Genomic DNA, 576716 nt, shown 5'->3' with positions numbered 1-576716 from the left:
ACTAGGCACGCCGACCATGTAGCTGGGCCACTCTGTGGCTCCCAAACTATTCTACCAAATAAAAGTTTTCACAACCGCCATCATCGCCCGTTCGGCTCTACGCCTAGCTTGTCGGTAAATTGGTTCTTGAGGAAAGGAAATGCATCTGTTTCGCATATCTGGGTGGACAACTGAACCTCGCATTAACAGGTTGGGAGGAAGATGGAAGTGAACGAAGGCACCGTATTCACTAGACTCGCCTTTGTTCATTCCAAACCATCGAGCTGCCTACCCCTTCTAGAGAGGCATGGGAGACTGCCCTCCTCAACTGCTCCTCGCTTGAGTCCCAAAGGGCTCTGGTGAAACGGGCTAGAGACGGGGCATTGTCATGCGGTGTCCCGGACTAGGGACGCCGACCATGTAGCGGGGCCACTCTGAGGCTCCCAAACTCTATTTCAGCAATTAAATGTTTTCACCACCACCACCACCATGGCGGAGTAGTTAGCGTGCTCGAAAGGCACTCCGGAGACTCTGGTTCATTTCCCCAACTCGACCAATTTCCTTCTCGGTTTTATTCCTTTACGTGGACTGACTGGAGAGGTTAATTAGGCTTATTGGTTAACTAGGCAATTAACTAAACTCAGTCCAACTTACTCGGAGCACCGCTTGGCTCAGTGGCTATGGTGCTCGGCTGCTGACCCAAAAGACGCGGGTTCGATCCCGGCCGCAGCGCCTAGAATTTCTTTGGAGGACAAATTCTAGAGGCCCGTGTACTGTGCGATGTCAGTGCACGTTAAAGAACCCCAGGTGGTCGAAATTTCCGGAGCCCTTCACTACGGCGTCTCTCATAGCCTTAGGCGCTTTGGGACGTTAAACCCCACAAAACCACAAAACCATTAATTCGTTGCATGGTTACTAGCCGAAGTACAATTGGTCCCGTTTGAAAATGGCGCACTATGACGTCACGACCATTTAGGCCAATTGAAACAAGGTCTGCGTAGCTACGGTAGCCACCTGAGGTCTCGCTTTGGCTGTCGGATTTTTGCTTTCGCAGCAAAATTCAGGGGCACTTTGACAGTATAGAGTGTGTAGAGGCGAGTGTTTTCCGCACCAATTTTAAGGCGAAAGCATTTGATAGCTCACACTGTCGTGACCAAGACGTGTTAGCAAATTTGTCCGCGTTTCAGATTGGTCGAAATGGTCGTGATGTCACTGCGCGCGAATTTTGACGTATGTCCACCGAAATATGTGAGACATTTACTGCGCAATTTCCTTCCCTCAAGTACAATTTTCATTTTCTTCATTACGGCCCCTCTTTCTCTTTCTTCTTTCACTCCCCTTCGTCCCTTCCTGTAGAGTGCCACGGCCGCTTGATGCAAAGCGCAATGCGAGGTTTGCGCTTTGTATCTAGCGATCGTGACAGTGCGTTCAGGTGTCCACCGAGATGACAGAGAAATACAGCGCCATTTCCTTTCCTCAAAAACCGTTGCGTTCAAAGGGCAGCGCATCGCACTGAACGAGTGGTGGCGTTCCATGGACTCCCTGCCAACGCTACAACACGCTGTCTCGTTCCACTCCTAAAGGCACACGCCGAAGATGGCTGCCCAAAAAGTACAACGCGGCTACGACCCGGACGCCATGGCCTGCTCCGAGGTTTCTTCAACTCCAACGCCTGAGAGCCCCGATTCTGCGCCCATCCAGAACCCGAGCCTCTTCAAAATAGTGAACGCGCACCCGCTGTCATTAACTCGACCCCATCATCCACAGACACTTCGAGCACCCCTCCCGCAAAGAAAGAACGCACCACAGACTCCACACCCCCTCCCGTGCCCTTAGAAATAGACGCTAAATTAGCCGCACTCGAAGCCAAATTTGACCACAAACTAAAAGAGCTAGACGCACGCCTTGAGGCCAGATTCAATCACCTTGCCGCCACCCTCACCGAAAAATTTGAGCAGCGCATGGACGCTATGCTTACCAAGATGATGGAGCTCTTGGAACATAATCTTAACCATCGCTTCACCCAACTTCAAACCCCCTCCACTCCCCCCATCCTTCCTCCGCAAGCACAAACCACCTATCCTGAGCCACACATACCAATTGACACCCGTCTTACTTCCATCCTCAATCCCCCCACCATCCAATATGGCGGGGGGGAACACTAATAATCTACCCATTTTAACTTGGAACTGCCGCGGCTTCCGGGCAAAGCGCGCGCCTCTGGAACTACTCCTTCCCACCTTCACACCCACGCCCAACATACTACTTCTACAGGAGACTGCACACCGGGCAACCCTCCCGTGCTACACATCTACACACTCGGATACCACTAACACACCCAGGGCGTCCATACTCATCCACCGCAGCCTCACCTACGAAACTCATCACATCACGCCTGAGACGCCCTGCGTGATCACAGAACTTATACATCACACACATTCACTTCCTTCTATATTTATAGCAAACATATATCACCCCCCGTCCCTGCCGATGGCCCCGCTAGCAGCAATTCTGCGAAAGCTACACCATCTAGCAGGGAAACATCCCCTACTCATCGGTGGGGACTTCAACAGTCAGCATACTGACTGGGGATACACAACCACGACACATCGAGGTCGCAGGCTCTGGCTGCTCTTGCAGAACCTCCAACTCACTGTGCACAACACGTTTCAGACGCCTACGCGGATCGGCAACAGTGTCAGCATGGACACCAGTCCTGACCTGACACTGAGCCGCTGTATCCGCGGCGTTACCTGGAGCAGAACACAACATACACTGGGCAGTGATCATTACATTATACAAATCACTGTTCCGTACAAACCACCCCGTCACGCAAATACAATACACAAACTCATTAACTGGAATGCATTTCGCGCTGCACGCACCGCCCTCCCAGACGCTCCCATCGCAGACATCGACGAATGGGTGCAGTCAGTGAAGCATGACGTTCACCACAACACGCGAGACATTGAAACTACAACCGAAACACCTACCCTTGACACACGCCTAGCCCACCTCTGGGAGGCCTATCACAGCATCCTAGAACGCTGGAAAGGCAACAAACACAACCGAACGCTTAAGAAGCGGCTGGCCGCGCTGCAGACACAAATCCAACAGCACTCTGAGGAGCTCTGCCGATCCAACTGGGGATAGATATGTGACGGATGGATGGATGGAAAACTTTATTAAGCAAGTGAGTTTGGACCGTACAAGGTCTCAGGGCCACCGCACAGCCCTCACATTACGCGCATGTGTCCAGGCCACGTAGGGCCATGGCACGGAATCGCCGGAAACCTGTCCAGCAAACGCGCATGGCAACTCCTCCGACATCTCATTGACCCCACGCGCACCAAATCAGCAACACAGCACCACGTGACACGCCTCACACATGAACACATTGACGATCCCGACACCCTTTTAGACACACTTCAAACCATGTACACATCTCCAGGCGGCCCCACACCTCTACCGCACTACACAGGACAAGCAAATCCAACACTCGACACCGACATCACGGAGACGGAAGTCAGAGCGGCCCTCCTGACTCTCCGCGCCAACTCCGCACCTGGTGCAGACCAAATCACAAACTCCATGCTCCGTAATCTGGATGACCAATCGATCACCCACATTACGAAATACTCCAACCAGTGCTGGAGGGAGGGTAACCTCCCGCAGTCCTGGCGCCACACGAAGGTAATATTCATACCTAAACCCAAAATACCACTTACACTTCAAAACCTTCGCCCGATTTCGCTAACCTCATGCCTCGGGAAGCTCCTAGAGCATGTTGTGTTAGCTAGACTCACAAGTCACATGGCGGACAACAATCTTTACCCGCATAGCATGGTAGGATTTCGCCCCCATCTATCCGCACAGGACGCCATGCTGCAACTCTCACACGACTTTTTCGACCCGCTTCTTCCGGGTCACACCAAGGCAGTCTTAGCTTTGGATCTCCAAAGCTTTTGATCGCATTGAACATCAGGCGATCATGACTGCTCTATCCCCCTTGAATGTGGGTGCGCGCACGTATGCCTACATTCAAGCATTCCTCACTGACCGCACAGCTGAGATACACTTCGGCCCTCTGTCTTCCCCCTCCTACACTCTTCAGAGTATCGGCACCCCTCAAGGGTCCGTCCTTTCCCCCTTTCTCTTTAACATTACCCTCATCCCGCTCGCCCGAAAATTGGCCACTATTCCCCACCTGAAGCACACTCTTTATACCGACGATATCACCCTGTGGACCACTCACGGCAGTGACGGAGACATAGAGAACACCTTACAGGAAGCAGCCACCCTCACCCAAAATTACGCACGGACCATCGGACTGTCTTGCTCCCCAGAGAAGTCCGAACTCTTCCTCATCCGGCCTAAGAACCACCGCGGCCCCCGATCCCCCATTGCCATTGAACTGAATGGTGACCCGGTACCTGAGGTTGGAACCCTCCATGTATTGGGCCTGCACATCCAGAACGATGGCAAAAGCACCATAACCCTCAAGAATCTCAAGCAGGTTGTAGGCGCGATATCGCACCTCATCCGCAGGGTTTCGGGACGTCATAGAGGCATGAAGGAGCGCGACCTATGTCGCCTTATTCATGGCTTTGTCCTTAGCCGTGTGCTGTACACTACCCCAGACTTACAACTATCCAAACATGATATAAACGCTTTGGATGCTTTGATTCGCAAGGCATTCAAGGTAGCACTTCACCTTCCCCTCAACACACCCACAGACAGATTACTAGGCCTGGGCCTCCACAATACGATCGGGGAACTGGTGGAGGCCCACCGACAGGCCCAATACATCAGGCTCACACAAACCTCCACAGGTCGGTATATCCTGGACACACACGGAATCAAAATACCGGCCAACGACCCAACCCTCCTCGCCATCCCACGATCCCTTCACCGAGAGCACCTCATCAGGCCGCTCCCCAGGTATATGCACCCGTCCCACCATGAGCAGCGCCGCAGAGCCCGTGCGAAGGCAGCGTACGGCCCCCAGCCGGACGCCGTATGGGTGGACGCTGCCTGTACGGGTGATGAAGCGACAGCAGCTGTGGTCGACTCCTCTTTTTCCGCCCTCCTCACACTATCTCTCCCTCCAGACACCTCCCCAGAAGCTGCAGAGGAAGCCGCCATTGCACTTGCTATCACCCGCACGGAAGCCCGGTACATTTTAAGCGATTCTAAAACTGCGATTCTAAATTTTGCTCGAGGCCGAGTCCATGTCCCTGCTTTTGGCATACTGGACTCGCCCGATGAACCCCCGCCCCGCCAAGTGGAGCTGATATGGGTGCCCGCGCACTCCGGGAATCCCGGAAACGAGGCCGCCAACCTTTTAGCCCGAGGTTCTTTAAACCGGGCTCAGGTGGCCTCTGATCGGGGATTCACGAAGGAGCGCATGCACTCATTCAGTGAGCTGACCCAGGCGCACAGAGCCTTACGCCAGCTCTACCCCCCGCCCCACCCCTCCCTAGATAACAAACACGCAACACTCTGGCGCAGACTACAGACACACACTCCCTTCACCCCTTAATCTAGCCCATTATTATCCCCTTCTTCCTCACTCCGGCATGCACTCTATGCCCAGAACCAGTCGCCTCTTCCCTCCACATCATTTCCCTCTGCCCGGCGGACCCTCCCCCGCGGTACCTAGAGAACCTCAAGACCTGGGAGGACTGGGAGACCCTGCTGCGCTCGGAGGACCCGGCCGTGCAGACCATCGCCACCGGCCGTGCTGCCAGTGTTATGGACCTTCGGAACATAAACACTTGAATGCAGTGGGGTCGTACGGGGACCCTGGGGCGTGCCCCGAATTCCTGTGTAAATAAAGTTTTCTCTCTCTCTCTCAAACTAGTGAAACGCTGCTCCCGCAAGCGGAACGCCGCCTCCAAGAAAGCGGGCGCCACGTCAGCAGGCCGCTGAACACGGCACAACGCTGCTGCGCGCGCTGCGGCGCTTCACGGAGGGGCCCGGTCTAAGACCGGACCCTCTAAGACCGGACCGGACCCAAAGCCACTTCCGCGTCTTCATCCAGAAGACATCGTCATCATCCTGAAGCCCCGGGTAACCGTCGGTCTCAGGGATGTATACCAACATGGCGAGCTGGGAGCAGCGTTCGCGGCCTACCTGACCGCCAAGGCCGCAGCATCCCTTAGCATGCTCCCCACATAGGAGCAAAACCTGATCGTCGCAGGCACCAGAGACCCGCACGCCGTGGACAAGCTTCTGCGGGATTTTCAACTATCATCACCGAAGGGCCAGCTCTCCATTTACGGCCAGTTGAAACTCACTGGAGACGTGTGCCGCGGCGTCATCACTGTGGCGAAGCACGAGACCAGTGAGTCCCTCCAAAACAAGGTCCAGTGGCGTGCTGGAGAGCTTGCCGATATCCGCAAGCTTGGCAAATCAGACGTCGCGGTGCTCACCTTCGTGGGCAAAGTGGTGCCGCGATACGTTCATTATAACTGCAAGGTGACCCTTGTGCGTGCGTACAAGAAAACCATTCCGGCCTGCCTGCAGTGCGGCACTGTGGGCCACCGAGCAGACACCTGCCCCTGCCCGGATGAAAAGTGTGGCCTGTGTGGCCAAACGGCGCCGACCGTCGACGGAGTCAAGGCGCCGCATGAATGTACTCTGTCCAGTGCAGTTTGTAGGCAAGCCCACGCTACCTACTCCCGCGACTGCACGGTAAAATTCCGGCAGCTCAAGGTGAATCACCCCAAGGCTAAACGGCCAGGGCTTCCAAAAAACCAGCGACCTGGCAAGCATCCAAGTCATTCCAAATCAGGTGCAGGTGGCGGATTGCCGCGTGGTGCTCACGGCACCGACCAAAAGACATTGCCACCTTCTTCACCGTCGGTGAAGCCAGCGCCCGGGAAGAAGACGGCGCCTCCACCGCCCAGCGGCGGAGACACTGGCCACTTCGCGGCCCTCAGGACAATTGGCACTGCCGACGCCCGGGCATCAGCACCTCAACACGAGAAACAGGTGAGAAGCTGGGCTGAGATCGCCTCCTCTTCCTCCCATCCCTCACCCTCCCTCGTAACCGTCTCCGCACTCGACGCGGAATACAAAAAAACAGATAAACGTGCTCCGGGCACAGAATGAGCTTTTGCTCAACAAAATTAAAAATTTAGAGTCAAAATTGGCGTCCGCCGCACCGAGCCCGCAGAACTCGGACGCAATGGAGAGCGACGCGGAGATCTCATCTGCCCTCGTGACAGCCATCTCTGCGATGGAGGAGCGCTTAACCTCTAAATTGCGATATATGATCGAGACCGCCATGGACCAGATCTTGACAACGGTCAAATCTCCCGTCCCCGCGCTGGTCTCAAAACACATCTCGGACAACCCCCGCCTCCTCCGTCGGACGGGACCCATTAGGGACGTATCCCGCCCTGCAAAATTCAACCGTCTGATTATTGATTCGAACAATGAGGACAGCTGCCCCGCTCCTTCCGTCATCACCAGCTTGATGGCGCAAGTAACTGGCCCTGGGGCAGCGAATCCCTCCTCCTCCCCGCCCCCCAAGAATTTTAAATCATGGCGAGACACCTTAATCAAAGGAGTTCCGCCATCTCCAATTCGGTCATGTCAACTTCAATAACAGAGTGGAACTGTAGAGGCTTTAAGGACCGCACTAAGCGGACCAATTTCCGCCTCTACCTTGAAACTTTCGAGTCCTTACCAGCCGTGGTTGTCCTCCAAGAGCCAGGCCTGGGCGCCACAATTTCAAATTACACACGTTCCAACAGGATCCCGCGTTCTCTCTTCTCGTTCACGTAGGCTACACAGCCAACTTTGTGGATCTCGACCTCCAACTAGAGTATTCTTATGTAATTGTGACCCTCCTACCGGTCCGCCGCAGGGACCCACCGTTGCATATACTCAACGTGTACTGCTCTCCCAAGCTTAAGCGAGTGACTTTTGCGGACCTCTTTAGCCGCGCGCTAAGAGTATCGGGCCGCGATACCCTGCTGATTGTGCTGTAGAGGTATCGCAAGGAGGAGTCGCGCGGGCGTAAGCTGGCGGAACTTGCGTCCACTTTGGGCCTCACCCTCCACACGGACCCTGTCCACCCAACCCGGCTAGGAAATTCCGTGACGCGGGATACGTGTCCGGACTTAACCTTCACTCGCAACATACGACACGCAGACTGGCTCAACACAGAGGAGACCCTCGATAGCGACCAGTGCATCCTTAACACTACACTAAGCACACGCCCCCTCAAGCGTCCCAGAACACAAGCCCGTATCCCAGATTGGACGAAATTCATGCAAATTTTTCACGCACTTGATAACACACCCATTTCCGAGAACCACCTTCTACACCTCTGGGAAGCCCGTCGTAGCCACGTCCGCCGTTGGCGACATCAGAAACATAACAGAAAGCTTAAAGCTCGAATTGCCGAGCTTACCCAGAAAGCGGCAGAGTACGCGGGCCAACTCGCTGACTCCAACTGGGTGGATAGATGTAACACGGCCGCGCGAAAAATGTCCAGCCGCAACACGTGGCGTCTCTTTCGAGGCCTACACGACCCAACCAGAAGCATGAACCGAAACACAAAAACATTTGCAGCGAGCCGTGCACGCTTTCCCTGGCAACACAACTCAACTGGCACAGAAACTTCGGGACCAGTATCTGTGTACACCCCAAGACTCCCGTGGATATGCGTACTCTTATCCAGGCAAGGACAACACGGAGCTGGACCAACCTTTCCAGCTCCATGATCTGCGGGCGGCTCTTGCCAAAATGAAACGGGGCACTGCGCCAGGAAGGGATAAGGTCACCGTCAAGTATTTGACGAACCGGCCCGACTTGGCATACCAGTCCCTCCTCGACTACATCAATAAAATTTGGCGCGGGGACACCCGCCTGCCAATTAACTGGAAAACGGCTCTGGTCACATTTATTCCTAAAGCAGGCAAACCAATTGACGCAGATAACCTTCGCCCCATCTCTCTCACCTCTTGTGTGGGCAAACTAATGGAGACGATGGTGCGGGATAGGTTATCTGCATATCTTGAACACAAACATGTTTTTGCGAGCACCATGTTCGGATTCCGCCCACACAGATCCGCACAGGATGTCCTCCTGCAACTTAATCGGGAAATCCTTGACGCCCTCGAATGTCCCCATAATTACCGGGTAGTACTCGCCTTGGATCTTAAAGGGGCATTTGACAATGTAACACACGAGATTATACTCACTAACCTAAGCCAGACCGACTGTGGCCTCAACACATTCCGATACATACGCCAATTTTTAATGGATCGTCAATCCTACATCCGAATACAAGATACAGAGCATGGTCCCTACCTACTCGGCACGCGGGGAAACCCCCAAGGGGCGGTACTTTCCTCGCTGCTCTTCAATCTGGATATGATGCACCTGCCGGCACAGCTGGAGGGTGTTGCCGGCGTGCAGCACGCCCTGTACGCCGATGACATCACCCTGTGGGCCACGCAGGGTAGCACAAGGGACATTGAAACCAGCCTGCAAACAGCGGTGACGATAGTAGTCCGTTACGCCCGTCGCTGCGGTCTTCAATGTTCCCCTCAAAAATCGGAATTTTTGCACCTCCGCCGCTCACAGAAGTGCACAACTAAAATCTCTCTTTCTCTTGAGAACGGTCCCATACGCGAAAGTGCCGAGATACGGGTACTAGGACTCTACATCCACAAACACAGACGGCCAGACACTTCATTGGCCAAACTCCGTAAGGTGGGGGACCAGGTGGGCCGCATGATCCGCCGGGTTGCCAACAATCGCGGGGGGGGTTACGCAGTAAGGATGCCTTGCGGCTGGCAAACGCCTTTGAAACCAGTCGAATTTTCTATTCGACTCCTTATCTCCACCTACGAAAACAAGAGGAGGATGCGCTTGAGGTCATACTTCGCAAAATTATTAAGCGTGCCCTTCACCTCCCCATCACTACTTCAAACAGCCGGCCTATGGCTCTAGGGGTGGTGAATACTTTCCGGGAGCTCCGGGAGGCGCACGTTACAAACCAGTACACGCGCTTGTCGCTAACGGAGTCGGGTCGCCGCCTTCTTGCTCGACTCCATATCCAACACACACCTCCAATGGAAGACAGGTTTCGCATCCCAGAACTGTGGAGACGTGCCCTCCATATGCGGCGTCTTCCAGCAAACATGTCACTCGAAGACCATAATGGTCGGCGCCTGGCACGAGCAGAAGCGCTAGCCCGACATTATGGCAACAAATGAGGTGTATAGTATACTACGTGGGCGCCTCCGGTCCTCACCACGGGGGATGGTACACGGCGGTGGTAGTTCACAACAGCAACACAGTTAACGGCCTTACCTTCCGAGCCAGCAGTGCAACACAAGCAGAAGAGGTCGCGATTGCTCTCGCGGCCTCACATTCCGATTCAAAATACATAATCACCGACTCGCGAGGGGCCTGTCGGAACGTCGAACAAGGCTGTACTCCCTTCCTGGCCTATCGAATCTACCAAAATTGCATACGGGATACGGACCCCGCACACCGTTACCTTATATGGGCCCCTGCTCATCAGGGGTTGGCAGGAAACGAGGCAGCAGTCGCAGCCGCCCGCGTGCTCTCTCACCGCGCTGTTTTCTCCTCCCCATCCGATCAGGAACCCGATTTTAATCCGGTCTATACATTCAAAGATATTACAACATATCAAAATTGTCATCGCCTTCACCCTAGCCCATGTAAAGGCCTGAAGAAAGCGGATGAGCGGCTCCTTCTCCGCCTTCTCAGCAATACATTGCTGTGCCCGGCAGCGCTCAAACATTTTGACCCCTCCTTTAGCGGCATCTGCCCACACTGTAGTGCATTGTCTGCTTACACCTATCATATGGTGTGGGCCTGCCCCTCCAACCCTGCTATTCCCCCCATCCCCAACCGAACCCGAGATGACTGGGAGGCGACCCTGCTCAGCTGCCACGACCTACAGGCCCAACAAGCCTTAGTCGGGCGCGCCCGGGCGGCAGCCACCGCCACTGGGTTCCCATACTAGGAACCTCCACCTAGTGTTTGTAAGGATCGGTCCCATACGGGCTGATGCAAACATACCTCCTATTCATTCTTAATAAATGTTTTCACCACCACCACCACAGCAGCTTGGCATACACGGGCGAAGCGAATCCCGCTCTGGACGAACCCCTTACCATACAAGTCAGACACGCTGTGATGTCCGCCACAAGGAACACAACACCGGGGAAGGATGGCATCACCAATGCCATGATAAGGAATCTGGATGACAATTCAATCAAAAGATTCACGGAATTCGTCAATAAACACTGGGAACAGGGGACCCTTCCGGACGACTGGCGACATGCGGAAATAGTAATGATTCCGAAGTCCGGAAAGACTCCAAACCTGGAAAATCTTAGACCCATTTTCTTAACATCATGCTTGGGAAAAGTGCACGAGAGAGTTGTGCATCAGAGGTTGCAGGCCCACCTTGAGGACTACGAACTCGTGCCGCACACTGTTTGGATTTCGAAAATACCTATCAACACAAGACGTTCTCCTGCAGATCAAGGAGGAGGTGCTTACTACCGTCCCAAAATATGGAGACAACATCTTGCTCGCTCTCGATCTTAAAGCGGCCTTCGACAACGTCAGTCACAGGGCTGTGCTGGAGGGGCTCAGCAAACTGGGTTGCGGGCAGAGAATATTCAACTATGTGGAAGCCTTTCTGAGTAACCGAACCGCTACCATTGGAATAGGAGGCATCAGGCCTGACACCTTCAACACAGGAGCACAGACCTTTGGGCTAGTTGGTTCATAGCAGACACGTACAAGTGCTAAAAAACACGGAAAGAGAAGAGACTTGGACAACACGAGCGCTTACTTTCAACTGAAGGTTTATTGATACACAAGCACAATTTTATACACCTTACTGCATGACGTCAAACTGATAGCCGTGCTGACATCAGGTGGCTGCTCCCAAAAGCATTATTTCCTTTTTAGTCAGTGTGACAGATGGTGCGCTGACGCAGGATGGACCGGCTTTTCTAATCAAATCTGCCTCTATTATCTCTCTCACATCCTGACAAAAGAATAAGAAACCATGTAAACCTGTCTTCAGCGCATGCAAGATTGTGGCCAAACATAGTTGTCAGGATGTGAGAGAGATAATAGAGGCAGATTTGATTAGAAAAGCCGGTCCATCCTGCGTCAGCGCACCATCTGTCACACTGACTAAAAAGGAAATAATGTTTTTGGGAGCAGCCACGTGATGTCGGCAGGGCTATCAGTTTGACGTCATGCAGTAAGGTGTATAAAATTGTGCTTGTGTATCAATAAACCTTCAGTTGAAAGTAAGCGCTCGTGTTGTCCGAGTCTCTTCTCTGTCCGTGTTTTTTAGCGCTTGTACGTGTCTACCTTCAACACCCCCAAAAAAGCAACACCGCAAGGCTCTGTGCTATCACCTATGCTTTTTTAATATTGCAATGATTGGTTTAGAAAGGGCGCTCGAAGAAATTGAAGGAATCAGGCACGCCATCTACGCAGATGATATCACAATCTGGGTGACAAGGCGATCTTTAGGAGAAAAACAAGAGCTTCTTCAGCGAGCAGCAGACGCGGTCAACGCATACGCCCGACATTGTGGACTTGCATGCTCTCCTGAAAAATCCGAGGTGCTCAGAGTCTACAGACAAGGGTATGATCTGCAAAACACCATAGATATCCACATAGGGTAAACGAAGGTTCCGGAAGTATCGAAAGTTAGGATCCTCGGCATGTGGATCCAAAGGAACCGTCGTATTGATCACACGATCAGACAGCTAGCATATATTACAGCACAGATCACCAGGATGATTGCAAGAATTTCCAACAGAAGAAGAGGTATGAAGGAGGAAGACACATGTAGGCTAGTACAGGCCCTCGTGGTCAGCAGGATCTTATACGGCGTCCCCTACCAAACACCGCTCGAGCAAGAAAAGCAGCAGTTAGAGGCAATTCTTAGAAAAGTATACAAATGCGTTCTCGGACTGCCGGTCAACACTTCGACGGAGAAATTCCTAAAACTGGGCATAAACAACATATTACAAGAACATATCGAGGCCCACCTTCTCGCGCAGAAAACAAGACTGATGCTCTCCGAAACAGGCAGAAACACGCTGCGGTTGCTGAGCATGAGGGACGCTTTGAAAGAAATCAATAGCACAGCGAGCGTTCCAAATTAATTCAGCAGGATCATTGAGATTGAGTCCGATTCCAAAAAACATGCATCCAGATATACATAAGGCAAGAAGAAAGGCAAGATCTGAATTCCACGAAAGAAGCTTCGCCGGGGCAAAAGACGTATTATACGTTGACGCAACCACATACAGACACCGATACGGCTCTGTAGCCAGCGTGGTGGATCACCAGCTCAGGGAAATAAACTGCGCTTCGATAAAAACCAACCCAATCAGCACAGGTAATCGGCCCAATATTGCAAATGGATGGTTTCACTGTGGTCCTTTGTAGGGCCGGAATTTGCTAATATGTTTCCAATACTGGGCCGACTACTTGTGCTGCTTGGGAACAACATCCTCGAGGCTGAGAAAGCCGCAATTGCACTCGCCATCACCCAGAAGAGTGACGAGCGCCATGCTCACATCATTACAGACTCGCAAGAGGCATGCAAAAGATACAACAGTGGACGCATATCCACTGCAGCCATTCACATAAGGCGAGGACAATCACCTTTACGAGATGCGTCATCACGTGGACACCAGGCCATGAGGTTGTCAAAGGGAGCCAATGTGCGGACGCCAAGGCCCGAGAATACGCCAACCGGGAGGCGCGCACCGAAGGGGAACTGGACGCAGTCACTAGACGGTATGGAGCCATCTTAGAACACCAACGAGCCCTCCGGAGGACCTACCCTCCTCCCCACAAAGACCTTAGTAGAGAGCAGTCGGTTGCCTGGAGACAACTGCAGACTAATACATGCCCCAATCTGAGTTTACTCAGCAAAATCTATCCTTCCACATATGCCAACAAATGCCCGCTATGCGGTGAACACCCAACGCTTTACCACGTTACATGGGCCTGTCAGAAAATGCAGGCAGCGCCGATAAACACACCAACACCGGAGCAGTGGGAGGCTGCGCTGTCCAGCTCGAAGCCTGAAGAGCAGCTCAAGCTGATCGACAGGGCTCGCAAGACTGCAAAGGCCGCTGGGGTCCTGGACTGAGGGCTCCACCTACGTTGCGAGAAAGAACCCTTACAACCTTCTACAATAAATTTTTCATTCATTCCTAAAGGCAAAGATTAAGCGTCATTATTGGCAGTTAATGCACCAACAGAATGTAAAGTGAACAGTCGCGTAGCAGAATGCAGCACTCAGGCTTTCGCCTCTCACCACTATAGCCGCTGAAGTTCCTCGTAATTTTATTACTGCCTCTGTGGCACTGGTGACGTCACCACTGGATGACGTTACACATAATTATTGACTAATTAATTACTTATTGAAAAATTACTGATTAGTGACTAACTAGTACTTAACTGATACTTAATGGCGCTTAAGCTTCGCATTTAGGAGTGGGACGGAGACAGCGTGTTGTAGCGCTGCTTGGTGGTGGTGGTGAAAACTTTATATGAAACTGGGGAGTTTGGGACAGGTAGGTCCTTGGGCCCCCGCACGGCCCCACTGCACTCAAACGTTCATGTCCCGGAGGCTCATGACGCTGGCAGCCCGGCATACGGCGATGGCTTGCTTAGCCGGGTCCTCGAAGCACAGTAGGGTTAGTAGGGTCTCCCAAGCCTCCCAAGTGGTAAGGTGCTCCAGACCCCGCGGGGGAGGGTCCGCCGGGAAGAGGAAAAGGATATGGTTGAGAGTGGCATTGGGGTAGTGGCAGAGGGTACAGGAGGGGTTTTTGTGGACTTGGGGATGGCGCGAGCGTATATAAGGGGAGGGTAAAGTGCGTGTTTGGAGTCGCCTCCAAAGTGTCTGATGGTAAAAGTCGAGGCAGGGATGGGGTGGGGGGTAGAATCGACGCTCGGCTTTGCAGGCCAGCGTCATTTCACTGAATGAGTGCATGCACTCCCGCGAAAACCCCAGATCGGAGGCCGCCGGTGCCCGGTTGAGAGAATTTCGGGCTAAAGCGCTGGCGGCCACGTTCCCGGAATTCCCTGAGTGGGCAGGCACCCATATCAGCTCCACGTGGCGTGGCGGGTGTGCGGCGAGGGAGTTGAGTATGCGAAATGCAGGGACGTGAACTCTCCCGCGAGCGAGTCCAAGGAACGCCAACACCTGTTCGGCGCGATGCCTTGCCCATTGAATGCAACGGTTTTTTAGGAAAGAAAATGGCACAGTAATTCTATGTCATCTCGGTGGACACCTGAACCGCACCGCACAGGAAGGAAGGAAGTGGGAGCGAAAGAAGAGAGAAAGAGGGGCTGTAATGAAGAAAATGAAAATTGTAAGGGAGGAAAGGAAATTGCGCAGTAACTGTCTCACATATCTCGGTGGACACCCGTCATGCATTTGATGACGTCACATTTTGGCAGCTGCGCTCGTTGCTGAGTCACCCCAGGCGCTGGGTGTAACGCCGAGCGGACGGGAGAATGAGCCATTAAAGGATTTCGCCTTAAAAATCGACGGGCAGGCGCCAAGTGCCGCCGATACTTAGCGAAGCAGGTCGACGCGAATCAACAGCGCCCACAGCAGGTTCATAGAGTTGCCAGCACTGATGCGCAGCGAAGGCTGAGTAAGTAGGGCGCTTAGAGCAGATACGGGAACATCCTCGATAATCGCGCGCCCGCGAAACCAGCGATGAACACAGGGAAGGGCTCGAAAAGAGGCGTGAGGTTAGGCGCCGGCGTGTGCCAGAACAATCACTACTGCGTGTTAGATGCCTGCTTTGTGCGGAACTTTATGCAAATCGAGTCCGGAGTTTAATGCAGCGGGTGCGAAATACTGTCGTTTATGTCGGCCCTCACGTGCGATCAAGAACGGCGGCAAGATAAACACTAAATATATCGTGTTCACCATAAGCGTTTACCTACCATAAGTCAAGGACAGTTTCGAGCTTCCCTAGCGAAATAAAAGAGAACACAGGCTTGTGTGAAACTCGGCCCTGAAGGTGACCTTGGCCAAACCTACCATAACAACAGCCCATGCAGAAATAAAAAAAAATGGCGCGACAAAGTTTCGAACCAACGGAGGCGCGAACTGAACAGCTACGCCAGCACCTGCACGAGAGCACTATGCTATAATTGCGGCAGATCGCGTTTCGTGTTAAACTGCAACACACACTCGCGCTGTGCATTGCACATCGTCTTCTTGGTCAACTTCCATCTGAGGTGCGAGCAGATCAGATCAGCTTATCCCCAATCAGAGCTTAACCTGAATCTAATATCGTCGTCAGACTTGCCGACTACCCTGCAAAGCAAAACCATGAGCCAAGCAGGCTAAACACAAACTTTCGCACTTCTACTCTACAACTCTACTACTGCTACTCTGCTACTCTGCTACTCTACTACTCTACTACTCTACTACTCTACTACTCTACTACTCTACTACTCTACTACTCTACTACTCTACTACTCTACTACTCTACTACCCTACTACCCTACTACCACCAGCCATATTGGCAAGTAAACTGCGGTTTGTCCACAAACGTCTTATGGTTGTGGATACAACTTGGCTAAGCTACACCGTGGTTCACTTATTCACTTCAAAATGACCTCAAAACGGTGGTCATTGAGTTCATTTGCTGCACAGACGTCATAGACGGGAAATTTTTTAAGGAATTTTCGTAGCAATATAAAATCGCTTTTCGCAACCAGACAAATCAAAGTGGCAGAATAGAGGCATTAGAAGCCAATTTTAGTAAACATAAATCTGGATAAGGGTACTAAATTTATTTTAGTGCCCTTTTAAAGCTTCTAATGAGAGTCTTAAATTTTTGCTGTGATGTCGCTGGCTTCAACTAAACATCTCCAGACGAGAACCCCTGGTATAGGCACAAAATTAATAGCGCAAGTCGATTCCAGGGTTCTTTAAGTAAGCGGTCATATTTTTTTTATTTTTTGTTCGAGTTAGTTACACACTAGAGGTGCAATATATCAATCTCGTCTCCCGTGGAGACTTTTGTTTTACACCTTCGTTTCGCGAATCACCATACTACTTGCTCATTCTCAACACGACGTGAACTTCTGCTGTTTCGGCCAAGAGTCCGTGTATGTCTACCCTCAATTCTTTCTCTTCCGAATTACCATGAAGGACAGAGAGAGTGCTTTAGGAATAACCGTACTTTACCTACAAGGTTTTTAGGATGCTTTGTCTCTCTGCCAGTTGTTTCTTTCTGCACACCGCAGCATGTGCGTATTTCGAAACCGAAACTACTCAGTGCCGCAGACAAAAAATACTCCAGTCATTGCGTCGAAGACAGAAACTGAAGAACCTTCTTGGATAATAAAACTAATAACCGGCAACGTCAACTCACTCGGTCGCTAAGGAAGGCATGCGGTAGTATAGTGGAAGATTTAATGTGGATACTTGTTTTTTTTGTCCTTTACATGATGTTATGACTTAAGCATAACTGATTTTTTAACATAATTGAAACGTAGTTGAATTTTTTGTAGCTCTGCAACATGTGTTTCATTAAGTTTTCATACATGGATTAGTTTGCTTGTTGTTAAAAACTTTTAACCCAACAAACAATATATTCGTGCTGAATAAGTTCTCCTTTTTTATGGGACTAAGAGTACTCAAAGGAAACGATGCATGATCATTAATACCGAGGTTTCTACAAATGTCACAACGTTTGTATATTTTGAAAGTAGCCTGGTCAGCTTCTGGAATACCTGTATAAAAGTGAAAGAGGCTTGCGTAGACACGCCATAGCTTTTTCAGAATCACTGAGGCAATCTTGGAAGCAGTTGTGAATATTATTACTGGTATTCCTGTGGTTAACTACTGCTACAAGCCCCAGTGAATGGCAGCGTCTAGAACCCCCCCCCCCCCCCCCCCCACTCACTTCTTGAAGTCCTCGTGTTTGCTGATGACATCCCAAGTGGACCGTTGATTGCAGAGGTAGTTCTGCTTGTTCGGGGCGAACGGGAAGTGGGGTCGGGGCCCGTCCATGCTTTCACAGAACTGGGTGACCTGTAACGGGGGAGAGTGGGTCGATGCACGGAAGCGTGTGGGGAGATATTTCAAAGAAGAAGCGGTAAAAACTTTATGAACGCGAGGCCTCAGGCAGCGGAAGCGAAGCTTATATATCTCAGCGGGAAGCGATAATCACTGAGCGAGTGAAAGAGGAACAGGAGAGTAGGCAAGTTAACAAGAAAGGTGCTCTCGTTGGCTAACCTTGATTGAGGAAGAGAGAGAACGGCATGTAAAAGCGCAAGAAGAAAAAGGAAGTTGGGGTGAGCCACAATTTTTGAGGCTTGTTTGAATCCTTCAAAAATAGAAACAGTCCTTTCTATCACTGGTACGCAATGCATACAAAAATTAACAGGGACACCCAATCCATTATGCGTTGGCAATCAGATAGCATTAGCAGCTCTTAGTTAATTTACCGAAAGTTGCGTGATTTTCGTTCTCCTGACGTCACTTCGCGTCTGGTAACATCGATATGGTGACATCTCTTCATTGCAGCCAGTGGGAATGCTCCAGTGTGGTGAAGCCTCTTCAGTCCAGACAATAGGCGAATTTTATGACTGATGATGGGTTTTGACTCCGTGGGCTTAATCAATAATATATGAATTCGGTCGACATTTCTGCCAACAATCTTAAATGTAGCTTCTCTGGCACAACCTGCAATTCAATCACGATAAGATGCAAGGAAGAGGGCAGACCTATCGCCTAGTACTATGCTTATCTGATGTCATCATGATCACCTGGTAGGCCGCTTAGCCGCCGCCCCCTTGCTTGCTCTGCTTCAGACGCTAACCAGCTTTAGTAAACTCTAGACCCCTTCAAACAGAGCGGGTGATGCCGCACTCGCCACCACAGTAAGCGACCACTTCTTACATTGGCAACGTAGGGCATGAACATGATGGACGACTCCACGGGGTCACGTTTCGGCTGGCGGATGGTCAGCACGCAGTCGTCGAGAAAGCGGCACTTTTCGTCGATCGGGCACCTTTCTCCGTCTGCCGTTGTCGGGATGAAGACGATTCTGTCCGAGCAGGCATTCAGCCGTGACTGACGAAACAATTCGCACGCACATTTACGAAGTGGTGAGCGGATCTGATAGGTGAACAATGCAATGCAAATGAAAAGATTGTTCTGCATTTTTTTCTCTTCTCCTTTTCAGCCATCGCTAAATAATGAAGAGCTCAGCAGTTACTTATATGGCTAAAAGGAGTTCCTGCGCAAAGAAAGAGCAAAGCTGATTTGACTGTTTGACGTGTTTATCTGTCTTAAATCCTAATCAACCGAAAGAGCTGATATGTTTAGTTTGCTAATTAAGCCATATAGCTTTTACTGGGTTGACTGACTTCCAGAAACGACTGATCTCTTTCGTGACGCGACAAAACATTCATGAACTGTATTCTGGTCGTTCTAAGGACCAAAATCGGTCGTTCTCATGGACCGAACAGATTGTATACGCCAAGTGCTGCTGCTGGTGATAAAGCTAGGAGGGATTAAAAATGATATTTTTTATATCTAAATAATATAGTTGTAGTCCAGAGGAAATGTTTGAACGCCCTTTTTCAAGGCAATATGCGCTGCTTCATTTAACAAGGATTTTCCCGAGAGCCCGCCTCTTCATAAAAAGTAGCAGGAAACTGGCCACATGCACTTTTCGTGTACCGTGGTTGCGAAAAGATACTAGAAGTATTTAAACTAAGTCATTCATTGGCGCTATAGACGCACAAATACTCGCTCCTTGCGTGGCAGCCTCGAGCGATGACGTGCCGGAGCTCTTGGATGTCCTGCTGGGCTCTTCGTCCGCTTATAAAGGACTGGTGTTTTTGTATATGTTATAAAAACACTACCCAGCTCTATTGTCCTTGTTACAGAGCACGTCTGTGTCCATATTTGCGCTTTATTTATGCCGTTTAATTTTGTCTCTGCCTCGCGATCTAGAACATAGAACGACGGTTATGATTGCCGAGGAGATTGGCACGGCTACATCAAATATCGCATAAAGCGTGCAACGTAGAGTCGCATTACGACCGGTTACATGCAGCTGATGATATCAAGGTTTAGACCTTCGCTAGAAAAAGTTCAGCTTGAGTCTCAAGTTCACTATAGTTGTTTTACGCACGAACATTTTTAATGAAAGTATGTCTCGTTGGTTTTGTATTATTCAAGGTGTCTCTGGCGCCAATCAAGCACCGAAAACAAGATCCAACCTTTGGGCATTTGCTCGGTCCCTCACAAAATAGAGCATTACTGGGCACGGCGGACCACAAGGAAAACTGGCTCTAAGCATGCCTCCCCTTCTGCTTATCCAGGTTCTGCTGCTGGGCTTCGCCGATGAAAACGACACATGCTACAACCACACCCGCTTGCCAGTATCAACTGATACAACTTTCACCGATCCCCCTGTCCATGACACAGCAAGACTCATCCGCCCCCTGCCGGCCACTTCGGTTGGGGAGTGACGTCATCCTCAATAACCGGTATAGAAGCAGATCCCCAGCGCTTCGACTTCACTGGGCACGCGGCGTTTGATGTGCATTGCATATGAATGCTTAATTGTGTGCAAACTGATTTTATGCGGTGATGTAGAATGCAACCCTGGCCCCCCTGTTCAGGAAATGTTCGATAAAATCATGAAATCCCAAACCATCATACAGCAGGAAATTTCGGAACTGAAAACTTTCCAAAGTAAGCTAGATATATCTCTCAGCTCCTTAGCAACTAGACTAGATCGCATAGAACATCTGTTTGACGACTTCAAGGCCGGTATCGAACCACTTGCTCCACTCGAACAGCATATGAATTCGATAGAGCAGTCATTTTCCAAGCAACATCAAAAGCTCACTGACCTGGAGGATCGCAGTCGTCGCTCGAATTTGATTATACATGGCGTAATGGAAGATACCTCTGAAACTGAAGAGGAACTCAAAAATTAGGTGATTTCTGACGTCTTTGAAAAACACCTTGGTGTCTCAACGCCTTCCATTGCCCGTATACATAGAATAGGAAAAGCAAACAACTCAAACCGTCCTGTAATCGCATTCATTCAAGATTTTAATGAAAAAAAGGCCCTGTATGCAAATGTTAGTAAACTTAAAGGTTCGGCTTTTTCCATACAAAATGATTATTCTAAGGAGACACTAAGAAAACGAAAATTGCTCTGGGAATCTTGCAAAGCCGAAAGGAAGGATGGAAAGAAGGCTTATCTCGTTCATGACAAGCTCAAAATTGGCAACAACACGTACGCTTGGAACGATTCAACTGAACAACGGATTAGCCTTTCTCCTCTCCCTTCTAGTAAGTCTGACAGACCACCTTAGATAACCCAGCTCTTAGTGACTTTGTTATGTTAAACATAAATGCCCAAAGCATAGTGAACAAGGCAACTTCCCTTGAGACCGCTCTGTTTACTCATAGCCCTGATATAGTTGTTATTACCGAGACTTGGCTTCAATGTGATATCACTAATGATTGCATCTTTCCTCCACCATACACTGTATTTAGGCGTGATAGGGCGTCACGAGGAGGTGGCGTAGCCATTTTACTAAAACCGAATGTTTCCGCTATAGTTCTAAATTCACCAGAAAACCATGAAAGCCTTGCTCTGAAAATCACGTATCATGGCTACACTTTCATCTTATGTGCACTGTATAGGCCCCCTAATTCAGACCTGGACTGTATGCATAAGCTGAAGGATTTTTTGTTCAACTACAGGAATAAAAATTTCATTCTTGCAGGGGATTTCAATCTGGCATTCATAAACTGGTCTAACGAAAACCTTGGGTGCTCTGAAAATGCTGACGCTATCTATGATATAATGTTGTCCCACGACCTTCAGCAAATAGTCACCGAACCAACTAGAATACATGGTTCTACTGAGTCAATCTTAGATTTAGTATTCATAAACCGCTCTTTTTGTGATTACACAGTATCTGTTCATGACGGGATATCTGATCACAAGTTAGTAGTCGCATCTTTACCTGTAGTCCATGGACGTATAGAAAAAGTAAAGCATAAGAACGTAAAAGATTATTCAAAAGCACTAGATGAATCCACCCTTGATTACTTAGAATTGGCTTATGAAAGCTTTGAGGGAACCAGTGTCACACAGTTATGGAACACGTTCAAGGAACACTGTAAATATTGTATCAATAACTTCACTTAAAGAAAGCAAATCCCTGGATAAATCGGCACATCATTCACCTAAAACGAAGGCTTAAACGGCTGAAAAAAGCTAAGAACGCCAGTTCTAGTCAGTTAGCTATTTTAGCAGAAGAGCTTTCTTCTAGCATTAAATGAGCAAAAAAAACATTATTTTACAGAAAGTCTTCCACAATTTATACGAAATGATCCCCATAAATTTCGGGATCACCTACGAACTTCCCACAAGCAAATAAACCAAATCACTGTGCATAACAACGTGATTACGTGTCCTCAATCGATTGCGACGCATTTCAATGCCTACTTTCATTCTTTGGTTTCTAAAGAAAGTGCCAATGAACATGTATTTGACCTTCCGCCTGAAGAATCAATCACTGTATCCTACGAAGGCGTTGTTGAATCCCTACTCCGGTTAGATACTAAAAGTTCACATGGTCCGGACGACATACCAAACGCCTTCTTACGCCGTTATGCTGAATCATTAGCTCATTTCTTAACAAAAATTTTCTGTTTATCCTTATCGTCTTTTTCATTGCCCCCCGACTGGCTAACAGCCAGAGTTATGCCTGTGCATAAAAAGGGGGACCGCGCGTGTTTAGGCAATTACCGTCCGATTTCTTTGACGAGTACCTGTTGCAAACTAATCGAACACATTATCGCTAACCACATACTTGAAATATTAAACTCTAAAGGATGCTTGTCTCCATTTCAACACGGCTTCAGGAAAGGTTTTTCAACTGTCACGGAGTTGGTTACTGCTATCCTTAACTTTAGTTCCGTATTAGATAAATCTGGACAACTGGACATAATTTTTTTAGACTTCAGCAAAGCGTTTGATAAAGTTCCCCATAATAAACTTCTTGAAAAACTGAAATTAATAGGCGTGCTCTTGACCTTATTAAACTGGATTGCTTCCTACCTACAAAAATCGAACACAGTTTGTGGATATTGGTGGCACCTCTTCCACGTTACTTCCAGTGACATCTGGCGTGCCCCAAGGAAGTGTACTAGGTCCACTGTTATTTTTAGTCTATGTAAACGACATTGTGTGTTCCGTTGATAGAAATGTTAAAATTAGTTTATTTGCCGATGACTGCATGCTGTACACCCCAATAAGTTCTGCGGCTGACCAGATATTATTGACTGATGCTTTCCGCGAAATTGTGGCCTGGTGGGACAGATCAGGAATGGTCTTCAATTCTGATAAGACTGTGGTTTTGCGCATGACAAGAAAGAAACGACCTATCCACTTTAGTTACTCTGCTTGCGGCACTACTATCTCGGAAGTAGAAAAATACAAATATTTAGGCGTTTTAATAAATTCACAGCTTAACTGGAGCGACCATATTGATTACATCTGTTCATGTGCGTTAAAAAAACTTGGATTTTTGAAACACAAGCTCAAAGGAGCACCCAGTCACGTTAAGCTATTAGCATATAATTCTCTTATTCGGCCCAAACTTGAGTATGCGGCTATAGTGTGGGATCCGTACACCAAAAAAGATATAGCAAAAATAGAAAAGTACAAAGGCGGGCTGTGCGCTTCATTTACAATAAATTCAAGAGAACTGATTCCCCATCTGCTTTAATGGCCTCCAACAAAATTAAACCTCTTCATATCAGACGGAAAATTGCTCGATTAATGTTTCTTCACTCACTCATCCAGGGAAAGTTTGGAATTTATTCTTCACCTTATGTTACACCTTCGACTACACGAAAAACCCGTCACCAACATTCCCATGCCCTAACACCATATTTTGCATAAACAAACTCGTTTAAATACTCTTACTTTCCGCGCACAATAAACGATTGGAATGCACTGCCCGAACAGATTGCATCAAGTGATAATTTTCAAAATAATCTTAGAAATGAATTCTTGTGTGCAGATTGATGTGTAATGTATTTCCTTTGAATTGTGTATTTCCTCATTTGTGTCATGTGTAAACCTTTTGACTATGTAATAACTTATGGCGTTTGTAATTATGCCTTATCTGCCCTTCCTGCTTGGACCTCATGAGGTCTGCAGTATTATGTAAATAAAATAAAATAAAAATTAACATATGCCCGGGATCTCTGCCCTCTTTAAACATCCTACGTGACGCCACGGAGAAAATTCGAGATATCCTGATACCCGCTAGGTGCCGTGAAATTTAGCTCCAGATCAAGAATGAACTGACCGATTTGATCATGGAACATTCGTAATTCAATTTCAAACCTTAGTTGACGACAGAGCCTCCTTCTATGTATAGTTGTCTTTCTACCTACGCTCAATATCTATTTGTAATCAGCTTTTTTTTTTAAACTATCTGCCTGAAACCGCAAACCCCTCCCATCGTTGTTTACCCCATGCAATATTCCTCGTGTGGCTCACCGTTCCCTTGTGGCAGTAAGTGAGGGGGTGCCTGCTGTCGTTGCGGCCGCCGTACTCGTCGAACACGCCGTACCTGAAGTGGGCCCACTCGTGCACGAACACGTACGCTGCGAATGTGTTAGCGTCTTTCTTAATCATACATTTAAGCATAAAATGCTGCTTGGAACTTGGCACCAGAACGGAGGAGAAAATAGAGCTGAACCTAAGCTAACACTGGAGAAACTACGTGTTCACCCTCTCTGCCTGGTGCCTACCTGCTGCTCTGCCACAGGAGCTGCTCACGTGTCAACGTAGCTTCGTCGTGTTCTCGTGGTGGTAAAAGCCAGCGGCGGCGCGAAAGAAGTACTGCCGTGCAGCCCGAGAGGCGCACGCGCCTTCCTGATTGCACTTGATGAACGATGCAAGCGCCGTGAGCGAGCCGAGATCACTGCGCATGCCCGCGAGAGTTGAATTATTACGTAATGGGCGCGCTGCCTACTAGGCATCCGGGGCGCCCTCCATTACCACGACCAGCAATCATCTCTGGTTACGCAGGTCACCATATAAACAATAATTTTTAGCTAATTTTCACTCCACCGCTAATTTTCGCTGCATGAAAAAAATTCTCGCTTCTTTGCCGGATTCTGCGACGGAGCAGCGAAGACATCTGAATGGCTGAAAGTCTGTGATGCACAGACTGAGAGCACACATGGTCTAGCATTATTGCAAAATATTTTTCCTTGGGTTACTGCGCGCACTGGGGGACCCGTGTGCTCTGCAGCTACTTTTCGATGTGCCTCAGTTTGAGTGACGCGTCGCAATCTCATCCTCTCGGCCGTGTTACGACCCATCTTGAGACCCGCGATGAAAACGGTGGTGGATTCAACAGCGGAAATTTCGAGAGGTCGTTGACCTCAAGATGACCCCACCAAAAAGAACGACCAGCTGTGAAATGGTCGATGGAAGCTCTTCCCACGCTCGGCTCGGTGCCAACGACCTTCTAGAAGGACCGACGACAGGGGAAGAAAGGATGCTCCTCGTCTGAGAAGACCCGGAACGAATCAGAGGAAGCCAGCGCAGCTGCGGCTGCGACGTCATCATGCCACACCTGTGTTCGATGGACGCGAGCTGCCAACAGTATGGTTGCCTCGCAGTGCGACAGAGATGCGGACTTACGTTTCCTCCTCGCCAGTTCCCACGGGTGGGCTCTACAACAGGTGTCTTCGTTGGCTGTGTTGTGTAGTGCCGATCTTTTGTGTCACGATGAATTGCCGCCTGGTGAAAGGGCGGAGCCTTGGGCTATTTAACCTGCGCCCAAAGTGAGCACGAAGGCTCTGAACCTTGGGTAATAGGTTCTTCCAGTGGCTCTGAGCCTTGGGTAATAGGCTCATCCACACGCTCGACGCTATGAACCCTTAACTTTTGATTCCTTGCTCTTCTTTTGTAAATTATGTAAATAAGTGTCTTAGTTTCTTGCCATTAAACCTGCTTGTTTTCGTATTTCCAACCTTCGAAGCTTCAGAACGTTCCTCATCCCGGACGAGCCCCCTTGGTGATGCAACAACTGGCCACGCTACCTCGAGCCATAACATCCGCTTCAACCTTCCTTTCGCCTCTTTAAAGGGAAACTGCATAGGTTTTAGAAATCAACGAGCTTAAGAGGGTCGAATGTGTGAAACCTGCAGGTAAAGCATGCGAAGTCTTTTTGGGCTAGCACTTGAAATAGTGAAGTAATCGCCGATTAAAATCCGGACGCCATTCCAGCTTCTCCGCAGCGCACAACGCCAAGTGGGGGGCGCATGATGACGTCATCGAAGGTATGGGGACATTTCCAACGCACAAACGCGTGCTTTGAAGGAAAAAAACCAACGCCACCGAAGGCGAACCCTGCCGAGAGTTGTTTGGCAGCGTCTAACGCGTCAGGGCAGGGTGTGGCTGACGACAGTTGTAATTTGAAATCATACCTTCCATGACGTCACGCTGAGTTTCCCTGCACTTCTCCGGTGCATTGAGGAGAAGCGCAAAATTCAATCGTCGATTACGTCACTATTTTAAATGCTAGTGAAAAAACACTTGGCATGCTTTACCTACAGCATATAAAGATCTGTATCCTTGAATGTCGCGAAATTCTCAAAAAAGTGCTGCAGTTGCCCTTTAAGCCGCCGTGGTGGCTCACTGGTTATGGCGCTAGGCGGCTGACCCGAAGGAGGACAGGTCGATCCCGGCCGCGGTGGTCGAATTTCGATGGAAGAGAAGTTCTAGAGGCCCATGAAGTCTGCGATGTGAGCGCAGGATAAAAAACTCCTGCTGGTCCAAAATTGCCGAGCCTTTCACTACGGCGTACCTTACAGCCGGAGTCGCTTTATTAGGTTAAACCCCCGTAAACCATGCACCATAACCCTTTCGTCACTTTGCTGCGCGCATCGATTGTCTGGTTTCTGCTACACTGTATGTTCAGCAGAGCACAGACGGATAATTTCGTCGCGTTTTCGAGCGAATTCCTCGTAACAGTGTAATACTCATTTCGGCGGCATGACGGCTGCATCCCGACTGTGGCTTCCTACCCTGTCCTGACTGCACACATACACGAGCGTGGTACGAGGAACGCACCGGCGACCCGCCACCCGTCAGCAGAGGGAATAGAAGGACTCCGGGTTAGTTATGGCTTTGGGGGATAGTGTTCGGCGCGCGCAAACTGGCACTCCGCTTTCTCTATCCCCTTTACAGAGAGGTTCCCCTATTCTTAAGCGCCCTGGTGCAACCATCCTGCCCATCTATCCTAAATGCCTCCTCAACACATCCGCAGCAGCTTAATGTGCTCTCAGTGTTTCTTTTTGCTCTTCTGACTCTGCCCCCCTCCTCTCTACCACCCTGGCAGCATCGTTTTCACCGTCCCTTCTTCACTCCTCTCCCCTTCACAAGACTGGGATGTTGCTACGCGAACACACGCGCCTCTGCTCGTCTTCCTAGGCGACAACAGCCATCGTCGTAAAAGAACTAAAAGTGCAAATATTGTGTCGAAAACTACTTCAAATACCTGGGTTAAGCCATCTCTTGGCCGTAGAGTTGTTGATTGTGGCCAGGAATCCGGGGGTGAGCTGGATAAAGTCTCCCGGGCGGCCACACGGCTTCACCTGGTGTGTGAATGGCTTGTCGTTCTGCCCCGTGGGCATGTCGACGCGCACGTCGCTCCTGTAGAAGGCACTCGACGAAAGTGGCCGGGTGCCATTTCTCTTCTGCCATGTCTTCGGAACCTCGATGGTGACGTGTTTGAAGTACACACGCCCACTGGTGGCCTTGTGCAGGAACTCGGTTGAAGAGCGGAACAGCCCCTGCGTATTGTCATCATGCTCACGGCATGTACTCATCCCAACGCAATATATTAAATCTCAAAACTGTCCGTGGTTGCTAATCAGTCACGCCCCTATACTCCGTTTCATACATAGCAGTCAACGCAGCGAAGGCTGCGGCGCCTGTTCGCGCTCCTCGTCCGCATCGTAATGTATTGCGTCGAAAGTGAAAATGGTAATAAACTTAGAATTAAAGTAAATGTTGGTCGATATTGTAGTATAATAATAAAAGTGTTTTATTTTGCAAAAATATTGCTTTTTCTTTCATGTCCTTCAAAACAGAGTGCCTTAGTTTCCTGGGTTTTTTCCGACTCCTCTTGTATCAGGTTTTCGCAGCTAGGCCGACCGGTGATGTCGTCTGCTTTCGTCTTTCGGCTTCTGAGTCTGCGAAAATGGTATCGCCATCTCCTACTCGCTTGTAACCTTCGCCCACTGCGGCTTCAAAAACATCTCCTGCTCGCCTATTCTCCCAGCTGAAGTTTCCAAAAATCTCGAAAGACTCCAAGCAGGTGATTGTCAACGTTTACTCTAGCGTAAGGAAGCGCTTCCCGGAGAAGGTTATGCCTGAAGTTCTCAAAACTGTGGGCGAGATGATCGGGGTGAGCCCTTGGACAGTTGCGGGAATAAGATCACCGCAGAAACGATCTAGCAAGGTGACAATATCTAGCTCTCGCAGTGTTAAATATGAAAGCTTTGCACTCAACGCCATCCGACTCAAGTTACATCGTATGTATGCCGTACACTACACTGCCTTTTCCCTTCGAAACAAGTAAACAGCGCTGTGTTCAAAGTAGGTATTAGAGTATTAGAGTTTGACAGTTTAGAGTTTTTACCTAACGAAGCTTTTAATAAAAAAAATCTCTGCCTCTCCCGTAACCGAGAGTAGAGTAAGCATGAAATGTTTACGGGCCTAATGTCATCTCGGTGGACACCCGAACCGCACCGTACAGGAAGGGAGGAACGCCACCACCCGTTCAGCGCGATGCCTTGCCATTTGGTTTTTTGAGGAAAGGAAATGGCGCAGTAATTCTCTGCCATCTCGGTGGACACCCGAACCGCACCGTAAAGCAAGGGAGGAACGCCACCACCCGTTCGGCGCGATGCCTTGCCCTTTGAACGCAGCGCTTCTCCCCCGGGCCCCTGTGCACCTGCGCAGCTTTGCTGCGATGCGCGAAGCCCCTAAGAGATCACGTACGACAACGAAGTGTACGTGGCATTTATGTGCTTTTTGCAGGCGTTATTAGAAATCGGAAATTATAATTCCGTGCATTATCAAACGCACAGCGCGACTGATAACTTGATAAACATTGAGAAGGCACTGGCAGCAGTTATTTTTTGTGACTCGTTTGGAGACCAACCGTTGCTTGCATGCCGGTCGCGTAGGAGGGCTTAGAGAGTCTCGTTAAATCTCGTTAAGTCTCGTACGGTGCCCGGATGTTCTCGTTTCAGAGCCCGGATGACTGGAATTCAGTGCCCGGATGACTCGATTTCAGTGCCCGGATGACTCGATTTCAGTGCCCGGATGACTCCATTTCAGTGCCCGGATGACTCGATTTCAGTGCCCGGATGACTCCATTTCAGTGCCCGGATGACTCCATTTCAGTGCCCGGATGACTCCATTTCAGTGCCCGGATGACTCGATTTCAGTGCCCGGATGACTCCATTTCAGTGCCCGGATGACTCGATTTCAGTGCCCGGATGACTCCATTTCAGTGCCCGGATGACTCCATTTCAGTGCCCGGATGACTCGATTTCAGTGCCCGGATGACTCGATTTCAGTGCCCGGATGACTCCATTTCAGTGCCCGGATGACTCCATTTCAGTGCCCGGATGACTCGATTTCAGTGCCCGGATGACTCGATTTCAGTGCCCGGATGACTCCATTTCAGTGCCCGGATGACTCGATTTCAGTGCCCGGATGACTCCATTTCAGTGCCCGGATGACTCCATTTCAGTGCCCGGATGACTCGATTTCAGTGCCCGGATGACTCCATTTCAGTGCCCGGATGACTCCATTTCAGTGCCCGGATGACTCGATTTCAGTGCCCGGATGACTCCATTTCAGTGCCCGGATGACTCCATTTCAGTGCCCGGATGACTCGATTTCAGTGCCCGGATGACTCCATTTCAGTGCCCGGATGACGATTTCAGTGCCCGGATGACTCCATTTCAGTGCCCGGATGACTCCATTTCAGTGCCCGGATGACTCCATTTCAGTGCCCGGATGACTCGATTTCAGTGCCCGGATGACTCCATTTCAGTGCCCGGATGACTCGATTTCAGTGCCCGGATGACTCCATTTCAGTGCCCGGATGACTCCATTTCAGTGCCCGGATGACTCCATTTCAGTGCCCGGATGACTCCATTTCAGTGCCCGGATGACTCCATTTCAGTGCCCGGATGACTCGATTTCAGTGCCCGGATGACTCCATTTCAGTGCCCGGATGACTCCATTTCAGTGCCCGGATGACTCCATTTCAGTGCCCGGATGACTCGATTTCAGTGCCCGGATGACTCGATTTCAGTGCCCGGATGACTCCATTTCAGTGCCCGGATGACTCCATTTCAGTGCCCGGATGACTCCATTTCAGTGCCCGGATGACTCCATTTCAGTGCCCGGATGACTCCATTTCAGTGCCCGGATGACTCGATTTCAGTGCCCGGATGACTCCATTTCAGTGCCCGGATGACTCCATTTCAGTGCCCGGATGACTCGATTTCAGTGCCCGGATGACTCCATTTCAGTGCCCGGATGACTCCATTTCAGTGCCCGGATGACTCCATTTCAGTGCCCGGATGACTCGATTTCAGTGCCCGGATGACTCCATTTCAGTGCCCGGATGACTCGATTTCAGTGCCCGGATGACTCCATTTCAGTGCCCGGATGACTCAATTTCAGTGCCCGGATGACTCGATTTCAGTGCCCGGATGACTCGATTTCAGTGCCCGGATGACTCCATTTCAGTGCCCGGATGACTCCATTTCAGTGCCCGGATGACTCCATTTCAGTGCCCGGATGACTCGATTTCAGTGCCCGGATGACTCATTTCAGTGCCCGGATGACTCCATTTCAGTGCCCGGATGACTCGATTCAGTGCCCGGATGACTCGATTTCAGTGCCCGGATGACTCCATTTCAGTGCCCGGATGACTCATTTCAAGTGCCCGGATGACTCGATTTCAGTGCCCGGATGACTCCATTTCAGTGCCCGGATGACTCGATTTCAGTGCCCGATGACTCATTTCAGGCCCGATGACCCATTTCAGTGCCCAGATGACTCCATTTCAGTGCCCGGATGACTCGATTTCTGTGCCCGGATGACTCCATTTCAGTGCCCGGATGACTCGATTTCAGTGCCCGATGACTCCATTCAGTGCCCGGATGACTCCATTTCAGTTGCCGGATGACTCGATTTCAGTGCCGGATGACTCCATTTCAGTGCCCGGATGACTCGATTTCAGTGCCCGGATGACTCGATTTCAGTGCCCGGATGACTCGATTTCAGTGCCGGATGACTCCATTTCAGTGCCCGGATGACTCGATTTCAGTGCCCGGATGACTCGATTTCAGTGCCCGGATGACTCCATTTCAGTGCCCGGATGACTCCATTTCAGTGCCCGGATGACTCCGATTTCAGTGCCCGGATGACTCCATTTCAGTGCCCGGATGACTCCATTTCAGTGCCGGATGACTCATTTCAGTGCCCGGATGACTCATTTCAGTGCCCGGATGACTCCATTTCAGTGCCCGGATGACTCCATTTCAGTGCCCGGATGACTCCATTTCAGTGCCCGGATGACTCCATTTCAGTGCCCGGATGACTCCATTTCAGTGCCCGGATGACTCCATTTCAGTGCCCGGATGACTCCATTTCAGTGCCCGGATGACTCCGATTTCAGTGCCCGGATGACGTCGGATTTCAGTGCCCGGATGAGTCGATTTCAGTGCCCGGATGATGGCTCTCGGTCTCGGCGTGACGTCACCACACTGCCGACAACGGGGGCTAAAAGCATTTCATGCTTAATAAAAATAAATAAATAAAAACAGCCAAGCCGGGAGTCGAACCTTGGCCCCTTATTAAATGGACAGGCGCGCGCTTGGTACACTCAGCCACGTCGCGAGCCGACGGATACATTTCGCTTGTTTTGGCCGCGAACTACTTGCGTACCTTTGGCAGCGTTGACTCCTATGTGTGAAACGGAGTATAGAGTCTTTCCCTTTATTGTGGCGTGGCATGCACCTTACCTCTACATTTTTCTTATCCTTATTTTGCTCCTTTTTTATCTATCTCTCGCTTTTGTTGCTCTTAAGTTGCCTGGCTTGGCATGCACATTACTTCGAACAATATTCTTGAGTGGCGCGACAACATGCTCGGCAGATTGACTTCGGGAGGATTAAAACAGGTGGACTGAGCACAAGTTGACATGGTCGCCCATCTGCTATCGTGATATAGATGGACGGACGCATGCTGTTCTCGTGAACAGGACACCTAATTCTATCGGACTGTTATTATTTTTCAAAAAAGAAAAGAAACTCATCGCAGCAGGCTACAAAAATTGGCTGTGTGCTTATCTAAGGTTAATCCTGGATATCTCGAAGCGAAAAGTTGCGGTGATCCTTATCATTTAGCTTATGGTTATTCTTTATGATAACTTCTGTATCGGTAGTATCACGCTCTTCTCTTTCCATGTTGAATGCGCACGCCTATTCTCTGGCAAGCGGTTGTATAGCCGGCCTCCGCGATAAACACGCGCTTGCGGGCGAACGTCAAACGATGACGCATGGCGCGGCAGCGTGCGCCTGTTCTATGGGCAAGCGCGCCTCCTTTCAAGTGCGCACGGCTGCGGCGAGAGGTCAAACGGTGGCGAGGAGGAGAAGCGGCGGCGCACATGCGCAGTAGCCTGCGCCCTGCGTGACGTCACTCGTGCTCCGGCATACGCCAGCTCACGCGAACCGCGGTGTTCACTAGCGTAGTGAAGCTTTTCGCTTAAAAACAGCATACCAAATGACTGAAACGTGCCCAAAAAAATCATTTGAATAATGAAGCGCTTAGTGTATCAAAAAGCGCGCTTGAAATTCTACACGGGATTCGCCATAGAACGCATCTCTAAGACAGAGAGAGATAGAGAAAGTGGTAGAGGAAGGGCAGGGATATTAACCAGAATGGTGTTACGGTTGGCTACCCTGCACAGAAGGAAAGGATGAAGGCGGCGTGAAACGACAACAGGAAGTAGAGAAAAGAGTCCGTAGCAAGCACATGAAGCAGTGATAAGCGCGTTTAAAATCAGAAGCCTCCACAGCTGTAGCCTGCGCACCGACCATGACGGCTGGCGAGCGCTGTGACCTGAGCAGGGTACATCTACCGTCCTTCTTCGCTTAAGACGCAGCGCAGATTGTTCCTCCGTGCAGGAAGGCTGCTTGCCGTTGCGGTTGATAATGTAGATGACAGAGAGATGTATCCGCACTCCTCGGAACGATGAGGCTGGAGGTGCAATGGACTGGACTAACATATCAAACATTTCAAGGCATTTTGTGCAGCTGGTGTGCCAAAGCTGGAAATCAGCACACGATGGCATTCACGAGAGTCGTCAGCTTTGCAATTACTTGCACGAGTACAACTTGCACGGGTACCTCGGCTAGTGTCCGACAATAGGAGGCTTAGCACACTGGGTGAGCTGTGACTGGGCCTCTTCGGTTATCCTCCTCTGGCTGCCCGCGGCTGCCCGCGGGCTGCCAGCGGCAGCCAGACTCGCCAGGACGATTTTGTGCTGGCAGCGCTCGGTCAACTACCAGACGACGGAGAAGTGGTATGGTAGCGGAAGCTCATGCCGCCATTTTTATATGGACTAGAAGGACCGCGGTTCTTCATGCGAAGTTTGCGGGATGCAGATTCTCTCTAGTTTCGACTAGGGTATGGTGCATATCGTCTGTGTCGCCTGCAATGGCACCTTTTGCGGTAGTTATCGCTGTTTATTGATGTGTTTTGCATGCGGATGCGCGATCGTACATCGATCGACCACCTCGCAAGCACAAATGCTCGCTTCACATTACGAACCGCATACTCTTGATTCACATAATAATTCGCCTTTTAATTTCGTGCGCCCGGCTGATATTGCGATGGTGTTTGAGGCCTTCACGAGAGGAGCCGCAGATTCCAGGACCGAGTACGCGCTCAGAGGCGCGCATACAGGTTTTGCGAGGTGTTACATTGAGCCCGGTATGGTCTTCACTGTGTTCGGCGCAGTGCAGAGGGGGATATGCTTTGAGAAACGCTGGACTGAAACTAGTCTTTCACTAAAAGCACTCACGAGCATATTGCTCGGGGCATCTCTGCGGGCATATATGTGTCCACACGGTTACTTACGGCAGCCGATCGAGGCGAGCGCCGATCCTGTCGTCGCAACTGTTGTACAGCTTGATCTTCGCTTCATCTACATATGCTTCAAATATCTGAGAGGTACTTTAGGCATGCATCTCCTCGCGTTTGGCTCATTAAATAGATAAAAAGAATCTGGCAGCGCTGATTATGCAAGCACACGCCATACGTTAGGCGCCGACACGCAGGGATTGATTGTGGCGCCTTTCATTCCAGTGCCAGTTCTCTGTGGTAAGCTGTGGCATTACCGATACTATACGCAGCCAGATTTTTACAGTACACCTACTTGACCTAGATTAAGTTCAGCAAGCTGATATGCACTTTTGTCGAGATTATGCGCGCATTCCTTGCCCGCAGCAAAAGCCGGCGACCGACAGACTGCAGTTGAACGGAACGCATCCCAATTCTTTTCTGATTACAGCTTACAGGAAACAGTTTTCGAGCTTAGAAATCGCAGCGACACATAAGAATCATGCAGGGTCGATCGTCCTGCGGTCATACCAGTCATACATACTGCGTAGTAAACAAACGCGCGATAATCCGAGAGTACGGCGGGTCGTTTGATCAGCAACGCCCGAGCAATTTTCTCTCCGATGAGGTGTCGAGTGAAACATGTTTGATTGCTGTTGCTCATCGCATGCTTTGAGAATTGCTCGAAGCTTACACACCACACACTGCACCGAAGGCCACGCTCGCATTGTCGTCGCCGATGTATACTGGTGCAAGCACGATCAGCTGTTTGTTCTGAAGTCTGCGGCGGCCCTCAATAACTTCAGTTCGTTGTTTTTGATCCCAAGCAGCCTATTTCTGCCGTGCGCAGCAGTGAGAGACAGCCGAACGCAAAGCTACGGGCTACGAAGAGCAACTGCCCTCCGTGATCCGCGCCTTGCTTGGCGCCCGTGATTGCCGGCTGGCTCGTTCCAGTGGCCGCCAGCCCATGTGACCATGATGCGTTTTCCTGTCAGAGGTCAGCTTTCTGGCAGCCAGCGGGCTACCGGAGCGGGGTAAATCAAAGAGGCCAACTGTTCCATTACAGAGGGTGGGCACCACTACGGGAGCGATAGCCAAGTGACTTCCGGTTCGCCCTTGGGTAGGAGTTGGGCTTTGTGCTTCATAGCGATTGGCCTCCGGATTTTTGGGGGCGCAATACATGCTTGGTCACTGCGGGTCTGTGGAGCTTGAGCAGAGATGGCCAAGGCCCGTCTACGACCACCGTCCTTCCATTGCCAGTCATATGGGTCCCGTTCTTTATAGTGGCATGCTGATTGCAAGGACAAGTTGCAGAAATCATGGACCATCCTTCCGAACAGCCCACAGCACTCCTAGAAGACCTCTCACGAGGGTGACAACGTCGTCGCACCTTAGCAGCGGCACCTTTTCGTGCGGAATAGTCTCGTCTGATTCGTTCTATCTCCCCGTTAATTTTTCAAGCAAGGACAATCTTTTGAGGCACTTTCATGAGCACCGTGGCAATTGGCAAACTTTAGTACTCTTTCTGGCAAGCATCACCGCTGTGTGGATGAGAACAGCATGGGCACATGATGGAGAAATTTCACAGTACTACTCTCGTGTCCAATTTTCATGCATTTCCGGCACTCGACATCCTTCGGAACGAAAGGCTTAAACACGTGCGGGAAGTGACTTGATTATCATGGTATTTATTCGAATCGGTTTTTAAACCCATGCCAAAAAACAATGCGCCGTGAAAAAAAATGCTCCGACGGGACACGGGGGGAAAGGGGGAGGAAAAGCTCCTTACCTTGATGTTGTCAATGACGGACTCATCCGGTGGAACATTGTCGCTTATGGATACCCACAGTTCCTTGTAGCCCCCATCTGCCTTGTCGATGTCGACTGACACCGCCGTGGTTAACAAAAGCAGCAGAACGTGCGTAAAACCGAACATCTCGCCCACTTTCACGTCGCCCTCAGTGCACCTGGGAAGTATTAAAAAGAAATATTTAAAGGCATAACAACCAAAGCTGTCCTGTTGCAACTGTGTAGCAATGATTTTAGATTGGAGAGAGCCAGAGAGTGCCATTTTCTCCTCCTGTTTTTTAATCCTGTCTCCTGTTAGGTTGGATAAAACTGACTGGAGGCCGAAATTTATCCCCATAGACAGGATGAGCAAAGATGTGCTTTAATTAGGTGTTTGCCCATATTTCCTGGTTTTTATTATAGACAGGTGTGAAAATGACGTTTTTTTTGGCCCTCAGTATCAGCGCTGGTGCTCTCTAGGGAAAAATCGAAGGTGTCTTCATTCTCGTGGTGCTCATCGTTTCCCAGAGAGCACTTGCAACAAAGCTAGGCATGAGACCCTTCAGTCACGAAAATGTATAGGCCCCTAGCGGTGCGTATTCTTTCCACTCTCATAATTCACGCATTTATCGATAACTGACGATTACCTTCGTAGAATTGCTCTTCTGTACGAACTAAGCGCCACTGAATGGGCCGCAAAATTTTCTTACCGGTGCCTTACTTTGCAGAGCAGTATTAAGGCAAGTCCCCTTTCGCAGGAGAAGCCGTCCGCATGAACAGATTTTAAATTACCGGCTCCCGCAGTCTTCATTAAAGGCTGCCTAATAGTATAATGTGTTTTAGCAAATTTTGGGAGAGTTCAGAAAAACGTTTCTCGTTAAATTTCAGCCACGAGGCTCTTCGGAGGCAAATATAAAGGGTTTCAGTAGACAACGCAAACTTTCTTTAATGATCCACCGGTGGACACTGTTTTCGATGCCTTGGTGATTGCTGAGGGCTCAGCATCCAAAAGGTGCGAGTTAGGATAGTTTACTGCAGGATTCCATGATCATTGACTTCCAAGACTGATTGGCGTTGTTAATGTACACTGTACTAAAAATTGGCAGAGGCTTAGCGTGGTTAAGCCCGGAAGGTTACAAGCAACTTTAGCGAATAAAGTAGTGAAAGGCGAAAGCCTGAGTGCTGCACGAAACGCCGGAATTAGCTTGAAGTGCTATTGAGGTGTCCACTAAACCAACAGAGTTTGTAGGGCGCATTTCCTTTCCTCCAAATCAACGCAGTCCACAACGCTATGTCAGAGCGCATCAATAAACGCCGGAATTGGCTTAAATTGCTATTGAGGTGTCCGCTAAACCACAGAGTTGGTAGGGCGCCTTTCCTTTCCTCCAAGTCAACGCAGTCCACAACGCTATGTCAGAGCGCATCAATGAACGCCGGAATTGGCTTAAATTGCTATGAGGTGTCCGCTAACCACAGAGTTGGTAGGGCGCCTTTCCTTTCCTCCAAGTCAACGCCGTCCACAACGCTATGTCAGAGCGCATCAATGAACGCCGGAATTGGCTTAAATTGCTATTGAGGTGTCCGCTAAACCACAGAGTTGGTAGGGCGCCTTTCCTTTCCTCCAAATCAACGCAGTCCACAACGCTATGTCAGAGCGCATCAATAAACGCCGGATTTGGCTTAAATTGCTATTGAGGTGTCCGCTAAACCACAGAGTTGGTAGGGCGCCTTTCCTTTCCTCCAAGTCAACGCAGTCCACAACGCTATGTCAGAGCGCATCAATGAACGCCGGAATTGGCTTAAATTGCTATTGAGGTGTCCGCTAAACCACAGAGTTGGTAGGGCGCCTTTCCTTTCCTCCAAGTCAACGCAGTCCACAACGCTATGTCAGAGCGCATCAATGAACGCCGGAATTGGCTTAAATTGCTATTGAGGTGTCCGCTAAACCACAGAGTTGGTAGGGCGCCTTTCCTTTCCTCCAAATCAACGCAGTCCACAACGCTATGTCAGAGCGCATCAATAAACGCCGGGAATTAGCTTAAATTGCTATTGAGGTGTCCACTAAACCACAGAGTTTGTAGGGCGCATTTCCTTTCCTCCAAATCAACGCAGTCCACAACGCTATGTCAGAGCGCATCAATAAACGCCGGAATTAGCTTAAATTGCTATTGAGGTGTCCACTAAACCACAGAGTTTGTAAGGCGCCTTTCCTTTCCTTTCCTCGAAATCAGCGTAGTCTACAACGCTTTCTATGTCAGAGGGCATCAATGAACGCCGGAATTAGCTTAAAGTGTTACTGAGGTGTCCACTAAACCACTGAGTTTGCTAAGACGCCTTTCCTTTCCTCGAAATGAACGCAGTCCCCTGTCTGACTGCCTAGGATCTGCGGCGCTCCGTGGCTAACGCTGGGACTGCGCCGCTGAACCGACTTGGTAACTCAGATTTCACCTCGGTATTACGTCCCAGACGCGTGACTACCGCCGAGACCACCGCCGAGACCACCGCCGGGACCGCCGCCGGGACCGCGCTGAAGACTCAGAACCCTAGCGTTAGTATTGCTTTCGCAATAAAATCAAACAAGACCGTTAATCAAACAAGACCGTTAACGTTACAATCCTGAAGTGTTCTGACGTGATAGTGCCTGTAAGCACATTGGTTGCGAAAATACAATACACGACATGATAAAAAAGGAGGAAAGATCCTACAATTCCCGTTGCCTTCTTTAGAACTTGTTATTCGTACTGTGAACGTAAAGTTCAAACTTGCTCTGAAAACACCAAATGAGTGGCATCAACAAAGATTATTGGTCATTTCAGTTGTGAAACCTTCGTATGGGGGGGGGGGGGGAGGTGAAATACTTAATTTTAGGGAGGGTGATTTTTTGGACCGATCCTCGTGTGAGGGGTCTTCAGTCACAATGAGGCCGTGTATTTAAATCTGGCGGTTGACTGTCCCAATATTTGTAAGTCGCGTTTTGAAACCAATGCGCACCTTTACAAAGTGGCGGCACCTGAAAACACATGAACATGGTGGCACCTGAAACCAATATCAGCAAAACTGGTACAGGTACAAAAATGCATAAATATATTAATGGGCACTTAAATTAAAACCTGAACGAAGCTATTCGTGTCAGCGGATTTAGAGCATTGACGACGAAGTACAGCAGTTTCCATTTATATTTCCTATAGCTGGCTCATCAGCCTGTTAAATTCTATTAAAATTGCTGAACTTCCCTCTCACGATCGATATCAATTCACTAATTGACACACGATTTATATAATTAAATAAAGATGTCTTAAGAAAGTAATTTAAGATATAATTTTCTGTAAAATTTAGGCTCAATGGTCGTTGAGCATAAGCATCCAAATTTAATCTATGACGACTAAATTGTATTAATAGCTTAAAGCAAATTGGGTTAACAGATTCTTGTTAATATTTTCGGGCATGAAAGAGAGTTTGTAGCCTTTACTTTAAGCGCAGATAAGTTAAGCTTGGTGAGTTTCAAACACGGCACTAATTGCCAGATAGGGTGTTTAAGCACTCGTACAGAAAGATTGTTGACTGAGTTTGGTGGGAGACGATTAGAAAACTACTACGTAAATATGTAAAAACCGTAACAGGGTGTAAACAGGACTTTAAACGCCGATTCGAAGAGGTAGAGGATGAGGACTAGAATAATTGAAAAAAATATGCGGACTCTCGGCCTCCATAAAAAAATCGATAAATTCAAGTCAAGAAGGAATTGTGCAATCATAATTCGAGAGAACGCGTTCAGTTGTTTGAAGAGAGCTTAGTTTGATAACATAGCCACACGGCCGCTTCGAAGGCCTATTTAGTTGCGAGTCTTCAAAATCAATCGCTGCCGAACTCAAAGGAGCTGAACAAATGCTACACGGCAAACTCGATTGCCGTCAAAACTTTGATCTTCTCACTACCAAGGTTTTATGGCGCAACCGTCAACGCCAATAATTTTGCACGCTTCTAAGCAAGCAGCTTGCAGGCATGCAAGAAAGTCCATTGCAAAGGTCAAAAACCAAAAGGTTGTTTGTTACAGTACAATTATTCACTCTTGAAATTGATATTGTTTTTCCTGACAACCTGTCGATTAGCATTGATCCGCTGTTGAGGAAGCTGGTGTGGTTTAAATTTTTCTCGTTGGTAGCAACTGCATTATGCTTGTCCAAGTGTTTTTTATATCTCCCTGTCTTATGTTTTACAATAAAAGGAGTATATTTTGATGTTTCAAAATTTTCAAAGATGATACTGCAGTGATTTCATTTCTCAGTGCCTTGCTGCAAAGAGCAATACGCAGCTTTCAGGGCAACACAACTCAGTTGGCGCACAAGCTCCGAGATCAGTACTTGTGCACCACCGAGGACCCGCGGGCCGGCGTACTATTAGGCAGGCTTTGAGAACGTTGAGCTGGATCAACCGTTCCAGCTCCATGACCTCAGGGCGGCCCCGGCAAAATTGAAATGTGACACCACTCCGCCTCTGTGACAATACACTCCGCCTCCGGAGTGGTGTCACATGAAACAGATTGTTAGCCAACCTCCCTGACCCGGCTTACCCGTCTTTATTGAATTACATTAACCCAATCTGGATTGGGCAAGTGCCACTCCCCATCGAGTGGAAGACAGCCCTGGTCACTTTCATCCCTAAAGCTGGCAAGGCCATCAACACGGACGACCTCCGCCCAATCTCTCTGGCTTCCTGTGTGGGCAAACTCATGGAGACGAAGGTACGCGACAGGTTTTCAGAGTTAATGGAATCCAAACACCTTTTTGCCGACACTATGTTCAGCTTTCGCCCACACAGATCTGCACAGGATGTCCTGCTACAACTCAGTCGGGCTGTCCTCGACCCCGTCGAATGTCCTAACAATGACAAGGTCGTACTCGCCTTGGATTTGAAAGGAGCATCCGAGAACGTTACCCACGATATCATTCTCAACCACCTATCTCGAACTAACTGCAGCATAAACGCCTTTCAATACATTCGGCAATCTTTGACCGGCAGACAATCTCACATTCGAATCCAGGATAAGGAACATGGCCCTTTTCATTTAGGAACCGAGGGTACACCACAGGGCGTGGTGCTCTCTCCCCTGTTATTCAATCTGGCTATGGTGCACTTACATGCCCAGCTGGGCGCTGTCGCCGGTGTGCTGCATGCGCTGTATGCCGATGACATCACCCAGCGAACCACGCAGGGTTCGCTCGGAGACACTGAGGCCAACCTGTAGGAGGCGGCGACCATAGTGTACCGTTATGCTCGCCGCTGCGGCCGCCAGTGCTCGACCCAACAGTCTGAACGTGTTCACATACGCCTCTGTCCAAAGTGCACAGCCACAATCTCATTGTCTCTTCAGACAGGTCCAGTCCCTGAAAATACCGATCTCCGGGTGCTGGAGCTCTTTGTACATCAAGAAGGCGGTCCGAAACAAGATTGGCCAAACTCCGTCAGCTGGAGGACCAGGTGGGCCGCTTGATGCGCCGGGTTTCTAACAAGCACGGGGAGTTACGATGTAAGGACACCTTGCGGCTGGCACATATATACGCAACCAGACGAATTCTATATTCGACTCCATACCTTCACCTGCGGAAGCAAGACAAGGATTCACACGAAGTCATCCTTCGCAAAATTATCAAGCGGGCTCTGGAACTCCCCGCGAACACCTCCAACAAGCGCCTCCTGGGGCTGGGCATGGGTTGGGCATTTCGGGAGCTCCGAGCAGCCCACTTGACCAACCATTACACACATCTCACGAAGACATCGTCGGGTCGCCGCCTCTTTGCCCGACTACACATCAAACAGACCACCTTCATGGAAAAGCGCGGACGTATTCCTTCCCAGTGTAGGTGCGCCCTACACACAGTCATGGGCAGTATCGAAGATACATGTATCTTCGATACTATCTTTCGATACATTTTGTGTATTGGTATTAGGTATCGCCTGCTGAAAACTAGAGTATCGGAGTATCGGTATCGAAAATACATTTTTAGTGTATCGTGTATTTTACGATACTCGATACAAAAAAAAAACCGTAAAAGCGCTCGCTCAGGCGTTAGTACAAGACGGGCGACAGCACCTTCGCTGCTTTTTAGCTAACTCCCAAGCTACCACTTCTGGATCAGCGTTTCTCGGAGTTAGGAATGGATTCACGCGCAGATTTGACCATCTTTTGAAGATGAAACCGAGTGCAGAAGAGGCAACAGTTGCTGCTGTTCTACACCCCTATTTCAAGTTGCGGTGGTTGCCAGCAGAAATGGAAGACTTCCGCCGTCATGCTCAGAAACTTACAGAAGAAGCTGTTGTCGACTATGTCAGCACAACACAAGCCGCGCATTCTTCCGCACGCGAGGCAGTGGGATCATCGGCGCCAGCAGCATCAAACGCGTCAGCTGACGCATTCTTTTCATTTGAAGAGACAAGCGGTATAACCAGCCGTAGCTCTCAAAAGGCGTTAGTGAAGCTTCAGTTTCTCAATTATTTACAAGATCCTCGAGTTGATGTGGCCATGCTTCATTCTTATCCACTGATAAGAGGCGCCTTCGTCAAGTATAATACTGCGACGTGCTCGTCTACTCTTGTAGAGGGGCTTTTTTCATTTGCCTGCCTTATAGCGCGCCCACATCGCGGGGCTCTTTCGGACCGGCGGTTCGAGCAAATGTTGTTACTTAAGATCTTCAAGTAAACGTAACGAATACCTTTAGCCTAATAAAAACGTTCAGCCATTTTACTTGTTTTTGTTTTAATTCCAGCTTTTCAAGAATAGTTTCAGCTTTAGAAGTTTGTTATCGCAGTACTGGCAAACTAACTGTTCAGTTCCCAAGTGCACGGAGCTTGCATCATTTAGTTTGATCAAAGGCACAGGCCATCGGGTAAGTATTCTATAGTATCGAACCGAAAACAGAAAACGTTTCAGGTTTATTCACATAGCCAAGTGTTCACAGATTGGTTCGTATGAGGAACTTTGGGTTAAATGATTTTTCGCTAGGCTGCTTACGGAAGCGATCACTTCAACATATACCGGGTGTCCCAGCTAAATGTAACCAAACTTTTAAAGAAGGCGAAGTGTCATAGTCATGCAGTGAAGCCAAGTCAGGGTTGTTCATAGTCTCGTGGCCTAGTCTTGAGTATTTTTTCGCGCTTAAAAGTTAATTAATTAGTTCAGTTTAATTAGCTACCTTTTTAATTATTAACTTCAGGAAGAAAGTGTCAATGTAAAATTTTAGATCACCTCGAAAAACCGCTAGTAGTGCTGTTTGCGTCAAGTTACGATTCACGTAGCTTCATTTGTTGGCCTTAAAAAAAAGTCAGGTGACCAGCTGCTCACTCGCATCTCTGCCCCAATGTGCCCCTAAAGTCTCATCGAGGAGAGTACTTCAGAAAAAATGGATTTTATTCTTTAAGACGCGTCGTGGGACGTTGAAGTGGCATAGTTGTCATGTGGAAGCTTTTTCTTATTGTGCGGGTTATGGTTAAAGGGCGGTAAAAAAAGTACCTTACGTAAATATTACTTTGCTACAAATGTCTCAGTAAGCTGTTTCTCGAAGCGATCTACAATTTTTCCATTGACACTTTGTTCCTACAACTTTTCCATTGACACTTTGTTCCTGAATATATTAATAAATAAAAAGTTAGTTAATTAAGCTTAACTAATTAGTCAACCTTGAAGAATGAAAAAAATACTGCGGACTAGGTCACGTGACTCTGAACAACCCTCATTTGGTTTCAGACGGCTAGAGCATCCCGTGTTTTTCAAAAGCTTGGTTACATTTAGCTGGGACACCTGGTATATGGTTTTAGTCCAAATTAAAGTTCTAACAAGGCCAACTGCGCAGACAGCGGAGATTCAACAGATCCATGCGGTCGGATTCATTTATAAGTCCTTTCAGGAAAAGTGCTCCATAGAAATACACTAAATGTTACAGAAACCACGCGTACATTTCCTAAGTTCTCCAATTATATTACCGGAATTATTAGACAGTGATTTCAGTTATGTAAACTTTGTTAGTCGCAATATAACCTGTATTATATTTGATATTTTAGTCATGTATCGAAGTATCGAAGATATAGTATCGAGTATCTGTATCGAAAATTGATTTCGGTACTGTATCTTGTATCTGTATCGGAGATACAATTTTCAAAGGTATCGAGTATCGTATCGAAGATACTATTTTGAAGTATCTTGCCCAGCCCTGCCTACACATGCGCCCTCTTCCCGCGAACATTAACCGTGAGGACCATAATGGCCGACAGAAGCCCTGGCCCGCCACTATGGATCGAAGCCCGGCGTATTGTGCGTGGATGCCTCCGGCCCCCACCATGGGGGATGGTACACGGCCGCAGTCGTCCACCAATCCAAAACAATGAACAGCCTTACTTGCCAAGCCCATGACATAACACACGCGGAGGAGGTCGCCATTGCGTTGGCTGCATCTGATCCCACTTCGCAAACAATTGTTTCCGAATCGCTAGGGGCCTGCAGAACGTCGAGCGGGGCTGGGTACCGTACCTAGCATGCCGAATTCTCCAAAACAGTGTCTACACCGGGGACCCAGCTCACCGATGTCTCGTTTGGGCTCCTGCTCGCATGGGCCTTGAGGGAAATGCAGCTGACGTCGCCGTCCACGCGCTCTCTCACCGGGCATTCCCCTCCGGCCACGACGCTCAGGAACTTGAATTCACTGCAGCTTACTCCTTCTAAGACATTGTTTTACTTTATCAATCTGGCTATGGTCTTTATCCTCGCCCGTGTAAAGGACTCTCAAAGGCGGAGGAGCGGGTTCTGCTTCGCCTGTGTACTAATACTTTGCTGTGCCCGGTAGCTCTCAAAAACTTCGACCCTTCTTTCTCGGGCAGCTTTCCCCACTGTGCGGAGAAGTCTTCGGACATCTACCACATGTTGTGGGCCTGCCCCTCCAACCCTGCTACTCTCCCTCACCCGAAGCCGACCCGGGAGGCAATCCTGCCCGACTCCTCTGACCTGCAGGCCCAAGGGGGCCTTGGCCGCACGAGCCAGGGCTGCCGCCGACGCTACTGCGGTCCCGAACTAGGGACGTCCACCTATACTTGTAAGGGCTGGCCCCCCCTGGGTCAGCTCATGCATAACCTCTTCAAGTGTATCCATATATAAATGTATTCCACCACCACCAGAGAGCAGCACGGGCTCATTATAGGGCATCCATTACTGCTCATTCCCCCACCCCCTCCCAGCCCCCGTGTTTGCAGAGAAAATTTCCCTGGGTTACTAAGATAAGGCTGGTATTGAAAATAATTAGTGCATCATATTTTGGCTCCAGGGTTCTATGGGGTCATTTGGGGCGGGTCTTCCACTAAATAATCTACATTGGACCCTACGAGGACCATGTGGGCTAGGCCCTTTAGAAGCCACATCGGTCCCATAGCAGTTTCGGAGCGGCTAAATCAGAAGAAAACCTAATGTTCGACCTCAGGAGCTGGCAACATCTCAGAAAAATAGGACCTATGAGGGTGCTCCACGGGCCAATGACATCAATAAATGCAGGCCGAATGTGGGCAACCCAACAAGGGCCACCTGCATCGGCCCGAAGGGAGAAGTATTGGGGCTAATCAGGGCTGCCCACTAGAAGCCAGATTCGGCCTGTGTTGCAAACCCCTCATTGATCCCAACGGGGATCACATGGGCTTACTACATTGGACCTACAGGGCACTTTGCTTCATTGCCCAGTTTGTGATACATGGGAATATAGATGTGTTGAGGCGGAAAGACTTGAAACGCAGTTCCACTGTAACACTGTCAGCAAACCTATCTTACCGACAGTGCCGCCGCGGACACGGCCCCTTAAGAAATACTGTCTTTAGGTATAGAGTTAGGGTGATTCCATTTGACTGCATCAAAAGAGACCACCAACACCTAATCGGAACCCACTGCGTTTTCAAGTTCGTACCTCCGCCTCCAAGTCAGCGCACTCAACAGCTACTTCTGCCTCACTGCGATTTTGACTTCTTGTCAGAGGAGCGGACAGTGGCTCTGAGTGCGTTTGATATAATGGATTGGTGGCCGCGTGCACAGAGGATTGGGGAAATGCGGCCAAAGCAAATGTAAGTGCGGCACAAATAGGATCAGTTGAGGCTGGACACCAATTGGACGTCTGAGATGCCACCCACACGAGATGAACGCGGACAGATTCTGTGCTATACGAGTCATGGGATTCGCCATTTTTTTCCACTGCCGCAACTATCGCTTGTGGAAAGGCGGAATCAAAAACAGTTGCATGCCGCGCTGCCAAACTTGCGCAGCCAGACGATCTATTCTTTACAGCTCCAAATGCATCTCGTCTATAGCTCCCGCGCTTGCTAATTAACTACAGCACTTGAACATCTTCAGCCCGCACTGATTACTCAGAGTGGCTCGCTGAGTGATCGCCAGCATGGAAACTGCACTTCTATATTGAATAACAACCAACAGGTTTGTGGCTCTCTGCGCACGTACAGCAACGAGGTCTCGATTTATAAGTCTTGGCACTATGGCTACAGGTCCAGCTGATCAGCGAGAAGATCAATGGACACAGTTTGCGTTCAACTGGGAAAGTCGGCCCCGCCAACGTAGCTATATCTAATGCTCGGTGGGTATCTTCGTCCAGTCGGCTTAGCTACTAGATGGGTGAATGGCGTTTCAAAGTAAGTTTCTCTAGCGCCTCAGATGCGCTCAGATGTGGGTGTACAGCGCGGTCTCGCCGTTTTGAACGTGCCAGACAAGGAGGCATAAACGCGCTCACCGGTTGATTGGCGAAGGAGGTGCGCATGAGTAAGCCTGCCACAGATGCCTGGTCTGGTGCTCTGCAAACAATGCCGCCATTGCCGAACTGCCGGCCGTCAGTGGTCCTCATGTACTGCGGGGTGGTTCATTTGAGAGCAGCCTTACCGCGTCATGGTAATATGGTCTGATAAAGCACCCATCTTCGGGGACAAAAACAACCGGGATGCTGCCTTACTCCACCGTGGAAGAAGCAGTCAAGTAGCAAGTGGTCAAGGGAGACAGGCCGACCAGGGGGGAGCTCCCCTGGCCAGCAGAACTTGCGGATATCAGCCCACATTCACGCTTTCAGCCACCCTGGAAAGCAAGAACGCAGGAAACGAAGCAGAAAATCAAGAGATGGCGCAGAATAACCTGGTACTTAGCCGCAACACATGGGGCGCCGAGATCGCAGAGCAGGTCGAGTCGCCACGCGCTGGAATCCCCGCGATACGTGCAACGGTTGAGCTCACTTCTTCTTCAGCTTCTCTCCACCTGGCGGCCACGGCAGACTGCAGTCCGCTCTATTTCGTATTTGAGCTTCGTAAAAGACGACGATGAGGGGGCAGTCCCGTTCACCTACCTTTATAGATCTGGTCTAGCGGTCTCCCCATTGTGCCCGTTCTTGCGGAGAACCCGAAACGATAGATCATTTCTTGTTGACCTGCCGCCGTTTCTCCTCTTTACGGAGCCGCCTGCTGGAGCTTCCGTTACGACAGCTTGGTCTAAGTCTGTCTGCCGGGGTTGGTCTGTCTCTTGGGGCTTCCTCCCTTGGGCACAGCAACTGGAATGTGCTCTCCGCATGCAAAACTTCCTTACAGACACTAAACTGCTGCCGTCTTAAGCTCTGCTCTTTCTCATGATCAATATTCCTCTGGAACGAAAGCTTTCTGAAACGTGGAATATTTAGCCCCGTTCTCTATTTCAGTCACCGATCTCACAGCTTTTGTTTAGCCTATTTCAATTACACATCTGAGATCCTTTCATTTATTTCCTAATTGCTATTATTATCAGAATTATTTTATTTTTTCCAACCATAATTTTCTTGTTTAACATTTTGTGCACCTATCAGTTCCCGCCTGTGTCTTGGCCAATCCCCCGCAGTGGGTACGCGCCATTATCTAGAGGGCAACAACAACAACACCTGCACCGGCTGGACTTGCTAAGTCTTTATAACAGATAGGTAGCGGCGTTGGGAGTCGGTTTACGGCTGCTGTTCCTACTCCTCCGAGGTTTCTTACCCCTTTAAACGATTTCGAGGCGGTAACCCTCACTGAGCTCTCCAACAATGTCTCGCCTTCCACCCACGGCCTCTGGCCCTGATGTTTTCACTTCTATGATTGAAATTTTGTTCCAGGAATCTCCCGCCTTCTTACTGGTGCTTATATATTTTTTTGCTCTGTTAAAGGGTCATAGATTCCAAATGAGTGGCGTCTAACAATTGTTATCTCTTTGCATCAAGTACACGGAGACAGTTATGTGTTAGATATACGTAACCCAATTTCTTTAACTTTGAATCTCGTAAAGTTATTTGAATTTCGTTGCACGCTCGATTACGGTCCGTAATTTCACAGAATGGGTTGGTGAACCCTTGCCACGTAGGTTTTACGCCACGATGCTCTGTATGGTGTGCCCATAGCGATATAAAGAGCCGCATGCAATTAGCTCGTCGCCGAAACGAATACGCAGCGCTTGTGACTCTAGATGTGCCTAACGCTTAGAATAGCGTTGAGCTTATGATAGCGCTCTTTCCCTTCTTCTCCTTCTTCTTCCCGTGTTGTGTTCGCGCTGATGATACAATTGGATCGCAACCAACTAGCCCGACAGATGGTGTTGTTCATGCAAAATTAATGCCTTTTCATTTGCTGAGCGGTTTATTACTAGATTACTTGCTGCGCTTTAAATCTCATGTGCTCATAGCTACAGACGCCTCACAGTGTGAAGAAAAGGCCGGTGTTGGCTTTTTTTCCATCTCCCTTGACTGGTAATTCTCACTCCGCCTTCCCGATTACACCCCTATTTATTTGGCCGAATTTCTAACAGTAGTCTTGGCGTTGCGCAAATGAAAAAGCTCTTTGTCTTCTGTCATAATTATGACGGATTCATTACCGTTGTGTTCATCTCTCACCACGCCTTCAACATCTCAGGCACTCCGCTTACTCCAGTGCTTGATTCCACCCACGTGTGTTCGTTACGGTTGGTCTGGGTGCCTCGGCACAGAGTAATCCATTTGTATGAGGTTGCGGATACCCTGGCGACGGCATCAGCTCTGACCTCGTCTCCCGAATTCCGGCATCTCCTTTACCCGTGATGCAGTAAAGGATGGCGATCTCGCAAGCTTGACTTTCCTCCACGCGTCTACGTTGTCGCGTGCTTCACTTAAACTCCTACCTTCATAGATCTGGTCTGGCGGTCTCCCCATTGTGCCCGTTCTGCGGAGAACCCGAAACGATAGATCATTTGTTGTTGACCTGCCGCCGTTTCTCCTCTTTACGGACCCGCCTGCTACAGCATCCGTTACGACAGCTAGGTCTAAGTCTGTCAGGTGAGGTTGTTCTGTCTCTTGGGGCTTCCTCCCTTGGGCACAGTAACTGGAATGTGCTCTCCGCCATGGAAAACTTCCCTACAGACACCAAACGGCTGCAGTCTTAAGTTCTGCTCTTAAGATCTCATGATCAATATTTCTCGGCAACGAAAGCTTTCCGACACATGGAGTATTTAGCCCCGTTCTCTACTTCAGTCACCGATCTCACAGTATTTCTTTAGCTTATTTCAATTACACATCTGAATTTCTTTCATTTATTTCCTAATTACTAATATTATCATTACTATTTTTTTCTCTCCATCATTATTTTCTTGTTTAACATTCTGAGTACCTATCAGTTGCCGCCTGTGTCTTGGCCAATCCCCCGCAGTGGGTACGCGCCATTATTTAGAGGACAACAACAACCGCGCGAGAGTGTGGTACAGTTTAACACAAGGCGTGTCCGGCTGTGGCGATAGCCTAGCGGTCTGGCGCAGCTGCCTTTGAAGCTGATCTGTTCGCCCTCTCTATAACACCCTCTCTATAACATGCGGAGTGCCCCAAGGCAGGATACTTGGGCCATCATTGTTTTTAATTTACATAAATGATATTTTCCACAGCACAAGTAGCGCTCATATAGTATCATATGCTGATGACACATCTTTTTTTATCACAGGTACTTCCGAAACAGACATTGAAAAACAAACAAACAGTGCACTTACTCAACTCGGCTTATGGGCAGAAGCAAATTATCTGCGAATAAATCCGATAAAGACAAAAATTATGTTATTCCGTCCTAAGGGAAAGAAAATATCACATCCTATTAAAGCCGCATTCGATAATCAGCCTATTGAACTCGTTGAGTCTGTAAAAACACTGGGAGTAACCTTTTCAAGCAATTTATCTTGGAATGCACACATAGAATACATTCGTTCTAAAGTTGTTTCAGCCCTGGGTATACTTGCGCGTTCTAGACACATCTTTCCAACAAAGGTAAAAATCATGCTTACAATGCGTTAGCACTTTCTCATTTTCAATATTGTAACATAGTTTGGGGCACAACAGGCATAACTAATCTGCTTCAGAAAAAAGCAGTGCGATGTATTGCCAATGTACCATTATTTTCTTCTACCACTAGTCTTTTTGCAAAGTATGAAATTCTTCCCATATTCGCATTTTATACTTACAGACTACTATTAAATTATAAATCTCAATTAAAACACCCCAATAATCTCATCATTTTGCTTGCACAACTCAGAGAAAACACCAGCTGCCGTGACACGAGACATAGAGAAACCTGGTTTGCCCCAACACCAAGAGCCCACTATGTGAATGAATCCTTATGTTATAACCTTCCAACTCTACTGAACAAATTAATCCAAAAAAATTTTGATATAACCAACAAATCAAAACTTGAAATTCTGGAATATTGCCGGACAAACTGTTTTCCTTGAATTTCAGGTGCCGTTTATATATTTATTTAATTTTATTTGCGGTGTTCTTTTGTGATGGTTTATGACATTATCATTTTTTGTGTGTTCGTTAATGCATGATGTGCATAAGTGGTCTGTAAAATGCTGATTTATTTATTTTTTCAGCAGTGAGTGATGTATTCATCTTTCTGATATATTTTTTTATGTATGTATGTACGTATGTATGAGTATAGCCATCGTCTTCCTCCTGTACTGTCGGGAATGTAAAGGAGCCGGGACCCTTTGTCAAGCTGTCACCACAGCTTTTAGTCCCGGCTCCTCCTTCGTAACAAAGGAAATAAACTTCAACTTCAACTTCAAGCTGATCTCTTCGCGCCACTTTGGGTTCGACTACCAGTCCGGGATATGGATGTCGTTTCTTTTCAGGGGCGCGCCGGGGTAGAGGCACATACACGCACAATACACACTAGAGACGATCTTGCTGCGCTGTAAACGTCCTGATTAGCACTTTCGGACTAATACGGAAGAGGAAGGTGTAAACGCTCGCGTCACTGTTGTTTTTTGTTACGACGTGCACTGCCAACAAGCGTAGGTTAGATTTGGCCCCTACGCTCGACCTGGAGACAATGGTGATTTCCGCAATCCCGCTGCCTGTTGCGACCTATATTTGTATCACTTACAGAAGAATTCTACCTAGCTAACATTTCGTACGTGTCCTAACAATTAGTCGATAATACGATGTTGACAAGTACACAGGAGTGAACCGCACCTTGGGGCACTCCTCTCGCCTGTCAAAATATGTTTAAGCAAACGCCGTTCGGGAAGCAGTAAAACTCTCTGTTATCCAGAAATTCAGAAATTCATGCCGCGAGGTATCTCGAAAGTCCTCCAATCTTTGTAAAAGCGCCCAGTGCTCAACGCTATCATAAGCCTTAGGCACATCTAGAGTCACAAGCGCTGCGTATTCGTTTCGGGGACGAGCTAATTGTATGCGGCTCTCCATGCCGTTAGGGGCACACCATATAGAGCATCCTGGCCTAAAACCTACTTGGCAAGGGTTCAACAACCCATTCTGTGAAATTAGGGACAGTATTCGACCGTGCAACAAAATTACAAATAACATTACGAGATTCGAAGTTAAAGAAAATGGTTTATGTGAGTAACACATGTCTCAAGTACTTGATGCAAAGAGATAACCTTTGCTAGACGCCACTCATTTGGAATCTATGACTCTTTAACAGAGCAAAACAATATATAAGCACCAGTAAGAAGGCGGGAGATTCCTGGAACAAAATTTCAATCATAGAAGTGACACCACCAGGTCCAGGGGCCGCGGATGGAAGGCGAGACAGCGTTGGAGAGCTCAGTGAGGATTACCGCCTCGAAATCGTCCAAACGGTAAAAAATCTCGGAGGAGAAGGAACAGCAGCCGTAAACTCCTACGCCGCTACCTATCTCTTATAAAGACTTAGGAAGTTCAGCCGGTTATTGTTGTTGTTGTTGTCCTCTAAATAATGGCACGTACCCACGGTGGGGGACTGGCCAAGACACAGGTGGCGACTGATAGGTGCTCAGAATGTTAAACAAGAAAATAATGATGGATTAAAAACAACAATTATAATGATAATCATTGAATTGATTGCAGGTGAACGGCACTGCCCGCTGATCGTCGTCTTCTACGAAGCTCAAGTCCGAAAAAGAGCGGACTCCTGCCAGTCTGCCGTGGCCGCCAGGTGGAGGGAAAACGCAGAAGAAGTGAGCTCAACCGTTGCCCGTCTCGCGGTTGATCCAGCGCGTGGCGACTCGATCTGTTCTGCGATCTCGGCGCCCCGTGTGTTGCGGCTAAGTGCCAGGTGATTCTGCACTAGCTCTTGATCTTCTGCTTTGTTTCCTCGTTCTTGCCTTCCAGGGTGGCTGAAAGTGTGAATTTGGGCTGATATCCGGAAGTTCTGCTAGCCAGGAGAGCTCCCCCTGGTCGGCCTGTCTCTCCTCTGACCACTTGCTACTCGACTGCTTCTTCCATGGTGGAGTAAGCAGCATCCCGGTTGTTTTTGTCCCTGAAGATGGGAGCTTTATCACACTATATTACCATGACGTGGTTCAGGCTGCTCTCAAATGAACCACCCCGCAGCACATGAGGACCACTGACGGCCGGCAGTTCGGCCAGAGTCCCTCAATACTTTACTGGTCATGAAACTCCCACGAAAGTTTGATACAGGGACAAGAGTGGCCGCTAGGGGCACCCTCGCCATTCGGGGAGCATCGGCGTGAATCCGGCGCTGGCGCTATGCGGCCTACGACAGAACTGAAAAATGTTAATAAATACATCTCCGGAGTGACACTACTGTGAGAAGGATGTGTTTCCGAGCAGGTGAAGGCGCAGACAAAAATAAAACTGTTTATCAGCACACTGGCAGCCGGCGAACCCGGTAACACTCGGCAAATTCTCACTCAACCGATTGCGCAGGAAGCCAGCGGGCCTCGCTCGCGAAATACTAGTCCCTATTTAAAAAACAAATAAGACAGGCGCTAGCATGGTATATGCTAGCTAGTATTTCAGATACAGAGATGATCACCTGCCGGTCAGATGGAGCGGGGCTGGCGCGTCCGTTCGCCGTTCAAGGTACGAGGCGCAGCGCGCATACACGCGCCGGCAATGGGCACAAGCGCCCCTGGCTTTGCCTGCTCGCGTGGAGAAAGGCGTATGTCTGGTGGCAGTGCTCGCACTACTTGAAGGAAATTTGGGTAAACGATCGTATATATATATATATATATATATATATATATATATATATATATATATATATATATATATATATATATATATATATATGTATATATATATATATATATATACCGTATTTACTCGCATAATGCTCGCACTCGCATAATGGTCGCACCCCCCACATTGCCTATCGAAAATTGGAATTTTTTTTCCTCGCATAATCATCGCATCCCGAACATCACTCGACAGAGCTAAGGAAAAGTGCATGCACTATCAAAATATGCATTACCAAACTAATGATAAAAGGACTAACAGATACAAAGGAGCGGATGACCCAGCTACAGCCTAAGACAACTACAGCTCAGATAGGAAAGAAAATGATTACTTCAAAGCAAAGCGGAATCTTTGGGCTACATAAAAACAATCAAGAGAGCGAGAAGGCGAGAAGGTGTTTCGTCAGTTTTGTTCCGCTGGTACCGCCGCACGTTCTCCCGAGTTCCGCGCATAGTTCTGCCATTTTGCGAATACTTTCTTAGGCCTCGCTCAGTGCGTGCTACTTTTGTCACCGTGCTCTCGGTGCCGCTTCGCCATGGGGCGATACGCAAGCTACACCGCTGCCTTTAAGCTAAAAGCTGTCGAGTACGCTTTGGAGCACGGCAACCGCGCTGCCAGCAGACACTTCGGAGTCAACGAGTTTTGTGTCCGCTACTGGAGACGGCAGCACGACAAGCTCAAGGCAACCAGCAAGACTCGGCGTGCCTTCCGTGGTCCGAAGACGGGAAAGTTTCCTGGGGTTGAAACTGCACTCCTGGACTACATTAAGGCTCTACGGGCGGATGGTTGCGCCGTGTCAATAGAGCTGATGCGGAACCAGGCGCGCGTAATTGCAAGGAAAGAAGGCATCTCGGCCCAAGATTTCCGGGCAAGTAACGGGTGGGCCACGCGGTTTATGCGGCGCAATGGACTTTCGCTCAGGAGGTGGACGACGCTTTGCCAGCGGCTACCTGCAGCCTATGAAGACAAGATTGTGGACTTCCATCGCTTCGTGATACGAATTCGGCAGGAAAAAAACTTCTTGCTCTCCCATATCGGAAACGCGGACCAAACGCCCCTCAATTTTGATATGCCGAGCAGCACTACAGTGGAGCAGACAGGTGCCCGGTCTGTGCACATAAGGACGACTGGTGCCGAAAAACAACGATGCACGGTCATGCTAGGCGTGACTGCGGACGGGCGGAAGCTGCCACCATATGTGATTTTTAAGCGGAAAACCCTGCCAAAAGGAAAGCTGCCCTCCGGAATACACGTGCGGGTGCAAGAGAAAGGTTGGATGACGGCAGAATTGATGATCGACTGGTTGAAGACGGTGTGGGCACGGCGACCGGGAGCACTTCTTTGTCCGTCGCTTCTCGTTCTTGATAGCTTCCGCGGTCACCTCATGGACTCTGTTCGCGAGAAGTTGACGGAATTGCGTACGGACATCGCAGTAATACCAGGTGGCCTCACATCGATGCTGCAGCCTCTGGACGTGTCTTTGAACAAGCCGTTCAAAGATAACGTTCGGAGGCTGTGTGCAGAATGGATGGCCGAAGGCCAACACGCTCTTACGCCGGGTGGCAAGATAAAGAGGCCATCTGTGGAGCTGCTGTGCAGCTGGGTAGCAGATGCATGGAGCATGATTGGCGCTGACGTGGTCGTGAAGAGTTTCAAGAAAACTGGCATTTCCAACGCCCTGAACGCGACAGAAGACCACTTGGTGTGGGACGAAGATGAAGAGGGTGAAGCTGAGGAAGCCGACGAAGCAGCGACCAGCGATAGCGATGGCAAGGTCGACGTGGACTCCGCGGACTCTGAGTGATGGTGATGTTGCGGGCGGCCAGCCTTCGCAAATAAAGTGTTTCTGCAGCTAGTGTTTGTCGTCTCTGTGGTTTTATTACAAACGTAAGTCCTGCTTGCAATTGAAGTTTTGGTTAAATTTACAATAGCTGGCTTGAGAACCCCGGTTCACAGCCTATTTACATTTGCTTTCAGCACTCCAAAGCATTGTTCAAAAATTTTCCCCGCGTAATTATCGCACCCCCTAACTTCGCACCGATTTTCTGCGAAAAAAAGTGCGAGGATTATGCCAGTAAATACGGTATATATATATATATATATATATATATATATATATATATATATATATATATATATGTGAAAGAAGCCAACAGCCACAGAAACCAAGGGGCACAGGGGATATTTAATTAGTTTATTTATTTTGTGGTGTTGATCAATTTTAGAATATTACTGAACATGTTATCGCTTAAAGCTAATTGATTAGAAGCCGCTTATGAACGTGGGTGGCGCTGATGAACACTCTCAAGGTTAGGTTACTTGTAAACATAAATACCCCCGAAAGCAGAAGATTTGACAGCCGTCGCCGTAGCTCAGAGGTAGAGCACCGGACGCGCAATTCGGAGGTCGTGGGTTCGGATCCCACCGGCGGCAGTGGTTGTTTTTTCTTCTGCTTTTCTAATCAATTAGCTTTAAGCGATAACATGTTCAGTAATATTCTAAAATTGATCAACACCACAAAATAAATAAACTAATTAAATATCCCCTGTGCCCCTTGGTTTCTGTGGCTGTTGGCTTCTTTCATATTTATAACGAGCCCCTCATCCCCTTCCCTTGTTTGCTTAATTGCTTAGCGAGGGCCTCGGTTCTGGCAGCCTTGATTCCATAGGAAGCATAAGAGGGTTCTCACGCAGCTTCCAACCCCTCCGTTCGATGACGTTCCACGTCACTACCTGCGGTAACTCAGGACGTTCTACGTCCGCCGCTTATGAACGTGGGTGGCGCTGATGAACACTCTCAAGGTTAGGTTACTTATAAACATAAATACCCCCGAAAGAAGAAGATTTGACAGCCGTCGCCGTAGCTCAGAGGTAGAGCACCGGACGCGCAATTCGGAGGTCGTGGGTTCGGATCCCACCGGCGGCAGTGGTTGTTTTTTCTTCTGCTTTTCTAATCAATTAGCTTTAAGCGATAACATGTTCAGTAATATTCTAAAATTGATCAACACCACAAAATAAATAAACTAATTAAATATCCCCTGTGCCCCTTGGTTTCTGTGGCTGTTAGCTTCTTTCATATTTATAACGAGCCCCTCATCCCCTTCCCATATATATATATATATATATATATATATATATATATATATATATATATATATATATATATATATAATAAGTTGGGGAAGTCACATTGAAAAACTTAACAGATTTATTCAACGTTTCGACCAGGGACTGGTCTTTTTCAAGAATGATCATACAGTGCATGGAAGGGTCTTCTTATAGCAGTGAACATGGCACACACAGGGCTTCAAGCCCTGTGTGTGCCATGTTCACTGCTATAAGAAGACCCTTCCATGCACTGTATGATCATTCTTGAAAAAGACCAGTCCCTGGTCGAAACGTTGAATAAATCTGTTAAGTTTTTCAATGTGACTTCCCCAACTTATTATATTTTTAATCAGTTGCCTTGAAGATTTTGTTATCCCTTATATATATATATATATATATATATATATATATATATATATATACGATGATTAAGGGGACTTAGTATGACATCTAGCTTTAGAACGAGAATTTCGATGGCAATTATAGCATGTTATTTATGCTATGCAACACACAATGTTGATAAAACATGTTTTTTTTTTCCTAACGCATTTAGTGCAAATTTCAGCAGCCGATCCAGGGCACTTTAAAGACTCGGACCAGCCTTAATTCCTCCCACAAAGTGCAATGGTTGTAATTCGCGACCACGCCTCACTATTTCCTATATAGACGCTTTATTTATTTATTTTCCCTTTTATTCAATTTATTCTTTTCATAACTACAATCAGTATGAATGAAGCACTGATGCGAATTCCGGAATAAGCAATGAAGACCGAGTGCTGTTTCATATGAATTTCTTACTTTTTTTTTACTGCCACTGCCTTCGTGCCACATCTGACTTTAAGGTTGCTCATACAGTATATTGTAGTTTTCATTCAGCTTTTATTCGTTTTTACTGCAACTGTTATTGATAATTTATCAATACAATCAAGTAATTTTTCTTCATGGCCGAGACCATCATTAATACAGTAAACTAAGTCAAAACCGTTTCCAACGTCAAAGATGAAGAAAGTGGGGACAATAGTTTTATTTGAGAACAGGACAACAACTTTTAAAGCGAAAAATCACACAAATCTTTTCATTTTGCAGAGGCATGACAGAGCTACATAACTCGGAACCGTTTAACAACGTTTAACTGAACTCCTTCCCTTCACTTGCCAGACAAGACCGACGCGATGATTCCCTGGACTTCGTTTTTTTCTCTGGTGAAGAAATGCAGCCGGCATCTCAGAAAAAAATGAATAACTTCTGGAGTGGTTGCCACGAAATGTGATGGACAGCCCACACTAGCAGAGGGAATTCTACTGTCATGCAATATGCTTTCAATAATATTCATGTAGAGATTAGGGCATGCAATTTTCTCTACTGTCTACTCCTCCACATAGCCTTCTACTATTTTTAAAAGGCCAAGAAAGCGGTCTCAAGGCACCTGCAGATAGCCTTTTGATCTTGTTGCTGTCAAATCATTTGGCTTCCGAGTTGAATTTTTTAAGGGTTGGACACAGCACGAGCAAGCCATCGTTGCAAACTTCTAGACCACGTAGCCAGCAAGATGATCTAGAATGCAAAGAAAGAGGGGAAAATATCACTCATAGATCTCCCGTGCGCCGTACATGCAATCAGCACGCAAGTAACAAGGCACACGCATGCCTACTTTCATTACCTGCGCCAGTCTCCGTTGCATCTGCGCCCGTCGACCTCGAGCACATCGTCGCTGCAGGGCCAGAGCTCTCCAGATTAGCTGACGGCTCCCGGCTACGCTTGGTAACCTTGAGCTGCCGAGGCGAGTGAGTTGTGCGCTTTTTCGGCTTTGACAAATACGCAGGGAGGCCTTCGAAAATCCTCGGCACGGCATCCGGCGAAAGTTTTGGCACATCGCGCTGCGACGTCACCACCACGCCATCAACTACCCATTGATCTGCACGCACAATGTCACTCGCATCGAAGTGCTTTTCACAGACACGCACATGCGGGGAGTCAAAACTGAACCCAGAAGTTTCTTGGCGTGGTATGGCGCGCTTCCATTTTAGCCGCCGGTCACTGTCACTGGGCAGGCAGAACATCGAGACTTTTTCTTCATTTCCCCTGTACCCAGAGCGGCATCCAGATATGCAACAAGTACGCGGCATCCTGACCTGACTTTCAGGCACACGCAGGGCACATTCTCATGAGACACAGCACAGGGAGAAGCCGAAAACTGCGAGCACACATGACACGCTATTCCGCACTGACAGCAGCTGCCGCCTTCGGTCGCCGCCGCGATGCCCCTCGGCTGCGCGCAGCGCCGCACTGCGGCCGCCGCTGGCAGCGCACAAAGCTCTCCCATAGCGTGACGGCGAAGTTTCATGACCAGTAAAAGTATTGAGGGACTCTGGTTCGCCAATGGCGGCATGGTTTGCAGAGCACCAGACCAGGCATGTGTGGTAGGCTTACTCATGTGCACCTCCTTCGCCAATCACCCGGTGAGCGCATTTATGCCTCCTCCTCTGGCGCGCTCAAAACAGCGAGACCGCGCTGTACACCCACATCTGAGCGCATCTGAGGCGCTAAAGAAACTTACTTTGAATCGCCATTCACCCATCTAGTAGCTAAGCCGACAGGACGAAGATACCCACCGAGAATTAGTTATAGCTACGTTGGCGGGGCCGACTTTCCCAGTTAAAGGCAAACTGTGTCCATTGATCTTCTCGCTGATCAGCTGGAGCTGTAGCCATACTGCCAATACTTATAAACCGAGACCTCGTTGCTGTACGTGCGGAGAGAGCCACAAACCTGCTGGTTGTTCTTCAGGGTAGGATAAGTGCAGTTTCCATGCTGGCGATCACTCAGCCAGCCACTCTGAATAATCAGCGCGGGCTGAAGTTGTTCAAGAGCTATAGTTAATTAGCAAGCGCGGGAGCTAAAGACGAGAGGCATTTGCAGCTGTAAAGAATAGATCGTCTGGCTACGCAAGTTTGGCAGCGCGGCATGCAACTGTTTTTTATTGCACCTTTCCGCAAACGATAGTTGTGGCAGTGGAAAACAATGGCGAGTCCCATGAATCGCATAGCACAGAATCTGTCCGCGTTCATATCGTGTGGGTGGCATCTCAGACGTCCAATTAGTGTCCAGCCTCAACTGATCCTTTTTGTGCCGCACTTACATTAGCTTTGGCTGCATCTCCCCAATCCTTTGCGCACACGGCTGCCAGTCCATTTTATCAAGCGCACTCAGAGCCACTGTCGACTCCTCCAACAAGAAGTCAAAATCACAGTGAGGCAGAAGTAGCTGTTGAGTGCGCTGACTTGGAGGCTGAGGTGCGGACTTGAAAACGCAGTGGGTACCGATTAGGTGTTGGTGGTCTCTTTTGATGCAGTCAAATAGAATCACCCTAACTCTATACCTAAAGACAGTATTTCTTCAGGGGCCGTGTCCGCGGCGGCACTGTCGGTAAGATATGGTTGCTGACAGTGTTACAGTGGAACTGCGTTTCAAGTCATTCCGCCTCAACACGTTTAGATTACCATCTATCACAAACTGGGCAATGAAGCAAAGTGCCCTGTAGGTCCAATGTAGTAGGCCCATGTGATCCCCGTTGGGAACAATGAGGGGTTTGCAACACAGGCCGAATCCGGCTTCCAGTGGGCAGCCCTGATAAGCCCCAATACGTCTCCCTTCGGGCCGATGCAGGTGGCCCTTATTGGGTTGCAACATTCGGCCTGCATTTCTTGATGTCAGTGGCCCACGGAACATCCTCATCGGTCCTATTTTTCTGAGATGTTGACAGCTCCTGAGGTCGAACACTAGCTTTTCTTCTCACTTAGCCGCTACAAAATTGCAATGGGACGTATGTGGTTTCTAAAGCGGCTAGCCCACATGGTCGCCGAAGGGTCCAATGTAGATTCCTTAGTAGAAGACCCGCCCCAAATCACCTCATAGTACCCTGAAGCCAAAATATGATGCACTAATTCTTTCCAACACCAGCCTTACCTAAGTAACCCACGGAAATTTTCTCTGCAAACACGAGGGGTGGGAGGGGAGGGGGGTGGGGATGAGCTCTGATGGCCGCCCTATAATGAGCCCGTGCTGCTCTCTGGTGGTGGTGGAAAACATTTATATATGGATATACTTGAAGAGGTTGTGCATGAGCTGAACCAGAGGAGGCCAGCCCTTACAAGTATAGGTGGACGTCGCTAGTTCGTGACCGCAGTGGCGTCGGCCGCAGCCCTGGCTCGTGCGGCCAAGTCCCCTTGGGCCTGCAGGTCAGAGGAGTCGGGCAGGATTGCCTCCCGGGTCGGGTTCGGGTGAGGGGGAATAGCAAGGTTGGAGGGGCAGGCCCACAACATGTGGTAGATGTCCGAAGACTTCTCCGCACAGCGCGGACAGCTGCCCGAGAAAGAAGGGTCGAAGTGTTTGAGAGCTACCGGGCACAGCTAAGTATTAGTACACAGGCGAAGCAGAACCCGCTCCTCCGCCTTTGAGAGACCTTTACACGGGCGGAGTTAAAGACCATAGCCAGATTGATAAAGTAAAACAATGTCTTTGAAGGAGAAAGCTGGAGTGAATTCGAGTTCCTGATCGTTGCGGCCGGAGAGGAATGCCCGGTGAGAGAGCGGGTGGACGGCGACGTCAGCTGCATTTCCCTCAAGGCCCATGCGAGCAGGAGCCCAAACGAGACATCGCTGAGGTGGGTTCCCGGTGTAGACGCTGTTTTGGAGAATTAGGTAAGCTTTGTACGGTACCCAGCCCTGCTCGTCGTTCTGACAGGCCCCTAGCGATTCGGAAGTAATTTTTTCCAAGTTAGATCAGATGCAGCCAACGCAATGGCGACCTCCTCCGCGTGTGTTATGTCATGGGCTTGGCAAGTAAGGCAGTTCATTGTTTTGGATTGGTGGACGACTGCGCCTGTGTACCATCCCCCATGGTGGGGGCCGGAGGCATCGACGTACAATACGCCGAGCTTCGATCCATAGTGGCGGGCCAAGGCTTCTGTCGGCCATTATGGTCCTCACGGTTGATGTTCGCGGGAAGAGGGCGCACGTGTAGGGCGCACCTACACTGGGAAGGAATACGTCCGCGCTTTTCCATGAAGGTGGTCTGTTGGATGTGTAGTCGGGCAAAGAGACGGCGACCCGACGATGTCTCCGTGAGATGTGTGTAATGGTTGGTCAAGTGGGCTGCCCGGAGCTTCCAAAATGCCCAGCCCATGCCCAGCCCCAGCAGGCGCTTGTTGGAGGTGTTCGCGGGGAGTTCCTGAGCCCGCTTATTAATTTTGAGCAGGATGACTTCGTGTGAATCCTTGTCTTGCTTCCGCAGGTGGAGGTATGGAGTCGAATATAGAATTCGTCTGGTTGCGTATATATGTGCCAGCCGCAAGGCGTCCTTACATCGTAACTCCCCGTGCTTGTTAGAAACCCGGCACACCAAGCTGCCCACCTGGTCCCCCACCTGACGGAGTATGACCAATGTTGTTTCGGACCGCCTTCTTGATGTACAAAGAGCCCCAGTACCCGGAGATCGGTATTTTCAGGGACTGGACCTGTCTCAAGAGACAATGAGATTTTGGCTGTGCACTTTGGTGAGGGGCGTATGTGAACAAACTCAGAGTGTTGGGTCGAGCACTGACGGCCGCAGCGGCGGGCATAACGGTTCACTATGGTCGCCGCCTCCCACAGGTTGGCCTCAGTATATCCGAGCGAACCCTGCGTGGTTCGCTGGGTGATGTCATCGGCATACAGCGCATACTGCACACCGGCGACAGCGCCCACCTGGGCCTGTAAGTGCATCATAGCCAGATTGAATAACAGGGTAGAGAGCACCGCGCCCTGTGGTGTACCCTCGGTTCCTAAATGAAAAGGGCAATGTTCCTTATCCTGGATTCGAATGTGAGATTGTCTGCCGGTCAAAGATTGCCGAATGTATTGAAAGGCGTTTATGCCGCAGTTAGTTCGATAGAGGTGGATGAGAATGATCTCGTGGGTAACGTTGTCGGATGCTCCCTTCAAATCCAAGACGAGTACGAACTTTTCTTTGTAAGGGCATTCGACGGGGTCGAGGACAGCCCGACTGAGTTGTAGCAGGACATCCTGTGCAGATCTGTGTGGGCGAGAGCTGAACATAGTGTCGGCAAAAGGTCTTTGGATTCCATTAACTCTGGAAACCTGTCGCGTACCTTCGTCTCCAAGAGTTTGCCCACACAGGAAGCCAGAGAGATTGGGCGGAGGTCGTCCGTGTTGATTGCCTTGCCAACTTTAGGGATGAAAGTGACCAGGGCAGTCTTCCAGTCGATGGGGAGTGGCACTTGCCCAAGCCAGATTGGGTTAATGTAATTCAATAGAGAGGGGTAAGCTGGGTCAAGGAGGTTGGCTAACAATTTGATTAATTTTTTCCCAAGGCGGAGCGGTGTCACATTTCAATTTTGCTAGGGCCACCCTGAGGTCATGGAGCTGGAACGGTTGATCCACCTCAACGTTCTCAAAGCCTGCCTAATTGTACGCCGGCCCGCGGGGGTCCTCGGTGGTGCACAAGTACTGGTCTCGGACCTTGTGCACCAAATGAGTTGTGTTGCCCTGAAAGCTGCGTATTGCTCTTCGGAGCAAGGCACTGAGAAATAAAATCACTGCAGTATCATCTCTGAAAATTTTGAAACATCAAAATATACTCCTTTTTTTGGTAAAACATAAGACAGGGAGGTATAAAAAACACTTGGACAAGCATAATGCGATTGCTACCAACGAGACAAATTTAAACCACACCAGCTTCCTCAACAGCGCATCAATGCTGATCGACGGCTTGCCAGGAAAAGCAATATCAATTTCAAGAGTGAATAATTCTACTGTAACAAATAACCTTTTGGTTTTTAACCTTTGCAATGGACTTTCTTGCATGCCTGCAACCTGCTTGCTTAGAAGAGTGCAAAATTATTGGCGTTGACGGTCGCGCCATAAAACCTTGGTTGTGAGAAGATGAAAGCTTTGACTGCAATCAAGTTTGCCGTGCAGCAGTTGTTCAGCTTCTTTGAGTTCGGCAGCGATTGATTTCCAGTACTCGCAACTCAATAGGCCTTCAAAGCGGCCGTGTGGCTATGGTATAAGACAAACTATCTCTCTTCAAACAACTGAACGCTTTCTCTCGAATTATCATTGCAGAATTCTTTCTTGACTTGCATTTATCGAGTAATACTCGATGTGGGGCTAGTTGGTGCATGGCCCGTCTAGCTTTAGTGTGTTGTCTGTTTAGGCGCTACAACCATTTTCTGGAAACTTCCATTTAGCGATTTTTTTATGGAGGCCGAGAGTCCGCATATTTTTTTCAATTATTCTAGTACTCATCCTCTACCTCTTCGAACCGGCGTTTATAATCCTGTTTACACCCTGTTACGGTTTCTTACATATTTACGTAGTAGTTTTCTAATCCTCTGCCACCAAACTCAGTCAACAATCTTTCTGTACAAGTGCTTAAACACCCTATATGGCAATTAGTGCCGTCTTTGAAACTCACCAAGCTTAACTTATCTGCTCTTGAAGTAGAGCCTACAGAGTCTCTTTCATGCCCGAAAATATTAACAAGAATCTGTTAACCCAATTTGCTATCAGCTATTGGTTGGTTGGTTGTTTTATGGGGTTTAACGTCCAAATGATACTAAGGCTATTACTTGACTCATGCATTGCTTCCTAGACAGGTTTTTGACTCATGGCAAATTCAGAAGACTCGGAGGAATGCTAACGGCTCTCAGGGAACCCTTCCCTCTTCTTGCACCCACGATTTCCGCTCATTGACTTGGCTGTCAGCAATATGTGGGCTTAAAAAGCCACGTCGAATCTCGCCCGCGGTCACACTTTGGGAAGGAGCCCAAATTTTGCGCTGCAAAAAATCGTTTACCTTAGTTCCGGCTATGCGCAGAATCCTTGCTCGCTTCACGCGACGTGGAATTCCCACTCGCAGTAATACAGGGCGTACTATCCGCTGGTATGGATGAGGGCGGCGCTGGTGAACACTCTCAAGGTTGCGCTACACGCAAACATAAAAAGCCCCCCCCCCCCCCCCCTCCTCTCTTAAAGAAGAAGATTAGACAGCCGTTGCCGGAGCTGTGTGAACGGACTAGAGGAGCGGACACATAATAAGGAGGTCGTGGGTTCGGATCCCGCCGGAGGCGCAGTTATTTTTCCTCTGCTTTAGAACTAATTGTCTTTAAAAGAGATTAACCACAGTGTTCATTTCCCCATTGATCAACACCCCAGCTTTAAAAACAAATGGAAACGTTCCTCTATGCACCTTGCTTTCGGTGGTTGTTCGTTTCCTTCATGTGTGTATCGAACGAGCTCATTTCCCTTCCCTAGTCTGCTAAACGTTTACCAGTAAAAAATCCAAGTGTTTAAGTAAACCGATTAGATATATCATACGTAGGATATTTTCCACAGTCATAATACTGTATAAGAAAACAAGCATTTAAGGATGTATGTACAACGAAAGCAGTGTTCACGTTTTGGACCACTGGGAAGCAAAAGGTAATAACTGCCGCCTGCTATTCCTACAACCTATGTCACTCTGAACGCATAATTATTGTTGGCGATTTCAACATAGATACAAGTACTGAATGCCACAAAGACTACGTGAACCTGTTAACGTCGTACAATTTCCGAAACATTATTAATACACCCACGCGTGTAACTACCTCCTCTTCATCTATTATTGATCACGCATTAACAAATATACCGACTGGGATACGCGCTGGGGTTTACAGCGAACCCATTTCCGATCACCTTCCACTTTTTGTTACTGTCGACACTGATATAAAACCAGAGCGTGAGAGCAAGAAGCATGTATCTAAAATAGATTATGCACTACTGCATGAAAATCTATTGGCCGTCAACACTAGTCTAATATACCATGATGATGTTGATACAGAATTTAGTAACCTAATAGACATGCTTTCTCAAATGGTTACTAAGTGCAGCAGAAATATTAGTGTTCGCTCTTACGAAGTGCCACTATGCCCTTGGATGACTGAGCCAATCCTGGCCGTTCTAAAAGAAAAGGATACGTGGTACCGCAAGTGGAGGCAACACAAAGATAATGTTTACTATCTAAATCAATTTAAGAGCCTGCGCAATAGATCCGTGTCGATGATGAGGGCACGTAAAAAAGCATACTACACGCGTCTCGTTGAACAGGCTTCCGGCAATACACATAAGGTCTGGAAAATAATAAATGAAGTCGCTGGCAAACCCAGTTTGCGCCGGGTTCTTCCGGAGAGAATAGATCGCAATACTACAGAAATATTCAATTCCTTTTTCACCAATATCGGCCCGTCATTAGCTGCTCAACTTCCTGAATCGCAACAACAATATATTGCATCCAGTCCAGTTCTCAATACTTTTGGAATGTTTGAGATCGAACCCGATGAAATTACATCCATTATTCTCAGCTTACCAGGTAATAAATCTGCCGGACTGGATGGAATTTACCCACGCTTGCTTAAGGACAACACTGATATCTTGGTACCCATATTATGCAAACTTTTTAATCATTCATTAAAATGTGCAAAATACCCCTCCGTACTAAAGATTGCCAAAGTTGTCCCGGTATACAAGGATGGAGACCGATCCAACCCGTCAAGCTACAGACCCATTTCTGTCCTAAGTGTTATTAATAATATTTACGAAAAGATTCTATCTAACAATATTTGCAAATTTTTAGAAAAGTATAACTTACTCTGTCAACAGCAACATGGATTTCGAAAACACTATTCAACGGCATCTGCAGTCCTAAGTTTGACTCAGTTAATTTATTACCTTCGCGAGGTAAAACGCACGTCAGGATATTTTTTACCGCTGCAGCGCAGTTCATTTATTGATGCCAGCCAATGTACAGTGCCATCAGAAGTGAATGGAAGGCAATATCAACGAAAAAATTAATCAATGCCCCCCAAATCATGCATCGTTGAATACATATGAGCAGCCAAATTGTGATCGTGCGATTTGCAGTGTGCACCTACAAACATGGACCATTATGGTTTATATTTAAAGAAATTAATTTTTTTTTTACAAAGTCGCCTTTCATTTACTTTTGACGGCTAGTGTACATGCTTGCTTCGTTTAAAACTGGGCGGTGGGTGCAAAAGTACGGCAGCCAATGAGCTCTGCAACTTAGTTATTTTTTACATTTCTGGCCCTAGATTTAAACGCTGGAAGAAAAACGAAGGTAAGTAGCTACGACCGCATCGGCTGTTTCTTCGGCCCGCAATAACTGAACAAAGCACGATTACCTTCATAATGATAATTACAAATTTTTATATATTTTAGTGCGTAACTAATACGGGCTGTAAAACAAATTCAGGAAACTGTGGCCCACTACGCCAAACAGAACGGCAATCTTTGCCAGCGGAAGCAGCGCCGCACTATTTAATAAGCCAATCGACTCTAGTTACAATGCACAAGCTACGTAACGAAAGTTTTTTTTATTTAAGAACGCCGTTTCCCTACCCACTAAGCATAGGCCACTTTTTTATTTTAAAGTACCGCCTACAATTAAAACATTAGTATAGGTTTCTGATTGACTAATAATGGCAAAAAAAATCTTACAGGCAGAGAAATGCGATTGTGAACAAGGACGAAAAACTGTACGTAAAGTGGAGGATTTTGAACCAGTCGGTTTTCGGGAAAAGAGCCAAATTCGTACAGGTATAAGTTGTCAGCATCGGCCGCCAATGCATGTAAGGAAAGAAATTCACTGAAGAAATACGCTACTAAGTAATACGAATTTTGGGTGCAGCTGCTGAGGTATTTTCATTTTGCTACAAGTTGAGGCGCCGCCGCGGTGGCTCAGTGGCTATGGTGCTCGGCTGCTGGCCAAAAGACGCGGGTTCGATCCCGGCCGCGGCGGCTAGAATTTCTTTGGAGGAGAAATTCTAGAGGCCCGTGTACTGTGCGATGTCAGTGCACGTTAAAGAACCCCAGGTGGTCGAAATTTCCGGAGCCCTCCACTACGGCGTCTGTCATAGCCTTAGTCGCTTTGGGACGTTAAACCCCATAAACCAACCAAAAGTTGAGGCGAAAAATTTCAGAGACGGGCGCATGCGAGCACCTATACGCAAGTCGTTTTCCGCGCTTATTCGATCATCTTCTCTCACTCCTGCCCACTCCGCTGTCGAAGCTGGCGTCGCTGCCACAACCGAGAGTTTCCTCGGGCATCGCGTTTAGGAGTAGCCGCCGCAGCCGTAGTGTGCCGGATTCCTCCGCTCTCGACATGCACTCGCCTCTTAGCGTTAGCCCCACGTCCCTTCATAGCAGCCGCCTTTTGGAGGATCCGAGCGGTAACCCCCCGAAGGGTGCTAACACACTGTACTTCCACCGACGGCCGACGAAAACGTCAACGATCAACTCCAGCAACAAGCCCACAGGTGCGCAGAATATCGCATGAGCTGGGAAATGGCACGTCCTCGAGACGCATCTGCAATACCACCACCAGCGCAGTTGTGGAGCTTGAGAACAAGTGGTGCACGGAATATTTATTTCTCGATGCGTTGGTTGAGTGCTAATAAAATATTGTCTCGCAAGCAAAGCATACAGTACACACCGTAAACAAGATAATCAATGGTATCATAAAATCAAATGCACTTGGTAGCATTAGGAGTGGCCTGAAATCATGAGGTAAGTAATAAGTATTAAAAAAAATCTTACATATTACGTGACCAATTCCTGCAGTCGTAAGGGTAAATGGTCGAAGAAAAGAAAGCAGCCAAGGAATAAAACCTTAATCACCGGAAACTAAATGTCAACGGTTAAAGCCGTAAACCAAGTGACAACGTCGAAGCGGTTATGATTGATCTGTGTTTTGCACCTATAAGATGCTCCGCATTGTGCACTGCGAGCAGCAGAGTGACTGGCTTGGAACCGAGGGTCTCGACTTGGTATCCATGTGCGGTCGCTGCAGTGTTCGAACAGTTGTGCTAACGAGTTCTGCCCGCGAGGTACCGAGCAACCACAGGCTGTCGCAGCATGCGCCACGCTCAAAGAGCAATGCTCTGTGCATCGGGAGATGATGTCGTGAAGGTGCGCGACTGCTTTTTGAGGAACTACGATACTTTACTTGTCTTCCTGAAAACAGCCCTGTGCAAGTTGACCAGAAAAAAAGGAGATGACCAGAAAATATCCGCGCAAAGAAACACCCGCTGCTACGCTGTTTCAGTACCGTGCTTATCCTTGTTATTAAACGCAACGCAAGATAATGGCAGAAAAAACGTGCGCAGAACACGAGAACCTGAATTAAGTGTCAAAGCAAGCCAATATGGTTATACGACACTGTCCAAAAAAAGGGTCGGTGACACTGCCGCCTGTTCATTAAAAACTGTCTACCAGCTAGTAGGGTTGCGTTCTGTTTATATGCGGAAAATAATCTGCGTTACTTCAGGAGACGCCGCCGTTTGTCCCAGCTGATAGCAGCGCTGAAAAAATAGCGATGTGTTTCATAAAATGTGTCCCTCAGAGGCCGGATTAAGGGTTGACTGAAATATTCTTGATACTCTAACAACGGCTGCCCGTTTTGTATTGCACCAGGCATTGTGGTGCTTAGCTGGACTGTTTTGTTTCCCTTTCACAGAATGCGCTTGCTGTAATTGTCAATGGTACAACCTCAAACGGGTACTGCTGCAGTAAAAGTCACCTTCCCATTTCCGCCACCTTGCACATTCTCAAATCGAGTTGCCCCCGCCGGGAGCATCGTTTAAAGCAGATGTTTGTGTGTACTGTGCGACGCAACAGACCCCGACTACCCGCGCTTAGCCGTCCGTGGCAGCGCCGTATCCGGAGGAAGGGGCAATCTCGGGGTTGAGCCAATGTCCAGTGTTTGGACCTTTAAGGCCTTTCGACGAAGGCAACACACCACTTCGGTCCCCGCTTCCTGCATGTGGCACCTTCGGACTGCCCCGCTCGGGGGAAGCCAGCAGTCGCCTTTTCCTGTCCTACCCTCCATTGTTTACCACCCTATCTCCTTTCTCACAACTGTCTTACCTCCTACTCTCTTTATGGTTTTTCCTTTTTTCCTACGGTTAACTTTGTATGGCTAACTACCATGCGTTACGAACTTACGGCTAATAGGGTTATAGTTAGGATGTACAGCGTGCGTGGGCAGGGCTTGTTTACGTGTTCCGGTCCCGTCCCCTCGTTGGGCTCCTTCCTGGGGGGCTGGCATAATGTCCAAGCAGCACATACATTTTAAGCCTGCTTTTTTATTTGTTGCCGCTGATAGCCCTCTCAAAAGATGGCGCACAGAGATCGTAGCAAAATTTATCGCCAAGAATGCCAACAACTTTCCACGATTCCACGTGCTTGACTACGATCATGCAGAAATCATGCAGAATAGATCGACTTATTTCACCGTTCGTTGTCACAAGGCCTCTTACAAATATATCTAGAAGAGTGCGGTGAGGGGCTAGTTGGTACGACATCATGAAGACAAATAATAACTGCGCAAAACTGACGGGACAAGAGAAAGAGAACCACACGGGACAAACGCAGACTAACAACTGATTTATTCCACCAACTCCACTTTCCTTCAACAGCAAAGCGCATGCGCACCAACCACAAAAACAAAAGCCACAATTATCTCGTGAAATAAAGGAACTCCAACTCCTCGCGGTACAGGTGTACTGAAGCATCGCTAACACATCTGTCAGGCCCTAATCTCGCGATTTCTAAGGCTTCGATAATTTCCCGTTCTTTCTTATCCCTCGAGCGTCCGATAACCTTAGTCCTGTCTCAAAGCGGATTACAATCTTTGTCAGCATGCTTGCAGTGTTACAGTGCTTAGGCAGATGCTGCCCCCTTGAATCATCTAATGAATTGCCATGCTCTAATAATCTAATCTTGACGCAGCGGCCAGTTTGCCCGATGTACACCGTACCACAACTCAGAAGAATCTGATAAATTACGTTGCATATACACTGAACAAACTTATTCCAGTGGTTAATGCCACACACAACCTTCTTTTGCTTATCTTTTCTCGCCAGATTGCATAAACGCGACAACTTGCAAGGTGCAGAAAAAGTGACCTCAACGCCGAATTTTCCGGCGACCCTCTTCAGGCCGTGCGAGACCCTGTGAACATAGGGCATAACTTCATACTTCCGCCTCTCCTGTGACTCCGCCCACCGAGGATTTGAGTTTGCGAGGCTCTTCCAGGGGGGTACGAGAGAGGCAGTCGAGTTGTGTCATGCCATGGGCCTCCACAAGTTCTGAAAGAGTAATGTGAACGCCCATCGACAGCAGCCGAGAAGTTGGGGTGGAGGTAGAGAGTGCGAGAGCCGACTCGTAGGATTGGCGGATGAGGCAGTTCACCTTGTCAACCTCGGCACGAGAGAGAAAGAGATTGTGGAGGGAGTGAACAGGGCGGCTCGCGCATGCCGTGGGGCCGGTTAGCGACACGGCGGATAAGTCGGACGGTCTGGTGGACGGCGTTATAAGGCGGGAAATGAGGGTAGTGTGTTTGCCGTTTATTTGGACAAAGAGACAGAGAATACGGAGGCAGGGGAGAGAAGGGACGGGATGTTCGTCAATAGTGACGCTAAGGGTTGGGGACGAGGTAGGACAGGCGCGATAACTAGTTAGATCGCGGTTTGATGGCCACAAAGTGGTGCAAGTGCACCTTAAGGCAACGCCCTCTTCTCGCGGGCCCCAATAACAGAGTGCAAGAAATCTGTGTCCGTAAAGGTTTCACTCTTAGATTGATTATTGCTGTCGTCTGCAGTGTTGAGACCACCGCATGAACATCTAAAATTGTGAATTCAATGGCAAATATCACATTTTAATAAGCCATATTGAGACAAAGATGTTTCTTTAAGATGTTCGATGTGGTCAGAAACATGTGCTCAGAAACGTACTCTGTACTTGTGGTTGTGCGTGCAAAAAAAGGCTTAGGGGTATTTATATCTACTGCAGTGAAAATGAAGTACTGTAGCTGCTACAACTTTTCCTACGCTATCGGACTGCTTTCATGCACGCACAAGAAAAATTATAGTTTAGTGCCATAGGGTGCTAGTTGATCTGTCTAGTTCACAGCGTTATATTTGCTCCCTTTACTTGCTCACTAGCAGCACAAGAAAAAAGGGACAGGCGACAAAATACTGCAAGTACGCCAAGGGTAATGCAAGCTGTGTTAAGGGTAATGGTTTGCGGCAAAGATATACCGCGGAGCAAAAAAATTAATGCAAAAAATCTAGACTGCAGATTAGAAACTCGTTTTGTAAGAGCTGCTTGACACGTCCTTAACATCAGCATAAAACGCTTGCTGTCTGATTGCATGATGGCGACTTCTACATGTGCCCTTCGCATAGCCTTTAGAACAGAAATGTCTTCTTCGGAAAGCTGATTTAAGCCGCATTTGCATGCTCGAAAATATCAGCTACGGACTCTACTAGGCACTCTCCGGCACTTCAGACTGGCGACCTTTCTTCTGACAAAACGTTGTTTCGTATTTCTATTTTCTTTTTCAGTGACCCAAAGGGAGTCGAAATTCAAAGTGATCAATCAACTACTAATGTTACCTTGAAATAAATATTATAAATAGTCCCAATAGATTACGTTCCATGACACCTGATTTTATACTTTGCGGTGAACTTTTTACTTTTTGTACAGTATTTGGGAGCGATCATAGTACTGTTTTCAAATCACTCCTCACCACTGAAATAGCCACGCCGCCAGCAGTATATATAAGTTAAAATTCATTATTCAGTACGCCTTATAGCGATTAGCCAATGCTTTTAGTGCGGCATAGAACGCTTAAGTGTCCGCTAATTCTTAACTCGAGTAACGTTGCTTCATATCTCTTTTCAAGCTTCTTATCTCATTTCAAGTCTTGCCTTCACGATGTACTCGACCGCATATTTCCAGACACCGATGCGAGAAAGAGCACATCTGTATGAGGAGCTCCCCTCCCAGAGCCGCACACGATAGGGCGCAGCCCACGAGGTATATGGCGTAGTACAACTGAAATTGCTCGCTTCCCTCGTTGTAGGCCACGCTGAAATGGCCACTTGCTATTCGCTGACGGTAGTGCGCAGTAAGGCCATGCTCCGCGATGGTCAGCAGAAGTCGCCGGTGTTGGTACCTGCATCAAAAATGACGTATTCAAGAAAACTTTGCGCATAATGACACAATGACGTGAGTGAAGACAGCGCGAAAGAAGCCCGAAGGCGAAACGAAGAAGGGACAGGAAAGAGGGCTGACCGACAACTGAATTTATTGAGCAAAACTCGCGCAATATATAGGAAGGCAGTGGCAAAGATTGTCAGATGCAGTCAACGTCACATGGTGCAAAGAGTCATAAAAGCGATAAAAACAAAACAGTGTGATAAAGCTAACAGTGAACTGAATCTCAAAAGTGATGGTAACAAAATGAAAAGTACACTCGATGACTATAAACAGTTAATGTCACATGGTGTAAAGAGCCATAAAAGCGTTAAAAACATAACAGGGTGAAAATACTAAAAATCAGCAGAATCTCAAAAAGGATAGTAAAAAAAAATACACATGATGACAAACAGTTAATGTCACAAGGTGTAAAGAGCCATTACAACCGATAAAACATTCATAGCAGGTAACAAGGGTAAAACCGATAAAAACCGACGAAATGGAATTGTGGAAAGAATAAAACCTGGCTGAATGTGACAACGTATGGCTGAAAACAAATATTCAGATACCTTAACAAAAAATCGAAGAAACAGTGACACTCAAAGAGTGAAACACGCATAGTCATCAATAAAAATTTAGCAGTGTTGTTCCAAAAAGGCAAGTTCACTCCCGTACAATGATTTCGACGCGTCACTGACACATTCCAAGCCCTTTCTTTTGATAAAAAGGCTTCCTTCAAATCCCGGGCTACGCTGTCTCTACTCTTATCAAGAACGGCAGTTTCGCGTAAACGAGGGATGCATTTACACTCTTTGCAATGAAGCCCTAATTAGAACCAGTGCCATTTTCAAGTGAGCGCTCGTGTTCCCTTAAACGTTCTTCAACCACCTTCCCGCTTGTCCAATATAAACTTTGTCGCATGTAAGCGGAATCTGGTAAATCACCCCTTCCCTACACCTGACGAACATGTTGGAATGCTTTACGCCGCAGGTTTGCTGTCTTGACTTTTCGTTATTTATCCTGTAAAACAACGTAGCTAGCTTGCAAGGGGCAGAAAAGACTACGGGAATCTCATATTTATTTGCAACCTTTTTCAAATTATGTGCTACCCGGTGGGGATGCGGGATAACGGCTGGTCTCACCCTCCTATTTCTTTCTTGGGTAGCGTTCCTCTTCTAGCCTTTAATTTTGTGAAGCAGAGCCTCAGGCACTGCCGAAATCACAGTCTGCGGAAAACCTGCCTGTTGTAACCGTGCGGTCTGCAGTTGGAAGCTCTCTTGCATGCAATTCTCGCATGATTTCATTAGTGCAGATCCTAATCCTGATGTGGCTATGGCTCGTTACGAGCTGACTCGTAGGACAACAGCTCTTTTTGACTTCGAGGCTTGTACATCCAACAGGATCTATCTCGTTCCAAGGAGAGTTCCAAGTCCAAAAACTGTAATTTGTTGTTTTGTGGAAATTCACAAGTGTATTCCAAACCATGGCTCAGTTCTTTAAACGCATCTAGAATTTCATTTACAGTGGCTCTGTAAGCTGGTGCGTCTTGCTAGGTTAACACAACTAAAAAATCGTCGACATACCTGTTGTTGGAATTCTACCTTAGTGCTGTGGTCGAGTTTCACAATCGGGTGTACATACAGAAGAAAGGAATTTGCATAGGGTCCTGTGTAGCGCCAGTGTTAAGTAATATTTTTCTCGCAGCAGTTGACAAAAATCTGGACGATAGGTTCGACAAGAGCAATGTCTTAAAGGTTTTCAGGTATGTCGACGATTTTTTAGTTGTGTTAACCAAGCAAGATGCGCCAGCTTACAGAGCCCCTGTAATTGAAATTCTAAATGCGTTTAAAGAACTGAGCCTGGTTTGGAATACACTTGTGAATTTCCACAAAACAAAAAGTTACAGTTTTTGGACTTGGAACTCTCCTTGGAACGAGATAGATTCTGTTAGATGTACAAGCCTCGAAGTCAAAAAGACCTGTTGTCCTACGTGTCAGCTCACTCAAAAACAGTTAAACGCACCATAGCCACAGCAGGATTAGGATCTGCACTAACGAAATCATGCGAGCATTGCTTGCAAGAGAGCTTCCAGCTGCAGACCGCACGGTTACTACAGGCAGGTTTTCCGCAGACGGTGATTTCGGCAGTGACTGAGGCTCTGCTTCAGAAAGTTAAAGGCAAGAAGAGGAACGTTACTCAGGAAAGAAATAGGAGGGTGAGACCAGCCGTTATCCCGTATTCCCACCGGGTAGCACATAATTTGAAAAAGGTTGCAAATTAATATGAGATTCCCTTAGTCTTTTCTGTCCCTTGCAAGCTAGCTACGTTGTTTCACAGGATAAATAACGAAAAGTCAAGACAGCAAACCTGTGGCGTAAAGCATGCCAACATGTTCGTCAGGTGTAGGGAAGGGGTGGTTTACCAGATTCCGCTTACATGCGACAAAGTTTATATTGGACAAACGGGAAGGTGCTTGAACGAACGTTTAAGGGAATACGAGCGCTCACTTGAAAATGGCACTGGCTCTAATCTAGCGCTTCATTGCAAAGATTGTAAACGCATCCCTCGTTTACGCGAAACTGTCGTTCTTGATAGGAGTAGAGACAGCGTAGCCCGGGATTTGAAGGAAGCCTTTTTATCAAAAGAAAGGGCTTGGAATGTGTCAGTGACGCGTCGAAATCATTGTACTTGAGTGAACTTGCCTTTTTGGAACAACATTGCTAAATTTTTATTGATGACTATGCGTGTTTCAGTCTTTGAGTGTCACTGTTTCTTCGATTTTTGGTTAAGGTATCTGCATATTTGTTTTCAGCTATACGTTGTCACATTTAGCCAGGTTTTATTCTTTCCACAATTCCATTTCGCCGGTTTTTATCGGTTTTACCCTTGTTACCTGCTATGGATGTTTTATCGGTTGTAATGGCTCTTTACACCTTGTGATATTAACTGTTTATGTCATCGTGTGTATTTTTTTGTTACCATCCTTTTTGAGATTCTGTTGACTTTTAGTATTTTCACCCTGTTATGTTTTTATCGCTTTTATGGCTCTTTACACCATGTGACATTAACTGTTTACAGTCATCGAGTGTACTTTTCATTTTGTTACCATCATTTTTGAGATTCTGTTAGCTTTATCACCCTGTTTTGTTTTATCGCTTTTATGGCTCTTTGCACCGTGTGACGTTGACTGCATCTGACTATCTTTGCCACTGCCTTCCTACATATTGCGCGAGTTTCGCTCAATAAATTCAGTTGTCAGTCAGCGCTCTTTCCTGTCCCTTCTTCGTTTCGCCTTCGGGCTTCTTCTTTCGCGCTGTTTTCACTCATGTCAGAATGGACCAACTAGCGCAGCAAAAAGTTCTGCTAGAATGACATAAGACGGAGGGAGAAACACCTACATACACACGATCACTAACTTGCAACCGTATTTTCGGAAACGATACATCGCCTTAAAAGCAGAAAGGGCGCAAGCGTACGATAGCCAGTGCAACACGTGTTTGAGCCCATTGGTACAGCAAATATAGCATCAGTGATAGGCACATGACAATTCAAACTCAGCGGAAATGCCCAGAAAGCAGGAACACGAAAGCGGGTCATCGGTCGCGAAGAAAATTAAGTTCTTTTTTGAGAAGGGCTACCGATGCCTTACTCACGCAGCCTGCCGTACTAGATATCACGAGGACCTCCTCAATTTCCCGGGCCACCCTACCGGAAGCTCTGCCGATAACCACCGTAGAACGGAGGAGAGGGCGGCACTGCTGTTTTTCCTTCTTATTCCTGTCTATGTAGTGTTTGCATTTAAGGCAATGCAATGACAGGTTCGAGCCTGCATTTGAGCCCAAGGAATTGGCATGCTCTCTGAGCCTGTCTTTGAGACAGCGCCCTGTCTGGCCTATGCGCACAAACCCACAGCTGAGTGAAACCTTATACACCACTCAAACAGTACAGGGCACAAACTGTGTTTGGTGTTTCGTGACACATTTGTTCTTCAATGTTCTCTTACCCTGGCACCTGCTGGTCATGGCGCACAGGCGGGACAATTTCAAAGGAGCTGTAAAAACAACATCAACGATAGCTTGGGCACATATGGGAAGACTTGAAAAGGCCTTCTTTTTCTTGGCAGCGTGAGGTGAGAAACATCGACGGCCCTCTCAAGCCTTCTAAATTGTCCAAGCAATGACTCGGTTACAGAAACTAATACTAAACTCGGGAATCCAGCTCGCTCCAAAAGTTCAACCTGGTGGTTAAAACTGGATTTGACCCTGTGCGTGCATGACTTCGAAAGGGCTGGTCTTAGACAAGAACATGCAATGCCACGTTTTACGAGCTTAGAATGAGATGAGTCAAATGGTAACAAAGCTTTTTTCGAACGCGGCATGTAAGCCCAACAAAGGTGTTTGTCATTAGTAAAAAACAATTTTAGGTCTAAAAATTGTAAACAGTTGTCCTGCGGTAGTTCAAGGGTAGTAAAAATGACGCTCTGGCTAGTCTGTAATTAAACAGGCAACTGATTCCATCATCCTTACGCTAATGAAAGGTGACCACTTTATTTTTCAGAGGGAAGATTTAAAAGATCCAAAAACAGGGAGGAATAAAGGACTACTGCATGTTGCTCAGTAAAATAATGAAATAGCGCACAGTGCACGTATGCATGACGCTCCCTCTCCAATTACCTCAATATATCGGCGAATGAAAGAGCTTCAACAGCTGTCGCTAACTTTCGCGTTGCGCCCTGGTCACCGCCCTTAGTTTTTACAATTTGTGGTGTTGATGAATTAAAAGTCAGTAGCGGAAAGATTTTATATCTAAAAGATATGTTACGGTGTTGAGTGTTAATGTTTTGTTGGGTTTTATGGCACATAGGCAACTAAGTAAATCATGCACCAACTCAAGGTTTAAGAAAAGTTTCCTGCAGAGTTCTTTAGAAATGTGATTAATCATTGGTGGCGCAGCACCTAAAATGTTAGTACTACCTAGCGATGACAAACAAAAGATATTTAAGAAATGCCTGCTAAGAAGAGCTTTCAAGAGGGTCGGGAAACCTCAGCAGCGATCCTTGGCTGGGCAAATATCTCGAGGCTCCCAACCGAAAGAAAAAACCTCAACCTTCTTCCGAAGGAGTAACAAATTGGCTGAGGTGTATCCAGGAATGGAGCGAAGCTGTTGGTAGATATTTAGAGTTTTGCAGAGAAAACCTGCTTCTCTTAAAAAGGTTAGAACAAAACACGTGTCAACAATTGTACCTTCCCCCATGAGCAACATTGGTTTTAAAGGGATGTGTTCATCATAAAACTGAGTAAAATATTTTTTCCTAAATTTTTCATGTTTAGGGCCTGAGTATAAAATGTGATTAACTGTTAGTTCATACCCACATTATTCACAAACAGGTTTGTCTTCTCTTGTCAATAGAAAGTTGTGTGTAAGGTGTGCGTGGCCTACATGGAGACGACATAAAATAACTTCAATGAAACGCTCCTGGTGCAAACATGACTTCCACTCACCTAGAACTGGCTCTACCAAGTGTAGTTTGTTGCTTACTTCTTTTTTCAAAGCCAACTGCCATTTTTTTCCTAATTCCCGTTGTACTAATTTCATGGAGTTCTTAGAGGGTAGATTTTCGTTTTTTATCTGCTGACACCACCTTGAGCAGCACACAAGTCTGCTCTCACGTTCCCTTTAATTCCAACATGACTTGGTGCCAGCAGAGCGTTAAGACTTCTCCTTGAGTTACGGCTGTTGTTGTGTTGTTTATGATGTCACCAAGCAGCGGGGTGATTGCATTTCTGGAAAGAAGAGATGTAAGTACGCTTAGCGAATCTGCGTAAATAATGTTGTTTGTGAGGTTATCATTTAAGAATTTTTCTGCGGCCTCGGAGATTGCGTAACATTCCGTAGTGGAGATGGATACATACTGCGGAAGTCGTGCTATTTCCTCCCAATTTCTTGTCGTCACTGCGCTTCCGACGTAAACATTTCTTTTCGAACCATCTGTATAAAAATACGTGAAGCCCTGGTACTTCTCCTCGAGTGCAAGGAATTCCTGTAGGATACGTTTTTGTGGAGTTGTTTTTGTGGGACTGTTTAAGAGTGACATCACATATTGCAGGAAAATGGTACCATGGAGGTGGTGGATCTTGTTTTTGTGCAACACCAGGTAATGCGTCGAGTACGTCGAGATCCTGGCACATATCTTCAAAACGCAGCAGTAGTGGACATTTCGTTACAACTGCATAGTAGATCTTATCTGACCTAATTAGAGGGACCTCATTTAAAAGTTATATGCATAGGTCAGAGCCTTTCTAACTTCAAGTGCAGGTTCATTTGCTTCTGCATAGAGGCTGACTATGGGAGATATTCTGTATACGACGCACGAGAGGCGGAGGCCTAAGTTATGCACTGAATCTACTTTTTTATGACGGTATTGCTGAACCGTACCCAATACATCCATAATCTAAGGATGACCGTAACAAAGAACGATAACTGTGCGGGAGGCATGCTCTATCACTCCCCCAATGCTTCCTTGAGAGCACTGTCAGTACGTTCAATATGAGACTGCGAGGCTTTCTTTTTTAGAGTGTTTATATGCGGTAGGAATGTGAGTTTTCTGTCGAATGTTATGCCTAAACTGGAAGTATATTTACTGGAATACTCGAGATATACTGGAAGTATATTTTCATTTGGGTGGAGGGCGGGATCAATCTGCAAACTTCTTTTGAGAGAGAACAGAACTACAGCTGCTTTTTGCGGAGAGAACTTGAACCCAATTCTCTCTGCCCGAACCGCAAGTCTGCATAAATTCAATTATATCTCTTTTCAGCAGGTTGACAGGCTGGAGGATGTGGATGCTATTTGGAGGTTATCAACATATGCACGGAATACACGATGGACTTTGGAATTAATTTTGCTATGGAATTGATTTTTACTAAAAAGAGCGTGGTACTTACAATACACCCCTGCACTACCCCATTTTCCAGAATGAATTTCGTCGAGCCGTACTTGAAATGAACGGTCCGAAGGAGAGTCTTCTAAACAGTTAAGCATCCTGCCTCGGATACCTATGTCCGCTAGGCCCCGAAGAATCCCAAGCCTCCAGGTTGTAACATATGCCTTTTCCAAGTCGAAAAATTCTGCCGGACTGTCGTTTTTGTATGACTGCTTCTCGCACTGTGTTTTAGTTGCTGAGTATGCTTTCCTGAATCCACATTAGTGGATGTCCGAAAGTGCACGGGAATCGAGGACAAACATTGACCGAGTATTCACGACACTATCAAAAGATTTTTCCAGACAGCTCGTGTGCGCTATCCTTCTATAACTACCAGGAGAGGTTGACGGCTTTCCAGGTTTCAGGAGTGGCACGAAAAGAGCTTTACTCCATGCTTGCGGTAATTTTCCTGATTTTGATACTTTTTCAAAAAATTCAAGAGGGCCTCTACGGCAGCTTCGGAGAGGTGGGCCAGCGTTTCGTAGTGTATCTTATCGGGGCGAGGTGCTGTATGTGTATTGCTTAAAGTGTAATTAAGTTGTTGTAAGGCTAATTTGAAGTGTCACTTGAGAGGAGGATTTGTTTTTTACCAGTGTTTTTGGACTTTAGATATCAATGTGTACAGTGTGAGGAACTGGAGACTGCCGAAAATGCTCTGCTAGTATGTCTGCCTGCTCATCACTACCTGTTTGTGTACCTGTAGCCGTGAGAAAAAGGGCGTGAAGGGGAGTACCTGCCACTCAGTTTACGCACCGGCTTCCACATTTTCTTCCCTGTGATTGAACTTTTTCTAGGAGATATATAGTTTTGCCATGCTTTTTTCTTAGCGCACCTACAGATATGCCTAGCTGTGGCTCTCAACTTTTTTGAAATTTATAAGGTTTTCATGTCTTCAGTATCTACAGAAATTTCCCCAGGCTTTGTTTTGTTTCTTTTTCCGCTTCTCGGCATTAGTGTGCATACGGCCGCCGCGGAAGATCAGTGGTTATGGTGCTCGGCTGCTCACCCGAAAGACGCGGGTTCGATTCCGGCCGCGGCGGTGGAATTTCGCTGGAGGCGAAATTCTACAGGTCCGTGTACTATGCGATGTCTGTGCAAGTTAAAGAATCCCAGATGGTCGAAATTTCTGGAGCCCTTCACTAATGGCGTCCCTCATAGCCTGAATCGGTTTAAGAAGTTAAACCCCATAAACCGAATCATTACTGTGTATAGCAAACTTTTATGATTCTGTCGCAGCACTCCTGAGGAATGAAGAATATACATCTGTGCGACAGTGATTACAAAAGTTGCGAACATTTCATTCAGTTCGTCTGTACCATGATCATCTCAGAAAATTTCCCGCAGACTCGCTGTATCTCTGAAAAGTGCGCAATCGGCTAAATAGAACTTCGAACGGTGAGGTTTGGTCGCGATAACTGATGGTGAGGATGATGGGCTGATACTAGCAGGCAGGTGATCACTTCCGAACGGGTTACCTAAAACATCCCACTCCAAATATGAAAAAAGAGATGGCGAACTAATAGTAGTAGTAGTAAAAGACTTTTAATCAACCATAATTTACAGGCCGAGCATTTCGACCGCCTGGGCGACCAGAAGCCGCTGTTCTTCTTCCCCTTCAGCGCCAAGCCAGTCGAGCCAGGTGGTGATGGATAGAGAGGGTGGGGGGAAGGAACCCGACTGCTGAGCAGCCGGGCAATAGAATAGGCAATGGGCCAGGTCCGCATAGATACAGGGGCAGTTGGGACAGGAAGGGTCCGATCGATAGCGATAGAGGAAGAGGCGGGACGGGGTGATAACTGCATTCATCTGAATGTGCCGAAGAAGGCGAGACTCCGGCACCGTGAGTGATGGATGAGGGGGAGGGTGAAGGCGTTTGTCGAGGCGGAGCTCAAGGTAGACCTCTTTTATGGTGCGGCGAAGGGTGAGTCTCCCACCGTCCTCCGAGGGCTTGGGCCAGGGGATCAACGGTGCCCGGAAAAGTGTGTCGCGGGCGAGCTGATGGGCCAGCTCATTGCCGTCAATCCCTGAATGCCCAGGGACCCAGCGGAGGAAAACGATGGAAGGCTGCAGTGCGGAGACCGCTCGTTCGACCTCCTGTTGGAGAGAAGGGGTCAGGGTGCGTTTCTGTATGTTGTGTATAGCGGCTTGTGAGTCCGAATAGACTGTGTACTCTTGGAGAGAGGGAAGGAGGGAAAATGACTGGAGGGCATGCGCAATGGCGAGGACCTCGAGGGACAATGCGTCTGGAGGGTGTAGATACGGCCCGCTGGTGTGGGTTTCAGGAGCAGGGAGGTGTGGATGGTACAGGGCGTAGCCGCAGGAACCTCGAGGAGCCACGAAGGAGGCATCCGTGTAAGCTACACCCTGGGTATCAAAGAGAGGGGAATGGTGCTGTGCGGCCGCATGACGACGTCCGGCGTGCAGGACGGGGGACATGTTGGTCGGGAGGGGAAGGATACGAAGATTGGGGGCGGGGGTGGGAATAGGAGAGGTAAACGGGGAGATTGGAATGGGCGAGATACCCGCTTGAGTCAATAACCACTGACCCTGACGGGTAAGGGAAAGCCGGGCAAGGCAATGAAAGACTTCCAGAGAATGTTTGCCAGACCCATAACCTGAAATGCTCGAGCAGGGGCAGCCTCGTTGATACTTTTTTTTTAATATCGCTGTTTCACCCACGACGTGCCTACAGGCGTTGAGAGCGCGTATATCCTGCGAACGCAAATCTGGTCACGTAAGTTGCACAAAGCTGAATTGTTACCTTCCTTTTACAAGAACAGTAGCATGCCTCTCCTCTGCTTTCTAAGCCATAGTGTTACTACGTGGGCAGCCCATAATTTAAGCAATTTTAGTCCTGTTCAATATATTTAGAGCTATCCATGTACATCTGAGCGCTGGGTGTCTCCGAATGGACAAGAAAGGGCGCGCGTCTTGTCGCCGTGACATGTGTTGTTTGACACCGTGACCCCAAAATCTCAACATCGATCGCGAGAGATTCTTCCTCCTGAAGTGTTTCTGAAGTTCTGTGCACGCTCAGTGCAAAGGTGCGCGTATGATGATTCATCCCTTTTTAGATGAAGTGCTAAGTTTGATAATGATTGTTGTTCTCATGGAAACACAGAGCAACACACATTTTGGAGACTGCCCGGGATGCCCCCAACTGTTGTATTTGTTTTTTGTTTCTGTGCGTACAAGATTCAGAAAAGTATTGTTTTCCTACGGAAAGAAATTTGAATATGCTCCAGAGCGGCTCAAGTCGATAGACATTTGCCATGTATAAACAGGTGCCCGCAAGAATTGGATGCCTACACAAATTGGTGGCAGTGCACTACGGTGCAACTGGTATTTCGGAAGCTACGTCCTCACGTGCAGTAGAAAAGTAACAAATATTTCGTTTTTATAGGGTTAGTTTTTTTTTGCATCAGGGAGCTGTCTCGGCTCTTTCATTTAAATACAAAGAAAATGACGCCTCTTCAATAAAAGCGACGTCACCCGTGGCAGTTTCTTCTATGGTGTTCCATGGAACGCGAGGTCTCCTGCATGCCTTCAATTCGTGACCCATAATACGAAGACCACCCACAGCTGAACTGTTTGTAACACTCAGACTAAGTAGCCCCGAGTATCGTGCGAACAGGAGCGGGGACAGCGAGCAACCCTACTTCACAGTGGAATGAATTCAGACCGGTTGTCAGAGACAGACATTAACAATCAAGCTCGCGGAATCAAATTTTTTAACAAAGGAGTATCACAGTAGAAGGAATCGAAGCAAGATTAACTTCATATAAAACTCAAAGAAGGAATGAATGGGACGCCCAATAAAACGCCTTTGGCAGTTAAATTTGTTTGTTTGGTTGGTTGGTTTATGGGGTTTAACGTCCCAAAGCGACTCAGGCTATGAGAGACGCCGTAGTGAAGGGCTCCGGAAAGTTCGACCACCTGGGGTTCTTTAACGTGCACTGACATCGCACATTACACGAGCGTCTAGAATTTCTCCTCCAAACAAATTCAACCGCCGCGGCCGCGATCAAACCCGTGTCTTTCGGGTCAGCAGCCGAGCACCACAACCACTGAGCCACCGAGGTGACAGCTTGTGCAGAGTTACTATAGGCGGTGTTATAAACGTGTTCGGTTTAAAGTCACTAGAAAATTTTCCAGCGACTCTAGTTGGGTTTGGGTTTATGGAGTTCTGCGTTCCAAAGCGACTCAGGCTATGTGGGACGCCGTAGTGGAGGACTGGTAACTTCGGCGACTTCGGGTTCCTTAACGGCACTGACCTCGCACAGGGGTAGTGGATTTGAATTTGGAGGACCGGCAGACGCAACCTTTGATGACGTCAACTGGTGCGAACGCGGAGCCCGGTTGTTTCGCCCCCGCGGGCGGCAGCGGTGCCCGGACCTGTGTGCGTAATGTTGAGTACGGGTCTCGTTCATAGCGAAGTCTTGGAACCCGTACCGCCCGAGCGCCTGTGACATACGCGTCTGTGTGCTCTTGCGGTCAAGGAGTGCGAAGCCAGCAGAGACCCAAACCTCCATTATCGCCTCTCTTCTTGCATTCTCTTCCACTACAAAACTTCGCCCCTTCCCTCTTAGCGCGGTGGAGGAATCCATCGATATGCGAGACGGTTACTGCGTCTTTCCTTTGCTCGAAACACACATTTACAACGAAGACGCAGGAGCAGCTTCACTGCAGCCCGTCGTGATCTCTTCGGGAGACGGATGGGGCATTTTGAGAGGCCTCCTAGGTGGAATCAGTGGCGGTCCCAGCAATTGGTTCTAGGGGGGGCGGACTGACTTTTGCATACAAAAAAAAAGAAAAAGTAGAAAAAACTATTTTTATTTGCACACTATTTGTAGAACAATTTATGTGCACTTTGTTGTTAAAAAATTAATGGCGAACAAAAAGACTTTATACCATAACTCATGCTTTGAATGCTAACAGTTACGTGAACAATATTCGTATGTAATTCATATCTATTTATGTTATATGTATGAATATTGCTGACGTAACCATTAACTTATATAATTCATATATATTTACGCGGCGGTCGAATTTCGATTTAGGAAAAATTCTAGCGGCCCGCGTACCGTGCGATGTCAGTGCACGTTAACGAACTACAGCTGATCGAAATTGCCGTAGCCCTTCGTTACGGCGTCCCTCATAGCTTGAGTCGCTTTGGGACGTTAAACCCCTATAAAGCACACAAACAAACAGATATCTTTACTTCAAAATATTTTAAATTGAATGATAGTGCCAGTCATGAAGCGCAAATGCAACTGTGAGGTCACGGCAGGACCACGATACCTCGACAGTCACGTACGAATTCAACTCGTGTAACTACCAACCTGTTATATAACTAATAATGTTGTAAGAGAGTATTAGCTTGCATGACTTACTACAGCAGTAGGAAACTGATGTGAAAAATGGCAAATGCCTTTAAAAATTGTTAAGTGTAAGGTGATGCGTTTCCATAGACGCTCCAACTTAATACCACATAGCTACTTTATCTGGGGTTGTCGTTTACATGCTACTAAAGCATACATTGGATTGCACCTGTATGACGACGCACATCAACCACATCGTTGCAGCATCCAGCCGATCCCTTGGCTATCTTCAACGCTCAATGAAGTTTGCCCCAGCACATGTAAAATTACTAGCCTACACCCCATTAATGCGCCCAAAATTAGATTGTGCAGCCATAATTTGGAACCTACATGAGGAATTCCTTTATGGGAGCATAGAAGCTATCAAAATCTCGCCATTAGATTTGTTCATGCCGATTATTCATCCTAGACAAGTGTAACCGATCTTAAGGACCAATTCAGCTCGCCATTATTAAAGCACCGTCGAAAACTAGCCAGTTCAGCCCTTTTTCATTGTTTCTAGTATTCATTTTTATTAAACTCCCTTTTAAGCTTCCCTGTTTTCAGCTCATCACAGAAACAGTCAACAGGTGTCATACCCTTGCCCAAAAAGCGAAACATAGGCGCCGTCTTTCTTCATCCGAACAGTAAAAGATTGCAACGGCCTTCCCAATGCCGCCGTAATAATAGAAGAAACGTTTGAATACAAAGATAAGCTTAAATAATTAGACACATTTTAGGTTTTCGTGTACCTTTCCCCTCTAACGCTGACCTACTGCACTTTGTTTGACTATGCGGTGTTTACTGTTTTGTAATCTGTTATTGAATTCTTACCCACCGTTCAGCGCTTCTTCCTGTTTTTTATTCTTGTCTTGTTTTTTTCTTTTGTATTCTAAAGCATTTGAGCGTTGTGCATTTCCATTTACTGAGCTGTTTGCCTGTTTCATTTGTATTTTCAACCTTGATGTTGGCATTGTTCAGAATATGTTCGTTATTTTGTTAATATTTCTGTAAAACCGACCTCTCTTGTAATGCCCCTTGTCTGCGGTCATTGAGGTACTAAAATAAATAAATCAATAAATCTGTGGAACGTAGAATTGAGTGAAATAAGGCAGCGAACACGGTGAATGTACAAAGTAGGGGACTATTTGAAGCATCACAGATGAAAAAGCTTTCCATTTCTACGTCAAAAGTCACTTTTCGCCCAATGAGAGCCCGGAAAAGAACGTTCGGGAAAATGTGCAAAGGCTTTCGGGGGGGGGGGGGGGGCGACCCCCCCTCCGCTTACCCCCCCCGCCGCCCCTTAGGACCGTCACTGGGTAGGATACGATAGGAAAAGACTCAGAGCGATTTGTCCAAGAGGCAAGTCATCGCGCTGTGCGGGCGAAGGCGTTCCCTGGACTCCCTGGCAGCGCTGCAACATGCTGTCGCGTTCCACTCTTGAAAGATGAAGTTTAAGAGTCCTTCAAAACTTTCGTGAAAGTTAATGGTGCAATAATTTGCTACATATCTCGGTGGACACCGGAACCGCGGCGTATGGGAACGGAGAAAGGTGGGAGTGAAAGAAGAGAGAAAGAGGCACTAGCGTTTCGATGGAGTGGAAGTGTAAAAAAAAATTGTCAGTGGTTTAGCTCAGCTATTCCAGGATATACGGAGCGAGAGGTGCTATATATCCCTGGTTGCGATTTGTTGTTTTGCTTATCGTCATGGCTCCCTGTTCGACATTAAACACGAGACATCACGTGGTCAGTCACGCGCCGTCCCTTCACGGCCTCTACGCCTTCGGTTGTATCCATCTCGCCTCGGTCCTGCAATAGGGCCAGGGCACGCCGCTGATTCCGCTCCACGTCCTGGAGTCTGCGCTTGGCGTGTGCGCTCTTCTTTCTGCTCCGGTGTCTCCGCATCTCTCTTCGCCCGGATCCTGTTGGGTTCGGCTCTGGTGCGACATTCCGTTCCCGTTCGAGCCGGTCCAGATTAAGAAAAGCAAATATTATAATAAAGTTGATTAAAAACCATCCTCGTTAAGAATTTTCATGGTCTGAACCCGTTTTTACCTATTCAAATTGAATCGCACCGGTTCAAACGGGTTCAGACCATGCAAATACTTAACGTAGGTGGTTTTTAATCAACCTATTATGTTGTTTACTTTTCTTTATGACGTCATCATATAAAATAAAGACTGCAAAATTTGCCGAATGCGAAATATTTTGACTTTTTTAGTGTTCTCGCAGTTCTCGCACAGCTTCTGACCACAGCGTGCGAACACTTCCTGTGTATTGCACTAAGGTATTTGTTTTGGCCTGTCGGTACATTGTTAAAACTGAAGGCACAGCGCACGAAGGACAGGACTGTCCTATGCCTTCAGTTTTAACTTCCTACGTGATCACACGGTGAGGGTGGAAGGGCGGGCGGTGATGCAGGACGTGCTACGTCCTCCGCTTAGGACGAGGGTGGGGCCGGCGAACACTCTCAAGGTTCGGCTACAGTTCACACCTACATACCGCCGAAAGGAGAATATTCGATAGCTGTCACCGTAGCTCAGTTGGTGGAGCAACGGATGCAGAATTCGGAGGTTGTGGGTTTGGATCCCACTGGTGTCATGTGTTCGCTTTTTCTTCACTCTAATTAATTATCTTTGAAAATAATTACCCTATTAAGGTCGCATTGATGAATACAAGAAATATTTAAAAAATACACTTCCCATGTACCTTGGTTTGAATGAATGTTGGCTTCCTTCAAGTTTTCTTCGAGAGGCAGACACAAGCAGCCCGTCAGAGAATTCAAGATCCAGCAGTCGGAAAACATCGTGACAGAGCTGCCCGCTAGCGATTGGAATTCTTTTTTTTTTTACAGCAGAAAAGTTTCAGTGCCTCGGCATAACGCACAATAATTTCATTGTAGTTCGATTTCATTGGGGTAGCATCTTTCTGGACGTAATCAATATCGCATGCCAGCTGTTGCCCCTTTGTGTAACCGCTGTTCATTAATTTTTTTCTCAGTATCTCAACCACTGATATAAGGTTTTCCTCTCATGCTTCCGTCGCATTCAACAAAGAATGTCCCGATTCGGTAAAAAAAAAACACCAACCATTACTTCCTTTATTTTGTGGTATTAGTATTAATATATATGGATTAACGTGTGAAACCGACGAGGAGTCTGTCAGGAAGGCTATATTGGAGGACTACACGTTAACGTAGACCAGCTGCCGTTCCTCAAAGTACGCTCACATCGCACAGCACACGCGCTTTTTTTGCATTCCGCCGTAATCGAAATGCGGCTTGGCCACGGGTATCGAACCCGCGGCCTTCGCATCAGCAGTCGAGTGCCACAGCCACTGAGCCATCGTGAGGTGCCTGATTCAATATCTGCTGCCTGTGGCGAGGAATGCTTCTCGAAAGTAAACATTGCAAGAGCTTGGTTGGGTCGTTGCGCCTATATTTCGTACATTTATTGTACACGACAGGAAGAAAGGGCAGCCATTCTCACTAATGCTTTATAAATTGGAGTAGTGCCAGCATATCCATTAAAACTGTATCTAAGCATGTCAAAGTGGGATACTATAAACCCAATATTTCGCATCAATCTGGCGTACAATGCTTTAGAATTACCGAAAGCACATTGCAGAACCGCCAATTAGTTTTCGTCCTAGACACCAGACTTCCTTCAGTTTTGATGTCGCATAGAATGGATGCCATTTTCGCACTGCCTGGCGCAGGCAGCTTTCGGTAGGTAAACCTACGCCCTGGCAGATGTCGCTTGGTGTAAAAAAAAAAGTATCCCGTCTAGGAAAAAAAATATCCGGCTAAACAGAGTCATGAACCGGTTCGGAACGGTTCCTTTGAATCGTTCCGGTTCGCGCTCTGTGCCAAGATGGCGAAAGATATTTTGGTTCGGTTCTATTTAGGCTCGGTTCGATTTCGGTTCCAGGCAAAAATACCGTTTCGGTTCTGGTTCGACCCCCTGCTGCCACCCGTGATATGCTTGCCTTGACTTGGACTCCACTCCGCTACCCTTAATGACAATTATTATCTTCCTTCGCTTTACATAACCTGCCCAAGCCAATTTCTTCTTGGTTTTGACTAGGATGTCATAAATCCGCGCTTGCTCCCTCACCCACTCTGCCTTCGTCCTGTCCCTTGGCACTACACAAATCATTTTCCTTTGCATAGCTCGCTGCGTTGTCCTTAACTCAAGCTGAACCCTTTTCGTTAGCCTCCACGTATCTGCCGGTACCGATAGGATACAGCTGTTGTACACTTTTCTCTTGAGGGATATCGGTAAACTTTGATTCATTATGTGAGAGTTTGTACCAGATGCGCTGCACCCCGTTCTCATTTTTCTAGTTATTTCGCTGTCTTGATCCGGATCTGTGGTCACTACGTGCTGTAAGTAGTCGTATTCACTCGCCGCTCTCAGCGCCTCGCTACCAATCGTAAACCGCTGTTCCCCTCCTGGACTATTTATTTATTTATTTATTTATTTATTTATTTATTTATTTATTTATTTATTTATTTATTTTTTATTTATTTATTTATTTATTTACTTACAATACTGCCAGTCGCAGTAAGAGACCGTAGCAGGTGGGCAATCAGTACAATATAGAGTTCAGTACAATACAGATAAATTACAAGCAGAACAAAAATGAGAATTCTTGCATAACTGTTACATAACTACTAGTAGGCAGTTAAGCAAACAAGGGAAGGGGAATGAGGGGCTCGTTATAAATATGAAAGAAGCCAACAGCCACAGAAACCAAGGGGCATAGGGGATTTTTTTTAAAATTAATTTATTTATTTTGTGGTGTTCATCAATTTAGAATATTACTGAACATGTCATCGCTTAAAGCTAATTGATTAGAAAAGCAGAAGAAAAAACAACCACTGCCGCCGGTGGGATCCGAACCCACGATCATAGTAGGCAGGTTAGCAAAGAATACCTTGAAGATTCAGAAGTGAAACAAAAATTACGAGGAACTTTAGCGGCTAAAGTGATGAAAGGCGAAAGCCTGAGTGCTGCATTCTGCGACGCGATTGTTCACTTCACATTCTGTTGGTGCATTAATTAACTGCCAATTACTGACTCTTAATATTTGCCTTGAGGAGTGGAACGCGACAGAGTGTTGTAGCGCTGCCGGGGAGTGCATGGAACGCCACCACCCGTTCGGTGCGATGCCTTGCCCTTTGAACGGAACGCTTTTTGAGGAAAGGAAATGGAGCTGTAATTTTCTGTCATCTCGGTGGACACCTGAACCACACCGCACAGGAAGGGAAGAAGTGGAGTGAAAGAAGAAAGTGGGACCGCAATGAAGAAAATGAAAATTGTATTGTAAGCGCCTTCAGGAACCGCTTCAGGCTCATGCACAGAGCATCATCCACGGCAACCAAATTGGCAGATAAACGAGAGGCCATTCGCTACATTGATCAACAGACCGCAAACAACCACACTATATTTTGCGACTCAAGACCCACATTGCAGATCATCATCATCATCATCATCATCATCACTTATTTACCCTTAAGGGCCCTTGGCTTAGGGCATTACATAAGGCGGGGGGAAAGGTCGTTTCATAATCAGTGGTCAGTAAAATCAACAAGAAATACAAAGTACCGGATACATGGTCAACATTAACATTATCAAAATATTAACATGAGAAAGACACAGCAGCTCAAGAACAACTTGAGATAACAAAAAAACAAAAAAACACATGCACACACTCAAAAACACGGCAAAATAACTCAGCCCTTGAAATGTGATGATAATAACTGCCTGAATTTAATGGGTTCTGTTTCATTAACTATGAAATCGGGTAAGTCATTCCACAGTGTAATGGAGCTAGGTAAAAAAGATTTATTGAATGAGTTTGTGGAGCCGTGTATGCGCTGTAGACTTAAAGAGTTAAAAAGTCGTCGTGAGGTGCGAAGCGGCGGGTGCAATACAGAGTTTCTTAGCTGTGGGAAGGTGTAGTACAATTTGTGAAACAAATCACAATAACATCCATGTAACCAGAGACTGCGAGCAGCTATTAGGACACATTGTACTTATACTTGTTGAGGCATTCCAGCGCGGCATTCATCAGGCTTCAGTGGATAGCCAGCCATTGCGATAGAGAGGGATATGAGAGCACTGCTGCGGAAGCTAAGCTGGCTCATACTGTTCGGACTTCCAGCCAAGTCTAATTCTCAAGAAGTGACGCAGCAGCCTTATTGGCTCATTCCATGCAGGCGGCCATGCAACTGGATTGGAACGACGTAAACCACAAGCAGGACCACCTCTCTCGGCTTGACTAATGTTCGTGACTTCACCTACGATGCACTGTTATACGACATCAAGGAACTCTACTCCATCGATTGTGGTTCGCTTTCGCGTGTACTACAAGCTACCTACACAAGACTGGAGTTGAACCTAGCCCGAATTGCTTGAACTGCAGCCATCCAGAGACAATCCCTCACATTATTTGCGACTGCCCTCACTACACTGATGCGAGGAGGGCTTTGGAAGATGCTTTCAGAAGTTGCACGGATGCCCAATCTCTGACCGAACCTCACTGCCGGCTGGTGCGCCGGGAAGGCTGTGTCCAGGTTTTTTTGTGTGAAATAGGCTTACATGCCCGTTTGTGAAACTTGCATGTACTGGGCAATGTATGCGTGTATATACACGGTATGCAGTGCGGAGCACAATGTGCATAGGCGTTTGTGCCGGGACGTTTGTCTGCGTACTTTCAGCAGTGTGTGTGTGCGTGCGTGCGTGCGCGCGTGTGTGTGTGTGTGTGTGTGTGTGTGTGTGTGTGTGTGTGTGTGTGTGTGTGTGTGTGTGTGTGTGTGTGTGTGTGTGTGTGTGTGTGTGTGTGTGTGTGAGAGAGAGAGCAAGGCATATGCTGCATGTCGTCTCGTGAGATGAGTGCAGTCCAGTGTGTGCTTAGTCTCTTGTAACCCAGACCAGTCTCCAAGCAATTCATTGTATTATGACATCAGCACCCTCCAGTCGCACCCTCACTCTCCTTTTACTTACCCTTTCTCCTTCCCCAGTGTGGAGTGGCAGGCCCAGGGTCACTTTACCGCCGGCCGACCTGTCCACCTTTCCTTTCATTAAATTAATTTTCACTCTCTCTTTCTGTCACTGTTGTGTCAGTATTCGCGGCTACATTCGTACGAAAAATTGAGCAACCATTCGTCGATCATGCCGGGTAGGTAGTGTCTAAGTATTTCTCTTTGCATACAGCTTACGTGTTCTAATCAAGCTGGAGGCTAGTTTGTGAAAGAGAATCGAATCGAGAACATAAGCACCTTGAATTGTATCCCTTCCCAGGCCTTACCTCTGCTTTTAAGGCGCGGTGTAGGTGTCCACAAAGATGTAAACAGTTTCTGCGCCGTTTCGATTCATCAAAATCAATTTTCGTATTAAAATTGGGACGCAACAGTTTCTCGTACACCATTGCGGGTGCTGCCATACGATTTCTGGTTCCATATAGCATACGCTTCTCAGTCAGGTGGTAGTAGTACTGGAGGAAACTTTACCGAAGGCCAAAAAGTCAACAGAATTATGATGTCGCTGCTGTGGCCTTCCGGATGCTGGTCGTGGCCTCCATGCAATGCCTGGCGGCAACTTCCGCTGACCAAGTCGTAAGCCACAGTTGAGCATAGGGCTCCCGGCTGGCCAAAGCAGCCTCCCACGGCTGCGGACTGTTTAGGTGCAATGAGGCGGGGCGAAAAAGCGGCGGACATGAATAAAGAATGTGAGCATAGTCGACTCGGGGATGGCTGCAGAGCATGCAATCGAGTGCGAAGGCACCGGGGTGAGTTAGGGCAAAGCGGGCTGGAGAGAGGAAAGTGTGGCCCTGTAAATGGCGCCACGTGCTTTGCTGGATCTTAGACTTGACTTGGACCTGTGAGGGGGAGGGATAGGCGGGCGTTGCGGTAATGAATGGTGATGTAATGGAAGGTTAGAAGGGAGTCACGGATGTCCATTCGTGAGTGGAGGGTGCCAGCTTGGTACGTAATCACGCGAGCGATGAAACTTGCCGCCTCATTTCCACGGTTTCCCGCGTGAGCCGGAACCCAGAGGAGTGGGACAGTACAGGAAAGGGGGAGGAGTGCTCAAGGGTGCTGAGCGCTCAGGAAGAGATTCGAGCCTTTGCAAAGTTGCTCACTACGGTCTTCGAATCGCTTATTATGAAACGGGCTCGGGCTGGCAGCAATGGCGAGGGCAATGGCTGCTTCCTCTGCGACAGTGGAGCTGAGAGCAGGGAAAGTGGCGATGGATAGGGGGAAATTGTATGGAGACGGTAACCAGGGCACAAGCAGGGCGTGAAAAATATGGTGCCGCATCAACATACACAGCATCGGACTGTGTGCTGCACTAGTACCAGAGGGTGGAGGCGCGAGCAGATCGCGGGCGCCGTGATTCTCAGAGTGCGAGTTCTTCGGAAAGGATTGAGAGTAAGCATGCAGAAGATAGAGGAGAGTAAAGGGTGGATGACAGAGGCAGTGGACGTAGGGGTACGAGAGAGGCGGTCGAGTTGTGTCATGCCATGGGCCTGCACAACTTCTGAAAGAGTATTGTGCACGCCCATCGACAGCAGACGAGAAGTGGGGGTGGAGATGAGGAGTGCGAGAGCCGGCTTGTAGGCTTGGCGGATGAAGCTGTTCACCTTGTCTTCCTCGGCACGAGAGAGAAATATATAGGGAACGGAGTAGACAAGGCGGCTCCTGCATGCCGTGGTGCCGGTTAGTGAAACGGCGGATAAGTCGGACTGTCTGGTGGACGGCGGTATAAGGCGGGAACTGAGGGTAGTGTGTTTGCTGCTGATTTGGAGAAGGAGACAGAGAATACGAAGGCAGGAGACCGAAGGGACGGATGCACGTCGATATTGACGCTAACGGTGAGGGACGAGGTAGGACAGGCGCGCTAACTAGTTCGATAGCGGTCGGGATGGCTACAAAGGGAAGCAAGTGCAGCTTAAGGCTACCCCCTCTTTTCGCTTGCCCCTATAACAGAATGCACGAAATCTGTGTACGTGAAGGTTTCACTCTTAGAGTGCTACTTGCTGTCTTCTGTAATGTTAAGACCACCGCACAAACATCAAGTAGTATGAATTAAACGGCAAAGATCACATTTTCATATGCCATATTGAGACAATGATGTTTCTTTAACATGTGCTATGTGCTCAAAAACATGTGCTCAAAACGGACTGTGCAGTCGTGGTTGTGCGCGCTCAAAAAGGCTTAGGGGTATTTATATGTACTGCAGTGAAAACGAAATACTGTAGCTGCTATCACTTTTCCTAGGCTATCAGACTGCTTTCTAGTACGCACAACAAAATGGTAGTTTAGTGCCATAGCGCGCCCGTTGATCTGTCTCGTTCGCGGCATTACATATGCTCCATTTACTTGCTAACTAGCGGCACAAGAAAAGAGGGACAGGCGACAAAATACTGCAAGTCCGCCAAGGTTAACACAATATGTGTTAGGGGCAATCCTTTTAGGCAAATATATGTCGCCGAGCAAAAGTAATGCAAGAAACCTAGACTGCAAAATTAGAAACTCATTTTGTAAAAGCTGCTTGACTCGTCCTTAATATTTTTAAAACGCTTGCTGTGTAATTGCATCATGGCGACTTCTACATGTGCTCTTCGCGTAGTCTTGAAAACAGAAATGTCTTCTTCGGAAAGCTGACTCAAGCCGCATTTACATCCTCGAAAATATCAGCTACGGACTCTACCAGGCACCCTGCTGCACTTCAGGCTGCCGACAATTCTCACAGGAAAACGTTCTTTGGTATTTCTATTTCTTTTTCAGTGACCCAAAGGGAGTCGAATTTAAATTGATCAATTGATTAGTAATTTTACCTTCAAATAAATATTATAAAGAGTCCCCAATGGATTACGTTGAATAACATCTGAATTTATAGTTTGCGGTGAACTTTGCACCTTTGTGCCGTATTTGGAAGCAATCATATTACTGCTTTCAAATCACACCCCACCACTACAACAGCCGCGCTGCCAAGAGTATTTGTAAGTGAAAATAAAATATTCAGTACGCCTTTCAGTGGTTAGCCAATGCTTTTAGTGCTGCGTAGTATGCTTATGTGCCCGCTAATTCTCAGCTAGAGTAACGCTGCTTCATATCTCTTTTCAAGCTTGATATCTCATTTCAAGTCTCGCCTTCACAATGTGCTCGACCGCATATCTCCAGACGCCGCTGCGAGAAAGAGAACATCTTCATGAGGAGGTCCCCTCCCAGAGCCGCACACGATATGGCGCAGCCCACGAGTTATATGGCGTAGTACAACTGAAATTGCTTGCTTCCCTCGTTGTGGGCCACGCTGAAGTGGCCACTCCCCATTCGCTGACGGTAGCGGGCAGTAAGGCCATGCTCCGCGATGGTCAGCAGAAGTCTCCGGTGTTGGTACCTGCACCAGAAATGACGCTCTGGACAGTCTGTAATTCGACAGGCAAGCGATTCCACCATCCTTATGGTAATAAACGGTGACCACTTTATTTTTCAGAGGAAAGACTTAAAAGACCTCATGAAAGGGAGGAATAAAGGACTATTGCATGTTGCTCAGTAAAATAATGAAAGAGCGCAGTGTACAAGTATGCATGGCGCTCCCTATTTGATTACCTCAATATATCGGCGAATGAAAGTGCTTCAGCAGCCGTCGCTTAATCTCGCTTTGCACCCTGGTGACCGTCCTTACTTTTTACAGTTTGTGGCGTTGATGAATTAAGAGTCAGTAGCACAAAAATTTTGTACCTAAAAGATATGTTGATTAGATGTGTTTATGTTTTGTTGGTTTTTATGGCACATAGGCAACTAAGTCCATCATGCACCAACCTCAGGGTTTAAGAAAAGTGTCCTGCAGAGTTCTTTAGAGATGTCATTATTTATCGGTGGCGCAGCGCTTAAAATTTTAGTACTACCGAGTGATGACAAACGAAAGATATTTAAGAAATGCCTGCTAAGAAGAGCTTTCAAGAGGGTCGGGAAACCACAGCAGCGATGCATGGCTGGGCAAGGATCTCGAGGCTCAAAACCGAAATGAACAACTTCAGCCTTCTTCGCAATGAGTGAGAAAATTGCTGAGGGTATGAAAGAATGGAGCGAAGCTGTTGGTAGAAATTTAGAGTTTGCACAGAAAACATGCTGGTCTTAAAAAGGTTAAAACACAAGACGTGTCAACAACTGTACCTTTCCCCAAGAGCAGGATTGGGTTTAAAAGGATGTGTTCGTTATAAAACTGATTAAACTATTTTTTCCTAAGTTTTTCAAGATTAGTGCATGGTAGTCTCAACCAGGTTCTGGTAGTCCTTGAATGTGCTCAGGCCGGCACAGCCCGTCCCCTTCCAAGTGAAGCACACTAGCCGCAGCCAGTCCCGTAGTTGTCGAACGTGTGTCCAACATTCGCTCCTTAAAATCTTAGCCATTCTTTTCCAGTGACCATCGGAGCAGCCCAGAGCAATCGTAAAGGAGAGAAGAACCTGGCTGGCAGTTGTTAGCCGATACCTTCAAAGACACCTGAAGAGTCTGTCGCCTGAAGACCCCTACAAGATCACCAGCTCAGACGGAATGGTGAAAATTTTCAAAGAGAGCATGCCAGGTGTTAATTACGGCTTCTTGGCTGATATTGAGGAGCTGTTTTACTCGGTTCCTCACAACGAGCTGCTCATGGCGGTCAGCAACTGTACAGAGAGTTTGGGGGTGGTGGGGTTCCAAAATGCCTGCGGCATTTCGATAGAAGGTTTCTTGGAACTGTTGAATATGTTGTAGCTCTCCTCAACGCTAGTGAGTTTTCAGGATAGATTCTGTGTGCACCAGTTCTCAATGAATATATTTAGCGAAAGTTGACTGTTCACTCTCGCGGCCCCTATTTGACGACCGCATCGCGCGAGTTTTCAGATACGCAGATGACTTTTTAATACCCTTAAACATTAATCCCAATGACAACCCAGAAGAGGTCACTAATGAAGTTTTAACGTCTTTTAAATCCAAGGCTACCAGTGTGAATTTTACCGTAGAATTGCCTGAGAACTCTTGCTTACAGTTGTTGGATTTGAGATTGTTTTTCAGTGAACCGGACCACTTGTGTTGGATGTACAGTCAGGCCGGAATGAAACGCGAACACGCATATGTCATACATTTCAGCTTTGCAGCGAGATATTCCTTTCCAACCTATTTTCGATTATGCATTTCAGTAGGCCCTTTACCCAGACACATGAATCAGGCTAGTTGTAGACTTCAGCTGAAAGTAGGCAGGCAAAATATTTTGTTTTCTTGACATGCTCTGTTCGCGTTTAATTCCGGCCTGACTGTACATGCCTAGAACAAAAAAGGCCCTTTTACCCTTTGACTCCTGTCACTCTAAGCTTATTAAAGGGAAGCTGAAGAGATTTTGGAATTCATTAATATGCTCACGTATGGATGTGGGAACCTTAAAAATCATGCGGGTGAAATTTTTTTGCAGATTAATAACTTAGGAGCGACGTAATCGCCGTTTAAAATTGCGCGGTAGCTCCGCCCCCCGCTGTCCGCCGAGCGCTGCTGATGACACTGACGATGCGAGCCGAAACCGGAAACCGTGGGGTGGTGACGTAAACGTTGGTGTTCCGTCGCCTCGCAGCCTCCGCGACCGCACTTGTTTCTGCGTGCGTGCCATCGTAAGTTGCTTCGAGCTGCCGTGTGTTCCTGTATTTGTGCGTTTTTATGTTTGTGGTGACGTACAGAAACGTGTGCAGCATCGAGTGAAGCGGTGGACCATCATGCCGGCGTTCTGCGCAGCCTTCGGCTGCACTAACACCAGCGGCCGCGACGATGTGGTCTTTCATTATTTCCCGCAAAATAAGAAGCATTCAGCGAGGTGGGTCGCTGCTGTGAAGCGAAGGGATTTAAAGCCCTCAAAGGCTACAGTGCTATGCTCTGACCACTTTTGTGATGAAGACTCTAACCAGAGCCTGTCGATAATGCGTTCATTGGGTCTGTCAACAAAGTCAGCTCGACTGAAACCCGGCGCAATACAGTCTGTCGTCGCGCACAGGAGCTCGTCACCGCCACCGAGGCCAGCTTTCGCGAAAAGGCGGAAGCTCGAGGTTAGAATTTGTGTATTAACTCTATGAGAATTTGACTGCGCGAACCGGTGTTCTGTGTAGTGTATGACGCGTAATTTCGTGGATGCAAGACTTTCGGAAGTTGCGAGATGAACGGCGCTGGAATGAGAACGTCAGGACGGCAGCGAACTGCAGCTTACAAAATAAGTGCTTAGCTTTTATGCTTGCAGGATTGCATCATGCATCTCGTACAGGATTACTCATATCAGAGCTCGGCCTTAAATTTTTTGGCTGAATAAAAATCGTTAAAATGCTACTAATACTGCAAGAGCTGGAGCGACGCGAAGTGCGCCTCACAACCGGAGAGTGCGCACCGCGCGTGAGCAGAGAACTTCGTTCGGTAAGCGAGCACGTGAAAAGACGTTATATGCAGACTCTTTACTGAATTATGTAGGAGCTCAGATATTCTAGGATTCATGCGTAGCCCTCAGTGGCGAGAACATAGGGAGTAGTACGCGGCACATTTTTCTTAGTGCTCGGAGCGCCGAGAAAACTCTTTGCAGATATGTTTTTGGTATACGGGCGCGCGGCGTTTCGTTTTCAATTTGGATTCGCCTGGGCTGATAGCCGCCTCGTCAGTGCCCTATGTGCGCAGTCCGGCCCCAAAGCGTACACTTTTTTTTTTTTTGAGCGATCTACGTCGGACGCGCCCGCTGGGGCTGTGTTAGCGCGTGAAGTTGCCTGTCAGGGCGTAAGTTTTTAAAGAGATCTTTTTGCTTGGCTATAATATTTGCAGGAGGTGCTCCAAATCTGCAAATATAACATAATATGAAAATAAAAATTTAATTACTATATGCAGTTTAGTGAGCTAATGTAAGCCTTCTGCCTATTACTGGTGTCTGCCATATCCCCCAGTATAGCCCCGGGGATAAAATTAATTCTATGTTAGGTACCCATTTTTTAAAATAAATTTTGGACCTTGTAAAGAAACACCCGGTATATAATAAATGATCTCACTTTGCACGGAGCTCGCCAATCAACAAACTGGTTTATGAAATAAACCAGAAGATTTTACTCATACTGAAGCACACTTTTGTTCTGTTTGCAACAATAACATCATATGGCTTATGCCTTTCAGGTTATTGCCAAACTGCTGCAAGATCAAGACTGCACACCAGACGATAGTGCAAATCAAGAGTGCATGGAAAATGACATCACACCTGGAGGCTGCACACCAGACAGTCAAGAATGCACACCAAACAGCAATACAAATCAGGACTGTGAAACAAGTCGAATGCCACTGGCAGATGCTGCTGAGGACCCTGCATCGAACTTTTCTAAAAGTGATGACAGGGCTGACAAGTCTGTTCAAGTTGTAATGCAGCCAATACCAGTAAAGTGTTCTGCCAGGAATACATTTATAATAACACATGGAGTCGTAAAAAATTGCCGAGTGCAGCATGGCTTCATACATTAATAATAATATTGCCACGTTTCCACAAGCAGCCACTAGGCGGCTGCTCTTCGCAAGTCGCGTGCACCGCCGAGCGAAAAGAAGAAGAAGATCGGTTCCGGCCTCCTCTGGGTGCTCTTGGCTTGTTCTCCGGTGCCGTCCACGTCAACCATTAAAGCCTTTCGGTTACGAGCCCCAACGGCTACGTAACAATATTATATAATTGTGCGCCACGTGTGCTACAGCCAGCCTTGCGATTCGGCCTGCTCGGTTGCAGCACGAGGCCATCGAGTTAGTGAAAAAATATCACTTGTCGCTTGATCTGAGAACAGCACGATAAAGGCGGCCGCAAACGGATGGAGATATTCCTACAAGGGCTTGCAGTACGAAGCAACTCGCCTAAACAAGGATTTCAATTTACTGCCAGATTCCATCTTGGCACGCAGAACGGAAGGCGCACGTTTGTCGTTCTGCCGCAAAGCGCCGCGAACTTTTGTTTTACGCGTGTGTTATGAACCGAGCCGGCACGCAGCGACCATGAAGCGATGCCAGCATCAAATTTGCGTGCAAAAAGAGCCTGATAACTTCTTGCGCATGTCAGTGGTCTGTGTGCATTACAAGCAGATTTGCGGCAGCACCGACAAGCGGCAAGACAACAATGCCGACGATCGCATCCCGCATACATTGCATTAGGAAAATTTCATGGAGCAGTGCTATACTACATTTGCTCGTTTCAAAATTAATTTATTGTATCTCTGAATGAAGTTTGGCTAGAAAAGTATGCTTACCAAAGTACATCTCCAACACGTGGAGATTCTGACACTTCGCTTTCGTTCAAGCCAAAAGCACCGCTTGCTCCAGCATCGTTGCTTCCTTGGAGCGGTTTGCTTTTTGCGATTGGTTCGTACATGTAGGGGATGACGCCAAGATCCTCCTGGTAATCTTCGATGTGTTCCATCGTGATATAAGCATCAAACCAAGAGCCCGAACCACCGCGCGCCGCGCTTCATGTACTACATCGGCGGCGACCGAGCCGGACTCACCGAGCCAACGCCAGTGTTCACGTCACGAGGCGCCCAACCAATCACAGGCGGCAACGAGGCACGCAAGATGGCCCGAGGCTGCTGCTGCACTTTTCGCCAAAATAAAATAGGTTTCCGCTTTCCTTTGCCTAATTTCGATGAGAAATTCGAATTCCGAGGGTGGAAAACTGTAAAGTGCACCTCTTCACTCAATTTTTTGGGGAATCCTTTCAGCATCCCTTTAAGAGAGGAACTGCTTCATCCTGCTTGAGGTCATCATTATTTAAGTCCTGTTTTCACAACGTTTCACTCAGCTTTTCCGCTCAAGTCGCACGCCTAAGTTCTGCTGGGTTTCCCTCGTCGATTCTGCAGGCCGCTGCCGGGTCTCTGTTGAAGACCCTCCACCCAACTTCTAGTGCTCGAGAATCTGGCATTCGTGAGAGGCGGAAGTTTGAAGTACTGCCCTATGTACATAAGACTTCACATGGCCTGAAGAGGGTGGCAAGAAAATTCGGTGTGGAAATCTTCTTTTCGGCGCCTTGTAAGCTGTTCCGTTTATGCGCGCTAACAATGAATCAAGAGCAAAAGCAGGCTGTGGTGCAAACTGCAAAATCAAATTTGTGTCCTGTAGAATGGGAGTAATCTATGAAATCCCGCTTAGTTGCGGCTCAGTTTGCGTGGGACAAACGGGACGCTGCATTAATAAGCGCCTCCAAGAACATAAAAATTCGTTGGCCTCTCACAGCGGCATGCATTTGCCGAAACACTGCCTTTCGTGTGACAAAAAAAGCACGCCACTCTTTGAGCGTACAAAGATAATCGGAAGGGCCAAAGACCAGAAAACACGTGAGGTCATCGAAGCCTGGCAGATTGATAGATGTGGGCCCGAAAAGTGTGTAGGCGAGGCTTCGGTCCATCTGTACGAGAAGAAACTGAAGTTCCTGAACTCGATCAGATAGAGATTGCTTTTAGCGCATGCGTACGGTTGTTGATGGAAGGAAGATGTGTTTCAATAAACAGTTGCAAGTCCGCGCTCGTCCTGTCTACTTCTTCCCTGTGTATCGTCCTTTGCGTGGTTTTCGTTCTAAGTTCATGCAGTACCAACTAGCCCCCCATTGTACACTCCTGGAATACTTTACGATGAAAGCTGAATATGATGATTAGCTTGCGAGCGAAAAAATTCAAGAGGCACTTTGACCGCCTAAAGTGCGTAGGGGCGAAAGCGTTTTCCGCACCACTTTGACTGCCTCTGTGCCACTGGTGACGTCACCACTGGATGACGTCACACATAAGTACTGACTAGTTACTAAGTAATCAAAAATTATTAAATAATGGTTGATGCTGATTACTGACTAAGTAGTAATTAACTGCTAATTAATAACGCTTAAGCTTCGCCTTTGGGGATGGAACGCGACAGCATGTTCGAAACACAGCACATTTTCGCGGACACTATGTTCGGTTTTCGTCCTCACAAGTCAGCACAGGATATACTTCTGCAGCTCCACCACGACATTTTAGATCCTGTAGAATGTCCCCACAACGACAAGGTGGTCCTGGCCTTGGATCCTAAAGGCGCATTCGACAACGTCAAACATGAAGTAATCCTGAACCACCTCAGTAACACCAACTGTGGCCACAAACCATTCAACTACATAAAATAATTTCTTACAGACCGTCAAGCCTATATACGCATACAAGATGCGGAACACGGGCCATACACCATCGCCTCGAGGGGAACACCTCAAGGCGCGGCCCTGTCTCCCCTGCTCTTCAATTTGGCAATGCTTCGTCTTCCCTCCAAATTGTCTTCTCTGCCCGGGATACATCACGCACTTTATGCGGATGACATTACAATCTGGGCCACGCAAGGTAACCTGGGCCACATGGAGTCCTGCCTGCAAGCAGCGGCGACCCTAGTCGACGACTACGCGGCCTACTGCGGACTCCAGTGCGCCCCAGCTAAATCAGAATTTGTGCACTTACGTCCCTCCCCTCGGGACACAACACCGCTTCGCATCAGTCTCCCCTCGGGACCGATCCGGGACGCCAAAGAGATCCGCGTCCTTGGCCTCTTCATACACCACCAACGCAGAGTCGACACCACCCTAGCGAAACTTCGCACGGTGGGAGACCAGGTGGACCGCATGGTCCGCCGGGTCTCCAACAAGCGGGGCGGATTACGAAGCAAGGGTGCACTGCGGCTTGCCCATGCTTTCGTAACGAGTAGAATCCTCTAATCAACTCCGTACTTTCACCTGCGCAAACACGATGATGAGCAACTGGAGGTCATTCTGCGGAAAGTCATCAAGCGGGCTCTCGATCTCCCGGTCACCACGTCAACCAGAGGCTTCTGGCCTTGGGCGTGGTGAACACATTTCGGGAGCTTCGAGAAGCCCACTTAGTCAACCAATACACGCGTCTTGCACAGACCCCGTCCGGTCGCCGACTCTTGGACCGGCTACACATCAAACATGACTACCACATTCAGGAAAGGGAGAGAGTGCCAGAACCCTGGAGACGCGCCCTCCGGGTCCGACCCCTTCCCCGCAACATGTCCAGAGAAGACCATAGCGGTCGTCGCCAGGCGCACGCGGAAGCGTTCGCGCGATACTATGGTAACCAAGAACACGTGTATTACGTGGACGTTGCCGGCCCACACCACGGGGGGTGGTACACGGCCGCAGTCGTACACAACACAAACACAGTTAACGGGCTCACTTTCAAAGCCTAAAACGCAACACACGCGGAGGAGATTGCCATTGCTCTGGCTCTCACGAATCCAAGTCAAAACACATCATCACCAACTCGCGAGGGGCCTGTCGGAACTACGAGTTGGGCTGGGCTCCCCCGCTTGCCTGGCGCATACTGGAATATAGCTGTCGATGCGAAGATCCAACTCCACGCAACCTGATTTGGGCCCCCGGTCACCGGGGACTCCAGGGAAACGATCAGGCCGCCCGCGCACTCTCTCCCCGGGCTATCTCCCTGTCCTGGGAAGAGTACTCCCAATCAGACAATCTGGCCCTTACATTCAAACAAATCACCGATTACTACAAGGAGGAGCACCGGCGCTACCCGGCCCCTTGTAAGGGTCTGGATCGCGCTGACGAGCGCCTCCTCATCAAAATTCTTACTAACACTGTACTGTGCCCGGCGGTGCTTAAACATTTCAATACATCCTTTGATGGCGCGTGCCAGTTCTGTGGGGAGGTGGCTGACACCTTCCACATGGTTTGTGCGTGTCTATCAAACCCATCTATCCCCCCCAAACCCCAACCCCACCAGAGAGGACTGGGAGGCGGCCCTGCTCGGCTGTCAAGACCTAAAGAGCCAAAAGGCTTTGGTTCAACGGACGCGGGCGGCGTTGCTTGCCAATGGGGGACCGGAATAGGGGCTCCACCCAGTATTGTAAGGGGAAATGGCCAATAGGGTTCTACCCCAACCACCTTTCTGTAAAAAACTGAATTTCCTATAAATGTTTTCACCGCCACCGAAAGCATGTTGTTGCGTTTCCAGGGAGACCACAGAACGCCACCACCCGTTCGGCGCGTTGCTTTGCCCTTTGAACGCAACGGTTGTTGAGGAAAGGAAATGGCGCAGTAATTCTCTTTCATCTCGGTGGACACCTGAATCGCACCGTAAAGGAATGAAGGAAGTGGGAGTGAAAGAAGAAAGAGAAAGAAGAATGAAAAATGAAGAAAAGGAAACTTGTATTTGAGCAATGGAAATTACGAAGTAACTGTCTCACGTATTCTGGTGCATGGAAACAACTTTATTAAACACACAGAAAAAACAAAAATCTTCCATGGTGGTCCCCTATTCGTCCAGGAGTCCACGGGCTTGTGCTTCACGTGAAGCCAGATCCACCAGCCATTTCTGGCCGGAGGGCTGAGCGGTCCGTAAAGCAGCCTCCCAGGAAGAATGAGTGGGATTCGAGATGGGGGGTACTGCCTTTGGGGAAGGACATTCCCAAAGGTAGTGGAAAAGTGTGGATCTGGGCTCGCCACAGGTGGTACATTCATGAGGAAAGGTGGGGTGAAAGCATGAGAGACGGTGGGCGGAAATAAAACAGCCGTTCTGTAATTGTCGCCATGTAGCGCTGAATGAGGGCGACAAGGTACTGTGGGGTGGTGGCAGTGTCATGCGGCTGAGTTTGTAAAATGTGGTGATTTGGTGATATGTAGAGAGGACCGATGGGGATTCTTGCGCAGGTTTGGGTGCCTGATCATCTGGGGTCCGGGTGGAGAGTTCTCTGGCCAGCGCATGAACGCGCTCATTACCGGGGATCGAGACATGCCCAGGGACCCACGACAGAGTAACCGTTCGGTCCAGAGAGGTGACTGTGGCAAGAATACGTTGTGTTGCCGGCGTCGCCACGCCCTTTAGGTAGTGGTGGTACGCGGCCTGGGAGTCTGTGCAAATTTCGTTTTTTTCGGTGAACACCAGTCAAAAGCATGACACCTGTGCTGACAATTGATTGATTGTTAAAAACATCTTTATTTGTTCAATATTCTAAGAACATGTAGGTGGGCCGCCTAGTCCGGTAGTCCACTGGTTATTGCTGCTGTGCTGGCCCTCCCCACTAGCCAGCACTGACGGTCAGGATCATCGCTGAGCAGAATAGCCTCCCAATGCTCCTCCGAGGGGTTTGGAATGGGGTCAACTAAGCGATTAAATTGGCATGCCCCCACCATTAGGTGAGGTTAGCTACCTCTCCACAGTGTGGGCACTGCGGAGAGTATAGTGTAGGGTACCACTGGTGTAATTCATCTGATGTTGTGTATGTTGGTGTCCGTTAACTGTGTTTGTGTTGAGTGGTTTGTAGTCTCCTGAGGGTGTTCTCTTCTAACTTACTGATGGATTTGTGTTGTGTTGGGTACTCCTTTCTGGCTGTTCTGTATGGCGCGAGATCGTCACATACACTGCTAAATCTATCAGGTCGCGACACCCTTCATGGTCATCAGGGGAAGATGCCCGGTATAGAAGAGCTCGGGCATGCCTGTGAGCGACTTCGTTTCCTCCTGGTAGTTCCAGATGACCGGGAAACCAGATGACTGAGGCTTGTTTGGGTGGATGCTTAGTCAGCAATGCCAACCCTGACCTGTGAATTAATCCGTAATTGAAGTTGTGACAGGCGTTCTGGGAATCAGTAAGCATAACGGCGTTGGGGTTAGATGCTACAGCTAATGCAATAGCTGCCTCCTCTGCGTGAGTGGGGTTAGATGTTTTCACCGAGGGGCAGTTCACCATCGACCCTGAAGGCGTTGAGACTACAATAGTCATGACTCCATTCTTTGGTCCTGCTGCGTCCACGTAAAGGGTGTTTGCTTGTCCCATTTCTTCTGCAGAGCTTCCCTTCTTGCTTTCGTCTTCTCGATGATATATGAGGGATGCATATTCCGCGGTATGGGGTGCACGTTGATGCGTCTTCTCACAGCTGCCCCGATCTCACTTTACTCGCAACATCCCAGGCGCACGCTGGGAAAACCTCGGCATGAACATAGGTAGCGACCACTATGTTCTCAGTACAACCTTCACGGCTACACACAGCAAAGCCCCCAACCGAACATTCAGGCACACTAACTGGGACGCCTTCCGATACGTGCGCGCCAAACGCACTTCGCCCCCATAGACGACCTGGACACATGGACAAACTCGCTGCTCGAAGACGCCGCCAATGCCACCTCCACGACTACCCAGGACGAGGATGGCCCCTCTCCCGACGCCAAACTCATACACATGTGGGAGGCCCAGCGCAGTCTTAGCGCTCGCTGGCTGCGTCAAAAACACAATCGATCCCTCAAGCTCCGTCTCGTTCGCCTCGAGCTTGAGGTCGAAGCTTACTCCATCAAACTGAGTCAGGAGCAATGGCATCAAACCTGCGACCGTCTTAACGGCCAGTTAGGATGCAAAAACTCGTGGTTCTTGCTCAGACATCTACTGGACCCAACTCACACCAAATCCACATCTCACAAGAACCTCACCCTTGTCATACAAGCTTTTCAGGGCACAAATGAGGAACTCGTCGCTACCCTGAAAGACAAATACATCAATACTTCCACTGAAATTCCCATCCCTTCAGGGTACACGGGTGCTCGGAACACCAACATGGACGCCGACATCACGGCAGGAGAAGTCCGCGCCGCCCTCAACCAGATTAAAACCACCGCAGGCGCTGGCGACGACCACATAACCAACAAGATGCTTCGTAACCTCGAAGATCAGTCCGTCGAGGCACTCACGGACCTCTTCAACCAACACTGGCATGAGGGTCGCCTTCCAGACACTTGGAAGCATGCCAAAGTGATTTTCATACCTAAGCCAGGCAAACGACTCGAGCTGGTCAACCTTAGGCCCATCTCGCTCACGTCCTGCCTGGGAAAGGTCATGGAACACGTCATACTCAATAGACTCCACACTCACGTAGACCAAGAGGACCTTTTTCCCCCACTATGATTGGCTTCAGGACCGGCCTCTCCACTCAAGACATTATGTGGCAAATCCAACACGACATCCTCGATCCGAGACCCATCCGAGCCACACGAACCATCCTAAGCCTAGATGTCAGCAAGGCTTTCGACAACGTGTCACATGCTTCCATCCTGGCAAACCTCTCACAAACGAATGCAGGCACTCGCACTTACAACTACATTGCCGACTTTCTTCTTAACCGTACAGCAGAAATTCACATTGCAGATCTCCACAGCGAGAAGATCACACAAGGCACTCGAGGAACACCACAAGGAGCAGTCCTATCTCCGTTCCTTTTCAACACTACAATGAGAGGCCTCCCTCCGCTCCTGGAAGAGATACCTCACATTAAACACTCAATATATGCCGACGACATTACCCTGTGGACCAACACTGGCTCTGATGGGGAAATCCAAAACTCCCTCCAAACAGCAATCGATAATGTACACTCCTTTGTACAGGCGAACGGGCTCACATGCTCCTCTACGAAGTCCGAATTACTAGTCATCACGGACAGACGAGTTCGCTTGCCAGTCCCCGAACCGCAAGAACCTATTGTGCTTGAAGTCGACACACATCCCATACATCCGGTCCGCACCATCCGCGTTCTGGGTATGGTAATACAGAACAACACGCAAAACTCGGAGGCCATTCAGCGCCTCCGCACCACAGCCAAGCAGATCAACGGCCTTATCCGCCGCATCAGCACCCGCCGCAGAGGTATGAAGGAGGACGACCTCTGTCGGCTCACGCAAGCTTTCCTCATTAGCAGGATAGTCTACTTCTACCCCTACTATCACCTACGCCGGAAGGACGAGGAAGCTGTGAACAGCATTATACGTTCAGCGTACAAAGCGGCACTGGGGCTACCTCAGTACGCCAGCACACAGCACCTCCTCCAACTCGGCATCTACAACACGCTCACAGAACTCATAGAGGCACACAAGACCGCCCAAATCCACCGCCTCTCCCACATTAAACACGGGCGGCTCATACATGACCGTCTCAACATCAACCCCATAGGCGACGTCCACCCCACAACGCCCATTCCGATAGGGGTCTATAGCCGCCTAGTTATAAAACCAATCCCCAAAAACATGCTACCTGGCCGCCATGATACGCGCCGTCAGCTGAAAGCCCAATCACTAGATGCCACATACCTTGCCGACGAACACGCAATATACGTAGATGCTGCACGGCAAAGTGCAAACACGTACGTGGCTTGTGCAACCACGCCAAAATCTACTCTCGTCACCGCCGCCACTGTAGTAGCTCACTCTCCGACAGCGGCAGAAGAAACCGCCATCGCGGTGGCCATCGCTGACCCACGTACTCGCACAGTCCTAAGCGACTCCAAAAGAGCGATACAAAAATACTCGGCAGGTTTTATCTGCCACCCCGCTGCACGCATCCTTCGCGGCTGCACTCTCGACCATAAGATCAACCTGGTCTGGGTACCCGCCCACGCGGGAAACTCTGGAAACGAAGGGGTCGACCGACTAGCGCGAGGACTAACCAACCGGGCGGCCGGCCCCACGGACCCAGACGCTCGTGCCGAGGCTCCCCAGACCTTTGCCGAAATTACCAACCTCTACAGAGCGATGAGACGCCAGTTCCCGCCTCCACACCCCGACTTGAATCGAGCGCAAGCCAGCTTGCTCCGCAGGTTGCAGACGCACTCCATCCTTAGCCATTCTAGACTTTCACTTATCACAGACGGGGAATACGACCCCGTCTGCCAAAATTGTTACCAGGGAGAAATCGCCACCCAGGCACACATCCTCTGGAGTTGCGCGGGAAATCCGCCCCCTCGAGCCTTACTGCCAGCTCCCTCCGAAGAAGGATGGAACCAACTCCTCAAAAGGCCAGACAAGAGCATCCAACTGGCACTCATTTCGTGGGCCCAGGAAGTCGCCCCCGCCTGGGGGCCACACCAAGCCCACCTGCCCTAAATCCCACCAATCTATGGCAATAAAGTTGTTTCTCTCTCTCTCTGGTCCTTTTCGCTGGAATATTCGGGCCCGGAAATACTCAAGGCGCCTTTGCCGTTATCATGCGATCACAATCTCCGCACGTAGTGCAAATAAGTGGTGATTACCTTCCTGCAAGAAGTTACAATGAATGAAAGGACTTCAGAGCAGAAAAGGCTTGGGCAGGTTGGTAATTCATTGCAACACAGTAATCATAGCGCGGGAACAACGCAGGCGTCTTTGTCCTGCGTTGTACCCGCGCTATGATTACTGTGTTGCAACGACAGGACGACAGGAAAGGGAGCGTTTTCACTGCTCCCTGAAACGTCATTTAGAGCCCTAGATCACGGCCGCTCAATGTAGGCGCACTTCCATTGAGCGGCCATGTCTAGATTGTTCCACGGTAGCTTGAAGTGTAATGCAAATATGTTTACGCGGACTGCCCGTTTGTTCGAATCGAACAATGGGCAGATTAATTGGTCGCATTAATTGCGTATTTACGAAAGTACACTTTAAAAACACTGCCAACACCAAAATGCGATTTCCCGAAACGCGATTTCGAGCACTGGACTGTTGAACGGCAGCTCGAAGTGTGCTGCAAATACGTTTAAAAGGACTGCTCCTTTTTACATTTGAAGTATACTTCGCATGAATTAATTTCATATTTACGAAAGTACTTTTTGAATGCATTGACAAGATGCTAAAACTGCATACATATACGTTTACAAGGACTGCCCGTTTTTTAGAATTGAAGTACACTTTGGATGAATTAATTTCATATTTCCCAAAATACACTTTTAATACATTGACAAGATGCTAAAACTGCATACATATACGTTTGCAAGGACTGCCCGTTTTTTAGAATTGAAGTATACTTTGGGTGAATTAATTTCATATTTCCGAAAATACACTTTTAATACACTGACAAGATGCTAAAACTGCATACATGTTTTTTAACGTATTTGAAAAGTGTTCGAAGTACGATTTAAGTGAGGTGTTTTTGACATATTTTAGGAACATATTTCGAATACCAAGCATGAAATTTTAGGAACGTATCTCCTACATATTTTTTGTGCATTCATGAATACAAAATATGTTTAAAATACAATTTAAATAGCCCACCGTATATTCCAAACGTATTAGTTTTTGCTAAGGGAAGTGATCAGGGGAGAGACAGACCGACCAGGAGGAGCTCCCCTGGCTAAGCAGAACTTGCGGATATCAGCCCAAATTCACGCTTTCAGCCACCCTGGAAAGCAAGAACGCAGGAAACGAAGCAGAAAATCAAGAGATAGCGCAGAATAACCTGGTACTTAGCCGCAACACACGGGCCGCCGAGATCGCAGAGCAAATCGAGTCGCCGCGCTCTCGAGCCACCAGGGGACAGACTTCTTCTGCATCTTCCCTGCACCTGGCGGCCACGGGAGACTGGCAGGAGTGCGCTCTGTTTTTGATATGATCTGCGTAGAAGACGACGATGAGCGGGCAGTGTCGTTCACCGGCACAGCTACTCATTTCGGGCCCCTGACTATACCCCTATTGTTGTAGCTGAGTTTCTGGCCATCGAGTTGGCTTTAATAAGTATCCCTGCAGTATCACTCAGGTTATTATACTCTTAGACAACATTTATGTTTTGACAGCGCTCGAAACCTCGAGGGATACTCCTATGAGCCGTTCCCATCAATTTTTTATTCCCCCACATGTTACAGAAGTACGGTTGCACTGGGTCCTTGGGCACTGTGGCATTGTTTCTAATGAGAGGGCTGATTTTTTAGCAAAGTCTGCCCTTAATGGACCTATTGCCCCTTTCGCCCAAAATACTGTATACTTGACTCTAGCATGCTTTCAGCGATTCCAGGGTCTCCACGCCTTAAGCCATGAGCCTCTCTTTGCTGCAGCGGATTTTCAACACCTGGCATTTCCTTGGAGTGTGCGGATGTGCAATTCGAGGCAATGTGAGGTGTCCATGACCCTTTTGCACTGCTGGATACCGTGGCTAAATCTTTATTGATGCCGATCGAGGTTTTTGATATCTAACCTTTGTGAGTCTTGTGGTGAAATTGAGTTATAGAACATTTTTTCCTCTCCTGCCGGCGGCTCGCTGCTATCCGTAGAATTTACTTGGAGAACCCCCTCGCTCGGCTCGGGCTTCCTCTGTCTATTTCGATTCTCCTATCCTTCGGGGCAAGCGCCAAGGAATATGCCCTGAAACCAGTGTGCGATTATATTCACGATTATATAATTTCATCTCGTAGATTCCTCTGCTAAAATGTGAATTCACAACTTTTCCTTCTCCCTATTTTTTTTTTGTACAAATTCTAGCTCTGCGTCCCAAAATTACCAAAATCCTCCATTCCCTGTAGATGAGTGCGTTTGCACCCTCTATGCACCTTGGCCAATCCCCTGCTGTGGGTATGTGCCATTAAGCCTGAGGACATCATCATCACCATCATCACAGGCTTCACTTGCCAAGTCTTTAGAAGAGATAGGCAGAGGCCTTGAGCGTCTGTTTACGGCTCTTCTTCCTTCTCCTTCGAGATTTCTTGCCACATTGAACGAATTTGAGGAGGTCACTATCACTGAGCTCTAGAACCCTGTCGCGCTATTCTCCCACGGCCCCTGGCCCTGATGGTGTCACTTCTTCTATGACTAAAATATTGCTCGAGGAATCTCCCGCTGACTTTCTCGCGCTTACGAAGTACTGTTTTAAAGGGCCATGGATTTCAAATGAGTGGTGTCTGCGAAGGTTACCCCTTTCCTTAAAAAGTAGGGAGACGATAATATGTTAGACAACATAAGGCCAATTTCCTTCACTTCGAATCACGCAAAGTTATTCGAAATGGTGTTGTATGGTTGAATAATGTCCGCAATTTCTAAGAAGGATGGATGGATAGAAAAAACTTTATTGTTAATAAATTTCAAGTGTTCTTGACCCTTACGGATCACTGGGCGCCGGGGTCGATCCTTGGTCCAGGATGCCGCACTTGACTTCTGCCATCGTGGCTCGGCGCACAAGAAATCGTTGCGCTTCCTCGTCTTCGCTGGCCAGCAAGTGCTCCCACTACATCACACACGGGTTGTTTATTATTGGCTCTAAGTCTGCCTTAAGGCAGGTCCATGTGACATGCTCTAGTGTAGGTTTAACCTGACACCACGGACATTCGTCTGCATATTGCGTAGAGAAAATCTTGTGTAGTTTGTGCAGGTGTGGGTAAGTACCTGTTTGTAGTCTGCGCCAGTCTACCGCCTCCTCTTTGGTGAGCCTTTTCTGTGGGGCTGGGTAGCGTTTCCGCTGACCCCTGTAATTATCGAGTATATCTGAGTACGTGGGAGTAACTGGGTCAAAGGTGCATGTGGTGCAAAGTGTTGAGTCTACTCGGTATGGGCTGTTCAACCCTTGCCAGATAGATTTTAGGCCGGGATGCTCTATATGGTGTGCCCATAACTACATGAAAAGCAGCATACTGTTAGCTCGTGGATGAAACCAATACGCAGCGCTTGTTACTCTAGATGTGTCTAAAGCTTGTGATAGCGTGGAGCCTTGGTTGCTCTTGCACAGATTATAGGTATATAGCACTTATGAGATACTTTGCGCATGAGTTTTTGAATTTCTGGATAACAAAGAATTTTACTGCTTCCAGAACGATGTTTCCTCAAGCAGATTTCGACATGCGAGAGGAGTGCCCCAAGGTGAGGACCTCTCCCCTGTACTTTTCATCATCTTACTGAGCAGTATTCTCTGCATTCACAAGTTTACCTCCTATGTGTACGCTGATGGCCCGCTCTTTTTTCCTTCTGAAAATATTTACTTTGTACCAGTGCTTACAGCCTTACCTCAATGTCCTGGACCTAGGGTTAGGGGGCAGGAATCTGTCTCTTAAGGTAAAAAAAATGTGCTTTATTGGTTTTTAAGGTGGAAGCCTTTAATGCCTCATCGCTGTAAGCAGGAGCTGTCGACAGAAATGTCACGCTTTTCAATTGGTCGAAACGGTCGTGACGTCAGAGTGCGCGAATTTCAAACGGGGCCAATTGTACTTTGCCTACTAACCATGCAACCAATTAAAGGGATCGTATAGTGACGCTCCTAGTAAGTTTGACTGAGTTTAGTTAATTGCTTACTTCACCAATTAGCCTAATTAACCTTTCTAGTCAGACCAGATAAATAAATAAACCCGAGTAGAAAATTGGCCGAGCTTGGGAATCGAACCCCGGTCTCCGGAGTGCGAGTTGAGCACACAACCACTCCGCCATGCCAGCCCGGTGGTTTGGAATGAACAAAGGTGCGTCTAGTGAATACGGTGTCTTCGTTCACTCCCATCTTCCTCCCTTCCCGTTACGGTGAGGTTTGGGTGTCCACCGAGATATGAGAGAGACAGATGCACTTTCTTTCCTCAAGAACCAATTTACCGACGAGCAAGGCGTATTTGTCCGCGTTCCAGATTGGTACAAATTGTCGTGACGTCACCGCGCGCAAATTTTGACGGGTGTCCACCGAAATATGTGAGGCAGTTACTGCGCAACTTCCTTTCCTCAAATACAATCTTAGACTAGTGTGTACTGAGATATGCGAGACAGTTACTGCGTAATTTCCTTTCCTCAAATACAATTTTCATTTTCTTCGTTACGGCCCCTCTTTCTTCGTTAACTCACACTTCCTCCCTTCCTGTACAGGTGCGGCTCAGGTGTCCACCGAGATGACAGAGAATTACAGCCCTATTTCCTTTCCTCAAAAAGCCTTGCGTTCAAAGAGCAACGCATCGCACCGAACGGGTGGTGGCGTTCCGTGGACTCCCTGGCAGCGCTACAACACGCTTTCGCGTTCCACTCCTAAAGGCAAAGATTAAGCGTCATTAACTGACAGTTAATTAATGCACCAACAGAATGTGAAGTGAACAATCGGGTAGGAGAGTGCAGAACTCAGGCTTTCGCCTTTCACCATTTTAGCCACTAAAGTTCCTCGTAATTTTCTGCTCTCTTACCCAGTCAATATCTCTATTTTTTTTTATCGGCACCATGTAATGGCTCAAGAGGAGACCATCACAATCCTCGGAGCAACTTACGATCTTTCACTTTCCTGGCAGGCCCATGTAGAGCAAGTCACTGCTTAAGATCTGAGCGGTCAGCATGCTACGCATGCTGAGCAACGTCGGTTCCGACATGAGAAGCCAATCGCTTGTGATGACATATACAATGTGTGTCTGTCCAGTGTTGGAGTTTGTCTGCATCTTATTCTTTGGTGCGCCTGCGCATACGTTTTGCCCCTTCGCTTGGAGCGGGAGGCGTTGCGCCTGTCTGCGCCTTCCGAAATATGTCGCCAATTCCGCTTTGTACCTGGAAGTGCACCTTCCATCACTGATTTCAGTATTTTGGCTCATAACAGTCCAACCTTTTGTAAAACTGTGCGATTTGTAACTTCATGTCTCATTTTTGATCTTCTTTTGTGAGCCTAGGCCATTTTTCAACGGACCCTTTTCTCGTTTCCATAGTCCACAGATTTATTTTATGCCATCCCTTTTTGACCCCTTAAACGTCCGAATTTCGGACATCCTTCTGAAGTCCCTTATGAAAATGGTCTATAGACTGTCTATAGACTTTTTATAGACTCCATAGCCATCCTATAGACTTTTATTTTTGTCTATAGACAGTCTATAGAAAATCTATAGACTAAAGTCTATAGCTGCCTCAATTTCCTTTCGTCTATAGACTATCTATAGACTCTCTATAGACTAAAGTCTATAACTGTCTCGGTTTCCTGTAGTCTATAGACGGTCTATAGACACTCTATAGACTAATGACTATAGCTGCCTCAATTTCCTTTCTTCTATAGACTGTCTATAGATTCTCTATAGACTAAAGTCTATAGCTGCCTCAATTTCCTTTCGTCTATAGAGTGTCTATAGACTCTCTATAGAATAAAGTCTATAGCTGTCTCGATTTCCTGTAGTCTATAGACGGTCTATAGACACTCTATAGACTAAGGTCTATAGCTGCCTCAATTTACTTTCGTCTATAGACTGTCTATAGACCCTCTATAGACTAAAGTCTATAGCTGCCTCAATTTCCTTTCGTCTATAGAGTGTCTATAGACTCTCTATAGAATAAAGTCTATAGCTGTCTCGATTTCCTGTAGTCTATAGACGGTCTATAGACACTCTATAGACTAAGGTCTATAGCTGCCTCAATTTACTTTCGTCTGTAGACTGTCTATAGACCCTCTATAGACTAAAGTCTATAGCTGCCTCAATTTCCTTTAGTCTATAGACGGTCTATAGACTCTCTATAGACTGATGTCTATAGCTACCTCAATTTCCTTTCGTCTATAGACGGTCTATAGACTAAAGTCTATAACTGCTTCAATGTCCTTTTGTCTATAGACGGTCTATAGATTCTCTATAGACTAAAGTTTATAGCTGCCTCAATTTCCTTTCGTCTATAGAGTGTCTATAGGCTCTCTATAGAATAAAGTCTATAGCTGCCACAAATTCCTTTTGTCTATAGAAGGTCTATAGACTCTCTATAGACCAAGGTCTATAGCTGCCTCAATTCCTCTTCGTCTATAGACGTTCTATAGACTAAAGTCTATACCTGACTCAATTTTCTTTCGTCTATAGATGGTCTATAGACTGTCTGTTGACTAAGGTCTATAGCTGCCTCAATTTGCTTTCGTCTATAGACGGTCTATAGACTCTCTATAGACTACGGTCTGTAGCTGCTTCAATTTCCTTTCGTCTATAGACTACAGTCTACAACTACCTCAATTTCCTTTCGTCTATAGACTGTAAACTATAGATAGTCTACTGTCTATAGACCAGTCTATAACATTCCTAATTTTATCTAACAATGCTCGATACGCCGACTTTCGACTAAGTCCAGTACAATGTCAATTTCTTTTTGCACTGCATGCTGAGGGTACCTGCATCTGGTGACCGCAACTATGTCGGGAGTCCTCCACCTCCTTCGCTGTTACAGAAATTAAAAAACTATTGCGTGAGGACATTACAACACCCTCCTGTATATTGTTTTCAGCAGCCTTGACAAGCTCCTTTTCGTTATACCGTGACGTATATTGTCAATACAATTGAATATTTAATGCTAACAAGTAAGCCGAGGAAAGGCAGCCGTTCTTGAAGTAAGGGTGCCCGCAAACTATATACTACATCGAACGAATACGCTGTCCCTTAAAGGAATCGCTCGACACAATTCCATTCCATCTTTCGATCGTTCCTGTCCAACGCGCTGAAATCAGAAACATTTCATCAACTGTTCTACATTTCTCTTTAAAACGTCCTGCAAATAAAGGGAGAAAGACGGGCGTGAGAACTCAAGGAAGCGCCCATCCCTTAGAAACACCTTAGAATAGTCTCAAAGAGCCTGGTCCTCTGTGCGATTAAGATCTCCCATTTATACCTTTGCAGTTTGTATTCACGTGAGTAAGTGCTGCGACGAATCACAAAGCCAGTATTTTTTCGTTCCTACCCTTGCACCTGTTGCTTCGGAGCCGATGACACGCTGATGTCGCGCATATCAGTTTTCTAAACACGAACACACGCAAAAAAGACGTTATGCTATGCAACATTATAATTATTATTTGAGGATTTTACCACATACTATTCGGTGGGAGATGCGGGGCGTATACGGACAAGCAGTTAGATTTGTCTTCTGTTTTCACGAAAACAATAAGATTTTTAGAGGGTAAGCGAATAATTTATGCTTATAAACCAATTGCCTTCTGTGGTCTTGGATATCAGATCAAGCTGCACACGGCAAGAGTTCGAGCGATAAAGATACGACCGTGAAGTGGGTTTCTGTTTCACGTTTTACCCGTTTTACCGCGAGACGGCAGAAAATCATTTGGGCTGCATACAACCCTCTGCATGGCTGCATCGGTGGTGTTGGCGTGTTTTTTCGCGGATTACGTTTTCTTCAAAATCCAGCTTCATCGTCCGCTTACGGTAAGTCTACACGTTTATATTTTATTCATTTGGTCTCATAAACCACTCTAAGCAGAGCTGTGTGTGCAGAACAGATTATGTGCGCAGTGACAAACGTCCCATCTTCGTTTCTAAGGCGGAAGCCATCGGGTTCTCGACTAATGCCGCTTATCTCTGTGCCGCTGTCTTTACTAACGCGCGGAAAGACAGTTTGTGCGATGCCCTTGATGATAAGCCGCTCCTCGCGAGCTGTCTACCAGATTTTTGTGTTTTAAGGTATATTTGCAGCCAGAAATGTTGTTTAGCCTGTGAATGACGGCGGAAATGGAACTGTGCGTTAGTTAGCGCCGTGTGAGCTTAATTTACTTTGCACCTCCGAAAACGTACTTACATACATTCTCGTTCTGTGCTGGATTACATTTATTTTCTAATCTTTGTGTTATCGCCTGTCTGGACCATGAGTGTTGTTCTTTTTGAGGTGTGCATTGATTGCGTATGGACGCTCGCTCGATGCGCGTCGTGTACGCCGAAGTTTCAGCAAAGGTGTCTGGTAAGGCTACTGACTGGAGCACGAGACGTTTGTCGAAGTTGTAGTAGAGCGGCGCTGGAGGAATTCTTATAGTGTGATGGGTAAATAAAATTCGCTGCCGGAGCGAATGGCCGGCGTGCTCAAACACCGCGAAGAACTCACGAGCTGCATCCCGTTACCCCTTCGTTGCACACGTACAGATTCGTCCATGTCTGTCATCAGAGCCGTTGGCCGCCGCCGCTGGCCTGCAGGCACTTCATTTTGAAAGCTGGGTAAAGGTCGGCTCGATAAGAGGTGGCTTACATTTCGTTCCGAGTGGTTCGTTCATGAATCCCGCTCTCGCGTGCACAGATTTCTCGAATACCATTTGCGCGAGAGGCAAAGTATGTGTTTCTGATTTCAGACTGCTACGTTACGAAAGCGCCAATGTAACTCGCCGCTTATTTGCGCCTAAAATTAAATTAAGCTCTCGTGTGATTATAGCTGCGCCTGATGAAGGCGTTAATTGTTTCATTGAAATACTTTCTACTTTGAGCGCGTTCAATGCTTTCGCTGATTTTTCTAGCAGCGTTGGGTTAGACTACCTTCATGCATGAAACACATCTCTTTACTGCGCTGTTAAGGCTGGACTTGAAGGAAAAACTAAGTGAATTTCAGACGGTATTTTGTCGTGACAGTAATATGTTGTCTCAACCTCTCGACTGCTTTTGAAACGGCGCAGCTGCAGCCTCTGTGTGCTGTAGAAGTTTTCTAAATAATGAGCGCGGCACGGAAGCGTTGCAACCCGCTTGTTTCTAAGAGCGCGCGCAGATGTATGAGTATGCTGTTCCGTCTTTGCGCTTCAAGTTATAGGCGCAAATCTTTGGTGAACTAGTTGCTTCTGCCTGCTGGGTTTGTATAGCTTGTGCCCGTTTGAGTATCTGCTTACGTAGACCCGGCCAAATCTTTAACTGGCTCTGGTGTTGCATCGCTAAATGCACCTTGTAAAAAGGTGCCTTCTGGCTAGACTGCTGGCATATTCATGTTGTAATTTGGCGCGTGAGATGACATTTCATAGTTTATTTTCGTTAATATAGTGTTTGAGTGGAGTACATGCGTGTTTAGATTGAAGTTATCATAAATATTCGTCTGCCACTACGAAGAGCCGAAACAACCGGAATACGCAGCAGTTCTGGTGGCGCATTTGCACTTACTCTGGGTAAACGACTTGTCCGCCATGAAAGGAGTGGTAGTTTACCCAGAGGATGAGGCCATATGGACCAGATCCATTGCTGCGTATGCCGCTTGTTTCAGCTGTTCGTAGTGGCAGACGAATATTTCTGATAACGTTGATCTAAACACGCAATTACTGCACTTAAACATTATATGAACAACAAGGAACCACGAAATGACATCTCACTCATCAAATTACAGCATGAATATGCCAGCAGTGTAGCCTAAAGGAACCTTTTTTACAAGGCGCATTTAGCGATGCAACACCCGAGTCAGTTAAAAATTTAGCCGCGTGTACCATTTTTCACGCAGGGTATTTTGAAGCGCGCGCTTCTTCTATAGCGGCTATAAGAATAAATGCTGCAATATTCTCCTTTTTGGATCCCTGTGTAAGGCGCACTGAATCTGTATTATATGGAGATGACATTCTTAACAGCTCCTTGTGAGTGAATGCAGATATGTGGCACAATTGTTCGAAGTCTTCTGTTAAAAAATAATGTAAAAGGATTGCCATACAGAGATCAGTATTGGCTGTAACAGTATTGCAATACGGAAATCAGTATCAGTACTGGATTCAGAGTAGAGTGCTCCAGGGATTATGGGTCTTTGTTACAATATTTTATGAAGGCACTTATCTGTCGTGTATTTACTGAAATGATTAAGCCGGCGCGATAGCTTAGTGGCTATCATGTTCGTCTGGCGACCTGAAAAATGCAGGTTCGATTCCGGCCTAGGCGGTCGCATTTTAATAGAGGCAAAATGCTAAATGCCTGTGTACTCTGCACAGGTGGCCGAAATTATTCCGCAGCCTTTCACTTCAGCGTCTCGTAGCCTGTGTCGCCTTGGGTCTTTGAACCCCATAAAACCAAACCAAAAGATCAAGATTGCCTTCCTAGAATGGCATAGCCAGGATATGACTTGCATCGTAAAGCACATGCTTAGAGATGGAATGGGAACTTTTTTTCAGTTCCTCTTATAATATATTTTTTTCCTTTGTGCTGTACAGGTGAACATGCCCGGATGATTGACTGCAGACAACAGGCCGCAAGAATGCTTCTGAGGAAACTAGCCGGACTGTTACTTTCAACATTTATGTTACTGTGGTGCATTCTTATGGTGCATGTATTGTATATTCCCAGCCTGGATAGCTTGGAAATAAACTAAATTTGTGAGTATATTGATTGTGTCATTTGTGAACTCTGTCTGGTGACCTTTTTCAACGGTTGTAGACTGTCTGTTTATAGGCAGTCTATAGATAATGGTCTACTAATAGTTTAGTAGACAGGTCTATAGACTCTCTATAGACAAAGGTCTGTAGCACTGCCAGGCCACACACCTATGGAATGTCTATAGACAGTCTATAGACATATGTCTACTGGACCAGTAGGCTTTTGTCTGTAGACTGTCTATAGACAGTAATCTACAGGAAGTCTATGGCCATAAGTCTATAGGTCGTCTATAGTCCGTCTATAGACGGTCTATAGACAACTCCATAGGAAATGTATGACCATAAGTCTATAGATCGTCCATAGACTGTCTATAGACCTGTGTCTATAGACTTCCTACAGACCTATAGACTTTCAGTAGACATGTGTCTATAGACTGTCTATAGACAAAAGTCTAATAAAAGTGTATGGCCATAAATCTATAGACTGTCTATAGACCAGTCTAAAGGATTTGTCTATAGACAGTCTATAGACTTCATAGACTAAAGTCTATAGACAGTCTATGGACTGTCTATAGAAATTTTTATAAGGGGTGCGCCAATTCTTCATCTATTCAGATTGCCTGTGATGACATCTTTCCAAGACATGCCAAATTAATTCCTTTCCATTTGCTCAGCGGTTTGTGCGAGGATTTCTGTATGCGCTTTAACTCTCATTGGCGCATTGCGACAGACACCTTACACTTTGAAGAAAAGGACGGTGTTAGTATTTTCCAGCGTTGTCCTGTGTTCTTCTCCTGGTGTCTCGTTATTTCGCTGGTGAAGTTATCTCTGATGTACACCAACTAGCCCACATGGGTACCTTTTTATAGTATTTTCTCCCTCTCCACTGACTGGTCATTCCCACTGCGCCTTCCCGATTACACCCTCATTTATTTGGCCGAATTTCTAGCACTTGTCCTGGCCTTGCGAAAGTTAACAGCTCTTTGGCTTCTGTCATAACTATGACGGGTTCATTATCCCTGTGCTCATCTCTCACCGCGTCTTCAGGGTCTCAGACACTCCACTTCCTCAAATGTTTGATTCCACCCCACGAGTGTTCAGCACGGTTGGTCTGGGTGCCTGGGCACAGAGGAATCTATTTGACTGAGGTTGCTTATACCATGGCGAAGGCATATTTTCAAAAAACAGTAGTATCTCTCCTTCCACCCAGCGCATATATTACTGCGGCGAGGTTTCGCAGGTATCTGCTCTTGAAACAATTTGCAGCCTCAGCTCCGACCTCCTCTCCCGACTTCCAGCATCTCCTCTACCCGTGGTGCAGCAAAGGAGGGCGACCGCGCAAGCTTGAGGTTTCTTTCACGCGTCTTCCTTGTCGCGTGCCTCATGTAAACGTTTGCTTCCATAGATCTGGTCTGGTGGTCTGAACACTGTGCCTGCTCTGCGCTGGGCCCGAAACGACTAATCGCTTCTTGTTGATCTGCCACCGCTTCTCCTCTTTACGGAGGCGGCTGCTAGAGCACCCATTACGACAGCTCGGTGTTAGTCTGTCAGCTGAGGTTGTTCTGTCTTCTGGCGCTTCTTCTCTTGGGCAAAGAAACTGCAATGTGCTTTCCCCCATTTAAACTTTCCTTTCCGACACGAAACGGCTGCCATTCTAAGCTCTTTCTGATGTCCAAAATTTATTAATATTTCAGATGTTTAAACCTTCCTAAACATGGCGTGCTTAGCCCTGTTCCCTCTTCGTCAATCTCATTCATCAATCAACAAATCTGAGTTCGTTTTATTTACTTATTATTATTATTATTATTATTATTATTAGTGTTTTTAAATTTATTAACTTTATAATTTTTTCTTTGATTTTGTTTCATTATTTAACGTTCTGAGCACGTGTCAGCTGCCTCCTTTCTCTTGGCCAATCCCACTCGTGCCTCACTTAAGCTTCTACCTTTATAGGTCTGGTCTGGCGGTCTCCCCATTGTGCCCGTTCTGCGGAGAACCCGAAACGATAGATCATTTCTTGTTGACCTGCCGCCGTTTCTCCTCTTTACGGAGCCGCCTGCTGGAGCATCCGTTACTACAGCTAGGTCTAAGTCTGTCAGCTGGGGTTGCTCTGTCTCTTGGGGCTTCCTCCCTTGGGCACAGTAACTGGAATGTGCTCTCCGCCATGCAAAACGTCCTTACAGACACTACACGGCTGCCGTCTTAAGTTCTGCTCTTAAGATCTCATGATCAGTATTTCTCTGCAACGAATGCTTTCCGAAACATGGAATATTTAGCCCCGTTCTCTACTTCAGTCACCGATGTCACAGTATTTCTTTAGCTTATTTCAATTACACATCTGAATTTCTTTCATTTATTTCCTAATTACTATTATTATCATTACTATTTTTTTCTCTCCATAATTATTTTCTTGTTTAACATTTGAGTACCTATCTGTTGCAGCCTTTGTGTTGGCCAATCCCCCGAAGTGAGTACGCGCCATTATTTAGAGGACAACAACAACAACAACAGCGCGAGAGTGTGGTGCAGTTTAACACAAGGCGTGTCCGGTTGTGGCGATAGCCTAGCGGTCTGGCGCAGCTGCCTTTGAAGCTGATCTGTTTGCGCCACTTCGGGTTCGACTACCAGTCCGGGATATTGTATCGTTTCTTTTCAGGGGTGCGCCGCGGTAGAGGCACATACACGCACAATATACACTAGAGACGATCTTGCTATGCTGGAAACGTCCTGATTAGCACTTTCGGACTAATACGAAAGAGGAAGGTATAAACTCTTGCGTCACTGTTGTTTCTTGTTACGACGTGCACTGCCAACAAGCGTAGGTTAGATTTGGCCCCTACACTCGACCTGGAGACAATGGCAATTTCCGCAATCCCGCTGCTTGTTGCGGCCTATATTTGTGTCACTTACTGAAAAATTCTACCTAGCTCACATTTCGTACGTGTCCTAACAATTAGTCGTTAATACGATGTTGACAAGTACAGGGGAGAGGGCCGCACCTTGGGACACTCCTCAAGCCTGTCAAAATATGTTTGAGGAAACACAGCTCGGGAAGCAGTAAAATTCTTTGTTATCCAGAAGTTCAGAACTCCATGCCGCAAAGTATCTCCGAAGTCCTGCATGCCTCCAATCTTTGTAAAAGCGCCCAGTGCTCACCGCTATCATAAGCGTTAGGCACATCTAGAGTCACAAGCGATGCGTATTAGTTTCGGCGACGAGCTAATTGCATGCGGCTCTCCATGTCGTTATGGGCACATCGTGGCCTAAAACCTACGTGGAAAGGGTTCAACAACCCATTCTGTGAAATTACGGACATTAATCGAGCGTGCAACAAAATTCAAATAACTTTTCGAGATTCAAAGTTAAAGAAATTGGGTTACGTGAATCTAACACATAACTGTCCACGCGTACTTGATGCAAAGAGATAACATTTGCTAGACGCCACTGATTTGGAATCTATGACCCTTTAACAGAGCAAAAATATATATAAGCACCAGTAAGAAGGCGGGAGATTCCTGGAACAAAATTTCAATCATAGAAGTGACAACATCAGGGCCAGAGGCCGTGGGTGGAAGGCGAGACATTGTTGGAGAGCTCAGTGAGGGTAACCGCCTCGAAATCGTCTAAAGGGGTAAGAAACCTTGGAGGAGAAGGAACAGCAGCCGTAAACCGACTCCCAACGCCGCTACCTATCTGTTATAAAGACTTAGCAAGTTCAGCCGGTGCAGGTGAACGGGACAGCCCGCTCATCGTTGTCTTCTATGAAGCTCAAATCCGAAATAGAGCGGACTCCTGCCAGTCTGCCGTTGCCGCCAGGTGGAAGGAAGCTGAAGAAGAAGTGAGCTCAACCGTTGCACGTCTCGCGGTGGTTCGAGCGCGCGGCGACTCGACCTGCTCTGCGATCTCGGCGCCCCGTGTGTTCCGGCTAAGTACCAGGTGGTTCTGCGCTATCTCTTGATTTTCTGCTTTGTTTCCTGCGTTCTTGCTTTCCAGGGTGGCTACGAGCGTGAATGTGGGCTGATATCCGTAAGTTCTGCTGGCCAGGGGAGCTCCCCCTGGTCGGTCTGTCTCTCCCCTGATCACTTGCTACTTGACTGCTTCTTCCGTAGGGGAGTAAGCAGTATCCCGGATGTTTTCGTCCCCGAGGATGGGAGCTTTAACACACTAGATTTCCATGACGCGGTACAGGCTGCTCTGAGATTCACCACCCCGCAGTAGATGAGGATGACTGACGGCTGGCATATCGGAAGTGGCGGGATTGTTTGCAGACCACCAGACCAAGCATATGTGGCAGGTTGGCAGGTTTACTCACGTGCACCTCCTTCGCCAATCACTCGGTGAGCGCGCTTCTGCCTCCTCGTCTGGCGCGGTCCAAAGGTCTATTCCGCGGTATATACCAACTTCTGAGCGCGTCTCAGACGCCAGAGAAATTTACTGTGGATCTGCATTCACCAATGTAGTCGCTAAGCCGACAGGACGACGACACCCGTCTAGAATTAGATATAGCTACGTTGGCGGGGCCCACTTTCCCAGTTGAAGGCAAGGGGTGGGCCAATTTTCCAGTTGAAGGCAAGGTGTGGGGCATTGATCTTTCGCATTGATCAGTTCACATTTCGGCCCCTACAGTGCGGTAATTGCTGGGTATTTAGCCATAGTGCCAATCAATACCTGTAAATCAAGACCTCGTTGTTCTGCATGGGGAGAAATCCGCAAACCCGCAGGTTGTTCTTCTAAGAGAAGTGCTGTTTCCGTACTCGTGACCGCTCAGCAAGCGAGTTACTATTCAGCGCGGGCTGATCAAGTACAAGTGGTGCAGTTAACAAGCATTTAAGGCAGACTATTTAAGACTATGTCCTCTCAAGTTAACAAGCGCAGTTGTTCAAGACGATGCATTTGCGGCTGTAAAGAATAGGGCGTCTGGCTATTAGGTTTAGTGGCGTTGCATACAACTGTTGTGGATTCCACCTTTTCGCAAGCGATAGGTGCGTTGGTGGAAATCAGTGGCGTATCCCATCAATTGCATTTTAGAGAATCTATCTGCGTTGAGCTCGCAGAGGATGGCATCTCAGATGTCCGATTTGTTGCCAGCCTCTACTGCTGTTCTTTGTGGCGCAAGGACATCAGATTTGGATGCCCTTCCCAATCCTCTGTGCCAACGGCTACCATACCATTATGTCAAACGCGATCTGAACCTCTGTTTACTCCTCCTAGAAGATGTCAAAATCACAGTGTGGCGGAAGTATCATCCGCAGAGTGCGTTGACATGGAGGCCGCGATGCAAACTCGAACCACCAGTGGCTACCGATTAGGTGTTGCTGGTCTTTTTCTGGTGAAAATAAAAAAGAATCACCCTATCTTTATATCCAAAGGCAGTGTTTTGGAAGAGGCGGTTGCAGCTACGGCACTGTCGGCAAAATAGGGTCGCTGAGAGTGTTATAGTGGAACTTCCTGTCGTGATTTTCCGCGTCAACAGATTTATTTTCCCATGGAGCACACACTGGGCTATAAAGTGAGCTGCCCTGTTGGCACAATGTAATAATCCCCTACGAGCCCCGGTGGGACCAATGTGAGCTTTGCATCTCCGGGCCGAGTCGGCTTCCAGTCGGTTGCCCGCAAAGGCCGCACTATGTCCCACTTGGGATCAATGTAGGTAGACCTTTTGCGGTACCCACATTCGGCCTGCATTTCTTGATATCAGTGGCCCACCGAGCTGGCGCATCGTACATATTTTGGTGAGAAGTGGGCAGCTCCCGAGGGCGAACGTTACATTTTCTTCACACTTAGCCGCTCCGAGATTGCTATGGTACCTAAGTGGTTTCTAAAGAGGGCACGCCACATGGTCCCCGCATGGTCCGATGTAGATTCTTTCATGGAAGACCACCCAAAACGACCCCATTGTACCTTCAAGGCAAAATATAATGCGCTTATTTTTTTCAATGCAAGCCTGACCTAAGCAACCAACCAAAATTTTTTCTCTAAACACGAGGCGAAAATGGGGTGTGTGAGGTGCCGATAAGGAGCCAGTGTTGCAGTGTGTGCAGGCAGCGCACCTTAGCGCTGGGCATTACGCGAATAACCCTTGTTTGTGTTCCGACCTATAATGACGCTTCGAGATTGTCAGGTAGTGCTTTGCATCCTGGTAAGTGGGCACAGTCATTCCTGTCCACGGTCTGATTATTCTGCACTGTTTAGTTGAGGGCGAGTGCCCAAAGCATGTAATTTGAAGCAATCGAGTAATGACACTGAGAAAAATGCTACAAATTATATAGATATATATCAGATTGCTTAATACAAATTTGTGAACTGAAAAAATTGATGCATAACACAATAGAGCCACGTACCTGGGTTTAGAGTCGCTATATCCGATGCAGGACTGCCTGCGGCAATAAATCAGCTGCACAATTTGGGCTTGCGGCTAAACGAGGCTTTTCTCGCACAGAGCCTACAATTATGTAACTCGTGCCCTAAGTACCCTTTAAAGGACCAATGTGGGGAGCCTGTGAGCGCACCCTTTTTCGTGCCCCGCGACGGGCGATATGGTACCTACACCGGTTTCGCGTTGGCAGCGCCATTTGGGATGCAACAGGTTTTCTTTTCTGCTTAGAGCATACATTTATGTTTCCTCTTCCCTCAAGTACTCTACACGGGACTGATGTGGGCATCATTTGGGCGCGCCTGTTTTCCAGCCCCGCTACCGGCGATGTGAGAGCTGCATCGGGTTCACGTGTGCTGCCCCATTTTGGGCTAGCAGAGGCCTCAATATAGTGGGCATATCGGTGTCGCATAGGGGCCGATGTGGGCAGCAGTTGGGGAGGACCATTTCTCAGCCCCGTCACGACTAATGTGGAACCTACAGGGGCTTGGTGTGGGGAGCCCCACTTGGGCTGGTGCAGGTTTTTCGATCATAGAACTCACTTTGGTGTTTTACCTGCCCTTAGTACCAGATAAGGGACCGATCTGGGCTAGATGTAAGAATGCGGCATGAAGTAGCCCTATCAAGAGCGATATGGCGCCGAGGGAGAATCAACAGGATAGAGGCCAATTTGCGCTTGGCCACTGATTGCCCACATGGGACTAAAAGAGGTGATTTAGTGGTTTCGCTAGCGGCACTTGCAGACGTAGGACCCACTAATGGCCCCATTGTGGGCTGCATGGGCTTTATAACCAATAATCCAACTCCACATGCGATAGCACTCACTAAAGACTCAAGGTACAATCTAAGAAATTATCGCTCTTTGAAGCTGAATCGCCCGTTAAGAGGTGGCGGTCTGCTATTATTCGTGTTCTCAAAATATTGCCCAGTGCAAATGTATTGTTTTAATATATAGACAGTCAGTGAGAAATCAAGGCTGTGGACCTGAATATTTCTAGATACCCGCCACTCACTTTCTCTAATTTTGCAGCTTCCAACAGGTGTGCGTGACATTCGGCCCCTATAGTCTGCTTGTTTCCAGCTTGTCCCAGGGCTGAAGTATTAATTGTTAGACATTTCAATTTCCATTATGTTTCGTAGGTGTTTAAAGCGGATTGCAGCGGCGCACTATTGCGGGACTGGGCTTGTCACAATAATCTCACCTGCCTAAATTCAGTTCTCCCCAAATTTGTTGGAGGCCAGTCTCACGCTGAATTACGCCTAACGTCTTCCTCTCTTGGCGCCTAGTGTACTGTGTTTCCGACAGTGATCACCTAACGGCCAGTTTCTTGGTTGCGTGTCTCTTGATCACTCAGAAAAGCCACCGGAGCACCTTCATAAACTACAAAAGCTCTAAAAAAGCTCCCTCAAATCTGGTCTTTAAATATTGTCTAGTTTAGACAGTGGGTAGAAAGCCACCCGCATTTGTTCAATTTCGGACGCAACACAAAAGGAATCTGTCCTTAGTTCAGGAAAACAAAGGCACCTCCCCTTGGCTTTGGTGGAATACGGAGTGCACTTGAGAGTACAGGCGGTGGAAGATGCTTCGGAAGAAACTTATACCCAATCAGTGCCCCAAAACTGCATCGAGTACGAATTTATTGTGGCTACGCACTGTATCTCGTGCAAACGAGGTATATGGTATTCAAAACTACTAATTCTTTTTGTAGATAAGTTATTCGGTAAGCTTTATTTATTTGCCTATTAGAAAATGAAGCTGACCAGGACGGCAGTGAGCACAGTCTCCCTGGTTGAGACACCGGCCGGAATCGCTTAGTCTTTAGAAGAAATAGGCAGTGGCTTCGAACTCGCCTTGCGGCTCTTCTTCCTTCTGCTCCGAGATTTCTTGCCACATTGGACGATTTCGAGGAGGTCACCCCCACTGAGCTCTCGCAAACTGTGTACCGCCTTCCTGCTGCGGCCCACGGGAGTAAAGCTCCACTCCTTATTTGATTGAAGCTTTGTTGAAAGAGTTTTCTGATGACTTGCTGGTGCCTATGAATTACTTTGTTAAAGGGCAATGAACATCCAATGAGTGGCCTCTAACGAAGCTTGTCGCCCTGCTTTAACGCAAAGAAAAGGTTATTTGTTGGACAGTATAATGATAGTTTTCTTAAATTTAGAATCATGTAAAATTACTTGAACGGGTGTTGCATGCCCGAATACTGTCAATCATTTAGGACAATGCATTGCTGAATCTTTGCCAAATAGGTTACAGGACAGGATGCCATATATGGTTTGCGTACACCGACTTCGTGAGCCACATACAGTTTGCTTTTCGCCGAAAGCAATAGGCTGCCTTTGTTGCTCTAGGTGTGTCTAAGGCTTATAACAGCGTTGAGCACTAGAAGGAAGGTGCAAAGGTTGCAGGCAGCAGGACATCTAAGCTCTCTGTGGCATAAAGTTTTAGGTTTCTGGCTGACAAAAATGTATTGCTTCTTGAACAGTGTTCCTTCTAGGAGAATTCTACAGACGAAAAGAGTGCGTTAAGTTGTGGTCCTCTCCCCTGTTCTTGTCGACATCTTACTTAGCTGCAGTCGGTGCAGTCGTAAGGTGACATCCTATGAGTGGCCAATGATAAATACTCGCTCTGCCAGTCCTTACAGTCTTACCTACATGTCCTGGACCAGTGTTTAGGTGACATTAAACTCTCCATTAATGCGAATAAATGTGTTTTATTGGCTTCCGCGTATGTTATTCATTTATTATCTCTGTTGTCTGTTGATAGCATATAATTCCTCAAGTGCAGACAATAAAATACCTCGGAGCAACTTGTGATGCTTCACTTTCCTGGCAGGCTCATTTAGAGCAAGTCACTGCTTAAAGAGGCCGAGCGGTCGGCATGCTGCGCAGGCTTAGCAACATTCGTTCCGGAAGGAGAAGGAACACACTTTCAATGATTTATATGATGTATTTCCTTTAGTACTTAAAATCGGCTGCGCCTTTTCTCTGGAGCTCCTGCATATAACATTCGCCTCTGCTTTTTATGGAGCGGGAGGTGTTTCGCCTCTTTATGCCCCTTCACGAATTTGTGGCCAATTGCGTTATGTACCTAGAACCACGGATTTTATCATTGCGCTCAAGATTTCGGCACTTAATTGTTCAAAAGATCGTGAAAATGAGTGTCCTGTCGCCTCCTGCCAAATTTTTTTTTCTTTTTTTTTTGTCAGCCTAAGACATTTTTCAAAGAAAGCTGGAAGTGCTTCCATACTCGGCATATTTGTTTTACTGCAATCACTCCTTGAATTTTTAAACGTCCGCATTTCGGACCTGCTTGAGGCGTGCCCACACTCTGCATCTATTCACATTGTCTTTTATGATATCTTTCCAAACAATGCAAACTTTTCGCCTTTCCGTTTGCTCAACAGTTTATTCCAAGATTACCTGATGTCCTTTCCCTCTCATGTTCTCATTGAGATAGACGTTTCACGGCCTGTATACTAACACTTTGCTGTGCCCGGCAGCTCTCAAACACTTCGACTCTTTTTTCTAGGCTAGCGGTTTCCACTGTGCGTAGAATTCTTCGGACATCTACAACATGGTGTGGCCCTGCCCTTCCAACCCTGCTAGCCCCCCTCACCCCAACTGCACCCGGGAGGACTGGGAGGCGACCCTACTCGGTTGCTGTGGCCTACAGGCCCAAAAGGCCCTGGTTGAGCGCACGGGTCCCGTACTAGGGATTACACCTAGTGCTTGCGAGGGCCGTCCAACCATACGTCCCTGCACCAATAGAAGTATTTCATCATCATCATCGCCACCTTCACGCTGCGAAAAAAGACCGGTGTCGGTATTTCTTATCTTTTTCGACTGGCTATTCACTCTCCACCATTCCGACTTCACCCCGAGTTATTTGGCCCAATTTTTAGAAGTAGTCCTAAATTTGCGTAAGTTAAACAGCCCTTTTTCTTCCGCCATACTTCTGAGGGATTCATCATCCCTGTGTTCCTCTTTAACTACGTCTACGTAGTAGCAGGCAGACCACTTACTAAATTTTTGGTGCTACCCCAGGAGCATTCGTTAGTGCTGGTTCGAGTGCCTGAGCACAGAGGAATTCATTTTAATGAGGTTGCTGATACCTTGGCAAATGCACCTCTTTATGGCCTAGTCACGACTTTCCTACCACGTTGCGCACATCTTACAGCTGCAAGGTTCTTCAGGTATCTGTTATTCAAGGAATTTGCAGCCTCAGCACTTACCTCCTGCCCCTACTTCCAGTATCTTGGAAGTCGGCACAATTGTCGCGCAAGCTAGAGGTTTCTTTTACACATGTGCGTTGTCGCGTTCCTGAGTTAAGCTTGTACCTCCTTAGGTCTGGTCTGGTGGTCTCCCCATTGTGCCAGGTGTGCGCTGAACCATAAACGATAGATCATTTCTTGTTGACCTGCCGCTGCTTCTCTTCTTCGCGGAGGCACCTGCTAGACGACCCGTAACGACAGCTCTGTGTATGTTTGCCCTCTGGGGTTCTCTCTTTTCCATCTTTGGGACCAGCAACAGGAATGTGCTTCCGCCATTAAAAGTTTCTTTTGAGGCAACAAATGGCTCCCATGCTGAAATCCTTCTGAGTTCCATCTTCTGGCAACTCTTATTCGCATTTCATCTTCTAAATTTTCTAGATGTTACAAGTGTGGCCATATTCCCAATTCAGTCAGCAGTCGCACAGTTTTCGATCTGTTCTCAATTTAATTTGCCAGACCTGCATCCTTTCTTTCTTAAGTTTCTGAGCCCCTTTCAGCCGCCCTTTGTGGCTTAAGAGAACTTCTTGCTGGGCTAGTTGGTAATTAATTGTAAAAGTAAACGCGCCAAAAAACCACACACACACACACACACAAGACAAGAGAACGGGAGAGAGCGCCACTCACAACTAGTTTATTTTTCACACCACAGATACATATATACACAACGCCAGCGCCTGCGCAAAGAACAAAATTACGCATCAATGCGATAACGACTGCTCAAAAACTTTCTTTCCGCCTGATAGAGAGATATGGAAGTTTCGCTCACACACGCACTGCCTTTTTTTACAGATATAAAACGCTTCAATCAGTTCTCGGGCTTTAATGTTGCTGCTTCTGGCAAGAATCCGCACGGATGAAAAGCATGGCTCACAAGAGCATGAAGGGCAAGATCTTATATGCTTCGGCAAATTTGGGCCCTCTTTATTTTGTTCAACGTTTCGTTCTTGTTCCCTGATTAGCTCATTCACGCAGCGCCCTGTCTGTCCTATATAGGAACGACCGCACGAGAGGGGCATGTCGTAAACTACCCCTTCCGAACATTTCATGAAAGGTCGCCCATGCTTAATACCACAGCCTGAAGCCCCCCTGAAGCTCGGAAGTATTTGTCCTCGAATCGACAGAAGAAAAGAAGAAGAACAAGAAAGAGGCTGTGGTATTAAGCATGGGCGACCTTTCATGAAATGTTCCGAAGGGGTAGTTTACGACATTCCCCTCTCGTGCGGTCGTTCCTATATAGGACAGACAGGGCGCTGCGTGAATGAGCGAATCAGGGAACATGAACGAAACGTTGAACAAAATAAAGAGGGCCTAAATTTGCCGAAGCATATAAGATCTTCCCCTTCACGCTCTTGTGAGCCATGCTTTTCATCCGTGCGGATTCTTGCCAGAAGCAGCAACATTAAAGCCCGAGAACTGATTGAAGCGTTTTATATCTGTAAAAAAGGCAGTGCGTGTGTGAGCGAAACTTCCATATCTCTCTATCAGGCGGAAAGAATGTTTTTTGAGCAGTCGTTATCGCATTGATGCGTAATTTTGTTCTTTGCGCAGGCGCTGGCGTTGTGCATATATGTATCTGTGGTGTGAAAAATAAACTAGTTGTGAGTGGCGCTCTCTCCCGGTCTCTTGTCTTGTGTGTGTGTGTGGTTTTTTGGCGCCTTTACTTTTACTTTGTGGCTTCTTGGCCAACCGCCTGCACTCGGTACGCTCCATTATCCTCATGAGTCAGCAACAACAGAATCCGTCCTTTGGCACTAAATCCAATCTATTAAATATTAGCTGTAGTTTTAAAAAGTTTATCACTATAAACATGGCATAATCTGTGTGCACATCTTAAAATTGGAATCTGCAGCTTAGGTTCCAGACATGTCTTTTGGGACACCTTTACTTGGTCGTCAGCAGGAATAAATGATAAGCATTGGACTTGCACGTGTGTCTGGTGTTATCTGAAGTTCAAGCAGTTCTTTCAAACAGTTCAAACAAAAGCAGTTCAAACAAAAAATACCCTGTGTCGGGATTTCAATTGCAGTTCAGGTGGAAATAATGATTTCAGCGTTGTTTCTTACACGGATTGTACGGTGCACATCACCCGCGAAACCCTAGCGCCCATACAGTACATGAGAAAGAGCTCTTTTATTATGGTAGTTAAGAACCTCCTCTTGAAAAATCCTACCTATTCCTAGTGACCACATCGCGCGGCATGGGGTACGATAGAAGTAACGATTGTCGTCTATAAATGAGGGCAGTGGCAGGTAATAGTGCGCATGTTATTGTTTCATATATTTGCATTCTTACAGCCTGGGTATCTTATGTCACGAGATTATACACTGGATTACTTCAGCCTCGTTTCTTCACTTGCATATCGTGTGTCATTTAGCGGACTGAGATCGAGCTTGAGATTTAATTTTGACAGATTTAGCAGAAGTTAGGAGAGTGATGAGCTAGCTATAGAAGTGGCACACACAAACTATTGCACTTCGTCGTCAGTACGCCCAAACTGCGCATATGTATTTCTTCCTTAAGCTTTAGTTTACTTGTCGAACTATCATAGTTATGAATATTTGCGCCCGCATCTGTTTTACTGATCTTGATTGCAGGTGCCACCACAGTTATCAGCCATCTCGGTTCGGAGCGGTACGAAATTTATTTCACTCTCCACGGGAGCCGCAAGATCCAACTTCCAAATTTTGGGAGAACCAGACCCCGAGGTATAAATTTATGGGCTCTTGGTCCGCCCACGAGGGCCGCTATCACACTCAACCTACCGAACATTAAAAGTTTTTCACAACCGCCCTTCTACCTAGGGGGAAATTTCACAACTGGAGGGAGAAAAAATTATTGTTGATGACCTTCATTTCAGTGCTTTCCGAAAGACATTGAAGTTTAAGTTTCCGCTACGATAAACAAGTTATGAAGAAGGGAAATTGAATTTTAGATTTTTTCGTACTGGTTAGTCATTATTTCGTTTATTCTGCTTCTCATCTACTGCACTTACAAGCAAAAGCACATTTAATTCTATGATTTACGGTTCTAACAAAAAGTAGCCCATTAAAGATCCTGTATGATTTTTTAGAGGAGTACACATTGATTTACAGCGCCACTCACCGTTGGAAATCAATGGCCAAGGAATGATGTAATGCAAATACTGGATCCACCTTTTGGATACTGAGGCGACAGCAATCACCAGCCATCGATAACAGTGTCCACAGGCGTTTAATACACAAAATTCGCATTGTCTCCTGAAACCTGTCTATTTGCCTGCGAAATGTCTAGCGGCTGAAATTAAGGAAAAAACATTTCCATAGCTATCCGAAAATTGATAAAACGCAGGGTAGCATGCGGCAGCCTTTAATAAAGATGGCGGCAGCCCGTATTTTAAAGTGCGACTATCTGACGGCTTCTATTGAAAAAGTACATGCCTGTAATCTAATCTGAAAGGAACGTAAATCGCCGGTAAACAAAATTGCAACAGAATCACACGCTTATTTCATAGAGAGAAAAAGCAACGATAAATGAATAACGATCGATAAGTGCATGAATTTCGTGAGTGGCAAGAGCTCGGGCCTTCACACTTACGTCAGCAAAGTGTGTGATGCTCAGCTTTGTTGCAAGTGCTGCCTAGGAAGCGATGAGTGCAAATTGATGAAAATAAACTTCGATTCTCATGCAAGGGGAATACATTGAGGCGAAAGCTTATTCACAGTTTTTTCAGCATTGTGTTTCTTTAATCATGCTTGAAGAACGGAGCACAAGTAAACGCCATTTTGCCCACCTGTCTAAAACAAAACCAGAATTCAGGACTCCTTTTCTCTGTCCTAAAGGACAGCTTTGGCTATTACATCTTTATTAATTTCTTTTCACTGCCTCCCAGGCCTACAGCGACTTCAGAATGGGTGGGATGATCTGTCTTACGGCCTACCTGCTGCTTTTGGTAACGACTGCGGAATCAGTCCACATCGACAGAAAGGATGGAGGCTATAAGGAACTGCTGGTATCCATCAGCGAAAGAGTTAGTCCCGACGAGACTATCATTGACAACATTAAGGTAAGCAGCGTTTCCTTACTCTCCCTCCGTCCCCTGTCACTTTGGAGCGTTTGTCCACAGCGCATTGTTTTTGGCATACAGCTAAAGAGCGATAAGAATAAGTGCCAAGGGCCGCTGAAAGGCAGAACAAAAGGCAGAATGAACTGTCGGAGCGGCGTCGTGTGAAGGCGATGAAGTGGTTCTATAGAAGAACAATGTCCCTTCGCCTCTTCATTTTCTTTTCCTAGTTTACAATTTTTTCGTGGAGACACTGTTTCTTTTTTGGTAACAGCGGTGGAAGTGAACGATGTCGGACTTCCTGTGCAACACCATGAGTAAGCTGCTGCCACCCACAAAAAAGTTCTTGGTCTCCCGTGAGACGCAAGCACCCAGGCCCCCGTGCTGTATTGGGCTGCTAGTGATTCCTTCAGCTGATGACGGCTTCATCAGAGTCCGCAGAAAGAAGGCTAAACGAAGCCTGCGCATAGGAGAGGACTTCTCGTCGTCGAGTTCGTCCCCGACCACCACACAGCGAGGATCGTCGGCACCTACTGTCCTCTTTGTGCCAGAGAACCCCACTGACAATCTCAACGACATCAACAGGCAAGCCACGTCAACGTCAATGTTCCTAGAAACTCGATTCCCGGCAGCAGAACAGACGTAAGGATCAATCGTTATAGTAACACCGTCTCCACTTATGTCACAGAGCGGAACGCGCAAAATTGTTTGAGCATCTTCAAAACTTTTGGCGGCAACAGTGTTCGTTCCCATGTCTTTCGGGGCACCGGAATAAAGGCAGGCGTCATTTACGACGGCGATATGGCCATACGTGCCTCCGACCTGCCCATTGTGATCCGACCAGTGACCGACGGCGTACCAATAATGCAAGCTCAGCGCCATGGTAGGACAAAGTGCTTAAGTTTGACTCCAAGGGGACTGCATTCAAACTGACGTGAAGGCTGGGCATTTCCGGAACGTGGTCAGGATAGCCCCGCCGTGGTGGCTCAGTGGTTACGGCGCTCGACTGCTGACCCGAAAGACGGGGGTTCGATCCCGGCCGCGGCGGCTGAATTTCGATGAAGGCGAAATTCTAGGGGCCCGTGTACTGTGCGATGTCAGTGCACGTTAAAGAACCCCAGGTGGTCGAACTTTCCGGAGCCCTCCACTACGGCCTCCCTCATAGCCTTAGTCGTTTTGGGACGTTAAACCCCAATAAACGAAACCAAACCAGCCACTCCAATGCTTGAAATGCACCATCCCCGCATACGTGAGTAGTGTGCGCAAATCCTCCATCTGGCGCCCAAGGTCACACATCTGCGATGCTTGCCTGCCAACAGTGCAAAAGGGTGGCAAATGCCGCGGCGCTCATTCCCTGCCTCAAAGGATTGTCCTTGCCTGAAAAGGGAACGGGCAATACTTACTCAAATTACAAGTGAGAATTCCACGCCCACAGAGGCCGTCGTTAAGATCTGACGGCGTCGTTACGCTTGTCAAAGATCTTTTAGGAGTTTGTGATCGTTGGGAAGGCTGGTCCAGGATTTTCTTCAACTGAACCTCACCTCCGCATGCGACTCTAAACAACGAGAGTCATGTGAGTGGTGATGTAGGGACACTGGTTGCAGACGGGGCTGGGACATTCCTGCGGAGCTACACACGGCTGCAGATACCATGCAAGTATTATGCCCCCAAAAGACTCGAGCCTATCGCTATGAAGCACAAGGACGATCTCCGGTCCAAAGGCGGGGGCAGCATGTTACTTGGCCATCCGTCCCGAAGCACTGCACCCGCTCAAGTGATGGAACAGTCACAGCTCGCCCAGTGTGCTGAGGCTCCTGTTCGTCGGGCCCTAGCCCAGGCATCGGTGCAAGTCGACCCGGCGGGCCGGTGCCACTCCAAACATTGCAGGACTGGGAGACCTGACTACGCTCTGTGGACCCGGCAAGACAAAAGATGGTCGCCAGCCGCGCGGCTAGCATCATAGCGTCATAGACCTTTAGGCATGAACGTTTTAGTGTGGTGGGGTCGTGCGTCGACCCAGGGGCCTGGGAGGCCCGAATTACTCTGCACAAAAAAGTTTCTCTCTCTCTCGAACACGAGCACGTGAGTGCAATTCTGAAGACTTTCGTCAACACCATGCGTGTGCTGCTTTTCAGCGTTCACACCACAGCTGCACAAAATCACTGCAGGAGCGTTATATTGCCGCGAATCTTTGTAGTGTTTGATCATTCTTCAAATCTTCCGACACGCCGCTCTATCGCTTTAAGACTGAACTCCATGTACGCGAAAAAGTAAGCGACGCGACGAGGCGGCGCTGCGACGACAGCTGGCTGTCGCTCCGTTGCCCACCGGCCAAGCTCCATGCGTTCGGACAACGCGAGCGCGAAATGGAGACGACGGTCAGTGTTACTGGCATAATACACCGCAAAGCTGTTAGCGCCTATAACAAGACCGACATTATTTGCAAGGATTGAAATTTTGGACAAAAAATTCCAAATAAAATGTGTTTACAGCTTTGTCATTGCATGCCATTGTCACGGGCGCCGCCATGGTGCCTGAACGTGGGACGCACGCCTGTTTGAACCTCGCGCGCTTTCTGACGTCAAACGACGAACACACCTAAGTCTAGCGGCGCTGCAAACACATAAGCAATCTGGAAATGTGTGGTGTTTTATCGCTAAAATTTTGTGGTTGAGGCAAGTTCAGACAAAGCAAAAGCTTCGTGCGCATTTATTTTGCCATGAACGTGGGGCACAGCGTAGCGACAACGACGAATCGGTGGTGAAGCAAGAGGCCCGGCCAGACCCGGCAAGAGTCCCGGTAGTGACCTACGCTGCCGGATTAGCAGCTATTAGCTAATCGCGTTAGCGACTTCCGGGAGACGAGCGAAATTTTCTGTGAGTGCAGATCCGAGCGACACGACAAGCAAGACGACAAGCATTTCGCTTCGCGCGACGGCGTCGCTCGTCGCTTCCCGCTTTCGCGTTCGCGTTAGTTTTCGCGTAAGTACATGGAGTTGGGATGCAAGGCGCGCCTATATTTATCTCGATTGATCTCATCCAGGCAAAGCCGAGTCTACTTTGTTCCAGAATGGTGTAGTAGCTTTCCATGCTTTATCTCGCAAGTTCGCTATAAGCTTTAAGGCCGAACTCCATGTACGCGAAAACTCACGAGAACGCGGCAGCGGCAAGCGACGAGCGACGCCGTCGCGCGAAGCGAAATGCCCGTGTCTCTTGTCGTGTCGCTGGAATCTGCACTCATAGAAAATTTCGCTCGTCGCCCGGAGGTTGCTAACGCGATTAGCCAATAGCAGCTAATCGGGCAGAGTACTTCACTACCGGGCCTCTTGCCGGCTCTGGCTCTGGCCTCTTGCCGGCTCACGGCAAACTAAATGCGCACGAAGCTTTCGCTTTGTCTGAACTTGCCTCAACCACAAAATTTTAGCGATAAAACACCCCAGATTTTCAGATTGCTTCTGTGTTTACAGTTCTGCTAGGCTTAGCGAGTATGCGTCGTTTGAGGTCAGAAAGCGCACGAGTTTCAATCAGTTGTGCGCCCCACGTTCAGGCAATGACATGCAATGATAAAGCTGTAAACACATTTTATTTGGAATTTTTTTGCCTAGAAATTCAATCCTTGCAAATAATGTGATTCTTGTTATAGGCGCAAACAGCTTTGCGGTGTATTATGCCGGAAACACTGATCGCCGTCTCCATTTCGCGTTCGCGTTGTCGCAGCGCATGGAGCTTGGCCGGTGGGCGACGGAGCGACAGCCAGCCGTCGTCGCCGCGCCGCCTCGTCGCGTCGCTTACTTTGTCGCGTACATGGAGCTCATTCTTTAAAAAGATCACCGCCGAGAGCATTCTGTTCGACGTCCGCCGAGCTCGCCTGTTGCTACGCCGCCGCCTAGTCATTCACTTCTTTGCGGGCGCAAGTCAGCCCAAGTAAGAGTTCAATTTAGAACCCATTCTCGCTGTTTTCCTGCTTGCCGGGCTGCAGTCATCACTACGTGACATCTGGTGGAGGCGCTAACGGATGTTCTTGTATCCCTCACCCCGTGGGAGCCGTCAAAGCAGCCCGGGCCGTCTGGAAGATCTCGACAATGCCGCAGCAGCCGTCCAAACGGAAGACGTAGTGCGAAGCAGCCGGCTGTGTCTGGAGGCGATCGCCTGAATACGGGCTACTACCAGACCAGATGCGAGTAAAGGACTCTTCAACGGCGACGTAAGCCATGGCTATGACACCAGCCCCCATTATTTTGCACCAGCCCCGACTACTGCCCACGTTCAACTCTTCACCGGGCGCGGATCGTGAGAAATGGCTGGAACAGTTTGAGCATGTTGCCGTGTCAACAGTTCGGACGACCTTACTAAAGTGACTAAAGTAAGCCATGTTTCCTTCGCCTTTGAAGGACCAGCGAGAATTTGGTTCGAAAACCTCGAAAATTCTCTAGTGACGTGGCAATCATTCAAGCGGGAGTTCCTGAAGGCATTCACAAGCTTCATCAGAAAAGAAAGATCTCAGCTGATTCTACAGTCACGCATCCAGTACCCGAACGAGGCACTGACCGCATACGTAGAAGAAATGAAGCGCTTTTTTCGACGAGTCGATCCTGACATGACAGAAGATAAGAAGATGGAGCTTCTGATGTGTGGTGGTAAAGAGGCACTTTTCGTTAGTTTGACCCGCAATCCACCCAAGACCGTTGCTGACTTCACCAGCGAAGCAGCCACCATTGAGAAAACATTGAAAACACGAGCCCGCCATTTCCGTCGACAGTTCTACGTGACCTCACCAACTTTCTCGGATGGCGCAGCATTCGCAGGCAACCTGCTGGATGTCCTCCGCGAAATTGTACGGGAAGAGTTGCGTCGCCTATTACCACGTTCAAACCAGGCTCAGGTTGCGGCCCTTGAAGAAATCGCACGCGAAGAAGTGCAACATGCGCTTGGCACCCCGCCATCTTCACCTCCAGCTCAAGCTCCAGCCTTAACCTACGCCGCTGCAGTACGCAGACCTCAGCCCTAACAAGAGAGCCGAAGTCCGCCTCTTCAACGTGAACCAGCTGTTCCCGAACGCCGCCCCCCTGCCCTCGCCCGCCCAGCTTACGAACGACGCCCAAGCCCCAGGAAGTGCGGCGCCTGAGAACTTCCGCCAACCTCCCGCTGTGCTTGCATTGCGGTAAAGCCGGTCATATTTTTCGTTACTGCTCGTGCCGCCGTATCGGTCTTCGGGGCATTGCCTTTGACGCGCCACGTCCAAGCTTAGGCCAAAGTCCGCAAGAAATCGACGAGCACCACGTCGAGAGGAGTATGCGCCGAACCGCCTTTCGCGCTCACCATCGCCGTCAGTCTCGCATTTCGCGCTTTCACGCCGCAGCTACGCAGCCGCGGTACGAGGAAGGTCTCCCAGCCCTCCTAGGGGAAACTAAACACAGCAACCTCTGGAGGTAGGTTGTTCACGAGCGAAACGCTGAAGATCCTCCAACGACCATATGGCATGAAGAGGCTGGCGCCGACACGCCGACTCCGCATGCAACGGCAACCACGACAACGCGAACCGTCATCAAAACTACGCCGCCAACCAGAAAATCTTCGACGACACGCCCTACTCACGATTCACATACAAGATGAAGCTGTTACTCGAGGCCGAGGACCCCGTGCAACGCAAGTGCCAGGACATCCGATTTAGAACTGGGTATCGATGGCCGGAAAGTTACCGCTCTAATCGACACAGGAGCCGATTACTCGGAGATGAGCGGCACATTCGCTGCGCATCTGAGGAACGTCACGACTGCTTGGGACGGCCCACAAGTTCGCACCGTAGGGGGCCACCTCATTACGCCATCCGGACGATGCACAGCGCGAGTGACTCTCAAGGTACATACCTATCCCGCGGCATTAGTAGTGCGGCGGCAATGTTCCCGCTAAGTGATCATAGGCATCGATTTTCTCAATGAGCATCAGGCGATCATCGACCTGAGATCCAAGCTCATCACGCTTCCCACGTACGAGGCCATCCCTTCTATGATAACTGAGGAACATCACGTTGCCTTGAGTGTACTGGAGGAACAAGTGAGTGTCCCACCCTGCTCAAGCGTCATCCTCACCGTAGGTGCCACGGAAGTCGATAACACTGAAACCATCATCGAGGGGACATGCAGTTCTTAATAGGCCGATGAATCGGCATCGCAAAAGGAATTGCACATTTCCGCAATAGCCAGCTGAGGTACTTCTGACTAACTTCAACGAAGAATACTGGCACGTTAACAGGAGCACGACGATTGCTTTCTTCGACGTAATGTGCCCCTTACGAGACTTCTGTGCCATCTTCTACCCATCAGTAGAAGATTCACCTGACCAAGAGAACTCGCCCCCTTTCGACATCAGCCCAGCCTTGCCCCGGAATATGCAAGACCAGACCAGGAATCTGCTTCGAAGCTACTGCGAGTGCTTTTCGTCATCGACGAAGGTCCTACAAACGCCAATTGCCAAGCATCGCATTATAAATGACCAGCACTCGCGTCCTCTTCGCCAAAACCCATACCGAGTGTCGCCGCGAGAACAAGCCATCCGGGACCAAGTTGAAGAAATGCTTCGCGACGACGTCATCCATGCTTCAAAGCGCCCCTGGGCGACACCGGTTGTTCTAGGGACAAAGAAAGACGGCGCACGTCGATTCTGCGCTGATTACCGCCGCTTGAACACGACAAAGAAAGACGTCCATCCCCTCCCCTACATCGACGACACATTGGACCGGCTCTGCAGCGTAAGTATTTCTCATCGATGGCCTTCAAGAGCGGCTACTGGCAAATTGAGGTCTATGAAAGAGATCGCGAGAAGACGGCATTCATCACACCAGATGGCCTCCTTAAGTTCGAGGGGATGCCGTTTGGTGTCTGGTCCGCAACAGCGACATTTCAGCTAGTAATGGTTACAGTGCTTGCTTGGCCGGGTCCTGAGAACGCAGTAGGACCTCCCAAGCCTCCCAAGTGGTAAGGTGCTCCAGGTCCCGTGGGGGAGGATCCGCCGGGCAGAGGAAAAAGATATGGTCGAGAGTGGCTTTGGGGTGGAGGCGGAAGGTGCAGGAGGGGTTTTTGTGGACTTGGTGATAGCGCGAGCGTATATAAGCGGAGGGTAAAGTGCGTGCTTGGAGCCGCCTCCAAGGTGTCTGATGATAATTGTCGAGGAATGGATGGGGTGGAGGGTAGACCCGACGCTCGGCTTTGCAGGCCTGCGTCATTTCACTGAATGAGTGCATGCGCTCCCACGAGAACTCCACATCAGTGGCCGCCGGTGCCTGGTTGAGAGAACCTCGGGCTAAAGCGTTGGCGGCCTCGTTCCCGGGATTCCCGGAGTGGGCAGGCACCCATATCAGCTCCATGGCGTGGAGCGGAATGCAGGGACATGAACTCTCCCGCGACTAAAATTTAGTATGGCAGGTTTAGAGTCGGATAGGTTTGGTTTGGTTTATGGGGTTTAACGTCCCAAAGCGACTAAGGCTATGAGAGACGCCGTAGTGGAGGGCTCCAGAAATTTCGACCGCCTGGGGTTCTTTAACGTGCACTGACATCGCACAGTACACGGGCCTCTAGAATTTCTCCTCCAAAGAAATTCAACCGCCGCGGCCGGGATCGAACCCGCCGCGGCGGTTGAATTTCTTTGGAGGAGGAATTCTAGAGGCCATCGTATATCGGTCCTCTGTGCGTGTGATGGCTAGGGCAATGGCGGCCTCTTCGGCCTCCTCCGAAAGGGCGGTGGGGAATATGTGAAGGGTGGCAATCGAAGGGAGGGAGGGGTTTGTGATGGCTACAACCGCATCCTCACCCGTGCATGCGGCGTCCACCCAAACGACATATGGCTTCGAACAGTACTAGGCGCAGTAAAATCATCCAGCCTAACCTTAGGAGCAGAGAAGTGCCACTTTGCTTATGAAAAGCTGCTTTTTCTAGGCCACATCGTCAGCAGGGAGGGAGTACGTCCAGACCCGCAGAAAACAGCTCTTATCGCAATGTTTCCACCGTCGGCGTTAAGAAAGCTGTGCTGCAGATTCCTCGGTCTGTGCGCTTATTACCGATGATTTGTCAAGAACGTTTCGCGCATCGCTGAGCCACTGACCCACCTGACGAAGGCAGACGTGCCATTTGAATGGGAAGCGCCGCAAGTAGTAGCCTTCAAGAAACTTCAGCGTCGTTTAGAGTCCCCACCGATCCTCGCGCACTTTGATGAAAACGCCGATGTTGCAATTCATACCGACGAAAATAGCGTGGGCCTAGGCGCTGTCCTCGTTCAGAAAACTGACGGACTGGAGGAGGTAATCGCATACGCTAGCCGTGCGCTGTACAAGTCCCACGCTAATTATTCGGGAACTGAGGAGTACCTTGACATCATCTGGCCGACATCGAAATTGCGCCCCTACCTGTACGGACAATCGTTTCAGGTGGTCAGCGATCACCACGCACTGTGCTGGCTTGCCAGTTTGAAGAACTCATCCGACTGCCTCCATCGATGGAGCCTGTGCCTCCAGGAGTTTTACGTCACCATCATCTACAAGTCCGGGCGCAAGCACTCTGACGCCGACTGCCTGTCACGAGCCCCTGTAGATGCACAGCCGCCGGACGACGATGAGGACGCCTTCCTGGGACCCATCAGCTCCAGCTCTTCTTGCACAGCAGCAACGCTCGGACTCTGACCTAAAACACCTCATCGATTACTTGAAAGACAAGGTTTCTTCAACCTCTCCCCCCTACCCCCCTCGTTCAGGCGACGATTGTTTTCGTTCTGTGTACGGAATGATGTCCTTGTGAAGAAGAACTTGAGATAACAAAGCAGTCTACCTCCTTGTTGTACCTGCGAGTCTGCGTGAAGAAATCCTTCAGGGTTCACACGATGAGCCAACAGCTGGACATTTAGGGTTTTCTAGCACCCTCCGCCGCATTCAAGACAAGTATTACTGGCCCCGACTGCCTGCCGATGCCGCACATTATGTGAAAACCTGCCGAGAATTTCAGCGACGAAAGACCCTTCCAATCCGACCAGCAGGATTTCTGAAACCCATTGAAACCCCCTCAAGCCCCTTTCAGCAGATCGGTGTGGACTTGCTTGGCCCTTTCCCGATGTCAGCGTCTGGAAATAAGTGGATCATTATAGCGACCGACCAGGTGGCGCGCCACGCCGAGGAAAAGCACTACTGAACAGGAAAGCAGCATAAAGTCGCCAAGTTTTTCGTGAACTGCATTCTTCTGCGACACGGCATCCCCGATGTGCTCATCACGGACAGAGGAACAGCATTCATGGCGGAACTGACCGAAGCCATCCTGCGTTACAGCCAAACCAGACATCGGATGACAACTAAATGTCATCCGCAGACCAATGGACTGACCGAGCGCCTGAACAAAACCATCGCCGATATGCTCGTCATGTATGTCGATGCCGAACACAAGATCTGGGACGTCATCTTGCTTTATATCGTATTCGCATACAACACCGCAGTGCAGGAGACCACCCAGATGGTGCCTTTTATGCCCGTTAATGGCAGGGAGGCCAAGGCCACGCTAGACGCCATGCTGCCCAACGTTACCGAAGAAGATAACGTCGACGTCGCCGCCTACCTTCAACACGCAGAATAAGCCCGAAGACTTGCCCGATTAAGGATCAAAAACCAGCAGAGGACCGACGCCAGACGCTACAACCGACGAAGACCGAACGCGGAATAAAAGCCGGGAGACCGAGTCAGGGTTTGGAAGCCCATTCGCCGCCGTGGATTGAGTGAAAAGATTTTGCGTCGCTATTTCGGCCATACAAGGTTCTTCGTAGGCTAGGTGAACTGGGCTATGAAGTCGCCCCTGACCAAATGACTCTATCCCATCGATGGCGCGTACGGCCAGAAGTTGTCCATGTCGTCCGTCTAAAGCCATATTATGCGCGCGAATGGACGCTGTGCTTCCACAGTCAAGGTATCTTGTCTCCGAAATCCGTTTTAATCGTTAGTAGTCGCCATATGTTCTTATGTTCCTAAGTCGCCTTATTTTATTCGCGCACGTGTTTTCAAGTGTGTTTGTCTTGAGCCTGTAGACATCTTCGCATTTGGTGGATGCAATAATCGAGTGTTGCTAAGATGGTTAAGCTACTGAAGGTTAGTTGTACGGAGTGTGAGGCGTCGGTGAATTTAAAAGAAACGCGGTTCGATTCGGTGGAGGAGGCCGAAGGCGCAGATTTTATGTGCAAATTCTGCGTAGTAGGTGCACGCCTGGACAGGGCTGAACAGGCGAACGGCGAACTAGTGCTAAGGATGGATGCTCTAGAAACAGAGTTACAGATAGAGAGGTAAGAGAAGCGCAAGCTTCAAGAACAGCTTTGTCAGTTGGAGTCAAAAACGGCTGACACCGCCATTGGAAGCCACAATGGCGGGCATTCCAGCGCCAGCCACGTGGATGGGGCTTGCAGCGGCATGGACAGCGAGAAGCCAGTAGGTCAGACATGTTCAGGCAGGAACAGCTACGCACAGGTGGCAGCTGGGAAGTCGAGAGGCGATACTGAGAAGGGGAACGGGCTAATTCCAGGAAATGAGGTCACAGTCGCTGATCAGAGGCAGCAAGATCCGGAAGTTAGGAGGGAGGGGCAGCATAGGCTAGTGCTTATCGCTGGTGACTCAAACATGAGGCGCTGCAAAAGAGCTATTCTGGACCGGGTGAAGGTTGATAGGCGGGTAGCAGTCGGGGTGTTTCCAGGAAGGACAATGGACGATGTTCTGAGAGCGACTAAAAGTGAACTTTCCGAGAAGGCTACAAGGCGTAACATGGTAGTGGTAGCGGCGGGGCTAAATGATGTCCTGAATGGTAACGCCGCACAAGTAGGGAAAAGATTAGCTGAGGGAGTTGACGGTATAAGGGCGATAGCACAGCAAGCGCAGATCGTGGTGTGTACAGTGCCGGAGGTACAAGGAAGGAATGTAGAGGTTGCTAACGACGTTGTGAATCTTAATGGAGAGATAAGGCAGTTAAGCCTCGAGAAACGCTTTGAGGTTGTAGACATAAACAAGGAAGTGCACAGAGCAGGTTTGGGCAGACTTTGGACGAGATGGCATCCATTTCAGTGGAAGGGTAGCAGACAAGATAGGCTGGCGCCTGGGAGGCCGAGCGGTAGCTTTTTTACGGGGTCCACGGTGGCTCAGGGCGTAGGGGTAGGTAAAAGCGATGTAGTGAATGTAACAATGGCGGTGAGCCCAACAAAATGGCCACTAGGAGGCCCAGAAAGGAAACTACGAAAAAGAAATTTAATGCCAGGATCAGTTACATAAACATGCAAGGGGGCAGAAAGAGAGCGAAATGGCTAGAAATAGAACAGGAGTTAAAAGACGAAGTAGTAGGTGTGTACGCTCTATGCGAGACACATCTGAGGGATCTAGAAGATCCACTATTCATCAATGGCTATGTCTGGGAAGGGTGCAACAGAACAACAACGGAGAAGAAGGGAGGAAGAGTAGGTATGCTGATTCATCAAGGAACAAATTGGCAAAGAATAAAACCAACTTGCAAGGAACATGTCTGGGTACCAGGTACAATTTGCTCGCAAAAGGACATGACTAGGGGTAGTTTATTTAGGGACCGGGGACAAATGGAGCCAAACAACAAGGATCTAGTTTAGTGTCTCAATGACGATATAAAGCAGATTGGAGACCGTGTCGATATTGTTTTGCTTGGAGACATGTACGGCCACATCGAGGATCTGGATGGATACACAGATTGTAACGGGAAGTTAATAGACTTGTGTGAGCGGCACAACCTAGTTATTGTCAACAGAGAAACTAAATGTGAGGGACAAATCACGTGGGAATCCCGTAACAGGCAAACAACCATTGACTACTGTCGCATGTCGCAGGGCATCTATAGCAAGCTCGCAATAATGGAAATAGACGAAGATGGGAAGTACAGCCTAGGAAGTGATCATAAACGTATTAGTCTACAGTTGGGAGCCCAAGTCAAAAGAGAAATGCAGCGAAGTCAAAAAGACAACGCAAAATTAAACGATGAAGAAATAGCCCTAATATCAGCCGAAATAGAAGAAGTAATCGAGAAACGCCCCATGGAAAAGTGGGATTATAATAAGTTAGAAGGGCTCATCGCTACAAAAATGAAACAAGTGAAAGGAGTAAACCGCTGGAGAGGAAAGAGGAAGCCACGAAGCTGGTGGAACATGGAAATTAAGGAGGTCATCGAACAACGACGGGTGGCTTCAAGGGAACACAGAGAAGCAAAGAAGGCGCAGTTATGTGAAGAGGAAATAGGCGAAAAATGGGAATCTTATCGACGAAAGAAAAAGCAAGTTCAGGTCCTAGTCCAGGCTAAAATGAAGCAGTCCTCTGATAAATGGCTGGTTGAAGTTCGCGAGGCAAATAAAGGGGGGCCAGAAAATTCGGGAACCATATAAGCTGGTTGGGAAAAACAAATCAAAGAACGCAGGAACAGATTATAGATGCTGAGGGAAAATGTTTAGAGGGAGACGATGCTGTGAACTACATTACGTCATTTATAGCTGCCTCTTTTAGCAACGACAATGGGGTAATCTCCCCAAGTGAGGCCGCAACACAGAACAGCACAATAGAGAACAGCTTAGAACTGGCTAGTCTTAACTGGGAAAAGGCGGAAGCGAATATTCCTAAAACCACATCCGCAGGGATAGACAAAATTGCAATTAAGCTGATTAATGAACTTGGCCCAAGAAGCAAGGAAGCGCTGATAAAAGCATTGGAGACAGTCATAAAAAATCAGCAAATTCCGCAAAGCTGGAGACAGACTAAAATGAATTTGATTCATAAAGCGAAAGGAGATAAGATGAACATCAAATCCTTCCGTCCGATTACCATAACGTCTGTTATGTACAGGCTGGCAATGCAGGCGATGAAATTAAAAATGCAGTCATGGGTAGAAGGTAATCGGATACTCGGAGAACTTCAGAATGGGTTCAGAATGGGTAGGCGTTTAGATGATAGCCTGTTCGTGCTTACCCAATGCATGGAAATAGCTAAGGCGGAAAACAGACCTTTGTTAGCCTTTCTGGACATAAGCGGTGCGTTCGATAACGTGAATAGGGAACTCCTGTGGAGAATGTTGAAAAATTTAGGTATCGGTCATGAGGTACTTGATTTTCTACAGGAAATGTACCGAGATAATGAAGTTCAAATTACATGGGAAAGGAAAAAAGTACCACAACTGTGGGGGAGCAGAAAGAATTAAGGCAAGGTTGTCCTCTATCACCGCTGCTGTTCATGCTTTACGTGATAAATATGGAAAGAAGGCTAGAAGAAAGTAATCTAGGTTATAATCTGTCGTACAGATTAGGCGGAAATGTAGTTGAGCAGCGACTCCCGGGTCTAATGTATGCGAACGATATTGTACTGTTAGCAGATAGCCAGGAAGATTTACAAACTTTGGTTAATTGAAGTGGAGACGAAGGAGATGCTCTAGGATTCAGTTTTAGCGCAAGTAAACCAGATGTGATGATTTTTAACGATACAACTGACCAGGTACTTACAATACAAGGCCACGAAATACCAAAAGTGGCCGAATACAAATACCTCGGGATATGGCTAAACGAAAGGCAGATATACACGGAAAAGCACGAACAGGCTCTTAGGGCAAAAGGACGATGAGACGCCTGGATAATGAAACATAGGGCATTATGGGTGTACAACAAATATGAAGTACTAAGAGGTATTTGGAAAGGAATAATGGTGCCAAGACTTACTTTCGGCAATGCGGTTCTGTGCTTAAGGGCAGAAGTTCAGTCGAGATTAGACGTAAATCAGAGAGCTGTTGGAAGATTAGCACTAGGTGCCCAAAGCAAAACTACAAACGAGGCAGTACAAGGGGATATGGGCTGGGCATCGTTCGAAGCACGGGAAGCTAAGAGTAAAGTACTATATGAAGAACGCCTGAGGAAATTGGACGATAACAGGTGGGCAGCAAAAGTATTTAAATATTTATACAGAAAGAGCGTTGACTCACAGTGGCGGAAGAGAACTGGAAAACTAACCAGTAAGTATGCCGCTCATGAGGACGGAGAAAGAGCATTAAACGACAGGTTAAAAACGCGGAAGTTAAACATTGGATGAATTCAATGGAAAAGAAACATAGTGTAGAACTGTGTCGATACTAGAAAAGGGAGATCAGGAAAGAATTTTTCTATGATAACTCAAGAGGCAGTGCCCTACTTTTTGCAGCTAGGTCAGGGTGTCTTAGAACACGCAGCTACAAAAAGAAATTTAACGAAAAAGATGACACATGTGCAGTGTATGGTAGATCTGTGGAAACAGTTGAACACCTCATAATCAATTGTGATGATATCCATCCGGATGTCGATGCAGGCGCAGTCACTCTTCTTGAGGCCCTAGGGTTTAAAGATAACAATGGTCATGTAAATAAATCTGCAGTGGAAGTTAGCAAAAAGCGATTGGAGGATTGGTGGCTGAAAAGCAGAGAAGTGGCGTAATGTTGGAATTCTAGGAAACCGTAGGTAAAGAAGATGGCGATTCTTAATGAGAATTGCCAACACAGTAAACAAAAAAATAATGAAAGGCTGAGCATGGTGGAAATTGCCACTACCATGTTTCAAAGGAGGCGCTCCTATCCGTCCGTCCGTCCGTCAGTCTGTCCGTCCGTCCGTCCGTCAGTCCGTCCGTCCGTCCGTCCGTCCGTCCATCAGTCCGTCCGTCCGTCCGTCCGTCAGTCCGTCAGTCCATCCGTCCGTCCGTCCGTCAGTCCGTCAGTCCGTCCGCTAGTCCGTCCGTCCGTCCGTCCGTCACTCCGTCCGTCCGTCACTCCGTCAGTCCGTCAGTCCGTCAGTCCGTCCGTCCGTCCGTCAGTCAGTCCGTCAGTCAGTCAGTCCGTCAGTCCGTCAGTCCATCAGTCCATCAGTCAGGCAGTCAGGCAGTCCGTCAGTCAGTCCGTCAGTCAGTCCGTCAGTCCGTCAGTCAGTCAGTCAGTCAGTCAGTCAGTCAGTCAGTCAGTCAGTCAGTCCGTCCGTCAGTCAGTCCGTCCGTCCCTCCGTCCGTCAGTCCGTCCGTCAGTCCGTCCGTCCGCCAGTCCGTCCGTCCGTCCGTCAGTCCGTCCGTCAGTCCGTCTGTCCGATGCTTCTTTGAGATGGGAGTAATGCCGCGAATCTTTGTAGTGTTCGTTCATTCTTCAAAGCTGCCAACACGCCGCTTTATCGCTTTGTTTATGCTGCAATACGCCCCTTGATTTATCTCCATTGATCGCATCAAGGCGCAGCCCATTCTATGTTGTTCGAGAATGTTCTAGTAACTTTCCAATCTTTATCTCGAAATTTCGCTATAGGCTTTAAAAAGAGCACGGCCGAGAGCGGCGGGCATTCTGTTGGACGACCGCCGATCTTGCCTGTTGCTACGCCGCCACCGAATCATTCAGTTCTTTGCTGGCGCAAGCCAGCCCAAATAACGTTTCGTTTAGAAGCCATTCTCACTGTTTTCCTGTTCGCCGGAGTGTAGTCACCACTAGATGACAATATGTCCAATTCAGTCCTAGCAGCTCTCCACCAGCACCCGCAATGGCTCCTCCATCCTCATCGCTCCGAGAAGTCGGGATATATCTCACTTGCTCATCCACATTATCATCCGCAGAGGCAAGCAGCCTTACTTCAGGATGGAACGCCAACGCTGCGTGAGTGCCCTGTGTTTAGCGATGAAATACTTGTGTTCTACTGAGTTCATAGCGCGCGACAGCCCTCATGGTGTGCAGGGTCTAGCTGTGGAGGTGTGCGAAATCCAGAACGTGTGTCATTGTTTGTTGTGCTTGCTACAGTCCGCCTTTCTCTGCTTGCTCTTCTCCGTTTTCTCCATCATCCGGAACATCCTTGTGGTGAACCTCCCTGGTATTCCTCTCCCATTTCTATCTGCCGCCGCGGTGGCTCAGTGGTTATGGTGCTCGGCTGCTGACCCGAAAGACGCGGGTTCGATCCCGGCCGCGGCGGTTGAATTTCTTAGGAGGAGAAATTCTATAGGCCCGTGTACTGTGCGATGTCAGTGCGCGTTAAAGAACCCCAGGTGGTCAAAATTTCCGGCGCCCTCCACTACGGCGTCTCTCATAGATTTAGTCGCTTTGGGACGTTAAACCCCATAAACCCTAAACCATTTCTCTCTCTCTCTCTCAGCGAGCCGTCCCGCGGCGATTACACTGTAAAAGCACTAGCGCGCTTTTTCTTAGTCCATACAGGCTCCATTATTCAAGCAATTTCGTTGTGTGTCTGCCAGTAGATTTTGACAAACTGGTTTTCCTTCAATATGCGCCCATTTTCTGCCTTTTTTTGCATTGTTAATATTATAGCGATGGCATTGGAGGTCGCGTTCACGAAAAAAGTTGGCGTCCGTCCAACCAAGTCACGAGGGCAGGCGAGCCACACTGTCAATTTCTGCTCAGCCCATCTGTACTGAGCCTTCTGAAGGTATCCGCCCAGCTGGTTGTGGGTAACGTGCTCACCATGACAGGTGGCAATGAAATTAATTTAACAGCCGTGGGCCCCCCTGTCACTGCACATCAGCTCATTGGTCGAAAGATAGCCTCGAGAAGAATTATCTGTGCAAAAATTAGCCTCACGTGAGCTCCGAAAGACCAGCCTTACTTCCGCAAGTCCGACCAGTAGCTGTGTTTTTAACAGCCACCTGCCGGGGCAGTGGCGCTTTGCTCAAACCGCTGCACTATGCACTGCGCCAGTAGTGGTACGAGGACTCCCCGCGTTCTATGAAATTAAGAAAAAGGAAAAATGCTTACACGGGAGGGATCTCTAATGCCATCGCATTGTAATCTTATGGGTAGGCTAAGCGTTGCCCAAGTTTTAACGCATTAGCGTTAAAGGCCCCGTTTCCAAGAAAATCCGGCGTCGGCGTTGTAGATGTTGTGAGCGAAAAATCCCGAGCCTAACTCTGCTGGGTGGTGCCCAGAGAAGGCAGGAGGGCCACATAGGTAAGGTTGCCTTGCGGCGTCATCACAACTTGCCCACCGGATGTTAAGAAACTGCCGACAGTGGCAGTTAAATTACTGATTAGTCGCTTGGGAAAAGGAACCTGTGTCGCACAATTAAGGCCCACCACCTGGAGAACCTGCCATCACAGGGTAGTGGCACATCTCTTAATCGCTGTACCAGTGCGCCGGGAGGGGTATGAGCACTCCCAGGGACCTATGAAGTTGAGAATGGCCTTGTGAATATATGGCAATTTACCCATTACGCTTTTGCGTCGCACCCTCAAGTAGGGGCTCAAGTCTGTCCTCCATTTTTTATTGCCGATACTATCGTGCTATGTTATTTACTGATTTACTTTCAGATTCTGGGTATAGTTATGCGTTTGTTTCCCTGAGTTGGTGCGCCGCTTTTCTCTGCTTCGCCAAACCCTGTTGCCCTGACGTGAAAAAGTTATGAAGTTAGAAGCGGCTTTCTACTCGATATACGACTGCGAAAGGCGAGCAAGAACAGCGTAACAGTTAGTTGCTTAGCAGAGTGAAAACCTCTCGGGAAAGTTATTAATGTTTTTGTTTTGCAATACCACTGTGAAATGATACGTTGGTGTTGCAGTTATCTTTTATGCAGCCTTTCATTTCATTTCATTTACTGTACATACCCTCAAGGCCCGAGGACATTGAAGAGGGGTGTGGCAGTATACAGTGGTTGAGTACAGGGTCTTTCAGTTCAAATTATTCAGTGTTAGCTGAGGCGGAACAAAGACGCTGATGATCGATGATGGAGGCTGTACTTCCGGGAAGGTGGTTCCAGTGCTTTGCTGTTCGTGGAAGGAAAGGCTCTGATGCCCATTTTGTTTTAAAGAAAAGAATGCCGATTTTATGCGCACGATCAACTCGTGATGAAACATATGACGGAGGAATTATAAGATCGCTGCGCGGTCTGGGGTATATACATTATTTTATGAATTAAACAAAGGCGACCGTGTTTTCGACGGCTAGCAAGAGATGTTAACTGCAATGTATTCTTCGTAGAGGTTGCGCTAGTGGTGCGGTTATATTTCCGAAGGATGAAACGTGCCAAGTTATGCTGAATTAGTTCGAGGGAACTGATTAGGTTTTCCTTGAAGGGATCCCAAATGGACGCAGCATATTCCAGCTAACTGCGAACTAGAGCTTTATGTAGGAGAAGTTTCACTGAGGTCGGGGCAGAGAAGTGACAGCGAAGGTAGCCGATGGCCCGGTTGGCGTTGTTAATTATTGAATTGATGTGAAAAGACGAAGTGAGATTTCTTGTTATGTGAACACATAAATAGCGGTATGAAGACACTTGTTCTAGTTGTTATGAAGATGATAAGAATTCGCGTGGGTAGAACGGGTGGGTCGCGTGGGTGACACACACAGTGCTTTACATTTGTTGTTGTTTAGTTCCGTGGACCACGTGGCACACCACTCTCAAATTCCATCAATGTCTTTTTGCAAAAGAAGAGTGTCGTTAGAGTGGTTAATTTCACGAGTCATTACGCAGTCATCTGCAAATAAATAAATGTTAGAGGTAACGGAAATAGGGAGGTCATTCGCCCTAGGACGGACCCCTCTGGAACCAAAGAATGCACAACAGTCGATGAAGAACAAATGTTATTAGCTATTACAAACTGTGTTCGATTACGAAATATATATTCTAATCTTCCCGAAAGCCTTGGAGAAGTCTAGAAATATACAACCCGCGCATGAACGACGATCCAGAATAGCGTGAAGGTTGTGCGCGCAGGTAATTGCGTCTCGCACGAGAATGATTTGGGAAAGCCGTGTTGAGAGTCATAGAGGAGGAGTTAGATTCAAGAAATTTGACTATGTTAGTGTATAGAATGTTTAAAAAAATTTTGCATGGAATGCTGGTTGGCGATATTGGGCGGTAATTAAGAGGGGAATTCGCACTACCTGACTTGTGCAACGGAACCACCTTCCCGATCGTCCAGTCCGCTGGAAGCACTGACGTCTCGAGTGACTGCTGAAATATTTTGGAGAGGATGATTGAGGACTAAAGTTTTGTAGTCTTCAGTAACTTAGCTTTATTTAAATCTGTACCAGGGCTTGTACAAGTTTTAAGATCTTCTATTAATTTTTATATTTCTTGGGGCTCGACGGATATTGTGTCCATCATTGAAACTTGGCAGTCCTCCACTGTAGGATACGTCATGTTAGAAGAAAGAACAAAATTGCGACAAAATGTTTTATTTAGAATTCTAAGGTATTCAGTATCAGCGATAGCTGAACCATTTCCATCTAACAGTTTAATTGAATGTTTGTATTGGGATTAATGGCACGCCATTTTTTGGGAGGATCATTTGTGAGCATGTTCGGCACAGTGAGCTGTAGGAAGTGAGCCTTTGCGTTTTTAATTGCCGATACATACGCGTTATTTGCCGCATGATAAGCTTCTTATTTACAAACGGAGTTCTATATTTTTTTTCGCATTTCGGTAAGGGTTTTTTTTTTCTTTTGGAAAGACTTCTTAGTGAGCCTTGTACCACAATGCATTTTGACGAGTTGTAATGGTGCGTAGGGGGATATATTAAGGCGGAAGCCTTTAATGCCTCATCGTTGTAAGCAGGGGTTGTCAACAGAAATGTCACGCTTTTCAATTGGTCGAAACGGTCGTGACGTCACAGTGTGCGAATTTCAAACGGGGCCAATTGTACTTTGGCTAGTAACCATTCAACGAATTAAAGGGATCGTATAGTGATGCTCCAAGTAAGCGTGAGTGACTTTAGTTAATTGCTCACTTAAACAATTAGCCTAATTAACCTTTCTAGTCAGACCAGATAAATGAATAAAACCGAGTGGGAAATTGGCCGAGCTCGGGAATCGAACATCGGTCTCCGGAGTGCGAGACGAGCACGCTACCACTCTGCCATGCCAGCTCAATGGTTTGGAATGAACAAAGGCGCGCCTAGATGATGAAAACGTTTATTAAAGCCACAATCCCTTAGTTGAAGGGAAGGCTGATCGGGTCCCTAGTCCGGGACGCCGTTGGTGGAAGCCGCTGCCCGTGCTCTGGCGACGAGGGCTCGTTGTTCCTCGAGGTCCAAGCTGGACAGGGCCGCCTCCCAGCCCTCCCGCGTTGGCTGATTTATGATGTCAATGCTGTCATTTTTCTGACAAGCCCATACAATGCGGTACAAGTTTGCCTTCTGGCCACAAAATTTGCACTCTGCCGAAAAGGACTCGGGCTCAATGGCGTGAAGCGTAGCTGGGTTATTGAAAGACATAGTTTGTAGCCTGCGAAGGTGACATTCCTCTGATTTACTGAGACCCTTAACGGGCATCGGGAGTGTCTGCCTTTCAAGGAGCCAATGTTGCAATATTTCTGAATATGTCGTTAGCGGAGAAGGGGAGCCAGAATCAGGAAGGGAGGACGTAGAAGGATGCCGGGGAAGAAAAGCTCGGGCCGAACCGTGTGCGCACTCGTTTCCTTCAACTCCCTGGTGACCTGGTACCCATATTAATTCCTTCCGTTCAGCTGAAGTCCTACATTGACTAAGAATTTTGCAGGCTAGCGGCGTGATTCTGCCACGCATATAGTTTCTATAAGCCGCCTGGGAATCTGTAACTATGTATTTAGATGCGGAGTGCGTTGCGGCTAGGGCTATCGCTACTTCCTCCATAGCCTGTGTATCCCCGTTACGAACTGAAAGCCCGTCCACGACTTGCATTTGGTGCACCACTGAGATTGTTGATATTCCTTGTAGAGGACCCGCAGCGTCCACGAAGGCGGCTCCTTCTTTTGTTGAATAGCACTCGTTTATCTTCTTGCTCCTCGTCCCTCGTCTAGCATGATGATGCTCCGGGTGCATGTTTTTGGGAAGCGGAAGCGTAAGGAATTTGCTCTTCCACTCTTTAGGTATATCTTGTCTCCCAGCCACTTGCTGCGGAAAGCTAATGTTTAAATCTTCTAAGACCCTGCGGCCGGTCGTAGTTGTGGCCAGTCGCACTACCTGGCTTGTAAGATGGCCGCTAATCAATTCATCTGCCGTGTTGTGTACCCCTAGTTTTAGTAGGCGCTCCGTAGATGCTTTCATGGGTAGGCCGAATGCCTTCTTATAAACCGTTCGAATGATAACGTCCAGGTGGTTCAAACGAAGGTACGGGGCCACGTACACTATCCTGCAGATGACAAAGGCCTGTATTAGTCTAAGGGTATCCTGTTCTTGCATGCCGTTTTTCTTGCTTGTGATCCGAGATATCATACGGATGACTTGTTCGCACACCGTTCGGAGCTTGGTGATCGCTGCTGCGTTCACACCCTTATTGTTAATGAGTAGCCCCAAAATCCGTATTGTTTCCACCTCGGGAATAGGTGTATCATGGACCGAGATTTCCAGCGATGCAGTATCCCCCTTCCCTCGCAGCACGAGGAGCTCCGACTTGTCCGGGGAACAGCGCAGTCCGCATTCTTCTGCATACTTTTGAACCGTACTGGCAGCCTCTTGGAGGGCCTCCTCCATCTGTCCCATGTTTCCCTCCGTTGTCTATATGCTTATGTCATCAGCGTATAGTGCGTGGCGGATTCCCCTTATGGCATTAAGTTGTTCCGGCAGGTGCATGAGGGCAACGTTGAAGAGCAGTGGAGAAAGGTCTGCTCCCTGAGGCGTTCCCCTGGTGCCCATGGGTATCGCCTCGGACCTCGTGTCGCCAATCCTGATGTGCGCTTGCCTATCTTGCAAGAAAGCCTTGATGTAATTAAAGGTACGCTTTCCGGAGTGAGTACCCTGTAGATTGTCCAGAATCTTGAAATGCTTCACGTTGTCGAAAGCCCCCTTCAGATCTAATGCCAGTATGGCCCTACTGTTTCGTTTGCGCGGGGGATCGATAGCTTCCAACTTCAGCTGCAGTAACACGTCCTGGGTTGACAAGTGGGCCCTAAACCCAAACATTGTGTGAAGTATAATATTGTGGCCTTCTATACACGTCGAAAGTGGCATGTGTACCGCCTTCTCCATCAGTTTCCCGGCGCACGACGTAAGCGAGATGGGCCTGAGGTTATTGATGTTCACCTCCTTTCCAGGCTTGGGAACAAAGCTGACATCAGCCGTCTTCCATGTCCTGGGTAACTGTCCACTTTTCCAGCATTCGTTGATGTACTGCGTGAGATGTTCAAGCGCTTGCTGATTGAGATTGACAAGCAATCCCACCGTCACCCTGTCGTTCCCTGTCGCCGTGCCCCGCCTCATGGTCATAAGCGCCGCCTGTATTTCCTCGACTTTGAACTCTCTGTCCAGGTCCGGATTGTCCATGCCCTCATAACCCCGTACTGGCTCGTTGTCTTTCACTGTACAGAGGTACTTGCTCACGAGGGCTGCAACTAGCTGCTGGTCCGTGCCCGCGAAGCCGTGTAGGGCTCTCTTGAGATTACGTTGCTGATCCCCGCGAGACTTGGAGGGCTCTATCAAACATCTCAGAAGACTCCACGCCGCCTTGGTGCTAAGGTTGCCTTTCATGGAGTCGCATTTGGCCAACCAGTTGTTTTTGGCCAGGGATCGTGCATACTCTTCTGCTTGCAAGCTTAATTTCGCGATCTTGATCTTGAGCTTGCGGTTATGTTTTTGCCTTTTCCACCGCCGTGTGAGACTTCTTCTGGCCTCCCATAGATGTAGAAGGTGGTTGTCAATAGCCGGGACTTCTTCTGATGTCTGAAGCGCACGTGTGAAGCGGTCCCTGACTCTCAGCAGCGACTCAGCCCACTCCTCGTACTTCTCAATGGGCGCATTGAGCGTAGTTTTCCGCCTGTCGGAACAACGACCAGTCCGTGAGCCGTGCATTCCCTCTCGGTCGGCGATGCTTATTGTAGTCGAGGCAGATCTTGAGAATGCAGTGGTCACTCCCTAAGGTCTCCTGCGTGTTGTGCCAATCATATTTTCTCGCTCCTTTAACCAAAGAGAGATCTGGACATGTATCTCTCGAGACACTGTTGCCAATCCTCGTGGGATGCTGCGGGTCAGTAAGAATCGTCAGTGCTAGGTCGGATATGGCCGCAGCGAGTCTCCTGCCCTTAATATCCTCCTTACTATATCCCCACAAGAAGCTATACGCGTTAAAATCCCCTCAATGATGAGAGGTGCACTTTTTGCTAATTCCGCGGCCTTTTGGAAAATCTCATCGAAAGACGCAACCCTGTTCTTCGGTCAACTATATATGTTGAAAACCTACGCACTTCTGCTAGTGCGTACGTTTGGTAAAAGCTCAATTGTCACAGCCATGCAATCCTTATGCACCAGAATGCAAGTGGATGAGCTGTTTTGATGGGTGCTGTATGGTCGGAGTTTGCCTTCCGTATTCACGTCCTGCGGTGCAATAATATCTGGTAATTTATCCAAAGAATCTACGTATTTCTGTAGCGAATTCCTCTTCTTTCTAAACCCCCGGCAGTTTCACTGCGAAATCTGCAATTTAGGAGGGCGAGCCATGTTGAACACTAAAGGAAATCGCGCTTGGTGCTTCCGCCCCGGTGTTGGGCGAATCATCAGCTGCAAGCTGCCTATTAGTCACGTGGCCAGTTAATTTTGGAACCTTCGTCCGCGTACACTCCGCAAGCTCCTGAAGTTTCCGATCGATTCTGATTCCAAAGGCTTGCAGCTTAATCAGACGGGGCTCTAAGATGCCCTGTAAGACCCGCTCTACGGCTCCCTGAATTCCCCTCTCAATAGCTGCCTGAACGTTTTTTTCAATAATAATTTGTAGAGTTCCTTCGAGGCTCGCCTGTATATTTTGCGTTATGCGAGCTTCCACACGCGGAAGGTCGTTCAGCAAACATCGCTCCACAATAGCCTCAATCCTGGCTTCTTTCTCTCTGACACCGGCCCCCTTATCGGTCTCCGTTGCCACTACGTTACTGTTTCTCTCCCCCTCCTCCTTTTTCTCACCCTGGGGGACAGAAGTTAGTGCCTGCTGAGTAGGAGGGAGGGAAGCATTCACCTTCATTGCAGATACCCCAGGCGTTTCTGGCATATTTTCTCCCCCTGCCGATGTTCCCAGTTCCTGAGTTTTATACTTTAGTTCCTCTTTCAATCTGCTATTTTCCTCCTTAAGTTTCTCAACAGCCAACGTGGGAGGCGGGAAAGAGGCAACTTGTGCCCAGCTCACCTTGCTGCCCGTGGTCTCCTCCGATCCGGCTTTTCCCGTTTTCTTGTCACCTGGACGACCGCTTCCTTCAGGCCCCTGCCGAGACGCCCCCGTTGCGGTCCTCGCTGAGGGACCCGGCGACGGAGCCCCCATCCGCTTCTTCTGTGATTGCGGCCCAGGCCCTGAATTCTTCCGGTCCTCTCTGGATTTACGCTGGTTGCTGGATTTTCTTCGGCCAGGTTTCCGCCCGGCTCCGGCACCATTTCTGTATTTCCAGGTGCAGTCCGCGGAGTTCGTGAGGTGTCCGCCTCCACAGACTAGGCATCGGGGCTGGCACTCGTGCCCCTCTTCTTGGATGATAGTCCCTCAGGCCCGGCAGAGCTTATCTCGTAGATTAGGGCAAACGTCCGCTCTATGTGCCACTGTTCCGCAGCGGGTGCAAGCTGGTGTGGTCATCCGGTAGAGACGGACGGGCACAGCCTCTCCCCAGTAAAACACGTTGAACGGCACTTTACGGCCCTCGAATGTAATCACCGCCGCGTTCGACTCTCCTATTTCCTCACACCCACCACGGGAGTGCCTGGCGAGTAAATAGCTTGAGCAATATCTGCTGCGGACACTTTGCAAGCCACTTGTATTACTCCACGGCACGTATTTTCGGGCATCTTGAGGTAAACCTGCACCGTTTGTAATTGGCCGCCAATCCGTAGACTCTCCACCGCGAGGACTTGCCGAATAAGCGCTGCGTCTCGGATTCCAATCGTGACTATGTTCCGATCCCACACTGGCCAAATTGCAAGCGCTTGTGATTTGCGTTCCATGCCGGCCGCAGCATATATAGCTTCTCCTATCTGATGGGTACCCTTGTAATTTGACAAGTTCAGCGTTCCCTTGGGTTTCACGACGACAACAGAGTCCTCAGTGCCGAATTTGGGCACCACCTCTGGTCTCCAACACCTCGGTTGAAGCGGTTTGCTTGGCGCCGAAGTGGGGTCGAGGCCGTCAGCAGCGTCTCCACCGCGCAAGCGTTCCTGGCGTTCCGAGCTCACGCGCCTCGCGGACGCTCGCTCTTGCTCTTCTAATTTCTTCCGAATAGCATATTCGGTGGCTTCATCGAAGACTGGTTTCTTCGCAGCCTGTAGCTTCACTACTTGCATGCTTTCCGGGTCGTAGCCCCGTGCAAGACTCATGGTGGCTGCGCCCAGTGCCGCGTCAGCGGCCCGGCGTCGTCGCCAAGCCTTAGGCTTAGCAGCGGCGCCAATGTGATAGACACAACCCCGTAAAATCGCCAAAGACAGGCCCACCTGGATGAAAATGGTGTCTACGGGTGCCTGGTAACCTGCTGGACACTCCTCAACTAGTGTTGAGCGATGCAGATCGATGGTTTGGCAGTAGGACATCCGTTTCGCGGAGCCGACGTGAACAGCGTCCACTCTCCTTGACGGCTCGCAGCGCCCTCCCAGACGCGCCTAGAGAATGCGGTGTCTTCGTTCACTCTCATCTTCCTCCCTTCCCGTTACGACGAGGTTTAGGTGTCCACCGAGATATGAGAGACACACATTTACTTTCATCAAAAACCAATTGACCGACGAGCAAGGCATAGAGCCGAACGGGCGATGGCGTTCAATATACTCTCTGGCAGCGTTGCAAGACGCCGTCGCTTTCCGCTCTTAAGGCAAGCAGGAGTTGTAGACAGAAATGTCACGCTTTTTAATTGGTCTAAACGGTCGTGACGCCACAGTGCGCGAATTGCAAACGGGGCCAATTGTAGTTTGGCTAGTAACCATGCAACCAATTAAAGTGATCGTATAGTGATGCTCAAAGTAAGTGGGAATGAGTTTAGTTCATTGTTTAATTACCCAATTAGCCTAATTAACGTTTCTAGTCAGGCCAGATAAATAAATAAAACCGAGTAGGAAATTGGTCCAGTTCGGAAATCGAACCTCGGTCTTCGGTGTGCGAGTCGAGCATGCTAACCACTCTGCCATGCCTGCTCGATGGTTTGGAATGAACAAAGGCGCGTTTATAGTGAATACGGTGTCTTCGTTCATTCCCATCTTCCTCCCTTTCCGTTACGGCGAGGTTCAGGTGTCCACCGAGATATGCGAGACAGATACATTTCCTTTCCTCAAAAATCAATTTGCCGACGAACAAGGCATAGAACCGAACGGGCGATGGCGTTCTATGAACTCCCTGGCAGCGTTGCAAGACGCTGTCGCGTTTCAGTCTTAGAGGCGAAGCTTAATATTTAACAGCACATCAGTGACACAAGCATCCACACTGCGCTTAAGGCTTTCGCCTCACCGCACTTTAGGTCAACAAAGTGCCCCCTGAATTTTCTTTCCATAGTTCATTAACGTTAGCAACGAAAATATTCCATTTCATTTCCGGCTCGCGGCTATCGAAATCTGTCAAAATAAAACATCCTTCTCCTGCGCCTTGAAGAGCGCTGTGCCGGCTCCGATTTTCAGATAAAAAGTTCTTACAAAATAACCTCTCATTGAGGCTGCCACATGACCAGCCAGTAAGATGTACATTTTACACAGAAAAAAGATGAATTCCGCTCCTATTGTGCAATCAAAATGGCACTCTGCTGTGCCGATTTCTAGAAACGAGTGGGTGGAACGAGATAATACTTCCAATGCGCGAATACTGCGTGATGTTATCAACAAAAAAGAATTCCACGCAGTGATTCTAAATCTTAGTATTTGAAGTTCGACTTCGTCCAGACCACGAACTTCACGCCTTCGTACCTCGAAGCAAGTGGTCTGTCACCTGAAGTTACTGAGGATGCTGGCAGATATAGGGGCATGGTGGAATCGAGGCATAGACTTGCTTCCAGGTATCGAGTTGTGGACGCTAACCTATTGTATCTGAGGGATTCGGCCAAGTTGATGCAGCATTCAAAAGAGATGTTTAATTGCAGATACCTCAGCCCTGAGAACTTCTTAACAGATTCAGGGAAAGAGAGTGACCGCTTCTAGTAACGCACAGGGCCATCGTTTTTGCAAAATCATTTCTGCATTGCGGGGGGGGGGGGGGGGGTCGACTAATACGCATATCAAGCGAGAGCAATGATAAAACCGGGCTGCAGATGGAGAACAGCGAACGGAAAAATCACGGCAAAAACGTGATTTTTGCATCACGTTCAGATCACTGGGGCATCCCGCATTGGGAGGGAGAATGCGGATGCATTGACGCCTCCACGGCACTCGTTGCTTATCTTTGCCTGTATTTGCCCCTCTTTGCTCTTAATTAGCATCGAATTGACCTTCATTCGCACAAAAATTTGTTAATTATTTGTCATTATTTACTATCAAGAAATCATCTTCATTGATATCGTTATTGATTTAAAAAATTTACCGACGATTACGTTAGTTCCTAATGCGAAATTTGAGCGCAGCAAATAAGCTGTTTCACCTTTTCGATAGATTGAGGCAAAGAAATCGAGCAACACATGTATGCGCTATCACAGAATTTTTTTTTTATTTTTCACACGTATTCCTTTAACAAAGACTCCACTAACAGTTCTTGACAGTCATGAAGGAAGCTTTGTGGTCGGAGAAATAGACTGATATATGTTCGACTTGGTACACCAATGCTTGATTCTCAAAGACGAGATCTATACAAGTGCCTCGCGAGGTTGTCACAGCCGTGGGACGCGTTACGAGCGAGAGGAACGGGATGTTCTCCCGCATAAGTGTTAGGAAATTGCTGTTTGTCTTTATGTCAACATTAAAGTCCCCCACTACTAACATCGGTGTGGATCGATGGACGGTTAATGCGAGTTGCAGGAAGTGCACGACGTCTTTCGTGAGTGCGGTAGGGGCGAAGTAGGCAGCTACTACCAGCAAGCCGTTGGGCAACTTTGCGGCGCACAGTTCGCCAACTTCATGTGACGTGCCAAACATTTCGACTGGTATTGCAGAGAGACCTGTGCGCAAGTAGATAGCGACTCCCGCCGCTCTGTTGTGGTCTCTGCGAGCACCACAGCAGTATAGGAAATCTATGATTTCGAGAGCCTCTTCGGGATCCATCCAGGTTTCAGCAAAGCAAAGTACAGAGGAATGGCGCAGAATGTGATCGTGGTGTACGTCCTTGGCATGTGCGGCAAGGGAGCGTACGTTAAGAATGTGGTTGTGAATGATGAATCAAGTGCTGCCAGCGAATGACGCGTCCATTGGCTGTCTGCGTGTGTTACTGATGTGTGGTTAACATGTTAAGCTTCGCCTGTAAGAGTGGAACGCGACAGCGTCTTGCAACGCTGCCAGGGAGTCCACAGAACGCCATCGCCAATTCGGCTGTACGCCTTGCTGGACGGTAAATTTATTTTTTGAGGAAAGGAAATGTATCTCTCTCTCGCATATCTGGGTGGACACCTGCACCTCGCCGTAAGAGAAAGGGGGAAGATGGGAGTGAACGAAGACGCCGTATTAGCTAGACGCGCCTTTGTTCATTCCAAACCATTCAGCTGGCATTACGTAGTGGCTAGCGTGCTCGTATCGCACTCCGGAGACCCTGGTTCGATTCCCCAACTCGACCAATTTTGTTCTCGGTTTTATTGATTTATGCGGTCTAACTAGAAAGGTTAATTAGGCTATTTCATATTTATATTATTGCATTTCTATCCATCGTGTTCTGTCATTAACCTGTCAATTGTTGGTACTGTCTAGGATGTTCGACACAACGTATATGCAACGAGCAACGTCTTACTGAGTGGGGAAGTGCGTGGTGGTGGAGGGAACGCGGCTTCGTACTTATCTGTTTTTTTCAGCAGCGTCTCCTTCCGCGGACGCTGTTGTCGCTGCGGCGCGCGTCTTTCTTTTCTTTTCTTCTGACCTCTTCATTCTCCTCTATATTAATTAGGCTAGTTGGTTAATTAAGCAATTAACTAAACTCAGTCCAACTTAGTTGCAGCATCACTATACGATCCCTTTGATTGCTTGCATGGTTACTAGCCAAAGTACAATTGGCCCCATTTGAAATTCGCGCACTGTGACGTCACGAGCATTTCGACCAATTGAAAAGCGTGACATTGGGGGCGGAGCTGGTTACGAGGCCGACGCCGACGCCGACGCCGACGCGAAACCCAGAAACGGACGCCAAAGAGCTGCGCTCTAAAAACTTCGTGCTACATTTTATTCGTAATTAATCACCTTAAACAATCACATTCACTCTGATTACACCCATTTTCACCTCAACAACGCATTTTGGTTTTTGAAATTTGGCGCCATTGCTGCTTTCTTGTCCACCTACTATACCCCGCGTAGCCGATTCGACCGTCCAACGACTTTTGCTAGTAATTCACTATTCTATGTCAAACGTTTTTGTTCGATGAACTATCACTCACCAAACACATTTCAGTCCATTTCAAACTTTATTTTTATTCCTTTGCCTATTTTTCCACTATATTGCTATCCACGGCTATTCTCCCGTCCTCTCACTGTACCGACGTCCGTGCTATTTCGATGGTTTTTCGACATTTTTGTTAAAATTAATTACTAATCATCTCATCGATATATACATTTTTTGCGCACAATCTTCACATCATCCTCTATCGATTACAACCATTCGTTTGATCCTACCTTTTCTGAGAACGCCACAGCTGCTGGCGACACGTTTTGATAACACAAAATCGTCGACACAGCCAAGAAGGCCTTTCGCCTTAATAAGATCACTGGAGAAAACCTTGCCTTCCTGCCTCATTCGCAAAGTACTTGCGCTGCTACTGCCACACCGGCGCGCAGTTATCACGCTTCCACTGTTTTTCCAGGAAGCTGCCGAAACGAATTTCAGATAACGCCGATACGGGTATAAGGACGGAGCAACGGCGCGCCGTCGATGCGTCGTGCGTTGACCGTGGCGTGGACCCTGGCGTGGACGTAAAGACGAAACTTCTCTAGGCCGCTGAGCCGCGTAGGGAATTAAGCCGCCCGACACTCGGCGGCCGTTCTCGACCGCCTTTGAGCGAGGGATCGTCTTGAGGCTGTTTCACATGGTGCGACGCGCACGAAAAACTACGCCCCAGTCACGTTGTCGTTGCGAAGCCAATCGCAGCCGTTATTTCACATAATAACGATGTCTGCCGGTGCGGCTTTTCAGAGCCAAGGAAGGCTTTGGCAAATATAAATGTTGAACACCATATTATGCGTTCATTTTATAATCGTGACTAATTCTGTTCAGCTGTCACACATCTTTATGTTCGATAAAACATTTTAGTGTTCTTGGCGCTCAAGAGATATGCAACTCCGAGCAGCCTGACTCCCTAGAAATCCTATTGGTTGGAAGTCTGCCACAAAGGGTTTGCGACGACACCGAACCACCGTTGGGTCGTAAAACGACGGAAATCGCGCACAGCTGCGGCTACAGCCGCATCATGTGAGACAGCCTTTACGCGCGGAAGCGTCGAACTATTGCCTGGCAGCACGTGCGTTTGCAGTCGCGTAAAATTAAGCAACGTACTTGAGAAGGCGCCGAAATCAATAACGACCAAATAATTACACGTGCCTCTGAATGACAACAGCTGTTTAAGAAGCACCGACGACAAATTCAAATAGGCCTTTGCAGACAGGCAGCAGCGTTCGAATTGCAAAAACACTCTCTGGAAAACTGCGCTTTCAAAAGCAACAAAAGAAATCAAATGTAGGTGTTGCCACCACCTGCGGATTTCACAAGTAAAATTCATGCATCGACAGCGAACTTTTGTGCGCTGATCCGGCAGGCTAGGATACTATCGCGCTCACTTCGAAACGTAGGAAACCAGCGCTTCTCGGTGTGCACGTTACGAGTTTGGATATAATTTTCTCCAATATGAACGAACCTTTTGGGTGGTTGGTTTATTGGTTTAACGTCCCAAAGCGACTCAGGCTCTGAGAGACGCCGTAGTGAAGGGCTCCGGAAATTTCGACCACCTGGGGTTCTTTCACGTGCACTGATATCGCGCAGTACACGGGACCTCTAGAATTTCGCCTTCATTGAAATTCGGCCACCGCGGCCGGGATCGAACCCGCGTTCTGGTCAGCAGCCGAGCGCCGTAACCACTGAGCCACCGCGGCTGCTAAACGAGCCTTTTGAAGCCGGACGAATGCGAACGTAGCCGGGATAATTTCTTCCCGAGACCAATACATGGATGGAGCTGCTTTGATTGTCCCTCTAAACGTGCGACATCGCACAAGTTGAATATTTGTGCCTATCTTTACGCCTCGCGTGTTCTGACACACGTTCGAAAGACGATGGGTTGAATTCGGATTCGGTGTTTAAGTACGCCATCTCAGGTGAAGGGTTTCTCACGGCTCCCGTCGCAGTTTAAATCTGTGACTCGCTCTGTCGGTCAAATGAATTTTGTGGGCTCGGAGGTTTCCTAGGTCGACCTTTGCGACATTCTAACTTTTTTTTTGTTTAATCCGTAAGCATTATTATGTGGATCCATTAGCGAAAAAAGTGCTCGGCGTTGACAGCGTGTGCTGCCTGTTGAGAGAAGGCAAGATGGAGAGAGGGAAGAAAGGAGTTAACAGGCTAAGTGGAGAGAAGGCGAGTCAATGGGAGCCGACAAGGAAGCCACGGCCGTCAGAGCCGAAAGGATGTGGCTGGCTAAGGCGTGTTCCAATGTGGTTAGTAGGTTGTATCATGCTATCGGGCACCGTCCGAGGGGAACCCTAATGCTAACGCCCACTCTGTGGCGTGAATCGCAATGCTTGTCTGTAACATTTTTTTCTTATTTGCCAAGTTTGGAAGCGAGCCCATGTTGTCTATGAAGCAGCTTGCAAGTGAATACAGCGCCAGTGTACGCATGGTTATACAGAAGGAGCTATTTTCCTAGTGTAAAGGGAAAAAAATGACGCGTTCAGGGAAGAAATGGCCCAGCGTGTTTGGTCAATGCTAATTCTCTCGTAAATGAAAATCAGCATGCCTTTCACCAGAGTGCTTCTTGCGGTACTTAGAAGACCGAATTTTTTAAAGAGGTACGGTCTTGCACAGAAGAATATAGGCCACGCTGTGGAGGTCAAAGTCTTCTTAAGCGTTGCATACCGAAACTTAATGGCTGTTGCCTCATATTCAAATGACATTTGCTTTCGGTCTTGCATATGAAAGCAACAAATACTTCTGTTTCTGTTATGGAATCCTACAAAGGAGTTTGAGTGCCGAGGCTTGGTCCATTTGAATCTGCTCGCGGCTATACGTGAATCCATAGATCCAGCACCATAATTTCCGCGTACTTACGCTTTCAGTGTGGCGAACCATATCTCATTCTTTACACCGTAGCCTTGGATAAATGGTATTAAGAACATGGATTGTTTAGTCAAATGTTTAGGGGAATCCCCCAAGGTGGTGTAAATTTGTAATAAGGGAGGAATTACTCATTGGCATCCACCCAAGCGCAGTCGTACGGCTACAAAGGAAAGCTATACAGCTTTCTCAGAAACTTCGTAGTTAAAGAAAAATTCGTCCTGGTCCGGGGTTCGAACCTGGGACCACCGCTTCACCGGAGTAGTCGCTCTACCAAATGAGCTAACCGGGACGGCAAGCTTATGGTAGGGCGAGAGCGAATTGATCAATAACTCGAAGTGGAAACAGTGTTGGTCAAATGTTTAGGGGAATCCCTCAAGGTAGAGTAAATTTGTAATAAGGGAGTAATTACTCATTGGCATCCACCAAAGCGCAGCCATTTACTCCACTTTGGAGGATTCCCCTAAACATTTGACCAACACTGTTTCCACTTCGAGTTATTGATCAATTCGCTCTCGCAGTATACCATAAGCTTGCCGTCCGGGTTAGCTCAATTGGTAGAGCGACTGCTCCAGTGAAGCGGTGGTCCCGGGTTCGAACCCCGACCAGGACGAATTTTTCTTTAACTACGAAGTTTCTGAGAAAGCTGTATAGCTTTCCTTTGTAGCCGTATGGCGGCGCTTGGGTGGACGCCAATGAGTAATTACTTCCTTATTACAAATTTACTCCACCTTGGGGGATTCCCCTAAACATTTGACCAACACTGTTTCCACTTCGAGTTATTGATCAATTCGCTCTCGCCCTACCATAAGCTTGCCGTCCCGGTTAGCTCAGTTGGTAGAGCGACTGCTGCGGTGAAGCGGTGGTCCCGGGTTCGAACCCCGGACCAGGACGAATTTTTCTTTAACTACGAAGTTTCTGAGAAAGCTGTAGAGCTTTCCTTTGTAACCGTATGGCTGCGCTTGGGTGGATGCCAATGAGTAATTACTCCCTTATTATGGATGGTTTGCTTTGGAACAATTATTTTAAGATATCAATTCTCATTTATAAATGTAGCTAATTCTGCCTTTTTCTGGTGTATATAATGATATATAAGAAAACATTACTTCTAACATGGGATTATTCACCCATGATTCTGTGGTACCCTGAGAGTTAAAAAATACCTAAGTTTATGATTTTTTTTTACATCACGATCTAGATACAGTGCACTAAGGCGTGAACAGTGATACTGAAACCGAACCTGCAGAAAACATAGCGCAGGTTTTATTGTGAACAAAAAACGTGCCTGAGTGTGCCTGCAATATAAACTGGCGCTTATTGCAAACTCCTGCTGAATATAATCATTTAGGCGTGCCTCTTCAAAACTGTATTGGCATCGGGGTGTTGATAATGTTTCTGGTAAGACTTGGAAAATGTTTCATTTTCTGCGTCGTAATGCTAGGATTTTTCAGCAGGTTTCCAGGTACTTACTACAGATAAATTAGATCCCAACTGGGAATTTGCTTGTACTGCGTGAGACGCTCCAACAAGTGTTGAAAAACTATAATCAATCCCCCCTCCCCCTATATTCTAAAGGCTCGTATAGCGTTGCGGGAAAATGAACATTTTTATGACTATACTAGAGTAATCAGACTAATCATGGCAATCATACTAAGGCTGCTTATCAGTGGTTAATAATATTTATTACAGTCTTGTTCGACAGCTGTATTATCTCGGGCATGTCACTCAATAATACTGGTCTAAGTAATAGGCGTTACTTATGCCAGGCAACTGAGGAACGAATGCGAGAGATGGATAAAGCTGAAGCCGGAGATAAGGAACAGGTAGAGGCTCGGTACATGCCCCGCCCCTAAAAAGCGAAAGACACTAGGGGCGTATCTGCTTAGCAACAACAGACAATATAAGTTAAAATTTCTTTCGAGGCGATGAGTGCAGATTGTGAAAATGATGATGAAAATGCACAGGAACTGCTCAAAGCATCCTCCAAGTTCCTCCACAACGCAACCAGGGGACGTGTGTACATAAAACACGCCACCATCGAGGTTCCCAGAACGTGGCCGACGAGAAAGAGCGCCCGGGTACTTTCGTCGAGCAAGTTCTACAGGAGCGACGTGCGTGTCGACCTACCCGCGAAGCAGAACAGAGACGAGCCGTTCACAGAGCAGACGAAGCAGTGCGGCCAGCCGGGAGAATTCATCCAGCTCAGTCCCGGATTCCTGGCCGCAGTTAAAAAATCCGCGGCTAAGGGGTTGGCCGTCCCAGGTATATCAAGTGTTTTCCTGCACACTACTTTCGCTTTTAGTTCCTTTGCGGCGCAGCCATTACCTTCGAGGAAGCCCAGCGGAAGCCTGTAAAGGCGTACATAGAGTTGGCCCTCGAATAGGGTGTGATTAATGTTTTCAATAGTGTGATTGCAGACACCTGAGAGGTGTGAAGAAGCAACGTTGAAAACCGTGCTGCTACTGTGGTAGGGAGATGAGGGAGAGAGTGTGAAGTAAGAGGGAACGTAAGCCCACAACAAGCCGCTATGAAGGTGGCGAGGATGCATTTAGAACCGGTAGGTAGTGTGGCTACATCGGGGCGTTTCAGAATAGGGGATCACTATCAATTAACGGGATAGAGAAAGGGGAGCGCCATTGCGCGTGTGCAGAACAATAACCCCCAGGCCACTGCCCCGGAGTCCGCCTATTCCCTAGGCTAAGTGTTCTTCATGCGCGTGCGTATTGGCGTCCCGCGTATTGGCTTCCCGTCGTCTTCTTTCCTCTTGTCCCTGTTCCTGCGCTGTTTTCCTCAATATGTACCAACTCGCTGAACTCGCCGTTTTACTGAAGTGCCGCTATTTCTCTTATCCTCTTATTCTTGGATGTATTCTAACGCTCTCTACAAACCTGAGACTGATAATTTAGGCAGATGAGGCGTCCAGATTAAAAGAAAGCAAATGTTACCACAGCGAAAGCGATGAGGAGTGGAGAAGGGTGCTCGCAGTGTGCTTTATCTGCCTTTATGGCGCTGCCTCGGGCAGCGTCCACATCTGCTGATATGAGGGGAGTCGTCGGTGCGCTTCTCGTAGCACACGCACGTGTCTATGCTGTCAGGACAGTCTAGGAAGCCAAAGTCGGGATACAGCCGTCATGCCGCCGAAGTGAATGTTAACGGCAATGAATAATTCGCTCGGAAGAGGGCTGTCCTTGTATGGTGGACCGAGCAAAGAGAGCATCAGAAAGCGGTGAACTGACACGAGCAGAGAAATGACGATAGAAAGGGCGCAGCGAAGACGACGATAAGAGAAGTAGTCTAAAGTTTGACGAAAGCTCATCTGGTGAGGAAATAACACCATTTTAAAACCACACTCGCCAAATGGAAATAATCCTGTACGCTGATGACACGAATCTATTCTTTTCGGGAACTGAACTACACCATCTTCAGCATCGCGTGAAAGAATGGTTAGGTAATTTATCTCACTGGCTGACAGCAAACAAATTTGAATTAAATACAAATAAAACAAAGTACATAATATTCAGGCCTCGCAACAAGCTAATTATAGGTGAAGCACCTATTCACTTCGACGGACAAGTCATTGGTCGAGTTCTGTCGCATAAATTTCTTGGAGTTTATTTCCATAAAAATTTTGATTCGTCTGTTCATACAAACCATGTGCGGACTAAAATATCGCGTTCTATTGGCTTACTTTAGAAGTTAAGGCTACTAATTCCAATCTGGCTTTTAAACCAACTTTACTACTCATTATTTCAATCACACATTCATTACTGCCTGCTTGTATGGGGAACTACAACGAAACCCAACTTGGACAGCATCCGTGTGCTACAGAAAAGGGCTTTAAGGTTCATAGAGCGAACATCCGGGCTCTGTCATTCAGCACCGCTATTCAGGAAACATAAGCTCCTAACCATTCGAAATATACAGTATCAAAAACTAGCCCTCACAATCTATAGTCAAATGAACACCAACTCTGCCGCCTTCTCAAAGCAATACCTGGAGAAAAATCACTCTCACAACTTACGAAATAATACATGCCGAAAAGCAAAGCTGTGAAGAAATTACGGTACCCAAATACTATCCTATCGTAAACAAGAGTTCTTAAACAAACATCTTTTTATCAGACAAATGCTAGAAGAGAATACTGCAACCATTGCTTTTAAGAACACTCTCCTTGATTATTTACTGCCATTGCAAACTTAGACTGATAGCGTTTTTTGAAGGATTTAAATTCTGTTGTGCATATTTGCTTGTCTTTTAAGTTCTTAGACTTGTGCTTTATGCCGTTTTAAGAAACATGTTAAAGAAGTTTTCCTTTTTTTTAGAATGCCTTTTCACTTGTATAATGTGCTCTTTAAATAAGATGTTAAAGTTGTCTCTGAAGCTTTCTCTGTGTGCTGTGCCGGTGCTCGTACTGCATTGTCTGAACAAGTGTCAACTTCTGGGAGTTCAGGGGATGGGGGTGATGGCGCTTTGTCAGGCATCTCACTGCCTTTTCGTCATTCTCCCAGACACTTGTACCTGTCTAAATAAATTTCTTATCTTCTTCTTTAAAAAGGAGTAAAACTAATGACGTTTCGCGACCGGGACGGTTCCCTTGTTGCCTAGAGTTCTTTCTAGTTTTATTCTTTTTTATCTCCTTTTTTTAGCCTTTTCTAATGTATGACCGTCGGACACTTGTATCCCCCCCCCCCCCGCCTTATGTAATGTCCCCAAGGGACCCTTAAGGGTTAATACATGTTGATGACGATGATATGAAACGAACAGCGGAACGGCTGTGTTCATACGCGTGAAGGTCGTAGCAATGAGCATGCGTATGCTACAGGCATCGGCCTACGTGTCCGATTAACTGCGTGTGGAATTGACAATGTAAAATGACTCTAGGCGTAAACGGCAACATAGTGATTTCTCGGTGGCAATGATGTTGGCTGAGTCTCAGGCGATAGTGTGTTTGTGCGTTTTTGGTGATCTGCCAAGGCATTTGATTCGGAGCGGCCCTTGGCAACATCGTTTTTATGGTCCGTTAGCCGCCTCCTGTAGTCACCGGATTTGCCCTGTATGCTGTGACGCATTCCCGAAAAGGGATTTTATAATTGACACTGGGGTACATAATGCGTTTAAGCTTGTCTTTTACCTGCACAAGTTCCTGTCTGAACTTGCTCGGACAGCAACTTGTGTGGGTAAAAGACAAGCTAGAAAGACACCCCGGTTAGCTGCTGTCTGCTGTACCGACAAGTTGCTGTCCGAGCTTGCGGAGACAACAGCTTGTGCGGGTAAAGGCAAGCTGAAACGCACTAGATACACCGGCAATCTCCGACACCAATCTGTGCGCGTAAGAAACAAGCTTGAACACATTAAATAACCCGGGGGTCACCAGAGAATTCCTTGTCGGGACTGCGCCGCAGCATACATGGGCGAATCCGGGGACTACAGGAGGCTGCGAAGGGACCGTAAAAACGACGTTGACAAGGGACGTGCCAAATCAAACGCCTTCGCAGATCACCAAAAACACCAATTACACGATCGCCTGGGATTCAGCCGGTTTCATTGCCACCGAAAAACCATTACCTTGCTGTAAGTCCACACTTCATTATGGCCTCATTAGTTCATTTTAATTACAGTAGCACGAGGTCACTGGGCACCTTTGATCAACGCCGAATTCTGAGTGAAGCTCCGAGCTCCCCACCCACGCGTCCTCCGCGCGTCTGCCCGCTTAGCAGCGTTGCTGTGACGGCCGGCTCCTAGCATTATTGACCGCACGCGTCCTCGCGGCACCAACAAAGCTTGCCAGTGGATCCGCGTACCACTTTCGCGGAAACATGGGAGAGTACCGCGAAGGGCTCTTTTGTTTGCTGGCATTCCTGCGAGCACCGAAGCATCGTGGGGATCGTTTCCGCCACTTTCCTGTCCTTCCGGAATAGGAGTTGGAGTACGGGTCCATCTGGGGCGTCCAGTGCAGTAGGCCCCCCTACGGTGTGTCGGTGGTAGAAATTCCGGGCGTAGCGTCCTGGGTTTCCATGTCGGCAAGTTCGTGGACTCCCTCCGCTGCCGTGGAAAGCGAGCACGAGCCGCTGTGGCTAAATAGGAAGGCAGCGGCGTCGGCCATATGGTACGTTGACGTGGAACGCCGCTCCGCCGTGCGACGCCTTGGCGGCGTTGATGTGGAACGCAGCTCCGCCATGCGCCGCCGAGGGGAGTTAGGCTTACTGCGGCGACTCCGCCTCGGAGATCTTCGTAAGGTGCTTGTGCAAAACACAGCGTACTCACGGACAAAGGAGTACTCGTAAAGGTCCCTTGGGTGATCACGAAAGCCTGAGATGGAAATTAGGGCGCTATAAAGGGTAATTGGGAAAAAAATTCAAGGGGGCACTTTGTTGACCTAAAGTGCGGTGAGGCGAAGGCATTAAGCGCGGTGTTGCTGTTTGTGTCAGTGATGTGTGATTAAGATATTAAGGCGGAAGCCTTTCATGCCTCATCGTTGTAAGCAGGAGTTGTCGACAGAAATGTCACGCTTTTCAATTGGTCGAAATAGTCGTGACCTCACAGTGCGCCTACTTGAAACGGGGCCGATTTTACTTTGGCTAGTAACCATGCAACCAATTAAAGGGATGGCATAGTGATGCTCCAAGTAAGTGGGACTAAGTTTAGTTCAATAGTTAATTAACCAATTAGCCTAATTAGCCTTTCAAGTCAGGCCAGATAAATAAATAGAGTTGGAAATCCGTCGAGTTCAGCAATCGAACCAGGGTCTCCGGAGTGCGAGACGAGCGTGCTAACCACTCCACCATGCCAGCTCGGAGTGCGAGACGAGCGTGCTAACCACTCCACCATGCCAGCTCGATGGTTTGGAATGAACAAAGGCGCGTCTAGTGAATACGGTGTTTTCGTTCACTCCCATCTTCCTCCCTTCACTTACGGTGAGGTTCAGGTGTCCACCAAGATATGCGAGACAGGTACATGTCCTTTCCTCTAAAACCAATTTACCGACGAGCAAGGCGTAGAGCCCAACGGGCAATGGCGTTCTGTGGACACCCTGGCCGCGTTGCAAGACGCTGTCGCGTTCCGCTTTTAGAGGCGAAGCTTAAGTTAAAAAATTCAGGGAGCACTTTGGCTATCTAAAGTGCTGCAAGGCGAAAGCTTTTCCTGGCGCACTGTTTCTTTTTATTTACTTTTTTATTTTTCGTATTTTTGCTCTTGTTATTTTTGTTTTTATCTTTATTTTCATAGCAGATTTTTATTTTTTATTTTTGTTTATTTTCTTATTTTTCTTTTTAAATTTACTTTTTCTTCACTTTATTCCTTTCATTTTATTTATGAAACCCACGCATTCACTAGATGCGCATTTATTCATGCTCGAAACCTGAGCCTCCGTGGCGGAGTGGTAGCGTCCCCGCTTCAAGTGCCAAAGGCCTTGGTTCGATTCGCGCCCTCGGCGCAGTTTGTTTTTAAGCAGTGACGCCGAAAGGCGGACAAATCTGCCGACACGGCGGCCGACGCGTCTGCTGACGACAGTATGAGGCATTAAAGACTTTTGCCTTAAAACCACACAACAGTGACAAAGCAGCAACACCGCGCTTAGAGCTTTCGCCTCACCACACTTTAGATCAACAAAGTGCCCCCCTGAATTTTAGAGCGCAGCTCTTTGGCGTCCGTTCCTGGGTTTCGCGTCGTCGTCGGCGTTGTCGTCGGCGTCCGCCTCGTAACCAGCTCCGCCCCCCTTTCATCCGCTGCTGGGGTTGACTCACTATCGGCGTCAGCGGCATCAGTCAGTCGCTGCCACACCGTGGTCGCTGCTATCTCTTCCCTCCTCCCTTTATCGTGTTGCCCGCTTGCTGCGCGCGCTTCTGCTCTCATCGTTTGCCGCTGGGTGTACACGCCGCCCCCCTCTTCCTGCGAGTCTCCGGTTGTCAAAGCGCCGGCTCGAACTTAATTCCTTTCTTCGCTCCTCCTCTAATGCAACCCCTGTGCGGTGGCAATCAGAGAGCCAGATCGGTGGCGGCGGATCTGTATATGTGCACCGCCCGAGCCGAAATTGCCGCTGCCGTTCGCCACTGCGAAATTATCTGCCAGTTCTTTCTGAGCCATGAGCGAGACGACCGATGGAAGTCCTCCGTCTGCTAAAAAAAAAAAATCTGTGATAGCGCATACATGTGTTGCTCTATTTCTTTGCCTCAATCTATCGAAAAGGTGAAACAGCTTATTTGCTGCGCTCAAATTTCGCATTAGGAAGTAACGTAATCGTCGGTAATTTTTTTAAGCTTCGCCGCTAAGAGTGGATCGCGACAGCGTCTTGCAACGCTGCCAGGGAGTCCACATAACGCCATCGCCCGTTAGGCTCTATACGCCTTGCTCGTCAGCAAATTGGTTTTTGAGGAAAGGAAATGTGTCTCGCAGATCTCGGTGGACACCTGAACCTGGCTGTAACGGGAAGGGAAGAAGATGGGAGGGATCGAAGACGCCGTATTCACAAGAGAGAGAGAGAAACTTTATTCGAAGAGGAATTCGGGGCATGCCCCAGGGTCCTCGCACGACCCCACGGCGCTCAAGTGTTTATGTTCCTAAGGTGCATAATACTGGCAGCCCGGCCGGTGGCCATGGTCTGCACGACCGGGCCCTCCGAGCGCAGCAGGATCTCCCAGTCCTCCCAGGTCTTGAGGTTCTCTAGGTCCCGCGGGGGAGGGTCCGCCGGGCAGAGGGAAAGGATTTGGAGGGAAGGCGCGAAGGGTTCTGGGCATAGGGCGCATGCCGGAGTGGGGAAGGAGGGATGATAGTGGGCTAGGGTAAGGGGGGAGAGTGTGTCTGTAGTCTGCGCCAGAGTGTTGCTTGTTTGTTATCTAGGGATGAGTGGGGCGGGGGGTAGAGCTGGTGTGAGGCTCTAGGACTGCGCCAGCTCGCTGAATGAGTGCATGCGCTCCTTCGTGAATCCTGGATCCGAGGCCAGGTGAGCCCGGTTTAAAGAACCTCGGGCTAGACGCGCCTTTATTCATTCCAAACCATCGAGCTGGCATGGTGTAGTGGTTAGCGTGCTCGCCTGTCAGTCAAGGGACCCTGGTTCGATTCACCAACTCGACCAATTTTCTCCTCGGTTTATTTATTTATCTGGTCTGACTATAAAGGTCAATACTGATTAATTAACTAAACTCAGTCCCACATATTTGGCGCATCCCTATACCATCCCTTTAATTGGTTGCATGCATGGTTACTTGCCATAGTACAATTGGCCCCGTTTGAAATTTGCGCACTGTGACGTCACGGCCATTTCGACCAATTGAAAAGCGTGACATTTCTGCTGATAACTCCTGCTTACAACGATGAGGCATTAAGGGCTTCCGCCTTAATAAAGCAGCAAGTTCACAGCGCCCATGTGAAGCGCGTCTGCTCCGCTCGGCTCCCTCAGCGTTTCCAGAGTGAGACGCATGGCTCAGAAGCGGCCCAGTGATTCCGCGCCAAGCTGTTCTGGGAAGAGGCAGTGGGTTGACCACAATGCTTTCGCCAAGCACACTTAAGAATTTCCAAAGTGTCTTCGGTATTTATTTGAGGAAAGGAAATTCGCAGTATCTGTCTACCACACCTGCCAAACCAAAAAAGCGGGGGTTTGGGAAGCAGAGGGCAAAATTTGTATATTGGTTTTAGAGCGCAGGTCTTAGGCACCCGTCTCTGCTTTTCGCGGCGTCGCCGTTGTCCGTTGTAACCAGCAGTGTACACTTTTTAAGCTGCAAAAGCAGTTCAGCGGGAGCTTGGAAAGGTGAAACAGCGCAACCTCCTCCCCTGTTTAGCAACCAGCGCGCCGGTAGCGGGCGCAGCCGTGCATAGCAGTCGCGACATCACACAGTAGCGGTAGAACGAGCGCGCGCGCGTCGGCGGTGGCAGCTGCACCACCGCTCCTTCGCCAGACGTCTCGCAGCAGTCGAGTCAGTGAGACGCATGGCTCCGAAGCGGCCCAGTGATTCCGCGCCAAGCGGTTCGGAGAAGGGGCAGTGGGTTGAACACAAGGCTTTCGCTTTAGAATTTCCAAAGCGTCTTCGGTATTTTTTTTTTTGAGAAATGGAATTGCGCAGTATCTGTCTCCCACAACTGTGAAACCAATACAGGGGGTGGGGGGGGGGGGCTTGGAAAGCAGAGGGTAAAATTCGTGAATTGGTTTTTGAGGAAACGAAATGCGCAGTATCTGTGTCACACGTCCCATAGACACCTGAACCAGAGAAAAGGCGCATAACTGATCTCTTGGAACAGTAGACACCTCTATCATGCTTTAAGCTAGTGGAAGTAGGGACAGATGTGCGCTGCATGCTTTGGCATTGACAACGTTGTTCCAGAAATGCTGCCACCTGCCAGGGTGGCAGGTTGGTGGGGACTTTAATATAAAGACAAACGGGAATTTCTTACCACTTGTGCGATCCCGTTCTCTCACTCATCACGGCTCCCACAGCTGTGAGAACCTCGCGAAAAAATTCAGGGGTAGTGGGGGGAGGCGCTTTGTTTACCTAAAGCGCGGTGAGGAGAAAGCCTTAAGCGCGATGTTGCTGCATGTGTCACTGATGTGTCGTTAAGATAATATTAGGCTTCGCCTCTGAAAGTGGAAGGCGACAGCGTCTTGCAACGCTGCCAGGGAGTCCAAAGAACGCCATCGCCCGTTCGGCTCTATGCCTTGCTCGTGTTTAAATTGGTTTTTGAGGAAGAGAAATGTATGTCTCGCATATCTCGATGGACACCTGAACTTCGCCGTAAGGGAAGGGGGAAGATGGGAGTGAACGATGACACCGTAAACACTAGACGTGCATTTATTCATTCCAAACTATCGAGCTGGCATGGCGGAGTGGTTAGCCTGCTTGTCTCGCACTCAGGAGACCATGGTTTGATTCCCCAACTCGACCAATTTCCTACTCGATTTTAAGGCGAAAGCCTTTAATGCTTCATACTAGAGCACTGCACGGGCCACAATCTGAGGCCCAAGCCCGGCCCGGGCCCGAGACCTGAAGCCCGAGCCCGGCCCAGGCCCGCGGCTTCAAGCCCGGGCCCGGCCCAGGCCCGCTAAATTATCGCTGTAGCGAGCCCGGCCCGGCCCGTGAATCCCGGAGTGAGGCCCAGCCCGGGCCCGGCCCGGCCCGTATCACAGTAACGCTTGAGGTGTATACTGCTCACTTTGGGCAAGCAGACTGCGACTAGATCGACAAGGAACTCGCCCACAAAGGTTCTGAAAGCACAGTTTGGGTTGAAGAAAGTTGGTTCTTTTTAACCCAGAAGGAAGTGATTAACAGTAGCGCTCGCCAGCCCTGTATTTTGGACAGTGATCTCTTGTACGTGCGCAAAGCTAAACTCGGAAGTTCCGAGAGCCAAATAAAAAGGGCTGCATACGAGCGTAATAGACTACTTTTCATTCCGTTATGATTTTAATCAGTTATATTTTGCCGCCAGCTAAGTATAAACATTAAAGCTGGCTAGCAAGCAGTGGGATGACATTTTTTTTAGTGAACGCGATCTCTCAGGTTGAACTCATAGCCGAACTGGTCACCTTTCAGCAGAAACGAAAAGCTAAAAGGCTTGAGTATTTCGCGGTGTGTCTTTGAAGACTATAAGCATCCTAAACTTATATGTTCTTCGCGAATGCATTTCTAATAGTTTATAGGTATGTTTTGGGATGACGAACGATCAATGGCCAATTAAGGCAGGTTGAATTTTACTTTTGCTGGTGGACCAAAAGATAACGCGCGAACCACGTGATAACTTATAGGGCAGAACACTTGTAATGACAACAAGGCTCTTGAAGAAGCGAGGAGGGATAGATTTGGTTATGAGATGAGATCTACAAACTCTCGCAAGCTCTTGTGGCTATCTAATTTACGAGATCTTCCGGCCAGCTGATGAAAAAGAAAACCAAACGCGCTTTAGTTTGTGAATTTTCTCTCATGAGAAAGATATAGCTAAAAATAAAAGCTATGTTTTGGGGGCTGTGAGAGACACCGAATCAAAGGACTCCGGATCATTTCGACCACCTGAGTGTCTTCAACGAGCAATGATACTACAAAGTGCACGGCTGTCATGCTTGCCACCGAAATAAAAATGCGGCCCCCGAGGCTAGGAACAAACCCTGGTTCACCGGCTCAGTAGTCAAGAAACTTGACTGCTAAGCCACCGCGGCGCGGAAATAGGGAAATAAATAAGTCAATGAATAAAGCTTAGTTTTTTCTCAGCGCGTACTATAACCCACAGCTCATCCGTGTCGCTGCTCCAATGCCGCAGTTGTGTACTTCACTCTGAAATAGTGAATGAATAGTCAGACATCAGCCGTTTCTGTACAGACCGAAGGCCGGCTCGGGTCCGCAGTTTTAAGCCCGAGCCCGGCCCGGGCCCGCAACTTCAGGCCCGGGCCCGGCCCAGGCCCGGCAAAACAAATCATGTCCTGGCCCGACCCGGCCCGCGGGGCGGGCCGGGCCCGGGCTCTCGGGCCGGCCCGAGCCCGTGCAGTGCACTACTTCATACTGTCGTTCGCAGACGCGTCGGCAGATTTGTCCGCCTTTCGGCGTCGCTGCTTAGAAAGAAACTGCGCCGAGGATGGGAACCGAACCAGGGCCTTTGGCATTTGAAGCGGAGACGCTACCACTCCGCCACGAAGGCTCGGGGTTTGAGCATGAATAAAGGCTCACGTTGTGAAGGCATGGGTGTCATAAATAAAATAAAGGAATAAAGTCAAGAAAATGAAAAATAAAAATAAAAAGGAAATAAACAAAAATAAAAATAAGATACGAAAATAAAAATAAAAGAATACAAATATAACAAAAGGAGCAAAAAATAAAAAGGAACAAAATATGAAAAATAAAAAGTAAATAAAAACAAACAGTGTGCCAGGATACGCTTTCGCCTTGCAGCACTTTAGAGAGCCAAAGTGCCCCTGATATTTTTTATTTTTTTATGTATTTATTGATTTCACTTGGAGCATCACTATGCCATCCCTTTAATTGGTTGCGTGGTTACTAGCTAAAGAACAACTGGCCCCGTTTGAGATTCGCGCACTGTGACGTCACGAACATTTCGACCAATTGAAAAGCGTGACATTTCTGTCAACTCCTGCTTACAATGATGAGGTATTGAAAGCTTCCCCCTTAATACTTGCCCAGACCTCGTCTTTGAGAACCGGGCATTGGTGCAGCAAGTCCAGCATTTATCCATCTATTTCTCCGTCTACAAAGCTGCCTTCATGGCAATCAAGAACTGTTAGTGGAGTGTTTCTTGAAGAAGGAATTTGTGTGAAAAATAAGTTGTGTACTTGTACATGTCTTGCTCGACTTCTTTGCCTCAGTCTATTGAAAAGCTGAAACTGATGATGAGCTGCGTTCAAATTTCGCGTTAGGAAGTAACGTAATCGTCGACAATTTTTTTAAAGACTTTTTGAATCTCTTTAACGGTGATTCGTTCGTTGAAACAGAATTCCTCCTCAGTTCGTCCGTCCTCAGCTCCGTCCGTCTCGCCTCATCTCTGTCCGCGTGTCTCCTGCGCTGCCTTGTTAGAGGTAATACGTCTGCGTGGAGGGGTAACGCTGCATAACAACTCCAGTAGGTCACTTCTTGCTGCTTTGCAATTCAAGCTCAGCCGCCAATTGACCCACGAGGCCAGAGTCAGGATCAAGCCAGAGCAAAACATCGCTATCTGAACGCCCCAGATCCGGACCTCACTGAACTGATATGCAACAACCAAGCAATCATTCTAGGAGGAAAGGAATATTCAATGAGCGCTTATGCAGCCTCACCAGATAACTCTTGTAAAGGCATCATTACCGGAGCCTTACCGATACCTTCAGAAGAGGAATTACTAAACTGCACGGAAACATATCCCCAACAAATCAACATCATCCCCAACAATCAAATCAGCCTTTCGGCACCAAGGGGGCATGTCTATATACCTTTGAAGGCAAAGCAGTGCCACGGTTTGTCTACCTCAGCGGCATAGAATACAGGTGCAAAGCATTCCGACCAGTGATGTAGGTTTGCGGATGCTGCCTGAAAATAGGGCACCGTGCTGACATTTGTCCCACTCCACAGGAGAAAAGATGCTACAATTGCGGAGTACACAATCCTCCACCAGGACATGTCTGCAAAAAGTACTGCATCGTCTGCGACATATCGGACCACTGCACCATTGACACAAACTGCCCGGCAAGACAGAAGAACTACACCACAAGAGGGAAAAAGACAAGCAAAGCTGATGAAGCCGTAATCCGACGTCATCATTATAAAGACATGGCTGCACAGAGCCAAATGCAGAAGAACCAAAAGCCTGAGCAGTAGCGAACGAATGCGCAGAAGAACAAGACTGAGCAGGAGCACAAGACTGAGGATCGACCCAGGAATGAGCATCGGCCCAAATTGAACCAAACCCAAGCCGACCGGCCGGGAGAACTTCAAGGATATAGCAACAGCACAACACTTCCCACAAAAGGGAATCAGAAAAACGGTCCAAGCAAGGCACTCGCCATCCATCCAAAGAAAGCTTGGAACCAAAGGACATAACAATGGCCACCCCTCCCACCACTGAGGAAGGAAAACCCAGTGGCCACCACGGCTGCCCAGACACCTTTGGAGCAGGCCATGGAGACCGAGACCTCAGAACCGTCGTACAACCATGATAACAAAGACCACACGGAAAAGCGCAGTGTGGACACCGTGAACGCCGGGTATAAAACTTTACAACGCGATTTCGCACAACTTCAACCCCTTCGGGTGCCCAGTGGTACCGAGACAGACGACACCGAGCCACGGGCCTGTACCTCGAAAGCCAGTGATTGCGCATCCCACATCCAGGAGACCCAGGAGACGCAATCACTCCGGCACGCTACACCTGAGAAAGAAGCCGGCTCTGCTAAACACCACCGCCTATAACGTACGTTTTTTGGAACCCTGGAATGTCACCAAATGCCGGACTAACTACGGGAAACAAATGTTGAAATACTCATTGCCGACGGTTTTAAATTATCTTTTTACTGAAACAAATAATGACATTTCCGGGATTTCCTCACAGAAATAGCGTACCTTGTTTGTATAACCTGTTTATTCTTTTTTTTTCTTTCCTCGCTTTGATGTTGACGTGTACGCCTTCGCCGCACGCTGCTGCGCTACTGTGTATGCTGGGAGGTCAGAACTCCTCAAGCTGTTTTTTCAGCTTTTTACCTGCCCTCCTCGCAACATTCCATTTCTGTTGCGGAATAAATTTCAATTTCGATTTCAATTTCAAAAGCGGTGAGTTGTCCGTCCAAGCAGCATCCACTCCAACCTCATTTCGAAACCCTGACTCCCCTATTACACCTCAAGTGGCGGTTAAACAGTACATACGTTCCGCTGAATTTCGCTCAGAAATCACTACCATAATAAATACTATAGTTTCTGAACAACTCGGAGCGATGCAGCAACAGCTCATGCTAGCCCAGGCACAGTTGATACAGTCCATGGCTGACAGGATAGAAGCTACGATTAACACACGCTTGGAAAAACATGAAGGCGGCATCAACAAGCTTTTCGAACTTGTACCGCATCAGGAATTGCCTCGCAAGCAGCGCGCAGTTGAACCCGCTGCCTGTCCTCATCCACTCTCTCCAGACCAGCAACATGGCGCAGAACAATAACACGCGAAATGATCGACGGCGACACCAGTCCAATACACCAGCAGAAACAATTATATGCCAATGGAACTGTCGCAGCATACGCCGAAAACAAGCACAACTAGCGGCATATATAACAAACTCCCCTAATCCCCCCCCCCCCCCCCCCCATGTCATCGCTCTGCAAGAGACGGAAACAAAACGCATTCATATCCGCGGTTATCACACGGCAGCCCTTACACCACGTACGGCAATCCTGACACTCGCATCCACGCCGGTACTAGACCGCACACCGACAAACACGCCCGACAGCAAGGGCACTCAATATACCGCGATAGAGCTCAGCTCACCAGGACACACATATGGCCTCACTATTATTAACATATACAGCAATCCTAAAGGTAAAGGCAGAGTTATTCCGGGTACCCTGGGCTCCTTCCGTTCCTCAAACCTTCTTGTGGTGGGTGATTTTAATGCACGTCACACGCACTGGGTATACAACTCGGATACCCCGAAAGGTAACCTGATTTCTACCGCAATGGCTGATTACAACCTTAGCCTGATCACAAACCCCACCTTACCCACTCGCATTGGCACAAGCGTCACCCGCGACACCACACCCGATCTCACATGGGCCACACCGAACATAATCGTTAAATCTCACACGGTGCTCCAGGATAGCCTTGGAAGTGACCACTTTCCAGTCTCCACTATTTTATGTTATGATTCCAAGATTTTCAACCCTCGTTCGCAGCTTCTCACTGACTGGGATAAATTGCGCTCTTATTTGGCAACTGATTCTACTGAACCCCGTACTGTCACTGACTGGACAGACCGTCTGGTGAAGGCCATCCAGGCGAACAGCAAAAGCATTAAAAATACCCCTAAGGCACCGCAGGTTGATCCGCATCTGGCTCATCTATGGGAGGCCCGACAGGGACTTCTCAAGTGCTGGCGTCACCAGCGACACAGTCGTAAATTGAGGCTCCGCATAGCCGCTCTCACTCGCGAGGCAGAAGAATACACGAACACGCTAGCCGTCGTAAACTGGGCAACCTTTTGTAACGACCTCAAAGGTACATTAAGCACTAAACGCACGTGGTCCCTCCTACGCGCTCTCTTGGATCCAACAACCACTAAATCTCAGACACAAGTAAACACACAACGTCTAATCCAACTAGAGCTCCAAAAGGGCACCGACGTAATTGGCCAACTACGGAACACTTATATACCCGCATCTCTTCAGTCGGCAGATCCACCCAGTCTACCTCCACCTAACCCAGAACTTGATGCCGACATCACCTTAAACGAAGTCCGCCGAGCACTCTTTAGTTATCGCCGCTCTACGGCGCCGGGGCCGGATGGCATAACGTACAAGGCACTACTCATTCTGGACGAAGTCTCCCTCCAGGAACTCACGGAGCTCTTTAATAACCACTGGCAAGCTGGGACGCTCCCATCAGCCTGGACCCATGCCAGCATGCGATTTATACCCAAACCGGGCAAAGCCCTCACTCTTCAAAATTTGCGCCCCATCTCCTGAACGAGCTGTGTCGGCAAGCTCTTCGAGCATGTCATTCTTAATCGCCTGCAACCGTTCCTAGAAACAACAGGCTTTCTCTCAAACGTTCAATTCGGCTTCCGCCCAAACATCTCGGCGCAAGACGTACTTCTCGCACTTAAAGAGTCCCTCTTTTGCACTAAGCTTCGTACAGCCTCTACGCGCGCCATACTGGCCTTGGATAAGGCTTTCGACACAATAAGCCATGACCATATCCTCAAGACATTAACCACCACGGGGTGTGGCACCCGCATATGGCAATATATTCGGGCCTTCCTTCAGCGGCGCACGGCAGACCTCCACCTTGGGGATATTGCCTCCCAGCCTTTCCCCTGCCTAACCGGGGAACCCCACAAGGGGCGGTTCTATCACCTTTACTCTTTAGCATTGCCCTAGCGCCACTGGCAAAGCCCCCTTGCTGCTGTCCCAGGGCTCCACACAGCCATATACGCAGATGATATAACCCTCTGGACAACGGGAGGATCCCTTGGAACAGCCCAGGATATCCTGCAATCTGCCATAGACATCACCACCACTCAATTAGCAAACACAGGCCTCCGTTGCTCTCCAAATAAATCGGAACTCCTGCAGCTGAAACCCCTCCCCAGTGACCGCCCGATTGAACTGCACATGTACGGGAATCCAGTGCCCATTGTGCCTCAGGTGAAGATTCTCGGCCTTCTCATTAACAACACACTCGATGCAACCGCCACCCTTCAGCTCTTGCAGAGACAGACCAAACAGGTCGCTGCACTTATCAGGCGGGTGGCAGCACGCAATCATGGGCTGTCTGAACGCGAGATCCTCAATATGACAAATGCACTAATCATTAGCCGCATTACATACCACCTTCCATACCACATACTCACTCAGCGGCAAAGACAACAGGCAGACATCCTAATACGCACGGCTGTCAGCTCTGCCTTACGTCTTCCACGGACGGTTAGCACGAAACGTCTCCTGGCCACTGGTACCCACAATACAGTGACCGAATTAATAGAGGCTCAACGCACCAACCAATTAGTCTGCCTGAGTCGCACGGAAACAGGACAATACTTACTGCGACAGCTACGTCTCAATCCACCAATTCCCACTACAACAAGTCCTACACCATACATGATTTCTCTGCGCACGCAGGATCACATAAATCAGAAGCCGCTACCGGGCAATATGAGTGCTAGTCTCCATCACGGTAGGCGGCAGGCACGAGCGAGCTATTACATCGAACCATACAGCAACCGCTCCGATACCCTTTATGTCGACGCGGCACAAAATTCTAAACCAGGATATTTCATGGCAGTCGCAGCCTATGAAGACGTCACAGTGGGGGCCGCCGCCTCTATCCGAACTAATTAGCCTGCAGAGGCGGAAGGAGCCACCATCGCACTTGCTCTGGCCCACTCCATCATTGACAAAAACATAACCGAAATTTGCACAGATTCACAGGCCGCCTACCGCCACTACCTAAAGGGCGTGGCGACTCCGGCACCACACCGTATTCTTACCACAGCCACCTCTCTCGACCGAACGGTTACTCTGTCGTGGGTCCCTGGGCATGCCTCGATCCCTGGTAATGAGCGCGTTCATGCGCTTGCCCGAGAACTCTCCTCCCGGACCCCGGAGGATCAGGCACCCAACCCTGCACAAGAAGCCCCATCGGTCCTGTCTACATATCACCAAATCACCACATTTTACAAATTCAGCCGCATGACACTGCCACCACCCCACAGTACCTTGTCGCCCTTATCCAGCGCCACATGGCGGCAATTACAGAGAGGCTGCTTTGTTTCACCCCACCGTCTCTCATGCTTTCACCCCCCCCCCCCTTTCCTGCTGATTGTAACACCCGTGGCGTGCCCAAATCCACACTTTTCCACTACCTTTGGGAATGCCCTTCCCCAAAGGCAGTACCCCCCATCCCCAATCCCACTCATTCTTCCTGGGAGGCTGCTTTACGGACCGCTCAGCCCGCCGGCCAGAAATGGCTAGTGGATCGGGCTTTAAGTGAAGCACAAGCCCGTGGCCTCCTGGACCAGTAGGGGACCACCCTGGAAGATTTTGTGTGTGTGTGTGTGTGTGTAATAAAGTCGTTTCCATGCCGCCGCGGTGGCTCAGCGGTTATGGTGCTCGGCTGCTGACCCGAAAGACGCGGGTTCGATCCCGGCCGCGGCGGCTAGAATTTCTTTTGAGGAGAAATTCTAGAGGCCCGTGTATTGTGCGATGTCAGTGCACGTTAAAGAACCCCAGGTGGTCGAAATTTCCGGAGCCCTCCACTACGGCGTCTCTCATAGCCTTAGTCGCTTTGGGACGTTAAACCCCATCAACCAACCAACCAATTCTTCACTGCCGGCACCATAGCCGCGCTTCACGTGACCCGTCGCAGCCAAGATTTGCCACAGCTGCTCATGCGCGAAACCAAGTGATGTGACATGCGGCGCCAATAAAAAAAAAATAAAAGGCCAGGGAACACACATATCTCGGTGGACATCCGAACCGCGCCGTAAGGGAAGGAAAATGAAAAGAAAACTGGTTTTAAGGAAAGGAAGCAACACCTGTATGTATCTCTCATGTCTCGGTGGATACCCGAACAGCGCCGTAAGGGCCTTAGGAAAATGAAATGAAATGAAAATTGGTTTTAAGGAAACGAAATACCTATCTCTCATATCTTGGCGTACACCCGAAAGGAATGGACACCACAGTACATGTCTCTAAAGCAACCTTCTAAGACAGCACCTTATTCACTAAACTCGCGTCTCCTCCTCTGCCTCCGTACAGGCAGTGTGTGGACGGCAGAACGCCTCGACCGTTATCGTGGTGCTCCTAGTGCATTGTGCGCGATGTTGCTGTTGTCGTTGAAAACTTTTATTGTCCACCAGATAAGGACCACACCGCCTGGGCCGCTCTGTCTCACCCCCCTTTAGGGGGAGGGGACTTAGGACCGGCCCAGCCGCATGGGATGGTCGCAGTCGATGCTGGCCGAGTTGGTTTCGCAGGCGGCCTCTTCTGCCAGTTGGACGGCGGTGATTTGGAGCTCAGGGTCCGAGCTCCGCAACAAGGTTTGGCAGGCTTCCCTACTGCTAATGTTTTGCGCCCTGCCTGGGGAGTAAGGGCACTCCCAAATTATATGTTCGAGGGTTCCTCTCGCCCCACACTTTTTACATTTATCGTCGTCGCAGTCCGATCGGATATATTTATTTAGTACTGGGTTTGGGTATACTCCAGTCTGCAGGCGTCTCCACGCCGTCGCCTGACTTCTATTTAACGCGAACTGCGGCAGCCGTGACATCAAACCAAGCAGAACTGCAGCTTTTCGCTTGTATATCCAGGCTTAACCAGGGTTAAACCACTGCCAAATTTTTAGTGAGCGTAGTGTGGGCGTAGTGAGCGTTTAGTGAGCGTACTATTCCTTTCGCAATAAAAACAAACGCCTTTGCGTAACGAGGTTTCTGATCGCCAGGCAACCGAGCAGTGCAGCTGTTCCTATCGACGCGCGTCACAACAGAGTGTGTACGATCGCAAACCCGTAACAACAGAGAGCCGAAACATAAAAATAAACGAAACTGGTGAGAGAGATTTTGAGAAAGGGCTCTCGAATGCTTACACAGGGAAGCGGCATACGGCCCTGTTTTGCCAGTGCACAGACAGGTCGATGTGCGCGTTCGTACATGCACCGCAGTTTGCAGCAGCTGACGCCGGCCGCCAACTCCATATCGAACACACCCCTCCAATGGAAGACAGGTTTCACATCCCACAACTGTGGAGACGTGCCTCCACGTGCGGCCTCTTCAAGCCATGTCACACGAAGACCGTAATGGTCGGCGCCTGGCCCGAGCGGAAGCGCTAGCCCGATACTATGGCAACAAAACAGGTGTATACTACGTGGACGCCTCCGGCCCTCACCACGGGGAGGTGCACAAATTCCGATTTTTGAGGGGAACATTGAAGACCGCAGCGGCGGGCGTAGCGGTCTACTATCCTCGCCGCTGTTTGCAGGCTGGTTTCAATGTCCCCTGTGCTACCCTGCGTGGCCCACAGAGTGATGTCATCGGCGTACAGGGCGTGCTGCACGCCGGCAACACCATCCAGCTCTGCCGACAGTTGCATTGCAGCCAGATTGAAGAGCAGCGGGGAAAGTACTGCCCCTTGGGGGGTTCCCCACGTGCCGAGTAGGTAAGGGCCATGCTCTCTATCTTGTAATGGGATGTAGGATTGACGATCCATTAAAAATTGGCTTATGTATCGCAATATGTTGAGGCCACAGTCGGTCTGGCTTAGGTTAGTGAGTATGATCTCGTGTGTTACATTGTCAAATGCCCCTTTAAGATCCAAGGCGAGTACTACGCGGTCATTATGGGGGCATTCGAGGGGGTCAAGGATTTCCACAAACACAGACGGCCAGACACTACATTGGCCAAACTCCGTAAGGTTGGGGACCAGGTGGGCCGCATGATCCGCCGGATTTCCAACAAACGCGAGGGGTTACGAAGTAAGGATGCCTTGCGGCTTGCAAACGCCTTTGTAACCAGTCGAATTCTCTATTCGACTCCTTATCTCCACCAACGGAAACAAGAGGATGCGCTTGAGGTCATCCTTCGCAAAATTATTAAGCGTGCCCTTGACCTCCCCACCACTACTTCAAACAGCCGGCTTATGGCTCTTGGGGTGGTGAATACTTTCCGAGAGCTCCGGGAGGCGCACCTTACAAACCAGTACACGCGCTTGTCGCTAACGGAGTCGGGTCGCCGCCTTCTTGCTCGACTCCATATCCAATACACCCCTCCAATGGAAGACAGGTTTCGCATCCCAGAACTGTGGAGACATGCTCTCCACGTGCGGCCTCTTCCAGCAAACATGTCACACGAAGACCATAATGGTCGCCGCCTGGCACGAGCGGAAGCGCTAGCCCGACATTATGGCAACAAAACAGGTGTATACTACGTGGACGCATCCGGTCCTCACCACGGGGGATGGTACACGGTCGCGGTAGTTCACAACAGCAACACAGTTAACGGCCTCACCTTCAGAGCCCGCAGTGCAACGCAAGTAGAAGAGGTCGCGATTGCTCTCGCGGCCTCACATTCCGATTCAAAATACATAATCACCGACTCGCGAGGGGCCTGTCGGAACGTCGAACAAGGCTGCACTCCCTTCCTAGCCTATCGAATATACGAAAATTGCATACGGGATACGGACCCCGCACACCGTTACCTTATATGAGCCCCTGCTCATCAGGGGTTGGCAGTGAACGAGGCAGCAGACGCAGCCGCCCGCGCGCTCTCTCACCGGGCTGTTTTCTCCTCCCCACCTGATTAGGAACCCGATTTTAATCCGGTCTACACGTTCAAAGATATCGCAACCTACACTATCAAGATAGCCATTGTCTTTACCCTAGCCCATGTAAAGGCCTCAAGAACGCGGATGAGCGGCTCCTTCTCCGAACCTAACAAGCCATGGCCGGTAGATTTCCTTCTGGATGCAAGGTAACCTCGAGCATGGCTATGAAGACTTTTAGCATAGCGCTTCCGTATACCACCAGCGGTGCATGCGCAGACGGGCAAAATCACGTTCTTATTCTTGGTCATCCCTTCGTGTAATCATTATGCTACCACCCCACGAACACCGTTCTAGAGCGTTTCAGTATAGCGCCGCTGTCGATTGAGCCAATGCTAACCAACAGTGGCGCATGCGCAGACAGGCCAGATGACGTCAGTACTCTGTGGTCATCCCTTGTTCAGGCATCGTCCTACTGTCGTGTGAACAGAAATTTTTAGGGTAGCGTTACCCCTATGTACTGCTAGCGCCAACCGTCAGCAGGGCATGCGCAGATGACGGTAACGATATGCGCGGTTCGTCTGGTTCGTCCATGAGGAGCAGCCGGACGACTTCACGTAGGAGAGCACTGGCCCCCGCCATTTCCCTCTCCCTGACTTCTTTCAATACATTTTTTTCCCTACATAAACGGCGTCATCACAAAAAAAAAGATAAGACTTATAATAAAAATATATATCTCTGCACTACGCACTAGTTCATTGCCATGGGCGTCTAACCGACACCAGGACTACTTCGCTTTGTTGGCCTCGCTCACAGCTGCAATTTTCAGTGTATACCATCCGCAGTCTAAAAATTGTGTTTCAGCTTCGACATTATTTTAGTTTATAATTTATTACATTATTAGATCATTCTTGCGGATTTTATCAGGCTTTATTATTTTCGTTTGGAAATCTCGGAGTTGTATCCTCAATTTTTGAAATGTATTTCTCTGCTTGCTCAAGAGCACTTCTGTTCGTGCGCTGGTCTTCGCGTCTAGTGTGGGTGGTACAATGTATAATCTAATGATTGGGAGGTGGTGGAGCGAGCGCGGCTTTGGCCGCTTATCCGTTTTTTCAGCAGCGTCCACTTCAGCGAACGCGGTTGTTGCTGCGACGCGCGTCTTTTCTTTTTCTCTTTTGCTCTCATCTTTTACCTCTCCTCTATCTGCGCGTGGCAGCGGTGGTGGCTCGGCAAGAGCCAGTAGGCAGGCCCGGGCAATTTCCTTTTCTTTCTTCTCTCAGTCAAAACAACAAGAACAATGTAATGATTCTTTTAAAGCGCAGCTCTTAGGCGCCCGTTTCTGCGCTTCCCGGCGTCACCGTTGTCCGCCGTAAATAGCAGCGCACACCTTTTAAACTGAGCAAGCAATGGCACGGGAGCTTGGAAAAGAAAAGTAAAAGCGTTACGTCCTCCCTTTTTTAGCAACCGGCGCGCCAGTAGGGGGCGCAGGTGTGCATATCAACCGTCACGTCACACAGTAGCGGTAGAACGAGCGCGCGCGCGTCGGTGGTGGCATCTGCACCACCGCTCATTCGCCAGATATCTCGTTGCAGTAGAATGAGTGAGACGCATGGCTCCGAAGCGTCCAGTGATTCCGCGCGAAGCGGTTACGGGGAAGCGGCCGCGGGTTGACCACGAGGCTTTTGCTAAGCACACTTTAGAGTTTCCAGACTCATCGCAATTTTCTGAGGAAAGGAATTGCGCAGTATTTGTCTCCCACAGCTGCGAAACCAAAAAATTGGCAATGGCTTAGCTGCGGTTAAGCCTGCATATACAAGCGAAAAGGTTTAGTTACGCTTGCTTTGACGTCATGGCTGTCGTAGTTCACGCACAATGCACTGGGAACGCCGCGATAACGGTGGAGACGTTCGGCCGTCTACACACTGCCTGTACAGAGGCGGAGGAGGAGACGCGCGTGTAGTGAATACGGTGCTGTCTGAGGTAAATTGCTAATGTAATGTGGAAACTCGCACAGTTAGTGTGGACGGCCACAGTCCTTGTCCCAGCAGTGCTGCTCAGCAGGCCGGCGTGATCTTGGCTCCTGGCCACCAGGGTCTACGAGGCAATGAGGCCGCTGATGCGGCCGCCCGAGCGCTCACACACCGGGCTCCTCATCCTAGCTCTCCTGGTTCAGAAGCTCATAAACCGTTTCTGCAGTTCCGCGAAATCCTAATTCATTATTGCGACAGCCACCGTCTCTACCCAGTACCTGCCAAGGGGCTGAGTAAGGCGGAGGAGCGAACTCTGCGGCGCCTGTAGACAGGAACTCTTCTCTGTCCTGCCATGGCAAAACACTTCGATCCGAACACAGATGGGCGCTGCCCGCACTGTGGAGAGATCTGCGATATCTTTCACATGGTGTGGGCATGTACTCAGCATCCTCACCTTCCCCCTTCCCCCACCCCCACCCGAGAGGCATGGGAGACTGCCCTCCTCAACTGCTCCACACTGGAGTCTCAAAGGGCTCCAGTAAAGCGGGCGCGAGACGGGGCCTCGTCGTGCGGTGTCCCGGACTAAGGATGCCGACCATATAGCAGGGTTTTTTGACCCTCAAACTCTCTGCATATTAAAGTTTTTCACCACCACCACCACCGTTCGCAGCGCGCACCTGAACTTCGTCAGCTTCGTCTTCTGTCTTCTTCCTCTCCTTCGGCAGCGCTAGCCGCTGAGGCAGCAAACCCCAACTCTCTTTCTTACACTAAATTAGTTTTTGAGGAAAGAAAATGGAGCAGTATCTGTCTCACATACCACGACGGACACCTTAACCGCGCCGTAAGGGAAGGAATAAAGGAGGGAGTGAAAGAAGGAAGAAAGGTGCCGTAGTGGAGGTCTCCGGAATAATTTCTACCACCTGGGGATCTTTAACGTGCGCACACGGGCGCCTCTTGCGCTTTACCGCCATCAAAACGCGGCCGCCGCGGTCGGGGTCGAACCCTGGTAGAGAGAGAGAGAAACGAGAGAAACAACTTTATTGCCATAGATTGGTGGGATTTAGGGCAGGTGGGCTTGGTGTGGCCCCCAGGTGGGGGCGACTTCCTGGGCCAACGAAATGAGCGCCAGTTGGATGCTCTTGTCTGGCCTTTTGAGGAGTTGGTTCCATCCTTCTTCGGAGGGAGCTGGCAGTAAGGTTCGAGGGGGTGGATTTCCCGCGCAACCTCAGAGGATGTGAGCCTGGGTGGCGATTTCTCCCTGGTAACAATTTTGGCAGACGGGGTCGTATTCCCCGTCCGTGATGAGTGAAAGTCTAGAATAGCTAAGGATGGAGTGTCTGCAACCTGCGGAGCAAGGTGGCTTGCGCTCGATTCAAGTCGGGGTGTGGAGGCGGGAACTGGCGTCTCATCTCTCTGTAGAGGTTTTTAATTTCGGCAAAGGTGTGGGGAGCCTCGGCAAGAGCGTCTGGGTCCGTGGGGCCAGCCGCGCGGTTGGTTGGTCCTCGGGCTAATCGGTCGACCCCTTCGTTCCCAGAGTTTCCCGCGTGGGCGGGTACCCAGACCAGGTTGATCTTATGGTCGGGAGTGCAGCCGCGAAGGATGCGTGCAGCGGGGTGGCAGATAAAACCTGCTGAGTAATTTTGTATCGCTCTTTTGGAGTCGCTGAGGACTGTGCGCGTACGTGGCTCAGCAATGGCCAGCGCGATGGCGGTTTCTTCTGCCGCTGTCGGAGAGTGAGCTACTACTGTGGCGGCGGTGACGAGAGTAGATTGTGGCGTGGTTGCACAAGCCACGTATGTGTTTGCACTTTGCCGTGCAGCATCTACGTATATTGCGTGTTCGTCGGCAGGGTATGTGGCATCTAGTGCTTGGGCTTTCAGCTGACGGCGCGTATCATGGCGGCCAGGTAGAATGTTTTTGTGGATTGGTTTTATTACTAGGCGGCTATAAACCCCTATCAGAATGGGCGTCGTGGAGTGGACGTCGCCTATGGGGTTGACGTTGAGACGGTCAAGTATGAGCCGCCCGTGTTTAGTGCGGGAGAGGCGGTGAATTTGGGCGGTCTTGTGTGCCTCTGAGTTCTGTGAGCGTGTTGTAGATGCCGAGTTGGAGGAGGTGCTGTGTGCTGGCGTACTGAAGTAGCCCCAGTGCCGCTTTGTACGCTGAACGTATAATGCTGTTCACAGCTTCTTCGTCCTTCCGGCGGAGGTGATAGCAGGGGTAGGAGTAGACTATCCTGCTAATGAGGAAAGCTTGCGTGAGCCGACAGAGGTCATCCTCCTTCATACCTCTCCGGCGGGTGCTGATGCGGCGGATAAGGCCGTTGATCTGATTGGCTGTGGTGCGGAGGCGCTGAATGGCCCCCGAGTTTTGCGTGTTGTTCTGTATTAACATACCCAGAACGATGATGGTGCGGACCGGAGGTATAGGATGTGTGTCGACTTGAAGCACAATAGATTCTTGCGGGTCGGGTATGGGCAGGTGAGCTCGTCTGTGCCTGATGACTAGTAATTCGGACTTCGTGGAGGAGCATGTGAGCCCGTTCGCCTGTACAAAGGAGTGTACTTTATCGATTGCTGTTTGGAGGGAGTTTTGGATTTCCCCGTCAGAGCCAGAGTTGATCCACAGGGTAATGTCATCGGCATATATTGACTGTTTAATGTGAGGTATCTCTTCCAGGAGCGGAGGGAGGCCTCTCATTGTAGTGTTGAAAAGGAACGGAGATAGGACTGCTCCTTGTGGTGTTCCTCGGGTGCCTAGTGTGATCTTCTCGCTGTGGAGGTCTGCAATGTGAAGTTCTGCTGTACGGTTATGAAGAAAGTCGGCGATGTAGTTGTAAGTGCGAGTGCCTACATGCATTTGTGAGAGGTTTGCCAGGATGGAAGCATGTGACATGTTGTCGAAAGCCTTGCTGACATCTAGGCTTAGGATGGTTCGTGTAGCTCGGATGGGTCTCGGATCGAGGATGTCGTTTTGGATTTGCCACATAATGTCTTGAGTGGAGAGGCCGGTCCTGAAGCCGATCATAGTGGGAGGGAAAGGTCCTCTTGGTCTACTTGAGTGCGGAGTCTATTGAGTATGACGTGTTCCATGACCTTTCCCAGGCAGGACGTGAGCGAGATGGGCCGAACGTTGCCCAGCTCAAGTCGTTTGCCTGGCTTAGGTATGAAAATCACTTTGGCATGCTTCCAAGTGTCTGGAAGGCGACCCTCATGCCAGTGTTGGTTGAAGAGGTCCGTGAGTGCTTCGACGGACTGATCTTCGAGGTTACGAAGCATCTTGTTGTTTATGTGGTCGTCGCCAGCGGCCGCGGTGGTTTTAATCTGGTTGAGGGCGGCGCGGACTTCTCCTGCCGTGATGTCGGCGTCCATGTTGGTACTCCGGCTCGCTAGACGAGTGCCTTACCACATCGCCACCGTCTTAGAAGGTTGCTTTAGAGATATGTACTCGGGTGTCTATTCCTTCTGGGTGTACACCAAGATATCGGAGACAGGCATTTCCTTCTCTTAAAACCAATTTTCATTTCATTTAATTTTCCTTAAGACCCTTGCGGCGCGGTTCGGGTATCCACCAAGTTATGAGAAGATAGGCGGCGTTTCCTTTCCTTAAAACCAATTTTCTTTTCACTTTCCTTCCCTTACGGCGGTGGTGGTGGTGAAAAACATTTATCGTGTATTAAATTTTTACAGAGAGGTAATTGGGGTAGGCCCTATTGGCCCTATCCCCTAACAGTACTAGGTGGAGCCCCTAATCCGGGCCCCATTGGCAAGCAACGCCACCCGCGTCCGGTGAACCAAGGCCTTTTGGGTCTTTAGGTCCTGACAGCCGAGCAGGGCCGCCTCCCAGTCCTCTCTGATGGGGTTAGGGTTGGGGGGGGGGATAGATGGGTTTGACTGACACGCCCAATCCATGTGGAAGGTGTCACCCACCTCCCCACAGAACTGGCATGTGCCATCAAAGGATGTGTTGAAATGTTTAAGTACCGCCGGGCACAGTACAGTGCTAGTGAGAATTTTGATGAGGAGGCGCTCGTCAGCGCGATTCAGTCCCTTACAAGGGGCCAGGTAGCGCCGGTGCTCCTCCTTGTAGTAATCGGTGATGTGTTTGAAAGTAAGGGCCAGATTGTCTGATTGGAAGTAGGCTTCCAAGGACAAGGAGATAGCCCGGGGAGAGAGTGCGCGGGCTGCCTGATCGGCCTGATCGTGTCCTTGGAGTCCCTGGTGACCGGGGGCTCAAATCAGGTTACATGGAGTTGGATCTTACGGTTCGGGTGTCTGCCGAGATTTGTTTTTCCTGGCGCACTGTTTGTCGTCTAATTATTTGTTATTTCTGATATTTCATTTATTTCATTCCTTTTTTATTCTCGTTTCCGTGCTTATTTTTATTCTTTTTATTACGGAGTCTGCGGCCACCTGCGCTGCGCGTGACGTCGCTCAGTTTTGCGCATACGCAGAAGTTGTAAATCTGGCCTTCAGCTCACGCGAAGCGCGGTGTTGACTAGCCCAGTGAAGCTTTTCGCTTGAGTAAAGCGAGGGCTTGTAAAGCAGAGGGTAAAATTTGTAAATTGGGTTTTGAGAAAACGAAATGCGCAGTATCTGTTTCACACATGTCGGTAGACACCTCAACCAGAGGCAAGGCGCATAACTACCCTAGCTATTGGAACAATGGACGCCTCAATCGTGCTTTAAGCTATGTGGCGGTAGCGACAGAGAGAGATAGAGAGAAACAACTTTATTGCCATAGATTTGCGGCATTTAGGGCAGGTCGGCTTGGTGTGGGCCCCAGGTGGGGGCGACTTCCTGGGACCACGAAATGAGTGCCAGTTGGATGCTCTTGTAGCGAGAAATGGGCACTGCATGCTCTGGCATTGACAACGTTGTTCCAGAAACGTTGCCACTTGCCAGAGTGCCAGGGTTATTGGGGTGTTTAATGTAGATATAAAGACAAGCGGGAATTTCTTACCACTTATGCGGGAGAACATCCTGTTCCTCTCGCTCGTTACGGCTCCCCCAGCTGTGACAACTTTGTGAAATACTTGCGCAGCCCTCGTCTTTGAGAACAAGCCATTGATTGGTGCAGCAAGTCGAGCATACATCCGTCTATATCCATTCCGCCATTTTCCTCTTTCGCCCCATGTGCCGACAGCCACCGCAGCGAGCAGTCCGGCGTTATCTCCCGCAATGAGCGCGACCAGGTCTAGAGACGAGGGGTTTCCGGTGTTACACTCCTGCGTGCCTGCCCCACGAGTCGGGTGTTATTAAGCACAGGCTTCGGCAACACGTGTCTACCATCAGCTGGCCACGGGGCAACCCGTGCTGACCTTCCACAGCCTACGCGACCTGGCCGGTATTCTCCTCACTAAAGCTCTAACATGTGACAGAGGCGTGGCCACAAGTGGAAGAAAGTTTGAGATTGTGCGCCAAAGTGAACGTTCAGGCCACTCCCTCTTGGGAGACGCCGTCCTCTGCCTAGGGACTCTAGGGAATGAGAGCCCTCTAACTCGGCTGTGAGTGTGGCCGAGAGACTCTCCCGTTGACTCTCCCGTTCGCTCTTACGCTTGTAAAAATGAAAATAAACCCACTCGTAATCTTCCTCCCATCACCCAACTCATTCACTCGACGGCACTCCGGTCCTGGTAGTGGGAACGGGTGTCGATTTGAACGCGGTTCAGTCAAGCAGCAGCGTCAAGCGAGCAGCAGCTAGTAGCGACCTCAGAACCCCCGTCTCCAACTGGTTGGCAGCAGTGTGATGAATAGGGCCCGGAAATTTAGGCATTTGCCTAAACATGCCTATAAATGCCTAAACGGGGGATTTTTGCACTTGCCTGCCTTTTTGTCATTTTTTAGAAAAATCTACCTATTTAACCACTTTTTGCCTATAAATGCCTAAATCCGGCACTTCGGTCCTCGGTCTGTCTATGTATGGTGAAAAGCACGCGCCGATGCACGCGCAAAAGGCCGAATGTTTTTCTAGAATAGTAACTTGAACGTAGTGTAACGAAGTCTTTATCTCGAAGTGTAGCAAGAGGCGAGTTTGGAAAGAGACCTGACATATTGCAATCTTCTCAACATTGACGGAAAGAATGATAAAGTTGGAAAAGGCTGGACTCTCAATAGATGAATCGTCGAATTTAGTGGCAGAAGTACCGCAGCGCTTCGGGGACTGGAAGGAAAGGGCGCTTCTGCTTCTACGAAGATGCAACAATTGGTAGAAAAAAATAGATGCCTAGAAACAATTATCCGAATCAGAGACTTTCAACGCGGAGACGATATGGCCAGATCACCTGAAGGCCTAAGTCTTTATCAACTTTCATGTTTTAGGTTCGCGCCACTAACTTCATGTGACGTCAAAAGAAGCCTTTTAAAGTACAAAGCTATGGTTAGCGAAAACCAAAGGAGCTTCAAGTTCGAAAACCTGAGAATGCGCTTTATTGCTTCAGTTGAGGACTGCTTACGCTCCGTGCTTGACTTACAAATCTTGTACTTATGAATAAAGAGTATCATTCAAAGCGCCTATTTTTGCTTTATAGCGCCTATTTCAATATTTTTTTAGAGCCTAGATGCCTGCCTATTTCTGGGTTCTTTAGTGCCTAAATTTCCATGCCCTAGTGATGAACCAGGTGGCATGGAGCTGCATCTGCGTGTGAGTGTTTGGTTTTGCTTTGGATCCTCCAGGCTTCAAATTCTGGGTTAAAAGTTGGAACTGCTGGGTGATCTAGTGTCTGTAGCACAGGGGTAGTTGCTAAGAATCGCCATGAGCGAGCAATGCCAATATTTTAAAGCAGCGACCGTGGACCAGACGAGGCTGTCGAGGACAGAACTGTTGTTCTTTTGCGACGAGTTAGGAGTGGATGTGGAGGAAAAGGCGAAAGATTCGGATATTTTAAACGCAGAAAGAGGATGACTTTGAAATTGCGTGGGATAATACGCACAGGCGGGTAAACGAAGAGGAGCGTAAAAGAGCTGAGGAAACTGAAATACGGGAACTAGAAGCACAGCTACAGGAGCGTAAAATAGCTCGGGAAGAGGCTATGGAGAAACTAGCTGCGTAGTTAAGAGCTTAAACTTGAGGTTGAGAAAAGGCGGCTCGAAAAGCTCAACGGGCTTAATGGGAAGGAAATAGCAATGAGCGGCGCTACCTCCATCGAGACAGAGTCCTGAACGTTCCAGTCCATCGCCGAGTTGGACAGACGTGACGCCATAAGACCGGATTGCGAAATGGCACACAACCGGTATGGGTGGTACACGACAAAGCGCGGCCCAAATGGAGTGTCTACATAGACCGTCTCCGAGTTAGCTAAGTGTAACTCCGCGAGAGCTCATTCAGAAAACGTGTGGAAAGGGCATGGATGGCGTCCGACAAAGCTGAGCCAGGAGAGTCCCCTAAGTAGCTAAACAGACCGCCGCCCCGTTCGATTGTCGCAAACCTGCGATGAAGGGCCGAGAAACGGCGTCTCCAGCACGGACAGTTTAGAAAAAAAAGAGCTCCGAAGAGAGGCTGTACAGTGACAGTAGGAAACGTCGTCGACGTTGGTTAAGCGCGAGAACCCTAAAAAGGGGCCTGTGCAGGCGACTAACCGGCACGGGTGTGAAGGGGATAATTTTCCCAAAGGCAGAGGTTTCGAAAGGAAAACAAAGGGAAGCACTTTTGGGATTGTGAATCGTGCCAACTGCGAGTTGAGGCATCACTGCACTTTTAGTGAACAAGCCAGTGTTGTGGCTACCTCGGTGAAGCTGGCGTATGAAGAGTGTGAAGCGGCTGTTGGGTTAAAACACAGTATTGAAAGCCATGCTGAGACAGAGGACGAGAGTATGATTCTAGATGAGCAGTGCGTTTCAGGGGAAAGAACTAAGGCCCATAAGCAAGTGGCGGAGGGCTGTCTTCAGGAGAGCGAACTACACAACTAGGGGCAGCTGAAGGTCCGTCTGTCAGCTGTCTAGACAGGACCTTCTGTTGCGAAGGCAAAGAGGTTAACTTGTCGCCTAGGGAAGAATGAGACACGTCATGTCAAGGACTAGAAAAGACAATTGGGTTCAGGCGATGCACGCGGAAAGGTCTAAGTGAAAATGCGAAAGGGCTAGGACAACAAGGAAGCAGATGGAATGCCAGGCCCTAAGTTCACGTTCGCGGGCAGGTGCTTATGTTAGCACAGATGGAAATGCGGCAGAAAGTAAAGAAAAACCTTCCCGCATTGGTCTTCATAATTTTGGGGCTAAAATTACTGGGCAGGCGACACGCGTGGATTGTTCTAAACTCGACCACGGTAACAAAGAAAAGACCGCATCTTCCAATCAGACAGGAGCGAGATTTTTCAAAGGTGATCGGCCAGCGGAAAAACCCAGACCACCCCTACCTGACAAGAAGGCGGTAAGGAAAAAGGCAAAGTGGCCAGAGAGATCCGAAGGCTATGGGATGCGCGGCCCTCACCGCTTGTGAGCACAGGGATTGAGCAACAAAGACCACGCATGCACGCATGTTCAGCGCGTGCCATTCACAAGAAGGATGCGCTCTTCACTTTTGGCACTGTATTGCAGGAAGCGTGCAGGGCGAAAGGGTAGCCGTGCTTCGTGCTGGGGGCTCGAAAAAAGTCACTTCTCGCGCTGGTCGCTGTTTGTCGACAAGAGCCGGTTCTCGACTTTGCATGCGCTACCAAGGCTTTCTGAGCGCGTCGAAGGTGCGCGGCGGTGGTGGTGAAAAACATTTATCGTCTATTAAATTTTTGTAGAGATGATTGGGGTAGGACCCTATTGGCCCTTTCCCCTCACAAAACTAGGTGGAGCCCCTATTCCGGCTCCCCATTGGCAAGCAACGCCGCCTGCATCCGTTAAAGCCAGGCTTTTTGGGTCTTTAGGTCTGAACAGCCGAGCAGGGCCGCCTCCCTGTCTTCTTTAGTGGGGTTGGGGTTAGGGGGGATAGATGGGTTGGACTGACACGCCCAAACCATGTGGAAGGTTTCAGCCACCGCCCCATAGATGTGGCATGCGCCATCAATTGTGTTGAAGCGTTTAAGCACGACCAGTGTTAGTGAGAATTTTGATGAGGAAGCGCTCGTCAGCGCGATCCAGTCCATTACAAGGGGCCGGGTAGCGCCGGTGCTCCTCCATGCAGTAATCGGTGATGTGTTTGAATGTAAGAGCCAGACTGTCTGATTGGAGTAGGCTTCCAAAGACAGGGAGATAGCCCGGGGAGAGAGTGCGCGGGCGGCCTGATCAGCCTGTTCGTTTCCCTAGTCCCTGGTGACCGGGGGCCCAGATCAGGTTACCTGGAGTTGGATCTTCGCATCGGAAGCTATATTGCAGTATGCACCAGGCAAGCGGGGGAGCCCAGCCCAGCCCATAATTCCGACAAGCCCCTCACGAGTCGGTGATGATGTGTTTAGACTTTGGATTAGTAAGAGCCAGAGCAATGGCAATCTCCTCTTCGTATGTTGCGCTGTAGGCTTTGAAAGTGAGGCCGTTAACTGTTTTTGTTGTCTACGACTGCGGCCGTCTACCACCCTCCGTGGTGTGGCCGGCAACGTCCACGTAATACACGTGTTATTGGTTACCATAGTATCGCGCCAACGCTCCCGCGCTCGCCTGGCGACGACCACTATGGTCTTCGCTGGACATGCGGCTGGAAAGGAGCCCGAACCGGACGGTGCCTTTCTAGGACTCTGGCACTACCTTTCCTCAATGTGGTTGTCGAATTTGATGTGTAGCCGGTCCAAGAGGGAGCGACCGGACGTGGTCTGTGCAAGACGCGTGTATTGGTTGACTACGTGGGCTTCTCGAAGCTCCCGGAATGTGTTCACCACGGCTAAGGCCAGAAGTCTCGGGTTGGACTTGGTGACAGCGAGGTCGAGAGCCCGCTTGATGACTTTACGTGGATGACCACAGTTGGTCATCATCGTCTTTGCGCAGGTTCAACTAGGGTGTTGAGTACAGGATTCTACTCGTTATGAAAGCATGGGCAAGCCGCATTGCATCCTTCCTTCGTAATCCGTCCCGCTTGTTGGAGATCCGGCCGACCATGCGGCCCAACTGGTTTCCCACCGTGCGAAGTTTGGCTAGGGTGGTGTCGACCCTGCGTTGGAGGTGTATGAAGAGGCCAGGGACGGGGATCTCCTTGGCGTCCCGGATATGTCCCGAGGGGAGACTGATGTGAAGGGGAGTTGCTTCCCGAGGATACGGACGTACGTGAACAAATTCTGATTTAGCTTTGGCGCACTGGAGTCCGCAGTAGGCCGCGTAGTCGTCGACAAGCATCGCCGCTCCTTGCAGGCAGGATTGCATGTGGCCCAGGTTAAATTGCGTGGCCCAGATTGTTATCTCATCCGCATAAAGAACGTGATGTTTCCCGGGCAAAGAAGACAATTTGGACGGAAGTTGAAGCATTGCCAAATTGAAGAGCAGGGGAGACAGGACCGCGTCTTGAGGTGTTCCCCTCGAGCCGATGGTGTATGTCCCGTGTTACCCATCTTTTATGCGTATATAGGCTTGACGGTCTATAAGAATTTGTTTTATGTAATGGAACGTTTTGTGGCCACAGCTGGTGTTATTGAGGGGGGCCAGGATTACTTCGTGTTCGACGTTGTCGAACGCGCCTTTAAGATCCAAGGCCAGGACCGCGTTGTTGTTGAGGGGCTATTCGACAGGATTTAAGATGTCCCGGTAGAGCTGGAGAAGTGTATCCTGTGCTGACTTGTGAGGGCAAAAGCCGAATATGGTGTCCGCGAAATGTGCTGTGTTTCGAGAAAATCGGAGAGTCTGTCGTGCACCATCGACTCCATCAGCTTGCCGACACAAGACGTGAGGGAGAAGGGGTGAAGGTTCTCCGCATCAATCGGTTGGCCGGTCTTCGGGATGAAGGTCACGAGAGCCGACTTCCAGTAGAGAGGGAGAGGAGTCTTTCCGTCCCAAATGCAATTTATGTATTTGAGGAGCGTGGCGTATTCTGCGTCGGGAAGGTTGGCCAAGAGCTTGACCATAACCTTGTCGCGCCCAAGTGCAGTGCTCCGCTTCATCTTGCTTAAGTCCACCCGGGGGTCGTGGAGCTGGAACGGGGGGTCCAGCTCCGTGTTCTCTGCGCCTACTTACGCGTACGCCGCCGGCCGGGGGTCCTTAGGGGTGCACAGATATCGATTCCTGAGTGTGTGCGCTAGCTGTGTTGTCGTTACTGTAAAGTTGTGCATGGCCTTATGTTAGTGGCGTTGGGTTTCCGTCGAGACGACAGAAGGGTTAGCAAATTGTTTTTTTCAGTGGCGTTTTGTCACGACTTGACAGCAGTACCATCAGTGAGAGCGCGACCCCAGCGGGCGCGTCTGAAGGGCTAATGCGTTCTACGCGGTGGAGGGTGGCCAGCTTTCACCCCCGCGTAACGATTCGAAGTAGCTTTTTTATGCCTCTTTTTGTGCGTGTGTGTGTGAAATGGTGGAGGAAAGGGCTACTTTGTTTTGCGCTAAAGGTTTGTACTCTATCGAATATGGTTTTGCTTTCTCATTACTTCGACATATATTATAGCATCAGTGACGTAGAAATGAGTGTCAATTTGCCGTGCAACCAAGAAATGGCACTCACAGGAGTGCAGCTAAGACTCCTGAGTAGACGATGCGCTGCTTGTTGAGGTGGAACCGTTCCGAGCAAACATATTCTTTGTGTTGGAATTTACCACGCGTTTCCTTTTGTATCTTTAGTAGATTAATACGTGTCATATTTTGTTGAGATACTACGGGCTCGTTGCTGCACTAGCAGCAGCGTAGCTAATGCGTTGCTAAGGCAAAGGAAGTACATGTATTTGTGCTCATTAGTGTACTCGTGTTTACTGGCACATGGTTGGTTAACCGATTGTTTTACTCGGAGACAAACCGAATGAAGTGAGGCTGCAGAACTTTGTGGAGAACAGCTGTAGCAGCTTTGTGTATAGAGGATGCTGACAGGTGCAGAACTGACACAGTGAGTTTAAGAGCAGTCTTTCGCCAGTATTGGAATGAGTACCTATTCCGATGCTCGGTCGCATCTTTGTGAGTTTGACTGGAACAGCTGATTCTCAGGTTCCAGCGAACAATGCTTCTTCGAGAAGAGCCAGTGTATTAAAATTAGCGTGGGCCACATTTTAAGCAAACTTTGGGTATTCGGGTGGTGTAGCGAAATCTGAGTTTGATTGATACGGCTATGGAGTTTCTATTCAAAATTTGTACCCTTGACACACCACCGCTTGTCGTACAACGTGGCAGTCTGTCTTTGACAACTTCAGATGTGACGCGGACGCTGGCTTTGACCGTGAATTCGGGTAAAATTGAGTGGTCAGTATTCTGGAGAAGGATGTTGTTTGGAACTAGAAGGAAGCCTGGTGGGTCTTGAGTGAATTCCAAGCACTTGCGCGTGGAGCGGTGCTTTGTTGTTTGGAACATCCCATCTACGCTTTCCTTTGTTGGTGCTTTGGGTTTGCCTCAGGAGTTGATGCTGCAAGCCAGTATATCAACGTGGACGCAAGCCGATCTCTTCCTGCCCAGTGGTCGGGACCCCTGGCCATTAGAGATTTTCCGGGTCGCGGATGAGTTGTTGAGATCGGCGTCAGCGGGTCTCGCTTGGAAGCAGCCAGCACACATGTTTCTCATGTTTGGCTCCGAGTACGTGCAGTCTACTCGGCGACAGTTGCTTCAAGACCTGCCCTAATGGACCACGAGGAGATGGTCTGGTCCTCATGTGGCTTCAATCAACGGGCTCTGCTGCGTCGGAGTGCGGCCGTCTTCCACTGAAAGGAACGTCGGGCCTAAGTTTGGGCTCAAAAGCGCCAATTTTCCTGTGTCGCCCCAGGTGTCGACAGCCATCGCAGCGAGCAGTCGGGCGTTATCTCCCTGTGACGAGGTGAAGACTGCAGGTCAAATTTACGCATTAACATTCATGAGTTATAGGAAAGAAATAAACGAGGCGGCATTTGCAGGAAAGGAAAATCTAATTGAAGTATTGAAATGAAACGGGGGAAAAAACAGACAAGAGAGAGAACAAAGAGGAAAAAGGAAAGGAAAAGAAACACTCGCGAGAAGACAGTCAAAAAGGAAAGTCACACTTAAGTTTCTTTGTGTCCCGGTGATGAGCCTGGTGCGTCGATCGAGGAGGCGTGGCTGGGCGTCGGGGCAGACTTTAGGCACGTGTGTCGGGTTCCCTTCGTTGACACCCGGTTGGCAGCGTTCCACACGGCGGCCTCAACGCTGCCGAAGAAAATAGCGTCTGTGTGCTCCGGGCACGGCCCCCAGGTCAGGTAGCCCGGGTGCGCCACGGAGATGTTAGAGGCGGCCCGTGTCGAGAAGCTGTCGGCTGGGCGGGAAGAGAGGCGCCTGGATGTGACGGCCGAGGCTCCCGACGACGGCTGTCCGGGTCTGGTCACCCGGACGTCTGCAGCTGAGGCCCAAGCCTGGTAACTCGGGGCGCCAGCAGAACAGGTCCACCTCCGTCGCTGACTGCCGTCTTCCTCTTCTGCTCCCGCACGTTCTCTCTGCCACGTATTCCTTTCCTTTTCTTCTTCGTCCGCCTCCCGTGCGTCTTCTGTAACCGCAGTGTGGCGCTGGCTCCTTACACTCCCCTAATGAGCGCGACCAGATCTGGAGATGAGGGGTTTCCGGTGTTGCTGTCCTGTGTGCCTGCACCACGAGTCGAGTGCTATTAAGCACAGGTTTCGGCAACACGTGCCTATTATCAGGTGGCCATGGAGCAACCAGTGCTGACCTACCACAGCCTACGCGACCTCGCCGGCATTCTCCTCACTCAAGCTCGAACATGTGCCAGAGGCGTGGCCACAAGTGGGACAAAGTGGGAGATTGCGCGCGAAGGTGAATCTTCAGTCCACTCCCTCCTGGGTGAAGCCGTCCTCTGCCTAGGGACTCTAGGGAATGAGAGCCCTCTTTAACTCGACTGTGAGTGTGGCCGAAAGACTCTCCCGTTTGCTCTTACGCTTGTAAAAATGTAACTAAATCGACTCGTAATTTTCCTCCCATCACCCAAATATTTCACTCAACGACACTCCTGTCCTGGTTGTGGGAACCGGTGTCGACTTAGCCGCGGTACCGTCAAGCAGCAGCAGCTAGTAGCGATTCCGAACCCCCATCCTGAAGAAGCCTTAGGAGCGCGACGCTGGCGCAATTCTTAACGCCCAGTACGTACGGTAGGTACCCAGAGGACGAAGTAAATTTGCTCATAGGTTCGAATGCGGCAAAGGAAGCTCACAAGTTCGAATGCGGCTAGGTTCGAAGCTTATTGGGGTTTACGTCCCAAAGCGACTCAGGCTATGAGGGTCGCCGTAGTGAAGGGCTCCGGAAATTTCGACCACCTGGGGTTCTTTAACGCGCACTGACATCGCACAGCACACGGGCGTCTAGAATTTTGCCTCCACCGAAATTCAGCTGCCGCGGCTGGGATCGAACCCGCGTTTTTCGGGCCAGCAGCCGAGCGCCATAACCACTGAGCCACCGCGGCGTAACCTAGCATGTTACGTTATTTCCAACATAACAAGAACTTCATTGCGATGACTGGAGTGCTTCTCTAACTTCTAATGATAATTCAGCTGATGAACTACTTATCGCACCACGTGTTAATCACGAGCCATTCTGCACGGTTGGTTGAAGTCACTAAAGCAGCAGGAAACTTTTTCCATGAAAACAGTGAGGCACTGCTATCAAACTGAGTCAGCCTATCCGAAGCTGAGCTATAAGGAGTATTTAAGCGATATTTGTACACAGATAATCAAATAGTTCTCGTGAGAATCTTGTTTACTTGATTGGCTTTGCATGAGTGTTACCACATGGGCTTTTGCTGTACCACCTGCTGTAAACTTTCTGAGCCTATAATTGAGCCGTTTCATTTCCTTCAGTAATGTTGTCATGTAAAATGTTGATGTTGCATTAATGTGGTGCAGTACAGTGAATAATATATTAGTTCCCTTTTCATGCTTTTCGCCTGGAGGCTAACACCATGCAATGTTTCGTGTTACTGGGTTCGAGCTTACGTTACTTCTAATCGGCGGTTTACGCAAAATTTTCATTTTCCGAAGTCAGTGCAATCCTGGATCTTTTCTTTGTGTTTCGCTTCTAATGTTTCAGGAGTCACCTGGATTAAAAATTTCATATGGACAGTTGTGTGTAGCTGTGTATTTTGTGCTCCCGACCTGTACTCTAGATCTGAAATTCGGTTTGGGTGTGGGACGATGTTTTCAGCAAGTTGAAAAAACTGGCAAAACCGTGCCGCTCTCTCTGGTCTATGGTTATGGCTGGGGTATTCAGCTTTTCTAGCTCTTAAGAAATAATAATGCAAAAGTTTAAGAATAATGTGCAACGGAGGACAAAAACTTCGCGAAAACAAGTTTTAAGCACCTTCTTACCTTTTCAAGTTAATCTTTAGAGCGATGAAGTCCTTCGTTCAACCGCCGCGACTGCGAAAATTTTACCACGATTCCAAAGTCTAAAGACACATGAGGAGCGAGTCAGCAAAGACGCCTCTTAGGGCGGGATTTGATTCACCCGGAATATTTACGGAATACTTGCAATTATGCTTTCAAAATAACGTCAGATTCTTTAAGATGCTTTCTAAAATAGTACGAATTCTTTCTTGAAGCTCACTTAGACAAAGATTGAATAAATCTGCGTCATCGTGCTTTAGAGTACTGAATATTGATTCACCACGGGCATGGTGAAGCACTAGCTGAATGTATTCCATGGACTACCCGAAATAAGTCATAGAGAGACCATCATCTCCATCGCTTAATGTAATCATTCGTTGGCATGATCACTGATCCATAAATTTCAAGCTAAACCCTTGGCTATGCTCACTTCCACAGTAGTTAATAAAAATATATATTCCTTGAGACCACGAAAAACCAATAAAAAAGTGTCTCTCTCAAGCAGCAATGAAATTTGAATTAGCCAGGCAATAAAGGCGCTGCGTATGCATCACTCCGAAGCGCCAAGCTTTTCCCAGTCTAAAACATGCGAAAAAAAATGCACAATGCGCATTAAAGCAAATCTCCCAGCATTTTCGCGGCCACTGTCGTGTTGCGGAAACTTCACGCGTTGAGATGACATCGTTAACTAAAAACCCCAATCTTTACCAGGCTCGATTGTAAAAGAATAGCACCATAAAAAGTACGTCCGTGAAAATGCAACCCTAGTTAAAATTGCTTTTAACGGAGCGTTACTCTGCCGAAAAATATTGAAGATTGTACATATGTAAAGTAACTATTATGCTAATAAAATCTCTGCCCTGTTTAGGAGGATGGTATTAAAATATCAAGGCCAATGTGGGCTATATACAGCAGCTGTGATTGTTCATATCTCAAGCGCTTACGTTTAGCGTTTTCGCTGTTCAAACTAGAAGGTGATAAATGTGGTTTTTGGTATAGTCGACACTATAGAATCTCATTCTAGTGGTTCTGTTCAATATTAGACCGGGAAAAAAAGCGCCAACTTAGGTGTGCTAACGGCTGCTTGCGAACACAACGGTCCGCTGAGCGCACGTTCGCCTTCAAAGCGTGCCGTGCGCAGCGCGCACAGCCGGCGGCCCAGTACAATCGAGGAGGAATGAGCGGGAATAGAGGAGATTGTCGCTGCTTTCAATATCAAGGGGCATTATCGCAGACGGGGAAGTAGCGTCACCCGTCACATGACCTCTGCACGATGGCAGCCTTCGCCTGGCTGCGCTTAAGAACGCGTGTCCACATGATGCTGCAGCCTACAGGTTGTTAAAAAAATGAATCATACACTCTGCTCGCCAAGAGTAGATGGGAAATTCGTAAATTAAAAATTCTCAGGATGATTACGGTACTTGCTGACGCGAAATTTGAGAGCAGCTCTGTCTGCTTCTACGGCGCGAACGGCATGGTCCTCCCGTAGGCGCCGTCTAGCTTCTACTTCACCACCGCGAGCTCTTTGATCCTCTCGGAGGGAGAGGGTTTATACTAAGAATACTAGGAAGCTGTGAGCGGAGTGGCTGAAGCGGACAGCCTATCGCATGCACCACATTTCACAGCACCGCCCGCCACCAGAGCGGAGCGTGGCGCGGCTGCGATGTACTGCGATGAGGCCGCCCGTGGGCGCGTTCTGCCAGTGACAGACAACCCCGCCCTAGCCACCGTACCTGCTATCAGGCTGGGTGATGAACGACGGCGAGCACGGCGCGCTGCGGAGAGAGCGGCGGTACTTTCGTTCGCTCGGCACGGCCGGTTTCGAGGCGAGAGCACTCTGGTGGGATCCCGCTCTCCCATCCCTTTCCTGCGGCCTCGGTTACATCTTCGACGGCGACGTTGCTCAACCCACGTATGATTAATTGCAGCGCTCGAACAGAAAACGAGGGCTCATAGGTGCTGATACCTGCACTTTAGTAATCGGGAGCATCCCACATCAGCCGCTTTTCTTTCTTAATCTTTCCTTCCCGAGCGAAAATGCGTTACGCATTAGATCTTTTTGCGCCTCTTTATGTTTGGCGACCCGCGTAACCAGAGCTGATTACTAGCCGTGCTGATGGATGGCGCCACGGGTAGTAGTGTCACCGGCTCGCTCATTACGTAATGACGGAGACTAGTGCTTCTCTCACGTCCGCTTGCCTCGCTCATCAAGTGCCTCCAGGACTGCGCGAGCGCTCCTCTCTGGCTGCAGGACAGAACTTCCTTCGCGTCGCGTGCTTGCTTTAATCACCAAGGGACAATTACCACGCTGTTGTTGACACATGCGCTCCTCCTGTGGCAGCGCAGCGCGTAGGCGCCCGGGGGGGGGGGGGGGGGGGGGTGAATTGAAAGTTTCACCAGTTTTCCTTTGGGTTGGGCTCTGTTTTCACCTCCATTCTGGCGCCAAGGTCAGACACGGCGCCGACAATGGGAGCTAACAGCATTTCGCGCTTAAAAGTGCGGTTAAGAAAGACGCTCACACATTCGCAGCGTACGTCTTCGTGCACGAGTGGGCCCACTTCCGGTACGGCGTCTTTGACGAGTACGGCAGGCGAAACGACAGCAGGTACCCCATCACCTTCTGCCACAAGGGAACGGTGAGCCACACCGGAAATATTGTGCATGGGGCAAACAGAGATGGGAGGGGTTCACGGTTACCGGCACAGAGTGAAAAAAAAATTGATTATAAGCAGATATTCAGCTAGAAAAAGAACTATACATATAGGAGGAGGTTGTGTCGTCAACCAAGGGTGAAGTTTAAATCCCAGAGTTCTGTGACCAGCTCGGTCATTTAATTCTTGAAAGTGAGCTAATAATGTGAGCACGTAGCGGGCAGCGGATCTCCATTTTTTTTTCTAGCAGAAGGCAGAGATCCTGAGCATATTTCATGTTCTCTTTTGTGGAGGACCGAGCAAATCCCTAAAGGTTGTATCTTGTTTTCGGTGCTTGATTAGCGCAAGAGACTCCTTCAGTGTTACAAATTCAGTTAGAAATAAATGCTTTAAAGATGTTCGCGCTCAAAAGAAATGTAGAGAAATCGAGATTTTAGAACCTAAATTTTTGTGGGAAATTCTTAGACCTTGCTAACAGCAGCTGCATGTAACAGGTCATAATTTGGGTTGAGGTTGCTCACTTTAAGCGGTAGTTGATGTAAGCATATCGCTCTCTTAGGCAGTCACAACCGTCGCTACATGTTTTGGACCGCGAACCTTCGAGGGATAAATTTAAACGCCCTCAATAAAACCCAAAGACTGCAAACGTACCTTATAAAAACGGCTTGAGAGCTCCGTGGTGTGTTCAAAGCATATGCAGGAACACTAGACCTCCGCTTGAAGCACCGCAATCTGTATTAGCGGATGAAGAGAAATGACGAGAGCTCCAAGAGCTTCGGTCCGTCAACGCTCAAGGCCGCCACCTCAGTAGCGAGAATTTGCGCGTCGGTAGTTTCCCAGAATGACTCAGTTTGAATGCTTCTTGTACCTTTTAGCAGCAACGGTGAAAAAATGGTGGAATTAGCTAGTTTCCTGCTACTTTTGAAGATATGGGCCCTGGAAAAAAACAAAAAACCTTACGACTTGAAGCAGAGCATAGTCCCCTATGAAAGGGTGTTCGAATCTACTCTCTGGAACACAGCTACAGTTTCTCTCTGTCTGTAAACGCATTCATTTCTAATCCCACCTAGCTTTAACACCAGTACTAGCAGTGGGCGTATTCTGGTTGCTGCTGCTGATAATGATGACGGTAGTGCAGCTGGAAACAGCACAGTGTTGTTGTTGAGAAGCGTCAGAAAAAGAGTTCACGGATGTTTTGTTTCTGGAAGTTAGCCCCAGTAAAAGTCACATAGCTTAGCCAGTAAACACAACATACCGGATATAATGTTTGAATAGAAGCGAAATAAAGGCATCCAACAATGAAATTAGTTTAGTTACTTCTTTAGCCAGGGTTCCCTTCGAGCAAAGTCACTAACCGCTTAGTTTACATTACTAAGACGGCTAACAAGGACAGAAAAAAAGCCTGTTACCATTTTATTTTTCGCATTGCATTGCTGGCGTATCAGATGATCTCATCACTTAGTAACTGTGCTTGCGAATTCTTTTCTCAGTTACGGCCGAATGCGTGCTCGGATAGAATCCAGTTCACCATGACAAATGCCGAAGGACACCAGTGCTCGAGGGATATTAACTGCCGCGTTGAGGGCTACTGCGTCTTCAGCTTCGAGCAGCCCAAGCATCCCATCGTCCGGTCTTCCATCATGTTCATGCCCCCCGTCACCAATGTAAGAAGTTTTCAGTTACTCCGGTGGTGAGGTGCGGCTTCACCCGCTCTGTCTGAAGGGGCTTAGATTATACAAAAGCTCGTTTAGTGTCATAAGCAGGGCAACGAATGGGCGCCGATTAAGGGTGATCATGATGGCAACATATACGAATAGTACCAGGCAATAGGTCTGCCCTCTTTCTTGCATTTTGTTTCAATGCAACAGCCCTTTGGATAGTGTATTTTGGATAATCCACAGAAATCTCGCCTGAATTCTTGTACTAGCGACAAAGCCATGAGACAAAATGCGTCATGGGTCATAAAAATTGCCTATTGCCTGGAGGGAGGTAACGTCAGCGGACGGAAGAATTGCTTTTGGCTGCAAGTAAGGGCACTCATCATAAACGAAAAGTGCTACAGATATGACAACTAACAAAAGAATGTCACCAGACGGGAATTCAGGTGACCAGAACGAAAATTACGGCAGTTCAGCGAAATGCACTAACAATTGTTAATGGTACCGGATTTCCCACAATGTAAGGGGATTAGGTGTCCCTATGAATTATTGTATTCTCGCTCTTCCTCATCGCGAAATAGCCAACCGCGGAGATAGTTATGCTTCGCTACCGCTGCCCGAGACCACGGGATCATAAAGTTTTTACTTCCTCCTCTTCATGTTTGAAACATCGCAACACAAGCTGCCATGCATCAACGCACTCTCTCCCGTTGCAGATTGACCAGTTCTGCAACACCACGGCTGGACCTCGCCCCCACAACCCGTACGCCCCGAACCAGCAGAACTACCTCTGCCGTCGACGGTCCACATGGGAGGTAATCATCGAACACGAGGACTTCAAGAAGTGAGTGGGGTAGCCCTAGAATCTGTCGGTCAGAAGAAGTATCACTGGAGCTTGTCGAAGTGGTTAACTGTCAGAATTGTAAAAATAACTCTCACACGTTGGAAGCGGCTTCGCTCTGTTCCAACGAGGCGACTGCGTGGCGCGTGTCAATTTCTTCGGTGGCAGACGTAGCTCGCCCTCATGCCAGTCAGGATGTCCGATGAAGACAGCGCTTCAGACGAGCAACATAGGCTACTCGGGTCTTGCCGTAGCGGCGATCGTTTCCGGTAATTTTGGCAGCTGCGTAGTTTACATCGCTCAAGCTACTGACAATGACGACAGGGCCAGAGTACCTAAACAAAAACTTATGGCACAGTCCAAGCTTTCACTATGGCGTTCAAAGCCAAACTAAATACCCTGGGGCTATGTTGCCGCAAGGTGACACCCGTCGTATCGGTCTTTCGCTCTCAGGGCAGAAGAACACATGTGCAAGCGGGCTATTCGCCGACCTTCTTTGGCGCGACATTATAGCTGGTAGATTGAAATCTCCGCGTGAAATGAGAATATAAACATGTTGTCCGTAAGAGCGCGCGGCATCTTGACGTGGAGCAGGTAGACAGGAGAATATGCGGTGACCTCATGCTTCGCGTTGTTGGATGCATAGGTCACGAAAGTTAGCACTGCGTCCCAGTTTCTCTGCCGCCTTTCTTTAATAGACGAGGAATCCAAGAACGAGATTTTGCCGCTCTCCGAACTAGCTATTCGTGGAATTAAGGATGAGTGTATATATATATATATATGTGTATATATATATATATATATATATATGCGATGTCAGTGCACGTTACAGAACCCCAGGTGGTCGAAATTTCCGGAGCCCTCCACTACGGCGTCTCTCATAACCTTAGTCGCTTTGGGACGTTAAACCCCATAAACCAAACCAAAGCAAACCATATATATATATATATATATATATATATATATATATATATATATATGTGTGTGTGTGTGTGGGGGGGGGTACAGTATTACGACAAACACGACTGTTCTTTTAACGTTTATTTTGCCAACAGTTTCAGGAACGGTATTCCCTTCGTCAGGGCAGGCTTACAATGAATCCGTTTCGTCAATATAAGGACACAGAACAAGCGAGGAGGTATAATCTCCGCCCTCCAAACAAACTTGAGAATGAGGGCAGGGGACCCTATAATAGACAGCACGACAAGCCTCACACGGGCCGCGACTGAACAACAACAAACAGAAAAACAAACGGGGAGGTGGAAATTATAAAGTAGTTGCAAAGAACGAGTTTGAACAGCACAGCGATAGAAGGGGCAAAAGAGCGTTAAACCCAGCTCTCGGCGCACACTAAGGCCGCTACCCCCCCCCCCCCCCCCCCCCCCTCAACACGCGCACCCACACAAGACGCCGCCGGGTCCGAGCGTGCGGCCCGTATCAGGTATCCTGAGACGCTTGCAGGGGAGGCGTTCGAGAGACGGCCAACACTCACTTGTTAACCGCTGCAACGGCAACCTGAAACTGTGCCCTCTGCGTATTTTTCCTTCATTTCGTCGCTTTGCTCTCCTGTTGGGCTTTTCTACCAGACAATCTGGCGCCCTTTTTCCCATAAATATACTAGGCTGTCCCAGCCCGCCGTGTACCGCAGTGCGCTTCCCGTGAAAAAGCAGCGTCCGTCGGGTAAAATACTGAGCTAGCCCGAGCGCGTAAAGGGAAGGCAAAGATGAATTTGGGGGAACAAAACAAAGCGGGGGAAGAGCAGAAAAAAAATTAACTCTAAAAATGTTTAAAGAAAATGTAACACAAAAAATGTTAACACACCCACAGAAATAGAAAAGAAAAAAAAACTGTTGATGAAATGTGGCGCCAAACAAATATAACATGGTGAGAGTACTCTGATAAAGTTTGGCGCAGAGCATATGGTTTTGAGACTTGCATGCACCCACAGGTTAAATCATTCTGAGATTATCGAGTTCAGTTTATGTTGGTGTAAGTAAATAACAAATGACAAGGAATATGTAGAAAAATAAAATGATAATGGCATGGAAAAAATAAAATGGAGCGCAAGAAATTATACAAAAGTTAACAAATTAACAATAATAATAATACATGTGTGCGGAAAACGCGAGAGGTCTGCGGCCCGCAGAGCTGCCGCGTGTCCCAATGGTATAGGTGATAGATCAAAGGTGCCTATTTGGGATGGAACCTGGATGCTGGCAGGAGGTTCGACAAAAAAGTACTCAGGAAAGAAACTGCCAGATTCCCTGCCATTTCAGAGTGTGTCTGCAGTTGTCAAGAACAAGTTCTGTCGTAGTCCGATAACAAGGCTGTCCAAGGCCTATGACCGGCGAAATTTCCTACGTTGGCTCCTTTAAGCAGGAAAGTCTCCCGGGAGTAGCGTTAATGTCATGGGAGAACTTGCCGAATTTATGAAGGAAGCATGATTCCCTTTGTTCCCTGTAATAGGTGTTAGGAAACTCGGACTGGAGCAGGATTACACGGATATTTTCAAAACTGTGGAGTGGCAGACGCAGGTGCCTGGAAAGGGACAAGTTGGGTAAAGATGACACATGCGCTTTGTGGTTGTTAAAGCGGAAACGACATGTTGTCTTGGTCTGACCAATGTACTCCTCCCCACACACCTCGCATTGAAGTTTGTAAATAGCATTGCTCGAATCGCAGTCGAGGTCTTCATTTAGGTGAAACTTAAAGCCATCGGACTTGTATTTTGCCAGTTTGGTGTCGGAAACGTGTGCACATACTTTGCAACGGGGTTTTCCGCATGGGTGGCGTCCACCTCTGGTAGCGTTCTTTGTTTTCGCATTGGCAAGCAAGCCTCTCAAGTTCTTGTCCCGGCGGTACACCACTCAGGGTGGTTCCTTGAATATTAGTGACAACCTATTGCTCTGTCTGATTATATTAAAATGGCGGCTTAGTATGTTGTTTACCCTGGGAACCGTTGCGGAGTAAGTAAGGATTACGTTTGTTTTGCTCTCTTTTTTCACCTTGTTCTCGGCCAAGATGGAAGAACGGTCTAGGCTGCGAGCGCGTTGAATCGCTTTTTCCACTATTTCCCCCGGGTGTTTTTGTCGTGACAAAGCGTCCTTGAGAGTCTCCGTATGCTGGTAAAATTTCTCTATTGTCGAACATATTCTTCGGTATCTGTGCGCCTGAGAATATGGAATACTTGTTTTGCAGTGCTTCGGGTGGCTACTGTGAAAATAGAGATACTGGTGTCTATCCATGGCTTTTCTGTTATGGGGGTTATTCTTGTAGTAATGCTCAAAGCGCTAGAAGCAGTTGTCGCTCTCTAGCACCAGCGTGCCAGCCCTAGCAGTCAGAGCTGTGACCCCCAACCCGCGGTGCGGTGAGTCGCAACCACGGCGGGTTCGGGCCAGAGGGGACAAACACGAGTATGCTACTCGGATGAGCGTTTATTGCTCCCGAGCAATACAATGCAGCAGCAACAATACAACCGCCGTAACGAGGGCGAGTGTTCCGCTCGCGTACGGGGGTGAAAAAGACATAGGAAAGAACGCACGCAAAAATGTGGGGGAAGAAGGTTCCGCTCACCTCGCGAGGTTCCTCGCTCACGGCCCGCGGCGGTCAAGTCACACACGGTGGCCGGGCGATAAGGGCAGCGGTCTCCGTGGCAGATCTCTGATCCGTGCGTGTGCACGGCTCCCGCCAGAAGACGAGCGAGCCTCGGGAGAAACGCGCCTTCTTCCCGGGCTGTGGAGAGGAGGTCTCTCCGTTGTAAGAGAGGAAAGAGGGAAAGTCGCCGCCGCGGCGTCGCGGCGGGGAGCGAAAGGAAGCGGAGGTGGCGAGAGTGCCCTCCCTCGCAAAACCTTCCGAACGGCGCGCGCATAGCATCGCGTGATAATTACGCGCGGCCGTTACAATGGGGCAGGGGATTTATGTGTATCCCCACATCCCCCCCTCCTTAAAACTGCCCTACGGCCGAGAAGTGACCGCGTTCACACAAAAGGGGTATACCGAGTGGGGCCGGCGAAACGCCGTTTAACTTTAACAAAAAACCAATTAACAAAAGTCGGCTTACAGCCACTGGCGCCGTCGTCGAAGGCCATGGTCACTGACGCCGAGAGGGGCTCCCTAGTCCGCCATCAAATCTCCGAAATCCATTAAAGGGTCCGCCGACGACGCCGTCGATGCCGAAGAAGGTGTCCAGGCCGGCGCAGTCGGGGACAGCTGGGACGGGCTTGGCCCCAAAGACGAGGGCTGAATGGGAACGCCGCAGCCGGTAGCCTCCTCCGTAACCCCGCCGCCGTCCAAATTAACGAGCAGCGACGCCGACGGCTCCGGACCGGCGCGCGCCACGGTCAGCAGCCACTGTGCATAGGCCGGGTCCTGGCCGACTCGCCGGATTACTTCCTTCACGGCCGCAGTCAATTGCGGTGCCGGTGCTGTTACCTGGTGCCGGTCGATCCGACCTCTGTGCAGCTTGGACTTGGAATGGGAGTCTGCCAGCAGCAGACCACCGCATACGCAAAACACGGAGCCGGGCGCCGGAGGCAGTGAGGCACCGTTGGCGCGAAGGTCCTCGTCATCCACGGTCCGTCCCTGAAAACGGGCCAGCAGACGATCAGTTTTCTTTCTCCTGTGGGTCCGCTCCTGCCGCTTCCATGGTGCCGCAGAAAAGTATGAAACCGGCGCCTCAGTGCCGCTGTGGTACGTCCAGGTCGCCACCGAACGCCTCTCCGGAGACTTCACCACCTCCGCCGTACCCGGTTGTGCGGTAAGCCCCGAACCCGTAGATGTAGTGGCCCCAGGGCGTGCGGGTTGGTGCTTGAAATAATTGCCGTGCTGCTTCTTGCCTGCTGGTCCACAGGTATTAGGGCTCGGATGCTCTGGGTGCGGCCGCCTCTTCTGGCCGCCGGAAAAGGTTCTCTGAGTCTCCATGACCGTTTTCCTTTCGACGATGCGGAACCACGGAAATTGACAGCGAATAGTTCGGTGTTCCGATGACGAGTGCAGATCCCCCAGGCTTGCAGGCCGCGCCCTTTCCCCTTGTCGGACCCGTACTCTCTTTCTTCTGACACTTGATTTACTAGGGCAGTCCGCCGCGATGGCCCACTAGACCCTCTCACTTGGTCGAACCGCTTGCGGTAAGCTCACCTCCTTTCCATCCCTGCGACCTTCGGCCCAGAACTCCGGCGCAACAGAGGCCATGTTCCGCTGCCGCCTCCTCCTGTCTCCAGGACCCGCGATGGCCCGCGCAGCGGGGTGTCGGAGCGCTCTTGCGGGTGAAGCCGTAGCCGGGGAGTCCGGGGCTCTCAGGCGGCCTCTCCGCCGCCGTTTTCGCTGTGTTAGACAAAGGCGCCGGTTTCCCCGAATTCCCGCTCGCTCGTCCCGCGGCCGACCGGAAGCTGTTCTTCTTCTGCGCAACTTGGTGGCGACAGCGGGCTCTTAACTCCGGAATGCGGCCGCCTTCCAAACGGCCTGGCTCTCGGTGTTCGAAGCAGCAACGGTCGTTGCGGCGTCCGCTGGCTCTCCTCCGGGCACGCTGTGAAGGCTGGCCTGCGGCTGCAAAGCTGTCTTTTCTTTTTAGTTACTTTTAACGATCTACACACATTTTTGTTTTCTTTCAGTTAGTCTAACCCCGCTCGGTCTTTTCCGAAGAGAAAGCGTGTGCTTGCTCCGGAAGCCGTGGTGCGAAATATGGAAGGGGTGTTCCGTCCATATTAAGCAGGAGAAATTACTCCCTGCGCGTTGGTCAGAGTTGTTTCTGCCGTGGGCGCAAGTTGTAACGAGGCGCTGGGCTCTGTTGTCGAGCCTTGCGTCTCGGTGCGGCTGCCTGCTGGCGGGGGAGGGTGTTCTCCACAGGCCACTCGTTCCCTCTGTCAAAGTAGGGTTTGAGATCACAGACATGCACTGGCCCGCCGGTCGGTCTTAGCGTCAAGTCCGCCAGCCTGTAGACGAGAGAGGAAAGTTTCTCCCGAACTACAGATGGTCCCGTCCATTTCGGCGCCAGAGAAGCAGAAAACCGCTTACTGGCATCGCTCAGAACGTGACTGCGCCTCAACACCAGGTCACCCGGTTTGTAGTGAACTTCCCGGTGAGAGCGGTCATACTGCGCTTTCTGCTGGGCCCGAGCAGTGCTCAGATTCCGGCGTGCTTTGTCCAAAGCCTCCGTCATCCTCGCGCGCAGCCCGGTCGCATAGTCAGCGCGTGCCGACCAAGCAATCGGGGTGTTGCTGCGAACCTGTAGAGTAAGTTCTAACGGGTTCGGCAGCTCCCTGCCAAGGTTGAGAGCGGCAGGTGTGTACCCAGTCGAGCGGTTCACGGTCGACCTGAGAGCAAACCCAATCTCGGGGAGACAGGTGTCCCAGTCGATGTGCGTCTCCGCAAATGCAACGAGCATGTGCTTGATGTTGCGGTTCACGCGTTCCGTGGGATTCGCCTGGGCGTGGTACGTGGTTGTTCTCCTGTGCTTAATGCCAAGGGCCGCACAGGAGTCCACGAAAAGTTTGGCAGTGAAGTACGATGCATTGTCAGTTATCAACTGCCCACCCGGGGTAGCCGAATCGCGTGAACACCTCGATCAGCTTCCCCATGATTACGCGTGCCGTCAGCTTTCGAAGTGGGAAAAGTTCCACCCATTTGCTGAAATGGTCTGTGACAACGAGCAGATATTGGTTTCCACTCGGAGTCCTGGGGTAAGGTCCCATGACGTCACAAGCCGCAATTTGCCAAGGACCCTGGCTATTGATCGGCTGCATGAGCCCAGGTGGGCGTCCACCACGTGGCTTGACCCTTTGGCACACGTCGCACGAGCGGGCGTAGCGTATCGCATCCCGCTTCATGCCAGGCCAGATAGCGAGGCGGCACAACTTGAGGTAAGTCTTAGGGCCACTCGCATGCCCAGCGATGCACGTGTCATGAAAGTAGCGTAAAAGTGCTCCTCTCAGCGTGCGTGGAATCACCACCTTGAAGGACTCGTGTGTATCCTTCTCGGAGGGGATATATCTCAGCAGGATGCCATCGGAGTCGAGCAGATAGGAATCCATCGCGCTCACAGCATTACCAGCTGTGTTCTAGCGCCCCGCACGGACAACAATACCAGTTGCCTCCATGTGCGCCGCGGCCGCGCCGCCCGGCTCCCTGAGCCCGTCGAACACTTTTCGACAAAATGGATCCTCCCGCTGTGCCTCCAATAGCTCCCTTCTGCTGAAAACGCTCACCACTGAACTGATGCCTTCAAAGTCGTTTACGCTTTCGCCCTGGGAAGGCGGGGTCCCTTCCCTCGGGGCGTTGTGTGAGCTGCGCGGCAGTCGCGCTGCTCTGGCTGTCGGGCGCGGCGGAGTGGGCAGTGTTGTTACTTCCCAAGCCGTCAACGGGCGCGCGCGAAAGAGCGTCCGCCACCACGTTGTTCTTGCCCCTCCTGTAGCGCACGGTAAAGTCGTAACGCTGGAGGAGTAGCGCCCATCGCGCTAGGCGTCCGGACGGCTCGCCTAGGCGTCTCAGCCAAGTGAGTGCCATGTGATCAGTCTCAATCACGAAAGCGACTCCATCGACATAGTAGTCGAACTTCCGCAGAGCGAAGATAATCGCGAGACATTCTTTTTCTGTCACGGAATAGTTTCTCTCTGCGGGAGTTAATGAGCGGCTGGCGAACGCCACCGGTCTCAGGCTACCTCCGTGCTCTTGAAGCAGGACTGCTCCTAAGCCCAGGTCACAAGCGTCCGTGTGGATCACAAATTCCCTGTTCAGGTCAGGCAGCCTTAGCTTTGTGGTTTCCGCGAGCGCGCAGGTGAGATGGCGTAGTGCCGCCTCTTGCTCGGGTCCCCAATGCCACTTCACACCTTTCCTTAACAGCGCTGTTAAGGAGGCTTGCAGAGCTGCGCAATCTGGGATAAACTGTTGATAAAAGTTCGCCAGCCCCAGAAAGCGTCTCAGTCCGCCTATATCTGCCGGCGACGGGAACTGCAAAATAGCCCGCAGCTTGTCTTCGCACGGCAGAAGGCGTCCTTTGTCTAGCGTAAACCCCAACAGTGTTATTCGGGTCGCCGCTATCTGGGTCTTGTTCGGGTTCAGAGTGATTCCCGCAGACCTCAGCCTTTCCAGTACATCCCTGAGATGGCGTAAGTGCTCATCAAAGGTTTCCGAATACACGACAATGTCATCCAGGTAAGCAAGAGCGTGGTGCCACCTTGCATCGCCTAGGACACGGTCCATCAGACGCTGGTACGTCGCGGGCGCGCCGACCAGGCCGAACGGCATTCGGGTAAACTGGAAAAGTCCCCTGTGACAAGTGAAGGCAGTTTTCTCTCGGTCACTGGGGGTCATCTCCACCTGAAAGTATCCTCTGCTAGCATCGAGCGTAGTGAAGTACTTCGCTCCACCAACATTGGACACTATCGAGGGAATGCTCGGAAGTGGGTATGCGTCCTTCCGTGTCACCTCGTTCAGGCGTCGATAGTCCACACAAAGGCGGGTTGTTCCATCCTTTTTGGGCACCAGCACCACTGGAAACCCCCAGGGGCTGTTTGATCGTTCCACAACGCCTGTATCGAGAAGCTCGTCCAGTGCGTTATCGAGCGCTTTCCTCTTAACCAAGCTGACTGGCCGAGGATTGCACTTCCATGGAACAGCGTCGCCTGTCTCAATTTTGTGCCTAACCAGCGTAGTGCAGCCAGGCCGCTCCGTGAATACGGCGTCGTACTCGTTTAGGAGCAGAGACAAACGCGCTTTTTCCTCCCCCGACAAGCTGTCTGAGTTGTCCAGCAGCGGGTGGGGAGGCCTGCATGCCGCCGCGGCACAGAGTGCAACCGCAGGGGGGACAGGGGGTCGCGCTGGAGGGGAGAGGTTCCCTTCCGCGCTTTTCCTCTCGACGCGGTCGACAGGCTGGTTGTTCAGCCGGGCCGAAGGCGTTTCGAGGCTTTTTTTCGGGCGATCGTTGCGTACGTCTGCGCGCGAAGCATCGGAAAGCGAATGTGCTTTCGACGCTTTTTGGGGTTGAACGAAAGGTTTCAGGGTGCCACATGCTCGCTCCCTATATCCTCCGTTGCAGACGTCAATAACAATGCCCGTCTTGGCGAGGAAGTCTCTACCAAGAATAATTGGAACCGACTGGCCGGGGAGGTGAGCGAAGCGTTGGCGCCTCTCTCTCCCACCGCACCACCAGCCGCGCGGCACCGCTCGCGTGCGCAGTGCCGCTGGCTAATCGGAACGTGAGGTTGCTCGCTCGCAGTCGGAGTCCGTTCCGACGGAGATGCTCACATACCTCGTCGCCAAACAGGGATGCGCTCGCTCCTGTGTCTAGCAATGCCATGAACTTACGTTGTGCCACTGTAAGCTCAATAAGCGGTACTGGCGTGTCGCTGGGTGGTTCCAAACGACAAGCCAGCGGGGCTAGGAGTTCGTGTGACTCACTGAGCACCGCTGTTGACGCCGCCGGCTGCGAAGGGTTGCTCACCGGCGGCTGCGTTCGTTTCCCGAAAGCGCGTGCTCTCGGTTCACGGAGCGTCTGCACTCCCGGGCGTAGTGCCCTCGTTGGTTGCACCGGTAGCAGAGGGTATTCGGCCATTGCCGGGCGGGGCAGTTGTCGCCTCCCGCCGGCTGACCGTTCCTCCCTGCCGGGCCTACCGTCGCAGTTGCCCTTTGGTCTAGCGTCCTCGGGTCGGTATGCCGGTCCCGATTCTGCATACCTTGGCCACGCGCAGCGTGTGCTGACCGCATAGCATACGTGTACGGGTCGAGAGCTCGGTCTGACAGTTCCCAACCGTTTCTCAGTTGCCCGTCACTGAATGCAACCATTTCGGCTCCCCGGGAACGGTTTCGAAAAGTGTCTCCGTTCCAGGCGCATCGCGGCTCAAGTGCCTGCGACGCTGGCGGGGGTGGCCGATACGCGCGGGAGGCGAGTATGTCCGCCTGTATGCGCTTGGCTGCCGAGGCGAGTTCGTCCAAGTCCCTGAACGGTACGCCTCGTAGGTAGGCTGCGAAGGTAGGGTGCGCTTGTCGCGTAACACGCTCTACCTTCTCGCCGTTCGAAGCTGAGGGGTCTGCAAAACGATAGAGTTCGTCCATCGCCCTCACGTACTCAAGCAACGATTCGTCCGGATGCTGAGTACGCAGCTCCAACTCGCGCCGCAGACGACGCTCGTAATCTGCGGGCAAGAACTCCTCGCGAAACCTCGCTCTGAACTCCTCCATCGTGCGAGACCGATGGCCAGTAAGGCGGAACCAGCGGGCAGCCTGATCAGTCAGTGAGATTGGCACGACACGCGCCAGAATCTCGCCATCGGAAAGCCCTGTCGCCTGCTGGTAGGTCAGCATGCGCTCAAGGTACTCGTTGGCACTGACAAAATCATGGTAGCCACCGTAGCTGGGAAGGTCCACCCTTAGCCTCGGACTCGCCGCTGGAGCGGGTGTTTGCAGGTTGTTCTGCACGATACCCGTGAGGCTCTCTATGAGGCGCAAGGCGTTGCGCAACACAGCCTCTTGGGCCTGGCCAGGTAGTTCTGGCTGAGGGCCCAGGTGGGATGAGCAAGATTGCACGTGTCGCGCCATGCTCTCCCTACCTGGCGGCATAGCGCTTGGCGAGAAGTGCCTAGCGTCGCCGCTCGTCTGAGCCAGTGTGTCGTGTGAAGCACCGCTCGGCTCAAACGATATAAGATCACAGGGGCTAGCGTCAGCCTCTGGGAACACACCTGCAGTAGTTGTTACTGCCATGCCAGGATGTTGCTGCTGAGAAACCGTATTGGACAACCACAGCAGGGACTGGATGTCAATCCCGCTCGCCGCCATGGCTAGTCTGTGTGTCGGCAGTCGCTCACACAGACACTCGGTTTGTCACACCTCTGGCCCCACGTTGGGCGCCAAGAATATGGGGGTTATTCTTGTAGTAACGCTCAAAGGGCTAGAAGCAGTTGTCGCTCTCTAGCACCAGCGTGCCAGCCCTAGCAGTCAGAGCTGTGACCCCCAACCCGCGGTGCGGTGAGTCGCAACCACGGCGGGTTCGGGCCAGAGGGGACAAACACGAGTATGCTACTCGGATGAGCGTTTATTGCTCCCGAGCAATACAATGCAGCAGCAACAATACAACCGCCGTAACGAGGGCGAGTGTTCCGCTCGCGTACGGGGGTGAAAAAGACAGAGGAAAGAACGCACGCAAAAATGTGGGGGAAGAAGGTTCCGCTCACCTCGCGAGGTTCCTCGCTCACGGCCCGCGGCGGTCAAGTCACACATGGGTGCCCGGGCGATAAGGGCAGCGGTCTCCGTGGCAGATCTCTGATCCGTGCGTGTGCACGGCTCCCGCCAGAAGACGAGCGAGCCTCGGGAGAAACGCGCCTTCTTCCCGGGCTGTGGAGAGGAGGTCTCTCCGTTGTAAGAGAGGAAAGAGGGAAAGTCGCCGCCGCGGCGTCGCGGCGGGGAGCGAAAGGAAGCGGAGGTGGCGAGAGTGCCCTCCCTCGCAAAACCTTCCGAACGGCGCGCGCATAGCATCGCGTGATAATTACGCGCGGCCGTTACAATGGGGCAGGGGATTCATGTGTATCCCCGCACTGTATAGGGTAGTCGAAAGGCAGTTACCATCTACCGATATTTCTACGTCGAGAAAATTAATCTTTGTGTTGGAGATACATTGGGTATACCTAATGGAGGGATGCAGGGTATTACAGTGCGCATTGAAGTCCAGCAGGCTCACTTCATCATGTTCCCATACAAGAAAGATGTCTTACAGGAAACGGTTGTAGAAAAGTGTTTTTTTCTTTTGGCTGTTCCTCAAGGAAGGGAATTTCTAGTGGCGCCATAAAGATGCTGGCATAGCTAGGTGCCATTTTGTGCCCATCGCAGTACCGCTTATTTGGAGGTAGTGCTCGCCATCAAATTCGAAATTGTTGGAATTTAGGACCAGTTCAAGAAGGACGGAAAGGGTTCCACCATCCTAATTAACCTAAGAGTTTGAGCTTTCGAATGCTGCCAGCGTTGCTGCTATGCCTTCTGCGTGCGGAATATTTGTATACAGGCAGCAAACATCCATGGTCGCTAGAAGGCCTCCTGTGGGGATGGTCAAGTTTGAAATCTCCCGAAGGAAATGGCTTGTGTCTTTGATGTACGAAGGAAAACGAGGAGGGATGTCCTTGATGAGAAAATTAATAAAATTAGACATGTTCTCCGTCACTGCCCCGTTCCTGGACACAATTGAATGACCAGGATGTTTAACTATGTATTTTAGGGGGGGGGGGGATATTAATCTAGCCTTCAGCTGGATTGCTTGACGACATTGATTTTAACATTACCTCAGTTATTCTACCGTCCTTAGCGAGTCCAGCAAGAGTCCCCTCTTTCTGTCACTAGTTGACGTGTGGGTCTTTCGGAAGCTTTCTCTAAAACTGAGGATCATTGAGCTGGCAGTGGCCTTGTTTTAAATATTCTGATTTGGCCAGGATTACTATAGCTCCATCCTTGTCAGCCGTATTTATTACGATGTTTTTCGTCTTTACGCAACGTTTCCAAAGCCTGTCGTTGTTCGTTCAAGAGATTGTTGTGAACAGGACGTTGTTTTCCATACGCCCTTATTATGTCCTTCTGCACCGCAGATATATACACATCAAGGTGCCTATCACATTGTTCGCTCGGTGTCCACAACTTCTCTGACACGGTGGGTATCGCTTTTTGTCTGTCGCGGGTGTTTTCGTAGAAATACTCCCTAAGGCGGGGGTGTCGCGCGAAATATTCCAGATGCTGAAAGAGTTGAAACTCACTCAACCTACCAGATGCTGGACAAAAAGTTAAACCTTTGGAGAGGAGGCTGAGCTCGGCAGGTGTGAGAATCTTTTGTGAAAAATTAACCACAATTGTGTTTCCACCAGCGGTTTCATAGTTCTCAGCTGCGGACCTCATATCGACAACAGCCCGAGAAAAAATTCAGGGGGCACTTTGGCTTTCTGAAGTGCTGCAAGGCGAAAGGGTTTACTGGCCATTGTTTGTTTTTATTTACTTTATTTATTTTTAATATTTCATTTTTTTATTTTTTGCACCTTTTATTAATTTTGTATTTTGTATTTTTATTATCACATCTTATTTTTCTTTCATTTTTATTTTTGTTTGCTTTCTTATTTTTATTTTTGATTTTCCTTTTCTTGATTTTACTCCTTTTATTATATTTATGAAGCCCATGCATTCACTAGATGCGCTTTTATTCATGCTGGAACCTTGAGCCTTTTAAGCAGTGACGCCGAAAGGCGGACGAATCTGCCGACGCGTCTGTCGACACGGCGGCCGACGCGTCTGTGGACACTCCTGCCGATGCGTCTGTCGACACGGCTGCCGACGCGTCTGTCGACACTTCTGCCGACGCGGCTGTCGACACTCCTGCCGACGCGTCTGTCGACATTCCTGCCGACGCGTCTGCTAACGACAGTATGAGGCATTAAAGGATTTCGCCTTAATATGAGCAGTTGTGTCATTCCATGGACCTCGGACAGCGGTCTCACGGCCGACAGTTTCCAACCTACCATTAGCGCTTAGCTCGGACGGTTTGGTTTCCGTATATCTGTTTAATGCCAGCAGAACTCCGTCACGTTCTAGCTTTTTGGCCTCATCCCTGGTTACTTGCTCTCTTCTTTTTGCCCCGTAGTTTTTTAGTTCGCTCAGTTCGGCAGTAGAGAGAGCACGCTGGCGTCTCTGCTCTTCCTCGACATCTCTAAGTTCGGCAACTTTCCGTTTGATATGATTGATGACCATTTCTATGAGCTTTAGCGATACTTCTAAAAGTATATTATCCCATTCCTCTATTTCTCTTTCACTGAATGTGGACATGGAAAGTGTACAGCCCAGACGAAGACCTTTTGGAACAGTACCCTGCGACAGGTAGGACGTTAGGTGAGACGCATGAGCTCAAATCTCACACGCTTATCAATAATCTTCCTCACTGAGAGGAACGCCTGGGAACACGTCTGCTATCCGCGGGCCCTACCTTTTGCAACAGGCAGTCACTTGCTCTGTCCAGAAGCCGCCTACTGGGCAGCCATGGCGTACGTCAGGCGGGTGTTGTAGCGTCGCTCCGGCACTGGGGGTGACGGTGGGGGGATACTGGGGGGTGGTGTTGACGGGGCCGCGTCTCCCAAGCGGCGCCCAGGGATTCTGCTGCGTGGCACGAACGGCGTCGGCTGGCAATGGGGAAGCGGGTAGTTGAGCTCCGCTTTGAAGTGTTGGCTTCGAACAGATATACGCTGGCTTCAAACAGATATACAGAAACCAAACCGTCCGATCTAAGCGCTAATGGTGGGTTGGAAACTGTCGGCCGTGAGACCGCTGTCCCAGCTCCAGGGAATGACACAACTGTTCATTCTTCTCGGGGTGTCGTCGATATGAGGTCCGCAGCTGAGAACTATGAAACAGCTGGTGGAAACACAAACGCCGTTAATTTTTCACAAAAGATTCTCACACCTGCCGAGCTCAGCCTCCTTTCCAAAGGTTTAACTTTTTGTCCAGCATCTGGTAGGTTCTTCAACTCTTTTGAGGATCTGGACAGTTTCGTGCGAAACCTCCGCCTTAGAGAGTATTTCCACGAAAACACCAGCAACAGACAACAAACGATACCCACCGTGTCATAGAAGTTGTGGACACCGAGCGGACTGTTGCGAAACGGAAACCGAAAGAAGACCGCCCCAAGTCGGAAGGTAAGACAAGCCATGCAAGCTGGGAAAGGGAAACAAAGGAGCGCCCCTTGGGGCGGCAGTCGTGTCATGTAACCTGGAATAAACGGATGTCGTTTGTACTCGCTAAACGAAGTTGTCTATTTTTAACGAACGCGACATAATATAAACTGGTGCCGAAACCCGGGACATACCCCGAGACCTAACGAAGACGACTACCTGGATCCGACGGCAACGAATAACGAAGAAAGAGCCCATTTCTACTCCAAAGCCGCCGCCCAGTGCTACCGAGTGCAGCGACATGGACAGACACAAAGCGAAGAGATCAGCTGTCCAATCACAGGTGACTCGACTCATTGCTGAAGTTGACTCCTGCATGAAAAGCCGCACGGGCAACGAAAATGAACTCAGTGTCTTTTTGGCAAGATTTAGCTCTCTGCAGACCCGTCTAAACGAAGCTAACGCCGCTGTCGAGACGCTATTGCCAGCGAAAGAAGCGGAGCAGGACTATATCGAAACCATCGAGTATGACGACAAGATCGTTACATACATTCCCAAGCTCCAAGCGGAGATTCAAGAAATTCAAGTAAATAGGTAGCCGAAAGAAGAGCCATCACCAAGCAACGACGTAGGCGCGGCAACCACGACCTGCCAGGTGAAGCTTCCAAAATTAGAGCTGGTAAAATTTGACGGCAAAGATGTGTCCTGGCAAGAGTTTTGGGAACAGTACGAGCAAATTATTCACAAGAACGATCGGCTGACGACCTTGGACAAGTTCGGGTACCTAAAATCGGTTGAGACTGGCGAAGCAGCAAGAACGATCAAGGGCCTTCCCCCCACATCGCAGTGCTATGACGACGCCATCTTGCTGCTGAAAAGACGCTTCGGCGGTGAGGACGTCATCGTGCAAGCGCACATGCGAAAGCTCTTGGACCTTGAGCCTGTGCGAAACGCCGAAGACATACGGTACCTCCGGCGGTTGTACGATGCCCTCGTCTCTCACCTCCGCGGGCTGGAGGCGCTCGGCCAGAAACAGGAGACCTACGGCACGCTCCTCTACCCCGTGGTACAGCGCGCTCTGCCGAAAGAAATATTGCTCGAGTTTCACCGAGCCGTGGCGAGGGAGGAACCCTCCGAAACGTCAACACAGAACACGGAACGAACTGGATCTGCGCTGCGGAGCGACGACGCACCGGGGCAGCCAACAGAAACAGCTACAAAAGGTACTCCGTCTTTATTCTCGAAGTTACTTGACTTTATGAGGATTGAAGTGCAAAGCCGCGAGAATCTGGTTGCTCAGCAAGATACTGGCAAGAAGCACCAGGTGTCAATGCTGAAGACGTCAAACTTAACTGGGAGTTACGAGAAGGCATCGGAACGAAATTTAAATCATCAGCTGCTGTACTGCAGCAGTCAGCAAGAGCAGATCATTGTTTCCTTTGCAAGGAGAATAACCACGAAACCGCTGCCTGCCATGCTGGCATTTCACTAGAAGAAAAGAAGAAAATCCTACGTTTGGGAAGACGCTGCTTCCGCTGCATGAAACCAAATCACCGTTCTATCGAGTGCAGAAGCAGCATTAAATGCGGTAACTGTGCAGGGCGGTATGCGACAAAAATGTGCGACCCAGAATTCACTCATCCCAAAGTCAAAGCAAATGCTACCGATGTGACAACAGTCCCAGTGAATTTGCAATCTACAGTGAAAGAAACTCGCAAACGAGAAGTACTGCTACAAACCGCAACGGCGTTGTGTGCCGATGAAACGAAAGCGGTATACTTACGTGCTCTCTTTGACGGCGGAAGCCAACGTTCATTCATTACGAAGCGAGCCTCAGAAAAACTCGGGTGTCGAGTTCTCGGAACAGAAACGTTGAAAGTTGACCTGTTCTGTGGACACCAGTCGGAACGAGACTTTAACAGAGTGCTGGTGTCTCTGCCCGCACAGAACAGGAAAATTCAACACATCGAAGTTCTTGAGACGGACATCATATGCGAACAAAGAATCCCGGTTCCTGAACACAAGATCAAGAAACTACGTGGACCTTTGGCTGTGGCCGACAGGACCTGCGATAACGAAAGAGGTGACATCGACCTCCTCATCGGACCAGAGCATTACTGGGAATTTGTAACTGGAAGAAGCAAGCTGCTAGACGGAAAACTCCGAGCAGTCGAGACTGCCTTTGGGTGGTGCATTCAAGGACCTGTGGGAATAAACATAGTTGACTCACAGCAAATGCAAACCATCGCCCTTCGCATATTATTGGCCGAGAGTGAGCCCATGAACTGCTTGGAACGTTTCTGGACCCTGGAATCTACCGGAGTCGTGGAGAACGACGACTGTGTTGGGCAACAGCTACTCGATTCTTTCGAAGACAATAATATCAGGCGTAGTGGATCTCGAAACGAGGTAGCCCTTCCCTGGAAGCAAAGCATAGATCTAAGTGACAACAGGGGGACTGCGTAAAAACGCCTGTCCCAACTGACAAACCGCCTTCGAAGAAATCCTGAATTCCTGGAAGCCTACGACGCAGTCATCACACAGTATTGCATGGAAGACATAGCTGAGCCAGTAGCAGAAAAAGAACAGGGAAAACTGATCTACTACATGCCTCATCAGCCGGTGTTCCGAGAAACGAGCAATACAACAAGACTGCGAGTGGTTTTCGATGCTTCTTCGCATGGACAGAAGTTAGTCATTGAATCAAAACCTAGAGAGTGGTCCGAATTTGACAGCCGACCTTGTCGCACTGCTACTGAATTTCAGGAGCAACAGAATAGCCTTGGTGGCAGATATTGAAAAGGCATTCTTACAAATAGAGATAAGAGAGAACGACAGAGATGCATTGCGCTTTTTGTGGTACCATACGAAGCCAGGTGCGAGTGGACCAACGGGCGAGGTGCGAATTTGCGAATGAAGTGAGTTCCTTTCGGAACCACAGCGAGTCTTTTCTTCTTGACAGCAACTCTTAAGCATCAATTGAAGAATATGGAAGAAGAGTATCCGGACACAGCATCACTGCTGGCGCATTCCTTATATGTGGATGACCTCTTAACGGGAGCAGAAAACGAAGAGGGAGCCCTGAAGATCTATGAAGAAGCTAGAACCATCTTCAGTGCGGCCTCTATGACACTCCACAAGTGGGCGTCCAACACCCAGGCATTCAACGACCGGTTTGCGACGGATGATTGTCAAGCAAGACACTTGGGATACCTCCCAGGGGTACTTAAGGTGTTAGGACTGACGTGGAATCCCAGCACAGATAATCTCACCTTCGCCCCACAGTCTATCGAGCTGCCTGAGCCAGGGACAAGTACTAAAAGGTCTGTTCTGAAGACTACAGCAAGACTGTATTACGCACTTGGATGCCTAGCTCCATTCACAGTCCGGGCAAAGGCTTTATTCCAAGAGCTGTGGCAAATAAGCGTGGAATGGGATGACATCCTACCAGAGGATCTGGACGCAAAATGGATGCGGTGGTGCGAGGAACTAACCGAACTGAAAAGAGTTCAAGTACAGCGCTGCTACAAAGCAGGCACAGTCGAACCTGCCATCAAAACAGTCCTGCACATATTTGCTGACGCCAGCCCAGTGGCATATGGGGCAGTGGCCTACATCTGCGTAACAGATGCGGATGGCATCGCAACTACGAGCATCCTCATTAGCAAGTCGAGGGTCGCCCCGATCAAGCAACTGACTCTTCCGTGACTCGAATTGATGGCGTGTCTCTTAGCGGCCAGGCTGAGTCGATACATCCAGAAAAGCCTGAAGGAACCACCACAAGTGACACATTTCTGGACCGACTCGGCAATCGCATTGTATTGGATCACGGGAGAGCCCTCGCAATGGAAAAAGTTCGTGAGGAATCGCGTAACTGAAATTCAGCGTCTTACCGACACCTCAGCATGGAGACATTGGCCCGGTTCCGAGAATCCGGCCGATCTCATGACCAGGGGACTTACAGCAGATCAGCTTGTTGAGAGTTCCACCTGGTGGGAAGGAACACCCTGGATGAAGGCGACTGAAAACAATTGGCCACACATCTCTCTACAAAGGAACATTCCGACAGTAGACGAAGAAAAGCGAATTGTGGAAGTCCTTCATATAACAAGCTCCACTGAAGTTCCGAAGCTGTTAGACCCAGATCGATGCAGCAATGCAACAAAACTCTTCCGAGTGACAGCTTGGATATTAAGATATGTCAAGAAGCTGCAACATCTGAGCACTAACAAAGGAACAAAGGAAGTTGAACTGAATGATGCGGAGAAATACTGGATACGAGAAGCTCAGCGAGAAGACCTGAAGAGGGAAATTGAGTGCGCGAAAAAAGGAGATCGCTTTCCAGCAGACTCGCCCTTGAGGGACGATCCAGTGTTTGTTGACAACGACGCTATTCTCCGTATAAGCGGCAGACTTCAACAGAGTGGCAAGCCGTACAACGAACGCCATCCAATTGTACTGTTGAGGCGACATCACCTAGCCGAATTGCTTGTGCGTCAAGCTCATCACCAAGTACTTCACGGAGGAGCACGGCATACTTTGGTACAGTTGAGAGAGAGGTGCCATGTTGTACGAGCCCGCCACGCTGGTAAAAAGAATCATAAAAGGATGCATAACCTGTAAACGCTATAATGCACGTCCAGCGTCTGAAGTGACTGCAGCGCTTCCACGTGATCGAGTGACCCAGGCTCAACCCTTTGATGTCACAGGGGTGGACTATGCAGGGCCACTTCTGGTGAAAGGAGAAAACTCGCTGTACAAGTCCTATATCACGCTGTTCACCTGTGCCGTGACACGGGCAGTTCACTTAGAGCTTGCGAGGGACATGACAGCCGAGTCGTTCTTGATGACCTTCAGACGTTTCATCTCAAGAAGAGGTCTACCCAGAGTCATCTACAGTGACAACGCGCTTTCCTTCAAGAAAGCCAACCGAGATATTTTATACCTCTGGAACTCTATCCGGAAGCCGGAGGTTCTTGACTACTTTGCAAAGACACGAATCGAATGGAAGTTCATAGTAGAGCGCGCCCCATGGTGGGGTGGCTTTTATGAGCGACTCGTCGGATCAACCAAACTTGCGCTCAAGAAAGTTATCGCTGCCAAGTTTCTGTCCTTCGACGAGCTAGAAACGACCTTGGCCGAAATTCAAGCAGTCTTGAACTCAAAACCACTACCTCATGTATACGACGGACGGGAAGAACCGGAACCTCTTTGCCCTTCCTTCTTCTTGACAGGAAGACGCCTCACGTCGCTGCCTAGCGTGGGAAAAAACGAAGATGACCAAATCAACATATCCCTTCAGAGACTGTGGACCCGACGCCAGCAGACCACAGCTTTCTGGCGTAGGTGGACCCGAGAGTATCTTGAGGAACTGCGAAATGTGCAGAGTCAGAACGAACGTCAAGGAAAAGCGATCAAGGAAGGCGACTTGATTCTTCTTCGTGACAGTCTTCAACCACGGCAGCAGTGGAAGATCGCAAGGATTGATGAACTGTTTCCTGGAAGTGACCGGAAGGTGCGATCGTGCCTTCTGAGACTACCTGGAGGATCAACCCTCAAGAGACCAATCCAACTCGTGTATCCTCTTGAAATAAAATAAAAGGAAAAAATGACTGAAGTCATTTTCGGGGGGGGGGGGGGGATGTGTTGCGAAACCGAAACCGAAACAAGACCGTCCCAAATCGGAAGGCAAGACAAGCCAAGCAATCTGCGAAAGAGAAACAAAGGAGCGCCCCTTGGGGCGGCAGTCGTGTCATGTAACCTGGAATAAACGGATGTCGTTTGTACTCGCTAAACGAAGTTGTCTATTTTTAACGAACGCGACACGGACAACGTGATAGGCACCTTGATATGTATATTTTTTCGGTGTACAAGGACATAATAAGGGCGTGTGGAAAGCAACGTCCGGTTCGCAACAATCTCTCGAACGAAGAACGACAGGCTTTGGAAACGTTGTGTAAAGACGAAAACATCGCAATAAAACCGGCAGACAAGGTTGGAGGTATAGTAATCCTGGGCAAATCAGAATATTTAAAAGAAGGCCATCGCCAGCTCAATGATCCTCAGTTTTACAGAAACCTTCCGAACGACCCCACACGTCATCTAGTGACAGAAATAGAGGACTCTCTTGCTGGACTCGCTAAGGACGGTAGAATAACTGAGGCAATGTTAAAATCAATGTCGTCAAGCAATCGATCTCCAGGGCGCTTTTATCTCCCTAAAATACATAAAGTTAACCATCCTGGCCGTCCAACTGTGTCGAGCAACGGGGCAGTGACGGAGAACATATCTAATTTTATCAATTTTCTCATCAAGGTCATCCATCCCTGTTTTCCTTCGTACATCAAAGACACAACTTATTTTCTTCGGGAAATTTCAAACTTGACCATCCCCACAGGAGACCCTCTGGCGACCATGGATGTTTCTTGCCTGTATACAAATATTCCGCACGCAGACGGCATATAGCAGCAACGCTGGCAGCATTCGAAAGCTCAAATTCTTTGGTTTATTTCGACGGTGGAACCCTTTCCGTCCTTCTTGAACTGGCCCTAATTTCCAACAATTTTGAATTTTATGGCGAGTACTACCTCCAAATAAGCGGTACTGCGATGGGCACAAAAATTGCACCTAGCTATGCCGGCATCTTAATGGCGTCACTAGAAATTCTCTTCCTTGAGGAACAGCCCAATACACCACTTTTCCACAAGCGTTTCCTAGACGACATCTTTCTTGTATGGGAACATGATGAAGCGAGCCTGCTGGACTTCATTGCGCACTTTAATACCCTGCATCCGTCCATTAGGTTCACCCAATGGATCTCCAACTCAAACATTAATTTTCTCGACGTGGAAATATCGGTTGATGATAACTGCTTTTCGCCTAGCCTATACAGAAAACCCACGGATAGACACCAGTATCTCTATTTTCACAGTAGCCACCTGAAGCACTGCAAAACAAGTATTCGATATTCTCAGGCGCACAGATACCGAAGAATATGATCTACAACAGAGGAATTTGACCAGCATACGGGCCCAGTACTCTCAAGGACGCTTTGTCACGACAAAAACACCCGGGGGAAATAGTCGAAGACTCGGTTCAACGCGCTCGCAGCCTAGACCGTTCTTCCATCTTGGCCGAGAACAAGGTGATGAGAGACAGCAAAACAAACGTAATCCTTAATTACTTCTCAAAGGCTCCCCGGGTAAACAACAAACTAAGCCGTCATTTTTATATAATCAGACAGAGTAATAGGTTGTCGCTAATATTGAAGGAACTACCCCGACTGGTGTACCGTAGGGACAAGAACTTGAGAGACTTGTTTGTCAATGCGAAACCAAAGAAGACCGCTACCATAGGTGGACGCCACCCATGCGGAAAACCCCGTTGCAAAGTATGTCCGCACATTTGCGACACCAAACTGGGAAAATCCAAGTCCGACGGCTTTATGTTTCACATAAATGAAGACCTCGACTGCGATTCGAGCAATGTTATTTGCAAACTTCAATGCGAGGTGTGTGGGAGGAGTACATTGGTCAGACCAAGACAACATTTCGTTTCAAATTCAGATTCAAATTCACTTTACTTCTGGTAGAAAGCAAGTATACATCATGAGCAAGAGAGTTTAAAAGAGGATGATTCTACCAAGGAAGACGAGGCAAAAGGCGTTTCATCTACGCCTGACAAGGCCTCGCCTCCTGGCGAGATACATTGCACTCTCTATGCTACAAAAGCCGTTGAAAAAAAGTATGTTACACCATTCATTACGTGCAGAAAACAGAAACATTGTGAACAAGCATTATATGAAATTAGAACCGTAAGTACTACAGAAAACAAGAAAATTTTTTTTCAAAAAAAAGCTTACATCACAACCTGTTAGTTATTATTGTGTCAAAAGGTAAGAACCACAGTTGCATAAATATTTATCTCAACAAAAGATTAGCTCCTAACCAGAAAAATTATTACAGTGTCAAAAGCATGAATAAGCAACATTTGTATCGACATATTTCAATAATCTAACAATGAACACAGCAATACAAACGAAACACAAACCTAAATGAGATAACAAGGAGACAGATCATTTTTTTTCTACCAGGAGTACTTTTCTTATCCGTGCTTTATAAGTATACGGTGACTGTACATTCACTGCGATGTCAATAAGCTCTGGAAACAAATTTAGAAGGACAGGAATTTGGTAGTCTAACGATTGTGTACCATAGGAAGTTCTGACTTTTTTCTTAGCAAATGAATTTGCCCTAAAGTTATAGCCGCATTCTTGACGTCGGTACTTCCCAAGAAATTAATTTAGGTTACTTTTTATTTGAGTGAATATGTTGAGTGCCAAGCGCTGTCGAAATATACTTGTAATTGCAAGTATTTCATTTTTTACGAACAGTGGAGCTGTGTGTTCTCGCAACGCTGCATTTTCTATGAAACGGATGCATTTCTTTTGAAGAACATGAAGACGTTCCAAATTACCAGTGGTAGTGGTGCCCCAAACTAGTACGCAGTATTGCAATCTTGAATTAATCATGGTGTAATAAAGCTGGCGTTTGAACCACGCTGGGAGCATAAACTTAAATCTATTTAGCATTCCAATAGTTTTCGCGAGGTCCATAGTGAAATAGTTTATGTGGTGTGTCCAGTTCAAGTTTTCATGGAAATGTACACCCAGAAATTTCTGAGCGCTAACACGGTTTAATGTTTGCCCCTCGAAGACTAGTTTAAGTTTAGTGTCAATCGCCTTATTTTTAGCCCGAAAGATAATGTAGTTCGTTTTGTCTGTATTGAGTCTTAACTGGCTATGCTGCAACCACGTCGATAATTCTTCGAGCCATGTATTGGCATTCTTCATTAGGGTGATTAGACAATTGCCATGGAAAAACACATTAGTATCATCAGCATACAACACTATTTCGGGGGTTTGGGGTATTGATACAATGTCATTAATATATAAGAGAAATAGGAGAGGACCTAAGATGGAGCCTTGGGGTACGCCATATTGAATTACCTGTGCTGTTGATCTGCTGTTATGAATACTGACGAACTGGAGGCGGTTGTATAAATAACTTTTTATCAAATCAAGAGCTTTGCCGCGGATTCCATAGTCGTAAAGTTTACTAAACAATATATCGTATTCAATGGAGTCAAATGCCTTCCTGAAATCTAGGAATATACCAAGAGTATATAGCTGTCTCTCCATGTTTGTTATTATTTTTTCCTTAATATTCAGTAGTGCTGATTCAACGGATTTCCCTTTTTGGAAACCATACTGTTGTTTTGAAATTATACCCTTAGAGGACAAAAAAGTGCCGATTCTAGTGTTGATTATTTTTTCCGCCACCTTCGCGAAAACTGGAAGCACGGATATCGGGCGATAGTTACCAAGATTGTTCTTTGCCCCGCTCTTATGTATTGCGCACACTCGGGCAATCTTCATTTCATCAGGGAATGACGCATGACGCATTATGCAGTTGCAGATATGACAAAGTGGTACGCTCAAAATGTCGCATGATCGTTTCACCGGACGGACTGCAATATCGTCATGACCACATGCGCAAGTATCTTTGAGGCTTTTGATGACTTTCGATTTCACTTGGCGTGGTTGGAGACAAGAATATGGAACTAGTTTCTATCTTAGTTATGTAACTCCTAGATGAACAGCTCTGCGTGCTCTGTGACCCACCAGATGCTAGAAAATGATCATTAAATTTATCTGCCAGTGAAGGACCTGAACAGGTTTTGCCATCAATGACTATTTGCTGGGGAAAAAAACTTGATTTTTACAGACAAGAGAGCGCATAAGTGCCCATGTTTCTTTCGGAGAGGCATAAGCTGCTGTAAACTTGTTCATGTAGTACGATGTACGGGCTTTCTTTAAGCCAGCGTTTAACTTAATCCTAACCTTTTTGAATTCTAGGAATTTAGAGCTATCTTTAGTCGCAATAAATGAGTGGAACAGGTTATTTCTATAGTTCAGTCTATTGATGTATTCATCTGTAATCCATGGTTTTCTCCCTTTCTTATTTCTTTTTATTTGCTTGAGAGGGAAAGCAATATTATATAATTCTTTTACTGTACGAATGAATGAGTTATACGCATCGTTCGGGTCGTCGGTGCTCAAGACGTCATACCATGTTGTTTCTGATAGAAGGTTACGGAATTGCGCAATGCCATTATCGCTGATAAATCTGCGCGATGTTTCAGTTTGGGGTCCGCTATGTCTTTGGATGATAGGTAAAAAACAAAAAATGGCATGTGGTCACTAATGTTCACTGAAAACACCCCACAGCACAATTTGTCCTCTAAACAGTTTGTAGGGCATAGATCAATTAACGTCTCGCTGTCTTGTGTTACGCATGTTGGGATACCAATCACATTAACAAGTCCTATCGAATGCATCGTCGCGAGGAAAGCATTGCAAGAATTGTCGAAAGAAAGCATGTTTATGTTGAAATCGCCTGGCATGACGAATGGAATATGTAATGAGAGCAGGTATTCGCCGAGTTCTTCAAAGAAGCTTAAGAATGCGGAAGCAGACCCTGAAGGTGGACGGTAAATAACAGCTACTGCAAAAGCGTGACTTACAACTGTTAGACATCCGTAGTCTTCTGTGATAAGTGTATATTCTGGAATAACAGTGTACATAATATCTCTGCTGATATAAAGTGCCACGCCGTCACCCCTTTGCCGCTGACGACACAGTGTTTCGCAGTTATAGTTGTCGAAGTGCACAGCATCTTGTGCGTTTTCGAACCAAGTTTCCGTGAACGCTAGTATGGAAAAATTGTGATTCAGTGCGTCCAAATATGTACCAACATCGATATGCTTATTTTGCAAACTTCGGGTGTTAAGATGGAATAGAGATATAGATTTCCTCCGTGGTTGCTCTTTTATAAATTTGTCGAGTTTGTGCCATGATAACAGCAGTTACAAAACTGTTCAGCCATGATGCTAGGCGCTCCTCTAGACACGTGACTTATTCAAGCGATCAAGCGATTTGCGTGATGTCATCGTCTGACTTTATGTGCATGGCCGCTTCACCTTGCTTTTTCCTGACAAGGATCCTGCCGTTTTTTTGCCAAGCAAACTGGTACGAACGTTCTTTTGCCCTCATCTTAGCCAGCCACAGCAGTTTCCGGTTTTGTGAAGTCATGTTGTCAAAAAAACTGAGGTCGGGAAGTTTCGTTCGGAGAAGTGCTCTTCGTTCAGACCATTGTTCTTTTACGGCGCGTGAAGCAAACCGCACAAGGACAATGGGTGTCTTCGGGGGTTTGGACGGCAGCCTTTGTACGGCTTCTATGTCCCTGGGTGTGACTTCTTCAATGTTCAACTCTCGTGCAATGTCGTTCAACTTGCTCAACAAATTCTCATCATCAGTCTGCTTGAGGCCGTGAATTTCAAGGTTCTGTCGGCGGTTATATTGGTCCAGGTCGTTTAGTTGCAGTTTAAGTTCTTTGATTTCTTTAGTCGTTGGTTGTGTTTCGATTTTTTCCACCCTCTCTTTGAGGTTGTCAATGTCCTTTTTTTGTGAGTCAACCATTTCGATAACCTTATCGTACTTATCAGACAAAAAGCTGATGCTTGCCTCAATGCCTTCGACAGTTTCTTTGACTGACATGAGATCATCAATTTTCTCAAGAAGTGGGAGTAGGGCGGTGATGTTCCGATTCATCACGATTAGTCTAGCCGCAATATCAGCATCTTGTTCAGGTTTACCCTTTGCAGAGCTAGGGCCCCCCCCTTAGTTTAGAAGCTTTACATGTCGGGCAGAGCCACGACTTTCCTATATCCGGCTTGGATTTCACTGCTGCTTCCCCCACTCCTGAGCAGTTGCCAGCATGATAAGAGAATGAACACTCAGAACATTTTATAGCCGTAGATTCCTTCGAAATAGTCTGCTGGCAAGCCAGGCATACGTCACAAGGCATAGCGTCTAGGAAAACACCGCAACACAGCAAACAGAAAACACAGCAGCAGCAGCGGCAGCAGAAAAAATTTCGCAACTACTTAGTCGTTTAGAGCTTATTTCTATCTAAGCAAAAAAAGAAAAATAGCACCAACCTGTAAAACACGGTTTGAAAGGATTATGTACAGTCGGTCACAGGCCGTTGCTGCCGCTGCCACTACGTGCAATGATACGAAGCTCGGTGCGTCAACCGCTTCTTATAGTTGTCCATGTGCTGTCACTGATGACGTTGCTCCGGACGGGCCAATCGGGATACAGGCAAAGATGCAGGTCATGCAGTGTTGTCGGGCCACACCGCCAAGCAGCTGTAAAACACGGTTTGAAAGGATTATGTACAGTCGGTCACAGGCCGTTGCTGCCGCTGCCACTACGTGTAATGATGCGAAGCTCAGTGCGTCAAGCGCTTCTTATAGTTGTCCATGTGCTGTCACTGATGACGTTGCTCCGGACGGGCCAATCGGGATACAGACAAAGATGCAGGTCATGCAGTGTTGTCGGGCCACACCGCCAAGCAGCTGTAAAACACGGTTTGAAAGGATTATGTACAGTCGGTCACAGGCCTTTGCTGCCACTGCCACTACGTGCAATGATCAACAACCACAAACAACCACAAAGCGTATGTGTCATCTTTACCCAACTTGCCCCTTTCCAGGCACCTACGTCTGCCACTCCACAGTTTTCAAAACATCCGTTTAATCCTCCTTCAGTCCGGGTTCCCTCACACCTACTACAGGGAACAAAGGGAATCATACTTCATTCATAAATTCGGCGCGTTCCCCCATGGTATGAACGCTACTCCCGGGAGACTTTCCTGCTGAAAGGAGCCAACGTTGGAAATTCCGCCGGTCATAGGCCTTGGACAGCGTTATTATCGGAATACGCCGGAACTTGTTCTTGACAACTGCAGACACACTTTGAAATGGCAGGGAATCTGGCAGTTTATTTCCTGAGGACTTTTTTGCCCAACCTCCTGCCAGCATCCACGTTCCATCCCAAATAAACACCTTTGATCTATCACCGACCACGCGGCAGCTCCGCGGGCCGCAGACCTTTCGCGTTTTCCGCACACATATATTATTATTATTTTTAATTTGTTAACTTTTGTATAATTTCTTGTGCTCCATTTTATTTTTTCCATGCATTTTCATTTTAGTTTTTCTACATATTCCATGTCATTTGCTATTTACTTACACCAACATCGAATCAACTCGATAATCTCACAATCATTTACCTGCGCGTGCATGCGTTTCGAAACCGCACGCACTGCGCCAAACTTTATCAAAGTACTCTCACCATGTCACTTTTGTTCGGCACCACATTTCATCAATACTTTTACTTTTCTATTTTTGTGTGGGTTAACATTTTTGGTGTTACATTTTCTTTAAACATTTTTAGAGTTATTTTTTTCTGCTCTTCCCTCCTTTTGTTTTGTTCTCCCAAATTCATCTTTGCCTTCCCATTACGCGCTCAGGCTAGCTGGGTATTTTACCCGACGGACGCTGCCTTTTTATGGGAAGCGCACTGCAGTACACGGGTTGGGACAACCTAATATATTCATGGGAAAAAGGGCGCGGATTGTCTGGTAGAAAAGCCCAACAGGAGAGCAAAGCGACGAAATGAAGGAAAAATACGCAGAGGGCACAGTTTCAGGTTGCCGTTGCAGCGGATAACAAGTGAGTGTTGGCCGTTTCCCGAGCGCGTCCCCTGCAAGCGTCTCAGGATACCTGATACGGGCCGCACGCTCGGACCTGCGGCGTCTTGCGGGGGTGCGCGTGTTGAGGGAGAGGAAGGGGGTGGGGGGGGGGGGGGGGGGGGGTAGCGGCCTCAGTGTGCGCCGAGAGCCGGGTTTAACGCTCTTTTTCCCCTTCTATCGCTGTGCTGTTCAAACTCGATCTTTGCTACTGCTTTACCATTTCCACCTCCCGTTTGTTTTTCTGGTTGTTGTTGTTCAGCTGCGGCCCGTGTGAGACTTGTTGTGCTGTCTATTATAGGGTCCCCTGCCCTCATTCTCAAGTTCGCTTCGAGGGCGGAGATTATACCTCCTCGCTTGTTCTGTGTCCTTATATTGACGAAACGGATGCATTGTAAGCCTGCTCAGACGAAGGGAATACCGTTCCCGAAACTTTTGTGAAAATAAACGTTAAAAGAACAGTCGCGTTTGTCGTAATACTGTGCCGAAACTAGTACATTGGGCCATGTATATATATATATATATATATATATATATATATATATATATATATATATATATATATATATATATATATATATATATATATATATATATATATATATATATATATGAAAGAAGCCAACAGCCACAGAAACCAAGGGGCACAGGGGATTTTTAATTTATTTATTTATTTTGTGGTGTTGATCAATTTAGAATATTACTGAACATGTTATCGCTTAAAGGTAATTGATTAGAAAAGCAGAAGAAAAAACAACCACTGCCGCCGGTGGGATCCGAACCCACGACCTCCGAATTACGCGTCCGGTGCTCTACCTCTGAGCTACGGCGACGGCTGTCAAATCTTCTGCTTTCAGGGGTATTTATGTTTTACAAGTAACCTAACTTTGAGAGTGTTCATCAGCGCTACCCACGTTCATAAGCGGCGGACGTAGAACGTCCTTAGTTACCGCAGGTGTGACGTAGAACGTCATCGAACGGAGAGGGTGGAAGCTGCGTGAGAACCCTCTTATGCTTCCTATGGCGTCAAGGCTGCCAGAACCGAGGCCCTCGCTAAGCAATTAAGCAAACAAGCGAAGGGGAATGAGGGGCTCGTTATAAATATGAAAGAAGCCAACAGCCACAGAAACCAAGGGGCACAGGGTATTTTTAATTTATTTATTTATTTTGTGGTGTTGATCAATTTAGAATATTACTGAACATGTTATCGCTTAAAGGTAATTGATTAGAAAAGCAGAAGAAAAAACAACCACTGCCGCCGGTGGGATCCGAACCCACGACCTCCGAATTACGCGTCCGGTGCTCTACCTCTGAGCTACGGCGACGGCTGTCAAATCTTCTGCTTTCGGGGGTATTTATGTTTTACAAGTAACCTAACTTTGAGAGTGTTCATCAGCGCCACCCACGTTCATAAGCGGCGGACGTAGAACGTCCTGAGTTACCGCAGGTGTGACGTAGAACGTCATCGAACGGAGAGGGTGGCAGCGTGAGAACCCTCTTATGCTTCCTATGGCGTCAAGGCTGCCAGAACCGAGGCCCTCGCTAAGCAATTAAGCAAACAAGCGAAGGGGAATGAGGGGCTCGTTATAAATATGGAAGAAGCCAACAGCCACAGAAACCAAGGGGCACAGGGGATTTTTAATTTATTTATTTATTTTGTGGTGTTGATCAGTTTAGAATATTACTGAATATGTTATCGCTTAAAGGTAATTGATTAGAAAAGCAGAAGAAAAAACAACCACTGCCGCCGGTGGGATCCGAACCCACGATTCCGAATTACGCGTCCGGTGCTCTACCTCTGAGCTACGGCGACGGCTGTCAAATCTTCTGCTTTCGGGGGTATTTATGTTTTACAAGTAACCTAACTTTGAGAGTGTTCATCAGCGATACCCACGTTCATAAGCGGCGGACGTAGAACGTCCTGAGTTACCGCAGGTGTGACGTAGAACGTCATCGAACGGAGAGGGTGGAAGCTGCGTGAGAACCCTCTTATGCTTCCTATGGCGTCATGGCTGCCAGAACCGAGGCCCTCGCTAAGCAATTAAGCAAACAAGCGAAGGGGAATGAGGGGCTCGTTATAAATATGAAAGAAGCCAAAAGCCACAGAAACCAAGGGGCACAGGGTATTTTTAATTTATTTATTTATTTTGCGGTGTTGATCAATTTAGAATATTACTGAACATGTTATCGCTTAAAGGTAATTGATTAGAAAAGCAGAAGAAAAAACAACCACTGCCGCCGGTGGGATCCGAACCCACGACCTCCGAATTACGCGTCCGGTGCTCTACCTCTGAGCTACGGCGACGGCTGTCAAATCTTCTGCTTTCGGGGGTATTGATGTTTTACAAGTAACCTACCTTTGAGAGTGTTCATCAGCGCCACCCACGTTCATAAGCGGCGAACGTAGAACGTCCTGAGTTACCGCAGGTGTGACGTAGAACGTCATCGAACGGAGAGGGTGGAAGCTGCGTGAGAACCCTCTTATGCTTCCTATGGCGTCAAAGCTGCCAGAACCGAGGCCCTCGCTAAGCAATTAAACAAGCGAAGGGGAATGAGGGGCTCGTTATAAATATGAAAGAAGCCAACAGCCACAGAAACCAAGGGGCACAGGGGATTTTTAATTTATTTATTTATATTGTGGTGTTGATCAGTTTAGAATATTACTGAACATGTTATCGCTTAAAGGTAATTGATTAGAAAAGCAGAAGAAAAAACAACCACTGCCGCCGGTGGGATCCGAACCCACGACCTCCGAATTACGCGTCCGGTGCTCTACCTCTGAGCTACGGCGACGGCTGTCAAATCTTCTGCTTTCGGGGGTATTTATGTTTTACAAGTAACCTAACTTTGAGAGTGTTCATCAGCGCCACCCACGTTCATAAGCGGCCGACGTAGAACGTCCTGAGTTACCGCAGGTGTGACGTAGAACGTCATCGAACGGAGAGGGTGGAAGCTGCGTGAGAACCCTCTTATGCTTCCTATGGCGTCAAGGGTGCCAGAACCGAGGCCCTCGCTAAGCAATTAAGCAAACAAGCGAAGGGGAATGAGGGGCTTGTTATAAATATGAAAGAAGCCAACAGCCACAGAAACCAAGGGGCACAGGGGATTTTTCATTTATTTATTTATTTTGTGGTGTTGATCAATTTAGAATATTACTGAACATGTTATCGCTTAAAGGTAATTGATTAGAAAAGCAGAACAAAAAACAACCACTGCCGCCGGTGGGATCCAGCAAAAAAAATCTCGGCACGGTATGTAGTAGTTAGAACGTGGACCAACGTTTGAAACGCTTGAAAGAATTTATTGACGTTTAGACCGTCGAACGGCCTTCGTCAGAATGTTTGAACCGAAAGGGAGGACATAATATATGTAGGTGAGGACAACGCACAGGATAATAGACCCACATAATTCGGTCAAGAAAGCAGCAGACACATGGCTATAAAAAGATAAATGAATCACAGTGTGAATCGCAAGACGATAAATTAATCACAATACACAACACCTACTTTGCGAAATTTAGTCTATCTTCTGTGTTAGCTATATATAGTGAACATGATTATGTGTTTTGCTTATAATCAGTCCTAAGATGACAAGTCACCATCTTGAACCACTAGAATGAAGAAGCAAGAAGTTGCACGCGATCAGCGAAACACATGGAGGCGATGAACAGCATAATCAGTACTAAGAATAACTATTACTAAATCCAGAAAAGAAACTGATGGCGAGCCAGAGTACACTGACTTAAAAGCGAAATATTTGGGCATTAAGACGGTGTGGAACTCAATTTTCCTGTGCTTTCATTTAAACCGGAAGCCACTGTATTGAACTTATAGATAAGGTAAGACTCCTTAATTTCTCGGTCATGATTAGTTCTAAAGCCTGATTCTAGAATGGTGGCAGAAATCTGATCGAATGAGTGGCTAGTGAGTTGGATATGCCTTGATAGCGGTAAGTTCGGTTGGGCCTGAACGTGGGATCTGTGGTTGTTGAAGCGTAATCTAAAGGGGGTTTCACTCTGACCTATAGATTCCAAATACGTACGGTACACTGCAGCACTTAGATGACATTTGCAGTATCGCAGTTGAAATCACCGCGAGTGCTTAAAAAATAGAGTGAACCGGTGCTATTGACGCTATGAGATGCGGTCATGTGCAGACATACTTGACAGCTACTCTTGTTACATGGATGGCAGCCTACGGGTTCGGGGGAATTCGTCTTTGATGATGTCAGTATATCGCGGAGGTTTTCTGACCTTCGGTAAACTACGTTGGGTGGCTCTAAAGATACGTTCCTCAGGCGATCACTTTGCATAAGAATGGTATAGTGCTTATTTAGGATTGTCGAGATTCTTGGAGCAGATGCAGAATGGGTCAAGACAAGGTTGGTAGAAAGTGCTGTACTGTTGGTTTGTCTTTGGCAAGTAGACTCATTCGGAGTAGTGCATCTGCACGCTTAATGACGTCATCTATCAGCTGTGGTGGGTAATTCTGCTTAGTCAGCGAGTTGGGAAGTGTAGTGCAGTTGCGTTCAAAATCGGATTGTTCCGAGCAGATGCGTTTGAAGCGTACGACTTGACTGTAGGGGATACTGGTTTTAACATGCTTGACATGGCTACTGTCAAAGTGCAGATACTGTTGCCAGTCAGTAGGTTTACGGTACACTGTTGTAGTTAAGCAGTCTTATTTATTTATGGTCGCCACCTCGGATGGTCGCCACCATCCGAGGTGGCGACCATCATCAATCCAGTCCTTTTCAAATCCGCCATCGAAGATCATCTGTGTCCAAAAAAATAGAATTTTGTCAGCCCACCCCTCATGTAATGTCCTTCTGGACCTTTGAGGAATAATAAATAAATAAATAAATTTATTTATTTATTTATTTATTTATTTATTTATTTATTTATTTATTTATACACAGTACCTACAGCGCCCTCACTGGGGCATTATTGTAGGGGGGAAACATCATAAATAAGAACAAACATCTAGTACACAATAAATTAGGCAAATGATGCGGTCTACAGAGGAAATACAGAAAACCATTGTAGAAAGGCAAACATACCCTAAACACACACACACACACACACACACACACACACACACACACACACACACACACACACACACACACAAAAAGATACATTTTAAAATACAGCACTGCTTAAGAATAAAGCTTTAGGAATAATCAACTTTGTAAAAATTTCAAAAAAAGCAACATGATACACTCGGACAAAAATTATTGCACTTATATTGACAGGTGGCTTTGCAAATGGGCCAGAAACGATGTAGGAGGAGCGGTAGCGACCCGAGAAGGGAGACAGTTCCAGTCATGCACTGTTCGTGGGAAAAAACTATATTTGAATACGTTTATACGGCTATTGTACTCGCGCACCTTAAGTGGGTGGTCAGTGCGGGCGGAAATGTAGCTGGGTTCATTAATGTATTTCTCTTTTGGAATTCCAGTTTTATTATTAAGCACATTATAAAAGAAAGTGAGACTGTGACGTCAGGAAAATGTAATGTATATCTAGAATACGTATGGGAAAATGATATCGAAGGGTGCATGCTGTTGAAATCGGCAATAAATGATAGGAGGTCGGCTTAGCCATGCGGCCAAATGAAAAAAAGTGTCATCGATGTTACACCTATAGCAAAATGGTACTAAGGACCAGCTTTCCAAAAATTTGTTTCCAAGTATCCCCATAAAAATGTTTGCATAGTTTGGGCCTATACGTGTACCCATTGAAGTACCACTCGTCTGGACATAATGTTTGCTTTCAAATTCAAAATTGTTTAGCTGCAATATAAGTTTCAGTAAGGTGGCCAAAGTACAACTGTCTACTGTCTTTTCTTTGCAAGATTCATCATAGGCAGCCACTAGGGCCCGAATACCATCTTCATGCGGAATGTTCGTGTAGAGCGATGCGACGTCGAGCGTGACAAGCAATGATAACGGAGGAAAAGCAAGATTGATGACGTCAAAAAGGAGGTGCGCTGTGTCTTTTGTGTAAGACGGAAATGTGTGCGGAATATTAGTAATAAGCGTGTCGACGTAGCAAGACCGATTTGCCGTAACACAGCCGAAACCGCAAACAATGGGCCTACCTGGAATGTTTTCTTTATGAATTTTAGGTAAGAAGTAGAATCTACAAAGTACCGGGCTGAGGGGGAGAATTGAGCGAAGCGCGGTTGCTTTAATTTGATTATCCTTATAAAGGTCTAGCAAAGTGTCCATAAGAATATCATTGAACTGATCTGTGGGGTTACACTCCACAGGCCGATAGAGATATTCGTCTCTTAGCTGCCTGTGTGCCTCTGCAACATAATCGCTTTTGTTCATTATTACCATAGCACCACACTTGTCAACCGCCTTAATGATGATGTTGCTTCGAGACGCTAACTCCTCCATCGCTTTTGTCTCGCGAACTGAACGGTTCCGATGAAAAGGGATTTGTTTCTTATACAGTTGTAGGTCATCTTTTCGTACAGCACTAATGTACAACCCAAGACACTTGCCACACTGCGTTGGAGGAACCTAGTGTTTGTAAGTTGGTTTGCTTTGTTGGGTTTAACGTCCCAAAGCGACTGACGCTATGAGAGACGCCGTAGTGAAGGGCTCCGGAAATTTCGACCACCTGGGGTTCTTTAACGTGCACTGACATAGCACAGCACACGGGCCTCTAGAATTTCGCCTTCAAGAAATTGAGCCGCCGCGGCTGGGATCGAACCCGCGTCTTTCGGGTCAGCAGCCGAGCACCATAACCACTGAGCTACCGCGGCGGGGCTCCCAGTGTTTGTAAGATGGCAGCGTATTGCACGATGCGTTTGAATTGGGCTTATCATGAAAAAATTCTCGAAGCCGAAGGTTTCGGGCAAAACTATCTAAGCCTTTCATGAACTGAAAGTCGCCATAACCACCTGTGGCAGGGCAAAAGCTGAGGCCCCGGGAGAGCACTTTACTCTCTTCGAAGCTTAATTCATGATCTGAGACATTAACTATATTCGAAAAATCGGGAGCACTAGCTGCGTTCTTTTTTAACCGCTAGTGCCGCCGGGAAAGAAGATGGGCATATGTATATATATATATATATATATATATATATATATATATATATATATATATATATATATATATATATATATATATATATATATATATATATATATATATATATAAAGCAAGCAAGGGAAGGGGAATTAGGGGCTCGTTATAAATATGAGAGAATCCAAGCGCCACAGAACCCAAGGGACACAGAGTATATTTAATTAATTTATTTATTTTGTACTGTTGTTCAATTTAGAATATTACTGAATATGTTATCGCTTAAAGCTAACTGATTAGAAAAGCAGGAGAAAAAACAACCACACGCTGCCGGTGGGATCCGAACCCAAGACCTCCGAATTACGCGTCCGGTGCTCTACCTCTGAGCTACGGCGACGGCTGTCAAATCTTCTGCTTTCGGGGGTATTTATGTTTTACAAGTAACCTAACTTTGAGAGTGTTCATCAGCGCCACCCACGTTCATAAGCGGCCGACGTAGAACGTCCTGAGTTACCGCTGATGTAACGTAGAACGTCATCGAACGGCCAGGGTCGAAGCTGTGTGAGAACCCTCTTAAGCTTCCTATGGCGTCAAGGCTGCCAGAACCGAGGCCCTCGCTAAGCAATTAAGCAAACAAGGGAAGCGGAATGAAGGGCTCGCTATAAATATGAGAGAAGCCAACAGCCACAGAACTCAAGGGATACAGGGTATGTTTGATTTATTTATTTATTTTGTACTCTTGTTCGATTTAGAATATTACTGAATATGTTATCGGTTAAAGCTGACTAGAAAAGCAGAAGAAGAAATGGCCTGGCTTAGCTTATGGTTAAGCCTAGGATGCGAAGCATACCGCGCGCGCACGAGTTGAGTCCCAGCTTTCACAGCTGTTGTGACGTCATATCACGTGGTGCGCCGATGTAGGTCAAGTGGTAACTACGCGGCCGCGCGCGGCGTAGCAAGGAAGAGCTCGGTTGTGCGGCTAGTATGCTTCGCGTAAAAACAACCACACGCCAACGGTGGGATCCGAACCCACGACCTCCGAATTACGCGTCCGGTGCTCTACCGCTGAGCTATGGCGACGGCTGTCAAATCTGCTTTCGGGGGCATTTATGCTTAGAAATAACCTAACCTTGAGAGTAAGCAAACAAGGGAAGGGGCATAAGGGGCTCGTTATATATATGACAGAAGCCGACAGCCACAGAAACCAAGGAGCACGGGGATTTCTTTTTTAATTTTTTTATTTATTTTGTGGTGTTGACCGATTTAGAATATTACTGAATGTGTTATCGCTTAAAGCTAATGGATTAGAAAAGCAGAAGAAAAACAACCACATGCCGCCGGTGGGATCCGAACCCACGACCTCCGAATTACGCGTCCGGTGCTCTACCTCTGAGCTACGGCGACGGCTGTCAAATCTTCTCGTTTCGGGGTATTTATGTTTGCAAGTAACCTAACCTTGATAGTGTTCATCAGCGCCACCCACGTTCATAAGCGGCGGACGTAGAACGTCCTGAGTTACCGCAGTTGTGACGTAGAACGTCATCGAACGGAGAGGGTGGAAGCTCCGTGAGAACCCTCTTATGCTTCCTACGGCGTCAAGGCTGCCAGAACCGAGGCCCTCGCTAAGCAATTAAGCAAACAAGGGAAGGGGAATGAGGGGCTCGTTATAAATATGACAGAAGCCAACAGCCACAGAAACCAAGGAGCACAGGGATTTGTTTTTTAATTTTTTTATTTATTTTGTGGTGTTGACCAATTTAGAATATTACTGAATGTCTTATCGCTTAAAGCTAATTGATTATAAAAGCCGAAGAAAAAACAACCCCATGCCGCCGGTGGGATCCGAACCCACGACCTCCGATACGGATCCCACCGGCGGCATGTGGTTGTTTTTTCTTCTGCTTTTCGAATCAATTAGCTTTAAGCGATAACACATTCAGTAATATTCTAAATTGGTCAACACCACAAAATAAATAAAAAAACTAAAAAACCCTGTGCTCCTTGGCTTCTGTCGCTGTTGGCTTCTAACCTTGAGAGTGTTCATCAAGAGGGTTCTCACACAGCTTCCACCCTCGCCGTTCGATGACGTTCTACGTCACATCAGCGGTAACTCAGGACATGCTACGTCCGCCGCTTAAGACCATGGGTGGCGCTGATGAACACTCTCAAGGTTAGGTTATTTTTAAACATAAATACCCCTGAAAGCAGAAAATTTGACAGCCATCGCCGTAGCTCAGCGGTAGAGCACCGGACGCGTAATTCGTACGTCGTGGGTTCGGATCACACCGGCGTGTGGTTTTTCTTCTGCTTTTCTAATCAATTACCTTTAAGCGATAACATATTCAGTAATATTCTAAATTGAACAGTACAAAATAAATAAATAAATTAAAAATACCCTGTGTCCCTTGGGTTTTGTGGCTTCTCTCATGTGTGTGTGTATATATATATATATATATATATATATATATATATATATATATATATATATATATACATGTGTGTGTGTGTATATATATATATATATAGTGCGAAGAAAAACTTTCTCGAAGAGGCTGTAGGGTGTCGCGGAGCGGGTTTTCTCTCTGTCTGATGGATGTACTGGTAATTGCCAGTATCAAGATCGGAGACCAAAGGAGGATACGTATGATGCCGAGTGAAGACTCCACAGCGTCATCAATGCGCGGTAATGGGTGCATGGCCTTCTATGTGACCGCTGTCAAGCGACTATAATCGATGCAAAATCGGCACAAATTGCCATTCCTCCTCATTTGTATTACGGACCCGGGCCATGCACTGGAACGTTCCTGAATGACTCTATATTGATATCTCTTCGACCTGATCGTGAATGATTTTGCGATCGGCCGTTGAGACTTGGTACGGTGTCTGATGAATGCGAATTTTATTCCCCGTGTTAATTTTATGGGGCAATCGAGAGGCGGGCAAAAAACTTCCGACAACTACGTTACTTCTGAATGCGAAATTTGAGCGCAGGTCATCTGTTTCAGCTTTTCGATAGATTGAGGCAAATAATACGAGCAAGACATGCATGTACAATTACAGACAACTTATTTTTCACACATAATCCTTCCTCAAGAAACACTCCACTAACAGTTCTTGAATGTCATGAAGGAAGTTTTGTGGTCGGAAAAATAGATGGATATGTGCTCGACTTGCCGCACCAATGCCTGGTTCTCAAAGAGGAGGTCTGCGCAAGTACTTCGCGAGGTTGTCACAGCTGTGGGAGCTGTTACGAGCGAGAGTAACGGGATGTTCTCCAGCATAAATTGTATGAAATTCCTGTTTTTCTTTTATATCTACATTAAATTCCCAACCCACCCTGGCAGGTGGCAGTTAATGGTTGATAGCGAGAGTTCGCTCACCGTTGTCAGCGCTAACGTACTCAGCCCACATCTCTGTCTCATCACCCAACGTGATAATCGTGATTGAGGCGTTCGCTGACCCAGGGAGCCAGTTATGCGCACTTTCTTTCCTTGAAATGATCGAAGTGTAAAAACGTCCACGCTAACGCCAATGAACACAATAAACGCCGACGGCCTATGGCTTCAGCGCCGCGTTTCTGGCACAACGTTGTGAATGCCAAACCAGGCAGCGCACATCTGTCGCTACCGCCACGTAGCTGAACGCACGATTGAGGTTTCGATTGTTCTAAGAGTGCTGTTAGGCGCCTTTCGTTTGCTTTCCAAGCTCCCGCTCCATTAGTTTCACAGCTTAAAGAGCGACTAAGGTTTGTTTTATTAGGGTTTGACGTCCCGAAGCCACTCAGGCTATGACGGACGCCGTAGTGAAGGGCTCCGAAAATTTCGACCACCTGGGGCTCTTTAACGTGCACTGACATCGCACAGAACACGGACCTCTAGAATTTCGCCTTCATCAAAATTCGGTCGCCCCGACCGGGATCGAACCCGCGTCTTTCGGGTCAGCGGCTGAGCGTAACCACTGAGCCACCGCAGCGCGGTGCGACTAAGGTGTGTACTGGTAGTTACAATGGACAACAGCGACGGCGACGGGGACGGCGCGAAACACAGAAACGCTCTAAAATGACAAGAGATCCGGTCTGGGTAAAGGCGCATAACTGCCCTCTTGGAGCAGTGGACACCTCAATCGGGCTTTAAGGTACGTGGCGGTAGTGACAGATGTGCGCTGCATGCGTTGGCAGTGACAACGTTTTACTCACCGATCATTTCTAGGGAAACGAAGAGCACATAACTGGCTCTCTGGGTCAGTAGAAGCCTGAATGGGGTGATGAAACAGATGTGGGATGTATGCGTTAGCGCTAACAATGGTGAACTACCCAAGCCGGCTGCCACCAGCCAGGGTGGCAGGGTGGCGGGGGGGAGTTTAATGTAGATATAAAGGCAAGCAAACAGGAATTCCTTACCACTAATGGAGGAGCACTTCCCGTTCCTCTCGCTCGTACGAGCGAGAGGAACGGGAAGTTCGCCCGCGTTACGTAATGCCTCCTATGGCTGTGAAAACCTCGCGAAATACTCGCGCAGGCCTCGTCGTTCAGAACCAGACATATATGCAGCAAGTCGAGCTTATATCTATTTTTCCGTCCGCAAAGCTACCATCATGGCAATCAAGAACTGTTAGTGGAGTGTTTCTTGAAGGAGGAACATGTGTGAAAAACAAGTTGTCTGTATTTGGACATACATGTCTTGCTCGATTTCTTTCCCTCAATCTATCGGAAAGCTGCAACAGCGTCACCATCATTTATACACCGCGACCCTCTTCCTCTTCTTGGCGTGCATGCGCAGTACAGCATGGCACACCAGCAGCGTGTCGCGCATGTGCAGTCTATCTCTCGGTCGGAGGGGAGCGGCGTCGGCGCGCGGCGCCGGCAGCTGTGACTTCACTCGGCTCCTCACGCACGCGTACAAGTGGCGCCGAATGTCCACAGTTAAACGCCGAGACTGGGGGTAATTCTCGCTACAAAAATGCACTGCACAAGTACAGCGAACTGGGCTTCTTGCTGAAAGTTCATACTGAAAACAGCGCGAAAGACGGGTCAAAAAAAGCAGACAGCGCAAGCGCTGGCTTAAGAATTAAACAGCCCAAGTGTGGCGCAATGGGCTTGGTGGTAACTGTTCACACTTCTCCATCAAGCCCAGTTCGCGACACTTATGCACTTTATTTCTTCAACCTGCGCGCGTGTTCTCTCCTTGTCAACGGATCTCCCGAGAACACGCTGGTCGAAAGAATAGACTAGGCGAGGGGTGCACCTACACAGGCACACATTTAATACACCCTACGCGAAACAACCACTAGCCCACAAAACTAACAAAACTAACACAAAACACAAACACTACGAATACACACGACCCGGAAACAGCCAGTGTACTAGCCTTCGGCGTTCTTGCTCACGGTTCGGTGCTGAGGAAGCGTTATGGGTCCAGTCAATGGCATCTTAATTGGCAGCCGGCGTCGAGGTGGCGTTCGAAGTGCTCAGGCTGGCATCGCTGGCGGCGTTGTTGGCGGCGTCGTACAAGCTCCGGGTGCAAGTGCCCGTGAAAGCGATGCTGGTGATGTTGGCGTGGAGGGCACCACCCGGATGGTTGGCTACATGGCTGTAGGCACGCCTGGCCGTAGCAGGTGGTTGCGTCAGCCGTTGACTCCCCGGAACGGGCTCAAGAATGGCAGGAAATCTAAGTGCGACGCTGCAGAACTCCAAATCAACGGAGCAGTAGCCGGGGTCGTTGCTCTCTTCCGGCCGAGGTGGTCCTGATCCGCCGGAACCTTCGCTTTTCTGTTCTTCGCCCCCCTCCCGTACCACGATATCCCTTGCGCTTTTATAGCCTTGGTGTTGGTACACGTCATCCTTGTCTTCGTCGTCATCGGCTTTTATTCTCTACCAATCAACTCTTCCCATCTCACCGAATACTTCTCCATCGTCTTTAATCATGAATTATTACACGTCATGCTTATCGTCATGCTCGTCCTTTCCAAACTATTCTTTAAAATTCTTTAATTCATACTTCTATTTCCAATTTCTTATTGTATGTGATAAGGGCTCCCTCTTTCAATACCTTTTTCCATAAAAAACTGCTCACCTCGTCACCATTTTGAAACCTTCCAGCCAACCGACTATCTTCTGTGGCGATTCTGGACCCAGCACGCAACACACCACAGATGTCAAGTACACACCAAATGCACACCACTGACAGAGCACACCAAATTGCATTTACGGAGCGTTAACATACCATTCGCGTTGTCTGTACGGTGTCCATGATAAACATGTCAATGTCCACAACACACTCCCTGTATCAGCACACAGCAACAACGACAACAAAAGCATTCATCCCAGAGATAGCTAAAGCTGTTTAGTTGGAACTCTTTCTTCATATTTTTTCAACATATTTACATGGAAAACCTTCTTGGTATTATTTATCAATAATTCATAATCCACGTCATTTTCTTCTGCGTCACAAGGTGAGCGCCCTTCCATTGCTTAAGTAATTTATTATGATCCGTGGGTGAGAAGGATGAGAGCCCTGTAGCCCGGATTCAGATTTCTGTTAGTGGCTTTCTTGTAATACTAGCCCTTATAGCGCTTGCCCGCCCTTTCCAGGCCTTGATGTGCAAGCCTGCATGTTTCCTCCAACTTTTCCCGCAACTCAAGAACGTATGTGTTTGTTGTCTTCAGATCTGACGCAATCTCTTTATTAGTCCGCAGCTCCTTGTGGACCTCAAACGGTTCTTCCATACAACATCTCGAAGCGCAAGAAACCAAGACTCATTTGCGGTGTTTCGCGGTAAGCGAAAAAAAGAGCTGGGAGGTATCTATCCCAATCAGTAGGTCTCTCCTGGCGGGTACCGCTGAACCACTCTACAAACCCATTACACATGGGATGGTATGGCGTTGTTAGTAACTTCCTCACTGACCAAAGGCGGTTAACTTCCTTAATTAGTTCCGACGTGATGTTCAAGCCCCGGTCAGTCAAAATTTCTCTCGGGAACCCATAACGCGAGGACATCTCCACAAGACCCTCCGCCCCTTGGACACTGTCAATAGTTTTCAATGGAATAGCCCCACAATGGAATGACCCCACAATGTCAGTTTATTTATTTATTGAAAGTACCAACAGCGCCCATGAGGCATTATTGAATGGGGGATATTAGTATATATAATAACACATGCAAAGAAGATATTGGGAAACATGTCAGCAAGGATAACACAACATATTAAAAGAAGACTAAATGAGTTTACAAATAGTATGAGTGTTGGCACAGCGCTGGTAAGCGCACGAAACCTGGAACAAATACATCAGATTATCGCTTCAACAGCACTTTCGAAATCAGGTGCACAAATCACATCATTCGGTACCTTACTCCAGTCCAGGATTGTGTTAGGGAAAAACGAATACTTAAATACATTGCCACTCTTTGAAACGGTAGGTCGATGGCTGGCATCTTGCACATAGGTACGGGACTAGTTCTTCCCCTTAGAACTGTGCGCTGGCACACGCCACACGAGCGATCAAAACATTCAACGTCACTCTAGACACCTGGCCGGAACTCGGTGATTCTAGACACCGTTTTGTGAACACCCCCGGCCATAATAGCGTCATCTAAGTGTAAGACTGTCCCTCGCATATCTTTCGGAAACACCAGGTGTTGGACCCGCCTTCCCGAGCTAAATATGCATTCCCTATGCAGAAGACCGTTTACCAATTGATATTCGAATGACGTGCGACTACTGTTTCTTTTCACCTTTTTCATACCTCTTTCGAAACGGACTTTCATGCCCGGGTCTTCTCTTTGCCTAATTGCAATTTCGCTCGGTGTTACGCCCAGGCACATCGTAAGGAGAGTAGAGAGCAGACGCTGCGTTGCTCGGGCTTTCACTTGATCTGTTGTCTCCACTCCCAACGAGAAGCTGACTGCCGCATGTCCCGCCTGAGTTGTCGTGGCCCTTTCCTCCTTTGGGCGTTCCTAAACGTCGAGCATCCTCCACTCGGGATCGGGGTCCTCGACACTTACATTACGATCCTAACACGCATGGGCGATGCCCGCACTGTGGGAAGAGCTGTCATATCTTCCACATAGTGTAGGCATGTGCTCAAAACCTCCATCTCCCCCTTCCCCTACCCCTTCTCGAGTGGCATGGGAGACTGCCCTCCTCAAATGCTCCTCGCTTGAGTCCCAAAGGGCTGTGGTGAAACGGGCGCGAGACGGAGCCTCATCATGCGGAGCCCCGGACTAGGGGCGCCGACCATGTATGTAGCGGGACCACTCTGTGGCTTCCAAACTCTATTCTACCAAATAAAAGTTTTCACCATCACCATCGCCCGTTCGGCTCTACGCCTTTCTCGTCGGTAAATTGGTTTTTGAGGAAAAGAAATGAATCTATCTCGCATATCTCGGTGGACAACTGAGTAGTAGTAGTAGTAAAAACATTTATTGTTGCAAAAGGAAGAGTTAGGAAGTAGGGGGTTGGGGATAGATAGATGTGGAGCTTCAGTGGTCGGTCTTCCCTATTCCACGATCCCGTTGGCCTCCGCCGCTGCTTTGGCCCTCGTCACCAGCATAAGCTGTGTGCTCGGGTCGGAGTTAGTGAGGAGGGCCTGCCACTGCTCTATACTAGGGCTATTTATCTTTGGTAATAAAGGGCTTTTTCACAGCCCCACGTGGCGTGGTACGCTGTGGCGTAGCCCCCATCCCACACGCACTCTTTCGTGTATCTGTTCGGCCACATTTTATGATACATGGTTCTGCTTGGGTAGGTGTCTGTTTGTAGTCGTCTGAGCGTGGTGGCCTGCTCTCTATTGAGGATTTCGCCGGAGCCGAGTACTTCTTGCGCGCTCCCAACAACGCCTTCATTGCCTCCCCGTAAGATTCTGGCGGGCTGAAGGGTTCGACCGGCAAACCCGCCCTCCGGTTCGTGAACGCCCGGACAACGGTGTCTACCATGAGATTTCCCTCAACCCCAGTGTCAGGGACCCAAATGATGGTGTGTTGAATGTTTGCGTTGTTTGATCCATGTCTGTGTTGTTTTTGTTCGAAGATGATCCTTGCGGCTTTTCAGCCGATCCTTCCATCTCTGTATGCCCTCGCTGCAGCCTGAGAATCCGTCGCTATCCAGTAACTCAGTCCCTGCCGACTGGCTTCAGTTAGGGGTAGAGCTATGGTGATCTCTTCCGCTGCTTGTGTTGTCCTTCTGCGCACTGATGCGCCAGTAATTATCTTCCCTTTGGCGTTCACTACTGCTACCACCCTAGCAATTTCCTCCGTTCTGTACTTGGACGCGTCAACATCCAAAACCATCTGTTTCTTCTTTAGGAACCTGTCCAACTCCGATGATCTCGCCGCCCGTCTTCCTTCGTGGTTCTTCGGGTCCATGTTTCTGGGCACTGGTTTAATCAAGAAAGGGCTCCTAATTTGGCTTTCAATGTCTGTCTTGCCTTCGTCCTCGTCTTCTGCCAGGTATCCTAGCTTTACCAGTAGTGCGCGGCCAGCGGCTGTTCTTTTAAGCCTTTCCAGTTGAAATCTGAGCATGATTTCACTCTGCTGCTCATAGGTGCCGTGCACCCCCATGTTCATCAGCTTCTCTGTCGAGGCGCAGGTCATGACGCCTAAGGCATGCTTATGCGCCCTTCTGATGCATGTTTCCATTTCGTTGTTTTCCCCTTTGTTAGGTTGTAGGTACGGAAGCGCGTACGTAACCTTCGGTATGATGAGCGCAGAAGTGATCCGTAACGCATCTCGCTCCTTCACCCCTTTACTTTTGTTCGTAATCCGGTTTAGAATCCTGCATATCTTTTTCGTTGAGGGTTCCAAGAGGTGGATGGTATGGTCCCGTTTGCCTTTCTCCTGCAGCCACATTCCCGAGATGCGAAGCTTATTTGTCGTTCTTACCGGTTGTCCATCTGTCTCTAGTTCCATCATTCCCCTGTCCTCTTTGTTTTTGTGAAGTCTAATAAATTCTGATTTTTCTGGGGAACACTGCATCCCGCTAAATAAAGCAAATTGACCGATCTCATCCGCCCCTCTTTGCAGTACTTCTTCCTTCTTTCCTGTCGATCCTTTTGTCGTCCACACTGTTATGTCGTCCGCATAAATTGAATGTTCTACATCTTTCATGTTTTTCAGTCTCCTAGTTAATCCAATCATTGCTATGTTAAAGAGCAAAGGTGAGATGATGAATCCTAGTGGTGTCCCTCTGTTTGGCGTCGTCTTCTTTTCTGACCTAATGTTGTTGATGCCGATCGTTGCTGTTCTGTTAGACAGGAAGGCCTTTACGTATGCGAAAATCCTCTCCCCACAGTTTGTTGCTGAGAGTTCTGTGAGAATGGCGTTGTGGCCGATGTTGTCGAAGGCCCCCTTGAGGTCTACAGCCGAGATTACGCGTTCTCGAGTTCCGGATGTTTGTTTCAGTACCCTGTCTCTTAACTGGGGCATCACGTCTTGCTTCGAGAGCCCCGTTCTTAACCCGAACATGGTATCCAGAAACAGACTGTTGTTCTCCATGTAGTTGCTCAGTCGAGTCTTGACCACTTTCTCGTATAGTTTACCAAGGCATGACGTTAGTGATATGGGCCTAAGGTTATCTAAACTGGGTGTTTTCCCTGGTTTAGGTATCACGATAATCTCAGCGTCTCTTCACTCCGCCGGGACCGTGCCCCTTTACCAGTGCTCGTTGATTAGTCTAGCTGTCAGGCTTTCGATGTGGTCATCACTGAGGTTTCTGAACATTGCATTTCTTACTTGATCTTTTCCCGGTGTTGTGTTCCTCGTGAATGACCTGGCAGCCGCGCATACCTCGTACGCTTTCATCGCTTCATCCAGCTTCGAGTTCCTTGTCCCTGAATATACCATGGTGCAGGGTGGCACCTGCTGCCTCCGACGTACCTGGTTCAAAGAAAATCTGTAATCTGGGCGTCCGTTCCCTCAAAGTTGTGCATGATTCGTTCTATCGTTTTGCTGTTTTCTCTATTCGATTTTGTCGGGTCTAAGAGGTACCTGAGCAGCGCTCATGATTTAGCGCTACCCAAGTTACCGTTTAGTTTAATGCAAAGTTGGTGCCAATTATCTCTAAGTAAATTTGCGGTGTGGTCTTCTATCTCCTTATTGATTCGAGCTATTCTGAGTCTCAATTGCTTGCTATGTTTTTGTTTTTCCATGTTTTCGTCAGCCCCCTACGAGCCTCCCAAAGATGTAGCAATCGTTTATCCGCACGTGGGAAGTCATCGTTAACCTCTAGCTCCGTAGTATTGTTTCTGTGGACCTCCCGTAGTCGTTTGGTCCATGTTTGGTCGGTTATTGCAGTTCCTGCGGCTTCATTCTCCAACTGTTGTCGTAATTTTTTACAATCTGATTTTTGTCTTTCTCTGGATTGTGCTGAACCTTGTAAGTTTAATTTACATTTGAATTACGTAGTGGTCACTTCCGAACTGCTCCCGGTTTTAGACCATTCGTTGTCTAGGATATTTGCTATGATGGTCAAATCAGGGCTAGTGTCTCTTGAAACGCTGTTACCGACCCTAGTAGCGCAGACGGCACAGAACAAGAAGGGGGCACAACAGCACTGAGCGCTCTTGTGTTCCCTTCTTGTTCTGCGCCGTCTTCGCGTTGTAATAATGATATCCGCTGTCGGTAACGATTTCCAGCCCGTGCGTGTCCACTCGATCTAAGATGGTTTTTCCTTTCTTTGAATTCATCTTGTAGCCCCACTCTTTGTGCGGAGCATTGAAATCTCCTACAATCACAAGGTGGTTTTGTTTTACCAGGCTGATCACCGCTCTAATGATTTCTTTGAAGTCATATCTCTTCTTGCGCGGTGGTGAATATATGTTAAGTATGAATAGACTCTTCTCCCCGCGCTTCTTAGGTATGACCTCTATTAAAAAGTGTTCTCTATCTTCTTCCGGTGTCATGTGCGTGTGCGTAGTGACCCCCTTCTGACATAAAATGGCCACTTTTTTAAATCTTTCATCTGCTATGGTGTCGTAGCCGACTATCTTCGGCGAAGTGTTTGTTTCTTGCAGCGCTATTCCAGTGGGTGGGTGTTTATGCTGCATTACATGTATGTTGAAATCGTTTTTTTTTCTAAATCCTCTACAATTCTATTGCCATATTCTAAATTTTACTTCTGTGTTAGCCATGATGCGACACCACTGCTGTGCCGCGAAGATCTTCGCGCTGTCGTTTAGGTCGACCTGCTCCGGTGCTCTCTTGTTTTGTCTCCTGAACAGTTCTGCCAATCTCTGATCTGTCGCGTTCAGTCTGGTCATGATTTCCAGCGTCGTCAAGACTGTTTTCTGTTGCTCCTGTATTTGGTGCAGTGGTATAGTGGTATCTATTGTTTCCGTTACTTGCGGCTCTACAGCTGCTTGGCCCTGCGTGCTTGTTGTCGTCTTGGGCGATTGTACTCCGTGTACTTTTCCTTGGTTTGTGTCATTTTTTTCTCTTTGTTGTCGCTGTTCTATACGCAAAAGCCTCATTTTTAGTCTTTCATTTTCTCTCAAAGTTCCCTATACCACGGCCTTCTGGCTCCCCACGCCGGAGCAGCCGAGCAGGGCTGCCTCCCAGTCCTCCCGGTTGGGGTTGGGTTTTGGGGCGAGCTTCGGGGTTGACTGACATGCAGATGTCCGAAGACTTCTCCGCACAGTACGGACATTTTCCTGTACATGCAGGATCAAAGTGCTTTAAAATTGCCGGGCACAGCAGTGTTCTCGCGTAAAGACGGAGGAACGCAGACACCTCCGTCTTTGTAAGGCCCTTAAAGGACTTAGGATAAATTGCGTCGCCGGATTGGTAGAATTCAGTAATTTTTCAAAAAGTGAGGGCCGGAGTTGGTTCAGGATCCGTTTTGCAAGGGTCTGAAGGCGTTGCCCGGAGGGTGAGCGCGCGAGCGGCAGCATCTGCCGTTTCATTGCTTTTGAGGCCCACGTGAGCAGGAGCTCATACGATCGTTCGAGACGCGGGGGCCCCGAGGTAGTCGCTATTTTGAAGGATGCGATACGCAAAGAAAGGAATGTATCCCTGCTGAATATTTCTGCAGGCCCCTCTCGAGTCGGTAATGATGACTCGCGAGTCCTGGTCTGCGGCGGCTAGCGCAATGGCGACCTCATCCGCATGTGTTATGTCTTGCGCTCGGAACGTTAGGCCATTCGCCACGATGTTTTGGTGTACGACTGCGGCCGTGTATCACCCCCCATGGTGAGGGCCAGAGGCGTCCAACTAGAAGATTTTGCGTTTGTTTCCATAGTGGCGGGTCAGCGCCTCCGTCCGCGCAAGGCGCCTGCCACTGTGGTCGTCACGTGTCATGTTGGGCGGAAGAGGACGCACGTGCAGGGCATATCTACAGACTTCGGGGATGCGTACGCGCTCTTCCGTCAGTGTTGGGTGGTGGATGTGTAGTCGGGCTAATAGGCGGCGTCCCGACGGCGTCTTTGAAAGTGTTGTGTATTGATTAGTCAAGTGTGCCTCCCGTAGCTCCGCGAAAGTGTTTACCATCCCCAGTCCCATGAGGCGCTGGTTGGACGTGTTCACCGGGAGATCGAGGGCACGCTTGTACATCTTTCTAAGAATCACCTCGAGGGCGTTCTCGTCAACCTTGCGCAGGTGAAGGTAAGGAGTCGAGTAGAGTACTCGACTGGTCACAAAAGCATGCGCCAGCCGCAAGAAGTCTCTGCACTGTAACCCCCCGCGTTTGTTGAAAACCCGCTGGACTATCCGGCCAAACTGGTCCCCCTTCTTGCGCAGTTTGGCTAGTGTTGTATCAACCAGTCGATGTTTGTGGATAAAAAGACCAAGTATTCTAATCTCATCGTGTTCGGGGATCAGGTCACTGGCCAGAGATAGTTCAATTTTGTTGGTGCACTCAGGCGACGGGCGAATGTGCACAAATTCGGATTTGGACGGGGAGCATTCAAGCCCACAGCGCCGGGCGTAGTCGTCCACGATGTCCGCCGCTTTGTGCAAGTTGGCTTCAATGTGCTGTTTTCTTAGGTTTCACCAAAGCATTCGACACAATTAACCACACTATACTGTACACTAAATTAGAATCTCTAGGCATCTGTGGGCCTGCTTTAGCTCTTTTACGCAGTTATCTTACTAACCGCATACAAGTTGTCCAGCTACAAGAAACACTTTCTTCCCCTTTAACTATTAATTTAGGAGTGCCACAAGGTTCCATTTTAGGTCCACTTCTTTTTCTCATTTTCATCAATGATTTACCTTTGTCCTTAAATAACACAAGATGTATACTTTACGCGGATGATACGACATTATTCACTCAGGACAGCAATTTCACAAGCCTAATAAACAAATTAAACATAGACTTACAGAATATTGTTTCATGGTGTGAAAATAACTTGCTACAACTTAATCCTACAAAAACCACTTTCATGATATTCCGCTCTCATCAAAAGCATGTCATCCTGAGCCTACCCATTTATCTAGGACATCATATTATCCCTGCCTCCGAATCCGTTACATTTCTCGGCATCACTCTTGACTGTCATCTAAAATTTCATCTACACACCAAATCTATCAGTAAAAAAATTTTGTTTGGAATAAGTTTAGTTTAGTTTATGGGGTTTAACGTCCCAAAGCGGCTGAGGCTATGAGAGACGCCGTAGTGAAGGGCTCCGGAAATTTCGACCACCTGGGGTTCTTTAACGTGCACTGACATCGCACACTACACGGGCCTCTAGAATTTCTCCTCCAAAGAAATTCCAGCCGCCGCGGCCGGGATCGAACCCGCGTCTTTCGGGTCAGCAGCCGAGCACCATAGCCACTGAGCCACAGCGGCGGCTGTTTGGAATAAGGGGGTTAATAAAAACTAGACATTTCTTTCAACGTCATGTTGTGTTATACCTGTACTATGCTTTCATTAACAGTCACCTTAAGTTTTGCCTATCATCATGGGGTAATAGTTATTCATGCCATATGTCATGTATTTCTCATCTTCAAAATCAAGTGCTTCGAATTTTATCTTTCAGCCCATACACAGCCTCTGCTTCATCTCTTTACTCTGACCTAAACATTCTGCCGTTGAAATGCCTCCTTAATCTTATGTTAGGTCTTCTAATCTACCGCGCACGCAATGATAACAATCAACTTCTCTGTTTTTCCGCATCTTTCCTTGCTAACAGCAATAACACTAGATTCTCTGAACAAAACAATATGCTTCTACCAAAAGTGAACACAAATTATGGAAAACAAACTGCTGTTTTCTCCGCCATGAAAACTTGGAATTCATTATCACTAGCAATCAAATCCGCACGTTCCCAGCCCGCTTTCTACACTTTACTAAAAAAACATCTCTTATCAGCCCATTCAGCTTGATGCCATGCTTAAGGTTGCCTTAATCTTATTTTCTGTTCCCCACTCTGACCACAAACGGTCATATTGTTACTCATCTGGAACCTTTATTTTTTTTCTCCGCCTCTGTTTTATATCTGCATTTATTCAATGCCCATTCTTATCTGATGTCTTTTTGTGTTCTTTCTCTTACTCTTATGATTTGCTGTTTTATGCCTTTTTTGGTAAATTATGCCCGCTAACTGTTGTATAACTTATTAATTGCCGTAAATTACACTAATAGGTTTGAACTTCATTGTATACCTATGTTCCAGCTCCCCTGCCAAACTTGTACACTTTTCCTATGAATTCCTGATGGGAGGTCCATCACAGTTTTCACTTTGGGACCTCCTACTGTACTAATTTTTTTTATGAAACAACTCATTTGTATTTCGTTTTAATAAACCTTCAAACATTCAAACCTTCAAAAAAAATGTCTCCAAGCGATCCATGTTTGGCCCAGATGGTTATGCCGTCAGCATACAGCGCATGCTGGACGCTTTCGACCAGCGCCAGCTGAGCTGCGAGTTTCATCGTGGCCAGATTGAAAAGTAACAGCGAGAGCACCGCGCCGTGTGGTGTTCCTTTCGTTCCCAGTTGATAGGGGCCGTACTCTTCGTCTTCAATTTGGATGAAATATTGTCGATCCGAGAGAAATTGCTTGATATACTGAAAGGTGTTATGTCCACAGTTGGTCTGGGAGAGATGTTTCAGGATAATTTCGTGGTGACGTTGTCGAAAGCACCCTTCCAGTCTAGGGCGAGTACTGCCTTGTCATTGAAGGGGTATTCGACATGGCTGAATATTTCTCGGTCGAGTTCAAGCAGAACATCCTACGCAGACCGGTGCGGGCGGAAACCGAACATGGTGTCTGCGAATGCATTTTGGTTTTCCAGAAACCCGGACAGCCTGTCCCGCACCATTGTCTCCATCAGCTTTCCCGCACAAGACATGAGGAAGATGGGGCGGAGGTTGTCGGCGTTTATGGCTTTGCCAGCTTTCGGAATGAAAGTTACCAGGGCGGTCTTCCATTCTATTGGGAGGTGTGCCTCACGAAGCCAGACTGAGTGTATGAAAGCGAGGAGGGTTTCATAGGCAGGGTCGGGAAGACTGGCAAGCAGTTTCACAGTTATTTAGTCCCGGCCCGGTGCCGTTCCTCGTTTCTTTTAGCCAGGGCCGCCTTCAGGTCGTACAGCTGAAACAGCTGATTCTGCTCCGCGTTCTCTGAACCTGCATACGAGTATGTGGGCCCTCGGGGGTCCTGTTGAGTGCAAAGATACTGGTCGCGAAGTTTGCACGCTAATTTTGAGGTATTTCCATCGAAGCTATGTATAGCTCATTGGAGATGTTTTTGTGTCTCGGCGCGAGTTTGAGTCGGGTCAATTAGGGCGCGGAAGAGACGCCACATGCCCCGCTAGGCATTTGTCTGGCCGCCGTGTTACAGCGGTTCACCCAGTTCGAGTCGACGAGTTGGGCCGCGTACTCTGCCGCTGGCAGATATGTGTCCGCGTTTCGGTTACGTGCCTTATATGCGCATATGCCAATCATTATTTAATCGATACTTAATCGATGGCATTAGAAAGGTATCGGAACGCAATTTAAGGCATTCTGTCATAATTGCATGATAATTAATGGCTAATTGAGTAATACTAGTTACGCGATTAGCATAATTAACCTTCGTAGACCAGATAAATAAATACAACCGAGTAGAAAATTCGTCGAGTTGGGAAATCGAACCAGGGCCTCCTGAGGTGGTGGTGGTGGTGAAAAACATATACAGATACACTTAAAGAGGTTATGTACGAGCTGGCCCAGAGGGGGCCATCTCTTGCAAGTACTAGGTAGAGGTCCCTAGTTCGGGACCCCAGTGGCGTTTGCCGCCGCCCGGGCTCGTGCCACCAAGGCCCGTTGGGCCTGCAGGTTAGAGCAGCCGAGCAGGGTCGCCTCCCAGTCCTCCCGGGTTGGGTTGGGGTGAGGGACCGCTCCGGGTCGGGACAAAATTAGTCAAATTGTTAGCCAACCTCCCTGACCCGGCTTACCTCTCTTTATTAAATTACATTAACTCAAATTGTCCTGGGGAAGTGCCACTCCCCATGGACTGGAAGACCGCCCTGGTCACCTTCATACCTAAAACTGGCAAGGCCATCAACACGGAGAACATCCTTCCCATCTCTCTAACTTCCAGTGTGGGCAAACTCATGGAGACGATGGTACGCGACAGGTTGTCCGAGTTCATGGAATCCAAACACCTTTTCGCAGACACCATGTTCGGCTTTCGCCGACACAGATCTGCACAGGATGTCCTGCTACAACTCAATCGGGCTGTTCTCGACCCCGTCGAATGCCCTCACAATGAGAAGGTCGTACTCGCCTTGGACTTGAAGGGAGCATTCGGCAACGTTACCCACGAGATCATTCTCCCCATCTCTCTCAAACTAACTGCGGCAGAAACGCCTTTCAATACATTCGGCAATTTTAACCGACAGACAACCTTACATTCGAATCCAGGATCGCCCTTTTCATCTAGGAACAAGGGGTACACCACAGGGCGCGCTGCTCCCTCCCCTGTTATTCAGTCTGGCTATGATGCACCTACCGGCCCAGCTGGGCGCTGTCGCCGGTGTGCAGCATGCGCTGTACGCCGATAACATCACCGAGTGGGCCACACAGGGTTCCCTCGGGGACATTGAGGCCAACCTGTAGGAGGCGGTGACCATAGTGGACCGTTATACTCGCCGCTGCGGTCTCCAATGCTCCACCCAAAAGTCTGAATTTGTGCACATACGCCCCTCACCAAAGTGCACAGCCAAAATTTCCTAGTCTCTTGAGACAGGTCCAATCCCTGGAAAAGCTGAAGTCCGGGTACTGGGGCTCTTTATACATACAGACAGACAGTGAGAAACAACATTGGCCAAACTCCGTCAGGTGGGGGACCACGTGGGCCGCTTGGTCCGCCGGGTTTCTAACAAGCACGGGGGGTTACGATGTAAGGACGCCTTGCGGCTGGCGCTTGCATTTGTAACCAGTCGAATTCTATATTCGACTCCATACCTCCACCTGCGGAAACAAGACGAGGATTCACTCGAAGTCATCCTCCGCAAAATTATTAAGAGCGCTCTGGACCTTCCCGTGAACACCTCCAACAAGCGCCTCCAGGGGCTGGGCATGGTGAACACGTTTCGGGAGCTCCGGGAAGCCCACTTGACCAACCAATACACACGTCTCTCGAAGACATCGTCGGGTCGCCGCCTCCTTGCCCGACTACACATCCAGCACACCACTCTCATGGAAGAGCGCGTACGTATTCCATCCCAGTGGAGATGCGCCCTCCACGTGCGCCCTCTTCCCACGAACATGAACCGCGAGGACCACAAAGGCCGGCGCCTGGCGCGGCCGGAAGCCCTCGCCCGCCACTATGGATCGAAACCCGGAGTATTCTACGTGGATGCCTCCGGCCCCCACCATGGGGGATGGTACACGGCCGCAGTCTCCACCAATCCAGAACAGTGAACGGCCTTACTTTCCGAGCCCGTGACATTACACACGTGGAGGAGGTCGCCATTGCGTTGGCTGCATCTGATCCGACTTCAAAAATAATTATTTCCGACTCGCGAGGGGCCTGTTGGAACGTTGAGCAGGGCTGGGTACCGTACCTAGCCTACCGCATTCTCCAAAACAGCGTCTACACCGGGGACCCCGCTCACCGGCGTATCGTTTGGGCTCCTGCTCATATGGGCCTTGAGGGAAATGAGGCAGCTGACGCCGCCGCCCGCGCGCTCTCTCACCGGACATACCCCTCCGACTCCGACGATCAGGAACTCGAATTTATTCCAGCTTACACCTTCGAAGATATTGTTATACTCTAACAGTTTGGCCATGGTCTTTATCCCCGCCCGTGTAAAGGACTCTCAAAGGCAGAGGAGCGGCTTCTGCTCCGCCTGTATACTAATACTTTGCTGTGCCCGGCAGCTCTGAAACACTTCGACGCTTCTTTCTCGGGCAGCTGTCCGCACTGTGCGGAGAAGTCTTCGGACATCTACCACATGGTGTGGGCCTGCCCCTCCAACCCTGCTATCCCGAGTGCGAGACGAGCAGGCTACTACTCCGCCATGCCAGCTCGATAGTTTGGAATGAACAAAGGTGCGTCTAGTAAATGCGGTGTCTTCGTTCACTCCCATCTTCCTGATGGCCGTTACGGCGAGGTTCAGGTGTCCACCGAGATATGCGAGACAGATACATTTCCTTTCCTCAAAAACCAAATAACCGACGAGCAAGGCGTACAGCCGAACGGGTGATGGTGTTCTGTGGACTCCCTGACAGCGTTTCAAGACGCTGTCGCGTTCCATTCTTACAGGCGAAGCGGAACATCTTAACCACACATCAGTGACACAAGCAGCAACACCGAGCTTAAAGTTTTCGCCTCACCGCACTTTAGGTCAGCAAAGTGCTCTCTGAATTTTTTGAAGCAAGAAGCTTGACTAGGCTAGTCAACACCGGTGGTTATGCTCTGTGATCAGAATTAGCCACAGCTGTGCATGCTTAGAACCGAGTGACGTCGCAGAAGAGGCGCAGGTTGTCGGAGTGGCCGCCGCCGCAACCGCCGCCTGACCTTTCGGTGCAGCCTCGCGCTACTGCGCATGCGCGCCGTCTCCTCACCGCCGCTACTACTGCGCGCTTGCCACCGTTTGACCTTTCGTTGCATCCGCATGTTTATCACAGTTACTACGCATGCGGCAGGAGGGCTATATAACGCGCTTGCCTACACCGTTATCGTGGTGCTCCCAGTGCATTGTGCGCGGACTGCGACAGTCATGACGTCAAACAAATCATAACTGCAGCTTTTCACCTGTGCATCCAGGCTTAACCAGAGCTAAGCCACTGCCATTTTCTTTTGTCTTCGGCGACTGCGGTCGCTTTTTTGGTTGTAGTGTTTTAGAAGGGAGCTCTTTGGCGCCCGTTTCGCGGCGTCGCCGTCGCCATTGCCTGTTTGGCGTTCATTGTGTTCATTGGCGGTGGCGTTGACGTTTTACACTCATTTAAGGAAAGAAAGTGCGCAAACTGGTTCCGTGGGTTAGAGGAGGACTGAATCGCGCTGTTGTGTTGTTGATGCGGCCGTATGAGCCTTTGCCTACCAACCGTCGCGGTGGACACCCGAACCGCAGCGTACAGGAAGGAAGGAAGCGGCCGTGAAAGAAGAAAGAAAAGAGGGGCCGTAGTGAAGAAAATGAAAATTCTATTTGAGGAAAGGAAATTACGCAGTAACTGTCTCGCATATCTAGGCGGACACCCGTCATCCATTTGTAGTGGAAGGGAAGAAGTGGGAGTGAAAGAAGAAAGAGAAAGAGGGGCCGTAATGAAGGAAATGAATTTGAGGAAAGAAAATTACGTAGGAGGTGGCGCCGCTGCGCGGAGGGGCCACGGTTGGCGCGATTCCAGCGCGCGGATGGACACCACGTGCACGGACGGACACCGCAAGCATGGACGGACACCGCGAGCATGAGCCATTAGAGGCTTTCGCCTTAATATGGCGTGGACACTAGAACCCTAGCTTCAGGAAGGTACCTGACTGTGCTATCTACAAGAGTGACGGCCGACGCTTCCCCTGTGACATCCTTGTTCTTCACCAGGCGTCTCGGAATGAAAACTGTGTTCGCTCCACTGTCTCTAAGCACCACTATAGGACGGTACCCTATTTGCCCAACCACCACCGGCATTGCAGCTTTCGACTTTGGTGTTTCACTCATCGCCTCATTTTCCAGCGGTGATTTCTCGCCTTTTAAGGCGAAAGCCTTTAATAGCTCATGCTCGCGGTGTTCGTCCATGCTCGCGGTGTCCGCCCATGCTCGCGGCGTCCCTCCGTTCGCTGGAATGAAGCCTACTGTGGCCGCTCCGCGCACCGGCGCAAGCTCCTCCGTAATTTTCTTTCCTCAAATCCATTTTAAGGCGAACTCCTTTAATGGCATGCTCCCGGTGTCCATCCGTGCAGTGGAATCGTGAAAACTGTGGCCTCTCCTCCGCGGAGCGGCGCAACTTCCTCATAATTTCCTTTCCTCAATTTCATTTCCTTCATTACGGCCCCTCTTTCTGTTTCTTCTTTCACTCCCACTTCCTGCCTACCTCTACAAATGGATGACGGGTGTCCACCGAGATGTGCAAGATAGTTACTGCGTAATTTCCTTTCCCCAAACGCAATTTTCCTTTTCTTCCCCAAAGACGCGGGTTCGATCCCGGCCGCGGCGGTTGAATTTCGATGAAGGTGAAATTCTATGGGCCCGTGTGCTGTGCGATGTCAGTGCACGTTACACAACCCCAGGTGGTCGAAATTTCAGGAGTCCTTCACTGCGGCGTCCCTCACAGCCTGAGTTGCTTTGGGACGTTAAACCCCAATAAATCAATAAACCAAACTACGGCCCCTCTTTGTCTTTCTTCAACGGCAACAGCGACGGAAACCCCACGAAACGGGCGCCAAAGAGCTGCGCTCTAATACACTACAATAAAGAAAGCGACCGCTGTCGCCAAACACAATAAAAACCGCACATGCGGGAAGCTGGCCACGCGCCGAGCAGTTCGGGGAAGTGGCTGTGGATGGGCCACAAGGCTTTCGCCAAGCACACTTTAGAACTCCCAAAGTGTCCTCGCTAATTTTTTATTCGCTATGGATCCTCAGGTGGTGTGCCAATTTCTAACTGAAAGTAGACAACGCATGCCGCTCGATCCTGCGTACTTTATCAGAATTTATCCAAACTATGTCCTCTCTTCTAAAAACTTTGACACACAGCCTCTTTTTTGGGCAACGCTACTGACCGACAGTCAACTGCACGGTTAACTACCCTCCCAATGCGGAAGAAACATCTTACCGCGGTTTAGATGTACCTCCATAGGCTCTTGGTTTTGTCGCATTTGTCTCTACGACCTTTTTTAGTTTCATCCTTTGCCTTACTCACATTTCTCAGCCCCTGAGCCTCGACAAATTGGTCTGCATTGTCGGAAAACTCTTCCGATGAACCCAACTTTCTTTCAGGAATAGCGCTAGATTTGGATTGCAACATGCTAAAAAAATTGGCAGTGGCTTAGATCTCCTATGTATGCCAGGATATACGTAGCGTCAGATATTGGTATATCTTGCCTAAGCTTGTTGTTATTGGGTTTGTTTACCCCCTGTTAAACCTTGAAAATTCGGTACGTGTAATTATGACCAAACTAAAGCCGAGACAATGTGCAGTATCAATTGTCATTGGCAGTGATATTGGCAGGTTCGTATAATTTTTCATACGCTCAACGGCTAACTGCCCCGGGACAACCTCGGGGTCCAATGAATTTTTACGTCGTTACGCGCTCCTTATACTCTAAGCGAGCGACACAATTAAAAACCAGGAAGAACAAAACGACAAGATCCCACACAAAATTATTTGGGTACCGGGGCACACGGGGGTAGAAGGGAACCAAAAGGCCGACAGGGTAGCTTGAGGATACATTACTTTCCGAGCATCCGACGAGATGCGGAACTCGCGCCAACACCCAGGAAATACTCGGCCATACTACAAAACTATATAGGCAGTAGAATGCGACATCACCCGCCGCAAAAATCTCTCAGCAGAGAGGAACCTGTCACTAGGAGACACAACAGGCTCTTTCCCAAACCTACATATACTAAACAACATGCAACCTAGGGTATACGCGGACAAATGTCCCTGGTGCGACGAAAAACCAACTCTGTATCGCATCACATGGGCCTGCCAAAACATAGACGTGGTCCCCAAAACACAAAATTCGAGTGCAGAGCAATGGGAGACGCTGCTGTCCAGCGACCGCTGTGAAGAGCAACAAGGTCTGGTACAGCGAGCTCAACGGGCGGCAGTGGCCAGTGGAGCCCTGGACTGAGGGCAACCGACCATTGATTAGAGGAAGACGACTTCGACACAGAAGGCTCCTGGGGATAGAACCAAGACGTCTATGCAGACGCCCCCAAACCGCAGGAAAAAGCATTAGTGGAAGTTTTCCTTCCTTTCTTCAAATCTGCTGCGCCGCTCAGCAGCCCTTCTCTCTTTCCGCCATGTAACACGGCGCAGTAGCTGCTGCTGCTTCTGCGACTGAGAGAAGGATGAAAATGAAAGTGCACAGGCCTGGGGTGGTGGTGAAAACATTTATTAAGAAAGGACACGAGGTATCCTTGGATCAGCTCGTAAGGGACCGATCCTTACAAACACTAGGTGGAGGTTCCTAGTATGGGACCCCAGTGGCGGTGGCCGCCGCCCGGGCGCGCCCGACTAAGGCTTGTTGGGCCTGTAAGTCGTGGCATCCGAGCAGGGTCGCCTCCCAGTCCTCCCGGGTTGGGTTGGGGATGGGGGGAATAACCGGGTTGGAGGGGCAGGCCCACAACATGTCATAGGTGTCAGAAGACAACGCACTACAGTGCGGGCAGCTGCCGTTACAGGAGGGGTCAAAATACTTTAGTGCTGCCGGGCACAGTAATGTATTGGTGAGAAGGCGAAGGAGCCGCTCATCCGCCTTCTTGAGGCCTTTACATGGGCTTGAGTAAAGGCGATGACTGTTTTGATAGTAGGTTGTAATTTCTTTGAATGTATACGCCGGATTAAAATCGGGTTCCTGATCGGGTGGGGAGGAGAAAACAGCCCGGTGAGAGATCGCGCGGGCGGCTGCGTCTGCTGCCTCGTTTCCTGCCAACCCCTGATGAGCAGGGGCCAATATAAGGTAACGGTTTGCGGGGTCCGTATCCCGTATGCAATTTTGGTATATTCGATAGGCTAGGAAGGGAGTGCAGCCTTGTTCGACGTTCCGACAGGCCCCTCGCGAGTCGGTGACTATGTATATTGAATCGGCATGTGAAGCCGCGAGACCAATCGCGACCTCTTCTGCTTGTGTTGCACTTCTGGCTCTGAAGGTGAGGCCGTTAACTGTGTTGCTGTTGTGAACTACTGCGACCGTGTACCATCCCCGTGGTGAGGACCGGAGGCGTCCACGTAGCATACACCTGATTTGTTGCCATAATGTCGGGCTAGCGGTTCCGCTCGTGTCAGGCGCCGACCATTATGGTCTTCGTGTGACATGTTTGTTGGGAGAGGCAGCACGTGGAGGGCACGTCTCCACAGTTCTGGGATGCGAAACCTGTCTTCCATTGGAGGGGCGTGTTTGATATGGAGTCGAGCAAGAAGGCGGCGACCAGACTCCGTTAGCGACAAGCGCGTGTACTGGTTTGTAAGGTGCGCCTCCCGGAGCTCCCGGAAAGTATTCACCACCCCCAGAGCCATAAGCCGGCTGTTTGAAGTAGTGACGGGGAGGTCAAGGGCGCGCTTAATAATTTTGCGAAGGATGACCTCAAGCTCATCCCCCTCTTGTTTCGGTAGGTGGAGATAAGGAGTCGAATAGAGAATTCGACTGGTTACAAAGGCGTTTGCCAGCCGCAAGGCATCCTTACTTCGTAACCCGCCGCGTTTGTTGGAAACCCGGCGGACCATACGGCCCACCTGGTCCCCCACCTTTCGGAGTTTGGCCAATATAGTGTCTGGCCGTCTGTGTTTGTGGATGTAGAGTCTTAGTACCCGTATCTCGTCACTTTCGGGTATGGGACCATTGTCAAGAGAAAGAGATTTTAGTTGCGCACATCTGTGAGGGGCGGATGTGCACAAATTCCGATTTTTGAGGGGAACATTGAAGAACGCAGCAGCGGGCGTAGCGGTCTACTATCGTCGCCGCTGTTTGCAGGCTGGTTTAAATGTCTCCTGTGCTACTCTGCGTGGCCCATATGGTTATGTCATCGGCGTACAGGGCGTGCTGCACGCCGGCGACACCATCCAGCTGTACCGGCAGGTGCATCATAGCCAGATTGAAGAGCAGCGGGTAAAGTACCGCCCCTTAGGGGGTTCCCCGCGTGCCCAGTAGGTAAGGACCATGCCATATGCTCTGGGTCTCCCCGCTCCCCCGTAACATGGACACCGACATGCACGAGAACAGGCGACAAGTTCGGCCTCGGGCTCTTGAGAGACAACACGGCTCCCGACCCGGTGTATATTAAGTAGACGTAGCAGGGCCATCGAACACGGGATTTTACACGGCCGCTGTCGTTCACGAGGAAATTCACGTTGATGGACTTCACGTTGATGGACTCTCTTTTCGAGCCCCGAATTCAATGCGAGCCGAGGAAGAAGCGATAGCGCTTGCTGCCGCCCACGCCAATTCGAGAATCATCATTACGGACTCCCGAAAAGCATGTGATCGTTACTTGACAGGGGAGATCTCCCCCTTAGCTGCTTGTATTCTAAGACGGACTGCCACTGATCCAACACCCAAAATAATCATTTGGGCTCCTGACCACCAGGGCTTACGAGGTAATGAGGCCGCTGACGCGGCTGCCCCAGCGCTTAGTCACCGGGCTCCTCATCCCAGCTCTTCTGGCTCGGAGACTTAGCAGCCGCTGCTGCGATTCAGGGAAATTATAACGCATTATAGCGACATCCACCGTCTTTTCCCGGCCCCTGCAAAGGGGCTGAGTAAGACGGAGGAGCGAACTTTAAGGCGCCTGCAGACAGGTACTCTACTCTGTCCTGCAATCTTAAAGCATTACGATACAAACACGGATGGGCGATGCCCGCACTGTGGGGAGACCTGTGATATCTTCCACATGGTGTGGGCATGTAGTCAAAATCCCCACCTCCCGCCTTCCCCTACCCCTTCCAGAGAGGCATGGGAGACTGCCCTCCTCAGCTGCTCCTCGCTTGAGTCCCAAAGGGCTCTGGTGAAACGGGCGAGAGACGGGGCATTGTCATGCGGTGTCCCGGACTAGGGACGCCAACCATGTAGCGGGGCCACTCTGTGGCTCCCAAACTCTATTTCAACAATTAAAAGTTTTCACCACCACCACCCCGGAAAGTATTCACCACACCAAGAGCCATAAGCCGGCTGTTTGAAGTAGTGACGGGGAGGTCTAGGGCGCGCTTAATAATTTTGCGAAGGATGACCTCAAGCGCATCCTCCTCTTGTTTCCGTAGGTGGAGATAAGGAGTCGAATAGAGAATTCGACTGGTTACAAAGGCGTTTGCCAGCCGCAAGGCATCCTTACTTCGTAACCCCCCGCGATTGTTGGCAACCCGGCGGATCATGCGGCCCACCTGGTCCCTCACCTTACGGAGTTTGGCCAATGAAGTGTCTGGCCGTCTGTGTTTGTGGATGTAGAGTCCTAGTACCCGTATCTTGTCACTTTCGCGTATGGGACCACTCTCAATAGAAAGAGAGATTTTAGTTGCGCAGTTCTGTGAGGGGTGGAGGTGCACAAATCCCGATTTTTGAGGGGAACATTGAAGACCGCAGCGGCGGGCGTAGCGGTCTACTATCGTCGCCGCTGTTTCCAGGCTGGTTTCAATGTATCCTGTGCTGCCCTGCGTGGCCCATATGGTTATGTCATCGGCGTACAGGGCGCGCTGCACGCCGGCGACACCATCCAGTAGTGCCGGCAGGTGCATCATAGCCAGATTGAAGAGCAGCGGGGAAAGTACCGCCCCTTGGGGGTTTCCCAGCGTGCCGAGTAGGTAAGGACCATGCTCTGTCTCTTGTACTCGGATGTAGGATTGACGATCTATTAAAAATTGTCTTATGTATCGGAATGTGTTGAGGCCACAGTCGGTCTGGCTTAGGTTAGTGAGTATGATCTCGTGTGTTACATTGTCAAATGCCCCTTTGAGATCCAAGGCGAGTACTACCCGGTCATTATGGGGGCATTCGAGGGGGTCAAGGACTTCTCGATTAAGTGCAGGAGGACATCTTGTGCGGATCTGTGCGGGCGGAATCCCAACATGGTGCTCGCAAAGACATGTTTGTGTTCAAGATATGCAGATAACCGATCCCGCACCATCGTCTCCATGCGTTTTCCCACACAAGAGGTGAGAGAGATGGGGCGGAAGTTATCTGTGTCAACTGGTTTGCCTGTTTTATGGATGAAAGTGACCAGAGCTGTTTTCCAGTCAATTGGCAGGGGGTGTCCCCGCGCCAAATTGCATTGATGTAGGCGAGGAGGGACTGGTATGCCAAGTCGGGCAGGTTCGTCAAAAGCATGACGGTGACCTTATCCCTTCCTGGCGCAGTGCCCCGTTTCATTTTGGCGAGGGCCGCCCGCAGATCATGGAGCTGGAAAGGTTGATCCAGCTCCGTGTTCTCCTTGCCTGCATAAGAGTACGCAGATCCACAGGGGTCTTGGGCTGTACACAGATACTGGTCCCGAAGTTTCTGTGCCAGTTGAGTTGTGTTGCCAGGGAAAGTATGCATGGCTCGCTGAAAATGTTTTTGTGTTTCTGTTCGTGTTTGGGTTGGGTCGATTAGGGCTCGAAAGAGACGCCACGTGTAGCGGCTGGACATTTGTCGCGCTGCCATGTTACGTCTATCCACCCACTTGGAGTCGGCGAGTTGGGCCGCGTACTCTGCCGCTTTCTTGGTAAGCTCGGCAATTCGAGCTTTAAGCTTTCTGTTATGTTTCTGGCGCCGCCAACGGCGGACGAGGCTGCGACGGGCTTCCCAGAGGTGTAGAAGGTGGTTATCCACGTCCGTGACCGCCTCGGAGAGCTGGATCTGAGTTTCATGCGAGCAAAGGTGTGTCAGCAGCTGTTGGGACCATGCCGGGTATCCTTGCTCCGAAATGGGTGTATTATCAAGTGAGTTAAAATTTTGCCTGAATTTCGTCCAATCTGGGATACGGGCTTGTGTTCTGGGACGCTTGAGGGGTCGTGTGCGTAGTGTAGTGTTAAGGATGCAGTGGTCGCTACCGAGGGTCTCCTCGGTGTTGAGCCAGTCTGCGTGCCATATGTTGCGAGTGAAGGTTAAGTCCGGACACGTATCCCGTGTCACAGAATTCCCTAGCCGTGTTGGGTGGATGGGGTCCGTGTGGAGGGTGAGGCCCAACGTGGACGCAAGTTCCGCCAGCTTACGCCCGCGCGACTCCTCCTTGCGATACCCCCACAGCTGACTGGGAGCGTTAAAGTCGCCCACAATTAAGCAGGGGATCGTGACCCGCAACTCTTAGCGCGCGGCTAAAAAGGTCCGAAAAAGTCACTCGCTTAATTTTGGGAGAGCAGTACACGTTGAGTATATGCAACGGCGGGTCCTTGCGGCGGAGTGGTAGGATAGCCACCATTACATAAGAATACTCGAGCTGGAGATCGAGATTTACTAAGTTGGCTCTGTAGGCTTTGTGAACGAGAAGACAAGACGCGGGATTCTGTTGGAACGTCGTGTAATCTAAAAGTGTGGCGCCCAGGCCTGGCTCCTGGAGGGCAACCGCGGCTGGTAGGGACTCGAAGGTTTCAAGGTAGAGACGGAAATTGGCCCGCTTAGTGAGGTCTTTAAAGCCTCTACAGTTCCATTGTGTTATTGCAGTGGACACTGCCGAATTGGAGATGGCGGAACTCCTTTGATTAAGGTGTCTCGCCATGATTTAAAATTCTTACGGGGGAGGAGGGGGTATTGGCTGCCCCAGAGCCAGCCACTTGTGCCATCAAGGGAGTGATGACGGAAGGAGCGGGGCAAGTGTCCTCATATTCCGAATCAATAATGAGACGGTTGAATTTTGAAGGACGGGATACGTCCCGACGGATGAAGCGGGGATTGTCCAAGAAGTGCTTTGAGACCACTGCGGGGATGGCCGATTTGACCTTGGTGAAGATCTGGTCCATGGCGGTCTCGATCATAGATCGTAATTTAGAGGTTAAGCGTTCTTCCATCGCGGAGATGGCTGTCACGAGGACAGGCGAGATCTCCGCGTCGCTCTCCATTGCGTCCGAGTTCGGTGGGCTCGGAACGGCGGACGCCAATTTTGATTCTAAATTTTGAATTTTGGTGAGCAAAAGCTCATTCTGTGCCGGAGCACGTCTATCTGTTTTTTAAGGCGAAAGCCTTTAATGCCTCATACTGTCGTTAGCAGACGCGTCGGCAGGAGTGTCGACAGACGCTTCGGCAGCCGTGTCGACAGACGCGTCGGCAGGAGTGTCGGTAGACGCGTCGGCAGCCGTGTCGACAGGCGCGTCGGCAGATTCGTCCGCCTTTCGGCGTCACTGCTTAAAAGGCTCAAGGTTCCAGCACGAACAAAGGCGCATCTAGTGAATGCACGGGCTTCATAAATAAATTAGAGTGTGAAGTCAAGAAAAGGAACATAAAAATAAAATTAAGGAAATAAACAAAAATAAAAACAAAATAAAAATAAGATGTGAAAATAAAAATAAAAACAATAAAGTTAACAAAAGGAGCAAAAAAAAATAACTAAAAACAAAACATGAATAATAAAAAATTAAATAAAAACAAACTGTGGTCAGCAAACGCTTTCGCCTTGCAGCACTTTAGAGAGCCAAAGTGCCCCCAGATTTTTGTATTCCGCATCTAGTGCGGAGGCGGTAACTGGTGGGGAGGGATGATGGGAGGAGGAGGAGGCGATGTCAGCCTAGCTGCTCACCTGTTGTTTGCCGTGTTGAGGCGCTGATGCCCGGGCGCCGGTAGTGCCATTTGTCTTGAGAGCCGGGAGGTGGCCAGTGTCCCTGGCGCTGGGCGTTGGAGGCGGCGTCTTCTTCCCGGGCGCTGACTTAACCGACGATTGCAAAGCCGACGACACTTTGTGGTCGGTGCCGAGAGCACCACGCGGCGTTCCAGCGCTGGCACCTGAATTTCGATGACTTGGCGGCTTGCCAGGTCGCTGGTTTCCTCGGAGCTCTGTGCGTTTGGCCTTGGGGCCGGGCATCTTGGGCTGCCGGAATTTTCCCGTGCAGTCTCGGGAGTTGGTAGCGTGAGCTTGCCCACAGAGTGCACAGGATGGAGTGCATTGATGAGGTGCCCCGTCGACGGTTTTCACCATTTGGCCACAGAGGCCGCACTTTGCGTCCGGGCAGGGGCATGTGTCCGCACGGTGGCCCAAGTGCCGCACAGCACCCAGGCTGGGATGGTTTTTTTGTATGGCCGCACAAGGGTCACCTCTGAAGTATAGTGAACATATCACGGCACCACTTTGCCCACAAAGGTGAGCGCCGCGACGTCTGATTTTCCAAGCTTGCGGATATCGGCAAGCTCTCCAGCACGCCACTGGATCTTGTTTTGGAGCGACTCACTGGTCTCGTGCTTGGCCACGGTATTGACGCCGAGGCACACGTCGCCAGTGAGTTTCAGCTGCCCGTACATGGAGAGCGAGCCCTTCGATGTTGTCAGTTCGAATTCCCGCAGAAACTTGTCCGCGACGTGCGGCTCTCGGGTGCCTACGACGATCAGATTTTGCTCCCATGTGGGAAGCAGGCTGAGGGATGCTGCGGCCTTGGCGCCCAGGCTGGCCGCGAACGCTGCCCCCAGCTCGCCATATTGATACACATCCCTGAGGCCGACGGCCACCCGGGGCTTCAGGATGATGGCTATGTCTTCGGGATGAAACTGTGAGCAGTATTGCTTTCGCAATAAACAGGTAAGCTGCCTTAGCCGCGCTCGCTCTGGTTGCGGTTGGTTGCAACAGAGAGAAGGATGAAAAGGAATTTGCGTGGGCCTGCCAACTGGCTCAAGCCGATCCACCACCGCTGCCACTTGCAGATAGAGGAGAGTTGAAAGATAAGAGGACAGAGTAAAAGAGAGAGCAAAGAGGCGCGTCGCAACAACCGCGTCCGCCGGAACGGACGCTGGCTGAAAGAACAGATACACGGCCGCAGCCCGAGCGCTGCAAACCGAATGCCTCCCCTCCTCCCTCGCTCTGTTGTGCTTGTTGTGACTGAGAGAAGGATGAAAAGGAAAGTGCACGGGCCTGCCTACTGGCTCGAGCCGAGCCACCACCGCTGCCACGTGCAGATAGAGGAGAGTTAAAAGATCAGAGGAAAGTGACAAAGGAAAGAAAACTTGGAGGCTTATCAAGATTAAGCCCCAGTGGATGCGAAGCAGCCTGCGTTTTGCATTCTTATTATTAACGTCCTTAGCGTTTGGAGGCATCTTGACCGCATACAAGCCCGACGCAAAGACGCTGGCATGGTTGCGGGCACAGAGACTTACGCGATGGCGGGCGCGCGCCGCTTCATCCCTGGCGTGACGTCACATATCACGTGATGCAGCGATGGTGGCGCCGCCGCCGCGTTGCGCGCGACGGCGCGAACCGAAGCGTGGAGGCCTCCGCCGGGCGAGTGAGTGAGTGAAAACTTTATTGTATCTTTCAAGGGATTCGCGGTTGTGAAGTCTCCGTCGTCTTCCCTGGCGCTGGCGACTTGAGGCTTCTCGTCAGCAAGGGTGGGCCCCTATTCCAAGGCTCCACTGAGTCGTGCTGCATCCGGTCGACGTCCGACGGCGCGATATGAGGCCCCATCTGCAGCCGGTGTGACGTCAACACGTGACGTCACATCATGTGATCTCACTTCAAGGTCAATGGTGGCCACTGCCGGGCGTCGCGCGAAGGCCCGAAACCTACGTTAATATGCTTCGCATAAAAGACGCGCGTCGCACCAACAACTGCGTCCGCCGGAGCGGACGCTGCTCAAAAAATGGCTGAGGCTTAACTTGGTTAAGCCTTGAGAATGCGAAGCATCATCGTGTCGCGTAATTTGGAGGCGCACAACCACAGCGACGGCGCGAGGTGGGCCCGTTTCTCCACTGCCGTACCCAACACGGCTAGGAAACTCCGTGACACGGGATACGTGCCCGGACTTAACCTTCACTCGCAACATACAACACGCAGACTGGCTCAACACCGAGGAGACCCTCGGTAGCGACCACTGCATCATTAACACTACACTACGCACACGCCCTCTCAAGCGTCCTAGAACACAAGCCCGTATCCCAGATTGGACGAAATTCAGGCAAAATTTTAACTCACTTGATAATACACCCATTTCCGCGCAAGGCTACACAGCATGGTCCCAACAGCTGCTGGCACACCTTTCCTCGCACGAAACACACATCCAGCTCTCAGAGGCGGTCACGGACGTGGATAACCACCTTCTACACCTCTGGGAAGCCCGTCGCAGCCTCGTCCGCCGTTGGCGACGCCAGAAACACAACAGAAAGCTTAAAGCTCGAATTGCCGAGCTTACCCAGAAAGCGGCAGAATACGCGGCCCAACTCGCCGACTCCAACTGGGTAGATAGATGCAACACGGCCGCGCGACAAATGTCCAGCCGAAACACGTGGCGTCTCTTTCGAGCCCTAATCGACCCAACCCAAACACGAACCGAAACACAAAAACATTTGCAGCGAGCCATGCACGCTTTTCCTGGCAACACGACTCAACTGGCACAGAAACTTCGGGACCAGTATCTGTGTACAGCCCAAGACCCCCGTGGATCTGCGTACTCTTATGCAGGCAGAGAGAACACGGAGCTGGATCAACCTTTCCAGCTCCATGATCTGCGGGCGGCTCTCGCCAAAATGAAACGGGGCACTGCGCCAGGACGGGATAAGGTCACCGTCAAGCTTTTGACGAACCTGCCCGACTTGGCATACCAGTCCCTCCTGGAATACGTCAATGCGATTTGGCGCGGGGACACCCCCCTGCCAATCGAATGGAAAACGGCTTTGGTCACTTTTATTCCTAAAGCTGGCAAACCAATTGACACAGATAACCTCCGCCCCATCTCTCTCACCTCATGTGTGGGCAAACTAATGGAGACGATGGTGCGGGATCGGTTATCTACATATCTTGAATACAAACATGTCTTTGCGAGCACCATGTTCGGATTCCGCCCACACAGATCCGCACAGGATGTCCTCCTGCAACTCAATCGGGAAGTCCTCGACCCCCTCGAATGCCCCCATAATGACCGGGTCGTACTCGCCTTGGATCTTAAAGGGGCATTTGACAATGTAACAATGAGATCATACTCACTAACCTAAGTCACACCGACTGTGGCCTCAACACATTCAGATACATAAGCCAATTTTTAATGGATCGTCAATCCTACATTCGAATTCAAGATAGAGACCATGGTCCTTACCTACTCGGCACGCGGGGAACCCCTCAAGGCGCGGTACTTTCCCCGCTGCTCTTCAATCTGGCCATGATGCACCTGCCGGCCCAGCTGAGTGGTGTCGCCGGCGTGCAGCACGCCCTGTACGCCGATGACATCACTCTGTGGGCCACGCAGGGCAGCACAGGGGATATTGAAACCAGCCTGCAAACAGCGGCGACGATAGTAGACCGCTACGCCCGCCGCTGCGGTCTTCAATGTTCCCCTCAAAAATCGGAATTTGTGCACCTCCGCCCCTCACAGAAGTGCACAACTAAAATATCTCTTTCTCTCGAGAGTGGTCCCATACGCGAAAGTGATGAGATACGGGTACTCGGACTCTACATCCACAAACACAGGCGGCCAGACACTACATTGGCCAAACTCCGTAAGGTGGGGGACCAGGTGGGCCGCATGGTCCGCCGGGTTTCCAACAAACGCGGAGGGTTACGAAGTAAGGATGCCTTGCGGCTGGCAAACGCCTTCGTAACTAGTCGAATTCTCTATTCGACTCCTTATCTCCACCTACGGAAACAAGAGGAGGATGCCCTTGAGGTCATCCTTCGCAAAATTGTTAAACGTGCCCTTGACCTCCCCATCACTACTTCGAACAGCCGGCTTATGGCCCTTGGGGTGGTGAATACTTTCCGGGAGCTCCGGGAGGCGCACCTTACAAACCAGTACACGCGTTTGTCGCTAACGGAGTCGGGTCGCCGCCTTCTTGCTCGACTCCATATACAACACACCCCTCCAATGGAAGACAGGTTTCGCATCCCGGAACTGTGGAGACGTGCCCTCCACGTGCGGCCTCTTCCAGCAAACATGTCACATGAAGACCATAATGGTCGGCGCCTGGCACGAGCGGAAGCGCTAGCCCGATATTATGGCAACAAAACAGGTGTATACTACGTGGACGCCTCCGGCCCTCACCACGGGGGATGGTACACGGCCGCGGTAGTTCACAACAGCAACACAGTTAACGGCCTCACTTTCAGAGCCCGCAGTGCAACACAAGCAGAAGAGGTTGCGATTGCTCTCGCGGCCTCACATTCCAATTCAAAATACATAATTACCGACTCGCGAGGGGCCTGTCGGAACGTCGAACAAGGCAGCACTCCCTTCCTAGCCTATCGAATATACCAAAATTGCATACGGGATACGGACCCCGCACACCGTCACCTCATATGGGCCCCTGCTCATCAGGGGTTGGCAGGAAACGAGGCAGCAGACGCAGCCGCCCGCGCGCTCTCTCACCGGGCTGTTTTCTCCTCCCCACCTGATCAGGAACCCGATTTTAATCCGGTTTATACGTTCAAAAATATCGCAACCTACTTTCAAGATAGCCATCGCCTTTACCCTAGCCCATGTAAAGGCCTCAAGAAGGCGGATGAGCGGCTTCTTCTCCGCCTCTTCACCAATACATTGCTGTGCCCGGCAGCACTAAAACATTTTGACCCCTCCTTTAGCGGCAGCTGCCCGCACTGTGGTGCGGTGTCTTCGGACACCTATCACATGGTGTGGGCCTGCCCCTCCAACCCGGCCATTCCCCCTATCCCCAACCCAACCCGGGAGGACTGGGAGGCGACCCTGCTCGGCTGCCACGACTTACAGGCCCAACAAGCCTTGGTCGGGCGCGCCCGGGCGGCGGCTACCGCCACTGGGGTCCCAAACTAGGGACCTCCACCTAGTGTTTGTGAGGATCGGTCCCTTACGGGCCGATCCAAACACCTCCTGTTCTGAATAAATGTTTTCACCACCACCACCTCCACTGCCGTGACCTCATCGTGTCACGTGGTGTGGCATCATCGTGTCGCGTGATTTGGAGGCGCACAACCACAGCGACGGCGCTAGGTGGGCCCCCTTTTCTCCACTGTCGTGACGTCATCGTGTCACGTGGTGTGACGTCATGTATCACGTGATTTGGAGGCGCACAACCACAGCGACGGCGCGAGGTGGGCCCCCGTTTCTCCACTGCCGTGACGTCATCGTGTCACGTGGTGTGACGTCATGTATCACGTGATTTGGAGGCGCACCACCACAGCGACGGCGCGAGGTGGGCCCCCGTTTCTCTACTGCCGTGACGTCATCGTGTCACGTGGTGTGGCGTCATGTATCACGTGATTTGGAGGCGCATAACCACGGTGAAGGGCTGAAGTGGTAGCTAAAGTAGTATGATTCGCATAAAAACATAAGCGGCCGAAGCCGCTCTCGCCGAAGCGAGGAAAGATACACCTGAGGACAGATACTGTGTATCCCTCCGCATTTATACACGCGGCGCCATCTCCTCACTCATGCGCAGTAGCCCGCTGCGGCGAGCGGCGAGGTGTCCACATCTCGGTGGACACCTGAACCAGACGAAAGGTGCATAACTGCCTTCTTGGAACAGCGGACACTTCAATCGTGCTGAGTGCCCGTAGTGACAGGTATGCGCTGCATGCGTTGGCATTAACAACGTTGTGCCAGAAACGCGGCGCTGAAGCCATAGGCAGTCGGCCTTCATTGACAAGTTTTACACTCGGATCATTTTAAGGAAAGGAAGTGGGCATAATGGCTCCCTGGGTCAGTGGACGCCGAGCGCGCGCGACGTGCCACGCCAGCTGTCCGTAGTGACGTCACTTGCTCCTCGCGCATGCTCAGTATGGTAGAAAAAGACAGCACGCGAAATGGCGAGACTCTGGCCAATGTAGCTACAAAACTACTCTGTCACCAGCCTGTCACGCACCCCTAAAAACTCTTTTCTGTGTTTGACATAATAAGCCACCTTTTACTCAGCCTACAGGAAAACTGCTTAGCGGTTTCGGAATCCTCAGGTTTCGCGGTGCGAAATTTCTCGCGAAAACCCTCTGCCGTAAGCCTTAATGTTTGCAGGAGTGCCTTCCTGACTTTCTCCTGGTCCACGGAATCAGCAGCAGGCATCTTTCCAAACATATTCAGCGCCTCCCCGACTGAACATATGCTCAATGCCGTGGTCCATTCATTGCGCTCCCAGCCTTGCCCCAAAGCTATCCACTCGAACCGTTGCAGATATGCGTCGAAATCATCTCTTTTGTCATCAAAAGGAGCGATCAGCTTTCTTATGCTGAATTCCAATGGCAGATCGAGACCGCTCCGTCGGATCGCGTACGGAGCGCGTCGGAGCGCGTAGATTTGCCACCTCCCAGTTTGCGATTGGAATGCCAGTGATCCCTCGGGAGCGCGACGCCAGCGCCGCAGCGGCGACCGCGGAAACTAGGCGCGCCGCCGGAGCGGACGCCCTGCTAGCTTCGTGTTCGAGTGCGATAGGAGTTGCGCGAGGCGCGATCTCCGCGTTGACAGACGCCGTCTCGGCGAAACAAAAAGGAGGTAGTACGAAGGCCGTAATGTAAAACCAAAACCAAAGCGTATGTACAGGATGGTCCACTCTCCGTGAACACGCGAGTATGCGGCCGCGGTCTTCGGAGAGCCGGTGAGCCTGTCCCTACCGTTCACGAAAGAAGTGGCGGACGACGCGCAGGCAATTTGCTCGCTGCTCGATTTTCCAGCCTTGCGACTGCGAGACGCAAGCCGCTGAACCAATCAGCGAGACAGTCGAGCTTTCGGCAACGACGCCGCCCGCGGACACGCCGAGCGACTAACTGCGCTGCCCCCCGGCCAACGTTTCTCCCTGGCTGCCGTAGTCGTCGCTAAGCCTAACTGTTTTTCATCGATGCCGCAGCTGAGGGCGCTTCGGAATTGGCCAGCGCTGTAGTAAAGGTGCTACTCGCGTCACCGTTTTACTGTGCTCCTCGTCTCATAATAAAATAAAGACATGATCGATTTCTGCGACGCCTCCAACAGCGGAGCTAGCAGACAGCAGGCCAGCCGCACTGGGCATCAGGAAGAAATTTGCTTGTATCGCAGTTATCACTTCTACCAGCAACTCGGTATTGGCCAACGATCCTCAAAAATGATTCATTTGTTACATTCCTCTACTCCAGGGCTTGTTATGAACGCGAACAAAGAATATTAGCGCATTTTTCTGACGCCGGCGGCAGGCATATACAGGCCGGCAGCTTCACACTCGCTGTCCGTTTCAGACGAATCTTCACTGCTGGACTCTGAGCTTTCAGTGCCCGAGTCGGAACTGTCACTTCCATGAAGCAAAATTAGTGCCGCACGGCTCGAAGCAAGATCATTGCCGTCCACTGTTGACTGGAAAGTGCCCGTCTGTTCCGGCTCGCCCGGCTCACCACGTAGCGACGACAGGAACGAAGCGGCTGCTGCCGGTCGCGACCGGAAGCAGACGCGGCGGAAAAGAAAACGTCACGCGAGGTTCCGGTCAAATCCGCCGATTTCGGCAGATCAAGAATCGCTGCTCCACGGAGCGATCCGGGATTTACGCCTGATCCCGATCTGCCATTGGAACATACAACTCGCGCTCCCATTTTACCATTGGAATACGACTGATCCAAATCGAGCAGAAAAACTTGATCCCGATCTGCCATTGGAATTCACCATTAGACAAACTCTGGCCGGTCTAGAAGATTCTCTGTACCCGCTAAGAAACGCTCATCATCGTCGGTGATTTCATATCCCGCGACATAAGCCTGTTTCCACAAAAGAAACTCCTTCTCCCACTCAATCCTTTTCAATGTCAGTGCACGTTAAAGAACCCCAGGTGGTCGAAATTTCCGGAGCCCTCCACTACGGCGTCTCTCATAGCCTTAGTCGCTTTGGGACGTTAAACCTCATAAACCAAACCAAACCTTCTTCCTCCTCTCCAGCACGTGCTATTCGTCTTTCCTCCTTCTCTTTGGAACGCGCTGCTTGTCTTTCCTCCTCCTCTTTGGCAGGCGCTGCGCAGCGTATCTCACGTTCCTCGGTCGCTTTGGCATCTTCACACGCCTGCCATAAAGAACGCCTGCGCCCTTTCCTCTCTCTGCCTCTTTGCCCCCTCGCCATAGAGACGCATCGCCACTTCCTTGCCTAAAACCTAGCTTGAGAGCCAGTTCTAACGCTATTGCCAAATCCATACTTTCTGCCGTCGAGAAGTCGAAAAGATCCGAGACAAAACAAAAACAAGGTAATGAATGCTGGCATTTTGGTAAACATTTATTAAAACAGTCAAGGGGCCGAAGGCCCAGATCTAGGGGTCGGCCAAGACTCCTTGGAATCTGGCAGCCTCTAGAGCGAGACCGATGAGCGTTCGTTGGTCGTCTAGGGTAGAGCTGCGTAGACGAGCCTCCCAGGTATGTTGTGTGGGTGTTGGCATGTGTTGTCGTGGGCAAGTCCAGACCATATGAAGGAGGTCTGCTGGGATATTGCAGTGTTTACACATCGGCACATGCCGTTCAGGAAATATATTATGGAATCTTTTGGGATTGGGGAAAGTGTCCGTCTGGAGTTGGCGCCATGTGACGGCCTCTGTCTTTGTAAGTTCTTGGTGCGGACCTGGATAGAGTTGGCGAGAAAGACGATAGTGCTGGAGCAGATCGCGTGAAGTGATTATGGTGTCCTTCCTGACCAAGGCGGGCATGTTGGGGGCGGGGTGATAAGCTGCTCGGAAAGTGAGCCCTCGAGCTAGCTCATGTGCTCCCTCATTACCCTTCAGACCTATGTGGGCTGGCGCCCATATCAGTAGGGTCAGGTGTTTAGGAGGATTTGATACGATTACGCGAAACGCTTCGACTGAAATACGGCCATGAATAAAATTAAGAATGGCGCGCTGTGAGTCACTTATGACTACTCTAGCTTTAGAAGTGGACAGCGCGAGAGCAATAGCTACTTCCTCCGCTGTAGTGATATGCGAAGTGCGTACGGAGCAGGAGGCATAAAGAGTCATGTTCTCATCTGTGGCAACCGCTATTGCAGCAGTCCGAGTAGGATGGTCTGCCGCGTCTGTGTAAAGCACGTCAAGTCGGCCAGAATATCGCTGCTGGAGTGACGCGGCCCGAGCTTCTCTGCGATCTTGATGATGAGTTGGATGCATGTTGCGGGGGAGAGGGAAAGTCTTGATGTTGGCCCTGATGGCTGGTGGGAGATTGACCACCGAGGATGGTGGACGGAAGGGAGCGATGCGAAGTCGTTCGAGGATAGAGCGGCCTGCGGAAGTTAGGGAGAGGCGTTGGCGCTGGGCCAGGAGGGCCGCCTCAATGAGCTCGTCAACCGTGTTGGAGACACCAAGGGCGAGGAGCTTGTCGTTGGGAGTAGAGAGAGGAAGACCAAGGGCTGTTTTGACGCCGCTGCAGATAAGGCAATCCAGGCGGTGCTTCTCCGTGAGCGTAAGACGTAAATATGGAGCAGTGTAAGCAATACGACTTACTACAAATGCTTGAAAGAGACGAAGGAGATTCGCCTCCTTCATGCCTGCCCGCTTGTTGGAAACGCGCCGTATGAGACGGGCTGTCTGCTGTGTGCATCGATGCAAGCGTTGTATTGTGTTGGTGTTGGCTCCGTTGGCTTGGAGGTGGAGGCCAAGAATTCGGATGGTGTCGACCGTAGGCACGGGAAGGTTGTTAACAGTGAGGCAGATATCTGGAGATGTGGGGGGTTTCCGGGTGCCGGGATAACGCACAAAGAAGAGCTCAGATTTTGCTGCTGAGCACTTAAGTCCTTTGTATGAATGCTGGCAGGTGCTCACCACTTCGTCACGGATCCTCGGAGAACGCTCAGGCCGAAAAAATGGACTAAGCAACAGGTTTACCCACACAGACACTCATTTAATACAAACACTAGAACAGAAAGCTCACTAACAAAACACAAAACTTAGACTACCAATACACACGACCCGGGAAACACCCAGTTTACTTTGTCACGGATCCCCGAGATTTGGTTTGGTTTGGTTTATTGGGGTTTAACGTCCCAAAGCAACTCAGGCTGCGAGGGACGCCGTAGTGAAGGGCCCCGGAAATTTCGACCACCTGGGGTTCTTTAACGTGCACTGACATCGCACAGTACACGGGCCTCTCGAACACTTGGGCCGAAAGAATGGACGAGGCGAAAGGTGTACCCACACAGACACACATTTAATACACCCTACGCGATGCAAACACTAGCCCACAAAACTAACAATACTAGCACAACCCACAAATACTACCAATACGCACGATCTGGGAACACCCAGTCTACTGGCGTTCGTCCATCGTGCTCACGGTTCGGTGGTGAGGAAGCGTTATGGGTCCAGTCAGCGGCATCTAGGTAGCCGGCGTCGAGGTGGCGTTCAAAGTGTTCAGGCTGGCGTCGCTGGCGCGTCGTTGGCGGCGGCGTACAAGCTCCCGGTCCAAGAGCCCGTTGAAGCAATGCTGGTGATGTTGGCGTGCTGTTTCTCTATGGGCACCACCCTAATGGGTAGCCACAGCGCTGGAGGTACCACCTTTGGCCGTAGCAGGTTGTTGCGTCTGGCGTTGACTCCCCGGAACGGGCTCAGGAACGGCAGGAAGTCTACGGTGCGAGGCCGTAGAACTCGAGATCACCGGAGCAGTAGCCGGGGTCGTTGCTCTCTTCCAGCCGAGGTATTCCTAACCCGCGGGAACCTCCGCTTCTCTGAAAGGATGAAAGGCAATTGCACGGGCTCGCCTACTGTCTCAGCCGAGCCACCGCCGCTGCCGCGTGCAGATGAGGAAGGTTAAAAAATCAGAGGAAAGAGAAGAGAAAAGACGCGCGTCGCAGCAACAACCGCGTCCGCTGAAGCGGACGCTGGCTGAAAAAAACATAAGCGGCCGAAGCCGCGCTCGCTTCACCTCCTCCTCCCCCGTGCCGGGTATCCCTTATAGCCTTGACGTTGGTACACGCCATCCTTGTCTTCGTCGTCATCGGCTTCTCTTCACCAAGCAACTCTTCCCACGTCATCAAATACTCCTTCATCTTCTTTATTCTTGTATTAATACACGTCATGCTTATCGTCATCCTCGTCTTCTCCAAATTTCTTTAGTTAAAACTTGTATTTCCAATTTCCTATTATATGATATTCCTTCTTTTGCCCCGTATTTGGCAATGTTCTAAGTATGAACCTTCACGCTGGAAGTGCGCCGCGAAGTGTTTGAGAAGGCATTTTCTCGGGTAGGTGACCTGGTAAGCGCTGGCCAGGTTGATGCCGTGGTTCGGAAAAGACAGCCTTATCTCCTGAACTGTAACTTGCGCGGCTCCTCATAGGCGCGTCGATTGCAGGGAGAGGGCTGGTCTATATCTGTCCCAAGCAAGGAGTACGGGTGGCACACGTGACCGTGTGGGACACCTTGTAGCTGACAGGTTAACTCCTCACGCTCAATCTGCTGAATCACTGTGGCTTTTCTGTAGATCCATGAACAGGGGGGGTAAAGCGCGGCGAGGAGGTTGTCATACACTCGAGCAGCGCGATCTTGTTACTCCCATAGTTGCCTGTACTTATTTGTGGTTCGTGGTATTGAAAATTAAGCGATCATTTTCAATATAGCGACACAGAACACATTAAAAATAAACCTCTAGAACTGTAAACCTAGAAGAAGATGCTTAAGCATTATACTTAATTCTTTTATTGTTCTAAACATTGAAATATGCAGACGTGTGCCAGAGAACTTAGGAAAATTTCGTTTTCGTTTCGTGTGCTGTAGCAGCTGTAGGTTACCGAGGGATGCTAGTTCATTGCTACTTATAGCGTAGACTGCAGGACAGAATTAAGATACGGCGGTTTAATACGCCCAATACGCACTGCATAACACACCTCTCCGCGCCATGTCTACTTCGGAATCACTCACTCCCGTCGCTCGGTCCGCGGTCTTTCGCACAAACGTTGGCTTCTGTGCTGGTTTTGTTTTTCGATGTCTGATTCGGTGCCGGGAAAGCACTGCAGACGCCAGTCGTCTCCGGTGCGCACATTGGTCGAACGTATTTCTCATGCGCACGTCGGTCGATCGCGTTCAAGAAACTGGACGCTAGACCCGTCGGCAGCGTTCGCGGCGAATTGCCGGCGCTTGCTGGCGAATTGCCGTAGGCACGCACTACGCTGCGACTCCGCGCTACGCGATCTACAGCTTTGCCTCGCTCTGGCACAGAGTTTCAGAAGAATGCCGCCATCGTGCATCATATGCAAAACAAGGTGTCAAAAGCGTTCGGGCATTTCGCTTCATGTGGGAGCAATGTTCTTCTCTGGAAAGTTCATAGCGGCACTGTCGCCCGTTTTTTTCGTTAAGATTTTTTTGTACGCATGCAGCACGCATGACAAGCATTAATTCGTGGAGCCTTAGGTTGGTTGGTTTGGTTTATGGGGTTTAACGTCCCAAAGCGACTAAGGCTATGAGAGACGCCGTAGTGGAGGGCTCCGGAAATTTAGAACACCTGGGGTTCTTTTACGTGCACTGACATCGCACAGTACACGGGCCTCTAGAACTTCTCCTCCAAAGAAATTCTAGCCGCCGTGGTCGGGATCTAACCCGCGTCTTTTGGGTCAGCAGCCGAGCACCATAACCACTGAGCCACCGCGGCGGCGTTACGTTTAGTGGTATATATTACAGTTCTGGCAGTGAAACAGTATATGAATTCCTCAGAACAATAAAATCTTTCTGCAAAAGTGGGTAAGCACTATTACGACACCACTGCCTAGTTACATATAGGGCAGAGGGTCTGATCAAGACATTTTAAGCAGTCATGCTTTTACAGCAGCCACATCAGGCACTTTTTGAGACCAGATGCAGTGCCAACGATATTCCAAAGGGTACATAGTGAGCAGGTAGGTGCAAACTGTGGCTGCTCTCTGTTTATGTCTAGTAGAAGCTGCATTCAATGTGAAATTTTTGATGCTTGTTACGAGTGAGTTTTGAAAATTATGCTGAGCCTATGTACAGCCTTTACAGCCAAATCGTAAGTAAAAAGAGGTACACTGAACTTTTCAACACAACACTGAATATTTAAGTTACAATTAAAAATTTATCAACTGGTATGTCAGTACGAAAGTAAAGGCAAAATGCAGCATAAAAGAATAAGGTTCATTCTAAATAAAATCCATCATGTATCAACAGTTCAGAGGGGTGCATTAGATGGGAGGGTATATGCAGGAGAGACTGTGTTAGGCATGTCTACATTATTACACAGAATTCTGACAGAGGTCGTGGTGTCTCACCAAGTCTGTCTGCGTAGGGTGATAAGTTATAATACAGTGAGTGCCTCAGTTCGTGCAATATTTCACTTCAGGTTGCAAGCACACCTCACAGTGCTATTTAAGGATTGCAGTGTTCGCCACTTATGTCACCGCAAAAACGCAAGCAGGTAAGGTAAGGTGAGCAGAAAGGCCAATGCTTGAGGCAACAAAATTTTTATCTCAGGGTATATCTATGTAGGAGCACGCAAGCTCAGAAGCAGACAGTTCACAGACAATGTCCTCACCCCCCTCACGAGCTCAGTCACCCTTGAGGAAGTTCCCACGCTTGCAGGTAAAACACAATGAATCCGAATGCTGGTGTCTCCGGTAATGTAAATGTTCTTTCTTACTTCAGGCCATTAGTGTGACAAAGTATCTCAGCCAACCGGTCACCTTACCTATATGCAAATCCCCCTGCAAGCACTAGCACACTCCCACAACAAAGTCCCCACGCAAGCGAAAGTAGGCGAGATGCTTCAGATAAATAGCTAGAACCTCAGATCAAAACTGATCTTGCTTCAGGACAAGTCTAACACACAAACCCCAGCTCAGTAGCAGCATCATCAGGGAAATCTCCACGCAAGTGCTTGCAGGTAACATGCAAAAGGTAGAAGATGCACTGTCTGCTCTGACAAGCCAAAGTTGCACTTGGGTTATTAAGCACGCTGCAGAAGAGTATTCTTGATTAATTTCAATCCCTGGGGCTTTTTGTACATGCCACAAATTTATTACAAAATACAGAGTACCAGCTGTTCTAGCTAGCCGTACTGTATATTATCTGAAATGCTCCTCCATTACAAAATCAAAACTTGGCATTCAATAACTGTTGATACAGTATCAGTAGTGGGGTAGCTTCACCAGTGGATTGAAGGAATGAACCCGGCCAATGTGCTTGTTTATGAAGTAGAATCACAGTGTGAAACTCAGGCCTGCATTTCTTTAGATTGCAAATATCTCGTGTTGTGTCTTATGTCAGATAAATGGCAATGATACGACAAACGTAAGGTAAATGTGTCTCTTGACTGTAGTAGAGGAAATAAGATTCTTTGCTGCAGTTCCTAAAACATACCATTCAGAGCACAGGTCTTGGCACTGTTTCTATTTTTTTAAGACGGAAGCCTTTAATGCCTCATCGTTATAATGTAGAGGCTACAAGTCACGCTTTTCAATTGGTCGAAACGATCGTGACGTCACAGTGCGTGAATTTGAAACGGGGTCAATTGTACTCTGGCTAGTATCCATGCAAACAATTAAAGGGATCGTATAGTGATGCTCCAAGTGAGAATGAGTTTAGTTCATCCCTTAATTACCCAATTAGCCTAATTAACCCTTCTAGTGAGGCCAGATAAATAAATAAAACCGAGTAGAAAATTGGTCGAGTTCGGGAATCGAACCCCGGTCTCCGGAGTGCGAGACGAGCATGCTGACTCCGCCATGCCAGCTCGATGGTTTTGGAATGAGCAAAGGCGCATCTAGTCAATACGGTGTCTTCGTTCACTCCCATCTTCCTCCCTTCCCGTTACGGCGAGGTTTAGGTGCCTACCCAGATACTCGAGAAAAATTTCCTTTCCTCAAAAACCAATTTACCGACGAGCAAGGCGTAGAACCGAACGGGCGGTGGCGTTCTGTGGACTACTTAGCAGCGTTGCAAGACGCTGTCGTGTTTCACTCTTAGAGGCAAAGCCTAACATCGTAACAACGCATCAGTGACACAAGCAGAAACACCGCGCTTAAGGCTTTCGCCTCACCGCACTTTAGGTCAACAAAGCGCCCCCCTGAATTTTTCATGTGCATTCTTCGCGCCTGTGAACAAATGTGCAAGGTATTAAATGCTACATTGTGCATGACTGAGGCGTTATTTTCTTGCTATATTTATTTGTCTCATTTGTACAACAGTAATATCAGTGAATTTATAGGAAAAATAAAAAACGCATTCACAAACTTAACTGCTCCAGTTAAATAACTGTCAACTATGAAGCCAGCTGTAACCTCGCAGTGCAAGTTGTATAGCAAGTAATCTCACATGCTTGTGATTGTAAAGATACACTGGCTGTCAATTTTTTATAGAGAACATGGCATGAATTTTTGATATTTCGAAAGGTGTACGCGAGAAAGCTGCATTCCAACATTTCTATTTACCGTGCACAATGCTCTGCTGGTGCTCTTTGAACGTGACTTATCCCACACGTCTCTTGCATAAAGTTCTTTCATATATGTACGCTTCGTTGGTGCTTCGGTGCCCACAGATTAAACCATTCAGAGTGGAGTCCATTACAGATTTCGCGTTGCATTCAAACAGAATTCGCATCTTGACAGGCAGTGGTAGTCTCCCTTCTGCCTCGCATCCATTATGGAACACCAACGAAGTCTGACCGCGGGAGAAGACAGGAGGTGACGATGGTTCACACTTTACTAAAGGGACTCCAGGTAACGCCAAAATGCATGGGGCATGCATGTTTTATAACGCCCCGTACATCAAAACAAACCTTGCTGAACCTCACCCCCAATCCTTGCTGGTCTCGGCTCACACAAACACAAATCACACATAATGAGCGGCACAGGATTCACCACCACTTGCTGTCGTTGTACGCTCACAGTCGCGAACAGTTCGCACGGGAACTAAAAAGAAATCAACACAGTATGTAAGCAAGCCGCAGCACCGTTCCTCGTACAGTTTTTTAGCGCGCACTACAAAGCGCGCGGCCATGCTGAGCGAAGTTGCCAGGCTAATACGCTGTAAATGACGTTAAACCGTCAAACTTGGTCTAGGTCGTCTGTATCATGCAGGGAACCATGAGCGAAGTAACAAGATGGCTGCCATCCACGGTTATAAAAAAAGTGGAGAGGTTGTACATGGGAGTGCTGCCGCCGCTTTCTCTCTAGAGTTGGTATATTAGCTCTATGTCCACGAAGGTCGACGCTGGCGACACTTGTGACATTCTATAGCCGACCAAATTATTTGGAAATCCGCCGGGACTGTAGTACCTCAAATGCAAAGCAATGTTTCATTATGTTCGCAGCAGAGCCAAAGTTATCTTTGCTTGGTCAAACATAATTTCGTTTTTGAAAAGACGGGACAAAACAGGGACGACACAAACTCTCGTGCGCAAACTGTCAACTGAAGTTTTATTGCGATGAACACACATATATAAGCTTCACGTCTTAACATAAATCACCAAAAAAAAAACGGAGTTAAGTAGCAGTTTTTCAATCACGTCAACAAGGATAAAAAAAGAGAGATTTTGTCCCAGCTGATTTGATTACAATCGTTCACACTGATCCAAGAGTTGCCTTTCCTGTTTGGAAAGCAAAACCGAGGGGTCACTTACAAAGGTCCCTTTTCCCGATTCCATGCAGTGAACCAAGAAGCCCTTCCTAGAGAAGAGCAATCTTGTGGCGTCAGGCACACAAACAGGTTCGTCGAGTGCTGTGAAGGGGTGGTCTACAAGATACCGCTATCTTGCGGCCGAGCATATGTGGGCGAGACGGGCAGATGCCTAAATGAAAGACTAAGGGAGCACAACCGCAACTGTCGCCATATTAACTCACCTGGAAATCTCGCGGCGCACTGCGCCAGGTGCGATAGCTGCAAACCTCACTTCCAACAGACAACAGTTCTGCTGAAATCCAGAGATAAGACAATCAGGGAGCTGTGGGAAGCCTACTGCATGGAATCGGCAAAAGGGACCTTTGTAAGTGACCCCTCGGTTTTGCTTTCCAAACAGGAAAAGCAACTCTTGGATCAGTGTGAACGATTGTAATCAAATCAGCTGGTACAAAATCTCTTTTTTTATGCTAGTTGACGTGATTGAAAAACTGCTACTTAACTCCGTTTTTTTGGTGATTTATGTTAAGACGTGAAGCTTATATATGTGTGTTCATCGCAATAAAACTTCAGTTGACAGTTTGCGCACGAGAGTTTGTGTCGTCCCTGTTTTGTCCCGTCCTTTCAAAAGCGCAATTATGTTTGACCATGTTAACTACCAACAAGCCCAATTTGAAACCCTCTTAATTATCTTTGCTGATGACAAACCTATAGACGTCTTCGGCAACCCCTTTTAAAAAGTCGCCCGCCTCGTCCTCATGTAAATTGGTGATCGCGGTGATGTGCATTGCACAGCGCAAGGGTGTGTTGCAGTTTAACACGAGGCGTGATCGCCTGCGGCGATAGCATAGTGCTCTCGTGTAGTGGCCGGTGAAGTTGATCTGTTCGCCCCGCTGCTCATAAGAAATACGGTCACAGCATTACTCATTGTTATCTCCGCATGGGCTGCTGCTATGGTAGGTTTGGCCAGGTCACCTTCAGGGTCAAGCTTCACACAAACTGGGTGAGCCGGTTAGCCCTCGTGAAGCAGTGCTTTCGCATAAAATGTGCTGTTTAGGGATGTGTTCTTCTTACCACTTAAAAGCTGGAAAAGGTCTTTGACTCTTCGGCAGACATGCTCGTTGAATGCACATGCCGAAGCAATATAAAAAGATTGCAGAAACCACTATGCTGGTTGTTTATGAAGCGTGAGAGCCTTCGTATTGACCTTATGACGCCGCTCACTTTGAACATGGAATAATTAGAGTACCGGTTAGCGCAGTGCGTGGACACACGTGAGGCCCCACGTAAACGAAAGTCTTTCGCACACGCTGTAATAAACTCTGAACTTGTTCTGCATGAAGTGCTGTGCATAGAAGGCGTCGACCCCGCAGTAATGATAGTCCTAACCAAAGCTAACATAACCTCACACCTCTTTTCGAGCCTTTCCTCTTGTTCATGGGTGGTTTCGAAGGCGCGGCAATGTCGAACGGCTTCCGGCAACCGTTCTACGCGCCCCTCTCACTCAGCCTTCGCTGCACATTGGTGCCGGCGATTCTGTCTGTCTGCTGTGGGCGCTGTTGCTTCCCATTGTCCCGCTTCGCTGCATTCCACGACACTTGGCGGCTGCGCGTCGACGGTTTTTGTAAAGGAGCTCCTCTTTTTTAGTAATCGTAGCCTGTGCTCTCGCATGACTGCTGACTCGGCGCTTTATTTAACTTCCGTATTGCGGCGCTTCCCGGAATGGGCTCTCGCTCGGCGAGCAAGCGCTTGAAAGCCGATGGTGCGACCGTCCACATGCGAGTACGTGCGGCACGCTCGGCTTTCCGATTGGTCCAGCTGCAGCGGCGCCGCGCGCTCGGCGAGAGTGCCCCATTAAGAGGCCGGACACAACGCGTAATCCGAGTGAGGTAGCTGAGTAGTTGTCTTTTTTTAAAAAGAGTGCAGATCAAGCAGTAAACTATTTTTCTCTAACTACGCAATCCAGCGCCGTACGCGAAAGTGGTGGTGGTGGTAGTGGTTTATTGTTGCCGGCCGCGGCAGTTGCTATCTAATATCTTAAGCACCCGAGCTGCAGCCGGCGGAAACGAAAGGGAAAGGAAGAGGATAGTGAGGAGAAGTATAGAGGGGAGCGACAGCGAGAAAGGACAGGGTAGAGCTTTGTACACTATTTACAAAATACAAAAGTAATCAAGTTCGCGCCGCTCGCGCGCTAATGTCCAAGCATTGTCCGAAAATAAGTGCGCGCGAGCGGCCACTGCGCACAATCACTTACACAAGAAGTAAACTGTATGTGCATAGCCGCGCGCACGTAGCGTCCTGTCTCGGATTAATCGCGCGCGCGGCACAGCGAAAGTTCTGTCAAATAATATTTTTTTTGGTAATGTATGATCGTTTAAATATTTTGGAAACTCGCCGTAGATATTGAAACTATTTTTTTTTTATTTAGCGCCAACTGTTTCTATCCAGTTGCGTGTACCTGCCGATTTGTCATTGATATTGGCAGAAATTTAAAAAAAGGGAGCAGTGCGAAAGAAAGTACGAATCCTGATGCGAGTTCAATGGCTATGACAACCTGTTTCATAAACGTGCCTGCCGGACTTTTGCGGCTCTTATTATTGTTTGTAGGTTAGTGAATACCCAAACCTCAAAAATATTTGAAAGAACTATAAAGCAAGCTAAAGAAGGAAAGAACGAATGCAAATTATTTTCTCTTATTTCAGGATCCCAAACCCGAACATGACAAAGCGAATCGAGGTTACCTTCGATGAAGCCCAGCAGGGGAAAGACTTCGCTCAGCGCGTGGTGTTGGTGCTGGACGCTTCAGAAAGCATGAGAGTGAGCCCAATCTATTGGCGGTCATTTACGTTGGTTTGAAGAGATGCACGGCGCACTTAACGATGATAGTGCGCCCACAGAGCCCCCTATAAGCATACAGCGCTTTACACAGATTTCTCTTCACAGAACCTTTACACAGATCTCTAGCATTCTCTTATGCAACTCGCTTATTGTCTTTTGAATGTGTATAGGCGGCAAACTTTTCGCGTAAGGCTCTTTGTTTTGGTATGGTGTGTAAAGCAGGAGACATACACTGAAATGTGAAATTAGGCTGCCCTTGACATGCGCTTTACGATTAAATTTAATTTTATTGCGGCTTACATTTCGCCAGCCAGACGCGGTTACGTCGTTACAAGAGGTTTTCACGCAAGACCATCAAGAATTACAGTATAATACTGCTTTAGGAAACGTTCGTAGAGACTTCACGTACCCAAACGCGACAACTGTACGGGTGCTAAGCGCACGTCCTGTGAATTGCTTTTATTTGCACGTACATGACACACACAAAACGTCGCCACGTGGACGTATTGCACCGAATCGGCACTGTTCGCGTATGCTTCTCCGTGCCATCTCTCGCCAAGTGTGGTCAGTGCAGTAGCCAATACCATCCAAGGCAAGTATTTAAGCCAAGCCAGTCGAGCTGCGTGAGCTCCCGAAACAACGCAGCTTTTACTAGTGCCGATCTAAGGTCCGCGATGCCTCGAGGTGCCTCGTGTAATGCTTATTTTGTGTCATTCTGCGCCTAATTCGGCAGTGCAGCCGAAGCTCTCTACCGCGTACGCCGTCGTGCAGCGTGTCTTGCAAGTTCCTCAACTTACAACGGGTGCGCTTCTGTCAGCAGAGCAGCAGTTCCGTGCGCCCTCTCACAGTGCGGGCGCTGAACTCTCTCTCTCTCTTAAAAGCGCACTGCAATTTCCGCTCAGCCCCCTGCATCTCGCATGCCTGCCTCGAAGGGGTTCCATTCCTTCCAAGTCGACAGGCTTAGAATATCAAGGCATGGCGCTGCCGAACGCCCCCCTTCAGCGCTTTTTAGCTGCCGTCTCTCATTTGACGCTGCCTACTTTTTAGAGATCTTGCAAGATCATATCGCAGAGCTATCTACTCGCGCACATCACAAACGCCCATGCTTCGGAATCTCATCTACGTCTGTTAGACACACACAGGCCTGTTGCGTTCTTGATGCGCATTTATCACCTGTAAGAACTCCTAGCGCGCAAAGCCTTTTCGTACGTGTGATTAAAACTGTCTACTAGCTGTCCGTTCACTCCTTTTCATTCCAGCTGCTGGGACAGGCGAGCGATTACATAGAAGGACCGATTGTATTCGAGCTCTTACAAGTCTCACATAATATCAGCTATACTTGTGACGTCATAGCCACCGTTCGGCTGCTTACGCCAGCAGCCGAATTCTACATGCTGGCCGACGTTTCCTGATGTTTTGAGGGCATTCCGGAAACATAACACACAATAAATATTTGATGTCTCTCATATGGCTACCGCCATAGTTCCCGTACCATGCAAATGCAGTATGACTAAAACGAGAAATTTCGAACTAATGACGTCTAAGTTGGTGCTTAGTGGAAAAAATGTTCTGTTCTGTTGCACTAACAGAAAATAAAATTAACAGAATCTCCAATGGTAACCTGTTAAGGTCTTTTACGCACACAGAAAGGACACTAACTGTTTCGAAACATTGCCGTGAGCTACTCGTTGTCATGTGATGAGGGCTGGTTTCTCCACAGATTTCAGCAAAAGTTTTCACGCATTGCAGGGACGCCGCATCGACTTTTTGAAAAAAGCGGCACAGCGGTACATAGAAGACATCGAGGATGGCTCCCGAAGACTGGCCATCGTTAAATTCAGCACCTATGCCACGCTAGTCCACACGCTGATGACAGTGAACAGGACCACCAAGCCGCGGTTGTTGGCTGCTGTCAGGTCGATTGTGGTCAATTACTCCACCTGCATCGGATGTGGTCTCAGATTGGCTCGCAGGGCAGGTGCATCTATTTATTTTGCGTGTGCAGGCCTTTTTTTTTGTTTTCTCTGCGCCTGCAACGCCTTTGAGATTCGCAACACAGCATGACCTGCGGGATTACATGCCATGACATGGTATTCGCCTTGAAAGTACAACGACGGAGGTTGCTGCATCGGATGCGGCCTGGAGACTGCACTGCACAAAGGCACATCTTTCCCATTTCTTTTTCAATTAATCAATTTTTTTTATTTTCCTCAAAAGCATGGTTTTGGATTTTTCCTTACTATCTGTCTATAATGCGATTAAGATCCTGCGTAACATCACGTGCATGACTTCGTCACTGAGAAAGGATATCACTTTCTTTGCATACAGTACGTGAATCCAGTGTGCTAAACAAGGCGGAAGAGCGGTTTGTTCACATGAGAGCGCCCATTTTCCTTACATCAATTCTGCTTATGCGGTCTCTGTCTTTCTGCTTCGTCTCCTTCAGCGGCAGCCCTTGTTTCGGCACAGGGGATGAGGAGTGATGTGGTGACAGCAGGGCTCATGGAATGACCGCACTGATCCCTCCTCGGCCACGACGCAGCTATGCACCGAGCTATGATCACATCTCGTACACAGATGATAAGACGTAACAAATCACAGAGCACTGATCACTCGACGAAGCCATGAGGAGAGACTGAGTGATTAGTTCTATCTAGCTCACTATATTACTAACCGAATGATGACGCCTCGCGTCACGCTACGACGATTGCATTTATTATGGGAGGGTTGAAATGAGTGCCAGTGAACTCAAACATATAAAAACGAATAGTCATAGTGCCCACGGATGAGCGGGTATATAAGCGGTTCAGGGGAAGTATACTTTCCATGGCGATTGAGTTTATGGCCTTCGGACTGCATCGCGTTAACCAAGGTTGCGTTGCCGGTGGAAGGAGAACAAGGTAGACTCGCCATGTGTTCGAGCCGCCAAATTTATGTGTAAGTGCATTGATATGGTTGTCTATCTCTCAGCGTGCCAGAATCGGGCATGCGGATTGTGCGACGACGACGCGAAACAGCAGGAACATAGGCATGATACAACTAACGGTCTGAAATATATAGGAGATGGATGCAAAAGGTAACAAGGGCTTCCACTCACACCAAGGGAGCAGTGTTGTATGGAAAAAGCGAACGGCCCCCATTTTTGTGGCGGCTTAAATTGAACAAATCCTGTACGCCCTCAAGCGGTTGAGAAAATCGCCTGGAGCATAGAGCGCAATGCTGCAGCAGACCAACTGATCGGGGGTAGACGAAACCTATCCTGCCGCAGTTGCGTAAAATATTTCTTTGAAGTAGGAATATAGGACCATTAAATTGTCTACCTTAGTAAAATTAGCACCGCATTGGTAAAGTTCGTGTGGAAAGGTATTGCATATTATTGAGAAAAAAACAGAAATTTTCAGGCCATTGTTCCAGACCACCGCCATGCTATTGTGCTCTAGACACATTGGTTTCAGAACTGGTGCACCTCCGACAGTTTTGTTCTATAACTGTTCCGATTCTTGGCGACCACGTAGTAAGATAGTGAGTCGCCGGACCGAGAGCGTTTCAGCAGCGACGCATGCGTATATTGGTCAGGCCTTGCATTGAGGTCATATGAGCTCCACATGTGCAAGAACACTACACATGAAAACGAGTTCCAAAAAGAAATTCTCGATAGTTGCATGCGTTAGCAGAGCATCTATTAAAAGCATGGCTCCAGAACACTGTCTTTCACCATAGCGACAACTGGTGGCATGAGTCAAAGCAGGTTTTGGGAAGTTATCCACGACTGTTATTTATTTTCAGCTCCTAGACTGGAAAAATGAAACGCCGGAAGGCGCATACATCGTACTATTGACTGACGGGGAAGAGAATGAAACCCCATTCATCAGAGACGTGCTGCATGAGATTGTCTCGTCGAAGGCGGTCGTCAGCACCCTGGCGCTGGGAGCCACAGCCGACGCCAAGCTCGAGACTATCGCCACAAAGACGGGCGGAAAGGCGTTCGGCTTCAGCGACGTCCGGGGAAACATGGCACGCGAGCTCAGGAGTGCGTTCGTTTCTTCAACGACGACTGAAGCCGGAAACGATGTGCGAATCCACACGGTACGCTCAATCAGGTGGCCCGTACAGTTTGATCGTGGTCTGAGTAGTCGGGGACTTGTTTAGCTGCGAGCAATGCAAACAGGAACATTTAGCTCAAGCACGCAAAAACATTAGTTTTTCTGCCTAGTCTTGAAACCAGGGTGTCGAACCGGAACCGAATCTGATCCCGAAACCGGAACCAAACTCGAATTTCGCTCGGAACTGGAACCGAACCGAACCCAAATTTTTTTTCGCCATCTTGGAACTGAACCCGAACCGGAAGGATTCAAAGGAACCGTTACGAACCGGTTCGGGACTCGGTTCAGCCGCACATTTTTTTCAACACGGCAAACTTTTTTTCCAGACAAAATGACATGTGCTAGCGCGTAAATTTGCCCACCGAAAGCTGTCTTCGCTATGGAGTGCAAAAATGGCACCCGGTCGAAATTGCATCCTGTTCGGCAACAAATCTGGAATAAGTCTCGTGTCTAAGGAAGAAAGGGAATTGGCGCTTTCGCAATGTGCTTTTGGTAATTCTAACGTATTTTACGCCAGATTGATGTGAAATGTTGGATTTTATAGTATCCACCTTTCACATGATTGCGTACAGCTTCAATCAAATTGTTAGCACTTCTTTAACTTGTAAAGCACTGAGTGAGAATGGTTTCCTTTTCTTTGTGTCGTGTACCATAAATATGTGAAGCATAGGCGCAATGACCCAATCGCGTTGTGCAACATTTACTTTCGGTGGCACTCCTATTCTCAAACCACAGATAATGAATAAGACTTCTCACGATGGCTCAGTAGCTGTGGTGCTCGGCTGCTGATGCCAAGGCCGGGGGTTCGATACCGGTGGTGAGGCCGCATTTTAATGGCGGCAAAATGCAAAAATGCGCGTGTGCTGTGCGATTTGAGTGTATTCCGAGGAACCCCAGTTGGTCTACGTTAATCTCCAGTCCTCCATTGCAGCCTTTCTGATAGACTAAGCGTAGCTTTGAAGCGTTAAAACAGTCATATTAATACTATTATTACAAAACAAAGAAACATAAATATGTTTTCCTTTTTAAAGCGTCCCTACATTCTTTGTTGCACGCGACGGAAATAAGCAAGGAAAGGCAGGCATGTAGCAGCGGTACGATACTTCCAAAAAGAAAATAGTGATGACAGAAAGACGCAAAGCGGAAATGCATGCGCTCGCTGGGATGCGATAAACGCCTAGAAATGTACTACTGAAATGAAATGCAACTGCGATGAAGTGATTTTATGTTTTGCCGATGCATTGAAATTGTTCGGCTTATAAAAAAAAATAAATGCCAATCGCCAGTGGGCAGCTTCGTCACTCTGTTCTCGGACTGCTGTATCTCGAATTCTCTGACGGGCGGCTTGTATCAACCTCTCGCTGCCGCAAATAAGCGAAGCCAATATCAAGGAAACCAAGGAGCATAGAGGACGAACTTTTTAAAACTTAATTTATTGTGTTCATGAATAGGAGCTTAAGGTAATTATTTTAACGCAATTGATTGAAGATAAAAAAAAACACTTTTCACTGGCAGGATACGAACCTTTTACCTCCTAATGTTGCGTCCGGTGCTGTACCAAGTGATCTACGGCCACGATTTTTTTCTTTATGGTATGGAAATAGTGCCGGAAAGGAAAATTTGAGTATGCCCATAGCACAAAACACCAGGCTGTGTAGTACGAGCCCACCATACCCCTCGACGTCCCCAGCTCCCTAAACATCAAAAGTCTGGGAGGCACACACATGCATCTAGATAGGAGAGCCAGCTAGGCGACTCTTGCAGGGCAGCATATACTCCCCGCACCAAAGCGTACTGCTCGCGGAACAAAGATCTCGATGACCTTGGTAGTTCGGTGTGGCGGTCCATCATACGGCTCTTCCAGAGACTAAGTAGTCAGAACAACATTAATATATCACGCGGCACAACGCCGTTTTTCTCGGTAGGCAAAAAATGGGTACTAATGGGTGCGATTTCAATGTCCTTCTTAGGCATTCGCTGTAGATATGTCCCAGAAGAACGTAGCATCATTGCGCAGAATAAAAAATTGGTCAAAGGCCTTCGGCGCATTGCACAGGCGGCAATGCATCATCCATGGCACAAACATCTCCTTAGCATGAAATCATGCCTTGTCATGCAGCGTCGATGTGTGAAGTTTAGAGAGGAAAGTTTTTCCAGCAGAGGAAATAAATGCACATTCTCCTAACACATGTTAAAGCACTGGTGTCAAGGAACCCGAGAGAAGGTTGCCGATACAACGGTACAGGAAACAAATGCTCTGTAATTGCCTGAGTCGTCTGCCTTCTGGAGAGGCTATGCAGGTAGTCTGTAGAAAAGCGCACACTGATGAAATTTAAGGAGTCCGCTCTTTTCGCCCAGCTGCGATGACTGTCTAATCTTTTCGCTTTCACGAGCATTTGTGTAGTGCAACCGAACCATAAGAGTGTTTACTAGCGCCACCCTCGTCAATAGCAGCGAACGTAATGCATATTCTTTTACCGAGAGTGCCACACAGGAACGTGGTCGAACGGTGAGGGCGGAAGCTGTGCGAGAACCCTTACTTCGGGTTGTTTGTGTCTGCGGCGAGAGGCTTAAAGTTGGTTCATTGAGCGTCTCGTCCCAGCGATAATTTCTAGTTGGAACCTCGCTGCCCACCAACGCGACGACTCAAAAACAAGTTCTTGAGCTGCGGCGGCAGGATTCGCTAGCGTTTTCGCTTGCATGCGCAACAGGCTTTATGCCTGCAGGCGTTCTTTCGTAGAACGCTTTGACGACGGCATGCTTGCAGCATTCACAGCATTCCACCTCACGTAGATCGGCTGCAGGTAGATGGGGCATTTTAGAGCGCAGCTCATGCTCCCGCTCCTGCGTTCCGCGACGTAACCGGTTGTCCAAGCAGCAGAGTAAATTAAGAGCCACCTGAAACGTGGCTGCCACGGGAACATTCCCGGAGAGCGGCTAGCAGTGTAATACTCACATGGCAGGTGGCGTGTGATGAGTTGCACGCAAACTTCGCATTACCGGCAATTGCAACCGTCTGTCGATTTTGTACCAGTGAGTGCCTGGATGTGCGCCCACGGAATTGTGCACGCGTGTGCATACACATACTCAGGCGCGCGCGTGCGCGCACACACACACACACACACACACACACACACACACACACACGCACGCACGCACGCACGCACGCACGCACACACAAACACACACACACACACGCGCGCACACACAAACACACACACACGCACGCGTACGACCACACCACGGCGGACATTTTTGAATTTTTGAGAAGGGAGGCTACACTGCTAACGCAGTAAAGAAAGCAACTACAATACTCTAACCCTGAGTGGGAATCGAGCCACTGGCCGCGGGTGCAACAAAGAAGCTTCGTTTACTGATGCCTTACGCTACTCGGCCATCTTCGAAGGTTCTTTTGATTGTTTGTCGCATGGAACAGCAGAAACCTCCCTGACCACGTCCTGCCTTACTTGACTGAGTCAAATTTTGCGCCTGGGCATACGGCGTCATGCCACTAATACTCTCCCACGCATAAAAATTCCTGAAGCCCCACATATGCGCACATGAGGAGAGGGCGACCAGTAAGGAGGTTGAACTTTCGCAGCACATACGTTCTGAGCTAAAATGAACTGTCCTCTGAACAGTGACCTCGCTGAAAGCGATGATTGTGCGTGTTTATCAAGCGTACGGCTTTCCCACACTCTAAGCACTCTTATTAGCAGAAAAAATTCACACGTAATCCCGGTGTCCTTCATTACAGGCACAAATATTATAGCGTAAGGCGTGACCTCAATGTCCTTTTTAAAAGACTGCTGAAGTGGGCTATGTCCTAAACGAACATAGCATCACAAATAATTTCATTGTTCAATAGTTTCTCGTTGCTTGTTGATGTAGCAATTCACTGATCAGGGCACAAATGTCCCCTTCGCTCGATGGCACGTCCTAACACGTAAGATCCACGTTTGATGCCTAAGAAATGTTTTTGGGGCCTATTGAATGTACTGTAGATACGCTGAACTCGCCTTAGTACACTGGCATCAACAAAAGGCTAGGTGAGGTTGCACGTAGAGGAAGTAATGACCGATCAGAACCTTAGTTTCTGATTGGTGATGTTTCTGATATTGTACTAGCAAGAAGCCACGATTAGCTGTTGTTTTGAAGGAACTAAGGTCTAGGTAGTCCAAATATATAACAGAAGTTAAAAAGGCGATGTGGAGCAGGTGATGCAAATGAAATATTTTTGGTAAACTCTCTAGATGCATGCTGCAGCAGAGCCCCGGGGGGGGGGGGGGGAAGGAAGCCCTTTTTGGGATGAAAACATGCCTTGGCTGTATATACCTGCCGATGCAGTCCAGCTTCCGCTCATTGTGGGCGCATGCAGCGGTTTCGGCGGCGCCCCCGTAAGCACTTAGCGGCGGAGAAATTCCCGATTGACACGAGCTTCAAGAGAGGCCTATTACTATCCTGACGGGGTCTCCGAAACTGCTGAAGCTGAAAAGTTTTTGTAGATGAAAATTCCGTCAGCTTTCCTTCTTATGTACCTCATCAGATAGTCTAGTATACATAGCCGATGTGCACAAATTTTGAGTTCATTTGATTTCGCGGTTCTTCAGTAAATTTAAATCTTTTTGCCGCGGACAGTAATTTAAAGTGGGTGATGTCAAAATATCTCGCATGGAGCAAATTTTGCAGTTCTGTTTTATATGCTGACATCTGAAAGAAAAATAAACAGCAAAACAAGATTCAATAAAAACAACGTACGTTCAGTATTTTTTATAGACTGAACCCGTTTGAACCCGTTTGAGTCGGTTCGACGCGATCCGAACTGGTTCGAACCGGAACGGAATGTCGTTTCGGAGCTGAACCCGGAACTGAACCCGAAAGATGTGAACCCGAACCTGAAGCGAACCCGAAAAAATTCCGGTTCGACACCCTGCTTGAAACACCTTAAGGGATACACGCACCTGTAAATATACAAGTGCAAATGTTGTCGGCGGCAGTCCTCGCTGTCCATGCAGTAGAGGAACCCTTTAAGACATAGGGGCTTGTGTTGCCACCAATAAATGGCCACCAGTTGCCACCAATAAATGGCTGGTGCAGTGTTGCCCATAACGGCTTAGACAGTTATTCTCCAGGCGAGCTCTTACGGAAGTCAATGTATTAAAGCCAAATGGGGGCAGGGAACGTTGGCCCTTTTTTCGGCGTTTGTAATCGTAATATACGCGGATTATTTGACTAAAAAGATCGGACACGGATACGTCGAAGCGATACCTTGTCAAGGCTTTCATGCTTTAAAAAAAAATAAGGACCTAACTCGTAATTGCAGAGCAATTGTGCCGAAAAAATATTCCACGGAGTGATAATACGCGCTTCTGTGCGCAACGAAGCCCAGAGTGCGCCACTGCTACAGCTTCGTCGACTCTGGACACCAAGTGCCGAAACCTGGCGCCATCGATGCGCGTGCACTGGCAAGGAAGTCGTGCGGTAGAAATGGCAGTGCTCTCTGTACTATAATTATTGTCTTCTTGAGCTTTAGCCAAGGAGCTGTATGTCTCGAAATGCCATAGAGCTGTTGTCAGAACTGTTGAAGACTGATGCGATGAAGTTCCTTAGTACTGGGGGCGCTTCTTGCGGAGAGCAATCATTTTTGTTTCCTAAAGCTTAGGAACTTGACGAGGGGTGTATGACGCACTTGGAATGGTTGCTCTGCTTAGCTTTGGAGTTCAAAAAAGCACTGTAGGTAGCTGACGGTACTTTATCGCCACAATTTGCTCCCTCTTATTCACCTTTGTTATTTTGTTTCATGTTAATGAACCGTCAAATAATGCAAACTACTTGCTCGTACGAGCAAAGATTTCTTGGTTTTTTTGGAATCATGCATCAAAGTTAGCTTTCACAACAATTCTTGATTTGCAAGCGTACGCGAAATTAAGAATTTCTTGGCAGAGGCCTATACAGCCTATACAGCCTTTCGGTGCTCCATTGTACCATGTTCCTTAACATACATTATGTCTTCTGCAGCTGTACGCTGCGACGCCCATTAATAAATAGGCTGACCCAGGCGCAAAAAGATCCAGGCTCGTAATAAAGACAAAGCCAATCATTTGAAAGTTGTTTGTTCTGTCGGCAGGTGGCAAGGTACAAATTAAACCTCGTCTTCTAACAGACGGTTTTCTCGTGTCCACCTGGACAGAGTACTGCCAAACCTTCGTTGCGTCTTCGTTTTCTTCTTTATGTTTTTCTTCATTTATGCGCGAGCTCTACTTCCACTTCCGAGACGTTACTGCATTCAGTTAATTCTTTGCGACGTTCACTTCCCGCAACAGCTGGTGAATTCCAACGAAAACATCAAGAGATCTCTTAAGGTGGAGTTCAAAGTGGACGCCGCCGTCGGTAACTCGACGGTGGTGTACGTGATGCAAAACACCCTCAAGAAAATCCGAATCAACGCAAGTCTCATCGACCCCAGCAGGAAGCGGTGCCAGGGTTGCAAGGAAAGGCGTAGCGGGGACGAATTAGCCATCGACATACCGAGTCCAGCAATGGTAAGTGGACGGTTAATTCACAATATAGGCTCCTGACATTTAGTGGAAGGCGCCCATAATACGACCAAGCTGCCCATCAGTGCTGTGTATATGTGCCAACGTATGGACGGATGCTATGAGCATTTCTTTTTAAGATGTGGTTCTGTGGAGCTTTATATATCTTTACTCTATAATGTTCTCAGCACTCTACTTTATTCAATCGCTCTGCTTACGCTTAATATCTGGAAGAAGCGAACAGTCTTTCAGGCCGCGGAAGCTGGGGAATATAACTTATTTTTTGTTGTTACGTGTTTAATTGATCCGAGTAAAATAATTCTCGAAAATTTTTTTAGACACCAGATAAATTAGAAGAACGTAAAAGAAAGCACAGCCACATGTGTCCGGTTGGTTTCGTTTCACATTACCTCCGCATGTCGCGTTCGGCGCTCCACAAACTGAGCGAAATCGCCGTTTGTCACGCCGTCCACTTTCGGAGGTACTTCTTTAAGAATAAGATAACTTTGAGAGTGCTCACCAGCGCCACCAGCGCCGCACTCAGCCATATCGGCGGACGTGGGGCGTACTCTTGTACCTACCGCAAGTTCGTCGCGGAACTTTCGGCCCCAAACACAGAGGAAGGATAAAATTTAGGAAGCGTTGTCACATTTTCTGAAGACGGACGTGAGGGCTCCTTCTTGCTAGTTGGCCACCGCTTTAGAGCGCTTGCGCATGCGCAGTAGACAATTACGCAGACGACGCCGCTGTTATGAACGTTACTAATGGTAGTGCCTTTGACCAAGGACTCCCAGCAGTCTCTGAGAAAAAGCGTGATATATGGGACGCTTTTTCGCGTGCAGCATGGATAGCTAGCGCCGCTGTTTTCGCCGTTCTCATCGCTTCCATGATAGTGCCTACCTGTTGCGCCCTCAACTGCATTAGGAGACCAGTAAAGTCTTCGGGAAAGACATTTCATAAATAACGGTCCATCGCATTAGAGTACGTCGCTACACACAGCACGGGCGGAAATGCTACGGAGCGTAGTCTTCTCAACTCTGTGTCGTCCCGTTGCTCTGCGGTCGCTAGCTCTGCTCTATACTGTGATACCCGTCCTTGCATTCTAAGCCCATGATATGCCATTATCGGGGGATAAACATAGTAAGAAATACATGGAAACCTTCACCAGGCAGTTCACGCGGCGATGACCTTTTTACCCAATCATATTTCAACCGCACCAGAGTGAAGGCGTGGCTACAACGTGGTGGGGTGCCGACGGTGTTCTGCTTCACATCGGCGGCTCCAAAAAGTATGGTAATGTTATTCCAGCGGAGTTCTGCCTACCAGGTATTTTTGTACTGTACCAAGTTATACCTGAACAGTAATTTATTCGTGATGCTTGCCGCAGCTGAATTCTAAAAGTGCTTCTCGTAGGTTCCTCTTTCTCGTGCACAATTTCTCTCGCACTCTAGGTATCGAAAAATGCACGCGCCGCAGCATTCGTCTCTCTCGACAGTTGTTTCTATTTGCTACTCCAAAACGGACTGTAAAACGCGGCTGTGATGTGGATTTAGATTAAAAGCACCCCTGGAAGGTAAACACGTCTTGAAGCGATAAACAAGACACGCCACTGATTTATTTATTTATTTATTTATTTATTTATTTATTTATTTATTTATTTATTTATTTATTTATTTATTTATTTATTTATTTATTTATTTATTTATTTATTTATTTATTTATTTATTTATTCAGGTACCTACAGCGCCTGTTTAGGGCATTTTTGTAGGGGGGATACAATTACAAAGCATACATTGTCATTCAGATGACACTGCGTACAAAACAAACAAACAAACAATAAAAATACAACGCATTCCAACACTGAGTAAACTTATAGCAAAAGAACCATGAAAGCAAGAAACCCGCAAGAAAAGTTAATTCAACAAAAGTCGCGACAGAGCATTTTCAAAAGAAGATTGCGGGTCTAAGACAACATCTTCCGGCAATTTATTCCAGTCATGCACTGTTCTAGGAAAAAATGAGTTTTTAAAGACATTTATAGGGCACTGGTATTCTTGAACCTTTAAAGAATGATCTAAACGGGAGGATATGTAGCTAGGAGCTCTCATGTATGAATCTTTAGACAAACCTGTTGAGCCTATAAAAATATTGTGAAATAGCTTAAGTCTAAGGTATTTGCGTCTGTCTTGCAGTAAAGGCCAGCCCAAATTTTTGCAAATCTTAGAGGAGCTTTTGGTGAAATCATAGTTTGCTCCTCTAAGATTTGCAAAAATTTGGGCTGGCCTTTACTGCAAGACAGACGCAAATACCTCAGACTTAAGCTCACATAGTTTGCCACGTTAAAGAACCCCAGGTGGTCGAAATTTCTGGAGCCCTCCACTACGGCGTCTCTCATAGCCTTAGTCGCTTTGGGACGTTAAACCCCATAAACCAACCAACCATCATAGTTTGCGGACACAAACCTTGCTGCTCGTTTTTGAATTCGTTCGAGTTCGCTGATAAGTGTTTTTGTTGGAGGATCCCAAGTCGCACAACCATATTCTAAGATGGGACGCACGTTTGTCAAGTAGAGTGTCTCCTTCAAATCAGCAGGTGCCTGCTTGAAATTGCGCTTTAAAAAGTTTCACACGACTAGCCTTGGCAGCAATATGGTTTACATGATCGTTCCAAGAAAGGTTGTTCGCGAAGATAACACCTAAGTATTGTAATTCTTAACAAATGATAAGTTTCTGTCGCCTAAAGAGTACTGGGTAGGTAATGGTTGCTTTTATTTATAAATTGCAGAACTTGACATTTTGAAAAATTAATCTCATGTTCCATGTTTTGCACCATGCTAGGACCGAGTCGAGGTCACTTTGCAATTCATAGGAGTCGCTTAGACAAGTGACGTCACGGTAGATGCAACAATCATCAGCATACAATATGACCCGACAGGAAACCCGGTCAACTATATCATTGAAAAATATTAAAAAAAGAAGAGGGCCCAAAACCGATCCCTGGGGAACACCTGATAAAACAGCAATATCTGATGAACATACGCCTTCAAGAATAACGCGTTGCTTTCTACCGACGAGATACTCTTCGAGCCATTTCAGCAGGGTGGGTGGAACTTTGAGGGTAGACAGTTTCAGTAATAATAAATTATGTGCGACAGAATCAAAAGCTTTTCGAAAATCCAAAAATATGCAGTCGACCTGGTTACCATTGTTAATTGAGAAAGCGACATCATTAGCAAACTCTATCAGTGAGACGAGACGTCGGCCGCGTGCAAATCGAAACTAAAACTGCAGCAGCTGTATTACGAGTGACTCTTCGAAAGGCGAGTGTCAGAATTTCCGCCATCGTTCGTCTTTTTCTTGCTACGCGAAAGCTTGTTTATGGGTTATGGGGGTTTAACGTCCGAAAGCGAATCCGGCTAAAGCTATGGGTTTAAGATGACTTTAGGGTCGTCGTCATTCCCCTTGTGCTCCTTTACGCTCCTTTACGAAGAACCAGATAAGAGTCTAGAATATTATGTATGGTCATGGACCAAGTTTTTCGGGATGCGGTATCGCCGAGGAACATTTATTTCTGCAGGATCAAGCACTGCACCGCGATGAAATTCCCAGAAACATAGAGACGCGCGCTCAATATGCGATAACAAATACGAGAAGAGTAGCTAGCGAGATAATGCTGAAAAAATCAATTTTTTTTCTGTCAATTCGCATCTCGTAAACATGTGTCCGTGACTGTGCCAGAGTCCCGCAATGCTCAAAAGTAATAATAGACACTGACTTTACGTCAACCTTTGCCTCGGCAGGGTGCAACCTGCCTGTATATTTTCGTCTTTCTCCGAAATTGTGGGGCTCTGCATACCATACTCACAGTTCTCACATTCAGCTTACTTATTACTTTAACTTAACAGCAGATATTACAGGAGACCAACATAAAAATTGCTGAGGGTTTAGCTTGGTTAAACCTAGGGTGTGCGCGAAAACTTCGAACACGCCACACTAGCTGCCGAACGAGCTGTCCGTGAATTTCTGGTGAAACTGCTTTGTTGCAGTTCCAAATACACGGAGATGAAAAACGTGGTTAGTCCGTCTCTCTGAGTCTGTTTCCATCGGCTGTTATTGAGCAGAAGTCGAGGCAGCGTTTTCATTCGCGGCTCTTTGTCGCTTATTCGTTTCTTGTCGTCGTCATTAGCGAGCCGTTCTTCTCGTTCTTCAGGCGTCTCAGGCGACCGCTTGGCCTTCCTTGCTTCCTTCGCGCGTTGTCGGCCGGCCATGTACCATGCTACGACCTCGGGATCCATCGGCGTAGCTTCTTGTAGCCTTTGCTGATGCCGTACTGAGTAGTACGCTTGCAGTCCGCCTCTTCATCCATTGCGCACCTGAAAAGTGAGCGCACGCTCACAATCACGCTTGCAAGAGAGCGCAGCAGCGCGCCCCGCCGAGGAAAGAGCACGGCGCATAAGTAGTGAGGCGCATAGCTGAGTGATGACGTCGCTCGTGGCGACCCAGTGAAGACCGGCACGACCCTACAGGAGGAAGACGCACCGACAACCGCCGACAGCAAACTCTTGCACATGTGGGAAGCTAAACGAGGCATGGAAAAGCGTCTCCGCACACAGAGATGGAACAGAAATTTGAGGCGAAGAATAGCCAGGCATAATAAGGAAATTGAGGAATACGCAATTAAACTTTCTGAGCAAAACTGGTGTAGTAGATGTGATGAAATGGAAGGCAATATGAGCCTTTCGAAGACGTGGGGCCTGCTGCGACATCTCCTGGACCCTGATAGCTCAAAAACACAATCGGGCACTAGATTGGCGAAGGCCAGGCACGCGTTCGAGGGGACGGACGCGGAGCTCGTGGCAAAATTAGTAAACACCTACATCGGCGACACAGAATCCCTCCCCCTCCCGCAGTACAAGGGCCCTCCTAACGAGACTCTCGATGCGCCCATAGCAGAGGCGGAGGTTAGGGCCGAAATTTTGACTTTAAAGACGCGATCGGCCCCCGGCCCAGACGGGGTTACGAACAAATTATTAAGGAATCTGGACGACATGTCCGTAACGGCGCTCACGAAATACATGCAGGAGGTATGGAGTAGCGGCCGTCTCCCTCAGCAATGGAAAACAGCAAACGTGGTGCTAATCCCTAAGCCGGGTAAACCGCCTGGATTAGAAAATCTCAGACCAATTTCCCTAACCTCATGCGTAGGAAAGCTTATGGAACGCGTCATCCAGGCTAGACTGACACGCTTCATGGAGCAGAACGACCTGTGGCCGCACGAGATGGTCGGGTTCCGGCCGGGCTTGTGTACGCAGGACGTGATGCTTCGCTTGGAACATGACATTATAAATTCGAGATCCAAAGACGCGAAGGTGATTTTAGGTTTAGATCTAACCAAAGCCTTCGACAATGTTAAGCATGCGGCCGTCCTTGCGGGGCTTCAGGACGTAGGTGTCGGCGAAAGGACGTATAATTACATCAAGGATTTCCTGTCGCACTGGACGGTAAAACTAAAATTTCAGGACTTAGAATTCCCCAAGGTTTACCTCGGAAGTAAGGTAACGCCACAGGGATCGGTGCTCTCCCCCTTCCTTTTTAACGTGGCAATGAGGGGCCTTCCCGCCGCACTCAGGAATATAGACGGCATAAAATTTAGCTTGTACGCAGATGACATCAACATATGGTTGAACAGTGGTAGTGACGGTAGCATAGAAGAGCGGCTGCAGGCAGCGGCAGACACTGTAGTGTCCTACGCGGCCGAAAGGGGCCTTGTGTGTTCGCCGCAGAAATCGGAACTCTTTGTTTACAATCCGAAAGCGCTCCGGTGCAAGCGCGACTGGAATTTTGAAATTAAGGTAGAGGGCAAAGCTGTACCGAAAGTTAATCACATCAGGATCCTCGGACTTTTTATCCAAGAGGACGGTTACAATGAAGCAACGATCAAGAAGCTCAGCAACTACGCTGCGCAAGTAACAGGGATCTTCAGGAGGGTCGCGCTGAAGGGCAGGGGCCTCAAAGAAAGTAGCCTCTTGAAACTGACGCAGGCGTATATTATTAGCCGAATATGCTATGCCACGCCATTCCTCGATATTAGGGTAAACGAGAGAGAGAAGATCGACGCAATTATTCGGCGTTGCGTCAAGAGGGCGCTGGGCGTACCTATCTCCACCTCTACAGACCGCCTGTTGGAAATGGGGGTGCATAACACTTGGATTGAACTAGCCGAGGCGGTGCGAATCGCCCAGCTCGAAAGACTGAGTACAACGAATACGGGCCGGACCATCTTAGAGTGGGTCGGCCGAAAAGTAGATAGGGGCATATGCGACAAGGTCGCCCTACCGCCACAATGTCGCGAGAATATCATCGTTCCCCCCCTCCCCCGCAACATGCACCCAGAACATCACAGGGAAAGACGGGAAAAGAGGGCGGAGGCGCTGGTTAAAAGGGCCGGGAACTTCAGGGCAAATGAGGTTGCCTACGTGGACGCAGCGAGTGGCAGGTCGGGGGCGGCGGTCGCCTCAGTAGTCGACGGCCGAGGTGCACCAGTCGCCGCCGCCTCTATTAGGAGTAGAAACATAGATACGGCCGAGGAGGTCGCAATAGCGCTTGCTTGAGCCGGAACCAAGGCTAGTTTGATTCTTAGTGACAGCAAAACAGCAATCTGCAACATCGGAAAGGGCAGGGTCTCGCCAGAAACGGCTCGAATTCTGTCCGCAGCCAAAATTGATCGCAAGATCACCTTAATTTGGGTCCCATCACACACATCCGTCCCCGGTAACGAGGCGGCCCACATGTTAGCCTGAGATCTCTACTTCCGGGTAACTGTAGAGCCACCCGACCCCCAGGGGATGGACGAACGTTTGCAAACATACGCGGAAATCGCCGTGCACTACAGGTTAGGCAGGCGTCTAATGCCACCACCAGATCCAAACTTAACCAATACAGAGGCCATCGCCTGGCGACGATTACAGGCCGGAAATTTCGTTAACCCTGTCTGGTTATTTCAAACCACGTTAGACGATAAAAAAGATGACAAATGTAAGACCTGTGGAGCGAGGGGGACCCTCGATCATATAATTTGGCAATGCCCTGGATCCCCGGGTGCTGAGGACAATATTAAGAGTAGAGAAGCCTGGGAGGCCCTTCTGCGAAGCGAGGTCCCCGCCGACCAGAAACGAGCTGTCCGCCTGGCGGCTGAAGCCGCGAAGAGACAATGTATCTTCGCCAGTCTTTAGTCGCGGAGGTCCCGTCCCCCGTCCCCTAGGCCTGCGTGCCAGGGAAGGGGAGTAGGGGGCCTCCTATATCGGTGGAAATAAAAGTTGTTATCATCATCATCCAGAGAAGACCGGCGCAACGGCGGCGACGCGCGCGGCGAACGCCTCAGGCTCGGCGGAACCGGCTACCATATGAACGGCGCATGCGCAGATGCGGCTGCGCCCGATACGCCGAAATGCTGCGCAGCGAGCGTAACGAAGCTTCGCTTCGAAAGCTGCGAGCGAAAGGGCGAACAAATTTGAGTGGGCACTTTATCTCCGCCTTCAGGGCATGAAGTGATAGCTGAATGGGATTATGCCCATGTATACTGCATTGGTCCTTGTGGTCGAAATTTCCGGAGCCCTTCACTACGGCGTCTCTCATAGGCTCAGTCGCTTTGGGACGTTAAACCCCAATAAACCAAACCAACCAACCTTCTCTACCTTACATTCATAGATCCCTGATGGGTTCATACCAGTCCTGGCGCAGGTATGTAGCGGTTAAACGATGCGGCACTGCACTCCAGTGGCAGCTGCTGCCACCTTGTGCAACTGAGGTTGCTGTTACCGAGCAGCCATTCATTAATTTCTCTGCCACGTGCCTGCCACGCTGGGCAGTTTCCTCAAAGTAAGGTGGGTAGCTCGTGATGAAGTTGCAATGTCGTGTCACCTACGTGACCCATCTGCTTCCTAGGTTGCTCTTCTGTGGATTTTGCATAACTTTTCGCCGACGGTGAACGACGCCGACTTCCGAGACAGGCCGTCAAACTTCAGTGGCTTCACTCGCACTCGTCTAAGAAAGCGGGAATGTGGGATCCAGTCTCCTAATTGAGATGGATGGTACGCAATGTACGGTATTTTGTTTCTTTATATTTTTCTACCTAATCTCTGAAAAGTAATGATACCATCTGTAAATTTTGAATTTTTCCTGAAATATAAAGTACTTAATTTTACGTTCTACTCGGGTTCCTACCCCCACCTTCTTTATCCACCACCACCTGGCTCGACTGGCTGGCTTGGCGCTGAAGGGGAGGAAGAGCACTGACTTCTGGTCGCCCAGGCGGTCGACATGCTCGGCCTGTAAATTATGGCCGAATAAAGGTCTTGTACTACTACTACTAAAGTCGTGCGCTGGCTGTTTGAAGAATGAACGGGGAAACGAGTACAGAGATTCACGGCCCCTTACAAAAAGCATCAACCCTATGCTTTAAAAGCAATAAAATGACTAGAAACAAATAAAACGGACTGTGCGCAGTAAACACCGAGCGAGTAAACACAGTGTCCATAACGCGCATAATAAGGCTTTAGACGGATGACGTGGACAACATTGGCTGTGCGCGGCTCGCTGGCATGCAGTCATTTCCTCAGGGACGACTTCATAGTCCAATTCACCTAGCCGAGAAGAACCTTGTGGTGGCCGAAATATCGGCGCAGAAGTTTTTCACTCAATCGGGGGTGGTGAATGGTCGTCCACACCCAGACATGATCACCTGGATTTTATTCCGCGTGCGTCTTCGTAGGTAGTAGCGTCTGGCTTCGGTCGGCTGCTGGTCTTTGATCAGTAACCGGGCAAAGCTTCGGGCTTCTGTGTTTTGAAGGTAAACGGAGACGTCGGCGTTATCTTCTTCTGCAACGTTGGGTAGCATGGCGTCTACCATGGTCGCAGCCTCCCTGCCATGGACGAGGCTAAAAGGCGTGTTCTGGGTGGTCTCCTGCACTGCGGTGTTGTAGACGAAGATGATGCCAACCAGGATGACGTCCCCGGTATTGTGCTTGCCATCGACATACATGGGGAGCATTTCAGCGATAGTTTTGTTCGAGCGACCCGTCAGTCCGTTGGTCTGCGGATGGTATGCAGTTGTCCTCTGGTGGCTTGTTTGATTGTAGCGCAGGATGGCTTGGGTCGCGGGTACCGACGTGGACGCTTTTTCTCTGTCCGTAATGACCACATGGGGGTCGTGGTGTCGCAGAAGAATGCACTGCGCGCAAAAATTTGGCGACTCTGTTGCTGTTTCGTTTGGTGGGGTTTTGCCCTATGTCGGTCTCTATGATTCACTTATTCCTAGAAGTTTAGTTCTGAAAAGAGCCAAGCAGGCCCACGCTGATCTACTTTACGGGCATTAAGGGTTGCTCAACAGGGTTCAGAAATCCTGCTGGTTGGGTGGGAGGGGTCTTTTGTCGCGGTCAATATCTGCAGGTTTTCACATAAGGTGCGACATCGGCAGACACTCAGGGACAGTAATACTTGTCTATAATGCGGCGGGGGCTTCGAGAAAACACGAGATGTCCTGCTATCGGCCCGTCGTGTGAAGCCTGCAGAACTTATTCGCAAAGACTTGCAGGTACAACAAGGAGGTAGGCTGTTCTGCTTGCTGAGCAGCTTTTCGCGTGGACATCATTCTTTACTCAGAAGAAAGACAACCCTCGCGTTTGAACGAGGCGGACGCTGAGGAAATCTTGCCTTCCAAAGAGTCGATGAGGCGTTTTAAGTCGGGGTCCGAGCGTTGCTGCTGTGAAAAGGAGCTAGAGCTGATGAGGCCCATGAAGGTGTCCTCATCATCGTCCTGTAGTGGCCATGCATATACAGTGGCTTGTAACAGGCAGTCGGCGTCTCAGCGCTTGAGTCCGGACTTGTAAACGACGGTAACGTCAAAGTCCTGGAGGAGCGAGATACATCGGACGAAGCGGACGATGGGGTCCTTCAAACGGGAAAGTCAGAACAGTGCGTGGTATCTGTCCACCTTCAACGCTCATCCGCACAGGTAGGGGAGGAACTTCGACGTTGCCCACTTGGTGGCAAGACACTTCTCAGCTGGTTGTCGAATACTAAGCCCCTGCCTTGGTTAGGGACCGCTTACCGTATGCGATTGCTTTCTCGAGTCCGTCAGTTTTCTGAACGAGGACGCTATGAATGCGTCGCTATGAACTTCATTCTCGGCGTTTTCATCAAAATGAGCGAGGATCGGTGGGGACTGTAAACGACACTGATGTTCCTTGAAAGGTTCCGCTTTCGGCGCTTTCCATTTAAATCGCACGTCTGCCATTGTGAGTTGGTTCAGAGCCCCGGCGGTGCACGAAACGTTCTTCACAAATAGTCGGTAATACGCGCGCAGTCCGGGGGACCTGCGCCCAGCTTTCTTATTAGTCGGCAGTGGAAGTTCTGTGGGTCTGGGTGTGCTCTCTCCTTGCTAATAATGTGGCCTAGAACAGGAGCTCTTCATAGGCAAAGTGGGACTTCACTGCTTTCAGGGTTAGGCCGGGTGACTTGGCTGCCTCTAGTCCTGTTCGAAGCCTTGTTACGTGCTGTTCGAAGTTTTAGGCGTAGAAAATGGTCATCTAAATACACTAGACAAATATGCCACTTCAGGCCTGACAGCATCGCATGCTGCCAGCGTCATGAGCCTCCGGGACCTGAACGTTTGAGTGCAGTGGGGCCGTGCGGGGCCCTAGGACCTACTTGTCCCAAACTCCCCAGTTTCAAATAAAGTTTTCGCCACCACCACCATCCATTACTCAGTGGACTGTAGAGTAACAGTGACCAAACGGCCTCACCTTGAGCTCGAAGAGGTCATCCGAAGTGATGAATATGGTCTTCTCGAGATCGCTTTCATCGACCTCACAGTGCGGCTCCAGTGTGTCGTCTCATGCGCGGGAAGGGGTAGACGTCTTTCTTGGTTATGTCGTTCAAGCAACGGGAATCGACGCAGAATGGAAATGCTCAGTCTTTCATGCTCTCTAAAACAACCGGTGCCGCCGAAGGGTTTTTTGATAGCTGCATGACGTTGTCGCGATACATTTGTTCCAATCAGTCCTGTATGGCTTGTCGTTCTCGCTGTGGCACAAGCGGAGGCTTTGACAGAGTAGTCAGGCGTGCTGATCACTTATAATGCGATGCTTGCAATCGGCGCTTGTCGGACCTTCGGCAATGACAGGAAGAACTCGCCGTAGCTTCTAAGCAGATTGCGGATCTGGTCTCGTTTGTTGCGGGCCAGGGCTGGGTTCATGTAGAAGACGTGGTTGTGATCATGCTTAGGAAAATCTTCCGGAGCTCCATCGGAGGGGGCGAAGGCGTTGCGAACATCGAGTAATTCCTCGAAGAAAGCAATCGCTCTTTTGTTAACGTGCCAGGTAATCTTCGCTGAAGTTCATCAGCAGCACTTCAGCTTGTCCATTGCGGAAATGTGCAGTGCCTCTCGCGACGGCTATTCCTCTCGCTAGAACCAACTCCGTGTTTTCTTGATGACAGCTTGCCTGTTCTTGGCATCCGTGGAATCTTCGGTGGCCATCAGAATCGGAACGTTTACTTACGCAGAAAATATTACAAAAAGGTTGGAGGGCGCTAAAAAGGAGTGGAGCGCGACAGCGTGTAGCAGCGCTGCCAGGGAGCCCAAGGAATCCCATCGCCCGTTCAGAGCGACGCCTTGCCCGTTGGAACTAGCTTTGAACGCAACGCATTTTTGAGGAGAGGAAATAATGCTCAGTAGTGGTGGTGAAAACATTTTTATGAAATTGTTTAGGAGGTTGTAGCGGCGGGGTGAGCTCTCAGTCCGGAACCCCATATGCGTAGGCTGCTCTTTCGATGAGTTTTTTTACTCGTTTCGTCCGAGCTGGTCAGAGCTGCCTCCCAACCCTCCTGCGTTGGCTGGTTATTGATAGTGACCGCCTGATTTCGTTGGCAGGCCCATACCATATGGTAGAGGTCCGCCTTCTCCCCGCAGGATTTGCAGTGTGAGTCAAATGACTACGGGGCTATTGCGTGTAGTCTTCGTCGGCTGTTGTGAGTGTTAGCCTGCAGCTTTCGGAGGTGTAGTTCCTCCCCTTTGTCCAGTGTCTTAGCCGGCGGAGGGTAGACCCGACGGGATACTCTGAAGTGCTGAAGTATGTCGTTGTAATTTAGTAGTGGGGTAGGAGGTTCCACGGTATCCGCAATGGGTGCCCGAGGGAGAAATGCTCGGCCTGAGGCATGTGCGCTCTCTTCCCAGGGATGCCCTGGTGACCTGGTACCCATATTAAGTGTCTGTGTGTGGGTTGGTAGCCACAGGTGTAGATATTGTGGGGATACACATGAATCCCCTGCCCCATTGTAACGGCCGCGCATAATTATCACGCGATGCTATGCGCGCGCCGTTCGGGAGGTTTTGCGAGGGAGGGCACTCACGCCACCCCCGCTTCCTTTCACTCCCCGCCGCGATGCCGCCGCGGAGACTTTCCCTCTTTCCCCTTTCACAACGGAGAGACCTCCTCTCCACAGCCCGGGAGAAGCCGCGTTGCTTCCGAGGCTCGCTTGTCTTCTGGCGGGAGCCGTGCACACGCACGGATCAGAGATCTGCCACGGAGACCGCTGCCCTTATCGCCCGGCCACCGTGTGTGACTTGACCGCCGCGGGCCGTGAGCGAGGAACCACGCAAGGTGAGCGGAACCTTCTTCCCCCACATTTTTGCGTGCGTTCTGCCCTTTGTGTTTTTCACCCCCGTACGCGAGCGGAACCCTCTCCCTCGTTACGGCGGTTGTATTGTTGCTGCTGCATTGTATTGCTCTGGAGCAATAAACGCTCCTCCGAGTAGCATACTCGTGTTTGTCCCCTCTGGCCCGAACCCGCCGTGGTTGCGACCTACCGCACCGCGGGTTGGGGGTCACAGCTCTGACTGCTAGGGCTGGCACGCTGGTGCTAGAGAGCGACAACTGCTTCTAGCCCTTTGAGCGTTACTACAAGAATAACCCCCATAATATCGTGCAGGATTTTAGGTGCTAGTGGTGCGATCCTGCCACTGAGGTAATTGCGATACGCTGTCTGTGAATCTGTAAGAATGTATTCCGAGCTAGTGTGTGTTGCAACTAAACCAATCGCCACTTCTTCCGCAGCCAGTACGTCCTGGCTAGCCAGTACTAGTCCGTCCATTGTTCTATTTTGGTGCACTACCGCGACGGCCGTCATTCCCTGCTCGGGACCCGCAGTATCCACATAGAACACGCCCTCGCGCCCGCCGTAATGCCTTTTCATAGTTTCGGCTCGTGCTTGTCGTCTTGACTGGCGAAAATTGGGGTGCATATTCCTGGGTAGCGGAGCTGCCTTAAATTGTCCTCTCCATGAGGCTGGAATGTCGTTTTTAGCGTCTAGCTGTCGGGGGCAATTGATGTTTAAATCAGTGAGGACTTGTCGGCCAGTCCGATTAGTTGGAGAGCCGTACTACCTGCGCCGTGAGGTTTGGCTCTATTAGCTCTTCTATCGTGTTGTGCAGTCGCAGTCGTAAGAGCCGGTCCGTCGATGTCGCAAGAGGGAGGCCCAGTGCCTTCTTGTAGGCTGTTCTGATTATGACGTCTAGACTCCTGATGTGACGCTTCTTGAGGCGGAGGTAAGGTGCTGCGTAAACGACGCGCCTTACGACGAAAGCCTGCACCAGTCGCAGAGTATCTTCTTCTCGCATCCCTGATTTCCGCGTTGATATCCTGGAAATCATTGTGGCGACTTGCTCGCTCACGAGCCGTAGTTTCTGGAGGGTGAGGAGTTTGTTGCCGTTGTTATTTATGTACAGACCTAGTATCTTCAGCGTCTGAACTTCCTTGATGGGCGAGTTGTCAACGCGGATGTTGATGGTGTCCTGGTTATTGCGTTGACGGAAGACTATGAGTTCAAATTTTTCGGGAGAGCAGGTTAGTCCACACGCCCGTGCATAATTTTGAACTGTTGTTGCCGCTGTTTCTAGTTGTTCTTTAATCATTCCCATGCTTCCCGTGGTTGTACAGATGGTTATATCAGCGTACAGGGCGTGGCGTATGCCCTGTACCTGATTGAGAAGGGGTGGGAGATTTAGGAGTGCAATTTTGAAGAGAAGTGGAGATAGTACCGCCCCTTGTGGAGTGCCTCTCGTGCCCATCTTCACTTGCGTTGTTTCTTTTGTGCCGGTGCTGATGCTGACGGTTCTGTCCGTAAGGTAGTCGCAGGTGTATGAGTAAACTCGCTGGCCACAGTTCGTGCTGTGGAGGTTGTGTAGCATTGTGGAGTGCTTGACGTTGTGAAACGCTCCTTTGAGGTCGAGGGTTAGAAGCGCTTGGTCACTGTTTCTTCGTGCGGGATCAAAGATTTCTCGTTTGTGTTGCAGAAGCACATCATGGGTAGACACGTGTGCCCTGAATCCAGACACCGTGTGTGGCAGTAGCTCACTGTCCTCAAGATAATTGGTGAGACGCGCATGGACTGCCTTTTTCCATGAATTTGCCTCCGCACGACGTGAGGGATATGGGGCGCAGGTTTTCGATGCTGATTTTCTTGCCGGGTTTGGGGATAAAGTGTATATTGGCTGTTTTCCATGCTTGTGGAATGGCGCCGGTACGCCAACATTCGTTTATGTAATCCGTGAGTTGCTGCAGAGCCTCCGTGCCGAGGTTGGCCAGAAGCCCGACAGTAATTTTGTCTTGTCCCGGGGCTGTGCCTTGGCGCATATCTGCTAGTCCTGTAATGATTTCCTCTAAAGTGAAGTCTCTATCTAGGGCTTTGTTCGGTTCTTCACGGTACTCCTTATTGTAGAGTTGTGGGTCTCTCGCGGTGCAGATATAGCGACGCGTGAGTTCATCCACGAGTTCGTGATCCGTGCCTTGAAAGCTGTGTAGGGCTCGACGCAAATTTCTGTGTTGTTCGCTCTTTGCTTTCGGAGGGTCAATTCGGCATCGCAGAAGGTTCCATGCAGCCTTAGTGTCTAGGCGGCCTTTGAGGGATTCGCACTTAGTTAGCCAATTGGTGCAAGAGAGATCCCATGCGTATTGGTCTGCTTGAATAGTATGCTTGGCTATTCGAAGTCTTAGCTTCCGATTGTGTCTGTTTTTTCCAACGTTGTATAAGACTACGTCTTGCTCCCCAAAGGTGTAGGAGGTGGTTGTCAACAGCTGGGTGTTCCTCAGTGGTGGCGAGGGACTTTCTGAGCTTTTCTTTAAGGCCGAGTATGGAAGCCACCCGTTCTTCGCAGCTGGTTATTTCTTCCGATGTAGCTAGTTTGGTGTCCTTCGTGAATGTCTCCCAGTCTGTAATTCTGGCTTGCCCTTGTGGTTTGCTGTGCTTGTTGCTTTCGAAGATGGTCTGCAGCACTGCCTAGGGTCTTTCCTGTATTGAGCCACTCATAGTTGCGGTCATTGCGGACGACCGTGAGGTCGGGGGAAGTATCCCGCTTTATGCTGGTGCCGACTCGCGTTGGGGGCTGCGGGTCCTAGAGTAGGGTCAGGGCCATGTCAGCGATGACGGATGCTAGTTTTCTGCCTTTCGCGTCTTCCCTGGGGTATCCCCATAGGGGGCTAGAAACATTAGTCACCAAATGCAGCTAGGGAAGCTTTTTGGGCTTCTCTTAGGGCTTTAAGAAAGATCACGTCGAAGGCTACGCGGTGCTGTTTGGGGCGACTATAAATATTGAGTATATAGGTGCCCTTGCTGTTCCTGGGCTGTGGCAGTATGTTTATCAAGGCATATTCAATGTCGCTGTTTAGGTCTACAGTGGTTGCCGTGGACGATTTATGGACCAAGATGCATTTCAAGAGATTTGTTTGATGTGTTGAGTATTCTCTGATCTTAGCCTCTATATTCACTTCTTGCAGGGGTATTATTTGCGGCGGGGGATGAGAGTCTATGTATTGCTGTAATGTTTCTCTCTTCTGTTTTAGTCCCCTGCAGTTCCACTGAAGGATTGTAAGTAATGAAAGCATAAAGCGGGATACTTCCCCCGACCTCATGGTCGTCCGCAATGACCGCAACTATGAGTGGCTCAATACAGAAGAGACCCTAGGAAGTGCTGCAGGCCATCTCCAAAAAGCAATACGCACAGCAAACCACAAGGGCAAATGCAGCTAGGCAAGCTTTTTGGGCATCTCTTAGGGCTTTAAGAAAGATCACGTCGAAGGCGACGTGGTGCTGTTTGGGGCGACTATATATATTGAGTATTGTAGTGCCGGAGCCCACATTTCACTGACTGGCTTCTCTGTAAGCCAGCGCTGCGCGCCCGCCGTCGCTCAAAGCAGGCCCAGACTTTCTCGGATAAGTCGCGGCATGCAGCGTGACTCATCCCGCCGCGCGGCGCTGACACGGACCCTTCCTCCTCTCCGTCGGTGCGAATTCCTCCGACGCTCGCCGGCTCTCGACCATTGGTCTAATTTGAACGGTGGCCAGTGATTGGAGGATTTGAACGGCTGGCTGCCGTAACCGTTACCAGCGGCTATAAAAACGGAGCCGCGCTGAACCCGAGCAGCAGACGGGCAGCAGAAGAGCCATCACGCCGGAGCTACGCTCGCCGCCGGGGCCGCCCTTCTTCTGTGTGCCTGCCCGTGGTGCTCTTGACCCTTGTATCATGTAAAAGCCCTTGTACATACTGTACATAAACGTCCTATTACTCACCGTCGCCTCGATCGTTTCCTGGCTCGGATGCCCCAGTCCCAACAGTGGTGGCAGCTGCGGGATCGACCGGCGTCAGCTACCTCGGCGCGGTGAGTGCCTGATGTTTTCCCCTCAATTCGCCAGACTGCTCTAGCACACGTGATTGTAGTCTAGAGTAGGGCTGTGTGTGTAGCACTGTAGGAGAGCTTTGCTGTTTCGAGCCAAGTCGGAGCGCTTTGAAACGAAAGCTGGTGCAGAGGGAGTAAACGGGGCGTTTTGGAAAGAATTACTTGCGCGTGTCATACTAGTAGCGCTATAGTAGTGAACGGCAAGGGAATTCTAAGAAAAGGGCAAACTACAAGAGGCTATTGTGAGCGATGGAGAACTTCAAAGTGAAGGAACTCATCGAAATTTGTGAAGAGTTGGGCATTGATTTGGGCTCCGCAAAACGAAAGCATGCGATTCTTGAGATCATGCGAAAGGAGAATGTAACGGCTGAGGAAGCCAATGAGGCCTGGGAAGAGATCACAGAACGCCGTGAGCGCGAGGAGGCAGAAAAACAGAAGCAGCTTCAGAATAAACGACGTGCTCGCGCTAAGAAACTGATGGACCTGGAGTTTAAAGCACACGAGATCTTTTATGAGAGAGATAGAACATTGTTCGCTCTGCGTGAGACCAACGGTCATCAGCTGAGAGACAGGCCGCAGCCCTTCGTGATCGCCGAAGATATGGCGAAATATCTTGCGGAGTTGGAGCGCGTCTGCGAGAGAAAGCGCGTTGAGCGGAATGGTTGGGCACAGAAGTTGGTAGCGCTGCTTTCCAGCGAAGCGCATGACGTTGTCAAGCGCCTGTTGGACGACGGCTTGGCGGACTACGATGAGCTGAAAGGCTTCTTACTGGCGAGATATAACGTGTCACCGCTGGACCTTCGCCAAAGGTACCTGCGAGAGAATAGCACCCCATCCTTTAACGATTTTCCGTACCAGTTTAAAGCCGACATTTTAGAGTGGCTCGAAAATGCTGAAGGGTGGGAAGATCATGACACAGAGGTAGAGTGCGTCGCTGTAGAGCAGCCCTGCCAGTGCGGCACAGAGGAAGGTAGTCCGTACGTGGCAGATGTAACTGCTGCTGTAACAGTGGGAATTGCCCCGCATTCGCCAACTGAGAAAACCTCTACATCATCGGATAAGGTAGTCACAGCATCGGACGATGCACTAACAGAGGTCTCGCCCATTGAGATTGTGGCGGAGTTACCGGAAAGCGAATCTCCTAGCGTGTCGAAAGCAGGAGAAGTTGCCGAACAGGGCAGAGAGGACGTCCGTCTGAACATTAGTGAAAACGCTTGCGCCGACGCAAGCGAAGTAGATGAGGACGGAACATCGTGTTGTGCATCGCATTCAACAGAAATGCAGAAACCTGAGACTTCCGATCAACGGATGCGGACGCATATAGAGTTTGCGGACGCGGAGTTGTGCGCTAGTGTTTGCAGCGAGCGATGCGAAACGAGTCCCGTGCTTTCGCACTGCTCTGAGCTTTGCGATATTCCAGAAAGCAGCTGCAGTAGCGGGAACACCGCGACTGAGTGCAGAGCCAACCCTCATCCGAAATTGGCTGAAACGCATCAGCAGCATGACGAGAGCTGTATAGCAGCACTCATGTCAGTTGAAAACACTGGTTCGTCTGCGCCTGAAGAAACTAAGGTGCTGGACGACAGTGGAGAACAGAACCTTCCAGACGACATGGGGGCTGTAGACGTCATTCCTTCCGAGAAAGATGAGGACGAATGCGCACTCAGAGACGCTGAGCAGGAAGAGCGCAGCTTTGAGGAACTTAGTGAAGGCGCCAAAGACAGGTCTGATCTAGGTAGCGCACGTGAATCGGCTGAGAATCATAGTGACATTGTCAGAGAACAGGAACCTAGGCGACGGAAGCAGCATGTGCTTTCTCAGGAGAAAATGATAGGAGAGCACAAGAAAGAAAGCTGCAACCGGAAGGAAAGTAACAGCCAGTTTCGAAAAGTGAGCTATGACCACAAGGTGATAGACAAGCAGTGCTGCCGCCGAAAGGACAGTAAAGGCAAGCTCAAGAGAGAGAGCTGTCACCGAAAGAAGGTGAAAGGCAGGCAAAAGAAAGAGTGGTGCCGCCGAGAGATGGAAGGCAGGCATAAGAAAGACGGGCGCTGCCGAAAAAAGAGAAAGGGCAAACGCGCGAAAACGGGTTGCCACCATCGGAAGCGCCAACGTCGCCGGCAAAATGACTCTAGTAAAATCAGTCACGTTGTTAACCCTGAAACTAGAGTTGCAATCAGAGCTAAAGAAATGTGCGAAGCATCACTATCGCGCAAAGCGAGGTGCATAAGTGTGCCGAGGCAGATGGATCTGGGCAGTAGAATAAACTGCAAAAATAAATCGTATAAGCATTCGAGCGGGAAAGAGTATCAAGGCAGGAAACCGAGATACAAGAGAGCGCTGCTCAAGAAGCTCAAAATGAAGGAGCGAGGCAGGGGTGAATCTTGCCGCGAGCACAGAGAGAGCAAGACGCGCATAGGCGCGTGTTCTCAGGACGGCTCTCTCCGCTGCAGTCACGGGAGCAACCGCGCTCCCACAGAAACCGGCACGCGCGCGCAAGGAAAACGCGTGTACGGCTCAAAGAGCGAAAGGTTGTACGAGGCCGCAGTGACAGGGGCAAGAAAATTGCCAAGAAGAAACCGTCCAAGCGCTCGGCCAAGCACAGTTATCGCGATAGAAAGCCGCGATTCGAAATGACGCCACTTAGTAGGCGTAAAATCAAAAGGCCGTGTAGAGGCGAACTACACACCGAGCGGAAAGGCAAACGGGTGCGCGAGAAAGTCAAGACTCGTGCAAGGTCTGACTTGCCCCCACGAACAGAGAGAAAGAAAGAACGGTCCCATCGGAAGCGTTGCGCACTCGCTATGGGACGTCGCGATTGGCGCGCGAAGCGCAAAGAAAGGGACAAGTTGCCAGTCTATGAAAGCGAATCGCTCTCGTACTGTAGCTCCCGTAGAAACTGGAAAGACAAGTACGGAGAGAAAGAAAAGCGCGTATACCGCGAAAGAGGCAGAGACATTAGCTACCGCGGTAGTAGAGAGAGAAAGAAAAGCGCGTCTACCGCGAAAGAGGCAGAGACGTTAGCTACCACGGTAGTAGAGAGAGAGAGAGAAAAGCGCAGCACAGCGAAAGAGGTAGAGTCACTAGTTTCCGCTGTAGCGGGTGTCGTTTACCGTCCGTTAGAAGCGAGGAAAACGCGAACGTAGACGCACTAAGCCGTGTGTTCTAAGCAAGGCTGCTTCGCCTCCTCGTGACCTACATTCTGTCTCTTCGCGAACAGCTGTTAAGCTCGCTCGTAGATCGGGGAAAAATTTATGTCCTCATTTGTGGCCTCAGCTGAGTGTTTTCCTGGCCGAGTGATCTCAAGAGAGCGAATTTATTTTGCATTCATTTCATTCCGAGTGTTTCATGTGTTTGACACTTTGTCTGAGCTAATTACTTTGGAGTTCTTGTATCCCTCATGTGTCTCTTGTAGAAGAGGGAACAAAAAGGGGACAGAAATATAGCCAGCAGAGTTTTGTGACCTTTAAGTCTGGTGTTTTGACGGGTGACGGAGGGCACTTGCTCGTGTTGGGTGTTGCCTGTTGTCGGTCGGTTCTTGGCAACATGCAGAACGATCAACGACCGATGCCGAGAAGCAAGCTCTTCCGAAGTACCGAGCGAAGCTGATCCAGTCACCTGGGCGACAAGGCTGCGGAGCAGTGATCCTGTCCTGACGAGCGGGACCCGTTCTCGGAAAGGGGCCTGGAGCTACCTGCGGCTGAACACCGGACGAGAACTTGGAGGAGTCTGGCGTACGAGCGCGCCCCGCATCCGAGCCACGCGGAAGTAGCTCGTCTTCGTGGCGCATTGTCTGGCGGCGGTGGTGCTGTAGTGCCGGAGCCCACATTTCACTGACTGGCTTCTCTGTAAGCCAGCGCTGCGCGCCCGCCGTCGCTCAAAGCAGGCCCAGACTTTCTCGGACAAGTCACGACATGCAGCGTGACTCATCCCGTCGCCGCGGCGCCGACACGGACCCTTCCTCCTCTCCGTCGGTGCGAATTCCTCCGACGCTCGCCGGCTCTCGACCATTGGTCTAATTTGAACGGTGGCCAGTGATTGGAGGATTTGAACGGCTGGCTGCCGTAACCGTTACCAGCGGCTATAAAAACGGAGCCGCGCTGAACCCGAGCAGCAGACGGGCAGCAGAAGAGCCATCACGCCGGAGCTACGCTCGCCGCCGGGGCCGCCCTTCTTCTGTGTGCCTGCCCGTGGTGCTCTTGACCCTTGTATCATGTAAAAGCCCTTGTACATACTGTACATAAGTCATTTGACTCACCGTCGCCTCGACCGTTTCCTGGCTCGGACTCCCAGTCCCAACAGTATATAGGTGCCCTTGCTGTTTCTGGGCTGTGGCAGTAGGTTTATGAAGGTATATTCAATGTCGCTGTTTAGGTCTACAGTGGTTGCCGTGCACGATTTATGGACCAAGATGCATGTCAAGAGATTTGTTTGATGTGTTGAGTATTTTAGGGGGACGAGAGTCTATGGCGTATGGGGATGAGAGTCTATGTATTGTTGTAATGTTTCTCTCTTCCGTTTTAGTCCCCTTCAGTTCCACTGAAGGATGGTAAGTTTATGTCTGGGTTGTGGAGCCATGCTGAACACTGGAAACTGGGCCACATCATGGTGTGCGCCCACAGTTTTTAGGTCTAGCTGAATGCTTAATTGGCGACGAGTTCCCATTTTACCCTGTAGCTTTGTGCCCTTGTTGTGAGAAACATCTGATAATTCCTAAAGTTTGCGGTCAATTCTAATGCATCCTTATTAGAACTGGTTCGAGGTTTTCCTTCATGGGTATAATAACTCATTCGAATATGCTTTTGATTGTCATTTCGATCATAATTTGTAATTTTTTTTTCAATGAGGTCTTGAATTGTTTTTTTCCAAGCGAGTGGTGCGTTCCTGCGTTTGTGGGTGCTCTGTATATTGCGTCTTTAGTGCCTGTGGAGTTGGTGCCTGGTGTGGTGCGTCTGGTGTAGTTGCTTGCCTCTCAGGGGTGCTAGTATCTAACTTTTGTGGACACGGAAGGGGTAGCTCTGCCTTTTCTTCTTCCATCGGACATGCCTGTTGCGTAGATGGAGGTAATGTGTTGTTTGGATTGACTGCGATGCCTAACTGCTGTTTCAATGTGCTATTTTCTGATTTTAGTTGTTCAATCTCTGCTTTAAGTCGTTTGTAAGCCAACGCTTCGGGGGAGGAGGCAGCTACATCTGCCCAGCTCACCTTGCTGCCGTTGTGCTGCTCCTTGTTATGGCGTCCTGTTGTCTTCTCGGCTGGACGGCTGCCGTTGTTGTGCGACACCTTATCGGTAGTGGTGGTGGTGGTGGTGGTGGTGAAACACTTTAATAATCAAACAGAGCTTGAGGGTTAAAAAACCCTGCTGCATGGTCGGTATCCTTAGTCTGGGACACCGCACGACGAGGCCCCGTCTCGCGCCTGCTTGACCAGAGCCCTTTGGGACTCCAGCGTGGAGCAGTTGAGGAGGGCAGTCTCCCATGCCTCTCGGGTGGAGATAGGGGAAGGGGGAATGTGAGGATTCTGAGTACATGCCCACACCATGTGAAAGATATCGCAGATCTCTCCACAGTGCGGGCAGCGCCCATGTGTGTTCGGATCGAAATGTTTTGCTATGGCAAGACAGAGAAGGGTTCCTGTCTGCAGGCACCGCAGAGTTCGCTCCTCCGCCTTACTCAGCCCCTTGGCAGGTGCCGAGTAGAGACGGTGGCTGTCGCAATAATGAGTTAGGATTTCGCGGAACCGCAGAAGCGATTTATGAGCTTCTGAGCCAGGAGAGCTAGGATGAGGAGCCCGGTGTGTGAGCGCTCGGGCGGCCGCATCAGCGGCCTCATTGCCTTGTAGACCCTGGTGGCCAGGAGCCCAGATCACTTTTGTGCGAGTTGGATCGGCGAGAGCGCGTCTTAGAATTTGCGAGGCAAGAGGTGATATTTCGCCTGCAAAATGATGTTCACAGGCCCGGCGAGAGTCTGTGATAACCGTTTTCGATTTTGGATCGGCGGCAGCGAGAGCTATTGCGACTTCCTCCGCTCGTGTTGAATTTGGGGCCCGAAAAGATAGCCCATCGACATTCATTCCCCGGTGGACTACAGCAGCCGTGAAGAATCCCGCGGGCGACGGTCCTGTGATGTCCACGTAGTAGACGCCCTCTTTATATCCATATTGCCTCTCAAGCGTGCGAACCCGCGCTTGTCGTCTGCCTTCGTGTGAAGCCATGTCCATGTTACGCGGGAGCGGAGCGACCCAGAGCATGTGGCGCCACAGCACCGGGATGTTCTCCGTCCGCTCTGGTATGCATGTGTGTTGGATGTGTAAGCGGTTTAGCAGGCGGCGCCCAGGAATCGTCTACGATTGGTTCACGAGGTGGGCCTCCCGCAACTCCTGATAAGAGTTTACCACTCCCAACGCCTTCAGTTTGGCGTTGGAGGTAGCCACCGGGAGGTCCAGGGCTCGCTTTGTTGCCTTCCTGATGATGGCGTCAATGCGCTCGTCTTGTTGTTTGGTGGTGCGTAGGTACGGCACGGCGAAGAGGATCCGGCTGGTCACGAAGACATAGGCGAGCCGTAGCGCGTCCCTGCCCCGCAGACCACCCCGCTTCACCAGGGTGGAAATTTGGGCAAGTCGGTATTGATCCATAACATACGAGTAGCGCAAAACCAGGACGACGGACAAAAGGGGAGAGAACACACACCAACAACACAGGCGCTAACTTCCGACTGACGAAGAAAACCAAACCCAACCAAGTGAACGGAACCTGAGCAAAAGTAGCGCATGCGCTGACCTAAGATAAAAAATCGAAAAAAAGGTGCGAAAAATGCGATAAAATATGTGAGATCACGGATGTTTTGAACCCAAGAAGGCCAGCTCTCGTTTAGACAAGGAAATGGACGGAGCACTAACGCAGTTATCTTGTAAGGCAGCAATCTGTGCAGCTTCCACAATTTCGCGAGTTAGCTTATCTGTACTCTTAGCAACGACTGAGCATTTGTCCAAAAAAGGCACGCACTTGAAATCTTTGCAGTGCAAAGCTAGATTGCTGCCGGTATAAGTCTTCATGTTATTATTGTGCTCTCGAAGCCTATCGTTCAGGCACCTACCGGATTGCCCAATATACTGTTTGCCACAGGAGAGCGGAATGTTGTACACAATGCCCTCAGTACATTTAACAAATCTTTTCCTGTGGCGGATGGTACACTGCTGCTTTTGGGAGCTATGTGCGGAGGGCACGGACCTTTTGCATAACACACTGAGCTTTTGTGGAGCTGAAAATACCACGCGAACGTTTGCCTTTTTCCCTATTTCTTGAGATTGTGCGCGAGACAATGGACGTAAGGAATGACAGGCACCTTGCCTCTCGTTTCTTCTGTAGTGTTAGGTTCTTTCTGGAGCTTCTTTTTCAGGAGGTTCTCGGAGACTGAACCCACGAAATCTTTAGGGTACCCTGCTTCGAGGAACCTCGCGAGTTGTTCATGTCCGTCGTCCTGGTTTTGCGCTACTCGTATGTTATGGACCACCCCGCTTGTTGGAAACACGGTGGATCATGCGCCCTACCTGTTCACCTATGCTCTTGAGTTTCGCTATAGTAGAGCCCGGCCTAAGTTTGTTATTGGTAAACAGACCCAGGATCCGGAGCTCTGCCACTTCTCTGATGGGACCGCCCGACAGAGGTATGTGTAGAGACGTGTTGTCCTTGTGGTTTGTCCTGACGTCTAGAAGCTCTGATTTGGCGGGAGCACATTGGAGACCACAGTCGGCAGCATATGCTTCGACTATGGAGGCGGCCTGCTGAAGGCGGTCCTCCATCTCCCCAAGGCTCCCCTCGGTGGTCCAGATTGTAATGTCGTCTGCGTAGAGTGCGTGTTTTATGTCCTCCACCTTATCCAGTCGGCCGGGCAGGTGCATCATGGCGATGTTGAAAAGGAGTGGTGATAACACCGACCCCTGTGGTGTACCTCGTGTACCCATAGAGTACGGGCCGTATTACTCGTCCTCGATCCCGAGGAGTGCCTGACGCGCAGAGAGGAAGTCTCTGACATAGGCGAAGACCTTCGCCCCGCAGTTAGTGGTGTTCAAGTTAGAGAGTATGGTGCCATGTTTAACATTGTCAAACGCCCCCTTAAGATCGAGGGCGATAATGGCCTTGTCGTTTTGTTGCATGGTTGTGAGTTATATTATGTCCCTGTGTAGTTGGAGTAGGACATCCTGTGCAGACATGTGCGGGCGGAACCCGAACATAGTGTCTGCAAAGAGGCCCTTACCCTCCATGTATGGAGAAAGGCGATCCCGAACCATCGTCTCCATGAGCTTTCCCACACACGAGGTCAATGAGATGGGTCTCAAGTTGTCCGTAGTCACGGCTTTACCTGCTTTGGGGATGAACGTTACAAGCGATGTTTTCCATTTGACTGGGAGTGCACACCCATCCCAGATCTGATTTATGTATTGTAGCAAATGGAGGTATGCAGAGTCGGAGAGGTTAGTCAACAGTTTCACTGTTATGCGATCCCGACCCGGTGCCCCACCTCGGCGGAATTTAGGCAGGGCCGCCTTAAGGTCATGCAACTCAAAAGGGGCGTCTAAATCCTGATTTGGCTTGCCGGAGTACGTGTACTCGGGCCCAACCGGGTCATTTGTGCGGTAGAGATACCTGTCGCACAAAGTGTCCGCAAGTTGCGCCGTCGTACCTTGGTACCCGTGCAGAGCCCGCCGGAGCTGTTTTTGCGTCTCCCCTTTCGTTTGAGAAGGGTCGATGAGGCTGCGTAAGAGACGCAAAGTCCCCAGGTCCATTGCTCGAAGAGCGAGAGCCAGGTGGTGCTGAGTTGTTGCTGGAAGAATGGGCCTGGTGGGTCAGTCGGTCCCCGCTGCTCAATGGGCCTCTGCTGCCGGACCGGTTGCGAAGCCGAGAACTTGACCGGTGGTTGACTTTTCCTGTCTTGGGCTTGGTTGTTTGTGATTGATCGGTACTTGTACTTGCATTGATTCGACCCCATGGGATGTGGACCTTCGCAGACCGTGCACCTGGGTTGGCAGTCGTGGGATTCTGGAACATCTTGCTGACCGCACTGCGGACATCTGGACTTCAAAGGGCAAGGGCAAACATCCGTCCGGTGTCCAAGTTTCCTGCATAGTGCGCTGGCTGGCGTTGTTTTCTTGCACAGGCGTACAGAAACCGCTACACCGTAGTAGAAGACGTGAACCGGGACCTTTCTTCCTTCAAAAGTGATGGCCGCCACGTTGGAGGAACCTAATTTCCTCGCGCTCACCACTGGTGCGTCCGGGGAGCTAAGCGCTTTCGTGATGTCTTCGTCGGAAAACCCTCGGTTCTACTTGTATTACTCCTCTGCAAGTGTCGTCGGAGGGGCGGAGGTAGGAGTACACTGCGTGTGCCTTGTCACCAAGCTGAATTTCTTGAATTGCCAGGATCTTTCTGATTATTTGGGCGTCTCGCACCCCGGCGACGATGATGTTCTGTTTCCATATGGGCCAAACGCTGAGCTCGGCTGAGCCCTTGTCCACGGCAGCTGCCATGTGCAAGGCGTTTCCGAGCGCTTTGCTTCCCTGAATTTGCCGAGATCCAGCGTTCCTTTAGACTTGATTATAATGACTGCATCTTGCTTGTCCAGACACGGCTGCGGAGGAGGCTTCCAACGCTTGACTTGCGTGCGGGGCGTCTGCTGCAGCGGCGTATCCGCTGCCGCGGTAACGCGGCTCTCTGGCGTTCGACATTTCTGCTGTGCCGAGTGGTTGTCACGGGCTGATGCGCGTTCCCGCTCTTCTGTCTAGCGTTGGATAATCGCCTCCGTAACCTTGTCCAAAACAGGGGTTTTCACCTGTGGAATGGTGACAATCTGCAGCCCCTCCAGGCCGTATCCTATCAGGGTCGTCATGGTTTGCGGCAGAGTTTGCCCGCGGAGCCGCGGCGGGCAGCTGAGTCGTAGCCTAACTGTTAGGCTTAGCAACTCGCGCGATCCGCTTAGTCTCAAAATTCTCGTAGGATTTGGGAAAATGGTCCCACCTGAACAATGGTGGGTGGCCTACTCGTTGTTCTGGAAATGTAGACAGATGATGTTGTAGCGCTTCGGCAAGTGCTTCGGGATAGGATCATAAATTCGGCGGAGCCGACGTGAGACACGTCCGCCCTTCCTGACTGCTGAGGCATGTCTCGAAATGCTCAGTAATTATCTCACATCTCGGTGAACACTCGAACCCCACCATGAGGAAAGGGAGGTAGGTGGGAGTGAAAGAGGAGACAGAAAAAGTAAGAGGTGGCGTAATGAAGGAAACGAAAATTATATTTGAGGAAAGGAAGTTGCAGTAAATATCTCATAGATCTCGGTGGACACCCGCAGCCCCAATTTAAGGTCGCCGGTTCGAATTCCTGCCGAAAGCTCTCTAACTTAACTAGTACATTTGTGCTGCTCGAAACGCTGAATGGTAATACACCATCTGGAACATTGTGCGGCAAACTGTTGACATGATGAAATTTTTTTCGACGCGTGGTGCCGACAACTAACTACGACACCGACGGCTTTTCGACCGAACGAGCTGTATATGCTGTTGTTGTTGTTGCGGCTGAGAGAAGGATGAAAAGGAAAATGCACGGGCCTGCCAGGTGGCTGTGGCAGTGGGAAACATTTATTTACACATACACTACTGGAGATTATGTACGAGCTGACCCTGAGGGGGCCAGCCCCTACAAGTATTAGGTGGGGGTCCCTTGTTCGGGAGCGCAGTGGCGTCGGCCGCCGCCCGGGCTCGCGCGACCAGGGCCCGTTGGGCCTGCAGGTCAGAGCAGCCGAGCAGGGTCGCCTCCCAGTTCTCCCGGGTTGGGTTGGGGTGAGGGGGATAGCAGGGTTGGAGGGGCAGGCCCACACCATGTGGTAGATGTCCGAAGACTTCTCCGCACAGTGCGGACAGCTGCCAGAGAAATAAGGGTCGAAGTGCTTGAGAGCTGCCTGGCGCAGCAAAGTATTTGTATACAGGCGAAGCAGAAGCCGCTTCTCCGCCTTTGAGAGACCTTTACACGGGCGGGGATAAAGACCATGGCCAGATTGATAAAGTAAAACAATGTCTTTGAAGGAGTAAGCGGGAGTGAATTCAAGTTCCTGATCGTCGGGGTCGGAGGGGAATGTCCTGTGAGAGAGCGCGCGGGCGGCGGCATCAGCTGCCTCCCTCAAAGCCCATGTGAGCAGGAGCCCAAACAATACGCCGGTGCGCGGGGTCCCCGGTGTAGACGCTGTTTCGGAGAATGCGGTAGGCTAGATACGCTACCCAGCCCTGCTCGACGTTCCCACATGGCCCTCGCGAGTCGGAAATAATTGTTTTTGAATTGGAATCAGATGCAGACAACGCAATGACCTCCTCCGCGTGTGTTACGTCACGGGCTCGGAAAGTAAGGCCGTTCACTGTTTTGCATTGGTGGACGACTGCGGCCGTGTACCATCCTCCATGGTGGGGGCCGGAGGCATCCACGTAGAATACGCCGGGTTTCGATCCATAGTGGCGGGCCAGGGCTTCCGCCCGCGAAAGGCGCCGGCCATTATGGTCTCCACGGTTCATGTTCGCAGGTGTACAGCATGCGCTGTACGCCAATGACATCACTCTGTGGGCCACACAGAATTTCCTTGGAGACATTGAGGCCAACCTGCAGGAGGCGGCGACCATAGGGGACTGTTATGCTCGCCGCTGCGGCCTCCAATACTCCACCCAAAAGTCTCAATTTGTGCACATACGCCCCTCACCAAAGTGCACAGCCAAAATTTCATTGTCGGTCTCATTCCTGAAAATATCGAAGTCCGGGTAGTGGGGCTCTTCATACGTCGAAACAGACGGTCAGAAACAACATTGGCCAAATTCCGTCAGGTGGGGGACCAGGTGGGCCGCTTGGTCCCCCGGGTTTCTAACAAGCGTGGGGGGTTACGATGTAAGGAGGCCTTGCGGCTGGCGCATGCATTTGTAACCAGTCGAATTCTATATTCGACTCCATACCTCCACCTGCGGACGCAAGACGAGGATTCACTCGAAGTCATCCTCCGCAAAATTATTAAGCGGGCCCTGGGCCTCCCTGTGAACACCTCCAACAAGCGCCTCCTGGGGCTGGGCATGGTGAACACATTTCGGGAGCTCCGGGAAGCCCACTTGACCAACCAATACACACGTCTCTCGAAGACATCGTCGGGTCGCCGCCTCCTTGCCCGACTACACATCCAACACACCACTCTCATGGAAGAGCGCGTACGTATTCCATCCCAGTGGAGATGCGCCCTCCACGTGCGCCCTCTTCCCGTGAACTGGCTCTAGCCGAGCCACCGCCGCTGACACGTGCAGATAGAAGAAACTTCAAAGAAAGAGTGAAAAAAAAGACGCGCGTCGCAACAACCGCGTCGGCCGTAGCGAAGACGCTGGCTGAAACAACCGACACCCTACGCTGGTGCGCAATCGGCTGTGTGTGTGATAGTGAAAAGAACGCCATAAAACACAAATAAGAGGTCGCGCTCATATTTTCTACCACAACATATCGCATTAAGAGCTGTCGCTGAAAATCGCGTTGACACGCGGTGGCACAGTGGTAAGGCGCTCGTCTACCGAGCCGGAGTACCCGGGTGGTGGTGGTGGTAGAAACAGTTTGTTGCCAATGATGTAAATCGCGGGGGCGAAGCCCCCTGCATGGCCCTTGGATGCCTCCCCAATGTGAGGAGGAGGCACCCTTACAACGCGAAGGATAGCCTTTGGGGGCGCAATTCTTCGGTGAGCGCTGGAGATGATCCGGCGCTTGTCTTGAGCGGACGAGCTGGTCAGAAGAAACTCCAAGTAAGACTCCGCCGCGGTTGGTGATGGGGGATGAGGGCAGGTGGGGCATGTGGGGAGGGTGAGTAAGAAGTCTCCTGGTTAGCCGCAAAGTTTTCACGATGACGGGAATTTATTTATTTATTTATTTATTTCTGTTACTTTCCAGGCCCGAAGGCATTACAGAAAGGAGTGGTAAGGTACATAAAATGAATACATATTATATAATATTATTTACGAAATGGCAGAAAATACTGTTGTCTTGAAATTGCAGATGTCAGAAATGACAGCGATGGAGGGAGGAAGGTCGTTCCAGTCTGCGCTCGTTTTGGGAATAAATGAATTATGACACATTTTTGTTCTGGAAAATGGAACAGCAACTTTAAACATGTGGTCAGAACGGGACGATATGTATGATGGGCGAGCAAAAAGATGATCCTTTAATACTGGGTTGTGATGATACATCCTATGGAAAAGACAGTCGAAAACATTTACGGCGTGAAGAAAGGTCTGGCAGGGTAAGGGTGTTATTCATTGAAGTAATGCTGACGTGACGGGAATAGTTAGATAAGATGAAATGTGCTGCGCGATTTTGAATGGATTCAAGTGTGTTGATTAATGTGATTTGACTGGGATCCCATACTGCGCAAGCATATTCTAGCTTCTGCCGCACTAATGTTTTGTAAAGTGTTAATTTTATTGGCAGAGGCGCAGCAGAGAAATTTCGACGTAAGTATCCAAGAACCCGGTTAGCGTTATTAGTGACATGCTCGATGTGCATATGCCATGATAGGTTACGTGAAATATGAACGCCTAGGTATCTCTACGACTTGAGGGATTCAAGGGAAATGCCGCGAAGAAAGTAAGTGCGCGTGTTGTCAGTGATGTTAGTGCGACGCGATACATGCATTGTTTTACATTTGCCAGCATTTAGTATCATGAACCATTTATCGCACCAGTTAGATATACTTGTAAGGTCTTTTTGAAGCTTAATAAGGTCAGTGTGGTCAATTACTCTGTCATCTGCAAAAAGCCTGATATATTCAATTCAATTCAGTTTATTTCTTTCCATGGAAAGAGGGAAATGCATTTACGAAGGTCGTTAATGTAGATAAGGAAGAGAAGAGGTCCCAGTACCGATCCCTGGGGTACGCCCGATGTTACAGAAATATGAGAAGATGAACAGTCGTTAGCGGAAACGTACTGAGTTCAATTGGACAGAAAGCTTTTAATCCAGTTTAGTGCATTTGGATCAATGTTAAGCATGCTAAGTTTAAAAATTAGGAGATCGTGTGAAACAGTATCGAAATTTTTCGCAAAGTTCAAAAACACGCAGTCTACATCGAAGCTCATGTCAGCATGGGTAAATAGGTCATTAGTAAGTTGTGTTTCGCATGAGAACGTCTTTCTAAAACCATGTTGTTCTGCCGCAAAGAAGGAATGAGACTCAAGGAAAGTGATGAGATGCGAATATATAACGTGCTCCAAAAGTTTACATGGAATACTTGTGAGTGATACAGGACGGTAGTTATTGGGAGAATGGGTGTTACCTGATTTAGGGACCGGAACAACTTTGCCAAGCCTCCAATTACTTGGGAGTACTGAGGAACCTTGAGAGTGTGAAAAAAGCATCGAAAGCGTAATAGACGAATACGGTAATAATTTTGAGCATTTTACAATTGATCGAATTTTTACCCGATGAAGAAGATATTTTCATGTTATCAATCAACTTTGCTATGCCGGCCCAGTCTATAATAATAGAATTGATTGGCAAGTAAGAGCAATTAGGTAGAGAGGGAACAGCACTAGGAGCACTTCTGAGGAAAATGGAACAAAATACATCATTTAAAACGGAACAGCACTGGTTCGAAGGGATCGGGACATTGTCAGAACTGGCTAGTTGGATCCCTTTGCTTTCTTTGCCTCCAATAATATTCCAGAATTTGCGTGGATTAGATTGTAGAAGTGAAGGGAGGGTGTTGCCAAAAAAATTCTTTTTTGTAATTTTGATTGCGATAGCGTATTCTGCGTAAATGTGATGATATGCAGACCAGCGTTCAGGAAGGTTAGTTGCTTTGGCGCGACGAAAAATACGCTTCTTTTTGTTACGCAGGCGGCGTAGGGTTCCAGTAAACCACGGTGAAGCAGAATGCGAAGCAACCTTTCTTTTAGGCACATGGCGATCTATCAGTGTATGCAGTTCGTGTTTGTACAATAACCAGTTCTCTTCAATGGTACGTTTCGAAAAGTTTAATGTGTGCTCAGTAATGAATTACTCTAGTTCAGCTGTGATGGATGTGGTATCGGCGGCATTCTAATCACATATAGTTTTAACGGCTTTCGTAGAACGAACTTTTTTCTTAATTGCGAAGTGGAGAAGCGAGTGATCACTGACTCCTTTAATATAAGATGGATTAGAGACCAAATCAGGAGCTGTGGTAAAAAAGAGGTCTAAAGTGTTAGAGGAACTGCTGGTAGTGCGTGTGGGTTCATGAATCATCTGTCTTAGATTGAAAATCAGCGCAGATGTCTAAAAAAATGGATGAATTCGGAAGATGGCTGCTTAAGAGAGGGAACACCAGTTTTCCACAATATATTTGGGAAATTGAAATCACCTAATAAGAACAAATGCGATTTTGGGTATCGGACAATTAATTTCTTGAGGACATCATGAAGATCAGTGCAGAAAGTAGCTGGTGAGGATGGGGATCTATAACATGCACAAAAAATAAGGTCGGGTGTTGGAAACGCTACATCAGTGTAAACCATTTCTAACAGTGAATCAATGGGGATAGCGAAGGAGTTGATAACAGAGTTCACGGCAATGATTACGCCTCCACCTGCACGGAAATCGCGATCGAATCTGTAAAAGTTATGTTTTTTCGCAGTCTAATATTTCGCTACTTTTTATTTTTGCTCAGAGCCACGTTTCAGTAAGAACAACTATATCAGCTGAGCATGCGTCGATATGAGATGACAGTGATGTGCGTTTGTTGGCTATACTTCGAACATTCGTGAAAATAAGCGATATGCAGTTTTTTTCCCTTTGGACAAGATATAGTTATGCTGAATCTGAGTTTAATGAGGATGAAACCGCTGGTGTGTTGTCTGTTTAAGGTTGAGTCGCGCTCCTTGCTGGTCCGATCTCGCATACTTCGTTTGTGGTTGCGCTATACACGTAGCAGTTATTACCTATGGTTAGTTTATTATGTCGCAAAGAACATGACTGACCGCTAGCCTTTCCAAAGTCATAGCCTTTCCATTGGTCTGGGCATCGGGCATGCAGCAATATTGGGTATGGAGCAGTCCAGGATTTTAGTTGTCGCCAATGTGCAGCCTGCGCTATGACGAGGGACGCAGCTGGGGGTGCGTATTCCCTTCGTTTGTCTCGGTAATACGAGAGAATGTCACGGAAGGAGAACAGGCGCTCCGAGGCCTGTAGAGGGGGCTCGACTCCTGCCCGGAATGTGAGACCTTGGGCTAGGGAATGAGCCTCCTCGTTGCCAGGGAGGCCAGCATGTGCTGGAGTTCCCGGGTTCGAACCCGACCGCGGCGGCCGCGTTTCGATGGAGGCGAAACGCAAGAGGCGCCCGTGTGCTGTGCGATGTCAGTGCACGTTAAAGATACCCAGGTTGTCGAAACTATTCCGGAGACCTCCACTACGGCACCCCTTTCTCTCTTTCTTATTTCACTCCCACCTTCCTCCCTTCCCTTACGGCGCGGTTCAGGTGTCCGCCAAGATATGTGAGACAGATACTGCCCCATTTCCTTTCCTCAAAAACCAGTTTACCAATTTACGTGGTGACCGTCATGTTATTTCTTGCATTTTTTTCAACCTTAAAGGGCCCCTGACCACCCTCTGGTCGAAAACACTCTCTACCTCCCTTGGAGCGAGCCTCCTCTCCTTCCGCTCCCTCCTCGAGATTATCTCCCGCGCCTCGTCGTGTAGGCTCCGCAAGGCAAAATCACCCTTCCTCCTCCGATGTTAGCCGGAGGCGTGGTGTCTCGTGGAGTGCGTCACAAGTCTACGTCATGGCCCGACCTTGAATAGAATTCTTTTCTTGGTTTTTGCTTGCTACCCGGTCAGCTAACATTGTGCACCACACCCATTCAAGCAACAGCAGCTCGTACTACCTCGAAAACTACTTACCCAGACTTCAGAAACGCTGATGATTCAAGCATACTTAATTACCTAATTTCGGAGTAGGAATTGTTTGAAGAACTCGCTAATTATCGAAGTACAAATATAGATACGCTGTCGGAAAGCTTCAAGGTCATTGTATCACACTGCATCAAAAACTTTGTACCATTGAAGACCGAACGAACAAATACACGTAATCCCTGGATAACACGCGATATCATTCATGGGAAACGCAAAGTAAAACGACTAAAGAAATCACTAAAATCAAAAAATGACTATCAGGTAAAACATAACCTCACGAACGCCATCCGTGAAATGGAAGCAAAAATTAAGGCAGCGAAAACAAACTACTTCTCAGTTACGCTTCCTAATTGCTTAAAACACTCCCCTGGAAAATTTTGGAAATACCTCAGCCCCAAAACACAAAAAGACACCTTCAATTGGCAAGGACAAAATCAAAACTTTGCAAATTCCTTGAATACATACTTCCAATCTGTGTTCACAGATGACGATGGCCGCACACCGGAGAGTATTCACCGCAATCAAACACCGCTAGACATGCCAACAATAACTGAGACAGGCGTGCCCAACCTACTATTATCAATAGATACAAAAAAGCAAATGGTCCTGATAATGTTCTAAACTCTTTTTTGCAAAGATATGCCGAAGTCTTAATGTTCAATAAATTTTTATCAACCTGTACTCTAGCTAATGAATGGAAAATAGCGAAAGTTATTCCAGTACACAAAACAGGACGCAAAGATGACGTTTCAAATTACAGACCAATATCACTAACGTGCACGGTAGGAAAATTATTGGAAGACATTACCGTATTTACTCGCATAATGCTCGCACTCGCATAATGCTCGCACCCCCCACATTGCCTATCGAAAATTGGAATTTTTTTTCTCGCATAATCATCGCATCCCCAACATCACTCGACAGAACTAAGGAAAAGTGCATGCACTATCAAAATATAGCATTACCAAACTAATGATAAAAGGACTAACAGATACAAAGGAGCGGATGACCCAGCTACAGCCTAAGACAACTACAGCTCAGATAGGAAAGAAAATGATTACTTCAAAGCAAAGCGGAATCTTTGGGCTACATAAAAACATTCAAGAGAGCGAGAAGGCGAGAAGGTGTTTCGTCAGTTTTGTTCCGCTGGCATAGCGATGGCAATGTCGACGTGGACTCCGCGGACTCTGAGTGATGGTGATGTTGCGGGCGGCCAGCCTTCGCAAATAAAGTGTTTCTGCAGCTAGTGTTTGTCGTCTCTGTGGTTTTATTACAAACGTAAGTCCTGCTTGCAATTGAAGTTTTGGTTAAATTTACAATAGCTGGCTTGAGAACCCCGGTTCACAGCCTACTTACATTTGCTTTCAGCGCTCCAAAGCATTGTTCAAAAATTTTCCCCGCGTAATTATCGCACCCCCTAACTTCGCACCGGTTTTCTGCGAAAAAAAGTGCGAGGATTATGCGAGTAAATACGGTATACTAAAGCATATCACCAGTTATGTTGAGCAAGAGAACATATTAACGCCTGTTCAACATGGATTTCAAAGGGGCCTTTCAACTATCACCCATTTACTCGAACTAACACATGATTTATTCCAGAACATTAACAACCAAAAGCAAGTTGACTTGATTGCACTTGATTTCTCTAAGGCGTTTGACAGAGTAAGCCATAGAAAACTAATTAGCAAACTTAGATCAACTTTAGGTAACGGCCCTATTATCAACTGGATCGAGGACTACTTAACTAACCGATCTCAGTATGTTGTATTTAACAATGAAATTTCTGCTACTGCGCTCGTTACGTCGGGATTACCCCAAGGGTGCGTCCTTGCTACACTTTTATTTCTTATCTTCATTAATGATCTGCCCTCTAACATACAAGTTAAAATTAAAATTTGAACATTGAAAAAACAGCCTTCTTATCTGTAACCCGTAAAAAACAAAGGTCCGAATATGTGTACAGCATCAATAACATCCCGCTCACCCGAGTTCACGAACACAAATACCTTGGATTAATCATTTCACATGATCTAAGAAGGGAATCACATATTAACAGTATAGTATCATCTGCTTTAAAACGATTGTTTTTAAGACGGCTTCGAGAAGCGCCCCCGGAGACCAAACTGTTAGCATATAACACATTTATACGATTAGTTCTCGAATATGGAAACACGATTTGGTTTCCCTACACACAGCAGCTCATTAGCAAACTAGAAGGATTGCAGAGAAAGGCAATTAGATTTATCTTTAACGAATACAGGAGCAGTGATTCACCATCCAAACTACTAAATCAAGCATGTATTCTTACTTTACAGAAACGCGCCAGACTAGCACGACTAAAATTATTGTTCGAATTAGTTCATAAGGCGTTAAACATAGATACTTCGTTATATATATCTGTAAATGAATCCAGACCATCCCGGCATAAGCACCCATTAACCCTTAGAGAGTAAGCATTCCGAACCGACTGTTTCAGATATTCATTTTTCCCGCTTGCCATAAAAGAATGGAATAGTTTGAACCCCTCTGTCAAACTACTAATACATCTTTGCAGAAACTTGTAACTCTGGTAGAAGAACAGTTGCGGGATAATTAAATAGATAATTAAATCATAATTAGACAAGTACAACAGACCACTCGTATCCCTGTATATAACAGCATCTGTATGAACATATTACTTACAATGTATAAAATTGCAGCCTTTTGTGTGAAAAATGCTCTTTCGTTATGTTTTATTTTCTGTTATCTGTGTTTTTTTCCCGTACTCATGTAATTACTTGCAAATGTATACCGTTCAATTTGTATTGGATTTGTACCTTACTATGTGCCCATCCTGCAAAAATCCCAATGGGATTGACAGCATCTGAAATAAATAAGTAAATAAATAAATAAATAAATAAATTTCCGGGGTGGCGTGTGGGAAGGGGGCGGGGGGGGGGGTGGAGCGCCGGATCTCCCAAAGCTCTATTTTTCTCTTTGGGTCTCCTCGCGGTGTTTCGTCGCGTTATTTTTTTCTCTGTCCTTCCTCTACCCAGCTGCTTGGGTCGTGGGCGTAGTCGTACGGAGCGAAGTGTCTTCCGGAAACCACCACATTCTTTACTGTTGTGTTAGAAAAGACGATGCGTTTGAGCCAGACACGACTCAACTCATAATCTCCTGGAAATCTGTGCCGGATCGTGGTTCGACTCCAGTCGCTGCGTGCGCATCCAACGACGAAACAGCGTCGTTGCATTTTCTCCGCACACTAAACGATCGAGAGGCGCGATCGGCTCGGCCACCTAAACTTGTTAGCGAGCGCATCCTTTGATACATCTGTTTGTCATCCCCAGTTAGCGCGCCACCTTTTTATTTTTTTAGGCCTCGCCATCCTTTCACGACCGGAGGGGCGGAAGTCGGTTTTGTTCGAAACACACGGCGAAGCGCGGACCCGGCAACCGCCCGTTTGCTTTTCTCCATGTGTATTTGTGTTCTGTGTGTTTGTGTCTTTTCTCCGCTCCTAAGCTCATGTCGTTCATTGGAGTCAAGGCGTAGGCAAGATGCACGTAGGATAAGCAGTGTGTGTGCGGAGCGGTCAAGTGGGCGAGCGAGGGAAAGGCTCTACTGCACAAGTAATTCATACCTTGTTTTGGGGGGCTTGCATGGAAGAAAAAAAACTGAGAAGGGAGCGCGCACGCCGAGCGTCTCGTGACGTGATCACGGGGGAGGGGGGGGTAGAACTGACTCACTCAGTTTTACTATTTTTTACTTTTTATGGCTAGGTTTCAAGGCTGTCGCCGTACGCTCCCTCCGCAGTTTTTTGTTGTTGTTGTTCCTTCATGCGGGTTTGTAGGCATGTGCCAAAACAGAAGGCGCTGCGGAAAGCTTTGTGCAGACTACGCGACGCCAAGGCTACGCCCAGCCTTCTCCTGTCAGTCAGAACGATGCACCAATGGAATGGCTTTAGCGAAAGTAACTCCCATGACGTCAAATGGGTTCAGAGTAGTGGGGCGCGGACATTTTTGTTTAAAGGACCCTTGAACACCCTCTGGTCGAAAACACTCTCTACCTCTCTTGGAGCGAGCCTCCTCTCCTTCCGTTCCCTCCTCGAGATTTTTCTCTCCCGCTCCTCGTCGAGTAGGCTCGCCAAGGCAAAACCACCCCTTTCTCCTCCGATATTAGCCGGAGGCGTGGTGTCTGTGGAGTGCGTCACATGTCTACGTCATGGCCACGCCTTCAATAAAATTCTTTTCTTGGTTTTTGCTACTGGGTCTATTCGAGGGGAGGGGGGGGCGCGCGGCGGGTTTCCTAACACCCTCTCTGTTTTGCTCTTTGGGTCTCCTCGCGGTGTTTCGCCGCTAGACTTGCTAGCGAGCGCATCCTTTCATACATCTGTTTGTCATCCCAAGTTAGCACGCAACCTTTTTATTTTTTTAGGCCTCGCCATCCTTTCACGACCGGAGGGGCGGAAGTCGGTTTTGTTCGAAACACACGACGAAGCGCGGACCCGGCAACCGCCCGTTTGCTTTTCGCCATGTGTGTTTGTGTTCTGTATGTTTCGCCGCTCCAAAGCCCATGTCATTCCTTGGAGTCAAGGCATACGCAACATGCACGAAGGATAAGCGGTTTGTGTGCGAAGCAGTCAAGTTGGCGAGCGAGGGAAAGGCTCTGCTGCACTAGTAATTAAAACCTTGTTTTGGGGGCCTTTCATAGAAGAAAAAAAACTGAGAAGGGAGCGCGCACGCAGAGCGTCTCGTGAAGTGATCACGGCGGGGAGGGGGGCGAACCAACTCACTCAGTTTTACTATTTTTTACTTTTTATGGATAGGGTTCAAGGCTGTCGCCGTACGCTCCCTCCGCAGTTTCTTTTTTGTTACTTCATGCGGGTTTGTAGGCATGTGCCGAAACAGAAGGCGCTGCCGAAAGCGTTGTGCAGACGACGCGACGCCGAGGCTACGCCCAACCTTCTCCCGGGAGTCAGAACGATGCACCAATGGAGTGCCTTTAGCGAAAGTAACACCCATGACGTCAAGGGGGTTCAGAGTAGTGGGGCGGGGACGTTTTTGTTGAAGGAAAGAACGAGCGGGCTTTGATTTGAATTTTCGCAGCTTTTCGGGGCGCGCATGGCTCTAGTATTTTGCAGAGGTTATCGTCGATGCCTCATTTATGCAGTGGGCTTGTTTTTCAAAAATGTCCGGACCCTGGTCAGTGGCCCTTTAACCGCAACGTAAGAGATATGCGGGATATGCCTTCGGTTGCAAGGATGCAGGTGCGAAGTGGAAGTAGAAATTAAAACATGCCCGGGCATTCACGCGCGCTTTACATCATGGCGCAGGGGCGCAAGTATGTGAAAGGAGGTGGTTGAAGCAGCGGTGCGTCAAGTTTGTACGGCTGTGTGCTTACAACCCCCTCCCCCCCCCCCCCCCCCAATTATGCGTGAAAACTTGCAAAGGCACCCGGCGAACGCGGTAGCCGCATTTCCGTACCGAAACAAGCTTGCATGACAAGTTTTGTATACGACAGGACGTCCTGGTAGTCAATACACCAGATCAGCTAAAAGCTTGTAGGCTAATCCAAGCTACGACCCGAAAGATTTTGGTTTATTAGTGCTTCTGGGATTTTTCGCTCACGCCCAGCGCCGCCGACGGCGACGCCGGCTTTTCTGCGACACGGGGCCCTTTTAACGCTGTCGCGTTAAAAGTGCTGCGTAGTCACTTGAATGTTTTTTTCTGCTTTGGCAAGTCATGGACCGATTACATATATTACCAAACATAAAACAATCCCCCTATGACGCAGTACTACAAAGAAAACATATATTTAGTTTGGTGCATTGAATATCTTGCTCAGATAGTACTGTTTTAGTGAGGACACAAAGTTGGGCGTTATTTGCAGATAACACGAAACGTTATTCACAAAAATATCGAGCGTCGCCCGTTTATATTGTGGGCTACGGGCACGTTAAAATTATTACGTTGTGCCTGTCAAGTGTCAAGTTTGGTAGAGATGAATATGATAGTGGGATGCGGAGTGTTTGTGTTAATTATTCGATATACTAAAATGACCGTTTTGTAATAGCGGACAATGTTGAAGGTATAATTCGTTAAACAGAGGTTTGGACGGTTTTGCTCTCGATGCAGACGGTAATATTGTGATGGCCCTTTTATGGAGCATGCTAACTTTTCTTCGGTACGATGCGAGAGTGAAACCCTAGGATTCAGTAGACTATGTTAAATGACTCGAGAAACGCTGAAACATATCATTCGCATTGTGCGCTTGTCGAAATGCTCTTTTCTTTACTTACTGCATTACAGCAAAAGGCTAACTTTTTGCGTAAGTCGTTTATGTGCGCCGGCCGGTGCATATTTTCGTCGAGAGTTGTTCCTAAATATTTATGGCTTTGAACCCTTCCAGTTGGTATTCGATCGAAATGCATGTTGCGTGTTACGGGGGTTAATTTGCATCGGGAGGCGAAAACAAAGAATTTCGCCGAAGTCTGTCCGATGCCCATTTCTCTCCCTCCGTGAACTTGAAGCGCGGAAGAGATGGTGGCGACGCACAGTGGCGCGTATCGTAGTTGCGGCCGTCGCGGACGTCAGCGGGCAGTGTTGTGCGAGCCCTCAACTTCGGCCTCTCTCCCCTCCAGGGTTGCCAGATTGGGCTATTAATGGCCAAATTGGGCTACTTTTTGCCCGAGTTGGCGTCAGAAATTTCGTTTTGGCTATGTGGCTACTTTTGGGCTATATCTTTTTCATGCGTGAAAAAAAAAAGTTAAAGTAGTTATAATGTGCTCTGTTACAATTATACACTGACAGAAATAAAAGGCACGATGGAATCAAAATGCAGGCTACAGCAGGTTAAAGAAATTGAGCGCGTCTGCAACAAAATGACAATTTGTAAACGCTGTGTTCGAGAAAACTTTTGTGTTTCAGACGGTCAAGGATCATGGCCTTTCGATTTCTTTTATAAAAAGTGGCCACTACGTAAAAGTTGCCCCCGGAAACACTTCACGGCCTATAGATTCCACTTAATGCGCGAACTAACGTCACCCGCGCGCGCGCGCCACCGAACATAGACTGTTGCCATCTGCAGATGCGAGCGTTCTCCCATTGACGGTGCACTACGTGTGACCTTGGCGCCAGAATAGAAAGAAAACTCTAAGAGAACTTAAGTCTCCCTGCGTGGTGCGAATGCGTAAGCATTAAATGCTACTGTTTCGGTTCTCTTGCCTGGTTTCGTGATCCTCACATGTTAACCGTTAACCGTAGACGTGGCCTAGTGGTTTGTGCGTCCGCTTCGGCTGCGGTAGGTGGCAGGTTGGATACCCACCGCCAGGCATGTTGTTTTCTTGTAATGCTTATTCTGGTTCTGCGGACACATTCTGCTCAAGATACGCATGAGGCAAGTAATGCTTACGAATTAATAAGGTCTTCTTCTGTTTCTTCTTATTCTCGTGGTGGACACATTAAGCGCGCCACTCGTAAGAGCCTGCGCTTTTTCTGCAGCCTCAAGCGGCACACGTGCAGCCCTCGAGATTCATTGCGAGCGACGCGAGAGCGCCGTGTCCGTTACGTAATCTGCATGCACTCATGCGGAGCCATATAGCCATCCTTCGGCGCGGCGCGGAACCCACGAAGGCGGCGGAAGTTAGTGGCATGACTTGGCATTAGATCCGTCGCTACGAGAACTTTCATAATGGGCAAGTGGGCGATGTACATCCAGAGCTACAGAAAGAAATGCAAAAAGGAGCCGGAATTCAAGGGTAATATGATTTTATCATTATTGGGAACGTGCTGTTAGACTGAAGATAAAATCGACATGGAATATCATCTAATGGCCTATATCCTTGATTTATTCTGAGCTCATGCATATCGTAGAAGCTAGCTTCAAGAAGGCGCATGCTAGATGCTTTGAGGTGACGCTCTCAGTGAGAACCTTTCTCTTAAAGCATAAAATTGAAATGTGAGGCTGGATAAGTATGCAGTAAAGTACTTTCACTGTCGATGTGTCTAATCTGCGCGCGAACATTTAAAAGGTGAAATATTTTTAAACTAGAGCTGCGATTGCGTTATATAGCGCCGCCGTTCTTTTCCGCGTGCAGACTGGCTGTCGTCACCCGCCTCAGGTGATATGGCCTACTGCCGCGCCTACAAAGTGGAACTGCGGCCTCATCTTTAGGACCTGATTAGCGCACCTGGTTAGCCGCACTGGTTAGCGCGCATGACGAGGCGAAACGTAACAACGGAAAGAACACGCCGTGCGCACCCCCTCAGACATTATGTGCGGGAAAGAAATCTAATGTGTAAATATTATTGCCGAAAATTAATTCAATATGCTTAAGAAATGTCGTCAAACATTTACAAGACATGCAAACATTTACAAAGGGACACTACGGTTAAAAGTACGGCAAGCGATTTCAGTTTCGATATAAAGACCAGTTTTGACTGCACATCGTCCAATATTATCTACATGCTCCAGTGCTCCTTCTGCCAGAAACAATAGATCGGAGAAACCGGGCAAACAATGAGTGCCAGATTAAACGGGCACCGGGCTGACACAACACGGAATGAACAGAAGGCAGTGTCGACCCGTTTTAATCAACGCCATCACAAATTTGACGAACTCAAATGGTTCATAATTCAGTCAGGCTTCAAATCGACTAGGGACAGAAAATACAGAGAAGCATTCCTAATCCACAAATTTAAAACACTGCAACCAACAGGGATTAACTTGTCCAGAGGAAACCTGGAATCTCTCAGGTACATTCCAGGGTTAGCATAATTTTAAATTAACTAATCTCTTGCACGTGGTCACACCATTTCCTAGAACCTCGCGTAAGTATATTATCGCTCTTTGCACCCTTCCCACGTCATATCTTCCACCACATTTCCGGCCTTCACACCCTCTCCCTTTGTTCACCTTTTTTTTTCTCCTAATCCCCTACTATTAGTTCTCGGAAACCATGACATTCCTGTTACCCCCTCCGTCCCCACCTTTTGGTTTTCTCTGAACTCAAGCCATTCCCCTCCCCCCCCCCCCCCTGCCTTGTCCTTCCTTGGAAATGCCCCCCCCCCTTTTCTTTTTCCTTCCAGTGCCAGCCTATTTTGTTTGCCTTGTTCTCATTTCCCTGTACCACGCTGACTAATCCTCTTATCTGAGTTTTACAGGTTCACCCAGCGCCTCCGCCCCCATCGCAGCCCCTTCAAAGCCTTTGTTCATTACACACCCCCCGGATATAAGTTTTTCCACTATTGCAGCTTAACGAATCAAGATTAATCCCTCCCCTTCCTGCCACGCATCCCCTGTCACACCTCTTTCCTTCCCCACCCCAGGGGCCTTCCTCCTTGGAGCAAAGGCCCTATTTAATCCCTGCCAATGATGAACGCTTTGCCCAGACGAAGACAAGTCCCATTGTCGAAACGTTGGCTCAAGCAACCTGCGGTTTTCCCCTCCCTTGTTCATTTTGTGATCGCCAAGGACCATCTACCACACCCTCTCTCTACCATGGTCCCCAAAACAAGTATTTTTGGCTACTTTTGGGCTACGCAAAAATCTCGCTTTTGGCTACGTTTGGGCTACTACGGAGGCCAATTTAGCTACGTGAGGTCGGAACCATCTGGCAACCCTGCGAGTCCCCTCGCTTCAGTGACTCCTCAGTCTGCACGGACAGCAGGCGTGCCCGAGCGGTGCTCCCTAGACCTCGGCTGTTGTGCGTGATAGCCTTCATTACCAAAGCATAAGAAGATGTAAAAATGCATTGAAAAGTACCATAGGTGTAAGCCGTGCTAGCGCGGCCCTTTCGCGTTGCAGTTAAGCATTCAGGTAATAACCAGTAATGTAACGTCCATGCTAGCGCAAATGCCGATCCCCAGAAAGCACAAATACCAAGCGAATGTGATCCTGTTGGCCAGAAAACAGCCGCCGCGAACAGGGCTCGCTCAACCAATCGTTCCCCCTCTTCGACAGCTGCACCACTAGCGGCGCGCGCGGTCCGTATATGAAACTTTACCCGGATTTTCGAGACCAGAGAGAGCATTGCAGAACTACGGCAGACGTCAATGGTCGTCTGCATGTTCCGGTATTCGTGCGTGATTTCCCCCGCGTATTTAGCTTCTTCATTTACAATAGCTAGTTTGCGTTCCTCACAAAGTTCTAGCATTAACTTAATGATACAATCTGTGTATCCATGCAGTTCATCGATGTGAACATTTTTCTGCCCAGTAAAATTATATCGTAACCGCCTGCAAACTGTTTTATACTGTTGCGGGAAATAATATGTTTCAAAGTTTCAAAGTTTATTTCCCATCTAACATTACAGATGAAGGAATCGTAGAAAAAAGCTGCCCTTGGCCAGCTTGACGAGTCTACAATCCTAATTATTGACAGGGAGGCAACACAAGAGTTTATACAATTTAAAAAAACAAGCAAATCAAGGAAGCACCAGAGAATACACGAAACAGCAATATGTATACATAATGAAACTTAAACCCTGTTATTCAAAAACAAATTATGTATTTCACGACGTGAAAAAGAAACCAAATCGAGGTTAATGTAGATATACCTATTTAGAAGAGATGGAAGAGTGTACTGAAGGTATTCCCTACCAAGATTTAGTCGAGGTGTTGGCACTTTCCATTGTTCGCCACGTCTTGTTGGATAGACTGATTCTTTTCTCCTTAGTTCTGCTAAATTTTTAAGATTTGTTACATTTTCCTGATTTTTGTTTTAAAAGTAACACTGAGGCGATATTCATTAAGATTATGTGCTTTAATAACTCTGGAATGACAAAAGAAGGCTGCACTTGGATGTCGGAACGGTAAATTACATGTATTTCGGAGATATCTTTTTTTGCATTAAATGAATACTTTCAAGGTTAGTGAATGTTTTAGTGCCCCACACTAACTGGAAATAGTTTAAATGCGAGCTAAATATTGAATTTTATACCAGCATCTTAGTTTTTGTGGGAAGTTGTATCTTAGAAGGCCTATAACAACAGTGATTTGAGCTATTTTTTTTTTTCAAGATATAATTGGCATGATATTCCCATGTCATACTGGCAGAAAATATAACCCCGAGGCATTTAAACTGCTCAGCAATGTCTACAGCCCGCGAGTTTAATATAATATTATCGTGCGGTGCGATAACTTTATTTTTCGGCCTAAATATGACAGGTTTGGTCTTACTCTCGTTTATTTGCATCAGGTTAACTGCAGACCAGACCTCAAGAGCTTTCATTGTGGCATTACATTGTTTGATAAGTTCATGAACATTATCACCTGAAAAAAATACGCTCGTATCATCGGCATAGATGAAAAACTTTGTATTATCGCTAATGTTGACAATATGGTTTAGGTAAATATTGAAGAGTAGAGGCCCTAGCGTACTCCTTCGGGGGACACCGCAGAAGAGCGGCTTCGGTTCAGACCGTATACCATTTATGAACACCACTTCCCGTCTAAACGACAAATAAGAACTTAACAGCGAGAGCACTTTTCCTCGCATGCTATAGTAGTGTAATTTATTTAGTAAGATTTTATGATTTACCAGGTCAAAAGCCTTTGAAAAGTCCACAAATACAGCAATGGCAATAGCTTTGTTTTCGGGTTGCTTTATTATATATTATTTTTGTTGGAGTAATGCAAGTTCAGTTGATTTGCTTTTGCAGAAGCCAAACTGAAATGGTGTTAGCAAGTTAAATTTATGGATGAAATTTGACATTCTTAGATGGAGCATTTTCTCAAATGCTTTCCAAAACACTGGCAAAACAGAGATTTGTCTGTAGTTGGCGAGGGCGTTGTGATCTAATTTTTTGTAAAGAACAACAACTTTTGCTAATTGCATTTTTTTCCGGAAAAATTGCAGTTTCTAAACAGATGTTAAAGATGTGAGCAAGTATGGGAGCAATTATATAAACTGCATGCTTGACTGGCCGTATTTGGATACCATCAATGTCAAAGCTACTGTCATTGTTAAGATTTGTTATCACCGACACTACTTCGTCTACCGTTACTGGGTGCAGAAAAATTGTTTCATCATTCTGAATTCGAACATATTTGCAAGCGTCAGATCCGGCACCACGTGTTACAGCACGGGTAGCCAAGCTCGTTAAAAGAGCATTGAATACATTAGCAAGTGCAACGCCTGAAACTTTCTTTCCATCAATATTTAATTTTCTTAATGCAGTGCGTGAAATACAGATGTTTACAGATATTTGCAGATAGAAAAAAACAGCTGCCAGCGGCACCGAGAAACACAGACAGAACTTCGTTGTCGTCTTCGTCTCCTCCCACTCGTTCCATCGCTCACTGTCGTCGCCGTCGACCCGCTTCAGGATCCCCGCCTGCTGAAACGCCGTCTCGGCGTTTTGTGGCGACGTACGAGAGTCGTGATAAGGCTGAAGGCGGCAGACGTGGACTATGTCGGTGGTGGCACAAGGGTACGATGGCGAGGTCGCAAGGAGACCAATTTCATAGTTCACGTCGGTGACACGGCGCACAACACTGTAAGGGTCACGCTAGTGAGAAAGAAGCTTCTCGGAGAGACCGACGCTGCGAGAGGGCGTCCAGAGAAGGACGAGTGATCCTGGGGTATATTCGACTACCTGGTGACGGCGGTCGTAGGCGGACTACTGGGAAACTTGAGAGGCATGAAGCCGACTACGAGCTATTTGGCGCGCCTGCGTGGCCTGGGCGATGGCGTCCTGAGTGTAAGCAGTGGTGGGTACTCAAAAAGGCGGCATGAGTGTGTCCAAAGGCAAAGTGGGATGCCTACCAAATAAAGGGGCAGGGCCGAGGAGCAGGGCCCCAGATAAAGGGGGTGTCGTTCTTAAGAAGGTTGGTGAGGGGACGAGCGATCCCGGCGAAATCTTTGATAAAACGGCGAAATTACGAGCAAAAGCCGACAAATCTGCGCACATCTTTCGACGATCTTGGAAGAGGAAAGTACTTCACGGCTTTAATTTGGCGGGATCTGGGCGTACACCAGAAGCGTCAACAAGGTGTCCGCGAATAGTGAGTTGGCGGCGACCGAACTTGCATTTCGATGAGTTCAGCTGAAGTCCGGCGTTACGGAACAGTGTCAGAATATTGGAGAGGCGCTCGAGTTGCGTGGCAAAAGTAGGCGAGAAAACCGCACCGTCGTCTAGGTAACAAAGGCACGTAGACCACTTAAAGCCGCGAAGAGGGAGTCCCTCATTCGTTCAAAGGTAGCCGGGGCGGTACAGAGTCCGAACGGCTTGACTTTAAACTAGTATAAGCCATTAGGCATCACGAAGGCGGTCTTTTCGCTGTCCTTTTCATCAACGCAATTTGCCAGTACCCCGACCGAAGATAATTGAAGAGAAGTACTTCACGCCATGGAGGCAATCTAATGCATCATCGATCCTCGGGAGACGATATGCGTCTTTTTTTTGTGATGTGGTTGAGGTGCCAATAATCAGCGCAGAAGCGCCAGCTGCCGTCCATTTTTACCAGGACGACTGGTGAAACCCAAGGGCTTGACGAGGGCTCGACGATGTCTTTTTCGAGCACCTTGTCCAACTCTTGATTTATGACGGTGCGTTCGGCGCTGGACACTCGGTACAGACGTCTGCGGAGAGGAGCGAAATCACCTGTGTTTATGCGATGCGTCACCACACAGGTACGGGCTAAAACACGGGTATCAAAGTCGAAGATGTCGCGAAAAGATAAGAGGCGCCTAAGATCGTGAGCTTGCATCGACGGTAGGTCAGATGTGATCATGACGGCGTAGTCGTCCGTTCGTTTCTCTATTGATGGGGCCACAGGCAACTGGCATTGATGAGTGGAAGGTAAGCAGCTGTCCACCACTGAAATGACCCATTCGGCAGCAGGGCACAGCGTGGCGAGTGAGATGCCTTGCGGGAGCGGTTGGACGGACGAGCCAAAGTTTATGACCGGAAGGTACGCTCGGTTTGCCGACATTGTAAAGACTGTGTGCGGCGCAATGCGTCGCGTGAGGTCGACATCAAGTTCCGGAGTGACTACGTAGTGACCACCAGATACAGGGGGAACAGATAACAAAGAAATGTAAGTTGCGGCTTGAGGTGGTCGACGGACAAAGTCGACAGCACAAAGGCGAGGTATAACAGGGGACGGCGGCTCAGCAGAAAGAGGAAGGTCAAGCTGAACAACAGTAGTGGCGCAGTTGATTAGAGCTGAATGCTGAGACAGGAAGTCCAGGCCAAGAATGACTTCATGAGGGCACTGGTCCAGAACGGAGAATAGAACGGATGCATGGCGGCCGGATATGGTCACACGGGCTGTGCATGGTCCAACCACAGGAGGCGTACCGCCGTCGGCAACGCGGACAACGGCTATAGGTGCAGGGGTCAGTACGTTTCGGAGGCGGTGTCGTGGTGTTCAACTCATGACGGATACGTGCGCACCTGTATCGACGAGGGCTCTCAGAGGCACTCCATCGACATGAATGGCGAGCAAATTATGGTGTGCGCGAAGGGCTAAGCGAGGATTTTGTGACTGGGGCTGTACTGCAGCATCACCTCCCGGCACTGCAGGGTCTAGTTTTCTGCTTGCGGGTGTCCGTAGGGGCCAGGGGAGGAGCGACGGCGTTGGGGAGAACGAGACTGTCGACGCAGAGGCGACGGGGAGCGGCTGTCGCGGGGCATCTGGCCGTCGACTGTAGCACTGTGCTGGGCTGGAGGGCGCGTGAAGTGGCTGGGCTGTTCGTGGTCGCGGTGGGAGCTTAGAGGACGGTATGTGCTACGACGGGTCCAATAATTGCGACAGTGACGGGAGATGTGGCCAATGCGATGGCAGAGGAAACAAATGGGCCTGTCGTCGGTTGTCCGCCACTCGTTAGGGCTTCGTCGACGTAGAATGAAGTACGAAGGTCGTCCAGGAGCAATCGCAGTGATTTCGGGTGGTGGTGCAGGCCGTACGGGGCTGACGGGCTGGAGACCAAGGTTTGCAAGCTCTTGACGGACGACCGCTAGTACCAGAGAGATTACCATAGAGGCAAGTAGTTGTCGCCATCAGGTAGATGCAGGGAGGCAGGGGACATAGCTTCGAGCTCCCGCAGGATGATGCGCGTCACATTTTTTGGAGGCGCTGGAGTTTCCCGGTACCGCAGGTCTTCACATGAGGAAGTCGCAGCCTTGTTGGGGAGGCGTGTGTACGGCTGGCTAATTAATACGCCTGTTTTTGCCTTCCTCGAAGCGTCGACATTCCTTAATAATTCCGTCGACTGTAGTTCAGTTCTTGTATACGAGGAAGTGGAAGGCATCGTCGGCGATTCGCTTCAATACGTGGCCCACTTTGTCAGACTCGGGCATGTTGGTGTCAACTTTGTGGAAGAGGCCAACACGTCCTGAATGCACGAAACATAGGACTCCGTAGAAGTTTGAGTTCGGGAGCCAAGGTCCCTCTTAGTGGCAAGCTTTCGGCCGACCGACCGAAAAGTTTCATGGTTCTTTGTCTTCCCTTCTTTCCATGCACCAGACGTGTCCCGTCGGTGACGGCTTGAAAGCTGAAGGTCTAGCCGACAATATTCCACTTCTTTGCAGCGGAGTTGCCACGTCAGAGATGTTCTTGCAGGGAATGCCAGGCAACAACAGATGATTGGCAGTTGATATGAACTGAAGCTTTATGTTCAAGAATTTACACATTTACAACAATTTGAATGCCAACAGCGCAAACGACGCAGACAAAGTAGAAGAAAACACAGGACTTCTTCTACTCTGTCTGCGTCGTTTGCGCTGTTGGCATTCAATATGGACCACCAACTCGCCCGTTTGGCTATAGTGTTGATTTACAACAAGTTGAGCAGGGAACACAAGAACATGGAACTAGCTAACACTAGGGGAGGCCCCTACTCGGCTTAGCCGAAGATGTGTTACATCTGACCGTAGCCTAGAACCCCTTTTCCTGGCTCCGGGACCCAGTTTTAAAGACCTATGGGCCCGACCCACATTCTTCAGCAACCAATCGTGCCAAACTCTTAATACGATTGGTTAGCCGCCATGTGGTCCACCCTCCAATTTCCATAAGGCACATAACGCTCTCATATATATACATAGTGTATAAGGGTCGGGTCCCAGCGGCTGTAGGTACTCACGCGTTCGTACATGTGGATCCAGTCGTCGACGTCTATGTTGTCGGCACCAGAAAATGTCCCAGGGTCACTAGGGGGATAAAGAACGAGTGATGACATGGCCGGTGGTGATGTTGGCTAGGAGGCGTTTTGGGTCATCATTAGCGAAGGCAGCTGGCGGCCGCCGCGGAGCTCCGTCGTCGGCAGGCGTAGGGGAAATCCGCACCTCCACCAAATATGTTGCGGGAAAGGATACATTAAGACATTTACAGATCGAAAAGAACAGCTGCGAGCGGCACTGAGAAACTGACAGAACTTCGTTGTCGTCTTCGTCCCCTCCCACTCGTTCTATCGCTCATTGCCGTCGTCGTCGACCTGCTTCAATATCGTCACTGAGACACTTCACTGGGCCCTTGTTTCCTTGCCTGAATTTGATATTGGTTCATGAGGAAACAATCGCTAACAATATCCTTTTACCGACAATTATTCCTGATACGCAGACATGTCTTTGCAAGTTGATCGTAATCTCTTAAAATTTGCTCCTCGATGCATCACATTATCTACCCCTCCTGCTTTTTCTCAGTTCCTCTTCTGTTTTTCCCCTCTCAGGAATAGCCAATGCTAAACGGATTTCCTTCTATATCCATCAGATGTGTCGTGCGTAGAGCGCACACACCTATTTAATCGTGCTTGAACTGCTGTCCTACTTCTTTGCGCTCTCTTTCTACCCCTTAGTATGTTTATATGACTGATCCTTGTGTTACACTTCTTTTGTATAATTTTTTTCCTTGACCGCCGAATGGCTACTTAGCTGGTTTCAGCCTCCATTATTACTTTCTTTTTTACTGCCAGCTAATCTTACGTCCAGAATCTTCGCGGAGTGGCTGAAAAAGCTACTGCAGGGCCCGCCAGCCGATCTCTGGTCCCACCAGTAAAAGTTTCGAGGTTCTGTCTTCCCTTCCTTCCATGCACCAGACGTATACCGTCGGTGACGGCTTGAAAGCTGAAGGTCTAGCCGACAATATTCCGCTTCTTTCCAGCGGAGTTGCCAAGTCAGAGATGGTCTTGCAGGCAATGCCAGACAACAACAGATGACTGGCAGGGGATATGAACTGAAGCTTTAGGTACAAGAATTTACATATTTACAACAAGTTGAGCAGGAAACACAACAAATGGAACTAGCTAACACTAGGGGAGGCCCCTACTCGGCTTAGCCGAAGATGTGTTAAATCTGACCGTAGCCGAGAACCCCTTTTCCTGGCTCCGGGACCCAGTTTTAAAGACCTATGGGCCCGACCCACATTCTTCAGCAAGAAATCGTGCTAAACTCTTAATACGATTGGTTAGCCGCCATGTGGTCCACCTTCCGATTTCCGTAAGCTCTCTCAAATATACATAGTGTAAAAACGACAACATTTTGACTTCAATATCGCATATTCTGTGAATGGACCCACAAATGGATTGGCTTCCTGAGTTACGTGCCACGCCCCACACCTCAACTGTATTAGACAAACTCTCTCCCCTATGAAAGAAAAGCGAAACACACAAAAACAGCATAGCAAGACACTTCCCCGGGTAGGCCTGTCCCCCCAGGACCCGTTGCCTTTACTGTTCTCTGAATTAGGGCAATTATTAAGGCGGAAGCCTTTAATGCCTCATCGTTGTAAGCAGGAGTTGTCGACAGAAATGTCACGCTTTTCAATTGGTCGAAACGGTCGTGACGTCACAGCGCGCGAATTTCAAACGGGGCCAATTGTACTTTGGCTAGTAAGCATGCAACCAATTACAGGGATTGTATAGTGATGCTCCAAGTAAGTGGAAATGAGTTGAGTTAATTGCTTAATTACCTAATTAACCTTTCTAGTCAGGTCGGATAAATAAACAAAACCGAGTAGGAAACTCGTCGAGCTCGGGAATCGAACCCCGGTCTCCGGAGCGCGAGACGACCACGCTACCACTCCGTCATGCCAGCTCTTTTTTTTTGTCTTCATTGCCTGTTTTGACAGATTACAACAGATGATAAACAGATGTTCTGCGCTGCACTCTCAAACATCAAGAGCGGACATGTGTTTCACTCGCTTGAGAAAATCAAAACTGTTTCAGGGAACACAACTCTCCCATCAACTCGATAACATCATCTCCAAAACATAGCTCCTTGTACACTTCACGTAGCTTAAATATGTTTTCTTTGAAGTAATCGCGGACAGAACGCGCATGTTCATCACAGTGTCGTACAGCCATCCTGCTTCGCCAAATACTGTGCAGGCCAAGCAGGAAAATTACATCATATTTATAAAGATCCGGCTTAACGTCCAGGAATCGTATCCCATACGGCGTCAAGGGTAAATCTTTCTTTATTGTACGCTGGAGCACGTCCCAAAAGAGCAGCGCATCCCAGCAATCAATAAAGACGTGTTCTATTGACTCTGGTTTATGACACAACAAGCAGTCAGCACCATATGGTAGAAACAATCCCTTCTCATCCATCCATGTTTTAACCAGCAACGTCCCAGCGTGTAACTTGAAGAAAAACGTCTTCGCACCCGCTGGCACCACCATTTTTCGTACTCTTTTTAAAACATTTCCTGCTTGGCCTCCACTATAGAGATCGATAGATTGGCTCCGGGAAGACAGAGTCCAGCAAATCTTTTAACAATTTCTTACGCGTAACATTAGAAAGATATTCCAAACTGAAGCGCGCATTAAGAAACCGGAAAGCAAAGACCACTTCTTTCAAAAACCTACTTGCACTGTATCTCATCCCATCCACACTGTAAATAACATAGTTTGGCAAAGCAGAAGAAAGCCTCACTTGAATAAACGTCCGCAGAAAAGGGTCGCGTTTATCTCGAAGAAACAGAAATCTTGACACCACCTGCCTCAGGTACAAGTGTGGCAAGGAAAGACCCCTTTTCTCAAACGCAGAAATAAATTATCACGTTTAGTCCTCTCCCATGAGGACTGCCAAACAAAAACTGCGAAGAGACGATGAAACTTTTGAATACTAAGTCTAGAGCATGAAAGGACCTGCAACAAATAGCACACTTTTGAAACCAGATATACATTGCATATGTTTGCGCGCGTGAATACACAGTTCCTTTCCCGACCATTTCTGTGCACGCGTGGAGAGTTCTTGAATTTTCTCCTTCCAAAAGTCATCGTTATCTCGATACTTGTCAAGAGGTACACCTAGGTATTTCGGAGGAACATGTGACCATTTTACACTTGCATGAAACAAAGGCGCTGATGCCCAATTCCGATGCCAAAGGCCCGCACACTTGTCCAGTTTAACAACGCTATTGGTTACATCACAAAACCTACGAACAACCGACATCGCATGTTCTATGCTACTGTGGTCGCTACAGAAAACTGCCACATCATCGGCATAAGCCAATACTTTAATTTCACATGCTTCCAATTCGAAACCACGAATACAGCTGTTATTTATTACATTTCGGCAAAGTGGCTCCAGGTACAAAGAGAAAAGTAGCGGTGACATTGGGCAGCCTTGCCGCACGGATGCTCTAACGGCAATTCTGTCTGTGAGCTCTCGGTTAACAACCAGATTCGTGGTACAGTTACTATAGGCCATTTTAACCCCTTTTAAAGTAAGTTCTCCAACACAGACATGTTCGAGGATTTTAAAAAGAATGTCATGACATACACGGTCAAAGGCCTTCTCTAAATCAATTTGCAACATTGCGACTCGATGGTTTGGAATGAACAAAGGATGTTGACCGGATGTTGACGAGAAAGGCGTAAAACCGAAGGGCCGATGGCGTTCTGTGGACTCCCTGGCAGTGTTGCAAGACGCTGTCGCGTTCCACTCTTAGAAGCGAATCTTAACATCTTAACCACACATCAGTGACACAAGCAGCAACACTGCGCTTAAGGCTTTCGCCTTACCGCACTTTAAGTCAACAAAGTGCCCCCCGAATTTTGGCCCCAACAACAGCTGCGACCGTCTGGAACAACCGGGAGCGCCGAACCACGTTCCTATATGAATCGGAACACCGAGGACTGCGGACCCAGCAGCCGCCCCCCGGAGTTCGGCCAGTGTCACAACGCAACTGGCCTTCGCTCTGTTCGGAGGCGTTTCCTGCGTACGCCCGTTTCCCAACAACCGCTGATGTTCCGGCTTTAGAGCTTTGGTGGTGTCACCGGACACCAGCCAGCCGCACTGTCGTCAACTCCCATTCATCCGGGCGCGCCCGGACCCGCTTTGTCTAGCAGTGTTCCCTTTTCAAAGGAGCTGTCGAACCTTTGAACCTTCGAACGAAGCGTTCGCAGCTAGATTGAGCCGCATCTGGCATCCGTCAAGACATGGCGAGTCGTCGTAGGGCGACAACAGTGTCGGTGCTAACACTTTTATGGCCCCTTGACGTCTTCGCGACGCGGCCCTGTCGCGAAACAAACACCGGCGACCCGCGTCTTTCCCCGAAAGGGGACAAAGGGAGGCTTGGGCGAGTCGGCCGCTCCCTCTCTGGCTGCTGCCCGCCTGCAGCGCCACCTGCTGCCTCCCGCTGGAGGGGGGTCGCGGGGCGGGGGGGAGGGGGGGGGAGGGCCTCCGGCAGTGACGGGACACATGAGAAAGAAAGACGGACGCTCGTAATGATTGCGAAAGCGTAAACATGAGGACGGGTGCCAGCCATCATCACTAACGCCTTCTTGGGATCAGCAGGGGCTCACTGATCCCTTACACCACCCTTTCACTAGAATGGATGCCGTGTCGTCCAAACCCTCTGCGAATGCCTGTCCCACACACTTCCCTGTTTATTTCTTCCACTTCGAAGCCCTTATCCAAGCTTGACTTATCTCCCCATTAACAATCACCGCATTCCTGTCAGCCTCTTCGTACCGTCTTAGTACCTCCGGTAATGCAGTGTGCACACCACGGTTTGCACATGCTTTACGGTTGCCTTTCTATCGTCAACTCTGTGCGGTAATCTTTCCACCACTTATGCAGCGCCACTGTTGAGGACATCGTTCAGTCCCGGTGCTACAGTTGCCACAGCAACTAACACGTCCTGCGACTGTTTTGCCTTCCGTATTGCTTAGCACCGCCTCCTTTGTCCTCCCTGGGAAAGTCCCGATTGATGCTCGCCTGTCTCCGTTTGCCTGCTCTATTATCTCTATTATGTTTCTCTGTTATCTCTATTATGTTTGATACACCAGCCGTATGCACCTGAGTACTCCGTCTCCCTCCTGACTTCAGGTTTCTGCGTCCTGTTGTCACTGGGGTGGTTTTGTCCTGTCCCCCTGTTGGTTCTGACTGCGACCTCCTGTCTGGAATAGCTCTCCATAGTATCTAGGGTTTTTAGCTCCAACCTCTGAATAACCGTCCCTGTCTAAGCATGCTGTCTAAGACCTGCTTTATTCCCGCTGCCCACACAAGTGCAGGCCCCATCCACGTAGGTAGCCGTGGAATGTCCGCCATAGCAGAATCCGATGGCGGTGTCCGCCATTTTTTCTTCCATATCTGCGTCTAGTTTTCCAGGTAGGGTATTTACACAAGATGGTGATGTGGCGTTTTCTTCGCAAACTGCCGAGGTTTGCACTGCCAGATATGCGCATAAACTCCGAAGTAATAAGGTCCCCGGATGAACGGTCCGCCGAGAAAGCTCGCTCTAAGAAAAAAATCTCCCGAAGTGAAAAATTACCGTAAGAATTAATTATCCCACAGCCCACTTGGTAAAGAAATTGCATTTTTTATTCGACTCTTGCTTGGGTCGGAAAATCGATGAAAGCATGAAGCATTTTTCAGTACCAGATCGTAGCAGCGTCTTGCACTACCCATTCTGAAAATAAATACCGCAGCCTGTAAACGAACGCTGGGACAAGTATAAAACATTTAGCGCTCTGCTTACCGTTACACCACATCTGCTATCTCGTACTCCTACCTTACAAACGCTGGCGCAAGGGCGTAGCTGCTTCTAAATGCACTGAATGGCGGCTATCTGGTGGCTCATCATTAGAAAGGCTTACTGTCACTTTTTTCGTGCTTAAAAGGTTGGGACCTGGACACTTCACCTGACTTGTCCCACCCCGGCCCTAGTGAAGGTCAACATCCGGGTCGAGTCGGAACCCAGAAAAAAAGAGGACGAGCCGTTGCGAATCTCATGCAAGATGGGCAACTTTGTCGTAGAGAAGCCTAACGAAGGGATCATCTATGCCAAGGTCACCAAGGGCAAGAAGGTGGTCCTGGACGCCGTGGTCATCGCCACAGTTTACTCCCCGCAGGACGATCCCAACGTGATAAAGATCCGCCTTCATGACAACGGAAGTCGTAAGTGCTATTGCTAGATATGGTAATAAGCATTCGACCCTCTTTCCCAGTGTAACATTTACAGCGGCTAAAAAGCTGGACTTGCCTCATTAAACAAGGACTGCGCTCGGACTTTGTCCTGCATCTTTTCGTCTCAACTGTTTGTGGTGAGCCACACAAGAAAGTTGAACGAATTGCAAAACACCTGAAACTACCTTATAACAACACAAGCAGGGGCATATCATGCTAGTAAAAGATCAAAAGACGTGATAAAAAGAGAATACGAGACTATCGAATTTCTTCTTTTGATGTCCAAGGTTTGTGTTAATTCTCTAATAATGATTCTGAAAAGCCCGAAGCACATGATGCGGATTTTTCTCATAACCAAAGTCCCTCAATGCTCTGAACCATAAATAACAAACTGTTACGTCTGTTTCATGGACTTTTCCTGTTTTCCCGTCTTCCTGGCATTGTTCCTGCTTATTTGCATCTTCCTCTGTCTCTCTCTTTCTTCCTTCTACTTTCTCGCCTTTTTTGCTTGGTATTTTCCTTCCTTCTTTCCTTACTTCCTTTCTTGCTCCTTCCTTTAGTCCTCCTTCCATCTTTTTTCCATCCTTCCTTCTTTCCTACCATGTTCCTTTCTTTCTCTTTTGTCTGTCTGTCTTCCTTCGTTGCTTATTTCTGTTGCCATGTGCCTTTCCTCAACTGTTTCGCAGACGCCGACGTCCACCCCAATGACGGAACCTACAGCGCCTACTTCGCCCAGTACAGAGGCAAGGGACGATACGTCGTCGTGGCGGAGGTCTCTAACCAGAAATCTACGCACCTGGCCTACCCTATTCGTAGCTCGAGCACTTTCCTCACCACGCATTTCCTTCATGCGGCGACGGGTGAGTTTCCATGAGCTCGGTACATTAACCCGCTGAGACACTCGCATAAGCTCCACACGTACTAAGGAGCCAACTTGAGACCTGGCTGTAATCACGCGGGCTGCCCCTCATTGGATTGGAGAAACTTTATTGATATAACACATCAATGGGGCGCGATGAATGGCCCCCTAACGGAGTGCGACCTTTCCCACCCAGTGCGCAAGCTTGGCTTGCGTGTTCTCGTGAGGCTCCCTCAGGAGCTTTAGCCAGGCCTCCCGGGAGGGAACCGGACGAAGGTCTTTTGGAGGTGGATTTTCCTTACAGCCCCATAGGATATGTTCGTCTGTTGCTATGTTACCGCAGTGTAAGCAGTTGGGATTGATGGGTTGTGTGATAATTTTAGACATAAGAATGGGGGTCATGACTGTCCAAGTTTGGGCCCTACGTAGGTTTCTGGCTTGTTTTCTTTAAAAATATTATGGTGAGGTGCAGGGTAAAGTATCCGCGCCTCACGCAGCTGATTGGTCATTTCTCGATAAGTGAAAGTTTCGTTGATGTGGGACTCCGGGACACTCCCCGATCCCTCCCGGTTTGCTATAGCTCGGGCATATCGGTTCGCCTTCTCGTTTCCCGCATTTCCCTCGTGTGCAGGGACACAAACAATTTCTACGCGGCTCATTATTTGGCTGTATTTGATTAGTCCTGCGGCTGCAGAGCAAATCAGGCCTTTGTTATAATTTTGGATTGCAATCGTAGAGTCGGTAATTATTGTGCCTACGCTCTCGTCCCTGAGAGCTAAGGCAATGGCTACTTCTACGGCTTTGGTTGCTGAAGTTACTGTTGCTATAGCAAAGAACCTGAGCTAGTCTTCTGTCGCTCGCACCATGGTGGCAAAGTACTTGTCTTCCTTTGCTCGGGCCGCGTCCACATAAACTGCAGCTGGGTCGCTACTGTATTGGTCTTCGATTCTTTGAGCACGGTGCGCTCTCCTAGCTGCATGCCTTTCCACCGTCATGTTTTTTGGGAGAGGTAGGATTTTAATGTGCTGTCTGTGATCGGCAGCATCTCACTGCAGCTAGGGACGAACACCGGCTCCATCCCTAGTCTGTATAGTACCATACGGCCTGCAGTAGAAGCTGAGAGCCTCAATATTTGTGCTTCCTTATGCGCCTTTATCAGTTCTGGTGTGTTGTATATGCCCAGTTCGAGTAGCTTTTCAGTCTTGGTGTATCTGGGAAGGCCCCGAACTGTTCTCTAGACCGTTCTAGTGGTCGCATTAACCGATTCTACCTCTCTTGCCTTCAGGTTGCAGTAGGGTAGAGAGTATGTAATGCGGCTGATTATAAAGGCTTGCACTATACGGCAGAGATATTGCTCCTTCATCCCCCTATGTTTATTAGCTACTGTTCTGAGTAGTCCTAGTACTTGTACAGGGTTCTCCGTCGGATCGGTGACCTCGACTATGAAGTCATCCCCGACGCCACGACAGCATCTCAGCGACGCCGCCCACGCCCGGAAGTCGTACATGTCGTACGCCTGAAGCCATATTATGAACGCTAAAGCACTCGAAGTTTTATTTTCCGTGTTTATTTTCATTTTAAAGCATCGAGACGATGCTTCTTTGGAAGGGGGGTAATGCCACGTATCATTGTATTGTTTGTTCGTTCACGCTCAAGGCTGCAGGAAAGGGCTGTTATCATTTTTGTTCGTGACGCGAGAAGCGACCGGACTTATCTCGATTGTTCACAGCCATGAACAGCTGCATCTACGTGTTTCTAGATTACTCTAGATGATCTCGACCTGTTATCTCGAAGTTTCCTTGCCGGCTTTAAATTGAACGATGCCGCGAGCAGCGGGCATTCGTAGTTCGACGATTGACGAGCACGCTTGTTGCTTACGCCGCCACCGAGTGATTCAGTTCTTTTGCGGGCGCAAGTCAGCCCAAATAAAGAGCTTCGTTTGCAAGTCTTTCTGGTTTCTTCCTGACCGCTGGACTGCCGTCACTACAACGTGACAATATGTTTGGCATCTGTTTGACTTTTAATTCGCTAGTGTTCGCAGCCTTTAATGTTGGTCTTAAGACAGTGTAAGCATTGTTTCACTGTGTGGGATTTTTTAGCTGTTTTGGAGAGATGTGTGTGTATGCATGCAGTTTTTTTCCACGGGTTTGTTATGTGGCTCATGGAACTTTCATGTTACAGAAGAAATTATTTCGTTCCTGTGTTGTACAGGAAAGTGAGCAGTATTTATATGCACCAGGTGTTTCAGGGAAGAATAAGTAGTTTTCAAAAATATGGCTTTTGCTGCATAATATTACCAGTGTTATCAGACACCAGAAAGCCGGTGAGGTGTATTTAGTAAGCTGGTTAACTAATTTCTGATAATTAACTTTTTAACTAACACAGGTTTGCAACTGGTTGCAGTTAGAGACTTTTAGCCAGTTGTTCATAGTAGCCATAGTGTTACGGTGCATAGTTGCTAGGAGAAGACGACGTTGTTTTGGGACGTTCGGCAGTGAACGACGACGAGGACGTGGCAGTTTGTGCTGGAGTGACCTAGCTCGGTGTGCCTTCTGACTGTGGCCTGTGCCGTCTGCCGCTGGGCTAACCCCCCGTAATATTTGGTGTGAGGTGCGCGGGTCCCTTCATCGCCATCCTGGTCCCGGAGCTTCGGTGTCCTGTGCCTGCCGTGGACGTCGGCCGTGAGTGCCTGGTCCGCGCCGCCCGGCCATGCCCCAGCCCGCTTGACCTGAACCGACCTCGCCGCTCACCCCAGCCCCGTCCCCCGCCCGGACCACAAGACACGACGACCCAAGACCCGACCGACCCGACCGACCCGAGACCCGACCGACCCGAGACCCGACCGACCCAAGACCCTGGCCACACATGAGGACACCGCCCCCTGCCCCTGCCGTTCGGTGCGTCCAAGGGCCTCGGCCGTCAGCTCCTGGCACCCTACAGCCCGGATGCTTCGTGGACCGGGACTCATTCTCTCATCTTTCTCATCGTGGCGGCCAGCACTACACCATCTTCTACATACCGTTCAACCCCGCACTCAAGACCATCGCCATTTCGCCGTCTGTTCGTCACCGATCGGGACGATCGCTCGGAGGCCCCGGGTAGTGTGACGAAGACGAAGCTGGCAGTGGCGCGGGACGGAGCGCTCGCGCTAGGCCAGCGGCCATTAAAAATCATCTCTCCTTCATGGTTCACCACGTCTCATTCTTCGGCTGGCCGCCACGTAACATTTGGTGGAGGTGCTGGGGAGATGCCGTCCAACCCACCTCCGGCCGCAGCATCACCACCAGCGCCGACCGTTGTCGTGGCGCAGCCTCGCGACCCAGGTACCTTTTGTGGCACCGATGACGTCGATGTCGAGGATTGGCTCGCCATGTATGAGCGAGTCAGCAAGCACAACCGCTGGGACGCGACGCTCATGCTTGCTAACGTTATTTTCTACCTGGCGGGCACGGCGCGCGTCTGGTTTGAGACGCATGAGGAAGACCTCACCTCTTGAGACAACTGCAAAGAAAAGCTCAGAGACTTATTTGGCAAACCAATTGGACGCAAGCTGGGTGCTAAAAAAGACCTCGCTTCTCGAGCACAGTCATCTACGGAGTCATACCTCTCCTACATCCAGGACGTCCTCGCTCTGTGCCGAAAAGTAGACAGCGCCATGCCAGAGACCGACAAGGTGGGCCACATCCTGAAGGGGATTGCTGATGATGCATTCAACCTTCTTCTTTGTAAAGATTGTGCAACGGTTGACTCCGTCCTCCAGGTATGCCGGCAATTCGAGCAGGCAAAACATCGCCGTATTGCTCCTCGTTTTGATCGCCTTCCGAACACTGCGGCGACATCCTCCTGCGAAGACCTGCCAACACTGCGACAACCGTCCCATCCTGCCAATTTAACTAGAATCGTCCGCAGAGAACTGGAAGCTGTCACCTTCGCCCCTCAACCGGCCGACTCTACGATTGCGCTGATCCAGGCCGTCGTTCGCCAGGAGTTTGCGAACGTGGGCCTCAATTCTGGCCTGCCGTCTGCGTCGCCCTGTTTGCCAAACACCGCTCCACTGGTTGCTGCTGCTTCACCGACTCCGACCGTACTACCACGTTACCGCTACCGGAATCCTGCGGATTGGCGCACCCCGGACGACCGCCCAATCTGCTTCACCTGTTCGCGTGTCGGCCACATTTTCCGTCACTGCCGCAGCCGTTGGTTTTCGCCACGTCACCTCCGTTCCACTTACGATCGTCGTGCAGACTACGGACCTAGTTCCAATTATGATCGCCGTGCCGGCTTCGAACCACGCCAGACGTCTTCTCGGGCTGAGTCTCCGCACGCTTTTGACACTTCGGCCCCGCGAAGGTCCAGCCGCTCGCCTTCCCCTCAGATCCGCCGCTCTCGTTCGCCGCAATTTCGACGCCCGTCCACTCCACCCTTACCTGGCTCTCACTCGGAAAACTAATCAATGCAGCTGCCGGAGGTGATGCTGCATTGATGACCCGGCCCGAAAATCCTCTCCTGACCCTCGCTCCTCGCCGCAACCTTCTCGATATCTGCGTGGACGGTGCACCAGTTACCGCGCTTATTGACACTGGCGTCCAAATTTCTGTCCTGAGCTCCTCGTTTCGCCGTCGTCTGAAGAAGGTTGTGACACCTGCCGTTTCCTCAGCCGTTCGCGTCGCCGACGGAAGTGCTGCTGCCGTTGTTGGACTGTGCACTGCGCGTGTTTCCATTGCTGGTCGTACAACCCCTGTCGCGTTCACTGTCCTCGACCATTGTCCCCACGATGTATCCTCGGTATCGACTTTTTAACGACGCACGCGGCTCTAATTGATTGCGCCACTGCCCTTCTTCGTTTGGACTTGCCGCTCTGCTCCGAAAGCGCCGATACCAAGCCGCCTCGCTTACGTGCCGCTGAATTTACTCGCTTGCCGCGTGACGCTGCAGTTTATGTCCCTATGTCCCCGTTTTCCGCCGTTCCTGACGGTGTCTACTTCACGTACCCAATCAAGGACGTTGTCCTGCAGCGTAACGTCAGCCTTCCACACACAGTCCTGACCGTCACCGGCAACCGCACCTACCTTCCGATTCTGAACTTCAGTCTCTCTCCCCAAGTTTTACCCTGTGGCATCGCGCTCGCTGAACTGGTTCCATTGGCCGAATGTACAGTTTCTGCTTTAACAGCTGCGCCTAACGCTGATCTCCATGCCCTTCCCCGCTCGGCCGCTTCACGCCCGGACCCTACTTTTGCGATGATCGCGGCGGATTTGCCACCTGACCACGCCAACGCCCTCTGCGCCCTTTTAGATTCCTACAGTGATGTCTTCGATTTCGGGAATCGTCCTCTTGGCCAAACTTCTGTCGTGACCCATCGCATCAATACGGGCGATGCCAGCCCTATACACAGAAGGCCCTATCGTGTTTCTCTTCCTGAGCGCCATGTCATCCAAACCGAGGTGGACAAGATGCTGGCGAACAACATTATCGAGCCTTCTAGCAGCCCTTGGGCATCCCCTGTAGTGTTGGTCAAAAAGAAAGATGGCAGCTGGCGCTTCTGTGTCGACTATCGTCATCTTAATCAAGTAACGAAGAAAGACGTCTATCCTCTTCCGAGAATTGATGACGCCCTCGACTGTCTTCATGGGGCCAGCTACTTTTCTTCTATTGATCTCCGTTCCGGCTACTGGCAAATCGCTGTTGACGAACGGGATCGTGAGAAGACTGCCTTTATCACCCCCGATGGCCTGTACCAATTCAAAGTTATGCCTTTCGGCCTCTGCAACGCTCCTGCCACCTTCGAGCGCATGATGGACTCGCTTCTGCGTGGCTTCAAATGGACAACGTGCTTGTGCTACCTAGATGACGTTGTCGTTTTCTCCTCAACGTTCGAAAGCCACATACGCCGTCTTGCTACTATCCTTGCGGTCTTCCGTCGCGCTGGTCTCCAACTGAACTCCAAGAAGTGCACCTTTGGCCAGCGCCAAATTAAGGTCCTCGGCCACTTGGTTGATGCGTCTGGTGTAAAGCCCGACCCTGACAAAGTTCGTGCCGTTCGTGAGTTCCCCACTCCCCGTTCCTCGAGCGATGTGCGCAGTTTCCTCGGGCTCTGCTCGTATTTTCGCCGGTTTATCCCGAACTTCGCCGACACGGCCCGTCCCCTTACCACCCTCCTGAAGAAGGATGTCCCTTTCTCCTGGGGCCTTGACCAAGCTCGCTCCTTCACGGCACTTGTTGCGGCCCTCAAGGCTCCACCTGTGTTGGCCCATTTCGACCCATCTGCGCCTACGGAACTTCGCACAGACGCCAGTGGCCATGGTATTGGCGCCATTCTTGCGCAGCGGCAACACGAGCACTTTCGTGTGATTGCTTACGCCAGCCGCCTGCTCTCTCCTTCCGAACGTAACTACTCTATTACGGAGCGGGAGTGCCTTGCTCTTGTTTGGGCGTTAACAAAATTCCGCCCTTATTTGTTTGGAAGGCCCTTCTGCGTAGTTACGGATCACCATGCTTTGTGTTGGCTGTCCTCTCTTAAAGACCCTACAGGACGTCTGGGTCGCTGGGCCTTGCGTTTGCAAGAATACACATTTAATGTTGTCTACAAGTCCGGCCAGCTGCACCAAGACGCTGACTGTCTGTCCCGCCATCCTGTCGGTCCCCCTGACTCCCACCCCGGTGATACCGACGACTGTGTACTGTCCGTATCAGACTTTCTGAACATTGGTGACGAGCTGCGCCGTGATCCAACTCTGCGCCTCATAGTCGACCGCCTCCGCAGCGACTCTTCCGATCCTGCTCTACGAATGTTCGTGCTGCATCACGATATTTTGTACCGGCGCAATATGCACCCAGATGGCGCCGACCTCCTGCTCGTCGTCCCGACCCATCTCCGCTCCACAGTACTTGCCCAACTTCATGACGCTCCTACTGCCGGGCACCTAGGCGTGTCACGCACGTACGACAGCGTGCGCAGGCGGTTCTTCTGGCCTGGCCTTTACCGCTCTGTCCGCGGTTATGTTGCTGCTTGTGATCAATGCCAGCGTCGGAAAACGCCCCCACTTCCACCCAGTGGCCAGCTTCAGCCCATCGACATCCCGACTGACCCATTTTTCCGTGTTGGTCTCGACCTGCTTGGTCCTTTTCCCCCATCAACATCCGGGAACAAGTGGATTGCCGTTGCGACCGATTACACTACCCGGTACGCTATCACGCGCGCTATCCCTACCAGCTGTGCCTCCGATGTCGCCGACTTTCTTCTCCATGACGTCGTCCTACTTCATGGCGGTCCTCGTCAACTGCTTACGGATCGCGGCCCCTGCTTTCTTTCTAAAGTGGTCCACGACCTTCTGCGCTCCTGCTCTACCCGCCACAAGTTCACGACGGCCTACCATCCTCAGACCAACGGCCTTACTGAGCGTCTTAATCGCACCCTGACGGACATGCTGTCTATGTATGTCTCAGACCACCATCGAGACTGGGACGTCAGTTTACCTTTCGTGACGTTCGCCTACAATTCCACACGCCACGATACCACCGGCTACTCTCCCTTCTACCTGCTCTTTGGCCGCGACCCGTTGCTACCCTTCGACAGCCTCCTGCCTCACGACCCTTGTACCAGCAGTTACGCTTGTGACGCCATTGCCCGAGCTGACGTCGCCCGCCAAATCGCTCGTGATCGCCTCGACGCTTCACAAGTCGCTCAAAAACGACGGTACGACCTTCATCACCGTGACGCCCATTACCCTCCCGACTCCCTCGTACTCCTCTGGCTCCCTGCACGTCGTGTGGGCCTGTGTGAGAAGTTGCTGCCTCGTTACGTGGGTCCTTACCGCGTCTTGCGGCAACTGAGCGATGTCACCTACGAGATCGCGCCCCTGCAACCCCACACTCCTCGTGCGGCCTCCTCCACACAGCTCGTACACGTCGCCCGTCTTAAGCCCTACCATCCAAACCCACCATCTTAGGACACCTAGGGACTGTGCTTCCTTCCGCCCGGCGGAGGAGGGGGGGGGTAGTGATACGGTGCATAGTTGCTAGGAGAAGACGACGTTGTTTTGGGACGTTCGGCAGTGAACGACGACGAGGACGTGGCAGTTTGTGCTGGAGTGACCTAGCTCGGTGTGCCTTCTGACTGTGGCCTGTGCCGTCTACCGCTGGGCTAACCCCCCGTAATAATATCAGTTTCTGGAATGTACAAAACATGATTACTTTCGCCGCTGTGGCTCGACAAAATTTGGCTGCATCGTGCGAAAATACATGCGCTTTTGAAAGCACACAGGGAAAGAAACCCCTCCAGTGCATGTAACTGCTACAAATCTCTAATGGCAACTAGACGCCTAACTCTGATAGTGAAGGAATCATATTCTTAGCAGCAAGAAACACACATAACACCAAACACACACAGGACACCCGCTAGACTTCAACTATCTTTACTGGACACTTGTACGACATAAACATGTATCACTGAGCACACGCAGGTGCCTCGTCATCCGCAACAGGTCTAACTACGCCCTCCCCTCTCCTCCAAGGCATACGGGGTTGCGCTGATAAACAATCTCTTTTTCTGCCAACGCCAGGGAGGGAGTGTTTACACATGTCACCCGCCTCTTGAATACGAAAGACTTCGATAATTTCTCTTTCTTTTTTCTCGGCTCCCAGGCTTTTCGTATTCAAGAGGCGGGTGACATGTGTGTAAGCACTCCCTACCTGGCATTGGCAGAAAAAGGGATTGTTTATCGGCGCAACCGTATGCCTTGGAGGAGAGGGGAGGGCGTAGTTAGGCCTGATGCCGATGACGAGGCACCTGCGTGTGCTCAGTGATACATATTTATGTCGTACAAGTGTCCAGTAAAGATAGTTGAAGTCTAGCGGGTGTCCTGTGTGTGCGTGTCTTGGTGTTGTGTGTGTTCTTACCGCTAAGAGTATGATTCCTTCAAGCCGTTACCAACTAGCCCAACTTAATGTTTTGACAAAGTTTCAGATAGTGAATTAATAAAAATTACCTAACCAGCTTACTACGTAAGACTCTTCACAAGTTTTCTGGTGCCTGCCAACACTGGTAATACTATGCTGAAAAAGCCGTACATTCATCTCAAAATACCTGTTTTTTGAAAATTACTTAGTCTTCCCTGAAACATCTCGTATATATGTAAGAAAAACCTAACGGGATTTAATTGACGACGTTTTGGTTGGAGGGCCAGCCGTTTTCAAGTGTACTACAGCATTTGAAGCACACAGCTTTTGTTTCGAATGCTATACTATACTCGAAAAAGGCTGGTCCTCCAGCCGAAACATCGTGAATTAAAACCTGTTATGTTTTTCAATTGCTGTGTGTCAGTCATTGTTACTCAGAGGGAACTGAGGGGAAGTGTGCCGAAGGCAATATTCTGTTCCTCTATTGTTCTCCATAAAATATTTTGATGCATCATGCATGTGTTGTAGCGCGTATGTACACTTGTGCACAATAAATGTAATAATTTGCATTTTGCTTCTATTATTCTTTAAGCACTCCAGGATAGTGTTCACAAAATGATTTTGAAGTGATAAACCTATGTTGGTAAAAGTGTTGTACTGTGTAGTTAACATACACTTTTCCAAAAGTTGATGTAGGAATTATACTTTCTTCGTACTTGGGTCTTTTGAATAACGGTGGCCAATTGTCGGAAGACCGTTGATAGGGTGTTGGTAGCCATTGTCGGTATGTGGTTGATAAGAAGTGTAAAGACTTTCTATGCACTTGAGTCTTTTGGATAACGGTGGCCAATTGTCGGAAGACCGTCAATAAGGTGTTGGTAGACATTGTCGGCATGTGGTTGATAAGAAGTGTAAAGACTTTCTATGTACTTGAGTCTTTTGGATAACGGTGGCCAATTGTCGGAAGACCGTTAATAGGGTGTTGGTAGACATTGTCGGTAAGTGGTCAGTAGGAAGTGTATACAAACTCGATAAGGGGATGATAGGAAGTGTAAAGACTTTCTATGTACTTGAGTCTTGGATATCGGTGGACAATTGTCGGAAGACGGTTGATAGGTTGTTACTACAATGTACAAAGACGTTTAAAAGACTTTCTATTTAATGTTGATAGGTTCTATTAACAATTGTCGAAAGACTTTCTAAAGAATGTTACTAAAAATTTTTGTAAGGGAGTACTTCTCCTCAATTGATTTAAAGAGTGGTACTGGCAGATAAAGGTCGACGAGCGGGAACGCGAGAAAACGGCTTTCGTGACCCCCGACGGACTGTACGAATTTAAAGTACGACCTTTTGGGCTATGTTCAGCGCCGGCAACTTCCCAGCGGATGACGGATACCATTCTCGCTGGACTCAAATGTCAAACTGTTTGGTTTATCTCGATGATGTCGTCGTATTTTCCGAAACCTTTGCCAAACACCTTGAACGCCTGAGGACAGTATTAGATGTCCTCCGCTCGGCCGACTTAACGCTCCAGCCCGAGAAGTTGCACTTTGGGTACAAAGACTTGAAGTTCTCGGACACCTTGTGGGTGCCGATGGCGTTAAGCCCCACCCCGAGAGAACTGCTGCTGTCGCCGACTTTCCTGTTCCTACAACAAAGAAAAGTGTGCAACGCTTTTTGGGTCCGTGCGCATACTACCGCCGCTTCATCGCCGACTTTTCTACGTTTGCCGCACTCCTGTACCACCTCACGCGCGATGATACACAGTTCGTGTGGGTCGCCGAGCAACAGGAGGCTTTTGCCGACCTGCGCAGACGACTGCTAACAACCCCTCTTCTTGCGCACTTTGATGAAGAGGCTGAACCCGAAGTCCACACCGACGCCAGAAACGTCGGTCTCGGCGCCGTACTCGTCCAACACCAAGGTGGCGTGGAAAGTGTCATCGCGTATGCAAGCCGCACGCTTATTCGCGCTGAAACAAACTATTTGACCACAGGAAAGGAATGCCTCGTGGTTGTGTGGGCAACCACGAAATTTTGTCCTTACCTCTTCGGCAGCCCGTTCAAAGTAGTTACCGACCACCATTCTTTGTGCTGGCTCGCCAATCTTCGCGACCCATCGGGGCGCCTAGCCCGATGGAGCCTCCGCCTCCAAGAATTCGACTACACTATTGTGCACAAATCTGGCCAGACGCACGAAGACGCTGACGCACTCTCTCGCGCACCCGTCGGGTTAGCCGATGATAGCATAGAGGACGAGAGCGGTTTTATTGGAGTGTCAGCGACTTAGACTTAATGACCCGACAGCGAGGACCCAGACCTGCGACCTATCATTGATTATCTAGAAGGCCGAGCTTCGGACGTACCTCGACAATTTTCTAGGAACCTTCCGGCCTTCTGCCTCCGGAACGGCATTTTGTTTAAGAATAACACCAGCACTGTTGACCGCGCGCTCCTCCTCGTCGCTCCGGCAGACCTCCGCGCCGATATCCTTCTTGCTTGACACGATGAGCCGACCTCCGGCCACTTGGGCTTTGCCCGCACACTTGCCCGCGTGCGCCAGGCGTATTATTGGCCCAAACTCTCTCACGCCGCCCAACGTTACGTCAGGGGCTGCCGCGAGTGCCAACGTCGTAAAGCACCTCCTCTCAAGCCAGCAAGTTTGCTCCAACCTATCGAACCGCCTCGGTCGCCGTTGGATCAAGTCGGTATCGATCTTCTGGGCCCATTCCCTGTGTCATCGGCCGGTCATAAATGGATCATAGTCGCGACCGACTATTTAGCAAGGTATGCGGACACTAAGGCGGTGCAGCGCGGCACGTCATCTGAGATCGCCCGTTTTTTATACAACAAATCATGCTGCGTCATAGCGCACCGTCCCACGTAAACACTGATCGAGGTACGGCGTTTACGGCACAGCTCATGCGCGACGTGTTCGAGCTCAGTCACGCGAGCCATCGCAAAACCACTCCGTATCACCCACAGACGAACGGGCTCACAGAGAGACTCAACGCAACGATCGCCGACATGTTCGCAATGTAAATAGACTCGCAGCACAAAACCTGGGACGAGATTCTCCCGTACGTCACATACGGGTACAACACGGCCACCCAGGAGAACACCCGCTTTACACCATTTCATCTGGTCTACGGACGTTACGTTCAGACGATGCTGGATGGAATGCTTCCATGCTGCACTGATGACCACCCACTCACGTTAGTCGCTGAGCAGTTCGCTCAGCGTGCCGAGGAAGCACGTCAACTTGCCCGTATTCACATTCAGTGGCAGCAGTGCACAGATGCGCGCCGCTACAACCTCCGTCATCGGCACGTCTAATACCATCCCGCTGACCAAGTTTTTGTGTGGACCCCGATACGCCGCCCAGGCTTGTCTGAAAAACTAATGTGCCGTTACTTTTGACCTTACAGAGTTTTGCGCCGCGTCACAGAAGTGACCTACGAAGTTGCTCCTCACGGGACTGTGCAGCTTCAGCGAGCGGATGCCCTGCTACGCAAAGCGTATAAGACAGCGCTCCGACTTCCGCGCAACACGTCAGCAGAAAACCTCATGGCCCTGGGATTACATAACACCTTTGAGGAGCTACGAGAGGCGCAGCTTGAGTCGCAAAAACTCAGGCTGTTGCAGACAATGACTGGAAGAGCGTTCTCTGCAGAGGCTCGGATACTGCGAGCAGATGGGAGAAGTGACGAGGACGGCAACGATCCCCGACGAGCTTCGCAAGACCCTCAAGGTAGAGCCAATACCAAAAAACATGGATCCCAACCTTCATCGAGGCAGAAGAGAAGCGAGGGACGAATTCATCGAAAAAACATACGCTCCTCAAGCCACGACCGTGTATGCAGACGCGTCTTGGAGAGGAGGAGACACCAAAATCGCTGTGGCGGCCGTGGTCGATTCGTCTTTACGCGAAATGACCAGCGCGTCTCTCCGACGCTGCACAGCTGCAGAGTCCGAGGAAGCAGCCGTTGCTCTAGCGGTGGCGGAGGGCTATAGAACCGGGCGGTCGCTAACAATACTCACGGACTCTCAAACAGCCTGCCGAAATTACATGAATGGCAGGATAGGTCGTCACGCGCTCCGTATACTCCTCGCAGCGAGCGACAGAATTAAAAACCAGGAAGAACAAAGCGACAAGATCCCACACAAAATTGTTTGGGTACCAAGAGCCCGACAGGATAGCTCGAGGATACATTACTTTCCGAGCATCCGACGAGCCCGCGGAACTCGCGCCAGCACCCAGGGATTACTCGGCCATACTACAAAACTTCAGAGGCAGAAGAATGCGATATCCCCCACCGCACAAATCTCTCAGCAGAGAGGAAGCTGTCACTCTGAGACAATTACAAACAGGCTCTTTCCCAAACCTACATATACTAAACAAAATGCACCCTATCATATACGCGGACAAATGTCCCTGGTGCGACGAAAAACCTACTCTCTATCACATCACATGGGCCTCCCAAAACATAGACGTGGTACCCATGATACAAAACCCGAGTGCGGAGCAGTGGGAGACTCTGCTGTCCAGCGACCGCTGTGAAGACCAAGACGGTCTGGTACAGCGAGCTCAACGGGCGGCAGTGGCCAGCGGAGCCCTGGACTGAGGGCAACCGACCACTGATTAGAGGCGGACGACTTCGACAGAGAAGACTCCTGGGGATAGAATCAAGGAGAAAACGTCTCTGAAGATGCCCCCAAACCGCAGGAAAAAGGACCAGAGTAATATAAAGTTTTTCCTTCCTTCCTTCCTTCAGCGTCGCCCACCCCGCTCTGAGGTTGTGCACGTAGTCCGCATGAAACCATACTTCACGCGGTAATGGACAGTATGCTCAGTGTTCCGCTAGTTGTCGCGTGGGACACCTTTGCCCACCTCCCTTGTACATTTTTCTGTGCTAGTGCTGTTGTTTTTTCCCTTACATTGCTCGTGCTCCAGCCCCGCTTTTATATTCTTTTTTTTGGGGGGGAGGGGGAGTAATGGCACCTGGTATCCTCAGGTGGCGCATGATAGAGAAGACGTTGAAGTGTCTCGCGCTGGCTGGCTGCCGTATTCTGCTGGTTAGCGACTTATCGCCCTATCTTCCGTGACTATATTATTTTCTTACGCGGCGTCTAAAATCAAGGTACTGTGCGGTTGACCTAAGTAGGGGAAAATCGACGAAGCCAACCTGCTAAGGTCTGTTTTTTCTGGCTCTTATGATCGATGACAAGAGTCTCATGCGTGAAGCGTTGCAGTATGTGATGTGTCGTTGTCTGTTTCTTTTTCCCCGATCAGGAAAGAAGACGACCACAAAGTGCGATTTGCAGAGAAAAATAAAGTTCTTACCAGCATAAGCAAATTTTGTTGTGGACTCTCAAATAGCCTGCCGAAATTACATGAATGGCAGGATAGGTCTTCACGCGCTCCGTATACTCCTCGCAGCGAGCGACTGAATTAAAAACCAGGAAGAACAAAACGACAAGATCCCACACAAAATTGTGTGGGTACCGGGGCACACGGGGGTGGCAGGGAACGAAGAGGCCGACAGGATAGCTCGAGGATACATTACTTTCCGAGCATCCGATGAGACCGCCGAACTCGCGCCAGCAACCAGGGAATATTCGGCCATGCTACAAAACTATAGAGGCAGAAGAATGCGATATCCCCAACCGCACAAATCTCTCAGCAGAGAGGAAGCTGTCACTTGGAGACAATTACAAACAGGCTCTTTCCCAAACCTACATATACAAAACAAAATGCACCCTACGATATACACGGACAAATGTCCCTGGTGCGACGAAAAACCTACTCTATACCACATCACATGGGCCTGCCAAAACATACACGTGGTCCCCAAAATACAAAACCCGAGTGCGGAGCAGTGGGAGACTCTGCTGTCCAGCGACCGCTGTGAAGACCAACAAGGTCTGGTGCAGCGAGCTCAACAGGCGGCAGTGGCCAGCGGAGCCCTGGACTGAGGGCAACCGACCACTGATTAGAGGCGGACGACTTCGACACAGAAGGCTCCTGGGGGTAGAACCAAGACGTCTCTGAAGATGCCCCCAAACCGCAGGAAAAACCATTAGTGTAAATAAAGTTTTCCCTTCCTTCCTTGTGTGTAGCTGTGGCACAGAGGTGACGTCGGCTGTGCGATGACGACGTGCGCCTCGTTAGCAACCGCAGCTTGCATGAAAGCCGCCGGTCACAAATAACCGCAGCGCACACAGCACTTGCCGCTGCACCGACAGCGCACTCGCACGCACACCTCCCAGTTCATCGCCGAGTTCGTCGCACAGCCATTCCGCAGTCTGCTTCTCCAGTCGACGCAAAAGGCGTCGAAGCAGCTCGTCCGGCGAGTCAAACGCGTCTTCGTGCGCCTTCCTTCGACGTTGCTCGCGTCGCCGCAGCCGCCTCAGTCTTAAAGCCCTGTACGCCGCCGCTGCAGCCGCCGTTTTCTGTCAAACACGAAACGGTCAAATAGATCGCGTCGAAGTGATCACAAAAAAACGTCAATTTGCGCCTGCATAATTAGGTGTGCAACGTCAACCGTACTGTCATGTCCCTGACGTAAATGACAGCCACCCATGACGCAAAAAAGCAACATGGCCACCTGCCACGGCCGACCAATATGAGCGCGGACACGGCGGGACTAGTTTTTGATGCGTTTTAGAGCGCAGCTCTTTGGCGTCCGTTCCTGGGTTTCGCGTCGGCGTCGTCGTCGGCCTCGTAACCAGCTCCGCCCCCCTTTCATCCGCAGCTGGGGTTGACTCACTATCGGCGTCAGCGGCATCAGTCAGTCGCTGCTATCTCTTCCCTCCTCCCTTTATCGTGTTGTCCGCTTGCTGCGCGCGCTTCTGCCCCCATCGTTTGCCGCTGGGTGTACACGCCGCCCCCCTCCCCCCTCTTCCTGCGAGTCTCCGGTTGTCAAAGCGCCGGCTCGAACTTAATTCCTTTCTTCGCTCCTCCTCCAATGCAACCCCTGTGCGGTGGCAATCAGAGAGCCAGATCGGTGGCGGCGGATCTGTATATGTGCACCGCCCGAGCCGAAATTGCCGCTGCCGTTCGCCCTGTGCGGTGGCAATCAGAGAGCCAGATCGGTGGCGGCGGATCTGTATATGTGCACCGCCCGAGCCGAAATTGCCGCTGCCGTTCGCCACTGCGAAATTATCTGCCAGTTCTTTCTGAGCCATGAGCGAGACGACCGATGGAAGTCCTCCGTCTGCTAAAAAAAAATTCTGTGATAGCGCATACATGTGCTGCTCGATTTCTTTGCCTCAATCTATCGAAAAGGTGAAACAGCTTATTTGCTGCGCTCAAATTTCGCATTAGGAAGTAACGTAATCGTCGGTAATTTTTTTGATTTGACAGTTCCGTAATACGGCCCCAGAGGTGTCACGTTTTCTACAGGAGTCCACCGAGATATGTGAAACAGTTATTGCCCAATTTCCTTTCCTCAAATACAATTTTCATTTTCTTCATTACGGCCCTCTTTCTTCTTTCACTCCCTCTTCCTCCCTTCCTGTACTGTGCGGTTCAGGTGTCCACCGAGATGACAGAGAATTACTGCGCCATTTTCTTTTCTAAAAAAGTGTTGCGTTTAATGGGCAAAGCATCGCGGTGGATTGGTGGCGGGGTTCCGTGGACTCCCTGGCAGCGCTACAACACGCTGTCGTGTTCCACTGCTAAAGGGGAAGCTTTGTGCGGTAAAGGCTTTCCCCTTTAGCCACCTTACGCAGTAAAAATTCCCCCTGAATTTTTTTTGCGAAAGTAATACTGCTCCCAAGAACGGCCGTTGGCGTAGCGGCGGCCACTTGCCACGTTTGACATTTAGAAGCAGCCCTGACATCATACCATGCCTAGTAACGTCACAACGTAACGTCATACCAGGAGCGAGAGACGGGCTACCAACTCGGCTCGTCGGCTAATGGCGGCCGCTTGCCACGGTGCGCCACGCTCTTCCCACTAGAGGCGCTGCGTATGCAGTATAAAACACTTGCTTTCGCAATCTACCAGCCTTAGGTGCTGTTGTGAGTGGGAGAAGGAAGAAAAGGAAATTGCACGGGCCTGCCTACTGGCTCGACCCGAGCCACCACCGCTGCCGCGTGCAGATAGAGGAGTCACAAGATCAGAGGAAAGAGAAAAAGAAAAGACGCGCGTCCCAGCAACAACCGGGTCCGCCGAAGCGGACGCTGCTGAAAAAACAGATAAGCGGCCTTAGGTTGTTGTTGTTGTAACTGGGAGAAGGATGAAAAGGAAATTGCACGGGCCTGCCTACTGGCTCGAGCCGAGCCACCACTGGGCGCATTTGTTTTTCAGTCCCGGACTGTCCGGGACTACTTGCGGACTCGAGTCCGGTATTTGTTTTTCTCGGGCAGCCCAAAAGCTCCGCCTACCTGCCTGCATCGCCATAGCAACGCGTTCGTTTTTAGCCTATGGTAGTCTGCGGGCTGCTGAGAAGGCAGCAGACGATAGCTGCGCGCCGCGCTGGCAGCCATATTGAGTTAGACTCCGTGTGCATTTTGTGTATTTTTCGTGTTCCTGGAGGTCGATATCATGCGTTAAACCTTCACATGAGCTCCGTAGCTGCTCTCTGAGCCATCGCAATACTTTTTGTTCTTGCATCTTCGTTCATTTTCTTGAAATCCACCGCACACGGACGCGCGTTCGAAGCTGCGAGCGCGTATTGTTTGCTCGTGTCGTCAAGAGGTTCTCGTTCGCTTGTTTTGCGACATTCTGTCTGTACGCTTACCTGAAAGCATCGCAGGTGAACCACTCGTATAGTGGAGCAGCTATAGAGCTTGTTGTCAACATTTTTGCGAAGGCTTTCGTTTATCTGCCGATCCGTGCTTTATACTGGATATGCAGCGCCTCTAGTGGGAAGAACGCGGCGCGCCGTGGCAACCTACCAGCCTTAGGAGCTGGTGACGAATCGCGGCTACGGCCGCTTATCTGTTTTTTCAGCCAGCGTCCGCTTAGGCGGACGTGGTTGTTGCTGCGACGCGCGTCTTTTCTTTTTCTCTTTCCTCATATCTTTTAACTCTCCTCTATCTGCACGTGCCAGTGGTGGTGGCTCGGCTGGAGCCAGTTGGCAGGCCCGTGCAATTTCCTTTTCATCCTTCTCTCAGCCGCAACAACCTACCAACCTTAACCAAAGCTAAGCCCCAGCCAATTTTTTAGAGCGCAGCTCTTTGACACCTGTTTCTGCGTTTCGCGGCGTCGCCGTCGCCAACTACTGCCGAAACCACCCAAAAGGTGACCCTCGCGGTCACAAGTAACATTAATACCTCGATCAACTAACTATTCCAACCGCCTGGGGCGTCGCGCAAGCCACACTAAGGAGCGTCCATCCAAATTCAACCGCCACATTGATCTGAGCGAAATTAGCGAGGACCCCATCGAACCTTCTTTGCCTCAGGGTGCCAGACAGGCTGCGATGGCACCTGGCCCAGCTCACCCCGAAATTCATCATGGCACAGGGCACTAAGCGACCCCGCTGCCCCCCAAAACAGCAGGTTTTTTCAGTTATTCAATGGAATTGCAGAGGTCTCAAAGACCGAGAAAAAAGAGCTCATCTTCGCCTCTATCTCGAGAAGTTTAATCACCCAACTGCGGTAGTCGCCCTACAGGAAACTGGGGCGGTAGTGAAGCTGTCGGGATAAAATACGTACCAGCGTGAGCCCTCCACCTGTCTGCTTGTCCACAAAAGCTACACAGCGCAAGAGGTCGATCTCGAATCAAATCTGCCTTACTCGTATGTAATGGTCTCCGTCCTCCCCCTGAAAAAAACTGACCCCCCGTACACATTTTTAATATTTACTGTCCCCCTAAACGTAAGAACATAATATTTTCCGACATCTTCAGTAAGGCACTGAAGGTGGCAGGGCGTGACCCCCTTCTGATTGTGGGTGATTTCAACGCCCCCAGTCGGATGTGGGGTTATCGCAAGGAGGAAACGGGGGGCAGAAAGCTGACGGAGCTTATCTCCACGCTGGGCATCACCATCCAAACCGACCCTGCAGTCCCAACCAGAGTGGGTAACTCCGTCAATCGGGACACGTGCCCTGATCTTACCCTCACTCGGAACATTCAACAAGCAGAATGAATCAACACTGAGGACACCCTCGGCAGCGGCCACTGCCTCATCAACATCATTCTCTACACCCGTCCCCTCAAGCGACCCCTAAACCAGGCACGACTCCCAGACTGGACGGCTTTCCGGCTGTCCTTGCCCCCGTACAGTCTGGTACAAAACGGCTATAACACACCCTTATAAGAAAATATTCGCAAAAACGACAAGCAAATTCAGCTTACAGATAAAGTGACGGATGCCGATAACCATCTCCTTCATCTCTGGGAGGCGCGTCGCAGTCTCACAAAGAGATGGCGTCGCCACAAACACAATCGGAAGCTCCAACTTCGAATTCTCGATATCACCCAGCAGGCGGCGGACTACGCTGCCCAGCTTGCCGACTCGAACTGGGTGGATCGCTGCAATTTGGCCGCTAGGCAAATGTCTAGTCGAAACACATGGAGACTTTTCCGTAGTCTGATCGATCCCACCCAAACACTTACCGAAACCCAAAAACACCTTCAAAGTGCTATTCACAACTTTAAGGGCAATACGGATTAGCTGGCACAGACATTGCGGGATCGATATCTGTGCCAGACACAAGACCCCCGAGGGTCGGAGCATCTCTATGCAGGCAGAGAAAATCCTGATCTCGATCGGCGATTTCAACTCCATGACCTACGGGCGGCTCTTGCCAAAATGAAACGAGGCATGGCTCCGGGTGGGGACAAGGTAACGGTCAAACTTTTGGCCAACCTACCCGATCCGGCGTACGAAGCACTCTTAGAATACATAAATGCCGCCTGGGAAAGGGTACCATCCTCTACCCATAGAGTGGAAAACTGCGCTAGACACCTTCATCCCGAAGGCCGGCAAACCAATCAATACAGACAACCTCCGACCCATTTCCTTAACATCTTGTGTGGGCAAAATCATGTAAACTATGTTTCGAGATCGACTCTCAGAATACTTAGAAAGTCGCAACACCTTCGCGGATACCATGTTTGGTTTTAGGCCGCATAGGTCATCTCAAGATATAATGCTCCAACTAAAACATGAAGTGCTTATTCCTGTCGAATGCCCCCATAACGACAAGATAGTCCTGGCCTTGGACCTTACGGAGCATTTGATAATGTTAAGCACAGCGTCGTTCTCGCCCACCTCAGCGAGACTGACTGCGGCACTGACACCTTCAATTATATTAAACACTTTCTCACGGATCGGCAGGCCTTCGTCCGCATCCAGGACGAAGAGCACGGCCCGTACAGTATGGGCAGCAGGGGTACACCACAAGGTGCTGTACTGCCCCCTCTGCTCTTTAACTTAGCAATGCTTCACCTACCCTCTAAATTGGCCGATGTCGAAGGCATCCAGCATGCGCTGTATGCCGACGACATCACTATTTGAGCCAACCATAATGTGGGTCACATGGAGGAATGCCTGCAAGCAGCCGCTGACATAGCAGACAACTATGCGGCGTACTGCGGCCTCCAGTGCTTCCCACAGAAATCAGAATTCGTGCATATTCGGCCATCGCCGAAGTGTGCAATCCCCATTTCCCTCTCCCTCGCCAGCGGCCCCATCCGTGAGGCATCGGAAATCAGAGTTCTCGGACTCTTTATTAGTAGAACACGTCGCGCAGACACAACACTGGCCAAGCTGCGTAAGGTTGGAGACCAGGTGAGCCGCATGGTCCGTCGGGTCTCCAACAAACGCGGAGGTCTACGAAGTACACATGCGTTGCGACTCGCACATGCTTTCGTTACGAGTCGAATACTCTATTCGACCCCCTACCTTCACTCACGCAAGCAGGACGAAGATGTCTTGTAGGTTACCCTCCGTAAGATCATCAAAAGGGCGCTCGACCTTCATATCTTCACCTCCAACGCGAGGCTCGTCGCGCTGGGAGTGGTCAACACCTATCGGGAGCTGCAAGAAGCGCACCTCACCAACCAATACACGCGTCTTGCCCAGACCGTGTCCGGTCGTCGCCTTTTGGACCGACTACACATTCAACACAACCATCACACAGAGGAAAGGGTACGAGTGCCCGAAATGTGGAGATGCGCCATCCACGTTCGACCCCTTCCTACGAAAATGTTCAAAGAAGACCATAATGGCCGGCGGCAGGCGCGGGCGGGTGCCCTCCACCGCCATTATGGCAACAAATACGGTGTATTTTATACGGACGTGGCCGGCCCGCACCGCTCTAGGGGAGATGGTACACGGCCGCGGTCATACACCACAAATACAGGTGGACGGGCTCACTTTCAAAGCTCCCAGCGCAACTCACGCTGAGGAGGTAGCCATCGCCCTGGCGGCCTGTCACCCTCAGGCGCTATATATCCTCTCAGACTCGCAAGGAGCTTGTCGAAATTACGAGCTGGGTTGGGTCTCCGTCACAGGTTATCGAATACTTCGGGACGCGGCACGGGACCGAGATCCTACGCTCCGCTACTTAGTCTAGACTCCGGGACACCAAGGCCTACCAGGTAACGAGGCTGCAGACGCAGCCGCCCGCGCACTCACTTTCCGGGCCCCTGGCGATGACCTTTCCGATTCGGATCTGGACAACGAACCCCTTTTAAAATTTAAAGATATAGCCAATCACTATCAAGACTCACCGCAAGTACCCGACCCCCCTCAAAGGGCTGAGAAAAGCAGGTGAGCGTCTTCTGATAAGACTTTTTACAAATATATTGCTGTGCCCGGCAGTCATGAAACACTTCGAACCCTCCTTTTCTGGCCTCTGCCCATACTGTACGGAGGTGGCTCACACCTACCATATGGTGTGGGCATGCCAGAAAAACCTTTCCCTCACCTCCCACCCCAACCCAACCCGAGAGGTCTGGGAGGCGGCCCTGCTCGGCTGCCACGACCTTCCGGCCCAACAGGCCATGGTCCGGCGTAGCCGAGCGGCGGTAGAGTCAAATGGGGTCCAGGAATAGGGACCGAACCTAGTATTGTGAGGGGGGTGGCGCACTAGGGGCCACCTCCCAAACCACCTCTCTGTATAACCTGTAATGAATGCTTTTCACCACCACCACCGCCGTTGTCCATTGTAACCAGCAATGGACACTCTTCAAGCTGCGAAACCAATGGAGCGGGAGCCTGCAAAGCTGAGGGTAAAATTGGTAAATTGGTTTTTGAGGTAACGAAATGCGCATTATCTGTCTCACACAGCTGCGAAACCAATGGAGCTGGAGCTTGGAAAGGAGAGGATAAAATTGGTAAATTGGTTTTTGAGGAAGGGAAACGCGCAGTTCTGTCTCACACATCTAGGTGCACACCTGAACCAGTCGGCAGTACATGCATCGGCTATGGAGGCGGCCTGCTGAAGGCGGTCCTCCATCTCCCCAAGGCTCCCCTTGGTTGTCCAGATTGTAATATCGTCTGCGTAGAGCGCGTGTTTTATGCCCTCCACCTGAGCCAGTTGGCCAGGAAGGTGCATCATGGCATTGTTGAAAAGGAGCGGCGATAACACCGCCCCCTGTATTGTACCTTGTGTACCCATAGCGTACGGGCCGTATTCCTCGTCCTCTATCGGAGGAGCGCCTGACGGGCAGAGAGAGTCTCTGAGATAGGCGAAAACTTTCGCCCCGAAGTTAGTCGTGTTCAGGTCAGACAGCATGCTAGCAGGTTTAACATTGTCGAACGCCCCTTAAGATCGAGGACGAGAATGGCCTTCTCGTTTTGTTGCGTGGCTGTGGGTCATATGTCCTTGTTTGGTTTGGTTTATTGGGGTTTAACGGCCCAAAGCGTCTGAGGCTACGAGAGACGCCGTAGTGAAGGGCTCCGGAAATTTCTACCACCTGGGGTTCTTTAACGTACACTGACATCGCACAGTACACCACATGTCCTTGTGTAGTTGGAGTAGGACCTCCTGTGTACACATGTGCGTAACCCTAAGATAGTCACTACAAAGAGCCCCTTACCTTCCAAGTATGGAGAGAAGCGATACCGTATCATCGTCTCTATGAGCATTGAGTTGAGGGAGAGGGGGGGGGGGGGCTGTGAACGCACGAAGCGAGAAGACGTGCAGTGCATCGTCTCCGCCAACTTTTGGCTGGAGCCACGAAATTTCACCCGGAACCCCTTCAATACAGCTGCGTCTGTCTTTGTGAACCTGACAGCCACCTGGGGATACCACTCGCACCCAGGTGAGCCTACATTTAGACCATTTAGGGCCGATCCTCACGCGTATTGTGGCAACGGTGCAAGGCCTGACGCCTACGCCGGCGCCCGGCCGTGAGTGAGTCTCCCACCCGCGGCAAGATGGCTTCAGAAAATGCTGTACAACGTGGCTGCGACCAGGACACCATGTCCTGGTCCGAGGTTCCGGCAACTCCAACGCCCTGACAACCCGGATTCTGCGCCAATCGAAAACATGAAGCTTTTCAAGCTCGTCGAACGCCGCTCCCGCAAGCGGAACGCTAAAATGGACGCCGATGTGGCAGGATGGTCAACGCGGCGGAACGCTGCTGCGCTTCATGGCTGCCCCAATCTAAGACCGGGCCCTCCTGGACACCAAAGCCGCTTCCGCGGCTTCATCCAGACGACATAGTCATCATCCTGAAGCCCCGGGTGGCCGTCGCTCTCAGGGATGTGTATCAACATGGCGAGCTGGGAGCAGCGTTCGCCGCCTACCTGGGCGCCAAGGCCGCAGCATCCCTCAGCCTGCTCCCCACATGGAAGCAAAACCTGATCGTCGCAGGCACCCGAGAGCCGCACGTCACGGACAAGCTTCTGCGGGAATTGGAACTGACAACATCGAAGGGCTCGCTCTCCATGTACGGGCAGCTGAAACTCACTGGCGACGTGTGCCGCGGCGTCAATACCGTGGCCAAGCACGAGACCAGTGAGTCGCTCCAAAACAAGATCCAGTGGCGCTCTGGAGAGCTTGCCGATATCCGCAAGCTTGGAAAATCAGACGTCGCGGCGCTCACCTTTGTGGGCAAAGAGGTGCCGTGATATGTGAACTATACTTCAGAGGTGACCCTTGTGCGGCCATACAAAAAAACCATCCCGGCCTGCGTGCTGTGCGGCACTTGGGCCACCGTGCGGACACATGCCCCTGCCCGGACGCAAAGTGCGGCCTCTGTGGCCAAATGGTGAAAACCGTCGATGGGGCACCTCATCAATGCACTCCATCCTGTACACTCTGTGGGCAAGCTCACGCTACCAACTCCCGAGACTGCACGGGAAAATTCCGGCAGCCCAAGATGCCCGGCCCCAAGGCCAAACGCACAGAGCTCCGAGGAAACCAGCGACCTGGCAAGCCGCCAAGTCATCGAAATTCAGGTGCCAGTGCCGGAGCGCCGCGTGGTGCTCTCGGCACCGACCACAAAGTGTCGTCGGCTTTGCAATAGTCGGTTAAGTCAGCGCCCGGGAAGAAGACGCCGCCTCCACCGCCCAACGGCAGGGACACTGGCCAATTCCCGGCCGTCAAGACAAATGGCACTACCGGCGCCCGGCCAAATCAGAGCAGCACGGATTTCGCCCACACTACTCCACCAGCTCAGCAGTCATCACTCTTACCCAGGCAATTAATGATGCTTTACACAATAACAGACTCGCAGCAGTTATCTTTCTGGACATTAAGAAAGCCTTCGACACAGTTAACCATGACATTATGCTAAAGAAACTAAAAACATATGGATTTCGCGATAAGGTGCTTGACGTTTTCTCTAGCTACCTCACAAACCGCCAACAAATTGTTTCAATGAAATCTTTCTCGTCATCCCTTCAGCGCCTACACACAGGGGTTCCCCAGGTCTACTCTTGGTCCGCTGCTCTTTTTACTGTACGTAAATGATCTGCCCAAGGTATTACCTTCATCCAAAGCCATCATGTATGCTGATGACACTGCCATTGTAGATACTGCTCATCATACGGTCGAACTTGAAAGCATAGCAAATACAGAACTGGAAAAAATCTCTAACTGGTTTCTCACAAACAAATTAACTATCAATGCTAAGAAAACTAAATACATACTGTTCCACTCAAAGAAAAAATCAATTCTTTCAACTGATATTACATGAACTATTAACCAGACCCAGCTTGAGTCAACAAATAATTTTACATACCTTGGAGTCACACTGAATAAACATTTACACTGGCAACATCATATTGAGGCGACTTGCACTAAGATGGCTTCTGGTTGTTATGCTCTTCTACAGACGCGCGAATACTTTGATGTCAATATCCTGCGCGTCCTATACTTCACATTAATACATACTCACCTTTCATATTGCATCGAGTCGTGGGGCTCGACGTATAGTACATACCTAGAGCCTATTAAAAAGTTACAGAAGCGAGCACTTAGAAAAATTTCATTTTCTAGTTACACTGTACGCAGTAAGGCACTATTTACTAAACTACGCGTATTACCCCTCAATTTACTTCGTGAGAAAAGAACTGCCGAATGTATCCATAAAATAATAACAAACAACCTCCCGTTTGATATATCAATATTTAACATCCCGCCACTTCCAACACGGAGCCGCACGTACGGCAATTTTAACTTGCCAGTGAAAAGAAATGTATATGGAGAGCGTCTCCTAGAGTTTACGGGCGTAAAAGTTTGGAATAATCTACCACATGACCTAAAGAGTGCCTACAACTTCTCCATTGGAATAAAAAATTATTACCTTAAAAAGAATGACACACTTTGAGTTCATACTTTCATTTTTTAATAGTCGTCTTACATATTTGCCAGATATTATTTGCATGTAGCCGAATCCTGATACCTTGATTTATTTATAGATTTGTACATTTGCGTCTATTCTAAGGTTGTTTGTGATTAAAAAGTGTGCACTAAAATCATTTTATCCTGTTCTCGTGTGTTGTACCCTTGTGATGCTTTGTAAATACTTAACAGCTATTTTCCCCTCGCTTTTTGTGATGGCTTAATTTTTTTATAAGTTCTACGCGTTTTGTTTGATCTGTAAGTTTTTAATTTATATAATCTGTAATATATGTATTTCTTTTGTTGATGCTCTTACAAGTGTTGAGAGTGATGTCTAGCCTTCTTTATACTAACTTACTGTCTTTATTTTGGTATATTGTTGCCTGCATGTTTGTATACCTTTTTTTCCATTGGACCCGTTACTAGCCGTTGGTTATGGGTCCGGGCAGTGTTTGCGTACAAAAAACCAAAAACCATGAAACGACACATTCGTCAGGTGCTCCCGAGAAAATTCATCTCCCTATCGCAGAGGAAAACAGATGGTTTGTTTGCCTTATGGTTTCCTTAACAAGCGCCTGCAAGAGCACAGGAACAACTTAAACAATGGTGATGACCTTTGACATTTGGTCAAACATTGTCTAGAATGTAAAGTCATGAAAAAGAAAAAAAATGCACTGCATTATTCAATCAAACACGTGTACTATACACCCACAGTGATCAGACAACACGAGAAGTTGTCGAGGCTTTTCACATCGCAGGGGATCAACTGAATTGCGTCAGCAAACCATCTGTTTTCCTCTGCGATAGGGAGATGAATTTTCTCGGGAGCACCTGACGAATGTGTCGTTTCATGGTTTTTGGTTTTTTTATGTTGTTTTTTCCCTTTGATTGTTTCTTCATATAAGAAGGTTTCAGTGAATAAACCTTTTAGTTGCGAGTCAGCGCTCGTCTTGTGTCCCTTCTTTTCTTGTCCCTTGTAGTTCGCGCTGTTCAAATCATGTACATAATCACCGACTTGCGAGGGGCCTGTCGGAACGTCGAACAAGGCTGCACTCCCTTCCTGGCCTATCGAATCTACCAAAATTGCATACGGGATACGGACCCCGCACACCGTTACCTTATATGGGCCCCTGCTCATCAGGGGTTGCCAGGAAACGAGGCAGCAGCCGCAGCCGCCCGCGCGATGTCTCACCGGGCTGTTTTCTCCTCCCCACCTGATCAGGAACCCGGTTTTAATCCGGGGTATACATTCAAAAAAATTACAGCCTACTATCAAAACAGTCATCGCCTTTACCCAAGCCCATGTAAAGGCCTCAAGAAGGGGGATGAGCGGCTCCTTCTCCGCCTTCTCATCAATACAATCCTGTGCCCGGTAGCACTAAAGCATTTTTACCCCTCCTGTAACGGCAGCTGCCCGCACTGTGGTGCGGTGTCTTCTGACACCTATCACATGGTGTGGGCCTGCCCCTCCAACCCGGCTACTCCCCCCATCCCCAACTCAACCCGGGGGGACTGTGAGGCGACCCTGCTCGGCTGCCACGACTTACAGGCCCAACAAGCCTTAGTCGTGCGCGCCCGGGCGGCGGCTACCGCCACTGGGGTCCCATACTAGGGACCTCCACCTAGTGTTTGTAAGGATCGGTCCCTTACGGGCTGGTCCAAGCATACCTCCTGTCCTTTCTTAATAACAGAGCATTCGCACACAGAAGGTCTGTGAGATGGGTCTCAAGATGTGCGTATACACTGCAAAAAAATTCCGTGAATGTTACGTAGCTACTCTCCATAACAGAACAAACGCTTGCTCTGTTGCATCTAAAATGGAGGGTCCATCCGTAACACATTCGTGAAGGTGGCTGGCCGTATTATGCATTTTCTGAAACGTATTACTCGCCGTAACTGTTGGCCCCCGGACTAGGCACCACATGATGTCCCATTTCCGATCTGTGTCGTTTACTCTTGTTCAACAATGTCCGCAAACTAGCATGGCGAAAATGATATTAACCCCGTGTGCAAAGGTGAAGATCCGAGGGAGGGTGATAATCAAATTAGACCCAAGTGGCGCATAATGTTGCTTCAACGTTGAGGGATTGCTACAAATTGTGAGCAACATTAAATAACAAAGGACTTACTTTGCTACAACTTTAAAAGAAGAACGTTGACTTCATAAAAAATGTTTTCATCATGTTGCTAGCCACATGACAGGGTAACAATTAATAAATGCATTTAATATATAATTTAGAAATGCAGCGCAATGAGGTCAAGAGTTAAAAAAAACATTTAGACACAGACAATGGTTAGACAACTTCTCGAAATTGAAACTGAACACCAGCTGAAAATACATTACAAACACGATGAAAGTGCACAAGGTGAAAGCCGAATTTCCATCTGCCGTTTGATAAGGAAACGAACCACTGAGAAAGCCAAAAGCATGGGCAAACAAATTTGTGAATGCAGTTCAATGTAGCAGTCACACCTTTGCTACACATCCATCAATAAAAAACGCTAACTCCTTCACGGATAACAAAAGCACAGGCACAACAAGATATTCCTCATTGCAATGTTTAATTTATTAGGTACCTATAGCCGGCCATTCATGCCTGGTCTTCCTGCGGATAAATGAAACGCTGTCAAAAAGCAGTGAGCAGCCATAATTGCTGTAGTGACAAGGAGGATGTGCACCGTCGGTGCTGTTCCCTCATCCTGAGTAGGAAATAATAGCTGTTTTTTCTCGAATGTACTCTGGAAGCATGAATTTCCTATCCACCTTTATTTAGCTTGCACTGACACGACCCATCATGAACTCTGCAGCTTTGACAAACATGTGGGCCAGTCGACAGCCACAGAAGACTGTAGAACCCTCCTAACTTGCAAAAAACCAGTGCTCACAAAGAAAAATTTGACAAAAAAATGAGGGGTTCCTTATACACACTATATTTTTATTTGGTACTAAGAATGCGGCTAAGACATGGCATGAATATTGTTTTTTTTTCTTCTCAGTTACAAACTTTCTCGCCTGTGCTAACATATTACTGCAATGTAAATAATGAAACATGCCAGCATTGCACAACATACTGTAAGACTTACAAAATACACCCCCTGCAAGGCTACCACATGCCTCTTACATGCGGCAATGTTTATATCTACCAAACTATCCAGACTAAAATGAGACACCAAGCCTCTGACATCTTGAGATGTGTACCTCCCATGCAATTAGAGTGATTGGAGATGCTCCTTCATGATGGCATTTCAGTTGATAGGTGTGGAATGACCGGATACGAAGGTGAACAACTAGACACCAACTTTTTAAGCAACATCACAATGAGCAATGTGCCTTGGCTTTTCTTCTATCCAAAAAGTTTTATGTTCCATGTTCTGTGTTTACGTAACTGCTTGCATGTGCTCATTTTGGCTTGCTGGGAGGTTCTTTTTTTTGTTAAACTAGCTTTAACTCTGGCCTCAGTCCTCTCCACCTTCATAATTTTTTGCTAGTGTTCACCTTAAGTCATGTGCAAGCTCACGCAGATCTCTACTTTTCTACGTTTCCAACTGTCACATCTTCTCTGCCTTCGTCATGTCCATCACTGCATCCGACGCCTTCAAGTATGCTGTGTATAATCACCTTAACTAATCTGCCTATTACACATGTATTTTTCTTAGCCACCCACTCCTCTCTCTGGCGCTGACAGGTGCTGAGAGTAAATAAATAAATTGTAGTCTAAGCTAAGTCTCAGCAAGCATGCATTATGTTCAGTTTATTTTATCATGTTGACCAGTAAAGAGTGGACGGAAAAAAGCTGCTAAGTGGAGCTTGACATGCCTCTCGCCCCTACACTGCAAAGCAGCAGGCAAGGCATACATAACCACTAACGACAACAGAACATGCCAAGTGTGAAGTAAATAAGTAATGTTCCTCGCATTTATCACAGGGCATACTCTCTGCTCAGTAATTTATTACCCCCTTAGACATTCTGCAAGGAGTGTATACAATGATGTGTCACCACAATACAATGAGAATCATTAACCCTGTGCCAATACAACAGCAAAGAAATTTATGCCCAATAAATGCACTGCTTACATGCAACCAAGAGGCAAGAATGGGACAAACTGGCACATATAATGAAAATAAGCTCAAAATAATAAAGAATGACATTTGAGCAGCCGCTCATTCCCCCCACCCCCTCCCTCAAAAAAATATGAAAAATGGTCCTCTTCACACGGCACGTTTGAAAGATGCGGCAGTAATGTTTGCGACAGTTCCACTACGTGTGAAAATCAGAAATAAATAACTCCAACGCATGCGGTTGGAAGCGACGCGCCAGGGCGCGGGCAAACAGTAATCGTCTTCAGGTATCGACTGGTTCCACCTCCTGAGAGCCGCTGCTCGACGAATATCACTCATGGCCACGTTCACATCCAACAAGCTTGTAATAAACATTAGACAGGTGTTGATCATGACGCAGCAGCAGCTCATCAGTGCTATTGGCCAGTACTGAATTTTTTAGCTTGATAAACGGAATCATCCACCGAAACGCGTGTCGACAGTTCCTCGCCAGATTCTTGCAGTCCCACGAGGGTGAGCAGCTTTTCGGCCGGCTTCGTCTCCTCTTTAGTGCAGGGCCACTGTCATTGTGACGCACATTCTGCACGGTCGTTTTACTATGCATCGATGCCGCATGGGACAGCAAGCGGTCGTACACTCCAATGCGGCGTACGGGCCGCACACATACACACACCGTAACGACAATACAGCGCGCAAGACGCACGCAGCGAACACGGAAGAACAAAAACCGTTCTAAAGCACCTGTTCACTCAACACCACACATACTCCGCAACTCCGTGCATCGTTCCGACTGCGGGCTTGGCTAGCGCTTCGACTCGTCATGGCCAAGCTGCATGCCCTGCGCTCTTGTGGTAACAACGCTCATGAAACGAAAAGAAAATTTTAATATGTAAAACCATTCAAGTTGTCAGCTAACAAAGCTACGGTAAAATTAAATACATCTGATATGTTTTCAAGGTGGTGCGCTTTTGCGGACGCGAATACGCGAATGGGGCTATGAATTTCCCGTGCAGCTCTGCTAGCCACCATAGCTCTGCAAATGGCATCGTGCTCGGAGTTTTGCGCGGCTGACTTGCCCGCATGAATTTTACTTCCTCCGTGCACACATGCTTGGTGAGGTGAACGGTGGTCGGTGCGAACAGTTCGAAGTTTAATCGACTGAAGATTGCTCAAGGAAAGTCAGCGGCATTGCATTTTTTCTGTTTCTGGGCATCACGAGTGACTGGCGGCAGCCACACGGCATCGTCTCCGGTTTGGTGAACTTGTGAGAAGGTGAGCAATTTGTTCTCAAATTTTGAAAGCGGTTTTTTGTTTGTATTGTAACCCTGTGTCTCGTCACATGTTATGTTCACGGTAACATCAGTACAACGTGCATGCGCTTTCTGTCTCTATTTGAAATAACATTGGTCGGTCAGCGTAAACTTTTCGATTCAATTAAGCACAAGCTGTCCATGTTGGTAGTGCATGCTGAATGTGCTTGTCCTGTCCGCTCTCCCTGTGTTCTGCGTGTTTTTCTGTGCTCCGTTTTTAGATGTATCGATACCAACTAGCCCAACTTTCTGCTTTACTGAACTCTATTTGAGATCATTCTCCGCTCGAGATGGTCTTCTGTTAATTTATTTATTACCAGGTATAGTCTAGAGATTTGGAACCGTTCATCCCACTGCAACAGTGCTGGAAAGCTGTTTTGTGTTCATGCATCTGCTGTCCTTAAACTGTTCGGTAATCATTCGCATGGTTCCTTTGGATTTGGACAACCGGCTACTGTTGCAAGGGACGCCTCGCAGCAGAGCCCCTGGGGACGCCCAGTGAGTCAGCTGTTTGTCCAGGTGCCAAGTTACCAAAGGTACCATTCCAGACTTTTTTTTTCTGTTCATCAACCTCATATTCCTTGCAAAAATTACAGTATGTAATTGGGCACTAAAAAAATTGGTAACTTATACACATTTCAGGACAGTTCAGAGAAATGAAATGAAAATTGGTTTTTGAGGAAAGAAAATGGGGCAGTAACTGTCTCACTTCTCTCGGTGGACTCCTGAACCTAAGGGAAGGAATAAACGAGGGAGTCTAGAGAGAAATGCACATGCAGCATCAGTATTCTCTCTGTAGACTTTTAGAGACCTGGATTCATTCCTTCTAGGACAGTGCCAAGCAGTAGGTGAACTGCACACAAATTTATTTTCCTCTGGTGCAAAGTAAAGAGTGAAAATGTTATAAGACAAGTCTCTACCCTGTTTCATTCTCACTGCATTTGCTCAAAGCATAATATGAAATGCTGTATTTCTTATACCCTGGTTTCCTTTACTTTGAGCAGTAGGTATTGACAATGAACGTCAAGGCAACTCCACTCTCATTGCTTCTTGCTGCTTTTAGGTTTCCTCCACGATTTTCTGTTTGCTCAGTCCTGGCCTTAACATATTTTTTTCTGTTGCTTAGCTTCGAACTATTGGCTAGGTTACATGGTTCTGCTACTTCTATGTTCACTGTGAGGTTTGAGAGCTTGTTACTTTGTTCTTTTTTTATAAGCATCTTTGTCTTCTCGAGGCTGATTGGCAGTCCGGAACAGAGACGACATGCATTCTTTATGTTAAGATGATGTCGCACCGGGAGCAAAAAAGTTTAGTGGAAGTCGCGATGAGGCGCACTTTTCTTTAGACTAGTGGCAAAGGTTTACTGTTGCTTCGCAGTAAAGCGCTCCCTCCTGTTGCGCACGAGCATTTAGATGGCTGTTAAATAGTACTATCAAGGATTTAGCCATTGTAATGTCGCAGGTCTGTTGTGTAGGACTTCAGATCATTGTCTTGCACTGTCCCTGAAGCCTGTTGTCTGTCAGTCACGCCACTATGCAGGTGTATTTCTGTCCAGTGTAAAAAATATTTTCTGTGATTATGCTACACGCACAGGTTCATGGGGAAGTAAATATTTTGTGTCGCTTCAACCACATAAAGCTTCAAAATGAACACATGCAAAAACACATGCTGTTAAAAGCCTTGGCTTCTGTAACCCAAGTGTGAGGAGAATACTATTATGGCCGGGATTCGTGCATTGCCACCTATTAAATTCCTTTTTTGTAAAAATAATGAAGTGAGGTTTCATGAGTTACAGCTCTCTTTCATTGCGTGCTCAGAGAAAGCGTTTATTGTAAGTAAGCAGTGGTCGCTTTTTTTCTATTGTTCATGTAGAAGCATCAGCATGCCTCATCATTTTTGTCTTGAATGACTGAATGTGCTTCCAGAGCATTGCCTTCTTTTTTTCTTGTTGCTTATTCAGCATGCAATATTGTGTCTATAGATTGCACTCTAGCATTATTTTGCGTTCTTGCAAGCAAATTTAAGGTGACCAAATTCAGAAGCTCCTTGTATTGGCCGTACATGCTCGCTATTAATGCAGACGTAATTATATGCCACACTAAACACCAAATCTACATCCTTCAGAGTGGGTCTAGAAGCTTCTCTCCAGACTCTTGCCTTCAAGGAGTTCTTACAGGTTTCACATATCTGCTTGGTGTTGGAAGTGACAGCCTTGACTGATAATGATATGCATTAGACAGACGTTATGCATTTACAGTTAGGCCGGAACGAAATGCGAACATACATGTGCAGTACGTTTCTACTTTGCAGCGAGGTATACATTTAGAAAGGGTTTATATATGTGTATTAGGTAGATCTCTTATCCTGAAACAGGAATCATGCTAGCTTCATACTCAAGCTGAAATCACACAGGTGAAATATTTTGTCTTGCTCATAAGCACTGTTTGCATTTCATTCCAGCCTGATTGTGTACTACTGCCATAGCAGGTACCCCATCTAAACGAGACACTCTCTTGTGGAAAATCATGCGCATATGTTTTAGACACGTGTGTGAAGAAATGTGCAGCTACAGACATTGCATACTTGGTTATTCATAATGCTTTTTTTTCTCATGTGCATAGAATAATGTTCAGCTATATGGCTTGCTTTGTTGTTACTACTTCTATTTTTCCGCTAATATTAAACTACATATTAATCTCAGAGACCCGATGTTCAACTGAATGATCCTTCTGTGTCCCACTAGGAAGGCAAAAGCATCACGCCTAGGGCTCATTCACCGCCCTTCATCCCTGTTTTGATTTCAGTCGGTCAGTTATGCTATTAATGAATATAATCACTTTATAGCACAAGTATATATGAAAATATATTTTGAGCTAAATCAGGTTAACAAGTTTTCCACTCTGCACAATGGTATAGTTGGTCTTGTACATCTTCGGTGTTAATGTTTCTTTTGTGGTTGCTGTCTAAATAACTTTGCCTGCCTATTGTATCCTAAGTCCTTTTATGCCTGTCTTCCTACTGGCTCTCTCCCTTTTCAGTCATTCCTTTTTCCTTTAAACTGGCGATTGGTCACAAACCTGCTGTGGGAATGGAGCTAGCACTAGGCCCCTTTTTTTCATCGAACCTGCACTGCTAATATTAACACTAATAGTACTGTATCAGTAATTATGTGATACTGCATTTTTTGTTATGCATAAATAGTTGGCTAAGCTAATGGTAGCAGTGTTGAATATTACAATATATCATGCATATATCTTGCATGCAATATCAGTATCAGTTTATTCATTTTGGGTGAAGGTTATACAAACAGGATGATAAAAGCATCTGGGCCCTTAGCAAGCTGCTAGTTCGGGCCCATGCAATAAGTGCACAAAATAGCGTATCCAGGCGTCAGAATAAGAAAAAAAAGTGTACATTTTATATGAACAGAAGATGTTACACAAAACTATATCAGTATATTCACTATTACACTACCCTCTGTTTCTTTCAGCTCGGCCGTATGGCTGCAGATATTTTGTGCTTCTTTCCTAGTTTAGTCCACTCAAACTAAAACTGCGTTCTGTGTTGCAGGTAGAATCTACAATGAATGTCGCACTGTGTCTTGTAAGCAGGAGGCGGTGTTAATGGAGCCATGAACTTTTCTTGCCGATGACTAGCGTTGGCCTTATTATGTACTGAACCTCAAGTGTGAAGAGGAAAATGTCATGTTGGATTTCTGCAGAGGTGAGACATCATGGTGAATGTACCAGTGCGAAAGACGAGACAAGAGACGAGACAGGCGCTGTATCGCGGCCAAAGTTTATTGAAGTGAATAGGGAATACATGAAGAAGCCAAGCAACACCACAAACCACACAATTACAAATAAGCATACATGACAACATAAGTCAATGGCCCTGAACATTCCCCTGATCGAGATAGTCCAACTCATTGCGTGTTAGTGCGATAGACAACGCACTTGCACATTATTCATCGAGCCGTAAGGTGTGTCTAGCCTCAATAATCTACCATTTAATCTTCTCTAAATTTACTGCCAAAATGTGTTCTGCCAAAAGGAAAGGGTAGCAGCCTTCACATCCCTTGCAATATACAGAAACGTTAGAACCCCTACCCTCTTGTTCTCCTGTAATCCTACATTGATACACCTTCCAGTTTCACCTATATACACCCGAGCACAAGATATAGTGTCTGATACCATGTTCATTTTGCAAGGTACATATACATTTCACACCACATGTGTACTTTTCTCGAGCCACATTCACAGAATTATTCTTAACAATTTTATATATTTTAACTAACTTATTAGGGGCCAAGAAAATCGCTTTTCCATTATACCTTCTGGCCGCATTTTTGAATTTGTGCAACAATCTATGTACGTACGGTAACACCACCGGTCTTTTGGCATCTTGCTGGCTGGCCCCGGCCGGATTGCGCCGGTTACCGTGAAAAGCTTTCGGCTTTTTTAACAATTTATTGTATGCTCTTGCAATAACCTGGTTAGGAAATCCTGCGTTCATTAACCTAAAATGTGCTCTTGGAAACTAGTCGTCGTGCTGTGAAAGCATGACTTCATCAATTCTAAGCCCTGGCTTGACAGTCCAATGCTATCTTTCACTAGCTTGGAATAGCCAACCTGTGTCCAGCGCACATGGTGTGTGCAGATCATCAAGGTAAGGTCCAAAAACCGCAGCTCTTTTTGTGGCGGCATTTGCTCCAAGGTAAACCTAAGACAAAGGCCTTGCTCCTTAAACAGCTTGAGAATATGTTCATGTCCCAAACTATCAGAACCTTTGTAAAACACCAGAAAATCATCAACATAGCAAAGATTTTTCCCCCAGTCCATGCAAGTCCTTGACAATCATTCTATCCACCCTGCTTAAAATATCTCTTAGCACAAGGCCCATCTTCGAACCACTACATGTACCAGATTTTTGAACAGATACCACACTACAATACTCTAACACCATGCTCTTAAAATAAATGCTATTCACTAGCATGCTCTTCAGATCAATTTCAGAAAAGGGTTCTTTCAAAATTTTGTCTGGTTATTTACAAAAGCATCTCTCTACTTCACATCTTGAAGATCCGTTTGTTGTACTCAATTCACAGCGTGGTTGAGTATCTGATGAATGGCAATCTAGCGGATTGTCTGGCGGTTAGTGTCGATGTAGAACTATTTTATTCCATCCCGTATGAGGACCTCTTGAAAAGCTTGTGAATGTGTATATCGGAGCACAATGATAAGCTTGTGTTTAGGAACAGGTGCGTAGTAGTCTTTTTTTTGGGACTTATCTCCTTTTATTTGAAGAGCATGTTTGTGGAGTATGGCTGTGCGGCATATGTTCAAAAGTCTAATATATGTATCGATTTAATGCCCCTGTGCTAAGAAATATTTTCTTTAGCAGGGTGGATGGAATGATTGCCAAGAACTTGCGCTGGGCTGGGGGAAAATCTTCACTGCGTCTGATTTTCTGGTCTTTTAGAAAAGGTTGCGATAGTGTGGGACCTGTACATATTCAAGTTGTTTAAGGAGCAAGGCCTTTCTTTGTCTTAGGTTTTCCTTAGAGGAAATGTTCCATCAAAAAGAGCTGCGGTTTCTGGGCTTCACCTTGATGTTCTCCACATGCCATGTATGCTGCCGATATTCACCCAGGAGTGTCAAGCAGCTACTTGACTTGGCCGAACCATTCTAAGCTAGTGAAAGATAGCATTACGTCATCTAAGCTAGGCTCTGTATTGATGAAGTGATGCATTCACAGCATGACAAGTGGTCTCCAAGAGCAGATTTTAAGGCTTACGAAACATTATTCCCCAACCATGCTATTGCAACAGTGTGTGATAAATTCTTAAAGCTGAGCGTATAAGATGCTAAAGGTAAGAATGGCACAGCATCATGTAACGAGGACAGCAGGAGAGCACACACGCATTAGTGCCAACCTTGGAGCGGATACAGAATCCAAGAGCGTGTGCTTGACATTCAGCATTGGCAGTCAAGGACCGGGCTCATTCAATCTTGAATGTTTAAATCAGTGTTTTCTCATTTCCTTGACTGTCAGTGCTGATTGTCAAGCACGGGCTCTTGGATTTTGTATCCGCTCCAAGGTTGGCACTTGTGCGTGTGCTTGCTGTCCTGCTGTCCTTATTACTTGATGCTGCGCCATTCTTCTCTTTAGCATGTTAAAGCTAAAACACCTTCACAGGGATGGGCAGGATACGGCCGGGGCCAGCCATCGAGATGCCAAAAGATCGACTGTGTTACTGTATATACGTAGATTGTCGCACAATTTGAAAAATGCGGTCAGAAGGTATGGCGCAGAAATGGTGCTGTTGGCCCTAATAAGTTGTCTACAATCTGTAAAATTGTGAAAAATAATTTTGTGAATTTGGTCCGGGAAAAGCATATGTGCCTTGTAAAATATATGTGGTGTATCGGATACTGTTATCTTGGGGTTGGGTTTATGTTGGTCAAACTCGAAGGTGTGTGAAAGTAAGACTACGGGAGCACCAGAGATATTGGTAGGGGTTCTAACTTATCTGTACATCGCAAGGAATGTGACGGCTGCTAGCCATTCCTTTTGGCAGCACTCATTTTGGCGATACATTCGGAGCAGATTAATCGGCAAATTATCGAGGCTAGACACATCTTATGACTCGGTGACAAATGTGTGAGTGTACTGTTCATCACGTTAATATGCAACGAGTTGCTATCTAGATAAGAGGAAAGTTAAGGGCGATCTTTTACTCATGTTGTGGTATAGCTTATCTGTAACTGTGTGGTTTGTGGTGTTGTTTGGCTGTGTACTCCCTGTTTACTTCAATAAACTTCAGCTCCGAGTCAGCGCCTGTTTTGTCTCCTTTCTTGTCATTGTCTCGTGCTGGTAGGTTCGTGTACTTGCAGAGTAGATTCACTGAATTGTATACTTGCAGAGGCTTGTGAAGAAAAACCAGCGGAATTTTCTTTCCTTTGTCTGGAATGGAAGTTAAAATTTTTTTTCACATAGCTGGATGTTTGCAGCATGAAATTCCATTCTGGAAGGGTAAACACACTAAATTGTACATTTTGTGTGCAAGGGTACTGATGCTTGCGTGAAACTGAAAACATTCGTCCAGGCTATCTGCCTAGCTTCCTTCTTCCTTGTGCCCAGATTTTTTTAAACAATACTTTGTCAGATTTATTTTCACCACAATTTCTAACATGTTAATTACACCATATTTTGTGATCATATACAACAAAATTCAAAACATGATGATCACTGGTATGGTTTAGTCTGGGGTAGAATGATGAGAAGTACCTAGTATATAGTAAAATTTAATATTACTTGTCTAACAAACAAAATTGCTCTTTTTTTAGTGGAAAATTTTGCTACCAGAGAGTTGGAGTGGCATGGCATGATGAATACTTGGACAGTGTGCATTCCAAAGTACATGTATTCTTGTCGGCACGAGAACTTGCACACAGTGCTTCAAACAGTTGGTGAGTACCTTGGTGCTCTGCTTCTGCTTAAATAGATAGGTAGATATTTTATTTTAAATGTGCCTGAACAGCCAATTGGCCTAAACGAGTGCACGCTAAGTCAATACAAACACCTTGACGTGAACAGACATAATACAGAAAAATGATCACCACTACGATGATAATAATAGTAAATAAAAACAAGCATGATGAAATAAACAATGAAAACAGCAAATTAGGCAAATATTTCTGTGTCATAAAAAGTTGAATTGCATTATTTGCAAACGACTCATTGGTGAAATGGCATGCATGTCAGGATAAAATCTATCATAGCATTTGGTGGTTTTTCCCTGAGGCACACGAAATCACAGTGACATCAATAACTGCTCACAGTCAATAGAGCCGAGCACAACTTATGTAGAAAATGCATGTCATGCGTGAGTCACCTGTCATAAAGAGGTCTGCTAGAAGAAAGTCGTAGTCTTAGAAACAACAGCGCTCAATATATCTATCACAAAGGATGCATACAATCTTCTGCTGAACATTTTCGATTTCATTGTCAGAGGTAACAGAGGCACTCTTCCAAGCTACTGATGCAAACTCGAGACGTGGCATCACGAGAGCACAGTAGCCAAATTATATTTTTAATCTGAATAAGAGTGTGTATATGAAAATTTGAGCAAAAATTGAGTAGCATTTAGGTATTCTTACACGAAATACCACTGTTAAAATTGGTTACAAATGATGTCTCACATGTACACTTATCTGCTGAATATAGTAAGCATGGCTTGCGACCTGAGTGCCTCCGATGTATGAAAAAAAATGGCCAGGTTACTGCATGACGCATGGAGCAACCCAGTGTAGCACATTCAGGCTTCATGGAGTGGAGAATGAAGGCAGTAATAACTTTAAGAATAGAAAACACAGGACCAGGAAGCTAAAAGAACACACTGACACTCGGTGCATGAAGGGCATTATGGAGTTGCCTGTCGTGTCGTGCAAGATGGAGGTCGCACAGACAGATGTTAAACATGAGTCGATGCAGATACTTTCTGTCATTATGTAGTACTCACTGCAGAACTAAACAAGCAAGAAGCAAAGGTAACAGCTGAGCATGGCCAGACTCTTGTGCTTTCTTCCGCAAGCAATCTGAAAGCGCACCTCTTCGAAGTCTTTTATGCTTTCGCTCGACATATACATCATCGCTGCATGTGTCGGGGAAAAGTACATACCCTTGATGTCAAGTGACAGAGCATTCACAGTGCCCAGTAACAGCTCACTGAGGTGTTCTGATGCATCTACAGGGCACCTCATGAGAGATTCTTAGGCTTCATAGCACTCAATCTACAGGGCTCCTCATGAGAAATTCTTAGGCTTCAGAACACTCAGCCCTTGCAGAAATTGTTTCAAAGTTTGTTGCCACATGAACCTCTTCGTAATAATGACGCTAAAAGGCGAGCCTTCCTTTAGTGTCACAAAAAAAGGCCTAGGACATGGGTCTTTTTTGCTCCTTCATTAGAACCAAAATGTTTGCGAGCAAGATCTTTCACAGATATGGAATGATTTCACGAAATGTCAAAGAGAAGACTGAAGCTGTGCGAAGCAATACCAGCAACAGCCCTGCCGCGGTGGCTCAGTGGTTACGGCGCTCGGCTGCTGACCCGAAAAATGCGGGTTCGATCCCGGCCGCGGCGGCCGAATTTCGATGGAGGTGAAATTCTAGAGGCCCGTGTGCTGTGCGATGTCAGTGCACTTTAAAGAACCCGAGGTGGTCGAAATTTCCGAAGCCCTTCACTACGGTGTCCCTCATAGCCTGAGTTGCTTTGGGACGTTAAACCCCAATAGCCAAACGAAACCAAGCAATACCAGTAGCAAACACATCACAGCTGTTGAAGAAGCTGGAAGATTCATGCCTTCATCCTTTTTCTGCATCAGACACATGGCGACACTTAGTCTTTCTGGGCCATCATTTTGAAAAGGTTAACATGGCAGCGGCCTTCGGTTAAATTTCTGCAAAGAGCCCTTTGTGGAAACTTGAGCATTTGTTCCTCGTGAGGCACACTGCAGAGATATTTGAATACCTTAGTGAGCTGCAACCGGCACCTGTGACTGCATTTTCGCTGACATCAGAGATTAGTACATTTTCTTACAGATGCTGAGATAATAGAAACTATGACTGAAAGCATAAGGTTTCGGGGAAGTATGCTTCCTGATTGCTTGTTGGCAATTGCTGGGTAACCACCAATGCAATGGGTACAAGCTTTCTCCTCACCTGGTGCTCGTCTTCTTTAGGGTGAAATGCCTGCCAAATGGTTCCTTGCCCCACCTTGAGATGAAGAAAATACCTGGTGCCATGGTGCTCTTTGTCCTCAGATTCCCTCGCGCCATCAAAAATCACAATCATCATCATGCTTGTGGTCAAGTGTCCGGCCTTTTTCAGATGTTACCAATGTTCCTTGCTCGGTAAGTTGTGCATTGAGTACTATGTAATGAAAGGCATCTGCATTGAATTGTATTTGGCACCCATCCTTAGCTACTTTCTATTTCCACGAAGCTGTAGACAACCGTAAAGACTTTCATGCACACAGTGGTGTCCGAGTAAGCGCATTTTGTCTGCTTCTTCCTGGCCCTGTGGTTTTTGCTGTTTACTGTTATGAAAAATGAATTTTAGGCAATGAATCATGTTGGTTTGGTTCTCAGTAAATGGCTTTTACAAGCTTCTACGAAAGCCGATTGTTCAATAGCGGATGGTTCAAATGTATTTGTGATATTTATAATTGGGGTTGTGTGGCTACTAAATGAGGATTTTGTTATCTTTTCAGATGAATCCGACAGCAATGTTTAGAGGTGCAGAGTATGCAATTTGTCATGAAAATAAAACGTATGTACTTGTACTCACCCAAACACTTGCCACTCTTTCATTCTAAGCTGCATTCTTTGTACGTGTGCAATACATAATATGCATGAAAGTCTTGCACATAATACTTATTTCCTCGGCCTCTGGACTGCTATATCTGCAGTGAACATTCTGGACAGAAGCTATACACAGATGCATGTGCATGTACTACTCAAAGTACTATCGAGAGCAAAAATAACAGACCCCTGCCAGCGCGTGCCGATCTGTGCCAGACTGCATGCAAGCGCCGCTTGACGAAGCACTCCAGATGCTGAGACGAGCGCAGTGGCACGCAATGCGTAGCGCTCCTCGAGATGGGCGCACGCCACTGAGCTGTTCTCGGCACTAGGAGCGCTTCGTCAGGCGGTGCTCACATGCAGTTTGGCGTGGATCGGCACGCGCTGGCAGGGGTCTGTTATTTTTGCTCTCGATAGCACATAATTACAATGCAGATTATTTCCGTTCTAGATCAAATGACTTCCAAGTGAACGGAGGAAGTATGCATACACATTACGGGGCCTTTAATAAGAACACAACCGAAGCATTCGTTACAAAAAAACGATTTCATTCTCGTGCATAGGATAGTGTAACTTTCCGTTGCCAAGAATGTGACCACCGTCAGACGGAGTCGCTGTATTCATGTTGCGGAAAACCCTCCGGCAACGCATTACCAGCGGGTTTCTCTGTACCGTGGAGCATTTTTTTTTACAGTGTAGTCACGGCTTTTGCCTGCTTTGGGGATGAAAGTTACAAGCAATGTTTTTCATTCGAGAAGGAGTGCACGCCCATCCCAACTCGGTGAAGGAACTGGGAATTGCTGCGATGAGTGGGCGTTGTCTTCCTTCGGCGAGCATCACTTTGGCAGTGACGTCGATGGCGTGCGGACGCTGAACACTCGCGCGCATTTATTTTTGCAGGTTGGTGGTTACTTCTTTGTGTTCTTGTAAACGGCGTCATCGCATTGCCGTCGTTGTTGGCGAATTGTAGTCTGTGAGCTGTGCGGCATATGGGGCAGCCTGCTCTGTAAGTTGTGCAATGCGAGCTCTAAGCAGGCGATTTGTTGACTGGTATGGCAAAACAGCGCTGACGGACGGGACGGAAGAAGATAAGACAGACACATGCGCTGTCGTCCGTCAGCGCTGTTTTGCCATACCATTAAACATGAACCAACCAGCCCGACTCAGCCCTCTCCTTGAATGCGATTTGTATTTTGGCTCTTCCACCGTGTTGTTAAGCTCCGGCCCGCCTCCCACAGATGCAGGAGGTGATTTTCCACTGCGGTGATCTCGTCGCTGGTGCAAAGTGTTTGGGTGTGTGTTGTTTCTGTATGTTAAGGCGGAAGCCTTTAATGCCTCATCGTTGTAAGCAGCAGTTGTCGACAGAAATGTCACGCTTTTCAATTGGTCGATATGGTCGTGACGTCCCGGTGCGCGAATTTCAAAAGGGGCCAATTGTACTTTGGCTAGTAACCATGCCACCAATTAAAGGGATCGTATAGTGACGCTCCAACTAAGCGGGACTGAGTTTAGATCATTGCTTAATTAACCATTTAGCCTAATTAAGCTTTCTAGTCAGACCAGATAAATAAATAAAACCGAGAAGGAATTTGGTCGAGTTCGGGAATCGAACCCTGGTCTCCGGAGTGTGAGACGAGCATGCTAACCACTCCGCCATGCCAGCTCGATGGTTCGGAATGAACAAAGGCGCGTCTAGTGAATACGGTGTCTTCCTTCACTCCCACCTCCCTCCCTTCCATTAAGGTGAGGTTCAGGTGCCCACCGAGATATGCGAGACAGATACATTTCCTTTCCTCAAAAACTAATTTACTGACAAGCAAGACATAGAGCCGAACGGGCGATGGCATTCTGTGGACTCCCTGGCAGCGTTGCGAGACGCTATCGCGTTCCACACTCAGAGGCGAAGCTTAGCATCGTAACCACACATCAGTGACACTAGCAGCTACACCGCGCATAAGGCGTTCGCCTGTCCGCGCTTTAGGTCAACAAAGAGCCCCCCTGAATTTTTGGCGACCTCTGTTGCTTACTCCGCATAGCCGTCGGAGAACAGTACAGGAGGGATGTCATTAGTTCGAAATTGCTGCCAATTGGTTATTTTGGCCTGTCCCGTTTTTGCGGGCTGCCTTTGCCAAAAGCGTGGTGCAGAGGAGGCAGTGGTCGCTTCCCAGAGAGTCCCTCATGTTCTCCCAGGTGGCGTCTCTAGTGTTCCTAGCCAGATATGTCAGGACACGTGTGGTGATGGCGGAAAACTTTTATTTGAAGGCCTAAAAAACAAAATTATGCAGCAGCACTGTGGGGAGCCTTCAGGCTGCCAGTTGTGGCGTCCAGGCCTTGCCTAGTCACGACTTCTTCTGGCCAGGTCACCAGCCGAAGTTGGAGATTCGGCTCGGTGCCGGTCAACGCAGCCTCCACTGGTGCGGACTGTTTATATACCAAGAGGTATGCGGCAAGTGTGCTGGGTAGGAGAATAGGATATGAGCGTAGTCAGCTCTTGGACTGTCAAATAAGTGGCAGGCCGGCGACTACGCTCCGCGGTGGAGGATGGCAAGACGTGCGGGAGTGAGAAAGGTATGGGCCTGAAGGTGGCGCCACAAGCGTTGGTGGAGCTGGGAAAGGGATTTGCGCGGAGGGGGCAAAGTGAGACGAGAGAGGCGGTAATGTGTAGTGATATCGTGGTACGAGAGGAGCGCGTCGCGCATATCCATTCCCGGCGGGGGCGGGCTTTCTCGGTCGGTCAAATCGCGAGGGATATAATTAGCCGGTTCGTTGCCAGGATGAGCCGCGTGAGCGCGCACCCAGATGATTTGGATGGGGCGAGAGAGGATGGTGTCTGAACGTAAGATCCCGATGGCCGGAGGTTCCACCCGTCCAACCGCATAGTTGTAGACCGCAGGCTTGGAGCCACTGAAAATTTATTCCGCAGAGGTCTGCGTGATGGCAAGGGCAATATCTGCCTGTTCGGCGTCTACAGAGGTCAAAGTGTAGACTGAGACAGTAAGAGTGGGTTGTAGAGAGTGGTCAGTGACTGCAAGAGTGTGGGATGGGTAGCGTCTGTACAAGGCGGCATCCACATAAGCCACGGCAGGTTTTTGTCCGTACTCACGCCAGTGCGTGGAGGCTCGCGCTGCTCTAAGGGAGGTGTGGTGTTGAGGATGCATATTCTTAGGGAGGGGTGGACGGTTAGGAGGGAGGAGACGTGGGAAAGGATGGGCAGTGAGGTCACGTGTCATGGGTCATCGAGTTGCCTACACGTGTGGGGCAAGCCGGATTCGTGAGCAACGTAAGACGAAGGGTGGAGATGAGCTCCACCAGCTTGCTTTCCCTGGCTTTCTGGAAGTTATAGCCCCAGTGAAGACTGGGCGTGTAGCAATCTCCAAAGGTCACAAGGGATCCCGCGTCAGCCAATTTGAGTGTACGATAGAAAATTTGCGGGGCGCATTATGCGTTGAGAACTATATTAACGGGTCGTGCCACCGGAGAGGCAGAACCCTGACAAGTGTGTATTCCTGCTCAGTCTCCAGGTCAAGATCGGCCTGAATCGCAGCGTATGCTTTATGGACCAGGTTGTAGGTCGAGGGGGGTGTGGGATGGCTAGCGTCTGTACAAGGTGACATCCACATAAGCCACGGCAGCTCTCCGTCTGTACTCACCCTCAGTGCTCGGAGGCTCGCGCTGCTCTGCGGAGGCACTGCAGGTACAGCTGGAGGTATGACCGTTTTTTGCAGGCTCTGAAGTCCCTGCATTTTCATTGAATGATTTCCAATTGTTCTAATTTGTTTGCTTTCTGAGAAGGTTTTCTGGCCATATTGATGTTTGTATTATTACAGTGCTGGGTAGCCACTCAGTCTGGGGGCCTTCGCAGCCCCAGCCGGAGGCTGCATCAACGCCGCGGCCATCGGGCCGGAACCGCTTTCTTCGACTGCCTGTCGGGGAGCTGCATTACGTTTTACCTGCAGGGGGGGGGGGGGTCGCAGAACACAGTATTTTTGATTCAAGAGCTGACCCAGGGTTGCACCGCCTTAAGGACACAGTCAGCCACCTGGGCCGCAATGTCGGGAAGCATTTCAGCTATGCGGACCTGAACATGTCTTTAAAGGACTCGCGGACCACAATCACGATTTGTTTCGGAGGGCTGCCACCCGCTCTTCCAACTGCTCGGCTCTACGCTCCAGGGCCTTGAAGCAGCCAGCGTCAACGGGGGCCAAATCGACCACTGTGTCCACGGTCCGCCGCAAGACACTAGGAGGCAAGATGATACTGAGGATCTGTCATCGCTATCCTCTGGCTGAGTGTTAGGCATGGACTGAGACGGCCCGACCTACTTGGCTTCCAGTTCTTGAATATTATGGACGAAAATTTGGTTTTGGCACTTGCCGCTCTAGGACGGATTCGGTGGGGGAAGACGGGGGCGTGGACCCAGAGACTAACCGACTCCAACTGCTCACCTAAGTTTTACCTTGTACCTTGGGGGGAGGGGGGGAAATCCTCGGCTTTGAAGACCGACGTCCTCTTCGGGTTCCCGGTGTTTACAAATTTAGGCGGCCCGGACTGGGCCTTCTTGGATTGGGGCTTCGGTGCCGGAGTCTCCTTGGATCCGGCCTTGGGCGTCGGGACCTTTTTCGGTCCCACCGTCTGCTTCTGCTTTGGGGTGGGTGGAGGTCCCGGCTTGATGACCCTGCGGTACTTTCTCGCGCAGCCAGCCGCCCTTGTGGGATCGCTGCCGCCGCAGATGAGGCAGCACGGGGAGCACTGATGTTCAGCTTGGCCGCTGTCAGTAGCAGCAGCAACCTTAGCCCCGCAGTGTTCACAGCGCCCACGCTGCCGCTGCGGGCAGGCGTCGGCACGATGCACCACCGTGCCACAGCGGGGGCAGGCAAGGATCGTCTTCTTTTACAAGCGGACGTGGAGACGCTCGCAACTATAAAGCACAGTCCGCGGCACTCTTGTCCCCACAAAGGTCATCACAGCAGTCTGTATTTTTCCCAGTTCGCGCACAGATATCACGTTGGGGTCCTCGCTCAGTTTTTTCTACACGCTTTCAGACGTCTCGTCCGGTGGTGCGGATATAAAGCCCTTGCGGAAGTCTCCGGAGAGCTTAGGGTGGCCCCGGAATAGTAGGTCGCGGTCTGCGACCGAAAGCATTATGTCCCGGAGCAGCTTCTCCGCAGCTTCATCAGACTGCAGAGCGCACACAAGAAGGTTTTGGTCCCACACGGGCCATACACACTTGCCGCGTCCCCGAGGATGCTGCGAACGGCAGCGCCGGCTTGACTAGGACCTAAGGTTGCCTTCAGGTCGGTGGTGCCTCCTGGCTGGAGCACCACAATAATTTATTCTTTGCCAATGCGGGGCGTGTGCTGTGGCCTCCATCGAGGCTGCTTGGCTTGTTCCACAGCAGCGCACGACACGTTCTCTCCCTGCGCACGCTCAGAGCGTCCCGCCACTCGCTGCTGGCCGGCGTCCGCGTTGGCATCCTTGGAGGCCGTCTTCATTTGTCCGCGCCACACGCGAACCATGTCTTGAAGATATTCTTCCTCGCTGGAAAGAGGCTCTTTAAGTTACACGGTTTCCATGTTGACGATCCTTAAGGAGGCGGGAACGCAGCCAGTTACTTCGCCCGGGACCGCCATAGCCGGGGAATCCCCGAACGCCGCCAGCGAAGTCCTTGCCACCGTTTGTCTTAGCGCCCTAGAGGCGTGGCGACGTCTTAAAGGCTCTGAAAATTCAAAAAAATTCAGCGCACTTTCCCAAATATGGAGTCCACGGATGCCCCTTAGGTTCCCAGAGACGATGGTGACAAGCTTGCTCGGGGAAAGAGTTGAGGACCGCAAACAGCAGCGATCATTTGCAGAGCCGACGTGGCGTCCCGCGGCTCCCGTTGCCGACCCCCGCGTTCGAGGTGAAGGGTGGGTGCGCTGCCTATCGAGAGTCGAGAACGAACTCAACGTTACAGATGCCGATCCACGTATAGTTGCGAGATATGCCATAGCTTTCGCTTTGTAACCAGGTTTAAAAGTAGTTGAACAGCACTTATTTTTTCAGCGCAATAGCGTTAAGGACCCCGTGTTGCAGAAAAGCCGGTGTCGTCGTCGCCGTCGGCCGTGAGCGAAAAATCCCAGAAGCATCAATAAAAAAATTGGCAGTGGCTTAGTTCAGCTATGTCAGGATATACGTAGCGAGAGGTAAAGCCAAAGGGATTGTTCGTAAAGTCCGCTTCGAATGTCCGAGTCGCACTTGCACTTTCAGTGAGTCTAATCACGTGATCGGTTACACGGCGGGCCTTCACGTCGGCCTCCATCGCCGCATCGCGTTCAAACGAGGCGAGCGCACGCCGCTCCGCGTCCCGGCGCCGTCTCTTGGCCAAGCGGTCCTCTCTCTGCTCCGGCACCTCAGCCTCTCGCAGGCCTTACGGGGCGCTAGGGGGCAGCCAGCGTTTGCCAGACGTGCGGCGCTTCGGCTCCGTCATTTTATGGCAGGAGCCACGGCTCAAGTCATCGGACCCCATCAATTTTGCTCCCTTTGGATTTGGCAAGTTCATCGGCATCTGTGGACACAAATTTCATCTAGGTGGGCCCACTTTTACAAATTTTAGAGCGAGTTTTCCTTCCCGTCTCCGGCGCTGACGCTAAGCCTAACAGCTGCGCCGGCGTTCGGCTGCAACGGGCCGCTTTCGGCAAGATGGCAGAAACGCTTCTGCAACGCGGCTATGACCCGGACGCCATGTCTTGGTCGACCGTTCCCGTCACTGTGGAACCCAAATCGGCGCCCGCGGACCCGATCCGCCATGAAAATCTTCTGCGTCTGCTTGAGCGCCGCTCCAGACGAGAGGCCAACGTAGAGGCGAACGCCACGCCAACCACCGGCAAGGCTGCTGCTACCCGCCAAGCTGGCCGTAAACCCGTGACCAAATGGAGGCCCAAGCCTCTACCAAAATTCAACCAAGACGACTTTGTCATCGTCATCAAGCCCCGGAAATCATTGACCATCCGGGACACCTTTCAATACGGCGAACTCTGCGCAGCGTTCGGCGCTTTCCTCGGGGCGCCTAACGCGCCCGAGTTGAGCCTCCTCCTATGCAAGGAGCAAAATTTGATCCCAGCTACCACCCGGAACGCTCACGTCGCAGACCGTCTGCTAGGCGAGTTTTCCATCAAATCGACCAAAGTAGATGTGCCTCTCGCCGGCCATATGAAAGAACATCAAGAGGACGTCTGCTATGGGGTCATTACAGTGGCCAACCAAGAGACGTCTGAGTCTTTCCAACCTTGCGTGCAGTGGAGGAGCGGCACTTTACTAGATATCCGCAAGTTCGGCTCCTCAAACAAGGCCAGGCTTACCTTTGCCGGCACGGTGAGGCCTTGATACGTGCACTACAACTCCCAGATTGTCACAGTGCAGCCATATCTCCGCACTATTCCGGCCTGCAGCTTGTGTGGAACTGTCGGCCATCGGGTGGACTCTTGCCCCAACCGAACCCAAGACAAGTGTGGCCTGTGTGGACAGCAGGCACCCGTAAAAGAGGGGGTGCGGACCCCTCACGAGTGTGAGCTAAAATGTGCGGTTTGTGGTGGTGGCCATGCCACGAACTCGCGGGACTGCACTGCTAAATATCGGCATACCAAGCCAGCCGCCCCTAAGGGCGGGAAATCCAGCGGGACGGGCAGGCAGCCACGTCACCCAAGCAGCACCGGCAGCGATGCTTCAAAACGGCAGACGCCTACCAGCGGGAAGGACGCCAAGGGCTGTCAAGTGGCACCAACGCCCCCACACGGCGGCCAGGAGAAGCAAGCCCGCTCCCAAGACAACAATGGCGCGACCGGCTCCTGGGCCAACGCCGTCAAAAATGGCCAACAGGTGAGAGGTTCAGGCAGGGTTGCCTCCTCCTCCCACCTCCTCTCCCCTCCCCCTCGCTCGGCGGCTGACGCTGAGCTCCACAACATTGTAGCTTCTCTCCGGGCACAAAACGAGATGCTACTTGCCAAAATTGAAGCCTTAGAGGCTAAAACAACTCCCCCTCCCCCTAGTAACTCCGACACGGACGCTATGGAGAGCGAGACGGCGGCGACGCCGGCTCTGGAACCTTCCCTTGCCGAACTCGAAGCCCGTCTTAATTCCAAATTTGGCACCCTGTTGGAGACAGCGATGAAACGCCTCATCGCTAGAGTCATGGAGGCTACCCCTCTATGATCGCTCAACACGTCGCGACTAACACCCGCCTTTCTCGCAGAGCCGGTCATCTTAAGGACGTATCTGGTCGGCCCTCCAGATTGTCCCGCCGAGTAAATGACCTTGACGGTGACGAAGACAGCTGCCCCCCTCTAGGTGCTGAACTTCAGCCCCTGGTATCTGGCTCAGGGGCCGCCTCACTTCCACCTCTCACCTCTAAATCTGAGCATGGCGGAACACCCCCGGTGTAGGCGCTCCCCCCTTTCCAAATCGGCTTCCCCCATTACGATTACTCAATGGAACTGTCGGGGGCTCCGGTCCCGTTCCAAGCGGGCCGACCTCCGACTTTTCCTTTCAACCTTTGAGCATTTGCCAGCCGTGGTTGCCCTCCAAGAGCCAGGGAAAGCCGCCGCACTAACAAATTATACGACGTTCCAGCAGGACCCCACGCCTTGTCTATTAGTCCATAGGAATTATACAGCCAACCAGGTCGACTTAGACATACAACTTGAATACTCCTATGTAATGGTGACCCTCCTCCCACTCCGCAAGCAGGATCCACCGCTACACATACTCATTGTATACTGCAATCCGAAATTGCCGAATGTATCATTCGCGGACCTCTTTAGCCGCGCGCTGAGAGTTGCGGGTCGGGACCCCCTCCTGATTGTGGGCGACTTCAACGCTCCCGCTCGGATGTGGGGTCACTGTCGTGAAGAGAAGCGGGGACGCAAGTTGGCGGAGCTTGCGTCAACGCTGGGCCTCACTCTTCACACTGACCCAGTCCACCCATCTCGTATCGGCAACTCCGTGACTAGGGATACCTGTCCGGACTTGACCTTCACCCGCAACATTCAGTATGCAGACTGGGTCAACACCGAGGAAACCCTCGACAGCGACCACTGCCTCCTGAACACAATAATTAGGACCCATCCTTTCGCACGACCAACAACGCAAGCCCGACTCTCAGATTGGACCAAGTTCAGGCAAAATTATAACACTACCACATCCATACATGAGCAAGGCTACCAGTCTTGGTCACAACATTTGGTCTCTCGCCTTCACTCCTCCGAAACTCAAATTCAACTCTCAGAGGCGGTCTCGGATGTGGACAACCACCTGCTCCACCTCTGGGAGGCCCGGCATTGCCTCGTCCATCGGTGGCGCCGGCAAAAGCACAACCGAAAACTTAAAGCTCGCATCGCCGAGCTCACTCAACGAGCGGCTGAGTATGCGGCCCAACTCGCCGACTCCAACTGGATGGCCCGATGCAATACGGCTGCGCGGCAAGTGTCAAGCCGGAACACGTGGCGGCTCTTTCGCGCCCTAATTGACCCAACGCAAACACGCACGGAAACTCAAAAACACCTCCAAAGAGCAATGCAAAGCTTTCAGGGCAACACAACTCAATTGGCGCACAAGCTCCGGGACCAGTACTTGTGCACCACCCAGGACCCCCGCGGGCCGGCGTACTCTTATGCAGGTTCTGAGAACGTTGAGCTGGATCAACCGTTTCAGCTCCACGACCTGAGGGCGGCCCTGACAAAAATGAAACGCGGCACCGCTCCGGGTCGGGACAAAATTAGTCAAATTGTTAGCCAACCTCCCCGACCTGGCATACCTGTCTTTATTGAATTACACTAACTCAATCTGGCTTGGGGAATTGCCACTCCCCATCGAATGGAAGACCGCCCTGGTCACCTTCATTCCTAAAGCTGGCAAGGCCATCAGCACGGACAACCTCCGCCCCATCTCTCTGACTTCCTGTGTGGGCAAACTCATGGAGACGATGGTACGTGACAGGTTGTCCGAGTTCATGGAATCCAAACACCTTTTCGCAGACACCATGTTCGGGTTTCGCCCACAAAGATCTGCACAGGATGTCCTGCTACAACTAAATCGGGATGTCCTCGATCCCGTCGAATGCCCTCACAATGACAAGGTCATACTCGCCTTGGATTTGAAGGGTGAATTCGACAACGTTACCCACGAGATCATTCTCACTCATCTCTCTCAAACTAACTGCGGCAAAAACGCCCTTCAATACATTCGGCAATGTTTAACCGACAGACAATCTTACATTCGAATCCAGGATAAAGAACATGGCCCTTTTCATTTAGGAACGAGGGGTACATCCAGGGCGCGGTGCTGTCTCCCATGTTGTTCAATTTGGCTATGATGCGCCTACGGGGCCAGCTGGGCGCTGTCGCCGGTGTGCAGCATGCGCTGTACGCCGATGACATCACCCTGTGGGGGGTTCCCTTGGAGACACTGAGGCCAACCTGGAGGAGGCGGCGACCATAGTGGACCGTTATGCTCGCCACTGCGGCCTCCAATGCTCCACCCAAAAGTATGAATTTGTGCTCATATGCCCCTCACCAAAGTGCACAGCCAAAATTTCATTGTCTCTTGAGACAGGTCCAAGTCCTGAACATATTGAAGTCCGGGTACTGGGGCTCTTCATACATCAAAACAGACGCTGAGAAACAAAATTGGCCAAACTCCGTCAGGTGGGGGACCAGGTAGGCCGCTTCGCCCGCCGGGTTTCTAACAAGCGTGGGGGGTAACGATGTAAGATCGCCTTGCGGCTGGCGCCTGCACTTGTAACCAGTCAAATTCTATATTCGACTCCATACCTCCACCTGCGGAAGCAAGACGAGGATTCACTCGAAGTCATCCTCCGCAAAATTATTAAGCGGGCTCTGGGCCTCCCCGTGAACACTTCCAACAAGCGCCTCCTGGGGCTGGGCATGGTGAACACATTTCGGAAGCTCCGGGAAGCCCGCTTGACCAACCAATACACACGTCTCTCAAAGACATCGTCGGGTCGCCGCCTGCTTGCCCGACTGCACATCCAACGCACCACTCTTATGGAAGAGCGCGTACGTATTCCATCCCAGTGGAGATGCGCCCTCCACGTGCGCCCTCTTCCCGCCAACATGAACCGTGAAGACCATAATGGCCGGCGCCTGGCGCGGGCGGAAGCCCTGGCCCGTTACTATGGATCGAAACCCGGCGTATTCTACGTGGATGCCTCCGGCTCCCACCATGGGGGATGGTACACGGCCGCAGTCGTCCACCAATCCAATACAGTGAACGGCCTTACTTTCCGAGCCCGTGACATAACACACGCGGAGTAGGTCGCCATTATGTTGGCTGCATGTGATTCCAATTCAAAAACAATTATTTCCGACTCGCGAGGGGCATGTCGGAACGGCGAGCAGGGCTGGGTACCATATCTAGCTTACCGCATTCTCCAAAACAGCGTCTACACCGGGGACCCCGCGCACCGGCGTATCGTTTGGGCTCCTGCTCACATGGGCCTTGAGGGAAATGAGGCAGCTGAGGCCGCCGGCCGCGCGCTCTCTCACCGGACATTCCCCTCCGACCCCGACGATCAGGAACTCGAATTCACTCCCGCTTACTCCTTTAAAGACATTGTTTTACATTATCAATCTGGCCATGGTCTTTATCCCCGCCCGAGTAAAGGTTTCTCAAAGGTGGAGGAGCGGCTTCTGCTTCGCCTGTATACCAGTACTTTGCTGTGCCCGGCAGCTCTCAAACACTTCGACCCTTCTTTCTCGGGCAGCTGTCCGCACTGTGCGGAGAAGTCTTCGGACATTTACCACATGGTGTGGGCCTGCCCCTCCAACCCTGCTATCCCCCCTCACCCCAACCCAACCCGGGAGGACTGGGAGGCGACCCTGCTCGGCTGCTCTGACCTGCAGGCCCAACGGTCCTTGGTCGCGCGAGCCCGGGCGGCGGCCGACGCGACTGGGGTCCCGAACTAGGGATATCCACCTAGTACTTGTAAGGGCTGGCCCCCTCTGGGTCAGCTCATGCAATACCTCCAGTAGTGCATATGTAAATAAATGTTTTCCACCACCACCACCGCAGGCCTTACGCCGCCTGAACCTGGTTAGAGCGCGAAAGCTATGGCGTACCGGGCACCTATAAGAGGCTTGGCGCCTGTAACGTTGAGTAGCGTTCAGGACACTGAACCCAATTGACGGCGATGGCCTATGGCTTCAGTGCCGCGTTTCTGCCACAACGTTGTCACTGCCAACATATGCAGCGGACTTCTGTCCCTACCGCCCTGTAGCTTAAAGCACGACTGAGGTGTGCATTGTTCCAAGAGGTCCAAGCACGTTCTTCGGTCTCCGCAGCTCGTTCTATCCTTCTGCTTACATTCCTTCGTTGATCCGCGGCACGATATGCAGAACTAGACGAAGAACCATTGTCATCCGAATCCACTCGCCTGGCGGCTCCGCTTCGTACTTACGACGCTTCTCGACGCGTGCGGCTCGTTCTTCCTCTGTCTCTTCGGCTGGCTGCCTCCTCTTGGTTTCGTTCCGACGACGAAGCCTGGCTTCTTTCAGTCTCTCTGACTCACTTTCCATACCTGCCGATGAATCCCACCGTTGTTGTTGTTACTGAAGGAAGGATGCAAAGGAAAGTGCGCGGGCCTGCCCACTGGCTCGAGCTGCGCCACAATCGCTGCCACGTGCAGACAGCTGAAAGATATGAGAAGGATTGAATTAACAGACGCGCGTCTACACAATTCCACCGCAACACCGCCTTTCCCATACAAGATGGTGTCAGCGCTGCGCCTAGAGTAGTCTGACCGAACTGTACACATCCTAAACATTTACTGCTCACCGAAACTTAACAACGTCAGGTTCAATGAAATTTTCACGCCAGCTATATCAGGCGGCGGGAAGGGATCCCCTCCTGATCGTCGGCGACTTCAACTCCCCGAGCAGGCATTGAGTGTAGCCCCGGGGAAAAGACGTGGGTGAAAGCTTGCGGAACTCCTTTCACAATTGGACTCACCCTCCACACTGACCTCGTCAACCAACACGTGTCGGCAATTCTATTCAACGAGATACTTGCCCGGACTTCACATTTCCATGCAACATACGCCGTGCCGATTGGCTGAATACAGAGCACAATCTGGGGAGCGATCGCTGTAATATCAACACAAATATTTACATGCGGCCCCTGAAACGCCCACTAACACAAGCTCGTGTCCCGGTCTGGACGACTTTCCGCACCTCTGTACCTATCGCAAACCTTCTCTTGTAGGGATGTGACGCCTTGTACAAATTGCACACGTCTACACTCACACAACACGAAAAGCAGATACACCTCACAGAAACACAAACGGACGTGGACAACCACTTGCTCCACCTTTGTGGGGCCCGCCGCAATCTCAACATACAATGGAAGAAACCGAAACATAACTGACGACTGAAGAAACTCATCCTCGAACTCACACAACAGGCAGCAGGATATGCTACTCAGCTAGCCGACACTAACTGGGTGGACACGTGGCTCCTGTTCCGCACTCTCATCGATCAAACACAAACACGCACAGACACCCAACGCCACTTACATAAGGCCTTGCACAACTTTACAGGAACGACCACACAGCTAGCGCACACTCTCAGGGACCGATACCTATGCACCACTAAGGACCCCCGGCCAACGGCGTACTCGTATACAGGCGAAGATGACACGGAGCTGGGCACCCCGTTCCAGCTCCACGACCTCCGGCCGGCTTTAAGCAAGATGAAGTAGGGCACTGCACCCAGGCGCGACAAGGTTACGGTCATGCTCTTGGCTAACCTTCCCGACGCAGCCTACGCAACGCTCCTCAAATACAACAATAGCATTTGGGACGAAAAGACTCCTCTCCACTGGAAGTCGGCTCTCGTGACCTTCATCCAGAAGACCGGCGTCAGCGTCAGCGACCAGTCAGAGCGCTATCTTTCTAGTTTAAGGTTTATTGGGCTTAAACGTCCGAAAGCTACTAAGGCGCTGCCTCGTGGCAGTGGCACCTCGCTTCTCTCCGTTGGCGGGTGGTTCTGTGAGATCTGCTGCACGCGATAGACTGTCCGCGTCGGCCACCACTCACAACGTTATCTTCATAGTTTAAGGTTTATGGCGCTTAAACTTCCCAAAGTTACGCAGGTCCTGCCTCGAGGCAGTGGCACCACGCTCCTCTCCATTGGCGGGCGGAGCTGTGAGATCTGCTGCCCGTGATAGACTGTCCGTGACAGGTACCACTCAGAGCGTTATCATTCTAGCGGCTTAAACGTCCCTAAGCTACTAAGGTGCTGCCTCGTGGCAGTGGCACCACACTCCTCTCCGTTGGCGGCCGGTGCTCTGTGATTTGCTGCACGCGACAGACTGTGCGCGTCAGCCACCAGTCAGAGCGTTGTCTTTCTAGTTTAAGGTTTGTGGGGCTCAAACGCCCCAAAGCGACTCGGATGCTGCGTAGTAGCAGTGGCACCACGCTCCTCTCCGTTGGCGGGCGTTGCTGTGTGATTTGCTGCACGCGACAGACTGTGCGCGTCAGCCACCACTCAGAGCGTTAATTTTCTAGTTTAAGGTTTATGGGGCTTAAACATCCCAAAGCGACTCAGATGCTGCGTAGTAGCAGTGGCACCACGCTCCTCTCAGTTGGCACGCGGTGCTGTGTGATTTGCTGCACGCGACAGACTGTGCGCGTCAGCCACCACTCAGAGCGTTAACTTTCTAGTTTAAGGTTTATGGGGCTTAAACATCCCAAAGTGACTCGGATGCTGCGTAGTAGCAGTGGCACCACGCTCCTCTCCGTTGGCGGGCGGTGCTGTGTGATTTGCTGCACGCGACAGACTGTGCGCGTCAGCCACCAGTCAGAGCGTTATCTTTCTAGTTTAAGGTTTGTGGGGCTTAAACATCCCAAAGCGACTCAGATGCTGCGTAGTAGCAGTGGCACCACGCTCCTCTCCGTTGGCGGGCGATGCTGTGTGATTTGCTGCACGCGAGAGTGTGGCGTCAGCCACCAGTCAGAGCGCTATCTTTCTAGTTTAAGGTTTATTGGGCTTAAACGTACGAAAGCTACTAAGGCGCTGCCTCGTGGCAGTGGCACCTCGCTTCTCTCCGTTGGCTGGTGGTTCTGTGAGATCTGCTGCACGCGATAGACTGTCCGCGTCAGCCACCACTCACAACGTTATCTTCATAGTTTAAGGTTTATGGCGCTTAAACTTCCCAAAGTTACTCAGGTCCTGCCTCGAAGCAGTGGCACCACGCTCCTCTCCATTGGCGGGCGGAGCTGTGAGATCTGCTGCACGTGATAGACTGTCCGCGTCAGGTACCACTCAGAGCGTTATCTTTCTAGCGGCTTAAACGTCCTTAAGCTACTAAGGTGCTGCCTCGTGGCAGTGGCACCACACTCCTCTCCGTTGGCGGCCGGTGCTCTGTGATTTGGTGCACGCGACAGACTGTGCGCGTCAGCCACCAGTCAGAGCGTTGTCTTTCTAGTTTAAGGTTTGTGGGGCTTAAACGCCCCAAAGCGACTCGGATGCAGCGTAGTAGCAGTGGCACCACGCTCCTCTCCGTTGGCGGGCGGTGCTGTGTGATTTGCTGCACGCGACAGACTATGCGCGTCAGCCACCACTCAGAGCGTTAACTTTCTAGTTTAAGGTTTATGGGGCTTAAACATCCCAAAGCGACTCGGATGCTGCGTAGTAGCAGTGGCACCACGCTCCTCTCCGTTGGCGGGCGGTGCTGTGTGATTTGCTGCACGCGACAGACTGCGCGTCAGCCACCACTCAGAGCGTTAACTTTCTAGTTTAAGGTTTATGGGGCTTAAACATCCCAAAGCGACTCAGATGCTGCGTAGTAGCAGTGGCACCGCGCTCCTCTTCGTTGGCGGGCTGTGCTGTGTGATTTGCTGCACGCGACAGACTGTGCGCGTCAGCCACCACTCAGAGCGTTAACTTTCTAGTTTAAGGTTTATGGGGCTTAAACATCCCAAAGCGACTCAGATGCTGCGTAGTAGCAGTGGCACCACGCTCCTCTCCGTTGGCGGGCGGTGCTGTTTTATTTGCTGCACGCGACAGACTGTGCGCGTCAGCCACCAGTCAGAGCGTTAACTTTCTAGTTTAAGGTTTATGGGGCTTAAACGCTCCAAAGCGACTCGGATGCTGCGTAGTAGCAGTGGCACCACGCTCCTCTCCGTCGGCAGGCGGTGCTGTGTGATTTGCTGCACGCGACAGACTGTGCGCGTCAGCCACCACTCAGAGCGTTAACCTTCTAGTTTAAGGTTTGTGGGGCTTAAACGCCCCAAAGCGACTCGGGTGCTGCGTAGTAGCAGTGGCACCACGCTCCTCTTCGTTGGCGGGCGGTGCTGTGTGATTTGCTACACGCGACAGACTGTGCGCGTCAGCCACCACTCAGAGCGTTAACTTTCTAGTTTAAGGTTTATGGGGCTTAAACATCCCAAAGCGACTCAGATGCTGCGTAGTAGCAGTGGCACCACGCTCCTCTCCGTTGGCAGGCGGTGCTGTGTGATTTGCTGCACGCGACAGACTGTGCGCGTCAGCCACCACTCAGAGCATTAACTTTCTAGTTTAAAGTTTATGGGGCTTAAACATCCCAAAGCGACTCAGATGCTGCGTAGTAGCAGTGGCACCACGCTCCTCTTCGTTGGCGGGCGGTGCTGTGTGATTTGCTGCACGCGACAGACTGTGCGCGTCAGCCACCAGTCAGAGCGTTAACTTTCTAGTTTAAGGTTTATGGGGCTTAAACGCCCCAAAGCGACTCGGATGCTGCGTAGTAGCAGTGGCACCACGCTCCTCTCCGTTGGCCGGCGGTGCTGTGTGATTTGCTGCACGCGACAGACTGTGCGCGTCAGCCACCACTCAGAGCGTTAACTTTCTAGTTTAAGGTTTATGGGGCTTAAACATCCCAAAGCGACTCAGATGCTGCGTAGTAGCAGTGGCACCACTATCCTCTCCGTTGGCAGGCGGTGCTGTGTGATTTGCTGCACGCGACAGACTGTGCGCGTCAGCCACCACTCAGAGCGTTAACTTTCTAGTTTAAGGTTTATGGGGCTTAAACATCCCAAAGCGACTCAGATGCTGCGTAGTGGCAGTGGCACCACGCTCCTCTCCGTTGGCGGGCGGTGCTGTGTGATTTGCTGCACGCGACAGACTGCGCGTCAGCCACCACTCAGAGCGTTAACTTTCTAGTTTAACCCATTAGGGACCAAGAAAAATCTAACAGAGGGATTTTCTTCATTTTTTGCACATAATACTCTCATATAAAGAAAAAGAAATTGCTGAAATTTCGTCGCGATTGCTTTATTCCTTCCAGAGGTTACACAGGTGTACTTTTTATAGTACACTGGGTCTTCCCCATAGCACGTGTGGCTACTTCACTGCATTCCTATTGGTGGCGTGAATTTTGTTATTATGTCTGCGATTTTTACGCAGGGTGATATAACACTTGTTGCAGGCCATCATGAATATTTTCTGGCTATACTGGCACCGCAGTTATCCTACTTTGCACGGAAAGCTTTCTCCTTTTCAAAGAAGCATCAGATACGATTGAGCCAGAGTGTCTGCGAACCGCTGGTTACTGCATGTCAAGGTGTAGATTATAATGAGTAACGTTCTTACCAAAACAAAAATAGTCAGCAGGCTCGTCTCTAGCAATTTGGCAGATTGTTCAGGCTTTTACAATTGCAAAGTTGGGATTTGGTGTCAACAACCACTATCACTTTTTGTCCCTGATGCTGATATACTGGCAGTAGATGGCTTGATGCGAAAGGTCGACACCTGCCATACCACTGTTGTAAAAGGAAAGGAGTCTTGGCTTTAAAAAAATCTGTTTTTCTTGTGCTATAGGCAACCACCACCACTCTACAAAACACGTGGGCTCACTGCTGTTGTAGTTGCAAGCCATAGTTACTATACTGTTGATCGTAGACTTCAATAAACGCATGTAACCTATACTACTGAAGCAAAAATCGATGTTTCATGGCTGCTTCTATTTCATCGCTTTCTTTGGCCCGAGTGGACACTTCCTAAATCCGTTTTGGCGAACGGTTCCTCTAGCCCTAAATTCCTCCCAGTGGAGCGTTACAAGAATGTCTTGAGAGGTAAAAAAATTACAAAAAAAAGATGAAATGGTCACTAATGGTCACTTCAGGTGATGGTCACCTCAGGTGACGACAGGACAATACGCGCTTCCAAATGTTTCATTTCTGAACTCAAGTACTTTCCGCAGACGGTGTGAATGGCATAACAGTAACTGGCTGCTCTGCAGAACCTTCAGTTCTTATAACCAAACTTCATTACAACCAATTAAAATCATACCGTCATCATATTCAAGACCGCTAGCGGCAAGTAAGCAGCCTCCGAGGCCTTGCTGACCAGACAAAGTAATTTTTCCAAAAAATTGGCAGGAACCATAAGATCTATGAACTGGAATAAATAGGCGCCGTTCTGCACACAGGAAGACCCAGTGTACTATAGAAAGTACAGCAGTATGTAAATCATCACAGAGCAAAAAACCCCAAAGGTGCGGGGCATTCAAAGCATCCATTGTTTACTTTCATCTTTCGTGCTGCTCTATACCTGAAACTAGCGTAATATGTACATAAATGCGGCCGTGAGAAAATTATAAGCAAACAACTACCGGTGCAGTTCGTGGGAAACAAATATCCTGAAGTTTCACCACGGAAAGCTGACATACTGAGCAGAGGAAGTGCGCCAAATTAGTTAAAGGTGGTTCGCCAATCCCCTGTTGACAAAAGTATGCCCTACTTGAAAAGAAAATTCCAGTCTTTGATGGTGAAATTATAAAAAATTTAACTGTACTTTTAAAAGTACGCTGGGCGCTAATGGGTTAAGGTTTATGGGGCTTAAACATCCCAAAGCGACTCAGATGCTGCGTAGTAGCAGTGGCACCACGCTCCTCTCCGTTGGCGGGCTGTGCTGTGTGATTTGCTGCACGCGACAGACTGTGCGCGTCAGCCACCACTCAGAGCGTTAACTTTCTAGTTTAAGGTTTATGGGGCTTAAACATCCCAAAGCGACTCAGATGCTGCGTAGTAGCAGTGGCACCACGCTCCTCTCCGTTGGCGGGCGGTGCTGTGTGATTTGCTGCACGCGACAGACTGTGCGCGTCAGCCACCACTCAGAGCGTTAACTTTCTAGTTTAAGGTTTCTGGGGCTTAAACGCTCCAAAGCGACTCGGATGCTGCGTAGTAGCAGTGGCACCACGCTCCTCTCCGTTGGCGGGCGATGCTGTGTGATTTGCTACACGCGACAGATTGTGCGCGTCAGCCACCACTCAGAGCGTTAACTTTCTAGTTTAAGGTTTATGGGGCTTAAACATCCCAAAGCGACTCAGATGCTGCGTAGTAGCAGTGGCACCACGCTCCTCTCCGTTGGCGGGCGGTGCTGTGTGATTTGCTGCACGCGACAGACTGTGCGCGTCAGCCACCACTCAGAGCGTTAACTTTCTAGTTTAAGCTTTATGAGGCTTAAACATCCCAAAGCGACTCAGATGCTGCCTAGTAGCAGTGGCACCACGCTCCTCTCCGTTGGCACGCGGTGCTGTGTGATTTGCTGCACGCGACAGACTGTGCGCGTCAGCCACCAGTCAGAGCGTTAACTTTCTAGTTTAAGGTTTATGGGGCTTAAACATCCCAAAGCGACTCAGATGCTGCGTAGTAGCAGTGGCACCACGATCCTCTCCGTTGGCGGGCGATGCTGTGTGATTTGCTGCACGCGACAGAGTGTGGCGTCAGCCACCAGTCAGAGCGTTATCTTTCTAGTTTAAGTTTTGTGGGGCTTATACGTCCCAAAGCTGCTAAGGTGCTGCCTTGTGGCAGTGGCACCACGCTCCCCTCCGTTCGCGGGCGGTGCTCTGAGATCTGCTGCACGCGATAGACTGCGCGTCAGCCACCAGTCAGAGCGTTATCTTTCTAGTTTAAGGTTTGTGGGGCTTAAACATCCCAAAGCGACTCAGATGCTGCGTAGTAGCAGTGGCACCACGCTCCTCTCCGTTGGCGGGCGATGCTGTGTGATTTGCTGCACGCGACAGAGTGTGGCGTCAGCCACCAGTCAGAGCGCTATCTTTCTAGTTTAAGGTTTATTGGGCTTAAACGTCCGAAAGATACTAAGGCGCTGCCTCGTGGCAGTAGCACCTCGCTTCTCTCCGTTGGCGGGTGGTTCTGTGAGATCTGCTGCACGCGATACACTGTCCGCGTCAGCCACCACACACAACGTTATCTTCATAGTTTAAGGTTTTTGGCGCTTAAACTTCCCAAAGTTACACAGGTCCTGCCTCGAGGCAGTGGCACCACGCTCCTCTCCGTTGGCGGGCGAAGCTGTGAGATCTGCTCCACGTGATAGACTGTCCGCGTCAGGTACCACTCAGAGCGTTATCTTTCTAGCGGCTTAAACGTCCCTAAGCTACTAAGGTGCTGCCTCGTGGCAGTGGCACCACACTCCTCTCCGTTGGCGGCCGGTGCTCTGTGATTAGCTGCACGCGACAGACTGTGCGCGTCAGCCACCAGTCAGAGCGTTGTCTTTCTAGTTTAAGGTTTGTGGGGCTTAAACGCCCCAAAGCGACTCGGATGCTGCATAGTAGCAGTGGCACCACGCTCCTCTCCGTTGGCGGGCGGTGCTGTGTTATTTGCTGCACGCGACAGACTGTGCGCGTCAGCCACCACTCAGAGCGTTAACTTTCTAGTTTAAGGTTTATGGGGCTTAAACATCCCAAAGCGACTCGGGTGCTGCGTAGTAGCAGTGGCACCACGCTCCTCTCCGTTGGCGGGCGGCGCTGTGTGATTTGCTGCACGTGACAGACTGTGCGCGTCAGCGACCACTCAGAGCGTTAACTTTCTAGTTTAAGGTTTATGGGGCTTAAACATCCCAAAGCGACTCAGATGCTGCGTAGTAGCAGTGGCACCACGCTCGTCTCCGTTGGCGGGCGGTGCTGCGTGATTTGCTGCACGCGACAGACTGTGCGCGTAAGCCACCACTCAGAGCGTTAACTTTCTATTTTAAGGTTTATGGGGCTTAAACATCCCAAAGCGACTCGGATGCTGCGTAGTAGCAGTGGCACCACGCTCCTCTCCGTTGGCGGGCGGTGCTGTGTGATTTGCTGCACGCGACAGACTGCGCGTCAGCCAGCACTCAGAGCGTTTACTTTCTAGTTTAAGGTTTATGGGGCTTAAACATCCCAAAGCGACTCAGATGCTGCGTAGTAGCACTGGCACCACGCTCCTCTCCGTTGGCGGGAGGTGCTGTGTGATTTGCTGCACGCGACAGACTGTGCGCGTCAGCCACCAGTCAGAGCGTTAACTTTCTAGTTTAAGGTTTAAGGGGCCTAAACGCCCCAAAGCGACTCGGATGCTGCGTAGTAGCAGTGGCACCACGCTCCTCTCCGTTGGCAGGCGGTGCTGTGTGATTTGCTGCACGCGACAGACTGTGCGCGTCAGCCACCACTCAGAGCGTTAACTTTCTAGTTTAAGGTTTATGGGGCTTAAACATCCCAAAGCGACTCAGATGCTGCCTAGTAGCAGTGGCACCACGCTCCTCTCCGTTGGCGGGCGGTGCTGTGTGATTTGCTGCACGCGACAGACGGTGCGCGTGAGCCACCACTCAGAGCGTTAACTTTTTAGTTTAAGGTTTATGGGGCTTAAACATCCCAAAGAGACTAAGATGCTGCGTAGTAGCAGTGGCACCACGCTCCTCTCCGTTGGCGGGCGGTGCTGTGTGATTTGCTGCACGCGACAAACTGTGCGCGTCAGCCACCAGTCAGAGCGTTAACTTTCTAGTTTAAGGTTTGTGCGGCTTAAACGCCCCAAAGCGACTCGGATGCTGCGTAGTAGCAGTGGCACCACGCTCCTCTCCGTTGGCGGGCGGTGCTGTGTGATTTGCTGCACGCGACAGACTGTGCGCGTCAGCCACCACTCAGAGCGTTAACTTTCTAGTTTAAGGTTTATGGGGCTTAAACATCCCAAAGCGACTCAGATGCTGCGTAGTAGCAGTGGCACCACGCTCCTCTCCGATGGCGGGCGGTGCTGTGTGATTTGCTGCACGCGACAGACTGTGCGCGTCAGCCACCACTCAGAGCGTTAACTTTCTAGTTTAAGGTTTATGGGGCTTAAACGCCCCAAAGCGACTCGGATGCTGCGTAGTAGCAGTGGCACCACGCTCCTCTCCGTTGGCAGGCGGTGCTGTGTGATTTGCTACACGCGACACACTGAGCGCGTCAGCCACCACTCAGAGCGTTAACTTTCTACTTTAAGGTTTGTGGGGCTTAAACATCCCAAAGCCACTCGGATGCTGCGTAGTAGCAGTGGCACCACGCTCCTCTCCGTTGCCAGGCGGTGCTGTGTGATTTGCTACACGCGACAGACTGTGCGCGTCAGCCACCACTCAGAGTGTTAACTTTCTATTTTAAGGTTTTTGGGGCTTAAACGCCCAAAAGCGACTCGGATGCTGCGTAGTAGCAGTGGCACCACGCTCCTCTCCGTTGGCAGGCGGTGCTGTGTGATTTGCTGCACGCGACAGACTGTGCGTGTCAGCCACCAGTCAGAGCGTTAACTTTCTAGTTTAAGGTTTATGGGGCTTAAACATCCCAAAGCGACTCAGATGCTGCGTAGTAGCAGTGGCACCACGCTCCTCTCCGTTGGCGGGCGATGCTGTGTGATTTGCTGCACGCGACAGAGTGTGGCGTCAGCCACCAGTCAGAGCGTTATCTTTCTAGTTTAAGTTTTGTGGGGCTTAAAGGTCCCAAAGCTGCTAAGGTGCTGCCTTTTGGCAGTGGCACCACGCTCCCCTCCGTTCGCGGGCGGTGCTCTGAGATCTGCTACACGCGATAGACTGTGCGCGTCAGCCACCAGTCAGAGCGTTATCTTTCTCGTTTAAGTTTTGTGGGGCTTAAACGTCCCAAAGCTGCTAAGGTGCTGCCTTGTGGCAGTGGCACCACGCTCCCCTCCGTTGGCGGGCGGTGCTCTGAGATCTGCTGCACGCGATAGACTGCGCGTCAGCCACCAGTCTGAGCGATATCTTTCTAGTTTAAGGTTTGTTGGGCTTAAACATCCCAAAGCGACTCAGATGCTGCGTAGTAGCAGTGGCACCACGCTCCTCTCCGTTGGCGAGCGGTGCTGTGAGATCTGCTACACGCGATAGACTGTGCGCGTCAGCCACCAGTCAGAGCGTTATCTTTCTCGTTTAAGTTTTGTGGGGCTTAAACGTCCCAAAGCTGCTAAGGTGCTGCCTTGTGGCAGTGGCACCACGCTCCCCTCCGTTGGCGGGCGGTGCTCTGAGATCTGCTGCACGCGATAGACTGCGCGTCAGCCACCAGTCTGAGCGATATCTTTCTAGTTTAAGGTTTGTTGGGCTTAAACATCCCAAAGCGACTCAGATGCTGCGTAGTAGCAGTGGCACCACGCTCCTCTCCGTTGGCGGGCGGATCTGTGCGATTTGCTGCACCCGACAGACTGTGCGCGTCAGCCACCACTCAGAGCGTTATCTTTCTAGATTAAGGTTTGTGGGGCTTAAACGTCACAAAGCGACTCAGATGCTGCGTATAGCAGTGGAACCACGCTCCTTTCCGTTGGCGGGCGGTGCTGTGAGCTGCACGCGACAGACTGTGCGCGTCCGCCACCAGTCAGAGCGTTATCTTTCTAGTTTAAGGTTTGTGGGGCTTAAGCGTCCCAAAGAGCCTCAGATGCTGCGTAGTAGCAGTGGCACCACGCTCCTCTCCGTTGGCGGGCGGACCTGTGCGATTTGTTGCACCCGACAGACTGTGCGCGTCAGCCACCACTCAGAGCGTTATCTTTCTAGATTAAGGTTTGTGGGGCTTAAACGTCACAAATCGACTCAGATGCTGCGTATAGCAGTGGAACCACGCTCCTTTCCGTTGGCGGGCGGTGCTGTGAGCTGCACGCGACAGACTGTGCGCGTCTTGCCACCAGTCAGAGCGTTATCTTTCTAGTTTAAGGTTTGTGGGGCTTAAGCGTCCGAAAGAGCCTCAGATGCTGCGTAGTAGCAGTGGCACCACGCTCCTCTCCGTTGGCGGGCGGTGCTGTGTGATCTGCTGCATGAGACAGGCTGTGCGCATCAGCCACCACTCACAGCGTCATCTTTCTAGTTTAAGGTTCATGGCGTTTAAACATTTAAAACCGAATCAGTGCTATCCGCGTCTGCCGCCACTCACACCATTATCTTCCTATTGTAAACCGTCTGCTTATGAGTCATGCATTGGTGCAGCAGGTGAAACATATCTATTTTCACCCATTCCTCGGACCGGAAAGGCACCATCATGTCAATCAGACTGTTAGAGGAACGTTAGATGCTCAATATACCGCAAAAATAAAACACCTTCCATGCTGCGCACAAATTTGGCACTTTCTTTAGCGAATTTCTTTTACTCAGCTTGAAAACTACATTGCTGGTCTGAATTCTTGCCCTCATTCTTCTTGTGCCCCTCGCCGACTGTGACTCACGCAGAAACAGCCACGGAAGCGAGCTTCGAGCCGGCTTCCGCGTACCCGATGGATATGTTCGAGGTTGTCGACAGCACCCCAGACACCGACGGCTCCCCCAGCACAACCGCGGAGACAGTGGACGATTTCCAGAGGGTGGTGTCCGGAGGTTCTTTCCAGGTCGTGAAAGATATTCGGGAAGAGCACGTACCTCCAGAAGACATCCGGGACCTCGCCGTGAACGATGCGCGCCCGGGAAAGAACAATGCTCTCCTGGTGCAGCTAGCGTGGACGTGGCCAGGAGCTCACCTGACGTATGGAACGGGTAAGCACTTTAAGAAGAGACGTGTACTGTGGATGTCACGGGAGCTTGATACATTTATTAGGCACAGTATTCCTCAACGAAGAACTGTGCAAGTAGCGACCGAATCATGGGACAGTCACATCGATGGCGGGGCGACAGCAGATGAGAGAGGGAGGGAGGATTTTAAAGTTCGTTTTTTTTCTATTTTCGTGATTGTGTTCGCTCTAAGCTCAAGTAGCATTAATGAATAGTCCATAAAAATCGGCTTTCTTTCCACGCGTGCTGTATTATGTTGAAGACTGCTATGCACCGTAAAATACGTTCTCTAAATAAAACTGTGTTCTTTTAGATAAATATAACCCTGCGTTTTAACGGAGGCTGAAATACGCACAACGGTTTGTCCTTCCGCTATCGCCACAGTACTATTATCCAGTAGCGCTGTGGAGAACTTTAGAAACATTTAGAGAGGCTATTAGAACGGTTGGTTGTTCTTCGGGCTCCTCAGAGAACTGTCTCATATCCCCCTACCACTTTAAATCGAATATCTCGGTGAATCCGAAATTTCGCTTCTAGCTTATTAAATAAAGACCAGTGCCGTTGTGGTAGCCAGCAGGCACACCAAAGATGCTCATATGTCTCCAGTGACGGGATGCCGGAAATGGCTTGTGATGTACTGCGCCTTGTGTTTTAGGCAGCATATCGAAGATTGACAGCAACTGCCCCCGACAGCAGTATTACCGTTTCTTTAACAAGCCTATGTGCAGTAAGAAGCGCAACCAACACACATGGATAAAGAAAAGGTGCACAGGAATTTTACATATCTTGCACATACATGGTGGAAAGTAAATAAATTGAACTGAACCCTCAAATTGTGAGATACATGGTGCGGGAAACCTCTTGCACAGCGGAACGAATTACAACTTTCAAAAATTCTCGCATCAGAATAACGCGCATCAGAAGAGGCGTATGGTTGGAAAAGGTACCTGGCTAAACGTGCTCGGAATTCACGATCATTTCGTGGTTCTGCGAGTCAGTTGTTTCAACATGCGACATTTTTAGGCGTGATCTGACTCACCTTACAAAGGTGAGGAAACACACCTTTCTACATTCGGCACGCTATCAAACACATTGTTTTTGATCGACATACGTATGCAGTTGACGTTAGGGTATCTATCTGGCAAAAAGTTAACTCACGTTTTGACCCATCACGACTACTACATGTAAGAGGGACCGATTGACACTCATGGCATATTGACCGAGAATGAACCCTTTTAATGTTCTGGCGTGCAGTATATACAGGCACAACAGCCACATGACTTCTGTGAAAACTGGGCGAGGGAAACGAAAACACAGCGCTTATCTCAGAGGATATCAATGTCACAGCTTATGATGATGTCGCACTGCATGGTGTCCTGTTTCCCCTTCAAGGACGTTACTTTTTCGCAGCTTCCTCCCTGGACATTCGAGCCGGAAAACACTACTCTGACCTAGACGCTGACTTCGCAAACCAGGCTCAGATCACGGAAGCCGATGTCGTAAAGGGCAACCTAGACCCACTGCCATCCGGCGAGCGGCACATAATCACTTTATCGCTTCCTCCCACGTTCTCCTCGCTTGAGGAAGATGGCACCCGGAACTGGGACTTTCACCTGGCAGCTAGAGTTGTTAACAGCGATGGACTGAAGTCAAATATTTCGAACGTTGTTTCAGTCTTTTACGAACCTCGGGCTACCACCACGAAAGCCAAGACAAGGGCCACTGCGACACAGGTCACGACGACGGAAGCTGTGGACGCAGCAGAAAAAAGCAGTGAGAAGTCATCTTTCGTGTCGTCACCCTTGTTCTGGGTTGTGCTTTCTTGCATCGCAGCGCTGATGGTGGCTGTCATCCTGGTCGCGGTGTTGGAGGTACTGAACCGGAAGGAGCAGGAGGAGCTGTACACTTTTTCTGTAAAATAAATGTCAAAAAATCTTTTGCGCCTTGGGAAGGCTCCTAACTCCCAAATGTCCAGGAGACCTCTAGCTTCCACCTCACTCCACGTCCGGATGACCAGTATGCGCTTGTTCTTCAGGTGGACGGCAAGCCGAGCGCCTTCCGAGGAAGGACGAGGTGGTTTAGTACGGGCCTGTCGGCCGGTGGTTTCGGGCAGGCCCAAATATAACGTTACACGTCGGCCGCTGGGCCCTGAAGCGTAAAACAGCGAGGTGAGTAACAGGCCGCGCGCATGCGGCTCACCGGCGAGACATACCAGTTTGTCCACCGCTGCCTTCAGCCTACGCTCTCAGGTGGGTCTCGGGAGTGGTGCGCCAGTGGATTAAAGCGCCTACTCTCGCGGTAGTGGGTAATTTTAGAATAGGCGGCTCAAAGCTTTGGGGGCCCCAAGACGTTTCGGGCGTCGAAGTGCGCGTGTGCAAAACGGAAGGCCTGCCTTTCGTCTTGGGTTAACTTCAGCAAGGAAGGGTGAAATAGCATGCGTCAGAACGCCGCTTTACGTTTAGGCAATATGTCGGCAGCCGTCCAAGCAGGGCGTATCGCGAAACTCAAACACCTCCAAAGAGCAATGCACAGCTTTCAGGGCAACACAACTCAATTGGCGCACAAGCTCCGGGACCAGTACTTGTGCACCACCGAGGACCCTCGCGGGCCGGCGTACTCTTATGCAGGTTCTGAGAACGTTGAGCTGGATCAACCGTTCCAGCTCCACGACCTGAGTGCGGCCCTGGTGAAAATGAAACGCGGCACCGCTCCGGGTAGGGACAAAATTAGTCAAATTGACCCTGACCCGGCATACCTGTTTATTGAATTACATTAACTCAATCAGGCTTGGGGAAGTGCCACTCCCCATCGACTGGAAGACCGCCCTGGTCACCTTCATTCCTAAAGCTGGCAAGGCCATCAGCACGGACAGCCTCCGCCCCATCTGTCTGACTTTCTGTGTGGGCAAACTCATGTAGACGATGGTACGTGACAGGTTGTCCGAGTTCATGGAATTCAAACACCTTTTCGCAGACACCTTGTTTGGGTTTCGCCCACACAGATCTGCACAGGATGTCCTGCTACAACTCAATCGGGATGTCCTCGACCCCGTGGAATACCCTCACAATGACAAGGTCGTGCTCGCCTTGGATTTGAAGGGTGCATTCGACAACGTTACCCACGAGATCATTCTCACCCACCACTCTCAAACTAACTGCGGCAGAAACGCCTTTCAATACATTCGGCAGCTTTTAACCGAGAGACAATCTTACATTCGAATCCAGGATAAAAAACATGGCCCTTTTAATTTAGTAACCAGGGGTACACCTCAGGGCGCGGTGCTCTCTCCCCTGTAGTTCAATTTGGCTATGATGCGCATACCGGCCCAGCTGGGCGCTGTCGCCGGTCTGCAGCATGCGCTGTACGCCGATGACGTCATTTTATCGAGCTATAAATCATCACACGTTATGCGAGTTCAAGGAACGCTTATCTATTGTTAACTGGGAACATGTTTTTGAGGAAAGCGACCATGATGAAGCATACGAAAATTTTTTAGAGATTGTTACTGACATTTATAATGCTTCCTTTCCACTTAAGAAATTCTCCCAGTCAAAGAAAAGTAAGAAAGCATGGGTCGACAAAGACATGTTGCAGTTGATAAGAAAACGCGATAAACTTTACAGAGTGTTTTTACAAAGTACATGTCCTGAAGCGCTGAAAACATTCAAAAAATTTAGGAACTTCGTCACAAAGCAACTTCGCGTCGCTAAAAAGCAGTATATTTATAACCGATTTAATTCAACTGGTGGACAATCTGAAAAAGTTTGGAAGGTTTTAAAATCTATCTTCAGTAATTCTTCCGAACCGACCACAAAAATTAATCATGAAGGGATTGAATTAAAAGGTTCTGATCTAGCAGATGCCTTTAATGACTACATTATTTCCTTTGCTGACACAACAAGCGGCGGCGTAAATCAGTCCTATATGAGTGCCAGAAATGGTGAAACAATATTTCTAACACCGGTTACAGTAAATGAAGTAATTACAGAATTTTTAGCGCTTAATAATAGTAAAGCTACAGATGCGTCAGGTTTTCAGATACAGCCCATAAAATTTACTATCGACATTCTTGCACCTTCCCTCGCCCATATCTTCAACCTATCCTTAGTTTCCGGTGTTTTTCCGCGTCTTATGCAAAGGGCAAAAGTCACAGTAGTGTATAAAAAAGGAAACAAAAATGAAATGGGAAACTATCGCCCGATATCAATCTTACCTGTGTTTTCCAAAGGCCTCGAAAAAGTTATTCTTAAACGGCTATCCTCCTTCACTGAAAGATGTAACATTATCACTACCGCTCAATATGAGTTTCGTAAAAATAGATCGACTGAGTTAGCTCTCCTTGCCCAGAAAGAATTCATACTAAAACATTTTGAAGCCAAAAACATGGTACTTGGTTTATTTTTAGATTTTTCAAAGGCGTTTGACCTTGTTAATCACTCTGTGCTGCTTAAAAAATTAGACCACTACGGTATTAGAGGCATAGCCCATATGCTGATTTCTTCATACTTGCGACATAGATCTCAGTTTGTTAGTATTGCCGGTGAATGCTCCCAGTTGAAAGCGGTAGCTTCTGGCGTTCCGGAAGGGAGCATTTTGGGTCCGTTTCTTTTTGTTCTTTATATTAATGATATTGTTCGCATCGATAGCACTGCTAAGTACATAATTTATGCAGATGATACTAGTCTCTTTTTTTCGGGTACTTCAACGGCTGATCTCGCAAATCGAGCTAATAAAACCTTAAAAGAAATAAATGCTTGGACTGCTGATAATCACTTAAGAATTAACGTTAGTAAAACTGCAGCCGTCATGTTCCACCCACGTCACAAACACTTTGAACTTCCTCTAATTGAATTAAACAATACCAGAATATAATTTCTGCAGTCTGTGAAAACTCTGGGCGTTTACTTTGCAGCAGATATGTCGTGGAATGACCATATTAATTACGTCGTCCAGAAACTTTCCAGAACAGTTGGTATCATGCGCCGCCATTGCTTTAATTTTCTTACGTCAGTCCACATGTTACTTTATCACTCTTTGTTCTCTTCCATAGCCAGCTACGGATGTATGGTGTGGGCAACAACAACAGCTGAAAATATTAACAAACTCACTGTCTTACAAAAACGTATTATACGCATTGCATGTAAAGTGCCGTATTTCTTCCACACTGCCAGCCTTTTCCACCGACACAACGTTATTCCAATGAAATCCATGTATAACTATAGGCTGTGCTATAAATATAAACTCGCCATAATTAAAAATGATGACTTCTTACTTACACTTGCTAGGTTAGAGGAAAGCAGAACTGTGTATGATACCCGCGCAGCAGAGCCTTGGAATGTTAAGAAATGCCGCACAAACTATGGCAAACAAATGTTGCAGCATACCTTACCGACACTTCTGAACCAGTTGTACTGCCACAAGAATGTTGATGTCTCCAATATTCCTCTGAAAGAATTGCCCCAAATATTCGTGTGGTTCTTTTTTTTCTTGCTATTACCATTTTGAGTGCACCTGTCAGTTCTGCTGTCCTTTATTTTCTCCTCCCTGTGTTTGCCTTTATAGTCTCTTTGACCTAATATAGTTCTTTTTTCTTTCACAAGCAGAATGTACTGCTTACTGAACGTACATGTGTCATTCTATGTACAGAACATACGAGTTTTTTCTTACAATTTGTTTGGTTTCCTATTCCGCCGCCGTCAATGCTGCACTGTAAGAGGAAGCCAGGACCTCTCAAGCTGTCTATACAGCTTTTTCCCTGGCTGTCCTCGCAACACCTAGTTGCGGAAATAAACCTTCAAACCTTAAAATCCTGTGGGCCACACAGAGTTCTCTTGGAGACATTGAGACCAACCTACAGGAGGCGGCGACCACCGTTATGCTCGCCGCTGCGGCCACGAATGCTCCACCCAAAAGTCTGAATTTGTGCACACACGCCCCTCACCAAAGTGCACAGCTAAAATTTCATTGTCTCTTGAGACAGGTCCAATTATTCACAATATCAAAGTCCGGGTACTGGCGCTCTTCATGCATCAAAACAGGGGGTCAGAAACAACATTGGCCAAACTCTGTCAGATGGGGGACCAGGTGGGCAGCTTTGTCCGCCGGGTTTCATACAAGCGTGGGGGGAGGGTATGATTTAAGGACGCCTTGCGGCTGGCGCATGCATTTGTAACCAGTCGAATTCTATATTCGACTCTACCTCCACCTGCGGAAACAAGACAAGGATTCACTGGAAGTAATCCTCCGCAAACTATTAAGCGGGCTCTGGACCTCCCCGTGGACACCTCCAACAAGCGCCTCCTGGGGCTGGGCACGGTGAACACGTTTCGGGAGCTCCGGGAAGCCCACTTGACCAACCAATACCCACGTCTCTCGAAGACATCGTCGGGTCGCCGCCTCCTTGCCCGACTACACATCCAACACGCCGCTCTTATGGAAGAGCGCGTACGTATTCCATCCCAGCAGTGGAGATGCGCTCTCCACGTGCGCCCTCTTCCCGCGGACATGAACCGTGAGGACCATAATGGCCGGCGCCTGGCTCGGGCGGAAGCCCTGGCCCGCCACTATGGATCTCAACCCGGCGTATTCAACGTGGATGCCTCCGGCACCCACGATGGGCGATGGTACACGGCCGCAGTCGTCCACCAATCCAAAACGGTGAACGGCCTTACTTTCCGAGCCCGTGCATAACACACGCGGAGGGGGTCGCCATTGCGTTGGCTGAATCTGATTCCAATTCAAAAACAATTATTTCCGACTCGCGAGGGGCATGTCGGAACGTCGAGCAGGGATGGTTGCCGTATCTAGCTTACCGCATTCTCTAAAACAGCGTCTACACCGGGGACCCCGCGCACCGGCGTATCGTTTCGGCTCTTGCTCACATGGGCCTTGAGAGAAATAGGCCGCTGACGCCGCCGCCCGCGCGCTTTCTCACCGGATATTCCCCTCCGATCCCGACGATCAGGAACTCGAATTCACTCCCGCTTACTCCTTCAAAGACATTGTTTTACTTTAGCAATCTGGCGACGGTCTTTATCCCCGCCCGTGTAAAGGTCTCCCAAAGGCGGAGGAGCGGCTTCTGCTTCGCCTGTATACTAATACTTTGCTGTGCCCGGCAGTTCCCAAACACTTAGGCCCTTTTTTCTCGGGCAGCTGTCCGCACTGTGCGGAGAAGTCCTCGGACATTTACCACATGGTGTCGGCCTGCCCCTCCAGCCCTGCTATCCCCCCTCACCCCAACCCAACCCGGGAGGACTGGGAGGCGACCCTGCTTGGCTGCTCTGACCTGCAGGCCGAACGGGCCTTGGTTGCGCGAGCCCGGGCGGCGGCCGACGCCACTTGTGTCCCGAACTAGGGACTTCCACCTAGTACTTGCAAAGGCTGGCCGCCTGTGGGTCAGCTCATGCATAACCTCCCGTAGTGTATGTGTACATAAATGTTTTCCACCACCACAGCTAACATTCGGCGCTGCCGCTACAGGTGTTTCTCGTTAACGGCAGTCGAAAGGTGCATGAAGCTTTCGTTTCCGCTGAGCATTCCTGCACTGCGATTTTAGCCGTAAAACGCGCCAAATTTTCATAGTGCCTAATGGTTTCCCAACGTGCTACGCTTAGGGAGTACACGTTGTCCAATGTCTGTGTGTGCGGGAGTTTGCTTTCAGGTACGTGGTGGTGGTGTCCATCTGATACAGTTATTTTGGTTCTAACCGAGAGTGTTAGCCAACGACGGTGTTGGTAAAATTCCTCGCGCCACAATGTTCCTCTTGAAAATTGATATTTGGTTTTTGAGGAATGGAAATGATGGACTATCTATCTCATACTTTGGTGGACACCTGAACTGCGCTGTAAGGGAATGGGTAAAGGGGGCAGTGAAAGACGATAAGATGAAAGAGGCGTCGTAGTGTAGGGCTCCGGAATAATTTCGAACACACTGATTGGACTTTTTGGGTCTACTGTAAGTTTTGTGAGATGCGGGCAGGCGCATATCATATGGTACGGGCCTGCCAGAAAAATGCGGAAACAAAGAGAATAAATCAGCCAACCAGAGAGGGCCTGGAGGCGACCCTGTCCGACTGCTTGAACCTGACCTCTGAAGAAAAAGTGTGATCTTAGTCTTTTTGGGATGTACAGGGCCTGTTCTGAAAGTAGAACTAGTTTTTTGCTGGGCGAAGGGGCGGACGAGAGGTGGTCTGCGCGTGCAGGATCGTTGAAGGGGGATATTGGGAATGCTGGGGAAAATCGCCAGTCGGCTCTCGACCGTTCAAGAGAGCAGGTCGCTTGTACTGTGAACCCCTATCGAAACGTCTCGTCACGCAGAATCATGGAACGTTTACTGGATCAGCGATACGCGATCAAATTTTGTGAGAATATTGGTAAAACGGGCAGAGAGACTGACGACATCATTAAGGAGGCATACAGTAACGCTTCCATGGGTAGATCGGGGGTTTTTTGAGTGGCACAAGCCGTTCCGAGAAGGTACGGAAAGAGTGGAAGACGATGACCCCTCCGCACACCCTTTGACCAGCAAGACCAACGAAAATGTGTAGCGAGTGAAACATTTACTGAACAGTGATTGTAGGATGAGTATCAGAATGATTGCTGATGACTTGAGCATTCCTCTAACTGAAGTTTTTGATGTCGTCACAGAAAACTTAACCATGAGGAAAGTGGGCGCGAAGTTGGTGCCGGGAGTGTTGTCAGAGGAACAAAAGGCCAACCGGAAGGCGATCTGCCAGGATCTTCTTCATCATGTGAATGAGGACCCCAATTGTTTGCCCAGCATAAGGCGGCAATGCTGCCTCAGCCCCCCTACAGCCCTGACTTGGCCCCGCCAGACTTTTTTCTATGCCAGAGAATAAAATCGACGCTCAAGGGGAAACATCACGGATCGGTAGAGGCGGTTCAACAGGCCATGACGAGTGAGCTAAACAGCATTCCGCTCCAGGCCTTCCTTGAGGCGTACGAAAACTGCAAAACCCGTAGGCAGCAGCGTGTAGGTGCAGAAGGGTGCTACCTTGAAAAATGCGTATCGTTTGTACTATTCTCATGAATAAATTTTAAATAAAAAAATGGGTCCTACTGCTTTCAGAAAAGACACTGTATATCACTTGTGGCTCAGCTGACACGTCTTTTGGGGTAAGCTAGGTTACGCTGTTTCTTGGAGACTATGTATTTATGCTCTTGCTCATAGTGTTGTGTTATGCTTATAATGGCCTAAACTTCTTAAGAAGAGTCACTTTAAGCCAGTCATAACCTTACGCCTCTTTAAAAGGGGTAAGGTTAGTCTGAGGACTGCATAAACATATCCTAGCATGACAGGGGCAAGTTTGCACCTTTAGCCGGTAAATTTATGCTCCTTCTAGAGGTGCAAAGTTACTTCGTGAAAGACTAAACTTATACCATCATAAACAGAGCAACGCTTGCACCCCTATGTTGCAAGCTTATGCCCTCACATGATGTATGAAGTTCCCTTCAAGTGGTGCAAGGTAAGGCCCTATTGCAAATTGTATCTATGCACTACTTCATGGTATATGAACATACTTTCCACACAACAATATTACCGTTCTGTAGGGTAAACCTTCCCACTGAATGCAGGAATAATGTTGACCCATATGGTATAAGCTGTAGTCTTTCTGCAAGTGCAAGCAATTTTGAAATGTTGCGACAAATCGTTCATGTGAGGTGCGCGGTGTCATCTTGTGTTCAGGTGCCGGTGCTATTGCAGAATGCACACAAAGGATTCATCAAACAATTGGAGATTGAAACATACCATCATATTCATTTTGCCACATCATCATCAGCAGCAGCAGCCTGACTACACCTACTGCAGGGCAAAGCCCTCTCCCATCTCTCTCCAATTAAGCCTGTACTTTTACAGCTGCGGCCACCGTATCCCCGGAAACTCCTTATCTCCTCTGCCCACCTAACTTTCTGCCACTCCCTGCTACGTTTGCCTTCTCTTGAAATCCACTCCGTTACCCTTAAGGAACACCGGTTATCTTGCCTTCGCAATACATGCTATGCGCAAGGCCATTTCTTCCTCTTGATTTCTACTAGGATGTCATTAACCCACACTCGTTCCCTCACCCACAATGCCCGCTTCCCATCTCTTAGTTACACCTATATCTATAGCTCGCTGCGTTGTCCTCAACTTATGCTGAACCATCTTTGTTAACCTCCACGTTTCTGCTGCATAGGTAAGTACCGGTAAGATACAGCTGTTGTAGAATTTCTCTTGGGGGGGGGGGGGGGGGGGTGGGGAGGGGATATTGGCAAACTGCCATTCATGACATGATCTTAGAGAATCTGCCATATGCGCTGCACTCCATTCTTATTCTTCTAGTCATTTCCCTTTCACGATCCGGATCAGCGGTCACTACCTGCCCTAAGTAGACAAATTCTCTTACTGGTTCCAGCACCTGGCGACACACTGCGAACTGCTGCTCTCTTGCTAGACTGTTGAGCATTAGTTTGGTTTTCAGCGTGTTAATTTTAGCCCCACCTTTCTGCTCTGCCTTTCTAACTTATTGATCATGCTTTGCAGTTCATGTTCTGGGTGTTTTTGCAAGGCAATGCCATGCTACACAATATTACAGCAATTACCCTGGCAGTCTTTCCCATAAGGTGGCTGTATGTACCATGTATTTTGACCTGCACAGAGGGCAAAAGATGTAATAAATTTTGCGACCACAAAGCTCAGTACGCCGTGTGCCCATGAGTTTTGCTAGTGCATGTCTAAGAATGTAAGCTGCGCCAAGCACACTGGGATAAAGTCAGACGCATGAAAACAATAACACATGTGCAGGCTTCTGTTCGTTAATGAGAACCAGAATCAGAAAATAAATGCAGGAAAACCATGTCATCAATGACACCTAATTAATCACTCGCCATGCTGACATAATCACAAACACAATGCCTCCTCAGGAAAAAATTAATAATGTGGCCAACAAAACAAAAAATGCTAAGGAATCAAAAATCCAGAATCTTTCCCAGCTGCAGGGTAAAACCGTAGGCATCCTGGATGTGAGCCTACTGACAGGGTCTTGTCAAGAAATAGAAAAACACGTGCGTCAAATACAAGCCACTAAAAGTTGGGAAAATTAACTGCAATTTAACAAATCCCTCTCTTTGTTCTCATGCGTTTAGGTCTCCATATTGAGAGTGGTTAAGGTTTGATGCAGCCCCCGCTATCAACATGGGTCTGGTCTCTGATGACACTATCTTCTGTTGCTCATAGTACGAATTTTATTTCTAAAATGGAAGTGTAGGGGATTATCTGAGCGTCAATGAGTGATATCGCCAACTGCAATTTCCAGTATGTTCTCCAGGCCACATGAGCTTAGATAAATTTGAAGTTGACTCCATTGTGAAAATGAAAATGTGTTCATGTGAGTTATTGGAAATTATTCACATCAGTGAACATCACCTTGCTGCTAAAAAGCAGTGTGAACAGTGCAAAGAAGATTAAGAGACTTTTACAGCTGCACGTAACATTAAACTTTACGTGCATAAATGCTACTAGCCATATTAGCTTGGTAGAGTGCCACCATAGGAAATTACCATAACTGAGCGTTATTTTTTTCTTACTTTTCTAGGAACATGGACGCAAAAGGCGCCTGTGCTGTGCGATGTCAGTGCACGTTAAAGATCCCCAGGTGGTCGAAATTATTCCGGAGACCTGCAGAGTCGGCGTTCCTCAAGCCAGATGTGCAGACGCGTGTGCATATGGGCGCCAGCCATTTTTCCTATTTTGACCTTCCGCCGAATTTTATTCTGTCTCCCGAAGTTCGTGAAGGTTCCCGGCACCTGCCCAGCCCATTTTTGGGACCGGCACTCCGTTTTTGTGACCTGCATGGACACTTGTTTACAGTGAGCCCAGCGCCAGCCTCGTTAAGCCTACAGCCACTGGCGATAGGCTCCGCTTCGCAGCTGGACCCAGTGCTTCGCCAAGCATGGACGCCGTCACCGGGAGGGGGAGGATCTAGCCCCTCAAGATTATATACCCACGGACTGGACATACGCAGCCCGCTGCTACGAACGCGGCTCCGCCGCTTCTTCATCGAAACGCACTCCCAAGCCACCGCTGACGGAGTCGCCTCCACACCGCATACCGCGTCCCAGCAGCTCCCTCCCTCCACGTCACGTAAGCTACCTCGCGGAGCTCCGTCGCTGCCACGTCTCCCTCTTGAAGGCTTTATCATCATTCGCTGTCGCGGAGGCCTCAATCTGCGTGCCTGGGGCGAGACCGCTCTTCGAGAAATCACCTCAAGCCGTCGTTTCACCTACTCCGATGCCGCAGAGGACCGCCTTCGGGTGAATTTCATTCACAACAATCTCACCTTTAGCATCCCGAAGCAGGACCGCGCCATCACTTACACGAAGCTACAGAAAATCATCGTAGGTCCGACAACCTACCCAGTTGCCAACTGTTTGGCCCCACCAGGCGTACGGGAACGTCCACTCTAAGTACGAGCACGGCGCAGCGTGGCCGCGCTCCGCGGGGCGCGAGCGCATCTGGCGCGGTCGCGCATCGAAGCCCTGCGGCGCCGGCGCACACGGGCCTGGAGGCGGTGCTTCGTGTCGTCTGCTACAGCGCCGGTGCGCACAGTGCTTGCTCTGCTGTCAAGCGTACTACCTAACTTTCTGCATGATTACAGCGCTCGTATGCATCGATACAGCACTGCGGGAAAGCGTACTAACGACAGCGCGTTGTCGTTGGTGGTGGTGGTGGCGAAAACATTTATTAAGAATGACCAGGAGGTATGTTTGGATCAGCCCGTAAGGGACCGATCCTTACAAACACTAGGTGGAGGTCCCTAATATGGGATCCCAGTGGCGGTGGCCGCCGCCCAGGCGCGCCCGACTAAGGCTTGTTGGGCCTGTAAGTCGTGGCAGCCGAGCATGGTCGCCTCCCAGTCCTCCCGGGTTGGGTTGGGGATGGGGGGAACAGCGGGGTTGGAGGGGCAGGCCCACACCATGTGATAGGTGTCAGAAGACACTGCATTACAGTGTGGGCAGCTGCCGCTAAAGGAGGGGTCAAAATGTTTTAGCGCTGCCGGGCAAAGCAATGTATTGGAGAGAAGGCGGAGAAGGAGCCGCTCATCCGCCTTCTTCAGGCCTTTACATGGGCTAGGGTAAAGGCGATGACAATTTTGATAATATGTTGTAATATCTTTGAATCTATAGACCGGATTAAAATCGGGTTCCGAATCGGATGGGGAGGAGAAAACAGCCCGGGGTGAGAGCGCGCGGGCGGCTGCGTCTGCTGCCTCGTTTCCTGGCAACCCCTGATGAGCAGGGGCCCATATTCATTCATTCATTCAGAATTTATTTAAGACAACGAAGACGTTGTCCAGGGTGACGTGGCAAAAGGCATACTTTGCCTGACGAGGCCACGCCACCCGGATGACAGGCGGCACCACTGGCTACGAAAACCAATAAGAGCATTACATAATAGAACACACATTCAATATATTTTACCCAATACATAAGACATCCTTACAAAACACAGGCTTTCTGTCGAAAAACAAACAGGATACTTCAAAACACAATTCGACCATAGCAGTATTTACAAAACATACACTAGTGATAGGTATACGTTCAGTTTTCATCTTTAAGGTTCATTTATGAGCATTGCTTTAATTAACATTTTGTATTTACGTATAGAGAGAGTGCTGCGTGCAGTATCCAGAATAATAGGGTATTGATTAATTAAGTCAGGAATTTGCCATCCTAACCTCTGAAAACCGTAATTAGTGCGTACTCGAGGTTTTTCCAGACATTGTTTCCGAAGTTCGTATCTGCTAAGTTTAGTGTGATAGGTGGTTTCGAAGGTTATTTTGTCTAGTTTGTACTGGCGTAATATTTCCAGACATAGTTTGTATGTGTACAGTTTACTTACTTCTAGTATTCCATAAGATATAAACAAAGGCCGGCAGCTGTGCAATAACTGTATTTTCCCAATAGCTCGTAATGCCCGCTTTTGAATTGCAAAAAGGGAATCTAAATTTCTTTGTGTCGTCGTTAACCATACAAGGGAACTGTCGCTTAAACGGGAATGTATTAATGAATAGTATATTTGCCGCTTTATGGACGCCGGGAGATAATATCTCAATTTGTTTAAAATGCCAACCGCCCGACAATGATCACTCCGAAGCTGATCAACATGCGAGTTCCAAGCGAGATTTTCTTGAAACAGAACACCTAGAAAACGAATTTGCGAGCACTGTTTCAGCTGAGTGTTTTCAAAGTTTAAGTTTAGGTTGTCAGGAGCTTTTACACCTTTTGCTCTGAAGAGAATGTATTTGGTCTTACTAGCATTTAATTGCATCCTGTTTAGTTTTAACCATGTACTCAAGCCGGTCAACCAATAGTTAACCTTTCTTTTGAGCGCGTAGGGGTCAATACCTGAGAAAAAGACATTAGTGTCATTAGCGTACAACACTAGGTTTTCGCTGCCTGGTGTATTCACAATATCATTCAAGTATAAAATAAAGAGTACAGGTCCGAGAATAGATCCCTGAGGCACACCATATTTTATTGTTTTTACGTGTGAGGCTGCAGCATTTATGGCAGTAAATTGCTCTCTTGACGTTAAATAGCTCTCAATTAAGGTCAACGACACGCCACGGAATCCGTAAAATGGAAGCTTTCTTATTAGAACATCGTGCTGAACACAGTCGAATGCCATTCTGAAGTAGAGGAAAATTCCCAGGGTGTGTGCCTTTTCTTTAATGTTGTTTAGAATTTTTTCCTTTATCCCAAGGAGTGCGGTTTCGGCTGATCTATCCTTCCTAAAGCCAAATTGCTCATCGGCTATAATATTTTGCGCGGTGAGAAATCGGACGAATCTTTTGTTTATAACCTGTTCGGCTACCTTTTCAAATACTGGTAGTACTGATATAGGCCTATAATTTGTTAGTTCGTTCGCGGGGCCACCCTTGTGCACAACAGACACTTTTGCCAGTTTCATTTTCTGCGGAAAAACGCCCGTAGATAAAATAATGTTGCAAATGTGAGAGAGCGGGCAACTGATTATTTCACCTACAGCCTTTAGAGGTTTCGGTTTAATTTCATCTGCTCCTGGAGCACAGCGATTTTGTAGTGCCAGAATAATATCCAGCACTTCACGTTCGTCGGTGGGTGCTAAAAACAATGTGTTTGCGGCGTTTGATGCAATGAACTGCTCGCACGGTAAGTCAACTGAATTCTCATCGCATGATCTGACTGCAATGAAATGGTCATTAAATAAATTTGCGACTTCGTTGTCAGTCATAGCATCGTTTTGATACGGAACCTTTTTGTGCTGGAAATTTTTCGAGAGTACCTCCCTCACGGTTTGCCACATTAGCCGTGAGTTACCCGTAATGTCTGCAAACTTAGCTATGTAGTATTCAAATCTTGATTTTCTAATATCTGCATTTAATTTGTTTCGAACTTTTTTAAACAGTGTAAAGTCATTTTCATGCTTGGTATTCAGGAATTTTTCAAAGAGCCTGTTTTTTTGTTTGATTCTCATATGCAGTTCATGAGTGATCCAAGGCTTCCTTATCTTTTTTAGTTTTACCCATGGCTCGAGGGGAAAACACTTCTCGTATGCAGCCATAAAGCAGGAAAGAAAAGCCTCGTACGCTTTATTTGCATCTGGTTCCATTAAAATGGAGTCCCACCTTTGATTTGAGAGAAGATATCTCAATTTGCTGATATTTTTTCAGAGTAATGGCGGATAAAAACTGGTTGCTTATTTGAATTAGGCCTTTTGTGAGGTAAAATGCAGTAGATTGGCAAATGGTCACTTAAATCGCACCTCAATACACCCGATTTGACAACGTCAGGGGGAAAGCTTGTAATGCAAAGGTCTAAAGTACTTTGAGAGTTATCCTAGTTGGCATATCTATTAAGTTACAGCACGCGTATGACACAAACAGCTCTTGCAGGCGCGAATAGCCGGAGGTATCTGATGAAACATTGAGATTAAAATCGCCAACAAAAGCACACTGTAGTTTTAACTCGACTTAGTTCAAACAGTTCTTCCATACAGTTCAAGAAATGGTTCAAGGACCCAGATGGCGGGCGATAAAACACTCCTAGCAGGATGTCATAAAGTTGTACAACGACACATTCAATGTTTTCATTTATAATAATATATCCTGTGAGTGCATTGTACTTGAAGTCTGAGCGAATATACATCGCAGTACCACCACAACGTTTGAAAGCGCCACATACGGATATGCAGTCGTAACCATCGAGAAAAGCACACTCATCATCAGAGGAAAACCACGTTTCAGTGAAACAAAGAATGTCAAAAGAATAGTTAAGGTCATTAAAAAATAAGTCTACCTCATCAAGTTTAGTTTTTAAGCTCCTAGCGTTAAGATGAAACAAAGAAAGTGTGTCTTTTTTTGAGAAAGCAGGTTCACAAGGAAGGTCAAAACTTGAGTGCGTCATCTTGCACTAAAGAACACAAAGAACGCCCACATCGTGGGGTGCTACAAGAGCACGTTACTGCAAGTTGATAAGATCTTGCTCACTGCGAATGACGAAAGCGGGGTCGCCGGTCTGCTTCCGCAGCAGAACTTTTCCGTTAGCATGCCAAACGTATGCGTAGCCATTCTTTTTTGCCCATTCTTTTGTCGAGGTTAGCAATGTGCGGGAGAGCCGCGTGATATTTTCGCAGATAAATAAGCTTTTCTCTTTTTGCAGCAAATGTCTGTTTGCCAGCCAAGCGTCACGGTCCTCTTGCCTCAAAAAGCGAGTGATAATAGCTGGCGTTTTGTCGGCCTTCGCTGGCAGCCTATGCACGGCAGCTATATCCTTCCTTGTTACATGCGGTACATTCAGTTTGATAGCCACTTTGTTTATCTTTTCTAGTATTTCAAGATTTTCTAGCATTTCAAGATTTTCTAGTATTTCAAGATTTCACCATGTATTTCAAGATTTAAGCGGCGACTTCGCCACTCTAAGCTTTCGACTTCACGCTTGAGGTGAGCAATTTGATTTGCCGAGTCCACCCTCTCAAGTTTGTCTACACGCTGGCAAAGTTCTTTGGTGTTTTTTTCTTGATCAGTCAGCCGCTTTTGAAATTCGTCAAACTTGTCTGAGATTAGCTGCACTGAGGCTTCTAGTTCATCAATTCTTTTGGGCAAAGTTAGGAGAGCGTCAAGTTTAGCTTCAATTTTGAGCAAACGTGTTAACACTTCCTTTTCTGCACTAAGCTTCTCACTTCCATCTTCCACGATGTGGCCATGTTTGCATGTTTTGCACTTCCAGTTTTTTTTACACGTTTTGCTTGCCACGCCTCTTCGGTTATACCAGAACAGTCGCCAAAATGAAAATTAAACTTACATTCACAGCAGCTGGCAGAGGGCACATTTTCAGGCACAAGCGAGCGGCATGTACAACATCTCGACATGCCGTGCGGTGCAAAGGCAAATACACTTCAAGAAAACAATGTACTCGTGGCAGCAGCGGAAGGGTCGGCAACAAAACAAAGTCTAATCCTTATAAGTAAAGACGACCAACCAGGAACTTTGGTCCACAGTCGAAGGACGCTGTAAATATGCAGAGTAGATTTCAGTTGTCGTGCGTGCCGGTGGCTGCCGCTGCTGCCAAATGCGAGGAGACGCCCCCTCGGTCCCTGCTTGTTCGTCAGTTGTCGCTGGCGTCGGTGATGCAGGTGGCGATTTGCCTTCCCCAGAACTGTCTCGCTTCCACAGCGAAAGAAAAAACTTCGGGCGACGAGCGGTTTTCAGTTGCACCAGCGAAGCCGGAGCTGATCTCGGCGGCCAGGAACTTTGGTCCACAGGCGAAGGACGCTGTAAATAGACAGAGTAGATTTCACTTGTCGTGCGTGCCGGTGGCTGCCGCTGCTGCCAAATGCAGCAATAATAATATAGTAATATAATATCGCCGCACGGGGACACCTGGCGGCGATATAATAATAATAATATAATAAATATAAGGTAACGGTGTGCGGGGTCCGCATCCCGTATGCAATTTTGGTAGATTCGATAGGCTAGAAAGGGAGTGCAGCCTTGTTCGACGTTCCGACAGGCCCCTCGCGAGTCGCTGATTACGTATTTTGAATCGGCATGTGAGCCGCGAGAGCAATCGCGACCTATTCTGCTTGTGTTACACTCCTGGCTCGGAAGGTGAGGCCGTCAACTGTGTTGCTGTTGTGAACCACCGCGACCGTGTACCATCCCCCCTGGTGAGAACCGGAAGCGTCCACGTAGTACACACCTGTTTTGTTGCCATAATGTCGGGCTAGCGCTTCAGCTCGTGCCAGGCGCCGACCATTATGGTCTTCGCGTGACATGTTTGCTGGAAGAGGCCGCACATGGAGGGCACGTCCCACAGTTCTGGGATGCGAAACCTGTCTTCCATTGGAGGGGTTTGTTGGATATGGAGTCGAGCAAGAAGGCGGCGATCCGACTCTGTTAGCGACAAGCGCGTGTACTGGTTTGCAAGGTGTGCCTCTCGGAGCTCCCGGAAAGTATTCACCACTCCTAGAGCCATAGCCGGCTGTTTGAAGTAGTGATAGGGAGGTCAAGGAATGATTTTGCGAAGGATGACCTCAAGCGCATCCTCCTCTTGTTTCCGTAGGTGGAGATAAGGAGTCGAATAGAGAACTCGACTGGTTACAAAGGCGTTTGCCAGCCGCAAGGTATCCTTACTTCGTAACCCCCCGTGTTTTTGGAAACCCGGAGGATCATGCGGCCCACCTGGTCCCCCACCTCACGGAGTTTGGCCAATGTAGTGCCTGGCCGTCTGTGTTTGTGGATGTAGCGTCCTAATACTCGTATCTCGTCACTTTCGCGTATGGGACCACTCTCAAGAGAAAGAGAGATTTTAGTTGTGCACTTCTGTGAGGGGTGGAAGTGCACAAATTCCGATTTTTGAGGGGAACATTGAGGATCGCAGCACGTACGAAAACTCGGCGGCCTCTCGTCTCGGTGCCACGATCTCGGTGATATGCATGTATTGCTGCAAACTTGTAATTTCAGGTTTGAATTGATTCCGTTTATGGGTTTTAACTTCCGTCCTGAGGGCCGCCTCCCAGTCCTCTCTGGTGGGGTTGGGGGGGATAGATGGGATTGATTGACGCGCGCAAACCATGTGGAAGGTGTCAGCCACCTCCACACAGAACTGGCACGTGCCATCAAAGGATGTGTTGAAATGTTTAAGTACCGCCGGGTACAGTACAGTGATAGTGAGAATTTTGATGAGGAGGCGCTCGTCAGCGCGATCCAGTCCCTTACAAGGGGCCGGGTAGCGCCGGTGCTCCTCCTTGTAGTAATCGGTGATGTGCTTGAATGTAACGGCCAGATTGTCTTATTGGGAGTACCATTCCAAGGACAGGGAGATAGCCCGGGGAGAGAGTGCGCGGGCGGCCTGATCGGCCTGATCGTTTCCTTGGAGCCCCTGGTGACCGGGGGCCCAAATCAGGTTACGTGGAGTTGGATCTTCGCATTGGCAGCTATATTCTAGTATGCGTCAGGCAAGCGGGGGAGCCCAGCCCAACCCATAGTTCCGACAGGCCCCTCGCGAGTCGGTGATGAAGTGTTTCGACTTGGGATTAGTGAGAGCCAGAGCAATGGCAATCTCCTCCGCGTGTGTTGCGCTGTAGGCTTTGAAAGTGAGCCCGTTCAACTGTGTTTGTGTTGTGTACGACTGCGGCCGTGTACCACCCCGCGTGGTGTGGGCCGGCAACATCCACGTAATACACATGTTGTTACCATAGTATCGCGCCAACGCTTTCGCGCGCGCCTGGCCACGACCGCTATGGTCTTCTCTGGACATGTTGCGGGGAAGGGGTCGGACCCGGAGGGCGCATCTCCAGGGTTCTGGCACTCCCTCCCTTTCCTAAATATGGTAGTCATGTTTGATGTGTAGCCGGTCCAAGAGGCGGCGACCGGATGTGGTCTGTGCAAAACGCGTGTATTGGTTGACTATGTGGGCTACTCGAAGCTCCCGGAATGTGTTTACCACGCCCAAGGCCAGAAGTCGCTAGTTGGACGTGACGACCAAAAGGTCGAGAGCCCTCTTGATGACATTCCGGTGGATGACCTCCAGTTGGTCATGATCATGTTTGCGCAGGTGCAAGTAGGGGGTTGAGTAGAGGATTCTACTCGTTACGAAAGCATGGGCAAGCCGCAGTGCATCCTTGCTTTGTAATCCGCTCCGCTTGTTGGAGACCCGGCGGACCATGCGGCCCACCTGGTCTCCCACCGTGCGAAGTTTGGCTAGGGTAGTGTCGACCCTGCGTTGATGGGGTATGAAGAGACCAAGGACACGGATCTCCTTGGACTCCCGGATCGGTCCCGAGGGGAGACTGATGTGAAGCGGAGTTGTGTCCCGAGGGGGGGACGTATGTGCACAAATTCTGATTTAGATGAGGCGCACTGGAGTCCGCAGTAGGCCGCGTAGTCGTCGACTGGGGTCGCCGCTGCTTGCAGGCAGGATTCCATGTGGCCCAGGTTACCTTGCGTGGCCCAGATTATCCGCAGAAAGAGCGTGATGTATCCCGGGCAAAGAAGACAATTTGGAGGGAAGATGAGGCATTGCTAAATTGCTTTCAAGGCATAGCTGCCCCCGCTCATCGCGACTTCTACTACAAAAAATGCTAGTAAAAAATTGAAAATTGGTTTTTGAGGAAAGGAAATAGCGCAGTGTCTGTCTCACATACCAGTGCCTCCGTAGCGGTACTATGGCGCGTGTAAAAAACAAAAAACAAGCTGTTTCCAGGAATGAGAAAACTCTAGTTACACCCGCGGGAAAGAGGACGTCGGACGTTCAGAAATTCCGGACAAATGTTTGAAAATTTTTCCAGAAGAAAGGAAAAAATGTGCTCGGACATTCTCGGACAAAAGTTTTGAAAATGGAAAAATTGTAAGATATTTTTATAGTTATATTGAAGGCAATGGTACATTCTTCCGATATGTAGCAAATTCTTTTTAAAGTCTTTCCATCGATTGCATCGAACAGTTTAGACTCCCACTGAAAACCAATGGAGAACGTTTTTAGCGATGCCAGAAACGTTAACATAAAACAAAATTCAAGAACGTCGTCGGGCGATCTGCGGATATATTAATTGTTCTAGTTAAATCTTACAATATATGAAAAAAATTGCGTTTAAAAAAGGTTTCCCTCTCAAAGATGCTTTTGTCCAGAGTTGTTGGGTATGTTCCTGCTTCGCGGCAAGCTGCATAAAACAACGCCTGTCGTCTACATTAGCGTGCGATGACTGTACTGCTTCACTCTCCCTTAGGATAGGTAAAAAGTCATTCGCAGATTTCATGAAGTGGTTCGACATTTGGAATGAGCATGTGGTATTGTTTGATTTTATTTATTTAGTTTCTTTTTGAGTTCTCTGAGTAATGTTTTCTTCGTCTATCTGCACCCTTTAATCTGAAAAGTCATTCTTTTTGCGGAAGCAAAAGGCTGTGGATTAAGTGCATAAAAGAAAGTGGATAAAGGAGTTACACGACCCTCGCAGAGATCGAATGTGTCCAGAAGGACGTTCCGTGAGCAGATATAATCGTCATGCCCTCCACGTTACTTTTTAGAAAACTAGGAAGAAAAAACAGATGAAAAAACAAAAGCAAAGTAGACGACACGAGTAAGTTACTATCGCGAAGCTTTTTCTCTATTTCTGTTGCACTGTAGGAATTAATGAATACATCCCAAGTAGGCCAGGCTAACACCCCGAATTGCATAAAGTGACTAGTAAATTATAATTATCATTACTATATTAAGGGCTTTCTGACCATTATGCCCCACGCCTGAAATTTCTCCACATAGGCAAATGATTTGTATAGAAATAAAGGTAATGTGAGAAAGTTTGAAAACATGCCAGAACTGAGAGGCCCTTTCGTAAAGCAGCATGGGTATTCACTTCTTCCATTTTCTCCTGCAAATGCTACACCGGAAAGCACTTTCTGTACAGAGTAAATTAGGAGTTGAAAGAGCGGAACACCCTTTTAACGTGCGCCTTTTGCTACGAAAATTGCCAAGGCAAAAAGCTGCTTCAGAGTAGCTTGACTAGGCCCGGGGCCTATTACAAGGCAGCAGGGCATACAGGATTCGGACATAATAAAGCACAGGGTCAATTTGCCTAAGCACTGCAATTTCGAACTAAAAAGAGATGAAACATGTAAGGGATTTTTACCAATTAAGTCAAATTGAGCATGAAAAAATATAACAGGAAAGAAGAACAATAAATGAAATCATAATCATACATCTAGAATACAACGCTACTAAATAGTTCTAGGAAACAAACATGAGTAAAAAATAAGATGTTCACTATAAGATAATAGGAATAGGGAGGTAGAATTTTCTGTTTGTGAGGAGACACAGTGAGGATGCACAAGCATGTACACAAAACAATAGTTAAGAGAAAAAACTGTCATCATCCATACGACTGAGAAAATTTTTCATAAAAACATTTCTCTTACAGCCGGCATTCCCACACCACCATTCATTTGAATTAAATTTGTTAGGAACTAGGACTTACATCATTTGCCTCCCATAGTTTGTGCGAACCTGAGGTACCGGCCATTTGTTTCTTTGACGTGTATATCTGGGTGGGTCTATTTTTTGTAAGGATGCAAGTTTGAGGAGGAATTTACTGCGTTGGGAGATCGTGGATTTCATAAGAAGCAGGACGTTGTACTCTAACATTTTGTTTACTGGTAGAATATTGCGTAGGATAAATAACGGTGGTGAATGTGTCATGTAATCGGCGGAGGAAATAATATGGATGACCTTTTTCTGCAAGATGATAATGTGATTAATATCTGTACAGGCTGCGGTCCCCCAGACTGAGTGGCAGTAGTTAATTTGAGAGTTAAATAATGCATGGTATATCAGTTTCTTAATTGCTACGGGTAGTATATCGCGACATCGAAAGATGACGCCTACAGTTCTTTATAAGTTACTTGTAAGATATTGAATATGGTCAGTCCACTTAAGATGTTCGTCAAAGATGACTCCTAGGTTTTTGTGTTTGGTAACGACTTCAATGCTATTTGTGCCCAAAGTAAGGGACGTAAGTGCTGTGCTGTTTACTGGACGGAAGATTATTGCTTTAGATTTTGTGTTGTTAATTTTTAAGGAGTTCATATTGGACCAGTGCAGCACTTTGTCTAGAACTGAATTACCTTTCACAAGTAATTCAGTTGCAGATAATCCCGAAACAAACAAACTAGTGTCGTCGGCATAAATTATAAATTTTGCCATATCTGTAATCTGTGCCAAGTCATTAATATATAAAGTGAAAAAAAGGACCCAATATACTTCCCTGAGGTACGCCACATTTAATATATTCATAGGAGGAACACAAGTCGTTAATGATAACACACTGCTGGCGTTTATCACGATATGATGCCATCAGCTGTAATGCACTTCCCCTGACTCCATACTTTTGCAATTTGTCTTGTAGAATATGATGATTAATGCAGTCAAAGGCTTTGCTGAAATCAATAAATATGCCTAAGGTTAATAGTTTTTCTTCTATATTTTGTAAAATGAGTTCTTTTTGTGTCAGCAGAGCAGACCCAGTTGATAGACCTGGTCGAAAGCCAAGCTGGGAACAATCTATGAGTGAGTTTTGAATAGAGAAACGTTCTAAACGCCTCAGTAAGATCTTTTCCAGTGGCTTTGAAAATACGGGTAGAATCGACACCGGGTGGTAGTTGCTCATGTCATGCTTTGAACTACCTTTATGAAGAATAATAACTTTCGCCTGCTTCATTTTATTTGGAAAAACACTGGTCGAAATGGATAGGTTAAAAATATGCGATAGACATGGTGCAAGAGGGTCGGCAATAAATTTAATTGGTTTGTAAGAGGGGGTTGTGGCTCAGCAGTACCTTGGTCGACTTCCAACGTCCAGCAAATGTCCAGGTAAACGTTCGGGCTGCGAGCGAGCTTCACGCCTCTGAATCGTCGTCGTCTTTCACTCACACAGCTCCCCACAGTGAGCGAGCGCGGCTGCTACACTACAATTACCTACCGGCGAAAAAGGAGGCATCCTGCCGACTTAGGGAGCACACACGGTAGGCGGATCGTAGTAAGGCTTGAGACGGTCGATGTGCACTGTTTCACGGCCGCGACGGCGCGCATCTTGGGGCGGCGAAAGCGGTTCAATCATGTAGTTAACAGGAGAGGTCTGGCAGACGACACGGTACGGGCCTTGGTACTTTGAAATCAGTTTCGTGGAGAGACCGGCACTGGTTGAAGGAATCCAAAGCCACACGAGCGAGTCCGGGGTATAAGATGGAGGCGGACTGGTAGGGGCGCGAAGGTGCTTCTGGCGGTTCTGATCCTGCGTTGTAAGAGATCGGGCAAGCTGGCGGCATTCCTCAGCATAGGTCGCCGCTTGAGAAAGGGTAAGAGACTCGGAAGCATCAGGGCGATACGGAAGCACAGTGTCCATGGTACAGGTAGGTTCGCGGCCGTAAAGGAGAAAGAAGGGAGAGAAGCCAGTTGTGCTCTGGGTAGCAGTGTTGTAAGCATATGTCACGAATGGGAGAATGCGGTCCCAATTTGAGTGGTCAGAGGCAACATACATGGCGATCATGTCGCTCAATGTGCGATTGAAACGTTCAGTAATGCCATTCGTTTGAGGGTGGTAGGCCGTAGTAGAGCGGTGAACAATGCGGCATTGGCGAAGCAGGGCTTCGACTGTGTCTGAGAGGAAAACACGGCCGCGGTCGCTCAGAAGTTCCTTAGGGGAACCATGGCGTAGAACGAGGTGATGCAAGATGAACGACGCAACGTCGTCTGCAGACGCGGATGGTAAGGGTGAGGTTTCGACGTAACGGGTAAGGTGATCGACTGCCACTATGACCCAGCGGTGTCCAGCCGGAGTGATGGGAAGGGGCCCGTAGAGATCGCTGCCAACGCGGTCGAATGGGCGCGTGGGGCAAGGCAAAAGCTGCATCGGAGCAATGGAACGGCGAGAAGGGACTTTACGACGTTGGCATTCCGGGCAGGAGCGAACATACTGTCGGACAAAGCGGTACATTCCCCGCCAGTAGAAGCGGAGTCGAAGGCGCGTGTAGGTCTTCACCACACCGGCGTGAGCACACTGGGGGTCGCCGTGGAAAAAGGCGCATATGTCGGAACGGAGGTGCCGATGAATGACAAGGAGCCATTTGCGCCCGTCCGAAAGGTAGTTGCGGCGGTAAAGTAGGCCGTCCCGTATGGCAAAGTGGCGGACTTGTCGACGGAGAATGCGGGTCGCAGGTCGCTGAGATGGTGAAGACAGGAGAGCGACGAGGGAAGCGATCCAGAGGTCCTGATGTTGTTCAAATGGCATGTCGGCAATATCAAGAGAAGAGGCATCAGTGGTGGCGAAAGATGCGGAGTCTAAGTCACAAGGTAGCGGGGAGCGGGATAGTGCGTCGGCATCAGAATGCTTACGGCCAGATCGATAGATTACTTCAATGTCGTACTCTTGTAAGCGCAACGCCCAACGAGCAAGACGTCCTGAGGGGTCTTTGAGGGACGAGAGCCAGCAGAGGGCATGGTGGTCGGTAACAACAGAGAATGGGCGACCGTATAGGTAAGGTCGGAACTTGCCAATAGCCCAAATTATTGCCAAGCATTCCTTTTCTGTTACGGAATAATTCCGCTCAGCCTTTGTCAACGTGCGGCTGGCATACGCAACAACATGGTCGGCGAAGCCGGGCTTCCGCTGTGCCAGAACGGCTCCGAGGCCCACGCCGCTGGCGTCAGTGTGAATTTCAGTGGGCAGGCTGGGGTCGAAATGGCGGAGGATCGGCGGGGACACAAGCAGGCGGCGAAGCGTGGTGAACGCCGCATCACAGTCTGGTGTCCAAGACGAGAGGTTGGCGTCGCCGGCAAGCAGATCGGTCAGAGGAGAGAGGATGGAAGCGAAATTGCGCACGAAGCGGCGAAAATAAGAACACAGCCCGATGAAGCTACGCAGCTCTTTCAGGGATGTGGGTCGAGGGAACTCGGCGACTGCGCGCAGCTTTGCAGGATCGGGAAGGACGCCTTCTTTGGAGACGACGTGGCCCAAGATGGTAAGCCGCCGGGCTCCGAAGCAGCACTTCTTCAAATTCAGTTGCAAGCCGGCGTCGGTCAAACATTGCAGGACACGCTCGAGGCGGACCAGGTGGGACGAAAAGTCTGGAGAAAAGACTACGATATCGTCCAGGTAACAGAGGCACGTGTGCCACTTGAGTCCGCTGAGAACTGTGTCCATCATGCGCTCGAATGTGGCCGGCGCATTGCACAAGCCGAACGGCATGACGTTAAATTCGTAGAGGCCATCGGGCGTAACAAAGGCCGTCTTTGGCCGGTCAGCAGCATCCATGGGTACCTGCCAGTATCCGGAGCGGAGGTCCAGTGAAGAAAAGAATTCCGCGCCTTGCAGACAGTCGAGGGCATCATCAATACGAGGAAGTGGATACACATCCTTTCGCGTAATCTTGTTGAGGCGACGGTAATCAACGCAAAAGCGAATGGATCCGTCCTTCTTCCTCACGAGAACAACGGGGGAGGCCCAGGGGCTTTGAGAAGGCTGGATGACACCGCGCTGAAGCATGTCGTTCACTTCTTTGGTAATGACGGTGCGCTCAGGGGCCGACACGCGATATGGGCGCTGGCGCAAAGGGGCATGCGTGCCGGTGTCGATGCTGTGTGTGACGACGGATGTGCGGCCAAGAGAGGTGTGTGGGAAGTTGAAGGACGGGCGGAAACGTGCAAGTAACTCGACGAGCTTTGCGCGTTGGTGTGGCGAAAGGCTGGCATCGATAGATCGGGAAAAAACAGAAACGGTGTCTTGGTTTGGCGCAGCAGGATGCGAATCAATGGCATCTATTTGGACAGGGGCAGGTTCTTCGGCGACGGAGTATGGGAGAGCATGTTCGACTGATTCGACATGTCCAAGGCATTCGCCACGGAGAAGCGTTGACGGGCAAGAAAAGGGATTCGTAACGTAAATTGCGCTTTGGCCATCGCAGATAGTGAGAAGAGCGAACGGAAGGAGGAAACAGTGGCGACGGGCAGCAGCAACAGTCGGAGTAAAGAGAACAGTTGAATCGGGAACGCAGAAGCAAGAGAGGGCAACCAGGGCGGCAGAGAAGGCAGGGATGTCAGTGTCTTTTGCGACCAGCATTTTACTAGGTCGGGGAGAGGTGTCACACGGCTGGGTGGCACAGAGCGGAGACAGTTCAATGCTTGCACGGGCACAGTCGATGATTGCATGATGAAAGGTGAGAAAGTCATAGCCCAGAATGACATCGTGAGAACAGCGGGACAGCACGAAAAACTCGGCGATATACACAACATCCCCTATAATAACGCGAGCTGTGCATGACGCTATAGGTTGAATGCGGTGCGAGCTTGCAGTGCGGAGGCAAAAGTTCGAAACAGGCGTCGTCACTTTACGGAGTCTTCGGCAAAGGGCGGCGCTAATAACGGATACAGCAGCGCCCGTGTCTACAAGGGCGAGAACGGCGACACCATCAATAAACACTTGAATAACATTTGCGGGAGACGACGGAGGACTTGGAGAGTTCGATAGAAGCGCAGTTCTTGCCTCCGGAACTGCGGCTGTTAGTTTTCCTCTGACGGGAAGGTGAGCGTCGGCGCATGGGAGAGAGAGATCGGCGACGCGGAGAGGGCGACCGGCGTGAAGAGTAGGAAGAGCGGTCAACAGGGAACGAGTCCGCAGGGGTGCCGGAGGAAACGGGTGGTGAAGGAGGCATAGGGTCGTAGCGGTATGGGCCGGCCCCGTCTCGGAAACTCGGAGCGTGCTGGCGACAAAGCCGTGCGACGTGGCCCGGCAAGCCACAGGCATAACATATGGGGCGGTTGTCGTGTGTGCGCCATGGGTTCATGACGGCGCGGCGTGGTGGTAGACGACGACGAATAGGGGCCGGCGGAGGTGGCAGCGGCGCGACAGGTGGATGGGAAACATAGGCGTCGTGGCGTCGTGGTCGGGCGGCAACCTCGGCATATGTGAGAGGGGCAGACACAGGTGGGGGCCGAGGGCTGGAGGGCAAAGCGTCGGCGACCTGCTCTTGGATGACGCGTCGAAATGTGGGATCAAGGGATGGCGCAGAGTCGCCAGACACAGGTAGGAGGGACAGTTGGCGGGCCACCTCTTCCCGTATAAAGGCCTTGATCTCGGGAAGCAGCGAGGCCGGGCCAGAATCTAAACTGCAGATAGCCGGCGCAGGAAGTGACGCGTCGTGAACGCCGGAACGACGAGTGGAAGTTCTCTGCTTCCTGAGGACGTCATAGCTCTGGCAAAGCTGTATGACATCCACCACTGTTTGTGGATTCCTTGCCAGCAACATCTGGAACGCGTCGTCGGAGATACCCTTCATGATGTTATTAATTTTGTCGGACTCCGGCATGGATGGGCTGACGCGCTTGCACAGGTCGAGGACGTCTTCTATATAACTTGTGAAGGTTTCGGTGGTGGACTGAGCGCGGGAGCGGAGGCGTTGCTCGGCGCGCAATTTGCGCACAGCCGGGCGGCCAAATACCTCCGAGAAACTGGTCTTGAAGGACGACCAGGTCGGCAAGTCGGCCTCATGATTTCTGAACCACAAGTTGGCTACGTCGGTGAGATAGAACAGGACGTTACCTAGTTTGGTGGCATCGTCCCACTTGTTGTGGGCGCTGACGCGCTCGTAGGACGACAACCAGTCGTCGACATCCTGGTCGTCGGCACCGCTGAATACGCTGGGATCGCGCTGCCGGAGCCCGCCAGAACAGAAGATGGTAGGCGAAGGGATGGGGGTTGTCTGGCTGGTGACTTCGGGCATAACGGACGGCGAAGGTAAGGTGCGGCTACGGAGCTCCAGGGTGTGAGGGGGAACGTACAGCAGCCTCCACCAAATGTAAGAGGGGGTTGTGGCTCAGCAGTACCTTCGTCGACTTCCAACGTCCAGCAAATGTCCAGGTAAACGTTCGGGCTGCGAGCGAGCTTCACGCCTCTGAATCGTCGTCGTCTTTCACTCACACAGCTCCCCACAGTGAGCGAGCGCGGCTGCTACACTACAGGTTTAATAGTGAAACCCTCAGCTTCCGAGCTAGAGCTGTTTTTTAGTGTCATAAGCGTACAGAAAACTTCAGATGGGTCAGTAGGCTGAAGAAACAATGAATTTCTTACTTGCTTTGCAATGCAGCGAGCCGCATCTTTATTGTAAGTAGTGTTTGGAAGGTTGATGAAGTATTGATTGAAGCGGTTCGCTAAGGCGGCACCCGTTACTGGCGATCCATCAATGACAAGTTCACCGATGTTCTCATTTCTATTTGGGCTATTGATTACCTCATTCACAGCCCGCCACATTAGTTTCGGATTGTCACGCCTATTTTCCTGGAACAGTTGTTGATAATAGCCTTTTCGTGTCCTTCATAGATTAGTATTCAGAGAGTTCCGAAACTTTTTAAAAACTACTAAATCTTCTTTGTTCCTGCCTACCGCAAGTTTTTGATAAAGTTTATCTTTTGTTTTAATGTTTTGGTAAAGTTCAGTGGTAATCCAAGGTTTCCTTAATTTTTTGTGTTTCCGCTTTTATCCACGGAAAATGGGCACAGTAGATACCCTTAAACTTTTCAATGAATGAATGGTATGCTTCATTCGCGCAGGTGTGATTAGAAATATCTGACCAATCCATGTTCTGTATGGCTTGTCGAAACGAGATTAGGTTTTCATTACTGAATGACTGGAACTTTATGAAAGGATATGAATTACTCACACAACGGCGCATCTTTACAGATACAAAAATCGCACAGTGGTCACTAATATCACATGACAAAGTGCCAGCAGAATGAACGGTGATACCAACATTAACTGTGAAAAGGTCAATGATGCTTAAGCTAGATGGCGTAATTCTTGTTGGAGAAGAGATCACATTAGTAAATGCATTCGATTCAATTATGCTGGAACATGTTAATGATACTGGGCTCTTCTCATTCATATTAATATTGAAATCTCTACCCATAACTAAGCTGTATTGGTTTAAAGAGCAGAATTTGTCAAAAGAGATCATAGTTTCCACTAGGAGGCCGGTAGACTGCAGATATTATGTATTTGTTATGACGTAATGTTAATATTTCATAGTTTTCTGTCGAGGCTGAAAGTTCTGCAATGAGTTCACATTTATAAGAAGATTTTACATAAATGGCCACGCCCCCTCCTCGTGACAGCCTGTTTAAGTAGAAAAGTGAAAAAGAGTCTAAATGAATAAAGTCACTTTCTTGTTGACACCAAGTCTCAGTGAACATATAGCAATCAAAACATTCCGGAAAGTCATTCAGGAGGCCATCAATCATCTCATGTTTGTATTTCATTCAACGAACGTTAAGATGCAACGCTGTGAAAGAATCCTTTTCATTTACACAGGCCCTTAACTTATGAGGCACGACACGATCGAGATAGGTTTTTGCTGGTGTGATGCATTGCACTGTGTTATCATGCATCTTGTTATCAAGTTCCATCATGTCAGCGCAAACGGCAACGATTTTCAGCGCTCAGTTTCCTTGTGAATTCGTCATTCTTTGAATGTCCTCATTGCATGTAATCTTGATGACCGAAGAAGTGTCTGTTTGTCGGGCAAAAATTTTTCCATTGCGCACTCAGACGTACTACTTCCATTTCACTTCGCGTTTGCGCGCAGAGGCTTTACCAAGTAGGCGTTTTAGTTCTGGGCATAAGTGCTCGTTCACGAACACTGATTCCTCTGTGTCAAACCCAAGGTCTTTCCCGACTAGTCGTATTTGGCGAGTTTTCTCAAGAAAGCTGTCACGAGTCTGCCTGCGGGTAAACTCCACAAGTATGTTTTTGACAGAGGAGTCCTTTGCCATTGGGACACGGTGAGCAACCTCGTTACCAGAAGGATCGGAATGAACGTTCAGCTTGCTGGCAGTTTTGGTCACAATGTCTGAAATGTTTTCAGATGAACTGTACGGGACGCCTTTGATTTCTATATTTGCATTACGGGAATACTGTTCCATGTTTACAATTCGATTTTCATGGGCTTTCGCTTGGTGTTCAAGGTCACTACATCGTTCTTCAAGTTTCTGGCTAGCTTCTTTGAGGGCCTTATTCTCGGCCAGCATTTCATCATACCCTTCGCTTATATAGCTCAGGCTCGCCTTGATCTCTCTCATTTCTTTTCTGAAGTCCCTGTCAAAAGCGTCCTTGAACTCCTTCAGTTCAGACCGAATCTCCTGTTTTAGTTCTTCCATTAGTGCGGCAGTTTCCTTAGGCATCGCTGAGTACAGGAAGCAATACAGTACAGGAAACACTGACAAGAATACAGGAAACACTGGCAGCAGCAGCAACAGCTAGAACTTAGTAATCAAAATATAAAAGGCTAAGATTCAGCACCAACCTGCGTAGAAGGTTCGCAGAGAAAACAGTGAGCAGTTGAATTTCGCTGTCGCCGCTGCTGCCAAGTGACCGTCAGCTCGTTTTTCCGGTGGTTTTATAGCATTGCTGTTAGTGGCACAGCCAATCCCATCGATGATAGCTGGATGTCGTAGGCCCGCAGCGGCGCTTGTGTAGGCGGCGGCTGGCGTAGCACTGGTGTAGCACTGGCGATGTTATCAAGCGTAACGCAGCTTCAGTTTCCCAGGTTGATGTGCGTAGAAGGTTCGCAGAGAAAACTGCGTAGAAGGTTCGCAGAGAAAACTGTGAGCAGTTGATTTTCGCTGTCGCCGCTGCTGCCAAGTGACCGTCGGCTCGTTTTTCCGGTGGTTTTATAGCATTGCTGTTAGTGGCACAGCCAATCCCATCGATGATAGCTTGATGTCGTAGGCCCGCAGCGGCGCTTGTGTAGGGGGCGGCTGGCGTAGCACTGGTGTAGCACTGGCGATGTCATCAAGCGTAACGCAGCTTCAGTTTCCCACGTTGATCTGCTTAGAAGGTTCGCAGAGAAAACTGCGTAGAAGGTTCGCAGAGAAAACTGTGAGCAGTTGATTTTCGCTGTCGCCGCTGCTGCCAAGTGACCGTCGGCTCGTTTTTCCGGTGGTTTTATAGCATTGCTGTTAGTGGCACAGCCGATCGCGTCGATGATAGCTTGATGGCGTAGGCCCGCAGCGGCGCTTGTGTAGGGGGCGGCTGGCGTAGCACTGGTGTAGCACTGGCGATATTATCAAGCGTAACGCAGCTTCAGTTTCCCAGGTTGATCTGCGTAGAAGGTTCGCAGAGAAAACTGCGAGCAGTTGATTTTTGCTATCGCCGCTGCGGCCAAGTGCTGTCAAATCAAAATAAAAACAATAGAATGTTTAGAAAGAGACTGCGTCTCAGCAAGCCCATGCTTTCCGCAAAAAAAAAACATTTGTGGCTAAGGTGGTCAGCCCTATACCTGCGCCCATTTCCATCCACCTCAGATTTTGCTGAAAGTTCCGAGGCCAAACAGAAAATTTTCTGCACGTCTTCATGTTAGATAACCTCTCTTCCATAAAAAAAACCATGAAATCAACTATGTATTAGCTATTGTCAGCATGAAAATAATGCTAAAATGCATATGTTATCATATTTACCCCCAAACCTAAATTCTTGCTGAATAAATGTGGCATCAAGCACGCAAAATGATTCTATGACATAATATTCAGTTCAAGACCGACTGGGCAGGTGTAGGCTGGGGTAGCCGCCCGTCGGGCGGAACCCCACTCTCTCCGCTGCTACTTATGCTTCATGCCTGTTCACAAACGTTGTTAATGCAGTGTGTAGACGACGGGTCATCTCACGGGTGTAGACGGGCTGATGACGATAAGCTTCGAATCTTAAAGGGCACTCCATTCCACTTCAGTGTATTACCATCTCCTGCACGTGTTCATTCCTTCTTTCTGCATTACACCTAGAATATCTTAGAAGCTACATTTGCTACTTCACCAAAGCTTCTTTTTTACTGTCCCTTCATGTTTTCAGTTTTAACGCTGACAACTTAAATTGGCCGAATGACGCGAGCTAGGCAGGCGTTGGCAGACGAAAAGAAGGGCGAAGAGAATTTTAAAAACCCGCTCGTCTATGCACCCTGGCCAATCCCCCGCCGTGGGTATGTGCCATTAAGCCTGAGGACACCAGCATCATCATGAAAGCCTGTGGTAGCTCCTAGGTTGGCCGTGTCATCGTGCCAAGTAACGCCGTCACGCAACCATTAGAAACCACGTCTGGAATGAACCTGGCGGCTGAAACCGTGCCTATCTCTGGCGAACCCGAAGGAGAGGAGGCCGATGGCCACAAGAAAAAGCCTCGACGCCGCAGGAAGTCGCGCTCCAAAGGGAAGTCCTCGGTTGGCCGTGATTCCGATGCTGCACACTACGGGGTCACTGTGGCTTCTGTGCTTGGGATCACCGCGATCAGCACGGAGCCGTTGATTCCAGTCCCAGCTGGTGAGCCGCCCTCCGCAATGACAGCAGCTATGCATGAAGAAACCAGCATTACGACTGGTTAAGTCGGCTCCTTGCCGTCTCAGGCTTCCGCTGCGAAACCAGACGAGGACAGGCATTTAACAAAGTTACCTTTACCTTTATCCACGGATGCTGCCTACCAGCCCCGTATGCATATCATGTCCGCTGTCCATGCAGCCGTTCAGACAGAGGCAGCTGCTGTAGCGTCGGAAGTTTCGGAGCCGGAAGGGAGCACAGTAGAAGAAAGAGGACCACACGGATCCAAAGCGGAAGCAATCAGGTTGGCACACCTTGTTCTTTCGCTGTCCAAGTAAAAACGGTTGGACACCGCAAAACAAAATGACCAACACCGCATCATGGCTCGAACTCAGTCGCACGACCGCTTCGAGCTTGAGCAGCTTGACGAGCGAAAAGCACAGTCAAACTGGCGACATCGCCTTGTATCCCCGAAGGTCTGCTTCAGGCAGGAGGCGTCCGCAGCCGAGGAGATCCGCCGCTCCAGCCAAGGTGTTTCTTCGCATCCATCGTCTCCTGGAGGAGTCGACTACTCGGAAGGCGTCATGCAGGTACAGATAGAGGAGTTAGAGATGCTGCGGCAAGATTACAATTTCGAATCGATTAGCAATCTTTCAAGCAGTGAAGGTGTGCCTTCTTTTAGGCCGGCCTTGAGGGAGAAAAGATAGCGGGAAGGAAGAGAAATGCCCGGTCTCAAGAAGCGAGTATTCGCACGCACCCATGCAAGGCTACCCATTAGGGCTACTCCCTCAACCAAAAAGAACAGTACAGCTCCAGCAAGCCAAGAGCATCCAGGTCCTGACCGTCAGCCAGAATGTGGTCGACTGTCCATGGCGTCCGCAAAGATCCTTGCCGTAAATCCCAATGACTCTTCTTTAACAGACGCCGTAGCCAGTGATGCACAGGAAGTTAACGAAGGAATACCCGCAGAAGCACTGAAGGACGAATCCAGAAGCTCCGTGTGTTTGTCTGACAGCACAGCGATGTTTGACATTTCGTATAGGACAAGTGAACCTCATAAACCCACTGCGAAAGTGGACAGTCATCACGACACTGGCAATCGGAAAGAAAGCAGAAAAACTTCTAAAATACATTGCAAGGAGCGATACGCTCCTGCAAGCAACTTAGATAGCTAGGAAGACGAGGTCGGCTTAGAGCAAATCGATGCCTCTATAGCAGTCTTGCCAGCTTCTCTGAACGATAATCAGCCAGAGTCATGCAAGGTCTTCTCGCCAGACGTAGTCATCCACAGAACAAATGATAAGGACAGTGAATGCGAAAAACTGATCCAACCGCAGCAACAGAGTGCAGGTTTCGCGACGAGACGTACGAACGATGACGAAAGAGCGCGCGATGCATTCACTATTGAGCAGGACATCGCCGAAGCAGCTCCTCCGGAGTCTGCCTGTGTTCACTGTGCTCATAACAGCACGGCGATTTGTGAAGCGCTGACGCAACCAAAGCAGTATGAAAGCAGTCCTGAAAATCCTGCTTCGGGTTTCAGTGCTTCTAAGACACCTCGGTTATATGCAGATATCGATCCTCTACTGTTCGTTTCGCCGTACAAAGGAGGTCAGCGACCTATTGGGTGCATTTGTGACGGCATTGAATATCTTCCGCAACGTCCATTTCCATATGGTTTGCCTAACTCAAACCTCCAGTATATGCGGAGCGCAAGAGCGAACCAGGTGCAGTCCATCTCCGTCGTAGAAGGACAAAGCCGAATAGTCTCTGGACACCAGCTCCCTGATGCGGCGACCGATAGAAGCAAGCCCATTAACGAAATCATCTGGGACAGTTGTTCAGGAGCAGGCAAGCCGTACGTAAGGAACATTAACTTTGAAGCCTTAACTAGGAGGAAGCCTGCTACGCCTAAGAAGATCGGCAACAACGATGGAAAGGCTGACGCGGAGTCAGCTATGACCAGCGAACATGGAAAAAGCAAGGCGACGTGTAGCGGCCTTCCTGACTATGGTGCTAACAACACTGCTAAATGTCGAGCATCTGAAACGTTTAGCTCCAGGGCAGGAGGAAGTAATTATAGCACTTCGCAGGCCTCTAAGCGTCTACCACGTCAAGTTACAGTGATTGTAAAGTTCACCGTGCTCCCGGTGCCGTCTAATTGCACGCAGAAAAGCAGCAAGGAATGCATCGAATTGAAATCAAAGTCGACAGAGGACCACTCACTCAATTCAAAGCCTCAAGGCCGCAACGGCCGTTATTCCCCGTGTGAATAGAATCATCAGGACCACGACTATGATCGTGGAGTCAAATGCGACCGCTACTGCCGGCCTGCTAGGATCCTCGATGCCCGTTCTTCAAGACCAGAAGAGCCGGAGACGGTTCCTGGAAACAGCGCTACGCTGGCACGTCTGGAAGAGCTTCTTCGTGAGAACCGCCTTCTCAAGGAAGAGAAGGAGCAGCACGAACAGCGGCTACGTCTTGAACGGCTACTGGACGAACGCGAAATGCTTATCTCTGAGCTCAAATGTGACACCAACAAGGAAGGACGAGAGATTCATGACGCTATCTTACGGCACACGGAAGCTATGGAAACGTTCGCATTTCTAAGCCTGGAGCCGGCTTCTCAATACGGAGCAGTGAAGGAACACCACGCAACTGAGGCCACTGCCTCGACCACTCAGGACGTAAGGGTGTATGTTTATGGACGGCCGAAGGCTGCAGGAATATTAGGTTTTTTCTGTTTTTTCACGAGCCCTCAAGGCTGTACACAGCCCTGGAGGGAGGCACAGTTAATTTTAAAGAATGCAAGGATGAGGGCAGCTGATTGATTGGGCAAGTTGGGTGTTCATTATGAAGTCTGCACCTCTCGGAAACACGGACAATACGAAGGAGACACCATATGCGCTATACTGATTGGACACGTTGGCTGTTGATTATGATAGCGCACGTGGTGTTTCCTACCTGTTGTGCGTGTTTCAAAGAGCTGCAGACTTCAGAATGCAGTGTGTACCCCGCTCCCCCTCTTGAATTAGGGAAGAACTTCAACGCGAGACTGCTTTGTCACTTTCACCCTTTTGGACCGTGAAATAGTGAATGGTCCTGGGATATTTCGTTCCATTGTTTAATGTTCTCTATTTTTTATAAACACACTGTCTGTTCCGTATTATCCTGATATTTCGGTTTAAAATTTTATGGTGTTTTTTAAAGTAAACTGCGAGCGTTTACGTTTGTACTCTTTGCGAATGTCACTCTCGTTTTGTTTTTCTTCTCTCTGTTATGCAGTGGAAAGCAGCGTCTACAGCGAAGGAGGAGTCGACCTCTCCGCTCAAAGGAACAACTAGTTCAAGTTCTTCGTCTCGCTAAAGCGCGCACAAAAATCAAGCCAGTCGCCACAGCTCCAGGCACGACGTTGAGCAAAATCTTCCCTAACACAGTAATCTATAGGGGGACACCATATAGTTTGATTGAGGAGATTGACTATCCCTAGATACACTTGGGGAAACTCAGCGCCTGAATCGTGAGGACAAGTAGAACTTGCTCAGTGTATGGGAAATTTAAAGTGTAGAACACTCCCCAGTAGCACAAACGGGGCTCGGAATTGCGGGCCCTCGTGGGCCCCACACGGGCAGCCCATGGGGGCCCGATGCATCGCGGGGACCCACAGGCCACAGGGGAAGCCCAGTGGGCTTGCTACATATGACCAGCAGGGGACCCCTATGGTCTGCATGCATAAAAACGATACAGGGGGCTTTCCTCGGTCCTTTGTGGGACCCATAGGGGCAGTAATAGGCATCTCAGAGGGGACCTCCAGGGGGCTTAGGCGGCAGTGCAGCGGGGACCCACACGGGCTAGCCCAACTCCGGCCCACATGGGCAAGCCCAAGTCCGGCCAACGTGGGCTAGCCCAAGTCCGGCCAACGTGGGCTAGCCCAAGTCCGGCCCACGTGGGCTAGCCCAAGTTCGCCCCACAGGCAAACACACATAGACCAAGAAAGAGACAGGACACACACCAGCGCTGAATTCAGCGCTGGTGTGTGTGTCCCCTCTCTTGGTCTTGGTGTGTTCGCGCTGTCGAACCATCATTATGAATATACACTAATTAGCCCAATCTGGACTTCATCCACAGGCAAAACAGTCCACTTTTGCTTCTCAACTGGTTTTCCTTGGGTGATGGCTCCCCCGCCCAATTTCTTCTCCTTGTCAGAGACACCTCGGTGCGCGCTATCTTTTTCCCATTGAACAAGAAACGCGAGCTGTGATGCATTCCGGGAAAGGTCTAGTATTTGACTGTCGCAGGTATTAAGGGACAGCGTAAGGAGCTCATTCAGGTGAAATCCCGGCTCCGTCCGTCGGAAAAAACCCCCCAATTCCTGTAAATAGAAAAAGAAAATAGCCCCACTGCACCAGGTGGGCAAGTAACGCGTATGCCACGAAGGGTTTTGTTTGTTCTTTATTCCCGTAGGCCACGAAGGGTAATTGCTTCAGGCGTGTTTGAGCGACACCCATTGAACGCGTGGTCGGGTGTATAGCTTAGTAACCTGTGTTTGGGATGTGTTCTGGTCTGACAGTAGTGAGAAAAAAAACATATTGGTGTGGTGTATGCGGGCTTAACGTCCCAAAGCGACTCAGGCTATGAGGGACGATGTAGTGAAGGGCTTCGGAAATTTCGACCACCCGGGGTTCTTTAACGTGCAAAGACATCGCACAGTACACGGGCCTCTAGAATTTCGCCTTCATCGAAATTCAGCCGCCGAGGCCGGGATCGAACCCGCGTCTTTCGGGTCAGCAGCCGAGAGCCGTAACCATTGAGCCACCGCCGAGCCAGAGAAATATTAATATGCAAATTACGCGTCAGAAATTGGACGGAATGAAAAGGGGTGTTATGGTCCTTCAGTGTACAGGAACAAATGGTGTGTATGTGTAGAAGTGGCGTATTATGCCGTGCTCTGTAAGCTAGATAAGGATTGATCATAGGTAATCAATAATTGGGATTTTAGTCGACGATCGTTATCGGTAAAGTGATTGTGGATTGGTAATCGCTAAGAAATAAGAAAAAGAAAAAAAAAAACAAAAGAAGCTACCGAGAATCTCACGCAGCGGAAGGTGTACGTCACATTAATTAAAGAGAGATAATGCCAGCAAAAGAAGGCAGGACGAAAGAGAAGGCATGGACAGGCGATGCCTGGCCCTGATGATTGGCAATGCTCAGTATCGTGAATGCACGCCTTTCGTATTTGAATCAATATTGTGTTTCAAATGTGTTTCGTAACATTGATGGTGTGTAAACAGGTTGCTCGGACGATTCCAATGCTTGCTTGGTCATCCTCCTTTATTTACGGCACATTCCGCAGCATCGATTCGATGCGTGATGTTTGTTCAGGGCCTTGAGCCGCTCCCCCTCAGGACGCTCGTCGCTGATTGCGCTCGCACGTAGGCACCATATGCCTGTGTAAAGAAAGAATATGTTGAGGATTTGCGGGGTCGCAGCGGAGCACCAGAGAGAGACGACCAGCGTGGCAGGCTTCTAGTTCAGAACTGCCCGTGCCGGGCCTGCGCCATGAGCACGCGCTGTCCGTCTTTATTTTCTTCTAGCGCGCGCTGTAACGCCGATCGCAGCGCTGGCGCTTTATAGCGTCGCCGGGCGCTATAGGGCCCCCCGCCTAGACGGAACGGCGAAATTTGCGCGCCGACGGGGCAGAGATGGAGCAGCTGGAGATTGAGAGTCCGGTAAGTTCATGTAAGGTGCCGGGAAGAGCCGTCGGGTGGAGTGCGCGGGCTCAGGTGGACGAGCCTGGCTGCTTCGCAACGAGCGAATGATGCTGGGTGCCGAGTTGACAAAGGACATGGGGGCAGGAAAGGCCATGGTCGGGCCGTCACCGACTGTAGTGCTGCCCGCGCACACAAGTGTCGTCGGTGTTGGAACGTTGGAGCTGGTGTCGGTGGGAATGTGGCGCGCCGAGTACGTCGTCACAAGCACAAGAGCGGGCGAATCGGCTCTGTGGACTGACAGAAGCTGTGCTGCGACAGCAGCAGCTGTAACAATATTTGGCACATGTGTGACCGTCGACACAACGGTCTGAGCCGTGACGGTGGCGAAGGAAGTTGCAGGGCGCAATGTCAGGCGCTTGCGTGAAGGAGGATCGACAGTCCGGAGCGGTTGGCCAGGGATGATGCGCGTGTGAGCATGGTCGGCTGTAAGTGGCTGCAAAAAGGTTGTTGCAGTGACAGGCCGTGCAGCTGAGACGGCTACATCAGATGGCTGGTTGGCAGCAAAAGACACCGTTTTTGGATGGACAACTGCCGCACTACTCGGTGTGGGTAGCTCGACGATTCGGTGCCGAAGGTGGCTCAAGTCAGGCACCAAAGCAGACGCTTGCTGCGGCGGTGTCGAGCTGCCGGGGTCAGAAGCCGAGAAGCGGTTGACCGTACTGAGGGCTTGGGGTGGGGCCTCTTGGGCAGGCGGTGTGGTCACCAGGGTAGTGGGGCTGGTATGTGGCATATGCTGCGGTGGCGGCTTCAACCTCACAGCAGAGGCCTGCAGAGCTCTTGGCGGTAGTGACGAGGTAGATGGAGATGCCGGAAGCCTCGGCACGGCTGCTGCCGCAGAGTCGTCCTTGGCTGCAGGAGGCTCTGGCGACAACGCCACTGAAGCGCAAGGAGCAAAGCCAGAAACGCGGGTCGGATAGTAGTGGGAGCAGGACGCGAGGCGGAGCTCGTGCGGATCCCACCTGGTGTGGCGTCGAGAGAGACAGCCGGGCTGGAGACGCTGGACTAGAGTGGAGGCGATGCAGCGAGGGGCTGCTGAGGCGGGCCGGATTCTGATGAAGGCTGCGTGGGCGCGAGCGAGGCCGGTGCAGGGCCACAGGCTGGCGGCGGTGAAAACGGGTCCGCTGCGTCGTAGAGCGGCGGCGGAACGTAGTAGGCGCCGAAGTCCGCCAAGACGGCCGCACGCAGCTCATCGTATGGCCGGCAGCCGAAGGCAGAGTAGGTGAGTCGACGCAGGAGGTCGGGTGGGAGGATGTCGCAAAGGACTGCGTGTTTAAACGGCTGGATGGTGATGCCGTTCATGTACATCGCAGTCTCCAGTTTGGCGAACCACCCGCCGACGCCTGCAGGCCGGAACGCCGGGAGCGGCGGGTCGAAACTTGGGTCCTGCCAGTACGCCATGCTAGGACGCCGCTGGGATAAAAGGCACGGTTCGCCGGGTCACCACTGTTGAGAATTTGCGGAGTCGCAGCGGAGCACCAGAGAGAGACGACCAGCGCGGCAGGCTTCTAGTTCCGAACTGCCCGTGCCGGGCCTGCGCCATGAGCACGCGCTGTCCGTCTTTATTTTCTTCTAGCGCGGGCTGTAACGCCGATCGCAGCGCCGGCGCTTTATAGCGTCGCCGGGCGCTATAAATACACACCACAAAACTAATTTTAGTCTTGTTACCATGAAGGACAAGAAATTTCGGTATGTAACTGATAGAAAATTTTTCGGTATTTTGTCTCTCTACGCTGTGCAATCTACAACTGGCTGGTTCAAAAAAAACACTGAACAACTAGAAAGTTTCTGTTGACGCCGAGCATACAACTGAGACGGCGGCAGTACTCAGACAACAGTGATTTCAAATGTGTACTTACGTCCTAGCAGCACGACGTCGCCGTCATAAAATCCGCCTTCACCGCCGTGGCCTCCACCGCTCAAATGTCAGTAAATGTTACTGTTCGCCACTTACGTCTTTCGGAGCGAAGTTATTCAACACTGAGACAAGGACGACAGGGTTCCACCATAATTGCACTGGACGTGCGCATGGAAGGCGATGTCATCTTCGATCGTGGAATGATCAAGCAACACGAGGAAAGGCACAAAAAACTGTATAACACAAATTCAACGAGGACTAGCGAGTGCAAGCGTGTTTTCGCAGATACCTTCATCCCTTGACACTCAACCCAACCGCAGGAAAGAAAAACCTGTTCCAAAGAAACGCAGGAAAGGCGGGGGTGCACTTCAGCGACCGGACACAGTGAACAAGTAGAATCGGCGCCCGCTCTCCACTTCATGGAGCGTCGCGGGGAGTGTGGTCGGGAGGGCGGCTTTAAATGTTCGGTAGTGGGCTGTAGAGTGAGTGCCTCCGCGCCATTTCGGGGAAGGGGGCTGGGAGGGACAAGACAGACACAGAGGAGCCCTCGGGGAAGGAACAAAGGCAGACAGAAAAACCAGGGTTTAACAGGTTTTTTTTTTTTGAGAGTGGATCCAGGAAAAGCAGGGAAGGCGGTGGTGAGAGGAAAGAAAAAAACTTGAAAAAAAGCGCGCAAAGACAGTTTACTCGTGTGACGTTTCTACAGGAGTTCGTTTTTATTTTGTTCTCTCTAGCACTGTACCTTTTCGCTAGCTAACCTTTTCTTGTTCGTCGATAGAAATGTTCTCGACGATTTCTGATTAGTATCTCTTCCTGATAGGGTGAAGGGTGGGGCAGCTCGCGCTGGCGCTTGGCCAAGTTGCGTTATCAATGTGCGATCACCTGACGCGCAAAGACGCGCAAAGAATGCCTGCACAAAAACCAAGAATTTTGTGTCTTGATCGATGCGTCGCTACAGACTGCTGCTAGCGGACATTAAGAAAGCTGCTGCAATGACCGCGACAGTAACAAACCTTTTGCAGCCTCTGGCGCAGTCGCCGGAGGCTCGCTGTGTTCATCAACGAGTCATGAATTCCATGCGCCACATGTTGCATGGAGACGACGAAAGCGCTTGTAGTGCTGGCGTAATTGAAGTGCATTGACACAAGCAAGAAACCTTATCCTGGCAGCTTTCTCCGCGGCGACCGTAGCACACCAGAAAAAAATACAACGCGACAAACGCAAAAGAAGCACCAACAAATCTCAGAAGCGGGTTCCTTTGTTATTACGACGTTCAAAGAGCAGCTCTTCGTCGGAGTGAAACGTGCAAGGTCTTGCTATTTGGGCGCGCTTAACCCTTTTACCTCTTATGTAGGATATGCAGGCAGACTAAATGCGAGAATGTCAACTCTTCCCGTGTACAACTAGTGTACGTTGGACTGTCGATAGGTTTTGCCCGGCAACTCGCTAAAGGCGCATGATGTTTCTGCACTGTGAAGCCCAGAGTAATCTGCGCAGGATTTACGAAGGCTGCTGACGGATATACTGTACTAGCCGTTTGCACGCACACACTGTATGTTTTGCTACTGCGCAGCTCACGCTCAGGCCTTTTCTACCAGATATGTACGATACAGGCCAGGAAGATGTTGGAATCGCAATTGTGCCCATGCCTAGCCAATATATTTTCTATGCAGGACCAATTTAGGCTACAGGCGGGAATACTGGAGTTAGCCCACACACAGCCCAATTGGCTCAGTTAGGGCGCTGCACGGGCAACCCCTGTTGGGTGTGCCCGCACTTCACCGTCATGTAGCCCATCTTTTATGCACACGAACTGCACGCAGCCCATGCTTACCCCTTTCATACCCGATTTAGAATACAGGCGGTGAAGACGTCGGAATGGCAAATGTGCCCATGCCCAGCCCACGCGGGACCTTCGCCGGTGTTGCTAAGAAAGCCCAAATTGCATGCCTGAAACGCTTCGCCACTGTGAAGTCCATAGTTTAGCCCCTGTATTTCCTACGCGGGACCCATGTAAGCTGAAGGCGGGAATACTAGCTCTTTGCCCACACAAAAACACTGCGGCTCCCTCACGGCGGTGTACGGGCAGCCCCTTTGGGGTTTTCCGCGTTTCACCATAATAGAGCCCGCATCCTAGCCCGCGTGTATCTGCGGTGGGACCTAGGTGGGCTGCCCAGTCTGTTTAAGCCCATGCCTAGCCGACGTGGGTCCCATTCGGGCACGAAGTGGGCAGCCCCAGCGTTTAGTGCCAGCACTGCACCCACGGGGGACCCATGTGGGTTTATTGCGGGCAGCCACCAGCCCTCATTGCCCATGTCGGACCCGCATGGGCCCGCCACCTTGTGCTACTGGGGCTATGACGCAGTTTTTGAAGTGTAGGTGTGATCGGGCGTAGCATGAGGTGAATCATCCAGTGTTTTTTTATTAACTATAAATAGTGATTGTAGCGTGTATGAGCGTTGCTAGTCTATGTCATGAGCGCAAACTGTATTCAACTGTTTGTTGTATTAGCGCTGGCATTAGTTCACATGAAATGTGACGGAACTGTGTTTGCGTTAGCATAGGCAAACTAAAATTTTACAATACTTTGCACAGTTCTGTTAAGTGTCTCAATCAATCTTGCCTGAAGTGCTCGTTTTCAGCCATGCCAAATACAAATCACGGATCGATACGCATTGATTGGTTAAAGAAAGTTGGGGAACTATTCAGCCTGTCTATTTTGTTCTGTTGATGAAGGCTAGCGACAATTTATCTCTAAGCATTGGTTAGATCAAAGAACTTAGCGCATGCTATAGAACTGGAAGACAGCGCTGTGGATAGTGATTACAGATCTTAACCGTCTTTGCCAACTTGTCAATAATAGAAAGGTGCACTGAATGATCAAAGCTTTGTAGCATACAGAATAAAATCATTCGTGGTGCGCTACCGAACTACACATACTTATACTTTTTGTCTTTCTTTGCTTGCATCCTGCTATTTGTCTAAATAATCGAGGAGATTGTTCTCTAAAGCCAAATTTTGCCGAGAAACTTCGCAAGGCTTCTTTTTACAGTCTTTAATATTTGTCATAGCTGGCAAGCGGCGTTACCATTGTGCATCCAGTACTAAAAAGTTATCGCTCTTCCAATCGCCATACGCTAACAGGTGATTCTGGAGCAAGCGTCAACACGTGTAACAGCTTCTATAATATCCACGACTGCTTATAGGGTTATTAGAGCGCTGCCCGAAAACTTTCCAGCTGCATTTGGGCAAAGTGCAGCTGACAGCAGTCGAAATCTGGTCCGAACCGCTGTGGAGTCCATGTATCGCTATTTGGGACAGTCGCGTTGTTATTGTCGCTAATTTTTGTTTTCAGGGAATCTGTGCACAGCAATAAATAATACAATTGCGACGAGCATCTCACTGACACCTGCGACAAGTGTACAGAGGAAACAATGTTTCCTTTCTCTCACACGTCCTGAATTCTTGCGCACAAATCTTAATTGTGAAGCAACTGTCAAATATTGTAAGATGCGCTTATGTAAATATTATGTAATGTAATGGTCCCATCCTCGGATGCGTAGCAAAATCATTCTTTTAAATTTAGTCCTTCCTTCGGGTCATGTAGTTTTACTACATGCACCACTGCGTTTTACCAGCGGAAGACTGCTCACAAAATTTCTTTTCTTAGATCGCCAAGCTTTCTCGGCAAACTAGTAAGGCGGGCGAGCTGAGGAAGTTTAGCGCGCAGTTTCCAGTTCCCGCGGTGAGAAAACTGCAACGCATTGCCGGGGCGTGCGCGGGCGCATCAGCGAGGCGAAAGCGGAGGAACACCCATCTACCAAGTGTGCTATCTACACTTCGATCAGGCGCAGGCGAAGGAGGAGTCAAATAAAGCCCCTCGATAATTTGAATTATCGAGGGGCTTTAGAGTCAAAGCGAGCTGCGCACCCTCTATCGTCCGCCGGCGTAAACATACCGAGAGCATTATCTAGCTCCCGATGAGTATCGCCTCGCGGCGCTGGCGGCAGTCCAAGCCACGCTTTCCGTCATTCGTGGCCGCCTGTGCACGTCGTCGCAATCACCCATTCGCTTTGTAGTTGAACGGGAAGACCTCACCGTTGATTGAGACCGCACTATCGTTTATTACATGGCGTAGCTTTCAGCTGCGTTGTCCACACATGGCGAAGGATGGTAGGCCTTGTATTTTTCCGCAGATCATTACAGAACGCGCTGCGATTTCAAGTGTGATTCGCTTTGCATTGTAGCGGGCAGTCCTCTGCACCCGGCACCATATAGATATATTACTTCCCCTCAAAAATCTCGTTCATAGGCGTTGTCTGCACTACCGGCTCTGCAAACAAAAGGGAGATCGCTAAGGCAGAGGACATGAGCCAAAACGGGCCCTGCGCGCTTGGCCTATCAAGGTGTTCACTAATGAAAAACAGCGAGCACGTTTAAAACATCTTGTTGGTGTAGTTGGTGGAGCACAGCTGGAGCACAGGACGGGTGCTGACTCCAGCTGTGCTTCATGAAGGCGACATGTTGCATATACACGGTGTTTTTTAACAAAACCCTGAGCGTTCTTCAGAACTGTAATTGCGTAAATGATATTAGGGCTTATCTAAAGTTACAGTACCATTTTTTTGCTCTGCCTACTTGAATAATTAGTCGGGATAAATTGATTAACTTTTTAAATACAGCTTGAAACGTTCTGGCGTCGATAGGAAAGTTGTGGAGCTCCACAAATCTTGTCGAACCCAGGCACTTCCAACCAAACAGACTCAGCGTGGTCGTTTTTATTTGAAAAAAAAAACGAAAGCACGCGTAATTTAAAAAGTAACACGTGACAGCGCACTCCATGCGCCCTAATGCGCTGCAGTTACAGCGTCCCCATTCGTGTTTTGTGAAAAACGTCGTTCGCTTCGCTCCTTTCGTGCTGCCCACGACAGAGCTTGGCGTTATGCTTGGTTCCAAGATAAGCGCCAGTGTGTTCGGGCGGCAGTTGAAAGAAAGCGCGGCTCCCGTTTCTGTGGCGATAATTGTGCTCTTCCGCTACATCGGCGAGCGGCTGCTGATGAAGCGCTTTTTCGGAGCACCGTCACCAGCCGCTGTCGGTAATGTCAGAGCCAAGCAAAAGTTGAAGCCCTTTCTCGTAAGCGAAGAGAAGGCACTGCGCGGGCGATGTTTTATTGCGAAAGCAATACTACTTGCACTTTCACGCCGTTGCGTGCCGCGGCCGGTGACCGCCATCGTGCCGCGGCCGGTGGCCACCATCGCGCCGCGGCGACCACCATTGACCTTCATTTGACCTTGATTGCATTACATTGGATTAGATTGGATTGGATTGAATTGGACTGGACAACATTGGATTGGATTGGATTAGATTAGATTAGATTACATTGGATTGGATTGGAGTGGATTGGAGCGGATTGCATTGGATTGGATTGGAATGTATTGGATGGGATGGGATGTGATGGGATGGTATTGGATTGGATTGCATTGGATTGGATGGGATGGTATTGGATTGGATTGCATTGGATTGAATTGTATAACCGATGCATCACCACAAGTCTAACCACAAGCACCACCACCAGCTACACTACCAGCTGTACCATGGCGTACGTACGGATATTGCGAAAGAGTGGATTGGATTGAATTGGATTCGATTGGAATGGATTGGATTGGAATGAATTGCATTGAATTGGATTGGATTGGATGGGATTGGATTGCATTGGATTGAATTGGATTGTATAACCGATGCATCACCACAAGTCTAACCAGAAGCACCACCACCAGCTACACTACCAGCTGCACCATGGCGTACGTACGAATATTGCTTTCGCAATTACCGTGTTTAACCAAGCTAAGCCACAGATTTTTTCACAAAGCACGTATGAGGGTGCTGTAATTGCGGTGCATTCGGACGCACGAAGCGCGCTGTCGCGTTGTATTTTTATAAACTCCGCGTGCTTTTGTTTTCCTGAATAAAAACGACCACGCTAAGTCTATCTGGTTGGAAGTGCCTGGGTTGGACAATATTTGTGGAACTCCACAACTCTCCTATTGACGCCTGAACGTTTCAAGCTATGCTTAAAAAGTTAATTAATTTATCTCGACTAATTATTCAAGCAGGTCGAGCAAAAAATGGCACTGTAACTTTAGATAAACCCTAACAACATCCACCCAATTTGAGTTCTGAAGAACGCTTAGGTATTTTTAAAATCATGGTCCAAGTTAGCTGGAACCCCTTGTATATAGGCCGAAGAAGGCGAACGCGTGCGAATTTCCGATATGGCAAAAAATAAAACACCAGAAAACATCCCACAGACGAAAACTACTCATTATCGCGCATTTTGTAGCAGTCTATGTGCACTTGCCTGCAGGGAGATAGAAGTGGTGCTGAAGCACGTGTCGCCTGTCTTTGATAAAAAACGTTTCTGCGAGTTCCCCAAGTCGTTCTCTTGCATCGATAAAAATGAAAAAAAAACTGAAAAACTGCAATGTGTTATAGCAATGATGTATATAGAAATTCAAAATACCAAACGTAATTATTTCAGCAACTTGTTTCGTTTACTCATCCAGTGGACTTCCCAAAAAGCCTGCCGAAATTGCATTGCTCAGAGCCAAAAAATAAAAAAAAAATTACCTACGATCCCGCCTCCCCACCTCCCCTTCCCGTTAAGCCATGCAGTGGGACTGTCAGCTCCTCTAGAAGTCCTAAGCTTCAGATGGATGAAGACTAGATTTCCTCACATATTCGACCAATTACGTGAGGCAATGATGCAAGGCGAGTCAGTTACATGATGTTGAAGTTAGTTAGCCCTGCAGACTGTATAATTATAGCCGATAGACAATAGCATGGCGTCGCGCCCTATTTCTGTTTTTGCATTGGTGCCACATTGAAACCAAAGGGAAGAAAGGGGCTTGAGCAGAGCGTGTCATGCGATGGTAGGATAACAGCTGAAGTGTGCGCCCGTGGTGTCTTCTTTCTTAATCCCGGTATCATCTGTGTAGAAATCAGAAGCAAGAAAGAAAGCCGTCATCGGGATCGTCGTCTCTACCGGCAGGTAGTGCGAAAAACGACCGAAGCTTCTGCGCAGTTGGGACTTTGACGCCACCAGGATCATCAAAGCGCCTAAAAGGAACCGCCCGGCATTGCCACTCCTCATTTGGCAGCAGTGGCAGCGCAGCGTACTGCACGCTCTGAGCCTTCATTCCGTCTGTTTTGCAGATTGGTTTGTCAACCCTCTTTCTTTTAGCACGCTGCGCGTGCGTTTTTTTTCGTTCGCTGTCACTGCTGCCCTTGAGTGTTTCAATATACATTGTGCAAAGTTACTTTGCTGTGTATTTCGTTCAAAATGAGCAAACAAATTAACCATCTGAGGTAAGAACTGCGGCAGGAGATAAAGGCAGCCCGTGAAACAGTTGAACGGGATTTACGTGCCGATATGAGGGAACTGCGTGCGGAAGCACGTGAAAATGAAAAAAGTATGACTCACATGAATGAGGTTTTTGAAGAGCTTAAGAAAGATTGCTGTGACGTCAAGGCAGAGAATGCTGCACTAAGAGAAGAAAACAATGCACTGCGTGCTGAGCTTGATGCCCTTAAGAAACGCCTAGCCGGCACGGAATTCCGTCTGACACAGACAGAGCAATACTCGAGAAACAAAAGCGTTGAAATTAAAGGCTTAGATGAAAAACCCGACGAGGACGTCACCAGCACTGTTTGTGATATTGGTGCGCTCGCTGGTGTGACCATTGCCCCTGAGGACATTGAGGCTTGTCATCGCGTCCCGTCCAAGAATAAGCCCAGCTGCATTGTTGTTCAGTTCAGTCAGCGCCAAAAGAGGGATTCCTTACTGGGAAAAAGCTAGAAAGCTGCTCCTTAAGAATTCCGACCTTGGCAATACTTCAGAATCCCCTGTGTTTGTTAATGAACACCTGTGCCCTACTCTCAAGCTTCTTTTGGGAATGGCTGCTGCCAAAAAGCGTTATTCTGGTTGGAAGTATGTCTGGTGCCGCAACGGAAAAATTTTCGCTAGAAAGTCAGATTGCTCTGACGCATTGGTCATCAAGCAGGAAAGCAATCTTGAAAAGATGCAGTGAAAGTGTCCCTGTATCAGCTTGGACTTGCAGAAAGGGGAAAAAAGAAAAAACAAACAAACAATGGAGCAGAACATGGAAACTAACGTTCTTTGGAGCGGCGCTGTTACGTCTAAAAACGTTTCCTGTCAGGACGTTGAACGCGTGATGGTACCACTAATTCACAAAAAATGTAACGGCATACGGTGGAAGTTTTCAGACTTCCTCACAACAGATTGCAACGAAGCTAACGTAGCACCAACGATTACGCTTCGAGCGGAAACCAGAAACCCGCCTTCATCGCCCTTTTGTAACATGTACACTAGGTTTGCAGTTGATTTCGACAGTGCACGTCTCTTTTGTGCCCGCGGGCGTTGGAAGTCCCCTTTTTTATACGCAGACTTTCAAAAGTTAAAGCACTGCCGATAGTGCTTGCACAAAGCATTTCCAATGAGTCGTCATATGTTAACGCAGGTTTCTGGGTACATTTGATATCGAACAATCTGAATGCCAGCCTAATGCACCGCCTCCAGTATGAATGGTGCGCAACAGCGCGAAGTTGTCTTTCCTTATATTTCAAGCGCTGGTCGTTTGATAACGTGTGGCCGAGATATAAATCTGCCCTAATTCTCTCACGATGGCTTCATGTATGAGCGGCTTAGTTGAGGCGACGGAGCTGGACGGCTGTGCATTGGGTGATTTTCGACAGCGTTTGAACTGCATTGATTTTAATCTGCGATCTGGCAGGAATAAGGATGGCGCTCTTGAGGTATTCTTTAGCCAAGCCAATATTATATTTAATGTAGTGATGTTTTCAGAAACCTGGTTTGACTGTGAAGAGGACGTGATTAACCTATCTGGCTACAAATCTTACTTTGTTAATCGTGTAGGTAAACGTGGTGGCGGTGTATCGATGCTAATTTCTAACGAAATTGAGTGCGAAGTTCTTGATGAGTTCTGTTGTGCTTCTACTGACTTCGAAGTGCTTGTGCTAAAATCGCGCAAATACTTATTGTGTAGTGGTTATCGTCCACCATGCGGTGACGCCTCTTCATTTTTCACTTTCATGGATTCCTTGATAGAGTTTGTCAATGCTCAAAACCTCTACATTATATTGGGTGGAGATTTCAATATTAATTTTCTGGCTGAGAATAGCCCAAAGATGAAATTTGAATCCCTTTTGAATATTCACTCATGCCAAAATGTGACAACGTCACCCACACGGCTAGCAGCTAGCTCCCAAACACTTGTTGATCTTTTTATAGTTAACTTCGAAACCTGTAGTATTAAATCTGGTATCATTAATTGCTCTTTGAGTGATCGTCTTCAGGATTTCTCTCAGTATATCACGGTTTTAAAATCAGTGCGAAATCTGAGCTGCCTTCGCTCTGCTGGCAAATCAATCCGCGCACGTTGTCTAGCTTTCGTGAATGCATTGCAGAAGTAAACTAGAATGACGTCCTCTCTGAATATAACCCGGACGTAGTTTATGACAAGTTCTTCAACAAATTGTTATCTTTGTATAATTCCTGCTTTCCGAAAAAAAGTTTTCATAGGTCAAAGAATATCGGGAAACCGTCGGTAACGTCAGAACTGCTAAACCGGATTAAAAAGCGTGACCGGCTTTTTCAGAAATTTATCAAAAGCAAGTGCCCGGCCGCGCTCGAAGCCTTTAAGAGGTATAGAAATCAAGTCACCAAAGAACTTCGTACTGCTAAGAATCGTTACCACTATAATCTTTTAACTTCCTCGAATCAACAATCAGGTCAGGTTTGGCGTAGATTGCACCAAATTTTCGGCAAATCTCCGGAGACGATCACAAAGCTAGATAATAATGGCGTAGAAATATCAGGGGAGAGATTAGCAAATACTTTCAATGACTACTTCCTTTCTCTGGTCTCAGTGTTGTCCGGCGGAGACTACTCAACTTTAATGAAACCTTCTTGCCGACAAGCTGTGTTTTTGGAGCCGGTCTCGGAAACTGAAATAGCTACGTTTACGAGCCTAAAACACACCACTTCCACTGACATAATGGGCCTTCAAGTGAAGCCTGTAAAACATGTAATTGACTAAGTTGCCCATACATTGTGCATATATTCAACATCTGCTTTTCATCAGGGGTGTTCCCCCGGAGTATGCAGTGTGCCAAGGTAACCGTAATATATAAAAAGGGCGACCGAAAGAACCTTTCTAATTACCGTCCCATTTCAATACTCCCAGTTTTTTCGAAAGGACTTGAGAAAGTTATTCTCAAATGACTAACTTCTTTCACCGATCACTGTAACATCTTAGCTCCTGCGCAATATGGCTTCAGAAAAAATAGGTCAAACGAATTAGCGCTACTTGCGCAAAAAGAAATTATCCTGGAAAGTTTTGAAAACAAAAACATGGTCCTTGGTGTCTTCCTTGACTTTACAAAAGCCTTTGACTATATTAGTCACCGTATACTGGTTGAAAACTTCGAGTGTTATGGTATTCGCGGTGTAGCCCTTAAGTTAATTTCATCCTACCTTGAACACCGATCACAGTGTCGTGATAACAGGGCATTCTTCCACCGCAAAACCGGTTAAACTAGGCCTTCCGCAAGGAAGCATTCTAGGTCCTTTTCTATTTGTTTTATGTATAAATGACCTAGTGAACACTGATCCAACGGCCAAGTGCATAATTTATGCACACGATACAAGTTTATTCTTTTCCGGCTCTTCCGGTGCAGATTTGTCCCGTAGTGCTAATCGTGCACTTCGTATAGTTAGCACCTGGACAGCAAAAAATGAGTTGAAGTTAAATATTGGAAAAAACCAAGGCTTTTGTGTTTCATACAAAAAATAAACTTTATGTACTGCCGCCAGTTCTAATTGAGGGTATAGAGATAGAGGTTGTGCAGAGTTTCAAGTCGCTCGGTGTTATTTTTTCTGCAAATTTGTCCTGGGATCAGCACACAAATGACCTCATCAAAAAACTTTCAAAAACTGTTGGTCTCATGCGGCGTCATTGTTTTACTTTTCCAAGAGCAGTTAATATTCTGCTTTACAACTCTTTATTCTCATCCACGCTGCTCAACTACGGCGCACTTGTGTGGGGAACCACAAGCAAAAATAATATTAATGATCTTCAGTTGCTACAGAAACGTGCCGTCCGCATAATTTGTAAAGCACCCTATTTAAGCCATACGAAGGACATGTACAGGCAGCTGAACATTGTTAGCGTAGAATCTATGTACACCTATAGACTGATTAAACAATATAAATTAGAAGAAGCTAAAAATATAAATGCATTAAAATTGCTGGCCGGACTGGAAAAACACACTCCTACCTACCCAACGCGCAAGCCCGAACAATGGAATGTGAGTAAATGCCGTACGGGTTATGGAAATCAAATGTTGAAATTCCAACTGCCGACAATGTTAAATGATTTCTCGAAGGACGAGAACACAGATATACAATCTACTTCATTGAAAAACCTACGAAATTTGTATGGAATTAGACTGTTAACATGCTTTTCTTATTTATTTGGAACCATTGTTTTTTTTGCATTTACTTCTGTATCTCTAATTTTTACCAGATATATTTCAACTATCTTATACGGGAGTCTAAGTTCGTGAACGCTTCTATATGTTCTGTAATAATTTCCCTACCTGTATGTCTTATTGATGTATGCACAACTTGGACTGGCGTATGTTTCACTGTCACTTATTAGTCTGCTTTACGCACTTATATATATATTTTTTATCACTGCAGCAGTAGCTCCAAATTGCGTTCCCAAAATCCAAATGCTGTGTTTTCGTTTCTTTTCTTTTTTTTCTCTCTTTCTTTTTTTACCACGCGCTGCCTCTGTTTGCCATGTATTGGTGTGCAGGCCTAGTCAAGCCTTTATCAGGCTTTTTGTCTGTGCTCCAAACATCCTTGAGATGTTGAATAAAGATTGTATTGTATTGTACCATTGGTCCTTAAGGGTAACGTAGTGCATTCCAAGAGAAGGCAAGCGTAGCAGGTCGCCGCAGAAAGTTAGGTGGCATAAGAATTTTGCGGGGATAGTGCGGCCGCAGCTGGCAAAGGGCAGGATCAATTGAAGAGAGAGGCCTTTGCCCTGCAGTGGACGTAGTCTGGCTGGTGATGATGCTGCCACGTTGCATCCCATAAATGATAAATAAATTATGACTTTAGCTGTACAGATTCGTTTGTACTTTGCGAATACCTGCTAGTACGTAAAAATGTTTTCTCCAGTTTGGAGGTTTCAGCACGACGCGCACGCAATGATGTCCATGCTGATTTATAAAAGAACAGCCAGACAATTCTTGATGTCCAAACGGGTGCAGTAGCCCATTGTCCGGGTTGTTGCCCAGAAGCACGCACAAAGCTCTAGTAACGCTTTCATAGCAGTTCGTAGGTTGAGTAGTTTTCCTTGCGAAATATCTACAGTATCATAATTCTTGAAAGGTACGAGGCTCTAGACGGATGAGTGAGCTACAAAGGCTCAATTATAGATACGAACAGGTTCCTTATTGAAAAGAGAGCATATCCCCGCCACGTGATGCTTGCTGGACGGTATTCTTAACGAACATTTTTGACGCTTTGGTCCCTACTTGTTGCCACAGTACACTACGTCGTATCCACCAGTCTAGGGCAGATACGACCCCCAACAGGGGGTCTTTAAGGAAATAAAAATGAAATGAAATGAAACAATGCTCAGCGTTTTGCAGGCCTCGAAGGCATCTACTGCGCGAACTAGCCTCACCTACACGCCACCGTATTTGGGAGAGCTCGTGGCACGTCTTAATGACCTGGTTATTCTGATCAAATTTTTGAAGGCCTCGTACTATGACCTAGATTGCGATTTTTTTCCCTTTTTTTCGACAATGGCCGAAAACTGCTTTATTCAGCAAAAAAAAAAGATGCAATGTCCCTTATATGTATCAGAAAAAAGCTCATCCTCGCCCCTTTGCACTCGAGCCAGAACTTGAATATGCGTGAGCTATTAGGACGCCAGGCTGAAAGCTTACAATAAGTAGGTTGATTCATCTGGACAGAACCAGATGCGAAGACACTCACAGAGGAGTCCACCGCTGCTCTCTGCCAGTTTACCAGTGTATGAGCCATGGACATCAGTGCTCCGGCCGATCGATTCAGAAGACGCCATATCCGTGGGATAGTCGAAGCTCCTGAACGTTTTGTTCCGGATAACACTTTTCGAAAAAAAACAAATTTTTCATAACCATATACTTCTACGGTGCTCCAGTAGAAAAGTTCTCAAGACACCAGAATCTGCTCATCTTTTTGATGCGTACCTGCCACTGAATAACTTCCTGCGCCTGTTCGGAACATTGGGATATAACGAATTAGCAGCTCGTGTTTTGGACACCATGTTCCTACATTTTTTGCGTAGTGACCTTCAGCTTACAAAAGGCGGCTATTGTTCTCCAAAAGGGATGTGCTTTTTGAGTAAGCATGGCAATATCCAGCAAAAAACGTTTATCGACTCGTGAATTTCTTTCCCCTTGCTAGTGGTCACTTCGTCTCCGTAGAAGCTCTACATTGACTATTGCTTTGGGCAAGCACGAAGCTTTTGAGAGGCGAGGCACCTTTTTCTCATAGTGGCGTTTGCTTTCTTCGGATATCTGGACTGTATAATCAGAGTCCATCGTCCGTGGAGACTGCTTATTTTTATCGTCTCGTCTTCTGGCACATTCTTCCGGGGGTCACCGTCTTAGCTACATTAAGACGGTGACCACCGTCATTCAAAGCCTCTCGAGTGTTTAAAATGGCACCGAAACTGTACAACCGAAACTCCTGCGAAGAGTTCAGTGCAGTTCTGCGCGGCAAGCGATTGGATGGGGGAGCCTGGGGGAACTACAAGATATCGGGGGAAACGCCGCCCTACGTAGAGGTCATCTTGAAAGCGTTAGGATAGTCGGGGGTGGACTACGGTTTAAAACATGAGACCAGTGACAACTGGTTTCTCTTGGGCGCCGAAGGCACTCACGTGTTGTCCTTGTGGGCCGAGTAGTAGCTTCGTAGGGGCGCACAAGCCAATAATGGAAAGAACAGCTGCACAATATCAAGATCTGACAGTGGAACTGCAGGTGGTACAGGAAAAAGTAGAGCTCTCTTGCGACATACCTTCAGAACACTCCATCACTCCGGGACGTCTTCGCACTCCAGGAAACAGGTATAGGGCTCTGCCTGGCTATAAACTTGCAGCGACCTCACCTTGCACGGCCATTTTAGTCCGTAACACCCTTACCCTTGCCGATCTTACATCCACCGCGACCACGGCCGCCGAACACAAGCTTACGGAATTACTTCTCCCAAACGCAGCGACGCAATCCAGTTTATTGCTAGTGAAAGTATACCGTCCACCCAAAGACAAGAGCAGACATATACCACATCTCGTCACGCGAGCCTCATATACGCGCCGCGTGATTGTAGTGGATTTCAACGCGGGAAGCAGAGGTTTATGGTTTATTGAGGTTTAACGTCCCGAAGCGACTCAGGCTATGAGGGACGCAGAAGTGATGGGCTGTGGAAATTTCCACCACCTGGGGTTCTCTAACGTGCACTAACATTGCATAGCACGCGGGCCTTCAGGATTACGCCTCCATCAAAATTCGACCGCCGCGGCCGGGATCGACCCGCGTCTTTCGTGACAGCAGCCGAATAACCTTGCCCGTGTGCCACCACGGCGGCCCGGGACACACAGAGCTTGGCTATACCCGTTAAACACCCCTAAAGGAAACATGATCTACAACACGTTCCCACAGCACGCAGTATCTCTTGTGACGGCCCCCGCCGTGCACACCCGAAACGGCACAGGTATGACACGAGACACCGCACCAGATCTGATGGCCGTCAGCCAGGTTGTGATCATGGCATTGCACGAAGTATTGCCGGACGCGCTAGTTAGTCACCATCACATCAACCAGACGGGCTCACACACGATACAAAAATATTGTCGCTCAAACTACAGGCCATAAGTGAATAGAACACGTACTGGGAGGCGATGGCGGCTACGGGATCGGTCCCGACGACGACAGACGCATCGGCGGAACACCTCCTTAAGGAGATACACGAGCCGAAGACACACATGCAAAACACTTCGGATGCGCCGCTGGTAGATCGGCACATTTTCCACACGTGGAAGGCGAGGCGTGCCGTGATCCGCGCCGCTATAAACGCCAGGGTTTAAACCACAAACTTCACCGGTTCATCTCTGCAATTAAACTAAAAGCGGCTGACAGAGCCCAACAGGTCAAGCATATGCAACTGATTGCGTTGAGCGTTGGGGAGCAAGCGCAGCTGCAACCATCTCAGGACATTGCTAGACCTCACCGCCAGTAAGACGCGCTCCCAAGCAAACACACATCGTCTCATTCACATCGAGAGGCTTGAAGGTAGACACACCTCATCCCACCTAAAGCAACGATACCTACCGGCTCCCATTTTCTAGAGGCGAGCAAACCGTCCCCGAAAACCCCGGCTCCGAACGCGGACATAGACGCGGAGATTACGCCCGCACAAGTCCGACAGGCTCTTTCTCCCATATAGGGAAGCATGGCACCGAGGGCCGATCGGATTACATTGAAGATGCTTCCAAGCCTGGATGATATGTCCCTCGCAGAGCTTACCGGCCTGTTCAGTGAAAACTGAGAGGAGGTGCGCTTCCCGCTGCTTGGATACACGCGAACATCAATCTGATCCCAAAGCCGGGAAAATCACTGAAACTCTTGAACATCACGTCCATCTCGCTTATGAGCTACGTTACATTGGCCTGGTCCCATTGTTCGAAAGCGTCGTGATCCCCGGCCTGAAAAAGCCACTGGAACCTGCGCGGTTCATTGCCCCGACCCTATATGGCTTTCGACCGAACCTTTCGGGGCAGGACATCCTGCTACCGCTGAAAGAAACTTCGCCAAATGCGCAAACTCACGGGCAAGACCCGAGCCACATTGGCATTAAATGTGCATAAGGCCTTCGACAACGCCAGGCACGAGCACATCTTGCGCACACTGGCCGCCACCGGATATGGCACGCTAATATGCAAATACGTGAAGGCTTGTATTGCACACCACCCGCCACAATTCGGCGTCGCAGTGGTGTCCAACCCAACGTTCTCTCTTCCGAACCAAGGCACTCCACATCATCGTAATCAGCATGACTACGCCCAGCATGTCTCTCCAATTAACCCTGTCCCTTGCCACTTGCGGCCACCGTATCCCCGCAAACTTCTTAATCTCAGCCGCTCATCATTAACGTTCTGATTGCATTGGCAACTGTATAGATTTGTGTAAAGCTCTTCGGCTATTTCAACTATCTTACCCATATTGCTAATGACATTGCCCTCTTTGACTCTTAACGCATACATCTGGTTTTTACATATGCCTAACTCGATTCCCTGCGTGTGAAATTCTTACCGCTAACTTATTAATCGGCCTCCGCTTCAGTGGCCCTTTGTCCAGACTTGTATCGTTTTGTTTTTATACTCAGCGTATTTCTATTACAGCTCCAAAAATTAAATACCAACTATCCCCACTTGCCTCATTGTTCACTACATTCCTCCGTTCCCTCTTCTAATGTAAGCTAATACGATACCTTACCATTCTGTGGTCGCTACAACGGACCTTACCGAGAACCTGCACATACTCTACGATGCCAGGGTGAGCTCATAGTATGAAGTCTATTTCATTTCGAGGCACTCCACTGGGAGCTGTAATTTATCCTTGGTTTTTTAAAGTTTCAACGGCGACATTCGCGCGGATGCTGGCCGAATTTCCCGACCTTCGTCACGAACTGTACACGGACGACATCGCCCTCTGTATCACAATAGGGTTGATCGGCACTGCACAGGACACCCTTCAAATCGCAGGGGAAATGGACATGGCCTGGTCACCTCCGATATTAGAACTACTTGTGATCAGGGTGCAACCACATGATCCTGCCATAGAAGTCGCCGATAGCGGCCAACCCGTTCCCATGGTTCAGCTCCACCACATGCTCGGATTAGACTTGTAAGAAAACGCGGTTGCCGTATATACCATACACCTCCTGGAAAAGCAGATAGCATAAAAAGACAACCTCATCAGCGTGCGGCAAACCGCAATTGTAGACTTGGGGAGCGGGACACGCTGCTCATGGTGGACGCATTTGTTGTCGGCCGCCTCGCATACCTCCTTCCCTACCACCACCTCACACTCAACTAGTCAGAAGAGGCCAATATGATACTACGGAAGCCAGTAAGGACCGCCTTGTGCATGCCCTGGTTCGCCTGTACTGGAAATGTTCTCCAGCTCACAATCCACAAGGACATTTAGAGGCCCATCGGTCGAACCATCACAAGAGTTGCGTGCCCCACCCGATGGCCCCAGACTCCTACGAGAGCTCGGATAACACATCCAATAGAGACGCGTGTGGCTGCAATGAGACCCATTCCTACTCTTATAGTTGAACAACTTAGACTCCAGCCCCTGGCACGCAACATGAATCCGTACCTACACCCGGGCAATAGACGAGTCGCTGCTCAGCACCTCACTCGCCAATTAGGGAATCAGCAGGGGGACAAGTCCAAACGCACTCACTAACCGTAACCCCAAATGCAACAGGACCACAATACACCCGACTGTCAAGTGTGTGACTGCATAGCCACGCTTGTCCACACATGCTGGAACTGCCTCAGAGCCAACACGTCGCGCACACTCTCGTTACATGCCCACGTGGGAGGCCTGAGTTGCCCACCTCGGCAAAACAGCCTCTTATTTGGCGCAACTACCTGCAGCACCTGCTCACCACCTTGGGGGAGGAACCTTCACTCCCGCTCCCACAAGAACACGGATCTGGACTTAAGGGTCATAAAAATAAATATTTTTTCTCTCTCTCTATCGATGGTAAGATTGCCGCCGTTGCTTCGGCCTCTTCAGACTGACGACACACGCTACCGTTTCGGCCCAGGGCACTCTGGACACAGGGTAAACAGAATGCGTCGTCCCAGCCCTACATGTTGACCATGCTGCCCTACACACCGAAAATCTGCACCGATTCACGAACCGTATGCAGACGCTTTTTCCGTGGCAATATCCCACGGAAGCCCGCACGGGTGCTTGAACACTCAATCGCTCCGCAACACTCCATGACTGTCACGTCTGGACCTGGCCACGGGGGTATGTTCGGTAATGGGAGCGTTCATGGGCACGCACGAGAAATCTCATTCTGAGCGCGGATAGAACCCTCTCTCGAACCCCGTGGCAGAGGCGGCTTACTAGAGAGCTTTACTTACTTACTTGAGAGCTTTAGAGCAGGGTCCCTAAGGCTTGGGAGCCTCAAAGAAATTTCAGGCTCCAACAATACGGACGCGCGTGCGTCATGGACTTTTAATATAGGCATTTTCTCTGTGCAGTGTTGCTAGGCTTCGCTTCGTTGACTGCTGCACCATTGCAACCTAGAAGTTCCCCGCAGGGGGGCGTCTGCAGCATATAGACGTTGGTGAGTGGCGACACCACAGGGTATCCCGAGCATCCGCAGGGACATCCCCGCAGGGGGATGATGGTGAGCAATGCGTCCCCAAGGACCCGAGTATCCGCGCTTAGCCGTGCGTGGCATCGCCGTGTCCGGGGAAAAGGGAATCCTGGTGGTTGAGCCGATGCCGAGAGTTTGGACCCTTAAGGCCCCTCGGCGGAGGCAACACACCACTTTGGCCCCAGCTTCCTGTAGGCGGCACCTCCGGCCTGACCCGACCGGAGGAAATCGGCAGTCGCCTTTTCCTGTTCTTCTTTCTATCCTTCACTGACCTATCTCCTTTCTTACAACTTTCCTGTATCCTCCTCCTTTCTTGGTTTTTTCCTTTTTTTCTGGCGGTGAGGGTTAACCTTGTGCGGCCAACTAACCTGAGTTGCGTCATATTTGGTTGTAGTTAAGGTGTACAGCTGGCGTAGGCAGGACTTGCTTTCAAGTTCCTGTCGCGTCCCCTTGTTGGACTCCATGGTGGCTGGCTGGCACCATGACCGAAGAAACGAAATTTTTTATGGCTACCCCCCTTTCCAAACCTGATCGCTCTCTCAAAGAGGGCGGAACGAGGCAACAGACTTTTTCGCGAAAAAGAAACCGTCATTCACAAAGTTTCACGTAATACACAGCAACTGTCAAGAAAAACAAGCACGAATCATATCCCCATTTCTTGTCACCAAATGCTTAACAGACACCTTAGGACCTGGCTACAAGGTATCAAAAATGGCCAGCGGCGACCTACTCCTTGAACTACGCGAGAGCATCCAGTGCTCAAAACTCTCAAACATCGATTCCATAGGGGACATCTCTGTCTCCGTAACTCCCCACCGATCCCTCAACACAGTCAAAGGCGTGATCTCAGAGGCTGACTTTATCCACCCAACAGAAACTGAAACGCTTCAAGGACTATCCGAACAAAATGTAATTGATGTCCACAGGATCAAAATCCGCAAGGATAACAAGGAAATAGACACGAAACACATGGTCGTCACATTTAACACCAGCAGCTTGCCCGAAACAATCGATGTCGGATACTTGAAAGTCAACGTCAGGCACTACATACCCAATCCCCGCCGCTGTTTCAACTGTCAGAGGTTTGGCCATGGCTCACAGAGCTGCCGCGGCCGCAAAACCTGCGCGAAATGCGCTTCAAAGGACCACCAGACTGAGGAATGCGACGCAGCACTACGCTGCGCAAACTGCGAAGGAGACCGCGCTGCGTACTCCAGGGCGTGTCCGTCCTGGAAAAAGGAGAAAGAAATCATCACCATAAAGACCAAAGAAAACATTTCATTTAAAGAAGACAGAAGACGTTTGGCACTTACAAATACATTCTCCTTCACAGCGAAACCAAACTTCGCTGATGTGGTGCGCAGGGGCGTAGCACCACACAGCACTCCGGCACCTGCCGCGGCCACTTCCACCGTGCCTGTGGCAGGGCCATCCACGCCCCAGGCAGAGACAGCGAAAGCTGCTCTGCCAACTCCAAGCCAGGGAGTGCCGGCCCACGGGTTAGCATCCCGTAGGACTTCCCCCCGTCGGGGGAGGCCTCACACCCACACACCCGCGGCATCTCCGCGGTCGTCCAACAACTCTTGCGAGGTGATGGACCAAACTCTGAGCCCGCCTGCTTTACGGCGGCGGAACAGCTCTCTTGAGCGGAAAAAAGGCAGGGCCACCATAATGGCCCCAGAAAATAAGTAAACTCTCAATAGATCCTATCCCAAACATAAATATGGCTTTTCTAGTTCAGTGGAACTGTAGAGGAATGTTGAGGAACTACAATGACATAAAAGATATTCTAGGGTCAATCTCGCCCGCAGCTTTGTCTTCAGGAAACCAATCTTGGTCCTCAACATGCAAATATACTGAAACATTACAAAACCTTTAGACGCGATCGTGAGCAGGCAAATAGACTCTTTGGAGGCGTCGCGATTATCGTACAAAGTGGCATTCCTGCTCGAGAAATCAAACTCAAAACAAAACTTGAAGCCGTTCCGGTCAGTGTCGTCAGCCATAAAACAATTTCTATCTGTTCTGTATATATTCCTCCACATTTTACATTAACAGTCCACGCTTTACAAGAACTTATCAACGAACTTCCAGAACCGTATCTAGTAGTTGGGGACTTCAACGCTCACTCCCCTTTTTGGGGAAGCGAACGGTGTGACCCTAGGGCTCAAATAATCGAAGATTTTATCTTCACAAACAGTGTATGTCTTTTAAATACAGGAAAAGCCACCTACTGCTCCCCTACCTCGGAGAAAATGACCTTTTTAGATTTGTCATTTAGCTCACCTTCTGTTTTTAATGATTTTAAATGGGATGTCATTGACAACCCATATGGCAGTGAGCACCTCCCTATACTAATCACTTTAACTTCCTCACCAGAAATAATCCCAACAAAACCGCGGCGCTGGAAGCTTCACTTTGCCGACTGTTCACTTTTTAGAGCAAAGGCAACTTTAGAAAATATAGTTTTAAAAATCTCTCCATCGACCAGATAAATGAAAAGTTCACTAATTGTATCATAACTGCCGCACTCACAACTATTCCTCAGTCGTCAGGAGTGGAGCGACAAAATCATAAAATATGGTGAACAAAAGACTGCAAGGAAGCAAAAAGCTACAAAACAGAGCTTGGGGTAAATTTCGCAGGTATCCGACACATGAGAATCTCATAAATTAAAAAAAAAAGCAAGAGCTAAAGCTTGGTACGTCCGTCGTAGTGCCGAGAAAAATCATGGCAGACTTACCCCTCTTCTATAAACAGTCACATCACATCTAAAAAATGTGGGAACATGTGCGAAAATGAAATGGCAACTTTTCACCATTCACATTTCCTGTATTGACAACACCTGGCACACAAACAAGCATAGGGGAACAGGCAGACATATTGGGGAACATTTCGCTGCAGTTTCAAGTTCACCACACTATACGCAGTCTTTTTTAAAATACAAAAACACAGCCGAAAAACAGACTTCCAACTAGTGGAGGTGCACAACAAAAATATAACAGTGTGATTACCCTCCAAGAAATAAATACAGTACTGTCTGCTGGTAAAAAAACCGCTCCAGGACCCGACCAAATCCACTACGAAATGCTGGCCCATCTCTCTCAACCTGCCATAGAAGCACTTTTAAGTTCTTTAACACAGTTTGGATCTCGGGAAAAATACCTGAGGCCTGGAAAAAAGCTATTATTGTACCGCTTCTTAAACCTAGTAAACCCCCAAATTCTGCTAGCAGTTATAGACCCATAGCCCTGACCAGTTGCCTCGCCAAATCCTTAGAAAGTGTCCTAAATATAAGACTAACATTTGTTCTTCAATCCTGTGAACTTCTTGATATCCACCAGTCTGGTTTTAAAAAGGGATGCTCAACTACAGATCACCTAGTCCGTCTCGAAAATACAGTCAGACAAGCTTTTATACACAAACAACACTGTCTTGCAGTCTTTTTTGATTTAGAAAAAGCATATGATACTACCTGAGGGTTCGGGATTCTTCAGGACTTAGCTGAATTTTGCATCCATGGCAGAATGCTTAACTCCATTAAAGACTTTTTATCTAACCGCTCATTTAATGTCCGTCTAGGCTTTATTCAGGAAAATGAAGTGCCTCAAGGGTGTATTTTAAGCACAACTCGTTTTATTGTAAAACTGAATTCTCTTAAAATAATACCAAGGTCCGTTATGTATTCACTTTATGTAGACGACCTCCAGATAGCTTACACATCCTCCAGGATATCAACATGTGAAAGGCAAATACAGCTAACAATAAATAAAGTGACAACATGGGCAGACAAAAATGGTTTCCGATTTTCCCCACAGAAAACAGTGGCAGTTCCGTTTTCACTCAAACGAGGCTTACAGGCAGACCCCACCCTACACCTTAACGAAACAGATTTAAGCCGCCGCGGTGGCTCAGTGGCTATGGTGCTCGGCTGCTGGCCCGAAAGACGCGGGTTCGATCCCGGCCGCGGCGGCTGAATTTCTTTGGGGGAGAAATTTGAGGCCCGTGTACTGTGCGATGTCAGTGCACGTTAAAGAACCCCAGGTGGTCGAAATTTCCAGAGCCCTCCACTACGACGTCTCTCATAGCCTTAGTCGCTTTGGGACGTTAAACCCCATAAACCAACCAAACCAACCAACCGAAACAGATTTACCTGTAGAAAATGAACATAAATTTCTAGGCATAACATTTGACAGAAAACTCTTTCCTGCCTCATATTAACACGTTAAAAAAGAAAACTTCCCGATCACTGAACATACTCAAAGTCCTTTCACATAAACACTGGGGTTCTGACAGGGCAGGCCTTCTAAAAATTTATCGCTCTGTGGTACGATCTTCATTAGACTATGGTAGTATACTATATGCTTCAGCAAGGCCATCGTACCTGAAACGACTGGACCCAGTGCACAATTTAAACTTACGTCTTGCAAATGGCGCTTACAGGACGTCACCCATAAATAGGCTTTACGTTGAAACAAATGAACCATCTCTTACAGATAGAAGAAGCATACTTACATGTTCATACGTTCTAAAAATCCGTTCCCTACCAAAACATATCTGTTACCCTATTGTTACAAATTGCCCATTGAGAACTGTTTAATAGCAAACCACTAGCTATCAGACCACTCCTCCTGCGTTTTGAAGAGATGTGCCAAAACCTCGGCCTACTAGATGCATTACCCGACATTGCTCGAAGACAAGGTCCACTGCCTCCATGGTACAATTTTCCTACAATCTGTGATTTCACCCTTACGCTGTTTCATAAAAAACAAACTCCGCGACAACATATACTACAATAATTTCTTGCACTCGAGCAAAAATACAGTAAGTTCACAGATTTTTATACAGATGGCTCGAAAACAGATGTTTATGTAGGAAGTGCAGTCGTGCGAGGTAATTCGGAGAAAACAGTAAGACTTCCACATCCATCTTCACTGCAGAATGTTATTGCAGCCTGGGTGGCCATAGACAAAATATTAAAGGAGCACCTCACAAGCAGTATAAATAACAGATTCCTTAAGGGTGCTTACAGCTCCCCACGCTAGAAACGCTATCAACCCCAATTCTTGGTGACATTATACACAGCATAGTAACAGCCGCAGCTAAAGGACAAAACATAAAACTCTGCTGGGTCCCGAGTCATATCGGAATAAAAGGGAACGAGAAAGCAGACTTGTGCGCTGCTCAAGCTCGTAGGATGGAAACGAAAAACGTAAACATACCTTTTAACGATTGCACAACATTAGTAGAACGGAAATTAAGGAAGAAATGGCAGTCGGCTTGGAACAGTGAAGTCAATAATAAACTACACTTAGTAAAGCCGGTTTTAGGGGAATGGAGGTCGTGTGACCACCAGGGATTCTCTGCCGTCTCCGAATAGGCCACACTCACCTTACACATAACTTCCTGCTAACAAAACAAAACAAACCTGTTTGCGAAAAATGCGGAGATGAACTTACCGTTAACCACATTTTATTCTCTTGTGCGAAACTGGAAAAACTAAGAAAAAATACCTCACTGAATTTTATAATCAATGCATTCCTTTTCACCCAGCAATGCTTTTACACGATAAGGCCAATGTTAACATACCTTCTCTTTTTAGCTTTTTAAAAGAAGCAGGCGTGCTTGAAAAACTGTAAACGTCTATCCGCTAGTTCACTTTATTATATGATACACCTCAGCTACTTTCTCATTTATGAGAAGGCTGAGGTTTTTATTTAACTGGTTGGGAGCCTAGGGATCCTTGCCCAGGCAAGGATAGGCGCTGAGACTACCTGGCCTTCTTAAGGCTTTTAACATTAGCCATGTCTAAGTTTCGTTTCTTCCGTTATTACTAGGTAGTACAGTTTTATTAGGCCATCTACACCAGCGATGATTTTTCACATTTTTGAAAATTCTACAGAAAACTCATTCTATACCTTGAGCATGGCGCATGATGGCCTTAGCTGCCTATGTGCCATAAAACCCAACACAACGCAACACAGCCTAGAAGTGCAGTAATTACAAATAAAAATAAACAAATGAAGTTGTTTTTGTTTCATAGATACGGTTACTTTTCTGGTGCACAAAATTCTCATAAAATAACCGAAACAAACGGTGCAAACATCGGCCGCGTTGGGAGTTTTTTTGCCGTATGCCACGTGTAGCGCCATATCGGGCGTACGACGCATTGGCAAAGATCTCAAATGTAATTTTGTTCATTTTTGACATCCGCACAAATGAAAAAAATTCCGACAATTACGTTACCTCCTCAGGCAAAATTTCAGCGCAGCTCGTCAGCTGTTTCAGCTCTTCGATAGATTGAGGCAAAGAATTCGATCACGACATGTGTACAACTACAGATGATTGGTTATTTTTCACACATTTTCCTTCTTCAAGAAACACTCCACTAACAGTTCTTGACTGTCATAAAGGAAGTTTTGTGGTCGGAGAAAGAGATGGATATATGCTCGACTTGCCGCACCAATGCCTGGTTCTTAAAGACAAGGTCTACGCAAGTATTTCGCGAGGTTGTCACGAAGGGTTTCCACCGGTTGTCCCGCTCATTGGTTGAGAAAAAACTGGCAGAGAATAAACTATTTATATAGGCAGGCGGTGCGCAGTGGCAAACGGCTGCGGCTGTGCGTTTCGGCTTGGGCGGTGCAGATATCGAGATCCGGCGCTCCGTTTGCCGCCACACAGGGGTGGAATTGGAGGAGGAGCGAAGAGAGCAATTAAGGTATGGGGAGGTCGCGGGAAGCAGCGCGTGGGCGCATAGGAACGTTGCGCGGTGAAGAGAGAGCAGCGACTGACTGATGCCACTGACGCTGCTAGCGAGTCAAGTGAATATGGCTGTGCTTTTCGGCTTCGGAGGCACGCACCGTGATCCGCTGATGCCGAGCCGGCGCTTCGGCAAGCGGAGAACACCGCGCGTTATCTCGCGGTCGCCGCCACGGAGGAAGAAGGCGAAGGGGAGGGGGGGGGGGGGGGGGGGCAGGTTCTGCTTGGACCCCATTAAAAGCGCGCCCAGCTAGCGCAGTGAGCTGGTACGGCTGCGGGGCTGGTAACGCGAGACAACGGCTACGCCGCGAAACGCAGGAACGGGTGCCAAGGAGCTGCGCTATAAAATTACTCCATAAATAATGAAACGGCGCATTAACGGAGTGCTAAATCTGTGTGACCCTTTCTGCAGGAAATTAGTGAACATGCCGCGGTTACTCAGCGGATAGGCTCTCGGCTACAGAGTCTGATCACCGGTGTTCGAACCCGACCGCGGCAGCAGCGTTTCGATGAAGACGAAATGCAGAAAGCGCCTGTGAGCTGTGTGAAGTCAGTGCACGTTAAAGATCCCCAAGTGGTCGAAATTACTCCGTAGACCTCAACTAAGGCACCTCCTTGATTCCCTCCCTTAACCGTCCCTTTACAGTGCGGTTCGGGTGTACACTGAGATATGTGAGATGTTTACTGCGTCATTTTCTTTCCTCAAAACCAAACCAAACCCCAAACGCTTCGAGCCACCTGTTCTAAATCTACCGGCTGCCACGAGAGTGGGCGCCCTACTCCACCGCCACACCACTCCCTCTACACACGTGAGAGCGCAGTCTGGAGGCAGCGCCGGACACTCTTACGTCTCCCCGCTAACAGTGAGCCGCATGCGCCCAGCCTGATACCCACCTCACAGCTGGTGGTGGTGGATAATATTTATTTAGGCTATTTACAGGAGAGAATGGGGACCGGTCTTAAGGGCCAGCCCCTTACAAAGAGCGACGAAGGCGCTTTGGCTCTCTAACGTAGAGAAGCCAAGCAGGGAAGCCTCCCAGCTCTCTCAGGCAGGTGACGGGTAAGGGGGGAAAGCAGGGTTCAAGGGGCATGCCCACACCTGTGGTGCACGTTCGAGAACGCGTATCCACATGGCGGGCACTTCCCATTAGAAGTTTGGTTTATTGGTTTGGTTTATTGGGGTTTAACGTCCCAAAGGATGGACGCCGTAGTGAAGGGCTCCGGAAATATCGACCACCTGGGGATCTTTAACGTGCACTGACATCACACAGCACACGGGCGTCTAGAACTTCGCCTCCATCGAAATTCAGCTGCCAGGGCCAGGATCCAACTCGCGTCTTTCGATTCAGCAGCCAAGCGCCGTAACCACTGAGCCACCGCGGCGGGGCACTCCCCATTAAAAGCCGGATTATAATATTGGAGCTCTGCCGGGCACAGTACAGTGTTGGTATATAAGTGACGGAGCCAACGCTTCTCTCTTTTGGTTAGCCCTTTCGCAGGGCGGTGTGAAAGCAGCTATGCTTTGTTTGATACAACTGAATAACTCTTCCACCTTTCAGGCCCCAGCGGCCGACCTCTAACATTATCCGTGGGCGTGCCCGAAACCAGCGGCCGTGGGCCGCGTCCTGAACCCATCTCGCTCTTCCTGGTAGTCGCTCTGCTTGCTGCAGCCCTGATGAACAAGCGCAGACTGCTCAATAAGGCGAGGCATCAGGTGGAAGCCAGAGGGCTCCTGGACATTTAGGAGCCCTCCCACGGTGCATGTGCAGTCTTTTATTTTTTTTTGTTTAGATTAGTGAAGTTGAGCTTGCCCCCTGTCCTTCCATGCGGTTTGTCTCCTCCTCCTCCTTGCGGTTCAGCATCGTCGATACCACGACCACGATGACAATCACGATCAGCGCTGCTATGCAGGAAAGTGGAACCCAGAATAAGGGCGACGCAATGAAAGGCGACTCCTCACTGGATTCGTTTGGTGAATCCATAGCTTGCGTTGTCGTGACCTTGTTGTCCGGGGCCCTTGTGGTCGTGCTTTGCGTCTTTGTGCTTTGCGTCGTAGGGCTTTGCGTCGTCGTGGCCTTTGTCGCTGGGGCTTTCGCGGTCGTAGCCACTGTTGGTTTAACAGCCGAAGGGGTGTAAAACACGGAAACAATGTTCGAGGTTTCGGACTTCAGCCCATCACTGTTAGCTACTCTTGCTGCCAGGTAAGCGTCACAGGTCCAGGCGCCATCTTGCCCAAGCGAGGAGAAGGAGCGCGGAAGTGAAAAAGTGAAGGCATGCCGGCCACCAGATGGTAGCGGGTCGAGGTTGCCTTCGACGACGTCGGCTTCCTTGATCTCAGCCTCGTTATCGAAGTGGTCGTCTAGGTCTTCGTATTGTTGTCCGACTCGAATATCCACGGAGGAAGCTGCGGAAAGCAACGTCTTTGAAGCTGAAACCGGACATCATCAGGTGTGACGTCGTCATATGTGCCACCATAGAGGGAAAAAAAAACTAAGGAGGGAGCATGTCGTCCTGCGGCCAGCGTTCGCAAGCCGAGTGTTTATGAGGCCATTTTCTCCCTCAGTTTCTCGCTTTCCGAGACATTACTTTGTTTTCATTTTGGTTTGTCTTAGTGCGCGCGTAAGCGTGACCCGCGGCGCGGGCGTCTACAGCAAGGAGGTTCATCTACAGTCAGTTTGCCGCGCTAATCCGCGCATGCGCTTGCGCAGCGGGGCTAAATTTTACCGCACCCTTTCACGTGGTGTGATCACGCGGGGACAAACTCTTTTTTTCCCTATCTTTACTTGTTAAGGCTAGGCTTCCTGGTTGTCGCCGGACGCTCACTCCTCAGTTTTTTTTTCCTCCAAGTGTGCCACAGACTGAGATATGCGCTTTGCTTTCGTTTCCCTCGCCATGTTTTCACAGACGTCATGTGGCCGTTCTGGCTGTTTATATTTCACGACGTAACTTTAAAAGGACTCATTCTTCGTCAAGATGCCGAGAGCGTCTCGCTCCCTTCTGACATCAATTAGTCGTGACGGGTTAAACTTGAACTAACATTTTCAAAATAGTTAGTCTAACGTCCATTACATACTTATGACGATGAAATACTGCGCTTGATAACGTGCCGAAAACCGAAATATTAGCATTGTCGCCTTTCTCAAGTGATCAAGTCAAGCGTAGCACTGTCGCATGTTGAAACAACTCCATCTCAGACGCACGAAATGGTCCTCAATTCCGCAGCCGTTTAAGCTGGTACTTTTTCTAATTATACGTCCGTTCTGATGAACCGCAAATATTTACGAAGTTATTTTCTCTCCGCTGTGCTAGCGGTTTCCCGCACCATGTCTCTCATAGTCTAAAGTTGCGTTCCAATTCAAGTCGCTGACTTTGCAACATGTATATACAAAAAAAAATTAAATTCCCGGGCACCTTTCTTTTAAACCTGGATATTCGTTGTGCCTTTTACGAAAGATAGCATTCGTATAAAAACGGCCTGCGAAATTGAGTAGAAGTAATGAAACGTTCGAGGTCACTGCGCGGACCGCATTGGAATAATGCGAAAGCACTGACGCCTCCTCGGCACCGCGTCACCGCGTCACGCAGCAATTGATCACCGCGTCACGCAGCAAACGATCACGACAGGCGCGCGCCAACAGCGAGAGAACGACCGCTGGTGGTGGTGGCAGCGGATACTGGTCCCGACGTATGTTGGCCTGTTAGTGGCATCACTCTTAGGGACCAGGGGAAACGGGATGGGAAGGAGGGGGAATAGGAGGGGGAAGAGAACGACCGGCGTAGGAGCGGCCTGCCGAAGCGGAAGGGGCCCTATAATCATTTCAAGTTGCTTTTTTGTTGTGCCGTCGCTCTACGCCTCTCACGTCACAGTGACAGCAAGAAGCTACGGTGGGCGCTCTCCTCTGCAGCCCCGGTGACGTCACAGCGAAACTTACTATGACGAGATGACTTAACGCCATGGGTTGCCATAGTAACCGCACCAATAATTCACCACCACCACACATTAATTGCCATAATTGCAAGACGGCAATGAAGCCACAACTTTTTCACCCATAATTCCCCTTAATTTATTTATTTATTTTATTTATAAATACTGCGGTCTTGAACTACAAGACCATCGCAGGTGGGTACATGATTTGTGTAACACCCAAGGACAAAGAAAAGGAAATACAGCAGACAAGGCGTCACAGCAACGAAATTAGTACATCACACTGTACTGTATCAAATTCACAACCTCAGAATATATATACTGCAGTCATAGAGCCAAGCATATAATTAAGTAAATATAAACAAATTACTCATCAACCGAACATTCAACATTTCACTCTAATTCATTCTTAATTCCCCTTAGTCCGTTAGTTGTTTCATTTCTCTCCGTAATTCATAAATTAACTCATTAAGGCCGCGATTTTCCCACACTTACATTGCGTACCCATTTCGGGATTTCAATTTGGCGCTAGGTGTTGGCTCCGCAAGCAGGTCCGGTCACCTGTTCCCACACTTCTGGTGTTTTCAAATTTGGCGCACACTCTGCTCTAGCTCTGCCCACATTTTGGGCATTTTTGGCTCTAATGCGCGGAATATATATAACCAGCCCCTATATATAGCGTTCATTGATTACGAGAAAGCATTCGACTCAGTAGAAACCTCAGAAGTCATGCAGGCATTGCGGAATCAGGGTGTAGAAGAGTGTTAAGTGAAAGTATTGGAAGATATTTATAACGACTGTGCATCTGCCGTAGCTCTCCATAAAGTCAGCAATAAAACAACAATAAGGAAAGGTGTCAGAAAGGGAGACAAGATCTCGACTATGCTATTCACTGCCAGTTTACGGGAGGTATTCCGGGGCCTGAAATGGGAAGAGATGGTGATAAGAGTTAATGTAGAATACGTAAGTAATTTGCGATTCGCTGATGACAAAGCCTTGCTAAGTCACTCAGGACATGAACTGCAAAGCATGATCAATGAATATGACAGGCAGAGCCGAACAACGGGGCTAAAATTTAGCATGCACAAAACCAAAGTAATATTCAACAGTCTAGCAAGAGAACAGCAGTTCGCATTTGGTGGCGCGGATCCGAATTGGTGTCAATTTAGGGCAGGTAGTGACAGCTGATCCTGATCATGAGAGGGAAATAACTAGAAGAATAAGAATGGGGTGGAGCGCATATGGCAGGTTCTCTGAGATCATGAATGGCAGTTTAGCAATATCCCTCAAGAGAAAAGTATACAACAGCTGTATCTTACCGATACTCATCTATGGGGCAGAAACATGGAATCTAACAAAGACGGTTCAGCTTAAGCTAAGGACAACGCAGCGAGCTATGGAAAGAAAAATAATAGGTGTAACATTATGAGATCGGAAGCGGGCAGAGTGGGTGATAGAACAAACGCGTGATATTGATATCCTAGTAGAAATCAAGAGGAAGAAGTGGGCTTGGGCAGGGCATGCAATGCGAAGGCAAGATAACCGCTGGTCCTTAAGGGTAACGGAGTGGATTCCAAGAGAATGCAAGCGTAGCAGGGGGCGGCAGAAAGTTAGATGAGCGGATGAGACTAAGAAATTTGCGGGAATACTGTGGCTGCAACTGGCGAAGGACAGGGTTAATTGGAGAGACACGGGAGAGGCCTTTGCCCTGCAGTGGGCGCAGTCAGACTGATGGTGATGATGATGATTAACTACTCAGCCGATTTTGAAAATTCTTTCTTTGCGCAGCATCCTCACATCATCCTATTTCGATTACAACCACTCCTTTGACTATCTCTTTAGAGTTCCCCGCAACTACTGCCGACACGTTTTGATGACACGCTTTAGTGACACTACCCAGCGAATATAGCCTATAGTCGGATACAACTTAAGAAGCCAGCCGCTTTTCCCCGTCAAAGGATCTCATTACATCCAATGACATCGGCCGGTTCTCATTGTCCTGCTAGTGTGACAATCCAGGGTGTGGCAGATGAAAGGGGATAGTCCCCTCCCTCCGTAGTCGGGGATAGACCCCTCTCTCCATTGTGGCACGGCTCCCTGCATTGTCACCCTAGCAGGGTCACGAGAAATGGCCGACGCCATTGGCTGGGAGGGGGTCCCTTTTGACGGGGAAAAGCCACTGACTTCTTAAGTGGCATCCGACTATAGTAATGCTTTCGCATTAATAAACCTCTACAGTAATAGTTGCAGCTGTCGGGGCCAGTTGGTATCTTCGTTATGCTGCCGAAAACGTAAGGTGCAGTACATCACAATTCTGTTCTGGCATCCCGTCCCTCGAGTCATTTCGCAACTTTGGTGTGCCTACTGGATAACACAACGTGAACTTGTACTCTTTGGCGAACTACTCGCGAATATTTTTATTCACTGTGATATCCGATTTAAAGTGAGTACGGGGATATGAGACGGTTACCTGACGAGCCCGAAAGACATCCTCCCATTCTATTAGCTTCTTTAAATGTTCCTAAAGTTCTCCACAGAACTACGGGATTATAGTACCGTGGAGATTTCGGATACAAATATTGCGAACAAGGCGGTGTATATTTTCGCCTCAGTGAAGTAAAATGGCGCATTTTATTTATTTAAAAGGTTACAATAGTATTTAGAGAACGTGTTTTGCGGTGGATATCAAACTTTAAAATAATGGAGGACGTATGAGAACAAGGCCGATTTTCATTTCATTGCTGATCTTTTTCCTTTTTCCCCTTTGTTCTCCTCCCCAAGTGTAAGGTAGCCAACTGGGCATCGCCTGATTAACCTCCCTGACTTTCCGTCCTTTTATCTCTTTGTCTCATGAATGTATGCGGCAACATAGCGCGAACAGTGTCGAAACAATCAATAAAAATCTTTAAAATGCTTCCCTCCCTCCCTGATCTGCTCTCATGCCTTCGATGAGACTGACTCATGATAGTAAATTATGTGCCTGTGAGCTCCACAGTACACGTCTCTTCTTAAAGTGCTTACCCTTTCCAAACGTCAGGTGAGCTCCTGGCCACGTCCAAGTTACCCTCACCAGGAGAGTGTTGCTCTTTCCCGGCCACACGTCTTCCACGGCCAGGTCACTGATGGGTTCTGGAGGCACTTGCGCTTCCACAATATCTGTCGTGACATCGAAGGAACCCCCGGACACCACCCTCTGGAAATCGTCCACTGGTTCACCGGGTGGGCCGGTGGTGTCGTCGGTTTTGGTGTCGTTGACAAGATCGAGCCACTCCAACGGCCACTCGCTCCGGAAGTCGCTTTCGTTGTATTCATCTGCGTGGACCACAGCCGGCAAAGGTTCATAAGGAGAACGGGGACAAGAATTCAGGCCACCAGTGCAGTTTGGAAGCTCAGAAAAAATATATATACTGACGGTTACGATAGTCCTAACTGCTAAATCAGAGTTTCAGCTCTGTAGGTGTTTTGGTTTCCGATATATTGAGGTAAAGAATTTGATGTCTATTTTCCACACACACACTACCTTCATGTACCACTCCTCTGCCTTTGAATGTAATGAAGGTGACTTTCCGATCAGATCAGTATATGAAGATATGTTCAACCTGCTCCAACAATGACAGATTCATAAGCAGACGGTTTACATGTCAGTGCACGTTAAACTACCCCACCTGGTCTAAATTTCTGGAGCCCTCCACTACGCCGTCCCTCATAGCCTGAGTCGCTTTCAGACGTTAAACCCCCATGAACCATAAACTAGGAACACAATGCTGTGAGTGGTGGCTGACGCGGACAGTCTTTCGCGCGCAGCACATTTCCCAGCACCGCCGGTCAACGGAGAGGAGTGCGGTTCCAGGGCCTCGTGGCAGCGCGTGGGTCCGCACGCCGCTAAAGACACTCCTCTACGCACCGCCGAAGAGACCCCCCAACATCTCCCTCAACCACCCTATCTCCACACGTGTAGTAGCCATGGACGACGGATGCGCAGGAGGGGTGCGCAGCACTTTGGCGCTATCTGTCAGCGAGCGACGGCAGTTTCCTTCGCTCGGCATGGCTGGTCTCAGAGTGTCTTACTATCACCTAGAGGGAAAGCTGGCTGCTGCGCTTCAGCCACCACGGACGCTCAAAGCATCATGGGCCGGTGAGCTACTTTGTGCGGGACAGTCATATTTATTCGGAAACACGGAGTGGCACTACTAAGTGTTTTTAAAACGCAGTTTTCCGTGTGAGAGAAGAGCGAGAAGAGCCGTCAAATGGCGCGCCCCGCGAACAGACGACTTTTGCACGAACGTAGTCCACAAACTCCATAGTAGCGAAAACGCAACCGCACAGGACGTCAATAATAGGTTTCTCTGATTCGAAATGCCATTTAGAAACATCTTAAAGTGGTTGAGCAAAAACATTTTTTACGCATATTTGTTTTTTTAAATGCTCTTGTTAAGCGCACTTGTTAAGCGCACGCAACCGCGCTTAGTGTGAGCTACATTGAGGCCTGCGACTGGTTTCTTGCAAAAGCGATCAACATCAGCGCTTTCAGCGACAAGCTGAAAGAAACCAATAGCTTCGCCGCGGTGGCTCAGTGGTTATGGTGGTCACCTGCTCACCCGAATGATTCGGGTTCGATCCCGGCCGTGGCGATTCAATTTCGATGGAGGCGAAATTCTAGAGGCCCGTGTACTGTGATGGCAGTGCACACTAATGAACCCCAGTTGGTCGATATTTCCGGAGCCCTTCGCTACGGCATCCCTCACAGGCTGAGTCACTTTGGGACGTTACAAACCCCAAAACCAAAGCCAAACCAATGAAAGCACGAGTTATTGGGCAGAAAAGGGCGAACGTCTGTACTTGTGTGAAAACCTTGCAGAAGAACAAAATTTTTACTTCTGAAAACTAAAGAGTGAGCTTGCAAAAAAAAAAAAAATAGCGGTGCTCTAGCTCTGTTTAAACAGAGTGAGAAACGGTAGCGTCACGTTGGATTAGCCTTATAAAGTCTTGCTATGCCGTTCGTTTAGAGTTTCTTCGGTATTTTCCTCACTAAACCAGCGCTTCTCAATATTTAACCAAAGCTAAAGCGAAGTTAATTTTTCATGCTCGCCTGAACGCGTGATCCTACGGCCTAGCATGTGCTCACCATGTGTGCACTTCGTGCCTGGCGCGCCGCTGCTACTTCCCTTATGTATTCGGTATAGGAGGCCATGTTGTGACGGCCTCGCACGTGTACACGGACTTATTCCTAGGCACGCCGCTGCTCCTACCGTGATGTATTCGGTTGAAGATGGCGTGACGTCACGCCCTATCAAGTAAACGTCGCGTTTAGGCTGTTCTGCGAGCCCATGGTCGATCATGGGATCTAATTTTGGTTGACCCTGACGTCCTCGGCTCGACATTGACTTGACCTTGAAATCACCATGACAGCCTCGCCTTGACCTTCACTTGACCTTGGCATGTCCAGTTGCGTGGCCATTGGTATGATCAGTGACCATCCACCCGTTCTACAACCTTATAAACTGAAGGATTCACCTTGGCTGAGCCTTGAAGGTCATGGCTCAAGGCTTATGAACGTGGGTGGCGCTGATGAACACTCTCAAGGTTAGGTTACTTGTAAACATAAATACCCCCGAAAGCAGAAGGTTTGACAGCCGTCGCCGTAGCTCAGAGGTAGAGCACTGTACCGTATGGAGCATGTTATAGAGCTTATGGAGCATGTTATATCTAAATATCTTATGTCATTTCTGGAAAAAAATAACATCCTGTCTCCCTTTCAACATGGTTTTAGAAGAGGTTTATCTACGGTTACTCAGCTCGTCACTACAGTTCATGAATTCGCTTCATCGATTGACAATGCTGGACAGGTTGACGTCATTTTTTTAGATTTCAGCAAGGCGTTTGATCGCGTCATGCACAATAAGCTCATCTTTAAACTTCAGCATCTTGGACTTCCAACAGCATTTGTCGAATGGATTAAAACCTATCTTTCCAACAGAAAACAGTTCGTCGATGTTAAAAAATCTCATTCAGGTATTTTACCCGTTACCTCTGGTGTACCTCAAGGCAGCGTACTTGGGCCTCTTTTATTCCTTATTTATATCAATGATTTGTTTATCTCCGTAAATACGTCCGAAGTCAGTATTAGACTATTCGCAGATGACTGCATTCTGTTTAAGAAAATTAGCAGCACTACCGACCAAGAATGCCTGCAGTCAAATCTTAAAAATGTCCTAGAGTGGTGCACCCTTTGGTTCATGAAAATAAACAGCGACAAATCGGTTCTTCTTCAGGTTACTAACAAGAAAGCGCCATACAGTTTTAATTACGCAATAAACAATCTTCCACTGCTACAGGTGAGCGAATACAAATATCTTGGAGTCACCTTTGCAAACCGCCTCTCATGGTCCAGCCACATTAATAACATTTGCTCGTCTGCTTCAAGAAACCTTGGCCTTCTAAGACACAAATTAAAACACGCTCCCTCTGAACTTAAACAACTTGCCTTCAACACACTAATTCGTCCGAAACTTGAGTATGCTTCTGTCGTATGGGATCCGCACTTAAAAAAGGATATAAATAAACTTGAAATGATCCAAAGAAAAGCCGTCCGTTTAATTTTTAACTCTTACCATAGCTCTATCTCGCCATCCATTCTGATGTCTACGAAGAACATATCCACTCTAGAAAGAAGGAGAGCACTTGCAAGGCTTAAAGTTCTGTACTCATTTTACTCTAGTCAATTTAATATTGATGCTGCTCCCTATATATCCCCCCGTTCTACACGACAGACACGCAATAGCCACAACCATAACCATACCCCGTACTTTGCACGCACAAATATGTTCAAAAACTCATTTTTTCCCCGAACAATCAGAACGTGGAACTCACTGCCAGCAAATGTCTTTTCGGCTCAGGATACCGCTGCTTTTGAAAAGAGTATCCTATTGTATGTGTAACCTTAACAATATCATTTCCCTCTGTTTGGTTTTCTTTTTTTTTTGTTGCCGGAACGCTGGATTTGCGAAGTGTTTGATATTATTTCTGCTTTTTTAATGTTTCCCCCCTGCTTCGTCTCTATGACTGCAGTATGTGTAAAATAAAAAATAAATAATTCGGACGTCGTGGGTTCGGATCCCACCGGCGGAATGTGGTTGTTTTTTCTTCTGCTTTTCTAATCAATTAGCTTTAAGCGATGACATATTCAGTAATATTCTAAATTGATCTACACCACAAAATAAATAAATTAATTTTAAAAAATCCCCTGTGCCCCTTCGTTTCTGTGGCTGTTGGCTTCTGTCATATTTACAACGAGCCCCTCATTCCCCTTCCTTGTTTGCTTATCAGCAACGCAAGGCAGTCTCATCCCGAGAAATCTAGAAGTGAAGCTACCGCTTTAAAAATATCAGGTTTATTTGGTGCTTCAGTGGCAAGGTTTTCGCGGAAGGGAAGGTGAGACTGCCCAAATCATTCGATATTAAAGTGACATCGGGGACCTTTAATGCTAAGCATGTATCGTTTGTGAGGATACATGCTTACCATGATACATGAGAAGGTGATTTGCGGTAGATGGTAATCTCCAACTTCATGTAGGATGTGTTTCTGGAAACGCAAGTTAATGGTGCGTCCATGATTGCTATGGAAGCTGTGCAAGATCGGGTATTCACCTTGTTGGTATTGCATAACGGTGGTGGCACACAACCGCTACCCGCATTCGAATACGAGTCCACATATTGTCTTGACATCTATTTTTTATCTTTATTTTTGTTTGGAACAGACCACTGCGAGGCGGTTACACCGACCTTCGAGCCCTCGGGGACAGTACATTCTCTATGCATTCGATTCCAACCGGAATATCCGTTCGCCACTGTCGCCAGTAGCGCGCACCACTCGGCCTGCTTGGCGTTGCATACAGTCCGCTCAACAGTTGGTGTAATCGGCTATCGGTGGAGCGTTCCAGGATTGAGAACACATGTCAGGAGACTAAACCCAGCGCATTAGCGCAGTGTGAGATATCGGGACCTTTTTATTGTAACTAAAATGACCGGAGTAATTATTTTGGCCAACCCGATTTTCACATGAGACCAAATGAACTGAAACTTTCTGAGCTGAAAGCTTTCTTTATTCAAGGTCAAACTAAAGCTTTTCCTTCTTAATTTGTAATTTTTTTGTTATTGATCCTATGTATCGCGGCATCTGTGAGTGTTTTACTGTACTTTATCCTGCATTACATTGTTTGTATTTAAATATTTCAGTAAATAATATTACACTATGTACCTATATTTATTCTGTGCGTCACTAATTAATGTGTTGTGTATTTTATATTATGTTGCATATTGAAATTCATTTTCATGGGAGGTCCCGCCCGCGGTCTTGTACCATGGGACCTCTCGCTGTATACTATTGCAACTTTGATTGTATTCAATAAACTTTCAACTTCAACTTCAACTCTCATGCACAAGCCGGGGCATATCGCCATGCGACGGATGCTTCAGATTCGTTGTAAAGTAGGCAGGAATTTAACGAAATAATCTTTGTAGGAGTGCGGTGTTTTACGCCCCAGTGGGACACACGGTTTATATGGGCGAAGCCGTAGAGGATCGCAACCGAATATTTTATACCACGTGGGAGTTTCTGAGGGGCCCTCGCACCGCAGAGTATTCAGGTTTTTTGGAATTCTACCTACATCCAAATGCTGCCCCGCGGCCGAGTCCCGATTTGGCCATGTTGGGATAAGTAGCCCAACGCAAAAACCTCGTAGCCTCCGCGTTGAGTCCAATCACATAGAGAAATCAAACTAAAATTACTTGTTAGCAAAGTTGTCCCTTTAAAAGCAAAGAATGAAAATCTCAACAATGGCATTAGTTATACGCCCACCAGGCAGTTGGAAATGGCTGTAGCAGCCGTATTACTCCGCCTAGCTTTTACATATGCATTAGTGCGTCTTAGTGGCACACGCGCTCCCCACAGCCGCGCACTCGACCGAACACACCTACTACAGCTGTGAAATTGGACAGGCGACATATATGAGAGACAGGCTGCACGAATCAAGCGCTATCATTAAACTGATTCCTATTTATTGAATTCATTTAGAAGGTAAACGAAGCGGAACAAGCTTCGACACCGGTCGCCGCTGGAGATCCCCGTTATTCTCCAGGCTGTTAAGAACGGCTTGAGTAGGAAGCAGCCAGCACCCATGTTTCTCCTTTATGGTTCCGAGAAGCCCCTGTCCACTCGACGACGTTTGCCTCAAGGCGTGCCGGATTGACCGTGAGGCGAGGGCAACGCACTTTGTTGCGTCTCCCAAAAGAACCCAAAAGAACAACTGAAAACAAAAGCGCCGAATTCCCCGGGGTCGGCTCAAGTGCGGGGAGACGTCAAGCCGGTGGACGTTGCCTCGTTTCGGTGGCTGTTCTGCGTACCGAGCACCGCGGGGAACTTCCGCGACCTACGTGAACGTCCCGAAGAACAAAGGACGACTTCCGGAAGCCTTTTCCCGACCTCGCATCGCCCCCCTTTCGCGACGGATTTCTCCTGACGGACAGTTTTCGGCAGCCCGGGGAACCCGTCCTCGGGTCCGAGAGCGTCGCATTCCGCTGACTTCTTTACCTCGAAGGGATTCTCCTCTCCCAGGCTCAGCACCTGAAGGGGCGAGTTCACAAGTGCGTGGCTGCGGTGTTTTTGCGCTCGAGTGAATGTTTCTGCTCACTCCCACCCTGACGACGGCGTGATCAACCTAGGGAAGTTAGGGATGAAGCACGCTATAAAACTCGATGTCGTATGCAGTCGAGGACCAAATTTCTGATCCGGACCCTTGTAAAAATGTAAATAAATACAGTCTCCTTTTCCCACCTTCGAACTTCTTTGCTGAGCGGCGCTCCTGTCCTGGTGGTGGGAACGGGCGTCGTCTGGACCGTCGTTCTGCCTAGACGCAACCCCAAAACCTGGCCCACAACAAGGCCTATTGATGAAGACATTGCCTTGATAACGAGACCAACTTATTCCATATCTATTCAATTCAGATCGTTCTCGCCATTTGTGATTAGCTCAAGCTACGACACTCTACTGCTATTAAAATCACCACCCTTTCGTCGAGCCTTGGGAATAAAGCTTCGATATATACGAAAGAAAAGCGACGTTACATTACGCCACCTTTGGGGTTTTAATTTACACCACACCTCTGCATTCGAGAGTCAGCAAAGTCGGCATTCGCTCAGAGTTGCATTGTGCTCGAATAACGGTGCATCTCCTGTTCCTTGGGGGCAGCCCGCGTGATTACACCTAGGACTGGAGTTGACTCATTACTACGAGTGGAGGCTATGCGAGTGTCTGAGCGGGCAAATGTGCCGGGTACATGGAAACTCACCCGAATCAGGATCAACGACTCTTATTACGGTCAAGGCATCCCAGTCCTCCGACGGGTACGGCACGCGAGTCGTATTCTGGTTTGAGACCTCCGCCGTGACGGTGTATCGTCCTTTGCCTATGAACTGGCAGAAGTAGCCGCTGTAGGTGCCATCATATTGGTGAGTGTCGGGTACTGGGAAAAAGTAAGGAAAGACACATGATGACCGAAAGCGAGAGAGTGGAAGGAAGAAGAATGAAATGAAAGCGACAGTCGGGAAGAAAAAGAGAGAGAGAAAGAGCAAATAGATGAGAAAGAGAACGAGGAAGAAGGAAAGAAAGAGAGGAAGGCAGGAAGACGGGAACACAGGAAACACCAACGTAACAGACGTCACAGCGCATTTCTGATGGATCACGATATTCAGCGTCTGGTTACGAGAAATGACCCGCATCACGGGCCTCCGGCTTTCCGGAATCAATTATTAGATATTTACCGAAAACCATTCCCGTATAAAAAAAAGAAATTCGAGAGTCTCGCATTCTCTCTTTATCACGCTTTTTGATCTTTCCTTTGCATGATATCCCCTTCAGGGTAGGTTCAGGTGTTTGGTAATCCCTTCGACTTTCTTGTGTGACACAAACAAGGGAGCCAAAAACACGCAGGACATGGTCCGAGCACATACCTTGTTTTATGAGGAAAGTCCAGCTTTTTAGCGAATGTTATTGTTACACTGTGGAAGAGGGTCGAATGTTTCTTACCATACCTAGCAATAGCTCTTACTTATTCCGTCGTCATGAAGGCGAATCTTTATCGGGTGCGGATCGTTGTTCGGGCGTTTTACTGTGGCGACGACCACGGCGTCTATAACCGGCTTCTCTCCCTTGGTGACCTTGACATAGACGACCGCATCGTTGAACCTGTCCACCTGTTGTTTGCCCATCTCGCAGTGGACTCGTAACTGCTCGTCGTCGTTGTTCCTTGGTTCCGTCTCGACCTCGACATTGACTTTCACTGGGGCCGGGGTGGGACTCGTCACGTGCAGTGTCCAGGTTCCAACCTTGTAGGCGCAAAAAAAGTGTGAGTAAGCCTTTGTGATGCTGGTTGCTTTGTCATGCTTTGCAATGCTGGGAAGATTTTTTTCTTAGAGCGGACCTTTCATCCGGTGACCTTTTTTCCGCGGAGTTTATGTGCAAGTGTAGCATATTAAGGGCACATCTCGACAGAGTTGAAGAAGAAAACTCCACATTATCGTCACGTGTGAACACCCTTCAAAGAAATCTAGGCGTAGAAATGGGAGAAATAATGGCGGACACCATGATCGGAAACTGCTATGGCGGAAATTCCCGCGCGAGTCACGTGGATGGCGCCTGCACTTGCGTGGGCAGTGAACGCAGAGTAGGTCAAGCAGGCTTGGACAGGGACAGGAATTCACAGGTGGCAGCTAGGAAGTCTGGAGGCCATGGAGAGGAAGGGAACAAGGTAAATCCCAAAAAGGAGGCCGGAGTGAGAGCCAACAGATAGACGGAAAGAAAGTGACTCAATGACAGCAGGAGGCAGAAAACTGAAATTAGTAGGGAGGGAGAGAGAGCACCCAGGTGCATACGGCTGGTGGCTCAAACATGAGGACCTGTGCAGGATGTACAAATATGTTTCACCTCAGACTTGACACAATTTAGCTTAAAGAGCGATTTCTTAACTGTAGCATTATTGCCAACGGTATAGTAGATTAGTATACAGCAAAGACCTATTATTACAAAGAACTACTATTGTTAGGCTGATCAATTTTAACAGACGCGTAGCCCACCCCAAGTAATATCCATACGAGTTTGTAGAATTTCGAAGAAGCGGTTACCCTTGGCGTTGTGTCTCAACAATTTTTGGCTGCATCGGGTCAAAAAAGATGCGGTTTTGAGAAGCTTGCAGGCAACGCGACCTCTGCAGTTGACGTAACTGGTGGAAAGTGCCGAAATTTGGTGTGCCGCAGAACAGAGGGTAGGTGCGTTTTCTAATTTGTTAAAGGTAATATGGATATTACTTACGGTGGGGTACACTGATTTATAAAGTAAGGAGCCTAACAGTATTATTTAAAGGTTAACTACTGAATATTAGTTACCTAGCTATCTCACTAGGACGTTTGAGATGTATTAAGATCCACTACACGGCTGACAAAGGTATGCCGAAAAAAGCGCTCTCCTAACTCAAAACGACTATTTATAAACCTTGCGTAAAGTCTTAGGTGAAACACCCTGTATATACCTTACAACCATCATGTGTGTGTGTGTGTGTGTGTGTGTGTGTGTGTGTGTGTGTGTGTGTGTGTGTGTGTGTGTGTGTGTGTGTGTGTGTGTGTGTGTGTGTGTGTGTGTGTGTGTGTGTGTGTGTGTGTGTGTGTGTGCGCGCGCGTGTGTGTGCGTGCGTGTGTGTGCGTGCGTGCGTGCGCGTGCGTGCGTGCGTGCGTGCGTGTGCGCGTGTGCGTGTGTGCGTGTGTGCGTGTGCGTGCCCGTGCGTGCGCGTGCGTGCGTGCGTGTTAAACGGCCTGAACATTAAGAGCCCCCTTAACCAGTAACCGAATTAGACTCCTATAATTAAAAATTCCCCAGCGCACTGATTTAAGTAGTTTACTTACCTTTCTAGATGATTCAATTTCTAAATTTAATTGCTCATTAATGCCACTTCACTTTCATTCTTAAACTAAAATGCCATGTATCTGAAACCGTCTTAACGAATGACAACGAGCAGAATACCCAACACTGTGATTCAGAATTTAAAAAAAATACGCTCCTTTTCAAAACACACAGAACACCAGACGACTACCACATTTTCCAACAGAAACCACGTCCAAACTCTTAGACCACCTTGGGATAAACCTTCTATATATTAAGCATAGCTTCAAACCTTTCACAATACTAGTAAGACCCGTATAGACATTATGTGACGCAAAAAAGCTTAGAGAGACACAATTAGCGGCGAAAAGATAACATTCATAGCACCCATCGTTAGACCAGCTAAACGGGGGGGGGGGGGGGGGGGATTATGCCGCAATAGCAAACATTCTCAGCTACCATTTTCCCTCCATCTTGTTGAAATTCTTCCTCATCCGCCCGCCAAAGTCCGGCCTTCTCATCATGCTTATTACATCTCCTAATTTACATCAGCTCAGCCATCCTAGCAAAAAAAATCATTATTTACGTTCATTGTACACACCATAGTTTTACACCATAGTCACACCATAGTATTTGGATTAGTCGGTAGAGCACCGTACGCGACATGCGGAGGAAATGGGGTGCGAATCCCACCGGGAACATGTGGTTGTCTTTCTTCTAGATCCCACTATTTATTTGGTATCTAAAAATATCGGTTTTGATCCCAAAAATAAAGCAATACATAACAAGAAAAAGAAATGGCCATAGCTTAACTCAGTTATGCCTGGATGTGCGTAGCGAGAGGTACGGTTAATCTTATCGTTTAACTTGGTTATCCCCAAGGTTGCATCTGTATCGTTTAGCTTAGAACGTCTCAATGTTTAGGTTTTGTTGTTACCTAACGTTAAGTTATAGTTACATTAAATACTAGACGTTTGTAAAATGTAACGCATTTTTTTTTTTCAAAGTATTGATCTCGTTGTTTTCAAATTGCCACAAAAACGGTCCGATGGTCGGTGAAGTAGCAAGCAGCCGTATCAATAGCTCCGACAGAGTACTTCGAGGTCAAGGTTTGTCTCTGGTAAACCAGGTCGATCGTGGCTCCTCAAAGGGTAGTCTGCATGTTGGGTGGTGGTGGTGAAAACTTTTATTTCATGAAATAGAGTTTGGGAGCCACAGAGTGGCCCCGCGGCATGGTCGGCATCCCTAGTCCGGTACACCGCATGACAAGGCCCCGTCTCTCGCCCGTTCCACCAGAGCCCTTTGGGACACAAGCGATGAGCAGTTGAGAATAGCAGTCTCCCATGCCTCTCAGGAAGATATCACAGGTCTTCCCACATTGCGGGCAACGCTCATCCGTGTTCGGATCGTAATGTTTTATGATTGCAGGAGAGAGTAGAGTACCTTTCTGCATACGCCTTAAAGTTCGCTCCCCCATCTTACGCAGCCCCTTTGCAGGGGCCGGGAAACGGCGGTGGTTGTCGCTATAATGCGTTATTATTTCCCTGAACCGCAGCAGCGGCTCGTTAGTCTCCGAGCCAGAAGAGCTGGGACGAGGAGCCCGGTGAGTAAGCGCACGGGCAGCCGCGTCAGCGGCCTCATTACCTCGAAGCCATGGTGGTTATGAGCCCAAATGATTCTTTTCGGTGTTGGATCAGTGGCAGTTCGTCTTAAAATACAAGCGGCTAAGGGAGAGATGGCTCATCTGCCATGTGATGATTACATGTTTTCCGGGAGACCGCGATGATGATTCTCGAATTGGCGTGAGCGGCAGCAAGTGCGATCGCTACTTCCTCGGCTCGCATTGTACTCAAGGCTCGAAAGGAGAGTCCATCAACGTGCATTTCCTGGTGAACGACAGCGGGCGTGTAAAATCCCGTGGGCGATGGCCCTGTTACGTCTACATAGTAAACACCGGTTGGTGGTGGTGGTGAAAACATTTATTAAGACGGGACAGAAGGTATGCGTGGATGAGTCCGTGAGGGACTGATCCTTACAAGCACTGGGAGGAGGTCCCTTGTATGGAACCCCAGTAGCGGTGGCCGCCGCCCGGGCGCGACCGACTAAGGCTTGTTGGGCCTCTAAGTCGTGGCAGCCGAGCAAGGTCGCCTCCCAGTCCTCCCGGGCTGTGTTGGGGATGAGGGGAATAGCCGGGTTGGAGGGGCAGGCCAAAGACCATGTGATAGCTGTCAGAAGACACCGTTCTACAGTGCGGGCAGCTGCCGTTAAAGACAGGTCAAACTGTTTTAGTGCTGCCGGGCACAGCAATGTATTGGATTACCAGCCGCAAGGCATCCTTACTTCGTAACCTCCCGCATTTGTTGGAAACCCGGCGGACCATGCGGCCCACCTCGTCCCCCACCTTACGGCTAGGGTAAAGGCAATGACTGTCTTGAAAGTAGGTTGTAACATCTTTGCAGGTATAGATCGGATTAGGATCGGGTTCCTGATCGTGAGGGGAGAAAACAGCCCGGTGGGAGAGCGGGCGGGCGGCGGCGTCTGCTGCCTCGTTTCCTGCCAACCCCTGATGAACAGGGGCCCATACAAGGTAACGGTGAGCGGGGTCTGTATCCCGTATGCAATTTTGGTAGATTCGATAGAACAGGAAGGGAATATAGCCTTGTTCGACGTTCCGACAAGCCCCTCGCGAGTCGGTGATTATGTATCTTGAATCGGATTGTCAGGCCGCGAGAGCAATCGCGACCTCTTCGGCTTGCGTTGCACTGCGGCCTCTGAAGGTGAGGCCGTTAACTGTGTTGCTGTTGTGAGCTACCGCCACCGTGCACCATCCGCTTTGGTGAAGACTGGAGGCATCATCGTAGATTACACCTGTTTTGTTGCCATAATGTCGGGCTGGGGCTTTTGCTCTTGCCAGGCGCCGACCATTATGGTCTTCGTGTGACATGTTGGCTGGAAGAGGCCGCACGTGGAGAGCACGTCTCCACAGTTCTGGGATGCGAAACCTGTTCCATGGGGGGGGGGATGTGTTGGATATAGAGTCGAGCAAGAAGGCGGCGACCCGACTCTGTTAGGGATAAGCACGTGTACTCGTTTGTAATGTGAGCCTCCCGGAGCTCCCGGAAAGTATTCACCACCCTACGATCCAGAAGCAGGCTGTTTGAAGTAGTGACGGGGAGGTCAAGGCCACGCATAAAAATTTTCCGAGGGATGACCTCAAGCGCATCATCCTCTTGTTTTCGTAGGTGGAGATAAGGAGTCGAATAGAAAATTTGACTGGTTACGAAGGCGTTTGCCAGCCGCAAAGCATCCTTACTTTATAACCCCCCGCGTTTGTTGGAAACCAGGCGGACCACGCAGCCCACCTGGTCCCCCATCTTACGGAGTTTGGCCAGTGGAGTGTCTGGCCGTCCGTGTTTGTCGATGTAGAGTCTCAGTACCCGTATCTCGTCAGTTTCGCGTATGGTACCACTCTCAAGACAAAGAGAGTTTTTGATTGTGCACTTCTGTGAGGGGGCGGAGGTGCACAAATTACGAGTTTTGAGGGGAGGAGTTGAAGACCGCAGCGGCGGGCGTAGCGGACTACTATCGTCGCCGCTGTTTGCAGGCTGGTTTCAACGTCCGCGGTGCTGCCCTGCGTGGCGGCGTGTGCCTTTAGGAGTTGAAGGAGACAGCGTGTTGTAGCGTTGGCAGAGAGTCCATGGAACGCCACCACTCGTTCAGTGCGATGCGTTGCCCTTTGAACGCAACGCTTTTTGAGGAAAGGAAATGCCGCTGTATTTCTCTGTCATCTCGGTGGACACCTGAACGTACTGTCACGGCCGCTAGATACAAAGCGCAAACCTCGCACTGCGCTTTGCATCAAACGGCCGTGGCACTGTACAGGAAGGGACGAAGTGGAGTGAAAGAAGAAAGAGAAAGAGGGGCCGTAATGAAGAAAATTAAAATTGTACTTGAGGAAAGGAAATTGCGCAGTAAATGTCTCACATATTTCGGTGGACATACGTCAAAATTCGCGCGCAGTGACATCACGACCATTTCGACCAATCTGAAACGCGGACAAATTTGCTAACACGTCTTGGTCACGACAGTGTGAGCTATTAAATGCTTTCGCCTTAAAAGTGGTGCGGAAAACACTTTCGCCTCTACACACTCTATACTGTCAAAGTGCCCCTGAATTTTGTTGCGAAAGCAACATTCCGACAGCCAAAGCGAGAGCTACCGTAGCTACGCTGACCTTGTTTCAATTGGCCTAAATGGTCGTGACGTCATAGTGCGCGATTTTCAAACGGCGCCAATTGTACTTCGGCTACTAACCATGCAACGAATTAATGGTTTTGTGGGGTTTAACGTCCCAAAGCGACTAAGGCTATGAGAGACGCCGTAGTGAAGGGCTCCGGAAATTTCGACCACCTGGGGTTCTTTAACGTGCACTGACATCGCACAGTACACGGGCCTCTAGAATTTGTCCTCCAAAGAAATTCTAGCCGCCGCGGCCGGGATCGAACCCGCGTCTTTTGGGTCAGCAGCCGAGCACCATAGCCACTGAGCCAAGTGGTGCTCCGAGTAAGTTGGACTGAGTTTAGTTAATTGCCTAGTTAACCAATAAGCCTAATTAACCTCTCCAGTCAGTACACGTAAATTAATAAAACCGAGAAGGAAATTGGTCGAGTTGGGGAAACGAAGCAGGGTCTCCGGAGTGCCTGTCGAGCACGCTAACTACTCCGCCATGACAGCTCGATGGTTTGGAATGAACAAAGGCGAGTCTAGCGAATACGGTACCTTCGTTCACTTCCATCTTCCTCCTAATTGTTTAATGCGAGATTCCGTTCTCCACCCAGATATGCGAGACAGATGCATTTCCTTTCCTCAAAAACCAATTTACCGACGAGCAAGGCGTAGAGCCGAACGGGCGATGATGGTGGTTGTGAAAACTTTTATTTGGTAGAATAGTTTGGGAGCCACAGAGTGGCCCAGCTACATGGTCGGCGTGCCTAGTCCGGGACACCGCATAACGAGGCCCCGTCTCGCGCCCGTTTCACCAGAGCCCTTTGGGACTCGAGAGAGGAGCAGTGGAGGAGGGCAGTCTCCCACGCCTCTCGGGAAAGGGTAGGAGAAGGGGGGAGGTGCCAATTTTGAGTACATGTCCACACCACGTGGAAGATATCACAGCTCTCCCCCCCCCCCCCCCCCCCCAGTGCAGGCATCGCCGCGCCGTGTTAGGATCGTAATGTTTGATGATTGCAGGGCAGAGTAGAGTACCTGTCTGCATACGCCTTAAAGTTCGCTCCCCCATCTTACTCAGCCCCTTTGCAGGGGCCGGGAAACAGCGGTGGCTATCGCTATAATGCGTTAATATTTCCCTGAACCGCAGCAGCGGCTCGTTAGTCTCCGAGCCAGAAGAGCTGGGACGAGGAGCCCGGTGAGTAAGCGCACGGGCAGCCGCGTCAGCGGCCTCATTACCTCGAAGCCATGGTGGTCATGAGCCCAAATGATTCTTTTCGGTGTTGGATCAGTGGCAGTTCGTCTTAAAATACAAGCGGCTAAGGGAGAGGGGGGCTCCCCTGCCATGTGATGATTACATGTTTTCCGGGAGACCGTGATGATGATTCTCGAATTGGCGTGAGCGGCAGCAAGTGCGATCGCTAATTCCTCGGCTCGCATTGTACTCAAGGCTCGAAAGGAGAGTCCATCAACGTGCATTTCCTGGTGAACGACAGCGGGCGTGTAAAATCCCGTGGGCGCTGGCCCTGCTACGTTGTCTCTCAAGAGCCCGAGTCTGCGCTTGTCGTCTGTTTTCGTGCATGTCGGTGTCCATGTTACGGGGGAGCGGGGAGACCAAGAGCGTATTTCGCCACAGTGCTGGGATACGCTCCGCCTCCTCTGGAGTGCAGTCGTGTTGGATGTGTAAGCGGTTTAGCAGGCGGCGCCCAGGGGCCGTCTGCATGAGCCGCGTGTATTGATTCACGAGGTGGGCCTCCCGCAGCTCCTGTTAGGAATTTAGCACCCCCATTGACATGAGTTTGACATTAGAGGTAGCCATTGGGAGATCCAGGGCTCGCTTAGTTGCCTTGCGGATCATGGCGTCTATTCGCGCCTCGTCTTGCTTAGTAGTGCGGCGATATGGCACGGCGTAGAGGATCCGGCTAGTCACGAAGGCATAGACGAGCCGAAGCGCGTCCCTGCCCCGCAGACCGCCCCGCTTGTTGGAAACGCGGCGGATCATGCGCCCTACCTGTTCGCCTACTCTCTTGAGTTTCACAGTGGTGGAGTCCGGTCTGAGTCTGTGGTGAATGAAAAGGCCCAGAATACGGAGTTCCTCCACCTCTCTAATAGGACCTCCTGACAGAGAGATGTGAACTGCTGTCCTATCCTTTGTGTTCGCTCTGACATGCAGCTCTTATTTCGCTGGAGCACATTATAGCCCACAGTGAATAGCATACGCATCGACTATGGAAGCGGCCTGCTGAAGGCGGTCCTCCATGTACCTAAGGCTCCCCTCAGTGGTCCAAAATGTAGCGTCATCTGCATATAACGCGTGTTGAATGCCTTCCAGCCGGGCCAGTTGGCTTGGGAGGCGCATCATTGCTATGTTGAACAGGAGCGGTGATAACACCGCTCCCTGAGCGGTGCCCCGCGTTCCTCGAAGAAAGGCCTGGCGATTAGTCAAGAAATCTCTTACATACGCGTAGGCCCTAGCACCACAATCGGTAGAGCTCACGTTGGCCTGGATGCTTCCGTGTTTAACATTGTTGAAAGCCCCTTTCAGATCAAGGTTGAGGATGGCTTTTTCATTGTGTTGCATATTTGTGGGTCGTATTACATCCCTGTGCTGCTGGAGAAAGACGTCCTCTGCAGGCATGTGGGGGCGAAACCCGAACATGGTGAAAGCAAAGAGGCCCCTACTCTCCAGGTATGGAGAGAGGCGATCCCGCACCATCGTCTCCGTAAGCTTGCCCGCACATGAGGTCAGTGTTATGGGCCTCAGGTTGTCCGCATTCACGGCCCTACCTGTTTTGAGGATAAACGTCACAAGTGACGTTTTCCACTCGGGAGGGAGTGGACGCCCGCCCCAGATCTGGTTGATGTATTCTAATAAATCTTTAAATGGAACTTTAATCGAGTCCGGCGTCCTGTTAAAGTCTCCTGCCACGACACGCAGTTCCTCGGCAATTCGACGCTTGGGGATACAGGGTGCCACTATTTCAATGGTTTGCCGGATAGAGTTGCTTGGTGACACCTACACCGCTTCAACGGCCAGACCACTTTCTACCAGCCGGACGGCACACGATTCACCGTTGGAAACTGCTACGGTAGGCAACGGATTGGCGGCGATTCCTTCTTTAAGGTAGATGCAGACTCCGGCGTTCTTTATCTGAATCCGCTCGCCTGGCCGCGTCGTACTTACGACGCTTCTCGAGGCGTGCGGCTCGTTCATCCTCTGTCTCCTCGGCTCGCTGCTTCCTCCTGGTTTCGTACCGACGAGGAAGCTTTGCTTCTTTCAGTCTCTCCGAGTCGCCATATCGGCCGACAAATCCTACCAAGCCGCCCATTCTATATATACGATGCAACGCTGGCTCCTCCTCTGCTGTTGCCACGCGGTTTCACCGGCTCCTCCTCTGACGCCCGCCGCGCCGTCTGGCGCACGGCGCTGCCAACTGCGGCGGTTGCTAAGGGGCGGCTCAGCTCGCGATGTGACCACAGTATAGCGATGTGGCACCGATGTGGCACGTATAAGCAGCACTGATGGGCATCTTGCTCCAATTTAGGGAGTCTTCTACGAAATGTCAAACTGGTCAAGAGCGTACAGATTTAAGCGGCCACTTACCATTGCCGGACTCGGTATGGCGATGCCTACTTCTTCTTTGTTCGCCGTTTCATGGCAACCTTGGCACGGCTTCCCGCTGGGGTCAATGAGGCTGGCGTGGATTCGCATGTTGCCAGGGCTTCTTCGCTTCACGTACACCACCGTAGAGGTTCCGACGGCGGCGTCCACTTGGAACTTCCTCTCAAGCGAACTCGTGAACTCTTCGTCGGCATCCACTAGCTATTGGGGGAAGAGACCATCGCGAAGAATTAACTGAAAGCAGTCAGTCTCGGAAGTGGAAGTAGGCGTCACTCATAAATGAAGAAAAAAGCAGGAAGCAAAAGAATGTGTAGCGATACTTAGCGAGTATTCTGTACAGGTGGAACGAGAAAACCATCTGTTAGAAGCAGACGGCAAATTAGTTCGCGGCGCCCATCTATAGAACGAAGAACTTTCAAACGCTCGGCTTCATCTGTATCAGCAGCCTAGATCTCTCTTACTTTGTAACCGGCCAATTTGTTAAAGGTCTTAGGCTTGCATATCTGCAACAGACATATATTAAACAACATGGAACAGGCGTCTCGTAAAGAGTGAGGGCTGTACAGGCCTTTACCAGGAAACTCGATTTCGCAAGCGTTTATAAATATAGACTTTTGATTTATTTTGTTTTATTGGGGTTTAACGCCCCAAAGCTACTGAGGCTATGAGAGACGCCGTAGTAAAGGGCTCCGGAAATTTCGACCACCTAGGGTTCTTTAACGTGCACTGACATCGCACAGCACACGGGCCTCTAGAATTTCGCCTTCAAGAAATTCAGCCGCCGCGGCCGGGATCGAACCCGCGTCTTTCGGGTCAGCAGCCGAGCGCCGTAACCACTGAGCCCCCGCGGCGGGACAAATATAGAATTTGTGTGAACGGTAAATTTGATGTGGGAGAACAAAAAAAAAGAATTCGTCTTTACATAAAGTCGTTTACCATATTTTTTGGTCCATTAACATGAAAAGACAAAACTAATGAAGCTAAATAAGATGCTGAAGTACGATCGTAATACTTTACGATGAAAGCTGAATAAGATGATACACACATAAGAGAAGTTTATTTGGACTCTCCATCAAAAAGGGACATCCGTCCCTCTACAAAAGCAAAGATACATTGAGGCAACTGATGTCGCCCTATCCACACACACTTACAGGGAACGTAAGTGTCCAAAAACAAAAAGTGTTCAAGAAAGTTCTAGTGGGTCCAAACGCGGGGCAAGGACGCCGGGTTGAAAACCGCGCACAAAAACCCGCTCACAAGAACCCGCGCACAAACAACGCGCACGAACAACGCGCACCACACACGCGCGCTTCCGAGCGAAAAAATTCGAGGCACTTTTACCGTCTAAAGGGCGTAGGAGCGAAAACGTTTTCCGCACCACTTTTACTGCCTCTGTGGTACTGGTGACGTCACCACTGCATGAAGTCACACATAATTACTGACTACTTACTAAGTAATCACAAATTACTGAATAATTGCTAATGTTGATTACTGACTAAGTACTAATTAACTGCTAATCAATGACGCGTAAGCTTTGCTGTTGGGGATGGAACGCGACAGAGTGCTGTAGCGCTGCCAGGGAGTCCACCGAACGCCACCACCCGTTCGGCGCGATGATTTGCCCTTTGAACGCAACGCTTTTTGAGGAAAGGAAATGGCGCAGTAATTCTTTGTCATCTCGGTGGACACCTGAACAGCACCGTACAGGAAGGGAGGAAGTGGGAGTGAAAGAAGAAAGAGAAAGAAGAGTGAAAGGAAGAAAAGAAAAACTTTTTGAGGAAAGGAAATTACGCAGTAACTGTCTCACATACCTCGGTGGACACCTGTAAAAAGCGTGACACCTCTGCTGACAAGCTTCTGCTGTCAGTCTTCTATCAACAATAATGAGGCATTAAAGGCTTTCTTCTTAAAACAGGAAATATTCGAGTTGTCATGCACCCCTCGTCAGTCTAGTTCCTAGCGCCAAAAGTACTAAGAAACTTCAAGAGAGAACGACAGGCAGTAAGTCTCTATGCAGAAAAGTCATATCTGCGGACATATATTTTAAAAATAAAGAAATAAACGGAAGCCGTCCCGAATAGCGAATGGACAGATTTCGTACACGAACACATGGCTAGTAGCGGGATTTTCATACACGCGTGTCTCAAAGCACACGCTTGGCCGAGTTGCTCTGACATTAGCTAAACATCACTGAATATGCACGGTCTATAGAGAGGGCGCTGAATCACAGGCGCCGAATTCCCGCTGGTTATTTCGGCACCCTGTCTGTATGCTTCTGTCGACACCGTCCCTGAATTATTGCAGTAACGATAGCTCACGACGTTCCCGTACGGAGAAACGGTGGGTTACCTTTAGCCAGGATAGCATAACAATTTTATTACTTTGGGCTCCTCTTCAGAACCAGAACTAAAGCCACGCCACCGTTTAGCCGTCAGAGCGTCAGCCTACGACCGTTCTGGCTACAGCTCTACGGCCCTTGGGGGCGTACAGCTGCTTTGCTACAGTAACTAGATGACCCTAGCTATAGTATAGAGAGCGCTGCCACTGCTACCGCACGACGTCAGTGCCAGTGCCCATGCATCGATAGCGCAGGGAGACCGCGCATGCGTTTCTGGAGACTGACAGTACGGGGCAGGGGTGGCGCCCTCTGCGCTTCGTTGCTCACTGTCAGAATATGCTCAAGACATTAGCAAACGTCGGCCAGCATGCGGAATTCCGCTGCCGGTGTCAGCAGCCAAACTGTGACTATGACGTCAGAAGTCGAGCTGATGTTAAGTGACGCGTACAAGAGCTCCTCCATATAACCGCCATCCTGCCGCAGCAGCCGGATTGAAAGCGAGTGAACGGACAGCTATTGGGCAGTTTTTTCTCACGCACAAATAGGCTTTGCGCGTGTATCATCCTCACAGGGCGCCATGTATCTCTTCACACACAAGGAAATGACCGCCAAAATTCAGTGGTCACCTTCATGCTTTTTGAAATGTCCAGCGCCAGCGCAACGGGCACGGTGAGGTTGTTGTCCGGTTGTGCTTCATCGAACGTCACCTCGATTCGCTTGGATATGTCCGGCCTTGGGAGGCTGGAATAAGAAAAGAATTCGCATTGATTCTCTCCTTCCTCAGCGTGCTGAGTAGCGCGTTTAAAAATTTGGGACGATTGCAAAGAATTTTAAGAGCCGCAACTATCCGGCAGGCATCTTTAAGAAATAGTTTGTCATGTCCATGGAACTCTGATCCTGGTTGGCACTTTTGCATTGCAGCCTTTTTTTAATTTCCTCTGATATCATTGAAAAGTCTAAAGGTACAAGAGAGAGAGAGAAAACTTTATTTACAAAAGAATTCGGGGAACGCCCCAGGGTCCCCGCACGACCCCACTGCACTCAAGTGTTTATGTTCCTGAGGTCCATAACACTGGCAGCACGGCCGGTGGCGATGGTCTGCACGGCCGGGTCCTCCGAGTGCAGCAGGGTCTCCCAGTCCTCCCAGGTCTTGAGGTTCTCTAGGTCCCGCGGGGGAGGGTCCGCCGGGCAGAGGGAAAGGATGTGGAGGGAAGAAGCGAAGGGTTCTGGGCATAGGGCGCAAGCAGGAGTGGGGAAGGAGGGATGATAGTGGGTTAGGGTAAGGGGCGAGGGGAGAGTATGTGTTTGTAATCTGCGCCAGAGTGTTGCGTGTCTGTTATCTAGGGAGGGGTGGGGCGGGGGGTAGAGCTGGCGAGAGGCTCTGTATGCCTGGGTCAGCTCACTGAATGAGTGCATGCGATCCTTCGTGAATCCCCGATCCGAGGCCACCTGAGCCCGGTTTAAAGAACCTCGGGCTAAAAGGTTGGCAGCCTCGTTTCCGGGATTCCCGGAGTGCGCAGGCACCCATATCAGCTCCACTTGGCGGGGCGGGGGTGCATCGGGCGAGTCCAGTATGCCAAAAGCAGGGACATGAACTCGGCCTCGAGCGAAATTTAGAATCGCGGTTTTAGAGTCAGTTAAAATATACCGGGCTTCCGTGCGGGTTATAGCAAGTGCAATGGCGGCTTCCTCTGCAGCCTCTGGGGACGTATCTGGAGGGAGAGGTAGTGTGAGGAGGGTGGATGAAGAGGAGTCCACCGCAGCTGCTGTCGCTTCATCACCCGTGCAGGCAGCGTCCACCCATACGGCGTCCGGCTGGGGGCCGTACGCTCGATGGAGTGCCTTTGCACGGGCTCTGCGGCGCTGCTCATGGTGGGACGGGTGCATATTCCTCGGGAGCGGCCTGATGAGAAGCTCTCGGTGAAGGGATCGTGGGATGGCGAGAAGGGTTGGGTCGTTGGCCGGTATTTTGATTCCCAGGGAGTCCAGGATATACCGACCTGTGGAAGTTTTTGTGAGCCTGATGTATTGGGCCTGTCGGTGGGCCTCCACCAGTTCCCCGATCGTGTTGTGGAGGCCCAGGCCTAGTAATCTGTCTGTGGGTGTGTTGAGGGGAAGATGAAGTGCTACCTTGAATGCCTTGCGAATCAAAGCATCCAAAGCGTTTATGTCATGTTTGGATAGTTGTAAATATGGGGTAGTATACAGTACACGGCTGAGGACAAAGGCATGAATGAGGCGACATAGGTCGCGCTCCTTCATGCCTCTATGATGTCCCGAAACCCTGCGGATGAGGTGCGATATCGCGCCTGCAACCTGCTTGAGTTTCTTGAGGGTAGTGGTGTTATTGCCATCGTTCTGGATGTGCAAGCCCAATACACGGAGGGTGCCAACCTCAGGTACCGGGTAACCATTCAATTCAATGGCAATGGGGGAGCGGGGACAGCGGTGGTTCTTAGGCCGGATGAGGAGCAGTTCGGACTTCTCTGGGGAGCAAGACAGTCCGATGGTCCGTGCGTAATTTTGGGTGAGGGTGGCTGCTTCCTGTAAGGTGTTCTCTATGTCGCCGTCACTGCCGTGGGTGGTCCACAGGGTGATATCGTCGGCATAAAGAGTGTGCTTGAGGTGGGGAATAGTTGCCAATTTCCGGGCGAGGGGTATGAGGGTTATGTTAAAGAGAAAGGGGGAAGGACGGACCCTTGAGGGGTGCCGATACTCTAGTGTGTAGGAGGTGGAAGACAGAGGGTCTAAGTGTATGTCAGCCGTGCGGTCAGTCAGGAATGCTTGAATGTAGGTATACGTGCGCACACCCACATTCAATGGGGATAGAGCAGTCATGATCGCCTGATGTTCAATGCGATCAAAAGCTTTGGAGAGATCCAAAGCTAAGACTGCCTTGGTGTGACCTGGAAGGTACAAGCAATATGTTGGAAAACAGGCCGCGCTAAATAACGAAACTTGTTTTCACATCCGTGCCGAATACATAAAATACCTAAACGTTCCCACGCGCCTCTCGATTGCGTAGTCGGGATACAATAGTTGACTGCTTGATCATTAAGTTGTGTGTTTTTATGTGGTGCGTTTTTATTTATTTTTTTGCTATCTCTCTGAGATTTCGCGTTGTATCCGGACTCGTTATGACGCTGAGAACGTCGCGCGCACCGCACATACGCACATGTGGCCGGTCAGATACTCAGCTTGCAAGAGCTCGCTCGACGAGCGAGAGTCCATTGGGCAGCGCTGCTATACCGAAGTTGAATAAAACGTCGAGGCACAAGAGATGTGCTCTCGGTGGCCACCATGAACCACAGAAGAGGAGCACCTTTGCAAAAAAAATCTGTCTCCCGTAACCGAGAGTAGAGTAAGCATGAAATGTTTACGGGCCTAATGTCATCTCGGCGGGCACCCGAACCGCACCGTACAGGAAGGGAGGAACGCCACCACCCGTTCAGCGCGATGCCTTGCCATTTGAACGCAAGGTTTTTGAGGAAAGGAAATGGCGCAGTAATTCTCTGCCATCTCGGTGGACACCCGAACCGCACCGTAATGGAAGGGAGGAACGCCACCACCCGTTCGGCGCGATGCCTTGCCCTTTGAACGCAGCGCTTCTCCCCCGGGCCCCTGTCCGCCTGCGCGGCTTTACTTCGATGCGGAAGCCCCTAAGAGATCACGTATGACAACGAAGTGTATCGTGGCATTTATGTGCTTTTTGCACGCGTTATTAGAAATCGGAAATTGTAATTCCGTGCATTATCAAACGCACAGCGATTGATATCTTGATAAACATTGAGAAGGCACTGTCAGCAGTTATTTTTCGTGACTCCTTTAGAGACCAACCGGCGCTTGCATGCCGGTCGCGTAGGAGGGCTTACAGAGTCTCGTTAAATCTCGTGAAGTCTCGTACGGTGCCCGGATGTTTTCGTTTCAGAGCCCGGATGAGTGTGTTGAGGATTTTGCGGGGTCGCAGTGGAGCACCAGAGAGAGACGACCAGCGTGGCAGGCTTCTAGTTCCGGACTGCGTGTGCCGGGCGTGCGCTCCGAGCACGCGCTGTTCATCTTTATTTTCCTCTAGCGCGGGAACGCCGATCTCAGCGCCAGCGCCTTATAGCGTCGCCGGGCGCTACAGGGCCCCCCGCCTAGACGGAACGTCGGAATGTGCGCTCGGTAAAAGAGAGGAGAGTAGAAGTGTCCAGTAAGTTCATGTCAGGGGCCGGGAAGAGCTGTCGGGGGGAGTGCGCGGGCTCAGGTGGACGAGCCTGGCTGCTGCGCAATGGGCGAATGATGCAGGGTGTCGAGCTGACAATGGACATCGGGGCAGGGTAGGCCATGATTGGGCCGTCACCGTTTGCAGTGCTGCCCGCGGACACAAGTGTCATCAGTGTCGGAACGTTGCAGCTGATGCCGATGGGAATTCGACGCGCCGAGTACACGATCACAAGCACAGGAGCGGACGAAACGGCTCCATGGACGGACAGCAGCTGTGGTGTGACCGTCGACACAACGGTGACAGCTGGGACGATGCGGGAGGAAGTTGCTGGGCTCAATTCCAGGTGCTTGGGCAAAGCGGGAGTGACAGTCCGGAGCGACTGGCCAGTGCAGATGCGCGTGTGGGCATGGTTGGCTGCAGGTGGCTGCCAGGAGGTTGTGGCAGTGACAGGCCGTGGAGGTGAGACTGCTACATCAGACGGCTGGCTGACAGCAACAGACACAGCTGGTGGAAGGACAACTGCCGCGCTACTCGGTGCGGGTAGCTCTACCATTCGTTGTTGAAGGTGGCTCAAGTCAGGCACCAAAGCAGACGCTTGCTGCGGCGGTGTCGAGCTGCCAGGGTCAGAATCCGAGAAGCGGTTGACCGTACTGAGGGCTTGGGGTGGGGCCTCTTGGGCAGGCGGTGTGGCCGCCTGGGTAGTGGGGCTGGTATCTGACAGATGCTGCGGTGCCAGCAATCTCACTTCGCCCTTAGCACGATCGCTCAGGTCAGTGACTGACGGCTTTGGCGGAATGAGCGATGAGGTGGCAGGTGAGCTTTCGGCTGGCAGCGATGCTACGCCGTAGGATAGAGAAGTTGGCGGAATGGGGCACTCGTCGAGGAAGAGCTCGACGGACGGCAGCACTTTTGGAGATGAGAGAAGTTGCTCACCGGGCTGTGCCGAAGACGCCGTATCGTCCTTATTGGAGGCGGTATGGCCGCAGGCGCTGAACATGGTGGCGCGAAGCGCATCTGTCGCTGAGTGCGCTGACGTGGCAAACGGCGGTGGGCCAGGCACCTCACCGAGCTGCTGAGGGAATGACTGCGGACTTGGGGCCGTGGAGTCATCGCACAGTACTGCTAGCGTAACCGGGGCAGCAGCATGTGCTGCCGGAAGCGATGCGGTAGCGTCTGGTGCGGTCGGTGCTAAAGAAGCCGGGCCGGGGACGCTGGACTGGAGTGGCGGCGAGGCGGCGAGGGGCTGCTGAGGCGGACCGGGTTCTGATGAAGGCTGCGTGGACGCGAGCGAGGCCGGTGCAGGGCCAGAGGCTGGCGGCGGCGAAAACGGGTCCGCTGCGTCGTAGAGCGGCGGCGGAACGTAGTAGGCGCCGAAGTACGCCAAGACGGCCGCACGCAGCTCATCGTATGGCCGGCCGCCGAAAGCAGAGTAGGTGAGCCGACGCAGGAGGTCGGGCGGGAGGATGTCGCAAAGGACTTCGTGTTTGAACGGCTGGATGGTGATGCCGTTCAGGTACATCGCAGCCTCCAGTTGGGCGAACCACCCGCCGACGCCTGCAGGCCGGAACGCCGGGAGCGGCGGGTCGAAACTTGGGTGCTGCCAGTACGCCATGCTGGAACGCCGCTGGGTAGAAGGCACGGTTCGCCGGGTCACCACTGTTGAGGGTTTTTGCGGGGTCGCAGCGGAGCACCAGAGAGAGACGACCAGCGTGTCAGGCTTCTAGTTCCGGTCTGCGTGTGCCGGGCGTGCGCTCCGAGCACGCGCTGTTCATCTTTATTTTCCTCTAGCGCGGGAACGCCGATCTCAGCGCCAGCGCCTTATAGCGTCGCCGGGCGCTACAAGTGGATTTCAATGCCCGGATGAATGGGTTTCAATGCCCGGATGAGTGGATTTCAGTGCCCGGATGATGGCTCTCGGTCTCGGCGTGACGTCACCACACTGCCGACAACGGGGGCTAAAAGCATTTCATGCTTAAAAAATGCAGGGGACACTTTGTTGACCTAAAGTGCGTTGAGGCGAAAGCCTTAAGCGTGGTGCCGCTAGTTGTGTCACTCATGTGTGGTTAAGATGTTTAGCTTCGCCTCTTATTACAATCTGGGCCATCGAGGGGAGCCTTAGAGACATGGAGGACCGCCTTCAGCAGGCCGCTTCCATAGTTGATGCGTAAGCTGTTGGCTGTGGGCTCCAATGTGCTCCAGCAAAATCAGAGCATCTGCATGTCAGAGCGAACCCAAAGGATAGGGCAGCAATACACATCTCCCCCTCAAGGTCCTCTTAGAGAGATGAAGGAGCTCCGGATTCTGGGCCTGTTCATTCCCCAATGATTTTAACTTGAAAGTAGCACTTCATCTTCCCCTCAACACACCCACAGACAGATTACTGGGCCTGGGCCTCCACAACACGATCGGGGAACTGGTGGAGGCCACTGACAGGCCCAATACATCAGGCTCACACAAACCTCCACAGGTCGGTATATCCTGGACTCCCTGGGAATCAGAATACCGGCCAACGACCCAACCCTCCTCGCCATCCCTAGAACCCTTCACAGGGAGCTCCTCATCAGGACGCTCCCGAGGAATATGCACCCGTCCCACCATGAGCAGCGCCGCAGAGCCCGTGCGAAGGCAATCCATCGAGCGTACGGCTCTGAGCAGGACGCCGTATCGTTGGACGCTGCCTGCACGGGTGATGAAGCGACAGCACTTGAGGAGGACTCCTCTTTATCCACCCTTCTCACACTACCTATCACTCCAGACACCTCTCAAGAGGCTGCATAGGAAGCCGCCATTGCACTTGCTATCACCCGCACGGAAGCCCGGTACACTTTAAGTGACTATACAACTGCGATTCTAAATTTTGCTTGAGGCCGACTCCATGTCCCTGCTTTTGGCATACTGACACGCCCGATGCACCCAAACCCCGCCAAGTGGAGCTGATATGGGTGCCTGCGCACTCCGGGAATCCCGGAAACGAAGCCGCCAACCTTTTAGCCCGAGGTTCTTTAAACCGGGCTCAGGTGGCCTCGGATCGGGGATTGACGAAAGAGCGCATGCACTCATTCAACGAGCTGACACAGGCCTACAGAGCCTCACGCCAGCTCTACCCCCCGCCCCACCCCTCCCTAGATAACAAACACGCAACACTCTGGCGCAGACTACATACACACTCTCTCCCCACACCCCTTACCCTAGCCCACTATCATCCCCCCTTCCCCAATCCGGCATGCGCCCTACGCCCAGAACCGTTCGCCTCTTCCCTCCACATCCTTTTACTCTGCCCGGCGGACCCTCCTCCGCGAGACCTAGAGAACCTCAAGACCTGGAAAGACTGGGAACCCCTGCTGTGCTAGGGAGGACCCGGCCGTGCAGACCATCGCCAACGGCCGGACTGCCAGTGTTATGGACCTTAGGAACATAAACACTTGAGTGCAGTGGGGCTGTGCGGAGACCCTGGGGCGTGCCCCGAATTCCTTTTACAATAAATTTTTTTTCTCTCTCTCCACTATTGCGAAACTATGGCGAACAGGTAGGGCGCATCCAACAAGCGTTTCCAACAAGCGGGGCGGTCTGCGGGTCAAGGACGCGCTTCGGCTCGTCTATGCCTTCGTGACTTGCCGGATCCTCTACGCCGTGCCGCACCTTCGCACTGCTAAGAAAGACGACGCGCGAATAGACACGATCATCCGCAAGGATGATCGCATTTGAGCCTTGTTCACTTGATATGGGTACCCGGCCACAGCAGCGTGACTGTCAATGAGATCGCGGATAACCTTACAAAGGCTTCCCTAGGCGGCCCTGTGTTGCCCATCATCCCGGCTACAGCGTATATCACAGCATCTAGGTTCCGGCGTCGAGCGTTATTAAGCGTGCAAGACACAACACTTTTAACATCGGTGGAATATCAGCATCTGAAATATTCATGGAGCAGGAAAATTTGTCCATCTCGGCAGCTAGAAGTATCTCTGACGAGGTTGCGCTGCCGCATCCCCCCTCTAAATTTCTATCTGCACAGATCTGGTTTGGCGCTATCTCCCCTCTGTGCATTTTGCCGTGAGCCTGAATCTATCGATCATTTTTGGCTACATTGTCGTCGTTTCACCTCTTTGATAGAAGACTGCTGGAGTTGCCCTTACAGCAACTTGGCCTCAGTTTGAGCAGCCCACACTTGCTATCATTTGGTTCCACCACACTTGGGTTCAGCCACAGGTCTGTTTGTGACGCTGTTCAAAATTTCTTGCTGGAATCTCATCGACTACCTTGCTAAAGCTTTCAGTATTTTCTTTTTATGCTTCATTTTTTTTTCTTCGAATTATTCTCTTTTCTCTCTTTCTCTCTCTCTCCAATCCAATCTCCTTTATATATATATATATATATATATATATATATATATATATATATATATATATATATATATATATATATATATACTACGATGAAAAAACTTACTCCACTGCTGATAACATAAGGAAAGAGTTGAAGTACACTTCTTAGAGAAACATTTATTTACCGACGGTTTCGGACTGTGGACCGTCCTTCATCAGGGTAAGGTTGTTTGTGAACAAAGACGATGCACTTGCTCACGGCACCGCACACAGATGGAGAGGGAAAGACGCTCTCCTTTGAGGAAACAAAACAAAACACAAAAAAAGCAAGACAGTGGCGGACAAGGGTGTTCCTGCCGATTAAGGGGAAAATGAGGGCTGCAAAGCGAGCAGACAAAAAAGAAAAGAACGAATTCAAGAAAGGGGAAAAGAGGGGGTGGGGGGGAGGGAAGGAGGCAAAAGGTTGTAGCGGAAGTGGAGAGGGGTGAGCTGTCTGCGAGGAAAACCGTTGAGAAGAAATATTGTGGGCGGAGGCTTCCTTCGGCGGGAGCGGGACGTTCGAACACGCGGGAAGAAAACATTATCGCGCCCGTTGCCTCACAGTGCCAACCGCCCGACAGAAGTGTAGTTACTGGCTGTTTGAATGTGAGTTACGGCGGCGGCGCGAGCACATCGACGTAGAGTTAACCGGCCAGACGCCGGACGGAAACCTGATCCCGTGGATGGGCCCCGCGGAGACCCAGCGCCAGCCCCCGGCCGCTACTCGTCAGCCGCGCGCCCCCTCGCAAAGACACAGCGCCGCCGACGAGGTCCCCTTTCCAAGGACCGAAATGGGGGGCAGAGCAACGAAAAAACGAGAGAAATAGAGGGCGTACGCAGAGCAGGAAAAAAAACAACAAAAAAAACAAGAAAACAAAAGAAGAAAAAAAGGAGAAAAAAGGAAAGAAAAGGAGGCATGAGAACTTGCAAAAAACTGAAAAAAGGGGAGGGGGGAGGGTAGCTTGCTAAGTACCTCCCTCATCTACCTCACCTTTTTGAAAAACACGAAGTAGCCCAAATTCACTTACGGCCCCTTGTTAGCGCCCTGCGCCTTCGTAAGGCAGGCAAGTAGAAAATTGGGCTATCTAGCTGGACGACCGACGAACGGGATTCACAGTGATCCACAACCATATTAGTGTATAGCAACACTCCTAATCCTCGTTCGCAAACCAATGTAATGTACTGAGTATCATTCTTTTCGTTCTATTTGAAATGGCATTTAAAAAAAGGGGGGGATGGAAGGCCCCTTTGTGGTTTACTGCAGAAGTCGTTTCAGCAGCAATGTTTGGGCATAAGGAAGAAAAGAAAGGTTGGGGTAGGAGACAGGCGGCATGTAGGAGCAAACACTCAAAATGGCATGACCTCAGGCGATTCAGTCGAAGAGGCTGTGAATCTCACTGGGCCTCTGATTTCTTAAGTGCGGAGAGAGCTCCGGGGTTCTCATTTATACCTGCCTGCACCGTATTAAATTTGAAAATAAAGTATGACTCCCGTTGTTCCCGCTCACGGGTATTTTTGAAACCGCTCTGTAGCAGAGCGACTTTAATTTTGTCGAAATCATGATTTTCTTGACGGACGTGTTTCGACAGGGGGAGGAGAGGAAGTGATTTGGCATGCGCGCGGTGATTATTGAATCGAATTCGGAAGGGATTCTCGGTCTGGCCAATGTATTGCATTTGACAGTTGCCGCACTCGAGCATGTACAGTACGTTACTACTGTCACAATTCAAGTTCTCTCGAATGGAGTGTTTGAAATTAGAATGTGTGCTCTGAGCCAACGTCGTTTTCTGCATGTGCTTGCAAACTTGACACCGATTCTTCCCGCAAGGCACGCAACCCGCAGGCTCTTGTTTACTGACAGTAGAGTGAACCACATAATTTTGCAAATTTTTTGGTCGTCGGTAGGTGACCCGAGGAGCCGTTGGGAAAATTTTTCAGAGTCGGTCGCTTTGTTCGATGATGTTAAAATGTTTTCTTAGAATTTTGTTTACATTCGGAAGGTTGTTCGCAAAGGTTAATACTAGATTAGAGCGGTGTTCATTGGGAGCTGCTGACGCGGGATCCCCAAACAGTTCGTTACGATTTCTCTCTTCCGCTTTTCTAATTGCATCGTCGACAATAGAGAGCGGATAGCGCTGATGATTCAAAACCTCCCGCATACGATTAGAATTATCCTTAAAATCTTCTGAGCGTGAGCACACTCGTTTGATACTGATGGTCTGAGAGTATGGAACAGAGGTTTTGCAGTGGCGTGGGTGGCAGCTCTTGTAATGGAGGTACTGTTGTCTATCAGTGGGCTTCCTGTAGACACTGGTGATTAAGATGCCCTGTTCTATTCGAATCAAGACGTCCAAAAAGTTAATTTGATTGGTCGAATAGGTGTGCGTAAAAGAGAGGTTTGGATGTATGTTGTTAAATGATGAGATAAACTGGATGAGGTGGTCCTCAGTGCCGGTCCATACCATGAATATATCGTCTAGGAAGCGTCTGTAGAAAGCCGTTTTTGTTGGATATGACCGGAGAAAGTCCGATTCAATGCTGTTCATGAATATGTTGGCATAGTTTGGCGCCATCTTTGTGCCCATAGCGGTGCCACTCGTTTGTAGGTAGAACGAGTTGTTGAATTCGAAGGAGTTGAGTTTGAGAACCAGATTAGTCAGTTCTGCGAGGGTACTTTTGCTGGGAGAATCCAGGCTTTTGTATTTCTCATACGATGTGATCAGAGCCCGGATGCCGTCATCATGCGGTATATTAGTGTACAGGGATACCACGTCCAGGGTTACCAGAAAAGCTCCTTCTGGAGCAGTAAATTGACTTAATTCTTTTAGAAAATGAGTAGTGTCACGAATGTAAGATGTGTGTTTAGGAGGGATATGCCTGATCAGAGAATCAATGTAGCTGGAGATTGGTTCCGTGAGTGTGCCAATGCCGGAAACGATCGGTCGACCCGGATGATTTTCTTTATGTATTTTTGGGAGCATGTAAAAGCGCCCTGGAGACGCATTTAATGGCGTCAGCGCCTTTCTTACGCGTGGCGGTAATTCACCTTCATCGGTGAGTTGTTTCAAGGTTTTTTCTATAATTTTGCTGTGCTCAGTGGTGGGGTCTGATGAAAGCAAGCGATAGAAATTAAAGTTATTGAGTTGGCGGTATCCCTCCTGGATATACTTTTCTATATCTAAAATTACTATGCCGCCTCCTTTGTCAGCGGGTTTAATAACAACGTCCGTTCGCTTGCTGAGTGATTCCAAGGCGTCACGCTCTTCCCTGGAAAGATTCGGTGGTCCCGGTTTGTGTGCCTCGAAGGCCTGAATGATGTCTCGTTGAATCGCTTTTAGATACATGTCCAGATGTTTATCCCTACCGGATCTCGGTGTCCACTGTTCCTGAGAGGGAGGGAATGAGTTGCAATTTTGGTTCGGCTTATCAGAAAAGTACTCCTGGAGTCTCAGATTTCGAGAAAAATTGTCGAGATCCTTTAGTAATTTGTATTCGTCATATCGGCCAGTATTTGGACAGAATTTCAGTCCACGTGACAATACCGATTTTTCCTCTTTGCTAAGGGGTGCGTTTGAGAGATTAATAATGTTCTCCTGTACATCCGAACCCTCCAATGTTTGATTAAATGGGGTTGCATGATCGCTTGCAGGCATGCGGGTGTATATAGGTTGTATTTTGTCCTCTCTTTGTTGCGATGCCACGGCGCTCTCTCTTCCTTCCTCAAGCTGCATGTTATCTCGCGAGAATTTCTTGCATTTGTTATTCCAGATTTGCTTAGTCTTGCTCGACTGAAAGAACTCAAGCTCTTGAGTCTCCATATCCGAAAGTACCACGTTTTGACGAGCTCGCCTCTCCTCACGGCTCAGTGATGCCAACATCTCTTTGCAATGGTCTGTAGTTATTTTCAGAAGGTTTAGGGATGCGTTAAGCAGAACTTGGCTCCAAGCTAGGCTATTGGTTTTCGAGAGATTGTTCATCGACGGCGTTAAAGACACGGAAAGGCCCTTGGGCACCGTATTTCATTTTAGGTATATTTCAAGGGACTTTATGTGGAGCTCGTGCCTGATCCTTTTGTCTATTATTTTTCTTAAGTTTAAAAAATTTCGAGAGCGTGTAGCAGCAGCTGAGGGGGGAGTGGGTGGCTGAGCGCGATCACACCGTCAATCCTGTCTCACTCGCTGGGCGGAGCCGCAGCGTCGCCTGAGGTCATACCTCGATTTCGGGGTCGAAGGTTTCTCCGCACAGCCGCTCCCGATGTCAGGTGTTCGTCGGCGTCTTTCGGCCGTTTGAGCTTCAGTTGCTCTAGGAGACGCTGATACGCTCAAAGTTGGACTGCAGGTCTCAGGTGCAAAATCCAGCGGCGCCTCCTGTGATCCGCAACAACTGTTTCGGGTGGTGGGCTTTCGCGCAGCAGAGTGTTCCAATTGGTGCCCACTGGCCGGCGGCTTGGAGGTGGATGGGGCGAAATTGAATGGTGGTTCCCTCGCTTCGCTGGCATTCGTTTCTGTCCTGAATTTTGGTGTACTGGTGATATCTATATGGTGATCCGAATTAGGGAGATGATTCTGCTGAGCTGGACTGGAGGATCCACGAACGTACTCAGAGATTTTTGCAACTTCTGAATCCGCTTCTCTATGAGAATTCACTGGCCGAATACTTGGATTGTCCGCTGGAAGCGTTCGCCGGAATACTCGCGTAACCGGCCTCCGAACATCCTCTATTCTTCGTGCCTCTTCGAGGGTAGGGAAGCAGTGGCTTGCCAGTATGTTGGCTGAGTTCTGGTGCTCGGCTACTGCCGCGTAGGTGGGAGGTGCTGTTGTAGTGCATCCTGAGGCGGGAAGGTGGTCAAGCCACGGTGCTATGCTGTTCCGTTGGATTGTCAGTACCAGGCTGTGAATGTTCCACGCAAGCACTGCGACACCGCCATAACTCGGATGCACCCCATCCGCGGCCTGGACCGTAGACGGGTGGAAGGCTTCCAGCGAGTGGTGCAAGTAGAAGACGTTGTCGAGTTTTTCGCTGAGCTGGGCAAGTTGGGAATTGAACCTCCCAGCTCGCCTGTTGAACTGCTGCACCGCTCGCCAATTACCGAACCGTCGCCGGCGGTTTGGGGCACGCGGGAGCACCAAGGTAGTGAATATGGCCTCGATTTGGGGGCGTTGGGTCCGGATAAAGTTGATAACGTCCACATAATTTTGGATGGTGGCGTGAATGTCCTCAGAATAGAGGTCGTTCGTCCCAACATGAATTATCACACAGGTGACACTGTGGGGCACAAAGTCGAGAAGGTTCGCAACGTCCCCGATTCTTGCTCCGGGCTGGATAACGAAGGCCGGGCAATGTTGGCTTGATGGGTCAAAGTAGGTCGAGACGTGCCTTGTTTGGGAGTCCCCTATCACAGCACATGTTGGAAAGTGATGAGGAAACTTCCATACGACGTTTCTTGAAGTGGAGTTTCTTGAATTGAAGTTTCTTGAAGTGACATTTCTTGAAGCAGCCATCGAAGGTGAAATATACTACGATGAAAAAACTTGCTCGACTGCTGATAACATAAGGAAAGAGTTGAAGTACACTTCTTAGAGAAACATTTATTTACCGACGGTTTCGGACGGTGGACCGTCCTTCATCAGGGTAAGGTTGTTTGTGAACAAAGACGATGCACTTGCTCACGGCACCGCACACAGATGGAGAGGGAAAGACGCTCTCCTTTGAGGAAACAAAACAAAACACAAAAAAGCAAGACAGTGGCGGACAAGGGTGTTCCTGCCGATTAAGGGGAAAATGAGGGCTGCAAAGCGAGCAGACAAAAAAAGAAAAGAACGAATTCAAGAAAGGGGAAAAGAGGGGGTTGGGGGAAGGGAAGGAGGCAAAAGGTTGTAGCGGAAGTGGAGAGGGGTGAGCTGTCTGCGAGGAAAACCGTTGAGAAGAAATATTGTGGGCGGAGGCTTCCTTCGGCGGGAGCGGGACGTTCGAACACGCGGGAAGAAAACATTATCGCGCCCGTTGCATCACAGTGCCAACCGCCCGACAGAAGTGTAGTTACTGGCTGTTTGAATGTGAGTTACGGCGGCGGCGCGAGCACATCGACGTAGAGTTAACCGGCCAGACGCCGGACGGAAACCTGATCCCGTGGATGGGCCCCGCGGAGACCCAGCGCCAGCCCCCGGCCGCTACTCGTCAGCCGCGCGCCCCCTCGCAGACACAGCGCCGCCGACGAGGTCCCCTTTCCAAGGACCGAAGTGGGGGGCAGAGCAACGAAAAAACGAGAGAAATAGAGGGCGTACGCAGAGCAGGAAAAAAAAAACAAAAAAAAACAAGAAAACAAAAGAAGAAAAAAAGGAGAAAAAAGGAAAGAAAAGGAGGCATGAGAACTTGCAAAAAACTGAAAAAAGGGGAGGGGGGAGGGTAGCTTGCTAAGTACCTCCCTCATCTACCTCACCTTTTTGAAAAACACGAAGTAGCACAAATTCACTTACGGCCCCTTGTTAGCGCCCTGCGCCTTCGTAAGGCAGGCAAGTAGAAAATTGGGCTATCTAGCTGGACGACCGACGAACGGGATTCACAGTGATCCACAACCATATTAGTGTATAGCAACACTCCTAATCCTCGTTCGCAAACCAATGTAATGTACTGAGTATCATTCTTTTCGTTCTATTTGAAATGGCATTTAAAAAAATGGGGGGGGGATGGAAGGCCCCCTTGTGGTTTACTGCAGAAGTCGTTTCAGCAGCAATGTTTGGGCATAAGGAAGAAAAGAAAGGTTGGGGTAGGAGACAGGCGGCATGTAGGAGCAAACACTCAAAATGGCATGACCTCAGGCGATTCAGTCGAAGAGGCTTTTCATCCTCTCCGTGCCCTTCTTGTGGTAGACTCCCCCGGTGTTCCTCTCCCGTGTGCTTTCCTTTTGCCTTTACTACGTACAGGTGAATACCAACCTATTCCACCCGATTCTTGGCCGATCCCCCAGAGTGGGTATGTGCCATTCTGTCGTATGCTACAACAACAACAACAACAACATCCGCAAGGCAACTCTAAGTGAGCCCTGGATCTCCCGGTGGCTACATCTGATGGCAAACTCAAGGCATTGGGGTTGCTAAACTCCTACCAGGAGCTTCGGCAGGCCCACCTCGTACACCAATACAAACGGCTCATGCAGATGGGCCCCGGGCGCCGCCTTCTTAACCGCTTACACATCCAACACGATTGCACTCCAGAGAAGCCGGAGCGTATCCCAGGAGAGTGAAGCCATATGCTCTGGGTCTGCCCGCTCCCCCGCAACATGGACACCGACATGCGCAAAAACAGACGACAAGCGCGGGCACGGGCTCTTGAGAGAAAACACGGCTCCCGAGGACCGCTTAACCTCTAAATTGCTTAACCTCTCAAAACACATCTCGGAACACCCGCGCCTCTTCCGTCAGACGGGGCCCATTAGGGACGTATCCCATCCTTCAAAATTCATCCGTCTGATTATTGATTCCGACAACGAGGACAGCTGCCCCGCTCCTTCCGCCATCACCCCCTTGATGGCGCATGTATGTGGCTCTGGGGCAGCCAGGCCCTCCTCCCCACCCCTAAAAATTTGAAATCATGACGAGACACCTTAATCAAAGTTGTTCCGCCATCTCCAATTCGGCCATGTCACCTTAAATAATACATTGGAACTCTAGAGGCGTTCCGCCATCTCCAATTCTGCCATGTCAACTTGAATAATACATTGGAACTGTAGAGGCTTTAAAGACCGCCCTAAGCGGGCCAATTTCCGCTTCTACCTTTAGAGTCCCTACCAGCCGCGGTTGCACCCCAGGAGGGAGGACTGGGCGCCACACTTTCAAATTACACGACGTTCCAACAGGATCCCTCGTCTTGTCTTCTTGTTCACAAAGCCTACACAGCCAACCTAGTCGATCTCGACCTCCAGCTCGAGTATTTCTATGTAATGGTGACTGTCCTCCCACTGCGCCGCAGTGACCCGTCGTTGCATATACTCAACGTGTACTGCTCTCCCAAACTCATGCGAGTGACTTTTGCGGAGCTCTTTAGCCGTGCGCTAAGACAGCCGGTCGTGATGCCCTGCTGATTGGGGGCGACTTTAACGCTCCCAATCAGCAGTGCGGGTATCGCAAGGAGGGGTCGCGCGCACGTAAGCTGGTGGAACATGCGTCCACGTTGGGCATCACCCTCCACATGGACCCCGTCCACTCAACAGGGCTAGGAAACTCCATGACACGGGATACGAGTCCGGACTTAACCTTAACTCGCAACATACGACACGCAGACTGTCTCAACACTAAGGAGACCCTCGGTAGCCACCACTGCATCCAGCAAGCCCGTCGCAGTCTCGTCCGCCGTTGGCGACGCCAGAAACACAATAGAAAGCTTAAAGCTCGAATTCCCGAGCTTACCCAGAAAGCGGCAGAGTACGCGGACCAACTCGCCGACTCCAACTGGAGGAATAGATGCAACACGGCCGCGCGACAAATGTCCAGCCGCAACACGTGGCGTCTCTTTCGAGCCCTAATCGACCCTACTGAAAAACGAACCGAAACACAAAAACATTTGCAGCGAGCCATGCGCGCTTTCCATGGCCTCACAACTCAACTGGCACAGAAATTTCGGGACCGGTATTTGTGCACAGCCCAAGACAGCCGTGGATCTGGGTACTCTCACGCAGGCAAAGAGAACACGGAGCTGAATCAACCTTTCCATCGGGGCACTGCGCCAGGAAGGGATAAGGTCACCGGCAAGCTTTTCACGAACCTGCCCGACTTGGCATACCAGTCCCTCCTCACCTACATCTATGCAATTTGGCGCAGTGACACCCCGCCTGCCAATCGACTGGAAAACTGCTCTGGTCACTTTTATTGCTAGAGCAAGCGAACCAGTTGACACAGATAACCCTCGCCCCATCTCTCTCACTTTTTTGTGGGCAAACTAATGGAGACGATGGTGCGGGATCGGTTATCTGCATGTCTTGAAAAGAAACGTGTCTTTGGGAGCACCATGTTCGGATTCCGCCCACATAGATCCGCACAGGATGTATTCCTGAAACTCAATGGGGAAGTCCTTGACCCCCCGAATGCCCCCATAATGACCGGGTAGTACTCGCCTTGGATCTTAAAGGGGCATTTGACAATGTAACATACGAGATCATACTAACCTAAGCCAGACCCACTGTGGCCTCAACGCATTCCAATACTTATGCCAATTTCTAATGAATCGTCAATCCTACATCGAAATCCCAGATAGAGAGCATGGCACTTACCTACTCCGCATGCGGGTAACCCCCAAGGCGCGGCGCTTTCCCCGCTGCTCTTCAATCTGGCTATGATGCACCTACCGGCCCAGCTGGGTGGTGTCGCCGGCGTGCAGCACGCCCTGTACGCCGACGACATCCCCCTATGGGCCACGCAGGGCGGCACCGCGGACGTTGAAACCAGCCTGCAAACAGCGGCGACGATAGTAGTCCGCTACGCCCGCCGCTGCGGTCTTCAATCCTCCCCTCAAAAATCGGAATTTGTGCACCTCCGCCCCTCACAGAAGTGCACAATCAAAAACTCTCTTTGTCTTGAGAGTGGTACCATACGCGAAACTGACGAGATACGGGTACTGAGACTCTACATCGACAAACACGGACAGCCAGACACTCCATTGGCCAAACTCGGTAAGATGGGGGACCAGGTGGGCTGCGTGGTCCGCCGGGTTTCCAACAAACGCGGGGGGTTACAAAGTAAGGATGCTTTGCGGCTGGCAAACGCCTTCGTAACCAGTCAAATTTTCTATTCGACTCCTTATCTCCACCTATGAAAACAAGAGGATGATGCGCTTGAGGTCATCCTTCGCAAAAATTTTAAGCGTGGCCTTGACCTCCCCACTACTACTTCAAACAGCCTGCTTCTGGACCGTAGGCTGGTGAATACTTTCCGGGAGCTCCGGGAGGCGCACCTTACAAACCAGTACACGCGCTTGTCGCTAACGGAGTCGGGTCGCCGCCTTCTTGCTCGACTCCATATCCAACACACACCTCCAATGGAAGACAGGTTTCGCATCCCAGAACTGTGGAGACCTGCCCTCCATATGCGGCCTCTTCCAGCAAACATGTCACTCGAAGACCATAATGGTCGGCGCCTGGCACGAGCGGAAGCGCTAGCCCGACATTATGGCAACAAATGAGGTGTATAGTATACTACGTGGGCGCCTCCGGTCCTCACCACGGGGGATGGTACACGGCGGTGGTAGTTCACAACAGCAACACAGTTAACGGCCTTACCTTCCGAGCCAGCAGTGCAACACAAGCAGAAGAGGTCGCGATTGCTCTCGCGGCCTCACATTCCGATTCAAAATACATAATCACCGACTCGCGAGGGGCTTGTCGGAACGTCGAACAAGGCTATATTCCCTTCCTGTTCTATCGAATCTACCAAAATTGCATACGGGATACGGACCCCGCACACCGTTACCTTGTATGGGCCCCTGTTCATCAGGGGTTGGCAGGAAACGAGGCAGCAGACGCCGCCGCCCGCCCGCTCTCCCACCGGGCTGTTTTCTCCCCACACGATCAGGAACCCGATCCTAATCCGATCTATACCTCCAAAGATGTTACAACCTACTTTCAAGACAGTCATTGCCTTTACCCTAGCCGTAAGGTGGGGGACGAGGTGGGCTGCATGGTCCGCCGGGTTTCCAACAAACGCGGGAGGTTACGAAGTAAGGATGCCTTGCGGCTGGTAATCCAATACATTGCTGTGCCCGGCAGCACTAAAACAGTTTGACCTGTCTTTAACGGCGGCGGCCCGCACTGTAGAGCGGTGTCTTCTGACACCTATCACATGGTCTGGGCCTGCCGCTCCAACCCGGCTATTCCCCCTATCCCCAACACAACCCGGGAGGACTGGGAGGCGACCTTGCTCTGCTGCCACGACTTAGAGGCCCAACAAGCCTTAGTCGGTCGCGCCCGGGAGGCGGCCACCGCTACTGGGGTTGCATACAAGGGACCTCCTTCCAGTGCTTGTAAGGATCAGTCCCTCACGGACTCATCCAAACATACCTCCTGTCCCGTCTTAATAAATGTTTTCACCACCACCAATAACCGGTGTTTACTACGTAGACGTAACAGGGCCATCGCCCACGGGATTTTACACGCCCGCTGTCGTTCACCAGGAAATGCACGTTGATGGACTCTCCTTTCGAGCCTTGAGTACAATGCGAGCCGAGGAAGTAGCAATCGCACTTGCTGCCGCTCAGGCCAATTCGAGTATCATCATCACGGTCTCCCGGAAAACATGTAATCATCACATGGCAGGGGAGCCCCCCTCTCCCTTAGCCGCTTGCATTCTAAGACGAACTGCCACTGATCCAACACCGAAAAGAATCATTTGGGCTCATGACCACCATGGCTTCGAGGTAATGAGGCCGCTGACGCGGCTGTACAGCCTTTGTCAAAAGTTTGGAGCCCAGAGGGTTTTCTTTTGAGCCGCACTGTGTCGTCGTTAATGGATCTCTAGCGTTCCAAATTTCCTGGACATGAGAAGATTTCTGGTACTGCCTCGTGCAATAGGTAGGACTTCCACTAATGCTCCTGGAGTCCCAATATAAAGCTTACACGTGAACCCCCTGGGCTCTAAACTTTTGACAAAGACTGTACGTGCGCTTACTCACCGGGCTCCTCGTCCCAGCTATTCTTTCTCGGAGACTAACCAGCCGCTGCTGCGGTTCAGGGAAATATTAACGCATTATAGCGATAACCACCGCTGTTTCCCGGCCCCTGCAAAGGGGCTGAGTAAGATGGGGGAGCGAACTTTAAGGCGTATGCAGTCAGGTACTCTACTCTGTCCTGCAATCATCAAACATTACGATCCTAACACGGGTCGGCGATGTCTGCACTGGGAGGGAGAGCTGTGATATCTTCCACGTGGTGTGGACATGTACTCAAAAATGGCACCTCCCCCGTTCACCTACCCTTTCCCGAGAGGCGTGGGAGACTGCCCTCCTCAACTGCTCCTCTCTCGAGTGCCAAAGGGCTCTGGTCAAATGGGCGCGAGACGGGGCCTCGTCATGCGGTGTCCCGGACTAGGCACGCCGACCATGTAGCTGGGCCACTCTGTGGCTCCCAAACTATTCTACCAAATAAAAGTTTTCACAACCGCCATCATCGCCCGTTCGGCTCTACGCCTTGCTTGTCGGTAAATTGGTTTTTGAGGAAAGGAAATGCATCTGTTTCGCATATCTGGGTGGAGAACTGAACCTCGCATTAACAGGTTAGGAGGAAGATGGAAGTGAACGAAGGCACCGTATTCACTAGACTCGCCTTTGTTCATTCCAAACCATCGAGCTGCCTACCCCTTCTAGAGAGGCATGGGAGACTGCCCTCCTCAACTGCTCCTCGCTTGAGTCCCAAAGGGCTCTGGTGAAACGGGCTAGAGACGGGGCATTGTCATGCGGTGTCCCGGACTAGGGACGCCGACCATGTAGCGGGGCCACTCTGAGGCTCCCAAACTCTATTTCAGCAATTAAATGTTTTCACCACCACCACCACCATGGCGGAGTAGTTAGCGTGCTCGAAAGGCACTCCGGAGACCCTGGTTCATTTCCCCAACTCGACCAATTCCCTTCTCGGTTTTATTCATTTACGTGGACTGACTGGAGAGGTTAATTAGGCTTATTGGTTAACTAGGCAATTAACTAAACTCAGTCCAACTTACTCGGAGCACCGCTTGGCTCAGTGGCTATGGTGCTCGGCTGCTGACCCAAAAGACGCGGGTTTGATCCCGGCCGCAGCGCCTTGAATTTCTTTGGAGGACAAATTCTAGAGGTCCGTGTACTGTGCGATGTCAGTGCACGTTAAAGAACCCCAGGTGGTCGAAATTTCCGGAGCCCTCCACTACGGCGTCTCTCATAGCCTTAGGCGCTTTGGGACGTTAAACCCCACAAAACCACAAAACCATTAATTCGTTGCATGGTTACTAGCCGAAGTACAATTGGCCCCGTTTGAAAATCGCGCACTATGACGTCACGACCATTTAGGCCAATTGAAACAAGGTCAGCGTAGCTACGGTAGCCACCTGAGGTCTCGCTTTGGCTGTCGGATTTTTGCTTTCGCAGCAAAATTCAGGGGCACTTTGACAGTATAGAGTGTGTAGAGGCGAGTGTTTTCCGCAACACTTTTAAGGCGAAAGCATTTAATAGCTCACACTGTCGTGACCAAGACGTGTTAGCAAATTTGTCCGCGTTTCAGATTGGTCGAAATGGTCGTGATGTCACTGCGCGCGAATTTTGACGTATGTCCACCGAAATATGTGAGACATTTACTGCGCAATTTCCTTCCCTCAAGTACAATTTTCATTTTCTTCATTACGGCCCCTCTTTCTCTTTCTTCTTTCACTCCACTTCGTCCCTTCCTGTACAGTGCCACGGCCGCTTGATGCAAAGCGCCATGCGAGGTTTGCGCTTTGTATCTAGCGGTCGTGACAGTGCGTTCAGGTGTCCACCGAGATGACAGAGAAATACAGCGCCATTTCCTTTCCTCAAAAACCGTTGCGTTCAAAGGGCAGCGCATCGCACTGAACGAGTGGTGGCGTTCCAAGGACTCCCTGGCAACGCTACAACACGCTGTCTTGTTCCACTCCTAAAGGCACACGCCGAAGATGGCTGCCCAAAAAGTACAACGCGGCTACGACCCGGACGCCATGGCCTGGTCCGAGGTTTCTTCAACTCCAACGCCTGAGAGCCCCGATTCTGCGCCCATCCAGAACCCGAGCCTCTTCAAAATAGTGAACCCGCACCCGCTGTCATTAACTCGACCCCATCATCCACAGACACTTCGAGCACCCCTCCCGCAAAGAAACAACGCACCACAGACTCCACACCCCCTCCCGTGCCCTTAGAAATAGACGCTAAATTAGCAGCACTCGAAGCCAAATTTGACAACAAACTAAAAGAGCTAGATGCACACCTTGAGGCCAGATTCAATCACCCTGCCCCCAACCTCACCGAAAAACTTCAGCAGCGCATGGACGCTATGCTTACCAAGATGATGGAGCTCTTGGAACATAATCTTAACCATCGCTTTACCCAACTTCAAACCCCCTCCACTCCCCCCATCCTTCCTCCGCAAGCACAAACCACCTATCCTGAGCCACACATACCAATTGACACCCGTCTTACTTCCATCCTCAATCCCCCCACCATCCAATATGGCGGGGGGGAACACTAATAATCTACCCATTTTAACTTGGAACTGCCGCGGCTTCCGGGCAAAGCGCGCGCCTCTGGAACTTCTCCTTCCCACCTTCACACCCACGCCCAACATACTACTTCTACAGGAGACTGCACACCGGGCAACCCTCCCGTGCTACACATCTACACACTCGGATACCACTAACACACCCAGGGCGTCCACACTCATCCACCGCAGCCTCACCTACGAAACTCATCACATCACGTCTGAGACGCCCTGCGTGATCACAGAACTTATACATCACACACATTCACTTCCTTCTATATTTATAGCAAACATATACCACCCCCCGTCCCTGCCGATGGCCCCGCTAGCAGCACTTCTGCGAAAGCTACACCATCTAGCAGGGAAACATCCCCTACTCATCGGTGGGGACTTCAACAGTCAGCATACTGACTGGGGATACACAACCCCGACACATCGAGGTCGCAGGCTCTGGCTGCTCTTGCAGAACCTCCAACTCACTGTGCACAACACGTTTCAGACGCCTACGCGGATCGGCAACAGTGTCAGCATGGACACCAGTCCTGACCTGACACTGAGCCGCTGTATCCGCGGCGTTACCTGGAGCAGAACACAACATACACTGGGCAGTGATCATTACATTATACAAATCACTGTTCCGTACAAACCACCCCGTCACGCAAATACAATACACAAACTCATTAACTGGAATGCATTTCGCGCTGCACGCACCGCCCTCCCAGACGCTCCCATCGCAGACATCGACGAATGGGTGCAGTCACTGAAGCATGACGTTCACCACAACACGCGAGACATTGAAACTACAACCGAAACACCTACCCTTGACACACGCCTAGCCCACCTCTGAGAGGCCTATCACAGCATCCTAGAACGCTGGAAAGGCAACAAATACAACCGAACGCTTAAGAAGCGGCTGGCCGCGCTGCAGACACAAATCCAACAGCACTCTGAGGAGCTCTGCCGATCCAACTGGGGATAGATATGTGACGGAATCGCCGGAAACCTGTCCAGCAAACGCGCATGGCAACTCCTCCGACATCTCATTGACCCCACGCGAACCAAATCAGCAACACAGCACCACGTGACACGCCTCACACATGAACACATTGACGATCCCGACACCCTTCTAGACACACTTCAAACCATGTACACATCTCCAGGTGGTGGTGGTGGTGAAAAACTTTAATGAAAGAGAGCTTGAGGGTTAAAAAAAAAATAAATAACCCTGCTGCATGGTCGGTATCCTTAGTCCGGGACACCGCATGACGAGGCCCCGTCTCGCGCCGCTTGACCAGAGCCCTTTGGGACTCCAGTGTGGAGCAGTTGAGGAGGGCAGTCTCCCATGCCTCTCGGGTGGGGGTGGGGGAGGGGGGAAGGTGAGGATTCTGAGTACATGCCCACACCATGTGAAAGATATCGCAGATCTCTCCACAGTGCGGGCAGCGCCCATCTGTGTTCGGATCGAAGTGTTTTGCTATTGCAGGATTCACGAAGGAGCGCATGCACTCATTCAGTGAGCTGACCCAGGCGCACAGAGCCTTACGCCAGCTCTACCCCCCGCCCCACCCCTCCCTAGATAACAAACACGCAACACTCTGGCGCAGACTACAGACACACACTCCCTTCACCCCTTAACCTAGCCCATTATCATCCCTTCTTCCTCACTCCGGCATGCACTCTATGCCCAGAACCATTCGCCTCTTCCCTCCACATCATTTCCCTCTGCCCGGCGGACCCTCCCCCGCGGTACCTAGAGAACCTCAAGACCTGGGAGGACTGGGAGACCCTGCTGCGCTCGGAGGACCCGGCCGTGCAGACCATCGCCACCGGCCGTGCTGCCAGTGTTATGGACCTTCGGAACATAAACACTTGAGTGCAGTGGGGTCGTACGGGGACCCTGGGGCGTGCCCCGAATTCCTGTGTAAATAAAGTTTTCTCTCTCTCTCTCAAACTAGTGAAACGCCGCTCCCGCAAGCGGAACGCCGCCTCCAAGAAAGCGGGCGCCACGTCAGCAGGCCGCTGAACACGGCACAACGCTGCTGCGCGCGCTGCGGCGCTTCACGGAGGGGCCCGGTCTAAGACCGGACCCTCTTGGAAACCAAAGCCACTTCCGCGTCTTCATCCAGAAGACATCGTCATCATCCTGAAGCCCCGGGTGACCGTCGGTCTCAGGGATGTATACCAACATGGCGAGCTGGGAGCAGCGTTCGCGGCCTACCTGGCCGCCAAGGCCGCAGCATCCCTTAGCATGCTCCCCACATAGGAGCAAAACCTGATCGTCGCAGGCACCAGAGACCCGCACGCCGTGGACAAGCTTCTGCGGGATTTTCAACTATCATCACCGAAGGGCCAGCTCTCCATGTACGGCCAGTTGAAACTCACTGGAGACGTGTGCCGCGGCGTCATCGCTGTGGCGAAGCACGAGACCAGTGAGTCCCTCCAAAACAAGGTCCAGTGGCGTGCTGGAGAGCTTACCGATATCCGCAAGCTTGGCAAATCAGACGTCGCGGTGCTCACCTTCGTGGGCAAAGTGGTGCCGCGATACGTTCATTATAACTGCAAGGTGACCCTTGTGCGTGCGTACAAGAAAACCATTCCGGCCTGCCTGCAGTGCGGCACTGCGGGCCACCGAGCAGACACCTGCCCCTGCCCGGATGAAAAGTGTGGCCTGTGTGGCCAAACGGCGCCGACCGTCGACGGAGTCAAGGCGCCGCATGAATGTACTCTGTCCAGTGCAGTTTGTGGGCAAGCCCACGCTACCTACTCCCGCGACTGCACGGGAAAATTCCGGCAGCTCAAGGTGAATGGCCCCAAGGCTAAACGGCCAGGGCTTCCAAAAAACCAGCGACCTGGCAAGCATCCAAGTCATTCCAAATCAGGTGCAGGTGGCGGATTGCCGCGTGGTGCTCACGGCACCGACCAAAAGACATTGCCACCTTCTTCACCGTCGGTGAAGCCAGCGCCCGGGAAGAAGACGGCGCCTCCACCGCCCAGCGGCGGAGACACTGGCCACTTCGCGGCCCTCAAGACAATTGGCACTGCCGACGCCCGGGCATCAGCACCTCAACACGAGAAACAGGTGAGAAGCTGGGCTGAGATCGCCTCCTCTTCCTCCCATCCCTCACCCTCCCTCGTAACCGTCTCCGCACTCGACGCGGAATACAAAAAAAAACAGATAAACGTGCTCCGGGCACAGAATGAGCTTTTCCTCAACAAAATTAAAAATTTAGAGTCAAAATTGGCGTCCGCCGCACCGAGCCCGCAGAACTCGGACGCAATGGAGAGCGACGCGGATATCTCACCTGCCCTCGTGACAGCCATCTCTGCGATGGAGGAGCGCTTAACCTCTAAATTGCGATATATGATCGAGACCGCCATGGACCAGATCTTGACAACGGTCAAATCTCCCGTCCCCGCGGTGGTCTCAAAACACATCTCGGACAACCCCCGCCTCCTCCGTCGGACGGGACCCATTAGGGACGTATCCCGCCCTTCAAAATTCAACCATCTGATTATTGATTCGAACAATGAGGACAGCTGCCCCGCTCCTTCCGTCATCACCAGCTTGATGGCGCAAGTAACTGGCCCTGGGGCAGCGAATCCCTCCTCCTCCCCGCCCCCCAAGAATTTTAAATCATGGCGAGACACCTTAATCAAAGGAGTTCCGCTATCTCCAATTCGGTCATGTCAACTTCAATAATAGAGTGGAACTGTAGAGGCTTTAAACGCAGACTGGCTCAACACCGAGGAGACCCTCGATAGCGACCAGTGCATCCTTAACACTACACTAAGCACACGCCCCCTCAAGCGTCCCAGAACACAAGCCCGTATCCCAGATTGGACGAAATTCATGCAAATTTTTTCACGCACTTGATAACACACCCATTTCCGAGAACCACCTTCTACACCTCTGGGAAGCCCGTCGTAGCCACGTCCGCCGTTGGCGACATCAGAAACATAACAGAAAGCTTAAAGCTCGAATTGCCGAGCTTACCCAGAAAGCGGCAGAGTACGCGGGCCAACTCGCCGACTCCAACTGGGTGGATAGATGTAACACGGCCGCGCGAAAAATGTCCAGCCGCAACACGTGGCGTCTCTTTCGAGGCCTACACGACCCAACCAGAAGCATGAACCGAAACACAAAAACATTTGCAGCGAGCCGTGCACGCTTTCCCTGGCAACACAACTCAACTGGCACAGAAACTTCGGGACCAGTATCTGTGTACACCCCAAGACTCCCGTGGATATGCGTACTCTTATGCAGGCAAGGACAACACGGAGCCGGATCAACCTTTCCAGCTCCATGATCTGCGGGCGGCTCTTGCCAAAATGAAACGGGGCACTGCGCCAGGAAGAGATAAGGTCACCGTCAAGTATTTGACGAACCGGCCCGACTTGGCATACCAGTCCCTCCTCGACTACATCAATAAAATTTGGCGCGGGGACACCCGCCTGCCAATTAACTGGAAAACGGCTCTGGTCACATTTATTCCTAAAGCAGGCAAACCAATTGACACAGATAACCTTCGCCCCATCTCTCTCACCTCTTGTGTGGGCAAACTAATGAAGACGATGGTGCGGGATAGGTTATCTGCATATCTTGAACACAAACATGTTTTTGCGAGCACCATGTTCGGATTCCGCCCACACACATCCGCACAGGATGTCCTCCTGCAACTTAATCGGGAAATCCTTGACACCCTCGAATGTCCCTATAATTACCGGGTAGTACTCGCCTTGGATCTTAAAGGGGCATTTGACAATGTAACACACGAGATTATACTCACTAACCTAAGCCAGACCGAATGTGGCCTCAACACATTCCGATACATACGCCAATTTTTAATGGATCGTCAATCCTACATCCGAATACAAGATACAGAGCATGGTCCCTACCTACTCGGCACGCGGGGAACCCCCCAAGGGGCGGTACTTTCCCCGCTGCTCTTCAATCTGGATATGATGCACCTGCCGGCACAGCTGGAGGGTGTTGCCGGCGTGCAGCACGCCCTGTACGCCGATGACATCACCCTGTGGGCCACGCAGGGTAGCACAAGGGACATTGAAACCAGCCTGCAAACAGCGGTGACGATACAGTCCGTTACGCCCGTCGCTGCGGTCTTCAATGTTCCCCTCAAAAATCGGAATTTTTGCACCTCCGCCGCTCACAGAAGTGCACAACTAAAATCTCTCTTTCTCTTGAGAACGGTCCCATACGCGAAAGTGCCGAGATACGGGTACTAGGACTCTACATCCACGAACACAGACGGCCAGACACTTCATTGGCCAAACTCCGTAAGGTGGGGGACCAGGTGGGCCGCATGATCCGCCGGGTTGCCAACAATCGCGGGGGGGTTACGCAGTAAGGATGCCTTGCGGCTGGCAAACGCCTTTGAAACCAGTCGAATTTTCTATTCGACTCCTTATCTCCACCTACGAAAACAAGAGGAGGATGCGCTTGAGGTCATACTTCGCAAAATTATTAAGCGTGACCTTCACCTCCCCATCACTACTTCAAACAGCCGGCTTATGGCTCTAAGGGTGGTGAATACTTTCCGGGAGCTCCGGGAGGCGCACCTTACAAACCAGTACACGCGCTTGTCGCTAACGGAGTCGGGTCGCCGCCTTCTTGCTCGACTCCATATCCAACACACACCTCCAATGGAAGACAGGTTTCGCATCCCAGAACTGTGGAGACCTGCCCTCCATATGCGGCCTCTTCCAGCAAACATGTCACTCGAAGACCATAATGGTCGGCGCCTGGCACGAGCGGAAGCGCTAGCCCGACATTATGGCAACAAATGAGGTGTATAGTATACTACGTGGGCGCCTCCGGTCCTCAACACGGGGGATGGTACACGGCGGTGGTAGTTCACAACAGCAACACAGTTAACGGCCTTACCTTCCGAGCCAGCAGTGCAACACAAGCAGAAGAGGTCGCGATTGCTCTCGCGGCCTCACATTCCGATTCAAAATACATAATCACCGACTCGCGAGGGGCCTGTCGGAACGTCGAACAAGGCTGTACTCCCTTCCTGGCCTATCGAATCTACCAAAATTGCATACGGGATACGGACCCCGCACACCGTTACCTTATATGGGCCCCTGCTCATCAGGGGTTGGCAGGAAACGAGGCAGCAGTCGCAGCCGCCCGCGTGCTCTCTCACCAGGCTGTTTTCTCCTCCCCATCCGATCAGGAACCCGATTTTAATCCGGTCTATACATTCAAAGATATTACAACATATCGAAATTGTCATCGCCTTCACCCTAGCCCATGTAAAGGCCTGAAGAAAGCGGATGAGCGGCTCCTTCTCCGCCTTCTCAGCAATACATTGCTGTGCTCGGCAGCGCTCAAACATTTTGACCCCTCCTTTAGCGGCATCTGCCCACACTGTAGTGCAGTGTCTGCTTACACCTATCACATGGTGTGGGCCTGCCCCTCCAACCCTGCTATTCCCCCCATCCCTGCTATTCCCCCCATCCCTGCTATTCCCCCCATCCCCAACCGAACCCGAGATGACTGGGAGGCGACCCTGCTCAGCTGCCACGACCTACAGGCCCAACAAGCCTTAGTCGGGCGCGCCCGGGCGACAGCCACCGCCACTGGGTTCCCATACTAGGAACCTCCACCTAGTGTTTGTAAGGATCGGTCCCTTACGGGCTGATGCAAACATACCTGCTATTCATTCTTAATAAATGTTTTCACCACCACCACCACAGCAGCTTGGCATACACGGGCGAAGCGAATCCCGCTCTGGACGAACCCCTTACCATACAAGTCAGACACGCTGTGATGTCCGCCAGAAGGAACACAACACCGGGGAAGGATGGCATCACCAATGCCATGATAAGGAATCTGGATGACAATTCAATCAAAAGATTCACGGAATTCGTCAATAAACACTGGGAACAGGGGACCCTTCCGGACGACTGGCGACATGCGGAAATAATGATTCCGAAGTCCGGAAAGACTCCAAACCTGGAAAATCTTAGACCCATTTTCTTAACATCATGCTTGGGAAAAGTGCACGAGAGAGTTGTGCATCAGAGGTTGCAGGCCCACCTTGAGGACTACGAACTCGTGCCGCACACTGTTTGGATTTCGAAAATACCTATCAACACAAGACGTTCTCCTGCAGATCAAGGAGGAGGTGCTTACTACCGTCCCAAAATATGGAGACAACATCTTGCTCGCTCTCGATCTTAAAGCGGCATTCGACAACGTCAGTCACAGGGCTGTGCTGGAGGGGCTCAGCAAACTGGGTTGCGGGCAGAGAATATTCAACTATGTGGAAGCCTTTCTGAGTACCCGAACCGCTACCATTGGAATAGGAGGCATCAGGCCTGACACCTTCAACACAGGAGCACAGACCTTTGGGCTAGTTGGTTCATAGCAGACACGTACAAGCGCTAAAAAACACGGACAGAGAAGAGACTTGGACAACACGAGCGCTTACTTTCAACTGAAGGTTTATTGATACACAAGCACAATTTTATACACCTTACTGCATGACGTCAAACTGATAGCCGTGCCGACATCACGTGGCTGCTCCCAAAAGCATTATTTCCTTTCTAGTCAGTGTGACAGATGGTGCGCTGACGCTGGATGGACCGGCTTTTCTAATCAAATCTGCCTCTATTATCTCTCTCACATCCTGACAAAAGAATAAGAAACCATGTAAACCTGTCTTCAGCGCATGCAAGATTGTGGCCAAACATAGTTGTCAGGATGTGAGAGAGATAATAGAGGCAGATTTGATTAGAAAAGCCGGTCCATCCTGCGTCAGCGCACCATCTGTCACACTGACTAAAAAGGAAATAATGTTTTTGGGAGCAGCCACGTGATGTCGGCAGGGCTATCAGTTTGACGTCATGCAGTAAGGTGTATAAAATTGTGCTTGTGTATCAATAAACCTTCAGTTGAAAGTAAGCGCTCGTGTTGTCCAAGTCTCTTCTCTGTCCGTGTTTTTTAGCGCTTGTACGTGTCTACCTTCAACACCCCCAAAAAAGCAACACCGCAAGGCTCTGTGCTATCACCTATGCTTTTTTAATATTGCAATGATTGGTTTAGAAAGGGCGCTCGAAGAAATTGAAGGAATCAGGCACGCCATCTACGCAGATGATATCACAATCTGGGTGACAAGGCGATCTTTAGGAGAAAAACAAGAGCTTCTTCAGCGAGCAGCAGACGCGGTAAACGCATACGCCCGACACTGTGGACTTGCATGCTCTCCTGAAAAATCCGAGGTGCTCAGAGTCTACAGACAAGGGTATGATCTGCAAAACACCATAGATATCCACATAGGGTAAACGAAGGTTCCGGAAGTATCGAAAGTTAGGATCCTCGGCATGTGGATCCAAAGCAACCGTCGTATTGATCACACGATCAGACAGCTAGCATATATTACAGCACAGATCACCAGGATGATTGCAAGAATTTCCAACAGAAGAAGAGGTATGAAGGAGGAAGACACATGTAGGCTAGTACAGGCCCTCGTGGTCAGCAGGATCTTATACGGCGTCCCCTACCAAACACCGCTCGAGCAAGAAAAGGAGCAGTTAGAGGCAATTCTTAGAAAAGTATACAAATGCGTTCTCGGACTGCCGGTCAACACTTCGACGGAGAAATTCCTAAAACTGGGCATAAACAACATATTACAAGAACATATCGAGGCCCACCTTCTCGCGCAGAAAACAAGACTGATGCTCTCCGAAACAGGCAGAAACACGCTGCGGTTGCTGGGCATGAGGGACGCTTTGAAAGAAATCAATAGCACAGCGAGCGTTCCAAATTAATTCAGCAGGATCATTGAGATTGAGTCCGATTCCAAAAAACATGCATCCAGATATACATAAGGCAAGAAGAAAGGCAAGATCTGAATTCCACGAAAGAAGCTTCGCCGGGGCAAAAGACGTATTATACGTTGACGCAACCACATACAGACACCGATACGGCTCTGTAGCCAGCGTGGTGGATCACCAGCTCAGGGAAATAAACTGCGATTCGATAAAAACCAACCCAATCAGCACAGGTAATCGGCCCAATATTGCAAATGGATGGTTTCACTGTGGTCCTTTGTAGGGCCGGAATTTGCTAATACGTTTCCAATACTGGGCCGACTACTTGTGCTGCTTGGGAACAACATCCTCGAGGCTGAGAAAGCCGCAATTGCACTCGCCATCACCCAGAAGAGTGACGAGCGCCATGCTCACATCATTACAGACTCGCAAGAGGCATGCAAAAGATACAACAGTGGACGCATATCCACTGCAGCCATTCACATAAGGCGAGGACAATCACCTTTACGAGATGCGTCATCACGTGGACACCAGGCCATGAGGTTGTCAAAGGGAGCCAATGTGCGGACGCCAAGGCCCGAGCATACGCCAACCGGGAGGCGCGCACCGAAGGGGAACTGGACGCAGTCACTAGACGGTATGGAGCCATCTTAGAACACCAACGAGCCCTCCGGAGGACCTACCCTCCTCCCCACAAAGACCTTAGTAGAGAGCAGTCGGTTGCCTGGAGACAACTGCAGACTAATACATACCCCAATCTGAGTTTACTCAGCAAAATCTATCCTTCCACATATGCCAACAAATGCCCGCTATGCGGTGAACACCCAACGCTTTACCACGTTACATGGGCCTGTCAGAAAATGCAGGCAGCGCCGATAAACACACCAACACCGGAGCAGTGGGAGGCTGCGCTGTCCAGCTCGAAGCCTGAAGAGCAGCTCAAGCTGATCGACAGGCCTCGCAAGACTGCAAAGGCCGCTGGGGCCCTTGACTGAGGGCTCCACCTACGCTGCGAGAAAGAACCCTTACAACCTTATACAATAAATTTTTCATTCATTCCTAAAGGCAAAGATTAAGCGTCATTATTGGCAGTTAATGCACCAACAGAATGTAAAGTGAACAGTCGCGTAGCAGAATGCAGCACTCAGGCTTTCGCCTTTCACCACTATAGCCGCTGAAGTTCCTCGTAATTTTATTACTGCCTCTGTGGCACTGGTGACGTCACCACTGGATGACGTTACACATAATTATTGACTAATTAATTACTTATTGAAAAATAACTGATTAGTGACTAACTACTACTTAACTGATACTTAATGGCGCTTAAGCTTCGCATTTAGGAGTGGGACGGAGACAGCGTGTTGTAGCGCTGCTTGGTGGTGGTGGTGAAAACTTTATATGAAACTGGGGAGTTTGGGACAGGTAGGTCCTTGGGCCCCCGCACGGCCCCACTGCACTCAAACGTTCATGTCCCGGAGGCTCATGACGCTGGCAGCCCGGCATACGGCGATGGCTTGCTTAGCCGGGTCTTCGAAGCGCAGTAGGGTTAGTAGGGTCTCCCAAGCCTCCCAAGTGGTAAGGTGCTCCAGGCCCCGCGGGGGAGGGTCCGCCGGGAAGAGGAAAAGGATATGGTTGAGAGTGGCATTGGGGTAGTGGCAGAGGGTACAGGAGGGGTTTTTGTGGACTTGGGGATAGCGCGAGCGTATATAAGGGGAGGGTAAAGTGCGTGTTTGGAGTCGCCTCCAAAGTGTCTGATGGTAAAAGTCGAGGCAGGGATGGGGTGGGGGGTAGAATCGACGCTCGGCTTTGCAGGCCAGCGTCATTTCACTGAATGAGTGCATGCACTCCCGCGAAAACCCCAGATCGGAGGCCGCCGGTGCCCGGTTGAGAGAATTTCGGGCTAAAGCGCTGGCGGCCACGTTCCCGGGATTCCCTGAGTGGGCAGGCACCCATATCAGCTCCACGTGGCGTGGCGGGTGTTCGGCGAGGGAGTTGAGTATGCGAAATGCAGGGACGTGAACTCTCCCGCGAGCGAGTCCAAGGTACGCCAACACCTGTTCGGCGCGATGCCTTGCCCATTGAATGCAACGGTTTTTTAGGAAAGAAAATGGCACAGTAATTCTATGTCATCTCGGTGGACACCTGAACCGCACCGCACAGGAAGGAAGGAAGTGGGAGCGAAAGAAGAGAGAAAGAGGGGCTGTAATGAAGAAAATGAAAGTTGTAAGGGAGGAAAGGAAATTACGCAGTAACTGTCTCACATATCTCGGTGGACACCCGTCATGCATTTGATGACGTCACATTTTGGCAGCTGCGCTCGTTGCTGAGTCACCCCAGGCGCTGGGTGTGACGCCGAGCGGACGGCAGAATGAGCCATTAAAGGATTTCGCCTTAAAAATCGACGGGCAGGCGCCAAGTGCCGCCGATACTTAGCGAAGCAGGTCGATGCCAATCAACAGCGCCCACAGCAGGTTCATAGAGTTGCCAGCACTGATGCGCAGCGAAGGCTGAGTAAGTAGGGCGCTTAGAGCAGATACGGGAACATCCTCGATAATCGCGCGCCCGCGAAACCAGCGATGAACACAGGGAAGGGCTCGAAAAGAGGCGTAAGGTTAGGCGCCGGCGTGTGCCAGAACAATCACTACTGCGTGTTAGATGCCTGCTTTGTGCGGAACTTTATGCAAATCGAGTCCGGAGTTTAATGCAGCGGGTGCGAAATACTGTCGTTTATGTCGGGCCTCACGTGCGATCAAGAACGGCGGCAAGAGAAACACTAAATATATCGTGTTCACCATAAGCGTTTACCTACCATAAGTCAAGGACAGTTTCGAGCTTCCCTAGCGAAATAAAAGAGAACACAGGCTTGTGTGAAACTCGGCCCTGAAGGTGACCTTGGCCAAACCTACCATAACAACAGCCCATGCAGAAATAAAAAAAATGGCGCGACAAAGTTTCGAACCAACGGAGGCGCGAACTGAACAGCTTCGCCAGCACCTGCACGAGAGCACTATGCTATAATTGCGGCAGATCGCGTTTCGTGTTAAACTGCAACACACACTCGCGCTGTGCATTGCACATCGTCTTGTTGGTCAACTTCCATCTGCGGTGCGAGCAGATCAGATCAGCTTATCCCCAATCAGAGCTTAACCTGAATCTAATATCGTCGTCAGACTTGCCGACTACCCTGCAAAGCAAAACCATGAGCCAAGCAGGCTAAACACAAACTTTCGCACTTCTACTCTACAACTCTACCACTGCTACTCTGCTACTCTACTACTCTACTACTCTACTACTCTACTACTCTACTACTCTACTACTCTACTACTCTACTACTCTACTACTCTACTACTCTACTACTCTACTACCCTACTACTCTACTACTCTACTACTCTACTACCCTACTACCACCAGCCATATTGGCAAGTAAACTGCGATTTGTCCACAAACGTCTTATGGTTGTGGATACAACTTGGCTAAGCTACACCGTGGTTCACTTATTCACTTCAAAATGACCTCAAAACGGTGGTCATTGAGTTCATTTGCTGCATAGACGTCATAGACGGGAAATTTTTTAAGGAATTTTCGTAGCAATATAAAATCGCTTTTCGCAACCAGACAAGTCAAAGTGGCAGAATAGAGGCATTAGAAGCCAATTTTAGTAAACATAAATCTGGATAAGGGTACTAAATTTATTTTAGTGCCCTTTTAAAGCTTCTAATGAGAGTCTTAAATTTTTGCTGTGATGTCGCTGGCTTCAACTAAACAACTCCAGACGAGAACCCCTGGTATAGGCACAAAATTAATAGCGCAAGTCGATTCCAGGGTTCTTTAAGTAAGCGGTCATATTTTTTTTATTTTTTGTTCGAGTTAGTTACACACTAGAGGTGCAATATATCAATCTCGTCTCCCGTGGAGACTTTTGTTTTACACCTTCGTTTCGCGAATCACCATACTACTTGCTCATTCTCAACACGACGTGAACTTCTGCTGTTTCGACCAAGAGTCCGTGTATGTCTACCCTCAATTCTTTCTCTTCCGAATTACCATGAAGGACAGAGAGAGTGCTTTAGGAATAACCGTACTTTACCTACAAGGTTTTTAGGATGCTTTGTCTCTCTGCCAGTTGTTTCTTTCTGCACACCGCAGCATGTGCGTATTTCGAAACCGAAACTACTCAGTGCCGCAGACAAAAAATACTCCAGTCATTGCGTCGAAGACAGAAACTGAAGAACCTTCTTGGATAATAAAACTAATAACCGGCAACGTCAACTCACTCGGTCGCTAAGGAAGGCATGCGGTAGTATAGTGGAAGATTTAATGTGGATACTTGTTTTTTTTTTGTCCTTTACGTGATGTTATGACTTAAGCATAACTGATTTTTTAACATAATTGAAACGTAGTTGAATTTTTTGTAGCTCTGCAACATGTGTTTCATTAAGTTTTCATACATGGATTAGTTTGCTTGTTGTTAAAAACTTTTAACCCAACAAACAATATATTCGTGCTGAATAAGTTCTCCTTTTTTATGGCACTAACAGTACTCAAAGGAAACGATGCATGATCATTAATACCGAGGTTTCTACAAATGTCACAACGTTTGTATATTTTGAAAGTAGCCTGGTCAGCTTCTGGAATACCTGTATAAAAGTGAAAGAGGCTTGCGTAGACACGCCATAGCTTTTTCAGAATCACTGAGGGAATCTTGGAAGCAGTTGTGAATATTATTACTGGTATTCCTGCGGTTAACTACTGCTACAAGCCCCAGTGACTGGCAGCGTCTAGAACCCCCCCCCCCCCCCCCCCCCCACTCACTTCTTGAAGTCCTCGTGTTTGCTGATGACATCCCAAGTGGACCGTTGATTGCAGAGGTAGTTCTGCTTGTTCGGGGCGAACGGGAAGTGGGGTCGGGGCCCGTCTATGCTTTCACAGAATTGGGTGACCTGTAACGGGGGAGAGTGGGTCGATGCACGGAAGCGTGTGGGGAGATGTTTCAAAGAAGAAGCGGTAAAAACTTTATGAACGCGAGGCCTCAGCCAGCGGAAGCGAAGCTTATATATCTCAGCGGGAAGCGATAATCACTGAGCGAGTGAAAGAGGAACAGGAGAGTAGGCAAGTTAACAAGAAAGGTGCTCTCGTTGGCTAACCTTGATTGAGGAAGAGAGAGAACGGCATGTAAAAGCGCAAGAAGAAAAAGGAAGTTGGGGTGAGCAGCCATGGCGTTAGGCAAGGATGTGCGTGCAGCAAAGTCACAATTTTTGAGGCTTGTTTGAATCCTTCAAAAATAGAAACAGTCCTTTCTATCACTGGTACGCAATGCACACAAAAATTAACAGGGACACCCAATCCATTATGCGTTGGCAATCAGATAGCATTAGCAGCTCTTAGTTAATTTACCGAAAGTTGCGTGATTTTCGTTCTCCTGACGTCACTTCGCGTCTGGTAACATCGATATGGTGACATCTCTTCATTGCAGCCAGTGGGAATGCTCCAGTGTGGTGAAGCCTCTTCAGTCCAGACAATAGGCGAATTTTATGACTGATGATGGGTTTTGACTCCGTGGGCTTAATCAATAATATATGAATTCGGTCGACATTTCTGCCAACAATCTTAAATGTAGCTTCTCTGGCACAACCTGCAATTCAATCACGATAAGATGCAAGGAAGAGGGCAGACCTATCGCCTAGTACTATGCTTATCTGATGTCATGATCACCTGGTAGGCCGCTTAGCCGCCGCCCCCTTGCTTGCTCTGCTTCAGACGCTAACCAGCTTTAGTAAACTCTAGACCCCTTCAAACAGAGCGGGTGATGCCGCACTCGCCACCACAGTAAGCGACCACTGCTTACATTGGCAACATAGGGCATGAACATGATGGACGACTCCACGGGGTCACGTTTCGGCTGGCGGATGGTCAGCACGCAGTCGTCGAGAAAGCGACACTTTTCGTCGATCGGGCACCTTTCTCCGTCTGCCGTTGTCGGGATGAAGACGATTCTGTCCGAGCAGGCATTCAGCCGTGACTGACGAAACAATTCGCACGCACATTTACGAAGTGGTGAGCGGATCTGATAGGTGAACAATGCAATGCAAATGAAAAGATTGTTCTGCATTTTTTTCTCTTCTCCTTTTCAGCCATCGCTAAATAATGAACAGCTCAGCAGTTACTTATATGGCTAAAAGGAGTTCCTGCGCAAAGAAAGAGCAAAGCTGATTTGACTGTTTGACGTGTTTATCTGTCTTAAATCCTAATCAACCGAAAAAGCTAATATGTTTAGTTTGCTAATTAAGCCATATAGCTTTTACTGGGTTGACTGACTTCCAGAAACGACTGATCTCTTTCGTGACGCGACAAAACATTCATGAACTGTATTCTGGTCGTTCTAAGGACCAAAATCGGTCGTTCTCATGGACCGAACAGATTGTATACGCCAAGTGCTGCTGCTGGTGATAAAGCTAGGAGGGATTAAAAATGATATTTTTTTATATCTAAATAATATAGTTGTAGTCCAGAGGAAATGTTTGAACGCCCTTTTTCAAGGCAATATGCGCTGCTTCATTTAACAAGGATTTTCCCGAGAGCCCGCCTCTTCATAAAAAGTAGCAGGAAACTGGCCACATGCACTTTTCGTGTACCGTGGTTGCGAAAAGATACTAGAAGTATTTAAACGAAGTCATTCATTGGCGCTATAGACGCACAAATACTCCCTCCTTGCGTGGCAGCCTCGAGCGATGACGTGCCGGAGCTCTTGGATGTCATGCTGGGCTCTTCGTCCGCTTATAAAGGACTGGTGTTTTTGTATATGTTATAAAACCACTACCCAGCTCTATTGTCCTTGTTACAGAGCACGTCTGTGTCCATATTTGCGCTTTATTTATGCCGTTTAATTTTGTCTCTGCCTCGCGATCTAGAACATAGAACGGCGGTTATGATTGCCGAGGAGATTGGCACGGCCACATCAACTATCGCATAAAGCGTGCAACGTAGAGTCGCCTTACGACCGGTTACATGCAGCTGATGTTATCAAGGTTTAGACCTTCGCTAGAAAAAGTTCAGGTTGAGTCTCAAGTTCACTATAGTTGTTTTACGCACGAACATTTTTAATGAAAGTATGTCTCGTTGGTTTTGTATTATTCAAGGTGTCTCTGGCGCCAATCAAGCACCGAAAACAAGATCCAACCTTTGGGCATTTGCTCGGTCCCTCACAAAATAGAGCATTACTGGGCACGGCGGACCACACGGAAAACTGGCTCTAAGCATGCCTCCCCTTCTGCTTATCCAGGTTCTGCTGCTGGGCTTCGCCGATGAAAACGACACATGCTACAACCACACCCGCTTGCCAGTATCAACTGATACAACTTTCACCGATCCCCCTGTCCATGACACAGCAAGACTCATCCGCCCCCTGCCGGCCACTTCGGTTGGGGAGTGACGTCATCCTCAACAACCGGTATAAAAGCAGATCCCCAGCGCTTCGACTTCACTGGGCACGGCGGACCACATGGAAAACTGGCTCTAAGCATGCCTCCCCTTCTGCTTATCCAGGTTCTGCTGCTGGGCCTCGCCGATGAAAACGACCCATGCTACAACCACACCCGCTTGCCAGTATCAACTGATACAACTTTCACCGATCCCCCTGTCCATGACACAGCAAGACTTATCCGTCCCCCTGCCGGCCACTTCGGTTGGGGAGTGACGTCATCCTCAACAACCGATATAAAAGCAGATCCCCAGCGCTTCGACTTCACTGGGCACGGCGGACCACGCGGAAAACTGGCTCTAAGCATGCCTCCCTCTCTGCTTATCCAGGTTCCGCTGCTGGGCCTCGCCGATGAAAACGACACATGCTACAACCACACCCGCTTGCCAGTATCAACTGATACAACTTTCACCGATCCCCCTGTCCATGACACAGCAAGACTCATCCGTCCCCCTGCCGGCCACTTCGGTTGGGGAGTGACGTCATCCTCAACAACCGGTATAAAAGCAGATCTCCAGCGCTTCGACTTCACTGGGCACGGCGGACCACACGGAAAACTGGCTCTAAGCATGCCTTCCCTTCTGCTTATCTAGGTTCTGCTGCTGGGCCTCGCCGATGAAAACGACACATGCTACAACTACACCCGCTTACCAGTATCCACTGATACAACTTTCACCGATCCCCATGTCCATGACACAGCAAGACTCATCCGTCCCCCTGCCGGCCACTTCGGTTGGGGAGTGACGTCATCCTCAACAACCGGTATAAAAGCAGATCCCCAGCGCTTCGACTTCACTGGGCACGGCGGACCACACGGAAAACTAGCTCTAAGCATGCCTCCCCTTCTGCTTATCCAGGTTGGTTGCTACTCCTCATGTAGAAGCGATAACCATGTGTTGCTGGTCCAGCCGTGCCCCCGGCGTTTGATGTGCATTGCTTATGAATGCTTAACTGTGTGCAAACTGCTTTTATGCGGTGATGTAGAATGCAACCCTGGCCCCCCTGTTCAGGAAATGTTCGATAAAATCATGAAATCCCAAACCATCATACAGCAGGAAATTTCGGAACTGAAAACTTTCCAAAGTAAGCTAGATATATCTCTCAGCTCCTTACCAACTAGACTAGATCGCATAGAACATCTGTTTGACGACTTCAAGGCCGGTATTGAACCACTTTTTCCAATCGAACAGCATATGAATTCGATAGAGCAGTCATTTTCCAAGCAACATCAAAAGCTCACTGACCTGGAGGATCGCAGTCGTCGCTCGAATTTGATTATACATGGCGTAATGGAAGATACCTCTGAAACTGAAGAGGAACTCAAAAATAAGGTGATTTCTGAGGTCTTTGAAAAACACCTTGGTGTCTCAACGTCTTCCATTGACCGTATACACAGAATAGGAAAAGCAAACAACTCAAACCGTCCTGTAATCGCATTCTTTCAAGATTTTAATGAAAAAAAGGCCCTGTATGAAAATGTTAGTAAACTTAAAGGTTCGGCTTTTTCCATACAAAATGATTATTCTAAGGAGACACTAAGAAAACGAAAATTGCTCTGGGAATCTAGCAAAGCCGGAAGGAAGGATGGAAAGAAGGCTTATCTCGTTCATGACAAGCTCAAAATCGGCAACAGCACGTACGCTTGGAACGATTCAACTGAACAACGGATTAGCCTTTCTCCTCTCCCTTCTAGTAAGTCTGATTGACAGACCACCTTAGATAACCCAGCTCTTTGTAACCTTGTTATCTTAAACATAAATGCCCAAAGCATACTGAACAAGGCAACTTCCCTTGAGATCGCTCTGTTTACTCATAGCCCTGATATAGTTGTTATTACCGAGACTTGGCTTCACTGTGATATCACTAATGATTGCATCTTTCCTCCGCCATACACTGTATTTAGGCGTGATAGGGCGTCACGAGGAGGAGGCGTAGCCATTTTACTAAAACCGAATGTTTCCGCTATAGTTCTAAATTCACCAGAAAACCATGAAAGCCTTGCTCTGAAAATCACGTATCGTGGCTACACTTTCATCTTATGTGCACTGTATAGGCACCCTAATTCAGACCTGTACTATATGCATAAGCTGCAGGATTTTTTGTTCAACTACAGGAATAAAAATTTCATTCTTGCAGGGGATTTCAATCTGCCATTCATAAGCTGGTCTAAGGAAAACCTTGGGTGCTCTGAAAATGCTGACGCTATCTATGATATAATGTTGTCCCACGACCTTTAGCAAATAGTCACCGAACCAACTAGAATACATGGTTCTACTGAGTCAATCTTAGATTTAGTATTCATAAACCGCTCTTTTTGTGATTACACAGTATCTGTTCATGACGGGATATCTGATCACAAGTTAGTAGCCGCATCTTTACCTGTAGTTCATGGACGTATAGAAAAAGCAAAGCATAAGAATGTAAAAGATTATTCAAAAGCACTAGATGAATCCACCCTTGATTACTTAGAATTGGCTTATGAAAGCTTTGAGGGAACCAGTGTCACACAGTTATGGAACACGTTCAAGGAACACTGTAAATATTGTATCAATAACTTCACTTAAAGAAAGCAAATCCCTGGATAAATCGGCACATCATTCACCTAAAACGAAGGCTTAAACGGCTGAAAAAAGCTAAGAACGCCAGTTCTAGTCAGTTAGCTATTTTAGCAGAAGAGCTTTCTTCTAGCATTAAATGAGGAAAAAAAACATTATTTTACAGAAAGTCTTCCACAATTTATACGAAATGATCCCCATAAATTTTGGGATCACCTACGAACTTCCCACAAGCAAATAAACCAAATCACTGTGCATAACAACGTGATTACGTGTCCTCAATCGATTGCGACGCATTTCAATGCCTACTTTCATTCTTTGTTTTCTAAAGAAAGTGCCAATGAACATGTATTTGACCTTCCGCCTGAAGAATCAATCACTGTATCCTACGAAGGCGTTGTTGAATCCCTACTCCGGTTAGATACTAAAAGTTCACATGGTCCGGACGACATACCAAACGCCTTCTTACGCCGTTATGCTGAATCATTAGCTCATTTCTTAACAAAAATTTTCTGTTTATCCTTATCGTCTTTTTCATTGCCCCCCGACTGGCTAACAGCCAGAGTTGTGCCTGTGCATAAAAAGGGGGACCGCGCGTGTTTAGGCAATTACCGTCCGATTTCTTTGACGAGTACCTGTTGCAAACTAATCGAACACATTATCGCTAACCACATACTTGAAATATTAAACTCTAAAGGATGCTTGTCTCCATTTCAACACGGCTTCAGGAAAGGTTTTTCAAACTGTCACGGAGTTGGTTACTGCTATCCTTAACTTTAGTTCCGTAGTAGATAAATCTGGGCAACTGGACATAATTTTTTTAGACTTCAGCAAAGCGTTTGATAAAGTTCCCCATAATAAACTTCTTGAAAAACTGAAATTAATAGGCGTGCTCTTGACCTTAGTAAACTGGATTGCTTCCTACCTACAAAATCGAACACAGTTTGTGGATATTGGTGGCATCTCTTCCACGTTACTTCCAGTGACATCTGGCGTGCCCCAAGGAAGTGTACTAGGTCCACTGTTATTTTTAGTCTATGTAAACGACATTGTGTGTTCCGTTGATAGAAATGTTAAAATTAGTTTATTTGCCGATGACTGCATGCTGTACACCCCAATAACTTCTGTGGCTGACCAGATATTACTGAATGATGCTTTCTGCGAAATTGTGGCCTGGTGTGACAGATCAGGAATGGTCTTCAATTCTGATAAGACTGTGGTTTTGCGCATGACAAGAAAGAAACAACCTATCCACTTTAGTTACTCTGCTTGCGGCACTACTATCTCGGAAGTAGAAAAATACAAATATTTAGGCGTTTTAATAAATTCACAGCTTAACTGGAGCGACCATATTGATTACATCTGTTCATCTGCGTTAAAAAAACTTGGATTTTTGAAACACAAGCTCAAAGGAGCACCCAGTCACGTTAAGCTATTAGCATATAATTCTCTTATTCGGCCCAAACTTGAGTATGCGGCTATAGTGTGGGATCCGTACACCAAAAAAGATATAGCAAAAATAGAAAAGTACAAAGGCGGGCTGTGCGCTTCATTTACAATAAATTCAAGAGAACTGATTCCCCATCTGCTTTAATGGCCTCCAACAAAATTAAACCTCTTCATATAAGACGGAAAATTGCTCGATTAATGTTTCTTCACTCACTCATCCAGGGAAAGTTTGGAATTTCACTTCACCTTATGTTACACCTTCGACTACACGAAAAACCCGTCACCAACATTCCCATGCCCTAACACCATATTTTGCATAAACAAACTCGTTTAAATACTCTTACTTTCCGCGCACAATAAACGATTGGAATGCACTGCCCGAACAGATTGCATCAAGTGATAATTTTCAAAATAATCTTAAAAATGAATTCTTGTGTGCAGATTGATGTGTAATGTATTTCCTTTGAATTGTGTATTTCCTCATTTTTGTCATGTGTAAACCTTTTGACTAAGTAATAACTTATGGCGTTTGTAATTATGCCTTATCTGCCCTTCCTGCTTGGACCACATGAGGTCTGCAGTATTATGTAAATAAAATAAAATAAAAATTAACATATGCCCGGGATCTCTGCCCTCTTTAAACATCCTACGTGACGCCACGGAGAAAATTCGAGATATCCTGATACCCGCTAGGTGCCGTGAAATTTAGCTCCAGATCAAGAATGAACTGACCGATTTGATCATGGAACATTCGTAATTCAATTTCAAACCTTAGTTGACGACAGAGCCTCCTTCTATGTATAGTTGTCTTTCTACCTACGCTCAATATCTATTTGTAATCAGCTTTTTTTTTTTAAACTATCTGCCTGAAACCGCAAACCCCTCCCATCGTTGTTTACCCCATGCAATATTCCTCGTGTGGCTCACCGTTCCCTTGTGGCAGTAAGTGAGGGGGTGCCTGCTGTCGTTGCGGCCGCCGTACTCGTCGAACACGCCGTACCTGAAGTGGGCCCACTCGTGCACGAACACGTACGCTGCGAATGTGTTAGCGTCTTTCTTAATCATACATTTAAGCATAAAATGCTGCTTGGAACTTGGCACCAGAACGGAGGAGAAAATAGAGCTGAACCTAAGCTAACACTGGAGAAACTTCGAGTTCACCCTCTCTGCCTGGTGCCTACCTGCTGCTCTGCCACAGGAGCTGCTCTCGTGTCAACGTAGCTTCGTCGTGTTCTCGTGGTGGTAAAAGCCAGCGGCGGCGCGAAAGAAGTACTGCCGTGCAGCCCGAGAGGCGCAAGCGCCATGAGCGAGCCGAGATCACTGCGCATGCCCGCGAGAGTTGAATTATTACGTAATGGGCGCGCTGCCTACTAGGCATCCGGGGCGCCCTCCATTACCACGACCAGCAATCACCTCTGGTTACGCAGGTCACCATATAAACAATAATTTTAGCTAATTTTCACTCCACCGCTAATTTTCGCTGCATGAAAAAAATTCTCGCTTCCTTGCCGGATTCTGCGACGGAGCAGCGAAGACATCTGAATGGCTGAAAGTCTGTGATGCACAGACTGACAGCACACATGGTCTAGCATTATTCCAAAATATTTTTCCTTGGGTTACTGCGCGCACTGGAGGACCCGTGTGCTCTGCAGCTACTTTTCGATGTGCCTCAGTTTGAGTGACGCGTCGCAATCTCATCCTCTCGGCCGTGTTACGACCTATCTTGAGACCCGCGATGAAAACGGTGGTGGATTCAACAGCGGAAATTTCGAGAGGTCGTTTGACCTCAAGATGACCCCACCAAAAAGAACGACCAGCTGGGAAATGGTCGATGGAAGCTCTTCCCACGCTCGGCTCGGTGCCAACGACCTTTTAGAAGGACCGACGACAGGGGAAGAAAGGATGCTCCTCGTCTGAGAAGACCCGGAACGAATCAGAGGAAGCCAGCGCAGCTGCGGCTGCGACGTCATCATGCCACACCTGTGTTCGATGGACGCGAGCTGCCAACAGTATGGTTGCCTCGCAGTACGACAGAGATGCGGACTTACGTTTCCTCCTCGCCAGTTCCCACGGGTGGGCTCTACAACAGGTGTCTTCGTTGGCTGTGTTGTGTAGTGCCGATCTTTTGTGTCACGATGAATTGCCGCCTGGTGAAAGGGCGGAGCCTTGGGCTATTTAACCTGCGCCCAAAGTGAGCACGAAGGCTCTGAACCTTGGGTAATAGGTTCTTCCAGTGGCTCTGAGCCTTGGGTAATAGGCTCATCCAGACGCTCGACGCTATGAACTGCTAACTTTTGATTCCTTGCTCTTCTTTTGTAAATTATGTAAATAAGTGTCTTAGTGTCTTGCCATTAAACCTGCTTGTTTTCGCATTTCCAACCTTCGAAGCTTCAGACCGTTCCTCATTCCGGACAAGCCCCCTTGGTGATGCAACAACTGGCCACGCTACCTCGAGCCATAACAGCCGCTTCAACCTTCCTTTCGCCTCTTTAAGCCGCCGTGGTGGCTCACTGGTTATGGATCTAGGCGGCTGACCCGAAGGAGGACGGGTCGATCCCGGCCGCGGTGGTCGAATTTCGATGGAAGAGAAGTTCTAGAGGCCCGTGCAGTCTGCGATGTGAGCGCAGGATAAAAACCTCCTGCTGGTTAAAAATTCCCGAGCCTTTCACTACGGCGTCCCTTACAGCCGGAGTCGCTTTAGGAGGTTAAACCCCCGTAAACCATGCACCACAACCCTTTCGTCACTTTGCTGCGCGCATCGATTGTCTGGTTTCTGCTACACTGTATGTTCAGCAGACCACAGACGGATAATTTCGTCCCGTTTTCGAGCGAATTCTTCGTAACAGTGTAATACTCATTTCGGCGGCATGACGGCTGCATCCTGACTGTGGCTTCCTACCCTGTCCTGACTGCACACATACACGAGCGTGGTACGAGGAACGCACCGGCGACCCGCCACCCGTCAGCAGAGGGAATAGAAGGACTCCGGGTTAGTTATGGCTTTGGGGGATAGTGTTCGGCGCGCGCAAACTGGCACTCCGCTTTCTCTATCCCCTTTACAGAGAGGTTCCCCTATTCTTAAGCGCCCTGGTGCAACCATCCTGCCCATCTATCCTAAATGCCTCCTAAACACATCCGCAGCAGCTTAATGTGCTCTCAGTGTTTCTTTTTGCTCTTCTGACTCTGCCCGCCTCCTCTCTACCACCATGGCAGCATCTTTTTCACCGTCCCTTCTTCACTCCTCTCCCCTTCACAAGACTCGGATGTTGCTACGCGAACACACGCGCCTCTGCTCGTCTTCCTAGGCGACAACAGCCATCGTCGTAAAAGAACTAAAAGTGGAAATATTGTGTCGAAAACTACTTCAAATACCTGGGTTAAGCCATCTCTTGGCCGTAGAGTTGTTGATTGTGGCCAGGAATCCGGGGGTGAGCTGGATAAAGTCTCCCGGGCGGCCACACGGCTTCACCTGGTGTGTGAATGGCTTGTCGTTCTGCCCCGTGGGCATGTCGACGCGCACGTCGCTCCTGTAGAAAGCACTCGACGAAAGTGGTCGGGTGCCATTTCTCTTCTGCCATGTCTTCGGAACCTCGATGGTGACGTGTTTGAAGTACACACGCCCACTGGTGGCCTTGTGCAGGAACTCGGTTGAAGAGCGGAACAGCCCCTGCGTATTGTCATCATGCTCACGGCATGTACTCATCCCAACGCAATATATTAAATCTCAAAACTGTCCGTGGTTGCTAATCAGTCACGCCCCTATACTCCGTTTCATACATAGCAGTCAACGCAGCGAAGGCTGCGGCGCCTGTTCGCGCTCCTCGTCCGCATCGTAATGTATTGCGTCGAAAGTGAAAATGGTAATAAACTTAGAATTAAAGTAAATGTTGGTCGATATTGTAGTATAATAATAAAAGTGTTTTATTTTGCAAAAATATTGCTTTTTCTTTCATGTCCTTCAAAACAGAGTGAATTAGTTTCCTGGGTTTTTTCCGACTCCTCCTGTATCAGGTTTTCGCAGCTAGGCCGACCGGTGATGTCGTCTGCTTTCGTCTTTCGGCTTCTGAGTCTGCGAAAATGGTATCGCTATCTCCTACTCGCTTGTTTCCTTCGCCCACTGCGGCTTCAAAAACATCTCCTGCTCGCCTATTCTCCCAGCTGAAGTTTCCAAAAATCTCGAAAGACTCCAAGCAGGTGATTGTCAACGTTTACTCTAGCGTAAGGAAGCGCTTCCCGGAGAAGGTTATGCCTGAAGTTCTCAAAACTGTGGGCGAGATGATCGGGGTGAGCCCTCGGACAGTTGCGGGAATAAGATCACCGCAGAAACGATCTAGCAAGGTGACAATATCTAGCTCTCGCAGTGTTAAATATGAACGCTTTGCACTCAACGCCATCCGACTCAAGTTACATCGTATGTATGCCGTACACTACACTGCCTTTTCCCTTCGAAACAAGTAAACAGCGCTGTGTTCAAAGTAGGTATTAGAGTATTAGAGTTTGACAGTTTAGGGTTTTTACCTAACGAAGCTTTTAATAAAAATAAAAATAAATAAATAAAAACAGCCAAGCCGGGAGTCGAACCTTGGCCCCTTATTAAATGGACAGGCGCGCGCTTGGTACCACTCAGCCACGTCGCGAGCCGGACGGATACATTTCGCTTGTTTTTGGCCGCGAACTACTTGCGTGCCTTTGGCAGCGTTGACTCCTATGTATGAAACGGAGTATAGAGTCTTTCCCTTTATTGTGGCGTGGCATGCACCTTACCTCTACATTTTTCTTATCCTTATTTTGCTCCTTTTTTATCTATCTCTCGCTTTTGTTGCTCTTAAGTTGCCTGGCTTGGCATGCACATTACTTCGAACAATATTCTTGAGTGGCGCGACAACATGCTCGGCAGATTGACTTCGGGAGGATTAAAACAGGTGGACTGAGCACAAGTTGACAGGGTCGCCCATCTGCTATCGTGATATAGATGGACGGACGCATGCTGTTCTCGTGAACAGGACACCTAATTCTATCGGACTGTTATTATTTTTCAAAAAAGAAAAGAAACGCATCGCGGCAGGCTACAAAAATTGGATGTGTGCTTATCTAAGGTTAATCCTGGATATCTCGAAGCGAAAAGTTGCGGTGATCCTTATCATTTAGCTTATGGTTATTCTTTATGATAACTTCTGTATCGGTAGTATCACGCTCTTCTCTTTCCATGTTGAATGCGCACGCCTATTCTCTGGCAAGCGGTTGTATAGTCGGCCTCCGCGATAAACACGCGCTTGCGGGCGAACGTCAAACGATGACGCATGGCGCGGCAGCGTGCGCCTGTTCTATGGGCAAGCGCGCCTCCTTTCAAGTGCGCACGGCTGCGGCGAGAGGTCAAACGGTGGCGAGGAGGAGAAGCGGCGGCGCACATGCGCAGTAGCCTGCGCCCTGCGTGACATCACTCGTGCTCCGGCATACGCCAGCTCACGCGAACCGCGGTGTTCACTAGCGTAGTGAAGCTTTTCGCTTAAAAACAGCATACCAAATGACTGAAACGTGCCCAAAAAATCATTTGAATAATGAAGCGCTTAGTGTATCAAAAAGCGCGCTTGAAAATCTACACGGGATTCGCCATAGAACGCATCTCTAAGACAGAGAGAGATAGAGAAAAGTGGTAGAGGAAGGGCACGGATATTAACCAGAATGGTGTTACGGTTGGCTACCCTGCACAGAAGGAAAGGGATGATGGCGGCGTGAAACGACAACAGGAAGTAGAGAAAAGAGTCCGTAGCAAGCACATGAAGCAGTGATAAGCGCGTTTAAAATCAGAAGCCTCCACAGCTGTAGCCTGCGCACCGACCATGACGGCTGGCGAGCGCTGTGACCTGAGCAGGGTACATCTACCGTCCTTCTTCGCTTAAGACGCAGCGCAGATGTTCCTCCGTGCAGGAAGGCTGCTTGCCGTTGCGGTTGATAATGTAGATGACAGAGAGATGTATCCGCACTCCTCGGAACGATGAGGCTGGAGGTGCAATGGACTGGACTAACATATCAAACATTTGAAGGCATTTTGTGCAGCTGGTGTGCCAAAGCTGGAAATCAGCACACGATGGCATTCACGAGAGTCGTCAGCTTTGCAATTACTTGCACGTGTACAACTTGCACGGGTACCTCGGCTAGTGTCCGACCAATAGGAGGCTTAGCACACTGGGTGAGCTGTGACTGGGCCTCTTCGGTTATCCTCCTCTGGCTGCCCGCGGGCTGCCAGCCGGCAGCCAGACTCGCCAGGACGATTTTGTGCTGGCAGCGCTCGGTCAACTACCAGACGACGGAGAAGTGGTATGGTAGCGGGAAGCTCATGCCGCCATTTTTATATGGACTAGAAGGACCGCGGTTCTTCATGCGAAGTTTTGCGGGATGCAGATTCTCTCTAGTTTCGACTAGGGTATGGTGCATATCGTCTGTGTCGCCTGCAATGGCACCTTTTGCGGTAATTATCGCTGTTTATTGATGTGTTTTGCATGCGGATGCGCGATCGTACATCGATCGACCACCTCGCAAGCACAAATGCTCGCTTCACATTACGACCGCATACTCTTGATTCACATAATAATTCGCCTTTTAATTTCGTGCGCCCGGCTGATATTGCGATGGTGTTTGAGGCCTTTCACGAGAGGAGCCGCAGATTCCAGGACCGAGTACGCGCTCAGAGGCGCGCATACAGGTTTTGCGAGGTGTTACATTTGAGCCCGGTATGGTCTTCACTGTGTTCGGCGCAGAGCAGAGGGGGATGTGCTTTGAGAAACGCTGGACTGAAACTAGTCTTTCACTAAAAGCACTCACGAGCATATTGCTCGGGGCATCTCTGCGGGCATATATGTGTCCACACGGTTACTTACGGCAGCCGATCGAGGCGAGCGCCGATCCTGTCGTCGCCAACTGTTGTACAGCTTGATCTTCGCTTCATCTACATATGCTTCAAATATCTGAGAGGTACTTTAGGCATGCATCTCCTCGCGTTTGGCTCATTAAATAGATAAAAAGAATCTGGCAGCGCTGATTATGCAAGCACACGCCATACGTTAGGCGCCGACACGCAGGGATTGATTGTGGCGCCTTTCATTCCAGTGCCAGTTCTCTGTGGTAAAGCTGTGGCATTACCGATACTATACGCAGCCAGATTTTTACAGTACACCTACTTGTCCTAGATTAAGTTCAGCAAGCTGATATGCACTTTTGTCGAGATTATGCGCGCATTCCTTGCCCGCAGCAAAAGCCGGCGACCGACAGACTGCAGTTGAACGGAACGCATCCCAATTCTTTTCTGATTACAGCTTACAGGAAACAGTTTTCGAGCTTAGAAATCGCAGCGACCACAGCAGAATCATGCAGGGTCGATCGTCTGCGGTCATACCAGTCATACATACTGCGTAGTAAACAAACGCGCGATAATCCGAGAGTACGGCGGGTCGTTTGATCAGCAGCGCCCGAGCAATTTTCTCTCCGATGAGGTGTCGAGTGAAACATGTTTGATTGCGGTTGCTCATCGCATGCTTTGAGAATTGCTCGAAGCTTACACACCACACACTGCACCGAAGGCCCACGCTCGCATTGTCGTCGCCGATGTATACTGGTGCGAGCACGATCAGCTGTTTGTTCTGCAGTCTGCGGCGGCCCTCAATAACTTCAGTTCGTTGTTTTTGATCCCAAGCAGCCTATTTCTGCCGTGCGCAGCAGTGAGAGACAGCCGAACGCAAAGCTACGGGGCTACGAAGAGCAACTGCCCTCCGTGATCCGCGCCTTGCTTGGCGCCGTGATTGCCGGCTGGCTGGTTCCAGTGGCCGCCAGCCCATGTGACCATGATGCGTTTTCCTGTCAGAGGTCAGCTTTCTGGCAGCCAGCGGGCTACCGGAACGGGGTAAATCAAAGAGGCCAACTGTTCCATTACAGAGGGTGGGCACCACTTCGGGAGCGATAGCCAAGTGACTTCCCGGTTCCGCCCTTGGGTAGGAGTTGGGCTTTGTGCTTCATAGCGATTGGCTCCGGATTTTTGGGGGCGCAATACATGCTTGGTCACTGCGGGTCTGTGGAGCTTGAGCAGAGATGGCCAAGGCCCGTCTACGACCACCGTCCTTCCATTGCCAGTCATATGGGTCCCGTTCTTTATAGTGGCATGCTGAGGGCAAGGACAAGTTGCAGAAATCATGGACCATCCTTCCGAACGGCCACAGCACTCCTAGAAGACCTCTCACGAGGGTGTCAACGTCGTCGCACCTTAGCAGCGGCACCTTTTCGTGTGGAATAGTCTCGTCTGATTCGCTCTATCTCCCGTTAATTTTTCAAGCAAGGACAATCTTTTGAGGCACTTTCATGAGCACCGTGGCAATTGGCAAACTTTAGTACTCTTTCTGGCAAGCATCACCGCTGTGTGGATGAGAACAGCATGGGCACATGATGGAGAAATTTCACATACTACTCTCGTGTCCAATTTTTATGCATTTCCGGCACTCGACATCCTTCGGAACGAAAGGCTTAAACACATGCGGGAAGTGACTTGATTATCATGGTATTTATTCGAATCGGTTTTTAAACCCATGCCAAAAACAATGCGCCGTGAAAAAAATGCTCCGACGGGACACGGGGGGAAAGGGGGAGGAAAAGCTCCTTACCTTGATGTTGTCAATGATGGACTCGTCCGGAGGAACATTGTCGCTTATGGATACCCAGAGTTCCTTGTAGCCCCCATCTGCCTTGTCGATGTCGACTGACACCGCTGTGGTTAACAAAAGCAGTAGAACGTGCGTAAAACCGAACATCTCGCCCACTTTCACGTCGCCCTCAGTGCACCTGGAAAGTATTAAAAAGAAATATTTAAAGGCATAACAACCAAAGCTGTCCTGTTTCAACTGTGTAGCAATGATTTTAGATTGGAGAGAGCCAGAGAGTGCCATTTTCTCCCCCTGTTTTTTAATCCTGTCTCCTGTTAGGTTGGATAAAAACTGACTGGAGGCCGAAATTTATCCCCATAGACAGGTTGAGCAAAGATGTGCTTTAATTAGGTGTTTGCCCATATTTCCTGGTTTTTATTTTAGACAGGTGTGAAAATGAAGTTTTTTTTGGGGCTCAGTACCAGCGCTGGTGCTCTGTAGGGAAGAATCGAAGGTGTCTTCATTCTCGTGGTGCTCATCGTTTCCCAGAGAGCACTTGCAACAAAGCTAGGCACGAAACCCTTCAGTCACGAAAATGTGTAGGCCCCTAGCGGTGCGTATTCTTTCCACTCTCATAATTCACGCATTTATCGATAACTGACGATTACCTTCGTAGAATTGCTCTCTTCTGTACGAACTAAGCGTCACTGAATGGGCCGAAAAATTTTCTTACCAGTGCCTTACTTTGCAGAGGAGTATTAAGGCAAGTCCCTTTCGCAGGAGAAGCCATCGCATGAACAGATTTTAAATTACCGGCTCCCGCAGTCTTCATTAAAGGCTGCCTAATAGTATAATGTGTTTTAGCAAATTTTGGGAGAGTTCAGAAAAACGTTTCTCGTTAAATTTCAGCCACGAGGCTCTTCGGAGGCAAATATAAAGGTTTCAGTAGACAACGCAAACTTTCTTTAATGATCACCTGTGGACACTGTTTTCGATGCCTTGGTGATTGCTGAGGGCTCAGCATCCAATAGGTGGAGTTAGGATAGTTACTGCAGGATTCCATGATCATTGACTTCCAAGACTGATTGGCGTTGTTAATTTACACTGTATTAAAAATTGGCAGAGGCTTAGCGTGGCTAAGCCCGGAAGGTTACAAGCAACTTTAGCGAATAAAGTAGTGAAAGGCGAAAGCCTGAGTGCTGCACGGAACGCCGGAATTAGCTTGAAGTGCTATTGGGGTGTCCACTAAACCACAGAGTTTGTAGGGCGCCTTTCCTTTCCTCCAAATCAACGCAGTCCACAACGCTATGTCAG

At 49.2% G+C, this 576716-nt stretch overlaps 5 protein-coding genes, 2 non-coding genes and 5 pseudogenes across 7 annotated transcripts in view; 4 read left to right on the top strand and 8 right to left on the bottom strand.

Moving 5' to 3' along the window:
• LOC149346297 (calcium-activated chloride channel regulator 3A-1-like) overlaps positions 1-28069 on the bottom strand; it is a 68412-nt gene extending 40343 nt beyond the window's left edge. Inside the window, exons 1-4 of the mRNA XM_089541283.1 lie at positions 27631-28069; positions 24615-24721; positions 18962-19135; positions 17964-18091 (exon numbers count right to left, since the gene is read on the bottom strand). Of these exons, the coding sequence (XP_089397409.1) occupies positions 17964-18091; positions 18962-19135; positions 24615-24721; positions 27631-27961 (740 nt within the window). The 5' untranslated portion in view covers positions 27962-28069. The remainder of the gene's footprint in view (positions 1-17963; positions 18092-18961; positions 19136-24614; positions 24722-27630) is intronic.
• Positions 28070-55957: 27888 nt separating this feature from the next.
• On the top strand, positions 55958-56029 carry TRNAA-CGC (transfer RNA alanine (anticodon CGC)). Its single transcript has one exon. It is a non-coding gene; the product is annotated as a tRNA-Ala (tRNA).
• Positions 56030-56449: 420 nt separating this feature from the next.
• Positions 56450-56521, top strand: TRNAA-CGC (transfer RNA alanine (anticodon CGC)). Its single transcript has one exon. It is a non-coding gene; the product is annotated as a tRNA-Ala (tRNA).
• A 1768-nt stretch (positions 56522-58289) lies between these two features.
• Positions 58290-58829, bottom strand: LOC149346294 (uncharacterized; annotated as a pseudogene).
• A 75648-nt stretch (positions 58830-134477) lies between these two features.
• LOC149346289 (calcium-activated chloride channel regulator 3A-1-like) lies at positions 134478-432264 on the top strand. Its single transcript, XM_089541280.1, has 13 exons — positions 134478-134633; positions 168888-169185; positions 209213-209319; positions 210825-210998; positions 211709-211836; positions 296525-296639; positions 298410-298634; positions 300447-300746; positions 307087-307305; positions 363024-363300; positions 363996-364169; positions 430028-430327; positions 431753-432264. Exons 1-13 carry the CDS (start codon positions 134478-134480, stop codon positions 432262-432264), a joined length of 2985 nt encoding a protein of 994 aa, XP_089397406.1.
• On the bottom strand, positions 153158-160044 carry LOC149346293 (uncharacterized; annotated as a pseudogene).
• Positions 215947-222413, bottom strand: LOC149346292 (uncharacterized). Its single transcript, XM_089586009.1, has 3 exons — positions 221440-222413; positions 216970-217155; positions 215947-216414 (listed from the first exon to the last, which is right to left on the bottom strand). Exons 1-3 carry the CDS (start codon positions 222382-222384, stop codon positions 215947-215949), a joined length of 1599 nt encoding a protein of 532 aa, XP_089442135.1. The 5' UTR covers positions 222385-222413.
• On the bottom strand, positions 267994-285419 carry LOC149346291 (uncharacterized; annotated as a pseudogene).
• On the top strand, positions 289428-291108 carry LOC149346290 (uncharacterized; annotated as a pseudogene).
• Positions 432265-432469: 205 nt separating the features above from the next.
• LOC149346288 (uncharacterized) lies at positions 432470-459180 on the bottom strand. Its single transcript, XM_089541279.1, has 2 exons — positions 458325-459180; positions 432470-432490 (listed from the first exon to the last, which is right to left on the bottom strand). The coding sequence occupies exons 1-2, from the start codon at positions 459147-459149 to the stop codon at positions 432470-432472; spliced, it is 846 nt and encodes a 281-aa protein (XP_089397405.1). The 5' UTR covers positions 459150-459180.
• A 39280-nt stretch (positions 459181-498460) lies between these two features.
• LOC149346286 (calcium-activated chloride channel regulator 3A-1-like) lies at positions 498461-575573 on the bottom strand. The gene is made up of 11 exons (XM_089541278.1): positions 575424-575573; positions 570148-570442; positions 567703-567809; positions 561140-561313; positions 560107-560234; positions 524333-524447; positions 521351-521569; positions 511703-511979; positions 510944-511117; positions 503620-503910; positions 498461-499077 (listed from the first exon to the last, which is right to left on the bottom strand). The coding sequence occupies exons 1-11, from the start codon at positions 575568-575570 to the stop codon at positions 498461-498463; spliced, it is 2544 nt and encodes an 847-aa protein (XP_089397404.1). The 5' UTR covers positions 575571-575573.
• On the bottom strand, positions 518517-520960 carry LOC149346287 (uncharacterized; annotated as a pseudogene).
• Positions 575574-576716: the final 1143 nt, after the last annotated feature.

The sequence above is a fragment of the Amblyomma mixtum genome, chromosome 4 (genome assembly GCF_055824585.1).
Source record: "Amblyomma mixtum isolate Tamu chromosome 4, ASM5582458v1, whole genome shotgun sequence".
NCBI lineage: Eukaryota > Metazoa > Arthropoda > Arachnida > Ixodida > Ixodidae > Amblyomma > Amblyomma mixtum.
This window is presented reverse-complemented; position numbering and strand designations above follow the sequence as displayed.

What these genes read in the sequence shown, in the direction of transcription:
- LOC149346292 (XM_089586009.1), bottom strand. Translation starts at nt 222,384, where the DNA reads ATGCCGCCAGGTAGGGAGAGCATGGCGCGACACGTGCAATCTTGCTCA. An exon ending in ACCAAAGGGCAACTGCGACG is followed by an intron (nt 217,156 to 221,439) that starts GTAGGCCCGGCA and finishes TGTCTAACACAG; the next exon opens with CGAAAACGGCGGCGGAGAGG. An exon ending in GTCGCAGGGATGGAAAGGAG is followed by an intron (nt 216,415 to 216,969) that starts GTGAGCTTACCG and finishes GCCCGTTTTCAG; the next exon opens with GGACGGACCGTGGATGACGA.
- LOC149346289 (XM_089541280.1), top strand. Translation starts at nt 134,478, where the DNA reads ATGGGTGGGATGATCTGTCTTACGGCCTACCTGCTGCTTTTGGTAACG. An exon ending in CTATCATTGACAACATTAAG is followed by an intron (nt 134,634 to 168,887) that starts GTAAGCAGCGTT and finishes GAAAATGCACAG; the next exon opens with GAACTGCTCAAAGCATCCTC. An exon ending in GAACACGAGGACTTCAAGAA is followed by an intron (nt 211,837 to 296,524) that starts GTGAGTGGGGTA and finishes CTCTTATTTCAG; the next exon opens with GATCCCAAACCCGAACATGA.
- LOC149346286 (XM_089541278.1), bottom strand. Translation starts at nt 575,570, where the DNA reads ATGTTCGGTTTTACGCACGTTCTACTGCTTTTGTTAACCACAGCGGTG. An exon ending in CAAGAGATGGCTTAACCCAG is followed by an intron (nt 567,810 to 570,147) that starts GTATTTGAAGTA and finishes ACACATTCGCAG; the next exon opens with CGTACGTGTTCGTGCACGAG. An exon ending in CCATACCGAGTCCGGCAATG is followed by an intron (nt 511,980 to 521,350) that starts GTAAGTGGCCGC and finishes TGCGCCTACAAG; the next exon opens with GTTGGAACCTGGACACTGCA.
- LOC149346288 (XM_089541279.1), bottom strand. Translation starts at nt 459,149, where the DNA reads ATGCCCGAAGTCACCAGCCAGACAACCCCCATCCCTTCGCCTACCATC. An exon ending in CCCCTCTCACATATGCCGAG is followed by an intron (nt 432,491 to 458,324) that starts GTTGCCGCCCGA and finishes TTTACGCTTCAG; the next exon opens with GGCCCAGCGGCCGACGTGTA.